The sequence below is a fragment of the Lontra canadensis genome, unplaced genomic scaffold (genome assembly GCF_010015895.1).
Source record: "Lontra canadensis isolate GAN:19392208 unplaced genomic scaffold, GSC_riverotter_1.0 scaffold72, whole genome shotgun sequence".
NCBI lineage: Eukaryota > Metazoa > Chordata > Mammalia > Carnivora > Mustelidae > Lontra > Lontra canadensis.
The window spans coordinates 51,047-627,762 of NW_022631066.1; the positions used below are offsets into that span (position 1 = coordinate 51,047).

A 576,716-nucleotide genomic window follows, 5' to 3' on the forward strand; every position below is an offset into this window, starting at 1 on the left:
CTTGTCCATCCCTATTAAGGGCACAGGTGTAGATCCCTGTCTCTTAAACTGGTCCGTGAGACACTGACATCAAAATTATTAGAAATAATTATTTAAAATGCAGATTTCCAAGATCTGTTTGGATGAAATTTTCCAAGTGTTTGAAAGTACAGTCCAGTACCTACATTGAATAATAATACATATTGAGTGTGTTTTGTTTGACAGATACTTTCTTAAAAAAAAATACACACACACACACACACACACACACACACACACACAGGTTAAGTAACTTGCCCAAGGCTATGTGCTAGCTAATAACTGGTACAGTTAGGATTCAAAACCAGAACTGAAATTCAACAAGCTCCTAGACACTATGATATGCTAGTTCTCTGTATGACTCTTACATAGACATTAGGTTTAGAATCATTGATTTACATGATTTTCTGAACATCCTGAAATTGAATATATATGAAGATCATTCTTGGCTTCTGGGTCCAATTATTTGTGAGATCAACAGAAATTAATTTTTGTTTATAATTAAAATCTGAATATGGATTAGTAAACACTGTGTCCCAGGAAAATAGAAAACCAAATGTGTGTCAAAATATGCACAGTATTTGGTAATTTCCTCAATTAATTTACATGTAATGTCAATAGGTGTGATTAAAATTGCGGTCTTGTTTTTTTCCCCTCTTGTGATCTTTTAACAAAAAGAGAGGCCACACCCACTCCCATGTGTCACTTCCTAGCAAGAGTGATGGAGAACACATGTTTCTAGACCAATGTCCCTGGATCACAGCATCAAAAAAAAAAAAAAAAAAGGAAGCAGCTCCATTGGAGGTGTTCTGGGCAGGTGGGGTCTATTTTTAGTCTTCCCGGCTATACCTGTGAGGTGGGAATCTACAGGACCATAGAATCTCTTAGTGCTGCACAGAGACAGAGTGCCCCGTTAAGCCAGGGGCAGCAGTGAAGGCACAGAGCCATTGTCCTCAGGTTCCCAATGCAGCCAGGCTCCCTGGTTGGGCCTCACCTGAAGGCAACTGGAGACAGGTGTATGAGTGATATCGAGTCACTGATGTTGCTGCTTTGATGTACAAAGTCTAGGTCAGTAGCCCAAAGGTGCTGCAGCATTGCTAAGGGAGTGTGTTAAAAATACATACCTGTTGGACTCCTTTTCAGAGATTCTGGTCAATGGCGTCCAGGATTCAGCATTTCATGGATTCCAGGTGATGCCAGCACAGGGTGGGGTCTGATCACCACCCACTGAGAAACAAAGAGAAAAGAGTTGTTGACCTCCAGGATGGATACAACCGGAGCAAAAGAGAACAGCTTCAATGATGAGAAAGGTCAATCACATAGAGCAGCACAGAGATGGGCCACAAAAAATGGGGGGGGGAGGAAAGAACCAAGACACTTGGGGTAATGATGAGCGTGGGAGGGAGGCAGAAGGATGAGGCTGATTTACAAAGACCCTTCCTCTGCTGCCTCTTTCTTCGGCTGAGAATCACCGAAGAGAATAAGGATAAAAGAGCCATTGGCCATCACCCTGGTCTGGATGATTTTGATGGCCAAAGAAGGTGACCAGGTTGCTTCAATATACTTGGGGGTGCCCTTTTAAGGCCATGTTTTGATCGCCATGCAGGGCCACTCAGAGGCTGCTCTTGGGAATCAGAATGAATAATGGGGGATTGAGGGGGCGATGGTTTGTAGCACTGAGAGGGGGGTGCCCTCTGGTTCCTGCAGGAGGATGTGATTGGGTTGCTTGAATGATATGATGGACTAGCAGGGCTTAGCAGGGACGGTGTCTGGGCTTCTTGATAAGGAAGGTTTTTTGGTTAGTGAGCCTTATCCACAGGAGCAGAGCTCGGAGAAGAACCCACAATTAGGCCATGTGAGGCTCTCCCAGTCTGATGTCAAGGCAATAGGTAATTTATGTGATACTGTGGTTTATAAGAAATATATATTTGGTCTTCATCTTGTTCCTTGCATAGAGTTCTTAAAGTCCCTAGAGTTTCCTAAGTGTTGAGAGCAACAAAAAGGTGTCTTTTGTTACGTTGATAAGGTGACACTCTTGGAAAGTCCCTAAATCTGTGCAGGATGGAGACTAGTTGCCCAGGGAACCCAGCAGGTAATTAGAGGGTCAGAACTTTTAGTCCCATCTCCCTGACTGCTGGGGAGCAAAGAGGGGCTTAAGATTGAGTTTAATTGCCAATGGCCAGTGATTTAATCAATTGTGCCTATGTAATGGTGCCGTCCTAGAACCACTAAAGGACTGGGGTTCAGAGACCTTCCAGGTTGGTAAGTACATAGAGATGCGGGGAGATCGGTGCCCTCAGAAGGCCCATGTGCTTTCCCCATACCTTGCCCTATGCATTTCTTCCATCTGGCCATCCCTGAATTATATCCTTTTATAATAAACTGGTGATCTAGTAAGTAGAATGTTTCCCTGGGTTCTGTGAGCTGCTCTAACAAATTAAGAAAACCTAAGAAGGGTGTGGGTGTTGTGGGAACCTCTGATCTATAGCCACCGGGTCACAAACACTGGTGACATCTTGACCTTTGGTTAGCATCTGAAGGGGAGGGCCAGTCTTGGGAGACTGAGCCCTTAATTTGGGGAATTCGATGCTATCTCCAAGAAGATGTTGTCAGAGTTGAGCTGGATGCAAGCGCAGCTGGTGTTGGGACAATTTCCTTGGTGGTGGTTGGGGCACGCTCACGGGAATTGGTGTCAGTAACACAGTACAAATCCTCGGCTGTCCCATGTGCTGGTTGTCTCTTATGTTCTAAGCACAAGACAGGTGGAGGGATGGGCAGGCTGCCTACCCATTCTGTGGAGAGAAATGATTAGGTGCCTCAGCTTTTACAAAATGTCCTCTTACGGGAAGGGATCACCTTTAAAGGCCATGCTCTCACACACACCTGCACTCCAGGTGTGTGTGAGAGCAGCAGCTCAGCTCTTCATCTAAAGTCTCCAAAGGGGGAGAGGGGATGTGACTCGGTGGTGCAGTTGGTTAAGCACCTGACTCTTGGTTTCGGCCCAGGTCGTGATCTCAGGAGAGTGAGATCAAGCCCCATGTCTGGCTACGTGCTCAACGTGGAGTCAACTTGGAGTCTTTTGCCTTCTCTTTCTGTCCCTCCCCACGGCTCTCTCTCTCTCTCTAGAACAAATACACAAATCTTGAAAAAAAAAAGTCTCCAAAGAGGGAGACAATATGTATTTAAAATTGAAAAATAGGACAGAACTACCGGAATTTCCCCCTAGATAAAGCTGGAATTGAGAATGCAGGCTGAAGGGCTCCTGGGTGGCTCACTTGTTAAGCATTTGCCTTCGGCTCAGGTCATGATCCCAGGGGCTGGGATGCAGCCCCGCATCGCATCGGGCTTCCTGCTCAGTGGGAAGCCTGCTTCTCCCTCTCCCACTCCCCCTGCTGTGTTCCTTCTCTCTCTGCCAAATAAATAAAATCTTAAAAAAAAAAAAAAAGAATGCAGACTGGAACTACAGTGTTTTAACATCCTACAAAATTTATTTTGGCAGTGGGCCTCCTAGCTGACTTTCAGGTACATTAGAAGCAAGAGCCCCCTGCACGATTCTGCTGCATTTACAGAAGGAAGTGACTAAGAATGTCATCTACTTCCTCACTCAGTGTTCTCTATTTTCAGTTTCATGTAAGAAATTTATTTCAAGCTTAAGTGTAAGGGCAAGATTTCCTTTTGCTGATAAGCTGGCATAACTTTTCCAAATGCTCTAAATATCTGGGTATCCGTTCCAATCTTGATCTGACTCTCTGTTATCCAGAGTTCCTCCAACTCGATTGGCTTATATTTTTCTATTGAATTTAATTTTATTTCTATTTAATTTTTAGAAATATTTCTATTGTATTTAAACTATTATTTGTATATTTTATGTTGCTTCAAATTGCTTTAAAAAGAAAAGATTTCATTTATTCACTTGAGAGAGAGAGGGAGAGCACGAGCAGGGGGGAAGTGTGGAGGGATGAGGGAGAAGCAGACTCCCGACTGAGCAGGGAGCCTGACTCAGACTCTGGGCTCAATCCTAGGATCCTGAGATCATGACCTAAGCAGAAGGCAGACGGTTTACCGACTGAACCACCCAGGTGCCCCATTGCTTCAATCTGTTGTGAAATTAGGGAGGTAGGAATGTAGATAGATAGAGAGATGGCAGATAGATAGATAGGAATAGATAGATAGCAGATCATCTTTTTCAATTAAGAAAGATGGGTTTTTACCCCAAAGATACAGATGTAGTGAAAAGAAGGGCCATCTGTACCACAATGTTCATATCAGCAATGTCCACAGTTGCCAAACTGTGGAAAGAACCAAGATGCCCTTCAACAGACAAATGGATAAGGAAGATGTGGTCCATATATATAATGGAGTATTATGCCTCCATCAGAAAAGATGAATACCCAACTTTTTTATCGACGTGGATAGGACCGGAGGAGATTATGCTGAGTGAAATAAGTCAAGGAGAGAGAGTCAATTATATGGTTTCACTTACTTGTGGAGCATAAGGAATAACATGGAAGACATTGGGAGAAGGAGAGGAGAAGTGAGTGTGGGGAAATCGGAGGGCGGGAAACCGGGAGAGACTTTGGACTCTGAGAAACAAACTGAGGGTTTTGGAGGGGAGAGGAGTGGAGGGTTGGGTGAGCCTGGTGGTGAGTATTAAGGAGGGCACGTATTGCATGGAACACTGGGTGGGGTGCATAAACAATGAATTTTGGAACACTGAAAAAAAAAAGTACAACTAAAAATAACACACACACAAAAGGAAGATGGGTTCATCCCCTTATCATTTGTTTCATTCCTGAAACCTTCCCTGTGAAGGAAATTCCAGGCTGTGCACCGTTAGTTACCTGTGGTGGCTACACTGTTCTTATTTGCAGTGTTTCTCTGTCTCCTGCTTCACTTACTTGCATACTGTCTTCACTGCTCGGTGTTTAAATGACTGCTCCGTTAATTTAACCTTTGGTTCAGTGCTGACCATGAGCAAGAGTTTCCATCCTTAGGTTATGGAAGTGAAAACATTTCATGAACAAGAAAGTACTGAGCAAATTTCTTCACCGTGGACATTGGCAGTAGCGCTCAATAGTTGAACCTCAACTCGGATTACAAGTCTTGGTGTTACAATGGGAGAGCCGAGTTGCCCCCTTGTCGATGGAGGATATCCCATGACCATGGCACCGCTCCTCCCAAAACTCCACTTTGAGTTGAAGCTTTTTGGAGCAGGGGCCCCTTGAAAGGGTGCCTTTACTTAGTACAAACTTGGTGTGAAAACTCCGCTTTCTCTTTGGGGATTCATTTATTGGTAATGCTACACATACTGCTTGGGATGTATGAAGGGAGATAGATATTAATTTTGAGATTTTAAAAATCTCACTGACTGACTCCTGCATGATAATTCTCAAGGAGAACCTAGCCACTGAGGCATTCATCCAAACACACCTTTCATTGTCATCCTGTCTCCGGGGCTGGACCAGAAATAGTGATGATTAAATAAACGAATGAGTTGCTTTCGAGCTAGAGGCCCATGTGAGACCTGTCTTTATTTTACTTTTTACCTTTTTGAGATTCTGACTGAATGAACAACTCTAGTTTGTTGCCTGCTTTATGTTGTTTTCTCTGATGCCGCTGCTGTGAGGTTTAACCCAATGTGGGTTTCCACCAGTTGGGTTTACAACAATTTAATGAACAAAATGTTTTACAGGCCCCGAGCACCAAAACCTTGGTAGCTCAGAAACAGGTATTTAAAGATAACAAGCAGATCCTTTGATGGATATGGAGGATGGAAAATATGCCACAGATCACATAATTAATGTCTACAGTCCCTATGAGGATCACACAGGTTAATGGAAGTAAAGCGCACAGCACACTTTCTGGTATGTGTGAGAATAAAATAAATGATGACGGGGCAGGCTGTCTTAGCTGAGCACAAAATGGGAGTTTCCTCTTTGGGAAACAAGTGGATTTCGAGCACAGGTACCACTGTCAGGTCCTACTGCAGATTTGTATGGTGGAATATTTAGTAAATTGCATATTAAAATCAAACCAAGGGCTATACGTTGGAAATCAGCGACCATGACAGGATAGTGGACTGCAAGGATTTCTGAAGAGGACTACAGTGTTTAAAAAAAAAAAAAAGTTAAAAACTAAAGCATGCAAAGGTGGGTTTGGAGAAAACTGTAAAAAATATGAACCCTTCTCCAGGGGGAAAGCAGCCTATTAAAGGAAATAAGTGATGGGCAAGTAAACAACTGGACATACTAAAAAATAAATGTAAGAGGTTCCAGGCTGGAAAGCTGGGGAGGTCATTCGTGCACAAGTTCTGTTAGGGGGAATTCCAAACTCATGGACCCTCCATGGAATTCTTCCTTGGCTTCAAGGGTCCTGACTCGTGAGTGTACGAGAAAGAGAAAGAGAACAGCTCTCTGCTATTTCAAGACCTTGTATATCTTCACATGTGCTAAATGGCACAGTCAAGGGGCAAATTTAAAGAAATGCATTTTTTCTTAGTCAAAACAACAGTTTTCATTGTGGTGTCTTCCAGGCAACTCTTCTGTTTTGAGCTTTCCTTGACCCAAATTCCTAAATTCATTGAATTTTAGAGCTTTATCTAACCTGAAAGATAAGCTAGTCTGATGTCCCCATTTGGTAAAGAGCAATGATTTTTGTGCAAAGCAGATTTGGATTAAAACCTCTGCTCCGGTGCTCAGAAACTTTGGACAATTTACTTAAGTTCTTTTAACCTTGATTGTAAAACGAAATGCACAGTGCTTGGTATAGGAATTTCTCACAAGTGATAGATGTGAGTGGTATTATTTTTAGACCCAGGCCAACTAAGTGACTAGTTTAAGGCCACACAGCTCACTGTGGAAGAATTCAGGTTAGCAAGGAGATTCCCAGGCAGCTGTACTTACAATTATGTAATACGAGTTTGTGTATCCCCTCAAATAATCTTCCATTTCTCAAAAAAAAAAAAATAATCTTTCTTCTGATTGCATTGCTGTCTGAAACGTTCTTTCAGAGTTTAGTTGATGACTGTTATTTAGGGAACGCTGACATGTCCTTCAAGGAATGAGCTGCTTTTCCAGAAAGGAAATGTGGTTTCTTATTTCTTATTGGTTCCATGATATAAGTAGACGACAAACACACTGGGTTGCCATGTAGGGGAACTGAATAAAATGTAAACCAGTGTCTCTTAAATATACATTTGTTATTGTGGAACATTCCACAGAAATGAGAATAGTGAGAGAGGGAACAAGAGAGAATAAAGTTAACACACACACACACACACACACACACGTTACATCCTTCATTTACTGGGCTCAAACTATGTGTTCAGGCACTCTATACGATGTTTATAAATGTTACCTTATTTAATCTTTATCATAAATCTGAAAGCTGGGTATTGTTACACTTATCCACAAACCGAGGCTCAGAGAAGTTAAGTAACTCACCCGAAGTTACAAAGCTTGGAGATGACAAAACCAAGATTTGAACAAGTCTGTCTGTCCCACAGACCTGCGGTACTGATGAATGAATAACATTGCATTTCTCTATTGTCTATCTTAAATGATCACTACATGGAAATTGGACTGCAGAATTCTCACTAGTAGACCCAATAAACATGTGACTTCACATAAAGGAGCAATGATGAAAGTCACCCAAGTCAGATTTACCAATCTTTATCTGGGCAAAAGTTTGTGAAATGGTCCCTCCCATTTTGAGCACCACTTCTCACTCATCTGATTAACAGAGTTGATTGCTATGCCAGAGATGAACATGAGGTTGAGTTCTGAGAAGGGAGAATTAAATGGATACTACTAACTGTCCACCAAAATCCATTTTCCTCTTCTTATGTGTTCAGGCAGTTGTACCATGGCTGTCTGGCTACATTATATGTTCTAGACTCCCTATCGTTAGGTATGGTCATATGACTAAGTTCTCACCACCAAAGCATGAGTTTTAGACTTAAGCACTATGGAAGGTCTCACCTCCATTATATTCTCTCCCCTACACCAGGCTGTTCTGGAACAGAAAGTGGGAGAAATCTAACAGTGCAGGGATGGTGTATAGTGACCTGAAGGATACCTGGGAAGGAGCTGCCCGGCTCACTCTGGTCTATTTACCTTGAAACTGTCATTGCAGAGAGGAATTTCCATCCACTTTAAGGCACTGTATGTGCTATGGTTTCTTTTCTGGTAGTTGTTTGGCTTTATCATAATTTCAACAGGGATGAAACCATTGGGTATGATCCCCTGGAGGAATAGACTTGAGTCTGTCCTCAAAATATTCATTAAAGATTAATCATGTGGAAAGAAAAAAGGCAAAGACAGAGGAAAAAAGACCCTTTTTTATAATTGTCTTTTAGTGACTAGACACTCCCCTGCCCATTATAAAATAGAACAATAAAATCTATCCATGTTGAGAGTCTCAGTTTATGACAGAATAGAATTTATGGAAAGTAAAAACAGATTCTTCATGCAAATTTCCAGTAGAATTAAGTCACCTTAATTTTCATTGAAGTGTCTCGACCTGGCTTCTCTATCCACATTTTGAGGACTTTTTCATAGAAAAGAAAGGGGTTGCTGTGGTTCTATTTGGGATTACATAAAACTGTAGGATAGAACCAAACCTCCATTCTCTGGTGCAACTGAAAAAAGTATGAGCAATTATAGTTTTACTCTACAGGCTCTCTCCTTATGTAACTCTTCACAATTTTACCTTCTAAAGGGAATGTTTCCCACAAGCCATGATGGAGTTACTGGCACCAGACTCATTGTCCTGCCATAAACTAGAAAACTGCTTGGAGACATTAGACAAGGAGCAATGTAGAAGTGAAATCTCTATGAGAAAAGAGACAAAGAACCTGAGTCTTATGGTGAGCCTGGTTTTCTGCCTGGAAGCATTTTCTGGGAAGAAGAAACTTGAACATATCTTGTCTGGTCTAACTGAATGGAGACACAGAGGAGACAGAGATCAGAGTCTGCACAGGTTGAGGGTTTGAGTGGGGAGTACCCAAGAGAAGGGTATGCTGGCAAAGAGATCCAGGTCCATGCAGGGAGGTCACCTTAGTGCTGTAGAATACCAGATTTGCACATGCAAAGAGGAAAATTCTATGAGGCCAAGAATGGCATGGGATTTATGGGCTAGAAATTCCCACAGTCCACAGGGGCTAGGGCATGTTCAGCTTTCTCTCAGCCCCAGAGGAGTAACACCTGGAGTTCCCTGAAAAGTCACAGGGTAGCCATAGGGTGAAACCATCCCTAAAGTAAAGGCAACGCTAGCCTTGCCCAAATATGTATTTAAAACAAGCTTAAAAAAATTAAACCAATCCTCAAGTAGTTGTGGCATATATGAGAACAAAGTTCAGTCCTCTTTAAAGACAATAAAATCTAGTACTCAACATCATACTAATTACAAGGCCCAGCTTCCAATAAAAAAAATGAGTAGGCATATGAAAACAACAATAAAATTTCATTTGTGCTTAGGAGGAAAATATATTAAAGATGGAGAAAAGACAGACATGATCGAATTAACAAAGACTCTAAAATATTTACTAGATGTGCTGTAAAGGGTTCAGGAGAAAATATAATCATGAGGTAAGATGTGGAAAATAAACCTTAAAGGAACCTAATAGAAGTTATAGAGTTGAAAATGCAGCATTTAAATGACATTTTTGCTGAATGCTGCAAACAGGAGATATTAGGAGCTATAAAAGAAAACAGTAATGAACTTGAGTACATCCTATCCAAATGGAGACAACAAAAAGAAAAAAATGACCTGCGAGATGATATCAAACATGTGCCACGTCATTCCTATAAAAATGAAGGTTAGAAAAAATATTTTTAAAAACTATAGCTCAGGGGCACCTCCATGGCTCTGTTGGTTAAGCAATCAACGTGGCTCAGGTCAGGATCTCAGGGTCCTGGGATGAGCCCCGTGGCAGGCTCACTACTCTGTGGGGAGTTAGCTTGAGGGTTGTCTCTCTCCCTATAAATAAATAAGTAAATCTTTAAAACAACAAAACAACAACAAACTGTAGTTCAAAAATATACAGATTTGGATATCTTGACAAAGTCATAGGGTTCAAGGTCAATATAAAAAATCAATTATACTTCTATATACTAAAATAAATAATTGGAAAATAAAATTTTATAAAATCACACCATTTAGTGTCATCTAAAAACACGAGCTACTTAGGAATAGATTTAATAAAATATTAAATATTAATATTTAATACAATATTAAAATATTTTAATAAAAATATTAAAATAAATTTAATAAAACATGTGTAAATAAAACATGTGAAGGTATCAATTCTTGTGTTAATTAATCAATCAATGATTGTGTCTAGAGTTAACAACACTAATCGTACACTTAAAATTTTGTGAAGAGGGTAAATCTCATGTTAAGAATTCATACCACAATAAAATAAAACAAGGCAAGATAAATTAAAATAAAATTATGTGAATCATACCCAAATTGTTCTATAAATGGAAAGCCATGCTAATCAAAATCTCAACAGGATTTTTGGGTAGAAATTGGCAAGTTGATTCTAAAATTTATATGGAATCCAATGCCAATACTGAGATAATAAAAATAATTTTAAGGGAAAAAAAAGAACCAAGTCGCATGACTTGTAACTATCTGATTTCAAGACTTTCTGGGAAGTAACTAATCAAGGTAATGTAATATTTGCGTATGGATAGACATACAGATCTATGGACTGAAATCCAGATATAGACTGCACATGTATCGTCAATTGATTGTTTATAAAGATGCAAGTTAATCCATTAGGATAGTCTTTCCAACAAATGGGCCTTGAGTATCTGAATAGACACTGATTAAATAAAAAGAACCTCAAGACCTGTTTCTCATGCCACACGCAAAAATTTACACAAGATGGAAGACAGATCAGAAGAAGAGGTGAGAACGACCCTGGACTGGCCAATGCCGGTGCGTGTCGCATGCCCCATGTCCCCCGCCCAGTTCCTGTGTCCCACTGCATGGCCACCATGCCCAAGAGAAAGGCCCAAGGGGATGCTAAAGGAGATAAAGCCAAGGTGAAGGATAAACCACAGAGGAGATCTGCAAAGTTATCTGCTAAACCTTCTTCTCTGAAGCAGAGTCCAAGCCTAAAAAGGCCCCTGCCAAGAAGGGAGAGAAGGAACCCAAAGGAAAAAGGGGAAAGCTGATGCTGACAAGGATGGGAGCAACCCGGCAGAAAATGGAGAGGCCCAGGCGGAGAGGCCCGAGTAGAGCAGGCGCAGAAAGCTGAAGCCGCTGGACCGGCCAAGTGAAGTTTGTGTATTTCTGATAACTGTATTCTGGTGACTGTACAGTCTGAAATACGACTTTTTATCCAGTTTTATAAAAATGCAGAATTTTGTTTTACCTTTTTTAGCCCTGTTGTTAGCACACAGAATGCTTCATTGTTGTGCTGGGGGGTGGGCATATATCACTAACAGAATATCTCTGAAGCTAGATTGATATGGAGCGAAAACACCTCTCCCTTCGAGTTTTGAGAATCTTTCTCTTGCTTTTCAGAAGGAGGGATTCCTTAATGCTGACACACATGAGCCACATTGGCACAAATGCCTTGTCATGTGGAAAGATTAAATTTATTTTTTATGTCTTCTTCTCCCTCTGCCTTCAACATAGACTTGACTCCTTTAAACCCAGACACCTGTTGGGACCTGACCCCAAGAAATGGTTCTAGTATGTCAGGCAATCTAGACTCTCCAGTGTCACCATGGAGATGGCGTCCTTCAAAAGAATTCCTTTAAAAGCTTTTGCATCTTCAGATGGATACCTCTGCCATTTTCATTTCATTTCCTGAAAGTCAGGGTCAGGTTGTGAAAACCCGTTGAAAGACCTGCTAAGTGTGAAATGGCAACCTTCATGGTAACCTCTCCCTGTTAAGGGCATTACATGAAGAGTTCATTGGGTTTTATAATGGCTTTCTGATTTCGGTAGTCCATTGAAGAAGGGAGTTTGAAAGTTGTTGTATACTGTTAACGATTGTCTGCCCATGTACTGCCTGAAGTACCATGATTATCTGTGGAAAGTATCTTTAATAAAGCTGGATACAGTTTGGCTTGGGGGGGAAAAAGATGGCGGATAGATCTAAGTGTAAAACCTGAAATTATAAAATGTCTGGCGATAAACTGGAGAAAATCTTGGCAATTATGGAGAAAGCACAAAAACACAAACTATAAAAACTGGAGAAAAACTCAATTTCATCAAAATTTAAAATTCAGTTGCTTGAAAGACACCTTTAAGGAAAGGAAAAGGCAAGTCAGACTGAAGGACAATATTCACAATACAATATATCTGACAGGAGACTTGTGTTAAAAAATTTAAAGAACTCTTCTTACAAACCAATAATAAGAAGACAACCCTATTTTTTTTTTAAATGGGAGAAAGATTTTAAACACTTCACAAGAGAACTTAATGAATGGCCAGTAAATACAGGAAAAGCTATTCAACATTACTTGTCATCAGGAAAGTGTAATTAAAGCCACACTGAGATATAAATTTACACCCATTTCACTGGCTCTGGTTTGGAACAACTGGAAATCTTGGGCATTATTGATGGAAATACAAAGTGGTATAGCTAGCTTGGGAAACAGTTGGCAGTTTCTTTTAAGTTAAAAATACACTTACTATATGGGACAGCAGCTCCATTCCTAAGTGCTTACCCAAGAAAAATGAGAACATATGTCCACAAAAATTTTTGGATGCTAATATTCATGATAACTTTATTCATAAGAGCCTAAAACAGAAAAGAATCCAAATGTCTTAAGGGTAAACACATTGAGTTACAATCATATAATAGAACATTAGGAAGCAATGAAAAGGAATGGACTGCTGATGTCCATGCAACACAGACTGAATTTCAAAAACATTAATTGAGGGGCACCTGGTGGCTCTGTCAGTTAAGCATGTGGCTCTTGGTTCTGGCTCAGATCTTAGGGTTGGGGGATCGAGCCCTGCATGGGGATCCGTGCTCAGTGGGCAGTCTGCTTAAGGACTCTCTCTCTCCCTTTCTGCAACCACGTGCATGTGTACTCTCTCTCTAAAATAAATAAATCAACCCTAAAAAAATTAAGTGGAATTTTTAGGAAGTCATGATATTAACTTCATTTATATGAAATTCTATAAAAGGCAACACTCATCCACAGTGACGGAAGACAAATCGGTGGTTTTCTAAGACCAGGAATTTTGGGGTGAGGTAGGTGCTCCCTATCTTAACGTGGTTGTGGTTATGTGGGAATATACATTTGTCAAGTTCATGAAACTGTGAGATAGACAAAATTGGTATTTCTTAAAGGGGGAAGTGCTTCTACCCTCCGTTTTAATTCCGCCCCCCACCTCGTGCTTGTCAGAACAAGGTACACCTAGCAGAGTTGCCTGGTTGCTTTCAATCAGGAACTCCTTGAAAAGTCTGCTGATGAAGGGAGCATCACAATTAGGCCATTAGAACAGCTTGATTTGACACCTAAATGTAGAAATTCTTAGAGGGGAAAAAAAAAATCGCATTTGCATTGTCGCCATGGAACGAATGGCCCAGAGAGAGGACGTCATGGCGACAGTTTTAAGATGGGGTATCCTTTTCTAGCAAAGTGCAGGGGCACAGGATTGTGAGCTCTTTATTAACAAGGATTCTGAAACTTCATTTTGTTTTTATGAATACATTGTTGTTTGAGCGGAGGAACTGCTACTCTGATGGAAACTGTCTCCTGCACTGAAGAAACAGCACCAATTAACAATATTCATCTGCCAACACAGGCTCACTGGACTTGACAAAAATAGCTCTTTTTTTTCCTGAGGAGGAAAAGTTTTCCTCTGTCTACCTCTCTGGTGATGGGCAGAGATGGCGGAGGAAACCTATTCCAGATCAGTCACCCTCCTGTCTCATGCTCTGGCCTCTGCCACTGAGTCACATGGGGCCGGCATCCGAGGGGACCCATTCCAGGACCTTACCTTCTTTTTTTAAAAAAGATTTTATTTATTTATTTGATATAGAGATCAAAAGTAGGCAGAGAGGCAGGCAGAGAGAGAGAGAGGGGGAAGTGGCTCCCCGCTGAGCAGATAGCCTGATTCGGGGCTCGATCCCAAGACCCTGCAATCATGACCTGAACCCAAGTCAGAGGTTTTAACCCACTGAGCCACCCAGGCGCCCCCCTTCTCTGGCTTCTTAACCACCAAAGTCACTCTGTGTAAGTTCATTAGCCAAAGGCCCCACTGGAATGTTTGCCATTTGTCTTTTTCCTCTTACTCTTCATATCTTATTGCTCTTCTTCCTTTCAATTCTCTCTTTCTTTTGGTCCCCTAGTTCTTTCTTTTCTTTTATGGAGGACTTCACCCGTCCCTGGCATATTTTTACACATATTTTACTCCTTTAATGAAATGATGGTGGACGCTCCCTTCACAGCGTATCAGATTGGGCTGTTTCTTCCTGATGCCACTTCCTCATGCAAAGTGATACCAAATCTTCCCCAGCCCCGTCCTCACCTCCTCTTCATTTTGGGTGTTCTATTCCTGTCCTGAGACGGGACTGGCCATTTCTTCCTGGTATCTTGCCCTACTTAAATACCTAGAAGCTAATTCCCTTCTAGAGCCTAAGTTTTCTGTGTAAGAGGAAATCCTTTCATGATCCCTGTAAAAGTGACAATTGTCGATTACATTTAAAAAGAGCAAAGGATGGGGCGCCTGGGTGGCTCAGTGGGTTAAGCTTCTGCCTTCGGCTCAGGTCATGATCTCAGGGTCCTGGGATCGAGCCCTGCATCGGGCTCTCTGCTTGGCGGGAAGCCTGCTTCCCCCTCTCTATGCCTGCCTGCTTGTGATCTCACTCTCTTTCTCTGTCAAATAAATGCATAAAATCTTTAAAAAAATAAAGTAAAAAGAACAAAGGATAAACATCCATTGCATCACAATGAAATGGATGCCGAAAAGTAAATTTGTTGCCATATAGTGGAAACAGTCAGATACAAAACAATTACAATAAAAGAGTGTGAAAGATACCAGCAAAACTTTCAAGGGTGATTGGCAGGTTCATTAACTTGACTATAGTGACGGTTTCATGGGAGTTTATTATGTCAAAATTCATCAGATAGTACAATTTCAATATGGACAGTTTATTTACATCAATTATACCTCAGCACAGTTGTATAGCAAGCAAACACTCAAAAAACATCTGTGACTTAAAAATAACCAACCAGGCTATCATCACTTGCAGACAAGTGTACATGGAATTATAGCCATGTTATTAACCAGCTGCAACCGTATTATATTAAAGTCTCACTTTACCTTAAAAAATTATGATGTGATGATAAATGTAATGAATGTCGAGTGCTTTTGTGGTGCTCTCATGCAAGCTTATGTCACTGTGAGCCGACGGATCAGCCTAAAACCTGTATCACACATACTGATCACGTTCACTTCTACAAATGAGATTGTTTTAGCTCATTGTTCCCATATGCTGAAGGGCACTCACTGTGGAAATACAGGAAGCAGAGATGTTATATCCACCCTGAACCCAAGTAACTTCATTTCTAGTCCTACACTGTCTTACATACTAGTGGAGCTAAGGTCCTGAGGTCACCTACGAAGGGTTTATTGGTGTGTACACATTGATCAATGCTCTTGATCAAAGCAAGGAAACTTTTCCTTTACCCACTTTGCAATAGAAAAAGCTGTGAGTAATCAAATATGAATGATGGAAAGATAACCTGATTCCACAAAGCCCTTTTATTATTTTATACAATGCATTATGCTTAAAAGTAGAACATTTTGATAGAAATGAACATGGATTATGTGGGTCATCTATATTCTCTGTGTTAGACACATTACCCCATTAACTAAACAATCCTTGATTATATTTTGTTCTGATTATAGATTTCTGTTCAGGAAACCTGTTGTTTGATAATATTAGAAAAAATGGTTAAGTGTGGTTATCTTTATTTGTTTTCAATAGCTTTACTGAGGTATAATCTCTATCCAAAGAATTGAATTCGGCAATTCTTACCGTTTGAGGGGTTTGGACGTAGGCAAACACCTGTGATTCCTTCACCACAGTCAAGATGAGAGACATACCCAACATCTCCTCAAGTTTCCTGTGTCCCCCCCTTTTTGGTGGTAAGAATACAACCTGACATCCACTGTCTTAAGAAGTGTTGAAGTCGCAATACTCTACCGTTCACTATAGGTCCTATGCTGACAGCCAATCTCCAGAACTCATTCCTCTTATGTCACTAAAACCTTATTCCCATGAAACAACAACCATGTGTTTCCCCCTCTCCTGGTCCCTGGTAACCACTATTGTATTTTCTGCTTCTATGAATTTGACTGTATGAGCTACTGTATGGAATCATGCAGTATTTGTCCTGTGACTGGCTTATTTCGCTCAGCAGAATGTCTTCCAAGTTCATCCATGTTGTTGGAAATGGCAGAATTTCCTTCTTTTTTTCGAGCCTGAGTAATATTCTATTATGTGTATATATACCTTATATTCTTTACTCATGCATCCATCAATGGACACTTTTTAGAATTCTCCAAAGTAACCATAAAGAACACATGTTAGAGACAATAGTGATTCCTCCATGCTTGCCGTGGGTGCCGGGGAGCTAGAAATCAAATGCCCAGCTCTGTCTTTTAAGCATGTTTACATGCGTGATGGGTAATATCCTTACCCTAGCAGCAACTTCTTTTCTGACTATTGTTTTCTCTTTATCTTCATTTCCTTCTTTAAATCTGTTTTATACTTCCAAGCTTCCATTGCTCCTTTTTCAAACAAGGTGGAGTGTAAAGGAAGGAATCACAAACTTCTTTAGATGTGAGATGTGTGCATGTTTTTAAGTGTTATTTTCAAGAGCCTCAAGGCAACACCAGGATAACAAGATAACATGAAAACTGTAGAGATAAATTGTGAATCTAGGAGCCCCAGCGTGGCTTTTCCTTGTGAGTCATACTTCTCAGAGGGCTGGACAGATCTAAGCCCGGGATTCGGAGACAGAGCTCTGAGGCCAAAGCTTCTCTGTGCCTAACCATGGTGTGTTTGCAGCAGAACAAAGATGACGCTGGGGAGGGCCGTGGAAGGAGGGGAGTCTGTTTCCAAGGGAGATCACTACAACATCCCTCTCAAGGTACAGCAATAGGTCATTACTATTACCTGGGGAACTTAAGAGAAAAAAATCGTCATAAGGAATCATGTATGATAACCACAAAAGGCTGATTTTTGACTTTTTCCAGGTGGATATTAGTGCATTATTGACACACAATCTTCGTGGGGTTTTGTTTGTTTATTTGTTTGGGCTTCTATTTCCAGGGATTTTCATACCGTCCATAAGGAGAGGCATGGACACAGCAGGCGCCAGCCCTAACAACACTTTGCCTTGGTTGTCCTCACAACGTGTCACTCCATTCAGTGTGACTTCCCTTAGAGGACCCACAAAGCAGGCAGAGACTGACGGCACACACAGCACAGGCTTTCAGGTGTGGCCAAGCGGCAGGGGAAGACAGGAATGTGGTGTCTCTGCTACCCTGCACAAGGAGGCTGCTGGGCTCCTGGGGCCCTAATGCCATGGTGACCTCGTAAGGAAATCCAAAATCGAAGCCAGCAAAAATCTCAGGGCTACAAAATGAAAGCAGCCGAAGGACCACCAAGCACAACCACCAACGGGACCAAGCTGGAGCCGATCGAATCATTTCCTTTCTTGGCTTCTGCCCTTTCTCGAAGTCTGGCTCCCGCAGTCAGTATGCTCCCAGTCACTTCCTGTTGGCAATGCTGGATTCCAACTGATAAATGCTCACGTCAACTCTTTAAAATTGTAATGTGACTCAGTTCATCTTTTAACAACTCTGTTCACCTGATTCCCAAGCGAAACACCAGGTTGGATAGTTGGCCTTACTGGTACGGGCGTTTCCTTTCTATATTACTGATGTCAAGTAATTATAAAGCTTAACTCGTTATTTACTATTAGAAGCACTATTCATACTGTTACATAATCTTTATAACCTATTTAAAAAAAGATTTTATTTGAGAGAGAGACAGAGATAGCAACAGAGATGGTGAGTGAGAAAGCAGGAGCAGGGAGGAGAGGGAGACTCAGGAGAGGGAGAAGCAGGCTACCCACTGAGCAGGGAGGCTGACTTGGCTCGATCCTACAAACCCTGAGCCAAAGGCAGATGCTTAACTGACTGAGCCACTCAGGCTCCCCTAACCCTACTTTTAAAAAAGGTTTCTTATTAGATTAAGTGGTTGGACCATGATTGAGTTAATCATTCCCCTGTTGTTAGATAGGTTTTTTTCTAGTTTTTTTTTTATTGTTAAATGGTTTTCCCCAATTTTTTTTTTTTTTTTTACTATTAATGATCTGAAACACTTTTTTGTGCATATGTTCATTTTTCCATATTTTGGATATTTTATTAGGCTACAGTTTCAAAAATTGAGGCTAAACCTATGTAAAAGGCATAAATCTTTTTATTGCTTTTGAGTCATATTGTTTAATTACTTTCAAAAAGGAGAACAATTGTGAGGGCTATCACCAACTGACACTATCCTTACTCACTCCGAGTGATATAATTTAAAACAGTCTTTATGGGTGTGGTGCATAAACAATGAATCTTGGAACACTGAAAAAATAAAATGAAAAAATAAAATAAAATTCAGCTAAAAGGAAAAACAAAAACAAAAACAGTCTTCACTTAACAAAGAGAAAGGCACCCATGCAATTTCAAAAGGATTCCACATTGGCCACTCTATACTGGTATCTATTTTCTGCTTTGCAATACCTAGAAACAAATACTGATCCCAAGGGGACTGGAAACATTTCCTAAAGACATATTCCCTAGACCACAGTTGTTAAATTCTGACTTGTGAATGCAAGCTGCTCAAAATATTGGGATGGGACCATATACTTTCAAATTCAACTCAGATCCTTAATTTGGATCATTTTGTGTTTGGAGAGGTTAAGAGAATCATCAGTGGAGATAGTGTGGAGGCAATAGAAACACTGTGCAATTAATGTTCTTATCCTTTTTATTTTAGGTAATAGCACTTCTATTTTTCAGAATAACATCTTCAGGGAAAGCATATTGGATTCAATCTGTTGTGTGAATATTTTCAGTTAGAGAAGGTACAGTATGTATGTATAAATGAATGTACAGACTGCTGATGATTTATTTTGGTTCTATAGCGGCCTTGGAAATAGAACCAGGTTTTTTATATAGCATCTTCTAGAATCAGGGTAGCCCTAAGCTCTTTATGGTGCAGTGATTTGGGCTATGTCTAAATATGGCTCATCCTTATAGCCAAAGATAAAAGTTCAGATAATAAACTACTTCATTTTTCTATACAACATCATGAATATGGTTTTATTGGGGACTTCCAAAATTGCATGGCTATTTTTGCCTTGGCACGTGCATCTTTTGCAAGTCCTGATGTCCTATAAAAGGACTGTCAAGGATGCCCTAGGTGACTCCACGGGTAGGGGTGGGAATGCCCCTCTTGGAAAACAGTCATGAAACCAGTCATGGGATCCACATGGATCTGTGAATTCAAGATGTTGCCTAGGTATGCAAGGACAGATCTGTCTTGAAAGGAACAGCTCTAACTTGTCCTTAGTGAGGGAATTAAAGTGGAAATACTTGGAATAGTAGTTATTGTGGATAGTTTTTTGCCCTACCTACCGAAAGGACCCTCAGAGCTCTTCAGTTGCCTGGTGGGTAAATGTATGTATGCGAGTCTTTCCTCCTTATGCTCAGGAATAAATCTAGCAGCCATGTTTACCAAGAGTAGCTTTTTATAGCCTGAACCATGCATTTTGGTCTGTGTTGTCATATTAATAGCAATGCTTTGCATTTTGTACAGACATCCAGACTTCTAAAAACCTGCTTATACTTCATTGGATTATCCATACAATAACATCTCAGTCATCAGCTACAAGTCTTCTCGGTTCTACCACTTAACTGTATTTCAATTTCCACTTCTCCCCGCTACACTTCGTTTTGCAACTGTCATTACTCTTGCTTGCACCACATCAGTGCCAAGCTGGTCTTCCTACTTACTACACTCCTGATGCTGTTGCAATCTCTTCTCCACAGAAGAGCTTGAGTCAGCTTTAAATGTCAAATTCAAAACCTGTCTCTGTCCCGCTTAAAATCATTTATTTGTTCTCCATAGTGCTTATTTAAAAATCCCTACAAGCACAAATTCCCTACAGGATTGGCCCCTCCCAACCCCTCCAACCCATTCAGCTCCCCTGCCTCATAGCCACACCAGCCCCTGTAGGTCTTGAGGACAGCCCCCAAATTGCCTCTCCTGCGGACCCTTGCACCTGAGACGTCTGCCTGAAAACCTCTTCATGTGCCTGAATTCTTCTCATCCTTTGGGATTGAGCTAGAATATCTCATGTCCAAGAATCTTTCCCTCTAAAACGAGGATTAATGGAGAATGTGAGGCACAGATGAGGATCCACAGCGATACAAGCATGGAGCCTGAAGGGGCCCCGTTTTCCCACTCCTTGTCCACGACTCCTCCCATAACTTCTGCCAATCTGTGATTTATATACTTTTCTCTGTCACTATCTAGGGAGATCCTAAATTATATGGACATTTCATCTATTTTTGTTTGTTGGCATTATTCTGACGACAATGTTTAGGAAAATGGGGAGGACGTTGCTGATGTTAAGAATTTCCTAATGGTTGAGACTGATTCTGGCAGGACGGGTTTTGACTATTTGAGAACTGACACAAGCATGCTTACTGGCCTTCATGGAACCATGCACCCCTGGGTTCCTTTCCAAATGGGAGAGAGGTCCCTTTTATGGGCGAGAACTCCTCTGGCTACATATTTGTCTGAAAGCACCCTGGATATTGTCGTTTAAAAAGTGACCATAAAACATCCCATCACGAATTATTTGATTTAAATTGGAAACATATTTTAGGTCCAGTTTCGGCCCTTAAGTAATATTTCCCCTACATTTGGGTATTATAGAGTAAACAAATCATTTTTCCTCTGGGATATTTTTTTCATTCAAACACTGTGTTGCAAATATAAGTTTTATATCTGTTTGGGACTCACTCTCACTCTTTTTACCTAAAAACTCTCCATTTTCGGCTGGTCTCCCCTGAGTTACTCATCCGGGTCTGGAGCATATCGAGTACCTATGGCATGTGTCACCTTGGATGGCAAAACCAAAAGAGGGTAATAAAAAAGAAGCAAACACTACTTTCCCTAACCATTAGTAGGTGGTACACAGTTGCATTTCAGGTATTTTCATGGACCTTTATTTTAGAATAACTGAATCCCAAAATGGAAAGAACTCTTAAAGATATTTAGGTCCATAGCCTCCTGGGTGCACTGCATCCCCTTAGCTGTGTCCCCATCATGCTTCACCCAACCTCTATTTTACCGCCTTGGGTAGTGGGAACTTTCTCTTCCGGGGGCTGTACCATGTTTGCATGGAATTATTAGAAAGTTAAGTAAATTTCTGGTTACTAACTTGATTAACAATTAACATATGCTTTCATCCAAGTCATCAATTAAACTCTGAAGAGTCAAGAATGGAGAACAGTGGTCAACTTCTAGAGGACTCTAGAACTATTGATCAGCATGGGCTGTGTCTTAAAATCTGGTTACAATGTTTGATCAGGAGACCATGGAAGTCTTTGGCAATTAAGGTAAACTATATGTCCTATGAACATTCCTGGTGAGTCTCCCTAGTCTAGGAGACTCTGATGACCTCACGTCGCCCCCTGACATCCTGGTGGTTGGCAGTGTTAATTATTAAGTAAGCTAAGCTCAAGGGAGGGATTTGACAAAGATTTATATAGATTAACACCTCTTCTCTCACTGCAAATTTTTCAAGTCCCCTCAAAGGTCCTCTACCTCTTATCTCCATAATAACCCATGCCATGATGATCCGTGTGAGAGCCTGATTGTTTGATGTCATCACAAACCGAGAGATGTTCAATTCTGCATGTATCTCCTGCTAATGGTATCTTCTTTCCTGGGGCTCTTGGCATTTGGGGATGCGTAGTACATGCCCAATCATACTAGAAGAATCCCCAGGTGATTCTAAAGCTCCCAATGTCTTCCTGCAGTGAGGATGTTATGTTTATGTGTCTTCTCCCCAGTATTTACCATTCACTAAAAAAACCCCCAAATTTCTAATTCTATAATTATATGAAACCTCTGTCTCCAGGTTGGAAAAGGTACAGGATCCCAGCTGCACAAAAACTGTAAAAGAAGGCAGGTAGATTCTCACTGGCTGGCTTGTCTTAGGTGGAGAAATGGAGGATAGCTGAGTCCTGGAAAAGGCATAGGGCAGGGAACCAAGGAGAGGAAAAATATAGACCAAGATAGGTTGGTTATAGTCTTAAGCTGGATAAATACAGCCCACCTCAGTTATGCGGGAGTGTAACTGCATCAAAAAGGAAATGAGGTTAGCCTGGCATGACTTGTTCTAACTGAACCCATGCTGGTTGCTAATGACTGCTTTCTTTTTTAAATGCTCCCAAGCCATCTGTTTGATAATCAATTCTAGAATTTTGCCTGAGAAGAATCTCAATGCTAGTGTAGCAGAAAGATCCCCAGGCAAAGGTCAAGAGACCCCGGATTCTAGCCCAGGCTCTGTCGCTAACTAGTTGAATGCTGCTAGGTCAGAACCTTACTGTCTTGTCCTGTTTTATCTCTACAAGGAGTGGGTCAGAGGAGATGATTTCTGGGGTTCCTTTTGGCTCTGAATTTATGATTCCTCCATGACATTAGTCTGCAGTTCTTGGAACCTGCTCTGTTTCCTGTTGAAAACTAGGACTTCAACCATTTATAGTCACTGAGCATTTCTGCGCTGTGTGTTCTAGATCTGGCTCTTCCACTAACTTGCTAATAGCCCGGGCAAGCTGCTAAAATTCTGTAGGTGCCAGGTACCCCCTCTTTAAAAATGAAGGTGTTCAAGCCAGATGACATCTAAATTTCTGAGTATGAGTCCATAACGCTGAGGCAGTATTGAATATCATCTCTGTGCTCACGTCCTGCACAGTCTTAAAGGAACCGAGTATTGTGTGTGTGACCTTGGAAAAAAGGGAAACAGATTCCAGGTGGGGCAGCAGGCTTAAACATTATCAGACAGTTTACTGAATAATCTTTAAAGTGACCAGTTGCTTTCTTCCTTGCCTTAGATTTAAATAACCCTGAATTTGCAATTCACACACTGAAGTTTTAATTTAATTTTTCTCTTTGCCACTGAACATTCAGGTCTGTTGTTTGGTCCAGCTGCACTGACTGAGGGCAACTTGTTTATCTCGGAGAATGTTACAGAAGCTCTAAGGTTACAGGGAGAGGGACCTCTAAACTGCTTCTGTTTCTTTATTTCATAGGTAATGAACGCTTTGGGTTCTAGAGCTATTTTATTCTGGCCTGATGGTGTTGCATGACTCAGTGTAGATGATTCCCACAGGAAGGTCTGGTTTTTATCCTTTGACTAAAAACTAAAAATAGAGCTTTCGACCCATCCCGGACTCTCAGCTGTCATATGCTGTAGAAACCTGGACACTTGGCACGGCTGCTTGCAGCTTAAAAAAAAAAAAAAAAAAAAAATCACTGCATTCTTTAGGTTAAAAGAAAGAACAAACAAATATAAGTATGTGAATCTGGGATGTTGTTTCATTTCCCATTGTCTTTATTCTGGGTGAATTACACAGCTGAAGGTGACTTTCCTTTCAAATTCATTTAAATGCTTTTTTTTTTCCCAAAGATGACTCTAAGTAGGTAAGGCCAAGAAAAGAGAGATTCTGATTAGCCCTGGAGTCTTGTTAAGGGTGCCTTCTCGAGAATAATAAATGCTGATGGAACTCTGTTGTTTACATGGTCTCACTGTGTGTGTGTGGGGAGGGGGACGTTATCTGTTACCATTGTCCCTTCAGGAATAAGCAAATTGAACTTTAGTAAGTACTTGGCCTCAAGTCACAGAACTAGTGAGGAGATGAGCTAGAACCGGGACCTAGGATTGGTATCTTTAACCGCTTAAATCTTTCCATGTGGTACCCCACGTGCCACTCCACCCAACAAAGTGTCAGGCGAAGCCAGTGCTGTCTTCTTTGTGAGCCCTGCCCGGAGGGAATTCCTTCCACATGGGTCGCCCCCGTCTCTGATATCCCTCATAGCTAATGTTGGTGCCGCACAACTGAGGACCTTTCTTAGTTCCTTTGTCAAAAGAATGAAGGCTTCTCATAACTCTCTATTCTGATTAGACTGTTTCTTCTCCAGAAGCCTCTGTCAGCGCAGAGCATGGAGTTGAGTTCACGGTAGGTTCACTAGTTCAGTTCAGGGAAAATGAGCTTCCAGGCCAGAAGAGAAAACTAACCGAGACCTGGAAGTAATGAATGGGATCTCTCTGGTGCTTAGCCCACCTCAAGGCTCCTTCTGGTCACGTGGGCAGACTGGTCACGTGGGCTGTGTGGAATCTCTCTGTGTGGAACGTCAATCAGTCGCCATTTTTTAGCAGTCAAAAGGGAAAAAGGAGCAATTATACCTAAATTAAGTCCCCGGAGACCCTGAATGATAAAATTCTATTCTTAAAACTTTCCCTAGAAAAGACTTTCCAGTGTCTCTCAACGAATCCTTTACATGGTTAGGAAGTTAAATTGAATCATAGTAGCAACCAGCTTGACTCTTTTGACTGAGTAAGTTGGTGAATTCATTTTATTCACAGTAATTCATAGTAACAATTGAATTTTAAGATATTCAAATTGGGTTTATATGCTTCCGTAGTGAATGTTTACTCCAAATCTCCCTTTGTTCAGTTCTAGCTAACGCTGTGGGAAGTTACTAGCCATGGGCGCGCAGCCCTCACAGAGCATGCTGCAGAGCTCTGTCTCATTAGGTCTTAGGCCAACCTGCAAAGAGAAGGATGCTGGCTGGCCTATTATATTTCTTTCAAGAACTGGGTTGAGAAGGGCAGACTTGCGACCTTGTGATTCCATAGTTAGGAGTAGATTAATTGTGATAGCCATCATGTCTACCATATTTTACTAGTTAGTCCCAATATCCTCTTGTCAGCGATCACGAACTTGACATTGCAAATCACTTTGGTGGACCGAGGACATTCTCTAAACCTGTTACTTACCATATTGCCTATTTGAAACTGTGCCAGATACTAATGTTTCGGTTCCAAATCCACTCTTCTTTGCTCTACTTGATGTTCCTGGAGATAGACCCTGGAGCGCTTCTCGTTTGTCAGCTAGTGCAATATTAGGACTTGACATTGGAGAGCATGGGGGATACACTGTGGGAGGAAGGAGCTTTCCTTTCTCTTTCTGGTGCTCTATTTTTCTTGTTTTCTTGCATGGAAGACCCAGTGATGCAAAACGTCCAGGGATTTCCATCACTAATCCGGCAGGAGATTTCCCAACAAACTCCCCCCAGCGCAGCCCCCACCCCTCACCCCCCTGGGCAGTTTTTCTCCTGTGACATCTCAGCAAACATCCCCATCCAGTGGGCTACTCATGTACAGAGATGTCCTCTCCGAAGGGGTGAATGTCAGCTAGAGTGAGCGTTTTCCAAGTCAGTTACTTCTCCTAGTTGGTTACGTTCTCTCAGTCTTAGAGGTAGTGGCTGCATTCTGTGTCTGCTATTTAGGTATTATTAACAGTTCTCTTTACCTTTCTTAGATGTTGATCCCTTGTTACTAGTTAACGCTTTTTGTGTTAAATTTTCCCGATCAAAATTACTAGTGTGGTTTCTGGTCTTTTTTGACTGGACCCTGAGATAGAGAACCCTTTCAGAAATAGATCATCCTTGGCCTCGGATCCATTTGGATTCAACTGCGAGTTCTTTCCTGTTCTGGCCCTTGTTATGGTTTGGCTTTGATCTTGGCTCCCTGGTACTGACACAGAAAGCTAATTACGAAGGTCAGGTAGCAGGAGTGGGAGCCATGGGCATTTGGGTAAGTTCCTTGAATAACTTCCTCATGCCTCAGGCCTGCTTGAGCCTGATGTCGTATAAACCACTTCCATTTGATGACGGAGTGCTGCTAATCATGCCTCACTCTGGCTTGGCGGGTCAGATAACACCCAGTTCATGATGGGCAACTCAGGTCACAAGGCAACTTGGTGGCCCATGGCTAAGTACTCAGTCTCTACTAAGACCCAATAGCAAGCCAAAAGCTGTTTCTCAAATGGAAAGTAATTATCTGCAGAGGATGGTAGGTTTTCGCTCTAAAATCCTAAGGGTCTGAGATGTGGCTGATCGGCCTGCTGAACCTGCCAGAAGCTCTAAGCCATGTCTTTAGCCCCCACTGACAATCTGAGCACCACTGGATGTGCTGGGCCCACTCTCCCAAGTGGCAGAGCAGCTTGTCCACAGTGTAGACTTGTTGCAGATCCTTCTCTTGCTCTGGGCTCCACTCAAAAATGGCAGCTTTTCTGGTTACTTAGTATATGGGCCAGAGTAGCACATCCAAATAAAGACTATGTTGCCTCCAAACTATAGAGACCCATGAGGCATCGTGCTTCTTTTCTGGTTTTAGCAGGAATTAGACGTAACTATTTTATCTCACACTTAAGAATGATATCCGGAAATGCCCCCATCACCATACGCCCAGAAATTTCACTGAGGTGGAAGGTCTCTGAATGTTTGTCAGACTTCTTTCTCACCCTCTGACCCGTCAATGTCTTATCAATAAGTCTATAGAGTTCTTGCTCAGTGGGTCTAACCAGCATAAGATCATCATTGTAATGGACCATTGTGATCTCTGGTGGAAAAGAGAGGCAGTCAAGCTCCTTGCAGACTGAATTATGACATACGGCTAGAGAATTAATAAACCCCTGAATTCAGGCAGTGAAGGTATACTTCTGGTGTTGCCAGCAAGAAGCAAACTGCTTTCAATGGTCTTTACTAATAAGTATGGAGAAAAAAAGCCTTTTCCAGATCAATGACTACACACCAGGTACCAGGGGATGTGCTAATTTGCTCAAGTGAGGAAACCACATTTGGAATAGCAGCTGCAGTTGGAGTCACCACCTGGTGAAGTTTGTGATGTTCCACTGTTCTTCTCTAGGAACTGTCTGTTTTCTTCACAGGTTCAATAAGCGAGTTGAATGGGGTTGTGGTGGAAATCATCATTTCTGCCTTCTTCAAGCCTGTGGTGCTCAGCTAATCTCTGCAATACTTCCAGAAATGCAATACGGAAATTGGTTTAATATATTCCTATGTAGACCTGATTCCACTTGGCCTTTCTTACCATGCTTTATAGGTCATAGAAACAATGTGGTGATTCAGCCAGTTGCTGAGTATTTATACCCTAATTATGCATTTTGGAAACAACAGCCATATACACAGGATGAGCACAGAGGTTCACCATGAGACAGATTTTGCTGAGACTCCATTGATCACTTGACTTCCGTAGGTCCCCACTCTTTTAGACCACAGTGACATTTCATGTTTCTTGGAATTTGTGTCAGTGCAGACCTAGTGTCCAGTTGTCTCTGAAAAGTGTGATTATTTCCTTTTCCCCATTGCATGTCACCCTTGTGAAAGGCTATAGATCTCTTTGGGGAAAGCTGGGAGAAAGATTAACAGTATAAATTTTTGGCCGTACAGTGGGGTCTTTCTCCAGGGACCTGGTCTCCTCTTCATCCAAGGGGTTCTGGGTATGTGAACTGCCTCAAGTCTAGCACCTGACTCAGGGGCCATGACTCTCTGTTTTGGTGATTCATGTCAGACTTCTATCATTTGACCTAAAACTTTCCCACATATGCAAATCAAGGAAGAATTTAGTAGACTGTTCATCTGTTTCTCTCCTAGGGAAACTATGATCAAGTAGCCAATGGGTCTCTGTGAGTCAGGCTGTTCTGATCTCCATTCTATGGCTTCAGGGGCTAAGGATTTTTTTTTTTTTTTTTTTGGTCAGGGCAAATATAGAAGCTTTCAAGTCATTATGTGATGCTAGAGGTGGGGATTGGAATCCCCGAATTCATCTTTTTCTTTACCCCATACTGTTCAGAGAAGTTAGGCACAAATAGGTAACCATATTATACTTGTCATTTTGGCAAAATGTTCTAGCATAACAAATATATGGTCATCCAGAAACTTGCTTTTGTAGGTACTTGATTAGGAATGTCCAATGGTGAAATTTTAGAGATATATTATGAAAAAGTTGGAAAAGTCTTGAATGTGTCAGGAAGAAAGAATCATCCCCCCAAAGAAATAGTCCAGGGATTCTGTGTCAGGAAGAGAAGAGGAGCTAGAGGACCCAGAGAACATGTCACGGAAGGAGCTTGAAATTAGATGTAGTGGACTGACTGTCCAGAGCATTTTCAAGCTCTCCTGCTCAAGAACCCTTTCCCCTCTGGTATTACCCCAACACTATTGTTAATTTCTTGCTCTGAAACTGAGCTCAAAACTTCCACAGTTCTTTTTAAACTTTCATTTCTACAGTATACTTTCAATAGTTAGGTAACTTTTTCCCCCAAATTAATGTACTTTTCTCTTATGTTATTTCTGTGAAAATTACCATCTCCCTTACAAACCTGATAGAGAATGGGGATCTGGATGAGGATTATACAGCAGGAATCTAAAAAGAAATATTTATTATTACATTTCTGCTATCCTAAATGGGATTTTGTAACAGAGGAAGAGGCTGGCATACCTATTGATACAGGGAGAGAGGATTTTTCTAAACTATTTTAGACCTGGATGACTTGGATCATAGATTTTATTCCTTAAAGGTAGAGAAGATACCTCTTCCACTCATGAGGGAGTGGGAAGAAAATGTGATGAAGGAAGAACTTGAAACCTACCCCTTCTAGTCTGGTGGGACTGCAGGACAGAAAAAGGGGAGAGGGAGAGGGCAAGAAAGTCAGATACCAGGTTCTCATGTGTTCACCAAAGACAGCTTCTGGGTGGAAGCAACTGGGGTGGAGGAGTGGCTTCAGGAAACATGGAGAGGCATGGGAGAGTCCAAGAATATCTAGGTTCATGGTGTACTTCCTCAGTCCCAGGGGCCAAGGGGAAGTTGTGAACTTCAAGAGAAACACTATGCAGGGTGTTCTGATACATGGGGGATGGGGTGGGAATCTGATGGTGTGAAGGTGGTAACAGATGACAGATGGTTGAATATGGCATCTAATCTGAGCCCCATGGACTATACTTGGTATATGAGAAAGCTAGATGATTGTGGGCCCCAGTTATGAGATGTGGAGATGCTAAGAGTCCCTACCAGTGGACTGCAGTGCCCTGGGATAAAAAACTGCCAAAGGCTGAAGAGAGAGGGATTTCCAAACCCGGGTCAAGTGTCTGGGAGTGCAGGCTCTAGGGTGGCAGCAGTACAGATTGCAGAAGATGGGATGGAGGTGGTTCCCCCATCACGTGCCCTGTGAACATGAACCCATCAGAATGATCAGAACCAAGGACCATGTTTCCCTCGCACTTTGAGAGCCCAGAAAGACCCTTCCTACACCCAGACACATGGGAGAGAAAAACGTCAAAATACTCCACTACTTACACAGAAGTTCATCATACCAAAGATGGACATCATGCTACGTGAAATATGCCAGTCCCAGAAAGACAAGTCCTGCACGCTTCCACTGTGTGAGGCAGGAAATAGTGAAAGTCACAAATGCAAAGAATAGAGTGGTGGGTGCCAGGGGCTGGGGGAGGAGGAAATGAGGGGTTGCTAATCAACGGGTATAAAATTTCAGTCATGTAGGATGAATAAATTCCAGAGATTTGCTGTATAACTTTGTGCCTACAGATAGCAATACTGTGTTATACACATTTAATAAACTGTTAAGAGGGTAGATCTCCTGGTAAGTGTTCTTACCACAACAATAAAAAAAAAAAAGAACAGAATGCTTACAAACAAAAAGGAAAATTCCTTATATTAGAAGGAACCGAGATACTAATAATTTGCAAATCAAAGTTGTCCTTATCTCCCAGAAGGGTGAAACTGGGAAGAAGGGCAGAGCATTCTGGGCAGTTGGTGGGGGGGGGGGGGGTGGGGGGGGGGGAGGGGGGAAGGAAACTACATTTTTTCCACATATCTAAGTGTAGGGTAATTCTACTTCAGTCTGAACAGTAGTTCATTCTTTTATTTTTTTTTTAGTAGTTCATTCTTGATTATATGGTGGTCTGAAAGCCTCTTAAGCAAGCCAAATATTCTAAATGAAAATTTAAAAATTAGGTTACTATTAGGGACAGTAACTGGATTTTTCATTTCATGAAGGTAATTTTCAAGAAAACTGCTTTACGGGGCACCTGGGTGGCTCAGTGGGTTAAAGCCTCTGCTTCGGTTCAGGTCATGATCCCAGGATCCTGGGATCGAGCCCCGCATCGGGCTCTCTGCTTAGCAGGGAGCCTGCTTTCCTTCCTCTCTCTGCCTGCCTCTCTGTCTACTTGTATTCTCTGTCAAATAAATTTAAAAAAAAGAAAAAAGAAAACTGCTTTATTTCTTCAGAATGACTTGTCACAGACTTGAGTCACAAAAAAATTAAAATATTTTTTAAAAAGATTTTATTTATTTATTTGATAGACAAGTAGGCAGAGAGGCAGGCAGAGACAGAGAAGAGGAAGCAGGCTCCCAGCTGAGCAGAGGGCCGGATTCGAGGCTCTATCCCAGGACCCTGGGATCATGACCTGAGCCGAAGGCAGAGGCCCCAACCCACTGAGCCACCCAGGCACCCCCAAAATTAAAATATTTTTAATACCACCTTTAAAAAACTATATATTTCTGTTACATTCTTTTCATATTTGCTGGACTATAAACTCCTGAAGGGAAGAGAATACATTTTCTTCCAGTGAGTATGACACATTTTACATAGGTCACAATGTGAGTTTGGTGATTGGAGGCCCCTTTTATTCACTGGGGATACGAGATGTATACGTTTTACATAAAGGTGTGAAGGAGAGCAAAGCAATTGTGTTGAGTATTTGATGATACGTATAATTATTGTGCAATAAATAGCATTATGATTTTCAGAGTTTGTTCAAGTTTCTGTTTTATTTGTTTTTGTCTCTACATTTCAGGACCCCAGATGGCCCTGCTGGTTGAGGGCACTTGGGAAAACAGTCTGTCTGCATTTTGCTGACCCGTCACTACTCACCTCTGCTATTATTCCCTGCTGCCTCCTACTTCTTCTTCCCTCCCCTCCTTTTCTGATACTTGTCAGTTTGATGCTCCTGGCTCTAGGCTTTAACAACCTCATCTATTTACATCAGTCTCTTCTTTCCCACTGGACCTTCTGTACTTTACCTGTTTTCTGTACTTGGAGCATTTCTTGGCTATTTTCCTGCCAGTCTTTGTCAATCACTAGCTCACATCCAAGTTTGGGGCTGCTTCTGAACCCTGAGGCTGTTAGACTCCCCACATGTGGAAAACACAGGTATTATAATGCAAATAAAACAAAAAACAGAAATAAAAAGTCAAGATGAGGGAACCAAAATATCTGTTAGATGAAGTTTAAAAGGAGAATTTTATCTTATTTATTTATTTTTAAAGATTTTATTTATTTATTTGACAGACAGAGATCACAAGTAGGCAGAGAGGCAGGCAGAGAGAGAGGGGAGGAAGCAGGCTCCCTGCGGAGTAGAGAGCCCGATGTGGGGCTTGATCCCAGGACCCTGGGATCATGACCTGAGCCAAAGGGCAGAGGCTTTAACCCACTGAGCCACCCAGGTGCCCCTAAAAGGAGAATTTTAAAAATCAAGAAAGTATGACTGCTAAATGGTGAAGAGATACTGAATAATTTACTTCTATTTAATTTGAGATGCAAATTAAGCAGATTACTAAAATTGTGTTAATTTAATAATGTTTTAAAAGATTTTATCTATTTATTGGAAAGAGAGAAAGCATGAGCAGGGGGAGGGGCCGAGGGAGAGGAAGAAGCAGATTCCCCACTGAGCAGGGGGCCTGACATTGGGCTCCAACCCAGGACCCTGAGACTATGATCTGAGCAGAAGGCAGACGCCTCAGCCAACCAGGTGCCCTGGAATTGTGTTATTTTAAATGAAGGTGGAAACAAGCATATAAATACTTTCTTGACAAACTAAAAAGATGGGAAGAAATATGATTGGGTCATATGTGCCTTTTGGAGGACACACTGATGAATAAAACAACGAGGTGGAAAGAGGTGCTATGTAAATGCCAGGTTATTTTTATATCCTTCTTACTTTAAGATGCTCCAAAAAGGTCAGGCATTAGCCAAAGAGAACAGAATCTTGAAAACACAAATGTTTTCAGCTTTTAATGGACTAGACTTGGAGGAAGCTTACCAGGGGTCTCACAGACAAGGTAGATATAAAAGGTTAAAGATTTTTCACCAAAATATTAATATCTTAACTAGGTTTTAATACTTCTAAATTTGTTTCAAAAGGATTTGAATCCTAATCCATAATCAACTTTCTGTTTTTTGGGTAGACCCGGGGGACTGAACAGATTCAAAAAAGAACATCAAGTATCTTAAAGACAGGGATCATGATCTTCAAAACTTAGTTCTCAATTCATGTAAGGTGCTCAATAAAAATTCACTGATTTGACTTGGTTGGAAAGAAATGTTAGCCCATTGTGGAGACCAAACCAACAACTCAGTGAAACAGACTGTCCTTTCATGATCTTCTTGCCTGAATTTAATGTGGAAAGTGTCTCTCTCAAATAGACTGGAGTTGTCTTGATTCAAATGTTACTTTTATTTTTTTATTTTTTTAAGATTTTATTTATTTGACAGAGAGAGATCACAAGTAGACAGAGAAGCAGGCAGAGAGAGAGAGAGAGAGGGAAGCAGGCTTCCTGCCGAGCAGAGAGCCCGATGTGGGACTCAATAGCAAGACCCTGAGATCATGACCTGAGCTGAAGGCATTGGCTTAACCCACTGAGCCACCCAGGCGCCCCACTTTTAAATGATCATTTCTAAAGATGCCTGAATGACTCAGTTGGTCAAACGTCTGCCTTCATCTGAGGTCATGATCCCAGGGTCCTGGGATCAAGTCTGGAGCCTCACATCAGGCTCCCTGCTCAGTGGGGAGTCTGCATCTCCCTCGCCCTCTGCCCCTCCCCACTGCTTGTGCTTTCTCTATCTCATGCTCTCTCAAGTAAATAAAATTGTAAAAAAAATTATCATTTCTAGGAAAAAGTAGGATTATATCCTCATGATAGTATTATGCTCAGTTTTCTTTGGATTTTAACTTAGACTCTTGATTGCAAAAGTGTAAAAGGAATACTCTTGAGAAATTTTCTGGGTTTTCACAAATTGCTGTTAAAACATAGATATTACCACTTAGAACCACCAACTGTGTTTGCCACTGAGGGAGCAGAAATGATGCTTTATCGTCTTTCTCTAGCTGTTCAGGGTCAAGTGTCTATTCTATAGAATAGTGTCTATGTTTGATGTCTATAAACATCAAACAAGTTAATTATATTAATGTTATATCATAGGAGAGCCTAAAAAAACACAGTGACCCTCTCAGACCAAGGGGATAAAGCACATAGAAACAGAAACCCAGGCTACAAAGTGGCTTATTTGCTGTTAGGTCCCAGAGCATCACCTTCTGCAATGTCAATTTTAAGAAAGGGTGACCATTCAGGTAAATTGGCTAAAAGAAGTCAGAAAATGCAATTCTGTCCCTCAATGTGCACTCCCCAGGTGGGTATTATAGGATCAAACATGTCATTATGAGAGGCAGATCACTTCACTTTGTAATTTCTCTTCTCCTGCAGTGCCATTATACAGTTAAAACTTTCTGTGCACTCAAAGCCCACCATGAAGAGGTTTACACCAAAAGAGGTTCAGTATTACTGACGACTCCATAGTACTTGATAAAGCTGGGACATTCCAAGAGTAGACTCAAAATCTGTACTTAAAATAGACCTTCCCTCACTTGTTACCTCAAGCAGTAGCTAGAATGGAACTATGATATCAATCCTTCATAGGATGGATTCCTTATTAGCAGGATGGTTTCCTACTCTATCAAAGGCCATTCATCTCCTCAATAATTATTCTATTCGTGGCATGGCCTCCTCCTCCTCACGTTACCTCCATGGTGGACAGATCCAAAGCAAGGACTGTAATGATGGAGTTTAGGCTACAATTTGGTCCATCAATTGAATAGACTTTCAGTATCCATCAGCTTTTCCTGGGTTAAGCTGTGGTAACAAACAACTCTGAATTCTCTGTATCTCACAAAAACAAAATTTCATATTTTGCTCATATTATGTGTTGGCTATGGAGATACTGTGATTTTGCTGGGCTCTTTGCAGCTCTGCTCCACATGTCTTTTTTATTCTGAGATCTAGGCCAGAGGAGAAGTTCCAATTTAGGACATGCTGTTCTTGAGGCAGGGAGAAAACAACCAAGCCAGAACCACATGAAAATTCTGAAATTTTTGCTTGACTGTGTTGAGCCTGAAGTCAGTAGGGGAAAGGGAGTACCCTTCTCCCCAGGAAGGCCTAGCAAATTATGTGCCAGCGGGCAAGGATGTATGCAGAATACTCTCACAGGGAAAGCAGTCCATATTCTTGTTCTCTTCCTTCCTGAAGCAAAATACTCACATGCCCCTTTTTCTAAGGAACATACAGTAAATTCTATTTAGTCACTATATGGAGCTCAGTGTCCACTGTCTCATGACAGACCCTCTGTGAAATAAGGCTTTCCTTGATCTAGAGTCCTGGGAACTAAAAAGACAAGTTGCTCCTCCACAACCCCCCATCTCATATACCCAAGGAACAATAGTTTCCATTGATTTATTGAAAGAAATAATGCAGAGACCTATGACTTTCACATGTACTATCAGAACTAAAATGAAAAATCTCCTTAGTCATGTAGAACACATTGAGAGCTAACATAGCTCACATTATATTTGGTAACATTTAAGCCACTGAGATAAACTCAGTACTGGCCTCCTAGACCATAGGACAGGGTGTTAAGCTGGGTCTATTCATATTTTTGTCAACATCAAAGTTTTGCTTAGTGTTAGCCCTGCCCTCCTTTTGTTCTTGCTATTAGCTGTACTACTACTGTCTGTTTTACTATGTTTAGATATTCAGGTCTTTTCTTTTTAAAGGGGGGAGCTGAGTTGGGGCAGAGGGAGAGGAAGATAGAGTATCTTAAGCAGGCTCCACGCTCAGAGTAGAGCCTGACACAGGGCTCGATCTCATGACCCTGAGATCATGACCTTAGCCGAAATCAAGAGTCAGATGCTTAACTGACTGAGCCACTCAGGTGCCCCACAATTATTCATCTCTTTAAAAAAAAAAAAAAAGGTGAACGCCCTGGACATAAATCCTAACCCTTCAAATTGCATACTGGAAGCCTTTAGCAAAACCAACCTTATCTCCGAATCTCAGTACCATTCATGCCAACTTTATGGCTGCTGTTTTGTGTGTTCTGGTCCCAGGCCAAGTGGTCTAGAAACTTGAGTTTCATTAATTTCAACTGGAAACTAGGAAGGGATTTCCAGAAAAAAAATTATTCTAAACTTAACTTTCTTATATCAGCTGCCTGCTACAAATATTTTTTTATCCCTTATAGAGAACCAAACTCCTTGCTTGCACAACACGGGCTTTCAGCTGTCTTTGCTTCATTCCCAGTATTTCAACCACCCCTTGGGATCAAAGATAATAAAAATTTCTTAAGTTAAACACAGCTTTATGAAACAATAGGGGATAATTACCAGAGAAATAAAATGCAAGGGGTGCATGATGCATCTGTGCAATATTTGGACTTGGAGAAGATTTGTTCTTTCAATGTAGGGAGGAGTAATAGGATGTAAAGGCTGCTTGTAAAATATGCCCGATCTCAGGAAAACTAAATCAAGTTTAAATTGATGCTATCCTTTTTATGTTTAAATAAAATGAGAAAATTGTAAACATTAATGTGGAGAAAGCAAGAGTACATAATTTGTGTTACTCATTCTATTTCTTTTCTGAGTAGTAGTAATTACGTACTGTCCAAGCTGACATTCAGTTGAACATCAAGGGAGAATATGGTTTGTTGTACTCTGGGGATCATTTTGGAATGGTAGGCATTTGTCATACAAAATTGACTCTGGATTAATTGTCCACCAGTCTTACTACATAGTTGAGTTTTACACTATATTTGACCCTATTAAATGTCGTTATGATGATAAAATTCATTTAAAACTTGGTCTCACCAAAATATTTTGACAAGTCTTCTAATGCTACATGGGCATTAAAAGCTACTTCTTCTTAAAGAGGCAGACCTATTCATTTCTAGCAAAGAGTAATAGTGAGATATTGAGCAAGGAACAAGATCCAGAAAGCAAACTGCTTTCCAGCTTCTGATTCAGGGCATGGCTCTAGCTTCATTTTACTTTTTGAAATACATATTCTGTGGCTTTTTCCCCCAGAATATGAGAACTCTCTAACTTTATCTTAGTACAAAAGATATCAAAAATCAAGGGGATGGGTATTAGTCATCACACTGCTGTTCCCTTTCATTTGTGTCTTCTTCCTCTAGATGATTTTAAATTTGCCAAATGTTAAGGAGTTTGCTTAGTTGTATACACTCTAGTAAAAGAGTTTAAATACATTCAAACCCAGAGTGTAATTTTACACACACACACACACACACACACACACACACAAACTGGAGAGGTCCTGAGATGCCATCTCCCCCAGATCTCTCATTGTCCAAGTTAAGAAATGTAACCACAGGAAGTTGAAGAGATTTTCCCAAACCAAACATACCTGTGGGAGAACCAGGTTTCAGAAACAGTCTTGAACTCCCAGTTTTTTTCATTCTACTCTTACATATCAGCAACATTTGCCAGTATTTGTATATGTTACAAAATATCTCTAAAATATCTCCCAACATACAAAAAACTTTTTAATGGGTTTTTAAAAAATTTTTGCTTTTATATGTTTTGAAATTATGTTTTGAATATGTTTTTAAACTCAAAGTTATAGAAATACAATTACAGCAAGTAGGTATAAGAGCACGAGGGGAGGTATGTTCTGCTCTAGATTTTACATGGCTCCTGGGTCTTTAACCACTGAGGAGGGTTCACAGCTCTGTGTGGTGGCTCTCTCCACACGGGGAGAGACTGTCAGGATTGAGCAAAGAGAGGGTTCTTCTGTATCTTTGCTGGAGGATATAAAAAGGGACAGTGCCTATGTATGTTTGGATAACAGCCTTCCCAGCTTTCCAGCAAGTGGTTCCAGAAGAGTCAATCTGCCAACTCTAATTTTATTCAAGTGGTTATGAAATGGAATTTGTACCTGAGTATTCTTGAACAACCCTCCCTCCCCCTTACAGTTTTCTCCTGCATCAGAAAGTAATTTGCCTACAAGCCACCATTTACCCTGGTTCAGTACTGATTTATTTGCATTCTTATTTTTTTTTTAAGATTTTTTATTTATTTGATGGAGAGAGAGATCACAAGAAGGCAGAGAGAGAGAGGGAAGCAGGTTCCCCACCGAGCAGAGAGCCTGATGTGGGGCTCGATCCTGAGACCCTGAGACCATGACCTGAGCCGAAAGTGGAGGCTCAACCCACTGAGCCACCCAGGTGTCCCTATTTGCATGATTCTGACACTGAATTTGGCCTGAGAACTACAATAATAAATCCAAGTCTCCCAATTACTTTATGTATAGAGTAATGTAAGAAGAAGGACACATTCTTAAGCTACACCAGTCACCATTTGTGGCCATAGTTACTAGCCTTTAAGACATAAGGGGAGGGGTGCCTGGATGGCTCAGTGAGTTAAAGCCTCTGTCTTCAGCAGGGGTCATGATCTCAGGGTCTTGGGATCGAGCCCCGCATCGGGCTCTCTGCTCAGCAGGGAGCCTGCTTCCTCCTCTCTCTCTGCCTGCCTCTCTGCCTACTTGTGATCTGTCTGTCAATAAATAAATAAAATCTTAAAAAAAAAGACATAAGGGGAGAAGTATCTTTCATGATCTTTAATATCACTATTTATATAGTTATATATAACTTATATAAGTTATATACATAACTTATATATGTTATATACATAACTTACATATATAGATAACTTTTATACTATTCCAAGTTACCAAAAAGTTGCTTATGTGTCTGCACATATTTCTTTCACATAGAGCACCTTTATATTGTCTGCATATTAGTACTATTTCTAGATAACATGAAATGTATGGCTAAGAAATCTTGTAGTCAGTCAAACATCCAAAGACTTTGTTCAAATATGTCATTTCCCAGAAACTTCTGGAAATTAAACAGCAGGATCTATGTTTACGTGAATGTCTTCTATAGATCCTGACCCACTTTATTTTTCAGAAAGAGTTCAAATAACTAATAGCAATTTTCTATAACCAAATACTTACTTTTTATGAAATATGGAAGTATCTTTTATAGCTCTAACAGACCACTCCATGTCCCAAACCTTAGGTTTCTCCCTCATGGTGACAAAGCGACACTTACCTTATGATGCTGGAGAGTTAGAGTTAATGTATCACAGTCTGTCATCATCTGTGATTTTTCCCAGGAACTGTCAGGGTGTAGACGGAAGACCAATTAGTATTCAACATTTGATATATTTTGCATCAAGTTTTCATCCAACTCATGAATTTTTCTTTTTGTCCAAGTGTATTTTAGACATTGGTTAGTCATCAAAATTTCAATTTTGCAAATATTTAGGGAACTCGGAGAAAAACACACTGCTTGATATTAGGGATAGATAAATGAATAAAGAATTCCTTGCTCTCTAGGAGCTCTTAACTTGGCAGACGATTCAGAGAAGTACGTTAACTAGCTAAATTGGGAGTCCATGTAATCAGAGATTTAAGCCAATTCCTAAGCTGAGCACAGAAGAAGGAGGAATTCACTCTGATTTGGGACATTTGGAAAGGTCTCCCATAGAGGGAGTGGGACATTTGTGCTGCTCCTTGGATAGGGTAAACATTGGAACACCCAGGGTTTTCTGGGTCAGTCCCAGTTTACATTGTTATCCAGGCACAATTATATTACTGCCTTTTCATGCTCAAAGGTTTTCTTTGGACAATAAATTATATGATCACACTAGTATTCATTCGTACATATGGTGTTGACAGGGAAAAGAAGGAGGGAACAAACTTCAGATGGATCAAACAACAAGTCAAAAGGCATAGAGGAATAAAATCCCATGGCATATTTAGGGAAAAACTATGCATCTTTCTCTTATGTGCTCAAAATAGGGCATTTCCCCCCTTTTCCTAATGCTGCTTGAATTGAAATGGGAGTATGTTCTAGAAGATCTGTCATGAGCTTTTCTGTTTGCATGTTTAACTTATTATTTTTTTTCTAGGAATGTGACTATTATGCAAAGACCTTTTTCTATATTCATTTTTCATTTTCCATTTTCATTTGGCCAGTTTTATTTCTGACAAAGTACCACTGTCACATTACAGAGGAAGAGAGAGAAGTTAAAAACCAATTCATACATTTCATCATCTACCTTCTGACCAGTTAATATTGCGTTAGAAAATATAATGTGCTTGGATTTTGTGTACATTCCAAGAAACAAGTATTTAAAGAGAAAGTAACCAAAATTAGAAAGATATTATTTCTGTCTTTATAACTCTTCAGGGGGAGAGGAATGGAATATGCTGAAATGATAAAGAAATTCTTAACCAACTTGCATTGTTTTAGAATAACAGATTTACATTATTACTTGTTGTGTGATAAAGGCCATTTCTCATGGAAATATTTCCCTTAGGTATCTTTTACCAGAAAGTTCTACATTTAGAACAAAGAAAGAATGCCTAGCACTATGCGTGTGTATGAAAATAACAGAGCCATCAGCTAAGCAGTCCCACAAACACTGAGAAGACCATCTTATCACACAAGAAAGAACAGTAGACTTGACTTTCCTGACTTGCTAATTACCAGTTGCTTTTGTTTTAGTCCTTTAGGGTCAAAGAACTCAAAACGCTGATTCTATGTCTCAGTACCTAAAGTATGTACAATATAGGACACACACAGTGTGAAGAGATGGGGAAGGGCATTCCCAGTGACTTGGTTACGGGAAAGGTGACTGCAGGGAGAAGCGGCATCCAGCTCCCTCTTCTGCCCCCTTGCCTCACATCTGCTTCCCTGGCTTCAGAGAGCTGCCTTCCTACATGGAAATTTCAGACCTACTGCAGCAAACCCTTTCCTCCTTTCCCAGCCTAGGTAATATCAAGGTTTTTCGTAGCATGAGTTTTGTATTCTTTTCCACAGCTTTTCTCCTGAGCAGGTGATATGAGGTCTACAAATTTTCCAAGAGGGCTTTTAAAATTTTTTAAACTACTCAAAATGTCAATAAAGTTGGAAGGAGCAATTATATTGGATATAGTTATCTATGACTCTGATTTTATGACCTCATAGAATGTAACACCAAACCCATCTGAAGATGCCAATTTGGTAAAATAACCAATAATGTTTTCCTCTCCTTCTTAGGCCCTCACCTTCCTTTCCCTTGACTTTTGTGCTGGTATTCTAGCCAATCTAGCAGCTTGCGGTCTCTTCCCACTTCAGTCCATCCCTGGGCTGCTCCCCAAATGATCCTTCTACTCGACGACTTGCTTATGACCCAGTTTACTGATTTTTGATAGTTTCCGGTACTGCAGGATAAAGGTGTGGTTACTCTGAGGCATGGCATGCAAGGCTGGGCACAACTACCTTTCTGGCCTTAAACCTTTTCCTGTTCATAACTTATGCCTTTGCAGAATTTCAGCCTTGGGAGCTTGCCATCTCTCTTAAGCCTCCCTTGACTCCATGAATTAGTCAGGCTCTCCTCTGTAGTAAGATAGTGACGACTGGATACTGGATATTGGAATTATTGTTCATCTAAAGAAGATCATCAATTCTTAGGAAATGGCCTATGTGTGTTCAGTAAATTAGAAAAGCTGGATTACTTCCCATTTGTGCAGAGCTTTCTTAAATCAAAATCATGAGCCCTAAGAGGTTTTATTGGCTCCAAAGGATGACCTGTAAGTTTGAGGCCACATTTGGCGAATCACATATGTCTGTAGACGGGCATAAGAGGATGTAGGTGCATAAGTGTACCAAAGCCAAGGATACATGGGATTCCCTCTAAAGTTGGCTAGGTGAAATAAATTTGATTTTTGATAAACACGCAAATCACCATAAATCACTTTCGTATAAATATGTTTTATTGCAGAGAAGTTATAACTATTTACATGCTGTAACACATCACAACATAAATTTACCAAATATTTTTCATGGTGGGATGCTGTAGGTTTCAGATAATAGTTTCAGAAGAACCACAGATTAAGTGAAGAGACTTACAGCTTTATTGACTCTACAACTCTCGGTTGCTAAATGCTAGAAGTCAAAAGGCAGTGTTTCTCAGTCCTACCTGTCACCACTTGCATGCAGAAACCTAGGAAGCAAATACAAGAGAACTGTCGAGTTTCAAATCCATATTGCCACCAAAGTTGACAATGGGCTGAGTTACAGTTCATGTTGTAAAGCATTTAATTCTTGCATAAAATATACAGTTCTATTAAGGTTGGTATAAATCTACTTATTTATAAACCCTGGCTTAAAAACAAGGACGGGAGGCAGCCTGCACATGCATTGAGAAGGACAACCTAGCAAATGTTTGTGACCTTAACAGTGTGGATTCACTTTCTTACTGTTACTGATCTAGGAAAATAACCTCAAGAATTGTAGGTTTAAACTTCTCGTGGTGATAAGTAATGGCAATGAAACTCTAGGAAAGACCCGAGGCACTCTCACGATTTATGCTGGTGGAGGAAAATCTATGGACTGTAAATGTCACTAAGGTATAATTTGGCAAGTCTTCTTTAAGCCACATCTCCAGCAGGATCATCCTGAAGTGCAATAAAAAGTCACCGATGCTTGAACTGCTTATTTCTCAAAAAGTGAATAAAGTGCTAACAGACCTTGAACATAAATGAAACAAGTTAGGTGGGCCTAGAAATTCCAAACCAAGTTCATAAATATACCTTAAAGTTGTGTTCCGAGGTTACCAAATAGAGAGGCCTTGACTGGAAAGGAAGAAAAGAAGGAAGTAAATGAAGGAAACACAGAAAAATAGAATTTCTCTATCTCTTCACACCTACCCCACCGACCTGAGTAGCGCACAAAGCAAGCGAATGGGTGAGGAAGATGGACGCACAGCTTTGCAAATGGCGACGTGCTCGCTTCCTCCTGAATAGAAACCAGTGAGAAAATCCTGATGAGGAGTAAGGAGAAGTCCTAGTTTCTAGCTTCCACTGAGAATGATCAGCTCTCACAACAGCCCTCTATCTACCCTCTGATTCCCTTTTCTCTCCTCTTACCCCCCTAGCATGTTCTCCTTGCTGCCCAGGAGATGAAAAACTGTTTGTTAGGCTGGAAATGTCCTGGCCAAGGAAGCCGTCGATCCTTTAGCATCTAGCATGAGAGAAAGGGAAGTCTGCGTTCTATCCTTAAGTGATTCTTCTTTAAATAAAATGAGACCGAGCTTTGGAATGGAATCTCTTGCATGATCACATCAGTAGGGCTAAGTCAGCAGCTTAGGATTCTCATGCCAAGTGATCAGGGTAGAATGCAGTACATTTTACAAATTTTGCTCTGGGGGCTGTTTTGCTTTGCAAATAAACCTTGCTTTTTTTTTTTTTTTTTTTTTTTTTGAGCTGGGTGGCTCGCAATGGCAATTTGCAGGACTTGTAAGTTTTCCAGCGCTTCGCGGGAGGAAGAGCCCACACCACCTTATAGGCTTTGAATAAATCAGGTTATAAACCTCTTTGGGATTGAAGCCCAGCAAGTGTTACCCCTAGCTGAAGCAATGGATAAGAGTTATGAGAATAAGTAGTTTAAGGTAATTTAAAATATATATTCAGTATGCATAATAAAAATATATCCGTACAATGATCTTGATGCTATCATAATTTTTCTCTTTAAAAAAATACTCCCTTGAAAGTGCTATCAGTAGCTCCCTTCCTGTCTGTGTTTTGAAAGGCAAATTCCCTGACCCCGCAGTACTGCTGTAGTTCTCATGTCACTCCTAGAGTCTTCCCTTTTCAGTGGTAATAGTAATGCGCAGTATGTTTTTCTCACTCTTAGCTTCTTCCTGGCGAAATGCTGCTAAGTATGGAATACTGAAAGAATTAAAAGGGACAGTAAATTGGAATGAAGGTGTACCTGTCTCTGACTCTAAACAAACAATAGGTAAGTTGTCCTTTATTGAGACATACGACTCGGTAGGACCCCTGGATCTCTGAGTCCTAACAAGAAGTGCAAAACAAGTAACTCAACTTGGTATAAAAAACCCTGATTAAGACAGTATAACAAACCATGATGTGAAACAATAGAGTCAAATCCAAATTCACAATATATAAACCACAGCCAAAACGGAAAGATTTTATCATAACGGTTACGGCTTCCCAAGCCAGAGAAAGCTTACTGTACTTCGAGAATCAACTAGAGTTGGTATAGCAGGGATTCTGGAACTTGCAATAACAATTGAGTAGCTGCAGATTGCATAAATGTGTTGTGTCACGTAATATCAAAGTTATTTGCAAAAATTATACACTCTGGAATGCTTGAATATGAGACACAACAATGTACTGAAACATACATTTATAAGAAAATGAGAGCAATCATTAATATAAAAGGTATTTTTGGGATGCATTATGTGAGCAGTGCTATCAAGGTTAAACAGGTGAAGGAAGTTCAGTTAGCTACTTAGAACTTCAGTCATATAGGTCTATACCTTCCTTCTTCTTCTTAGCGGAACCTCCTACCTCTTCTGTGTCTTACGGTTGACCTTGCTTAGGATTTTCAAAGTGCCACGGGTAAATACTGATCAGGGGCAGACAGCGAGGGCGACTCCCAATAACCATGCTGAAATGTAAGGCTTCTCCTCGTGTTCCCAGGGGAAGACAGACTTCCCTTGGCCAGTCTCATTCTTCCACTGTGGCGTTGCTCTGCCCTCCCTGTCTTTTTCCACTTGTGACTTTCACGTTTCCCTCCAATGACAAACACTCCTTGGGAATTTTTGATCCTTCTGTCTTCTGTTGAATTCAGGGTTTCTTCCTTCTCCTTTTCTTTCTGGGGATGCTACACTTTAAAAGGATCCCTGACCTCTTATTTCCGAGGCCCTGCCATCTTATTTGCACTTAGAGTGCAAGAGGCAGGTAAAGCTACACTTCTTTCAGCATTTGGTTGATCTGCGGCCTCAAACTCCCAAGGACACACCTCAGCTCGTGATGTTAAAGGCTGCCAAAGGTTATTACTTGAGTTATAGGAGCGGGGCGCATTTTCCTCGGGGGAAGAGGTCTTTTTTTCCTGGTCTCCTGTTGGGTTGAGATTTTCATTCTTGATTTTTGATGCTACAACTTTGGGGGGCGGTTCTTCGTACTGCCCAGCACACACATTGGTGGCATAATGCTGACTGCCGTTCTCATCTTTGGCTCTCCCTGGGGGAACCTGAGTCTTAGAAATCAAAGGCTTCTCATCTTCAAAACTGGGCTGACCTTGGCTCTCCCAAGGGCATACCTCAGCCTTGTCTATGCTCTTCTGACTGGTTTGCTGACATAGTTCAGCTGCCTTGGCCTTCTGATGAGATTTCTCCTTTAAGGAAAAAGTTGGGTTTTTCTCCATCTCAGAAGCTGCAATAGATACGTGTTTTTGAATTTTTGATTCTGAAGGCACGGGACCAGGGGCCAGGTCATAAATCTCCCAAGGGCACACCTCCCCTATGTCAAAGTTGTTCTTCTTCTTGGTGGTGCCTGGGCTCATGTCAGAATTGGCAGTGGGCGGGTTGACCCTTTGTTGCTTCATAATCCCAGATTTCTGAGGTTTTCTTGGCTCCTCCAAATGATTGGAGTTTTGGGGGGCAGAATCTTTAGTCTCTGCGTTATCTGAATTGGAGTACTTTCTGTTTGTTTCTTTCTCTTTTGGCAGAGGTTTCTGGGATTTTGCACGTTCTTCCACGCCTGATGTTTGGGTTTTCCCAGCCAATCCAAGAGTCTTCTCCTTGGCACTTGCTATGACACTGAGAGACTTCTGCAACACGGATGTTCGGGGGTGGCCCGGCTTCTTCTCTGAGCTGAGATTGTGAGCGCTCGCCGACTTACACACCAAAGGCACAGACTCTGTGGACTCGGTCTCACTGTTTTCTTTCAGCTTCTGGGTAAGTTTTTTACTTGACAGAGACTCCAGTGTGGAATTTTCTGTAGCCTCCTCTTCCTGGCTTTCCACGGGTAAACTGTTGGACTCTTCTGTGTGCTCTCTCACGTGATCGTAAGTGCTGTGCGATTTCTTTAGCGAGAAGACTCGGTTTCTCAGGGACTCCTCTTTGGGCTTCCCGGTGTTACCTGAAGACTCTTGTGGGTTCTTCCTGGTCAGGGCAGTGCTTTTGGCCATGCTGTGGTCTGTGACTTCCTTGTCCTCTTTGGAACACTGCCTGCTGACCGTCTCTGGGATCTCGGTGATGCGCCTCATGATCGAACGGCCCAAGCCCTTCTTGGAGCACCGCTTTTTCTGGAGGTGGGGGTTATTCGTAATCATCTTCTTTCTTTTATATATTTCCAGCTGGGCATAGAGTTTCTTCAGCTCATCCTGCCAGAACAAGAGCAAATTCACAGAGATGCGGAACTTAGTGGTTCAGCTAGATACTATTACTAAATGTAACTTGGTCAGTAAGCTTGAGCTCTTTAGGGAAATTGACCTACAGCTTTTCATACCATGTGTGCTCATCAACCTTCTCCTCATTCTTACTTTTCTGATGAACCTGTGCTCTGTTACCCATAGAGTTTGAACTTTAAGACTTGAACACATGCATCCTGCACATGGAATGAGCCCGTTGGACTTACAAGTTGTGTGGGCCGGACTTGACCTTGGCCATAACAAAACACAGCATATCGTGTTTCCTAATCAATACTGGAAGCATCATGTAGCCATTGATAAAATTACCTGTAATGTGGATTAGGTTTAGGGGACAACAGACCATCAATTACTAAAAGCAGCTTCTTACTCCAAATGCTGATATACTGTCACAGATTACTTTCAGTAATCTGGGCTCTCTGCTCGCAGATCTATCCTATCTCTCTAACAGCAAGATGTCAGAACCTGTAGTAGGGAACGTGTATCATCAGTTCATTATCACGACTGCTCCTAAGTCAGTTGTGACTGTCAAGATTGGCCTGTGTAACTTCTACCATGATGTGGGTTTAGAACCGGGTTAGCCCCGCATTCGATGTTTTCAGTTCTTACGCACACACGTCCCCCCTCTCTTTTTCCCCCTGGACCCGTGTGCACACAGGTGAGCATATGGATATGCCAGCCCACGCGTGCTTGCCTGTGTGCACGGGGTGAGCCCGAAACAGGAAGGCTGAAATACAGACATTACCCGAATGTCTTCTGGGTCTAAGCTGTGCTCACTCCATGCGGAGTTGATGCTGCTGTTCAGGTAGGACCCAGACCGGCCCAGGTCCAGCTCATCTTCATACGCTTCTGTAGCAATGTCATCTCGGGGGTTATTGCTTGAATGTGAAAACTGCAATAGAGACGCAGAATGAGTGCAGACATTAACCCACTGGCAGACACAGCAGAATAATTTGTTAAAGGTTCTCATGTTCATATCATTTCTTCAGCTTAGATGAACTCATTTACCAAGCTTCTTAGAAAAGATCTGTTGCTATATTTATGTTTTGCTTTTCACGTTACGCACTAGAGCTCTTAGGCCATCTTAATACGTGGTTCCTTAATACGTGGTTCTCCTACCCTTATTTTCATCTTTGTCTTTTCTCCAGGCTCACAGTGTTCACTTACGTTAATCCTCATATATGTTATTTGCATTCTGAGAATGAAAATAAGTCGAAAAACCCACACAAATGTTCTCCAAGAGTAGGAATTTGGACCCACTGGCAGCTGGAGGGAAATATTTTTTTTGAGCAGTAGGGTCTACCTTGCGTTTCTTGTTCTGCATCACCCAGGGGAGGCTATATGTCACCGAAAGGTACAACTGGCCCTGAACACAGACAGTGACTTTGAGTCTACTACACATGGCTCCAGAAATGTTGCCTCCGAGACCTAGGGGATAGGAGATCTGCATGCTGGCATCAACTGTGTTGATAGTCAGATCGGAAACAAATCACAGACACTCTCTGGAGCACAGGGCTCTTTAAGCCTAAAATGATGATGATATCTGAGCTTAAAATTCAAACGTTCACTGAAATTACAGAATTTTTTCTCAAGCTCAGCATTCTCAAATTCCTCCTTCGTCACATTTTGGGGTATTTTTATTATTTTCACGTGGCCTTTGGGTACGTTTCAGTTTCATGGACTCTTGCTATCTCTACTCTTTATCAAATGGAGATGTGGAGAAGAATGAATTGGGGAAATGATGGAAAGCAGGGAGAATCAAAACAATCTGGCCATCTCACATAACATATAAACCAACTGATTGTCCTATGAAAATGGAGAGAATGGTCTAGGGAACATGGGTTCTCTTCTCCCAGCTGCTCATCAGGTCAAATATTCCTTTAAAAAATTAACACATCACCCTTTCATGATACAGAGCTATTTTAATGTTAATGTTTGTTAAAATATTTAAGTGGCAGGTGAACATCTATATAACATAACATGAAACAGCAATTCTCTACGTAAGGAATCATGAACTGACTGAGAAACCACAGAAACAGGTGACTCTTTCCTTCACTCTTCTACTTACAACTATGGTTCTGACATGTGTCAGGAATTTAAGGCCATAAAGATGAATAAAACAGAGTCCGTCTCCTCCAAAATCGCAAATGCTGCTAGGAAACCACCCAGAAGTGATTGATAAGAGAGTAATTGTTCTTGAGCATAGTCTCAGAGATGATAGTGAGTTTAAGGAACACTTCTCAGATAATATCCATTTTCTGCTTTATTATTTGTCCTTAGTATTTATATCTATCTAAAAGAGTATTTTGAAAGCTTATCTTAACCTATTTCTTCTGTGTCCCCCTTGTGCACAATATAAATACCACAAGAGCACATATTTTATCTGTTCGTTATTCTTATTCCAGGATATAGAACAGAGCTTAGCAAAGCCCCTCAATGATTTTGTTAAATTATCTCAAGTTGCGATATAGTTCACATACCATAAAATTCTCGAATTTCAATTGTACAGTTGAGTGGTTTTGGTATATATTCACAGTGCTGTGCAACCATCACCACTTCCTAATTCCAGAATATTTTCATCACCCCCCAAAAGAACCTTAAACCCATGAAACTGGTCATTTCTGTTTCCTCTCTTCCCTAGCTAGTGACAACCACTAACTTGCTTTCTGTCTCAACAGAGCGGCCTGTTCTGGACATCTCATATACATGGAATCACACAAGATGTGGCCTTTGTGTCTAGCCTCTTTCACGTGGTGTAATGTTTTCCAGGTGCGTACTAGCTATAGTGCGTACTGGTGCTTTTCTCCTTCCTCTTGTTGGGTAGTGCTGCATTGTGTAGATGACACTGCATTGTGCTTCTGCATTTATCAGTTGATGGACATTTGGATTGTTTCCACTTCTTAGCTATTATCAATAAGTCTGCTAGGAACATCCATGTACCAATCTTTGTATAAATATGTGTTTTAATTCTTACCCCTGAATGAGCCATCTGCATATGTAGTACCTCCATTTAATAAAAATGTAACCATATAATGCAAAGTATGAAAAAGGAGAAGATAAATTGCAGTAACAGATTAGTCCATGAAAACTGTGACTATTTGGTATATATAATTCAAGTAAGGAAGAAAATAGGAATTTTGTTCTGTTTACATTTGTTTGCCCTTTTAGTCAGGCTGAATTTTAATGTTTCACTTATGAGAGAAGGTAAAACCTGGAGTGAATGACAAGCAATCATAAATTCCTGTCTCAGCTGTGTTAATATTATATCGTGTGGTACTAATACAGATAAATGATGTTCCAATATTTTGTTTTTCTATGTGTAAATGAGGAAAATAACAATAATGCTCTAACTTGGGGGTACCTGGTTGGCTCAGTGGGTTGGGGCCTCTGTCTTTGGCTCAGGTGGTGATCTCAGTGTCCTGGGATCGAGCCCCCCCCCCCCCCCCCCCAGGCTCTCTGCTCAGCAGGGAGCCTGCTTCCCTCTCTCTCTCTGCCTGCCTCTCTGCCTACTTGTGATCTCTGTCTGTCAAATAAATAAATAAAATCTTAAAAAAAAAATGCTCTAACTTGTGTGTTTTTTTCCCACACTCTGATATCATATTATTTCATTGTAAGCTGTTTTACTGCTATTGTGTCATAGATGAAGAAACTGAACCTCAGAGAGATGAAAAGTTTTGGCTAATGTCATACTGTATAGCCAGTGTGAGTGGAACATATATTCTTAGTCCTGGTATTCTGAGTGCTGGCCCATTTTCCCCCACTTCGGTATGCTGTCTAGATAAGTCTTTGCCAGAATCTATCATTATGAAGCAAGATTTTTCTATACAAAATATTATAATTATTTACATAAAAATTTTCTGAATGTTTACAACACAAAGCTTCCTGAATATAAATCCAAACAGGAGGATTCTTAGAATCTCTTTAAAAATTACTTTGATGTTATAGGTACAATAAAAGTTACCTTGGACCCATAATTAAATCATATCTGAATATAAAAATATTTGAGAAAGGGGCACCTGGGTGGCTCAGTGGGTTGAGTTTCTACCATCAGCTCAGGTCATGATACGGGGCATCCTGGGATCAAGCCCGCTTGGGGCTCTCTGCTCAGCAGGGAGTCTGCTTCCTCCTCTCTCTCTGCCTGCCTCTCTGCCTACTTGTGATCTCTTTCTCTGTCAGATAAATAAATAAATTCTTAAAAAATATATATTTGAGAAGGAGCCAAACCAGATGATGAGTTTTGTACAAACTGAAGCATTTAAAAATTCTATGGGATGTTTAATAAATTCTAAAAGAAAAGAGATATCTAGTTCCCTGAGGAGAGAGCTTTAAAAACATTTTAGTGTCAACTAAATCTCCACACTTCCCTTTCCCTATATTGCCAGATACTTTTTTAAAAAAAAAAAAACAGGAAACAACTCCATGCTTATTTAAAATAACTGCCTTGCAAGAGAAAAGTAATGTTAAAGGAATACCTTTGGAATCAAAAGCAACCCAATGGTGACTGTCACAGTCAAATGAGTATGTGCAAAATACAGCATTAGCATCCAGTCAGACTGAAGTCTTGAGGCAAGAACGAATCTGAAATGAGAATTCACCAAGTTAGTAATCCAACAAGATCTCTATTTAAAATACTAGGATATTTGGAAACTTTTTCCTCAGTGTTTTTTAAAAGCAAGCAAGCAAGCGTGAAGAAAGCTGTACTGTGGTCTCTGTGACACACATTTTCATCACAGAACAAGACCCAAAGTAACTGACTGCATACGTAAGACATGAACTCCTTATTTATTATTTTAACTTATCAGTAGTAGGAAAGACAGCATATAGACATATAATATGCTAATCATTTCCTGGAATAATTATTTTGCATGTAAATGGAATGTCTAAAGTGAAAACAGTGAACACATGTGAATTCAAAAGAAGAGATTTACAAACTAGTGGCTTCAGGCAAATTTGGGTTATAAGACACAGCCACATAATTCTTGATTCTAATCTTTTTCCTTTGAAAACATTAATTAAGAAAAAAGGGGTGGGTAGTTATCTGTCTTTCTGAATGACCTCAGAGGTTTAAATGATAAACAATGCAATGGTTAAATGAATATACTAATGGTTTGTAATATTATCTTTTAAAATAAAGATTTTAGTTGTTGTGAAGTGTCAAGTTGTTTTAAGATAACTGAAAATCCTATCTTGCTGAGGAATTTATAAAACGGTGTTCTAGGACAGTCCTGCAGGCAACATGTATAGGAAAAATTCAGTACTGATACCTACTCTGGTGATTTTGGAATGTTTTCTTGAATCAGTAGGTATGTGTACACACTAAAACTCAGGTTTTAAGGACTTATTCTCTTGCAGAAACCAGGTGATGTTTTATTAAGGTCATTTTACAATCATACTCTTCTTTTAATTTTTTCCCATGCATTGTTTATCCATGAAAGCTAAATATGAGATTTTATTGTGTTTGGAATTAAATAATTGGCATTTTTAAAAAAGATTTACTTATTTATTTGAGAGAGAGAAAGAGAGAGAGAGAGAGGAGAGCCGAGGGAGGGGCAGAGGGAGAGGAAAAGGAGAGATTCCCCACTGATCGCCTGCAGAGCCCCATGTGGGGCACAGCTCCCCACCTGGAGATCATGACCTGAGCTGAAATGGACAGTCAGATGCTCCACTGACTGAGCCATCCAGGTGCCCCTAGAGAATTAGCATCTTGATACACTGATATATGTCATCATATTTGAAAAGCTAACACCTTAAGAAAATGCTTATGATATAATCATAAAACAAATACATGAATCTAAAAATAGAAGAAACTTATTTTATACCTGCATTATGCCATATTCATGACAAATTTACTAAGTAAATTAGCATTATTAATACTTGAAACAAAATTTCCATCAAGGGGATTTCTTCCTCATTTTCACCTCCATCCTATCCCCTGTCTTCTCACCTCCCCTCCCCCGCAAATCGAGCTAAAGTGGAAGCTTGAGAGTTGTTCAACATGGAGATAGTTTCCTCTGTGTTTGGAGACATAAAACAGACTTAAATATATACATAGAAGTACAGAAAGTTCATGATAGTTTACCTATAACCAAATAGCATTTTAAGAATTAACATCTTCTCTAACTCCTTGGCAAAAAAAGTAGCTTTATGCCTGCCTTGAATATGATTAAATGAATATTCACTTTGTTTGGGAATGACATACTTTTGACAGATCCTGTGCTGGGTCAGAAGAGATTTTTTTTAAGCACTGAAATAGGATCATCATACTCAATAACAAGTAACAGTATCTGAGGCATAGGACTGAGGCATAGAAGCAATATAAAACTGTGACCTGGAAAATTATACAATCCAAATCTGTTGGGGCCATTTCCAGCACTGGAGCAGACAGTTATATCAAGTGAGATGGATTTACATTCTAAAAGTGTTCTCATGCACTGCGAATTTCTGTCTCAAATGCCAACACAAGTGAACCTGAAGCCAGCCCGACGATATCTGAAAGGAACATGGTTACATATATTTTAAATTAAAATGGTGAGTCTTCCAAAAAGTTAATTTGAAGTACTCTATACTAACATCAACTGATCAAATTAATCAGTTTTTAAATACTGCTAGGTTTGTTACGTTGCAGTTCTGAGTAGAAATATCTTAAGAAAAATTGGGTTTTGCAGTCTTCTTAAAGATTTTTCTTTAAAAAACTTTTTCAACTTCTAAAAAATAGATCTAACAGTCAGGAACATAGGAATAGTTAAAATCGAGGTTAAGAATAAAAGCAAACTTTTTAAAAGTCTTGCACTTTCCCAAAGCTTTGCTCTATGCTTAGTAAAGGATTATAGAACAGATTAGGCAAAATGCCTTCTGCATTATTAGACTTCTAGACTTAATCCTTTTAGTTTATTTTTGTTCAGTCTGACAATTTGGTGAGAATAAAAGTAAATCTGCATATAAATATGCAGTCATAGCTTTAAGTTTATATATTTATGTATGTAGATACGTATCCACAGTTACATACATATAATTTTATATTTTAAGCAAATAAGAATGAACATATATGCCTATTGATAGAGAATATCTGCTGATGTTGGAGGATTTATTTAATATTATTTCATTCTAGTAAAAATCTACAAAGGTGGGTCTAGTTGATTTATATTATTATGTTATTGTTTCCTATTCTTATACTTTATCAACACTGGAACCACAGCAGGTATGAGTTCAGTCCACATGTAAATAAGAAATTATATATACTTGATTTCTTTAATTATTACTGCCTATTGCTTTCTCCCTGCTCATCTCCCTAAAATCATTGTTCTGTAGATTTACTATGTTAAACTATAATTTAAACTATAATTCCATCTTTGGTCCTTTATGGCCATACAATTAAATTTCCAAGACAGAGTAGCTAGTCTATACTATAATTCTTTGAAGCCAACATGCCACGATCTAATTGGGTTTGGTCTATGGAGAAAGGTAAGTTGAATTTGGAACTTAAAAGTAGGGCTTTTCAGCAATGTCCACAATAGCCAGACTGTGGAAAAAACCTAGAATTCCATCAACAGATGAATGGATAAAGAAGATGTGGTATATATACACAAAGGAATACTATGCAGCCATCAAAAGAAATGAAATCTTGTCATTTGCAATGATGTGGGTGGAACAAGATGGTATTATGCTGAGCAAAGTAAGTTAATAAGAGAAAGACAATTATCATATGATCTCCCTGATACGAGGAATTTGAGAGGCAAAGTGGGGGACTTGGGGGGTAGAGAAGGAGAAAATGAAACAAGATGGGATCGGGATGGAGACAAAACATAACAGACTCTTAATCTCACAAAACAAATTGAGGGTTGCGGGGTTGGGCGGGTGGAGGGAGAGGGTGGTTGGGATATGGACACTGGGGAGAGTATGTGCTATGGTGAGTGCTGTGACGTGTGTAAGCCTGATGATTAACAGACTGTACCCCTGGGACTAATAATACATTATATGTTAATTTAAAAATTTTTTTAAAAGGTAAGGCTTTCCGTTCAGGTTTTTTTAAGCTTATCTAAGAAAATACCAAGGCCAGTCACTCTGCTACTACTAGAAGTTCTCCCTGTTCAAAACTTAAAGGGACTATACAGTTGTCTCAAGGGAGGCTGATCTTTTAAGTAGGTCATGTCTACCAACACAAAGTCTACTAGGTTCAACATGTACAACTCAGTCAGATCTTGTGTCTATGTGAACCCAGCTAGGCTGATGGGTTGTCTGGGACTCTGTAAGAAAGATCTAATCAAAGTAAGAAAGTTATTATTATTATTATTGTTTTTTAAAAGCAAGCTCTATGCATAGTGTGGGGTTTGAACTCATGACCCTGAGATCAAGAGTCGCACGCTCCCTAACTGAGCCAGCCAGGTGCCCCCAGAAAGCTATCCTGAATGAATATTTAGAATACATTTCTCCTCAGACAACTATCATATGATCTCCCTGATATGAGGAAGTGGAGATGCAACATGGGGGGTTAAGGGGGTAGGAGAAGAATAAGTGAAACAAGATGGGATTGGGAGGGAGACAAACCATAAGTGACTCTTAATCTCATAAAACTGAGGGATGCTGGGGGTAGGGGGGTTGGGAGAGGGGGGTGGGGTTATGGACATTGGGGAGGGTATGTGCTATGGTGAGTGCTGTGAAGTGTGTAAACCTGGCGATTCACAGACCTGTACCCCTGGGGATAAAAATATATATTTATTAAAAAAAAAAAAAGAATACATTTCTCCTCACCTCGGCCAAGTATTAAAACAGAATTTTCTGAAGAGTGGCTTCTATTACCAGATGTCAGTTGATGTAGGGGGATATCATGGTGAATGGTTTGGAAAGTGCTGGTTAAAGAAACTTAACGAGCTTTCCTTACAGCTGGACTTCCTGGTATGTCACACTGTGCTGTGACATTCCTAAAAGGGAGCTACCAAATGCAATGTGTTAAAAACATACACAAGCGTGTAAAAACATCCAAAAGTGATATCCTACTATATTAACAGTGCTTATCGTCTTTGGGTGGTTGGATTAGGCAGTTTATTTTTAATCATTTTATGATTTATCTATAATAACCACCTATTGCCTTATTAGGAATTTTTAAAAGTTCATTTAAAAAATAACTATCTTGCCTACTTGGGCAAATTGAGAGTTTAAAGTCCATTAAGGGATGCCTGGGTGGTTCAGCGGGTTAAAGATTTGTCTTCAGTTCAGGTCATGATCCCAGGGTCCTAAGATCCGAGCCCTGTGTTGGGCTCCTTGCAGCAGAGAGCCTGCTTCTCCCTCTCCTTCTGTTTGAAGCTCCCTCTGCTAGTGCTCTCGCTGTCTCTCTCTCAATGTGTTAAATAAATAAATAAATAAAATCTTAAAAAAAAAAAAGTCCATTGAAAAAACATACTTAATGATGAAAACAGAACAGATGTAAATCTTAAGATAGAAAAAGATAAAGATTAGGTAAATGCTTTGAACAGATTTAATTTCTCGGGCAATTAATTTGATTCTAAGAAATACAGCAGCTGATGTTAGGGCAAAAGTAGGAAACCCTTTGCATGACCTGGTCACATTCTGACAACAGAAGACATTTAAACAGAAGACATTAAACTGTAAATTTCTTCTGGCATGCTTATAACTCTTTAATTGGTTTGTTAATACAGCATTTAACTTACAAATGGTTCTAGAGAAGCATGTTTGTCATATCTTGAAACACAGGTGTTTGATATTCTGGAAACAGACAATGAAAATGCAGCTTTTCTTGGGAGATGGTTTGGGAGAAATGTGCAGGCTGTGGGGCTCTGCCCACAACAGTGTTCTTCAGTGCTCACTACAGGGCATCCCCTCTCACATCCTTCAGCTCTAGTCCGAGGAGAAGTGAGAGAGCCTTCTTTTTGCCTATTTGTAACATCGTATTTTGTTTTGCATCTTTCCTTCCTCTTTTCCTTTTCTCTTTTCTCTCTTTCTTGAGAGGGGGCAAGACAAAGCAAGGAGGCAAATTCCTTTGATTCCTGGTGCTTTGATGGAATTTCCAGGGTTGTCAAATCATAAATACTTCTTTTCTTACTTAAATGTTGAAAAAGTGTAGGTATGCCTAAGGTTCAGCTGTTCTCTGGTATCATCTATTCCTACAAATGCAAGATGTAACTTGATAATTATTGACTAAAGTGAGAAATGATAAATATCTTCTAAAACTTCCAAAGATCCACACCTTCCCACTCTGACTCCCACCATTATTTATCACTGTTTTTCCACTGAGGGAAAAGACAAATATTCAAAATTTCTCATTAAATTCTTATGTATGTCCTAACTTTGTCAAGCAAATGAATGACATCTTTTTGTTGCTTTGCAAGTTATAGGATTCCTTTTTTTTGTTCTCACTGAGGTTTTCATTTCATTTTCAGATATAAATAGGTGTATACTCTCCAAAGATAAGTCATACATATTTCATTTTGTTCACTATCATAAGCTACTTGCTTCCTCCTTTGTACTTACTGACTATAGTGATAAATGGGATATTAAGAAATGGAGGACCAGGCCATACTAATAAAAAGTCATTGCTAAAATGTGATAGTGATAAAACCTCATTGCACACAAAAATCCAGTCATTGGGTTGGAGTGGTTTTTTTGGTTTTGAATTTAGCAGAACTAGTACACATAAGTTGACTATCTGAGTATTAAGATTTTAAAAGTGTAAACCAGTGTATTAACATGAATGGAAACATAGATGATTTATCTACATCTACTTTATAATGTAAGCATGTGTTGTTTTATATCTTCAGAACAGAAGACATTATATATCATAACAATATTCAATGATATTCCCATAAGTGGTTTAATTAATACAGTAATATTGGTTAACCTTCAAATAAATAAAGGTGATAAGAAAACATTAGAAGGAACTAAGAACATCAGTTTAGGAAAAAAAAAATATAGGGGCACCTGGGGACACAGTTGGCTAGGTGTCCGACTCTTGGTTTCAGCTCAGGGCATGATCTCATGGGTCCTGAGATGGAGCCCCACGTTGGGCTCTATGCTCAGTGCAGTCTACTTGGGTTTCTCCCTCCCTCTCCCTCTGCCCCACTCCACTGTGTATTCTCCCTCTTTAATAAATAAATTTTAAAAAACAAACAACAAGCTATCTTCATTTGCCATTTCTGCGACAAAGACATTAGTCAACTTAAAAACACCATCCTCCCTAAATCTTTCCATTATGCATGCTATCCAGTTTTGCTATTTAAGTTAAACTGAAACACATCAGAGAAACAAAACGGTTATTTACTAGCTCTACAGGGCACTTGCCTGATTGTGTGGAATACAGCAGAGATAATGAGCTCGTTGTGAACTGCAACAGCCATATAGCGTGGCTCGTGAAACGCTGATGGCACCGTCCGCACTGCATAGCAGAGATAAACACCCCACAAGAGGAATAAAAATTCAGCTGTGAGAAGGACAAAAAAAAAAAAAAAAAAAAAAGAAAAACAATTTTCCATTAGTTTTATAGGTGAATAATAGTGTAAAATTTAAGTTCTTTAGCATGCATTTTGTGTTTGTTATAGAAACATAAGTTCAGTTAGAAACAGATGCATATAAAATGTCATTCACGTATGAATACATATATTTATTTTAAGATTTTATTGAGTGTAACAGAAGATTTTACAAAGGTATAGTTTGGTTTTTCTTTTCTTTCTTTCTTTCTTAAAACAGTGGTTGGTGCTTCAGATTTTTCTTTTGCTAATACCTGGCTTTTTCCTAAAACAAATATAAAATAATTTTCCACATCCCCAACCTAAGTTTAAGATACTCATAGAGCATCTGGGTTGTAATGAAGTCATCAGGGCAACCAAGGCTTGTAATGTGTTTATATCCAGCTTCTAGAAATTTAAACTCTTACTGCATTGAATCTGGTTCCACACTGTAAAGATACCCATTGCCAGAAATGTGAAAAAATAGGTTGTTACAACATTCAGTGGCATATTTTATAAATGAACCATTATTTCTTCACACATGACAGAAATCTTATCTTTTATGGGTGGAGTGCTAAAGGCTTCATAAAATTCACAGTCATCTTATTTGTGGGGCTCAAGTTAGAAGAGACAAGCATAGCACAGCATTTAAACATAAGGGCTTTGGAATCACACTAGACCTGATTGGAAATTCTGGTTCTATCTCTAATTAACTTTGCATAATCTAAGCCAATTTAATATTTCTGGCCACAGTTATCTTATCTGGAAAATGACAATAACAAAAGTATATATTTCATGAGATTATTTGTTAATGAAATCAAATAAAGAATATAAAGCACTTAACATAGTTTCTGTCTGGTAGATATTAAATAAAGGAATAAATAAAAACACACGTTAAATGGTTCTTATTGTTGAACATCTCATTTGACTTTTTTTTCCAACCTGAACATCACTATTTTAACTCATACTGACCAATAATTGTTCAATCCATTTTCTGTCTTAGTGACACGACCTCACTGGAAGATAGTATCTAAAGAAGATCATATCTAATCAATCAGAGTAAAGAAGAAAGCTTTAATTTAGAGAAAGTCTTTAATCAAATGCATCACTTCGAGGTAACCTACTTACTTATCTATTGAAACATTGACTTCCATTTCCATATGCCAAGTTGTTTATCTGCCAAGCTTTCAGCATATTTCTGTCAGTATTTAAACAATAAGTAGTGCCCTAATTACTGAAAATCCCTTAAGTAAACACATCCTTCAAGAGTTGCTCTAAAACCCTGATGTGGTTAGAAGCCAAATACAAAATAAGCCACACTCAAAGATCTCCATGAGATTTATTCAGTCCCAGTTATTCAGTATGTTGGCCACTGGCCATGTGCTATAAATCTTTTTTTTTTGTCCAGCCAAGTTCTACTGGATCAGGAAAAGTGAATCAGGAAATGCTGAGGTCTTCATGTACAACTTTCCTTCCTACCTCTTGTATTTCTGTCCATGGTACTATTATTGCCTCTTTACCCAGGTGTGAAATCTCTGTGCCACCCTTCACTGGTACATTTCTACTTTGAGCTGTTTTTCATACAAATCATTCCTCTCAATGCCCACAATGACTATCCTTTAAGTGCCTATGATGTCATTCCTTATTGGTTATAATTATTTTTCAACTGCCCCGTCTAAACCTGGATTAACCCTGAGTTCATTCGTTCTTCATTTCCTGAAACTTCCTTTTGATCACATCAGGATTTGTCCAAATCCCTGGTACTCCATGTGGAGTAGCTGATTCACATTTCCACTACAGGATTCACTAAGACTCACTTAGGACCCAGGAAATAATTCCTGCCCCCCTAAAGGAAGACTAGAAGGGATTCATGCTTGGGTAGACATGTCCTCACTTTTAAGACTTTCTTGCCACCCAGGCTTCATGTTAGCTGCCCACTTTGCTTATTCTTTTGTACTTGTATACTTTTCTTAGCCCCTGACTTGTTTAGTTGCTGACCCTCAGGCTAGGCTTTCGTGAGGTGTCGTGTGCACCTTCATTCAGAAATCGGTAGTGCCTTACTATTATTTTACAGATGCTTGGTCCTGGCACTCCTTGTCCCCTATGACATCATGGTATATGTCCAGCATGATCTTCCAGTGCTCTCCAGCATGAACTCTAGGCTGATCTAGGCAGACTCATCCTTTGAACCCTTCAAAGATTCTTCTTGCTTCCGAGTCTTTGTTCATCCTATTGCTCACACGTGAAACTCCTCTCACCCGCATTTCCAAATCCAATCCAGTTTTTCCATGTTTAATTCAGGTCCTACCTCCATTGCAAGGCCGCATGAATTGATTTCACTTTGTGTGGAATTTTCCTTCCTCTAATATCTTACAGTTTTTAACCACTGATATTACGAAATGCAGAGAATAATGCCACACAATATATAACTGAGAGAAAATTGTGGAGTCTTGTTAATCACTCCATTCCTTAGCCCCATCTAGTAATGACCTTCACGGCAAGAAGTGAGTCTTTATCTATTTATTTATTTACTTACTTACTTTTTAAATTCAATATAATTAACATTCGGTGTTTATTCATTTCAGGTGTACAATATAATGATTCAACAAGGAACTGAGTGAATTATTTTTTTCTGCCTTTGCCTCCTTAGATAGCTCAACAGTACTGAGCAGACATAGATAAGATTCAATAAATATTTGTTGAATTGAAAGAACCTAGATTTTACCAGTTTCAGGTTATTAGAGATGTAGAACCTCTGTTACCTTGGCCACTCCCTCTAACGCTGCAGGCCTATACATGACCTAAAGGTTATACCGGCATTATTATTAATAGTGGTAACTGCTGTTTACTGATGGGCCACTAAGGGTATGGTGATGTGTTTGGCAGTTAAGAATAGTTAAAGCAAAAATATTTTTAAACAACAGCACAAATATATGGTGAAATTGAAGGATTCACATGTAACTGACACTGTCTCCTTTTAAAGACACTATCCCCTACCACTTATTATAGTGTTTTGATATAATGTTATCCTGAAGACTGAAAAAAGAAAAAGGAAAATAGCTAGGTTAATTAGGGTATGACAATGTAGAATTATATTTAAAAATAAGAGATAAAATAAGATTCTTCCTAATAGCTAATCTTAACATTAAAATCATTTCATTAGCAATATCAAACAATATGCTCTAGCTGAAAAACAATTTATTATTCAAAGTACCAATTAAACTAAATGTGATATATGAAAGTTATGCTTGGGAAAAAAATCAGTTTCATATAATTAACTTCAAACTAACATCGCAATTAGGAAAGAAAATATGCAGATGTTACCAAATTTTGCAGTGTTATTACGTGGGAGTTGAAATATGTGTTGTGCTTCTGCTTTAGAAAATAATTTCTGTGGTTAAAAGATTTTGATGGGAGGCATGAGTATAGTTAGAAAGGGAATTGCATTTATATTTAAAGATCCAAATAGGGCTTTCAGAAAACTGAGGTATTTTACTTTTAATCATAAGGGATAACAGTTTGAAAGTTAACTATCACAGCCTTTTAAAAATTAATAGACCATAATGAAAGTGATTTCACGTTATCATTCCAATGGGCTGGGTCAAGCAAAGAAGAGAGAATTTGTATCAGCTCTTGAAGGTGCCTTAGCTCTGTGATCTTAGAACACCTGCAACGGCTGAGAGAAAAATGACTTCAAAGTACAAAATCTCTCACAAGATGTGGTCTCCTGCCTTGCCATGTTGCAAAGGCATTTTTTCTTTTTCAGATTTTCTTTTTTATTTATTTATTTTTTATTTATTTTTCAGAGAGAGATCACAAGCAGGCAGAGAGGCAGGCAGAGAAAGAGGGGGAAGCAGGCTCCCTGCTGAGCAGAGAGCCTGATGTGGGGCTCAATCCCAGGACCCTGAGATCATGACCTGAGTCAGAGGCAGAGGCTTAACCCGCTGAGCCACCCAGGCACCCTGGCATTTTTTTCTTAATAACATTTTATACTTCTTAGCCCCTTTAAAAAAATGTTTATATGGCACAAATAAATGTACAGATGAAGCACTTAGGTTTCATTTTTTTTAATGTCCAAGGATTTCTTGTAACGTCTTCCTCTATTTTTCTCTTAAGTCCTTCAAATTAGATGTCCACTGTTTTTATGCTAATAACACGGCAGGTGGCACAGAAGTGATCATGAAGTATTAAACAAGCTCAATAATCCTTGAGAGTAGCTCAAGTTCCAGCGTTCTAGGGTTCAACTGGCACACACGAGCCTTTTTATTCTGGAGGCTTAGTTGCCTTTTCTTTGGTTAAAATGAGAACGGTTATCAGAGTTATAAGGCTTAAAACAAAGAGAATGATACTTTTGATAGAATTTTAAAGCTAGAAGAGACTTCATTAGACCATGTAGTCTGGGGTACCTTTTTTGAGTGTCTATATGATTGTCAAGATGGGTGGCTGGTGAATTGCTATTACTCTGTTTGCCTGAAGTCAGTTTATTCAGCGTTGGGATAGTGAGTGACGGAGAAGGTGGATGTTGCAGTGGGTTTCGCAAGCAGGGCAGTGCAGGCAGGAATGTCTGTCTGTTCCCTCCTCAGCTTTCTGGAAGCGGTGAGCCAAGGGATGGACAGTGTTGGGCTACCGAACAAGCCTGAGGAGAGCCTTGTATCCCTGTTGCCCTCACAGGGTTCACAACAGAGCGGAGCCTGGAGCACAAGGCTCTTTAGTTCCTGACCAGTGTTCTCGAAATTACATCCGTGGCCTGAGGGTTTCTTTTGCTCTATTACCAACAGGAAGAGACAAAACCTGGGGAAATATTGTTTTAGTCTTACGGAAGAAAATTTCCAAGCAGTAATTGTTTGTATTTAAACAATTAATATGTTAATCATAAATAGCTAGTACTTCCATTTGGACTAACTTTTTGTCCCCTCAATCAGACTTGGTAGTGAACATCTGTTGAATGTGTCAGGCACCGCGCTAAATGCATTTTGTACATTACCTACATGCGTGAAAGCTTTATTATAGGATGGGGCAAAATTCTGAATGTGCCAATTTCAAGCTTGCATCAGAGATCTTGTGTAGTAATACCAAGGAATACTGTTGTTAATCATCTGAACTGTGTAGGTCACACAGTGACTTGATGATTCTATTCTGGTCTCCACTCACCTTGAGGGAGCTCTCCGAGGCAAGAACTGCAGTGAAAGGTCACACATTTGCATGCTGACTTTTTTTTATTGCTTCCTTTCACACATTTCTAGAACTTGGATCAAGTTTTTCACAATTTCCACTGCATCTTGAAAGGGAAAGTTAGAAAAAGTATATTTTCTTCCCTCTGTCCTTGGCATGGGCAAAAAGAGTTTTAAAATCTGATGTGGAGTGACAGAAATTCAGTGAAATTCAGACACTTCACAGTTTATGGACACACAATCAAGATCATGAATGTAAGAAGGGCTCACAAAGACAAGAGTGGGGACCTCTCAGAGCACAGGGTCAGTGACAGGGCAGCAAGTTTGGTCTTCTAGTAACATTCTTCTGTTTCCCTCTCCTGGTCATTGGCCTTTGTGTTGTTTGAGGAGGGAGCCGGAATTGGGATTATTTGTTACCATTTAAAAAATACATTTAAAATTGTCAATCTTTTTTTAAAGACTGACAGCATTGGCAATTTGCTTTTGCTTGGGCAACCTCTCTCGATTTACGCATACTTTTTGAAGGACTAGCTTGAGTGGTTTTAGGATGATTACAGTGGGGGTTAAATTTTTGTTTATATTCTGCCTTTGGGGAAAATTATTTTACTTCTTTGAGATGTAGTTCTTTATATGACCTTAAGGGGCAAAGAGAGAATAAAATATTTTATACCTTAATTTTATACTTAGAACATCATTTTCTCTTTTGGAAGTTAAAAAAAAACTAACTTCCTTGTTCAATTTCTAGCTTATAGAATCTTTGAGACAATTTTGCTGAGTTAGGCTTGGCTCAGGACCTTGCTTGACAACTGAGTGGCAGATTTACATGCTTATTACAAATCTGCCTTTTTCCTGGCCAAGTGATCTCTGTCTTATCCCAGAGTTTTGACTACTTTGGGGAATGGTTCTCAGTGAGTAGAAACTGAAAACCCACACACTTTTCTCCTCCTAAGTAATCTAATCTCAGAGGAAATAGTAGCGCCCAGCTCTCTATAATCACTAAGGAATTGGAATGCTTGGAGCTGTAAGAACACGCTGAGACCTGCAGTCCATGTGGACTAACAGCTTGTTGTTTGAACTATGACAGTCGTTTTAATACAAGGAAAAGATCTGCCAAATCTTCTTGACAACTGAGCTAATCTATATACTATTACTCTTCAAGCAACAGAAGATGGCTTTTTTCCCCTCCTTTTCTTTTTAATTTTTTTCAGTGTTCCAAAATTCATTGTTTATGCACCATACCCAGTGCTCCATGCTATACCTGCCCTCCATAATACCCACCACCAGGCTCACCCAAACCCCACCCCCTTCCCCTCGAAACCCCTCAGTTTTTTCTCAGAGTCCACAGTCTCTCATGGTTTGTCTCTCCCTCCCGATTTCACCCCCCACACACTTCTCCTCTCCATCTTCAATGTCTTCTGTATTATTTCTTATGCTCCACAAGTAAGTGAAACCATATGATAATTGACTCTCTCTGCTTGACTTATTTCACTCAGCATAATCTCTTCCAGTCCCATCTATGTTGATACAAAAGTTGGGTATTCGCCCTTTTTGATGGAGGCATAATACTCCATTGTATATATGGACAATATCTTCTTTATCCATTTGTCTGTTGAAGGGCATCCTGGCTCTTTCCACAGTTTGTCAATTGTGGCCATTGCTGCTATGAACATTGGGGTACAGATGGCCCTTCTTTTCACTACATCTGTATCTTTGGGTTAAATACCCAGTAGGGCAATTGCAGGGTCATAGGGTAGCTCTATTTTTTTAATTTCTTAAGGAATCTCCACACTGTTTTCCAAAGTGGCTGCACCAACTTGCATTCCCACCAATAGTGTAAGAGGGTTCCCCTTTCTCCACATCCTCTCCAACACTTGTTGTTTACTGTCTTGTTGATTTTGGCCATTATAACTGGTGTAAGGTGGTATCTCAATGTGGTTTTGGTTTGATTCTCCCTGATGGCTAATGATGATGAACCCATGGTACTGGCCAAAAACAAACACACAGACTAGTGGAACAGAGTAGAGAGCCCAGATATGGACCCTCAACTCTATGGTCAAATAATCTTCAAAAAAGCAGGAAAAAATATACAGTAGAAAAAAGATAGTCTCTTCAATAACTGGTGTTGGAAAATTGGACAGCTACATGTAGAAGAATGAAACTCGACCATTCTCTTACACCATACACAAAGATAAACTCGAAATGGATAAAAGACCTCAATGTGAGGCAGGAATCTATCAAAATCCTAGAGGAGAACATAGGCAGTAACCTCTTTGACATTGGCCACAGCAACTTCTTTGAAGATATGTCTCCAAAGGCAAAGGAAGCAAAAGCGAAAATGAACTTTTGCTACTTCATCAAGTTCAAATGATTCCATATAAATGTGTAACACTTGAGGTCTTTCTAGATTCGTTCACCTTGAGGGGTGATCTTTCTACCTCTAGTACATGAACGCTGGTTCCATTCCCAAGATTAGGAAGATTTCCATGGAGAATTCGTTCAACTCTATCTTTTAGTCTTCTTCCTTTCTCTTCCCCCTCAGGGATCCCAATGATTCTGATGTTGGAACGTTTCATGGTGTCCTTTATTTCCCTAATTCTGTTTTCATGGCTTCTAAGCTGTTCCAGGCCTCCTCCTGATCATTTTCCTCTATCATTTTGTCCTCTAGATCACCAATTCTATCTTCTGCCTGGTTACCCTAGCTGTTAGAGAATTTAAATTAGATTGGATCTCATTGATAGCATTTTTAACTTCTTCCCGGTGGCTTTCACTTCTGCCCTAATTGATTCCATGTTGTCATTAATGATTTTCTCCAACCTAGCCATTGCCTGGATAGTTGTTACCCTGAATTCCCTTTCTGACATACTGGTTATGTCCATATCCAATAGCTCTGATGGAGAGGGCAGAGTCTCTGAATTTTTCCTCTGTTGGGTGTTCCTAGTCCTAGTCATTTTGGTGAGAGGTGGTTGAGGGGATGTATAGCTGAAAATATCAACCATGATCGAGGCAAGGTGCACCCTGGAAAGCTTCAGAGCAATCGGAAGTCACCACCAAAAAGAAAAAAAAAGAAAAAAGAGAGAGAGAAAGAGAGAGACAGGAAAAAAAGAGAAGACCCAGCCAGAATGGGTTCCAAAGGCAAGATTTATAAGGTATACAAACAAAACGGACAAAGAAAAAGAACTAGAAAAGCAAATGACAAGGAAAAAAAAAAAAAACCCAGCCAAAACGAACCCCAAGGATGAGATTTATATAATACCAGAACAAAAACAAATACATAGAAACACTGACAGAAGAAAAAGATGGGAGGGTGGTTATAAATCCTTGATGTGGGCGAGGAAGGTTATTTTGATTCTTCCTGGGTGTATCTTGGTATCTTTGTTAAAGGAGTCAACTTTCTAGAGATAAAGGGAGATTAAAACTTGTTTATATATAGGGGTAATACTGATTAGGGAAAGAGGATTACCTTGAAGGTTATATCATGTATATTAAAAAAATAATAAAATAGAAAAGGAAAAGAAAAATATAGGTATATTTATGAAAAAAATTTCAAGTTAAAAGGTTATTATGGAATATGCTGTATTACACTCTAGCTATAATGGGAAGTAGGTTAAAAAATTAAAAAGAACGAGAATAGAATGAATTAAAAATAAAAGTTGTATCTATGAAATATACAGGTTTTAGGGCAATACTGTGAGCTTAATATATTGTTTTCCCCTGATATTGGGTTTCTACAATTTTATGGGGACTCTGTGGTGGTGGTTCTCTCCTTCTTTTGGCTGGCTTTCTGGGGGAGGGGCCTGCCGCAGTTTTTCAGTCAGTCTTGCTTGGGTTGAGTGCTCCAGCTCCCTATCAAGGGGCTGGGCTCTGTGGAAACCGGTTTTTCAGGCTTTTGTTCTCTGGAGGCTTTTTCCTTTGGAGGCTTTTTGCTGCTTTTTAGAGGTTTGGTGGAAAGCAAACTGCACCCAAGCTTCACCCTCAGAGAGAAGCCTCAGTCTGCTCCCCTCTGGGTGGTCCAGAACACACAGACTTTCCCTCTGCAAACTCCGCGAGCTGTGCAACCTCCCACAGGTGGTGCGCACCCCTAGCCACTGTCTCAGGGGTTGCCTGAAGTGCCTGCTTGTCCCTGCACCCCCATGCCAAAACCATGAGTGATACTGGTCCAGGGAGCCTGCTTCTAGTGGCTGTCTTTGGGGGGACTGCTGTCTGGGGTAGTTCTTTCAAGTCCTGGGAGTGTTCAGACTCTCAGCAGGTCCTAGAGACCACTGACTAGCGGCCACACAGAGCACTCTCAGGTGCGGGTGGGGAGTGTGGTTCAGACCCCGGTCGTGAAGTGAGCACAGAGTGCAAAAGGCTGTAGTTCTAAAGAGCACCCACCTGACTACCTGAAGCCAAGCAACCTTGGGGGCTCCAGGACCAGGACCGTACTCTCTCTGGCATGGGTGGTCGCCAGTGGTGGCTGACCTGGGTCCGTGGGCTTAGGTCCGTGCCTGTGACTGCCCAACTCCACCAGCTGCCCTTTAAGATTTTTGCTCTTTTTGAGTACTTTTAACTAGACTCCAAGTCAATGCTAGTCCCCAATCACAGGGCGATTTTGTATTGGAGTATTGCTTACCAAAGGGTTGCTTCTCTGTAACCTAACCAACATCCCCTTTTTTTCCCAACTTAATGTTGCTCCCCCCACCTTTAAAATCCCAGAGTTCCACCAGGGAGCTGAAACTCGTAGAAGAAACTGTGATGGCCACAGATATCTTAGTTACTCTTGCTCCATGTCCTTCAGGAGCTGTCCCAAAATAATGAAAAGCCCTATCACACAATTTAACTTCCAAAAAGAAAAGTGGCATTGTAAGGATAAAATTAAGATACAGAAAAATTTGTCCTTTCAGCCCTGTAGCATCATATAAATAAATACTCCTCAAAGATGCAAAATATTTTTCAAAAGAGGTGGTATATAAATAAATACGAAAATAACTCCCACTTTACTCTTTCTAAAAACACTCAAGCAGGACCTCCCACAAGTATGTGCAAGTTTCTAGCAATGTAGCCCAAGTCAAGGCAAATAAACTGTCTATGTGGTCAGGCTTTTATCCTTTGACTGAAATTAAAAGCACTTTTTTTTTTTTTAAAGATTTTATTTATTCATTTGACAGAGATCACAAGTAGGCAGAGAGAGGCAGGCAGAGAGAGGAGGAAGCAGGCTCCCCGCGGAGCAGAGAGCCCGATGTGGGGCTCGATCCCAGGACACTGGGATCATGACCCGAGCCGAAGGCAGAGGGTTTAACCCACTGAGCCACCCAGGCACCCCAAAAACACTTTTTTGAAGTGGTAACAAGTGATGGAGTATGGATTTAGACATACAGACATACAGTACAACAGGATAAAAGAAGATGTATGTAAATGAAGCTACATCATGAGCATTAATCTAAGTCAGATGAAGAGGAAGTCTAATTTATTTTCCCTCACACTCATTAAACGGTGCTTATATCCCATTTCACCTGTCATAAGACAGCCTAATCTTCTAGGGTAATTAAATATTTAAATTCTTAGAAACAATTGCTATTTTAGAATTTTCCTACATAACTCAGTAGGACAGTTACTGTAGTCTTCTTGCTTCCTTCTAAACAGCAGCATATGACTAATTAAATTACCGAACATATGGTCATGTATGTTTAAAATACTATACCAGGAAGGAAGAGAACAAAGAAGAGCATGTGAATGAGAAGGAAAGCGATGATTATGATTTCTGCAGTGAACTCATTCTATGTGAAATTCATCTAAATGAATTAGAACTTTTAAAGAGTGGATGAATCAATATTGGGATTACCTTAAACAACTAAATATTTAAAAATTCCGAAATGGAATGTGAACTCAAGCTGGTCACACCTGTTTGATTATTGCTAGACTCTTCTCTACGTCTTTCTTTCAAAGTCAGTGAATAAAATATATAACAAGAAATGTCAAGCTCTAAGAAGTTTCCCAAACCACAAGATACTTCATGCACCGGACTTTTCACAACTATGATGACATGGGCAATTTATAAAAGAGTCTTAATTTATAAAAGAGTCCTTGTCAGGGAATAGCTAGGCCATAACAGTGATACAGAAAGATACAGAGAATAAGAGAAGGTAAACAGAAACTTGGATATAACTTTTTGTATATATTCTTGTGCTTGGTTAAGGAAGGAAGCAAAATAGCTTTATTCTCAATTATGTTCCTTTTAAATCATGTTAGATTATCATCACCTAACTTCTAAAAGTAACCAAGGAAACATTTCTGTGCTTGCCTAGATCTGAACTAAAGTCTGAGCAGGGATTTAGCCGTGGAGTGGAAGTTCCCCCATGTCCTTGACATTACCATCTATTAGTCACCCTTTGGCCTTGTTGTTTCTTGTAGGTAAGGTAAGAACCTGCTCACTTATTCTAACTTCTCTTGGTCTCTGGTACTGTTTCACTGTCATCAAGTCTATGTTCTGATTGTGTAGTCAAAAACTGCCTGCTAACCAACAAAAGAATGAACTCCATGGTATCACTCTATTAAATTTATGTATTCCAAACATGGAAGCCCCATATTGGAGGACCCTGCCTGTGAGGGCTAAATTCAGGTGGTCTTCCTTATGCTGGGGTGACATCATGAAGGGAATTCAGGCATGAGAAGTTAATTTTACTCATTTGTCAAGTTTTTACCAACACATTAGGAAACTCCCAGGGCAACAGAGTTTTAACTTTTTAGCCATGAAAAATTTTATTGCTATTGTGCAAAATCCTGAACATGCACAACTAACTACCAACTTATTAAATAGAGTAAGTAGATTCAGAAAAAAAATCTGAGAATCCTGCTACCAGCATTTATATTTATTTGCTTTCTCCATTAATTTAGAAGAGTGTTTCTCAGTCCCAACTCCCTTATTCTTTACATAGCTCTTAAAGGATGGTGAAATAATAAAAATTTTTCTCAATAGCACATCAGTTTCATTCAAATGCATTATGTGATATTTTGAAAATTGTAATTCTGATTTACTATGCCAAACTGATACCAATCTCTTACTTTTGACTGTTGGACAAATCAGAGGTAGAATTTCATAAAAGTGCTAGGGACTGCCAATTTAGTTTCTTTTCTTTTCTTTCTTTTAAAGATTTTATTTATTTATTTGACAGAGAGAGAGAGAGAGCGCATGCACAAGCAGGGGGAGTGGCAGGCACAGGGAGAAGGAGAAGCATGCTCCCCACAGAGCAGGGGGAACCTGATGTGGGACTTGAACTCAGGACCCCGGGATCATGACCTAGGCAGAAAGCAGTGGGCTTAACCAACTGAGCCACCCAGGTGCCTGCCAATTTAATTTCTTTAACTTTCTCAAAAATACTTTCCAAAATCTGAACATATACTTCACCATTAAAATGAATGTGGGGACAATTGTGTAACTCCTGGAATTCTAACTTTAACATGTTTCCTCACACTGGTCTAATTCTGACCATAGAAAGTATTATAAGATAGAGGGAGCTGAGCTCATCCTTTATTCTTTCAGCAAATGTTTATCAAGAGCTGACAGATCCTTTACTAGTTCTCAGGGACATAATGAGAACAATCTAGGTAATGTCACTGAGTGTTAGGGCTACTAGGTTAGGAGAGAAACAAGGGATAAGCAGATATAAGACTAGGAATGGTAGATAGTATACTTAAAAATACTCAGAAAAATTCAAAAGCGTTGAACCACATGATGATGAATAGTATAAGTACTACAGTATTATAATACTATAATATTATAGTTATAGATGATTTTCAAAGATGTATGGCAGCTTAAGTCTTTACAGGAACTCTAGTCTAGAAATATTCTGGAACATTCACATTTTGAAGTTCATTTTCCACCAGATTAAAAAAAATCGGTAAAAAACTCCCAGACTACCGGGCCTGTAAAACACTGCCCCATGTTCACCTGTCTTTTATAGTCTCAATGTTTACATCTTTATCTGTTTTCCATTAAAGCTGACCTCACAAACTTTTATGTAGGACGAACCTGAGAACTGAAAATTATAAATATATATAAGTAACAATAGGATCGTGAATGTCAACTTTTCCCCCTTTCTATGTTTTCACACATTTCCTCGAAGAAGAAACCGAGTCTCATAGAGTTTTGGAGGTTTTTCCAAGCAGTTTCTATACCTATTTTCTGTCTGAAATGGTTGGGGTAGGCAAATCACCTGTCTGAGCAGCTCTGGAGGTGCCCCGTGCATTAAGCAAAACAGAAGAGACCCATCCTTTACATTTCTGACCCATGTTTCTAAACAGGGTTCAACGTTGGTGGGAAGACTGGTAGTGCACTCTTTCGAATGGTTCTTCAATTTGTATTTTTTTAAAAAACAGATCCTTTTTTTTTTTTTAAAGATTTTATTTATTTATTTGACAGAGAGAGATCACAAGTAGGCAGAGAGGAAGGCAGAGAGAGAGAGGAAGGGAAGCAGGCTCCCCGCTGAGCAGAGAGCCTGATGCGGGGCTCGATCCCAGGACCCTGAGACCACGACCTGAGCCGAAGGCAGAGGCTTAACCCACTGAGCCACCCAGGTGCCCAAAACAGATCCTTTTTGACATGTAAATCTAATCCAGAATGCATGTTTATAAATATATGAACGATCACTTTCTCTTTTTTTCTGAATTGACTCCTGACACTAAAGTAAGTATACAGAGCTTCCAAACAAAGATTGTCCACAACCTCAAGATAAAACCTATCCATTGCTTCTCTGTAGCCTGTCCCCTATGTTGAAACATTTCCATTTAGGAAATGGAATAATTTAGCTTTTGGGACAGGTTTCTTCTTGGCTGACTGAAGATACAAGAATTTCTTCTTAAATAACAGTCTGAGTATAAAAAAAAATCTAAGGGCAAACATGCTACTTATAGAAATATGTAAAGAGAACTGAAAAGAAGCATCTGCTGCACATTAGAAAACATTAAATTAAGAGAGGTTAAATACAGAATATCTAGTGTTACATGTACTAGAAATAAAAATGAAAGATTCGTGGAAGATAAATAAATGGAACTGCTGTAGGGTAGTGTGAAAAAAAAAATCACAGCAACCACATGGCTCTGATTTTTTAAGACAGTCCTAATTTCAAATATTTGTTCCTGTTGTTAAATCATGTGTCTCGACTTTTCTTTAGAGAAATGTGTCACTGCAGGAAAAGGGTATTATTGAAATGAAGGTGTTCCGGGAGTTTATAGGATGGAAACAGTGCCTGGAGATGACAAAACCGCCACCACCACCACCATCTAACTTCCTCTCACCTCGGTCTCTGCACGTTATCACTCGTCTTTTATTTCCTGAGACCCGAATGTTCTTGAACATCCCCAGGAGTATTAGTTTAACTAATGCCTGCCTTTCAAGTTTTGCTACTTTTATCTCACTCCTAAAGCCTTGACCTAGATCTTCCCATCATAATAATCCATCTCTCCTCTTTGCTTCTCCCTCTCTTCTTACATTGACTGAGACCGGCTTATTGTCCAAGGAACTGCATTCCCGGTAGTCGTCTCAAGCTACGGATCTCAAGCTAGTCTCTCTTGTACTACCCACCCCAGACTCCTCAGGAAGGTGGGCTTAGTCCTCCTTGCTCTCTGTGTACCCCTTACTCTGGTATGATCCAGAGGTACTTGTATTAAAAAATGCCTACTTTTTTCATAGTTTCATCCTTGCTAGTGGAAAAATTTGCTACCTGGTAAGCTGTGTCTCTGGAGGAAAGCAGAATTTAAGGGCAGTAAAGCACGATAAAAATAGCTGATGAAACTAAATGCTATTGCAGATAGAGTAGTTAAATAATCTAAGAGAGAAAGTTGTGGTCAGAATGGAATTTTTTAATGAGAGCTCTGGGAGGTAGGGGCATTTCAGATGATAGGAAAGTCATATAAAGTGAGAAAGGCCTGGAGATAAGGAGTTTAATGTTGGGTGAGTGTGACACAGGTAAGGAGTATGTAGGTAATGGGGGGGGTGGATAAGAATGGGTAGGAATATGGGAAGATTTATAGATATGTAGACAAGAATTGGAAGACAACTGATGTCTGATGGCTACCTTACTTTTTTAAGTGAAAAGAGGAACATGGATAGTTTGGAGGTGTGAAGAGGGGATACACTACACCACTTGAAGAATCTTCTAGTGACGGATCAGAGAAACAGTATTACGGAGTGCCCAGAGCACAGCTGAGATAGGTGATGTAAGCTCATCTGATTACTTCCTCTGAGTCAGTAGTTCTACACTTTAGAATAGCATCAGAGTTACCTACAGAGCATGTTAAACAGAGACTCCTGGGCCCCACTATCCCGGTGTCTGACTAGGTAAGTCTGAGATGGGCCCCAGAATGTGCATTTCTCACAGGTTCCCAGGTGTTGCTGCTGCATTGGTTCTGAGACCACACGTTTGAGAATCACTGCCCTTTCTCCATTCTAATGATTCTTCTTTCCAAACCCATGAATTTGGGGTGTGTGTGTGTGTGTGTGGGTGTGTGTGTAACACATATATACAGATATACATACACACAAACGTGTATATACATATAATATATATACCACACAGATACTATATGTTTGTGTACATGTATGTACACATATATGTGTATATATATATCTTCTAAAGGCAATCTAGATTGACCTTCCTAGACTGACCTTACATCACATCACATTCCTAGTTCTCCAAATTCCTCTAACAGCTTTTCAAGACTCAATAAACCTAATATCCAGAATTAATCACAGTGTAGTCCAACATAATCTTCTTTTTTTAGTTGGGCATTTCCTTCACATTTCATATAAATTCAATCCACTTCCAGCACTATTCCTATCAAAGAGAACATTTTCTGTACCACTTTACAATAACCTAAGTGTTATCCATGGCTCAAAGAACTTCTCTTTAAAGATTCCTAGGTTCTGGTCCAAACTGTTGTCTTCCTTTATTGAACTGCTATTATACCCAAAGTTTTTACCACATAATTTTGTTTTTTTAATAATTTTTAATAATTCATTATTTATATAAACCAACAGTAAGCTACTTGATGAGAGGAATAAAAATTTTATACATTTTATATCTCCTGCAAAGTGTTCAACACGTACTAGAGAAATGATAGATACTCAGTGGGTCTTGTTTATTGTATGAAACTTTTACTTATATATAAAAAAAGTTTATATAAAATAAATTGAAGGTTACTGCCAGTCATATATTCCTATTTATTTCTAAATAGAGATCACAAATCACAAATGTGATTTCCTCCAAAGTGTAAAAGAAATTTTAAAAGGTCTTAAATACATCTCAATACGAAGGTGTACAAAATTTTTAAAAAATGCTAGATAAATAGGCCATACTTTCTGCTTGTTTATTTCCTACCCAATGATGCATCATTGTATATTTTTGAGTATTGTAAAACAAATGAAATATAGTGGGCTTTTCTTCACAGTAATATGAGAAAATGGTTTTTCCTAGCTTGCTTAATTTGGATTAAACAATGTAAAATAATGTTAGAGGGTTCTACTGAGTAGTAATTTCATATCTATACAATTTAGTTAATTTTCATATCGACACTAAAGTCAGAATCAGACTAGTTCTACGTTTTATCTTCTGATATTGGTATCTACTGATATATATCTACTGATAATTTCTGATATCTTCTTTGATATTGATCAAAATAATGATGGTTGGCTTTTCATAGAATCATTATAATCATTCCTTTTATATACCCACATTGCTTTATCATTATAAATATCAGGCCAATAAAATTCCTAAAATATCTTGTCCAGAAAAATATTATTACATTTAAGTTATAAATTAAATACACCTTTTATTAACTTCTAGCAAAATACTAAATGTGAATATTCAACCAACAATTGCCAAATATGGGGGAGACAGAAAATAGGAATTAGATCCATGTGTTTATTTTTGACATCTGCCAAGCAAAAAATAAGATTCGTTCTGTGGTGTATTGAGGGGAATGACAACCAAATAACAAAAATTTGTTTTCATTATTTTTCATATCTTTAGAGGCCTGGCTTAAAATAGCCGAATGTTAACAACAGAAATATTCCTACTGATTTCTCTTCCTCATTTTCCAAAAACCAAGGTAACAGAAAAACCTGTGCTTCCGGCCTGAGACATCATGTGACTCTCCAAATTCTCCAGCTTCTCGATCACAGAACTCTAACTAACCCCAGCGAGAGTGGCTTCATTTTTGTGTAATACTGGACCTCCAGAGAATTCCTAATAAATTATCTTTAGAAGAACGATAGATCAATTAAGAAGTCTGCAGGGAAAAATCTTTACCCAAAGAGTGCCCTAGATCCCAAGCCTGAAATATCAAAGGACCAAAACTATATAAAAAATACCAGTAGGTTTCCCTTTTGCTCCCACCTAAAGAACTAAATCAGAATAGCTATCGCTAATCAAATCGGAGTACATTGATAAGATGGAAAACAGAAAGTCTCTGTATACGAAGAAGTTGCTCTTATTTGCTGCATTTCTCCTTTCTGATTTACTTGATTACGTTTTCTCAACAAAGCTACAAATCTATATGCCTTTGAAAAAGAATGGAAACTCAGAAAAAGTCTGCATTCCATACGTCATTATTGTCCTTTTTATAATATTGTTTCACCCAAACCACATTAGGTGAAATCCCTTTCGGTTTCGTAAAGGATATGGTAAGGCTTCTAAGGAAGTCTGTTTTAATGTCACTGGAAAAAGGACAAGCCAACCGCACACACCAAGTGACCACATACCGACTGCTGTCATGTAATCCCAGCGCTCGGTGAGGCACATGTTGAAGATGAGGTGATCAGATGTTTGCCCTTGGCCAATAAGTGAAATCTGCCTCTCCAAATTCTGGCAAACAGACGAAGTCCAGCCAACAAGAAACCAGAATACTACCAGGAGCATTACTGCCAGCATCCTCATGACCCGTCCACCGGTCATATATGGAATCCGCTGGGCTGTTCGCGAAAGAAACACCTTCAAAACCCTGGAAAAGCAAAATATCAACATGTGAAGCAAACTTAACCCTCAGAAAAACTCCATAATACTTTATTTCACCTGGGTGAGATTTAAACCCACCAAAAACTACTTAATGCAGAGTTTTAACATGAGAAAAACCCACAAACAGTATTGCTTATATTGTCACTTCATTTCATTCCAGTTTTTATCTTCCAATAACAAAACAAGTATCCTACATTAGATGCCAGGGAGTCAACAGATTTGTATAGGATGGAATTCTTTTGAGTGTGTCTTAATATTTTAAGGAACATGCTCAAGATTTTAAGATGCATAGACAAGATCTATAGACAAGCTGGTTTGAACAGGGTTTCTGAGGAATCAAAAATAGTCCTGAAAATGAGTAGTTGGATTTCACAATATTACACTAGGTCAAAAGCTTCCTTGAACCAGTTACTTTTTTACAGTAGGATGATATGAAAGGTATTTTCTGAAAATTATTCCGAATGACCTCCCTTTGTAATTAATTTAACACATTACCAAAAATCATAATGAAATAAATATGAAAACTATGGAAGAGGTATTTAAACACTGGAGTAACTGAATTAAGATCACCATTCTAAGGAAGAGGTTTGGGATGACCTATAAGAAATCAATTAAAATAAATTTTTTTCTGTGTATGTAATTCAAATGAATAGGCAGGGTTGAGAACTACTGGATTAAGTGATTATCTAAGAACTGTGCCATCTTTCTTACTGTGTGGAGACAAAATCCAACCTTACTACAAAGATCCTTCCTTTTGCCCTTTTCTATAATTTTATCTCCAGAGTATACTTAGCTGATTTAACTCCCCACTCTCATTCTGATTATTTTATGTCACAAAATTGAGTGGTTCCTGATACTATCCATAATCAATTTCCAAAAGGCAAAATTAAATTTATTTTCCCAAACTTTCTATTCCCTCATCCATCTCATTCTTTCAAAAAATTTTTATGAAGTACTCCTATGAATTCCTCATAAAAATGATTACAAACCCAGAAATGAAACCTACACACTTGAAATAGCCTAGATATATTATACGATTTTTTTCTCTTTCTATAGATCTTTGGTAGCTCTTCCCGAATCAACACAACACATCAAGCAAAGAAAGTTTTTGGTGTGTGTGTGTGTGTGTGTGTGTGTGTGTGTGTTTTAGCAGATTTTTATTTATTCTTTCCCCTATACTTTTAACTCCATGGTCCTTTAGCTAACACAGAGGATGAAGATATTTAATTCTAAATAAAATACTTACCCTTAACTTTCCTGTGGAACAATGTCAGAAAGATATTAGTATAAAATAAGAGTATAGTAGATCTCTTTACTCTCCATTTAAGTAGTTCACCAGATTAACGGTTATTCTCCATTCTACATAAAACATATTGAGTTCTGTCCATGTCATGTTAAATGCCGGCACTGGCAGTTAACTTGCTATCTCTGTCTAGTATGCCTCTAACACTTCTGCTCCAACCAGCTGAACTGCTACTTGTTAAGAATCAGTTGTCTTTGTCCCCAAATTATGCCTACTGTTATCACCTTGTATAATTTAACTAAATTATAAATAAAATAATTACATATGACTGTGAAACAAAATGAGACTTATTTGTATAAAATCTATCTTGAATGTTTTGGAAAGACTGCGTATAGGTGAATCATTAAATAAGCCGTTAACTTAGGGGAAAGTGAGGAAACTTTAATATAGTGGGGTGGTCAATAAACAAAAATCTAGAAAGAATCTATACCCAGATTACTTCAAAAATCTTTAGATTTACACTCTTATTTAAAGATTAACATTGTGAACAGTAGATAATGCATTACAGTGATTTATGTTAGAAAGACAACAATGCACTCCAAATACCAGACCCATAATCAAAGAAGGGGCTTCTTCTCAAAAATATTGGTAAATGAGGAGCACCTGGGCAGCTCAGTCGCTTAAGCATTGATTCCTAATTTTGACTCATGTCATGATCTCAGGGTCCTGGGATTGAGCCCCACGTGGGTTTCCCTGATCATCACAAAGTCTGCTTGAGGATTTCTCTCCCTCTCCTTCTGCTCCTACCTCCACTCATGTGCATGTGCTTGCTCTCTCTCTCCCTCTCTCTAAAATAATAAAAAAACCTTTAGAAAATATTACTAAATAATTACTTGTGCATTTTAAATTATAGTCTCTTACACACTTCTTTAATGCTTTTCTGCTTTAAACAAGTGTATCAATTTATTGGCCAATGACTAATCTTAGAAGAAGCCTTCTATTGTAATTAGCAAATCAAAAATTTCAGAGAACCCTTAGAAATAAGAAAAACTTTAAAACAAATTAATGTTTTTGCTTGTGCCAATCTTATTGTCTGTAGGAGAAACTTGCAGCCACTATGTACACATCATTGTTTCTAGTTATACCTGGATGAATTCTAAATTTTGAATGACTAGGAACTCAAAAGAGGAAACGTGGCCCATTTTTATGGCGTTCTATATTTTGGCTGGGCAGAAAAAAGAGAATTCTTCTAATTCTAGATATAATTTGAATAACTTAAATGTAAGCATAACAAATCAATATTTATATAGTGACAACCCTATGCTGGGTATCATGTTAGGCAACATGGGGGAATAAGATATAGTTCCAGAAGCTTACAGTTTAACTAGAAATAAGTATGCAAATAACTGCCATATAAAACAGCATATATTCTATGTTGTATGGTATTTGATCTGGACTTTGATGGATACCAACAGAAATAGGGGAAAGTGAAGAAGATATAAGGAGATATTCTAGCTGAAGGAAATCACATAACAAAGTACAGAGCAGGAAATATTAGTTGCATTTTGCAAAGGAAATCTGTACGATCCCAGGTTGGTAATCTTTCAGTCAATAAATCTCAATTCTAAATTATTAGAAATTTTCATGTTTTCCAGATGACCCTCTGGATATTTATTATATATTCTGAGAATTCAAGATTGTCACAGTTCCCATTATCTCATTTCCAGGCAGGAAAAAAACAAAGCAAAATCCCTCGTGAGTCTCCCGTTATTGATTTTAACTGGTTTTTGAATCCTGGGAAATACACTAACACAAGTCTGCACCTCAATGTAAGCATTTTAGGATATTAGTTTTGGTATTATGGAATAAGATGCATTTTTCTAGCGTTGCCTTAAAATAAAATGAAAATTCTGCCATATCTTTAAAAAAGAAGCTCTTGTTAGTTTATATGGGATCATTCCTGAAAAACCAACTTCGAAAAAGGAAATCTTTAGATGTGCATTTGTATGAAATACAGCTGTAGGAAAAAAATACAATCATTGAATTTCTTAGATTACTTTTTCTACTATTTTTTTTCATAGATAATTCTTCAGGCTACCCATCTGTTCAGAAGGTCTCACTATTTCTGAAGGAAAGCAGTAACATATACAAGAAGACTGCAAGAAATTTCCAGAATTTAATATGAAAAGGCATATTTAAAGACTATACTAAGTTTTCATTATTAGTAGTAGAATAAATTCATAGAAATTGTGTTGCAACAATGAAAAGGACAACCCATGAATTGGCTGTCACTATATTACATACCTCTACTTTTTCACTTCCCATACATTTCTGGCTTAAACGCATGAAACTCCCCTGTCAGGACTTGGACTTAGGTTATCAATTACTGTCTTCAAGTACATAATTGATATTGTTACTCCTTATGTTAATTGATCTCTCTCCACCTTTCAGCATGGCTAAAGCACCTGGCTTCCATTCTGTCATGTCCTCTTGATTTTCTTCCTCTTCCTCTGTCAGCAACTTTGTAGTCTCTAATGCACATTCTTCTTCCCCAGGTGTCCCCTTAAGTGGTAGCATTTCTCACGGATATCCAAAATGTAGCCATCTAGATCTATTTCTTGCTCTACATATTGTACCCAGGGAATTCCATCTACTCCCGTTTCAGTTATCTATGGACTGGAAAGTCCCAGATCTGGGTCTTAGTTTAGATCTCTCTCCTGAGCTCAAAAATCTCTCTACTCAGTGACCTACTAGACATCAATAGGACCCCAAATTAAATTATCCCTCTCCCTACTCCTTGCTCCTCTAGCCTTCTTTTCTCCTATGTTACCTGTCTCAGTGACTATTACCATTTAATTGATCAAAGCAGAAACCTAGGGATATACTTTAATTTTTCTCCCTCACCTACATTCCAGACATGTAATGAGTGTTTAGAAATTTAATTTCTACCTCTTAAATATCTTTCAAATCTTTCTTTTTCTTTATCTTCACTGTCCCTATATAGTTCTTGGTCATCAACCTACTCCTACAGTAGCTTCATAATTAGTCTACTTACTGGTCTTATCCACCTTCAATCCACATCTTACACTGAAGCCACAGTGATCACTTCTGATCATGTTGCTCCCTGATTATAGTCCTTCAGTGGCTCTCCACCCAAATCCTGGCTCCTTCGTATGGTAAAAGGCCTTTAAATATCTTTGAATATTGGTTCTCTCTTGCCTTCGCAGCCTCATCTCTCATCACTCTCCTTTTCCTACAAACCTGCAGGTCCCTGTGAACTATCTGCTGGTGTCCTCTGTCTGAACCTTGACCTCAGCTCTCCTCACTGCTCCTCCCTTCCATAATACCAACACCTAATTTACCTAATTCCTATCTATTCTTTCATGGCTCAGTTTAGATGTTGCTTGCTCTAGGTCAGTGGTTCCTAAACCATTATCATCAACATCATCTGTAAAATTATTAGGAATGCAAATGCAACATCTACCTGCTCTCAGGCTCATTATAATGTAGTAAACATAAATGAATAGGCAATTAAAATATAATGGTTTTGGGTAACGGTATCAGCAAAAGTAGTAGAATAAAGAACCCCATAAGTCTATCCATCCATAAAAGCAATGAATAAAGTGGCAAAAGCTATTAGAACCAACTCTTTTTTGGAACCCTGGAAAAGAATCAAAAGCTTACAGAAACCAGAAGGATGTTTAACAAGAGGAAAACAGCTGAATCTGAGTAAGAGTTTTGTGACATTTTAACATACTGTTCTATCCAATGTCCTATTTCCCATTCCCTAGGTCAGTGGTGAACTCAAAGACAACATCATGCATTTTCAGGACAAGTAAGTAGTACTAGGCAAACACAATGGATCTTATTCTTAAAAAATTGTGGTTGCTCATTTTGACTTTTCTGGAGGCTCCCTGAAAGACTAGTTCAAAGGGCCTGCCTTTATTATTATTATTTTTTAATTCCAGTAGAGTTAACATGGAGTGTTATATTACTTTCAGGTGTAAAATACAGTGATTCAATAAGTCTATACATTAATCATTTCTCATCATGACACATATACTCTTTAATCCCAACATCTATTTTACCCATTCTCCCACCTACCTCCCCTCTGGTAACCATCAGTTTGTTTTCTAGAGTTAAGAGTCTATTTTTTGTGGCTTATCTCTCTCTCTCTTTTTTTCCTTTGCTCATTTATTTTGTTTCTTAAATTTCACATATGCATGAAATCATATGGTATTTGTGTATCTGATTGACTTATTTTGCTTAGCATTATAGTCTCTAGCTCCATCCATGTTATTGTAAATAGTAAGATTTTATTCTTTTTATGGCTGAATAATATTCCATTGTGTGTGTACACACACACACACACATATATATACACATATGTATGTATATATATATATTTTTTAACATCTTCTATATCCATTCATCTATTGATGGACACTTGGGTTGCTTCCATAATTTGGCTATTGTAAAAAATGCTGTAATACAGGGGTGCATGTATCCTTCTGAATTATTGTTTTTGTATTTTTTTGAGTAAGTACCCAATAGTGTGATTATTAGATCATAGGGTAGTTCTATTTTTTAACTTTCTGAGGAACCTCCATACTGTTTTCCACAGTGACTGTACCAGTCTGCATTCCCACCAATAGTGCAAGATGGTTCTTTTTTCTCCACATCCACGCCAACATTTGTTGTTTCTTGTATTTATTGATTTTATCCATTCTGACAGGTGTTGAGGTGCTATGTCATTGTGGTTTTGACTTGTGTTTTGAAGGGTCTGCTTTATTTCACTCAACTGGGAACATTCCTAAGGCTGGGATCCCTACTTGAGGGTCATCTGACTAAAACAGTTAAAGGCAAATGGATTGGTTGATGTCACTTGGAACAAGAGATAATGGTTAGGACAGAAAACAGACTAAACGAAAAAGAAGAAAGGCTGGGGAATGAGATCTGAGCAAAAAGGGTTTTGAAAAACTTCCATATATTCCCAGGTATCTGGAAAGCTGGAAAATACTCAGAAAAGACTTAATAAGGCCTTAAACTTTCATACCTTGCTGACCTGAGACTCTGCATAAGCAGGAAGTAAAGTCTAAGGCAAAGTTGTAAAGTATCTGAGTGTTGATGACACGTCCCAACATACATATATACACACAAAGTCCATGTACAAAAACTAAATTTTAAAAAGTTTTTATTTGTTCAAGGCTTTAAGGAAATCTCTGTTAAACCACTAGCTTATCACTAAGTCAACAGAACAGAAGAGAGACTTCAGTGGCTATATAAAACAAAGATATTACAGAATTAGTTCAGAAAAGCCAGTAAACAAACCAACAGCAGCAACTACAACAAGGAACAACAATAAGTGCTGGGGAGGATGAAGAATCTGATTCCAGATTTATCACATTATAATATTCAAAATTTCCAGTTTCTAAAAAAAAAAAAAAAAAGAAAAGAAAAGAAAAAAAGAAACAGGGCAAGAAAGAAGGGTGTGTGGCCCACATGAAAAAAATTAAATTAACGGAAACTGTCTCTCGGGAAGCTCAGGCATTATACTTACCAGACAAAGACTTTAACTATATTAAATATGGTCAAAAAGCTAACAAAAACCATGTGTAAAGAACTAAAGTAAAGAAAGAATGATGTATAAAAACAACAACAAAAGAATATCAATAAATAGATAGAAATTATATAAAGGAACCAAACAGAAATTCTGAAGTTGAAAAATACAATAACTGAAATGAATTGAAATAACTGAAATGAAAAATTCACTAAAAGGATTTAAGTGCAGATTCAACCATGTAGAAGAGTCAGTAAATTTGAATATAGGTCAGTTGAGATTATATAGTGTGAGGAATAGAAATGAAGATAAAATGAAGAATAATAAACAGAGCCTAAGAGACCTGTGCTACACTATTAAGAATATCAAGATCTGCAAAATGGGAGTTCCAGGAAGGAGAGAAAAAAGTCAATAGGAACATTTGAAGAAATAATGACAGAAACTTCCCAAATTTGACAACAGATTTAAATCTACATATTCAAGAAGCTCAAGTAATCAAAGTAAAATAAACTCAAAGAGACTCACATTAAGACACATTATAATCAAACTCTTGAAAGCTAAGATCAAGAGAAAATCTTGAAAGCAACTGGGAAAAGCATCTGCTATATACAAGGGATTCTTAGTAAGATTAAGATCTATTCCTTCATCAGAAACAGTGGAGATCAGAGGGCACTGAGATAACATATTCAAGATGCTAAAAGAAAAAAAAAAACTGTCAACAAAATTCTGTAACTGGCAAAACTGTCTTTCAAAAATGAAGGAAAAATTAAGTTATTCCCAGATAAATAAAATTGAGAGAGTTCATCACTAATAGATCTGGTCTACAAGAAATATAAAAGGAAGTTCTTCAGGCTGAAATGAAAGATACTAGACTGTAACTGAAATGTACATGAAATAATGAAGAATACAGGTAAAGATAACCACAGAAATATAGAAGTCAGTATTAATATATTTTTGGTTTGTAACTGTTCTTTTTTCTTCTATAATTTAAAAGACAACTATATAAAGTAATAAGTATAAATCTATGTTGATGGGCAAATAATGTTGAGATTATAATTTGTGACATAACATTGTAAAATGGGGGGCAGAGTGATATATGGCAAAGTTTTTGTATTACTGAAACTAAGTTGGTATTAATTTAAATTGTAATCCCCAGGACAACCATTGAGAAAATAACCGTATATAGTAAAAAATGAAAATGGAATAAAAATGAGGGATTAGAAAACATTGATTTATCATAAGAGCAGATAGTAATGGAGCAGTTGAGGAATAAAAATGATAAAAGATATATAAAAACAAGTACCAAAATGGAAGAAGTATATCCTTCCTTATGAGTAATTACATTAAATGTAAATTGGTTAAATTCTCCAACTAAAAGGCAGAGATGGCAGAGTATATTTTTAACCAGATCCAACTGTATATCATCTACAAGAGATTCAGTTTCGACCCAAAGAAACAAATAGGTTAAACTGAAACAATGGAAAAAGATATCCCATGCAAATAGTGACCAAAAGGGAGTTAGGATGGCTATGTTAATATCAGATAAAAAATACTGTAAGACAAAATTTGTTAAAAGAGACAAAGAAAGACATAATTTTAAAACTGCCAATCCATCAAAATATTAATATTTGTAAATACATATGCACCAAATGTCAGAGCCTCAAAATGTATGAAGCAAATATTAATAGTATTGAAGAGAGAAACATAGTTGGTTCTACAATAGGAGTTGGAGATATCAACACTCTGATTTTAATAATAGATAGACTATCTAGACAGAGAATAAGAAAATCAAAGGCTTCAACAACATCATGAATCACATAGATCTAATAGACATATATAGAACACTCCACCCAACAATAGCAGATTACACATTTTTCTCAAGTGCACAGAGAACATTCTCCAGGATAGATAAAATCAAGCCACAAAAGAAGTCATAATAAACTGAAAAGGATTAAAATCATACAAAGTATCTTCTCTGACCACAGTGGACTGGCATTAAAATTAGTAACAGAAGAAATCTAAAAAAAAAATAACAAATATGTGGAAATTAAATGGTACATTCATAAAAAACCAATGAGTTAAAGAAATCACATAAGAAATTAGAAAACAATCTGAGATAAATAAAAATGAAAACACAACATACCAAAGCTTATGAGTTTTAGCAAATGTGATGTTTAGAGGGAAATTTATAACTGCTAATGCCTGTTTTCAAAAGGGAAGAAATGAAATTAATAAACTTCCACTGTAAGAAATTAGAAAATAAAAAGCAAACTAAATCCAAAGAAAGAGGAAGGAAGGAAATAATAAATATTAGAGTAGAATAAGATGAAATGAATAAAGAATAAGCAAACCACAGTTGGTTCTTTAAAAGGATAAAAAAAAATTGACAAACTTTTAGTTACTCTGACAAGGAAAAGAGGGAAAGATTCATGTTACTAGAATCAGGAATGAAGGGAAGACATTACTAGCAACTTTACAGAATAAAAAGGACTGTAAGAGAATACTATGAAAAACTGTATACCAAAAAAAAAAAAAACCCAAAAAACCCAAAAAACTAGATAACATAAATGGAATGGACTGATTCTTAGAAACATACAAATTGCTTACAGTGACTCAAGAAGGAGTAGGATATCTCCAAAGATCTATAATAAGCAAGGGGATTGAATCAGTAATTGAAAACTTTCCAGTAAAAAAAAGATAAGGACCAGATGGCTTCACCAGTGAATTTTACCAAACATTTAAAGAAGAATTAACACCAATTCTTCTCAAACTTTTCTAAAAAATAGAGGAATAAATGCATTCTAAATTATTTTATGAAGCCAGCATTACTTTGACTATAAAGCCAGATAAAGACATCACAAAAGGGGAGCCTGGGTGTTTCATTTGGTTAAGTTTCCATCTCAATTTTGGCCCAGGTCATGATCTCAGGGTTGGGACATAAGATTCTGCACTGAGAGTGGATCCTATTTGGGATTCTCTCTCTCCCTCTCCCTCTGCCCTCCACCCCACACTTTTATTTCTTTATACCAGTGATCCCAAAATGAAATTAAGTAAACAATTCCATTTACTAAAGCATGGAAATGAGTAAAATATCTAGGGGTAAATTTAACCAAGGAGGTAAAACACGTGTATGCTGAAATCTATAGAACATCACTGAAAAAAATTAAAGGAGACCTAAAGAAATGGAAAAACATGCTGTGTTCATGGATCAGAACATACAATATTGGTAAAATGGCAATACTTCTTAAATTGATCTCCTATTCAAGTCAATACAGAGACTGCAATGTATTCGCTATTAAAATTCCAACTGAGGGGCCCCTGTGTGGCTCAGTCAATTAAGCACCTGCTATGTCTCAGGTCATGATCTCAGAGTCCTGGGATTGAGTTCTGCATGAGGCTCCTTGCTCAGCAGGAAGTCTGATTCTCCCTCTCCTGCTGATCCTCCTCTAAGCTTGTGCTCTTTCTCCCTGTTTCAAATAAATAAATAAAATATTTTTAAAAATCTAACTGACTTATTTTCAGAAGTGGACAAACTGATACTAAAATTCATATGAAATTGCAAAGCACTTCCAATAGCCAATCTAGGAAAAAAAACAAAGTGGGAAGACTCACACTTTCTGATTTCAAATGCTGCTATAAATCTATACCAAACAAAACAGTATGACATTAGCAAAAGGAGATATATATATATATATATATATGTGTGTGTGTGTGTGTGTGTGTAGATATACACATACATATATATGTATGTATCTATATCTATATCTCTATCTCTCTCTATATATATCTCAATAGAATAAAACTGATCATCCAGAAATGAACATTTATTTACATCCATGGTCAACTAATTTTTGACAATGTTGTCAAGACTATTCAGTGAGGATAGTCCTGGGTTGCCTGGGTAGCTCAGTTGTTTAAGGGTTTGACTCTTACTTTCAGCTCACATCATGATCTCAGAATCTTGAGATCAGGCTCTGTGCTGAGTGTGGAGCCTGCTTGGGATTCTCTCTCTCTCTCTATCCCTCTGCCCCTCCCCCACCATTCACACACACACTCTCTCTCAAAAAAAAGAAAAAAAAAAGGAACAGTCTTTTAAAGATGATCCTGGGACAAGTGGATATCCACACGCAAAGGAATAAATGCAGACCTCTAATTTATATGATGCATAAGAATTAATTCCAAAGAAATCAAAGACCCAAATATAAGAGGTAATGTTATGAAATGCTTGGAAGAAAACAGGGGTAAAATTTTTGATCTGGGATTAGGCAATAGTTTCTTAAATATGATATGAAAAGCACATGTAACAAAAGAAAAAAATAATTGAACTTCATCAAGGTGAAATTTTTTTTTTGTATATCAAGAAAATGCTTGTGCTCCAAAGATGTTTAATTTTGAAAAGTTTTGGATAAAATCTTGCAAAGAAAGATTTAAATACAGGTACTATTGCTCCTTCTCTATTGTTCTCCCACCCCCAACTTACTACAGAAAGATATTTCAAACAATAAGCAGATGACGAATCATTCTGAAGATGAAGAATAAATCAGATTATCAAAAGTTATCAAAAGTTATCAAAACTATATGCTTGTTCCTTTTTTTACATCTAGAGTAAATATAAATTCTATGGCCATTGTCTTCCAAGTAGAAGTATATAAAAAGGTTCTGTCCTTTGATTTCAATTACTTAGCACTGATTAATGGGCAGAAATATATTTTTTTAAAGATTTATTTATTCATTTTAGAGAGAGAGGGACAGTGAGTGAGAGCACATGAGGGCAGGGTGGCACAGAGGGAGAAGGAGAGAGAGAATCCTCAAGCAGACTCCTGCTGAGTGTAGAGCTTGGTGGGGCTCCATCCCAGGACTCTGCGATCATGACCTGAGCTGAAATCAAGAGTCAGCTGCTTAACCAACTGAGCCACCCAGGCATGCCGGCAGAAATAATTTTAAGTTAAAATTTCATTCCAGGTTTCAGTGTCTTTAAAAGTTGATCTTTTACTATTTAATATGATATTTTGGTATTTAAAAAGATGACTTTAGACAAACTATAAAAACATTTATTACAGATGGTTGCCTAATAGCATCATTACTTAAATGAGCAATTATATTATAACCTCAAAAGGAAAACAACACTAATGGTCTATAGTTAAGACAATTTTTTAATGATACCATTTTAAGGTTACTATTTAAATTTTGATCTGTTCTTACTTCTAACTCAAGATTTAGTTTTGCTGTCTGAAAAAAAAACAAAACAAAACCCCTTCCCTCTGAAATAGGTTAATCACAGATTAAGTATTTCCCAGGTATATCCTAAGGCAAAGTTGTTTGAACCTCTTTTCTCTTCAGTCATGATTGTTCAAATTGGGATATGGTAGAAATAACAGAAAACTTGTTTCTCTTTCTAAGGTTTTAATAATTTTATAAGATTTAATACTCTAGTTTTTCAGTCTCTTTAGCATATATTTAAAGATAAAGAATAGTACCAGACCATAGGGGGACCACCATAAGATAACAAAAAATTTGTGAATATATAGTTACTCTTTTGTATGTGTGATAACTTATAAGAAAACAAAATTCTCAACGAATAGCTGCACATTAACTTATTTAACCTATTTTAGCTGTTACTTTCATATAAAAGAAATGCTAAACAAAAGAAATGCTAAACAATATAAATGAAAGTAAATATAAAAAAGACTCTAAAATTACTGTTGCATTCACCTTCACCTTAACCTACAATAAAACACACAAACTATATTAATTAGCAAGTAGAAGGTGCTGTCACAAAAGAAGTTCAGGAGATCTGCTGTGTGAGTATGTAATAACCGCTCAGCTTATCGACTGGTAATATTTTTAACTTTTTAGATGGCAGTTAGTTATCCTTGAAATAGAAGAACTTTTAATTCTTGTCAATGAAGGTTTTGGAAATTAATTATAAAGTATTATTGTGACTGCTCTTTGGTTCTCATGCTGTTTATTTCCACTTTGTCTCACTGCTAGATTTAAAACTCTTTGACTTAAAACTTTGCAGGTCCCAAAGTCCCTGCTTCATCAACTTGCCTATTATGGATCGTAAAGTCTCATCTATTTTTACATGCAATTTGATTCCTCCATTAAAACTATATGATCAAAGTAAAAAAAAATAGAAAACTATAAACAAGTAAAAAGAAAGAAATGAATACTACCTAAAATAGCATTATCTATACATAAACACTGTTAGCATTTTGATGAATTTTATTCTCTAGTATTTTTTCTAATGTATATAAAATATTTTATAATATTAGGATTATAATATATATTTTATATGATTTTTAAAATATGTGGAATTCTGAGCATTGTCATATAACATTCTATATTTGTAAATAGCACGTTATATGATAGCACATAATTATTTTTAAAAAGGTTTTATTTATTTATTTGAGGGAGAGAATGAGAGAGAGAGACAAAGCATGGTGGGGTAGGGTGAGAAGAAGAGGCAGACTCCCTGCTGAGAGAGTTCAGTTTTTTTTTTTATTACTCAGTAATATGCCTTTGTATGAATTCTTGTAACTTGTTTATCCATTTTTCTGTTGCTGGACATTGGGTTGGTTCAAGTTTGAGGCTATTTATAAAGAAAGCCATTGTGATCATTCTTGCACAAGTGTGTATGGGTATGTTATTATTTACCTTGGATAAATGTCCAGGAATAGAATTGCTTGATCATATAGTAAATGTATATTTAACTGTGTATGAAAATGCCAGTTTCCCAAGTGGCTAAGCCAGTTTTCATTTTCACTAACAATGTACGAATGTCCCATCTGTTCCACATTCTCACTAACACTGATGGTGTTAATCTTTTTAACTGTATCCATTCTAGTAATTATAAAATGGTATCTCACTGGGATTTTAATTTTAATTTCTCTAATGATGAATAATATTTAGCATATTTTACTGTGTTATTGGCCATTTGTGTGTCTTCTTTTATGAAGTGTCTGTTCAATTCTTTCTTTTTTTATTGTATTGTTTGATTTTTCATAATTTGTAGAACTTTATATATTATGGATAAGGTCCTTTGGAAGATATATATATATAACACGAATATTTTTCTCCCAGTCTGTAACTTACCTTTTTTCCCTAATTTTAAAAAATAATTGAGGTAAAATTGACAAATAACATTATATTACTTTCAGGTATACAACATAATGATCCAATATTGGTATATTATGAAATGATCAACACAGTAAGTCTAGTTAACATCTGTTGCCATACATAGTTACAAATTTTTTTTTGTTATAATGAAGACTTTTATGATCTTCTTTCTCAGCAACTTTCAAATATACACTATAGTATTATTAACCATAGTCACCATGCTGTACATTATATTCCCATTACTTAGTTATTTTATATCATTTGACTCCTTTCACCCATTTGCCCACCCACCCTCTGGCAACTACCAGTCTGTTCTCCATATCTTTGAGCTTGGTTTTTTTGTTTTGCTTGTTTTTTTAGATTCTACATATAAGTGAGATCATACAGTTTTGGTATTTCTCTCTCTGACTTACTTCACTTAACATAATACCCTCAGGTCCATTCATGTCTCAATGGCAATATTTCATTTTTTTAATGGCTGAATAGTATTCATATATATATATATATATATATACATATACATATACATACCACATCTTTTTTATCCATTCATCCATCAATAGACATTTAGGTTGTTTCCATATCTTGGCTATTATAAATAATGGTGCAATGAGCATGGGGTACATATATCTTTTCAAGTTTTCATTCTGTTTTCTTCAGATAAATATCCAGAAGAGGAATTGCTGGACCATATGTAGTTCTATTTCTAATGTTTTGAGGAACCTCCACACTGTTTTCCATAATGACTACACCAATTTACATTCCCAACAGTGTAAGAGGGTTCCCTTTTTTCCATATCCTTGTCAAAACTTGTTAGTTTTTGTTCTTTTGCTAATAGCCATTCTAACAGGTGTGAGATATCTCATTGTGATTTTGATTTGAATCTCACTGATGATTAGTGATGCTGAGCATCTTTTCATGTACCTGTTGACTATCTGAATGTCTTCTTTAGAAATATGTCTAGTCTACCTATTTTAAAATCAGATTTTTTTGTTACTGAGTTTTATGAGTTCTTTTTATATTTTGGATATTAACTCCTTACCATATATATGAATTGCAAATATTTTCTCCCATTCCCTATGTTCTTTTTCATTTTGTTGGTGGTTTCTCTGGCTGAGCATAAGCTTTTTGTTTTGATGTACTCCCACTTGTTTATTTTTGCTTTTGTTACCTTTTCTTTCAGAATCAGATTCAGAATCTTGGCCAAGGCTGATATCAAGGAGCTTACTGCCTATGTTTTGTTCTAAGAGTTTCATGGTTTCAGGTCTTACATTCAAGTCTTTAATCCATTTTGAGTTAATTTTTGTGTATAGTGTAAGATACTACTCCAGTTTCACTCCTATGTATGTGGCTGTCTTGTCTTCCCCCAGGACACTTTATTAAAGAAACTATTCTTTCCCCATTGTCTATTCTTGCTTCCTTTGTTGTAAATTAATTCACCATATATGAGTAAGTTTATTTTTTGGACAGTCTTCTCTTCCACTGATCTGGTTTTTTTTTTTTTTTTTTTTTTAAAGTAGGCTCCATGCTCAGCATGGAGCCCAACACATGGCCTGAACTTATACCTGATATCAAGACCTGAGCTGAGACCAAGAGTTGGATGCTCAATATACTGAGCCACCCAGGTGTCCCTCTGTGTCTTCTATGCCAATGCCGTACTATTTTGATGGCTACAACTCGGTAACACCATTTGAAATCAAGGAGCATGATGGCTCCAGCTTTATTCTTTCCATTTGTTTGTGTCTTCTTCAATTTCTTTCATCCATGTGTTATAACTTTCAATTACACGTTTCTTGGTTACATTTATCTCTAGGTATTTTATTCTTTTTGATGCAATTTTAAATAGAATTGTTTTCTTAATTTCTTTTTATGATAGTTTTTTATTAGTGTATAAGAACACAATAAATTTTTGTATTTGGTCTTATATCCTGCAACTCTACTGAATTCATTTATATTAGTTCTAACAGATTTTTGGTAGTGTCTTTAGGATTTTCTGTATGTATTATGTCATCTGCAAGTGGTGACAGTTTTACTTCTTCCTTTCCAGTTTGGATATCTTTTATTTCTTCTTCTTCTTCCTTTTTTTTTTTTTTTTTTCCTACTTGTTATAGCTAGGACTTGAAATACTATGTTGAATAAAAGTGGTAAAAGTGGGCATCCTTGGGGCACCTGGGTCGCTCAGTTGGTTAAGCATCTGCCTTCAGCTCAGGTCATGATCTCAGGGTCCTGGGATTGAGCCTCATGTTGGATTCCCTGCTCAGTGGGGAGCCTGCTTCTCCCTCTCCCTCTGCCTGCTGCTCCCCCTGCTTGTACTCTCTCCCTGTCAAATAAATAAATAAGATCTTAAGGGAAAAAAAAAGTGAGCATCCCTGTCTTGTTCCTGATCTTAGAGAAAAAGCTTTCAGCTTTTCACCATTGAGTATGATGCTAGCTGTGGCCTTTATTATGTTTAGGTACATTCCATCTATAAGTACTTAATGTTTAGAGTTTTTATTATAAATGGGTGGTGAATTTGTCAAGTGCTGCTTCTGCACTAATTGAGATGATACGATTTTTGCCTTCATTCTGTCATTTTATTTTTTATTGAAGCATAGTTGACACACAATGTTACATTACTTTCAGGTGTAAAACATAGTAATTTGAGAATTTCATACATCATGCTGTGATTCCTGCAAGTGAAGCTACCATCTGTCCCTATACAATGCTATTATAATATCATTGGTATATTCCCTATGCTGTATCTTTTATCCCTGTAACTTATTCATTGAATAACTGGAAGTCTGTATCTCCTACTACCCTTCACTCATTTTGCTTATTCTCTTAACCTCATTATTTGCCTTTCTTTTTCTTTAATTCTTTTTTTTTTTAAGATTTTATTTATTTATTTGACAGACAGAGATCATCAGTAGGCAGAGAGGCAGTCAGAGAGAGAGAGAGAGAGAGAGAGAGAGAGGAAGGGAAGCAGGCTCCCTGCTGAGCAGAGAGCTGGATGCGGGGGTTTGATCCCAGGGTTTCAAGATCATGACCTGAGCGGAAGGCAGAGGCTTTAACCCACTGAGTCACCCAGGTACCCCCCTTTCTTGATCATATCTTTTGATGTACAAAAGTTTTTCATTTTGATAAAGTCCAATTTATCTCTTTTTTGTGTGTGTGCTTTGGGTTTTTCTCCAAGATTATGAATATTTGTATTTCCTTCTAAGAGTTTTATAGTTTCAGCTCTTACATTTAGGTCTTTGATCCATTAGGAATTAATTTTTGTGTATGGTGTAGAGTTAGAAGTCCAACCTCATTCTTTTGCCTAGAGAAACCTGGTATTGATCTGTGTGTCTCTTCCAATGCCAATATCACATTGTCTTGATTGCTGCAGTTTTGAAGTAAGTTTTAAAATCAGAAAGTGTGAATCTTCCTACTTTATTCTTCTTTTTTAAGATTGTTTTGGCTATTCTGGTCCCTTTGCATTTCCATATGAATTTTAGAACCAGCTTGTCAATTTCTACAAAAAAAAAAATCAGCTGGGATTATAATAGGAATTAGGCTGATTCAATTTAGGAAATAGAGCAATCTGAAAATACTAAGTTTTCCAAACCACAAACAAGAGATATTTTCCATTTATCTAGGTCTTCTTAAATTTCATTCCATGAGTGTTTTGCAGTCTTTAGGGCATCTTTCTAGTAGTTCTATTGTTAAACTTATTCTTACATATTCTATTTTTATGCTACTGTAAATGAAAATACCCCCTTAATTTGAGCCTCTATTTGTTGCTAGTGTGTAAAATACAATTGATTTTTGCATAATGATCTTGTATACTGCACCACTGCTAAACCTGTTTATTACGTCTGATAGTTTTTTGGTGGGTTCCTTAGAATTTTCTTCACAGAAGACCATCTCATCTGCAAATAGTTTTACTTCTTTCTTCCATCTGGATACCTTTCATTTCTTTTCTGAGCTTAATTGCTGAGGTGAGAATTTCCAGGACAACATAGAATAGAAGTAGCAAGAGTGAACATTCTTATCTAGTTCCTCATCTTAGGGGGAAAGACTTCAGTCCTTCATCATTAAGCAGGATGTCAGCTGCGGATTTTTAACAGATAACTTTTATCAGTATGAGGAAGTTCACTTCCATTCCCAGTATGCTGAGTGTTTTTATCATGAGAGTGTGTTGGATTTTTGTCAAATGCTTTTTTGGCATATGTTGAGATGATCATGTGGTTTTGTCTTTTATTATGTTAATATACTCTATTACATTGATTGATTTTTATATTCATGGGCTAAATCACACCTGGTCATGATGTTTAATTCTTTTTGCTGCTGGATTCTGTCTGGATTGAGATTTCTATGTCTATATTCATAAGAGATATTGGTCCGGAGTTTTGTTTTCTTGTAATATATTTATCTATTTTTGTTATCAGGGTACTATTGACCTCTTACAAGGAATAGGAAATGATCTCTTATCTGTTTTTCAGAATGGTTTGCAAAGAATTGGTTTTGATTCTTCTTTTTTCCCCCCAAAGATTTTATTTATTTGACAGAGGGAGAGAACACAAGTAGACAGAGAGGCAGGCAGAGAGAGAGAAAGGGGGAAAGGCTCCCTGCCGAGCAGAGAACCCGGAAATGGGGCTTGATCCCAGGACCCTGAGATCTTGATCTGAGCTGAAGACAGAGGCTTAACCCTCTGAGCCACCCAGGCACCCCTTAATTCTTCTTTAAATCATGGTATAATTCATCAATGAAACCATCCAGTACAGGGCTGTGTATGTGTGGTGGTAGTGGCGGAGGGGGGGGTGGGGATTTTTAACTACTAATTCAATGTTTTCATTTGTTTCAGATCTATTAGATTTTTTTATTTCTTCTTGACTTGGTTTTGGTACTTTGCATCTATCTAGGAATTTCTAGAATAGTTGTGCTTCCAGTATTAAGTTCCTTATTAGTTCAAGTCCAGCTTTTTGGACTGGACACATGTGAATTCTGTGTGGTATGCATGATGGTAACTAGAGGCCAGGTGAGCCAATGGCATGTTAGAAGGTATTATGCAGGCAATACTATTTAAAATCACAAGCTTAACAACAGTCAGGTTTAAAGGAAAGTAGTCTAAATACACAAATTAAAAGGCAGAGATTGTCAGATTAGACTTAAAGAGGCAAGGCCCAACTATAAACTTCCTACAAAAAATTATAAAATAATAAAAATGCATTTTAAATCTAAAACAAAAGGTTTAAAGTTAGAATAGTGGTGAAAAAGATATCACATGCTAACATTAATCAAAAGAAATCAGAAGTGGTTATATTAATATCAGATAAAGTAAATTTCAGAGCAAAGAATATTATCAGGGACAATGAAGGTCATTTCACAAAGAAGTCAATCCTTTATCATTACGAACAGGACATGAATAAGACATGAGTCCATGTCCTATAAATAGGACCTAACAACTCCAAATGTTTATGTATTAAGAACAGAACTTCAAAATATATGAAGCAAAAACTGAAAGAACTGTGAGGAGAAACAGGCAGATATGAAATTTCTAGCTACTCTCTCAACAGAACAAGTAGGGATAAATTAAAAGGATATAAAAAAAAACTTGAACAAAATTATTGAACAACCACAAAACCACACAAGGCAAGTGCCCATGGAACACTTACCAAGATACATTATATTCTGGGCCATAAAATGAGTCTCAATAAATTTAAGAGAATTCAAGTCATACTGGGTATGTGCTCTAACCACAACAGAATTAAATTAGAAATCAAAACCAAAGATTTATGGAAAATCCCTCCAATATTTGCATACTCAATAACACTTCTAAATAATCTGTGGGCCAAAGAGTAACTCAAATTGGAAATTATTTTGAACTGAATGAAAAAGTAAACAAAACTCAGGTGTTTTGGATTGGATGCATGTAAACGCGAGGTGACGGGAAGCAGAGCAACCGGAGGCCAGCGGGGGGAACCAATGGTGTGACAGAAAGGACACTGGTGTGTCCATCCAATAATGCAAGCCAAGCCCCTGCCTCTGGGCCCTGACAACAGCAGCGGGGGGACAGTGGTAAAGGGCTTTCAGAAGCAGACTGTCTCACCGTGGTGTTTGTTTCTTCCTTTCCTTCCTTCTTTCCAACCTTTCTTCCTTCCTTCCATCCATCCATCCATCCATCCATCCATCCTTTCTTTCTGTTTAATATATTTATTACAGCAGGTCTCTAGTCAAAAATACAGAAAGCTTCACAAATCTGAATGTCATCCTTGCGCAGGGCCACGCTAGCCTTTTCTGTGTTGTTCCCATTCTAGCATATGAGCTGCTGAGGCGAGCACTCACTGTGGCCTTCAAAGCCTGGCGGCCCTTCTTTTTGCTGCGCCAATGAATTAATCTCATTTCCCACTTATTCTCTTATATCTACTTCACATGAGGAAAAGAAACATTTCCACTTGAGGGCATACAGGATCTGTTAGTTTCTAATGAAGAACATTAGGATAAAGTATCAACTATAGTCTGAGAAGTACTAATTCTGAATTTCTGGATGCCTTTTTATTTATAATTTTAAAGTGGATTAACATACACACATACACACACAATTGTATGCACATATATACAAGTCAAAACCATACAATCCAGGCAATAAAAAAAATCCCATGTTTCTGATGCGCCACATAGCCCCTAAAGTATACATACTAATTCAAACCTATTTCCAGAAATCTTGACATAAAATGTTGATGCTTTGACTAGAAACCAGAGCATGTATATATATAACAAAAACAAAAAGAGAAGTTTAATATTGAAAAGTTTTGATGTAGATGTTATAAAATAAAGTGTATTTCAAACTTATGTGTCACAGAACAATCAAATAGGACATCTGATGTGAGACAAAATAAGTAAAACTTTAAGTCACTTCAGTTTTCTGAGTGAAATACATTCCCATGATATTCCTAATATTTAATATATTCTGAAAAGTAGAACAATATAAAATGAATTTTGCTTTTATTTCTAATTGTATAAAAAAGTTACTCATTGATGTTTTAAAAGTCCTGTATGACTATAGACCTCTAGTTAATAAAAAGACATCTTTTATCAATATGCTTATATTTCCCAAATCTTTTACTTCTTATAAGTAGATTATATTGAACATGTTAATTCATAAATGAAGCTGTTCAAGCCAGCAACACTTCATTAGCTTGTGAAAGTGACAGGAACATACCAACGTAATTAGCAACACTTAGGGTCATTCAGCTGGGGTCCCACAGGAAGTCAGATGAGGCAGTGTGATGTCATTAGAAGGGGCAGGGTAGGGAAGAATGAACAGAGGGAACTGCCTTCCTCTCTAGTTAGTCAGAGACTTTATAATCAAAGAGAAAGTCCTTGGAGCTTAGGAGACTCTGTTTCCGTGGTTTCTGGGGAGCCATCCATAAGGACTAGCTGTATGCAAAGTCCCACCGGGCTCAGACTACGGCAGGCCTGGACAGGTGAGGAGTCTGCCAACAAAGGGAAGATGAGTACAGGGAGGAAAAGTGACAGGTCACAATTTGCTTATTTCTCAGGTTTCAGGGGCCTCTCTTCTAGGTCTTTCCAAGCGTATGAGTGATCAGAATGACAGAAATGTCGTGCCTGCAAAACTAATGCGTGTAACTACACACTTTCTGAAAGTTCATTAGAATTAGGATAGCACACAGACAGTTCTGGGCATTAGCATGAGTCATTATGGTGTGTTCCATGATGCTTCCTGAATTAATGAAATTATGAGGTAAATTTCTATTGTTAAGAGTCAAATAAATGACTTTTGATCTTTCCTGTTTCATTAACGATAATTTAAAATTGTAAAAATATCTCCAGGGAAATTTGTTTAAATCTTAAAATCACAAAGCCTAGGTTGGCACTTAATGAACTAAGAAACTGGAAAAGAGAAAGTCAAATTATTTACAACTCTCAATCTTTCTCCAAATCTCTTAAAATGCCAGTATTAGAGATAGTTCCAAAACATGAATTTGAAAACTTTGTTTTCTATATTGTCACTCCAAGCATGTCATTTACCCGTAGGGCATCTAGTTTTTTTCTAGTATATGAAAAGTATAGGCATATAAGGTAAGGCTCTGATATTTTGTAATTTATGTGAACATAAATTACAGATCTAGAAGATAAGTAACTTTCTTTGGCTTTGGAACTTACTTAGCTACCTATTGACAAAGATTGTCTCCTTAATCCAACTTTAGCCAGACTCCTCTGAGCCTTCTCCTTGACTGGGTCCTTGTCTTTGCATTGCCCAGTTGTAGCGAGAATTGTACTAAGTCTGCTTAGTGCGAATCTCTCACCCTATTATCTGAGACCACCTTGGCCTGCCTTTTGCAAGACTCCTGTCAAGTTGGTTTAGCCAGAAATTCTCCTTTGCCTCTGATGCTTTCTCTTGTTAGTTTTTCATCCATTGAACCACACCCTGCTTCTTTTTTTTTTTTTTAAAGATTTTATTTATTTATTTGACAGAGAGAGAGAGATCACAAGTAGGCAGAGCAGCAGGCAGAGAGAGAGGGGGAAGCAGGCTCCCCGTTGAGCAGAGAGCCTGATGTGGGGCTCGATCCCAGGACCCTGAGATCATGACCTGAGCCGAAGACAGAGGCTTAACCCACTGAGCCACCCAGGTGCCCCGAACCACACCCTGCTTCTTAACTGCAAATCTCCACATTTCCTTTATGTATTTTTTTTAAAGATTTATTTCTTTATTTATTTGACAGAGAAAGAGATCACAAACAGGCAGAGAGGCAGGCAGAGAGAGAGGGGGAAGCAGGATCCCTGCTGAGCAGGAACCCCCCCCCCCAACACAGGGCTCAATCCCAGGACACTGGGATCATGACCCGAGCCAAAGGCAGAGGCTTTAACCCACTGAGCCACCCAGGCGCCCCTCCTTTATGTATTCTGAGTTGAACCCAATCTCTCTCCCTGGCTGTAAAAGCCCTCTTGTTGTACCCTTGAATAAAGTCTGTCTTACCATTCTTTGACAAGTGTCAGAATAATTTTTTTTTTCATTAACAATGTCCAAATAGTATCCTGACAGGAAAAGAGAGCTTCCTCAGGAGTTTATGAAGGAGTCTCTCTTCTCTGGAACAATATGGTTCTTAAGAAACGTCACTGTGAGTAATGCTTCACTTGATCATATTCTACACCCAGATCGGCAGCCAGAAAAGATGATCAACCACAGTGAGCTTAGCAGAAAGGAGCCCCTGACATCCCCATCATGACCAGCATCTCCATGGCAAACTCTTCCCATTTCCTTGTCAAAATGTAATGTCCATGGCTACTTGCTCAAAGGACATGTTCTTGGTAAATTATTTTGGCTGAGGTGGGCAACTGGCTAAAACCATTTTGAAACTGTTCCAGGTTCAAACCCCTATGGGTCATGATTTGGGACCTTAAACATCATTCATCTGTGAGTGGGGGTAAATGCAAGATTTTTAGAAGAATCTTGTGCACGCCCATAGGCATTTTGCTCAGCCACCTAAGAACAAAGGTTGTTATTATTTATTTATTTATTTATTTATTTATTTTTGGCTTTCATAAATGAAGGCTAACCAACACCTTGCTAAAGCAGATGGTTCTGGAGCTAGTAGTAGAATTTGCTTGAGTCTCTATCTCAAATTGCCTACCAGTCAGCGGTTATTGTAAGTTAAACTAAAGAAGGCAACACTCATTTTGTTACAAATTCTTAGCTTCTCTAGACAGTCCTAACTTGCTTTTCTTTCATTCTTTCAAAAATTTAAGGTACCTTTCTGTATTTTATGTAACCTTATAAAAATACATAAAGTAAATAAATATCGATAACTTCCAGTCACTTTTTAAAATTTACAAGGAAACAACCAAAAAAATAAAATAAAAAATACACACAAAACTTTCCCACAAAGTGTAAATATTTGGTGCTAATGAGCACAGCAGAGAAAACTGTTACGTATTTTGTTGTATCTAGAGCAAGGAGTACTGAATAATGTATGAAATGGAAATCCCTAGTCCAAAGCCAGAAGAAGGCTTTTTCACAGCTTGCTTAAATATTCATTTTAAATATGGTACAAAAAAGTCTTTTTTTTTTTTTTCTTGATTAGCCTTGGAAAAAGGCAAAAGACAATTTGTTTTCAGAAACCATATTATAGGGAATAGGAAAATGTTCTTTTAGTATTAAGTTTCTTAATCTCTCTCCACCTCTTTTCATTTAAAACATTTCCTCATTTTGCCTCCTGAAAATATATTTGGCTTTTCTGAACCTAGAGATATTGCCTTAACAACTTTCTTAAAACAAACAAACCTAACTTAGCAAGTATTCTATGAACCCACATAAGCACACAAAGAACTAGATGTTCTTTGAGATGTGTCCTGTATCATTCATGTCCCAAGACAAACATGTGTATGGTTACTGAAGGGAACTCCTCTTTATAAATGAACCTCCTTCATTTTTCCTGCTTCAGCTCTATTTTCTCTTTGATCCGTATTAAGATCTATACCATTCTTCCTTCTTTCTCCAAAAAGGAACAAACGGTTTCAGGTTGAATTAAATTGCACTGCACGAATGGCCTGCCAGGGAGGTGGGGCATTGGGACTGGCTTGCGCTAGGACGTAGGTAACAAAGGGACACATTTGCCTGTAGAGAACTTAGGGCAATAATAAAGACAACTGAAAGTTGGTCTGCTTTTTCTCACCATGGCGTAACAATGACTCTAAATGTCAGTGATAAAAGACTTCTCCATGAAGAGGCAAACCACTCTTGCCCTGCCCCCAAATTGTTACCCTATATTTCACTGTGAGAAAACAAAAGACTCTTCGCAATTTTCCTTTGGATGGGCATGGTAGTCTTTGATGTATAATTCTCAAACACAGGGAGAGACCACTACATTAAAAAGTGGAATATTTGGTAAAAGCAAATGAAACCTTGAAGTTCCCTCGCAGGCTAATAGTATCATTTCTGTGACAGCATGAGATCCTGTTCCTTTTTCATATTTGCTCCAAGTTTTCAGGGCTACTAGAATTCTGTAAACACTACCATCAATCATTGAGAAACCAGGAGATGGAGAAAGAAGTGTTCCATAATTTTACTAAGCCTTGAGGAAAGTGACTGAAATAAAACAAACCCTAGGTCTTTCTTGCCTGTCCTATTCTCAAGGGACTTTAACAGTCACTTTATGTATCTGTACTGATAATTTCCTCAGAATTTTCTGCCTAGAGAGGCAGGATTTACTTTTTGAAAAAAAAATCTTGAAATAAAAAATGAAGTTTCTATGAAATTGATATATGGCATTCACCATGCTATTTGATCCCTCAATCTATCTTGGGTCAGGTTCTCTAAAGCCTAGTTCCATACCTTTCTCCATATTTTTTCCAATGAATTTTCTTACTGCTTAATTCAGCCATAGTAGCCCCATCCCTCTTGATATATTTACAAACATTCCAGTAAAGTTTTAGCCTTTACAACTTTACAGATGAGGCAAGAAAACTGATTTTCAGATGTTAAATTAATTTATTCTTGGTTATATAAATAGTTAATGGCAGAACTGAAATTTGAATTTGGATTTGTTAGGATTTACACTTTCGCTCTTTTTTTATTTTTTTAAAGATTTTTTTTTTTAATTTACTTATTTGAGAGAGAGAGAGACAGTAAGCAAGAACATGCAAGCTCAGTGGGAGGGGCAGCAAAGGGAGAGGGGGAAGGAAAGGCACACTGAGCAAGGAGCCCAGCACAGGGCTTGATCCCAGAACCCTGAGATCATGACCTGAACAGAAGGCAGACACTTAACCGACTGAGCCACCCCAGTGCCCTTTTAGGTCTTTCCTCTTTCTCATGTTACTACCAAATCTTAGAAGTCCACATGTTGCTTGAATCTAAGATACCAAGCAAAGACACCCACGGCAGCTGCCTTCACCATAACCATCCACCCACTCATTCACTTAACAAATACCTAAATATATAAATATAGGCACAGTGTACAACTAAGAATGGGAAATATGAAACTGGTTCAGCTAGTCTTCCACTGGGTTATTCACATTCTTCTGGGATGTTAATTGTTCAGTTTTACAGACTTAAACAATGTTGGAATTGGTAAAATTTAAGCAATATGAAAAACCCAGAATATAATATAAAACATATGGTTCAGACAGGTTAAGAATAATCCAGCTCATTAAGTTAGAAACAGTTCTACTTGATTTAAACCTTCAGTGGTAACTCTTCACTACAATGACTTCTAAAGACAAATAGAAAATAGCTTGACCAGTCTTTGAAATAAACAAAAGAATGATGGACTAATCTAGTTTCTCAAATTCTAATCATTTGCATACCACAGTCTTGATTTCTGCCTAAGTCTGCGTACCAGCTACATATTCTCTAAATCAACTTCTACTGAAAATATTTTAAAGGAAACTTTATATTGCTACTTTACATGAAAAACTGATAATGCAGAAATGGAAAGTAAGTACAGAAAAACAGTGAGATGGTCAGTAAATTATATCAAGGGAGCATTGGAATGGAAAGCTCTGAGCCTGAAGCTTGATCTGCTCTTTGTTGAAAAGGGAGATTAGCAAGTATCTGGCGGGTGTTAGAGACCTACCAGTGCCCCACTAATTTTTTTTATTGGAAATAATCAGAAAGATGGAAAGAGCATCTGAATGGAAGTAATTTTCTCATTACATGATTCAGTGCTATTTAATATTGTGTTTGTATCCCACCAAATAGCCTGTTGCAGACCACAGAGTTACATGTTCCAGACACATGGGGACATCCAGTGAGTCAGGGGGCTGTGAATGCATTACATGTGGAGAGAACTGTTGGAAGCAGCTTCTAAGTCCGCATCTGATGTTTTTTTTTTTTTTCGCATCTGACGTTTTTATTTATTCAGTCATCAACTCATAAGTACTAAATATCTCCCATGTATCAGTCATTGTGCTAAGATCTGGGGATTCAATGGTAAGACCCTTACTTCAAAGAGAAAGTACATTAGGTAAAAATGAAGAAGATAATTAAATAAACAAACTGTACTATATAATAGAGGACCCAAGAGATGCTAAGTGCTAGACTCATAGGGAGAAGGATCATTTTTAAATCTCAGGAGGTCGCCCATTCTCTCAGGATTTCTAGGAGGCTTATTGTCTATTACAGGTTGCCAATGATTACTCATTTCCTTTGGTGAGCATCAGTTAAAAATAGCTATCATATAATGAATGGAAACCGGAAGATACTTGAAGACTACAAGGACATAATAGCAAAGTGTTCTGTGATGTGGAAAGAATAAAATGAATGTCAGAAAGAACACCAGAGATTGGTCTAATCTTTTCCTTTTATAGGAAATAGAAGCTTGTGATTTCCTAGAGTTAGAGGCTGAAATGAGATTTAAGCTGGATCTCCTGACATCCAGTCCAATGTTCTTTGTACTATGGGACATACATAAGAAAAGAATCTTGAGAATTAAGGATATTTATGTTTATTCCAACAAGATACTCTGGAGCATTCCCAGTAAGTATCAATGCAACAAAACAAACAAAACCAAACAAAAACCCAAAAAAGAAATTAGGATTCTTGTGTAGTAGATAGTAAAATGATCACATTTAAAGAAAGATTGAAAGGGGGATATTTAAAGACAAATATAATACATATTATGATTCTAAGATAAACTGTTGTCTAAGCCATATTAAAATACTTTGAGAAACACGATCACATTAGGATGGAAATATGAATGGTTTACTATGCCATTATGTGATATTATATGCCATATATTTTCTTACTACAGTTATAAAAACAACTGTAAAGCTAATCAGCATAAAGGGTTTCCTCTATAGATTTGATGTTTTATCTTGAGGGAGAAATTACATTCTCTCTCCAGTGGTCTTCGGCACCACTGCATTGAGAGATCTTGGAAAGAGGAGGCAAGGGAAAGCCCTTTGTGGATAGGTAATGTACTATATGCCTCTTTCTTCTTCATACTCATCATATACATTAAGAAAAGTAGGTGGAAGGTAGAAGAATTACCCCATTGCCTAATTTACAAGCTTGATATCACTAGAGCACACTGGTTAAGGAGGAAATCAAGAACACTATTTTTTTAACTTCACCCATTTAATATCAGCAGGATTACTCTGGAGCATGTAATTTACAAATGAATAACAGTAGTCTCTGTCAAGTCAGCAGACTGTGAATTCTACTATATAAGGATTCTTTGGGAGCCCTCGACCTGGATTTTTAGCTGTATTGTCTTTGTATTCTTTACCGTTCTTAGCTAGTAAATACTCTCTTGTCTTCATTCTAAATTATTTTTTATTCAGAATGAAATTTTCCATACCCAATGGCACAATTTTATTGAAATCTGTTGTTCAAATTCAGTTGTATGAAAGATTTTCCTAGAGAATCCTAATGATAGTGCCTTGAGAATGAAAAAAACATGTATCGTCTTGTTGTCTAAATGAAACCATAATTTAAGTGGTTGACCCAGCTTGCAATTACATGCTAAGCCAAACACTTTGTTCTCCCCATGGGAATGAAAACTAGTGGAATACAATATACCTGTGAAGCTTGAGAGTGACAGTTCCATAAACAGTAGCAAAACCGAGAAGACGGACCCATCTGAGGAGAATACAGCGAAATGTGCTTGGCTCAAAGTACAAAATAACAACCTGTGGGATGAGAACAGAAAGAAAGAGACCTTCAAGATCAACTGATGACCCACAGACTAAAATCAAAATTTCACATATGAATTTTGACATAAGCACACATCCTTTTCAATAAAACTTTAAAATATTATTTTGATTATTCATTGTCCAAATCAAAAGACTACAGTCTCCCTATTGCTTTCAAATCAAAACTAAGTTTTTTAATTCTGGCTTTCAGGAGTTTCTATCAATTGTCTCTCAGCCTTTGGCACAAACTCTCTTTATTTCCCCAGATGGGCCAGCCAGGCTGTCGTCCATTGTCATACTCCACCTCCCTACTTCCAGCATTAGTCTCCCCTGTCGGAACCAGCCCTGAAAGGATTGTCCCGTAACCTACTCCCCAGTTCACCCTCAGTACCTGTCTCAAGCGCCTCACTAACTCTTCTCTTCTCACTCCAGAGTTCTCACTGAGCAAATATTAAATAAATATTTACCATGAGCCAGATACTATACTGGATGCTTTAGATACAAAGGCCTCTAAGAAAGAGAAGCGAGACCTGTAAATGTGCATAAAAGTAGCACAGGTGCTGTGAGGAACACCTGGCAGGTTCAATGGGATGCAAAGCAACAAGTGGTCAGTTCTGGGCGGGGGGTGGGGCCAGTCTAAAGGCATGGGCAAGACACTGTATGCATTACCCTTCAGATGCTACCGGTGGTTTTGAACAAGCCATCATAGAATGGGAATTGGTTTGGCCCTGTTTAAGAAACCTAAAGAATAAATGTTGAAGAATGTAGACTTACGCTCTTATGCTGGAGTGGCAGGCCTGGGCTGATTTTGCTAAAAACAAGGTCAGCATAACAGAAAAACATACACATTCACAAAGATAAAATTTGGGAAACATAAGGCACAACTGGGTGACATGGAATGGGTGCTGACATCTTCTTGATGGTAACTTGCAAATGGAGCCCCAGTCTCCGACAGTGCCAAGAATAACGTCACCGGCAGCTCTCTGATGGTATTTCTCAAATAGGCCTACTGTAGAAAGATATTAAACTAGGTACTTCCAATACCATTAGAATTAAATTCTCAAGGAGTGGGAAAAAGGCTGGTATTAAGAAAAAATCAGAGGAAGGTAAAAATAGGTGTGGCCAGGAGATCATGTTGCTTTGTGTCTAGGTAGTATCTGTCCTTAATTTTTTAATTCAGTAGGTCTATGCTGAAGGTGAAGAACAAGATGGGATTTTAAAATTCAGTCTACCAGGAAAAGTGCTTGGAGTCATCCAAAAAAATGATATAAAAACATTTCCTTTATTTGCTATTTTCACAAAACAAGTTCAAACTCTGTAAATGTGTGTTCTAGGTTTTAGCTCATAAATTTTAGAAATAGTTCTTTACACAAGGGCCTGGCAGTAATTACAAATTCTGCAAAACAAGCTGTATTGTTTAAGTAAGGAATCTGAGCTGAAGGAAGATGGGAAAATTTAGGGAAAAAAAACCAAATAAGGAAAACTTGGTAGATTAAGAGCTAGGGGGTATGTGCTGCATCATATGGCAGAGATAAATGATAAAATAGAAACTAGTGAGAGAGGGACCTAAAGTCTAGAATATGCAAAATTTCAAATATTTCCACTAGAAATGGCTTTAGAGATTATTTAGAGGTTAGTCCAGGACAGTGGATTCCTGGAATCTACAAAACCCTGTGACTTATTATAAAGTTTCCCGCAGCACACCGAACACTGATTAGGGGCATGAATAAGCAAAGGTGAGGAATGTAATACAGAAATCTGCGTGTCTGGAGGGAAGAATTGCTCTTGGATTGTTTAGGAACTACTGTCATAGCTTCAAACTTCTATTTCACAGATGAAGAATCTGAGGGCTCGTTACTGTAAATGAAAGACTGAGTAAGTGAGAAATTTTTTTCAAGATCAGTGGGTGAGGTATAAGCTGAAACATAATAGAAAACGAAATTCCAGGGGCGCCCGGGTGGCTCATTGGGTTAAAGTCTCTGCTTTCGGCTCGGGTCATGATCCCAGGGTCCTGGGATCGAGCCCTACATCGGGCTCTCTGCTCAGCGGGGAGCCTGCTTCCTCCTCCTCTCTCTCTGCCTACTTGTGATCTCTGTCTGTCAAATAAATAAATAAAATCTTTAAAAAAAAAAGAAAATGAAAAAGAAAAAGAAATTCCAGTGAACTTAATAAAATACACTATTAGAAACAGTTCAGCAAATAGTGAAGTAGAACTCCTAATTTTGGACTGTGGTGATGGGAGAATCCAGGCTCTGCATCCAGTCTCCCCGGGTTCCAAACCTGGCTCTGTTCTTTACTAGGGTGACTTTGACAAATTACTTGACATTGCCTTGCTCTGCCTCAGTTCTCCCATTTTTACAATGAACACAGCACTAACACTTCCAGATAGGTCTGTTTTGAAGTTTGAATGTGATAAACATAGCACCTGGTACATTGGGCATTCAACGAATTTTGGCTATTATATTAGGAGAGTTGAGTTATGTGTACTTTGTTCTAAAAGTTACCATTCTCACTGATGTGAATTCTTTTCTGATTGTTCCAGCTACTCCCTTTGAATTCCTATAGTCACTTTCGACCATACACTTTTTTTTTTTACTTTACATTATACTGTAGTTAACTGCATGGGTATTCCCCTGAATCAACGTAAAACCAAAGAGGGCATGTTTCTCCATATATTCTGTGTGCTGGGCACAGAGAAAATTTAAATATATTAAACATTTGGTCAATGATCTAATTTAGCTAATTTAACAAGGAAAATGTTATCTTCAAAATAAACTATGTGAAAATTCCAATTAAGATTCACTAATCATTGTGATTCTTTTTTTTTTTTTTTTTTAATCATTGTGATTCTGACCTGCTCAATTTCCACTCTGTTTCTGACCTGGGCCCCTTCACCCTTCCTCAGGCAACCTGGTGGTCTCCCGCTCCCATGAGGTCACCACGTTGATGGCCGAACTTACTGCGGACACCCGATCAGCATAGTGCACTACAGCCCAGAACTCCTGGGCTCAAGCAATCCTCCCGCCTCAGCCTCCCGAGTAGCTGGGACTACAGCAATCACTGGCAATCACTGCGATTCTAATTCATTCATTCACTTTTTAGTCTGCGATTTAGAAGCCATTGTAATTAATCAGATGTGGATTAGGTCCTCGAGTTACAGCTTAGAAGAGTGGATGCTCTGTGTACATGATAAAAATAATGGCATGATCATACCAAATATTTTTACAGCACTATTAGTAGACACAAAATTAAGCTTTTTTTTTTTTTATGTATTTACTTCTTTAATCCCCACAATACTTATACAGTAGGAATGTTTATTTTACAAAGGAGGACTGATGCACAGAGAATTCAGGAGATGTGCTCAGCATCACACAGCCAGGAAATGTCAGGGTGAGATTTGAATCCAGGCAGCTGAGTTCCAGAGTTCATGTCTTGCTTCTCTAAATAGTTCTACCACATGGGGGAGGTGACGAATGTTATTACACTGTGAATTGAATCATATTGAGGATTCAGAGAAAAGAGGAATTACTCTCAGTGGAAACAAGTGAAGTTATCGTAGGAGGGTTCACATCTGAGTAAGCACCTGGAGGAGGAGAGGGTTTAAGTATGTAAGCAGACAGGAAAGAGGGAGGGAGCCCAAGACAAAGGCCTCATTGTGGGAAAGCTTCAGGAGTGTGGAGTATACAATTTTGGACAGAAAGACATAAAGGGGAGTACTAAAAACCAAGATTTAAAACAGAGATGGGACGAGTTCATTGTAAGTTTTAAATAAAAGGGTGAGGGATTCAGATTTTATTCCGTAACAAGACCTGTCATTAAACTTCTATAAACTGAGATCAGAAGTGTGTCCCACGGAGTTAATCTGGCAGCATCACACAAGATGACTGGATGCGATGGAAGGGGAAGATACTGAAGGGGAGAAGGCCAGCTGGGAGACATCAAAACAAAACAAAACAAAACAAATTCATCACCTTTCTCACCAAACTTTCCCTTTTCTTATATCTTATTTCGGCATCCTCCTTTCCTCTAGTTCCCAAATGCTTCTGCTTCCTTAACTCTCCCGTGTAGAACTTTTCAGTGGCTCCCAGGGTTCTTATGAAAAAGCCTAAATTGGTATTTTTTAAAGAAGATTTTACTTATTCATTTGAGAGAGATGGAGAGAAAGAGCACCCATGTGTGTGCACAGGGGGAGGAACAGGGAGTAGGGAGACAGAATCCCAAGCCGACTCTACACTGAGTGCAGAACCCAACTTGGGGTTTGATCTCATGGCCTGGAGATCACGACCTGAACCAAAATCTAGAGTCGGATGCTTAACCAACTGAGCTACCCAGGCCCCCCAAAGCCTAAATTATTCAGGATGATAAGATGCCAGCTTACTTCTATTACATCAGTACTTTCCACCTACCCAAACCTTCAGACCTTACATATGCTGTCCCTCCTGACTAGCTGTTCCTTACACAACCCAACTGTCTCACCTGTACCTGGCTTACTCCCATTCACCTTTCGGGCTTCAGTCTAAACCTCTCTTCCTCTAGGAAGGGGAAGCCTCCCCTGTGGCTTCGCATGCCGTCCCTACCTGATCGCGGCCCAGGATCCTTAGCCATGCGTTACATTTGCAGGCTTGGCCAACGACCATGCTTATCGTGTTCAATTCTATACTACTGGCCCTAACTAACTGATTCCCCAGGCACACAGCAAGAGCTCCTGAATATGTGCTGAATGACAGAAAAAATACAGCTGTCGGAGAACGGTAAAGAAGGCTGGAACTACTGTAGTGAGAACGGGAATCAGGCTTTCATGAAAACAGAGGAAAGAACATGCTGAGTCAAGAAAATTGGGCAGCTGGTTATTTGTTGAGGCAAAAGTGAAGAAATTGTCAAAAATAATGTGAAGATTTTAAGCCTGGGTGACTGGAAGGAGGATTGTGTTTAGAAAGAAACAGCTAAAAAATAGATGATGCACCAGTCTGGGTCGAACGGCGCCAGCTCTGCTAAGAAACCTCTCCGTCCAGCTTCATCCTTCACGCCTCCGCTCAGAGTTGGCATCCCCCAGACTGAGTCCGGTTTCCGTCTTATCTGCACACGATTTCCTTGTATTGAATTCTGAGCTTTCCTTTTTGACACTTACCGACTCTATTTTGATAGAGCCATCTGTAATTCATTTGTTAAATGTGTCTACTAGCTAGTTTGTAGGTTGCATGATTAATGATCATGCGTGATTTACGATCCCTATCGGGATCGTAACTATCTTGCTGGGGATTGCATACCCATTCCCTAGTACCTGGCAATAGTAGGTAACCAATCAGAGGTAACCAAGGAAAGAGATTAAATAGAGGAAAGGAAGGAAGGAAGGAGAGGGGAAGGAAGGAAGAAAAGATGTAAGTTTACTTTTTTGATATTGTTGGGCTGGCAGAAAGGGCTACTTAAGATGGCGAAAGTTCCCGCCACAAGACCTGAACTCAGACAGGAGAACAAAGGCCCAAGCAGGAATCTGAGACCCCGCTCCGGGCCCTGGTGGACCAATGGGACCCTGACGAGCAGGCGATATATCCGAATAAGGGAAACTTGCCAAAAGACCCCTGAGCTCCCCTCGAGACCCCTTAAAAGCCCCCTCCTCCCTGCCTTAGGGGCGACTTCCCCTACTCTGTTCCCAGAGTTGCGGAACCTCGCCCGAGAGTGCCTTCCTCCCGCCGCAATTTTCCTGGCTCTCTTTCACCTGAGCCCTGAAATTGCGCCGGAGAGGGCCTTTAATAAATCTTGCCTTGCACCCACTTTGCCTGGTGTGTTTATCTCGCCGGAAAAACTTTACAGATATATTGAGTATAAGTTGTCTATACAACATCTAACCTAGATCTAGCTTTTTAGTAGTTAATATAATAATACAATTATAATAAGTATATAATAATTGTATATAATAATACAATATACAATAATATATGCAATATATACAATTGTATATTGTATGTACAATATACAATAATAATGAGAAAAGGGGGGGAAAGATGAGAAGTTTCAGTATTTTTCAAATCTCAATATTTCACCTTTCCTTATTAAATATAATGTGTATAAAGCTATAGCTTAACAAATTATTATAAATATCCCTTCCCAAATTCCAAGTGAATAACAAGTTTTCTAACAAACCTTTATAAAGGAAGAAATGGAGAAAACCTAAGCCACTGGGACAAGGAATTTATGAACAATGATGATAACACAAATAGTGTTATGTAGCATTTTATGTAGCATTTACATCAGCTGCCTGTGTTCCCCCGCCACTGATCACTGTGACAGATATCTTCTGCACATTTTTGTCCAGTATACTTTATTATTCCCACTTTAAAGATAAAGAGACTGAACTTTAATGGAGTTACCTAATTGGCCCCTGGTTATAGAAGATTATGTTTTTCAACCTGAACCCAGAAAAAGTTCCTCTACTAGAATAACTGCCTGAGGTATATTTTCAAGGTACATATTTCAAGAGAAAGCTTTCCCCATTCTCTTTCCAATACTAGATGCTAGTGACAGGCATGAAGGTGTTTAGCATGTGAGAAGCAGGACAGAAAGAAGTGCACACTTCGGTTACTGAGAACCCGAAGGACCCAAGAGCGTGCAGAACTGTTGGATGCGTGAGCACAGCGTATGGTGTAAGTAGGTTTAGGAGGGGAGGGTGAGAGCGAGAGAGACCTTCTGTTTATTTTAAGGACTTGGTTGTTCGACACTGGACGTTTTTTCAGATGCTTACAAAGTTCAGTCAGCTGATCTTAGTGGTGGGATACTCCAAGCATTGTGCTTTTATAAAAAGCACTGCTGTTTTGGAAATGGCCTTCCAAGCATTCCCCTCGTTACAAACAAAACTGCACAGATTTTATACCCATTTCATCAAATACAATTTTTTTTTTTTTTTTTTAGCTAGTTTTGAAGTCAGCTTGATTGCCTATACACTTTGGATACTGAACACATCTAATGGGGAAGAAAAGAGAACCACAAGAGAAAAGAATATTAGGCTTTCCAAATATGCACAAAATAGAAGAACATTTTTAAATAGAATAACTTTCTTTTTGCAAATATAGACATAACACCAGAGATAGAACATGAACCTCTGTGTGTTGGCTCAGTAGATGCTGGGCCCCGTGCTTTCAGAAGACAAATGCTGGGAGGGTAAAATGGTCAGAAGCTAGCGCAGGCCAGTGCTCTTCCCAGAACTCTGAGAGGAAAAATGGTGAAGGAAGGTCTGACTTTGGGCCTGATATTTTAAGGATCTGAGCAACAGTTTCCTAACAGCATGGGACACAGCAGTTCTACTTTGTTAACGGACTCGTCGAGTGTTATTTGCTTCAGTTCAGTGAAACTGGTTGTGAATGAAACCACTTGTACAGGTGAGTAAGGTGCATGATGCCTTAGCGTCTGTGCTAGTGGGCGTGCGGGGACGGTTTTATTTACAAAAAAGATTACTAGGTGATGAGAGCCCAGGGACAGATGCCGGGGACAAGACTTGTGTTGATGAAGTTGTCCTTTGATAAGGATGTGAAGGACTTGTAAAGCTTTAAGGACTCTCTCTGCCATGTCTACAATTTCTTTCTGCTTCGTCCACGGAAGAGTCTCGCTACTTAAATATTCTCCAGGGCCACTTAACCTTCTCCAGCTTGCCGTGCTCCCAGCAGTCCTTACTGAGCAGGGGAGGAACAAAGCTGGGAACTTGTCTGGAGGACAGTCTACAAAAGTAACGCTTGGAAATATCTTATATTAAAACCTACTACTTAATCCAACCAGGTTTGCTATCTTTTGAAGTAGGAGGCTGGAAATGAATCGTGTAGGTGGAACTACGTATATTAAAGGACTTTTATACAGGATTTGCTTGATTAAATAAGGAGATCGGAAGTTCCTTGAGTGTTCTAAAATTATTTTTTTCTATATTTGGGAAGAAATATGACTCTGTACACAAGAAATATTTAGGATGAAGACGTATGTCCTATAAATGTTTAATTTTCTAAAGTTAGATTCAAATGAGAAAAAAAAAATTACTTAATACCACTTTACGCCCATGCAATTATCACAAAAATGAAAGGGGCTAAAATTGTGATTATGTCTTTACACAACACAATGGTCTAGAACTTAATACTTTGTACTTAGCTCCTATTATTCAAAGCAACAAAACAGGGATAAGTTGATGGACTAAAATATAAAATATGTATATAATTTTACTCATTTATAATACATGAGTAATATTTTGGGGTTACCGTGACAGCAGATGAGATTTGCCTGACACAGCTCCTCTAAAATCCCCAATATAATACCCCTCAAAAGATAAAAAAAAATTTTTTTAAGGGTCACTGCTCTAAAAACAAAAGGCAAAGATGACAAGATCCCCAATCATCACTGGTGATTCTACTTACTGCCTGGTAGATGGTATCGTATTAATAAGCACCTTTTAAATAAAACATCACATACCTCATTCTCTGAACCAGAATAAGATCTGAAAGCCCAAAGATAACAGGGAGAGATTTTCATTCCTATTCCTTGTCAGAATTTCGTTCTGAGACCCACAGGCTTTTACTAGATGAAACAAGCACACTGAAAAATCTTGGGTCATGTCCTCATTGTGCAGGAACGATTTCTGCCTCAGCCAGTCCTGGAGCCTTCTTGTCCATGAGCACTTTTCCCGATCAGCTCCCCTCTCTTCCATCCATTCGGGGATTAGAATTCCCAGGATGTGGCATTCAGAAATGTGATACTGCCTAGGGGAAAGCACAGCACGGGGAGGGAAGAGCCAGGATGCTGCTGGAGAGTACAGAGAGCCTCCCTGCTCTGTTTTCCTCTCTCTCCACGAGAAAAGGTGCTTTATACAAATACCGCATCACAACTAACGGAATACACATAGAAACAAATGACTATTTGTTTGTCTAAAACTTTTACAACCTCAGCTTATGTGTTCAGAAGGAATAATTTTTTGGTTAAGAGTAAGTTATGCCACATGACTTAGGATAGAAGATTATACCATCCTAACAGTCATGCTCTCAAGAACATTAATGAACATGGTAAAGTTCTTGGGATTTATATTAGGTGAAAAACCAAGCAGCATGTAAAATATAGAGAGAGCATACAGAGTGGTATTGATTATGCTTAAAATTTATTTGTATATATGAATATATATATGTACACACACATGCACATACATAAATGATAGCATATCTACTCCCTGCTTATTACTCTTAATTTAACACCCTTAATTTGTTCCAGAAAGCAGATCACGAAGGGGCCACTTATAAACACTGAGGGGGGAAATGTACTGTATTGTTTATTCCTATTAAGAGGTCCATCTTGGGAAGCCTGGGTGGCTAAGTGGGTTAAGCCTCTGCCTTCGGCTCAGGTCATAATCCTAGGGTCCTGGGATTGAGTCCCATATAGGGCTCCTTGCTCAGTAGGGAGCCTGCTTCTCTCTGCCTCTGCCTGCCACTCTGCCTGCTTGTGCGTGCTCTCTCTCTCTCTGACTAATAAATAAATAAATAAATAAATAAATAAATAAAATCTAAAAAAAAAGTCCATTTCAAAATTATGTTTTCTATAAATTATCAAAAAGGCAAAACCAAGGAAACTGAAAATCTAAAGCTATGTTTCTGCTTCCTATTTTTTCTCCTGATGCCCTTAGAAGTGAACTACATGTTCCTCTGAGAAAAACACACCAATAATCAGGGTGCTGAGATTATGAACAAAGTATTACAGTTAAGATATTTTTGATTTTGTATTGTTACAATAAAAAATGTATATTCTTTGAAATGGTTGTAAACTCTCTTCAGGGTTCAGTTCAAAATCTTATTGCAAATTTTTATTAAGCGAGTGTTGGTTTTGAGGAAATTATATATACATATATGTGGGTATATATGTCAATATATATATATCTCGTGAACCTAACAGTATTTCCAGTGATTCTCTGGGTTTAGCATTAAGTATGCATACACTTCTTAGTATTTTAAAATTTTTCTATAATTAGGAAAAAACATTAATTTTAGTAAAAAACTATTCTAATATCTCTTCCAGGAGTGTAATAAATGGTAAGACAACATAGGATAACTGAATCTTTTAGTTTAGTCCATGCAGATAATTGTGAACACAAAGTTAAGCCTTCTGGGTCCTCTCCTAAAACTTGACAATAAGAAAGGTATAATTTATCTGTGAGCCACTAAGTTGTTAGAGAGATAAAAATGTATCTCTTGAGAATGAACAGTTTCAGGAACAAATGAGCTCTAAATATAATTTAAATATGATCAGTGATTTATGGATTCAATTTAAAAAAAAATGAACAAAGAACAGTACAAGAGTTGGTAAATGGAGTGGTAATGAAATGCCATTAGACACTGGGGGATTCACTTAATTCTGAATATAAAATATATGTAACATGTATCTTAGAAATTTTTGCTGTGATTGCTGGTACAGGGATAGACCTGGTTTAGAGCGAAATGAAAATAAACACACACATGGAATGAATTAACTAGCTTAAGTAGAATATATATGAAGAAGGAGAAGAGATCTAATAAGATAAAAAAATTAAAAAAAAAAAGATGAAAATTTTCATTTGTAAAATAGTACAAATGTATGAATTGCCTACCAATCAGGTGGAAGAGATTCTGCAGCCTAGTACAATGGATAAAAAAGGAATTTGGAGTTAGTTTCCATAAATGCCAGTCGGGCTCTACCACTAACTAGACATACAACCTACAAATCCCTTACATTCTGTGGAATTCAGTTTCCTTAACAGTTTAAGGAAGACAATGCAAAATCCTATAGTATTTATAGAATCAGTTAATAAACCACAGATAAATAGCAAATGTCAGTTTTGTTATTAACATGAAAATTAATTTGGATATTTGTCCCATTTGAATCAGGAATCTGTTTAGTCCTCTAGTACATGTACCTTCAAATACTGACAGAAAAGAAGCTTCTAAATACTGTGGAGTTGAGAATGGGGTATAGAGGGAAGGTGAAAGAAACACAAGGCAAACTATGTCTTTAAAGCAGTAGGGGAGCTGTTAGTATGAGGGGTAAAGGAGGAAAAGCCAGGTGTATTCATTATCTATTGATACATAACAAATTATACAAATTTAACAGCTTAAAACAACACATATCTATTATCTCACAAAATCTGTGGGTTAGCAATCTAAGCATTGTAGATCTCACGGTCTCTCACAAAACCACAATGATAGTATTTATCAGGGCTGGGGTCTCATCTGAAGGCTCAGCTGGGAAAGGATACACTTCTAAGCTCACGTGGTTGTTGACAGGATTTGGTTCCTTGGGGGCTGACGGAGGTAGAGCCTTGAGCTGGCTGTTAGTGGAGGCCTCTCCCAGTTCCTGGACCTGTGGACCTCTCCAACATAGTAACTTGCTTCCCTGAAGCTAGCAAGAGAGAGTCTGTTTGCAAGACAGAAGTAATAGTCTTTTATAACCTCATCATGGAAGTGACATTCTTTCATTTTATATTGATGTTTTTTATTGATTAGGAACAGGTTAGTCAAGGAGATGAAACTGCATAGGCTGTGAATACCAGGAAGCAGGAATCATTGGGGCCATCTTAGAAGTCATCTACCACAAAAGGCAACCCTACTTTTATATAATCAGAAATGCTGTTATGTTCAAAGTGAACGATGTAAGAAGAGTAGAGAATTAAAAGCCATTCAATGCCTAAGACATGCATTTAGAGAAAGGATAATGTGAAAAATAATTTTAAAAGAGAAGTCTTTAGTTTTTTTCTTTCTTTATTCATTAGAGAGATAGAGAGAGAGAGCATGAGCAGGGGGGAGAGGCAGAAGGAGATGGAGAAGCAGACTCCCTGTTGAGAAGCGAGACTGAAGTGGGGCTTGGTTCTAGGCCTGGAGATCATGACCTGAGCCAGAGGCAGATAATTAACTGTCTGAGCCACCCAGGAGCCCCTAAAGGAGAAATCTTTAAAAGATGAAAATAAATCTACCAAGGCTGGCTGTCCATGGGGTCTAATTCATTGTGAAGTTCATAATTCTGAGGTTGTTGCACATAGCTCATGACTAGGAACTACTGAGAAATGACTTTTTTGGTTTTAATGTTTTTCAACAATGAGATAAATATGATATGTTAGGTTGGGAGAAATAAACTGGATCTTGTCAAGTATTTATGTCTATGTTTAAATTGTGACTAAGAAAGAATGAAGACTTCAAGTTAAACCTGGCCAATTGAACGTGTGTATGTCTGCTACTTCTGGAAACTCTAGTTAATGATGGTAAAACACTCAAGACCAAAGGGAGTATGAATAGAAATGCCAACGGATGATAGATATCAACAAAATTCTGGAAGATGGAAAGCAGAAGGCAATGTATAACCAGATGAAGAAATCAAAGAAAACAAAAACCTGTACCCAAACAGAGAGAAGCCCCTCAGGGATATGTCTCACAATCTTTTGGGGGCAGGGGAGTTGGGTAATAACAATAATTACATCTAATGACTACTTGCTATGTTCCAATTACTCTCAAGTTGTCCTACATGAAACAAATTACATATTGCTTACAAAAATCCTTTAAGGTAGGCTTTATTAATATTCCCCACTCTACATGTGGGGCAACTCAAGGCACATAAAAATTGAGGAATTTGTGCAAGGTCACACAGCTAGTAGGTGGCAGAACTGGGGCTTAAAACTGGCCTGAGTCTAGAGCACAAGCTCATTATCATGGTGCCTCATTGCTGGCCATTATATAGGAAAGATCGAGTAATAAGGTAAAGATAGGGGTTTTTCATGGTGACTAGATATTGTCGAATGCCTGGTCACCGAGAACTTTGACCAGCTTGTCAGTGTAGTAAACATGGAGGGGTTAAACTAATAACGTTTATAGGGTAAAAATAATTTTCAAGTAAAAAGAAATGAAAAATACAACTGAAGATAAGAAGGCAATTAACAACTGGGAAAATGAACACTAAAAAACAAAACTGGAATGATTCATGAAGAAAATTATGAAAGAAAAGAATGACATCCTGGAGACTGAACTACTGAGTCAGAGAGAAGAGGTGGCCATAATCATGGGAAAATTTGGAACCAATGCAATGGTCTTCAACTCTGACTCAACATGAGAATCACCTACGGTATTAGAGCATGTGAAAGCCCTGGTTTCCTTTGTTGAAACTTTGAGTCAGTAGTTCCAGGGCACAGTCTGAACAATCAGCCTTTTAGAAAATGCTCTACAGGTAGCTTTAACTTAACAAGGGTAAAGAGCTGCTTATAATAGTTTACAGCCCAGAAGCAAGCCACACATAGAGCTGTTGTGGCCACAGCTCAGACTAGGAGTAGGGAAGGGTGAAGGAAGTGCTCAAAGACTAATAAAATGCAGTAAGAGTTCTATTGCCAGAAAAATATCCTACATATGCATGCACTCAAAATACGTGAATATTTAAGTCCAGTATGCACAAAAGCATTACTTACAGCAGCAAAAACACTGAAAATATTGTCTATCCAGAGGGGACAGCTTAAATCAACAATTCATGTTACACCCATACAAAAAGGAAGGAAATTTAAAATAATTAAGTGGATCTGATTCTGTTGCTGTAAAAACATCTTTAAGAGAAATTGTTCAAATGAAAACAAAGTTGCAGAACAGTAATAAAAATATGATTGTTTGTATATAAGTAAAAAGGAATGTCTGGCTGCAGACAGTAAACTATCAAGACTATTGACCTCTGGGAGGGTGGACTGGGAGTGGAGGAGGTAGGGAGGGAGAAGGGGATTTTCACATCCTTTGGTGCTACTTGATTTTTTTTTTTTTTAAGATGAAAATATATTACTCTTATAATAAAGGAATGAAAACACATGAAAAGTTTTCTGACTAACTTGCTGTAACCATTATAAATCTTTGTTTTAACATTTAAGAGAAAGAATAACATGTTCAACCTGACAGCTTTGCCAAGCTTGGTCACCCATTAAGTTTTACATGCGTGCATGTACACACACGCACACACACAGAGATACCTGGAAGGACACTGCACAGAGCTTTCACTGAGGGAGTCAGGGCAGAGGGGCCACTCTCCCTGATGAGTTTGTCTTCCACACGGATGCCTTACTCAAAACAGGCTGTGGGAAGGTTGTGGATGAACCTTGCCTCTGGGGTGTGGGAGGCTGTTTCTGAGTATCAGGATGAGCAAGGAAAGAGGAGAAGGTTCCATATGTAATACCTACGACGTGACATTAAATGGAGGCAGCGACATATAGAAAAATGAAGAGAAACTGGAGGCTCTGAAAGTCCCAGACCTCAATAAAGAAACAAGGTACAAGAGTCCACATACACACAAAATGAATTAAAGTACAGCATTTTGAGAAGAAAAGAGAAGAAAAATGATAAAGAGACACAATATATTAATAAGATGCTTAATGACCAAAAGCTTTCTTAAGACCAAGAAAAAAATACACAAAGAACCTGATCTGTGTGCCATCTCCTGGTCCTTAAGTGGCTTCTGTCCCTTGACCATGGCCCACATGTTCACCTTAGCTTCGTGCGTCATCATTCCACTGACTGTCTTGCATAGACCATTCACTGGAAAAACTGTCTTTCTGTTCATAGTCCGAAGATCCTTCCAAATTTGTTGAAGAAATTGGGCAGACTATACAAAACATTAGGTTCTTTGAGCCACAGCTTACATGAAAAGTGTGGAAAAGTAATTATTCAAGCTGCAGTTACAACCCAGGCTGAGAATTGGCCTGTCGGTCCTATGTGTGCCTTTGTGGAGAAGTCACCCTTGCCAGTACCAACTCTCAGTGACCTGGGCAGAAAGAAGCATATATTTCCTGACAGGCAGAGGCATGTCATGGAAAGATCATAGTATCTGAAGACACAGGGGACTGCTCTGCCACTTAGTCACTATATGACCTTGAGCACATCCTTCTGACCATCTCCTTCCTCACCTAGAAAGTTGAGTCAATCATCTCCTTTCTCCCTCTACCACAGGATGGGAAAATTGTAAGGGAAAGCACTATTTCAACTAGAGTAGTGCAATTGTTTCTCCTATACATTTTCCTTAAAGATTGATGCAGAATTACTTTTATTTCTGTTTAAAGTGAGCATTAGGTGATTCTACCTGATCCTTAAAAATTCTCTCTCAATGGCAAAGTAACATAAATAATACGAGATCCCTTGGTGAGGGAATGGCTTAGCCAGCCTGATTTAGTCTGAGTCATTCACTGCCTCACCCCTTTTGGAGAGGACACATTCTTATAACTCAGCTCCAAGTAAAGAAGCTGAAAATAAAAATCTAAGTTTAACTGTAGGAGACCATAAAAGCTCTTCAGAATTTGTCAGTAAGCAATAACAAATGGATTTTCTCAATATATTTTCAGACCTCCTTTGATTCACTTTCCTGTTCTGGAGTACTCGGTTTAACACATAGTCATTACCAATAATAAAAATCAATCTGCACATGGGATTTTTACTGTTTATTATGTACTTATTTCTTTCCCAGAACTGAGATACTTGGAGGTTAAGAGACTTGCCCAAGATGACAGTAATTTAAACATGTCAAAGGTGGAATTACTCTAAATTGTTAACATTTTCAAGGAACATTCCCTCTCCTTTGTAATGAAAAGCTGTTTGATCTTCAAAAGTTGCATTTCCTCGTTGGTAAAAAAGTCAAGTGACAAATCGCCCCACAACCTAAGTATTTCAAAGTCAGTGTTCTACAGATGAGCATTCTGTATTTAGACATAGACCTTCTCCCTTTAAAATCCTTGCAGTAACTTCTCTCCTACACTCCTGTCTCTAAAAGAACTCAACGTGAAAGTACTTCATACACACAGAACTTTCTCTACAACTCCCATCCTCTGTACTCCTGCACACCCAAACTTCACAGTTCCTTTGCATCTGTATTCCATTGGCTTTTGCCTCTAGTCTTTCTCAGACTAGAGAAAGTATATACATGGCCATGTCCTAGATCACTTGGAAAGATGGTATCATTTTGAAAAGTTGTCTTTGGAATCCTATGCAACAGGCTCAAGGCCACGGAAATAAAGGTGTTTCTAAGAATACTACTTGCTTGGTGTTTTTGAGAACGTCTTTTTATCAGTGAATGGCACTTATGCTCCATATTCTGTTAGAGGTTGACTATCCAAAATATAAATCTGCTAATATCTCACCCATGGTAAGAAACAGCTTCTGGCTTCTTGTTTTTTGTTAAAGTAAACACTGCTTGTAGTGGTATACGAATTCCCTTTCTTCTATGTCTCCACAAGTTTTTATAGTCTTCTCTTCCAATACCATCTAACATGTATCCATACGTGAGCCACATGTAACTTGGAACACCCAAAGGAGCACAGACTTTCATAACTCTGTGTCTGTATTTGTGCCACCGGTCCTAGAACATTCTTTTCCCTTTTTCTCCCAGCCACAGAGGTAGTAGCTCTTTTCTCTGTGCTCAGAGAGTCTTTTGCTCATATCCTCATTATGGAACATAACACATTGTTTAAAAAATACCACTTCTCTCTCTCTCTCTCTCTCCTCTACTGGACAGTATGTTCAATTTTGCTTATTGAGTGAATGAATGAGAGTGTTTTTCATTTAGGAAACAACAACTCTAAAGTCAGCTGCCTTCTTAGGTTCAACAAACTAAGTTCACTAAGAGACTTGGAGGCATGACAAAATGCCCCAGTCACAAAGAAAAGTGGAGCTCTTGGAATAACCATCTGGAAGACTGCTGCTATGTTCTCATAAAGATGTGTTATAAATCACATAATTTTAAAGACTTCAGTAAAAAGATAAATTATTCAAAAATATTTTTTTTCTTGCAGGTTTTCACAATGTTTAAAATCCCTACCATTGGAATCACTTTTTATATCTTCAAAAGATCCCTATCAAAATTTATCTGAAAGGATTAGAGTGATGACAACTAACTGAAAGCCACTTTGGACAGAATCAGTTCTTAAAGGAATAGGCACAGGATGGGGAGTTTTGATGGAATGTAGGAGGGAAGAAACTATTCAGGACGTGGTCTACTGCTCAGATTGGAAGAGCCCAGTAAGGCAGACCTTAGGATGCCAGAAGGGGTTGCCATGGAGACTGAAGAGTTTGCACTGATGCAGGAAGGGACATGAAAGAAGAGGCAGAGAGGGACCGAGAAGGAAAGGAGCAGATCCTTGGCCGTTTTCTATTGTTTCACGTGAAGACGTCATATCTCTCCCGGAGTATCGTCATATCAAGATTCCTTCATTTAAGCAAGACCCTAAACAGAATTTTAGTATGTGTTTTTTTCTCTGCATATGTCTTCAGTTATCTGGATAACTGAGGAACACTGTTTATCTTATGTATTTTTAACCTCATATGCTTGTTGCGGATGCTAACAACAGAGCGCGCTTGTAGCAGCAAGCTGTCTGCGGGGGCGGAGGGGCATGTGCGAGGGCAAGGGACCCATAGCTGCAAAAGCTTCAGAGGGCGTCAGACAAGCTTCCTACCTTCCCACAGTGTCTAGTCATGTACTAAGTTCTGTGGATTCTGCATCTGTAATAACATTTCATGACTATAGGTCAGTTTGGGCTTTTTTTTTTTTTTTCTTCTTAACATTTATTTGTTTGGGGGGCTGAGGGAGGGAAGGGGGCAAAGGGAGAGGAAGAGGGACAAAGAATCCTCAAGCCAATTGCCTGCTAAGGGCGCAGCCCCATGAGAGGCCTGATTCCAAGGACCCTGAAATCATGACCTGAACCTAAATCAAGAACGGGCTGCTTAACCAACTGAGCCACCCAAGTGCCCCAGGGCTGTTCTTAAACGTCATAGAAATGGGATCATTAAGTGTGCATTCTTTTGTGAGACTGAACGACTATCACATTTTTGGTGCAGTAACTAGCTTCACTTTGGCATTACAATACTCCCATGTATTGGGAAAACCTTTAGAATTTTAAGAAATTTTTTCCTATGTATTATCTTATTTTAAAAGCTCCAGTTCTCCTCTGGCTCATCGCAGAGGTATGAGGAGAGGATGTGTGCACAGATCTCTGATTCCTCCTAATCTCCTGATTCCCACCACAACATGAAAGGACCAGAGTTGAGGAGGCAGAAGGCATTGACCTGCATTAGTGGGATGAAATTAGAACTTTTTCTGGTGCCATACAAAAGCCATTAGGTAAGAAGGACCAGTAAGATTTCTTTCTTTTTCGTTTTTGTCATTTTTGCTTGTTTGCTTTTGTTTATTTGGTTTAACTTAACCTGATGGGAAAGTAAGACAACAATGTATGAAAACCACTTTTGGTCACTTGCAAATTATCAAGAAGAGAGGATCCAAAAAACCAACCAAACAAACAGGGGGAGAACAGGGCAGATCTGGGAGGTAGAACACAAAACAGAGAGGGAAACCAATGAGAGTAAAAGATCAGGCCTGGCCTTAATGGCCAGGAAGGAAGGAAGTTTTAACCATGGCTCTTCCCCATTAGAACAGTCACTATGCCAACAGATGATAAACTTCCTGTGTTCTGTTTAATCCTATCAAATCCTCCACAACATCGCCAGGACAGTGTCAATGTGTTCCACCACAATTTTTTGGCATTTTTGTCTCAGTCATCCTTCCATTATACTTTACGTTCTACTTGCATGAGCTAGTATAATAACAAGTTCCCAGAGAAGACAATGCCCGAGTAGTCACGGCAACCCCCAGTGCAGCTGTACACCTACCCCTCCCAGCAACTAAAGGCTTATTAAAGATGCCTTCTGGAAGCAGAAGTTTTAAACTTCCATAAGTTCAAAATTTTCCATTCTTTTTATGTTCTGTGATTTGTGTGTCCTCCCAAAGACATCGTTAACCTACCCCAACAATGTCATCATTTCCCCCTATATATTTATCCAGTTCAGCCATATTAATCATGTGTTGAAGAGAGATTATTTTCACATCGAATTCCCTTGAATCCTTTGTAAAGAGATCAATTGGCCTTTTACGGGTGGGTCTATTTCCCCCTGCTGTATTTTGTCTGCTGATCTATTTTCCTACTCTTAGTCCAATTAACACAGTCTTGAGTCCTGTAGCGCTAGAGTAACTCTTGAACTTGACAGTTTTATTCTTTCTACATATTGATTTGACTAGTCTAGACCTGTTGCTTTTCTGTATAAATTTTAGAATCAACTGTTAATTTCTATAAGAAAAGCCTATTGAGAGTTTTGATTTCAATCGCAATGGTGGGAGAAAACTGACACTATCTATTGTATGAACAACATACATTCCTCCACTTATTAGGTGTTCCTTATTTTCTTTTGTTAAAATTTTATCGTTTCCAGGGTAGATGTCCTGCACATTTTGGACACATTCATTTCTAAGTACTGGGTGCTTTTAGAGGCTACAGTAAATGTAATTTAAAATTCTTCATTTTCCAGTTGTTTGCTGCTATGTAGAGAAACAACTGATTTTTGTATATTAACTTTGTATCCTACAGCCTTGCCAAATTCACTTAGCTCTAGTGTTGTAGAAGTCTTCAGATTTCTGATGCAAATAAGTATGTTGCCTATGAATAAAAACCACATTACTTCTTCCTTTCTATTCTGTAGCCTTTTATTTCTTTTTCTTACCTTATTTCAACTAGCCAGGTCTTCCAGTATGATGCTGAGTAGCATTAGTTTGAACAAACATCCATGCCTGGTTCCTGACCTTAAGGAAAAAGTGTATATTTCACTATTAAGTATGGTTTTAGATGATGGCCTTTACCACCAGTGAGGAAGAACTATTCTATTTATATTTTTCCTGAGAGTTTTTATTATAGATAGGTGTTGAATTTTGCCAAATGCTTTATTCTGCATCAACTGAGATGATCATATAAATTTTTTCCTTTATCTTATTAATGTGGTGACTTATAATATTTGATTTTTTAAAAAGCATATTAATCTAACCTTGAATCGCTGAGATAAAAACGAGTTGGCATGAGGTATTATCACCTTTATCTATATATAGATCTAATCAGTTAATATTTTGTTAAAGAATTTTGAATCTGCATTCATGAGGGCTATTGTTTATTTGCTTTTCTTACAATATTTTGGTTAGGTTTTGGTATCAGAGTGTGATAGACTCATAATATGAGTGGAGAAGTAGGGGCACCTGGGTGGCTCAGTGGGTTAAAGCCTCTGCTTTTGGTTCAGGTCATGACCCCAGGGTCCTGGGATCGAGCCCCGCATCTTGAGCCTGCTTCCTCCGGTCTCTCTCTCTGCCTGCCTCTCTGCCTACCTGTGATCTCTGTCTGTTAAATAAATAAATAAAATCTTAAAAAAAAAAAAAAAAGAATGGAGAATAATCTCTCTTCTGTTTTTTGAAACAGTTGCATAAGACTGACAGTCTTTCTTTCTTAAATTTGTGATAGAAATGGTTAATAAAGACAAGCTGGCCTATCCTTTTCTTTTTGAGAAGTTTTTTATTACAAATTTATTTAATATGAACATGGCTATTCAGATTTTCAATTTCATCTTTTGTCAATTTTGGTAAGTAGTATTTTTCAAGGAATTTATCCATTTCATCTAAGTTTTAAAATTTGTTGGCATACAGTTTTATTGTAATATTGTTCTGTTACCCTTTTAATGTCTGTAGAATCTTCAGTGATAAGTTTCTTTTTCATTTCTAATACTGGTAGTTTGTGCCTCAGTCTTGCTAGGGGTTGGTCAACTTTATTCTTTTTAAAATAAAATATCAGCTCTTGGGTTTGTTAGCTTTCTCTTTTGTTTGTTTTCTATTTAATAGATTCTTAACTTTCTTATTCTCTTTCTTCTACTTAGGTTGGGTTTAATTTGTTTTCTCTCTAGATTTGTAACTATTTTTTTCTAATATTAATATATAATCCTTTAATCCTTATAAACACTGCTTTGGCTGTATCTAAGTAACTTTGATATCTTATATTTTCCTTATCATTCAGTTTGAAATATTTTCTCATTTCCATTGTGATTTTCTTATTTTAGAAATTGGTTTTTTAGATATTGTTTAATTTTCAGATATCTGAGGCCTTCTAAGTTACTATATTATTGATTACTAATTTCACTCAATTGAAGTCCTAGAATATACATTGTAAGATCTCCATTTTAAAAAATATGTTGAGATTTGTTATTTGGTACAGGATTTGACTATTTTGATGAATATTTCACATGTACTTTAAAAGGACTTGTATTCTTCCATTGTACAGTGTAGTGTCCTATAAATAGCAATTATGCCAAGTGTTTTAAAATCTTACAATCTTAACTGATTTTTGTGTAGCTGTATCGTCTCTCGTCAAAACAGGAGTATAAAAATTTAACTTAATTGTGAATATATTTATCTATATTTTAGCTTTTTAAATGTGTCTTATAGTTTTGTTACTTATGTGCACACATTTAGGATTACCATGTCTTCCTGATGTATGGACACCTTTATCATTATGATAAAATGTGCCTCTTTATTTCTGTTAATATCCCTTTATTTGAAATCTATTTTGTCTGTTATTTACAAAGCCTATTTGTTATTAACAAATTCCAATTTTCTTATGTATAGTGTATCTTTTCAAATCATTTTACTTTCATCCTGTCTATTTAAAATGCATCCTTTTTAAACAGCATATAGTTGGGCTTTGCTTTTCTGTGTCTGGCAATCTATGCCCTGGTGCTGTCCAGTCTGAGAACTGGCTTCCAAAGCCTTTACTCTCTCCGCATGCTTGCCCATCAGTCTTATTCTGCCTGGGTCCCAGAAGGTAGTTTTTTGCTTTCCTGGCAATTGTGGACCAGCAGCTCCTATGCAAACTGGTACCTTTCTCTGCCATCCACGGGGCTGCGGGCACACCTTCTACAACAAGATCTAAACTCCTGCCCTTGGAAATGGAGCCCCTTTTCAAATTTGTCTTTCCTTAGTACTTTCCCCCAGGCCTAGGATGCCATTTAGAATACCCATTATTTAAATTACTTTATAGTTTCTCTCCAGATGGGACTCAGACTGACACATTTCCTTCTTCCACATTTTCACAATTCATCGCCTTAATTTCTAAGTTCTCCAAAAGAACTGAAATCTAGCCTCCAACACTTTAAGACAATTAGGTTTCAGGTTTTTGCTTAGGTTCTAGCCTACATACACTGCATAAACTGGAGAGTGCCCTCAGGGGAAAGTCAAATGATATAGACTCCACCGAGTGCAGTTCTGTTATCTAAGGGTTAAATTCCTTCCAGTTTCTGTCTGCCTTGGGTAGTTTTCCAATACCTTCAAAAAAATTCAGAGTTTCTAATTATTATGTGTGGTAAGGTTAGTTCAACATAAGCCACACTGCTATTATTCAAACAAGAAATGCTATGAGGGATGGCTGGGTGGCTCAGTTGGTTGAGCATCTATGCTCAGGTCATGATGTCTAGGATCCTAGGGTCCTAGGTTGGAGTCCTGCATTTGACTCCTTGCTTAGTGGGGGGCCTGCTTCTCCCTCTCCCTGCTGCTCCTCCTCCTTGTGCTCTGTCTGACAAACAAATAAATAAATAAAATGTTAAAAAAAAGAATTGCTGTGAGTTGTATAAACAACTTTAGTGCAGTATAATTCACATATTGTAACATACACTCATTTAAATAAGTGTCCAATTCAATGTTTTTACTCCATTCACAGAGTTCTACAACCATTATCACAATCAATTTTTTAAATGTTTATTTATTTTTAGAGAGAGAGAGAGAGAGTGAGAACGAGTGGGAGGGACAGAGGGAGAGGGACAGAAAATCCCAAGCAGACTCCCCACTGAGAGCTGAGCCCAATGTGGGCTCAATCTCACAACCCTGAGATCATGACCTGAGCAGAAACCAAGAGTTGGATGCTTAACCGACTGCACCGGAAAGATGCCCTTATCACAACTGATTTTTGAACATTTTCACCACCCCAAAAAGAAACCCTATACCAATTAGCAATAGCTGTCCATTTGTCCTCTTTTGGGTAACCTACTTCCTATCTTTATAAATTTGCCCATTTTGAAAAATTCATATAATGGAATCATGCAATATGTGGTCCTTTTAAACTGCCTTAGTTGCTTTGGCATAATGTTCTCAGGGTTGATCCATGTTGTAGCCTATATCAGTACTTCAGCCCTTTTTATTCATGAATAATATTCCATTGTATGGATATACTACTCTTTGTTTATCCATTCATCAGATGATGAGCATTTGGGTTGTTTCCACTTTTTGGCTATTGTGAAAAAGGCTGTGAACATTTACAAACAAGTTTTAGTGTGGACATGTTTTCATTTCTCTTGGTTATATACATAGGAGTGAAATTGTTGTCATATGGTAACTCTATGTTTAACATTTTGAGGAAATTCCAAACTGTTTTAGAACATGGTTTGCATTATTTTAGATTCCCACCAGCAATATGTGAGGTTTCCAATTTCTCCACATCCTTGCCAACACTTGTTATTGCCTGGCTTTTTTATTATAGCTATCCTAGTGGGTATGAAGTGGTATCCTACAATTTTTGATTTTCATTTCCTTATGATTATGTTGAGCATCTTTTCATGTTCTTGTTGGTTATTTGTATATATTCTCTGGAAAAAGTCTACTCAGATCTTTTGTTGATTTTTAAATTGGGTCATCTGTCTTATTGAGTTTTAAGAGTTCATTATATATTCTGGATACAAGTCCCTTCTTAGATGTATGAGTTGTAAATATTTTCTCCCGTTCTATTTTTTTTTTCTTTTCACTTTCTTGATGTATCATGGCAGCAAATTTTTTTTTAATTTTGATGAAATCCTACTTATCTATTTTATCTTGTGGTTTTGGTATCATATCTAAGAACCTATTGCCTAACCTTAAGTCATGAGTTTTATATCTGTGTTTCCTTCCAAGAGTTTTATAATTTTAATTATTCCATTGAGGTCTTTGATTCATTTTGAGTTAATTTTTGTATATAGTGTGAGGTAGGGATCCAACTTCATTATTCTGGATGTGGATATCCACCTCTTCTAGCATCATTTGTTATAAAGACTTTCTTTTCCCCATTCAATTGTCTTCACACCCTTATAAAAAATCAATTAGACATAATATAAGGATTTATATTTAGACTTTCAATTTGTTTCACTAATTTATATTCCACTGATCTAACCTTATGCTACTGACTTACCCAGTATCTCTTGATTACTGCAGCTTTCTAGTAAGTGTGGAAATCAGAAAGTATGATTCTTCAGACTTTTTTTTTTAATTTGTTTTGAATATTCTAGTCTTCTATTGCCATATAAATTTCAGGATCAGTATGGGAAAGTCAGCAACAAGATAGCTGGGGTTTTTATAGGGATTGCATTGAATCGGTAGATCAGTTTGGAGAGTACCGACATCTTAATAATAAGCTCTCTAATCCCTGACTTCCATGTATGTAGATCTTTTTAAATTTGCCTCTCCAGAGGCAAGCACTAAATGAATTTGATGTAAAAGCATCTGCAACGCCTGAGTGGCTCAGTTGGTTAAGCAAGCAGCTGCCTTCAGCTCAGGTCATGATCCCAGTGTCCTGGGATGGAGTCCCACATCGGGCTCCTTGCTTGGCAGGGAGCCTGCTTCTCCCTCTGCCTCTGCCTGCCACTCTGTCTGCCTGCGCTCGCATGCTCTCTCTCTCTCTAACAAATAAATAAATAAAATCTAAAAAAAAAAAAAAAAGCATCCAGAACATGTTTTCCTATTTGTGTTCCACTTATATGTATTCATAAATAATATATAATCTTATTTTGTGAGTTTTAAAATTTGTATATAAGTGGTAAACTGTGGATTAGCCTTTTGCAATTCACAGGTCTGCCTTTATAGTGAATTAAATTAAATGGATCCAACTTCCATCAAGGCAAAGTTAAATCCAGGCCTCTATTTTAATCATTCATTTCACCCCTATTCCTGTATCTCATTATTAAAACCAAGGAGAATTTGATTAAAGTTGACATTATAAGGAATAAGGAGGCTAAACCTCTGTTGGAAGATCTCTCTTTAGGAAAAAGCAAGGATAGCATTTCCTTGAAAACAGGACCCAAAAGATTTCCAGAGCCCTTTAAAAGCAGGGGATCTGTTACATTCCCTGACCATGCCAAGATATGGCCTCCTACTTGCAGAGTAACATAATATATTGAGACTAGTTGAAAATACTCATTTGACTACTTTTGGACATTTCCCTAAAACAGGCAAGTAATTATAGAAGTAAAAAGGGCTTCTGAGATCACCAATGCCAATTGTCTTTACTTATAAAATGTGCAAGTCAGACCCAAAAAGATTAGCTGATTCTTGAAAAGTCAGTCTGTTAGCCAAACCAGGACTTTAACTCAGGTCTCCTGATTCCTAGTTCATTACTCTTTACACTAATTACTGGTTACTAAACTGGGTTCTGTGGAAGCATCCCAAGGGTTGTTTGTAAGGGTCAAGGTAGAATATCAAGCAAATTAGTCTCTGGGTCTCTACCTCCTTTCACCCTGGGTGTTTCAACTTTTGGTGACTGTTAGCACCTTCTCACAGTTACTGTAGTCAATGACTCCTTAAATGCATGGTGGCCACAGTCCTCACATGCACTATTATCTGTGTGGGGTTTTCTGCCATTGCTTTCACACTACCAGCAATTTATCATTATTTTTGGTAAATTCATTTGATGGAGTCTCAAAAATTCACCTAATCACTTAGATTTTACTGGGCCAAGTTAGCAAGTTATATTATTATCACCTTTGTATTCATTTGCATATTGTACTAAAGTAAGTAAAATGCAAGGATCTACAATGTGGCTATTTTAGTTTAGATAAAATGTAAGGCTTCTTCTACATAATACCATCTTGAGAATTTATTAACTATATGGGACATATATTTTTTATTCTTCTTAGGACTATTTTATCAAATAATGGTACATCAGTAAACACTGTTGGCTGTCTATCCAAACAGAATTCTCTTCTTCATTACTAACAGAACTCAAATGTCATCCAAGGGTTAGCCATCTCTGTGGCATACTGTTTTTTCCAAAGATGAGTACACTGATCCCTGTCCTAACCTACATGCTCTCCTTATAATGTGATGTTTATATGCCTCCATGAGCCTTAACTGCATTGTCCAGCAGATTATGCTAAATATGATGTGATGTGATGGGACTTTGGAGTTAGGTCATAAGAAGCAATACAGCTTACAACTGGCTCTCTTTTTCTTGGACTGTTTGCCCTTGGAACACAGACACCACTTCGTAAGGAAGCCAGGCATCTGCATGGAAAGGCCAGATGTAAATGCTCCAGCCCCACCCTCACTTGCTTGCTATATCTTCCAACCAATAGTGAGCATCAATGTTAGATGTGTGAGTGAGAAGCCTTCAGAAAATTTCACCCTAAGCCTTTAAGCTTTCCAGTTAAGGCTTTAGACATGTGGAATAAAGGCCATCCTGGCTGTACCCTGTCAGAATTCTAGACCCACATATTCCATAAGCATAGTAACTGGTTGTTTTATGCCACTGAGTTTTGACGTAATCTGTTATGCAGTCACAGTATCCGGAACAACACTGTACAATAAAGTCCATGATATTCAGGGGACACTGACTTTATATCTATCCCTAGGGGTAGACTCTAATGTAATTAAAGAAGAAGTTCTCAATTAGGGGCAATCATCTGCCATGTGACATTCAGAAATGTCTGGAGACATTACTGGCTGTGATGACTGGGGATGCCTCTGGCATCCAGAGAATAGAAGACAGAAATACTGTTCACCATCCCATAATACACAAGACAGCTCCTTCTCATCACCCCCCACCAAAAGAATTACCTACCCCAAACTGTCAATATTGCCTAAGTAGAGAATCTCTGGATTACGCCAACCAATACCCTTGTTTATATTTAGTAATTAGTAGCTATTTGTGAAAGAAATTCTTAACAAACAGGTGGAAGAAAAAAGATGCTAAGAGATCTTATCAAAGGAGATTATATTCCAAGTATCTAATTCTAAACATTAAGAAGTTGGTGGGAAAATGTTTATAAAAATACCAACTATACTTTGTATGGAATGGAATTCAGGTAAAAACCTGTAATTGTAATCCTTTCTGTCTCTTTTTTCTGGCCCCTAAAAAATATATATCCTTATAAAGTTTCTGTAATGAAGAATATTAGTTTTAAGAAACATGCACATCAGAAATTGTGGCCACATTCTATGGATATAAGTTTAGTATTTGAAATTCTTCTTTTCTGAGTAATTAAATCAATGGCTCTGGGTAATAATATTCAGATTGGAATCCCAAATTTCTGAAAGTATAAATATTTGAATATTTTTGTTAGTCAAAGAAGCTTTGGAACTTCCCTCTTCCTCCTTTGGCATAAAGAGAAATCAGTGGATGACTCTGGGAGTTTTTTTTTTTTCTGTTTTGCCTTTTTTTTTTTTAAGATTTTATTTATTTATTTGACAGAGAGAGAGTGTGCGCGTGTGCGCGCGTGTGCGCACACACACACACGAAGGGATAGTGGAAGAGGGAGAAACAGGCTCCCCACAGAGCAAGAAGCCCGACTCAGGACTGATTCCAGAACTCTGGGATCACAACCCGAGCTAAAGGCAGACACTTAACCAACTGAGCCACCAGGTGACCCAATGGGAGTTTGCTTTAAAATAATGCATTCAAGAGGTTATTCTAATGTTGGATAATTGTTGCAGTGTCATTAGAGTTTAAAAGATTTTCCCTGATAGAGTGTATCTTTTCCTCATTTGTGATAAATAATTTACTTTGAAGAATGTTATAAACATATTTTTATAGCCAGATTGAGCTTTCTTTTTTTTTTTTTTCTTGGTTGAGTCTGTAAAGCATGATCTGAATTTCTTTTTTTTTTTTTTTTAAAGATTTTATTTATTTATTTAACAGACAGAGATCACAAGTAGGCAGAGAGGCAGGCAGAGAGAGAGGAGGAAGCAGGCTCCCCGCTGAGCAGAGAGCCCGATGTGGGGCTCGATCCCAGGATCCTGGGATCATGACCTGAGCCGAAGGCAGAGGCTTTAACCCACTGAGCCACCCAGGCGCCCCATGATCTGAATTTCTTGAATTGTGTAAAATACAACATGAAAGTTACTGTTTTGTAGCATAAACACATTAGGATCTCAATTACCCATACTATTTAAAAAATTTTTTTAAAATTTTTTTTCATTTTAATTCTAGCATAATTAACATATAATGTAATGTTAGTTTCTGGTATACAATATAGTGATTCAACAATCCTATACATTACTCATCATGTGAATAATTCTATTACTCATCTATACAGTGCTCATCATGGTAAGTGTTCTCCTAGTCCCCATCACCTATCTCACCATCCACCAACCCACCTCCTCTCTGGTATCTCTAGGTTTGTTTTCTATGTTTAAGAATTTTTTTTGGGGGGTCTCTTTTTTGTTTGTTGCTTTTCTTCTTGAATTCCACTTATGAGTGAAACCATATGGTATTCATTTTGCTCTGACTCATTTATTTCACTTAGCATTATACCTTCTAGATTCATCCATGCTGTTGCAAATGGCAAGACTTCATTCTTTTTTATGGCCAAATAATATTTGATTATATATATATATCACATCTTCTTTACCCATTCATCTATCAGTGGACACTTGGGTTGCTTCCATAATTTGGCTATTGGAAATAATGCTGCAATAAACATAGGGGTGCATATATTTTTCAAATTAGTATTTTCATATTCCTTGGGTAAATATGCAGTAGTGGACTTACACGGTAATTCTATTTTTCATTTTTTGAGAATCCTCCATCCACAGTGACCCATTAGATTGCAATCCCACTGACAGTGCACAAATATTCCTTTTTCTTCACATTCTTGCCAACACTTGGTTTTTGTGTCTCTGATTTTAGCCATTCTGTCAAATTGGAAGTGATAGCTCATTTGGTTTTGTTTTGCCTTTCTCTGATGATGAGTAATGTTGTGCATCTTTTCATGTGTCTGTTTGTCATCCGTATGTTTTCTCTGGAAAAATACCTGTTCATGACTTCTGCCCATTTTTAATTGGATTATTTGTTTTTTGAGTGGTGAGGATATAAGTTCTTTATATATTTTGGATACTAGCCCTTTATCAGATAGGTCATTTTCAAATATTTTCTCCTATTCTGTTGGCTGTCTTTTTGTTTTATCGATTGTTTCCTTTACTGTGAAGAAGTTTTTATTTTGATGTAGTCCCAATAGTTTATTTTTGCTTTTCTTTCCTTTGCCTCAGGAGACATATCCAGAAAAATGTTGCTATGTCTGATGTCAAAGAGGTTACTGCCCATGATCTCTTCAAAGATTTTTATGGTTTCACCTCTCACATTTAGGTCTTTTTAAATCTATTTTCAGTTTATTTTTATGTATGCTGTCAGAAAGTGGTCCAGTTTCATTCTTTGCTTATGATTTTTGGTTTCATAGCTTGATTAGAAATGGACCACAAATTTTTACTTTAATAATGAAAAACAGAGAACAGAAAGTACAGATAGATATCATTATCATCAAAATAAGAGCTGATGTTTATATAATATAATATAATATAATATAATATAATATCTCGTGTATTAAAGCCTGTTCTAAGCCTTACATGTATTATCTCATTTAACCTGCCTAACAACCCTATGAGACAGTACTATGTTTTTAAGATTTATTTTTTTATTTTTTTATTTAGTGCAAGTGAGAGGAGAGGGAGAGAGAGAATCCTAGGCTGATTCTGTGCTGAGTGCAGAACTTGATGCAGTGCTGAATCTCACAACACTGAGATTTTGACCTGAGCGGAAATCAAGAGTCCAATGCTTAACTGACTATGCCACCCAGGGACCCCAAGGCAAGTACTATTATTATTCACATTTTACAGATGAGGAAACTGAGGCATATAAAGATGAAATCATTTTCCCAAGATTGTACAGCTAATCAATGGTAGAGGTGGGATTGGGTCCGAACAGTATTATTTTAGTGTTCATGCTCTCAATTCTACATTTAATTGCATGTAAGGCACATAGGTAATGATTTATCCAGAACTAATATTCATGTTTCTAATCCAGTGCACATTATAACCTGCAACAGAATAAAAATTTCTATTAAGAGATAAAACATTATTACATGAATTTGGAGTTAGAATATTCAACCATGATAAAATGGTTGAATCAGTAGAGAAAAGCTACATTCCTGCAGGTAGGAGTCGATATGTTATGGAAAGAGCTAGGTCCTCAATAATATCAATCAATCATGAGATATTCTATAAAGAGCTAGGTCCTCAAAAGGTCTTCTGGAAAGAAGACCTGTCCCAGAGAAAGCAGAACTCAGTAGAGATAGGAATGCTCTAGACTGACACAGTGTTGAAATCTGCTTTTGTTGATCTTAACTCTGAAGGTGATAAGGGTTTAAAGGTATTTTCAACAGAGTGGACTGTGCAGTGATGTTCACCATGTAGAAGCTGGCCAGGGGTCAGGAAGTAAGGAACCAGACAAGGTTGAGCCTGGGGGTCTGTTCCTGGGCCACAAGACTAAAGCAATACATTTCTCAGAGCTAATGAAAATCAAAGCAAGTTAAGTTGGAGACTGAACACGTCTAAAAAAAGGCAGAAGTACTCAGCTGGCCAGCAGTCACTCTAGTTTCTTTATTCTATCATTCATTCACTCATTATTCAACAAATACTTGAGTTTATAGACAGGCATTGTGCTAGGCAAAGGACAATGTATTAGTAAACAGAAAATGCAGTCCCTGAACTCACAGAGTTGAAACCAAATGAAGAGACCCATAAATAAGTAAACAAAACAGTATTATAAATTGTTATAAATGTTACTGAAGAAACAAACAGCATGCAAAGAGAGAGAACAACAGCGAGGGATCTTACCATAAGTAAAGGAGGCCAGAAGACCTCTCTGGAGAGGTGACATTTAAGACATGACAGGAAGTCAGTCTTCAGTCATGTGATAAGCAGTAGACAATAATTCCAGGCAGAGATCACAGCACGTCTGTTTGTACAGAGTTTGGTGTGCTAGGAGGAAGATATCTGTGGTAAAGTTTTTTTTTTTTTAATTAATGTTAAAATAGGACTGAATTAAATTTTGATATCATATATAACCTTAGATTTTTCCAAAACTGTGAAGTTATGCTCATGATTTCAGATCAAGTATTTTAAAATTACTATCCCTGAAAATTTTTATCAAGGAAGAGAAGCTTTGCCCTTTGGATAACCCTATCTACAGCTAAAAAAGAAGAAAGGTGGCTTGGGAATTTTCTTTAGAAATTTTGGGTAGTTCTATGGTAAATAATGATACTATAATAAATACATAATAATAAACAATTCAAAGATATCAGTGACCTTATTATCTGCATTTATTATTTTTGCCATAGCAGTGTCTATAGGAAGGGATGTTTTAAATATAAGAATGTTACAGGACGGAATGTTAGAAATACCACAGCACCTTCAACACGTGAAGGGACACAAGGAAGCAAAAGTGTCTACAAAAAGATATAAATGTAACTTCAAGTCTTTCCTTGAGTGAGATTTTACTAACAGTCCATTTCCTTGGCAACAGACGTGGCATAGCCTGTAGGCCATGAGCTTGGGTGTGATGTCCTCTTGCCCTCCTAATCTGCACATTGCACTTTTTTCAGCACAGTCCCCCAGTATTGGAATAGGGCATCATTGCCCAGTGGAGGCAGGGAAAAGAAGCTTATTTCCAGTGTTTGGAAGAGTACCAGACCACAAAGTGGTTTCACCTTAACCTCAGTCACTGTGCCGTTCCCAGGGCAATCCTATAAATATGCTTCTAAATTAGAGCATCACTCAGAGCTCTGGTTAGATGCCACACTTAACCTTAGGTCACCTTTATACAATAATCTGTGTCAAGTGCCTGGCACACGGTAGGTGCTCAGTACATGGTAGCGTTCTCCCCTGCCAAGGGTCCTGGGGAGGATGGTTTATTGTGGAAATACCCTAGCTGTATCTACTTTAATCGGCTCTGCAATTAGCTTTGAAAATCATGGCTGTTCCGAGATTATATAAGCCTATCTCTGTCTTAGGGGAAGCTTAAAATAGTCTTAGATTCAGGCATTCCTTCTTTGGGACTAGCCCTGAGCTCAACTGTTTCATTGCAAGAAGCAGTAATCAGAGCTGGTAATCTTCCCAGGCAAGAGGCACCTGATGCGGCAATGCTCAGAAAGGCAGAGTTAGCAGACTGGCTTTGGAGGCTGAAGCTTTACAGAACCGAGGGACAGGTCCCTGGTATCGGTTGGGGGAAAGACACAGTTTGTAGCTGCTGGGAGTGCCAAGTATAGGGAGAACAACGTCAGAAGATGAAATGGAGGGGAACACGTGGCCTGGTCTTAGAGTTCAAATCCCGGCTCTGCTATTTATCAGTATGCAAGCTGGGCAGCTTCTTTTTATACTTGGTCCTGTTTTCCACGCTAAAATGGGAATTGTGATTTTCCCCAGCCGATTTCACAGGATATTAAGAGTATTTACAAGGTGGCGTCAGACACCCTCACCAATCTGATTGGCAGGTTCAAGTCTAATCTCCTTAGGCTTAGTTGAGTGTGGAATGTTCACGTCCCTTAGAGCCCAGAGCTGCATTCTCCAGGCTATTGTACAGGGAATACAACCCAATCCATAGCAGTTTTCAAATCGTTTTCCTCCAGGTTCTCTATGTTCCTTCAACAAATATATCCTACCTGCCTACTATCTGTCAGGGAGAATTAAGTGCTGAATTAATTGCTGGGAACACACTGACAAAGAGAACAGGATGCTTCCCTATTGCAAACTGTGAGTTTGCAATAGGGAAGAGAGAGATGACAAATACATAAACACAGAAATAAATATACAATTTGAAATTCTCACGAAGGGGGAGAAAGCTAGATTTGACAGGAAATAACAGAAAGAGAGGTTCTGGTACGATGGTTAGGAAGGGTCCTTCTGGAGAAGTGGCACTGAGGGTGAGACCCAGGAGATGAGCAAGAAGAAGGGTGCTGAGCCCCTCCAGTGGAGATGTGCAGCATGGCTTCCCTGGGAGGAATCCTTGCACGGGTGCTAATCATCCTTCTCTCCTCCCCGAGTAGTCCCGACTGTCCCTGTGCTGAGCCCGAGCCTGTGGGACTTTTCCTGTCTGGCTTGCGCAAAGCAGGTCTGTGCCACACTCTTTCCTCTTCCTGGCTTCCACCTTGCACTAGGAATTATTCCCATAAAGCCTCCATCTATTTCTGGGCATGACAGACTGAAACCACCGCGTGCTGCGCAACCGCAAGTCTGAGAGGACGTTTTCCATCAGTGTGAATATGGCCTGATGCTCAACACAGCTGGAGACCTCCCAGCAAACTATTTTCAGAGGAATAAAATGTCCAAATGATTCCTGAATTAATTTGATCTCACATGGCAACCTAATTTTTTCTTCCATTCTTCTACCTTGCAGCAGTTTAATTTGTATGCCAATAAGCTGCCATGTGTAATCGAGGCAGTTGTAATCTCTGTTCATCTATCAGTCACTCCACGCTGTGTAGACCTCTCTGAGACTTAAATGCATGCATCTGCCCCAGTATAAACCCAACCAGTTCTCTGTGTCAGTGAAGGAAACCTCTGGAGGAAACTCACCAGCATTTATGCTTTACTTCCAAACAAATAAATAAAAACTTGATTACTTAGTTAAGATTGATCATCTTAAATAAATCGCTGTGTGAAGTTTCCATGTGTCGCATTCTAGAGTAACTTAATAAGGTGTCCTGTCTGACTTTTTGTCAGGATTTAAAAGTGATAGGAATCCAATCTATCCTTTCATTTCTTCCTTTTTTCTACCAAAAGGCATGGAGTGATCCCCAGCTGTTTTAAAAAAGTCAAGGTAGTCTATCAAATTAAAAGCAAATATCATTCTAAAATCCAATGAAGGTGTCACACCAGTGCTTCCTTGTATATTTATCTGTATTACATAGAAACGTAATTATATAAAATATAGGTTTTTAAAGAAATCTGCAGCTCTCGGCAAACCCAATTCAATTAATGATTACCACAGACCACAAGTTCCATCATTAATAGGGTAAAGGGCAAGGACCTAAACATACAACTCTCTCACATCTTCCTTTGAGACTATGGTACTAACCCTCCTGAGGTTAATATGAAGCTGAAAGAAAACTCACAAACGTCTAATCTTCTGAGAAAAATGGATTCACTCTGCTTTTTAAAAACCTGGTTAATTGTATGCTAAAATAAAATAAAGCAAAGGTAATCAACCTGTTGGATTCAAAAGGCTTCCCACTGATCTCAGAATAAAACCCAACTCCCTCCACTACCAAGGCCCTCTATCTGAGCTTCTCCTCTGGCTCACTGTGCTGCAGGCCCTCTGGGCTTCCTTCTGATCCTCAAACCTGTCAAAGCCTATGCCTGCCTCAAGGATTCTCTACTTGCTGTTCTTGCCTGGAACGCTGTTGCTCCTGGGGTTCGCTAAAATGCTCCTTCTCTTCTGCATCTCATCTCACAAGCCACCTCCTCAAAAGGGCTCTTCTAACGCTGCTTCTGTTTTGTATTCTCCATAGCATGCGTCATGATCTGGAACCCTTATAAGCTAGCTTTATCTTCTGACTCCTCTACTAGACTACAAACTCCCTGAGAGCAGGGGTCTTATCTCCTGTGAACTGCTATATCCTTAAAAAGGAAACATAACTAACTCAGACCATAGGAAGTACAAAAGGGCAAGAAACAGACACATGCTCTTCAGAGAACACGAAGGAACCTCTCTGGCTCTTGAATGGTTGAGACCCAACATATTACCACAGCAGCACCAAGACATCCCTTCTGAATGGTGGGGAGAAGCATTCTTTAAAAGACTTTGCAAAATGAGCTGGAGCCTCTGAGTATGGAACTGCAGATCCCATTGTATTTCAGGGAAGGTAAATTGTCCTTCCGCTGAATCCTAATGAACCTCTTCCAGCCTCTTGAAATTTCAATTTATCATTAGCAAAATAAAATCCTTTCAAAATTTTACTATCATCAGAAAACTTCTGAGAAAAGATAAAAAATAAATGAAATATATCTACTTTTATCTGCTTGCTACTAGGTCAATCTTCAAGCTCAATGAAAATCATTTCATAGAATTCAGATGCTTCTACACTTCCCACTTTTCTAGATTCCCGAGAACTCAACTCTGTTTCCTTCCAAGTCTGAAATACCTTAGTTACCCTGAAGGCTTCCTTAGGCCTAAGAAGAAAACCATACCCAGTCCCCAGGGCTATCCACAGCCCCTGCAGGCTTAACGCGTTCCTAAAACTCTCAAAGAAATGATTCACTGCTTTTCAGTCTCAATGCCCAGCAGGTAATGCCTTTTGACACAAATCTGACAGTTCTGCAACCCAGTAGGTGATAACATTACAGTGTCTTATAAGCAGAGGCTGCTCTAAAACAAGGCAACTGTATTTACCTCCCACAGAGACTGAATTTAAAAAAAAAAAGGGTTTGCTGCCCAGGTGACTGATCGTGGGAGGTTATTAGTCACATAGAATATCTACTTTTTCTGCCAAATTACAACCTCAAATCTAGATAGAGAAAGCCCAGGTTTACAAATATTAGTCAGACAGTTGGGCATAAAGCTAGCTCCAATATTATGTAAATAACTATGGATTGCCTTTCAACACATTGAGGTAGGGAGTCTCAACCTTAGGCGCACAGAGGAATCATCTGGAGAGCTTTTAGAAGACTGTTGCCCCAGCCTCACATCACAGCAACTACCTTAAGTACCCTTTTAGGTAAGATTTAGAGGTGGGCAACTTTTAAAAGCCCCTCGGTGCTTCCAGGGTGTGACCAATTTTGAGAACCACTGAATTACAGAAAGATCTGTATTTAGAACCAAATATGCCTTGTTTTCCTTTAAAACTCTATATAATTGCTGACAGCATTTATACACAACACCCGCATGTGCGTGCGCATGCGCGCGCACACACACACACACACACACACACACACACACAGAGGCAAATACAGTCTTAGCTGAAAGAAGCAGAAATAGTGGTTACTGTGATGAGCAGGGAAGCTCATAACTGGAAAGCAAATGAGGGGTGTTTAGGGGGCTGATAACATTCTGCTTTGTTTTGGTTTCATGGGTGTGCTCAGTTTGTGAAACTTTATCAGGTTGTACGTAAGACGAGCAATGTTACATTATTTTAACAAGGTTTAGCGACATATTTAAGAGTAAACGAAATGGTCTCTTTCAGCATTATTGTTCAACAAAAAAGCAGAAGGGTATATTCTTTCTTTTCTTTGCTTTTAACAGTATCTGTAAAAAATTAAATCTACATTTGTCTTCTTTCAGATTCTAAACCCCATGACGGTAAAGACCGTTTTTTCTCTCTTCACCATTTTATTCACACTGCTTAGCACACAATACATAGTATTTGCTTAATGAGTATTTGTAGAGGGTAGAAAGAATGAAAAATCAAATCAGTGAAAAGCCAGAATAGAAGCTTTCTCTGTTGTAAGCGTCCGCCTATCTTTTGAATATTTCATGCATATTTTTTCTAATCCATCTACAAGCTGATACTGACTCAAATATCTCTTGATAATACCACCTCCTGCTTCTAAAACATGGCTAAAGCCTCCCTATTATCAAACTGCAAATTCTAAGTTGTTCCAGTGTTGATAGGTATTTTATGTTATTCCTCATAACTCTCCCCTATATGCACCTTGTGATCAAATGCATTTGTAAGTGCTGGCTTAAACGAAGCTAATCGAAGCCTTTAAGTACCAATGTGCATTTTAAGTCACCAGGCCAGCATACACACTTAGCATGCAACAATTTCTGAGTTTATTTAACCATAGAACACTTTATCCAAAAGGCATCTGTTGGGATTACTGTTTCACAGAACCAGTGTGGGAAACATTAGCTTCCATTATTTAATCAAAATTCCTTAGCTTCATAGCCAAGCCCTCAAGGATCTGGCTTCAGCTTCTCCTTCTGGTTTTCTTCTCTCTCTCTTTTTTTATTCCCCCAGTTTTACACACCAAATATGCTTTGAGCTCTCTTACCTCAGCCTCTTAACACATGCCACCCTCCTCCACAGAGATTCTCCTTTTCACCTCCTCTGCCTGTTTCCTTTCCAAGCTCAGAAACAAACTTTTCCAATCCCACGTTTCTGACCTCTCCAGAATTCTGTCGTCTAAACTCCTGCTCTTACTGTCTGCAGGACCCATTTGGCAACTGATGAAACACTGCCAATCGATGAAGTAACTGTTTCTCACCGAGAGTAAAGTTATCCAACTGTAAAAATGTTTATGGACAATTTTCCCCAATACCCGTAAGCTCCATTAGGACAACTCTTCTCTTATGGTTTCTCCCCCAGATTGCTTCTTTAGGACAGTAACTGTTGAACATAGGTTAATAATTGTTCTAAGGTATACTCACCAGCCTCCCATTTGGAAGATAATCTTTATCCAACCCAAAATGACTATAAGGATAGCTATTTCCACTGTTAAAACTCTCTCCTTCTTCTCAAATGCCTCTATTTTTTCCAAGCATTCTTTCCCAACTAATTGGGAAAGCACTAATGATTTCCACTAACTTGAAAAGTCCCCAGAGTCCTTTACTTTTAACCTTGTTAAACACCTGGTTATATGTAGAAGTAAAATTAAGTCTGCTTAATTTGTTTTGAATAAAATCTAGCAGACAGTCATGTGCAGTTAAACACCAGCTGTAAAGTGGTAAGACCTCTGGTCAGCTCTATAGTGTCTCTCCATTTCTCATGGTCCAAGACAGCGGCATTCCAAAGGATGCCTTTATTTAGTTGATGCTCAGAAGTAACTGGGGCATATACGCACATACACAGCCAAGGCCTCTCAAAGTTTTACCTCATTAATTACCTCATTACAGCAGAACACAAAGACCAGAACCTAATAAGCAGAGGAATAATAAGTGATTGACAGGGAGATATGTGTAATTAAGGAATATTAGTAATACAATAAAATGCTACATTATTTTTAAGTCAGGGCTCTCAACTAGGAGTGGATTTGCCTCCCAGAGGACATTGGGGAATGTCTGGAGACATTTTTGCTTGTTGCAGCTCAAGCTGGGATGTTGCTAGCACCTAGGATGTTGAGGCCAGGATGCCACTAACCATCCCACAATGCACAGGATTGCCCCCCTGCCCCGACAACACGGCAGTGGTGTGGATGTTGAGAAGCCCTTCTGTAAGGCAACCAATGGAAGGCAATGAAGCATGGAAAATTCTTCAGCTAAGGACAGAAGAACAGAGGCTTCTGTTTAACTTAAATGCAAATTAGTAATTTATAATGTAGGCTCATTTCAGGGAAAATAATAATTTTAGGAATTTCCACTGTTTCCTATCCTAAATGAAGATCAAAGCTGCAGAAACACTTACTAGGAAACAGACTTAACATACACCTCATCATCATGCGGTGGTTTCTTCTTACCGTTAAGTGACAGAGCAGTGTACAATATATTTTTGAAAATTAATAAAGATCATAAAAGAGTGACAGCTTAAAATAATCTTGAGAATAGCAAAAGTGGCAGAGTTACTTATGAAATCTTGCCTGTTAAGTCAATAAATAAACCTCACCCAACTGAATTTTTCTTCATGTACCTATGAATCCAAAAGAAGTGTGCTATACCAATCTCGGAATGGTAAGAATTATTCCCCTCTCTGCTTGTCTGTACTTTATAAATTTTCTACAGTCAGTCAATTCCCACCACTCACCTCTAACTCCAGGCAACCACTACTTTCCATTACTATTAAGCAGAATTGTCTTTCCTAGGGTTTCATATCAATGAAATCATACAGTAAACACTTTTTTGAGTGGCAATATGCTCTTGTTGGTGAACATTTTGGTTGTTCCCAGTTTGGGGCTCTTATGATAAATAATCAGTTTATTCTTAAAATAAATACATAAAACCTATTTAAGAACACTACATTAGTTTTAAAATATTTACATTTTTAAATAAATGAATATTTTAAATAAATGAGTTCATAGTCTTTAGCCCACTCAGAGTGATGTCCTTTACAGAAACAATTAGAGATATATATTAGTCACATACAAAGCACTTCACTGTAGAATGGTTTAAGATAGCCTCGAACACTAGAAAAAGAAAAAAGAAAAAGAGGAGAAAAGAAAAGAAAGAAAAAGAAACTAAAGGTTCAGGAAGAACTAAATAAATTTTGGTACTATAGTACATCCACATAAGTGAACGACTATGCAACTATTGTACAGGATAACACTGGTGAATACTTAGTGATACAGGTAAACTAAATGAAAAAAAAAAAAAAAACCAAACACTATCTAAAGGAAAATTTCATTTTTTCCACTTAGGTAAAAGTAATACTGACCAAAATGCATAAATATACTATAATAGTTATCTCTGAATAATAAGATATGGGTGATCTTTACTTTTTTTCATGCAGCTTAACATGTAATAAGTTTCTAAATGAAGCACAATAACTTATGATTAGAAAAAAACACAAAAAGTTAAAATCTGTTGAGATATTAATGAGCAAGTATTTGAATTAAAATTAATTTGGGGTGCCTGGGTGGCTCAGTTGGTTAAGCGTCTGCCTTCAGCTCAGGTCATGATCCCAGGGACCTGGGATCGAGTCCTGTTAGGGGGGCTCCCTGCACATTGGGGAGCCTGCTTCTCCCTCTCCTCCTCACCTTTCCCTGCTTATGAGACTGCTTTCTCTCACTCACTCTTGCTCTCTCAGTTAGATAAATAAAACCTTTTAAAAAAATTAATTCATAATAGAGATAAGTGAGTTATCTCTCTATATTGATTTATGCTATCCAAAACAGATATTATTAAGCAATATCACTAAATATACCAAAGATTCCTATCCTACAATATCCTGGTAGATTTTATTCTTGGCTTCCCTCCCCTCTCCCTCAAATTAGCATCTAGGCATTTGGGGATCCCAAATGCAAAGTCAACCTTCCTCTCTAGTGTATAGCGTAATTTTATAAACTAAAAGTTTTACATTTTAAAAGCTAAAATGTAAAAATTTTACACTAAAAATTTTATACACTAAAAGTTGTCTATAATAAAGTCACTGTTGTGACTTTTGTGGCTTTTTAAAGTTACTTTTGTCACTTTTGTGAATTTATTATGAATAAATTTGTTTTAACTCTAAAACATTCTAGACGTTAAGTGACATTTATTTTTGTGTAATATTTTAAAAATGATTTACATCTTAGAGGCAGTCGTTTAGAATGATTTAAACTATAATAGACACCCATTTATGACTTCCAAGAAAAACCTTTAGCACAATACACAAATAAGTACAAAATCATTTCATACACATTTTTGCAAATAAAGAAGCCCTCAAAAATCATCTGTATTATCAATTCTGACTCAACAGACTAAATGTGACCAAATGGTCACAAAATATACATCTTCACAGCTTTGATATTCCTATGATAAGTTATATTATAGCTATTTAATTCACTAGTCTAAATGGGCAACATTGAATGATTCTCCAGTACAGATACTGAAATCTGTGACAGGTTAGGTCACTGAGACACCAGGTTGCCTGCACCAGACATTGCAGGAGCATTCTATTCTTATATATTCTTATACTCTGTTTATCCACCTAACAGGTCCACAGAGTTTTCTGAGTCAATAATGGGCTGTCTGCTCTGTCTCCAGACACTCTCTGGGAAGGTAAAAGAAAAAAAAAGCCCCCAACCCAAACTATCCTTCAGAGTGAATTCAGTCAGTGAACCCTTCAAAAAACAACTCTTTCAGAAAACACCCTAAGACTACCCTCTTCTAAGAGTGGCATTTACAAAGAGCAGCATGGGGCTTATCTGAGTGGTGCAGAGATAAACTTGGCTAGAATAGAATGGTCCTGGGTTATATAAAAGGGAGAGGAATTGAGTGAGTAATGCTGAAGTCAGACCAGGGAAGACAAAAGCAGGGCAGAGAGCTTTCACTGCATTTCTGTTTAAGTAGGCCCCATACTAGGCGACCTCTCAAGCCTAGCTCTTCAGTGTTCCTTGAACAAAAGCATCTGATTCAACAATAAACACATCCCAAAGGTCTCTTTTTTGTGAAAGAGCTAAATATCAATAATTTTTTAAAAATCTACTAGGAAATGTGTTCTTTTAAGTTGCAATTCTATACATAAAGATTTTTGTAATTATTGTGATTTCACTCTTTGTAAATGCTAATTTTTAGTCAAATCCAACAAATGATTATCAAATATTTAAAAAGTAAAAAAGGTAATTTAAGAAAACAAGTCTTTTAAACCTAAGTTTACTATATTGGATAATAAATATCATTAGTATCAAATTAGAAAAAGTTCATTTTTCATTGATTAGATAAGTGGACTGCCTATCATTTGTTATAAGATCAGTAAAAGAAGCTCATTATAATGACTATTTTCATTTTCACCCTATCATGTGAAATGTCTTGGCTTTTGCTCTAATATCTTCCTGTGTGTGGACAGTCTTCCCACCACATGTTCAAAGACACCTGGCCACAGAAGATAAAGCAATAGTCAAAAAGTCTGTAATATTTTGGGTTAGAGCATAGGAAAAGAGCTTAGAGTTCATAGATGAAAATACTTTTTCCCCTTTTTTAAAAAAGTATTTTATTTATTTGAGAGAGAGAGAGACAGAGAGAGAGAGAGAGTAAGCAAGGGGGAGAGAGGGAGAGGGAGAAGGAGGCTCCCTGCTGAGCTGGAAGCATGATGTGGAGTTCAATCCCTGCACCATGAGATCAGGACCTGAGCCAAAGGTAGATGCTTGACTGACTGAGCCAACCAGGTGTCCCTGGAAATATTTTCTTTTCAAGGTAGTGTTTTATCTAAGACTGAAGGATGAAAAGAAGTAGACTAGGAAGATTAACTCACTACAACACACTCAAAAGTACAATGAGTAAGGCACTTCGATACTTTTAACTCCTAAACAACATGTAACAGAATTAAAAAAAAAAAATAGGGCCACTGAAGAAGCTAGAGATGTTGGAGGAAGGTCTGTAAGCAATGACAGTGTTTTTATAGAGGAAATTCATCATCCTCTTTTCTGTCTTTTGTTCAAGAATGTTCTTCATAGCACTAGTTGTAATGACAAATATAGGAAACAACACTGACCATATAAATGTCCAATAACTGAGGGTATCAACAAGTTATCTTTGTTTTGTTTTAAGATTTTATTTTTAAGTGATCACACAACCAATGTGAGGCTTGAACTCACAACCCCAAGATCAAGAGTTACATGCTCTTCCTACTGAGGGAGACTGGTGCCCCACAACAAGTTATCTTTTTGGTAGAATTATGGGTAATTTTGATTAGCTTCTGACTTTTCTAAAAATAAACATTTTTATAATAAAACATTAAAATTACATTAAAAGTTTTAAGAATAAATTTGAGTTCTTTTAGGGACATAGGGAGAAACCAGGTGTGTTACAGTGAGTCATACATGATAATTTATCTCAACAATTTTGAGAAACATATTTTTTGGAGACAGTTATTAGTCAATTTTCAATGAGGCTAGCTTCAGGAACAAAACAACTCGGAAATCCCAGTGACTTAAACAAAGACTGTGTCTCACTCTTACAAAATCCAATGTGTCTTAGGCAATCCTCCTCCATTTTGCAGCTACCCCATGTAGAAAACATGTCTTCCAAAATTGCCACAGCAAAGGGGAGCTCCAAGATGTTGGCACAGGAAGAATCCTAAGCTTACTTTCTCTCATGGATACACAAAAACCACAACTACATATGGAATAATTCCTGATGAAAAAGAATTGAAAACTAGCTGAACAGCATTCCCCACAAGGGATAGACAGGATGGGTAGAGGAGGCAGAGATAGGGTCTTACCAAAAACCCTACTACCTGCATGGCAACACACCACAGGGAGGGATCTCATGAGCCAGACTCGCTCCCTGAGAAGTGAGGAGTTTGTGTCCTACACTGGATACCACAACTCTGGGGACCTGCACAAGACAGAAGAGACATTTCCAAAAATAACTGGCTTTGGGGGCTTACATCCAGGGTATCCAGTGAGTTGTGGGGAACAGAGATGTTACTTTTGAGGGACTCACATGCAGACTCATTTGTCCCAGGAACCAGTGCAAAGACAGCAGTTTGATAAAATGAGTAGATTATATGTGATAGTCATTCAACTGCTAATCTTAAAGCATCTCTGGGAGGGCAAGGATTAGCTGGGATTTTCCTTAGGGATAGAGGCAACTTGAAAGTGTCATTTTTTGCCCTCCATCTCTACCTTGCTAGCCCAGGTGGGCATGCTCAGACATCATCTTGCTAGGGTATGTCCTACCCCAAAGCTCACCTCAGGGCTTACTAAGGCTACAGGTGTGCCGTGTCCCCAGTACTCTTCCACGGCCTTGCTAAAGAACAATCCATACAGGAAATGCCTCTTGATTGCCTGGTTCTGGTGACCAGAGGGGCTTGTGCTCCTCGCCCCACAGGACCATAAAAATAAGAAAGACAGTTCTGGGCAGAGTATTATAGCCAGGGTACTACACAGAAAGCAGACCAAAATACACCCCTAGTCTGCACATAAAAGAAGCCCATTTAATTGCCCTGGAGCTTCAGCTTAAGGACAGGCTTCAGGTTGAGTACACATCCAAAGGTTACAGAGGTGTTCACAGGGAGCATAGGCAGGGAGACATCATGTGCACACCCTCCCTTGGCCTTGCCACAGCGTGCTGTTACTGGCAAGAAAGGAGTTTCTGCATTTGTCTGAAGCCTCAGTTCTTGCAACTGCTGTCCAGGACACCTCCAGAACTCCTGGTCTGGAGGTCAACAGGGTGTATGATTGTGGTTCCATGGGACTATGTATATATATTTGTATACTTTAGAAGCTGTTGCCTATGATCTGGCTTCCACTCAGCCTGAATCTAGTTGCTGACCCAGATCACTCTCTTTGGAACATGAACAGATCCTGCCATATCTTTAACAACTGGGACTTAACAAGACTAAATCAGGTTACTTAGCTAATCCCAAAGACTTAGGGGTAGAACAATAAGGTTTGTGTTCTCCATAAGAATACACCTCTAAGAAAGGGGGAGGTAGCTATGTCACCTAATACATAGAAACAAACAACAGAGAATCAAGCAAAATGAAGGAAACAAAACAAAACCAAACCAATCCAGAGGGACATGTTACAAATGAAACAACAAGGCAAAAACCTCAGAAAAAAAGAAATTAATGAAATGGAGTAATCTGCCCGATAAAGAATTTAAAGTAATGGCCCTAAAGATTCTCACCAGAATTCAGGACAAACACAGTAAGAACTTCAACAATGAGATGGAAAATATAGGAAAGAAACAAAGAGAAGTCACAGAGCTGAAGAATGCAATTGCTGCACTGAAAAATACACTAAATATATACAAAATACCAAAAAAGGGTTCAACAGCAGACTGGCTGAATAGTAGAATGAATCACTAGCCTATAATATACAGCATGGAACTCACCCAAAGACAGTAACAAAAAGAAAGAAGAATGAAAAAAGTAAAGATAGCTTAAGGGACCTAATGTACAACATCAAGCAGAATAACATTTGTATTACAGGAATTTGAGAATGAGAAGAGAGAGAAAAGGGGGTAGATAACTAACTTGAATGACTGAAAACTTCCTTAACCTAGAAAGGAAACAGACATGTAGATCTGGGAAACAAAGATTCCCAAATAAGATGAACCCAAAGAGAACCACACCAAGACAAATTACAATTAAAATGTCACATGTTAAAGAGAGAATCTTGAAAACAGCAAGAGAAAAAGTACATCTAGTATACAAGGGAACCCCCATAAGGCCACATACAGATTTCTCATTAGAAATTCTAAAGAAGGGAATAGCATGATATATTCAAGGTGCTGAAAGGAAAGACCTGCCAACCAAGAATATTCTACATGGCAAGGTTATGATTCAGAAATGGAGGAGAGATCAAAAGTTTTCTAGGCAACTAGGAGATAAAGAAGTTAATCACTACTACACCAGCCTTAATATAGTTGAGTATGTAGTTACTACACAAGCTGAAATGTTAAAGGGTCTTATTTAAGTTGAAAAGAAAAGGCAATAATAACAAATAAACATGTGAAAGGAAAAATCTCACAGGTAAAGGTGAATATATGTATACAAGCAGTGGATTAACCACTTTTAAAATTAGTGTGAAGGTTAAAAGACAAAACTGGTAAAATTAACTGTAACCACAAAAATTAGTTAAGGGATATACAAAGTTTTTAAAAAAGTAAAATATGATATGGGAGACTAAAAATGTAGAGATTTTATAATGTCTTCAAACTTAAGTTGCTACAAACTTAAAATAGACTGAGATACACACACACACACGCACACAGAGTTATATGTAAACCTCATGGTAACCACAAAGCAAAAAACCTATAGTAGATACACAAAAGATACTGAGAAATGAAGCTAAACATAATATTAAGGAAATTTATCAAACCACAAAAGAACAAGAGAAGAAGAAAGAAAAAAAGAAACTATAAAAAACAGCCAAAGACAACAGAATGGCAAAAAGTACATACATAACAATTATTACTTTAAATGGACTAAATTCAATCAAAAGACATAGAATGGTTGAATGAATTTTAAAAAAAATACTCATCTATATGTTGCTTATAAGAGACTTATTTCAAATATAAGCACACACATAGACTAAAAGTAGAGAACTGGGAAAAAATTTTCTAACCAAAGGGAAATCAAAAGAAAATCAGTATAGCTATATTTATATCAGACAAAACAGACTTTTAAAGAAAAGACACTGTAATAAAAGACAAAGAAGAGCACTGAATAGTGACGGGGGTGGTCAATCTAAAAAGAAGATAAAACATTTGTAAATATATATGCACACAACATAGGATCACCTAAATATATAAATCAAATATTAACAGACCTAAAGGGAGAAACTGACAGTAATACAATAATAGCAGGAGATTTTAACATCCCACTTACATTGGCAGATAGATCATCCAGACAGAAAATCAATAAGGAAACATCAGCCTTAAATAGCACATTAGACCATATGGACTTAATAGATATATAGAACATTCCATCCACAGAGTATTAGAAAAGACATTTTTCTCAAGTGCACATGAAATGTACTCCACAAGAGATCATATGTTAAGCCACAAAACAAGTTATAATAAATTTAATAAGGTTGAAATAATATCAAGCATTTTTTCTTACCACATGTTATCAAACTAGAAATCAATTACAAGAAGAAAACTGGAAAAATCACAAGATTAAATAACATGTTACAGACTAACCAAGAGGTCAATGAAGAAATGAAAAGGTAATAAAAAAATACCTTGAGACAAATAAAAATGGAAACACAACAACCCAAAATCTATGAGATGCTACAAAAGCAGTTCTAGGAAGGAATATATATAGCAATACGGGTCTATATCAAGAAGCACACACACAAAAATCAAATAAATAATTTAACTTTACACCTAAAGGAACTAGAAAGAGAAGAGCAAACACAGTTTGAATTTAGTATAAAGATGGACATAATAAAGATCAAAGTGGAAATGAATGAAATAGAAACTTTAAAAAAAAAAAGAAAGAAAGAAAAAGAAAAAAAGATCAATGAAACTAAGAGCTTTTTCTTTGAAAGGATAAATAAAATTGACAAATGTTTATCTAGCCTCACCATGCAAAGAGAAGACTCAAATAAAATTAGTCATGAAAGGAATTAAAACTGATATCACAAAAATCAAAAGATCATAAGAGACCACCATAACAATTATACACCAAAAAGCTGGAAAACCTACAAGAAATAAATAAATTCCAAGAAAAATAAAACTTTCCAAGACTGAATCATGAAGAAATAGAAAATCTGAATTGACTCATTAGTAGAAAGTAGTTTGAATCAGTAATCAAAAACCTTCCAGTAAACAAAAGTTCAGGCCTAGATGGCATCACTGGTAAACTCTATTAAACATTAAAAGATTATTACCTAACCCCAAACTTTCCACAAAATTGAAGGGGAGGTAATGCTCTTAAACTCATTTTATGAGGCCAGCATTACCCTAATACCAAAACTAGACAAGGACACCACAAAAAAAGAAAATACAAGCCAATAATCTTAATGAACACAGAGGCAAAAATCCTCAACAAAATATTAGTAAATGGAAGTTAAAAGTACATTAAAAGGGTCACACACCACGATCAATGGGGATTTATTCCACATATGCAAGGATGGTTCAACATTAGCATTTTAATCAATGTGACAGACTACATTAACAAAATGAAGAACAAAAATCACAAGATCATCTCAATAGATGTATAAAAAATATCTGACAAAATTCAACATCCAGTCGTGATAAAAACTCAACAAACTGAGGACAGAGGAAACATACCTCAACATAATAAAGGCCATATATGACAAACCCATAACTAATATCAGACTCAATGGTGAAAAGCTGAAATGTTTTCCTCTTAGATTAGAAGGAAGAAAAGGATGCCCACTCTCACCACTTTTATTCAACACAATATTGGAAATTTTGGACAGAACAATTAGGTAAAAAAAAGAATTAAAGTCATCCAAATAAGAAAGGAAAAGTAAAACTGTCATAATTTGCAGATGGCATGATTTACATATAGAAAACCCCAAGGACCACAAAAAAATCATTAGAACAAATAAATGAGTTAAGTAAAATTGCAGGATACAAAATCAATATACAGAAATTGTTTGTATTTCCATATACTAATAATGAACTGTCATAAAGAAAAACTAAGAAAACAAGATCATTCACAAAGGCATCAAAAAGAATAAAATACTTAAAAATAAATCTAACCAAGGTGGTGAAAGACTTGTACATAGAAAACCATGGCACTGATGAAATGACGACACAAATAAATTCTGTGCTCATGGATGAGAAGATTTACTGATGTTAAAATGTCCATAGTATCCAAAGAATCTACAGATTCAGTGCAATCTCTATAAAAATTCCAATGGCATTTTTCATACAACTAGAACAAATAATTCTAAAATTTGTTGGAATTGCAAAAGACCCTAAATAGCAATCTTGACAAAGAAGAACAAAGCTAGAGGTATCACAGTCCCTAAATTCAAACTATACAACATGCCTACAGGAATCAAAATAGTAAAATACTGGAATAAAAATAGACACAGAGATCAATGGAAAAGAATAGAGCCCAGAAGTAAATCTATGCATATATGGCAAATTAATTATGACAAAGGAGACAAGAATATACAACGGGAAAAGGACAGGTTATTCGATAAATCATGTTGGGAAAACTGGACAGCCATAGGCAAAACAGTGAAACTGAATCTCTATCTTATATCATATATGAAAATTAAGTCAACATGGATTAAAAAGTTGAACATAAGACCATAAAATTCTTAGAAAAAAACAAAGTAAAGCTCCTTGACATCACTTTTGGCTGTTATTTTTTTTAATCTGATCCCAAAGGCAATTTTAACAAAACCAAAACTGAATGACTAAAAGCAAACTAAAAGCTTTTCACAGTGAAGGAAACCATGAACAAAATAAAAAGGCAATCTTCTTAATGGGAAAAGATATTTTCTAAGATAGGGGCTAATTACCAAAATATATAAAGAACACTTACAACTCAATAAGAAAAAAAGAAACAATCTGATTAAAAAATGGGCTGAGGATCTGAATACACATTTTTTCCAAAGAAGATGGGCAGTGTGCACATGAAAAGATGCTTAACATCACCAGTCATCAGAGTAATGCAAATCAAACCATAATGAGACATCAAATCACACCTGTTCAAATGGCTATTATCGAAAGGACAAGAAATAACACGTACTGGAGAGATTGTGGAGACAATGGAACATATGCTGTTGGTGGAAGTGTAAATGTAAAATTGGTGCAGCCACTATGGAAAACAGTATTGAGGTTCCTCAAAAAGTTAAAAGAAGAATTACCATATGATTTAGTGATTCCACTTGGGTATTCATCAAAAAGACGAAAGCACAGATTCAAAAAGATACATGAAGTGCCCCTCATATTTACTGCGAAATTACTTACAATAGCCAAGATATGGAAACTATCTGTCTGTTCATGGATGGATGAATGGATAAGATGCAGTATATGTACATGATGTAATATTCCTCCAGCTATAAAAAAAAAAAAATATGAACTCTTGCCATTTGAGACAAACATAGATAGACTAGAGGGTACTATACTAAGTAAAGTAAGTCCAGCAGAGAAAGACAAATATCTTATGATTTCACTTGCACGTGGAATCTCAAACACAAATGAATAAAGAAACAAACCAAAAAACAGACTCAGATACAGAGGACAAACTGATGTTGCCAGAGGAAAGGTGGGTTGGGAGTTGGGTACAATAGATACAGGGAATTAGGAGGTACAAACTTCTGTTTGTATGGAGATGAAAAGTAGAGCATAGGGAATATAGTCAATAATACTGTAATAACATTACAAGGTGACTAATGGCAACTACGCTTGTCATATGAGCACAGAGTAATGTATAGAATTGTTGGATCAATATTTTGTACACTTGAAACTAACATAACAGCACTGTATGCTAATTATACTTAAAATTATACTTAAAAAGAGAAGAATAAAAAGATCATTAAAAAAACTCTGTACCTTATTCAGTACCCTGTAATATCTAGGAGTTCAATTTGTAAATGGCTTCTCAGAATATGTCTTCCTAGTCCTTAAAAATTCCTATCATCGCTCCATATGGTATGAGACCTTATCACTGCCATCTACCTAGTGATTTAGAAAAATTTAGAAGTATAGAATATAAACAGAAGTAGAAGCAAAGGCTAAATATATATGATGAAAACCAAGAGTTGACAAAAATCGGTCCTAGCCGTAGTCTAGATAAAATTTCTAGCCTTTTAAATATGAAGCTTCCTTAAACAAAGTTCTTCAGCATCTATTCCCATTTGAGACATCATTAACTTCAAAGAAATGTGGAGCAATTTGTTAAACATCAAAATTAGTAATCTGTAACAGTAGCAAAGGGAATGAAGCTTTGAGTAAAAACCATAGCTCCCACCCCCCTTCAGTTTGAGCATACCATACTTACTGTGCCTACACTATAGCTTAAAATAACTTCCAAAGGTCTTTAAGCCATTGAAATTAGTACACCCTAAAAGGAGTTGGGCTGTCATCAGAAAATCCCATACGAGAAAATCTATCTTAGGTGAGTCCCTCTTTTAGTAGTTATCTAATAGCCCCATGGATTAAATAAGGACTTTCTTTCCTGTCTGAATCACATTTGTTACATAATTATTTTTTTCCAAGCAAGCGAAAGAAACAAGAGGAGCTATATAAAGATTACAATTAATAATGATCGGCAATTTTCCACAAAATGAGGTCTGCATTGTGAGCTGCATAATCAGTATCTCAGTAACCTTAGTGCTCTCTTCAAAAGTCATGGCTACGCAGAGTAAGGGACAGGACTCTATTTAAATTTTTTTTCTTTTTATAAAGATAATATATTACTCAGCCATCAGAAAGGATGAATACCTACCATTTGCATCAGTGTGGATGTGGATGGCGGGGACTGGAGGGGACTATACTAAGTGAAATAAGTCAATCAGAGAAAGACAATTACCATGTGATTTCACTCTTATGTGGAACATAAGGAGTAGTACAGAGGACCACAGGGGAAGGGAGGGAAAACTGAACGGGAAGAAATCAGGGAGGGAGACAAAGCATGAGAGCCTCTGGACTCTGGGAACCAAATTGAGGGTTACGGAAGGGAGGGAGGTTGGGGGGTGGGGTAACCAGGTGATGGGTATTAAGGAGGGCACGTGTTGGGATGAGCATTGGGTGTTATAAGCAACTAATAAATCATTGAACGCTACATCAAAAAGAAATGATGTAGATAATACTGTCTAATCGAACAAAATAAAAAAATGAAAAAAACCTCCCTAAAAAATAAAGATAATATATATGTATTGAAGAAATACAGAAGATGTAAATCAGCAACTAGAAAAATTACAAGCATGGCAGAGATGAGATCACAATATGCAGAATTCCCATCTCCCAGTTTTTTTCAGATGGGCACGAGGCCCCCTAGATAACAAAACAAAACTACTTCCCAGCCTCTTTTGATACTAAGAGTGACTAGGTAATGAACTTCTGACAACTGAGGCTAAATGGAAGAGAAGTATAGTATTCCCTCCCCCTTCATACTTTCTTCCCACCTGCTTCCTTGTATGAAGATGAAATTGTTAGAAGGGCTAGAGGGAATGGGTCACCCAGGATCCTTGTAACTGTGAAATACAATTAGCCTTCAACTATTCACTTCCATTCTTCTTTTTTATGGGAGAAATGAGTTCAGCATTTTAAAGCTTCTGTTCTTATGCAGCTAATCCTGATCTGATCCTAATACCACCATATTTTTTGTTACCTACCTTCTGAATTTTTATATAGCCACAATTATGCACTACTTCTTTGAATTCTTATTTTTAGTTAGTTTACTTGTTTATTTTACATGGGAACTCATGGAGCATATGGGAAACTTCTTTAATTTAAATACAGTGTTATTCTTTTGAATTGGAGTTTTAAGTAGGCATCAAAAGAAGGATGCTTTTCCTTTTCCTGTCAGAATTTTCAGTTTTAGGGGCAGCAATATCAAACACTATACTGAAAGCCAGGCGGTAACTTACTCTGTATGAACAAAGTAGGTCAGGTGGGACCATGAAAAACAAAAATACAAAGGCACATTCCTAACTGGAGTTGCTACTATGCAAGTCCAGCAGATGGCTGACACTGAGGGACTGAGGACCCAGTATTTATAATCATGGAGAAAAATTACCTTTTTTGAACCTTTAAGTTCACTTTAATAAAGTGAACCTTTACGTTTGCATTAATAAAGTAATTATATTTTCTATAAATTATGTAAGAGAGTAAAATTATTTGAAGGACAAATTCATGATATAGGCACTGTAGAATGAATATATATATATATATATATTATTTATTTTTTTTTTTTAGTTTGTAGGTTTTTTTTTTTTTTTTTATTCTTTTTATATTTATTTATTTATTTATTTAAAGATTTTATTTATTTATTTGACAGACAGAGATTACAAGTAGGCAGAGAGGCAGGCAGAGAGAGAGAGAGAGGAGGGGAAGCAGGCTCCCCATTGAGCAGAGAGCCCCATGTGGGGCTCAGTCCCAGGACCCTGGGATCATGACCTGAGCCAAAGGCAGAGGCTTTAACCCACTGAGCCACCCAGGTGCCTCTAGGCTGATTACATTTAAAATCAGGCTTTGGATATTAAAGTGACTCAGTGATTTTTAGTAGCTCCAGTTGGATCCGGGTTGCCTGACTGGTATGCTACATGAGAATTTTTGATGATTGGTGTAATAGGCAGAATAATAACATCCAAATGATGAGGGAGCAGGAGGCTGGCTGAGGACAAAGCAAAAGCTGGCACCTTGCACCCCCTCTCCACCCGCTGCCCTCGGTAATATGTGTGACATTCCTCAGGCACCCCTGACTGCCCTAAAAGAAAAACAAATAGTTAACTTGCAGAGATCACAATCCTGCGAGACAGGAATCTCCCAAGTATCTTGATGTTAATGGCTTGCCAAAAGACAACATTGATCTAGCAGCAAGGCCTCCGGTATCGCGGCACCTTGTAGGCCCTCTTTAGCATATGAAAGCCCCGTTGAAACCCCCTTTCCCTCACCTTCCCCCAACCGCAGGGTGCATAACCTGCCATCCCTCACAACCCGGGGCAGCCGCTCTTTCTGCCCACAGGTCCTGTCCCTGTGCTTTAATAAACCACCATTTTGCACCAAAGATGTCTCAAGAATTCTTTCTTGGTCATCGGCTCCGGACCTCACCCCACTGAACCTCACCTAGGTTCTAGAACTTCATCACAAAGATAATCATATCTTAAGCCCAGGAACCTATATATATGTTATGTTTTAGTCTCCATTTAAAAGAAGGTAAAAAAGGGGCGCCTGGGTGGCTCAGTGGGTTAAGCTTCTGCCTTCAGCTCAGATCATGATTCCAGGGTCCTGGGATGGAGCCCTGCATCCTGGCTCTCTGCTCAGCAGGGAGCCTGCTTCCCCCTCTCTGCCTGCCTCTCTGCCTACTTGTGATCTCTCTCTGTCAAATAAATAAATAAAATCTTAAAAAAAAAAAAGGTTAAAAAAAGAAAGGAAAAAAAAGGATTGCTAAAATTCCAGAAGGAACTAGACTAACATGAAACTTCAGTGCACACATTCACTTTATTTGCTATGTGAATTGTCTGCATTTTTGAAGATGTAAATTCCCATTTATCTGCTAACAAAATCAACTTCCAATCCAAAATAACTAGTTTTTAAAATTTTACTTAATTAATATTTATTGTATTTTACCAAAGACTTTGTCTATGACAGATTGACATAAAACAAAACAAAAAGTCTGAAAAGCAAGGCTGTAGGCCAATGGTTTCAAAGTGTGGTTCCAGGACCATGGACCACCGACAGCAGCATTCCTTTGGATTTGAAATGCAAATTCTCTGACCCTACCCTAGATTTACTGAATCAGAAATGTAGAGGTAGCGTTCACAAACTGGGGCTTAACAAGTCCTAGATGATTCTGATGCTTGCAAAGTCAGAGAACTACTACTTTAAGATATGCTACTTTATTAACTAATACACACCTTGTAATATATTCCAGGCCCTACTCTAAGCATTTGCATGCATAAAATCATCCAACAGTACATTTATAATCCTGATTTTACAGGTAAGGCCATGGACATCCAGAGAGGTTAAATGACTAACCTAAGGTCACACAGCTACTAAGTGTCAGTTACAGTGGCCCCACAGTACATGCTCTTAACCACTACAATGTAAAGCTGATCATATAAGTAAATGAGAGATAAGGTGTATATCAGCTAGTTTATTAAGTTTTTCAAGAAACAATTGCTTTAACATAACTTAATCATGTGTCTCTAGAAAGTTAAGGAACATTTCTAATTTTGTTAGTATGTCAACCGTGAAGGCAGGGCTCTGTAACAGGGTTTTTCAGAGCCTTTTACGGCGTATTATCAAGTAGCGACCTTTTTAAAATGTGAAAGTTCTACACTGGTGTTGGCACATCAAATTCCTTGTTTACAGGTAACTGGAGAAATAGTCGTTGGATTTTTACTATATGTGAGGCATTATGCTACACATTGGCAAATACAAGGATGTAGAAGACATAAGATAACCCATAGAAAGCACTTCAGATATGTGATATGGAAAAGCACAGAATAGATGTCAGCTCTTATTATTAAGGAGATCCTTTTGCTGCTGTTTCTAGTGAAGAGAGAAACACAGGAACTCAACTATAAAACCAAGCATAGTACAGTAATACTGCAGTAGAGAAATGACAGTTGTAATGCTTAATTGTTCTGTAATACTGTTACTTTTCCCCTAAATTCATTAACAATGTTAATACGAGAGATAATCTCCTTTCCTCCCTTCCTCTTCTTGCTGCCCCTCCCTGAAGTCCAGGACTCTGAAGACAGGAATTTATTTCTCATCGTTTTTAGAACATTACCGTAAGAACTTTTCCCCCAGAATCATGGACTCATTTCTTTCCAATACAAAGGGACAGAAACAGAATATATTGTTCTAAGGAAGAACTAAGAGGACACTGAAGGACAAATGTGAGACTTCCTTAAAAACCAAGATTTCCAAGGTGAAAATAGTTTTGCTTAAACCTTAACTAAAAATTGTTAACATTCTGCATTTGACTTTTACTTTCAACATTCTACTGAAACAGAGTGGGACAAGAAGGTGAAATAAAATGGCAAAAAGTTGACCGGATAAAGATTGTGAACAACTGCCAAAAAGCCTGGGTTATTAAGTGTTTAATTCATTTTTGTAGCTTAAGTTTTTTTAAAAAGATGTATTTATTAGAGAGAGAGAGAGAAAGAGAGAGGTTGAGAATGGGTAGCAGAGGGAGTGGGAGAAAGAGACTCCCTGCTGAGCAGGGAGCCTGAGGGAGAGCTCGATCCCAGGACCCCAGGATCATGACCTGAGCTAAAGGCAGATGCTTAACCCACGGAGCTACAGAGGCACCCTGCAGTTTAAGTTTTTAATTGAAATGCTATCTGAGCTTCTATCACGGATCAGTTCAATGTTAGCCCTGAAGATCTGTACTGTCCGTGCAGAGTAGGTAACTACTGAATTTTTCATTTGCTTTATGATGGCAGGAACAGCCTAAGTGACCGATGACCAGTACAGTGACAGCCTTTGAAGAGTGCATGGATACAGACATTCCTGAACCTGGACTGAACAGAACCATCACCTTGGTCATTATGTCATCAGAGACAGTCATTTTGCCATCGAACGTACAGTTGTCTGGAGGAGGAGATGCATGAAGCCAGATCACGGCAGACTGTGGAGCAGTGATCCCCAAGTCTGAAAAGTCACCTTCAGTTATGAGGAGGTAGCAGTTTATTCGTAAGACTCCCAGCCAGCTGCACTGAGATACTGCCTGAATCTAGCGTGAAGCCCTGAACAGTTGGAAAATGAGAGAAACAGCCCAAACTTACACCTCAGAGATGACTCCTGTTCTAATTTGTACGCTGACCCCAGGTTTTCATCTGCTATTTCTGGAAAAGAAGGTCCAGTACCTCCTTTTTCACTAATCAATGAGTGAACTGGATGTGTTCTGATCTAAGTTCAGCCCCTCCACATATTGGATCCTATCTAAGGGCTTCCCTTAATGACAATATTCATGTCTCTCCCACACATCATTTTCCATCTTTAGGGGTCATTCCATAGCCATGCAAACATTTAATTTATCTCATTAAAAAAATGTCGCTTGACCTGTAACTTCCTCCAGTACCCCAAATCCCTACTTCTCTTTACTGTGAAACGTATAGATAAAAGGGGTTTACTTGCTGTCTCTGTTTCATCTCCATCTATCACCCCTACTGCTCCAAAACGGGTCTTGTCAAGACCACCTCAACATTCCCAAGTCCAGCAGGCAATTGTTGTTCCTCATCTTAGAAGACAAATCAGCAGCATCTGAAGGAGTTACCCCCTCTCTTCTCTCTCCTTCTTGAAACACAATGTGTATGAATGAATTCAACTGATCCTACTCCTACTTCCCTGCTAGATCATTCCCAGTCTCCTTTGCTGGATCCTCTTCATCTTCTGAACCTCCACCCTTTACAACACGTCTATCTATCTGTCATGATGATTTTTATATAAAGATACAATAAATATCCATAACCATTTATCTACCACTCTGTTTAAGAAAGAGAATATTACTATTCATACAAGCTTTCTTTATGCCCTTCTTTCTCCTTGATCCCATGCTCTTCCCCTCTGTCTCAGGCAACCATCATCCTGAATTTTGTGTTTGCCATTTTCCTGCTTTCTTAAGGTTCACCTCATATGCTTGCATTATATACACAGACACATAGACACACAATTTGAAACTCTGTATAAATGGAATCAAACAGCATGATGAGATTTTTGGTATGTATTCTTTAAGGCAACTATTATAGATTTATTAATTTTACAATGATAAGTTATATAATAGGTATTATGTGGAAAAGGATATAATGAAATCAAGTAAGATAGAGAAATGGCTCAGTTTTAAATGCATTCCTTTATTGCAGACCTCAAAGCCTTTAACCAGAAGTGTTCACTGTGACTCCCTAAGTAGGAGCATTTGTCAAATACACTTGACCTCTTCTTTTTTTAGAGCCTCTTTTATTTCAGAGCATCTGATGAAATGCTGTGCTTTACATCAGAAGGCAAAATGTGCAACTGTTTTGAGAGAAACCCATATGATCAGCAAAGGCTCTGATATCCTCTTCACAATGAACAACAGGACGGCATGACTGATGTGTGAGGAGGACAAGACCACAGAGCAGGGCAAGCATTTTATTCCATATTTCTGTAAGCATGATGAAAAGGAGACACTCTTGTATAGAAATGAAAGTGTGAAGAATGAAGGAAATCAAAGTTAAATTGAAAGTAAGTTTGGATCAGAAAGTCATCTGAACATGTCTCTATTTCAATTAATCATATTTATATTGTTGCTGAAGCCTGGAGATGGCATTCAAAATAAACCTCACTTTGAATACTCAAGAACAGACAAGTCATGGAGATTTTTATGCAACTAATCATAAATTACATTTCCTTTAAATAATTTATATTAAGTATTCCTAAAGGCCTATCAATAATGATTATATTTTCACAATATACAACTAATCTATTTTCTTCATATTACAGAAATTGTAATGTGAAGAGATATTTGTATATAATAATCACAGCTTTTAGGTAAATGTATAACTGAAATATAAAAATTAACACACTTTTCCAATATATTCTAGGAAAGCAATCTGTCCTTTAGCCCAGAAGTTCACATTGACCTTTCTAATTTAAGCTATAGGTCCAAAAGCTTTCTTCAATCACACTTATACCAGGTTCAGGATACTCTGATGTTGGGTTTTTGTTAATATGATTCTATGTAGGGATTACATCTTTTTTGCTATTTTTTTTTAAGTAATAAATCCATTTCACTGTATTGCGACTCCCTAGTGACATTGTGTCGTCCCTGACATTCAAGGTATGATTTGCCTTGTCAAAACGTCATTTTCTTGTCACTTTTAAAAGAATACTTGCTGCCCTTTCATACAAGTCTTCATGATTTTTTCCTCTAATAGCTTTGAAGAGGAAACTATTTTTAAAGGTACATTGCCAATTCCAATTCTTTCATAACTTCTTTTCTGTTTGTGACTATTTTATGAATTATCTCTTAAACATCTTTAACGGTATCTTTTACCTTCTTCTGACAAATTTTTCATTTATAAGACCACAGAGATAAACCTGGACATCATGATATTTGTAGTTTGTTAATATAAATGTCTAACAATTCTGAGGATATTTTTAGAGACCATTAAAGTTCTCTAAAATCACATGTTCACAAATAATACCTTAAACCTAAAATATAAATTTGTTGGTCTTTTTATTAATTGAAAATAAACAACCAAACTTCAGAAATAGTTAACTACTAGTGTCCTGGTCTGTGCAGGAAAATTTAAGATGCATTTTTGTAAACAGAGGAGAAATAGTAACTTGGAAAAGAGGCAGAATGAGTTCCTGATGTGTTTTTTCTCATGGGCAAAGACATTACCCCATAAACTCTAGCAAGGGAGTTAGAAACGAACTGAGACTTTATCCTTTTGTATTCTTTCTTTCTTTTTCTTTCTTTAGTTCTCTTTCTCTCTTTCTTTCTTTTTTTACTAGAGAGCTATAATATGCTAGCTAGGGCACTGCTGTTTTCTTATCTTTTGACTCAAACCATCTGACTGTCAAATTCTCTCTCATTGCCAGAGCCAGGATCTCCGTATTTGTTGTTATAAAGGCATTCTCAGGGTAATTTATGTTCTTAGTCTACTGCCAAACTGTGACATTTCTGCCTCCACATCTCTACTGTTAGAAATTCTCTATGGTTGTGGTGGTTTATTCTCACTTTAATGTCCTAATTTTTGAATTAACCTCTCCCTGTTTATTACAAAATAATGAGTTCCTTAACTTCCTTTCACAGAAGAGTTGATATCTGAGTGGGGAGCTGGCCATGGAGATATGTGGGTTAAGACTACTCTAGGAAACAGCCAAGGTCAAGGCTGTGGGATAGATTGCCAGCCTGCTCAAGGAAGAGCGTCAAGACCAGTACTGATATCGCAGAGTGAGAGAGGCAGAGAGCAGGGGAGCACAAGGTTAAAGAGGTAAAAGTGGGGCCAGGTCATGTAAGACTGTGTAGGCTAGAATTAAAGTCTGGGTGGCTCAGAGGGTTAAGCATCTGCCTTTGGCTCAGGTCATGATCCTGGTATCTTGGGATTGAGTCCTGCCTCAGGTTTTCTGCTCCTTGCTTCTCCCTCAGCCCCTGCTTCTCTATCTCTCTATCTCTCATGAATAAATAAATAAAACTTTTTTTTTTAAGTCTCTTTTTGATCTAGATTCTTTTCTACCTCTCCATAAGGAACTCAGAGATAAAGAAGAGATTTACAGCTGTACAATTATATAGGTGTATGTGCATGTGTATAATTGCTTTAGCTAGAATTATATTGAACCTCGATACATTTTTAATGTGTTATAATGGAAGCAGATGCAGCAGACATGGTCCCACTCTTGAAAAGCTTGTAATTAAAAAGTATGATTCTAACAGATCTATTCATCGGAGAGTGAATATTTGTCGTAGGAGGGCTGAAAGGAAACGGGAATTTTCCTAAAGAAACACAGTGTCATCCCAGATTGGAGAGAGATCTGGAGACACATCATCTTTGTTGATAGACCTAAGTGGTACACTAACCGAGGAAGGCCACCAGACCTTAAGTGAGTAAAAGAGGAAGGCAAAGCCTCAGCTTATAATATGACCTAAATTTGTGTGGCTTCATGTGACTTCAAAATAAAGAAGCAGCCTGTGTCAATCTATGCTTCCTGCTGCTATCCACTTAGTTCTTCATAAAATAGCTACCTATAAAAACTGTTTTCTTAAAAAATGAAAAGTAGTGAATCAAAACCACAACGAGATACCACTTCACACTCACTAGGTTGGCTATTAAATTTTTTTGTTTTTAATACACACAATAACAGGTGTTGGTAAGGATGCGGAAAAACTGGAATCCTTGTGCATTGCTGGTGGGAATTTAATTGCGGCAGCTACGTTGGAAGACTGTTTGGCAGTTTCTTAAGAGTTAAATTACCATAGATCCAGCAATTTCACTCCTAGATATATATACCTGAAAAACTGGAAAATGGGACTCAGATACCAGTGTTCATAGCGACATTATTTACAATAGTTAAAAGGAGACAACAACCTAAATGTCTATCACAGATAAATGGTAAACAGAATGTGGTATTATACATACAATGGAATATTATTTAGTTGTAAAAAGGAATGAAATTCAGACATATGCTACCACATGGATGAACCCTGAAAACATGATGTTAAGTGAAATAAGCAAGATACAAAAGGACAAATACCATACAACCCCACTTAATATGAGTACCTGACAACAGGCAAATTCAAGACAGAAAGTAGAATGGAGGTTACCAACAACTAGGGGTAAAGGAGGAATGAGAAATTATTATTCAATGGGAGAGTTTTAATTGGGGATGATGGAAAAGTTCTGGAAACAGTGGTGATGATGGCACAACACTATGAATGTATTATACATTAAAAATAATTAAAATGGTTAATTTATATTTGTGCATATTTTACTACAATAAAAAAGAATTAGAACAAAAAAGAAATCAGAAAGGAACCAACACAGACTCTTTGTTTAAATACTGGAGGAAAAGGGCACATGAAGAATGGACAACAAAAGTGATATTACCCAAGAAAATTGGCACAAGTTCAAATAAATAATTCTCATGGCCTCAAAGAAATTATAAACAAACATGTTCCCTCTCATAAAGAAGCTCAAAGAAAAATATATTAGAATCAAAGAAGAGATAAGAAAAACAGAGAAAGAGAAAAAATTGCTCCGAGAAAGCTGGAGAAGAAGGGATAAAGTGAAAATGGAAATAAAATAAAAACAGTAGAGAGGTTAAAGGAATATTAGAATCGACTCAAGCAGAATAAACACACCTGAGAATAGTGTAAAGGTCACAGAATAAAGGCTCGATGGAAACACACAAACCAAAATAGAAAAGAGCAAAGATATAGAAATGACTAGAAACATTATAGGTAAAGAAGGAAAAGAAATCCAATGCATACATAATTCCTGCTCCTGAAGAAGAAACAAAAAATTAAATAAATATATTTTTTAAATTCCAGGAACGGAAGAGGACTTACATCTTTATATTGAAAAGAAACACCATGATCTAAGAAAAACAATAATACAGAATGATAAATTTCAAGATAATATTTAGTTTCAAGACTGAAGAATGCAATCAGGCTATTTCAAGAGCTGAAAATATCCAGATAATGGATATAAAGTTCTAAGCAATAGAAAGTGTGTCCTGAAATTTTTATACTCAACTAAATTATTCTTCATGAAAAAAGTTATTCTTCATGTATAAGGACAATGGGTAGAGATTCTCAAGCATATAAGAACTCAAGAACTATACAACTCTTCTTCCTTCATGAAAAATCTGTTAACGAAAACTAAGGGACAAATCAAAATAAAGAACTGAGGAATGAAGAAGGCAGGTTACAAAGACTAGTGGAAAATATTAAACCTATTTAATACAGACTAAAGGTTAAACAACTATGTGTATAATAGTTTCATAATTGCATATTATACATACATTATGAATGCTAACAATTCAAAAATTATTATTTTTTAAAAGATTTTATTTATTTATCTGACAGAGAGAGAGAGATCACAAGTAGGCAGAGAGGCAGGCAGAGAGGGGGATGCAGGCTCCCTGCTGAGCACAGAGCCCGATGTGGGGCTTGATCCCAGGACCCTGAGTCCATGACCTAAGCCAAAGGCAGAGGCTTAACCCGCTGAGCCACCCAGATGCCCCAGCAATTCAAAAATTATTAACAAAAATCAAAAAGTAAAGGGAAGGGCCAATAGGAAATGTATTTATGTTTGATTTCTTAGCTGTTCCAGCTGAAGTCAAGTGATACTGTCTAAACTTGAAACACATAGCTAAGTGAAGAAGAATTAACCCAACTTTTAAAACATTTTATAGTCTTTTTTTAAAAAAGATTTTATTTATTTATTAGACAGAGATCACAAGAAGGCAGAGAGGCAGACAGAGAGAGAGGAGGAAGCAGGCTCCCTGCTGAGCAGAGAGCCTGATGTGGGGCTCGATCCCAGGACCCTGGGATCATGACCTGAGTCGAAGGCAGAGGCTTTAACTCACTGAGCCACCCAGGTGCCCCTTTATAGTCTTTTTTAACTTTAGATAACGATCTATTAGAACTAACAATGCTTGTTGTGAAGATTCATTTATCTAAAAATTAGTAACATTTTTAGTTTTGCTTCAATTTTTTGGTTAAAACAATAAGGATTATAATTAATTTTCTATAAAATGTCTTAGATTTGTATCTTGATTTCTACTATTCATCCATTTTCTATTTCAACTTATAAATGTGCACACACAGATGTCTCCAATGATCAAATGTGTACAGTGATTATTTCTGGATGATACTGACTTTGGTTGTTTGGTTATGATTTTTTTCTTTGTGCCTAGTTTGGAAGTAATAGTAATTATTATATTTCAAACAATCAACATAGTATTTTTAAAAGGAATACAGTCTAATTGGTATTTTAGCAAAAATGTAAAATAAACACTGTTGCTTTTTCACTGACAAACTAAAGCCAGGGGTCAAATTCCCAATAATTTAAGGATTTCTCAGTTTATTAAACCTCCTTCATGTAAAGGTAGATAATTACTTAATTCCTGACATAGAACACACTGATCTAAGATTCCTCTTTTTTTTTTAAAAGATTTTATTTATTTGTCAGAGAGAGAGAGTACACACAAGCAGGCAGAGAGGCAGGCAGAGAGAGAGGAGGAAGCAGGCTTCCTGCCGAGCAAGGAGCCCGATGTGGGACTTGATCCCAGGATCATGACCTGAGCTGAAGGCAGCGGCTTAACCAACTGAGCCACCCAGGTGTCCCATGATTTGAGATTCTTAACCAGATACCCTGGAATATGCATACTGGCTAGTCTCCATGCTTTTATGAGTAAAAGACCAAAACCACCAACAATCAGTCTTCTCTCTGGTAGGCTGAGGGAAGAATATAGGAACAAGTGGATAAATGGAACTGCACAGAATTCCAGGATATTTATAACCATTTCTTCTATTCCTCTAACCTATCCTATAAAAGGAAACAATGTCTTAGTGGCACAATCGTTAAGCTCCCTTGAAGGAGGTGGACTGGTTTTGTCTTTTAATCTCAATATTTTAACCAATATTCCCAAAATTAGTGAGCAGTTTGGGGATTAAGAGTCTTCTATTCCTGGGCACCTGGGTGGCTCGGCCAGTTGAACATCCAACTCTTGGTTTCAGCTCAGTCATGATCTCAGGGTCTTGGAATCGAGACCCATGCTAGGTTCTATGCTTAGCACAGAGTCTGCAGGCAAATCCTTTTCCTCTCCCTCTGCTCCTCTCCCTACTTGGAAGCACATAAGCATACGTGCACATACACTCTCTCCCTCTCTCTCAAATGAAGTCTTACAAAAAAAAAAAAAAAAGAGTCTTCTATTCCCATACTCTTTGAGCTACCTTGGCATGAAACGACTATTCCCACACTACTGTTTTCTTGACAGTACTGCTAAGCTCATGAGTATTTAACTATCCTTCCAATTTATTTTTCCCCTTTTGCTCTGGATTCATCCAAATGGATCTAAATGACACCAAGTAAGATGCAGTCTAGATCAGCTTAAAAAACTGTGTTTTAAGGATGGAATCTTTGAGTTGAGGAGAAATCTCCTTACAAAAACCCCTAGATAACTGAGGTTTGAGAAACACTGGCCTAGTTGTAAAATTGGGAACTTTGTGCCCTATGTTTGTCACAGTGAAAGTAAATTGGTCTTATGATGAACTGCTACCATTTCTCTCCAAAAAAGAACCAGGGCTCCTCGGAGAAAAGGCTGATTCCAGGGCTGGGCTAGGGAAAGTACTCTCTATTGAACTAGAATGCATGGAAGTGCTTGGGGTAATGAGGTAATATGAAAAGAATGCAGGAGCTAGCTTAAAGGGTCTTCACTGGGCAAATTTAGGTTAACTTGAGCTTTAAAATAAATAATTATATTAATAATGGATTAAAAGCTCAGCTGCTTTAGCTATATTCTCATGGTCACATTCTTACTCTCCCTCCCTGCTTTCAATTCTCTGTCCTTTATTTCCCTCCCCATAAGCTCTGTGCTCAGAACAATATGCTCCTGTTTTTCCTCTGCTTCTGAATTGTGTGTGCTCTACACTGGAGATTAAAAAAAAAAAAAAATCTGAGTTTTAGTTTCAGGCTTTGGGGTGATAATAAAAAAAGTAGTCTTAGGTCCTGAGCCACTGAAACCAACTTGATATGGTCTGTAGGGTTATTTGTTAGGTTCAAATATAAAATAGCCATTTTTTAAAGTAAAATGGTTCAGTATCAGAAACATCATATGGTTCAACAGCATGCTCACAGCAGTTTTACACTGGGTCTTACAATCAAACCATAAGCTATTTTAAATTGGTTCCCTCTTTTATCCTCTTGCCTTTTATTTCCTTGGAGACCTAATGAGGAAAGGTGTCTGAAAAGGGGGTAGAACATGGGCATTCCTAATTATCCTGTCCAATGTTATCTCAATCATACATTCATCCCTCTATCCCAAGTACTGTCATAGAATGAAAGGAGTGGTAGACCAGGAGTCAAGAGACTAGATTCTAATCTTGGCTTTCTCACTACTTAGTTGAGAGAAGTTGGATAAGTTACAGTTTCTCTCAGACTCTCATTTGCAAAATAGAGGTTGAACAAAGACTAAGTTGTGTCTGATGTTCCTTCCTGTTCTAATATTTTGCAGTTCTTTATTTTTGGGTGTGGGGTGGAGTAGGGAAACGACATGAAAATTAGCATTTATTTATTTATACACATTTGGGTATAGAAAGGCTCATCAACCAACCAAAGAGTTAATCAAGGTTATAGGAAAAAAATTCACCTAAATAGCTGAAACTGGTGGTTTTGTCAAGTCAAAAACGAACTTCCAGACTCCATATCACGTAAAATGATTTACTAATCCATAAAAATGTGATTTTATGTACTTTAACAGGTAAAATATAGTTTAGTTGATATTTTAAAGTTCTTTTTTTCTATCTTCTATAAATTATATTGAAGTTTTTAGATGATTATGAAGACTAATCATTTGTTCACAAATGTATGGACTTTAAATCATGAGTCTCTTTTGAGAATCTGTAAGAAAATGTTTTAAATGCTTTTGGTGTCTGCTATCCAATTATAACAATGCTAAATTTAGTCAGATTTTGGTTTGTCCTCATCTGCACAATGATGATAATCTCTAATTTGGACTTTCCAATATAAGCATTGTTATGAAATCGTCTGTAGTCTAAGATTGCTTAGAAAAGGCAAAAATAACCTTAATTCTTGCAAATCTGAACAACAATATGCAGCATAAAAAGAAGAAAAGGCTCATTGCATAACAACTCAGCAGAACAGTGAATACCCAAAGCCTCCTTCCATGGAGTTACCCAGCCCTGAAAACAATTCTCCTTTATTCAAACACACTTTAAACAACAACAACAAAAAACTATAAGCCCCATAAAACTTTCACAAGCAATTTTGGTAAGGACCACACAAGGAACAGAGAAAGTTGGTAAGATATTTAATAAATAAGGAAAGTGTAGATCACATTTATATCATCACATGATTAGACTTTTTGGCTATATTAGGTTTATGGAATCGTCTTTATCACTTAATACAGAGATCTTCCTTGCAGCAGACAGTCTAGCCAAAAGTTACAAAGTTCATTTGAATCTGCAAAACCCAGGGAAGTCAATGAGCCTTGGTCCAATAACCAAATTACTTACTCCTCTTGTCAAGAATGTTTTATGCACATGTACCCATGCACATATACACACTCTATGTAGCAAAAAGTTTCCTATCAATTTCTGATACATCATCTCTCATTCTCTCATCTAAAATAAAATTACTTTCCTTACCAGACTCAATCAATAGTATATTTTAATCTCCTTTCTTCCCCTATATCTTATGCTCCATCCAAATCTTCATTAATTAACCTGACCCCTTCTGTCTTCAGGACATAAACACTAACTTATTTGAAACCAAAGTACACAGTATAAACTTGGGAACTATATATTTATATCTCAAGCAGTTACAGAAAAATATATATTATAAAAGACAAAATAGATAGCTCATTAAGCATGAAGTCAATATAATGAGGTTTCTGTTAGACAGAATTTTTTGGGTAAGTCTTCCTTTCTGTTTTTTTTCCCCCCTCTCATGTATATCAGAATTATGAAGCAGAAGTGCTATCTTTACATTCCTCTTAAATTTCCATTTCTTTCCCCTTTTTTTCTTTGTGTCTGACATCATCATTAGATATCTTTCAAAATTGTATACCAGTCAATGAAAGGGTCTTCAAAAACTGTCTTCAACATTTAGCAGCATAAAACTTACTCTTCTTTCATATATTCTTGTTTTTTAGAGTACTTCATCCATTTAAGAGGCTTTAAGAATATTTCCTAGATTTTATTTTATTTTATTTATTTTTTTAAAAGATTTTATTCATTTATTTGACAGACAGAGATAACAAGCAGGCAGAGAGGCAGGCAGAGAGAGAGAGGAAGGGAAGCAGGCTCCCTGCTGAGCAGAGAACCTGATGCGGGGCTTGATCCCAGGACCATGTGACCATGACCTGAGCCGAAGGCAGAGGCTTAACCCACTGAGCCACCCAGGTGCCTCAAGAATATTTCCTAGATTTTAGACCCATGCTCATTAATATAACCATTTGATTTGAATAAATATGAATCTTATAAATAAAAATAAAATGAAATTTTGCTAACATCTCAAAATAACATTAAGAAGTGTTTTACTGGGGCACCTGGGTGGCTCAGTGGGTTAAAACCTATGCCTTCGGCTCAGGTCATGATCCCAGGGTCTGGGATGGAGCCCCACGCCGCGTTCTCTGCTCAGCAGGGAGCCTGCTTCCTCCTCTCTCTCTCTGCCTGCCTCTCTGCCTACTTGTGATCTCTGTCTGTCAAATAAATAAATAATCTTAAAAAAAAAAGAAGTGTTTTACTGCCTGTTATCACTAAATAAAGTAATATTAATAAGGATCATTAATCTTAGTCTTCCACAATCAAGCAGAGTCTTTGGAAGCTACTTCAATAGGACAGTAGCCACTAGTTTGCAGTACAGGTCTAAATTCATTCAAGTATAACCTCATTAATTCACTCACTGCATATTGACTGTGCTTCAACTACGGTGACAGGTACTCGACTGTGAGTAAAAAAACCTGTATTATCTCCTTATTCTCAAAGAACTAGAGTTTGTGCAGGAGAATAACATTAATCAAATAATGGTACTTGTGAATGTACACTTACAAACTGAGATGGGGGTTGTCAAGAAAGAGAGTGGGATTCCATGAGAAACTACTAAAAGGAATTTGACTCTGATTGGGATTCAAGGAAAGAAAGCTCTCTTAAGAAAGTGATATTTAAGTAGAAATCTGAAGGATGACCAGACAAGTTGTTAGTTAGGCAGAAGAAGGGGTAAGATGGTGGGGAGAAAGAAGATAAGAGGACTGTTTCTGAAGGAAAAGCATGTGAAAATGTCCTATATCAAGAGGTATATTCATTTCTTATTGCTGCTGTAACATATTATGACAAACTCAGTGGCTTAAAACAATATAGACTTATTATCTCACAGTTCCAGAATTTAGAAGTTCAAAATAGATCTTACAGAGTTAAAATCAAGGTGTTCTTTCTGGAGGTTCTTGGGAAGAATCTGTTTCTTTGCCTTTTCCAGCTTCTAGAGACTGTCTGAATCCCTTGGTTTGTGGCCTCTTTCATCCATCTTCAAAGCCAGCAAGAGCCAGTCCAATCTTTTTCATGATACTTTCTCTTTGGTTTTCTCTCTCCTGTTCTCATTTTCACTTAGGACCCTTGAACCCATCTACATAATCCAGGATAATCTCTATCTCAAAGCCCTTTATTTTATCACATCTGCAAAGTCCCATTTTCCATGTAAGGTAACATATTTATAGGTTCCAGGGATTAGGACAGTGGACATTTTTGGGGAGCCATTATAATATACCATGAGAGAGATTATGTATCATTTGTGAACTGAAAGAAGGTCAGAGTAGGTGGGGGCAGAAAGTGAGAAGAAAAGTGGTATTGGATGAGGCTGGGGAGGTGGGCAAGTACCTCACTATATATAACATCATACACCATATCAAGGGTTTTGATCTTTATTCTAAGAACAGTGGGAAGCTAGCTATAGAAGTAGTAACAGATTAGATTTTGTATTTTAAAATACCCTCTGGCTACTGGATAGAAAATGTTTTTTAAATAGCAGAGGTTCAGGAAAAAGATGATGGTGACTACAACAAGAGATATTCAGATGATTATTACTCAGATTAGTGAAGTCATTTGGGTCTTTTACTTCCTAATTGGGTGATCCTATAACTTGGGTTAAACATCTTTCTGATAGTTCTATGGGGAAAATGAAAAGTTATGATACACAACTTGCCATTTATACGGCAACAGTCCCATGCATGATAAGGACGCTTTGTATTATATTGCTTCTGTTATTAATTACCATGCATAACTCCATACTAGTAAATTAGACTTCAGTAACATGGATGATTTTATAGAAAAAGTTTAAATGATTATATCCAAATAAATTTCTATCTTAAGAATAAATATAGTTCTAGAAGTAGAAGACTTGAATAAATCAAGAACCTTATAAACACTGAGTGGGGAAGAAGATTAGAAAATGGGGTAATGGAGGGGGCAGGATCCGAATCATGTTAGGTCTTGGAGCTCATTCTAAGAATTCTACTATAAGTAGAACTGTGAACCTTTCGAACGTTTTGAGGTGTGGCATAGTCTAACTTGGGCATTACAACAAGCTGATACTTTGAAAATAGACAGATCATTGGTGGTGGTGGGGGGGGGTTTAGTGTGGAGGGACAGAGGCCAGGGAGAGACTATTAAAATAATCCAGAAGAGGCTGATTATGGTTTAGACCAGGATGGTAGCACTGAATGAGGTAGAGGAGTGGCTGGGTTTTTGGTATGTTTTGGAAGGTTTCTGATGGATGTGAGAAAAAGAAAGTTGTTAAGAAGGATGCCCAAGTTTTAGCCTGAGTAACTAGTGGAACAGGGATGTCATCAGTGGAGATAGGGAGACTGACTTTGGGGGTGTAGGAGACCAAGTATCTCAGTGAAGAACATGGTAGGGAATTCTGGTGGACCCTCAGATAGAGTTGTAGAGTAAGTAATTGAATATGAGTTTGGAGCTCAGGGGAAAGGTCTAAGCTGGAGATACGAATTTGGGAGTATTTGCATTTAAATAGTATTTAAGCTTTGAGGCTAGATGAGATTATCAAGGGAGAATGTAGAATCAGAAAAGCTCCACTAGGACTGCTGCCTGAGGCACTTAAGTAGTAAGAGGTGGGAAAGAAGATTAAGAATCAGCAAAGAAGGCTGAAATGGAGCAGCTAGTGAGGTAAGAGGTAACCCAAAAAGAACATGGTGCCATGGAAGCCCTACCTTTTTCTTCTCTAACATCTACTCATCTTTCAGAGCTCAGTTGAGTGATATTTCATTCCCTAGGCTTAGTTGTCTCTCCTAGGAGTCTCCACAGCACCCAGTCTCCACAGCCTTTTGGCTTTTTTCAATTATATAGTAATTGCCTGTACTGACTCATCTCATTCTGTAAACTATAAGCTGCCTGAGAGGAGAAATCCAGTTTCTCTCACTCACAAAAAATTCCCAGTTTAGCATAAGTACTTAACACACAGTAACTGCTGAATATAAATTGGCTGAATTAAATTAGGAAAATTAGTACTTACCTTGTGGTTATAGACAGGTTGCTAGTGTGATAGGAAGAGTCTACTAGGATTATCTATGCCATAATACCACACACCTATTTACTTTATTTTTGTACGTGACCATCTGGAATTTTTCATCACAAACTTGTTGGCGTGTCTCATGGTTTTGATTCAAGTAGAGAGGGAAGAAGGAAACCCTTATTTATATGTATACACATATGTATATGCAAGCATACATATCAAGCACACCTTTTTTATGTTAGCTCACTTAAGCAGTTAACCCTCCTGGCAAATTTGGGAAGAAAAGTATGATTACCTCCACTTTACTTTTTTACTTTATATGTCTATTATATAAAGATATGGGCATATAAACTTGTATGTAGACATATAAAAAAGTAATGTATATATATGAATAGTTATATATACTATAATATACATACATATACATTTATATAAACATATACACATACACACAGATATATATAAATACACATACACATACATAAAATTTACTACCTGAGCAAAATAAAACAAATGGCTATTTTTAAAATTCAATTATGTTACTTACTGGAAAGTATAGCAGCAGAGACCCAAAAAGAATGGTTTCCAAGAGGATAAGGCCCGATGCCCTGATGCTCTAATAAAAAAATAAATAAATAAATAAAATTTTAAAAAAAGAAAGAAAAAAAGAAAAAAGAAAAAGTTATTGTTAGTTAACATTCCTAGAATGGAAGAACTTATGCTATTGTGACAACACCTCAACTAGTAAATGAAAACTGGCTAGTATTTCAGAAGTGAACTTAACTGAACCATGCAAAAAGACTGACTATAAAGGTTGTAGTGGACTTAGTGATATTGCCAGTGGTATTACGGAATTTTGTTCTCTAAATGTGCATCCATGAACAATCTGAGCATCTGAGAACACTTTTTGGAAGATCGTTTCAATCCAAGAAGCTCACAGACACAAAATTTCTTGCTTGTATTTCTGAAACATCAACCACAAGTACATATGGAATGCTAACCCTCAGCCATTTCACAGATACTTGCAGGATGGTTTCAGTGAATAAAACAGACATACACACAAGGTCTTGGCATCTCAGTAATCTATATCTCACCATGTCAAAATATCGTCACCCACACTCACCTAACAGAGCTCCACTGTGTGAGTAATAGAAATCACACTAAATACCAGAGGTATTTTACCTTGTGAAGATGCTTAAGTCATTCTTGACTGAAAATTCAATAGACTAAGTTGATATTTTAATAATTTCCTAATTATTTAAAGTTTACTATACATAAATATGCTTAATAACCTTAAGATATGTTGTTAGACTCAAATAGCATTCTCTTTCCAAAGCAAAATGACTGAAATTGTTGCAAGAAATAAAAGACTAAATAATTTTATTTTCTAATAAAAGATTTTGCTTCAATGAGTTTAAGTGTCAAGACAGAGTAAATATATTAATTAAGAATACAAACATAAAAGGAGGTTATTCTAGAGTACCTGTATTTTCGCTAAATGCAACATGAAATATAAACAAAAATTACACCTGGTGCAAATATTGTATCCTCACAGGAAAATAATCTGAAGTAGCAGCAACTGATTTTACAACAATAAAAAGAAGCTAAAAACCCAAGCTACAAGAGTCCATTACATTAAAACAATGTCAGATAAAAATAAAAATAAAACCAAAATTAAAAAAAAAAAAAGAGTCATACAATGTCAAATAAATGAAGCCAGAGAAAGAAAAGTATAATATCTCTTCAAAACACAGCTAGGACATTGTTCAGACACAGAGAAATACTCTATGTAATCCCTCAAAAGAACTCGAAGCTTTCATAAATCTAAGAATTTGCAATGGAGAAACAAGTTTTGTCAGTGAACAGACTTGATTAAGTGGCTTCTCACTATTGGTCTTTATTTAGCTAGCAGATGCATTTTAGCAAAAAGAAAATTCCTATCGGCAAGCCTTTAGATGGGTTTTGGCTGCTGGAATTTTTAAGGCGGCAAATTACATTCATACCTAATTATGAATACTCCATTTTTTAAACTTTATAAAAAGAAGACACCAAGAGTGAGAGTCCAAAATATTATATAAGACTGGTTGTAAAACAATCTATGCAATATTGTTTAAAGATTTATTTATTTATTTGAAAGAGAGGGAGAGAATGTGCTCCTGAGTGCAGGGGAGGGAGAGAGAGAATATCAAGCAGTCTTTTCCCTGATGAGGGCAGAGCCCCACACCAGGCCTGATCCCATAACCCCGAGATCATGACCTGAGCAGAAATTAAGAGTGGACACTTAACTGACTGAGCCACTCAATGACCCCTCCATTCAATACTTAAAAAAAAAAAAAAAAGGATATGAAAAGAAGCTGCAAGGCTTAATGGAAAAGACTTTGAAGTTCTCTTCATCTCAGTTTGAATTATGAAATAATCACTAAGAAGGCCACCTTAAATTTCAATGTCTTCACCCATAAAATGGGCACCCTAATAAGGTAAACACCTTATTAAATCTGAGGGTTCTAATAAAATATAAAGCATACAAAATGGTTACTATTATGCCTGATTCTTAGCAAGACGGTACGCACTCTTCAAAGTAAAAAAAAACAGCCCCAGGATGGTGAATTTGAATTCCACAGAAATAGCTGTCAAATTTTTTTTTTAATGCTTGGGATCCAAATGACCTCAGAAGAGCCCAAAGTGGGGGTAGAGAACCCAAGAGTTCTTTTTTTTTTTTTTTTTTTTTTAGGGCCAGTAGTTTCTTAACTGCATTACAACCATTTTTATCATATAACAGCCGTAGTGATGCAGATATTCTCAGAGTAAATAACCTGTTTCCTTTTCATTTGGTAATACTGAGCAATCTTCTTAACTCTTCACTGCCTTGCTTCTGGCTGAACAGAGGAGACCATAATTTCAAATTATTAATTGGAATTCCAACAAGTGGTTCTATAATCAAACGGAAGGCCTACTCAAAATATGTACTCTTCCTTTCAAAATCTTCTTGGGCTGAGTTGGCTTCATGGCCTCACAGAATGAGTAGGTACCTAATAGGTAGGACTTAAGGGACAAAAAAAGAAACCTCATGTTCCCTAAAACATTTCCCCACTGCCTTAGTGGTATTGGAAGTTCTTTGAACTAGAAAGAAGCTTTTTATTTTATACTTGGTGCCAAGGATTAATATATAAATGTTATAAGTAACATGCTGATTTAAGTTCAAAGTGAAGAACAGAAATCTCTTCCTCGAAGTCTAAGTGATAGGATAAGGAAAGAAAGAGGAGGGACTGAAAAACGAAGGTGATGCAGCCACTCTGGAAAACAGTATTGGAGGTTCCTCAAAAAGTTAAAAATAGAACTACCCTATTACCCAGGAATTGCACTACAAGGTATTTACGAAAAGAATACAAAAACACTAATTCAAAGGGATACATGCACTCTGATGTTTACAGCAGCATTATCTACACTAGCCAAATTATTGAAACAGCCTTATTGTCTGTCAATTGATGAATGGATAAAGAAGATGTGGTACATCTACATAATGGACTAGTATTCAGCATAAAAAGAATGAAATCTTGCCGTTTGTAATGATGTGGATGGAGCTAGAGAGTATTAATGCTAAGTGAAACGAGTCAGTCAAAGAAACACAAATACCATATGATTTTACTTGTGTGGAATTTAAGAAGCGAAGCAAACAAGCAAAGGGGAGAAAAAAAAAAAAGAAAGAGGCAAAACAAGAAAGGCTCTGATGGTTACAAGGGGAGGTGGTGGGGGGGATGGGTGAAATAGGTGATGGGAAATAAGGAGTACACTTGTCCTGATGAGCACAGGATGATATATGAAGTGTTAAATCACTATATTGTACACCTGAAACTAATATTACACTGTATGTTAACTAACTGGAATTAATATAAAGACTTTAAAAAAAAAGAAAACTGAAGATGGGAAAGGGATATAATGAGCAAAATAATAGAGCCCAAGAAAGAATTTCATCTCCTTCACAGCTGTGCCTGAGATAGAAATGGTGGTATGGAACCCTTTTAACCAGAATTGCTAACCGAGAAACTCTGAGAAAACGTTATTGAGAGGATCAACAATATACTATTTATTCATTTATACAATATACTATTCATCAAAACACATACATACAATCAATACCATATATTTTCTAGATACATATAAATATACCAAATACATATCTGGAAGATATATACCAAGCTGATAACATTTTTTTTCTATTGGAGAAGTGGACAGATTTGGGGACAAATCAACTTATTCAAAAATATTTTCATTTCTTTGGTGATGAAGTCATGCGTTGCTATGTAATATGCATTCTAGTAATTAAATTAAGTAATATTAAAGAAAAGTAATCTAAAATGTGACAGTTCAACTACTGGAAAATTCCACCACTGCATCATAAAATGCCAAGAAGTCTAAATGAAGGCCTTTCCAACTAATATCTACTTAATAAGTTTTTATTCAGTACCAACCTGAGGCATAAAATTAACAAACAGTATTTTTGTAATTTACAAATTTTTGAATTTACAAACACGTAAATATAGAGCTCGGGGAGTTAGCATTGAGCCGAAAACTCTCTCCTTTAGAATCTATAAAGCCAACAAATATAATTCCAGAATTTACAATAGAGGTGTTTGGATCCCATCTCATTCCATCCCACCTGCCCCATTTCTTAAACTTTCTGGACTGACTTATGAAGGTTTGTAACAGTCAAGTATCAAACCTGTATACTGGAATAAAGAGCTAATCTCATTATACCAATTTTATTAAATTATGTAAAAGTCAATTTCTAAATTCCATAATTCTTGGTTGCAAAGTAGAGAGGCATAAGAAGCAGGACAGCTGCAGCTGTCACAAGATTTGCTCGTGATGTAGGCATCCAAAGGGAGCTAACTCACTACAAGTAGTAAGGCGGTGAGAGTGCTGAAGTCTGATCTTTTTCAAAAACAATTAAAAATGGTTTGTCATTATTTTCCTTGATTCTACAAGGACTAACTACTTCATTTATAGTTTTAAAACATTTTTAGCCCCTGGGGAAATTAATGTATATCTTGCTAAAACAGTGCAGCTCTTCTGAATTACAGCTGATTTCTTTAGTCTTGTGGCAATTGAAGTTTCTTTCTATTACAAAAGGAACCTCTGAGCATGAAGGTATTTTTACACAGCTGCACCTCAGAATGCATGATGAAAATATAATAAAGCAATAGAATTAGATTCTGAAAAGAATGAACTGGCATAGGTTTGGATCATAAAGCAAGACTATAAATCTGTATCATTTACAAAAAGAATTAGCCATGCTAGCAGAACAGACTTTTTCTAGTTCTTTAGAGAAATCCGTGGACAGGGAGATTACAAATAAACAAATGCCTGATGAAACAGTCATATAATAATAAGTTGGAAGCAAGATGTAAAAGCAGCCTTAAAGAGAATCCTAACATTGAGAGATATGAGGATGCTATTTTTTAATAATTTTATTTATAGATATATAAATAAATCAGAACACACTACATCTGGTTTGACAGACTAACATGCAATTATTTTGTCTTAGAAGATCTGTGATGAAATATTGGAAAACCATTCAGATTTAGAAAAATTTGTCAGAGGACAATTGCCCAAAATGTGTTAGTTAAAATCAGTATTGGTTTTTCCAAAAAATTATCAGCAATGAAAAAGGGACCAAAAAAGCAAAGAATATGTTCACGACAGAGATTGCTAAAGTGAAATAAAAGCAATTCAGAGAGTTTTATTTTATTTATTTTACTTACTTTAAATTTTCCTTCAAGTATAATTAACAGAATTATATTAGTTTCAGGTGTATGATCTAATGATTCAACAACTTCTATACATTATTAAGTGCTCATCATGATAAATACACTCTTAGTCCCCTTCACCTATTTCACCCATCCCCTTCCCCCATGTGCCTTTTGGCAACTACCAGTTTGTTCTCTATGATCAAGAGTCTCTTTTCTTTTTTTATTTTGTTTCTTAAATTTCACATATGAATGAAATCATTTGGTATGTATGGGTCTTTCTCTGTTTTTAGTTAGCATTCTACCCTCTAGATCCATCCATGTTGCTGGAAATGGCAAGATTTCATTCTTTTTTATGCCTGATTAGTATTTCATTTTGTATATATGCACCACTTTTTCTTGAACCATTCATCTGTTGATGGACCTCTGGGTTGCTTCAGTATCTTGGCTATTTTAAATAATGCTGCAAGAAACACAGGGGTGCATATACCTTTTCAAATTCATGTTTTCATTTTCTTTGGGTAAATACCCAGTCATGGAATTACTGGATCATATAATAATCTTATTTTTAATTTTTTTAGGAACTTCCATATTGTTTTCCACAGTGACTGCACCAATTTACATTCCACCAACAGTACACGAGTGTTCTTTTTTCTCCACATCTTCACCACACCTGTCATTTCTTGTGCTTTTGATTTTAGCCATTCTGACAGGTGTAAGGTAACTTCTCACTGGGGTTTTCATTTGCATTTCCCTGATGATGAGTGATGTTGAGCATCTTTTCATATATTTGCTGTCCACCTGTATGTCTTCTTTGGGAAAATGTCTATTCAGTTCCCTGCCCATTTTTAATTGGATTTTTTTTTTTTTTTTTGGTGTTGAGTTGTATAAGTTCTTATATATTTAGGATATTAACCCATTATCAGATATATCATTTACAAATATCTTCTCCTATTCAGTTTTTTTGTTTTGTTGATGGTTTCCTTCACTCTATGAAAGCTTTTTTATTTTGGCATAGTCTCAATAGTTTAATTTTGCTTTTGTTACCCTTGTCAAAGGACACATATCTAAGAAAAGTGTTTTTATGGCTCAAATTAAAGAGATTACTGCCTATGCTTTCTTCTAAGAATTTTATGCTTTCAGATCTCAGATTTAGGTCTATAATCCATTTTAAGTTTATTTTTGTTTATAGTGTAAGAAAGTGGTTCAGCTTCATTCTCAGTTTCCCAACATTAGCTGAAGAGACTATAATTTTTCCCATTCTATCTACTTGTCCACTTTGTCATAGCATCAAAAAGAAAATGTAGGTTTATTTCTGGGCCCTCAATTCTGTTCCACTGATCTGTGTGTCTATTTTTGTACCAGTACCATACTGTTTTGATTACTAGAGCTCTGTAGTATATCTTGAAATCTGGGATTGAAATACCTCCAGTTTTGATATTTTTCAAGAGCGTTGACTATTTGTTATCTTCTGTGGTTCCACACAAATTTTAGGATTTCTTCCAGTTCTGTGCAAAATGCTGTTGATATTTTGATAGGGATTGCATTGAATCTTTAGATTGCTTTGGATAGTATGGACATGATAACAATACTGATTCTCCCAATCATGGAATATCTTTCCATTTGTATATGTTATCTTCAATTTCTTTTATCAGAGTTTTATAGTGTTTAGAGTACAAGTCTTGGGGTGCCTGGGTAGCTCAGTCAATTAAGTGGCTGCTTTCAGCTCAGGTTATGATCCCAGAGTCCTGGGATCTAGCCCTGGAGTGGGGCTCCCTATTCAGCAGAGAGCCTACTTCTCCCTTTTCCTCTTCCTGCTGCTCTGCCTACTTGTGCTTTTTCTCTCTCTGTCAAAAACAAACAAACAAACAAACAAACAAAGAAAACCTTTAGAGTACAGGTCTTTCACCTCCTTGGTTAAGTTTATTCCTAATTATTTTATTATTTTTGGTGTAATTGTGAATGGGATTGCTTTTTCAATTTCTCTTTCTGCTACTTCTTATTAGTGTATAGAAATGCAACAGATTTCTGTATATTCATTATATATCTTGTGCCTTTACTGAATTCATTTATGAGTTCTAGTATTTTTGGTGGAGTTTTAAAAAGTTTTCTCTATATAGTATCATGTCATCTGCAAATAGTGAAAGTTTTACTTCTTCCTTACTCATTTGGGTATCTTTTATTTCTTTTTTTTTTTTTTTTTGTCTGATTGCTGTGGCTAGAACTTCTAGTACTATGTTGAATAAAAGTGGTGAGAGTAGACATCCTTGTCTTGTCTTTCTCCGTATCACTACTTTTTGCTATTATTATTATTATGTGTCTTGGTGTGGACCTCCTTGGGTTGGTATTGTTGAGGGCTTTCTGTGCCTCCTGAATCTGGAGATCTATTTACTTTCCCAGTTTAGAGAGGTTTCAGGTATTATTTCTTCAAATAAAATTTTGCCCCCATCTCTCTTTTCTCCTTCTGGGATCCCTATAATGTGAATATTTTTATGCTGGATTTGTCACTGAGTTATCTTACTTTTTCTAATCTTTTATTACTCTTTTTTCTTTTGCTGTTTAGCTTGGTTGCTTTCCACTACTCTATCTTCCAGCTTGCTGATCCATTTTCTTGCTTCCTCTAGTCTACTGCTTATTCCTTCTAGTGCATCTTAATTTCTGTTATTGAGTTCTTCATCTCTGATTGGTTCTTTTCTATATTTTCTCTCTTTGTTGAATGTCACACTGAGATCCTCCACTCTTTTCTCAAGTCCAGTAAGTACCTTTCTTTATTACTGTTACTTTGAATTTTCTATTAAGCATATTGCTTATCTCCATTTCATTTAGTTCTTTTGCTGTGATTTTGTCCTGTTCTTTCATTTGGGACATATTCCTCTGAGTCCTCATTTTGTCTAACTTTCCATGTTTGTTTCTTTGTATTAGGAAAGTCAGCTACATCTCCTGATCTTGAAAGTAGTGTTGCCTTATGAAGAAGAGATTCTGTGGTGCCCTGTGGCACAGTATCCCCCATTCACCAGAACCTGGCATTTCAGGGATATCTCCTAAGTATGTTGCATGCACCCTGCCATTGTGGTTGAGCCATATTTACCTTCAGTCATGTCATTTGCAATGGCATTCTCTGCCTGTTGTGGGCAGAGTTTGGTCCCTGTACTGTTAAGTGGCCAGTTTCAGCCACCCAGGGCTTATAGTTGGGTCAGACCAGATGTCTGCCCTCAGACTAGTACTGGGGCCACAGAGAACTGTAGAATACTCCTGGTGTTGTCTCCTGAGAAGTTTTTATTGGTAGGCAGAGCCAGCAATCAGCTCTGTTGTCTGCCCCCAGCCATTGCTGGGGTTGCAGTTGAACTGATGTATGCGGTTATCTCCCACAGGGCAAAAGTACCTTTGAAGTGATGCTGGTCACTGTCAGCGTTGCTTGCAGAATGAGACATGTCAAGTGCTGCTTGAAGGGATATCTACACAGTGGTGTGGGTTGGATGGGGGGAGTCCACAGGAAAATGTAGGGGTAGCACATGTGTGTTAGTTAGCAAGCTAGGTAGTGGGTATTTGAGCTGGTTCCTGAAGGTGTCCTGGTATCTAGGCTGTGCAGGTGGAGGAGAAATGACACCTCCCAGCCTTTTTGTTCGTGAAGAAGTCTCCTAAGGACCCTACCCCTCCACTGCATGTTTTGAGACTAGTAAATAAGTCTTCCTGTACACCGTAGGTACTTTCAAACTATTCCTTCTATGCTGCATCTTGGAGGTACTGTTTGTTATCCTGGCTCTTTAACCAGGGGGACTCGCAGTTTCCTATTGCCCTTTAGCAAGCCTAACTGATTTTTTAAAGTTCCTGGTGTTAAACTCAACTGATTATAAAAACTTGTGAAGTTAAGCTCATCTGGTTTTCAAAGCCAAATGTTCTGGGGACTTGTTTTCCCAGTGTAGACCCCCATGTCAGGGTATCTAGTGTGGGGTACGTTCTTCTCCCTTCTCCATTCTCATGATATCCCCCATTGTGGTCAGTCTCTAAGGCCAGTTTAGTTTTTGATTGGAACTGTGTCCTTCCTACCATTTTTTTTTCAGTGTTCCAAGCTTCCTACCATTTTTAATATGGCCTCCTCCCTACAATTAACTGTGGACAGTCTATTTTGCCAGTCTTCAGCTCATTTTTTGGGTAAGTTCAACTGATATGTCTGTTATCTAGGTTGGACCAAGGGATGAGGTGAGCTTAGGATCCTTTTACACTTCCATCTTCTCAAATAGTACCACAGAGAATTTTGTAGTCATGGAATAAAATACATGAGCTGTATATCCAGATGGCTTGGGATCTCATCACTGGCCACTTATTAGGTGTGTCATCTTGAGCCAACTGCTGAACCTTCTGAGTTTCTTTATATATAAAATGGGTGCAAAATGATGCCCTTCCTTGCAGTTCTTTGTAAAAACTGGCAATAACACTGCCCAGCATGGAGCAGGCACTCAGTCAAAGGTAGTTCATCATCAGTCTCTCATGGACATATAGAGTGAGGTCAACAGTCTATCTAAGCTCACTCAGCTGAGGAGTGACCAAACAAGGCCCCATCATTTACCCTGCTGATTCCCAAGTCAGTGTGATTTCTTCTGTACATCCAATCTGACCCTCAGCCATTTTCTTGCCCAAAGGAACAGAATTACATGTAATATAATAACAAAAACATGTAGCACTACTAGAGCATTTTAAAATAAATTACAAGTAAGGAGCTTGGTTCAAATGTTATTTAAAAAGTTACTATTCAATTTAAAATCCAAGACGGTTTTATGCAAAATATTAGAATTGTCACATTGCATTAATTAGGAATTATGTCTAATTTCTAAAAGCAGAGCAACTCATATTTCACATAATGGAGATAAATTTTCTAAGTGTCAAAAAAGCATACACAAGTGAAGCACATAAAGAATCTCACCTTGAGAAGGGTTACTGTACATTCTCAAGTAAAGTGGCATGAAATTGTTGAAACAAAATATGCCATTTGCTTAGATTTATATCTTTTTAAAGATTTTATTTATTTATCTGATAGACAGAGATCACAAGTAGGCAGAGAGGCAGGCAGAGAGAGAGAGAGAGGGAAGCAGGCTCCCCACCGAGCAGAGAGCCCGATGCGGGGCTCGATCCCAAGACCCTGAGATCACGACCTGAGCTGAAGGCAGAGGCTTTAACCCAATGAGCCACCCAGGCGCCCCCTTAGATTTCTATTATTAATTGAAAGCTACTAAGATTGATATATTTTCAAATAAAAAGTTGTTACTTGAAAGAACAATAAATTCCTCCTCATTAAGAATCCTAATGGAAAAAAAAAAGAATCCTAATGGAATGATAATAAAATACAAAATATTAAGTAGTTTAAAAATATTAATAAGGTAAAAATACTGCTTCAAATAATTAGCCTTTGTTATAGAGATGAACTCAAATATCAGGTTGACATCAAACTTTTTTAACATAAATGTATTTTATACTTGTAGAAATTCAAAAGAAACTTCACAATCATTGCTCAGTTTCACCTGGCAACAGCTCTCAGCAATCTTTCTTCATCACTTGAAAACTGTCTGATCTCAGAATTTTTTTTTTCTTTTTCAGTTTGGTATGTTGAAAACTGTGGTCTGCAAGGTAACTACTCTAAAATACTACTGTCCACCCATGGCGCACTTGGATGGCTCAGATGGTTCAGTGTCCGAGTCTTGATTTTGGCTCAGGTCATGATCTCAGGGCCCTGGGAGGGAGCCCTGAAGTAGGCACCGTGCTCAGCAGGGAGTCTGCTTGAGGATTCTCTCCCTCTTTCTCTGTCCCTCCCCTCCCTCTCATGTTCTCTTTTTCTGTAAAATAAATGGATAAGTCTTTAAACAAACAAACAAAAAACAAATAAAGTACTACTACTCAGGCAAAAGAACCCATCAAATATTAGCCAGACATCAGCACCTCTTCATCTCCTTGTTTAAGAAAAAACAATGTGAGAACAGGAACAGACCTGCTCAGAACCGTTAAGCCTGTCTTTGATACATTGTCTGTATTCTAAAGCATGTTTGGAAGTATATGGAATGACGAGACAAAGTGCAAAACAAGGAGACATTTCATATTTTGATATTTGGTAACAGTCTAAACATGCTAAAACTTGTTTATATTCCTTATACTCCACGTTAACACAAAAGTTTCACTTCTGAAAAGATACTTAGAAATGTACAAAGAAATACGATGAGCATTTCAGTGAATAAACCAATAGATGATTTAGTGAGGTGTATGAGATGCTTCATATTTGCTAGATTTGGCAGTTCAGAAATTTAAAATAGCAGTATTCTCTCTGACAGGCAAAAGCAAAGGCGGATTACAAAGTGTTGTGGGAAAACAACTGCTTAAACTTAGATGCAAGGATGACAGAGACAGAATTCAGAACTCAGCCTCTACAGTATCAAAAACACCTTTAGATTACATGGAGTAAATTGCATTTTTATTTCCCCCAAATTTGTGAGCAGTAAGAAGAATCATTAAATGGGCATTATGGAATTCAGTCCACATGGACTGCATCATTCCTAAACTTGTCTGCCTGAAGACAAAATTTAAAAAGAAAAAATTAACTAATCATGTTTACATTTTGATTGTCAATTCTAACCATTTGTTTCATTAAATTCTGCTGTTTTAGTTAGTTTTAATGTTTATTAGCAAATCATAACATGTTTGCAACCATTACGTAATTATCTTGGTATTGTGGAGTTTTGCATCTTACATTAGAGACATGGTTCTGGAGAGATTTAAAAAAAATAAATTCATAAGTTTTAATTAGATAATAAATGTTAACCCTTCCATGCAGAATTCAAGAGGTTCATAATAACTGAGGGATGTTTTAATTAGTGTTTCGTTTCTGTTTGGATCCTGCTTATTTACTCTTTGCTCTAAAACACATTATAAAAATGTATTAGGATTAGGCTATCAACTCAAAAAGACACACAAGAGAAATAATTAAGTACATTTAGAAATCTGACAATAGAGACTTAAGGAAGTTAAAATAATGTTACAAAAAAGGAGGAAAAAGTTTTACAATGTAATAGATTTAAAAAAATTGTCTAACCTTGTCAAAAATCGAACTATTACTAAAGCAGTTTTCTAGAAATAATCAAATTTTGAAGTTTTTTAAACTAATGATTCCAAGTCTTCCTCTTCAGCCTACACCTCTTTCTGGAGCTCTAGACTCATATTTCACTTTCTTATAAGACAGTTCTACCTGAATGACCTATAAACACCTAAAACTCAAGATTTCAAAAACTAAAACTTCAATGGTTAATAGTACTCAATTACTATTTTGTAATCAAACTATCTCTGAAATATATATCTATAGGCTAGAAATAAATGAAGTGGGTTTTATGACATATTCATGGATTTACTTTTCATATTTTCCAGAACTTTCAAAATTTCATTGACTGTCTCAATAAATGAATAAGTAACCAAATAAATGAGTAAAGTGAGAAGCAACATGCACACTGACCCATATTCAAGTGGAGAGAAAATTCTTGATTTTTAATTTATGGGTGTTCTCTACGATTCAGAGAATAAACAATCGAAATCTTAGTAAGAGGAGGAAAAGGAAAAGGAAGAGAAGGAAGAGAGGAGGGAAGTGGAAGAAACCATCTGTTTATGTTTGATTTAGCATACTGGGGTTCTTGGTTTCACAGGAATTAAATGCAGGAGGCAGATGGGTGGGTGGAAGAGAACCGGACTCAAGTCTCAACGATGTCACTGTTCTCTGAGCTTTCTCGCAGATGCCTCCTGCTATCTTTATTGTACCCTCCTGCCCTGGGCTCTCCCACCCCAGATGCCCAGTGCCTTCAGGGCATCCTTTGTGTCATTTCATTCAGCCCTGCCCTCTTCGAGTAAGGTGCATATTTCAAAGTAATTCCCTTATTCCTCTTAATCTCCAACTTCTAATTTCTTCCATGCTTAATCTTATATTTATAAACAAAAGAAATATGATAAATGCCAATTAGGGCGTTAGTGAGTAATAATTTAATGTTTGCTCCTCCAGGTAGGGCTTGGAAGATAAAATAGATAGCCAATACTTAAAATTTAAAAGCAGAGATCTTGAACTTTAGAAGTTAAGAGAGCAAAGTTAATAACACAGTAGGCTTTCTGGTGCCCCCAAAGAGCCTAGGACTCTTTCCACGAAGATTTCCTCTCTTCCTCTAAGATCATTCCTTTATATAAGCAAACCATTCAGAAGATGTAGAGATTCTTTTTAAGAATGAAAAGGATCCCATCATCCTCACCTTTTGTTGAAGATATTTTTCTAAGAAGCAATTCATATTTCAAAAAACCCTTTTATTTCCAGTTGTGCATTAAATGCATAAAGAATAAGTCTGTCTCACTACAATTACCACACATCTGTGACTGAGTTAACCCCTGTCAAGGGCACGCTAAATGAATAGGTTTGCTTCCCTTTATTCATTTCTTTCCTTGAAGCAGAATTTTGTATAATATGGAAGGTGACTTTAAAACACAGCTTTCATTATCTGATAGGTTTCAGGACACGCTGTGTAAGTATGACTCCAAGGTCCAGAACAACAGCTCTCTTCCATCCCCATGAATACATTCCATTTACTATAGTTTTTTTTTTGTTTGTTTCTTTTTTGACTACATTTTTAAGCCTATGAAAGAGATGTAAATGCATAAATTCTGAGAAAAGAATAGTCGACATGGGGGGAAAGGGGAATCAATCCAGAACAACTGTGTTTGGTAAAACAGGGACCTAGGAGTACATCTAGCATTGCTAGTTTGCTTATTCAGTGCCATTTTTCCCAACGGAAGACACATTTTGAGTTTTGTTAAAAGCAAATGTTGATAATAAAAGTGGTAGTAATGACAACAATAACAATAATAACAGCAGAATTTTTGTACCAGCACTAGGCACTTTATGTGAATTAACCCATACAAAAACATTCAACCCTCACCACATATAGTAGGTCCTGTTATGACTCCCATTTTGTAAATTAGGTGACTGAGATTTAGAGAGGTTAAAAAACTTGCCCCAAAGAAATTGACAGAAACACTCAACTTTGCCCCATCACTTTCAAAATCCAAATCTGTAAAGCTGTCATTTAAAATAGCATCTAGATGGTGGCTCTTGAAACAAAGTAAGACAGCATGGTATTGGCACAAAAACAGACACATAGATCAGTGGAACAGAATAGAGACCTCAGAAATGGACCCTCAACCCAATGGTCAACTAATCTTCAACAAATCAGGAAAGACTATCCAATAGAAAAAAGACAGTCTCTTCAGTAAATGAAAAAACTTTTCCTAAAAACCTCTTGCTAAAATATAAAGACACATGTGGAATAGCAAATCACAACCCTGCTGTGAACAGGGAATTCAAAGTAGAAATACAAGTAGAAATAAAAATGTAAAAAAGTACTCATCCTCATCAATAATATGGAGATGTAAATAAAAATTATATTATTTCATTTTGAATGTATTCATTTTTGGGGCGCTCTTAACAGTCAGAAACCTGAACACACTGACGGCCCTGTACCACACAACTCATGTGCCCTCCTCAGCCCCACCTGCACTCTGCTCCCCTTTGCTCATTGTGCCTCAGCCCACCTGGCTACTTTTCAGTTCTACAAATGCAGCTGCTCCCCACCTTTGGGCTGTCAGAACCCATCCTGTTCCTTTACCCTGGCCCATTGCTACCTCCCTCTTCAACCTGCATCTGATTCACTTCAACTCATTCCTCAGGTCTTAATTTCCTGACTTTCACACAATAAAGGTTTTTCTGAGTGCTTTCTCTGTGTCAGACAAGGTGGCAGACACAGGAGTTTCAGAGACTTCTGTGAACTACCCAAGCTGGTAAGGTTTCCCGTGTCTTATGCTCATGACACACAGTATTTCCACAAGGGGCACTGTCATCACAACTGAAATTAACATTGAAAGTAACATTCATAAGGATCACTTCCTAACAGAGAGAACATCTACCATAAATAAACTGCCAAGTCTTAGTGGTGAGGCAGGCCTTCTTCCTAAAACCAGGCAGAAGATGAGGACACCTGATATTAGTTAGCATTGGGATTTTACATAATTGTGGAATTTCTATTAAAGACAATGAGATAAGAAAAAGAAATAAGAGCTATAAAGACCAAAAATGATACAACATTATTATCTGGTAGGAAGTTGTCCTAAAGGAATAATCTGAATCATATACAAGTTGTAGTTATAAGAATGTTTCAAGCACAGCATTCATACTGAGAGAAAATAAGGAACAATCCATATCCCAAGAGACAGACAAATAGTAAAATAGATTATGATATATTCTATGATATAGTAAAATGATGTCATAAAATTCAATGTTTTGGGGTACATTTAATAACAAAAGAGTATATGATTATAATTTATATATATAAATATTTTATATTAAACATTTAAAAATATTAAATTGTTGACTTATAGGTGATTTTTATATTATTACTTAAAATTTTCAGCATTTTTCAACTGTAAAATATACATGTATTACTTCTACAAGATGGAACGGTTTAGGATTTTAATTTCGCAAAAGGACTGAAAAGATTAAAGTCATAAAGACATACCTTCTAGAAGTGTTAAAATTAAAGAGACGGACAATGGCAAATGTAGAGAAGATTTAGAGCAAGTGGAATTTGGGTATGTCGATAATGGGAATATAAAATGGGAATTTAAAACTGTACAACCACTTTGGAAAGTGCTTTGGCAGCCTCTTATAAAGCTAAAAATACACCTGCTCTGTGACCAAGCAGTTCTGCTCATAGACATTTATCTAGAAGAAAAAAAAAATATTTGATCACAAAAAGACTTGAACAAGAATGTTCACAACGACTTTATAATAATCAAAAAGCAGAACCCAAGTATCCATCCAACAGGAAAGCGGATAAACAAATTATATAAAACTCATACCATGAAATCTGACTCAGAAATGAAGGGGTAAAGGGCCGATCCACATAATGAAGATAAATCTCAAAAACTACAGATACTAAAAAAGCCAGACCTGATAAAGTACATATTGCCTGATTCTATTTACAAAAAGTTCTAAAACAGGTATATCTGATTTACAGTGATAGAAATCTGAACAGTGGTCCTTCTGGTTGGTGGGGGGAGAGAGGCACGGGGACTGACTGGGAAAGGACATGAGAGAACTTCCTGGAGCAAAAGGAAATTTCTACATCTTTACAGAGGTGTGAATTACCTGGATGTATATGCATTCGTTAAACTAACTGCACTGTACAATTGAAATCAATCCATTTCACTCTACATGAATTATACTTTCACAAAAAATAAATAACAACAAAGGATCTGAAACTCAACACTAAGGTGGTTAAAGATAAAAATCAATAGAGCTTTTATTATCCCTCAAATCTCATGAAGCTGGTGCCACCAATCTGCAAGACTTCCTATAGAAGGGGTAAAGTAGCAAAGAAACTAGACTATAATTTTCTGGTATTTCTACCATTTATGCCTTCAATTTGTATGTTCTATTAGCTTATATTGAAGCTAATAACATTTCCAAATTTCTTACTCATTTACAACTATCTGATTATCTTGCAAAGATGGAAGAAAGCCCTACAAAAAAAGGGTGCAAGAAATCAACAGAAAGAAGCTCATAGTTCTCTACCCACACTCTATCAAAAACTAGGAACACTCACACAGAGTGGTAATTAAATATAAAATCTCTGTAGTTTTTATGACCTCAATTTTGCATGAGGTTCTGCCACTTCCTGGCCCTGTGTCTTTGAGTAAACTTTATTACATTATATTAGAATTAATTTTAGTTTATTTTAAAAACCGTCAAAATTCAAATTAAATGATTTTTTGAGAATAAACTACTTATAGCAAAATGTATCTAACTATATAAAACAAATAAGCCTGCTCGTTTCTCAGTGTAAGTAAAACCTGTTTTGAAAATAGTCTCTAGAAATCTATTGTTAAATTCTGATTTTGTACTCCTTAGATATAAATAATTTTGCCTTTCAATGAGTTCTTAAATTTAATTCTGATATCAGTGAATTTTTGCTAGTATATTATAATTGTGTTTAAATTTGCAGTAACATTTTACGACCTTTCAGCTGGTTAGTCACTTTTACCTGGTCTCAGATAATGCCTTTTTCCAAAAGGGCATCATAAAAATAAAGCAACAAAACCCCCATTTGCTGTTATTAAAACTGACAGAAGATTTTCTTGGATTATCTTTCCTCTCTTATGAATTTAAAATATCGCTACAAATATAAAAAATTTGCCGAAATGTCTTATGGCTAACATAGGAAATACACTGTATCCATTCGCTGTTGAACATTCAGATCAATTCCTATCAAAATCTGTTCATAGTACTCAGTTGTTATGACTAGTTTTGGCAGACACAGTTTTCTGGTAACCTAATGTAACAAGACACTCGGCAAGAATACAGACAACAATATTGTATTACAATCATCAAACATGCTGAAGAACTAGAACTTTATTAGTCTAACCACTAAAAAGAAATGATAATAAAACGTGATAGAGGTTCTAAATACCTCTACAATGGCAATCATTTTACAATCTATAAATGCATCAAATTAGTATGTTGTACATCTTAAATTTACATAATGTTATATGTAAAATATATTTCAATAAAAAATAGGCTAAAATTGATTTGGGCATGCCAATTATAAAATAATTAAATAGAATGTTTTGGTTTACATAACTAAAATGGCCATATTCACATGTCCAGTCATTAACATGAAGGACCACATGCCAGATAAAATACAAAAAGTTCTGAAATTTACATATGGAAATCCATGGACAAAGTATGCTCTCAAGTGAATAAAGTTAAGGTAGTCATTAAAACAGAATGGGTTCATTAGTGCTAAATCAGTTAAAAAACTGTCTAAACCATATTCAAACTCTCCTGCTTTTTTAACCACTGCTTTTGGAAGGCAAGAACTCTCTCACCATATGCCTGTGGTCTGCAAGCACATATCTGGAAGGCTGTTCTTGAAGACTTGCAAAATCTACAAAGATTTTGTGACTTCCTGACTCAGAGAGCCGTAAATAGAACTTATTTTAAGGCATTTTAACACTAGTTCTCCTGATACCAGCAGAATAAATAAATCGGTGTAAATGGACATAGAAGTAATTGGATTAGTTTCTCTTCCTGAATCTTAAAATGCAAATCCTCAGGTGATGCAAGTTTTGGATACAGATTGGAGCAAGGGTTTTCTTTTCTAAGCCCCACCCGGGTGATACACAATAAGGGTCTGCCTCTCTTCATAGGCCTTCTCTGGCGACCTCTTTCATTCCCATAGCGTCAGTAAACACCCCATCATGGTAACTCAAATCTGTCTCTAGCTGTGATCTCTCTTCTGAGCACCCGTCCTGGCCTCTCTCACTAGATGTCCAGGGATGACTTAATTTCAGCATAGCCAAAACCAAACTCTCCTTTGTCCATTCAAACCTGTTCCTTCGAAATCCCCTTTCTTTTGTTAACGGCTTCACAGCGCATGCTGAAAATTAAATTAGAAACCCGAGAATCATCCTTGACTTCTCTCTTTCTCTCATCATCACTGCCAATAATACCATGTCATTTCTACTTTCTAATTACCTTTGAAAATCACTCCCTTTTCTCACCCCTAGTGTCACTGCCTTGAATCATGTGTGTCTTCATCTCTCTGGAAACTATTATAATAGATCCCTAATTGGTCACTAGACTTCCAGTCCTCACATTCTAGATTAACTGCTACTTTCAGTCAGGGAGACTTCCGTAAAATATAAATGCACTATGTCATTTCTTTCTTAAATCCTTGTGACGGCTTGCTATATATAAATCCAAATTCCTTATTTCAGCATTTAAAGTCCTTCATGTTCTAGCCCCTTCCAGCATTTCCAGCTTCATCTCAAACACTCCACAGACCACAGGCTGTGTTCCACTGTGTTCTTTTTAATCCCAACAAATTTGAGGATTTTGTTCTTTTACCTAGAAAATTCCTACTCATCTTACAAAGTAGTTCAAATATCGCCTTTTATGGAAAGATGTTCCTGATGTTTCTATTTAGCGTCAACTGTTAATCCCTCAGTATATACACTCTCATCTACCTTTTCACTTATTACTAATATGCTTATGTCTACCTTTTTCTCCAGCTACTTAGAGCTTCTAGAAAACACCTCACAGAAGACACAGAATGCATTCCTCTATATATAAGAAAGGCTTTGTACTCCATCTCCATTTCAAGTTTAAACATTAGCTATATTGCAGGAATAGTTTACCCCCAAATAGCTAATAATACCAAATTGCCACGTAACTACATGAGGGAAGTGTGATTTTTAGGATGCTTATTTAGATGGAGGAGTTGAGCCTCCTCCTCAAGGAACATCATCTGGAACCTCAGGGAGCATAGTCTGGAGATTTGACGTAGTAGACCAGAAGCATACATACCATGACTAATGTTCTCTAGTGACGCTACCTCAAGATTATCACAGATACAATTCTCAAATATTCTTCTGGACAAGAAAGAAAGAATAAACTTTGGAGTTGAGAGTTAGTGACATTATTTCTCACTGGTGTTTTGGGTTTTTTTTCCCATTCCTCCAATCAAAACATACATAGTTCTTGTTCTCATGGAGTATTCAGATTTGTAAGAAAGACATATGTCACAGACTCTAAAGCTATGGTTCTCGGTGGGGCAGTAGATATTTGACCATGTCTGGAGACATTTTTAAGTGTCATGACTTACATCTAGTGGGTAGAGGTCTGGGATGTTACCTACAATGTACGGCCCCACAGCAAAGAACTATCTAATCCACTATGTGAACAGTGCTGATGTTAAAGAGCTCTGTTCTACAGGAAAACTACTCAGAGCTACGATAGGACACAGAAAAGAAATCTCAACAGGAATGAGAGCTTAGGAGAGGCTTTGCTGAGAGTGATGGATGAGTTAATGTCGGAAGGACTGGAAGGAGAAAAGAAAGAGCTCAATAGAGCAGGGATAGTGTTACAAACAGAGGAACCACACGTATTATTCAGTCCCTGGCGTGCATGGTTTATCAAGTGAGTAGGGTATGGCTGAAGTACCAAAAAGAAGGGGAGAAAAGTCAGAGTTGAAGTTGTAAAGAGGGCCAGTGCCAGTCATGCTCGGAATTAGAAGATTGGGTAGGATTTTAGTGTCCATCCTGGAAACTGGAAAGCCATCAAAGGGTTTCTGAGGAAACGTATGGGTTTTGAAGTGACAAAATTGAATTTAGAAAAGATCTCTCTGGCTGCAGGGTAGAGAACACACAGAAGGAGAGCTCAGATGAATGCAGGAAAACACTGTAATAGGGGCGGCGGCAGTGAAGATGGAGAAAAGTGAATCTATTTGAGGGTAGGGCCAACCCATTTGAGGGTGGTGCCAACTGGACAGGGATTTGTGACAGACTGGCTATGGAGGATGAGGGAAAGAAAAGTGCCAAAGATGGTGGTGGCATTCCCGGAGTCAGGAAAGAATGGAAGATAAGTTCTGGCAAAGGAAGATCCAGGAGTTGTTTCTAAACATACCGGTGTATTGAGACACAAGCAGAAGTATCAATTAGACAGTTGGGACCTTGGGTTTGGAGAGCAGAGGAAATATCTGTGATTGCTTAGGCAGCGATAAGAAGAGGACAGAGGGTCTAGGGTTCAGTTGAAATCCAGCTGCCTCTGTTATTTATATGAGATTCTCATCTGCTGGCCGAGTTTGTTACATCTGTCTCATGGGGTCATGTCTTCTTTCTTATTTCCTATATTTATCGCCTGGGGAGCCAATGGTGTTTGCCTTCTGCATTGCTGGTTCATTTGTTGTTGTGCCTAACTGCTCATTTACTTTCACACAAGGATTTCTGTTTGCTTATTTGTGTCAAAGACAAAGACAAAAACAAAAAACAAACCTAAACTTCCCCTCTAGTTCGTGTAGCCTTTACTGTCAGTCATTTCATGCAGCTAACACCGGGGTAAGACTAAATAAGGGCCTTCCTCCATATTTGATTTCGTCTAGAATCAGCTTTCGTGTTTGTGCCCTCTCTACTTTACAGTCATTTTATTTATTTTTCTTACATTCATTTTAAAATAAATTTTCCTTTTAGCTATTTGATGGTCTGGGGTAAAGAGCTAGTGAATTTCATTTCACCTAGTGAATCCTGATCAGGTGGAATAGCCCCTTTTCTCTCCTGCATGCTCCATTGTTTCTGAAATTCACTGCCTTTAAGGGATACACCTTTGGTTTTATTTCTCCCTGGCCAAGGAAAGCCAAAAAGATAGATTAACCATAGTATCTAAGAGGTTTAGTGTTCATGTGATTGTGAAAAGCAGAAATTAATAAAGAAAAGTCTCATTTCTGCTTTCCCAGATGAGAAGATCTCTCTTCAAATTTTACCTTCAGCCATGTAAGAGGATACAAAGAATGATTTTCAAGGTTATAAGCCAATAGTTCTCAACCTTGGAGGTATATTAGAAACACCTATGACAATTTAAAAAATTATATGTGCTTGGAGACCCCTTTCCAAGAAACTGATTCATACTATCTGAGACGAGGTCTGCTCATACAAATTTTAAAGGCCACACAGAAGAACCTGTAATTGACAGCCTAACAGATTTAAGGGACAGTGACCCCACCTGAGCATTCAAGACCCCACCCACGCATACGACCAGCAGTGAGTGCCTAATAATAGGGTCTATATAGGCCAGCCAGGGTCCAACAGTCGGAAGGGTCAGAATCATGAAATAAACTCCAGAGTAAAAAGGGTAAATAACAAATCACAAAAAAAGAGAGAAGTAGGTAAACTGGTTGTCTTGGCATTGCCAGCAAATGCTATTCTACTTGCTAAATGAATCAGGTGTAGAGACACCAGCACAGACCCATGGCATTAGCGAAGGATTTGTATACGCTGGGTTTAAGGAGGAAGATTTGGTTAGAAAGAAGAAATTCTAGAGATAAAAGTGCTGAAGCTCAGAGACAGGTTGAGCAAACAGTAAATATGGAAGATAGTAGCTCCCATAATAATTATGTACTAAATTTGTACTGCCATAAGCCAAAAAGTGTTATGGCCTTTTTTATTTGTTTTAAGCTTCTCTGCTATTATTCACCTTGCTTCCCTAACTTTTCTATTTTTCATAGTGAAAATGAGGCCACATGTTTTAGAAATAAGAAAATGAGTCCTACCTCTAATCTGTTTTATATTTGGGTCCTAGAGCTAAAAATTGACTGTATTACTGAAATGTCAAAAATGATCCTATCTGAATAATATATTCTGAAACAGAAAATAACAGACACTCTTCAGAGCCCTCAGCAGTTTATAGAACAGTATTATCCTTAAATTTAGTAATATTTTATGAAGAAATGCTAAAATAACCTGGAAATTCATAAGAATGAGTAAATAAGCTTTAAAGACTTTAATTTCTCAAAAATTTTGCACATTTCTAGGATATTTGATAAGTAAGAAACCATCACTTTGCATATAATTAGCATTATAGAGACTCTTTAAATCTCACAAACTTTGCAAAGTAAAAGGAAAAGGAAAAAAGGTCAATGAGAATTCTACATCTCTTGAATTTAGATGTTTTTCTCAACTGGGCTTTCTTCCAAATGAAATACATGTCTCTCTATCAGATGTATTTCGTAGGTCCTATTGGAAGGGTGCTACTATAAATAATTAAAAAGGAAACTAGAAATCTATGGTTCTACAAACTTCAATTAGCGGGCAGTCAAAGGAGGCTTTTCAAGAGGTCTTTTTTCTTCTACTGGCTACTGTACAGGAATCCAGCTGCAGGCATAGCCAGTAGTGTCTTTTCTTCTAAAGAGCCTGACCCCCACCGCCCAGGGTTAAGCACAAGTCTGAAGAGGGTGGGGAAGGCTCATGTCCTTCCCTAGTATTCAGTCCATTTCTCTCCTTTGATGTGTGCTACAGAGAGAAAGATGGATAATCTGCAGGAAGATCCAATCCTGAAGTGGAACCCTGGAGAAATTTATCACTTTGAAATATTGCAGAGGAGAAAACATACCAAGAACAGGTTCACCTTTTGCCCTCAGGAAGCCAGATTATATATTTATAGGTATGTGGAGGAGAGCATGATTTTTATAGATGTGGAAGACAGAGATAAGACAGAACCTTGATTTTATGACAGCTCATCTCTCAAAATCTCCAATGGAAAGAAAAAAATGTCTAACTCCTTGTCACGGTTACCCTTCCTGTGGCTTCAGAAGCCTATGATTCTAACTAGGTGAGCAGAGAATGCCGAAGAACAGAAAGTACTATAGATGCAGATACAGAGAAGGAAGGGGGGATAAATGAGCTCTGAAATCTCCTCAGGGGATAGCTCCTGGTCTCTAGTTTGAGAAACACTGATGCAGAAAAATCATGAGTCTCAAAATGTACAACAGACACACACTGCTCTCCAGCCAAGCAACATCAACCTTCCAAGCACTGACAAGGCTAAATTGATTATGAATGAAATTGACTATGAATGAGCAGTGGTCCAAGAGCTGAGAGCCCAAATGAAATTTTGTTTACTGAAGTAAAAATGTTCATAAAATTTTAAAATTATGAGGAAGGCAGCTAAGCTATGCTACTCGAGGCCAGCAGAACTTAGAAGCAGACAGTGGACTTGGCTCCTAGTAGCTATGTTTGAAATACAGTTTGAGGCCTAGCTCTCCTGCTTCTCTGCTCAACTATTCTGCCTATGAAAATTGTTTTGAAATTTTAAGTTCAGGATCTGCAGGACCTGATACGTCAGCAGGTTCAGAAACTAGCAAATGCTCCAAATTAGAAACACCTTTGTAGCTGACAGAAGTAAGGGCACGGTGGAATTATAGGATACCAAGATGACATTTAACCAAAATGTATCCAGGCATCCTGACTTGAACCTGACATTCCATCACTGAGCCTTTATTCGTTTGGGTGTAGGATTTTTAGAGTTCCTTATAAAAAGACAGATAGCTCTGGAATGTGTAGCACCAATAAGGAAGGAACTGAGCTATGGGGAGATAGGGATGGACACTGGACTAGGCAGGTGCTGTATTTTAAGTGACAGCCAACTTTTTCAGTAAAGGACCAAATAGTAAATATTTTAGGCTTTCCAGACCATACTACTCCATCTCACTTCTGCCACGGTAGTGTGAAATCAGCCAGCGACAATATGTTGATATGTGAGTGTGGCTGTATTCCATAAAATGATACTGAAGTTTGAATTCTACATAATTTCCACATGTCATGAAATATTCTTCTTCTTTTGATTTTTCTTCAAAAATCAAAGCTCCTTACTCAGTCAAGAGTCTGCTTCTCCCTCTCCTTCTGCCCCTCCCCACTGCTCCTGTGCACTCTTCTTCTCTCTCTCTCTCTCTCAAATAAATAAATAAAATCTTTTAAAAAATAAATCTTCCTGATTTCAGTTTTAACTTAAACAATAGTGACAGGCCTAACTATATACTGAGCTCCTATCACAGGCTGAAGATGACATGTAATGATAATATTCCCACTAAGTGCTCTTTTCACTGAATTTGGAGGATGTTGTTCATTTAATTATAAGTAAACAGTGGTTTGCATCATGACCTCAGGAGTATCTTTGGGCATCATTTTCTCCATTTGTAACTGAAGATGCTAATTACTGTTATTTCTCTCCCCCTGGGGATTTCTCTAAAATTAATTAATGGTCACACATGTTAGTGCTGTAAGAGAACTCAGAAACTTGGAGAGTGAACATTTTTGTAAGTCTACTTTAAGAGAAAGCAAATGGACACAAAGTAAAACGCTCCTCAGAAAAAATCTGTACTGCTTTGAATGATAACCATTCAGTTAACACAACTCTGTATGCTGATACTTTCTATCTTTTCAACTCTCTGTCTTTTCTTCCTTTCCACAGAGCTTCAGAGAAACACCTGCGTTTTCCAATTTGATCTGAGCTCTCAGCAATCCTTTTATGTGCACCTGGACCCCCTCCTTCCCTTTCCCTTGGCTACACCAGGTATTCTTCCCAAGTCTCCAGCTCACTCCACTCGATAACACTCCATAAATGACCGTGCGCCAAATCTCAGACAGAAAGTTCAAGAATTTCTTTAACTTTGTGGCCTCAACCCCAAATTATTGATATTTCCTTCATCAGCATCACTATTTCACTATCTCAGGTACAATTCCGATCTTCTCTTGTCCAAAGTGAGTATCTCCACCTCTACTTAGGATCCAACTTCCTTCTGTTGTTCATGGGACCCTGTCCCAACAATTATTCCAAGTTTCCCTGTATTTTCAACCTGTTGTTCTCTTCCTTCTCTAATGGTTTATAAATACGTTCCAATATTTCAAGATGAAATTCCCTCAACTCAGTCTCCTCTTTGGTCATTTGGTCATACTGTGTTTCTGTTTACTTTAGAGCCAAGCTCCTTGAAAGAACACTATTTCTATCTCCAATCCACCTTTGATTCCACTACAATCGGACTTTGCACCTAGCACTGCTCACAAACTGCTCAGGCAAAATTTTCAGTACCTTCATAATCACTAAGTCCATAGAGTCGTTTTCATCTGGGATTTATTGCAAATGGTGTTAGGGAGTGATCTAACACTATATTTTTCTATATAATTAGACAACTGTTCTAGTAAATGCAATCCTAATCAAAATCCAATAGGATTTTGCATTGGGTTTGACAAACTTTTCCTGAATATTAAATATGGAAGAGTAAAGATTAACAATATCCAAAATGTTTTAGAGATTAAGACGACCAGTTACCAAACACTTATATCCCAGTAAAACTAATTAAAACAGTGTGACATGGGGCAACAGTAAACTGGTTTCGGACTCATTTTTCTTCATTGCTTTGTATTATTTGTGCTGTTAATAACTCTCTCTTTTTGAGTCACTCTCTCTTTTTTTCTGTAAAATTCTCTTGTTGGCTCATACTCCCATTCTTCTATCCCCTTTCCTCCTTCCTTTTCTTCTTTCTATCCTTAAGATTCTGTTTCAAATTTCTTTTCTTACTTTGAAGACTCCCTTACGAAAGCTCAGAATTTTTCATAGTTTTAACTGTCACCATCTAGTCAACTCTATTTCTCTGCTCTCTTCCCCCACCCCCCCCCGCCAAGAAAAAATTCTTAGAAGTTTTGGGTAAACATGCTTTCTCTCATTTCTCAATCATTACATGAAAATTCCCTGCTAAGGTTGTCGGTGACCTCTGTATGGCCAAATCCACTGCATGCTTTCTCCCTTCCTCTTATTTTCTCACCCTGTAGCATTCCCCATAGTTGTCCACTCTCTGAATCACCCATTCATTTATTTTCACCTTCTTTTAAATGCTACCCTCTTTTGGATTCTGTAACAGGACACTGATCTGGCTTCCCTTTCTTCTCTTTGGCCACTCCTCGATTATTCAAAAAGGGTTCTTGCATTTTACTTTACTTAAAATTGTTGAAGAACTCAGTCCTGAGCATTTTCTTCTTTTGCTTCTTTGTACATTTCCTATGTGGGTAATCTCATTCATTTGCAAGCTTTAAGTTCCTACAACTTAAAGTTCATGACTCCTAATTAATAGCTGTAGTCTGAATTCCTACACTCAGCTTCCAGCTCATATATCTAACTGCCCCCCCCGACAACTCCACTTTGATTCTCACAGGTGGGTTAACCATTAGGGTTGCCAGATAATATAAAGTGCAGATAAAATAATGCATTTTTAAACAACATATGTTTTAGTATGAGAATGCAACATTTGTCACAGACTTATACTAAAACATTATCCATTGCTTAAATAAAGTACAAAGTTAATTGAGTATCCTGGTTTTTTTATATGCTCAATTTGGCAACCTTAGTTAAACTTGGTGTTCAAACTCTTGATTTTTTTCTTCTCCCACCCTTCAAACCCTTCTTTTCCCACTGTTTCACATTTTCTTAATTTTAGAAGATTGTCCACTCTTAACCCACTTCCTCAAGCCTTACAACTGAGAGACTCAAACTTGATTTATCTTTTTTCTTTGCTTCTCACATCAAATTCATTAGCAAGCCCTGTCAGTTCTATATTTAAATGTATCTCAAATTTAGCCATTCTTCCCCATTCTCACTGCCACCATTATCTCTCACCTCGACTAATTCAATAGACTTCTTATCATGTCCCCCCACTTTTAAACTTGTCCCTTACTAACCTATTCTCCACAGAGCAGCTGGAGAAATTAGTTTAATACCTAAATGGAATCATTTATTCCCTTGCTTCAAATCCTTCAGTGGCCTCTGACTGCACTCCAAATAAAATAAAACTCTGTACTCTGGCCTATAGAACTCTGAATGGCTGGCCTCTGACTAGCTCTCTGACCTCATCTTTCTCTCCTGCCCTGTTACCATTCTTCATCCTTGCTGGCTTCTTTCAGTTCCTAAAACAATGCAAGCTTCTTCACACTTGGGCACCTTCATAGATGTGGCTTTCTCTTCCTAGGATCTGCTTATCCTTAGGACCCCAGATTTAATGACACTGCCTCAGAGGAGTCCTTCTAAACAACCCATCTAAACAGATTTTCCCCAGCCCCATTCTTCCCTCCAAATTCGGAGCTTTCCTAAGGGAGCGTTCAAAGTAAGAAAAGAAGAAATTTGAAACACTCTCTCACTTTACTCTGTCACTTTCCTCCATAGCATATTTCAGTGCTGGTATTTATTAATTTGTTTATTCACTTACCTTTACCCCTACAAGATTAGGAACTCCATGATCACAGACCATGTCTGTTTTGTTGACTATCCAAAAAGAATGCCCAGGAACTTAGTGCACCCTCAAAAATCACTGAATGAATGACTGAATGACTCACCAACATGTTTCTGTGGTGCCATGCCCGTATGTCTAACATCTTTAGCCAAATCAACAATTCATCTCAATAGCCTATAAGTAAAATCCAAAATGCTTGGCCAGATTTTTCAGAATCCATACTGAAATATTTGAATTTCCCTGAATGTGTCATGTGCTCTCCAATATCTTCACATATATGTCTCTCTGCCTAGCCTGTCCCTCTTACCTCCTATTAGTCTGACTAGGGAAATTCATTTTTCAAGATTCTTTTCAAGTGTCACTTCTTCTTTGAACTCTTCCCAGACCACCCCTTAATGACTCTTGTTTTTATTTACACTATCATATGCTATACATACCTTATTAATAGCTAATATTTACTGAGCACTTTCCACAGGTCATTAATTTAGTAAGAAGTTTATAAGTATAACACACATTTTAATCTTCACCACAACCACCCGTATTACTGAGGAGGAAACTGAGATAAAGAGCGGTTGGTAACTCACCTAAGGTTTAAGAGCTCTTATGTGAGAGACCAGGAGAAAGATGTAGACAAACGGATTTTAGATCCTGTGACCTTAATCACTATTCCTTTTTGCCTCACCAAGTGCTCAACACGCTATAGTACATGTTGTCATATATCCCATATTCCCTTATATTCATTCCCTCACTACACTGGAACTTCTCATGGGCAAGCAGTATCAAAATCACCTTTGTAAATCTAGCTAAATATTCATGAATAGTTCAGGAAAGCATTAATTTATAATTTTGTAAAATCATTTGCTTACCTAATATTTGAATGGCTTTAAAAATGAAAATCCAAGGAATTCAGGAAAAACAGATGGTTTCTCACAATATTTTTCAAATAGCAAGCAATTCAGTTTATGAGTACATCAATTTTTAATAAGTTATTTTTAGTATGTTTAATATGTAACTGACTTTACCATTCAATTATGCATAAGTAAATATAAGTGCCTCAGAAGAGAAATGGAGCTTTGTTAATCATTAAGCATTTTGTGTCTCTTAAGGTATATACAAATATGTTATAATCACTCTGGTTGTTCTTCATAACTCATAATTAGTATTGCTGCCACCAGATGGAGTAGGAGGTTATTTAAATGGTATTTCTTAAAAAGCACGGAAAGAAAAGAGATTCCCTTCAGTTAAACTATTTTTCTCTACTTTCTTGCTTCTCCCCGTATTTATTCTTACCACCAGCCTACCTCCACTGGCCCCACACTCCAACATCAGCCCCTTAAGGGCAGATCTTATTTGTCCTGTTCCTTGCTATATTCCCAGGACGCTTAACAGGTCCAAGCATTCGGTAGATGCTCAGCAGGTGGATGATGAATGGGAAAAAGGAATGAAGGGAGGGAGGCATAGAGGGACTGCATAAGAAGAAAAGAAAGAAAAATGGAAAATGCTGAAACAAAATCTCACTAAATGGCGGAAATGTGGTGGTGGAGGTTATGAATAAACAACTATATTAAAACCATTGTCTCCCATCATTCAGTGTTCTAAAAGATCACTTTTATGGGCCATATGTTTAAATGCATGGATGTCCTAGTCCAATTTTGAACACTTAATTGTTCCCCATTTGTGTATAAGTGGTGTTATGATAAACATACATATACATATTAATATATTTGTAAATTCTTGCATGCACACATATGATTTCTTTAGTAAAGACTCCTGGAAGTAAAACTACTATGGATTTTTAAGTTTATTATACATACTCCTAAATTTTATCTCAAAGTCTCTACCAATTTATACAATCCTCAGCAACAGATGGGAGCACCTGGGTCCTTACATCTTTGCCACTACGGAGAATTATTACTGTTATAAAAGTACATGTCATTATTTTAATTTGCATTTTGTAATTACTCATGAATATATGAAATGCATTTTTATATTGTTGATATTGTTGTTTTTACAAATTGCTGATGTGTGTTCTGTGCCTATTTTTCTATTGGATATTCTTCTATTTCTTACTGATTCCTAAGAGTGTTTTGTTTGTTTTTATATTAAGAATGTTAATCCTTCAGTATCATAGCATATCAAAAACACTTTTTTCCCCAATTTGCCTTTTAATTTTTTAATTGTTTAAATATTACACTTAGTTCTAAAGCTCACTCTTTACAAGTTGAAAAGCAGAAAGAACAGATATTTCTGATCACTAATCAAAGTAGCTTTAAGGAAAAGTAACCTACAAGTGAGCTAAATAATCCACAGTAACAAGAGGAAGAAAATAAGTGAAACTCTAAATTTGAGCTGGGGGGCTATGCTCTACTCAGAGCTCATAAAATATTTTTTGTGTTGACAAAATACACTGGGGGATACACATTGTGTACTGGGATGGAGACTGTAATTTTTTAAGATCAAATTTCTTCTGGCACTTTTATTAAAATATACCACACATGTTTGTCAGAAGAAAGGTAAAAATGAGTAAAAATGGAAAGCATTTCATTTTACTTGAAATACACTTACCTTTAAATATTTAGGGAAAAGCATCTGTCAAAATACATTTCAGACTGCATCAAGTTCAAAACACCTGGCTAGTAAGTTATGGAATGGGATAACTGATGGCAGATCTATTATACCTTGGATAGAGGTAGCAAGTTCGTCCTCTGTAGAAATCCTGAATTTTGATAGAATTCTTCAAGAAGTGGGCTATCCCTACACAACACCATTTCAGGGCCATTGTTATCAAAAGGCCCTCTTACCGCCTACATGATTTCCTCTAAGCCTGACACTCCCAGAGAAGGAGTGGCAAATCTGTGGTCACATGTTACTAGTTTTCCTGCTAACACCTGTGGCTGTTAACATCAGCCAGTTAACAATAGCCTTGAAGAAGAGATCCATTCACTGCCTCTGAATCCTTCGTAACACAGTCTCCAGTAAACAGAAAGGAGGTGGCAATCACATTTTATCTCAAGTTCCATTCCTTATTAGCATTACAGCTAATCCGATTTAGACAGTACCTACTTAAACAGGAAGCCCTTAAAGACTGGAAAGCTTTCAAGGCTAAGATACCGGAAGCCCTAACACTGTGGGGACCATGGCACCATTATTTGGAAGAGAGATGCTTAGCCCACACTTCCTTGATCACACTGGGCCCTGCGCCTCACTGTAATGTTGGGGCTGGCCTCACTCAGACTTCTTGTAACTTAAGACCATTTGAAGGTTAATTGAGAAAACATGTTTTTTTCCTCTAGTTTTCAAGCCTAGCATTTCAGATCTTTCTTTCTTTTTTTTGTTTTTTTAAAGATTTTATTTATTTATTTGACAGAGAGAGACACAGCGAGAAAGGGAACACAAGCAGGTGGAGTGGAAGAAGGAGAAGCAGGCTTCCCGCTGAACAGGGAGCTCGATGCAGGGTTCAATCCTGGGACCCTAGGATCATGACCTAAGCCGGAGGCAGAAGCTTAACCACTGAGACACCCAGGCGCCCCTCAGGTCCTATATGTTTATATATATGTTTCATATATGTGTTTAAATATATTTCATGGAAGGATAAAGTTCCACAAATGATACCACACATCATGTTACAAAATAAAATATTTTGTTTTAAATGAAATAACTTCTGCTTGGTTCTTGTCTTTTCACTCCCATAAGGACAAAAATGTAGAATTTAAAGTTGTGATACTTTCTCCTGTGGTAACTCTTGGAATGTTCTAGAAATTCCTTCAATGAATGAGTCTGTATATACACATAAGTCATTAAAAAAAAAATTCATCTCGCATTAGCTGGTATGAAATGATTCCTATTTGTATACTCAATACTCCCCTGAACTGCTTACTCTATTAGGTTTGATTTTAGAGTTTATATACTGTTATTGTTGTTGTTACTGTTTTCTAAACTCTTGAACCCACTACAAGAGTTCTCTGGATTCAGTGACAATGACACTTGTGTCCACAATCTGTTAGCTAGAGAAATGATGGCCTCAGCAAGGCTAACCTTTCTACACAATTAGTATATCAAATTAAGATCTCCTGATTCAAAGAATCATAGAATCCTAGTTGCTTGGAAGTTACCTCATCAAATCCACCATTTTGAAAAGAAAGGATAAATAATAAATAATATTTATATTTATAATACTAATATATAATACTGTCAATGAATATTACTAAATAAAATCAATATTAATAATATAATCACATAATATTTTATAAAATTATATAATTATAACATGATATATTATTAATAAATGATTTTAATATAATGGGATAATATTACATATTATAATATGATTAATAAGTAATAAATAAATGATAAATAGCAGCAGAATGTCTCTAACTCCTAGATCATAAAAAGTAGATATTAAATAAATTGATTTTGAATATAACAGAGTGCTCTTCAATCGGAAATTAAGTAAATATTTTATAGAAATTTTTGTACTTTCTCTTTACAATTACCTTAACATTGTTTTGCTGTGTTGCCTATAAATTTATTTCTTCTTCAAACACATCCTATCAGTGAAATAAGTGTATAAAATAATCCAACATAATTTATTAATGGAACTAATTAATAAATCTTCTAAATTTTGTTATGTTAACTGATATATGTTTCAATCCATTTGTCTTTTAGTAAGAGTTATGCTGATAAAACAATAATCTTCATTTTCTTATGTTATATGCCAAAAGCGAGATGAACGAATTACCATAGGGACATAATGAGACATGTTTAAATTTGTAACAACTATGAACCCAAGCTTACCCTATCAGTCTTGCACTGGCAGCTATGTGAAAATGGAAACACATATGCTGAAATAAGTATTACTTTAAGAAAAATACTAATATTAAATATGTGGTGAAGTTGAGCAAATAGGTAAATTGAATATGAAATTTGCCAAGCTCACAGAAAAGAATTTATACCAATTCTAAGAGTTTACAACTGATATAAAATACCACAGAATATAGGTATTCCTAGTAAGACAGCAGGGCAAGCAAGGCATATAACGCAACTATCTCTCTTACCCTTTCCAAAATTCATATGATTTTAAAATTATACAAATGAAAGGTGCCTGGGCTTCAGCCAGTTAAGCATCTACCTTCTGTTCTGATTGTGTTCTCAGGGTCCTGGGATCCAGCCCGGCATCGGGCTCTGTGCTCAGGGGAGGGTCTTGTTCTCCCTCTCACTCTTCCTCTATGTTCTCTCTCTCCACAAAACAAACAAATAAATAAATAAAAATCTTTTAAAAAATTATACGAATGAGAAAATCTATCTTAGCCATGAGAACCAGCAATGAATGATGTTCATGGATGAGTAAACAGTAAATAGGTAAATACAAACCTGAACAAAAAACCATGATGGTCTGACCAGTGACCAATTCTGTAAAAAAGAAATTCTTGGCCATTGGCTCAGCAGTGAGTGGGTTCAGGGTTAGCTGTAGTATAAATGAGCGCACACTGAACAAAACACACTTGAACACAGTGTGCGGAGAGGTGACAGGTGAAAAGGGTGGCAGGAGATACATGAGCTTCCCTCCAAGGTCATCGTTCCTTATTAGCAGCCCAAAGAGTAAGTGCTCCAAATGTCACTACTGGGATGTTTCAGCCCCTTTCTGGCCCCTTTACCCCATTGCTGCATCTCTAACTAATAACTGTCTATTTCCCTTTAACTTAAATCTGGGCTTTGAATTACTCTGCTCTTCCTCCTTTTGACTACAGGCTAATACTGCAGAAGATAAGAATAAACAGTCCAAATTCGTGCAATTGAAAAGAGTAAATTCATCGTTTTGAGGAAATGACTCTGAGATAGATTGACAGCAAAAAAAGAAACAGATGAAATAGAGGAACATCTTACTTGAATTTTTGGTGGTGTTCAGGAGAACTTTGCCCCGACTGAAATCACAGCAAGCGAGACGGGTAGGAACAGCAGCAGCAGCAGAGATACTGGGCACGCATCAGGCACTACACTAAGTGATTCATTCGTATTATCTCATTAATTTTTCATAAAAACCCTTAGATATACATTATAACTGTCCCCATTTTACATATGATAAAAGTAACTTAGAAAGCTAATTAAGGACGTAATTAGGTAAGCTTAGGGTCACACATCTAGAAAACGGAAGAAGTAGGATTTTAACTTTTAACTCAGGGCTGTTTGGCCCTGAAACTTTTGCAAGGAAAAAGAGAAAACGTAAGGAACAATAGTACAGAGATTAAAAACGGTTACTGAATTTTAAAATAACCTGCAGATAGAGGACCACAGCTTCGAAGCTGATGAAAATGAAAAGAATGACATAGAAGACAAATAGCTTCTCACGAGAGAGGAAACTCTTCAAACATAATACAGTGAGAATATTAAAAAAAGAAAGCCTTGCTACCCAACCTATACTTAATAGGAGGTCTTAAAAGAGAAGCCTAGGCTAACTAGAGAAGAGAGAATATAAAAGCTCACACATACGAGACTTCTCAGTATCAAAAAAAGCTCTGAAGTCTGACAGTATAGATCATATTTTTTGCAACCTCAGTGAAACAAGATCCATATTGTGATGGTAAAAGTAAATAAAGAAGTAAGTATTCAGATGAGAAATACTGCTCCATAAAGGACAAAAACTGGGCAACCCTGGAAACTGTCCACAATGCTCATTTCTGAAACATAAATGAAACAGGAATAATAGAACCTTAAAAGAAAATGAAAGTAACCCCCCATTTCTGCCCTAACCAGGGTGTTGCCATGTAAAGTCATAGCTGGGGAGATGGGAGGTCAGGTGTGACATAGGTATAAAATTACCCTTTTCAAAGCAAACTATTTGAAGATACATTTTGAAAACACATTGGCCAAAATTCAGAACTCAAGGGCAAGAAATCAGAAATGTTTTAAAGAATTGTTTCCCCTTTGAAATTCACAATGGCTCTTATTGAAAACCGATGGAAACCATCCATAAGTTACATGTTAATAAAATGGGAAGGAGGGAAAATAAAAGTGCCAAATTTCTCACATATATTCAATAACAAAATATTATTGTTGTGATATTGTGTGATATTTTATTAGCTCAATAGAATTAAAATACCTAATAAGATTTAAGACCAATACGGTCATCCTTAGGGAAATAAATTAAGAGAAATATCATATATCACAAATGTACAGAAATAAATAACATTATCCTATGTCGAGTGTAGTAATTGGCTAGTACTTGAAAGAGGTTTAAGAAAAAAATTTTGAGGACACCTGGGTGGTGCATTCATTGAACGTCTGACTCTTGGTTTTGGCTCAGGTCATGATCTCAGGGTCATGATCTCAGAGTCGTGAGATAAAGCCCTGAGTCCTGCTCCCTGCTTAGCTTAGAGTCTGCTTAAAATTCCCCTCCCTTTCCCTCTGCAATCCCCTCTCTAAAATAAATAAGTAAATCTTTAGAAAGAAAAACATTTTGTAAATCAGTATACAAATTCTCTAGTACCTCTACAGCTGCATTGAAGGTACTAGTTTCTGGCTTCTAGCCATTCTACCCTTTTTCATGTATTATGCTGTACCTCTCTTCCATAAATGGAAAAGAAAATGAAGAGCATGAGAGAGGAATATCAATTACTAATTATAAAAGGAAAATTATAGACGTGGTTGATTGGCAGTATGGAAGATAATATGTGAAAGCATCCATTTAATTGAAGAAGAATACAAATCACAAAATCAATTTGTGAAAAGTGATATGTCACAATACTTAGGAATAAATTTAGCCAAGTAGACAAAAGGCCTGTATAATGAAAATTACAAAACAATGTTGAAAAAAATGAAAAAAAAAAAAAAAGACATCAATAAGTAGAAAGGTATCCTGTGTTCATGGACCAGAAGACTTAATATTATAAAGATGGCAATAATAGCCAAGGGATCTACAGTTCCAAAGCAGTCCCTATTCGGATTCTGATGGTTTTCTGGGAAAAACAGAAATTCTTATGAAATATCAAGTGGCTCCAAATAGCTGAAACAATCTTGAGAAGAAGAAAAAGTTGGAGGCCTCACACCTCATAATTTTAAAGGTTACTTCAAAGCTACTACAAAGCCATGGTAATCAAAACAGTGCTGTACTGGCATAAAGGCACAGGAACAGAATAGAGAGCCCAGAATAGAGACCCTCATGCATGTAGTCAAATGATCTTTGATAAAGTTGCTAAAACCATGCAATGGGGAAATGACAGTCTCTTCAACAGATGGTGCTGGGAAAATAGATATTCTCATGCCAAAGAGTGAAGTTGGTCCTTACTTCACCGTATACACAAAAATTAACTTGAAATGGACTGAAGATCTAAATGTAAGGCCTAAAAGTATAGAACTCCTAGAAGAAAACATAGAATAAAAGCTTTATGACTTTGGCTTTGGGAATGATTTCTCAGATATGAGACCAAAAGCACAGGCAACAAAAGAAAGTGCAGGTAAATTGAGTTTTATCAAAATGAAAAACTTCTGGGTGCCAAAGAATACATGGAAGAGAATGAAAAGACAACCCAGAGAACGGGATAAAAAAATCTGTAAATCATACATCTGATAAATGATTAATATTTAGAACATACAAAGAACTCTTATGCTGTAATGATGAAAAACCAAACAACCTGATTCAAGTGAGTGAAAGACTTGAATGAACATTTCTGCAATGAAGACATACAAATAGTCAATAAGCACATGAAAAGACGCTCAACTGTCACTAATCTTGCAAATCAAAACCACAAAAAGATACCACTTTCATTCTTTAGATGGCCACTATTAAAAACAAACAAATAGAAAATAACAAATGATGGTAAAGATGTGAAGGAACTGGGATCCTCATGAATTATTGGTAAAAATATCAAATGTTCTGTCTGGCCTCCAAGGAAAATTGTTTGGTGACTCCTCTAAAAGGTATATACAGAATGATCATAGGATTCAGTAATTCCATTCCCAGGTTATAGCCAAAGAACTGAAATCACAGACTCAAACAGACACTTGTACAGCCATGTTCATGGTAGTATTATTTACAATAGCCAAAAGGTGAAAAAATCCAAATATTCATCAACAGCTAAACTGATGAAACAAAATATCTTAAATGCATACAATGGAATATTATTTGCAATTAAAGGGAATCAAGTCTGATAAATGCTACAACATGGATGAGACTTTAAAACATTATGCTAAGTGACATAAGCCAGATAGGAAAGGACAAATAGTGTTTGATTTCATTTATACGAGACACTTTCCAAAGACAAATTTGCAGAACAGAAAGTAGAAGAGAGGTTACCAAGAGGTACAGAGTTCAGTTTGGAATGATGAAAAGTTCTGGAATGGATAGTGATGATGGCTGCCCAATACTGTGAATGTATTTCATGGCACTGAATTAAAAATGGTAAATTATGTGTTATGTATATTCAACACAATAAAAAAGTTATGTCTCTCCCTTTATTTCACCAAAATAGGTGTTAGTACATCATAATGAGCCTAGTAGAATTTTATTAACAAATCATAGTCTATATTAAAAGCATCTAATTTTCCAAACCAAAAATGTACAGCTATAAAATCCCTTGTCAACTAGTTTCTAATTAAAAAAAGAACTACTGGGGTGCCTGGGTGGCTCAGTGGGTTAAAGCCTCTGCCTTTGGCTCCGGTCATGGTCCCAGGGTCCTGGGATCGAGCCCCGCATCGGGCTCTCTGCTCAGCGGGGAGCCTGCTTCCTCCTCTCTCTCTCTCTGCCTGCCTCTCTGCCTACTTGTGATCTCTATCTGTCAAATAAATAAATAAAAATCTTAAAAAAAAAAAGAATTACTATAGGAATGTAAGGGAAAACACAAAACATAGTAAGCTCACTTTTAAAAAACGAGTATCACTTGTTTTTCCCCCAAACTACTAAGCTCAAACAAAACATGCTAAAATCTACTAAGACTAAATCAAGCAAATGATTATTTTCAGAAGTGGAATATGCTGCTGTTCCTTCCAGTGTATCTTTTCTCTTTCAAATTTTTCATTTGGAAATAAATTATACTAACACTTGACATTAAGCTGTAACAAACAATTCTCTTTGGAACAGCTAATAGAAAAATATTTTACTAGTCAAAAAAAAAAAAAGAAAAATATTTTACTTGTCATATTATTTGTTTAAAAACATAAAAATAATTTCAAAATATTTAATATTCAGCATCTTTAAAACACTGTTTTAAAATTGCTATTTTAGAAGATCTCACTGGGGTCACAATCATTCATCTTGTTGACAGATTTAATCGTTAACCAAGGGCATAAAGACAAATGTATATCATTAGTTTTCTTAATTATTTAAGAGTAAAATTTAATTTGCTCTTTGTGGTATCATATTACAAACCTCACCTAAAAATATAATGAAATCTACTTTGTGTTGTTTAAAATGATAAAATGTTCAACTAACCTTTGACCAATGATTGTTGGTACTTAACTGCAGAGCTGATATTTTTGGCATGGGTAAACCTCATTTAACTAAATGTACTTATAATTAGACTTCCCTGGAGAAAGAGTGCAACTAAAAGACAAATTTCTGTATCACCCTTATGTCTCTTAGTATTTCACTTTACAATGGAGAACTTTTCTCTGTTATCATTACAGCATATTTGCATGTTGTCTACACGTACAGATCAGCTGCTGGGTTTGACACTGCCACCACTTTTCCTATTTTTGATCTGTGAATGTGCTTATTTCTGTGAATTCACAGAAAAAGTCTGATAAATAAAAGAGGGTGATGTTTTCAAGGGATCCATTTCTAACAGGTGCTAAATGAAATAGAGTCTATATACTAAAAGCATTTAAGATGTTACCTATCATAAATTCTGCTGTAATTGGATAAAAAATATGGCTCACATGCTGGACAAAGGGAAGTGGGCATAAGTCTCAGATGCTACCTGCTTTTTAGGAGCATGCCTGACTAGATGCCTCAGCCTTCCTTAGCACATATCAGTTCTGTCACCAGCTTGACTCACCACTGTAGCACACAGCTTCACACTCAGTAGAAACAGGAGAAGCTGCCATTCAATTTGACAGGGAGCAGAACCTCAAATTTGGTGTCACTCAGTGAATACCTTTTGAAAACTCAGGAAAGAACAACAATATTTAAGAGAGTTTATGTGATGAATTTGCAGTCCTCCCATTTTTCTAGATCCAGGATGGTAACCAGATTTTGTGCATAGAACCTGGGGGAGTCCTGCTTAATGAGAGGGGCTTTGATGCTGATTCTGGATCAATGGGAAAGAGGAACATATGTGTCCATCACCGTCTTGTAGTGGTGGCATGTGTGATGCACGCTGGCCAGCTCTAACCTAGATATTCTAGAAGTATCCTTGCCTTCATATTAAATAGCAAAGAACAATGTATCAGGACATTTGTGATAACTCTATAGAACTAATTTGCCTATGCTATATTTAAACATTAAATCTTTAGCACACTTTCAAGAAAATTCACAGAAATAAGGTTATAAAAATTATTCTGTTAAGGATGTTTATCATTCAGTACATTTAACAATATTCTAAGAATCCACAGGAGAAATTTCTATCATGACTTAATAATAAGACGGGGTGCCTGGGTGGCTCAGTTGGTTAAGTGTCTGCTGTCAGCTCATGTCATGATTCTGGGGTCCTGTGATGGAGCCCTTGTGTTGGGCTCCATGCTCAGCAAGTAGTATGCTTCTCCGTTCTTCTTGAGCCCAGCACCCACTGCTCATGCTCTCTCTCTTGCTGTCTCAAATAAATAAAATCTTTAAAAAAAAAAAGGCTTAATGATAGTTGTATTCAAGTTTCACTTAGGTGACTGGTCAGTTTTTATCTTATGAACACTGACTCACTTTTTTCTCCTCTTTGCAGTGCTACTAGAAAACCCCAGAAAGTTCTTTCTGGCAAGGGACTAAAAAAGGATACCTAGGCTCTCATGGAGTTCATTCCATATTTTAACCTCACCCTTGATTTCAACTAATCTTTTCTACTCTTTTTTCAATGAGCCTCAATCTAGTCACTTAATACTTTTAATCTTCTAGATGTTTTATTCTCTGTGCTTGAGTAAGACAAAACATAAATATGCAACTATCCCAACCTAGATGGGTAACTTCATGCAACTGACAGTCTCTCAGAAGCTGGGTTTTCTTTTCTTTGAAAAGAGGGGTTGCTTCATTCTCTAGTTCTCATAGTTTGTCATCTTTTTTCTTTTAAAGATTTTATTTATTTATTTGTCAGAGAGAGAGATCGAGAGAGAGAGAGAGCACGCAAGCACTGAGCAGGGGGAAAAGCAGAGGGAAAAGGAGAAGACTCCCCCCTGAGCAAGGAGCCTGATGCAGGACTTGATCCCATGACCCTGGAATCAAGACATTTGTCAAAGTCAGACGCTTAACTGACTGAGCCACCCAGGTATCCCTGTCATCTTTCTAAATAAAAACCAGGAAACTGGTAACAGATTTATTTAAATTATCAACTTTTCTACTGTTACCACTGTAATAACACAAGAAGCAAGTGTTCCATGACTTCATATTTGATAATCTCCGAAGATTTCTGTAACTTTCCCATTTTGAAGGTAAAGGAAAGAACCTTCCTAGAAAGGTCAGTGATATAGATAAATATGAATAGTGAATAACTATAATTTAGTTGTACACTAAATCACCCATAAAAAGAACAAAAAGCTACATAAAAGTAAATGCACAGTAAATGCTTTTTAAAGATGATCATCACTATAGAAATATTTGTGCAATTGCAGATGCGTATGTGATCGAGCACTTGTGGAGTTTGGGTATTTAAAAGATTGTTTTTGAGGGGGTAGGCAAGATGGAGGAAGAGTAGGGGACCTCATTTCATCTGGTCCCTTGAATTTAGCTAGATATCTATCAACTCATTCTGAACACCTGTGAATTCAACCTGTGATGTAAGAAAAGAACTGCTGGAATTCCACACATAGAAAAGTGACCACATTTTGCAAGGTAAGAGGTGTGGAGAAGTGAATCTGAGGTTTGGATATATCAGAAGAGAAACGGTGGTTGGGAAGGAACTTCTGAAAGACAGTGGAAAGCGATAGGCCTGGAGTGTAAATCAGAACCTTTAGAAGACTGCTCCAGTGAGAAACGTCCCTGCTGAAAGGTACTCATGTGGCAAGGGGAGAAAAATCCTAGGTGGGACAGTGTGGCCTCAGGATCCCTGGGGTCACAGAAAGAATGGGGGTGCCTGAGCCAGCAGACTTCCCAAGCATTTGAGCAGGGAAACCGGCTATGGTCAGCAAGCCCAGGAGCGGGCTCTCAGCTCAGTTTGCCATAAACTAGAACTGTGGCAGGAAGAGGCAACCATTGTCAGTGTGGAGGCCCAGCAAAGGACAGAAACTCAGCAACGCTCTTCCTTCCTCCTGGAGGGGCAGCATGGGTGAGCACACGATCCAGCGACCAGTCTCTGGGTGGGGGGGGCGCTGCAGGCAGCAGACCCATGCAACCCTCCTCCCTCCCGAAGGGGGATTGGCATGGGTGCACGCGCAGCAGTCTGCAGAGTTTGGCACAGGCAAAAGTGAAGACTGCTTATCCCTGAGGGTTTATGATACAGAGGGGGCCACAATCTTTCACCTCTGGGGCTGCAAAAGGAAATAGTCAACAAAACTAAAAAATCAACCTGCAGACTGGGAGAAGATATTTGCAAATGATATATCAAATAAATGGCTAGCAACTAAGATCTACAGAGAACTTATCAAACTTAATATCCAAAAAAACAAATAATCCAGTCAAAAAATGGGAAGAAGACATGAACAGACATTTCTTCAAGGAAGACATACAAATGGCCAAAAGACACATGAAAAAATGTTCAGCATCATTAGCCATCACGGAAATTCAAATCAAAACCACAATGAGATACCACCTCACTCCAGACAGAATGGGAAACACTAACAAGTCAGGAAACAACATATGTTGGCAAGGATGTAGAGAAAGGCAAAATCTATACACTGTTGGTGGGAATGCAAGCTAGTACAACCACTCTGAAAAATAGTACGGAGGTTCCTCAAGAAGTTAAGAATAGAGCTACCCTACGACCCAGCAATTGTACTACTAGGTATTTACCCCAAAGATACAAATGCAGTGATATGAAGGGGCACATGCACCCCAAAGTTTATAGAAGCAATGTCCATAACAGACAAACGATGGAAAGAGCCAAGATGTCCACTGACAGGTGAATGGATAAAGAAGATCACACACACACACACACACTGGAATATTACTCAGCTATCAGAAAGGATGAATACTTACCATTTACATCAACATGGATGAAACTGGAAGGTATTATGCTGACTGAAATAAGTCAACCAGAGAAAGACAATTATCACATGGTTTCAATCATATGTGGAATATAAGAAACAGTGAAGAGGATAAAAAAGGACGGGAGGGGGGCGCCTGGGTGGCTCAGTGGGTTAAAGCCTCTGCCTTCGGCTCGGGTCGTGATCCCAGGGTCCTGGGATCGAGCCCCACGTCGGGCTCTCTGCTCAGTGGGGAGCCTGATTCCTCCCCTCTCTCTCTCTCTCTCTGCCTGCCTCTCTGCCTACTTGTGATCTCTCTCTCTGTGTCAAATAAAATCTTTAAAAAAAAAAAAGGATGGGAGGGAAAACTGAAAGGGAAGAAATCAGAGAGGGAGACAAACCACGAGAGACTCTTTACTATGGGAAAAAAATTGAGGGTTGCTGAAGGAGAGGTGGGGTGGGGGGATGGGGTAACTGGGTGGTGGGTATTAAGGATGGCATGTGATGTGATGAGCACTGGGTGTTATATGCAACTGACGAATTACTGATCTCTACATTTGAAACTAATAATGTGTTGACTGAGTTTAAATGAAAAAACAAAATAAATTTATTAAATAAAAAAGGAATGCTCTCATTTATTCTTCAAATTATATTGGGTATCACAATGCCTAGCAATAGCAGATTCTCAATAAATAATTGTTGAATTAAAAAACTAAAAATAAAAGATCCTTTTTTCACTTGAGACAACCAAGTGAAACACCCTGCTTACAGTTTAGCATTCCTTCCATTCTTTCATGATGAAAATGTAGCCAAAATAAAAAAATCTGTACCATCGCTGTTTTGTTCATTTCAGCTATCTGGACAACCTATTAAGATTAGTACAAGATGACTATTTGCAATTATAAAGAAAATTTAAATGAATTTATTGCCTAGAATTCCATTGCCTAGAATCCCACTGCCTAGAGTCCCACTGACTATATTTTTCAATACCTTATCTTTTAAGCTATTTTGAATATCATACTCAGGGCTCCTGGGTGGCTCTGATGCTTGAGCATCTGCCTTCACCTCAGGTCATGATCTCAGGGTCCTGGGATGGAGGGAGACCCACATCAGGGTCCCTGGTAGGCTCAGCTGCGGGTCTGCTTCTCCCTCTCCCTCTGCCTCCCCCGACTTGTGTGTTCTCTCTGTCTCTCTCTCAATGAATAAATTAAAGAATCTTTAAAAAAATGTCATACTTAACCCCTAAAAAGAGGCAAACAGCTTATTAATTTCACAAAGTGGCCTAAAATAATATAATAATAAAAGACAAATGTCTAGTAAGTTACTTTATATGAATTATCGCATTATATCTTCAAAAGAATCCTGTCAGGTAAGTAATAAACTCCTTTAAAAAATTTTGTAATAGCTTTATTGAGATATAATTAATATACCTTTATCCTTGTAAAGTGTACAAGCCAGTGGTTTTTAGTATACTGACAGACTTGTGAAATGTATTACCATAACCTAAGTTTAGAAAATTTTCATCCCCTGCAAAAGAAACCTAGAACCTATTAGCAGTCACACCCCATTCTTCCCGCCTTGTATCTTTTGACAACCACTAATCTACTTGGCTCTATTGATTTGCCTATTCTGGACATTTCATATAAAGGTAAGCTTTATATATATGATCTTTCATGAATATTTTCTTTCATTTAACATGTTTTTAAGATTCAACCATGTTGTAGCATGTGTCGGTACTTATTCCTTTTTATTGACAAAAAGATATTCCATTTAATGGATATACCACATTTTATTTATCCATTCAGCAACTGATGAACAGCTGAGTTGTTTCCATTTTTTGGCTATTATAAATAATCTGCTATGAACATCTGTGTGAACACTTTTGTGTAGGCAAATGTTTTCTTCTTTTTTATTAGTTTCAGGTGTACAATATAATGATTTGACAGTTCTATACATTTCTCAGTGCACATGAAGGTAAGTATACTCTTAATCCACTTTATTCTACCTCCCTCCCTCCCTCCCTCCCTCCCTCCCAGCAATCATGAATTTGTTCTCTGCATTTAAGAGTCAGTTTTATGTTTGTCTCTTTTTCTTTTTTTTCTCATTTGTTTTGTTTCTTAAATTCAACATAGGAGTGAAATATATTTGTCTTTCTCTGACTTAGCATTATACCCTCTAGATCCATCCTCGTTATTGCAAATGGCAATATCTCATCTTTTTTCTATGGGTAATATTCTGTTACACACATTACATCTTTATCCATTCATCTATCGATGGACACTTGGGTTGTTTCCATATCTTGATTGTTGTAAGTAATATTGCAATAAACATGGGATGCATATATTTTCTCGAATTAGTGTTTTCATTTTGGGGGTTTAAATACCTAGTAATGAAATTACTAGGTCAGCTGGTAATTCTGTTTTTAACTTTTTGAGGAACCTCCATACTGTTTTCCACAGTGGCTACACCAGTTTGCATTCCCACCAACAGTACACAAGGGTTCTTTTTTCTCCACATCCCTGCCACCACTTATTATTTCCTATGTTTTTTATTTTAGCCATTGTGGACATATGTTTTCAATTCTCCTGGGCATATACCTAGAAGTGGAATTACTGGGTCACATTATAAGTGTATGTTTAATTTTTTGAGGCACTGCTAAACTATCTTCCAAAGTGGCTGCCATTAGAGTTTCAATTTCTCCACATCCTCAACAACACTAGTTACTGTCTTTTTATTTTTAGCTACGCTAGTATGTGCTGGGGGCTTGATCTGAATTTTCCTAATAACTAATGTTCTTGAGCATTTTTTTCATATGCATATTGGCCATTTGTATATCTTCTTTGGAGAAATATCTATTCAGATCCCTTGCCCATTTTTAATCTTTTTATTCTTTATATGTTCTAGGTTCTAGTATGATTTACAAATATTTCCTGCTAGCCTATGGGTTGTCTTTTTAACCTTTTTGATGATGTCCTTTGATCTACAAAAGTTTTTAATTTTAATGAAGTCCAATTTGTTTATTTTTTCCTTTTGTCACTTATGCTTTTCATGCTGTAACTAAGAAACATTGCCTAACCCAAGATCATGAAGATGTATGCCTATGTTTTCTTCTAAAAATATGTTTCTTAGTTTTGAGCCTTATATTTAGGTGTATAACCCGTTTTTAAATTAATTTTTGCATATGGTGTGTTAAGCCCCATTTTACAGAGGAAAAAGCTAGTCAAAGTAAAGCTAAGCAATTTTCTCCAAAGTGTAATAGCATTCATGGGGCTAAGACAGGATTCGAGTCTAAACAGTCTGACTCTAGGGTCTGCACACTTACCCACAATATTATGCTACTTCTATGTTGGAACTAAGGTTTTCCTCTTTTGTCAAAATAGATGTAAACTGGTAGATTAAGGTTTTTGTTCTTTTAATTATTGGTGGGTAGGCAATGCAATGTGAAACTCATAAGACATCAGTAGTACTTTAAAAGGGATCACCAGTTTTCTGCTTTATGCAAAGAAATGCTGCAAAGACATAAAAACTTTAAAAAGCAAAGCCAATGTCTACCTGCCATAAACATGCAATTTCCACATAGGAAATGGTTTACTGCTTTGATAATTAATCATTCTTTTTGGTAGTTGAAATCAGAAGAGAAAAGTTCACCAAATGTTTCCTTTCATCAATACACTAGATCCATGTTCACTGACTTTATTACCCTATATTGTTTCCTAAAAATAATCCCCTCTATGTTATGTCACATTCTGTGAAAACTGATTCTTCAAAAGGCGACCATCTTAAAACTCAATAAAGTCTAATTAATTATTAATTATTATTAATAATAATATTAATATAATATTAATATTATTTATTATTATTATTTATTATTCCAGCTAGTTTGTAGCCACAGAAATTTTACCAAATGATATGTAAAGATACCAATTCTCATGAAAACCCTATAATGTAGCATTTCATATGAAGGTCCAGAGAAATTTGAAAAGTTAATAATTTTGGAAATGTTAAGTAACATCAACAAAGATTAAGACTTTGGTCTAGCAAGAACTATCTCAGTTTTCTTAATATCCAATGTAATATTCTACCCATCATGTATCACTAACTTCATTTAGCACAGCAATCATTAATGATTATAATAAAGTAAAATTCTGTTATCCCCTGTGTGAATGAATGGCATTATATAGAGTGATTTCATAGCAGTTTATTAAATAGAACTTTCAATTCTATCTGCTCTGCCAGTGACAGGTTTTTAAAAAAAAACAACAACTAATTAATTTTATCTAGGTAATGGTGGTTAGATATTTCTCTACTCTACTTGCCTGCTACTTTATTATATATACAATTTAACACATATTTTGTTTCAAAAGAAAGACAAGTATTGGTTAAATCAAGAGCAATTTGCCTGTCTGCACTTTCTTGCTGACTTAAAGCTTGATTTTGTGTTGTATGCTTCTGTTAATGAAACTGTCTATTTAAAATTACTATTAAAGTCTGTAACATTAACATAATGGATACATTCTCTTACAATCTCAAGAGAGGGGATTTTTTAAAATGTTGACTGGAGGCCTTGTAATAGATGCCATTCAGAGAGTTGTTTTATTTTTTAAATTTCTAAAGGGAACACTTCATGCTTCTGATGAGCTCTGTTATCTAAACCAATCTGTACAACTTTGTTAACACGAAGGGGTCATTTGAATTCAGAAAAGGTGGAAACTTTAGGCTTTGTATTTTTTTCCCCAATGGCACAAATAAGTTTCTGAAAGCAAGAGAACCACAAATTCTGACAACACCACTGGCAACATATAATTAACTGGGTGACCAAGTGAAGACAACTCCCCAGAAAGCTTTGCCCTGAACATTTTACCATTTCATCCACCCATGACTGAGAAGCATATAAATTTCTATACTACTATTTGATTTCTCAGAACAGGACCGAAGGACACGCTCTCTCAAAAGCCATATGAGCTCTTTGTAGGATCACTGTTATCCCGGGACACTAATATAAGCCCAAATATAAGCTCATGAATAAATTTATTCTTCAAACTATCATTATACTTTGAATACGTTTGCTCAAAAAAGTCAAGTCCATTTGCCACTTCAAATATAGCTAAGAGAAATAAAAATTAAATATAATAAGTATCAAAAAGCTTTCAAAATATGAAAAAATTAACAATACTTTGGGTACTGGCAGAATAAGTTCTTCTAGAAGGCAAAGAGATAAAAAAGAGAGTTCTTTAAGGCAATAAAATACTCAAACTTCAGGCTAAACAGGGGGAAACATTCTGTAGAAGAAAATGTTATAATAAGATTCTATATTTTTAATCCCTATTTCTCCTGGGAAGAGAGAGCTAAAGAATATAATGTTCATACTCTAGTCTGATTATATTATAGGAAGACTTTTGCTAAATAGAGAAGCAAGTGGAACATGGAAAAACTCTAGTTGCTTGAGAAAAGAAGTCACTTCATAATAAAAGGAAGCTCATAACCAGGGTACCTGGGTTTACCTTTGCTTTGCGAAAGTGGTAGACCACCAGCATGCTAACGAAGTCGAGCAGCATACACAGGGCTTGGAAGGAGATGATAGCAAGTCGCAAATACTTATCCTCCTGGACAAAGCAGGGGCTGTCATCAGCACAGTAGGGGCAGCCCTCCCTGCAGGGTAGGCAGACATGGGCTTCTTCTGACACATCTTTTGCACTTCCTGAAAGTTCCAAATAAAACCACAGTGTCATTGCACCTCTAAGATAGGTGAGTACACAAAACACATCCTCACCTCTTTGTTCCTTATCCCTCTTACTAAAGACCTTTTATCAACCTTCTTGCTAGGGGAGAGTTACTTTGTTTTTAGACTTAAATAAAATTCTTTTTATCCTTTCGATTAAAAAAAAAGGGACTCAAGGTAATTGAAAAACATTAGCAAAAATGGAAACAAAACTCCTTAAAGGCAAAGATCAGTTTTCCAATTCTGTCATATCATTATCTACCAATCCCCAAATGATATTTCCTATGGCAAAAATCATATTCATAAATATTTGCTAAAGAATTAACCAGAAGGAAGAATAGGAAAGTCGTCTCTTTTCTGTACCAAGTAATACACAACATTTTTGGAACGTCTTGACCTAGATGGCACAGAATCTAAAATGAGGCTTTGATTGCTCCTTAATTCAGCGGGGAGCTCATCTACTAAGTTCATTAGGTCTAAATTGGATAAAATGGTACTTAACTGGCAGTTGTTCAGTGTGCAATTGCCTAATGATGGTGCATCCTTTGCCCAGAGTATAAGCCATACTTACAGGCTATCATGTAATTTCCCACTTTGCCTACTCATAAGACATTTCCTCACTACTAACTAACTGCTGCTACTAATCAGCCCTTTACTTTTAGATTCTTCTCTCTCAGTTGTCAAACTTAACTTAGCTCTGAAGCTCAATAGGAGAAGATTTTCTTTGAGTTTAACACTGGGAAATATCCAATTAAAAACATATACTAAAAAAAAACCAAACCAACAACAAAAAAAACTATTTCCAACTCTGAACTCAATATGAAAGACATTAGTGAATATATACTTGAATTAGTATGTAACACAACCACCCTGTTCAATATATAATACAACCTTGACTGACTGAGGAATCTGGCAAAGAGGTTGCTCTGGTTAACAGCATTTTAATAACACAAAGTTTAACAGAAAATCTTTATCACTTTCAATTCTTGTTGACGGTTCATAATCTTTCTAACTGTATTTGTCTGCTCTTCTTCCTTAATAAATATAAGAACAAAAGCATAATTGAGTATTTCTTTGATGATTCAGGATATCATGCTGTTCAAAAGTCACTATTCGTTACATAGTGAAAAGTGCACAAGTTTTCGTATCCAGCAGATATGGTTCCCATTCCTAGATAGCTCTGAGATATTAAGCAACTCAGTTGACTACTTTGGGTCTTAGTTTATGTATGTTTGAAATATGAATTATTGTTGTATTGAGTTAACACGTATAAATCAGAGTGCCTGGTTTTCTCTTCTCCAAATACTGAAGATGCAAAAAGGGAATTGAAATCCACCAGTGCTTTAAAAAGAAAAGTATTACTGTTCAAAAACAAGACAGAAGAAAGAGCTGAGGTAAGGAGGAAGTGAGTGGGAATGATAAACTCCATTTTAGAGAAGATAACTTCGAGGTCCAACTCATTGTCCAGCAGTAATATACAATGAGAAATGAGCAATAATACAAGACTGGGGTTTGGGAGATGGGTCAGTCAGAGAAAGAACCTACAGAGAGCTCAGGGAACGGATAAGGCAATGATTGGGGAATACAAAGAGTAAGAAGCTAAACAGGTAGGAATTTTTACAATGTCATAATAGAAAACAGATTTACTGGAACATGCTGACATGTGATCAAAGATGATGACTGAGGAAAGGCTATGAGGTATGATGATTGTTTTATCTGTCACTGACTATTAAGACAGTGGTTTCCAAGAAGTGACAGATATTATAACTAGTTTGTCAGAGCTTAGGGAATAAATATGAGAAAAAATAGAGTATTATTTCAATAAATCTTGCATTGAATGAAACTAATGACAGAGTATATGTTAATTAGTTGAATTTAAATAAAATTAATTTTTAAAATGATTTTTTTTTTAAATTTTATTTATTTATTTGACAGAGATCACAAGAAGACAGAGAAGCAGGGAGAGAGAGAGGGGGGAAGCAGGCTCCCCGCTGAGCAGGGAGCCCAATGCGGGGCTCGATCCCAGGACCCTGAGATCATGACCTGAGCTGAAGGCAGAGGCTTAACCCACTGAGCCACCCAGATGCCCCAAAAAGATTTTTAAAATAAATTTTTATAAAGGGGAAAAATCAGTTGAAAACTGTTTTGAAATATAGACAAAAGACAATGTGGCAGCCAATCTTGTAAAGTCTTACACTTTTCAACAACTCAGCTTGAGAATGAGGAAGGCCAGTTTTGAGGATGAAGACATGAAAGATTAAAGTGGCAACAGTACCCAAGATGACTCGTTGGGATCACTCGGCAGAAAAAGAACCCATTTAGTGTAAGATGGTATGATTTACTGGAACACCTATCCAAAATGGCTTTTTTCCCTTATTTTCTACAATTATCAGTATAGAAGCAAATGAGGAGGATAGAGCAGTCGAGGATAGAGAGTAAAGGACTGTGACGGTGGCATTACATCACAGGGAGGGAGGAAAAGCCAGTTCAAGGCTGTAATGGGGCTGCAGCCCTCACTCCTTCAGGGTAGCCAGGGCTCAATCCTCCAGAGCCCTCCTGAGTCTGAGCTAGTCTGAGGGACTAAAGAGGAAAACATTTCTTCACCATCGACCTTATTCATTGATCAAAGGTAGCCTCCAGGGTCATTCACTCCCATACACTTTTTGGTTAGGCACTCATGCATTTGGAGCTGATTCCTGCATCTTGCGCCATGACTGTAGCGGTGCCCCACAGGAGAAAAGAAATTGAAAAGTGTGGTATGAGGTTCCAGTCTGAGGCAAAGCATAATATACCTGTTTTTATGCAAAGCTTTCAGGCAATAGAACAATGACTGGATAAGACATCAAGCCAAGTGGCATTAGAAGGGATTAAAAACAAGTATCTAATATGGACAAAAACTGGCATATACATCAAGAGCTACAAAATATGAAAGTCTAGGATACATAGAAAGCAGTAACTGAATTAACCGAGTACTAAATGGATATTCATGTAAGTGAAGTGAGAAGGGGTCACTGCCCTGAATAAGATAAAGTTGCCAAGAATTCAGATGCACTAATGTTGGTGACGAAAATGTCAAGAAGTCTATGAACAAATTTGGAAGACAGAGGTCAGGATTTCCCTTTCTGGCCAAAATGGAAGAATATGGGTTAGAATTTACCTTCCTATCAGAAACAATGAAAAGAATAAACAAAACATTAAAATTATGGTTTTACAGACTGGACATCTGGTAAGAAAGGACAGTAATTCCTAACAAGTGCAAACAATCCTCAATATACCAAGCTACTATAAACAGAATCACAACAAAAGTTAAGTTAGTAAAGAAAAAGTATCTATGGAAAGTCTTTGTTTTGTGAAATAATCCTTCTTAAGCCAATCTTTGCTTTCTTGGTTCGGCTAAATAGGCAGATATATTCTCATTGGTTTAAGAAGCTCCTAGGTGCCTATAAGCCAAGCAGTACATAGTATTTACTTTCAATACAAATTAAACTTGAAACTTCACTCATACCTAATGGTATAATTCTCTTAGACAGTATGAGCTATTTAGTATTTTGAATCACTCACGCCTGAGAAGTACAATTGAACATGGGTTTGAAACACATGGTCCACTTATACATGGATTTTTTTTTTCAATAAATATACTGAGAAATTTTTGGAGAATTTTGACAACTGGGAAAAACTAGCAGATAAACTGTGTAGCCTAGAAATATTGAAAAATTAAAAGAAAAAGTTGGATATGTCATGAATGCCTAAAACATATGTAGCTACCAGTCTATTTTAACTTTTATTATCATAAAACATATACAAATCTATTATAAAAACAACATTTATAAAAATGTAAACATACTTACAGACCACACATGGCACCATTCTACAGTTGAGAGAAACGTAAACAACTGTATAGATGTAGTATTAAATCATGACTGCTTCAAATTAAATGTAGTAATACTGTACTACTCCAGTAACTATGTAGCCATCTCCTGTTGGCTACATTGCCAGTATCTGCCTGAAGCCCACCTGATGCTAATCATCTCTGCAGGAGCATTTTGTCATTCCAGTAAATTTCACACTCATAAAAAGTGATCCTTCAGGATTCTCATGTATTCATGTGTATGTGTTTAGGACAATTCTGTAAACCTTGAATAACACCATGGGACCCATGCAGAGTACCACTAGTGATGCTGGAAGGGCTTCCGGGAAGCAGAGAAAAGTCATGACATCGCAAGAAAGAGGTGAATTGCTTGATATGTACTAGAAATTGAGGTCTGCAGCTGCAGTTGCCTGCCATTTCAACATAAAAGAATCCAGTGTAAGGACCACTGTAAGAAAAGAAAAAAAAGAAAAGAAAAGAAAATATTTTTATCTCATATTGAAAATGCAGCTTTTATGTGAGTGCAGGATTACTATAAGGAAAACATACCTATGGACTCTAATATGATTTGGAAAAAAAGTGAATTCATTATATGAAAACTTAAAGATAAAGGAAGGTGAAGGATCTAAATGCTGGAGAATTTAATGCCAGCAAAGGATGGTTTGATAATTTTAGAGAGACATTTGGCTTAAAAAATGTCAAGATAACAGGAGAAGCAGTGTTTGCCAACCAAGAGGCAGCAGATGAGTTCTTGGATGCCTTTAAGAAAACCATTTTCTGGGTTGGTTCCATCAATGCTGTGTTCTTGAAGTCAGGAAGTACTTCTCCAGTAAGGTACTGCCTATTAAAGTTCTTTTGATAACAGACAATGCCCCTGGCCAGCCAGGACCCCATGAATTCAACACTGAAGGCATGAAAAAAGTTCAGCTTGCCCCTAAACAAGATGTCTCTAATTCAGCCTCTAGATCAGGATGTCATAAGGACCTTTGAGGCTCATTACATGGCGTTCTATGAAAATGACTGTCATGGCTGTGAAAGAAAACCACAATGGAATATTACTCAGCCATGAGAAAGGATGAATACTTACCATTTACATCGACATGGATGAAACTGGAGGGTATTATGCTGAGTGAAATAGGTCAGAGAAAGACAATTATCCTATGGTTTCACTCATAATGTAGAATACAAGTAATAGTACAGAGGATCATAAGAGAAGGGAGGGAAAACCGAATAGGAAGAAATCAGAGAGGGAGACAAATCATGAGAGACTCTTAACCATAAGAAACAAACTTAAAGTTGGTGGAGGGGAGGGGGGGATGGGGTAATTGGGTGATGGGCATTAAGAAGGGCATGTGATGTGAGGAGCACTGGGTGTTATATCCAACTGATGAATTATGAACTCTACATCTGAAACTAATGATGTACTACTGTATGTTGGCTAATTTAATTTAAATTTTAAGAAGAGAGAGAACCACAATAGAGAGAGCATCATAAAAGTCTAGAAGGATCATACCACCGAGGATGACATCATTATTACAGAAAAGGCCATAAAGGCCAAGGCCAAAACTAAATTCCTACTGGAAAAACCTGTGACAAATGTTGTGCATAACTTCACAGGATTTACAACAGAGCCATGCAAAAAAGGCAGGGGGTGAGGGTAAAGGGTGATATGGATGTTGGAGAAATGTAAGAGTTAATAGATACCACAGCAGAGGCATTGACAGAAGACCATTTGATGGAGATGAATGCTTCCAAACCAGTGCCAGATGATGAAGAAGAAGAGGTAGAAGAAGTAGTATCAGAAAACAAACTGACATTAGACAATCTGGCAGAAAGGTTCTGGTTATTCAAGACTGCTTTAACTTCTTTTACAGCATGGACCATTCTATGATACAGGCACTAAAACTAAAGCAAACAATGGTGGAAGGATTGGTACCATATAGAAACATTTTTAGAAAAATGAAAAAATAAATGTATTTCCATGAAGTTACAGCAAATGTGCCTCATTCTCCAGCCTCCTTTTCCACCTATACCACCCCTGAGACAGTCAAACCATCCCCTCTTCCTCCTCCTCGACAGCCTACTCAACAAGAAAACAATGAGGTGAAGACTTTCATGATGATCTACTTCCATTTAATGAATAGTAAATAATAATCATGTCATACAGTTAATAAACTTACTTGTTGTGCATGTACACTTCTTCATGCGAAAATCTAATAGCTGTTAAGCAAGAATTGTAGGAGACATTTCTGCATCATCATCACCAACCCTGCTTAAGCATTCATTGTGTAGAACATCATGTGCAAGACACATATGGAAGTGGATAAGCTATCCTTCAAAAGATATGCAGTAAGTGATATTTAATATAAAATTAATAATGTGTTAGTTTGCTTACAGTTTTATAACTTGGCTTTTGAAGAATTACATTACCATATCCTAGCCCTCTCTGTCTCATAATTGGAGAAACTGTGCTTGGCCTGTCAGCACAGGTAAGTGTTTTTCTCTAAAAATGTAACAATATTTCCAATACTATATTAAAAAGATGATTATAATACTGCACATCTTGAAATTTTTTTCTTAAAGATTTATTTATTTTAGAAAGAGAGAGAGCACAAGCAGGAGCGGCAAAGGGAGAGAGAATGTCCATTAGACTCTGCACTGAACACGGAGACGACACTGGGCTCGATCCCACAATCCTGAGATCATGACCCAAGCTGAAACCAAGAGTAGGATGCCTAACTGTACCACCCAGGCGCCTCTGTATGCCATAAAAATGTTATAATGATTCATTCCTTAGCATATAGGGTAGGCCTTCATGAAGCAACTGTATTGATTACACTAGGTTACTATAAAGCAATCATATTGCTGCTTCTTTATCAATGCATGAATTGTAATACCTATAACATAAATTTCTTTTTCACATTATCTTTTCATTTTTTATGTCTACTGTTAGTAATACATATAGCATCTACAGTGTCTTGTAACATAAAAGATAATACTGATGTAGGTAATGATACGTGATTCATCTTGAAAAAAGATAACATAAACTTATGATACTGATAAGTGCAATACAATAAATGTATTTTCTCTACCTTATGATTTTCTTAATAATGTTTTTTCTCTAGCTTTCTTTATTGTAATAATAACTCATAGTACATAATATATATACAAAATATGTGTTAATCAACTCTATAGTATTGGTAGGACTTACAGGCAACAGTAGGCTATTAGTAGTGAAGTTTAGGGGGAGTGAGGAATTATACATGGATTTTTCACTTTGCAGGGGATTGGCACTCCAAACCCCCATGTTGTTCCAAGAGTCAAATGCATTGCAGAATGTTAAGTGCTTTGTATATCTGAACTTGTTAGTTTTTGTAACATGACCATGGCAAGCAGTTACAGTCACATTCTCACTACATTTCCAAGTCCTCCAGCTTTGTTAACTTTTCCATTGTTTTTAACCAATTTTAATTTGAGAGTTTCTTTTGGCTTAGGACCAAACTGATGGTCCACTTTTAGTAAATGCTCAACATCTAAGCTTATCCCTGATTTTTTTCATGACCAATATTTTACTTTCGCCCAATTTCCTCATTAATTGTTAATTGTTATTCTGCTGCATAGTATATATTTCTGTATGGTACTCCCAATCAGTTTTGGAATGAGGTTGAAGACAAAAAGCATAGATAAAATAATACTTCAAGTTTTACAGAATTTGATAGAAACAAATTATTCTTCAATTCAGCAACTATTTTCTGAGTGTTAAATTATGTGTTGGGAACTATTTTACTGGAATTAATTAGTGAACAAAACAAAGATCTCTGTACCTGTGGAATATGTGTTCTACTGAGGAAAACAGACACAACCAATCAATGTAATAAGTAAATAACATGTTATGAAAACTGAGAAGTGCCAAGAGGAAAAATTAGTAGAGCAAGGTCAGGGGGATCAGATCTACTGGAGGTAGGAGCTGCAATTTTAAGTAAGTGGTTAATGTAGATCTCATTCTAAAGGTGATATCGGAGCAAAGATTTGAAGGAGATAAGAGTTATCCATACTGTTGTGATTGAGGAGAATTCCAGGCAGAGGAAATAGCCATTACAAAGATCCAGAAGTGAGAGCATATCAGGTGTATGTGAGGAAGAGCAAAGAGGCTATTGTGGCTAGAGCAGATTGAGTGTGGGGCAGTATAGTGGAAGTTGAAGGCAGAGATGTAATAGGGCCAAAAGGGCACTTGTGGGCCACTTACAGGGACTTGGATTCTACCCTCAGTAAGATAGAGTGCCATGTAGGATTTTGAGTTGGGGAGTGACATGATATACCTTGTGTTGTTATAGGATTATTTTGGTATGCAGAATATACTGGAGTGGGTAGGGGTAAAAGTAGGGAAATTAGTGAGCAGTTTCCAGTAATCCACTTGAAACCTGTGGCGGCGGGAACCACAGTACAACAGTAAAAACTTTAAATTCAGATAGAATTTCAAGATGGAGTCAAGAAGATTTTTCTGATGATTTGGTTATGGAATGAGGGAGAAAGAGTCAAGGATAATTCCTAACTGGCATTGACAAGTGGATGGATGAAGTTACTAACAACCAAAATGGAGAAAAATGCATGTGGAAGTTTTTGGAGTAGGCCATAAATTCAAACTTGACATTTCAGTTTGAAGATGTCTACTGGAGACTGAAGTGATGATGTCAAGTCTGGAGTTTGGAAGAAACGTCTGCATTGATGATAAAGACACAAAGTTCATGGGCACATAGACAGCATTTATAACCCTGCTACTGGGGCAGATCACCAAAAGAATGAATGTAGACAGAGATGACTCCTAGGGTCCTCTAATGTCCAACAAAATTCTTAGTCACACAAAAGTTTCCCTGGCTCTGACTCAAATTTTAAAGGTTATTGCATTAATTTTTTTTCCATAACCATAAATTCAAAAGTTTTAAAACAACCAACTGCAGATAAATACTTTCTTTGGGTTTAAATATGACTTACTATTATCAAATAATTAAAGCTGCTGTTTTGGTTTGGGATTCCCAAGGTCAAAGCCTGAGAAAAGGACCTGAGTATACATAGGTGATTTGTAGGTGATCCCCCAAAAAACAGGAGTGAAAAATGAGCTACAAACAAGAAAGAAAGGAAAGGCAATAAAAAGTATTGAGCTGGATATCACCATGGAGAATGTGAACTAAATTCTCCAGGGAGGACCTAACAGCTGCACACAACACCCCTCAGATTTGTCTTTCCAGAGAGTGGAGGAACCTGGCACACTTATGCAGCAACCACCAATCCTGCTGGTTGATAACTGTTCCCAGGAGCCTTCAATTCCTCTGCACTCCTGCATAAGGCTGAGCAAGCTTATGGGACTTCAGAGAAAGCCCTGAGGCAAAAAAGGGGAATAAATTCTGTGGGCATTTAAAGTAAGAAACAGGCAGCATGTCCCATAACTATCATAATAGCTACAATATGAAGTGGGTCAAGAGTATGGGATACAGGGCACCAAAAAAAGCCAAAACCAAAACCAAAAACTATGATAGCTTCTAGGTTCCAAAATCAGCTGTTTCTGGTGCTGTTCAGATACAATACAATTTGAATGGTGCCACCTAGATCTGAACAACATGCTTAGCCATAAACTACACACAAAGAGATGAAGAAGCTTGGGACATTGCGGGACCCACAGGTAATTCTAATAATGCTATTAAATACTTCTCTATACATTCACAAAGTAATTTGCTTTGCAGAAATAGTTTATTGTTGCCTCTGGTCTTTTTCTTTCCTCTGTAATACTATGTCTCCACCAATTTGTTAAAGACTGTAGAGAATACAATTAATTACTCCTATTTTATTTAAAGAGCAGGGCCCTCTCCAGTTCACTTTTTGTTATATAGATTGTAACTGAATTGCAGTAAGGTGAGATGATCTAACAAACTACCCAAATCAGATTTTCAAGTGTTGGTCAAACTACCCAAATCAGATTTTCAAGACCTGGAGGCCCAAGAAGCTTAAATCATCACCAAAGGAACAACCTTACTTTCACATTAGCAAAAAAAAAAAAAAAAAAGGAAAAATAGTTTCTCCTTTCAGATTTTGCCATATTCAACAACTCAGATTGGTATTGTCATGGGCTCACATAAGACATTTTGCAACATTCTAAACATTTGGGTTTGAGATCAGTTATTTCTTCTATTTAAGACATAACTGAGGATTTTTTTAAAAAAGGAAAAAGAACAAATTCTCTTCTGCAATTAAAACAGAGTACATTTGTTCTCGGAGCTTGGGAAGATGGCAGAGTAGGAGGACCCCAAATTCTCCCCATCCCACATTTACAACTAGGTATCATCCACATCTAAGTCAATAAACTGGAGAGTGATCCAAAGACTGGCAGATCAAACTCCACAAATAAATATAGGGAAGAAGCAGCATCTGAAAGGTTAAGACGGTCAGAAAGGCAGAGGGAGGCTGCCAACAGGAGGGAGGGAGCTGTACACATGAAGAGGGCAGAGAAATGGGCCCCTGCACCAAGGAGATCATGGAGACGATTAATCCCCATAACCTGTAACATCTGGGTTTGAAAACCAGGGAAGCTAAATTGTTGGAATTTCTAAAACCAAGAGGACTTGCAGCCTAGTGCTTTAAGTCAGTGGACTCAGCAGTGGGCAAACCAGGATAGTGAGTGATAGATGGGTCTCTGCCCTGAAAGAGAAAGCAGCTTGAGCAAAGAGACACCACAGAAATAGTTTACACAACAGGGCTAGGGAAGAAGGGCGTTGGTATTGGTGTTGGGAAATGGGAGACAGAGCTGTTCATACTGATTTCAGAGCATGTTGGGGAATTTCCCCAAATCTGAGGGAACTGGCAGTTGCCATTTTACTTCCCTGCCTCCCAGCATACACACAGAGCCACCTGCAGGAGGTGCTCCAGACACTTGCTATTAACCTGCTAGCAGTGCACCTGAGGACTTGCATACTCCATTCCTGCTAGCCTCAGCCCTGGGCTCAGGGCAAATTTTGGGAACATATAGGCTCCACCCAGCTGCCGGATGCACAGCTGCCACCACATGCCAAGCCTAGCCAAGCCTAGCCAATGTGATGCATCCCTGGCCACCCTGGCCCCCAGGTGGTGCATCATTTCAGGGAATCTGAGGTATGACTAGTGTCCCAATGCAAATTTGGTAACAACCCTGCCCTGCTCCCAAGTTCCTTGGCAGAAGGAACTGTTCCAAGTTCCCCGTCAAAGCTGGCCTGCTGGGTCCCACTAACACCACAGAGAACAAACACAGACCAGAACAAACCCAGACCACAACATGCAGAGAGTCAGTGCAGCTGACTGCACTGAAAGAAAAAGTGACTCAGACACAATAGGAGGGCATAAGCAGCACACAAAGGATACTCTCCTGAAGTTCCAGGTTTGGGGGAAAAGTAGACACTGCTGTGCAGGGCACTCCAGGGACTTTTCTTCATAAAGTCACTACTTTCAAGAACAGAAGACATAGCTGACCTTCTTAACATACAGAAACACACACACAGAGGCAGACAAAATGAGGAGACAGAAAAACTTATTCCCAGTGAAAGAACAAGACAAGGTCATGGCCAGAGATCTAAGTGAAACAGATATAAGTAACACGCCTGATAGAGAATTTAAAGCAATGATCATTAGGATACTCACTGGTCTTGAGAAATGTGTGGAAGACATTAGTGAGAGCCTTAACAGAGGTAAGGAATAATAGAGCAGAGATAAAAGAAAATAAATGAAATGAGAAACACACTTGATGGAATGAACATCACAATGGAAGAAGCAGGGGAATGAATTAGTGACCTAGAAGACAGAATAATGGAAAGTAATCAAGCTGAAATACAAAAAAAAAGAATTCTGTAAAATGAGAATAGACTTAGGGAACTCAGAGATTTCATCAAACATAATCGCATTTATATTATAGGAGTCAAAGAAAAAGAAGAGAGAGAAAAGGAAGCAGAAAATTTATTTGAAGAAATAATTGCTGAAAACTTCCCTAATCTGGGGAAAGAAATCCAGATCCAGGAGGCACAGAGAACTCCCATCAAAATCAACAAAAGCAGATCCACACCAAGACATATTATAATTAAATTTGCAACACTTAATAATAAAGGAAAAGAATTTAAAGCAGCAAGACAAAAGAAGTAATTTACAAGAGAAAAATCCATAGGGCTAGCTGAAGATTGCTCAACAGAACCTTGGCAAGCCAGAAAGGAGGAGTCTGAGATATTTAAAGTGCTGACTGAGAAAAATCTGCACCCAAGAATACTCTATCCAGCAAGGCTATCATTCAGACTGAAGGAGAGATAAGGAGTTTCCCAGACAAACAAACTAAAGGAGCTCATGACCACTAAACCAAACCTGCAAGAAATACTAAAGGGAACTCTGAGCAGAAAGGAAAAGACCAAAAGTGACAGTATGAAGGTAGGAAACACAAAGCACTAAAAATATTTCTGTAAAATAATCAGTCAAGGTACTGACAAAAAAAGGGATATAAAATATAATAACACATACATAAAACGTGGGGAGGAGAGGAGAAAAGAACAGGCTCAAACTTAACCACCAACTCAATATCAGCTGCTATATGCAGAAGAGGTGATACACAAAACAATGGTAACCACATATCAAAAACCACTAATAAATACGCAAAGAATAATGAGAAAGAAATCCATATATATCATTAATGAAAATCAGCAAACCATGAAATAAAGAAAAACAAGAAAGGGTCAAAGAAAATCTCCAGAAAAAGAAAACAAAACAGGTCATAAAATGTCAAGAAATACATACTTACCAACCAAAAGACATAGGGTGACAGAATGGGTAAGAAAAATAAGACCTATCCATATGCTGCCTATAAAAGACTCATTTAGACATAAAAGCAACTGCAGATTGAAAATGGGGAGATGGAGAAACATCATTTATGTAAATGGATATCAAAAGAAAGCTGGAATAGCAATATTTATATCAGACAAAATAGACTTTAAAACAAAGACTAATAAGAGACAAAGGAGGACACTATAAAAATAAAGGGGACAATCCAACAAGAAGATATAATAATTATAAATATTTATGCATCCAACATAGGAGCACCCAAATATATAAAACAGTTAATAACAAACCTAAAAGAACTAATCAATAATATTACAATGATAGTAGGGGACTTTAACACCATGTTTACATCAATGGACAGATCTTCTAAAGAGAAAATCAACATGGAAGCAATCAATGGCTTTGAATGACACACTGGACCAGATGGACTTAACCGATATATTCAGAGCATTCTATCCTAAAACAACAGCATACATATTCTTTTCAATGGAAATGAAATTCTTTTCTATGAAATGAACATGGAACAGTCTCCAGAACAGATCACATATTAGCCCACAAAATAAATCTCGAAAAATTCAAGAAGACTGAAATCATACCATGCATTTTTTCTGACCACAATGTTATGAAACCAGAAGTCAACCATAAGAAAAAAATTTGGAAAGACTACAAATACCTGAAATTTAAATAACATGTTACTAAACAATGAATGGATCAGCCAGGAAATAAAAGGAGAAATTTAAAAGTGCATGGGCAAAAATGAAAATGAAACACAAATATCCAAAACCTTTGGGATACAGCAAAAGCAGTTCTAAGGGGGAAGTTAATAGCAATACAAGCCTACCTCAAGAAGCAAGAAAAATCTCAAATAAACAACTTAAACTTGTACCTAAAGAGACTAAAAGAGAATAACAAACAAAACCTAAAATTTTGCATAAAGGAAAAGAATAAAGACCAGAGGAGAAATAAAAACCGAAAAATCATAATAGAACCAATCAATGAAACCAGGAGCTGGTTCTTTGAAAACATCAATAAAATTGATAAACCTTTAGCTAGACTTATCAGGAAAAAAAGAGAAAGGACTCAAATAAATAAATAAATCACAAATAACAGAGGAGAAATAACCAATGCAATAAAAATACAATTATGAGTTAATATGAAAAACTATTTGTCAACAAATAGGACAATCTAGAAGAAATGGATAAAGTCCTAAAACATAAACTACCAAACTTTAAACAGGAAGAAATAGAAAAGTTGAACAGGCCAATAAACAGCAAAGAAATTGAATCAATAATCCAAAAAACTCCCAAAAAACAAAAGTCCAGGACCAGATGACATCACAGGTGAATTCTATCAAACATTTAAAAAAGAGTTAATACCTAATCTTCTCAAAATATTCCAAAAACAGAAAAGGAAGAAAACTTCCAAATTCTATGAGACCAGCATTATCCTGATACCAAAACCAGATAAAGACACCACTAAAGAAGAGAACTACAGGCTGATATCCCTGATGAGTACAGATGCAAAAATCCTTAATAAAATACTACCAAACTGAATTCAACCAAGCATTAAAAAAGAATCATTTACCATGATCATGTAAGATTTATTCCTGGCTTACAAGGGTGGCTCAATGTTACAAATCAATCAATGTGATATTTCATGTTAATAAGAAAAAGGATAAGAACCATATGATTGTTTCAGTAGATGCAGAAAAAGGCATTTGACAAAGTACAGCATCTGTTCATAAAAATCCTCAACAAAGTAAATTTCGGGGGAACATACCTCAAATTAATAAAGGCCACATATGAAAAACCTACAGCTAACATTATCCTTAATGCAGAAAAACTGAGAGCTTTTCCCCTAAGGTAAGGAACAAGACAGAGATGTCCATTCTCACCAGTTTTATTCAACATAGTATTAGAAGTACTAGCCATAGCAATCAGACAACAAAAAAGAAATAAAAGACATCCAAATCAGCAAGGAAGAAATAAAATTTTCACTATCTGTAGATGACATCATATTCTATATAGGAAACCTGAAAGACTCCACAAAAGAATGGCTAGAACTAATGCACAAATTCAGTAGAGTCACAGTACAGAAATCTGTTGCATTCTATAAACCAATAATGAAGCAGGAGAAAGAAATTAAGAAAACAATCCCATTTACAATGGCACTAAAAATAGTAAGATACTTAGGAATAAACCTAACTAAAAGGCGAAAGTACTTGTACTGTGAACACTATAAAACTCTGATGAAAGAAACTGAAAATGACACAAAGAAATGGGAAGACATCCTGTTCTTATGGACTGGAAGAACAAATATTTTTAAAATGTCCATGCTAAACAAAGCAATCTACACATTTAATGTAATCCCATCAAAATCCAACAGCATTTTTCACAGAGCTAGAATATACAATCCTAAAATTTGTATGGAACCACAAAAGACCCCAAATAGCCAAAGCAATCTTGAACAAGAAAACCAAAGCTGGAGGCATCACAATTCTAAACTTCAAGTTATATTACAAATCAAAACTATATGGTATTGGCACAAAAATAGACACAGAGATCAATGAAAGAGAATGAAAACCCATAAATAAATCATCAACTACATGGTGAGTCTTTGACAAAGCAAGAAAAGAATATCCAATGGGAAAAGACAGTTTCTTCTACAATGTTGTTGGGAAACCTTGACAGCCACATGCAAAAGAATGAAACTGGACCACTTTCTTATAATATACACAAAAATAAATTCAAAATGGATGAAATACCTTAATGTGGGATAGGAAACCAAAAAAATACTAGAAGAGAACACAGGCAGTAACCTCTTTGACATCGACCATAGCAACTTCTTTCTAGATGTCTCCTGAAGCAAGGGAAACAAAAGCAAAAAAGCTTTTGCACAGTGGAAAAAAAAAACCACCAATCAATAAAACAAAAAAGACAACCTATAAAATGAGAAAAGATATTTGCAAATGACATATCCACTAAAGGGTTAAGATCCAAACTATATAAAGAACTTATAAAACTCAATGCCCAAAAACCATATAATCCCAATCTAAAAATGGCAAAAAAGATAAACAGACATTTCTCCAAGGAAGATATACAGATGGCCAACAGACACATGAAAAGATGCTCAACATCATGAATCATCAGGGAACAGCAAATCAAAATCATGAGGTATCACCTCACACCTGTGAAAATGGTTAACATCAACCACACAAGAACACAAGAAACCAGAGGTGTTGTTGAGGATGTGGGGAAGAAGGAACACTCCTTCAGTGTTGATAGGAATACAAACTGGCACAGCCACTCTGGAAAAACAGTATGGAGCTTCCTAAAAAAGCTAAAAATAGGGGTGCGTGGGTGGCCCAGCTAGTTAGCATCCAACTCTTGATTTGGGCTTAGGTAATAATCTCAGGATTGTGAGATCCAGCCCTGCACTGGGCTCCACACTGGGCTTGGTGCCTACTTAAGATTCTCCCTCTCCTTCTCCTTATCCCCTCTCCCCTTCTAAAAAAAAATAAGTTAAAAATAGAACTACCCTATTGTAATGCAACAATTGCACTACTAGGTATTTACCCAAAGAATACAAAAACATAATTCAAAGGGATACATGCACCCTGGTGTTTATACCAGCATTATTTACAATAGCCAAATTATGGAAACAGCCCAATTGTCCATGGAAGATTTGAGAATATATTTATATATATAATGAAATATTACTCAGCCAAGAAAAAGAATAAACTCGTGCCATTTGCAATGATATGGATGGAACTAGAGAGTATAATGTTAAGTGAAATAAGTCAGTCAGCAAATAACAAATACCATTTGATTTCACTTGTATGTGGGATTTAAGAAACAAAACAAATGAACAAAGGGAAACAGAGAGACAGAAAGATAAACCAAGAGACGGACTCTTAATTATAGAGAACAAACTGATGGCTACTAGAAGGGAGGTGCATACATGATGGGTTAAATAGGTGATGGGGATTAAGGAGGGCACTTGTGATGGGCACAGGGTGATGTATGGAAGGTTTAATTACTATATTGTACACCTGAAACTAACACTGTATGTTAACCAACTGATAGAACTTAAAAAAACATTTTTTTCTGAAATTTATTGTGTGTATTAAACTTATATAATTAACAAAAATTAGCCTCTCTTTCATTCTTCTTTCTCTTACCAGAAAAGTTCATTCCTAAATGAGACTTAGACACCATTTCTGTATTATGATAGAGATACATTTCTTTCACTAGTCCAATTTCATTGCTCGTCTGTATTTCCTAATTATGGTCCTCTCCACATTGGTATATTTTGTTATTCACATAAATGAAGGTTCTTTCATAGTGATTGTAATGTCCCCCAATTCTGATTTACTGGGGAGACTGAGTGACTACTGAAACCTACTGAATACAACGTCGCGCTGAGGAACACAATCATCTCAGACAGTCCTGTTGAACAGCCCATTACTGCTGTCCAAAGCCGGACTTAAACTTATCTACTCTCCCCCATTATTCTCTTCACCAACCTATTATCCAAATCTACACCAACACAGAGGACTTTTCATGCCTATTGCACTCTGTCTCTGTTCACTTCTCTTCCTGATGTTCCAAGTCCTTGTGGCTATCTTTATCTGCCTGTGTTCTTCTACTCTGCCTGTGGCTAAAGTTCTTCAGATGTATATGCTGTACCCAAAGAAGCTGTGAGCACAATAGGAATAGGAAAATGGTTTTCTATTTTCCAACCTAGATTAATATTACAAAATATCCAATATACTGGGCCATAAAATACAATCATGAGTGCACGACATACAACAGAAGTTCATACACTGCATTATCTTCCCCAGATAAGGCTGAAATAACAGTTACAGGTATTATGTCTACTAACATAGTAACAGCTAGATATAATGTTGGAAACTGACAAGTCCAAACCATTCTATATTTCTTCATATAGGTAATACTAAATTATGTGGGTTAGATGAATGCTTCAATATTTGTGGATAAAGGCAATTTGTTAGAAAATAAATTATGATCACATTTTATTCTTTGTTCTCAGAAGTATCAGAAGATCAACCCACAAATGTTGTTGAGTGCTCTCATGAGAAATTTCCTCTTTAATAAGTGCCTTAGCTTTATTTGAATAATCATGAGGTTCTGTAAGGGACACAAAGTGGTATAACGGAAAGAAAGAAAAACCACAAGTCAGAGACCTGGTTTCTAAAGCTCAAAAAAACTAAAATTACAGATAGAGCCTTCTAAATGCAGTATTTCCTACAGGATTCAAAGCATGATTAAATAATCTTCTGGTTCCAGAAACATTTCATCAATTTATGCTGAAGTTCTCTATCCAGGACAAGGGAATATATGCAGCTGGTAGAAATCATAATTAAATAATAACAATGGGCTTTTTGTTAATATACTGAATGGTACCTTAATTTACGATGGCTTGAAAACTTAAGTTCCTAGAGGACCGGGGCCATGATTTATATATCTTTTTATGCACTCAGTGCATAAACACGGTATTTTATATGCATTGAATACTCAAATAATTGCTAATGATGAAAGAGCTCTTCCAAGAAAATAACTGTAATACAAATGTATAGTTGAAAATATTCAACCCAACAAATCTTCAGGCTCTCAAATCATTTACACTTAAGAATTCATTCAAAATGGTATTTTTCAAGATGCTAGACACAAATTAGAAAAATATGTTAGGAATAGGAGTTATTACAGATGTCTTTGGAACCTATGGGAAAGTGTGTTTAGAAATCATCTTGGAGGATAATTTGATTTGGGAATCTCAGTTCTGAGCAACTTAAAAACATCCTCCATGCACAGAATCCCAGTATGCTTTGCTAAAGTTTAAAAATGAAGATAATACTTAGAACTTTCAGATAAAACAAATGCTTCCTGAAGACAAATGACAATTATGAAGAGCTCTGAGCTTTGGCAATCGATAGCAGCTTTTCAGCTCATTATATGGATGATCAAGTATGCTGCCTTGAGCAAAAATATAAAAAAGGACATTGGGAGAAGGTTATAGTAGCACCACAGAATATCTGAAGCATCAAATATTCACCTGTAAATATGAGCCTGTCGAGATAAATTGTGAAATTTGTGAACAAGATATTAACCTTTTTTCTAACTTTAACTTTACTACACTGACCTCAAAACCTTGGGTTTTTTTTTTATTTAAGTATAGTTTTATATTTATATAAGCTAGTAAAAAATAGAAACTTTAGGATGGGTAAATAAACCACAGTACATTACTCAATGGAATTCTATGGAGCTATTAAAATTATGTTCAAGAAGACTATGTATTATGTATTAAAGACTATGTATTATGTATTAAGACTATGTATTATGTATATGACTATGTATTAAAATGAATGTAATACCAAGTTTTCAGAAAGATCATATATACATATATTTTATAAAAACCATAAATTAAAGGAATTAAAATTATCAACAGATTTCAAAAGACTTTCAAAATACACTCCAAAATTTCTTTAATGAACATATAATATTTTTACAATAAAAACATAAATATTTTAAAACTATGATCCTTTAGATAACAGTGAATAACAAAGTGACTTTTTGCTCCAAATCCCAAAGACTTAATTAACCCACCAATGCTACAAGTGTTGAAAAGTTTTAGACCTCTGAATGAAAACATAATGTTCTAAAAATTAGATTTTTTAGCTTTTAATTTTGATATAATTTGACATGTACAGGAAAGATGCAAGAATGATACAAATAAATTCTGTATATATACACTAAAAATGTGGTATATATACACAATAGAATGTTACTCAGACACAAGAAAGGAGAATATCCTGACATTTCTGACACCATAGATGGATTATTCTATAAGAGATAAATCAGAGAAAGAGAAGCCCTATATGAAATCACTTGTATGTAGAATCCAAAAAAATTCAAAACCTTAAAAAACAGAGATCAAATTGGCAGTTACCAGGAGATAACAGTGAGGAGGATAAGACTGTTGGTGTTTAAGGTTACAAACTTGTAATGAGTAGTATATAAGCTGTAGAGATCCAATACACAGTACAATGAATACAGACAATAATATTGTACTGTAATGATGTAATGTAACAACATTGCCTCCATGGAAATCATATTAAAATAAAGAAATACATTAGAGTAATATGCTACAGATACCTTAAATTTCAAACATAACAAAAATGGAAAAAAAATTCCATATAGTCTTTACTCAGACCCACTATTTACATTTGACAGCATTTACCTTACCATTCATAGTCCCTGGGCAGATTGATAGATGTTTATAGATTTATATGTATACTACTTTTTCTGAGCCATTTAAGAGTAAGTTAGAGATACTGCGTCCCTTTTCTCATAAATACTTCAGTTTGTACATCCTAAGAAAAGAGCATTCTCATGCAAAACCACAGTATAATAATCAAAATTGGGAGATTTAATACTGATATAATATTTTTTACAAATAGTCTATATTAAAATTCCATTAATTCTCAGTTATGTCTTTGTAGCTATTTTCATCCAACTAGGATGAATCTAGATGATGTATTGCATTTAGGTGCCATGTCTCTAGTCTCTGATTTGGAACATTATTAATGAAGAACACTACATCAAAAACTAGTGAGGTAATACATGTTGGCTAAGTGAACATAATAAAAAAAAAAAAAGAAAGAAATACTGATAAGAAAATCTCATTCCAGAAAATTAAGTCTGAACTTCCAGAAATGAAAAAAAAAGTTTTCTAGTCATCCAAAAAACTCTGATCAGTTGCAAGTTTTGATGTTTCATAACATTTTTGTTTTATTAAGTATGAATCAGTAAAATTTTAAGATTGTTATCACAAAGCGAATATATAGCTATGAAAAATAATATATAGTAGATATATATAATATTAAATCCTGTACCTGTATGTTATTGTTGACTACATTATTTTACATTGAATAATAAAGGGTAATACTTTCTATCATTAAACTAGAAAGTAGAGATAATTCCATAATGAGTACTTCATTTTTATGCTGTTCTTTTAAACTTTGTACTGCCCTTTGATATTCTAATATTAGAACAGTTAGCAGTATTAACAATGATTTTCTAAAAATTTTGCTCTATTTGCAGATTTTTACAAAAAAATCTATTGAAATAAGCTAGACAATTCAAAATAACAAAAAAAACAGAGACAGAGTTTTCAGTAATTTTCTAGTTATCACTTTATTAAATATCAATTTCAGATAATCGTGCTGTTATTCCTACAGCAATACCAATTTCCACGAGGAAGTTCAGGAAAGATTAAACTGCATTATTAAAAATAAAAGTTGTCCTTACAAATAATGTTACAAATAATGTAGTAACTTAAACATTCTCCTTCAACAAGGCAATATTGTCATGAGACTTGCGAATTAAATTAGTAGATAACATTAGAAAACTTACGTGGCAAAGTTCTACTTGAATGCCTTCTTCCAAAACAAAAATTACATCGGGTATCCATTGACAAATTTTGTCATCTACCATAAAAACCCAAGTGGTAAATTTGGTTATTGCTGATGAAATACTAAAACTTTTCAAAAAATTTTCTTAAAGTATCAGTTTTTTGGTTTGGTTTTCTGAAGATTCAACTAATGAACAAATTAAAAGGACAGTTTTCTTCTGCTCCTCTTTTTTTAAAAATAAAAAATATATAACTTTCTTAATCTCTTAGATTGATATTTCCTTGGAATAGAAGTATCAACCTGATAGACCAAAATGTACTCGCATTTTTATGACTTGTGATACCTGCTGTCAAAATGTACCACAGAAAGTTTTCTTTCTATGTTTTATGGAAGAAAAGTACTGAGTTTCTGATTCAGAATAGAATGAGTTGAAGTGGATTGAAGTAGAAGTTATGTATTTCAGGTCTTCATAGTACAAACATCAGATGGAAATATTAAATGTTTTGCTGAGTAAGATTCTTAAGTGCCAGAAGTATAAAACTGTTTTCACAAGAGCAAAAAGGTAATATTTGAATATTTGAATATGGAGAGGAAGCATGACTACATTTTAAGGCTCGTTAAATCTTAAAAGCTCTTACATTTGATCTGATTTACTAATACTGAACAGTGAGTTTATTTTACTCAAGACTGCCTTCATTTGTTGTTTGTGGGTATTTACAATAATGTTCTGGGAAGAGGTGGGTCTGTCCTGGAAGCTTAGACACTTTTTTTCTGTACTGCTTAAAAGAATGTCTGGGACAGTCAGTGCTCAATCATATTTTTGGCGCATGGATTTTTCGAACATAAGTCAATCGGCAGACCAATCAGAGGTCCCTTCTTGGAGGTACTGTAGCTCTCAGTGATAGGAACTGACTCTGGCAGAGAAAGATAGAGTCTGGACCTTTGCAAGACTAGCCCACGTGCCCATATGCCATGAATCCCTCCTCCTTCCATTCTACAGACATGTGAGAAAAAGATGAATCACAATGAACGTAATTCAGCTCAAAGTAACAAAATCATGTCAGACAATGAGAGTTCAACATTAGCTCTATGGACAAATAATGGTACCAATAACCTAATGAAATCCACATGAGGTTAAACATCTCCTTTCTTTCCATATACGTATTTGCTTTCTCATTAGAACCAAGGGCGGGGGAAGAACTAGAGGGAACATACTCATCCATCAAGGTTTGGACTTAAGATGCTACAATTAGTTAAACACGGGAAGATATATTTGTTATTTGTTATTTGATGGTTTAGGATGATAAAGTAATCTGCCTCTAGTCTTCAGGTTGTTAAAATCACATCCAAAAATTAAGTGGAAAAAGCTACAGGTACATGAGTAACCAACATTCAGGAGATTTCTGTGTATATTTGGTTCAATATGCATAATATCCACATGGAGAGAAGAGTTAGCTGAATATGCGTATACTTAAGACTGCTATCCAAAATGATTCCTCTTGTTAGGACATGAATGTATATTTGCATATCCTAAAATCAGTATTAGCTAATATCATATACTTGCATCACAAATGGATAGTTGTGAAAATAAGTTCCAAATGAGGCCCAGTACAAGCATTTTATTTTATTTTATTTTATTTTTAAGAATTTATTTATTTATTTGACAGAGAGAGATCACAAATAGGCAGAGAGGCAGGCAGAGAGAGAGAGAGAGAGAGAGAGAGAAGAGGAAGCAGGCTCCCCACTGAGCAGAGAGCCCATTGTGGGACTTGATCCCAGGACCCTGAGATCATAACCTGAACCGAAGGCAGAGGCTTAACCCACTGAGCCAGCTAGACGTCCTGCCCAGTACAAGCATTTTAAAATTTGTATTTCCTCACCATGAATATAGTCAGATTTCAAGTTTTTCCCTACCTTTCTATATGCTTACTTATATATTTTATATTCATTTTTCTATTGTCTCTGACATTTTTGTATTCTTCTTTGGACAAAAATACCATTTTAGATCTTAAAAAGATTCTGATATGACTTATAAAATTATTAGGCCCAAATGGATTTTTTTGTCGGTAGGCACTTTATTCATTCAATCCCTACAACATCCAATTCACAAATACTATAAACAAAAGGATTAAATTCTCCATATTCACATTAATATAACAATCACCATCATTTTAGCGATATAGTATGTTGTCTCATTTACTCCTTCCTCACAACAGGTAAGGAATAGATCCCACTATTCCTGCTTTATGAATATGGAAAAAGAATCTCAGAATGTATGAGAAAATTTCCCAAGTCTCCTGCTACTAAAAGGACACAAGATTAAAACCAAAGTACATTTGACGCAAAGGTCCAGATCTGTTGTGAGTCAATTATTTGGAATTGTTAACAATTTCCTCTAGAGAAAGCACTGTGGCCTACTGTGAACATTGGAAAGAATGTTGGGTAGGAAGCAAGCTGAGTGTACTAGTTTTCTATTGTTGCTATAAGAAATTACCACAAACCCAGTGTCTTAAAAATAAGAAAACAATTCCCACAAATTTATATTGCTCCTTAAATGAAACATAATATAGTTATATTCATTCTTACACTTCTATAGGTCAGAAGTCTGATGTGGGTCTCACTTGGCTCAAATCAAGATGTCAGCAGGGCTATATTTTTTTTTCTAGAAAATCTAGAGAAGGTTTCATTTCCTCGCCTTTTCCAGCTTCCTAAGACCACCTACATTCCTTCGCTGGGTTTTTACCTCCATCTTCAAAGCCCACATGTAGCATTTCTCTGACCATTCCTGTGCCCTCACAGGAATGGTCTCTCTTGACACCTGTAGTCTCTTGACTATAGACAGGAAAGTTTCCTGCTATTATTGGGACTTAGAATGGTTCCAATAATCAAGGAGAACCTTCTCATCTCAAGGTCTGTAACTTAATCACATCAGCAAAGTCCCTTTTTGCCATGTGAGGTAATACAGTCACAGATTGTGAAAAATGGGAACACGCCAATCTTTGGGGGGTGGGAACAGACATCATTCTGCCTATTACAATGAGCTCATATGCGAATGACTGACAGTCAAATTTCCCTGCCAGAGGTTTTTTAAAAAATATTTTGGTGAAGATGATTACTTACAACAGTGAAGCTCAAGTTAGCAGTCCAATAAAGTAAAATAATATAACTAAATAAAAGTAGTAGTAAAAACATTTTTTAATCTAATGAAGTAAATTTTTTGGGTAGTAGGAAGAAGAAAGATTTTTGGATGATTGAAAATTATATATGAGAGAGGTGCCCATTTTAAAGATTAAAAGAAAAAAATCTGGGACATGGGAATATGATCCTCTGCTGGGAAGTGGAGCACAGACTAGATGAAAGGAAGAAAAATGGGGAAATACTTGGGGAAAGAGGGAAATGGAATAGATATAAACTTCCAAATATAATCATCAGAACAACAACATTTTTGAGCATTTGATATGTGTCAATTGCCATGATTAGAACTTTGAATTTATTATTTAATCCCTATAACAATTTTATAAAGCAGGTAATATTATCCTGATTTTACATATGTCATAAATGTAGGTTAGGGAAATTAAAGAATATAGCACAGTGCAAGAAAGTAGTAGAGCCAGGATTCAAACCCAACTTAAACTTGTTCCAAAGAATATGTTCTTTTTTTTTTTTTTAAGATTTTATCTATTTATTTGACAGACAGAGATCACAAGTAGGCAGAGAGGCAGGCAAAGAAAGAGGAGAAGCAGGCTCCCTGCTGAGCAGAGAGCCCGATTTGGGGCTCGATTCCAGGACTCTGGGATCATGACCTGAGCCAAAGGCAAAGGCTTTAACCCACTGAGCCACCCAGGCGCCTATGTTCTTAATTACTGTGCTTAACTGTGATAGAAATTCAACTCTGGTAGAAATTAAACAACCAGGGAAGTCCAACATGGTATGGAGTATGTGCCAACATTTGGAAAGAACATAACCAATGACTGACAGATTAAATGAGATAGTTGAGAGTCCAAGAATGTGGACAGCTCTGGAAACCCTCCCACCGGCAACTCACCCCATCTTCCAGACACATTGAGTGACAACTTCATTCACTATGAGCAGGACTAACGAAGGAAGACATGAAAACTGAAAACTAGGCAAATGAAGGAGGCAAAAACAAAAGCACAGCTAGATGAGTAATTGCGCTACTACAACTGGAAAAAAACTGATCAGGACTAATTGTAATACAGCAAAGTGAATCAGATCCCAAGGCTGAAGTCGGACCAACAGCAAAAGTGGTAATGCTGATAATCAGACTGTGATGTTCGCGCTCTCTTAACATGTTCTAAATTTGGGGTTGGTACCTAGTCTGCAGAAAGCCAAGTATCTCCAGCCCACCGGCCATGAAAAAGGGGGATAAACTTATTCCAGAAAGGTTAGCCTTGCTTAACAATTTGCTTAGAGTTCAGCATCCCTATATTGTACCTGCTTTCAAAGAGCTTCTTTTTCTTTTTCCCCAAGATAATACCTTTTTAAAATCTCTACATTCTTGTCTTCTGCCTTCTCCCATCATTAGCACCAGAGTTGCCAAAACAAGGACTGTTTTGGTCCCTGTTTGGGTCATTTGTAATTAGGTTTTTTTGGAAAGGTACACGAGCCAAAGTCAATCCAAAAGACAAGAGGAGTAAGACTGAAAGGCTGGGAATGTATCTACCGAAAAGAGAAAAGAGGTTTCACTCAAGACAGAATTCATATTAAGATAGATGGATTTGAGAGACATGAGCATGTCATAAGCTTCTTTTTCATCAACCTGGAAGTGAACAGCCTGGATTTGAGGAGACAGTTAGACATCAGTACTTGGTTATTCTGAAATCCCGCTACCATCCAGATGTCAGATGCTATTAGTTCACATATGACCACCAGTTTCATGAGAGATGCCTAGAACACAGTCTCTGGGCTGTCAGCACAATTTAAAATCATGTCACTTAAACATAGCCTTGTTGGTCTTTACAAGCTCTTTGTTTACTGTGGGTCTTAGTCTGAATAAAGATTTTAAATCGCTTCATAGTTTAACAGGATTTTTAAGTCACATTTACATTTTCTCTAAGATGTCAGCACTGTATCTCAGCTCTTCTCTCCAAATGCAATAACATGACAATAACAGACATGGGGATTTCAGATTTTGTTTTAGATGTACAACTGTAAAGTAAGTGAGATACATTCTTTGCTGTTTTCTGTATCCTACTCTCTGGATCAGGCCATGAATTTCCTCCTGTTGCCTCTAGCTCCCAGGGATTTTTCCCCCTGCCCTTTGCAATGCAGCACTGGTTGTTATGCTTCTGCTGTCCCCATCCATGTCAAATTTACTCTCGAAAGTTCTAGTCTTAAAAAATCGGTCAATATGATAAAATGTGAGGTAAAGTGCTAATGACAAATGATGTTTAAGGATTGTCTCTACACACGTCACTGACGTTTATCACTCACTACACCTGCGAACACATGACATGCCATGGACTATGCTTGCAGGTTCACATATGTTATCTCATTATCTCCTATTGCATATCACACAAGAAGACCCCCAAAATGGCCGTCTTCAATGCCTTCTCTACCCTTCGTTCCAGACCTACACACAGTCATTCCTTAAGTCAAGGGTAGCGCCTTAAGAACATGAGAAAACAACTGTCAATACGAGCTGCCTGGATACTACGATTAAAAGACTGAATATATTAAAACACGGAGATAAGTAGTACCTGTTTTAATAATAACCAGGAATACAAAAAAAAAAAAATGTTTGGATAGTCCTCAGTTGATTACCCTGGTAAGTTAGAACCTGCATTCTTGGTCAGATCACTGTATTCTTTCTTTAGGGCAAGGAGTGAATAATAATAGATTTTCCTGCAACCGGACAAGGCCACCAGGAAAGACAGTTTTGGTCAAAGCACACTTTACTGACTTCAAATTATAACATGTAGCTAGCTTTCTGCTCTGTCATTGAGGAAGGTCAGGTCTGGTTAAGTATGTGCTGAGGTCAAAGCTGAATCACAGCTAATGTCTAAATATAGATCATCTTTTAAAAACTGTGGCCTCTTTTCCATGGCTTCAGTGTGTACAACACAGGAGTTAGGTTTTCACAGAGAAGCTGCCTTTTCTTAGGGAAAGTAGGTCCAGTGAAAAACGCTGGCTTTTAAAATAAGGAAGAAAGTAGGAGTGTGCAAATTAAATAAAGATAAGTTGTTAAAGGTTAACTAGTTTCTCCTGGTGGTGTTATAAGCAAATGGCATAGTCATTCTCTGGTTCTAAAATATTTAGATGTTTTATTTCAGTCACATAGTGGGAGCTGAGAACAAATGTGGGTAAACCAGATACAAAATACCTTCACAGAACATAAGCTAAAACCTATTCCCTTAATTCTTCAGTGTTGAATCATCTGTTATGTCTGGACCGTAAATGTGAAGAATGCCAAAGCAGCTCTGGTATTGCCATGGTTTGGTACACACAGATACCAGGAAAAGCGGATCTACCCTGAAAACAGGTTATTGTCCCTGTTGTTGTATTAGTTTCTATGGCTATATAACAAATTACTGGAAATCTGGGGACTTAAAGTACCTATTCATTATTCCCCAGCTTCTGTTGATCAGAAGTGTGGGCACCACATAACTGGGCTCTGTGCTCGGGGTCTCCCTGGACTGAAATCAAGGTTTTGGTCTGGCTGTATTCTCATCTGGAGCTGAGGATCCTCCTCCATGTCTAGTCAGGCTTTTAGAAAAATTGAACTGCTTGAAGTTGTAGAACTGAGGTCCACATTTTCTTGGTTGCTGCCCATGAGTTTCACTCTCAGCTCTTAGGGGCTGCACTCGGGATTTAGACACGTGGCCCTCTCACAACAAGGTAGTTTACTTCTTCAAGGCAGGCACTAGAATCTCTCTTCCGTTGGCTATGCTGGGAGGGAATCTTATTTAATGCAACGTAATCACATAGCTGACTACCAACACCTTTACAATATAATATAACTCCCCCCCAAATAATAATAATAATAATAACAACAACAACAATAATAATATAGCCTAAGCATGGAGTGACTACCTCTCTGTATTTCCAGATCCCACCCACACTTAAGAGAAAGTATTGGACAGAGCCTGTGGGAACAGAAGCTTGGAGGCCATCTTAGAATTATACCTGTAACTATTAATCAGAACAGGGGCTGAGTACTGAACTATACAATGGAGAAGAGAGCAAAATGTTACTCATCTCCAGAGCCTATATATTAAATGTAAACTGATTCAGTACCAAGAATAATGTTTTCCAGGAGAAAACAAAACAAAATGAAATCTACAAATGTCTACCAAAATTCCCAGAGGAAGAAATCAGTCTCAATCTCAAGGTACCCTTTGAATTATGCCCAATAGAAATGCAAATTCCTATTCAGACCAATAATAAGGCTTGCAAAGATCTGTGCTCTCTAAAAGATACCTGTACCTCAGTTTTAGTAACCCCAAACCCTAACTTCCTATGTAAATACCCTTTTTTATCACTACACTCCTTCTTTATGTCTAATAGCCAGCTACTAGCCAGTGTGGTAACACTGCATTCTCTAGAGATAAAGTAAAAAGTCAAAATTCAAATTATAACACCGACATTTTCTGGAGTAGGAACAAAATAGCAGATGACCAAGTTTTGATTTTGGAGTACACACCCTGTATAATCCCCTCCTCTAGAATGTCAGTGGACATGTAAATATGATGAGATAGTCTTTCTTTTCATTAGATTATCTTACCTAGCAAAATGATGGGTCACTCACTCATGATTATTTTATGTTATAAATGATTCAGTCTGAGCACAGTGAGAAAACTGTTTTGCAAGCCTTGAAGAGGGTGAGCTGCAATGTGGTAAGAAGAAGGTCACATGGACAGGCCTTAAGGAACTCTTAGGAGCTGAGAGTAAACCTAGGCTGACGAAAATCTAGCAAAAAAAAAAAAAAAAAAGTGGGGGGCCCTGCAAGATAGTGATCTGAATGGGCTTGGAAGAAGACCCTGGGCCTCGGATCAGATTACAACTCAGATGACACCTCAATTTTAGCCTGGTGATTCAGGTGGCTAAGCTAACCTCTGACTGGAAAGATAACCAATGAAAACTGTGTGGTAATAAATTTGTGTTCTTTAAACTGTTAACTCTGTGCCAGTTTATGCAGTATAGAAAACTAGTACATAAACAAATTAATAAATAAAGTAAACAAACTATCAAAATTGGGTTTAAGAACTTTCTATAGCAACAGCTCTCAACAACAGAATCCCAACTGATCTTACTGCATAATTATCATCATTTTCAGGAAATGTACTGAAAACTAAAACATACTTAAAATAAACACATTATTTTGTGGTACTCCAGGGCACAGTAGATGACAAACCCAAAACAAAAACTCATTAAGAGATGGAAGAATGTCAAACCAGTGGGGACTGAAACAAATAGCTCCAACAAGGGTAAAAGAAAATCTGAATAATTAATAATGGTGTGTATTATGTGCGGAGTACTCATATTTATGTGGAGAAACAAAGGACACTTACTCTGAAAGTTGTTCACTGAGAAGTCTTGAGGATGATAGAATCCTGCTTTGCAAATGCACTGATAGGCTCCAAGCACGAATCCTAAGCCTTTAATTGGCATACACTATGAAAAAGAAAAGACAGCGTAGAGTTGATCACAGTTTATTTCACAGTATAAAGACCCACAAATATACATCACTGCAAATGGTAACAGAACTATCACATTTTCCAGAAATAAAGTATCTCTTCTTTGAACTCTTATTTTAGATTTGTTTGTCAACAGACATTTTTTTAGAAACCACAAACTGAGTTTCCTTTCTAAATACACACCATTATGGCTGTAGGCACCCACAACTTTAACTCATTCGGTTGCCATAGGGAGTAAATTTTTAGGCATGGCTTTTGGATTTAATGCTCAGATATACTACTGCTTTAAGAGGTATTTCCAAAGCCTGTAAGAATGCTTAAGAAGGATTCCATGTAAAACATTTCTATCACAGCAAAGGGAGGTAGATAGGTGGGTAGGTAGATGGATAGAATTCAGGATGTGAAAATTGTTTCTATGAATTAAATATTTACCAAATTTTCATCCTTGGAATAAAAATAACATAAATTGGTAAAACAACAAAACAATTAAACTTTAAAGTGAAAATTTGCAAGAGAAAAATTAAGATAAAATAATGATCCCAAGGGCTCTTTACCTAAAATCTGTTTCATAGATAAGTGTTCTATATGTATATAAATTTTTAAAAAATGACCAGCTTTCTAAATATGTCACATCAATAGATATAATAGATATCTCCCAAAAGCTTAATCTTGGCTTCTTTCAAAGATATCACTTAAATCTCATCAAATTTGGCTTAACATACTTCACTTCTGCTACTTTTCATTATATAGCATGGAATAACTTCTACTAAAATACAAATAATACATCAATAAAATAGAAGTGTCTCAAGAATACAGTTAACACTGAAATTTCATTTCTGCTGTCTCTCTACCATGATGATAATCCTTTGACTTTTTGCCATTCTAATCAGTTAGAAAATCTTACAATCTAATGGATTTCAGTTACAAAATGTCTCCTTAATACAGAAGCCCTGAAGAGAAAACTTCAAATAATTCAAATAACTCAACAATCTAAGCTTAATGATTGGTATCAAGATCAATATTACATACTATGAAAACTCCAAGAAATAGAAAAGTATTTATATATAAGGTACCAAGAGCTAATACATGTTCTAAATTCATATGGATATAACAAAAAAGTGTTTAACAAAGTGGTTTCTAAGAGACCTCCTTGAATATTTTATTTCATTAATTTGGCAACCACCCCAGCCTTTTTTTTTTTTTTTACCCAACACACAATTTATATCAAACTATACCTTGCAATTAAAAACACAGTTCCTGACCCAGAGCAACATACAAGAAGAGATAAGTACCGATCAATTCAACTGAGTTGGCAAGTATTTATGAAATGCCTGCTGTGGGTTCAGAAAATTCCTATAGAACCTAAATGAATTAACATATTATTTATAAAAATCCAGTTATATAATAGGTCAGATGATATTTCTGAACTATGTAAATTAAAAACAATTGTAACACTTACTTTGCAAAAACACTAGTATTATGAATAGAGCATATTGTTTGTGGTCAGTCAGAAAATGGGACTTGAATTATGACTTTATCACTAACTAGTATGTGAACTTGGGATGTTCTCTTAACTTCTCTGAGCCTTAGTTTTTTAATTTATAAGACCAATAATACAGTCAAATTCATATACAGTTTTGAACAAGGCAGAAACACAGAGATGTTGTAATAGGTTAAACATGGGGTATAAGAGGAAGAGAAGAATATAGGGTGATTTTATTCTGTTTTTTTTTTGTCTGAGCAACCTTAAGACTGGAGATGCCACCATTGACATAGGGAAGTCTCCTGATGGAGAAGATTTGGAAGAAAGAGCAGAAGTTCAGTTTTGTAATTATTAAGTGTGAACTACCTATGTGAAATTTAACTGTAGATATCAAACAGGCAGGCTGATAAAGTTTTAGGGAGTTTAGGAGAGATATCTGGGCTGTATAATTTAGGACTGATTTGCACAAAGATGATAGGTAAAGCCATGAAATCAGGTAAGACTACATCACTAAGGGAGTGCCTACAGGCTGTAAAAGACAGAGGTCCAAAGTGATGAGACTCAAGACACTCTAGGGCTAAAAGATTAGGCAGAAAGGAAGCAACAAAGGATACTTAGAAGAGTAATTCAGTGTGGTATCATTATCTCATTAACTAGATTGTGATACTATGGACATAAAATGTGAAATTTCTTGTGAGTTACATTTAGTAAACATTCATAAAGCATAGATTTATCCAGGTAGACTAAGTCTTAGATGCTGTTAATACAATAGTATACTCTAAATATTCTGCCTCACTGGAATTTGGAGGTTAATGCTATTTCTTAAAACAGCATTAAATTCCCTGATAATATGACAGTATACAAAAGTAATGCAGTTGAAAATTTTAAATGTTTAAGGCAGATTGAAAGTTTATGGGAATAAGAATATCTCTTTACAAGCTAACTCTAAACTTGAGATAAAAATGAAGGTTAAAAAAAAGAAAACCTAGTTGATCAGATAAATATGACCAAATATAAAGTCCCTTGAGCATAAAGAAAAATCTTCCCAATTTTATTATGGATAACACAGAAATATGAATTATTAGTTACCTCAAATCCCTTGTTCTATTCTTAAATTAACTTATATTTTCAAAGAAAAGAAAAAAAATAGTTAACATCAATAAAAATATCATCCTGCTGCACTTCAAAATTGTGGGACCTGCATGTAACTCAATATACTATTGCTTATATAGGTTTGCCTAAGTATAAAAGTAATCTTGCTTATTTTTCTATTAATGATTATAAATTTGCAATCAAATTTCCATGCTTTCTTGCTCTATCTGCCATTACCATTCTGTAGCTACTCTAATTCTGCCACACCTCCCAAACTTATACATTTTCAAGATTAGGCAACTAGTTTAGTATTCAAACTAGTTTTTCAAAATCTACATTAAGTATGATGACTACTCAACTAATGTTCATCATATCTGGACTGAGGAGCTGTTTTCTATAATTTTTAAGATTTAGAATTTTTAAAAGATTCCCACGTAATACAGGGAAAAGTCTTCAGAAGTTAACTCTAATTTAAAGTTCATTTAAAATATTCACTTGAAATATTAATTTTAGATATTTAAGACATTCATTCATTTTAGATATTCAAGCCTAAGCCTTTCTGCTTTATCTTCATAGAAATCCAAGAAGCTAGAAATGGACAAAACAGTACTTCTTCCTCCATGGAGGTAGCTGTTCCATGATACCATTCTATAAACAGTAAGCTTCTTATATTAAGACTTATGGCATCCCTGTGAATGAAGTAGCTACTCACAAGACTGGATGCCCTCATCGATGAACCTATAATGCCAATACTTACTAAGCCAGCAGCAGAGATATAGCCAAGGAGAGCCTTGACAACCTACAGTCAGTTACATTCCTGGGAGTAATCCAGATCCAAATGGAAGGAGATAGAGGTCAAGAATTTAGAGAAAAATAGATTCCTAGAAATATACAGCCTATCAAGTATGAGTCATGAGGAAACAAAAATTCTGGACAGATTTATAACTAGTAAGAAGATTGAATAAAAAACATCCCAATGGAGAAAAAAGCCCAGAACCAGAAAGCATCAATGGACAATTCTACCAAACAGTCAAAGAAAAATTAACACTAAATTTTCCTCAAACTGTTCTAAAAATGTGAAATGAAAATACTTTCTAACTCATTTTGTGAAGCCAGCATTTTCCTGGTAGCAAAATCAGACAAAGATACTACAGGAAAAGAAAACCACAGACCAATGTTCCTGATTAATATTGATGTGAACATCTTCAACAAAATAATTGCAAACCAATTTCAACATATTCAAAGGACTATACACCATAACTAAGTGGGACTTATTCCTGGAATGCAACAATGATTCAATGTACAAATCATTCAATGCAATAATACACCATACTGACAAAATGAAGGACAAAAACTACATGATTACTTCAAGTAATTTAGAAAAAGCATTTGACAAAATTCAATACATTTTCACAGTAAAAACACTCAACAAACTATGTAAAAACACTCAACAAACTATGAATAGAGGGAAACTATCTCAACATAAGAAAGGCCATATTTGAAAAGCCTATACCTAACATTATGCCTAATGGTGAAATGCTGAAAGACATTCCTGTAAGATCAGAAATAAGACAAGGCCAGTGTCACTTCCATTCAGCATTATTGGAAGTCTTAGGCAAAGTAATTATGAAAAAAATAAATGGCATTCAAAAAAGAAAGAAAGAAGTACAATTATGTGTTTGCAGAATACATAATGTTACATGTAAAAAGCCGTAAAGATTTTGCCAATAAAAGAAAAAAAAAAACCTGTTAGAATTAATAATCATATTAAGCTAAGTTCTAGTACATAAAATCAACATACAAAAATTGGTAAGTTTCTATACACAAATAATCACAATCCAGAAAGGATATCTAAAAAAACAATCCCACTTATAATAGCTTCAAAAAGAATAAAATACTTAGGAATAAACTTAACCAAACTGAAAATTATAAAATGTTGCTGAAAAAATTAAAGATACAAACATGTAAACTGACAGTTATGTTTGTGGATTGGAAAACTTAACATTGCCAGAATTCCAATGCTACCCAATGCAATTGTTATTAAAATCCCAACAGCATTTTTGGCAGAAACAGAAAAACCATCCTAAAAATCGTATGTAATCTCTAGAACCCCAAATAGTCAAAGGAATCTTGGAAATGAAGAATTTGGAGGTCTCACACTTTCTAAGTTCAAAAATATTTACAAAGCTACAGTAATCAAAATAGTGTGGTACTGGCATGATGGCAGATGTATAGACCAATGGCAAAGAATAGAGGCCCCAGAAATAAACCTCATATATAATGATCAAATGACATTTGCAAGGATGCCAGTACCATGCAATGGGGAAAAAAGGGCAAACTCTTTAACAAATCGTGCTGGGAACACTGAATATCCATATGCAAAAGAATTTAAATTACCTTAATTAATTACCTTAAAACATATACAAGAATTAACTCAAAATGGATTAAAAATCTAAACATAGGGCCTAAAACCATAAAACTTCTAGAAGGAAACAGGGGAAAAATCTTCATGACATTGGATTTGGGAATGATTTCTTGGGTATGACATCAAAAACAAAGGCAAGAAAAACAAAAAATAGGCAAATGGGACTACATCAAATTTAAAATCATCTGTGCATCAAAGGAAAGAATCAACAATATGAAGGTCAACCTATAGAATGAGAGAAAAGATTTGTAAACAATATATCTGATGGGAGTTAACATCCAGAATATTTAAAACTGCAATTCAACAACAATAACAACAACAACAAATCACCTGACTTAAAAATGAGGAAAAAATCTGGAGTCTCATTTCTCCAAATGAGATAAACAAATGGCTAAGACACATACGAAAAGATGCTTGATCTGTGATGACAAATCATTAGAGAAATGCAAACCAAAACTACAATGAGCTATCAGCTTATACCCATTAGGATGGACACTATCAATAAAACAAAATAACAAATATTGGCAAGGTGTGGAGAAATTAGAATCCTTATGCACTCTTTGTGGGAATATAAAATAGGGCAGCCATTATGGAAACAATATGGAGTTTTCTCAAGAAATTAAAAACAGAACTGCTATATAATCCAGATGTCCTGGTTATATATAGGTTTATATCCAAAAGTCTTAAAGCAGGTCTTAAAGAGACATTTGATACTCAGTTCACTGCAGCATTATTCACAATAGCCAAGAAGTAGAAGCAACTCAAAAGTTCATCAATAGATAAAAAAATGTGCTATGTGCATACAATGGAATTACTATTCAGTATTTTTTAAAAAAGGAAATCTTGTCACATGCTAAAACATGAATGGACCTTGAGAACATTATGCCAAGTAAAATAAGCCAGTCACAAAGACAAATACCATATAATGTCACTTGTATGTGGGAACTACAGTAATTAAATTTATAGAAAAAGAAAGTAGAATGATGGATGCTAGAGACTGAAGAAAGGGGAAATGAGGACTTGTTTAGTGGACACATAGCATTTCCCCGTTGCAAGATGATCTCAATCTGTTACATGACAGTATGAATACAGCAAACTACTGAACCGTACACTTAAAAATGGTTAAGATTATAAATTTCATGTTATGTTTTTTTAACCACAATCAAAAATTTTAGAAAAATAATTTAGAGCAAAATGGTCTTCCTTTCTCGACAATGTATACATAAACTCTATAGATGGTATTGCAACACATAATTGGTAAGACATATAATTCATTTCAACTCCTGGTGAATATAATTGCAAAAAAAACCTGGCCAGCTTGACAGTCATGAAGATTCTGTATGAAGGTACTACTGAGCAATGCAATGGCAAAAAAACAGGCTAAACTTGGGTATGTTTGGCATTTAATGGAAATAATGCTTTGTGCCTATGGATGACATTTACATATAATTCTAAAGAAAAACTAATTTGGACCTGAAGGAGGAACCAAAATAAAATGCAAATACAATAAAATTGATATAATTCAAAATTCTCTAGAAATGGGTCTTCAAATACTTTTTTTAAAACTTTGTTTTAGAATCTTCCTAAAATGCAAAACACTTTCTGGCTTCTCTAAACTGAACACCAGGAACAGAATTTAACATTTTCTTCCTGGTCAGAATCGTTACTTTGAACACTTGGTAGAAAACAATGCCCTCTGGAGCTATTGAAGTTTTATTGCTATTTTCTCATATAATAAATGCCAAGACTGCTGAACTTTTTGAGTTCTTATGCTTAGGTTTTGTTTTGTTTTGTTTTTTTTTCCTTTTTCCTTCTTTATTTTGAACTAACAGTTGTCATCTTTTAAACGTAAAACATGGATGTACTGCTAGAACTGTCTTTTTCCTTCTAATTTATAGTTATAATTGCCTGTATACATGGAAATTAGATCACCAAGCAGGACAAGCAAGAGTATACGTAATAATAAATAACAATGTAAGAGTAAATAAAATAGAGAGGGCTTAGCAAGGTGGCAGAGGAGTAGCAGACCTAAATTTCATCTGGTCCCAGGAATTCAGCTAGTTAATTATCAAACCATTCTGAACACCTATGAACTCAAGAGGAGACTGAAGAAAAGGATAGTAGCAACTCTAGGAACAGAAAAGCGACCACCTTCTGGAAGGTAGGAGGTGCGGAGATGTGAATCCAAAGCAATATATGGTAAGACAGGCGGTGAGGGGAGGGAGCCTCTGTCAGCTAGCTACCAGCAAGTGATAAAGCAGCAGAAAACAAAATTGGAACTTTTAGAAGTCTGCTCCATGGAGGGACACTGCTCTGGTGGCTAAGTGGGGGCTGGAACTCTCACTGGGCCAGTATGGTCTTAGGACCCTCAGGGTCACAGAAAAACCGGGGGTGCCTGACAGTGGCAGAGCTCCCAAGGATCAGAGCAGGGAACCCGGCTGCAAAGATGGAGCTGAGGAGTAGGCTCTCAGCTAGGGGTTGCCATAAACCATGATCTGTGGCACAGTTGGGCCACTACTCTTTGAGCAAGTACCCAACAAGTGGAAGATCTGGGGAGACTCCCCTCCCTCTCTTGAAGGAAGCAGCACAGGAGCACACTGTAGGAATCTGCTGGGTTGGAAACTACAAACAGGTCGTGCACCAGAGAAAGAAATACTTAGTCACAGGCTGGGTGAGCACAGAGTGCGGCCAGAGACCAGGGACATGGGAGTCATTGACTGCCTTTCTCTGAGGGCTCACTGAAGAGAGGGGCCCTGAGCTCTCAGCTCTTCTAGGGCAGAGATTGGGAGGCCACTATTTTCATTCTCATCCCCTAAGCTGTGAGGAGAATATTCAGGGAGCAAAAGCTACCAAGAACAAATCTGAGCAGATTACTTAGCCTGGCCCCTGTCAAGGCTGGTACAATTCCACCTGGGGCAAAGACATTTGAGAATCACTGCAACAGGCCCCTCCCCCAGAAGATCTGCAAGAACATCCAGCAAAAATCAAGTTTACTGAGCAATGAGAACTGCAAGCTCTAACACTAGAAGAATATAGCATATAGAATTCATGGCTTTTTTTTCTGTGATTCCCTAGTCTTCAAAGTTAATCTTTAAAAGTTTCCTTATTGTTTTCTTTTTCTATTTTCTTAAAAATTTTTCTTCTTTCTTTTTTTAACCAACTTCTTATCAATTCCTTTCTTAAAATTATTTTTATTAACATATAATGTATCATCTGCCCCAGGGGTACAAGTCTATGAATTGTCAGGCTTACACACTTCCCAGCACTCACCATATCACATACCTTCCCCAATGTCCATAATGCAACCACCCTCCCCATAAAATCTTTTTAAATTTTCATTTTTACAGTCATATTCTATCCCTTCATTGTATTTATATATATACATATATATTTCTTTCTTTAAGATTCTGGGATGAGTTTCTTCTAACAAAGCAAAATAGACCCTAAATCTAGCATATGACTTTGTTCTATTTACCCACCTGATCACAGTCAAAATCAAAAAGTCTATTAATGAGGTGCAATAAAAAATGGAGGCTCTAACTGCTAGGATAAATGAGGCAGAAGAGAGAATTAGGGATATAGAAGACCAAATGATGGAGAATAAAGAAACTGAGAAAAATAGAGATAAACAACTACTGGTCATGAGGGAAGAAATCAAGAGATAAGTGATACCATAATGTGAAACAATATTAGAATAATCGGGATCCCAGAAGAAGAAAAGACAGAGGCAGAAGGTATACTGGAGTAAATTATAATAGAGAACTTCCCTAATGTAGGGAAGGAAACAAGCATTGAAATCCAGAAAGCACAAAGAACCCCCCTCACAATCAATAAAAATAGGTCACTACCCCAACATCTAATATTAAAACTTACAAATCTCAGAGACAAAGAAAAAATCCTGAAAGCAGCTCAGGACAAGAGCTCTGTAACCTACAAAGGTAGAAACATTAGATTGGCAGCAGACCTATCCACAGAGACCTGGAAGGCCAGAAAGGACTGGCATGATATATTCAGGGCACTAAATGAGAAAAATATGAAGCCAAGAATACTATATCCAGTGAGGTTGTCACTGAAAATAGAAGGAGAGATAAAAAGCTTCCAGGACAAACAGAAACTAAAAGAATTTGCGATCACCAAACCAGCGCTACAAGAAATATCGAAAGGGACCTTCTCAGTAAAGAGAAAGCCTAAAAGTAACATAGACCAGACGGGAAGAGAGAAAATATATAGTAACGGTCACCTTATAGGCAATATAATAGCACTAACTTCATATCTTTCAATAGTTACCCTGAATGAAAATGGGCTAAATGCCCCAATCAAAAGACACAGGATATTAGTTTGGATAAAAAAGCAAGATCCATTGATATGCTGTCTGCAACAGACCTATTTTAGACCCAAAGACACCTCCAGATTTAATGTGAAGGGATGGAAAATCATTTACCATGCTAATGAACATCAAAAGAAGGCTGGGGTGGCAATCCTTATAACAGAAAAATTAGATTTTAAACCAAAGCCTATAATAAAGAGATGAGGAAGGATACTATATTATACTTAAAGGGTCTACAGAACAAGAAGATCTAACAATTGTAAATATTTATGCCCTTAAAATGGGAGCAGCCAATTATATAAGCCAATTAATAACAAAACCAAAGAAACATATCAACAATAATACAATAATAGTAGGGGACTTTTGCACCCCCCTCACTGAAATGGATAGATCATCTAAGCAAAAGATCAACAAGGAAATAAGGACTTTAAGTGCCACACTAGAGCAGATGGACTTCATAGAAATATTCAGAACATTCCATCCCAAAGCAACAGAATACACATTTTTCTCTGGTGCACACTGAACATTCTCCAGAAGATATCACATCCTGGGTCACAAATCAGGTCTCAACTTGTATCAAAAGACTGGAATCATTCCCTGCATGTTTTGGAACCACAATGCCTTGAAACTAGAACTTAATCGCAAGAGGAAAGTTGGAAAGAACTCAATGCATGGAGGTTAAGTAGCATTCTAATAAAGAATCAATGGGTCAAACAGTAAATTAAAGAAGAGTCAAAAAAATTCATGGAAACAAATGAAAAGGAAATCACAACTCTTCATAATCTTTGGGATGCAGCAAAGGAGATCCTAAGAGGAAAGTATATAGCGATACAAGCTTTTCTCAAGAAATAAGAAAGGTCTCAAATACACAAACTAACCCTACACCTAAAGCAGTTGGAGAAAGCACAGCAAATAAAACCTAAACCCAGCAGCAGAAGAGAAATAATAAAGATCAGAACAGAAATAAATGAAATAGAAACCAAAAGAACAATAGAACAGATCAACGAAACTAGGAATTGGTTCTTTGAAAGAATTAATGAGATTGATAAGCCCCTGGCCAGACTTATCAAAAAGAAAAGAGAAGGGACCCAAATTAATAAAATCATGAATGAAAGAGGAGAAATCACAACAAACACCGAAGAAATACAAATAATTACAAGAGCATAGTATGAGCAACTATATGCCAGCAAATGAGAAAATCCAGAAGAAAGGGAGTGCATTCCTAGAGGCATATAAACTATCAAAACTGAACCAGGAAGAAATAGAAAAATAAAAATAAAAAAAATAGAACAGACCCATAACCAGTAAGGAGATTGAAGCAGTCATCAAAAATCTCCCAACAAACAAGAGCCCAGGGCCAGATGGCTTCCCAGGGGAATTCTACCAAACATTTAAAGAAGAATTAGTACCTATTCTCTGGAAACTGTTCCAAAAAAGAGAAATAGAAGGAAAACTTCTAAACTCATTTTATGAGACCATCATTACCTTGATCCCAAAACCAGACAAAGACCCTATCACAAAGGAGAATTACAGACCAATAACCCTGATGAACACGGATGCAAAAAAATTCTCACCAAAATACTAGCCAATAGGATCCAACAAGTACATTAAAAGGATTAGTCACCATGATCAAGTGGGATTTATTCCTGGGCTGCAAGGTTGGTTCAACCTCCACAAATGAATCAATGTGATACACTACATTAATAAAAGAATAAGGACCATATGATACTCTCAATAGATGTGGAAAAAGCATTTACAAAGTACAGCATCTTTTCCGTTTAAAACTCTTTACAGTGCAGGGGTAGAGGGTATATACCTCAATATCATGAAAGCCATCTAAGAAAAACTCACAGTGAATATCATTCACAACGGGGAAAAACTGAGAGCTTTTCCACTAAGGTCAGGAACATGGCAGGGATGTCCACTTATCACCACTGCTATTCAACATAGTACTAGAAGTCCTAGCCTCAGCAATCAGACAACAAAAAGAAATAAAAGACATCCAAATCAGCAAAGAAAAAGTCAAATTCTCACTCTTTGCAGATAATATCATACTTTATGTGGAAAACCCAAAAGACTCTACCCCAAAACTGTTAGAACTCATACAGGAATTCGGTAAAGTGGTGGGATATAAAATCAATGCACAGAAATCAGTTGCATTTCTTTTTTTTTTTTATCAACATTTTTTTTAATAAATTTTTTTTTTTTAAACATATATTTTTATCCCCAGGGGTACAGGTCTGTGAATCGCCAGGTTTACACATTTCACAGCATTTACCATAGCACATACCCTCCTCCAATGTCCATAACCCCACCCCCCCATCAACCCTCAGTTTGTTTTGTGAGATTAAGAGTCACTTATGGTTTGTCTCCCTCCCAATCCCAACTTGTTTCATTTATTCTTCTCCTACCCCATTAACCCCCCCATGTTGCATCTCCTCGGCCTCAATGAGGGAGATCATATGATAATTATCTTTCTCCGATTGACTTACTTCGCTAAGCATGATACCCTCTAGTTCCATCCACATCGTCGCAAATGGCAAGATTTCATTTCTTTTGATGGCTGCATAGTATTCCATTGTGTATATATGCCACATCTTCTTTATCCATTCGTCTGTTGTTGGACATCTAGGTTCTTTCCATAGTTTGCCTATTGTAGACATTGTTGCTATAAACATTCGGGTGCACGTGCCCCTTCGGATCATTACATTTGTATCTTTAGGGTAAATACCCAGTAGTGCAATTGCTGGGTCTCAGGGTAGTTCTATTTTCAACATTTTGAGGAACCTCCATGCTGTTTTCCAGAGTGGTTGCACCAGCTTGCATTCCCACCAACAGTGTAGGAGGGTTCCCCTTTCTCCGAATCCTCGCCAGCATCTGTCATTTCCTGACTTGTTAATTTTAGCCATTCTGACTGGTGTGAGGTGATATCTCATTGTGGTTTTGATTTGTATTTCCCTGATGCCGAGTGATATGGAGCACTTTTTCATGTGTCTGTTGGCCATCTGGATGTCTTCTTTGTAGAAATGTCTATTCATGTCCTCTGCCCATTTCTTGATTGGATTATTTGTTCTTTGGGTGTTGAGTCTGCTAAGTTCTTTATAGATTTTGGACACTAGCCCTTTATCTGATACGTCGTTTGCAAATATCTTCTCCCATTCTGTCAGTTGTCTTTTGGTTTTGTTTACTGTTTCCTTTGCTGTGCAAAAGCTTTTGATCTTGATAAAATCCCAATAGTTCATTTTTGCCCTTGCTTCCCTTGCCTTTGGTGATGTTCCTAGGAAGATGTTGCTGCGGTTGAGGTAGAAGAGGTTGCTGCCTGTGTTCTCCTCAAGGATTTTGATGGATTCCTTTCTCACATTGAGGTCCTTCATCCATTTTGAGTCTATTTTCGTGTGTGGTGTAAGGAAATGATCCAATTTCATTTTTCTGCATGTGGCTGTCCAATTTTCCCAACACCATTTATTGAAGAGGCTGTCTTTTTTCAATTGTACATTCTTTCCTGCTTTGTCAAAGATTAGTTGACCATAGAGTTGAGGGTCTATTTCTGGGCACTCTATTCTTTTCCATTGATCTATGTGTCTGTTTTTGTGCCAGTACCATGCTGTCTTGATGATGACAGCTTTGTAATAGACCTTTGTAACAGCTACTGGACCAAGAGGGGAGAATTCGAGAGATAAGTGACACCATAAGACGAAACAACATTAGAATAATTGGGATTCCAGAAGAAGAAGAAAGAGAGAGGGGAGCAGAAGGTATATTGGAGAGAATTATTGGAGAGAATTTCCCCAATATGGCAAAGGGAACAAGCATCAAAATCTAGGAGGTTCAGAGAACCCCCTCAAAATCAATAAGAATAGGTCCACACCCCGCCACCTAATAGTAAAATTTACAAGTCTTAGGGACAAAGAGAAAATCCTGAAAGCAGCCCAAGAAAAGAAGTCTGTAACATACAATGGTAAAAACATTTGATTGGCAGCAGACTTATCCACAGAGACCTGGCAGGCCAGAAAGAGCTGGCATGATATATTCAGAGCACTAAACGAGAAAAACATGCAGCCAAGAATACTATATCCATCTAGGCTATCACTGAAAATAGAAGGAGAGATAAAAAGCTTCTAGGACAAACAAAAACTGAAAGAATTTGCAAGCACCAAACCAGCTCTACAGGAAATATTGAAAGGGGTCATCTAAGCAAAGAGAGACCCTAAAAGTAGTAGATCAGAAAGGAACAGAGACAATATACAATAGCAGTCACCTTACAGGCAATACAATGGCACTAAATTCATATCTCTCAATAGTTACCCTGAATGTTAACGGGCTAAATGCCCCAATCAAAAGACACAGGGTATCAGAATGGATAAAAAAACAAAACCCATCTATATGTTGCCTACAAGAAACCCATTTTAAACCCAAAGACACCTCCAGATTCAAAGTGAGGGGGTGGAAAAGAATTTACCATGCTAATGGACATCAGAAGAAAGCAGAGTGGCAATCCTTATATCAGATCAACTAGATTTTAAGCCAAAGACTATAATAAGAGATGAGGAAGGACACTATATCATACTCAAAGGATCTGTCCAACAAGAAGATCTAACAATTTTAAATATCTATGCCCCTAACGTGGGAGCAGCCAACTATATAAACCAATTAATAACAAAATCAAAGAAACACATCGACAATAATACAGTAATAGTAGGGGACTTCAACACTCCCCTCACTGAAATGGACAGATCACCCAAGCAAAAGATCAACAAGGAAATAAAGGCCTTAAATGACACATTGGACCAGATGGACATCACAGATATATTCAGAACATTTCATCCCAAAGCAACAGAATACACATTCTTCTCTAGTGCACATGGAACATTCTCCAGAATAGATCACATCCTCGGTCCTAAATCAGGTCTCAACCTGTATCAAAAGATCGGGATCATTCCCTGCATATTTTCAGACCACAATACTCTGAAGCTAGAACTCAATCACAAGAGGAAATTTGGAAAGAACCCAAATACATGGAGACTAAATAGCATCCTTCTAAAGAATGAATGGGTCAACCAGGAAATTAAAAAAGAATTGAAAAAATTCATGGGAAACAGATGATAATGAAAACACAACGGTTCAAAATCTGTGGGACAAAACAAAGGCAGTCCTGAGAGGAAAATATATAGCGGTACAAGCCTTCCTCAAGAAACAAGAAAGGTCTCAGGTACACAACCTAACCCTACACCTAAAGGAGCTGGAGAAAGAACAAGAAAGAAACCCTAAACCCAGCAGGAGAAGAGAAATCATAAAGATCAGAGCAGAAATCAGTGAACTAGAAACCAAAAAAACAATAGAACAAATCAACGAAACTAGGAGCTGGTTCTTTGAAAGAATTAATAAGATTGATAAACCCCTGGCCAGACTTATCAAAAAGAAAAGAGAAAGGACCCAAATAAGTAAAATCATGAATGAAAGAGGAGAGATCACAATGAACACCAAAGAAATACAGACAATTATAAGAACATACTGTGAGCAACTCTACGCCAACAAATTTGACAATCTGGAAGAAATGGATGAATTCCTAGAGACATATAAACTACCACAACTGAACCAGGAAGAAATAGAAAGCCTGAACAGACCCATAACCAGTAAGGAGATTGAAACAGTCATCAAAAATCTCCAAACAAACAAAAGCCCAGGGCCAGACGGCTTCCTGGGGGAATTCTACAAAACATTTAAAGAAGAACTAACTCCTATTCTCCTGAAACTGTTCCAAAAAATAGAAATGGAAGGAAAACTTCCAAACTCATTTTATGAGGCTAGCATCACCTTGATCCCCAAACCGGACAAGGATCCCATCAAAAAAGAGAACTACAGACCAATAACCTTGATGAACACAGATGCTAAAATTCTCACCAAAATACTAGCCAATAGGATTCAACAGTACGTTAAAAGGATTATTCACCACGACCAAGTGGGATTTATTCCAGGGCTGCAAGGTTGGTTCAACATCCGCAAATCAATCAATGTGATACAACACATTAATAAAAGAAAGAACAGGAACCATATGATACTCTCAATAGATGCTGAAAAAGCATCTGACAAAGTACAGCATCCCTTCCTGATCAAAACTCTTCAAAGTGTAGGGATAGAGGGCACATACCTCAATATTATCAAAGCCATCTATGAAAAACCCACCGCAAATATCATTCTCAATGGAGAAAAACTGAAAGATTTTCCGCTAAGGTCAGGAACACGGCAGGGATGTCCGTTATCACCACTGCTATTCAACATAGTACTAGAAGTCCTAGCCTCAGCAATCAGACAACAAAAGGAAATTAAAGGCATCCAAATCGGCAAAGAAGAAGTCAAACTATCACTCTTTGCAAATGATATGATACTATATGTGGAAAACCCAAAAGACTCCACTCCAAAACTGCTTGAACTTGTACAGGAATTCAGTAAAGTGTCAGGATATAAAATCAATGCACAGAAATCAGTTGCATTTCTCTACACCAACAACAAGACAGAAGAAAGAGAAATTAAGGAGTCAATCCCATTTACAATTTCACCCAAAACTATAAGATACCTAAGAATAAACCTAACCAAAGAGGCTAAGAATCTATACTCAGAAAACTATAAAGTACTCATGAAAGAAATTGAGGAAGACACAAAGAAATGGAAAAATGTTCCATGCTCCTGGATTGGAAGAATAAATATTGTGAAAATGTCTATGCTACCTAAAGCAATCTACACATTTAATGCAATTCCTATCAAAGTACCATCCCTTTTTTTCAAAGAAATGGAACAAATAATCCTAAAATTTATATGGAACCAGAAAAGACTTCGAATAGCCAAAGGAATATTGAAAAAGAAAGCCAAAGTTGGTGACATCACAATCCCGGACTTCAAGCTCTATTACAAAGCTGTCAGTTGCATTTCTATACACCAACAATAAGACAGAAGAAAGAGAAATTAAGGAGTCGATCCTATTTACAATTGCACCAAAAACCATAAGATACCTAGAAATAAATCTAACCAAAGAGGCAAAGAATCTCTAACTCAGAAAACTATATAATACTCACAAAAGAAATTGAGGAAGACAAAGAAATGGAAAAACATTCCATGTTCATGGATTAGAAGAAAAAATATTGTGAAAATGTCTGTGATACCTACAGCAATCTACACATTTAATGCAATCCCTATCAAAATACCATCAACTTTTTTTCAAAGAAATGAAACAAAAAATCCTAAAATTTGTATGGAACCAGAAAAGACCCCAAATAGCCAGAGAAATGTTGAAAAAGAAAAGCAAAGCAAAGCTGGTGGCACCATAATTCTGGACTTCAAGCTCTACTACAAAGCCATAATCATCAAGATAGTAAGGTACTGACACAAAAACAGGCACATAGATCAGTGGAACAGAATAGAGAGCCCAGAAATGGACCCTCAACTCTATGGTCAACTAATCTTTGACAAAGCAGGAAAGAATGTCCAATGGAAAAAAGAGAGTCTCTTCAACAAATGGTGCTGGGAAAATTGGACAGCCACATGCAGAAGAATGAAACTGGACCACTTCCTTACACCATACACAAAAATAGACCCAAAATGTATGAGAGACCTAAATGTGAGACAGGAATCCATCAAAATTCTTGAGAACACAGGCAGCAACCTCTTCGACCTCAGCTGCAGCAAATTTTTCCTAGATACATCGCCAAAGGCAAGGGAAGTGAGGGCAAAAATGAACTATTGGGACTTCATCAAGATCAAAAGCTTTTGCACAGCAAAGGAAACAGTCAACGAAACCAAAAGACAACTGACAGAATGGGAAAAGATATTTGCAAATGACATATCAGATAAAGGGCTAGTATCCAAAATCTATAAAGAACTTATCAAACTCAATACCCAAAGAACAAATAATCCAATCAAGAAATGGGCAGAAGACATGAACAGACATTTCTGTAAAGGAGACATCCAGATGGCCAACAGACACATGAAAAAGTGCTCAACATCTCTCAGCATCAGGGAAATACAAATCAAAACCACAGTGAGATACCACCTCACACCAGTCAGAATGGCTAAAATTAACAAGTCAGGAAATGACAGATGCTGGCGAGGTTGCGAAGAAAGGGGAACCCTCCTACACTGTTGGTGGGAATGCAAGCTGGTGCAACCACTCTGGAAAACAGCATGGAGGTTCCTCAAAATTTGAAAATAGAGGTACCCTATGACCCAGCAATCGCACTATGGGGTATTTACCCTAAGGATACAAATGTAGTGATCCGAAGGGGCACATGCATCCAAATGTTTATAGCAGCAATGTCCACAATAGTCAAACTATGGAAAAAGCCTAGATGCCTAGATGTTCATCAACAGATGAATGGCTAAAAAAGAAGTGGTATGTATATATGTATGTGTGTATATATATATGTGTGTATGTGTGTGTGTGTTAGTGTATGTGTGTGTGTATACATATATGAATATTATATAGCCAACAAAAAATGAAATCTTGCCATTTGCAATGATGTGGATGGAACTGGAGCGAAATAAGTCAATCAGAGAAAGACAAATTATCATATGGTCTCCCTGATATGAGAAACAAGGTAGAGGGGAAGAGAGGAAAAAATGAAACAAGATGAAGCCAGAGAGGGAGACGAACCATAAGAGACTCTTAATCTCAAGAAACCAAGTGAGGGTTGCTGGAGGATGGGGCTGGGGGATGGACACTGGGGAGGGTATGGGCTATGGTGAAGACTGTGAATTATGTAAGACTGATGAATCACAGAACTGTACACCTGAAACAAATAATACAATATATGCTAACAACAAAAAAATCTAAGAAAATCAAATCAAATAAATAAATATTTTTAAAAGAGTAAATAAGATAATAGTTAATATTTTCTGAGTATTTACCATATGCCAGACACTGTTCTAATACCTGCACAAGTGTTAACACATTTAATCCTATATCAATTCTATTATTATCTCTATCTTACAGGTGAAAAAAATTGAGGCACAGACCACTAAAGTAGCACACCCAAAGCCACACAGCTAGTAACTGACACCCCAGGGGTGTGGCTTCAGACTAATGACTACTCTCAAAAAAATATGGGTACATAGTAATGCATTCTATAAACAAGAATAGATGTCACCACCTGGTCACTTTGGAATCTATGTTGATTGTTCTAAGACATTTATTTTTCATTTTCTTGGTTTGGGGTGTTACTCAAATAGATCAGTTTGCTGGATCATTTAGCTTCAGGTAAGTGAAAATTATTAATTTTAAAAATATTTACATAAAATATATTTTAAGACACGCAGTTAATTCTTATATCTGTTATAAGTTTTAAAAGCAAGCCTCTGCTTCCCAATGCAGAGTTCTTTAGCTCAGATCTTAGAAAATGAATCTTCATTTCAGGGCATATAAATGAAGTATCTCTTCTCTACCTGAATTCCTGAAACGGAAGCCCCTCTAGGTCTCAGGAGAATCATGAGGCCAGTTCACAGATGCTTAATCCCAAACTAAACTCAGCAAGACCAGCAACTGAAACCAAGGACATTCATGGTGGTCCAGACGGTCACCTCTTTCTCTTCATTGGCAAAAACTATGACTTTTCTCTGCTTGGACAGAAGACTTACTTAACTCCAGAAAGGATTTCCTGTTGTATTGAATATGCTGAAACTTATTCAAAAAGCAGATGGCAACAACACAGAGGCACAAAGAAAAAGGCTTGATGCTGGCAAGATGTAGTAGTAACTGGGTCTTCCAGATAATTTTTAAAAGACAGCAGCTTTTCCCCCCTTTTACTCCTTCTATGTAACTTGTGAAGAAATACTATAAAATGTTGAATTCATTAACTTGGGGGCGAGTTTGGGGATATACAGTACTAAAACAGGTTAATTACGCTATCATCCCATGGCTCTTCTCCACATCTATTTGCAAGTTTATTAAAAACAAAAGGAAAATACTCTAGCTGAAGAAATCTAAAAGGCCTCCAAGCAATGATAGAGTACACATCACCCACATATTTCATCAAACAATCTCCCAAGAAAACAAGAACTCATGAATAACAAATAATGCAGTATTTCACCAGGGTGAAAAGAACTATGTTTTGTCTCTATTACTCATTACCTGGCAGAATCTAGTTTAGAAAGCATGATAAACTGGGGCAGAGGAGGGGGTGAGGCATGAGGGGATGTTTTACTTTATGATACAGTTAAAATTTAAAAAGAAACTGTTTTCTATTATTAATTTTTGACAAGCTTGTTGTGTTCTGTAGAGCCAGCTCCGGCAAAACAGAACTAAAGGAGGACATGCAGCATCTGGTGTAGACATATTACAAGTCTACAAACTTCACACTGACACACAGCGAGATGATTTGTTGGGGTTGAAACTGACTCAGGGAAATATCAGGATTATATCTCATTGAGTGAACAAGCCCAGTTTTCCAGACCCTCCTAACAGAAAGAGCCCCAAACTGGGCTTGACCAAATAGTTCTTAATATGATCAACACTTAAAAAAAATTAAACACTGCCCTCTCCTAAGCCCCAAACTCACTATGAAGCACCTATGTTCTACCTTTAACATCCTGTGTTTCCTGTAGCCACAGCTCATAACCCTGGGGATTTTCTTTTCATTCTTGACTTAATTTAGCACTTGTTTACTGAGCTTCACTGTATGCTATTTGCTTCAGTAACAAAGAGGAATAAAGTCATTTGTAGTTCTCCGAGTAGTGCTCCCACAAGCACAAGAGCAAAATTAGAGTTGCTATATGGTGTTGTGCCCTATTCACAGCTAAAGAACCTCATATATTTTTTTTGTTTCTTTTTGAGTAGTCATTCCGTCTTTAGATATTTTTCTAGAATCATAATTAAAATATAAATTTCTGTACTAAGAATAAAAATTAATAAAAGAATATATGTAATATGATTTTGATTTTATAACATTCAGAAACTTGTAAAACTTTTATAAAGTACTGTTTAAGGATATATTCATAGGTGAAACTAAAGAACAGAGTGATAACATAAAATTCAGGATAATAGTTACCTTTTGTTGGGATGGGATGAGGGAGGAATATACAGGGCATTTCTGAAGTACTGGGGACAATCTATTTTTTAACCTGAATAGTGGGTACAATCTTTACTGTAATATCCCCAGCTCCTAACATAGTGCTTGACATTAAGTAGGTACCAGTAAATATTACTAAAACGAAGGGAGGAGGGAACTGACTTTAATTTCTAACTAGGATATATTATCTTGTAACAGGCTAAAGTTCCCACCAAAAACAACTAAAACATCTGGATAAAATGAAAGAAAGAAAAAGAAGGGAGGGAGGGAGAGAAGAGAGAAAGAAACCAACTAACCTACCTACCTATGTGCAGGCATCAGAAAACTGCCAATGGAACCAAAATTGAGGGGTCAAGGTCACAGAAAGAAGGGGAATACACAGCTGTTCTATATTCTACATTTCTGAATCAAACTTAATGTTTGATAAGATGAGGCACTGGGGGAAGACTAAGAATCTGACAGATGGAAGCTGGTAAGAGGTAGAAAGATAGGAAAATTAGGTAATCTCACAGGCCTGAGGAGGAAAATGTAATCAGTTTGCGGGCTGCCAAAAGACACAAGCCTAAAAACAAAATCCCAGAAAGAACGAAAGTGTAAGGAAAGAAGACTGAGCTTCAAAAACTTTTGTTGAATTTTTAAGTTGCCTAAGGTGAAAGTCAAAGAAGCAAAGTAGAAACTGAGGAGACACAGCTGAATCTGTGGGAGCATTATAATTTTAAACTCTTAAACTGGAGTTTAGGACCTTCCAAGGACAAATGTCTCTAACCAATCAAAGGTTCTCAGTGAGCCCTCTGGAGTGTTATACCTAGAAGTAGGAGTGAATAAATAATCTGAGCTCTTCACAGACATCACAGTTCATTTTGGTACTGATCAGGCACTGTTTTGGATTAAGGTGATCTGTCTGTATCTAGTAAAGTATCATAGACAGGATAGAGCCTTTCTGGAAGAAGGCAAGGCATACAGAACTACTTTAACAACACAGTGTCTGGCATTAACTCTTAAATTACCAAACACACCAAGAAAAAAAGACAATATAAACAGATCCATAAATGAAGAGGTACTCAAGTTATTGATAAAGATTTTTAAATAACTGTAATCAATATGTCCAAGAGAGTAGAAGACAATAATATACAATTTTCCCAGAGGATAAACAGTATCCTTATCTTGAAGAGCACTCAGTAATATATGGAATTGTCAAATCACTATATTGTACACCTGAAACGAATATCACATTTTATGTTAACTACACTGAAGTTAAAATAAAACAAAATATAAAATAAAAATTCTCCAGAGAATTGGAATTTATTTTTTTTTTAAGACAAAGAGTAATGATTCTAGAACTAATAAAACCAAGATTGGGCACCAAAAAAGAAAGGATAAGCCAGGTCAAAGATAGAGTAGCAGAAAATACCCAGTCTGAAGTGTGAAAGGGTTAAATAATGGAAAAGAACACAAAGACTACATGGTTTATAGTAAACAGATTTGACATACTTGTTTTTGGAGTTATATAAATAGAGAAGAGAACAAAAGTGGAATTTTTGCTAGTAATCTATTTTTTATCTAAGTGCTTGTTAAACAAGTATAGTCATTTTGTGCACTATCTGTATATTTTGTACATCAATAAAAGTTTTAAAAATAACCAAGTACCACTATGAGGAACCCCTTCACACACACAAGGATGGTTAACATAAAAAAAAGGGCAAATAATAACAAGTGTTGGCGAAGATGTTCCCATCACAGTGGACCTAAAGAGCAGAGCATCAAACCATTGTTCTTGAACCTGAAGATCTAATGAAATCTGCCTTGCTAAGTGTGAACTTGTCTGAAATTTATCACACCTTTTCTCCTTCTGATTTCTCCCTCTTAAAAAGGAATGAATGTCTATCCTATCCCTCTTCATTGTAGAAATTTTTGAGAAAGGAAGATTGAAGAATATTTTGATTAACCCAAAAGAAGCCACATAAATAAGAAAAAAAGAAATGTGAAAACAGCAGCTTTAAATCTTTTAAATTCAGTAACTATTATATATATACTTGAAAAACAGACTTCCACTTTTTAAAAGTTTTTATTTAAATTCCAGCTAATTAATATATAATGTAATATTAGTGTCAGGTGTATGATATAGGGATTCAACACTTCCATTCAACACCCAGTGCTCATCGTAAGTGCACTCCTTAATCTCCATCACCTATTTCACCCATCCTCCCACCCACCTCCCCTCTGGTAACTATCAGTCTGTTCTCTATAGTTAAGAGTCTCTTTCTTGGTCTCCCTATCTCTCTCTCTCCCTCTCTCTCTCTCCTTTTATTATATTATTATTATTGTTATTATTATTATTATTATTTGATGTGGAGAAAGTAGAACCATCTTGCATTGCTGGTGGGAATGCAAACTGGAGTAGCCACTCTGGAAAACAGTATGGAGGTTCCTCAAAAAGTTAAAGATAGAATTACCCTATCATCCAGCAACTGCCTACTAGGTTATTTATCCAAAGGATATAAAAATACTAATTCAAAGGGATACATGCACCCTGATGTTTTATAGGAGCATTATTTACAATAGCTAAACTATGGAAACAGGCCACATGTCCATCAACTGATTAATGGATAAAGAAGATGTGCCATACACACATACACATGCACACACACACACATACATGCACTGGAATATTTTTCAGCCATAAAAAGCAATGAAACCTTGCCATTTGCAACAACACAGATGAAGTTAGAGAGTATTATGCTAAGTGAAATAAGCCAGAGAAACACAAATACCATATGACTTCACTCATACGTGAAATTTAGGAAACAAATGAACAAAGGAAAAAAAAATAAGTACCTACTTCAAATAAAACACTAAGATTGTCAAATTGAGTTAAGGAAACTCAAAAGCTGCTAATAAGGGATATGTTTTAAATAAAGTCAGAAATAAAAGGATGGAAAAGATATTATTTGAACATCCACAAATCCTGAAACAAAAATTGAATAAAATACTCTATTTCATAGGTAATTCCATGAAACTAAAGAAAAGGAGTAATGGAGACAGGAAAAGGAAGACAGAATCAAATAAATGATGTTTCATCCAGAGAACTGCTATTCTGATAATGGAATTAATTTCTCTAGAAAATTCTGGAAACCACCTTAGAATAAGAGCTAAACTACCTAAACTGCACTAAAAGCTACCCCACCTGCATGTTGTCTAAGGCTGTCGAGGACATTAATTCTTTGGCACTTGAACTTTCTATAATCCAGCCATCAGAGACAGTCCCAAGGCAATTGGAAATCCAGCCTGTGCACTATAATCAGTGGTAAGACCTAAAAGAATACAAGTGTAACACTGGCACATACGCAAAGAATATACCATGCAAACACATACCAAATAAAGCTGTGTAGGTCCACTGGTATCAGACAAAACTGATTTTTAAGTTAAGAATTATTACCAGAGGGGCGCCTGGATGGCTCAGGAGTTAAAGCCTCTGCCTTCGGCTCAGGTAACAATCCCAGGGTTCTGGGATTGAGCCCTTCATCAAGCTCTCTGCTCAGGGAGCCTGCTTCCTCCTCTCTGCCTGCCTCTCTGTCTACTTGTGATCTCTGTCTGTCAAATAAATAAATAAAATCTTAAAAAAAAAAAAGAAGTATTACCAGAGATAAACAGGGTATCAAACTCTCAGGAATGTATCACAATCCAAATTTATCTGCATCTAAAAATGTTGCTTTAAAATATATAAAGTAATAAATGAAAGATGTCTGAGTAGTCTCTTCATACATAAAAGGCCTATCTTATTTTAAGAAATTAAAGACAATATAAATAATGAAAGGATATACCCATGTTCATAGATTAAAAGACTAATTACTGTCAAGATGTCCAATCTCCACATTTAATCTATGGATATAATGTACTTCCAATAATCTGATTCTAAATTTCATATGGAAACTTAAAAGGAAATGTGCAGGGCCAGGAATACCAATGAGAACTTAAAAACAAAAAGCCCTCAAAGGATGGCTCCATAGGTTATCAAGACTTTTTGTAAAGCAACAGTAATACTTTGTGCAATAATTGGTGCAAGTCAAGAAAAATTATACAAAGCTCCAAAACAGAAAGTCCAGAGGCACCTGGGAGGCTCAGTAGGTTGTGTCTGACTCTTGGTCTCAGTTCAGACCTTGATATCATGGTTTTGAGCTTGAGCCCTGCGTTGGGCTCTGCATTGGACCTGGAACCTACTTTAAAAACAAACAAACAAACAAACAACAACAAAAAAGAAAGTCTAGAAGCAAATCTAACACATGATTTATGACGAAGGTGGCTCTGTAGAGCAGTTGGGTAAAGAACAGTCTTTTCAATAAATGGTTTTGGGTCCCCTGCCTATTCATATAGAGAAACATGAAATGTCTTCCTACTCCCCAACATATACAAAAATAAGATCTAAATATGGAATATAAAACAAGCTTCTAGAATATAGCATAGAAGAACATCTTCATGATTTAGAGGTAGTAATAAATATAAAGTAATGCATTAACATTTAAAAACACTTTTGACTCAGGTCATGATCTCAGGGTCCTGGGATAGAGCCCCTTGTCAGTCTCCCTGCTCAGCGGGAACTACTTCTCCTTCTCCCTCTCCTCCTCCCCACTGTTCTCTCACTCACTCCAATAATAAATAAATAAAACCTTTTAAAAATTTTAAAAAATAAAATCACTTTGACAATAGACAATATTTATAAAGCAAAAAGTCAAAGTGCAAAGAGAAAGTATTTCAACACATATAATAAAAAAGGTCGTATCTAGAATATGAAAAAACTTATACATAAATACATTCCAAAGTAAAATTGAGCAAAAGTTTAAACAGCATGTCACAATGGTTAGTAAACATATAAAAGTTTCCAATCCCATTAATCTCTAGAGAAAAGCAAATTCAAAATAACCAGTATGTACCAACAATGTTAAAACTTTTAAAAACTGACAATCTGAGTACTAGTGAGGAAATGGAGTAAGTAGAACCTCATATAGTTCTGGCAGACATATAAATTGATACATTTTTCTTAGAAATTGAATTTGGCATTATCTACTAAATTTGAAAATAACATATCCTATTATCCAACTATTTCAATCCTAGATATATACCGAACTGAAAGGTATGCAAACACTCTCCAACAGACATGCAAAAAAAGCTGCACTGTTTCCAAAAGTCTACAACTGATAAAAAGCCAAATGTTCATCCAAAGTAGAAAGGAGGAATAAATTGTGCTCCATTTACATAACAGAATACTATTCAACAATGAAAATAAACCAATGCTATATGTAACAGCATGGATGAATTTCTCAATCTCTCAAACAATGTTGAATAAAATAAGTCATATATGCTACTTTATTCTATTTATATAATGTTTAAAAACAGGGAAATGCAATGTGTGGTGTAAAAAGCAGGACATTTGAAAATGTGGTGAAGAGAGAGGAGGAGGTGATGGGTAGGGACATAGGAAGGCCTTCTGGATACTGGTAATGCTTTTTCTCTTCAAATGAGTGATACTTATAAAAGTGTGTTCCCTTTGTGACAATTCATTGTGCTATACACCTATGATTCTATACTTTTATGTAATGCTTTTCCTTTTTTTTTTTTTTTTTTAAGATTTTATTGATTTGAGAGAGAGAGAATTCATGAACAGGGGCAAAGGGAGAGGAAGAAGCAGACTCCCAAGAAGGGAGCCTGATCTAGGGACTGATGTGGGGCTCAATCCCAGGACCCTGGGATCATGATCTGAGCCAAGGGCAGACACTTAACCAACTAAGCCACTCAGGTGCCCCACAGTGCTTTTTATTTCAAAAAATATATATAAAATTAATATTATGTTACATTTCTGCCTACCCCTACAAATCTATTAGTTCCCTTCTCTTCCACTTATTATAAAAATTCTATTTTGTATTATTTTGATTTATTTGAAAGAATCAGACCTTCTGTTCATTCCATTTCCACTAAGAGAGAAGGGATCTATATACTGATATTGAAGAAGGAAGTCTCTGGACATTAAAAATAATTATATAAAAATTATGTAAAATTCAGAATGTGTTTGCATGCGCTCAGTTCTTGGCTGCCTCTCAAGTATTTAGAATCTGAATATATATTTGCATTTCCCCAGTGAAATTTTAGAGGCTTTTTCAATAGTAATTAGCAAATCAGCTAAAGAATAAAGGGCATAGGGCTATACCAAAAGCCAGGAACTGCACTGCCTTTTAAATGCTAAATCAAAACTAAATGCTATATTCTCAAGTGGCAGTGAGCTTTTCTTTTATGAGGAGGAAAAAATAAAATATTATCTATCATTCACAAAGAAAATCATTTTAATTGGTATAATTGCTATCATTCTCAGCTGAAAAACATGCAAGAGTCTTTAAACAATTTATCTTATTCTAGAAAGAATTTCAAGATGCATGAATGTCCTTAGTTTATCACTGAATCACACACACACACAAAAAAGGGTTTTTTTCCCCTAAATAGGACAATTTTTAAGCAAATATTTAACACTGAGAAATGTTTTCAAGTACTTTAGGAATATACATTTTTACATAGACAAGCAAAATATTAATTATAAGCCTCTTTACTTTATAATTAAATTAAGCCCCTCTAAGTAATCTCTATGATATAACAAAGTTCTGTATATACTCTTTAAAATCATAGAAGTTTAGTATCCTTTTGCCTTATCTGCTGCTCTGAATGTAATTTTAACCAAAAAACAACAACAAAAAAAATTGGATGGAAATATAAAGTAGCTACATCATCTTATCATTCCTAGCACCTGTGAGTAGAAATGTCAACTATAATTGACATGTACCCTAGGCTTTAAGAAGATAGACTTTCTAAAATAGAAGGCCTTGAAAAAGAAGAGCAAAGCTGAAGGCATCACATTCTGGATTTCAAGTTATATTACAAAGCTGTTGTGATCAAAACAGAATAGTACTGGCACAAAAATAGACTCTTAGATCAACAGAGCAGAACAGAAAACCCAGAATGAAACCACACTATATGGTCAATTAATTTTCCACAAAGCAGGAAAGAATATCCAACGGGAAAGTCTCTTCAACAAATGGTGTTAGAAAAACTGGACAGCAACATGCAAAAGAGTGAAAGTGGGCCACTTTCTTGCACCATACACAAAAATAAATTCAAAATGGATGAAAGACCTAAATGTGAGATATGAAACCATAAAAATTTTAGAGGAGATTTTATGAAGCCATAAAAATCCAGGGAGTAATTTCTCTGACATAAGCTCTAGCAACATCTTTCTAGATATGTTTCCTGAGGCAAGGAAAACAAAAACAAAACTAAACTATTGGGATAACATCAAGATAAAATGCTGCACAGTGAAGGAAACTATCAACAAAACTAAAAGGCAACCCATAGAATGGGAGAAGGTAATCTACAAATGACATATCTGATAAAGAGTTAGTATCTAAAATATAAAAAAAAAAACTTCTAAAACTCAACACCCAAAATATGAATAATCCAACTAAAAATGTGCAGAAGACATGAATGGACATTTTCCCATAGATGACAGATAGATGGCCAACAAACACATGAAAAGATGCTCAACATCACTCATCATCAGAGAAACACAAATCAAAACTACAATGAGATACCACCTCATACCTATTAGAAAGGTTAAACTGAACAACACAAGAAACAAGAGGTGCTGGTGAGGATACAGATAAAGAAGAACACTCTTGCAACTGCTGATGGGAATGAAAACTCATGCAGACACTTCAGAAAACAGTATGGGGGTTCCTCAAAAAGTTAAAAATAGAACTACCCTACTATCCAGCAATTGCACTACTAGATATTTGCTCAAAGGATATAAAAGACTAATTCAAAGAGATACATCCATCCTGATGTTTATAAGAGCATTATTTACAATAGCCAAACCATGGAAACAGCCCAAGTGCCCATTAACTGATGAATGGATAAAGAATATGTGGTATGTATATACAATGGAATATTACTCAGCTATAAAAAGAATGAAATCTTGTGTTTTGCAATGACCTGCATGGAGCTAGAGTGTATTACACTACGTGAAATAAGTTGGTCATAAAAATACAAATACCATATAATTTCACTCACATGTGGAATTAAGAAATGAAACAAATGCACATGGGGGCAAAAAGAGAGGAAAACCAAGAAACAGACTCTTAACTATAGAGAACAAATTGATGATTATCAGAGAGGAGGTGGGGGATGGGTGAAATAGGTGATGAGGATGAAAGAGGACACTTGTGATGAGCACCAGATGTTGTATGCAAGTGTTGAATCACTATACTGTATACCGGAAACCAATATTATATTGTATGTCAACTAACTGGAATGTAATAAAAATTTAAAAAATGAAAAAAAAGCAAGGCAGAAGGAAAAATCATTCAATAAAACATACATAAAATTGAGAAAATAAAGATATTCAAGAACACTGAGAAGTTCATTTTTTTTTTAAAGATTTTATTTATTTATTTGACAGAGAGAGAGATCACAAGTAGGCAGAGAGGCAGGCAGAGAGAGAGGAAGAAGCAGGCCCCCCACTGAGCAGAGAGCCCGATGCGGTGCTCTATCCCAGGACCCTGAGATCATGACCTGAGCCGAAGGCAGCGGCCCAATCCACTGAGCCACCCAGGAGCCCCAAGTTCATTTTTTTTTTTAAGATTTTGTTTATTTATTTGTCAGAGAAAAAGAGAGAGTGTACAAGCAGAAAGGAGGGGTAGGCAGAGAGAGAAGCAGGCTCCCTGCTGAGCAAGGAACCTAAAACCCTAGGATTATAATCTGAGCCAAAGGCAGCTGCTTAATTGACAGAGCCACCCAAGCATCCTGAGAAGTTCTAAAAAAGTACCAATTTGATTACAGAGTCAGGAAAAAAAAAATCCCTTTAAGGAACACAAGGGTTAATAAGCATTAACATTAAGAGTTTAAAACTTTACAGTACCCTCGTTTCCTTCTTGAGAATGTCTGCAATGGCCAATCAGGGCAATACACAGAAGGCATACATATCAATTTCACCAAAGAATTTTCCATTATTTTTATTAGATTTTTTTAATTCATGGAGAAATGTAAAAAGGTCTGAAGATATTATTTAATAATCATAAAAGGGGCTGTGATTAATGAAAGGAAATTTATGGCAATGCATTCTAAGGCCTCTGCTCTCGGCAGTATTTTCTTTAATGTGTTTAATAATTGTTTGGATAAAGCATTGAGGATAATGGGGAATTAGTGGCCAAGAACATGGACATTGGAGTGAAGTACTTCAGTCACTAATTAATAGCAATGGAACTTTAGGGATATTACTTAACCTCTTTAAATCCTATTTTCTTTACCCATAAAATAGGAATGATAATGTCTTCTCTATTTCATAGAATGCATTATTTTTTTTCTTTTTTTTCTTTTAAGATTTATTTATTTATTTATTTGACAGAGAGAGAGAGATCACAACTAGACAGAGAGGCAGGCAGAGAGAGAGAGAGAGGGAAGCAGCCTCCCCGCCGAGCAGAGAGCCCGATGCGGGACTCGATCCCAGGAACCTGAGATCATGACCTGAGCCGAAGGCAGCGGCTTAACCCACTGAGCCACCCAGGCGCCCCAGAATGCATTATTTCACTTTACAAATACTTATATGGTGTTTATTATGTTAGGCATTACTTCTAAATGCTTTATAAATATTATTTTATTTAATCCTCAAAGCAACCCAGTGAGCTAGATATGATTAATTACCGTTATCCTCATTTTACAGATGAGGAGACTGGGGTAGAGAGGTTAAGTACCTTGCTTCAGATCACTTAACACATAGCAGAGTGGAGTTTAGATTAGATATACAGTATATCTATTCATACTCATTAAATATTAGAACTCATCTCAGTCATCATCATTGGAGTGACTGAATTTAGTAGATTAATTTACTAGTAAGATTAAATTTACTAAAAGCAGAGACTGAAAGGAAAATAGGTTAAGTAAAACGAAACAAAATTTAACAAAGAAATATTGAGTCCTTTGATTAGATTTACAAAACCCAGCCACATAAGTTGCCAAATTGTGATATGGTTGCCAAGAAATACTAAAACAAACCTGGGCTGCATTAATAGTAATAAAGTAACATAGAATCAATAATCATTCACATATGGATTATTGTTATCAAAATTTAAGACCTCAGTTTAAAGAGAAGTTGTATAGTCAAACTGAAGAGATACAAAAAAGAATGGTTTCTTTCCCCACAAAAAAACCCCAACTTCAACTATGTTGTACATAACAGGCACAAAGAAGTACCCCTATGTTTACTGAAGCATTATTTATAATAACCAAGATATGGAAGCAACCTAAGTGCCCATCAGTAGATGAATGGATAAGGAATATGTGGTTTATAGATCCAGCAGAATATTATGCAGCCATAAAAAAGGATGAGACCGTGCTATTTGAGACAATATGGATGGACCTAGAGGATATTATGCTAAGTTAAATAAGTCAGACTGATAAAAACAAGTATATGATTCTACTCATAAACAGAATTTTAAAAATGAATAAACAAAAAACAGAATCAGGCCTGTAAATACAGAGAACGAACTGAAAGTTGCCAGAGGGGAGGGTGATGGGAGGTTGGGCAAAATTGATTTAAGGGAGGGAGGATTTCAGGCTTCCAGTTATGGAATGAATAAGTAATGGAACTAAAAGGTACAGCATTAGGAGTACAATGAATGGTATTGTAATAGTGGTATAACTGGACAGATGGTGGCTACACTTGTGAACACAGTATAATGTATAATCTTGTCAAATCACTAAGTTATACACCTGAAACTAATGTAACATTGTGAGTCAACTATACTCACATAATTTTTAAAAAGAGGCACACTTCGGATTCAAACATAAATAGGTTGAAAACAAAAGGACAGAAAAAATATACCATTAAAATAGTAAGCAAAGGAGAACTGGTGTTGCTGAACTTATATCAGATACTACATAATTTAAAATAAAAGCTGGTACTGGAGACAAAGAAGGGTAGTTTATAAGGATAAAAAATCAATACATTAAGAAAATGTAACAGTTATTAACAGGTATGCACCTCAAAATACAGCCCCAAAATATATGAAACAAAAACTAACAAAACTGAAAAAAGAAACAGAGAATTCAATAATAGTAGGAGACTTCAATGCTCCACTTTCAATAACAAATAGAAGAACTATATAGAAGACCAATAGGAAAATAAATGACTTGAACATTATAAACCAACCAGAGCTAACAAACATCTGGAAAACAGTCCATCCAACAGACTTAGAATACACACTCTTCTCAAGTGCACAAGACAATCTCCATGATAAACCATATGTTAGGCCATAGAACAAATTTCAATAGGCATAAAAGGATTTAAAGCATACATAATTAAATGAAATAAAAAATAACACAAGAAAATTTGGAATTCACAAGTAGAAGTTAAAAAAAACTCTTAATCAGTGAAGAAAAATATCATAAAGTAGATACACTGAGATAAATAAAAATGAAAACACAGCATATCAAAACATAGAGGATATACCTAGGATGGGGTATAAAGGAAAATTTATAGCTGTAAATGCGTATATTAAAAATAAAAATTTCATGGGATGCTTAGGTGGCTCAACCAGTTAAGCATTTGCCTTCGGCTCAGGTCATGATCCCAGGGTCCTGGAATTGAGTCCCATCTTGAGCTCCTTGCTCAGTGGGGAGCCTGCTTCTCCCTCTGCCTGCAAGCTTCCCTGCTTGTGCTCTCTCTCTCTCACTCTCTGACAAATAAATAAATAAAATCTTAAAAATAAATAAAGATTTCAAATTAATAACATAAACATCTAATTTAAGGACCTAGAAGAGATGAGGAGATTAAAACACAAAATAGGGAGAAGAAAGAAAAGAATAGATATTAGAGTGGAAATTAATGAAATAGAATTTTTTTTTAAAAATAGAAAAAACAAATGAAACTAAATGTTTTCTTTGAAAAGATCAACAAAATCAGCAAATCATTAGCTAGATTGACCAAAAAAAGAAAAAAAGAGAAAGGACTGAACCTAGTAAAATCAAGAAAAGAGAAAACATTACTACCAACCTTACAGAAGTAAAAAGGATTATAAGTGTATATTATAAACAAGGGTATACCAGCAAATTAGAAAGCCTAGATGAAATAGATTAATTCTTACAAAAACAAGAACTACCAAAATTGACTTTAAAAAAATAGAAAATCTCATTACACCCATAACAAGAGATTGAATTAATAATCCAAAATACTACCCACAATAAAAAGCACAGGCCAATAAGTCTTTACTGGTAAATTTTATCAAACCTTTAGGGAATAATTAACACTATTCCTTCCCAAACTCCTAACCACAGAAGAGGACAAAACACACCCAAATTCATTTTAGGAGTCCAGTATTATCTTGATACTCAAATCACAGATAACATAAGAAAAACACAGATCAATATCTCTTAATACACAGACATAAAAATCTTCAAGAAAATACTACTGCATTAAATCCAGCAAATGCCAAAAAGAAATATATACCATGATTATATGCAATTTATTGCAAAATGCAAGGTTGGTTCAACTTCTGAAATCAATTTAATGCATCATATTAATAAAGACAAAAGCCACAAAAACAAAGATCTGATCACTAAACAGAGAAAAATCATTTGGCAAAATGAAATGTAATCATAAAAACAAAAAACAAACTAGAACTATAAGGAAATTCCCTCAACTTAATAAAAGATACCTATGAAAAACTCAGTAATGGTTAATAGTGAAAGATAGAAAGCTTTCCGCTTAGCAAAACACTACTTCCACTCAACATTATATTGGAAGTTTTAGCCAGGGTGACTGACCAAAAAAAAAAAAAAAAAAAAGAAAGAAAGAAAGAGGAGGAGGAGGAAGAAGAAGAGGGGAAGAGAAAGAGAAGGAGGAGGAGGAAGAAAAGAAGAAATAAAGAAAGCATCCAAAAGATAAAGCATCCAAATTGAAATGGAAGAAGTCAAACTATCTATTTGCAGCAGATACCATCTTATATATAGAAAATCCTAAGGAAACAACAACAACAAATTAGAACAAATAAATTAATAAATTCAGGAATGATACAAAATTATAAGAAAAAATGGATCTGTAATAGTATCAAAAAGAAAACAATACTTAGGAATATATTTAACAAAATAAGTATAAAACTTGTATTCTGGAAACCAGAAACCATTATTGAAAAAATTTAAGGAAGACTTAATAGAAAGACATCCTATATTCATCTTTGGAATACCTACTATTGTTAAGATAACAATACTACAAATCTACAGAGTCAACACAATCCCTACCAAAATCCCAGGTCCCAGGTACCTTTTTTTAAAAACAGACAAACTGATCTTAAAATTCTTAGGGAAATTTAAGGAACTCAGGATAGCCAAAACAATCTTGAAAAAAGAAAAAGTTGGAAGATCCCCCACTTCCCCATTCCAAACTTACTACAGAGCTACAGTAATCAAAAGAGAGTGGTACTGGCATATAAACAGACATATACATCAAAAGAATAGGATTAAAGAGTTAAGAAATAAAGACTTGTATTTATGATCAATTGATATTTTTGATAAGGGTACCAATATAATTCAAAGAATAAAAGGGAAGAATGGACTTTTCAACAAATTGTGCTATGATAACTGGATATTCCCATGCAAAAGAATAAAGTTGCATCCCTATTTCACACCATATACAAAAATTAACTCAAAATGAATCAAAAACCCAAAATTATAAAAATATTAAAAGGAAATATGGGGTAAATATTTATTACCTTGGATTTGGAAATACTATCCTTAAATACGATCCCAGAAAGGTGAAAAACAAAAGGAAAAAATAAATTGGACCTCAAGAAATTAAAAAATTTGTACATCAAAAATGTCATCAATAAAGTGAATAGACAACTCACAGATGGGACAAAATATTTGTGAATCATATAACTGATAAGAAAATTGTATCTAGGATATGTAAGATCTCTAACAACTCAACAACAACAACAAAATCCCATGAAAAACATGGCAAAGAATTTGAACATACATTTCTCCAAAAAAGGATATACCAAAAGCCAATAAGCACATGAAAAGATACCCAGCATTGTCAGTTATTGGGGAAATGCAACTCAAAACCATAATGAGATACCACTTCATATGCACCAGGGTAATTATAATCAAAGACTGACAATAACAAACACTCACAAGGATATAAAGAAACTGGAACTCTCATACCTTGCTGGTAGAAAGGTAAAATGGTGTAGTAATTGTGGGGAACAGTTTGGGTTCCTCAAAAAGTTAAAAATAGAGTAACAGTATGATCTGGCAGTTCCATTCCTAGGTATATACCCAAGAGAACTGAAAACGTATTTTCACCCAAAAACTTGTACTGAAATGTTCATAGCAGAATTGTTCCTAATAGCCTAAAAGTAAAAATAATCCAAATATCCATTATCTTGTGAATTGATAACTAAAATAGAATATATCCATACAATGGGATATTCAGCCATAAAAATGAATAAAATACTTATACATACTACAACATGGATGATTTCTAAGTAAATGAAACCAGGCATAAAAGGCCAGATGTTGTATGATTCCATTTATATGAAATAGCCAAAATAGGCAAATTCATAGACACAGAGAGTAGATTAGTAGTTCCAAAGGCTAAAGAGAGAGGGTAATGAAGTATGGCCACTAATGGGTATGGCTTTCTTTTTGGAGTGACAAAAATATTCTGGAATTAGTAGTGATGGTTACAACTCTCTGGATATCTAAAAAACCACAGACTGTACATTTTAAGAAGATTAAAAAACAAACTGTAAACAAAGGAAATAAAAGAAAGCCGAGCATGGTATCATACGAGTTAGATACGGAGAAATCAGAAATATTTAAGTCAGAGAAAAGGAAAGACTCATGAAAGACATGGACACTGCCTTGAGAACTTTAAAATCATGCAGAACTACATATATGTGTATTATACCGATATATTAACACATTTCTTTAATCACCTCTAAGGGTGTTATATAAATGAGCTAAAGATGGCTCCTTTCATATTGGGCCTATGTTATACTTCTTTACAGCAGACTCACAATTAGTTCAAATGCACCAAAGCCAAACTCAGATTTGTATTTATCAATCACTTTAAATATTGTCCAAATAAGCATATTTTTAGCCATTTAGGGTCTGCCTGCTTTCATACCTGCTAAACTGCATCCTAACCCTTGCTAGTCACAACTTAGACAAACGCTGATGTGTTTTATAAAAAGATGCCAAGCCTCTGAGGCCCTTTGGAACTCTCTCCTCCAGACACTTCCCATCTTAAAACTGAGCAACATCACCTACACACACTACATCCCCTTTCTCCTAGGGGTTCTCTTGACTTCTCCTTTTGAGTGGTGACCCTGCCCTGCTGACTCTGGAAAGTCCTCTGTGAGGGATTTCTCTCGTGTGACTGTCCAAGAGACACCCAAATAAAGCACATTCTGTGTTCTTGTCACCTCATGGCTATGTTTTTTTCTTTGATCCGTCCCCAGATCCTTCAGCTCACCACAAAGGGGTTACTTCTACTGAATGAAACTACATTTTGGCTCAATATAAAAGAACATCTATTAGTAAAACATGGTCAGATACAAGTATGTGGTGAGTTCTCTGTCCTTAAAAGTATTCACGCTTTAGTAGTTAAGCACTTACCAAAGATGTTCTGAAAGCAAACAAACAAACAAACAAACAAAACCCCCAAAACTAGATTGCATGGTTTGGACTAGAAGAATGTTGGTATGGCTCCCAACCTGATTTTAAAATTCTAGAAAATCATCCATTTTACCAGCTTGGTAGAAACTGGTATTTCACCAGTTATTTCCTTAGTACATCTAAGATTTTCAATTTAACTATAGTCAGCAACTTGCTTTCCCACTGGAAAATGAAGATAGATATCTGGAAAATGACAATGACTTCTTAATTTTTATCACAGAAATGAAGTATGATTCACCAGTTATTGAAGTTGTTGTAAATAATGTTAAGCTTCATGTAGAAAATATAATGACTTCTTACAATTTGATAATACAAAACTGGATTCAAAGTTCCAGTGATGGGGCACCTGGGTGGCTCAGTGGGTTAAGCCTCTGCCTTCAGCTCAGGTCATGATCTCGGGGTCCTGGGATCGAGCCCCACATCCAGCTCTCTGCTCATCAGGGAGCTTGCTTCCCCCCCCCACCCCCGCCTGCTTCTCTGCCTACTTTTGATCTCTCTGTCAAATAAATAAATAAAATCTTTTAAAGTTCCAATGATAATAGGTAAGAACTACATTTGGTAAGTGTAAAAAATAATGTGACCATATTAAATAAACCAATAATCAGTCATAAATGTTAATTATATCTTTTTTTTCTGATGTAAGAAAATCTGTATTTGGAGTTAAGAAAAGGAAGCAAATATGATCACGATGATCACTTTTTAACATAATGGTTGTTAAACACTCACAATATATTTTAACATGAGAATAACCACATGAAGAAAATACTCACTTATATACATAAAAACATATACTTAGTTTCCTATATAGAGCCTAAGTCATTGTAGCAACTGAAGCAAGATATTCAGGGCTTTTCACAAATGAGAACCCTTCACTGTTGAATTAAAATTTGTTTCTTTGTATACTTGAAAAGATTAACTGGACATTAGTAGATCACCACTTTAACATTTTTGAGCCTTCCGTCAGAGGAAAATTCCATTATTTACTAATGAAGGGAAGATCCTCTTCCAATCCCACAATAAGATACAGGCAAGCATAAAAGTAAGGAGGTAACTGTTCAAATTCTAAATCTTATATTTCATTTTAAGACTACGATGCCCATTTTTATTATAAAAAATCAGTAATGGAAACTTTTAGTGGTTTGAAACAGAAAATGTGGCCTCCGTTTTGTGATCTATTCAACACTTCTAATTAGGCTAAACCTATCTTACAAAGTAAGGTTTAGGAAATAATTAATCATTGTACTAAGTACTTTTGAAATACCAAGTGTACATAAATGTTAACTAATAAGCTTAAGTACTACAAAAATTAGCTATTTAATAAAATATTGGATTTTCTTGGAGAACAAAGTACTCAACAGCGGAAATCTATTTGCCCTGAGTTGTACATAGTTGTAATCATTACTCTTGCAGGATTTTAACAAGGTTGTTTAACTGAAGAAGTATTATCATAGCAACTCTGTAATACTAAGGACGTGAAGAAATACATGCAAAGCTACAGAAAATTAGTTGGCAAAAAACCACTTCAGATTACCTCTTATCTTCTTTCTAGCACTGTACATGTAATATGCTTTATATTTTTATCTCTTTCTTTGAGCATATATCCTCTTAGAAACAAAAGAGATCTCCAGAACCTGTGCTTTTAATCTGGAACAAAGCATCTCTATTGGCAGGGTAGGTTTTCAAGAATGGCTAATTTGAGTCTTCAATATTGCATTAGGCTCAGATAGTTAAAAAGCCAAAAGCCACCAAACAGCAAATCCATATTTGTCTTTTATGCTTCATACTATACACTTATTAAAACTATATTAATATAAACATATGAAAAGCTTATACTCTACAAAAAAATTTCTAGAAATTGAGATTCCATTTTAAAGCAAGGGTGAATATCAAGAAATATACAAGAAGTTTGCATAATTGTCTTTATTTCCAGTTGCTACCTCAAAGATTCCCTTTTCTCCTCTGACACAATTCAAGGGCTGCCCTCCTGAGTTGCAGGATGTTGCTGAGCTTGCTGTGAAGCCGGCAATGCTAGTTTTGCACTAACTGAACTGAAGGTCTTAACTAAGTTTCACTGGATTGATATTAAAAATATTTAGTGCCCTGTAGGGCATTGATACCAAATCATCAGAACAAAGGCTGCCACAGTACTAGAGCATGAGCCTGGAGGGCCCCTGCCGATCCAGAGGTCTTTTTGTTGAGGAGGTCCAGAGGTTTCTGACCAAGGGGCCAGGACAGGGAGGTGTGGTGACTTAGGTATCTAAGTGGTTCTGAGCAGTGGCTACTTTCCCATATTAAAAAAGAAAGAAATTTCTTGGTGGCTTTAATGCATCAGGCCGGAGTATACCCTTCACAGAAGCAAGTCCCCACTTGATTCAAATAAAAAATGGGAATTCAAGGGGGTACCTAGGAGGCTCAGTCCTTTGAGCCCTGGACTGTTTGATTTTTTTTTTAATATCACATATACCGTTATTATAAAGCAATGGATGCTCTCTATTTTATTTTATTTTATTTTTTTAATTTTATTTTTTATAAACATATAATATATTTTTTTCCCCAGGGGTACAGGTCTGTGAATCTCCAGGTTTACACACTTCACAGCCCTCAACATAGCACATACCCTCCCCAATGTCCATAACCCCCCCCCCCCCTTTCCCAACCCCCCCCCCCCCTACAACCCTCAGTTTGTTTTGTGAGATTAAGAGTCACTTATGGTTTATCTCCCTCCCAATCCCATCTTGCTTCATTTACTCTTCTCCTACCCACTTAACCCCCCATGTTGCATCTCCTCTCCCTCATATCAGGGAGATCATATGATAGTTGTCTTTCTCCGATTGACTTATTTCGCTAAGCATGATACCCTCTAGTTCCATCCACGTTGTCGCAAATGGCAACTGACAGAATGGGAGAAGATATTTGCAAACGACATATCAGATAAAGGGCTAGTGTTCTTTATAGATTCTTCTATAAAGAACTTAGCAAACTCAACACCCAAAGAACAAATAATCCAATCAAGAAATGGGCAGAAGACATGAACAGACATTTCTGCAAAGAAGACATCCAGATGGCCAACAGACACATGAAAAAGTGCTCCATATCACTCGGCATCAGGGAAATACAAATCAAAACCACAATGAGATACCACCTCACACCAGTCAGAATGGCTAAAATTAACAATTCAGGAAATGACAGATGCTGGCGAGGATGCGGAGAAAGGGGAACTCTCCTACACTGTTGGTGGGAATGCAAGCTGGTGCAGCCACTCTGGAAAACAGCATGGAGGTTCCTCAAAATGTTGAAAATAGAACTACCCTATGACCCAGCAATTGCACTATTGGGTATTTACCCTAAGGATACAAACGTAGTGATCCGAAGGGGCACGTGCACCCGAATGTTTATAGCAGCAATGTCTACAATAGCCAAACTATGGAAAGAACCTAGATGTCCATCAACAGACGAATGGATAAAGAAGATGTGGTATATATACACAATGGAATACTATGCAGCCATCAAAAGAAATGAAATCTTGGACTGTTTGATTTTTGGCTCAGGTTATGATCTCAGTGTCCCGGGGATCAAGCCATGCATCTGGTTCCATGCTCAGTGCTGGGTGGGGAGTCAGCTTCTCTGCTTCTCTCTCTCTCCCTCTTCTCCTCCCCCTGCTCTCTCTCTCTCTAAAATAAATAAATCTTTTTTTTAAAAATTAAAAATAAATTTTTAATGGGAATTAAAATGCAAGGTGACAGGAGCTACCTTTATTCCTTTGTCCCTTCGGTTTTTTTTTTTTTTTTTTTAATAATGACACCACTTGGTCCAATTCAGGAAGCCTGAAATCCCCTCGGAATTTCATTACATCCTGTATGGTCTGATTTGGGTGTTTTACTATTTGTCCCAGGGGCAGGCACTGCCACCCTCCAACCCAGCTCCCCAGGACAATTTAGCATGAAAATAAAGTTGCTTACTTGCTACTACTGCCACCCACTGCCTTCTACTGAAGCTATCACACAGGCTGACTTATCCCTCCCTCCTCCAGTCTGTCTTAGTTGGAGACTTCTTAAAGAGGTCACATTTTTATTTCAAATATTAAACACCCATTTGCAACAAAGAAAACAACGATTTGAGAATGCCTTCTCTTCACAGGCGCACCTTGTGCCTCGAGGAGATTTACAGTGAGCACAGGGTTAGAATGTCAGCCTTTCTCTGTAAGCAAGTTCAGTCTCCAGACTGTGCACAGATGTTACCTCTTCCATGAAAGATTCCCCATCTCGCCTGGAGAGAGCTATTTTCTCTTTGCCTTTTGGTCACATTTCTATTATATATATTGCAATACTCATAAGTCCCTGGCAACTAAATATTTGTTGAGTGAATTAGTGAATGAATAAATTAATGAATGAAAGACACTGAAGTCCAAGAAATAAAAAAAAAGATGAGCACATGTATATAAAAACATATAGTCTTATACAGGAAGACACTGAAAGAAAGAAAGGAGGTTGAATCCTAGCAAAGGTAGAGGAAAGGTCATCAACAGACACCAAGATTCAGATCTTAATCCTGAAACTACTGTCCTGTCTCCAAGGCAACCTATTCTTAGAAAACCTTTAGGAAATAAGAAAGTTTGACTTCCTAGTCAATACAACCCTCCCTGAAGTATAAACATGAAAAAGCTTCCCTTCCCGCACCTACTCTATCATCCCCACTTCTGATCCTGGCCCTAATCCTTTTAAAATTAGTATACGAAACTGGCCAATGGGCTAAGTCAAGAAAATGGTGTTGCAGCTCTACACATAACACCTTCAACACTATGCTCACATGTAAAAGGGCAGGTTAAAGAGAAGTGAAAAAAAGAGAGCAATTCAGAGGAATTTTGAGGGGTTCAGATAAGGAAATTGTCAATGTACTGTCAGCTAAAGAAAAGGGATCCAAGGGTGCTGTTAATCCATTCCTCCAAGTGTCTTCTACTGACTGTCCCTCTGCCAACAAAATTTTATGGCCACTACTCCATCTTATTAAAAAATATTGAATTTTACTAAAAAGCATTAATTCCTGGATATTCACAATACATAGCTATTGATTTTTCCAAGTTAGGGTCAACCCAGTTAAGATAAAGCCTGTTCTAATGCATCTTTTTGTCAGGCAGGCCTGGACATAGTTCATTAGCTAAACATGAAAATTCAGCCTCTATCACCTTATAGTTCAAAATTATTCAACTTTTATTGTCACCAGGATCATCTTTGCAACAAGTCAAACTACTTCCATAAATCAGGCAAGACAGATTTCCATGGTAATATTCCACTAGCAAAATTTCCTGATGAAGTTGGCAAGCACAGCTCTCCTTTAGTCTTGCCAGAAAATGTCACCAGTTTGATTTCACTGGGGTGATTTGACCCTGGGGTGGCTGTAACTTCTATGGGCTCATAACGTTCCTTTCTAAGGTTGTCCATATCCTAACCACCAAAGCCTGTGTCTATGTTACTTTATCTGGCAAAAAGATTTTGCAGATGTGATTAAGGATATTGAGATGAGGTTTATCCTAGATTATCCAAGTGGGCCCCAATATAATCACATGTTCCTTACAAGGGAGAGGCAGGAGGGTTAGCGTCAGAGACAGATATGTGACCAGAGAAGTGGGAGTTGGTATAATGCTAGACAGGGTCAACAAGAAAGGAACATAGGAAGCCTGAAGAAGCTGGAAAATGCAAGTGAAAAGATTTCTTTCCTAACATCTCCAGGAGGAACTAGTCCTGTTAATGTCTTGGCTTTTGACCAGTGAGACTGATTTCAGAATTCTGACCTCTGGAATGGTAAAATGATAAATTTGTGTTAAGTTACTTAGCAAGAGGAAATTAACGCAGCTGTTCACAGACATTTAGAATTGGAATGTCAACAATGGAATAATGAGAAACATCAGGATTCCTGTTGATTGGTTTTCTTTAGGCTCCAAGAAAGAATTTAACATTTTATAAATTAAATAACTCCCTGACTATAGTGAATCTTCGAAGAAAGTTTCAAGTGGCCTGTAATTGAAGCTTCTTCTTCTTCTTCTTCTTTTTTTTTTTTTTTTTTACATAACACACCCTGGTCCCCTAGATCTATACCCTGAAATGTGGGCTCTCCTGTCAATGAGAGGAGAGGAGATCATGTATATTGAATTAAGGAAGAGAGAACTTTTTTTGTGCACTCCAATAAAAATCTACTTTTAGCTCTACCAGAAAAGATAGGGATTCCGTTTCTATTTCCTTGGCAATATGGAATGCTAGGGAGGGCCAACAGCATTTTCCCCATTAACTTTATCCCCCAGTGTACTATATTTTTAGTCACTAATATTATAACATGTTTATGCAAAATTTTGACACTTATTAATGAGATTATAAACTTGTTTCTTTTTCTTAGTATATGGGCAGTATATAACACTGTCTTCCTTCCATCCTTCTGAAAATATCACTTCTCTTTTTTTCCTAAAATATAGGCCTTCTACCTAAGAGTTTCAGGAGTCAGCCAACACCTCTTTTTACTCACTTGAAACATGAAAAGGATATAATAGACTCATACATCACAATTTTGAAGAATAAAGAAGTCAGATAATAAAAAAAATTCAGGAAAATAATTTTTTAACATAGAATAATCTAGAGAATAGAATAATTCGGAGAGCTGCATTAACTCTTTCTCAGCTTTCAGGTACCACAGGCCCAAAGCTCTAAATGGTAGCCAAGAAGTGTGCAAAGAGAAGACATGCACATAGCACAAAAGGCACAACAGTCCTTCACCAGACATTTGGACTGAAGGGTTGGCCCAACAGGGCCCACAAAAATGCTGAGTGTTGATAATGATGGCAGTGGGGACAACATGACAGAGTGAATAAAGATCACACTTCTCACACTGGCACTGCCTCTAACAGTCTGCGTGACTACCGTCAGGTGATTCAGCTTTTCCATCTGTAAAATTATAATTGGACCATATAATCACCAACTATTTTCAATTTCAAAATGCTGTAATTCTGCTGAAAAGTTCAAAATGCTTTATAGAAAGATATAGAAATACTGGGAAAATATAACACATGAATGTATTATTGAAATATGTAGCCTATACCATTATCTGTACTCTATAAAGCATGTCTTCCAATTTTCTAAACAGTCCCTTATTTAGAAAAAAAAAAAGAAAAGTATTTTTGAACTCATAACAAATGCCAAATGCAAAATGATGGAGACAGAAATGTTGGCTTTCACAATGATGATGATAAGATTAATTATTACCAATAATGCAATAGACTCTGCCCTCCACCCCAAACACATACACATTTTAATTCCTGGAACCTACGAATGTTACCTTACATGGTAAAAGGAACTCAGCACATGCCTAAATTAAGGGCCCTGACATGGGTAGATTATCCTGGATTATCAGAATGGGTCTAATATAATCATATAGATTCCCAAAAGTGGAGAACATTTTCTGGCTGGGGTCAGTGGGAGGTGTAACTATGAGCAAAGAGAGAGAGAGCTGCTACCCTGCTAGCTTGGAAGATGAAGGGAGAGGACCATGAACCCAGAAATGTGGAAGGCCTCGAGGAGCTAGAAGAGGCAGAGGTGCTAGAAGAGGTTCCTAGAGACTCCAAAAAAGAATGCACCTAGCCCAGTGAGACCTGTATTAGACTTCTAACTACAGAATCACAAGATTATAATTTGTGTTGTTTTAAACCACTGAATTTGTGGTTATTTGTTATAACACCAAGAGAAAACTAATGAACCACTAGATATGTTAAATACTTCACAAGCATTTCAGTTAATCCTCAACACAACCCTGGGAGGTTGGAATTATAATTAAAAAGAAGACAACTGGGTCTTATGCAGATGGTGTAATTTTTCTAAGATTACACAATTTATGAAAATCAAGCCAGGATTTGAACTTATGTATATCTGAGTCATCTGTTCTTAATCTGATGCTCCATGCTTTTCCCTTCCTGTGTCAGGTCCCTTGGAGGATACCAGAAAACAGAATCTAGGTCTTTGTTATCTGTTGAAATGAGCGGGTTCAAGTTCTGTAACTCAAAACTCTGATATATTTTCTTCATTTTTATCAGGAATTTTCCCCAACATGAAGTCTCTATAGGCAACAGAACAAAAAAGGATGAATTCAGCCTTGTCTTCAGAGATGCAATACCCTGTATATTTGTCAAACTGCATTTTGATTTCTTTTCTTACCTAGATGCCCCCTAGGAAGAATGGAATGCCTTACAGAAAGACCCAAGAAATCTATCGGGAACCCAAGCATCTGAAAAAAGTTGGACAAGTTAAAAGTACATCTGAGAACACTTACAAAACAAAACGCTATCTTGTGTGCTTGATTCCATCTTTTTAATAAAAGTTATTTTTAAAATTACTAATTCTTTCAGACTTACAAAAGAAGAAAGTCTACTTATAATGAACACTTATAATTTTCAGGTGCTAGGAATAATTTTTAAATCTATGTTAAGGTAGTTTTGCCTTTGGAGAGAATGTGGGTTGGAGACTTTCACTCTGTCAGGTGATTTTATGAGCATTAAAGCTAAAATTGAATAAAGTCATATCCAATTATTTTGTCTTCCCAGAACAATATTTCTCTGTTCAAAATAAAGTAATTATGAGAGCACCCAGAAACATGAGAGTTTTGTAAGAACTTAAAATATGGCTATTGAAACTCTTAGGGATAATTTGGTGAAAAGTAACTCTCATCACACATTGCATATATAAACACAGCCTTGCTAAATCCACTTAGGAGTGCTTTGGGTCAGCAGCTCAGCCCCAGGATTGAGACTTTAGGTTGGCTACATTAAAACTCCACTTTCCTCATTATCTCATTACACCTTCTGCTCAGTATGCTCTAGAAGAAGCACAGGCTGCTCATAGAGTCTTAATCCAGCACTTTTCTAGACACTGTATCACTGCCCCCCCACCTTCTACACAACTTCACCCTACAAATGTGTTGCTGCCCAATGCTAAAATGGATTGTGATATCCTCTGGGGGTCTTCCAGAATAGAATCAGTTATTTGGGCTATCTCTGCTTTGGTTTCCCTATCTCTAAAACAAAGAAAGTCCTTATTAAGACATCTGATATAGGTAAAGTACAAACTATAGTGAAAACCAACAGAAGTCAGCAAATTTTGATTTTCCCAATATAAATATAGCTAATACTAATGACTTCCAAAAAAAGAAAGAAAAGAAAAACAAGCAGACTTATAACATCATTAGTATATTTGGATTATTAATGGTCATAAATTACAACAATTATGAGACGGGAGCTAATATTTCTTCATGTTTAAATACAAATCTTTTACTTCTTTCCTTTGCAATAGTTTAATCTGGCTTATGTTCAAATTTGTGATTCATAAAAATACAAATGACCACATTACAGGATTATGAGAAATACGGATCTTTTCCAGACTTGGGCTTTGGATTCACAAAGGATATTCTTGTTGCCTGATTTCACAAGAGATCAAAGTACTACAAAGAAGTCTTTAACTTTTCTTCTATGACAGAAGTCAGAAATCTTGTCAAAAGACTTGCCACACAGTAAGACGGGCAAAGAAAAGGCTTCCGTCAGAGAGAGGCTTAGTAGAGTTCCCACTGGTCAGCCAGCAGGAGGGTCCTTTTTGTCTCTGTTTGCATAAACCTGCCTGACAGCACCACTGAGGGATAGGTTAGAAGGTTTGCTGTGGCAATAAAGGACAGATGGAGTTTGTCCTTATTTACCTGGCAAATACAGACACTGGCTTCCATCAGGGTTAAGTATAGCTAATTGCATTCATTTCAAAGAATGTAGGTGCATTACTTGAATGTAGTAACTATGAATAGAACTAGCATTTCTAGTCAGTGATGGTGTAACGGCTTCATGTTTAGATATTTGCTTTTTAATATAAAGCTTTTGTAATGTTTTATCTTGAATGGATCAAATCATAAAAGTCAGGTGGAGAATGAGATTCTGCAACCTCTTTTTAAAAAATCAAGATAAAAAATAAAATAAATAAAATTTAAAAAATCAAGATAATTAGTTCTTAATTTCATCTCCAGCCCCAACAAAATAACACCCAAAAACAAAAACAAAAACAAAAAAACCCTACTGCCAGTGAATTCTCCATGTCTTCACATTTTGAGATCTACTTTAAATTTAATATTACACAATATGAAGAGTATTTTCAGCTGCTTGAACCTTTAAAGCAATGAGTTCTGGTGAATGTCTCTTTTGAAAAGAATGTCAAGCACAGAGCAATAATGGAAATTCAAATACTAAGGAAGGCCAATGTGACCTAGTAGCCTCAGATTAGTGTAGGAGGTCTGAGTTATAGTCCAGCTCCTTTAACTAGATATGCATAATGATCTTAAGTAAAACACCTAATTTAATAGCAACTCCCTCTTCTGTGAAATGATAATATATATTTTTCTATTTCTCAGGACAATGATGACAATTTTCAATGATCCTAAGTCTATAGAGCTTATGTACCTTCTAGCAAGACAAATAATTATCTGCTAAGAGTAATATAAGTTAAACAACGTTTTTTTTTTTTTTTTTAAATAGTCCATAAAACACCTGCCTAAGAATTGTCATGGGTGCTTGTCAAGATTTCTGGGACACATTTAGATCTATTCAATTCAAAATATCTTGGGAATTAAGACCAGGGATTTGAACTATTCAAAATCAACCTTAGATGATTTTTATGCATTCTAAATTTTAGAAATGACTCAACAAGGTTTTGATAAATCAGGGATGTCTAGTAAGATCACCAACTCAAGGATTCTATGACCAAATTCAAACCATATGCCAAGTAAGTCATATGTGTAAAATTTGTAATATCTCTCTATAGGCAAAATAATTGAATTATGCTAACAGATTTAGGCAATTTAGTATCTTCATAAGAACATATAGATAGAGGTGCCTGGGTGGCTCAGATGGTTAATTAAGCATCTGCCTTCAGCTCAGGTCATGATCCCAGGGTCCTGGCATCAAGTCCCACATCTGGGCTCCCTGTTTTGCAGAAAGCATGCTTCACCCTCTCCCTCTGCCTACTGCTTCCTCCCCAACTTTCTGTCAAATAAATAAATAAAATATTTAAAAAAAGGAAAAAAAGAATAACAGATAGCAATAGATGTAGCCAAAACAGGTATTTTATATTCAATTTAAGGGAGTTGAACAAAATTAAATGAATCAGGAATCTTATCAGGTTTTAGTCTTCTGTTTACTCTCTTCTCCTCCAATTAGGCCAAAATTTATAAGCCAGAGTCATAATTTTCTTTACTTCTCAAAATGCCTAAAGATCAAAAGCAGGCATTTAAGGGAAAGGGGGTGGGGATCAGAAAGTAGATCATTCATATGCTTAGATTTTCATTTTTTGTGTTTTTTGTTGTTGTTGTTTTTTCAGAAAACATATTAAGGATGGAATGAACTTTGGATAAATGCCAGTTAAGCATCTGCCTTCAGCTCAGGTCATGATCCAGGGTCCTGGGATGGAGTCCCACATTGGGCTCCCTGCTCAATGGGGAGACTGCTTCTTTCTTTGCCCTGAACCTTCTTGTCAGCTTGTGCTCTCTCTCTCTCTCAAATAAATATATAAATAAATCTTTTCTTAAAAATGCTGCTTTATGAAGGGGTGGCGGATTATTGGTTTCTTTATGTCAAAAAGAACAAAGGAATTTCCACTACTGGTAATATAGTGGCCCAGATATTCTGGTGGGCACTACCACCTCAAGTGACTCCTCAATAAAATGCATCTGTTTCCTTTCTTTTTTCCTTGATTCCCTTCATTTGGATTCATTTTTTATTATTTCAGTGTTCCTCTTTGTTACCTTCATGGGTATTCATCCTTTTACTATTACTTCAAATGTTTCCCTAGAGATGACAATATCAATTCTTGATTTATCAAAATCTAATATAAATTTTCTTCCTAGACAATGCATGAACATTAAAATAGACAAGTAAGTTCCCTTACAATTTATATTCTAGCATATTTTATAGCCCATTATTGCTGTTGGTTAGTACAGTCAATATTCATTTATATCTCCACATATGCAATCTTCCTCGGCTTCAATATTTCTTGTCATCTCCAGACTCCCATTTGGAATTGTTTTCCTTCTGCCCGAAGAATACTTGTTAGTATTTTCTTTAGCGTTGTTCTGATGATGAATTTTGTCATTGCTGGTCTGAGAATGTGTTTATTTCACTTCATTTATGAAAGATGTAACGTTCTAAGCCAGCACTTACTTTCTTTTGGCATTTTGAAGATGTCATTACATTGTCTTTTGGCTTCCACCTTGTGTGATAAAAAGTCTACTGTCAGTCTTGCTGTAGGCTCCTTTGATAATGTTTATTTCCCTGGCTGCTTTTAGGATTTTGTCTTTGCATTTGGATTTTCCCATTATACTATTGTATGTGTAGTTGCTGTTTTTTGTTTATCCTACTTAAGGTTGATGGTACTTCCCAAAAATCTGTGATTTGATGTTTCTTATCAGTATTCTCAGTCACTATTCCTTCAAATGTTTTTGGTCCTTTCTGTCTCTCCTCTTCCTACAGGGCTTCAACTGCACCTAAGTCGTACATTCTTGTTCTTGTTGTATTCTCTGTTTCTTAAGCTCTTTTCTACATAGCTCATCTTCTGTCTCTCCACATCATAGATGTATCTATATAAATCCACCTGATTTGCAAAACACAGGGATCAACTGAATATAAATCTGGAGACAAAGTACTTTATCCCAACGTACACCTACATAAATATCAATTCCAGGTGGATGAAACAAATAATAAATCTTTTAAAGATAACAGAGAAGAAGGTCTTCATGACCTTAAATCTTAAGCAAAGATTTCTTAGTCACAACAAAAAACAGTGACTATAAAGAAAAAGTGATACACTGGACTTTATTAAAACTAAAACCTTATTTTCTCCACAAAGATATTACTAACAGAGTGAAAAGACAAACTGTTCAAGCAAAGAAAATATCTTAATACCAGAATTTGACAAAGGCTATGTATCCTGAATATAAAACAAATTTCTACAAATCAAAATAAAAAGAAAACACATTTTGGAAAAATTATTAAAAGACTTAAATATGAACTTCAAAAAAGAGGATATCCAAATGTCCAGTGAACATAAAAAAAAGGCCTCAACTTCATTAGTTTTCAGGGAACTGATAAATTAAATGAAAATAAAGGGACCCCTGGGTGGCTCAGTCAGTGAAACATCCAACTCTTTGATTTTGGCTCAGGTCATGACCTTAGGGTTGTGAGATCAAGCCCTGTGTCAGGCTCTGCACTGGGGCTGGAGCCTGCTTTAAATTCTCTCTCCCTCTCTCTCCCCACCCCTAAAAAATGGTTAATCAACAAAAATGAAAAAATAAAGAATTTTAAAAATGAAGATTAAAACTACAACGAGACAGCACTATGTAATATCAGGTAGGCTGAAATTAAAATTGACATCATGTGTTAGCAAGCATGTACAGAAAATTTTATATTCACACATGGCTGGTAGAAGTATATATTGATCAAATCACTTTAGAAAACTCTTTGTCAATATCTACTGCAGAGGGACAATCCTTACCTTAGGATCCAGCAATTCCACATCTCATCATATGAATACATATACACCAAAAGATGTATATGAGAAAGTTCATAGCTACATGATTCATAGTAGCCAAAAATCCAATGTCCGTATTAGAATGGATAGATTATGGTATATTCATATAATAGAATACTAAATAAAAATTAAAATAAACTGCTATTGCTATGCATAACACGGATGCATCTCATATTACAAACTTTTACACAAAAGAAGTCAGACACAAAAGGCTGCAATTTATAACATTCAAAAAAGGAAAATTTATCTATGGTGTTATAAAAGTGGTTACCCCTGGGATGAGGGGATGGTGTTGACTGGGGAACACAGGGAAGACTTTTGGGAAGCTAATAATATTCTGTGTCTTGATCTAGGTGGTGATTTACATGAGTATGTTCATTTTGTAAAAACCGCTAAAAAACTTTTTGGGTGTCAAATGTAATTGGTGTAGTTTACTGTATATATGGTATGTTTATAGTAAAAGAATTTTGAAAGCTAAACAATAAATTTTAAAAGTCAAAAATTTTAACACATTTTCAAAGTTAACAAATATTGTCAAGTATTGCTAAGATATCATTTTGGGAAGTGGTCCTACTTCCATTTGAAAAAGATGCCAAATGCTATATTTTCAGAAAACATTCTTTATAAGAATTTATGTATCTACAGAACCCTTATAGTTATAAGTTACTTACATTTTCCATGTACATAATTTTTAACATGCTATTATAAGAAAAAAATATACAATGAATAACATTATTTAGGATGCTTTTAGCTAATATTTAGAATGCTTTTATTATTCAGGATGTTTTTAGTTATATCAGAAAATTCTGACTCAACTAAATGACACCACTAAGGAATTTATTATTGTACAAAAGAAGCCAAGAGGTTGACAATTCCAATGTTAATTAATTCAATGCCTTAACATCTCTTCAAGGACCCACGTTTGCTGCATCTTACTGTTTTGCCATCTTCATGTGTCAATTTTGTCTTGAAACTTAGGACTTTATGATCACAATATGGCTACAATAGTTCCAAGCATCACAATGTTCAGAAACAAAAAGACCTTTTCTATTTTAGAACAAAAAGAACATTTCTCAGAATCCCTTCAGCAGACTTTCCCTCTTGTCTCATTAGTTACTGCTTTAGAACATCCCCTTACTTAAACAAATTACTGGCAAGGGGAATAAATGAGTGCACCAAATTTAGTAAGATTTATCAGGACCTAACCCTTGGTCTCCTACTGGGTAAGCAGATACCTGAAAGAAGTATAAATCTGTTAAGGAGAAAGAGGAAGAGGGGTACGGAAATGGTTGTTGCTGAGGAAACCAGAAGTATCTAATAACAGCTGACTGAATCACAATAAAGGAAGCATAACATAAATGGTTTTAGGTATCATTCAAAATATCTGTAATGCTACTAGTTTTTAAATATTCTCTCTGGTTCTATTATCTATATATTTTTTATCTTGCAAGAATCATAAAGAATTCAAACGTAAAAGTTCAAGTAAATAGATGAGTGTACCTATATTTTTTTGTCTTACTTGTACAGGATAGTAAACAAACTAAATACAAGAATTCATTTTTTTAAAAATATTTGCCTGTTTAACTATTTGAGTAAATATACATATAGCTACATCACCCATATCTTGTGCAGTAACAGTACTATGACAATTATCCATGTTCACATTTAATAATAGTCCTGACACAACTAGTAAATGGTGGAATCATTTAGCCATATTGACAACTGACAACTTCAAAAGACTACTAAGAGGGCACCCATATAAAAAACAAATTCCTGATACATGTCAAGATTTTTTTTTCTAGCAACATAATGACTTGGTCTCAGAGAAGCAAACTGGACACAACCAAGGTACTGGGTTATCAATAAACTGTAAACAAAATGATAACAACTGTTCTAGAAGCTTCAAGAAAATAACAGTAGACCTTATTAGAATAGCCTTCCTTCAGACTCTGCAACTCCCTGGACAGTGAGAGGAAGTAATTATCTAGAGAGAAGATCTTAGTTACTGGACAAAATACCAACAAGGTTAAACTCCTGTGTTTAGAAAAATTCCATAGAATCATACAGCTGTAACAGTGGAAAATTTTATTCTAACAGATTATCTAGGAAATATTCCAGTTACCACACTGAGATATTTTAGGTCAGATTCATGAATAACATTAAAAAGTCAACAAGTTATCTATAAAAACAATATTCCTTCATCTATAACATCAACAAAAGGAACTGTTATTACATTACCTTGTAACCCCAGAAATTTCTATTCCTATGCAAAAAGCTATTAGTGAGTAATGAAATATTAATAGCAAGAATGTAGTTGTATTTTTGGCATCGAACCAAGTTTTAACCATTAGTAAATCATGTATTTATGCCAAAAAAAAAATCCAAGTATAGTACTCATTTGCTCTCTTTCTTTAGTACTAGCTCAAAAGTTTGTGTTGGGTTAGTCTATAAACATAACACTGCAAAAATCTGTAGACTGCACTTACAATAAGTGAATTATTTGTAACACTTGAGGGCCTCCAGTATCCTGGAGCTTTGTATAATATTCTCTTTAAAAATAACGTGGAGAAGGGGCGCCTGGGTGGCTCAGTAGGTTAAAGCCTCTGCCTTCGGCTCAGGTCATGGTCTCAGGGTCCTGGGATCGAGCCCCACATCGGGCTCTCTGCTCAGTGGGGAGCCTGCTTCCTCCTCTCTCTGCCTGCCTCTCTGCCTACTTGTGATCTGTCTGTCAAATAAATAAATTAATAAAAAAAAAATAACGTGGAGAAAAATTATGTAAAAATGGAAGATTTCATGGAGCTTTTTTATCTAGCCAGCTGTTGATAATCGGAGAGATCCTTTTGTTCTGACGTTTCTTAAATCTCACATTGATTCCTGCCCATTCCCTGACCTGCACATCCATAATAAGGGTACACTTGATTTTGACTTTTTACAAATTCGAAAGTTTAGTATGGAAAAATCAAATATATAAAAGCAGGGAGTTAAAAATCTCCTTTTGTATATAATTGTCCTGTGTTGTGCTTTTCGCATCTAATATCCATTTTATTCTTACAAGAACTTCATGTAGTAGTAAAGGAGGTAAACTTAAGCCACTTGATAAGGAGAACTGGGTCACACAGAAGGTGAACGTCTGAGATGATCCAGCTATTCAGAAACAGACATACCTGAAATCCAATTCTGACCTAAGGTTCAAGTTCAAACCTTGCTTCCTTCAGATACCATATTTTTTGCATAATATGAGAAACGGAACTCCTTATTTAAAACCGAAACTGACCTGGCACAACAGCTCTGTACTTCTCAGAAGTCCTGATGTCAATTCTGTTGTCAGATGTATCAAAGCTTTATGATGACAGGACACTGAGCAAAGTAGGGAAGGATATGTTTCCAGTAAGAAAAAATTGATAATTATAGATTTTGAGTAAATGGCAACAATAGAATCAGCTGACAATGAGCTCCATTTTGGAATCTTATTTTAATATTTCTTCCAAATTCTTCTCATAATACACTCCCTATTTAAATTCATAAAAATAGCTTGCTAGGCACAAAATGATTAGTTTAATACCTAAACTTTGGGGGTGTTGTTATTATGATGATTAGCTAAAACTTGAAATAAATCTATTTTTAGTTGTCATTTTATACAAGTAACCTCTTTCCCCTTTCAATAATTCCATTTTAGCTTTTTATAGATAAAATACTCCCTTTTGAATTCTAGTAGGAAACCACTCTCCTTAAAATGTTTTTATAAATGGAGCTAATCCATTTCCTCCACAGGAACCATATTGTATTTGAACCACAATGTATAGGTTTAAAAAAAAAAAAAAAGCAGCACTTGAGATACAGGGAGCAGGCTGTCTCTGGGCTGTCTATAGTTGGCCTGGGACACTTGAAACTAAACCCAAATGACATAAAATAAGAAGCATTCCCACTGATTTTCTTTCTGTCAAAGCTCCAGGAAATCACCCCATAATTAGAGAGTTGGTGCTATCTTCTCTTAGCAAAACCGAACAGCCATCATGTGCTTTCAGAGTAAAATGTTTTGATATATAACTTCTGCTTATATGCTTAGTTAACATGTCTTCAGCCAATTCTCATTTTGGAGGGAATTTAGAAACTAATAAATAATTGTTCTTTTCTTCTTCAGTGGAAATCAATTTTCAGTCATTTATTCTCCCTTCTTTATTGTCTCATGCCCAGTGACTTAGTTACAGTGGGATAAGTATCTCACTACAGAACTCGCATCCTACATGGGGATGAGCTCCAGAGTGACCTGCAGTCAAATGTTATATAATTACAACTAAGACAATCTGCCCTAAAATACAGTATGTAGATATGCATATACACCTATGTAAGGTAATTCTTTCACATATTAAACTTGAGAACCACTGGGATACCTAAAAAAGAACCAAGAGAAGGGCTATCCACTGACATGTGACCATTCAAATCATTCTGCATTTGAGACAACTACTAACTCCCTAGCTGATAGGCAATGGGTAGAAATTTCTGATGTGTTCCTCATTGACCACAGTATTCACGCCATTCTCTTTGGATATTAGGCCTCCAAAACCTCAAGGAATATCAAGTGTGACTTTTGTTGTTATGGGAATCAGAGAAAATGGAAGTCACGTGGGAAAGAGTTACGTTCTATTGCGAAATTTAAGTTAAAAAATACAATCAACTGAACATCAACATTCCTTGAGTGCCTTTCATCCAGAAGGCCCTGTGACCCTACAGACTCTAAGAAAGTGAAGTTCCCTTTGCCAGGTTCCTCTAAACTTGCTCTCAAATGCCCAGTTCATCCTCAAGAGCCCAGTTACTGTCAGGCAAGGATTAATAACTCAGGCATCTCATCTTTCCACTGCTTCTCTTAGCCATCTTTAGAAGTTTATGCTGGGGGAAACCTAAAATGTACTAAAACCGTTCTTAACATGGAGAGTATCTACCCTTCCTTTGTGGTAAATAGATGTTATTTCTAGGATTAGCACTGATTTTTTTTAAGTTATAAAGAGAAATACTAAACATTGAAAATTAATTTTACTTATTTATTTAAGGTTTTATCTATTTATTGTTTGAGAGAGAGAGAGTACACATGTAGGGAGGAGGAGAGGGAGTGGGAGGGAGAGAGAGAGAGAGAGAGAGAGAACCAAAGCAGACTCTGAACTGAACACAGAGCCTGACACCAGGCTCAATCCCCTGACCCTCAGATCACAACCTGAGCTGAAATCAAGAGTCAGATGTTTAACTGACTTGAGCCACGTGGTGCCCTGAAAATTAATTTTAAATTTAAATGTTCTCTTTGAAGTTAAATAGACTTATATAGTTAGAAGAAAGATGAGAAGAGAGGCAGCATGATATGATAGAATAATGAATGAAAGTAAGAAAATACAGCTAAATTTCTCCAGGTCAGAAATAACTTTTAGTAGTTTCTGGGTTCCAAGTGCCTAGTCACCCAAATACAATGCCTGGTGCCTTGCAGGTTTTCAATAAATATTTGCTATACTTGGCTGTTGAGTTGTAGGTCTATATAACAGACACTGGACAAGCTATGTTTAAGTAAAATTCCAGCTCTAATATTCTTGCCCAATCTCATTTCCAGGAAACCGACACTACAGGGTATAAACTATGGAAAGAAGCATCATAGTTCTACTTTAAGAAACACCATCAATTTCATCAACTTGGTGAATTTCACCAATTTTCTCATTTTCTATCTTTTATCTTTACTGAAGTCTGTTTTTGCCAAAATGGGTTTCATGACATAATCCAGCCAGTTAACATTGGCAATGGTTCCCAAACCTGTTAGCACATGAGAATCACTGAAATCGGTTTCCCTCTCCAGATTTACTAAATTTGAATCTCCAGTGGTAGGTAGGACCCCAGAAATACATTTGCCTAAGTCCACCTATGTGATTTTGATAAATACAGTCTACAAATCTCTTAAGTTTAAAACATCAGAACTATATGTATATATATTTTCTTCTTGGATATCATATGTTAACAAAGGACTTTTTCCTTTATTTTTTGACTCCATTTTTTGTTTTTATATTTTTTATATATTTTTTTATATTTTTATATTGTTTTAACCTTTTACTATAGACTATTTCAAACATACACAAAATAGGGCAAACACTAAACCACCGCGTACTTTTCAATAATGATAGATTCATTGCTAGTCTTAATCTATACTGCCACTCTCACATATTATTTTGAACCAAATCCCACAGAGAGCAAAGGATCTTTTTTGAACCATGATAAGATGGGTTCTTCTCAAAATAATTTCATATCTTAACTGTAGAACCTGCATGACCAAAGTTTCTACCTTGGAGTGCAGAGCCTGGGATGAAACAGGCCAGATATACTGATGAAAGTCATAGGTAGTGGTGGTAATTCCTCTTTTAAGTCATTGCTTTCAGCCTTTCTTATAGTCCATTTTACTCCCTACACATTTTAATGTGCTACCACATCTCATAGAGTAACATTCATCCAGTCTGTTTTTCTACTCCGGGTTCATAAACAGAATTCTCTTGTTCATCTTTACCCTTAATAATGATAAAGCTTAGATAGATGCGAATGAGTAGATCATACCAAAACAATACTAATTGGTAGAAAAGTGTGACATTTGTCTAGATAACTTGAGTGCTACAATTATGTCAGCAAAGAAAAAAATTACTGGGGTATGACTAAATGTATCAATACCATATTCTCAGAAAAGGTGGTCTTCTTTTTCTTTTTTACTTTTTTCTGTCACAGATCTGAAAACACTATTAAGGCAGCAGAGAGAAGGTACTATTTTAAAAATGGACATTCATTGTTATATTACTATTTATTATAATTTGGTCATTCAGTATAGAGCCAAATGTGGTATGCCATAGCATGGTTTCCTTCCAATGTAGAGTAGACTGCTGCATTCCATTCAACTCCACTTGATTCCCTTTGGTAGTTTAAAAAAAAAAGAGGGGGGGCACCTGGGTGGCTCAGTGGGTTAAAGCCTCTGCCTTCGGCTCAGGTCATGATCCCAGAGTCCTGGGATCGAGCCCCACATCGGGCTCTTTGCTCAGTGGGGAGCCTGCTTCCTCCTCTCTCTCTGCCTGCCTGTCTACTTGTGATCTCTGTCTGCCAAATAAATAAATAAAATCTTAAAAAAAAAGGTGTTTTTACAAAAGCTAATAAGGTAAGGCCTTAACCCTTCATACATCAATTAGTCAAACTTCAACAACTTATTGAGTCAACCTGGTTTCATCTATGAAGGAAAGGTTTTTTTGTTTGTTTGTTTTAAGGTTTTATATTCATCTGAGACAGAGAGATACAGAGAGAGAGGGAGAGAGCATGAGCAGGGAGAGAGTCAGAGAGAGAGAGAGACAGAAGATTCCCTGCTAAACTGGGAGCCTGATGATGACATGGGGCTCGATCCCAGGACTCAGAGATCATTACATGAGCCGAAGGCAGAAGCTTAACCATCTGAGCCACCCAGGTGTCCCAGGAAAGGTTTTCTTAACGAAGAATGTCGGAAAGTAAAATTCAACCCCAACAAAGACCATAAATAGTTTCCTAAATATTCCCAAGTTCTAATTTCTAAATATCATTCATATCAAAGATATAATAGGATCAATCTCACAAGACGAAAAATCCTATATGGTATTCCTAGGATAGTCTGGTATTCTTTGATTTTGGTCTGTCTCTATAGTACAGCCACTTTAATTAAACTATCCAAGGATCAGAAAAGAGCACTGAAATACTCCCCAAATTTGAGTTCCCTTATACTAAATTTCAGTATATGTGACTCTGTTTCTGTGCTTTTTCAGCAATTAGAAAAATTCTGTTTCAATAAATGTAAGCCATTCCTGAAGGGGGCAATTATAAAAAGTAGGGGAAGCATGTGGAATAGAAAAGAGAAGTAAAAGGATAGTTTAGATAGAAAAGAAAGATTTTAAGCAAAACAGGTTTATAAACTTTTCAACCAAACCATCAGGCAGAATGATCCCAGAACACTTCCAGTGAGCTAGAAATGATAAAGAGAAAGTAATCATACATGAAATTATTATTGAATTAAGATGTAGAAAATGTTATTCACATTTTTTCTTTAATATGTTATACTAATTAATTCATTTCTGTGGACAAAAAGAAAAATTTATAATAGCTTTTATTGATTTACTGACATATTGGCTTCTAAATCTGCATTATGTTATCAAGATGTTCTTCAAGATTCCCAGAGACTAAAGAAATGTTCCAACAAAACAAACACATAAGTTACCAAATATTTACACAGTGGAATATATCTTTAATAAGGTACTATTATTGATATTTACAAATAATTTCCTAGTAGCATAAATAAGTTTATCGATAGGTCTCAGTCTTTCTATCTGAGATTTCCTTTTCAATCATAGTTCCAAATATGAGTTCTAGGATCAAAAGTTGTGAGGATTCCTTGTACTGCCTGCATATATTTCTCTTCCTCCATTCTGGAACATTTCAGGTGAATTAACTCTCAGACCAATGGACTAACCAAATTGGAGGGACAAATTGTACATATTTTCATATTATCCATAGGACGCACTGTTGACATTGCCATTTTTTAGATCTTTGTCTTCAGTTTCAGAAAATGGCTTACCTAGCAACCAAACTATTAATTATAGTAGGGTAGTACATTCAATGTGAATGTGCACGAATAGAGTTATTATAATAATATATATGAACTTCTAAAAAATACAAATTTTAAAAAGGTTCTGATCATCCTACCAAATACAGTAATGATAGAAAGACTTGGTATTTCCTGCCAAACCATTCCGAATTCCAATCTCTTTCCTCATTCTTTTCTTCTGTTCTCCTCTACCATTTTTGTAATTTTGTTAACTTTTCAGTTTCCAGTTAAGCGCAATAGTTAAAAATGAAGTACACAGGCAATTAACTCCTCCATCAATCGTAACTGCTCAAAAGCCACTGTGGCAATTTACATTCTGTTAGCTTCATCGCTCCTGCCTTCCATCTTTGAGAATCATAAATCCCAAAACCCCTTCAGAAGGCAAGTCTAGCACAGATGGAAGGAGTTTTATTTCACTTGGGAACTGAGAAGGTGAAGTCATTCCAAAGTGGAAGAGAACATAACCAGTTCAGTGTGTGCCATTTAATTCAACGATTCCCTTGGGAGGTACTTCATTTGCTGGTGCACTGCTGACAGCAGAAATGCTGCTTAGCACAGCAATATATTGGCCATTTGTGAGGCATTAGGTTAGCAAATACGTAAGACCATGGAAAAACTGAAGAAGTCAATGGAATCAGGTTGTCTGAGTGACTCTGAATCAAGGCTTCAGAATACTCTTTGTGAAAATGGACCCAGATGTGTGAGGTAGAAGGGCACAGCCAGTACTGGGGGAGGTTCTGCTTCCCTCCACTCTTCTGAATGAATAAAACAAAAGGTAATGCCAATCACAGGTTTTACACCTTAATTCTTTCCCTTTCTCCCCATCTCTTCTTTTTTTTGCCTTTTTCTCTGCTGTGTAGACTTATCTCCAGAAATTGCAGAGAAGCATGAAGACAAGTATATAAAAATTAACCTCACCCCCACCCCGATACTTTTTATCTGCCTCTCCTGCTTTACTTTCTTTGTTGGGGTCATGATCATCTGACATATTTATATTATTACCCACACATAGTAGGCATTTAATATAAAACAGATCTGTAGATAAACAAACATTTGTTTGCTTAAAGTGACACTGTAGTGTAGGAGGAAAATTAATATTTTAAGTGCGTAAAATTAATAAAGAGTGGGAAGCTATGGTCAAAATTAGCTACCGGGAAAACTGAAAACTATCTGAAATTTATCCACAGTGCTCTTCCAGTGTCCTTTTTATAGCCCGCCACACCCTCTTCAGCTCCCCTTCTTCCCTGCTTACACACCCCTGGCATCCAGGACCCTCACGATGAAGATAATAATGGTGATGATTAGTATCTACTAAGTGCTCAGTCTGTCCCAGGCACTGCAACAGACATTTCACATATTTTATCTAATCATCTCAACAATCCTGTATGGTCAGATTTTTATATAGAAATAAGAAAATCTCAAGGGATATTTTTTATGAGGATCAAATCAGCTAATGTTTATCAGGTGATCAGGACAGTACCTAGCTGTAAGTGCTACATAAGTATTTAAGTGCTACATAAGCTACCACAACTACTGTTATCATTATTGATTTATCTCCATTTTGGTGATGAAGAAATTTACTGCATGTCTTTGGAAGGATAGCCTATCCACTTCCATATGCATACAAAACCTTTATAAATATCCCTCATTACAAGTAAAATCAAAATATGAAATATTAAAAACTACAAAATACAGGGGCACCTGGGTTAAGTGTTTGGCTTCAGCTCAGGTCATGATCTCAGGGTCCTGAGGTCAACCCCGAGTCCTGGGATCAAGCTCCGTGTCAGGCTCCCTGTTCACCAGGGAGTTGGTTTCTCCTTCTCCCTCTCCTTCTGTGCTCACTCACTCTCTCTCTCAAATAAATAAATAAATATTTTTAAAAAGAACTACAAAATATGTAAGATAAAGAACAAATTCAGTATATATAAGCCAAATTCTCATCACTGTAAAGTTTCAAGGGTCTACAAAGCAGTCTTATTTTTGGGACACTGATCAACAACTAGTTCTAGGCAGCACCAATGGGGAAAAATGACAGGCAAAAGGTATATATAGATTCCCTATTGAAAGGATTCTTTGTAGAAAAAAAAAAAAGTCCAAGGGAGTATCAATCATCCCCATGTCCTCTCCAAATTACCCAAAATAATACAAAAGAATGTAAATAAAAACAGTGTACTTCCTATGAAAACAACTGCAAGACACATCCCTAACACCATTCCAAAAGGCATCCTTTCCTTAACTCATTCTATGTAGATAGACTGGATCTAAAACTATTCCAGGTCTTTGTGTTCATTAAAAAAGACATTATTTTTTAATTGAAATACTCAAGTACAAATCTTTATTAGGTATTACAATTCCCTGGAAATACAAATCCCAATACAGCTGGAGATGCTTTCCTATTATAATGCTCAGTTTCCTAACAAAGACGTTGAATGCAGTACACTCCAGTTTCACATAAATAGAAATACATGTTTAGCTTTAAATTGTGTATCTGATTCACAGAGCAGGAGAATATTGTCTATAAATTGTCTGCTGTAACTTTATCATTTTACAGGTGAGGAAATCTCTCTGATACCTAAAGAGATTAAGTGTTCTGACCAGGTTTAAAAAATTAATCAATGGCAAGCAAGAATTAAAAATAAGTCTGCATATGCTGTCCAAAAGCCGATCTATTACTCTATGCTATGTAAATTTCTAAGCATCTTAACTATGTATAAGTCACAGATACATGCCAGTGTGTAAATTATTCATGTATATTCAGAATTTTTTTTTTTTTTTACAAATTAGATATACTAAGGGAGGACTGGACAAAATTTTCTTACTTCCACCAGTGATCTAGAAAATAGTATTTATTTACATTTCTTACATATCATGTTAGTTGATCAGAATGAAAAATCTTGCTGGTGTGACTTTTTTTTTTTTTTTTCAGAACTGTCATTTTAGTTCAGTCCCAAAATGCCTATGAATCCTAGGAATGATACCTAAATGACTTTCCAATATTAAAAATCTGTGTGTACATGCAAGTAGCAAGGATCTTGTAATTTACATTTTTGGAATAATTAAGGCCATATTCGCACACTAAGTATCCCATAGCAGGCTGCCAATTTATAAACAAAGGGCTATTTCTATACTGGACACAGCAACTGTCAAAACTATTATTACCACTAGAAAGGTCATCTCAATGTGGTTTCAGATGCTATTTCTAACAAATGAACAGCTCAGCTGGCTAGAGCAGCATGGGAGTGTGAGGACCAGACTCAGAGATGGTCCAAGTAGCTCCCCTCTCTTCCATGTTCACAGTCTGTTAAATCCCTGGACTCTGTAATGAATAAGATATAACACTTAAGTAAGGGTGCTAAATGTTTTACATAAAAGACGGTATCACCACTGTGATAAACCTAGCTAGAAAAAAATAACCGCAATCAGCAACTATTTATCATCATTATGATGTTCTGTTTTGTTCTAAATAAAATTGGTCCATTTGGCAGCAAACAAGATTCATCATTAACAAAAAAATATAATATAGCTTTTTACTTATTCTCAAAATTTATCTACTCACATTAGGTTTCATTCTAAAGACCACAGTGTACCAAGTCCAAGGGATTCTCTTTGAATTTCTGAGCTTTTATTTTTAGTATTCTGTTTGACAAATCCTTATTGAAAATCAATTATGTCCCAGGTGTTGTACTTGATTCTAGGAGTAAGAAAAGTGAATAAAGCAAGGCTCCTGCTCCCAAAATATTCAGTTGAGTCGGTCAGGGGGTTGTGTATACAGTAATTTCAGTGTGTGGTGACAAGTGTGATAATGGAGGTGTTGGCAGGATTGCAGGTTACCTACTCTAGACTAGACTAGACTACAAGTCAGTCAGAAAAGAATGCTGATGGATGTCTTGAAAGATGAGTCAACATTAACCAAGAAAACAAGGAAGACAAAGCCCATTCAAGCAAAGAAATGCAGGCATTCCTCATTTCATTGCCAGTGACTTTTTTGGCATTTCACAAATATTGCTCTTTTTACAAATTGAAGGTTTGTGGCAACCTTGTGGCAACAAGTCCATCACCACCATTTTTCTAATAGCATTTGCTCACTTCATGACTCTCTGTCACATTTTGGTAATTCCCATAATATTTCAAACCTCTTCATTATTATTATATTTGTTATGATGATCTGTGATCAGTAATTATGACTTGCTGAAAACTTAGATGATGCTTATTTTTTCACCACAAAATATTTTTAATTAAGTTGTGTACACTGTTTTTTTAGACATGATGCTATTTCGCACTTAATAAGCTATGGTTTAGTGTAAACATAGTTTTTATATGTATTAGGAAACCAAAAAATTCATCTGACTCACTTTATTGCAATATCTGTTAATAATTGTGGTGGTCTAGAACCAAAGGCAGTATCTCTGAGGTATGCCAGTAGACTGACAGACCCTAGTATATGTAGAAAACTATCTACAGTTCAATTCCCTTGGAGCTATAAGTCTGGAGGAATCAATTAAAAGAAAATCTTCCAAATCATATTAAAGAACTTAGACTTTAACCTTTAGTGCAGGGATTGTAAATTGTGCAGAAAACTTGAAACCTGAAGGTCCAGAGTTGTTTTATTTCATCAACATGACACTGCTTAGAATTTTTACATTTGAGTACTTCAAGTCATAAAATACAATTTCCAGTGTTCCAAAGGAACAACATTATCTTTTGAGTCATTTGTACAGGTTATAGTAACTGACTGGAGCTTAAAGGCAATTAATGCATTTGAAGTACTAAATGAAACATGTTAGATTTTCATTTTTTAATAAAATATAGTGAATATAGCTAAAAATAATAGTGATAATGTGAATAAAAATATTGCAAAATATCTTCTAAAAATGACAAAGATCAACAATAAGCATAAAATAAACAAATGAAACCAATAATAATAAATAAACATATACTTACATTATAACTAGAATACAAGGAATGCCACAGAAATCAAATTAGTTCTATGTAGAAAAATCAAACACCATTTTCCAGTGGAGTTATATCTTAAAATTTTATCCCAAAACTTTAAGACAGTAAGTCAAGGGCCAGGGAACATTGTATAGAAGAGAGAAAAATGAAATGGAAAGTCTATGATTAAACTCAATTACCTTTGAAAAGGGAAAGTCTACCCTAGATGTGAAAATACTGGGAAGAGAAGTCCAAATAAATCCAAGTATTAATTATAGGTAAGGGACGTCAAAGTGCATGGGATTACAATAGAAGTCTTGAAAAGGCAATGCTGATGGAGAAAGAAATATAAAGGGAGAGAGAGGCACCCACTAGAAATTGCACCATAAAAGGAGAGAAAAGCCAGAAGGGTAAATTCAGGACACTATAAGACACGTAGAAGAGAAAAAAACTGAATGGGATGCGGCACCCCCCCCAACCCCTCACTACTTTCCAAATAAGCCATCTATAAATAAATTATGTCTAACTGTTAGTAGCAGAAGTGAGTGGTTCTTGAACTAAAAATCTCACAATTCACATCAAAATAGCCATCCCTATTCAAGAAAGTGGAAGTACAAACAAAGCTACTAGAAGAAGAAAATACAAGCTGAGAATCAAAATAATTCAGCTGATGAAAACCTAAATACAAAGCAAAAGAAGACTATAGCACAATATTCTCAATGGTATTGAATATCCTCAAATAAGTATTTGGGGGATATGAAAAAAATATTGAGCCAGAAGTTTAAAAACTAGAAGCAAAATGACCAAAAGAAGAAATAAATGATGGAACACAGATGTTTTTTTTTAATTCAGAGAAAAAATAGAAGACAGATATCAAATCAGAAATATAGATGAAATTGCAAGTGCTCCCCAAATTAACTGAATAAAAACAAGTATTGAAAAAAAATGCAAAAATGAAAGTGAGTTTTAAAAGACATGAAAACATCTACTAGATCAAAGAAGAAATTAAAGGGGAAATAAAATTTCTTGAGACAAACAAAAATGCAAACCCAACAGACCAGAACTTGCAGGATGAAGCAAAAGCAGTTCTAAGAGGAAAGTTCCTAGCAGTAAACACATATTAAGAAGCAAGAGGGTGCCTAGGTGGCTCAGTGGGTTAAGCCACTGCCTTCGGCTTGGATCATGATCTCAGGGTCCTGGGATCAAGTCCCGCATCGGGCTCTCTGCTCAGCGGGGAGCCTGTTTCCCTCTCTCTGCCTGCCTCTCTTCCTACTTGTGATCTCTCACTCTGTCAAATAAATAAATAAAATCTTTAAAAAAAAAAAAGAAGCAAGAAAGATCCCAAACACAACCTAACTCTATACCTAAGGACTGGAAAAAAGAACAAAGTAAGCCCAAAGTTAGCAGAAAAAAAGAAATAATAAAGCAGAAATAAATGAAATAAAGAACAGAAAAACAATACAAAAAAATAACCAAAGAGTTGATTGTTAGACAAGATAATGAGAAATTAAGAACCCTTAGCTAAACTAACCAGGAAAAATAAAGAAAGAATCCAAATCAACAAAATTACAAATCAAAAAAGAGCCATTACAATGAATACCACAGAAAATGAAAGAATTATAAGAAACTACTAATGAACCACACACCAAAAAACTAGACAAACTAGAAGGAATGGAAAAATTCTCAGAAACATACAACTTACGAAGACTGAATCAGAAAGAAATAAAAAATCTGAATAGACTTATTACTAACAAGAAGATTGAATCAGTAATAATAATAATTTTAAAAATCCAACTAAGGGATGCCTGGGTGGCTTAGTCAGTTAAACATCCAACGCTTGGTTTCAGCTCAGGTTATGATCTCAGGGTTGTGAGATGGAACCCCATGTCAGGCTCCATGCTTGGCACAGACTCTGCTTAAGACTCCCTCTCCCTCTGCCCTTTCTCTCATTCTCACTCAAATAAATTAATCTTAAAAAAATTTTCCAACTAAAAAAAGCCCAGAACTAAATAAACAACTTCACTGGTGAATTTTGTCAAACACTTAAGGAAGAATGAAAGCAACCCTTAAAAAACATTTCCCAAAACTTGAAGAGCCCACCTCCAAACTCTCTTCACAAGGCAAGAATTATACTGACACCCAGACCAGAAAAGGATGTTACTAAAAAAGGAAACTACAGGCTAAATATAGGCAAATATCGCTAAAGAATATAGATATAAAAATTCTCAATAAAATACTAGCAAACCAAATTCAGCAGTTACATTAAAAGGATCATTCACTATGATCAAGTGGGATTTATCCTTGAGATGCGAGGATGGCTCAGCATATGCAAACCAATCAATGTGACACATCACATTAATAGAATAAAAGAAAAGAATCATATTATTATCTCAACAGATGCAGAAAAATCATCTAACAAAATTCAACATCAACTTATGGTAAAAAACAAAAAAACAAAACAAACAAAAAACCTCTTAGCAAATTAGGCATAGAAGAAACATATCAACATAATAAAGGCCATATGTGACAAGCCCAGAACTAACCTCATACTCAATGGTGAAAAGCTGAAACTTTTTCACTGATACCAGGAACATGACAGGGTGCCCACTCTCACCACTCCTATTCAACATAACACAAGAGTCCTAATTGGAGTAATCAGGTAAAAAAAAGCCCCCCCCCCAAAAAAAAAAAACAGAAAGGAAAAGGAAAAGGGAAAGGAAAGGAAAAGGAAAAGAAAGGAGTCAAATTGGAAAGGAAGAAGTAAAATTATTCCCTCATACAGATGACATGATTTTATATGTAGAAAATCCTAAAGACTCAGCCAAAAAATAAATGAATTCAGTAAAGGTACAGGATACAAAATTAACATACAAAATTCAGTAGCATTTCTATACATTAAAAACAAATTTTCTGAAAAAGAAATAAAAACGTCATTTTCATTTACAATAGCATCATAAATAATAAATATTCAGGAATAAATTTAAGGAGGTTAAATATCTCTACTCTGAACACTGAAGACACTGATGATACTAATTGAAGATGGCACAAATAAATGAAAAGGTATCTTACGTTCATGGAACTGAAGCAATTAATAATGTTAAAATTTCAATACTATCAAAAGTCATCAATAAATTCAAAGCAACCGCTATCAAGAGTCCAAAAGTATTTTCTACAGAAGTAGAAAAAACACTCCCAAAATTTATATGGAACCACAAAGACCCCAAATAGCCAAAGCAATCCCGAGAAAGAAAAACAATCAAAATAAGAAAGCACTGTAAAATAAGAAGCACTGTACTGCCTAATTTCAAACTATACTATAAAGCTATAGTCATCAAAGCAGTTTGGTACTGGCATAAAAAGAGACAGACTAGTGGAACAGAATTAAGAATCCAAAAATAAACCCACACAGATACAGTCAATTAATATTTGACAAGGGAGTCAAGAATACTCAATGGAGTACAGACACTATTTTCAATAAATAGTACTGGGATAATTGGATATTCACATGTAAAACAATGAACCTGGACCCATATTTTATACCATCCACAAAAACTTTTGATTAATCCATCAAAATGGATTAAAGACTTAAATTTAAGTCCTGAAATCATTAAACTCCCAGAAGAAAACAGGAATAAAACACCTTAATATGAGTCTTGGTCATGATTTTTTGGATATGATACTTAAAGCACAAGCAACAAAATGAAAAAACAAGTGTGCCCACATCAAACCACAAATTTGTCGAGCAAAAGAAACCATCAATAAAGTGAAAAGAAAACCTTCTTAACAGAAAAAAAAAATTGCAAACCATCTATCTGATGTGGGATTAATATCCAAAATATATAAAGAACTCATACAAATCAATAGTAAAAGAACAAATAACCCAATCTAAAAATGGGCAGAGGGGTACCTGGATGGCTCAGTCAAGAAAAGGCCAAGGTATATGAAAAAGATGATCAATATAACTAATCATTAGGGAAATATAAATTAAATCCACAATGAGATATCACCTCATGCCTATTTAAATGGCCATAATCAAAAAATAAGAGATAATAAATACTGATGTGGGTGGAGAAAAAAGGGAACCCTAGTATACTCTTGGTGGGATTATAAATTGATATAGCCATTCTGGAAAATAGCATGAAGAATATTTTAAATTAAAAACAGAACTACTATATGACCCAGAATTCTACTTCTAGGAATATACCCAAAGGAAATGAAAACTTACTTGAAAAAAGAATTAATTTTATCCCCATGCTGTACTTCAAATCTGCAGCATTATTTACAATAGCAAAATCATTGGCGGGGGGAACCCCTAAAAGTCTATCAATGGATGAATGATAAATAAAATATTATTCAGCCATAAAATAACAACAAAACAAATCCTACCATTGGCAGCAACATGGCTGGACCTTGAAGGCATTATGCTATGTGAAATAAGTCAGACAAAGAAAAACAAATACTGTATGATCTCACATGTGGAATCTTTGAAACAAAACAAAACAAAACACAACAACAAAAAAACACCTCACAGAAAAAGAGATCAGATGGGTGATTATCAGAGATGGAAAGTAAACAGAGGGGAAACTAAAGGCAAGTGGTCAGGAGGTATAAATTTCTAGTTATAAGATAAATAAGTACTAAGTGTATAATGTTCAACATGATGACAATTGTTAACACTGTTGTAAGATATATAAGTAAGTTGTTAAGAAATTAAACCTAAAAGTTCTTACCACCACAAGAAAAATTTTTTTTTGTTGTATCTATATGAAAAGATGGATGTTAAATAAACCTACTGTAATATTTCAAAATATATGTAAGTCAAACCATTATGCTCTATGCCTTAAATTTATACAGTGAGGTATGTTAATTATTTCTTTATAAAATTAGGGGGAAAGACGTGAAAAAAGTCAAAAAGAAAGTAGTTAAGACAGTCAAAGAATGTATAACAAATATAAAGTTGGAGTCACTGAAATAGAAAAATAATACAATGGAAAAGAACTAATATTTTAAATTACACACTAAAAGAACTTTCTCAAAGTAAAAGAAGACTTTTAACCAATGTTTCACAAGTGGTGTGCTGAGGCATGCCAGTATGCTGAGTGAACTCACAGGCGTGCCATTCAATATTTTTAATGTGTGATGGAAATACAGTAATATTTGGTACCTCTTGAAATTCACACTAGTTCAAATGAGAACTCTTTTGACTCTATAAACTTACCAGATATCCTGGAAAACTGATCCTTGATGATCAACTCTGAGACATAACCTATTAAAACTATTAGATTATAAAAATTTAAAAAATCAAGGTCTAAGGGGAAAAAAAATCAAATAACTTATAAGAGCAAGAAAATCAGATGGACATTAGACTTTTTAAAAGCAAATTATAGAACAAAGAAACAAAAGAACAATTTTTTTTTAATTTTATTTTTTACAAACATATAATATATTTTTATCCCCAGGGGTACAGGTCTGTGAATCGCCAGGTTTACACACTTCACAGCACTCACCATAGTACATACCCTCCCCAATGTCCATAACCCCACTCCCCTCTCCCAACCCCCCTCCCCCCATCAACCCTCAGTTTGTTTTGTGAGATTAAGAGTCACTTATGGTTTGTCACCCTCCCAATTCCATCTTGTTTCATTTACTCTTCTCCTACCCCCTTAACCTCCCATGTTGCATCTCCTCTCCCTCATATCAGGGAGATCATATGATAGAAGAACAATATTTTTAAGAACTAAAGCAAACACAAAACATGATTTTCATATGCAGCCAAGCTGTCCTTTAAGTATCAAGACTACAGAAAAACAGTTTTAAACATGAAATAAAATAAAATAAAATGAAAAAAAAAAAAACCCATGGAATAACTCATGGACTACAATAAACATGAGCTCTTCTTATGCATTCTATAAGCAAATGTATATCATCTAACCATTTCTGGAGAAATGTCAATTGTGGACAAAAGACCAAAAAAATAGATGAAGATTATATATCTATATCTATACCTATGAAAATGTATAAATAGTCCAAGTAAAACATTACACAGAAGAGAAGAGAGAAAAATAAAGTAGAATAAGCTCATTGTTTTATAAGCAATAAGTCAAAAGGTACAATTAAAAACTGACAAATTAAAAAAAACTGACAAATTAGATAACAAAGGTGAAATAAAAAACACAGACTCTAAAAGCATTATAAATATATTTTAAGGGCAAAAGAAGCCACTAGAAAAAGAAAAATATAAACCTTCCTAAATACCAAAGAAAATTTTAGAAATTAAAGAACAAACAAATGAGGGGGAAAATCCCAGCAATAAAACAGTGCAATATTACTTAGTTGAAATACAACTGTCATATCAATAAATGTGGATTGGCTTAACAAAACAATTACAAGACCAAACTTCAATCTGCTTCACAAATAAGACCCAACTATATGCTACATAATTAAAGACGCACCTAAAACAAAGTGATTCAGAAAAGATGAGGATTCTGAAACAAATTGAACCAATAATGAAGCAGGAGTTGTGAATTTGGTAACAAATAAAGTACAATTTAACCAAAAAGAATTAAATATAACAAAAACTATTTTTAAAACCCAATGCTGCAATTTATAATAAAGATACCACATTCACAAATATTCATGGACCACTTAGTTCAGAAACCACCTTTACAAAGCAGAAAAGACATGAAGAAGAGATAGAAACATAATTCAAAAAAACTTTAACATACCACCCTCAGTACAAGACAGATTAAATGGACAAAAGCCAAGTACAGATGTAGCAGGACAAAACTGTATGATCAGTAAGCTGCACCTTATAGGTATATACCAAACTTCTATCCTCATGAGTTAGAGAGTATACTTTCATTTTAAGTGTGAATGAAATGTTAATGAAAGTTTACCATATATTAGTCATTCAGAAAGCATGTTTCATAAAAATAGAAGTATTAAAGACATGGTTTCTGACAAAAACTCAGTAAGCCTAGAAATTAATATAAAATAAAAGACAAAAAAGTTCCTTCCTAAGTGAATATTAAGGGGAGAAGCCCCTTCTCCACTAAACAACTCTTGGGTGAAAGGGCAAAAACAAACAGCAATTTGAGAATATCTAAAGACAATGATAATAAAAACACTTCAAACTATTATGGCATACATTTAAAATAAGAGAAAAATTTCTAGCCTTGAACACTTTGTTAGTAAAAACAAAGGATGAAAATAAATGTGCTAGAGAAGCTAGCTATGGCCTAGAGAAAAAACAACAAAGTAAGCCAGAAAAAATAACGTGAGGGGAATAATAAAGATAAGCACAAAAATCTATTAAGTAGAGAAAAGAAAAACATCGACCTAATTAATAAATCAAAATCTTGGGTTTCTCAAAAAAGTGACAAAAATACTTTAAAAAAGGGGAGAAGAAAGCAAAAATGCAGCACAAGAAATAATGAGAAACCAACCATTGAAAATTTAAAAGTAAAAATGTTGCAAATCTTTATGTTAATAATTTGAAAATCTAGATAGAATTAATCATTTCCAAAGAAAACACAGTTTACAAAATTTACTCAATTAGAGGTAGAATGCTTAAAAAGACAGATTTGTTACTCAGATGTAGAGAAAATTTAGAAAAAAATTTCTCAACTAAAAGGCTCCAGGCTCTTACAGTTTCACTGGAGAATTCTACCAAATTTTTAATGATCAGATTATTCTAATGCTACATACATTCCTCCAGAACACAGGAGGAAAAAAAAAAGTAAGTCTTTCAAATTCTTTATATAAAGCAAGTGTAGCATTAAAATCTAAGTCTGTAAAGACAATAGAAAATAAATTTACAGATCAATATCACTTATCAATATCATTCCAAAAATAAAAATATTAACAAACTATATCTAAAAACTCAATTCTACATTAAGATATATATACATCACAACCAAGTGAGATTTATTCCAGGAACTATATTAATGGATCAGGGAGTCCATTAATAAAGTACAACATAAGAACATCTAAGAAGAAAAATGATATGATTATGACTATCAATTTAAAAAAGTAAAAATAAAAAATCAAAACTTTCACCCTTTGATAAAATTCAACATCTATTTCTGATTAAAAAGCAGTCAGGAAAACATGAATTAATGCATACTTATCTTTAAGGATTTATTTGAGAAAGAGCGAAAGCCAGAGCAGGGGGAGGGGCAGAGGAAGAAGCATAGTTACTGCTCAGCAGGGAGTCCAATGCAGGGCTCAGTCCCAGAACCCTGGGATCATGACCTGAGCCAAAGGCAGACACTTAACTGACTGAGCCACCCAGGCACCCCTATACTTTTTAAACATAATAAAATATAGACAACTTAGTCTTAAAACCAGTATCTTAATACAGAATCCCAAGAGATTAAATATTCTTAAGGTTAGGAATAAGATAAAGATATCCATTTTTTCCACTACTATATAACACTGTATTGGTGGAAATAGTAAATGCAATTAGAAAAGAAAAATCTATTAGATTAGTGGTTCTTAAAATGTGGTCTGTAAACCCCAGGTAATTACAAGACTCTTCTAAGTGGTTCACAATGTCAAAAGTTTTCCCCAAATAACCCTAAGATATTCCTTGCTTTTTCTGCTGTATTGATATTTGTACCAATGGTGCAAGAGCATGCAGATTAAAACTGTTGGCATCATAGTATGAATCACGGTAATGACATCAAACTTTATTAGTAACTATTATATTCTTTACTAACAGGAACTAAAAAAAAAATCAAATACCACTTAAAATGTCCTTAATCTAATACTAAAAATAATTAATATTGTTAAATCTCAAGCCCTGAGTACATTTCTTTTTAATATTCAGTGTGATAAAAGGAAAAGTATACATAAAGTATTTATGTTGCATACAAAATTATACTGTTTGTCTCAAGGAAAATCACTTGTACAATTCTCTCAGTTGTGAGCTGAATTAGCACTTATTTCATGGAACACTACTTTCCATGACAAAAATTGACAGATAAATTATAGTTGTTCAGATTGGATATCTGGCAGACATTTTCTAGAAAATGCACAAAGTGAAGTTCAAGAAAAACAACTGATGAGATTTGCTGCCAATGACAAAATTCAAGTTTTAGAAATCTTATATCTACCACCATAAGCCTGACAGCTTCCCAATATTTAAAGCTTTTTTCTGATGTGATCAGTAGCAATTTTAACAAAGGAGGATTTTTTTTCTATTTTCTAATGAAATGTGCTAACATTTGGAATATGTGCATAACTCAGTGAAACAATTATCTCCCATATACGTCATGCATCAGCAAAAGACCCATTCATACTGCAAGATACATTAATGGGTTTTAATGTAACATCATACAAAAATATATTAAAATTGTTTCAGGCTTCCAGATATGGAATGAGTAAGTCACTTGGATGATAGAGGCAGCATAAGGAATACAAGCAATGGTACTGTAATAGCACTGCATGATGACAGCTACACTTGGGAATATGTATAGACTTGTTGGATCACTATGTTGTACACCTGAAACTAATACAATATTGTGTGTCAATTATACTTCAATTAAAAAAAATAACTTCAGGTTCCATATTGTAAATAACATTTAAGAAGTTACCACAAATCAAATTTTGGAGCATAAAACAGAAAATGTTACTAAAATATCCCTTTGTTTTTCAGCTACAAACTTTACGAGGCCAGATAATCTTCATATAGTTCAACCAGAAAAAATAATGCAAAAGATTGAATGCATTAACATATATAAATATTCACCTATCTTCCTCTAAGCCAGATGTCAAAGGGATTTTTAAAAGTGCACAATAATATCAATCTTGTCACTAACTTAACAAAATAACTCATTAAAAAATATCTGCTAGCCTCAATGGATTTACCATTGTTATTTTTTAATGAATCAACAAATATTTATAATTTTCGGAGTCTTAATTCTAATGAGGTAAATATTAATAGATAACTCACAAACCAAAATGTCTTGGGGGTACCACAAAAATATTTAAGAGAGTAAAAAGCTCTGAGACTAAAAAGTTTGAGAACTGCTGAGTTACAGCATTAGAATGGAAAAGCAAAACTACCTGTATTTGCACAGATTTTGAAAAACCACACAGCGTCAATGATAAAACTAAGCAACACAAGAATTCAATAAATTATCAGAACACAGAATTAACATAGAAAAATCAGTACCCTTTGAGGGGCTTGGGTAGTTCAGTCAGTTGAGTGCTCTGAATCTTGACTTTGGCTCGGGATATAATCTTGGTTGGGGACATAAGAGCAAGCCCCATGTCCAGCTCCATGCTTAGCACACAGTCTACTTGAGATTTTCTCTCTCCCTCTGCCCCTCCCTCCAGTCTCTCTCTCTAAAATAAATAAATAAATGAATAAATAAATGAAATCTTTAAAAAAAAATCAATACCCTTTAAATATACAAGCAATAATCCAACAGAATGGATATATGGTTAAATAAAAGCATTTATCATGGCAAAACAGAAGTAAAATACCTGGAATAAACCTTACCAAAAAAAGCAAAGCCTATGTTAGAAAAACCTTAAAACACTTCTAAAAAAGATAAAAATAGTCTTTAACAAATAAGAAGATGTTCCTTTGTCTTGGATAGGATGGTTCAACCTCATAAAGATACCATGTCTCTTCAAGTTAATTTATGTATTTAAACATTTATTCCCATAAAGATACTTAGAAGTTTTTCTTTTATGAAGCTACTACAATTTATGTGGAAAATAAGCATGCAAGCAGAATTGTGAAAAACTGTAAAAGAAATAATACCAGTGAGAAGTTAGCTTAACAAAATATTAAAACTTCAAATTCTCTATAATTCAAAAGTGATACATGAATAGACAAACTGGGGACTAGAATAGACGTAAACCCAATAAAGAATTTTAGTAAATAAAGGTGTCATTTCAGATTACTAGAACTAAAAGAAGATATGTATTATTAAATGGTGCCAGGACAACTGGATAGATGTTCGGGGAAAAGACCAAATAAAATCCATACCTCATAACATACACAATCTTTGTATATCAGAAATCCCAAACAAATGAAACCATAACAAGCTAATTTAGAATTTAGTATTAAGAATTTAGAATTTTAAAAAAAGAATTTAGAATTAATAAATTCTAACATAAACTGGTTATAGCAGAGGATTTCTAACTATACCTTAAAATCCAGAAGAATAAAAAGAAGATAAATTTCACTACAAAAAATAAACCTTTTGCATGGCAAAAAAAAAAAAAATACAATAAGCAAAGTAAAACACTGAGAGAAAAGATTTTTAACATCTTTTACAGATGAGGTAATAATATCTCTGATAAAGGAAGAACTCTTAAAAACTTAAGGAAGGAAAAATGAAAACTATAAAATATTGCTTAAAATATTTAAAAAGGCATAAAGTAATGGAAATACATTCCATGTCCATAGATTGGAAACCTTAATATCATTAAAATGTCAATACCAAAAGTGATCTACAAATTCAATGTAATCCCTATCAAATCCCAATAATGCTTTCTGCAAAAAGAGAAAAACCCATCCTAAAATTCCTATGGAATTCAAGGGATCTCAGATAGACCAAAAAAAAAAAAAAAAAAAAAAAATCTTGAAAAAGAACAAAACTAGAGGGCTCACACTTCCTGACTTTGAAACCCACTGCAAAGTGTGGCACAGGCGTAAAACAGACATATAGTCAATGGAACAGAATAGGCAGCCTAGAAATAAACTCTTGCATATACTCTCAAATGATTTTAACAAGGGTGTCAAGACCATTCAATAAGAAAAGAATAGCTTTTTCAACAAACAGTGCTGGAAAAACTGGATATACATGCAAATGAATAAAGGTGGACCTTTACCTAACATCATACACAAAATTAACTCAAAATGGGTCAAAAACCTAAACATAAGAATTAAAACTATAAATGTCTTAGAAGAAAACATAAAGCAAAAGCTTCACATTAGATTTGGTAGTGATTTCTATGATATGACACCAAAGGCACAGGCAACAAAAGAAAAAATAAGTTAGACTTTGTAAAAATTCAAAATTTGAGGTTCAAAGGAAACAATCAACCATATGAAAGGCAATCGATGGAATGAGAAAAAAGATATGCAAAGCACTTATTTGTTATGGGATTCATATTCACAAAAACTCATACTCATAATGAATGAACGAACTTAATACCAATGAACTGCATATTTAAAAATGGTTAAGACAGATCTGCAAAAAAAAGAATGGTTAAGACAGTAAATTTTATGTGTACTTTACAATAAAAAAATTTGAAAGAAATTAAAAGGACGAATAACCAAAAACAACAACAAAAACAAAACAACAACAACCAAAAAAACCCCAAAAACCTGAAAAACATGAACAGGTAATTCAAACACAGCCCATAACCACATGAAAAGATATTCACCTTCACTAAAAATAAAAGAAATATACACAAATACAAGGCTGAGATATTCCTCACCTATCATACTGGCCAAAATTAAGAAGCCTGACAACATGTACTGTTAGTAAAGTTGTAGAAAAACAGGTAAATAAACCTTGCTAGTCTGAACGCACAATGGCACAACCCATGTGGAAGGGAATTTAACAATATATGACACAATGATATATGTGTTTACTTTCTGATGCAGTGATTCCATTTTGGGGAATGTTTCCTAAAGATACATCTCCAAAGATACGGATATAGATATACACACACACATACATATATACAGTTGACCCCTGAACAATGCAGGCAGGGTCAAGGGATATCAAAGCCCTGCAGTCTAAAATCCACAACAATTTTTAATTCCCCAAAAGCTTAACTACTCGTAGCCTACTGTTGACTGGAAGCCTTACCAATAAAATATATAGCTGGTTAACATGCATTTTTGTATACTATATTATATATTGCATTTTTACAATAAAGTAAGCTAGAGAAAAGAAAATGTTATTAAGAAAATCATAGGATCTTTAAAAAAGGGGGGTGGTGCGCCTGGGTGGCTCAGTGGGTTAAGCCTCTGCCTTAGGCTCAGGTCATGATCTCAGGGTCTTAGGATCGAGCCCCGCATGGGGTTCTCTGCTCAGCAGGGAGCCTGCTTCCCCCTCTCTTTCTGCCTGCCTCTCTGCCTACTTGTGATCTCTGTCTGTCAAATAAATAAATAAAATCTTAAAAAAAAAAGAAAAGAAAATCATAAAAGAAAATACCTTTACAGTACTATTTTTACTGAAAAAGATTCATGGTATAGTAGACATGCGCAGTTGAAACCTGTGTTGTTCAAGAGTCAGTATATATGTACAAGATTATTTATGAGAGCACTGCAAGAAATTGCAAAATACTGGAAATAATTAAAAGCTAAAACATAGAAGTCTAATTAAATAAACAATGGAACATTCACGCAACGGAACACTCTATAGCCGTGGGAAAGTATGAAGAATTCTGAGAACTAATATGGAATTATTTTCAGAATATACTGCTAAGTGAAAAACCAAAATACAGAAGAACATTCAGAGTATGGTATCTTTTGGGTAAGAAAAAAGGAGGACTAAGAGTGTGTGTGTGTGTGTGTGTGTGTGTGTGTGTGTGTGTGTATTAACTCATTTGTGGAAAAAAAATACATGACAAATCAATGAAATAAACTAATGAAATTACCTACAGGTATGAGTGGAAACAGGGTGGGAAAGGTTTGTAAGAGATGCAGTAGAAATTACATTTTCCTCAGAATTTCTTTTTGAAATTTTTTCTTTTGAACAGTATCAATATTCTAACATTTAGAAACAAAAATATCAACAAGAATGGGAATTTAAAACCACAAAAATGGAACACAAACAAGCAAATTTTCAAATGAACAACATAACCCCCCAATATTTGGACTATTTATCTCCAGATTAAAGACAAAAGAACTACAGGCAAATACTGAACTTCAATTAGTAGGTTTATCACAGTGGATGACTTAATGATTATGAAACTACTTTTGGTATACTCTATGACTGAGGATGAGGAGAGTTAGATGTCTCATTGTCAGAGAAGAGAGTCACAAACTGTGGACAGTGAGAATATTGTGGTGTTGATTTGGAAGTAGAGGTAAAAATATGAACTCATAATACGCACAAAAACGCAGAGACAGAGAAAGGGTGTGAGAAGAGTTGCATAGACAGATTCCTAAGAGATCCCAGTATTTATACTATCCTCATAACAATGAGCACAATGGCATCCAAATTGTGTTTTCTAATACCATTCTCCACTAAAAGGAATTACGAATTCATGAATGAATGCCTGATTCCAGGGCCACAGTGAAGAAAGTACAAGACGAGCATGGAACACCTTGTGCCAGAAAGTAAGAAAATGCTCATGAAATAATGGGGACAGGTCAAAAGGACAGAGGAGCAGCCTAAAGGAACTCCTACTGGCCAAACCTGGGACAATGACTGAGACAGCCATGTACCCCTTACATATTTTATACTTATTATGACCTACTACAAACACATAGATTCTGTGATATTCTTGATAAAAATGTATTACTTAATCTAAACATGAGGAATCATCAGATAAACCCAAATTGAGGATCATTCTACAAATCAACTCGCCTATATGCTTTAAAAATGTCAAAATTATGAAAGACATAACAGACTGAGAAACCGTTTCCCAGGAGGAAACTAAAGATATATGATACTTAAATATACGTTGTGATCTTGGTTTGGCTCCTGGCCCAGAAATTTTTTTAAGCTATGAAAGATGTTACTGGGGCAATTGGTAAATTATAAAGTGTTGAGATTAGGTAATAGTATTATATCAGTTTTAATTTTCTGATTTTGATGACTGTAATATTACAGGTGGTCCTTGTTCTTAGGAAATACACACAGAAGTATTTAGAGTTAAAGGTGCAAGATAGCTACAATTTACTCTTCAGAAAAATAAATATATTTATTCCTTCCCATTCATCAAGTCCATATATGTAATTTACCAGCTCATTAAAATTGGGTTGTAACCCACAAATCAAGTGCAGCAATTTTACAGTTATTGTGGGCATGCATAAAGTAGCAAAAACATTGAATCACTCACCCCACACATTCCAAGCTGAGGTCAATCAAGGTGACACTCTACCTTCTTGTTTCAACTGTCATATTATAAACTGTCTGTTTTGTGGTCTATTTAGTGCCACATTTTTTTTTTAAGATTTTATTTATTTATTTGACAGACAGAGATCACAGGTAGACAGAGAGGCAGGCGGAGAGAGAGGAAGGGAAGCAAGCTCCCCGCTGAGCAGAGAGCCCGATGCGGGGCTCCATCCCAGGATCCTGAGATTATGGTCTGAGCCAAAGGCAGAGGCTTTAACCCACTGAGCCACCCAGGCACCACATAGTGCCACATTTTTCACATTTGAGCTTTTTTTTTTTTTTTTTTTTTGTAATTTTGCTGTTTAAAATGGTCTCTAAGTATAGTACTGAAGTGTTGCTTAGAGTTCCTAAGCACAAGATGGTTGTGATGTGCCTAGGAGAGAAAATATATGTGTCACATAAGCATCATTCAGCAACATTATACTGCTGTTGGCCATGAGTTCAATATTACTGAACCAATTATATATACAGAATAATAAAATAAGGTGTCTTTAAACATAAAAACACACAGAACTGGGTTGTATATTGATTGGTTGATAAAATGCTCTGACCAGAGGCTTGTAAGAAGCTAACCCTGTATTTTCTCTTGGAACAATGGTCCCATAGTCACTAAATTCAGTGTTTTCAGTGACTTTTTAGATAATTACTACAGATAACGAGAATAAAGTGTGTGTGTGTGTGTGTGTGTACCACTATTTCTTGAAAAACCATGAGATGAAGTAGCTTAGTTACATTTTAGGATCTTGTAATTTAAAAAACATATCTTTAAATACGAAAATTCCTCATACTGCCTAGATGTTAACGTTGTAAGACTATGTGAAAGAATGAGATCAACACCTTCCATCTTAAATTAACTTCAGGGCAGACATTATTGAATAAATGCTAGGTAAAATCATCAATAATATTTAAATTATTCTCCTTCCCTCTCTCCCTTTCTCTCTCTCCTTTCTCTCAAAAACAATGTGTTTGGGTTTGTAAATTTAACACATGGTATTATGTAGAAGTGTTTCACATATGTGAAAAAACATACTGTTTTATGAAATAATTTAGAATTAACTGTGAAGTGAGAAGAGCGGAAGCAGAAAGATATATTAGAAGGCATTAGACCAGGTGGAAGAGGGTGACGATCTAAGAATAAAGAGGAGAAGGATTTTACATTTGATTAGATGTGAAGGACAAAGGAGAAAAAGTCAGAAATAACTCTCAGTATTCTGGCATGAGTGACACATCACCAGTTGATAAAGGGAGTTCAGGAGAAGCTCCAGCTTTAACACTTCAGATGGAAGATGAGTTAAACTTTCACCACAAGGAATTTTAGATGGTGAGCACATAGTTGAATAAATGTGGCTATGTTTAGGGAGAAAAATAAAGCTTAAGTCAAATATTTTAGAAGTCGCTACACAAAGGGGGTGTTTAAAAATCATGAGGGGATGAGATTACCCCTCACAGACATGAAAGAGAGAAAGGAAAAGTGGGCTGAAGCCAGGTCCCTGGAAAATAACAACCTTTAAGACACAAGGCTATAGAAGAGGAGACCACAGAGCAGACAGAGGGAGAAGAACCAGGAATCTTGTTATGAAGGAAGCTTAAGTATTAGAGTTTCAAGAAGAAGCAAGGACAGATCCTTACATGAAAGTCCTGAACCACATCCACTAGAATTGGCAATGATTTTTCAGTTTTGGGGTGATTTTTGAGTACATAAGAAAGGGCAATAGGGGAAAAGACTGAAAACACTTTCACAAGTCACCTGAATGGGGAAAAAAAAGAGACAGGAAAACAGAAAAGAACTTGTGGGGAGGGAATAATGTTTGGCTGGTTTCAGGATTAGGCACTAGTTTCTTAATGAAGCAGAAGGAGCAGCAGAAAAGAACAAATTAAAAGAGAGATGGCATGTGATGAAGCAATGGCCAGTTGGAGATGAGAGGATTTATCCCTTAGCAGGTAAAATATCTGAACCTTTGCAATCCCCAAAGAAAGATAACAAGCATTTATACCTATGAAAATGGCCTCAGTATGAGAGGACATAAGAGAAGATAAAATAAACCATGACAGTGAAGAAAGCTAGGTTGAGTTAATGGTCTGAGAAGAAAGAAAAAAGTTGGAAATGAATGTTAAGAGAAACCAAGTAAGTTAATGCATGGTAGTGAAAATACTACTGAGATTAGAATTCATCAATTTACATTCCCATTATTAGATTATTTTCTCTAGCATCATGAACCAACCCTCCCCCCCAAATGTGTAGGCTGAGAAGTTCACTTACATGATTGATATGTGAGAGCACAGAGGGTCAGTTCAAAAGTCAGCAGAGCAAGAAAGCTGAGGCTATGATGGAAATATAGTTCATTTAATCAGTTCTGTACATCAGTCTGGGTAGGGGAGAAAGAAGCTTCATGAAGGGGCTAATAATAGTGGGGGGGAGAAAAGGATCCAGAAAACAGATCCAGGAACTAGAGCTCAGAGGCTGACAGATGGCCAAGACAGGAAGTGGTGAAGTGGGAAAGTGTAGAGAGGGAAGGGTCAGGGAGGGAACAAGGAGAAACAGAAGTGGAGGAAGTAGAGATGGAGAAAGAGAGAAAGGGAGCGGGAAGGAAAGAAGTGGTTTACCTGAGAGTTTGTTTTACTGTATATTCAGACAGAGGGTTAAATGCTAGCGGTTGCTGGTTTCCTTCAAAAGAACAATGGTTAGCCTCCATCTCAAATGGATTTAGGTATCAGCCGAAGGGTCACCCTTAAGAAACCACTATTCTAACTCTCCACAGTGACCTCTCTGACTGACATCAACCACCCTGGCTTGTATATAATTTCATATTTTTTTCAGATATTGTCATCTTCAAGTCACAAAAGGCTTTCCTGTGATTTCAAAGTGAAATTGTCAAAAAGAATAGAAATCATTTTTGTTTAACTTCAATTGGTATCATTCCAAAATACATATTTGAAACTTCTCCCAAGTAAGCAGTGATAAAAATTTTCTATCATGTGCCTACATGTTTTATTTTCATAAATAAAAGATGAGACAAAATACTTCTGACTTGCCCAACATTATCACAACGGGTCATATTAGTTGAGCATTGCTATTTGTGATTCAATTTACATTTAAATTTCAGCCTTTTGGAAAGTACATCTAAATCCCTATTGAACAGTTTTTCAAAATCTTGTTTTACATACAGACCGATGCAGTATTGAGGCTCAATTGGAGTTTAACTAAGGATGCACAAATAAATATAATTCCAAAACACCTGCAGCATATTTACAGATGTAGAAAAGAAATAATTCTAAGTAACAGATATAGTACTGAGATATAACAGATATAGTAAAGATATAAATATATAAAAACAAAAGAATGTGTGTGCATGTGCAAACACTGTGAAAAAGTAGAAAAAGACTAATTCATATTCTTGTACTTTTTCTTAATTATTCTATTAATACAGTCTTCATTCTATGCCTCATCACAACAGAAGCCATGTCTCTTTTGCTCTCAGTTGAATACACAATGCCTCAAGAAGTATTTATGGAATAATAAATATAAAGGCCAGTTTGACTACAGCAGAAATTCAATGAGAGATATGTAGTACTAAGTGAAAACTAAGGTTGGAGGAGCCCGGTATAGCCAAATTATGGAAGGTCTTAACAGCCAGCTAAAGACACCGAATGAAAGTGACGTAGGAAGCAGACAATGGGGATACATTGTATGTGAGGGAAACCATTTCATGAAATGCTATTTAGGGAAGAGATCAAGATAGATTAACAAGAGGGGAGAAAAACAGGGAATAAGAAAATACGTTGGGAGGCAACAGTCAAAGTGTCAAGTGATGAATCTAAGTGTCATAGTGATGGGAATAGAGAGGAAGGAGCAACCAAAAATGTATTAATAAAAAAGGAAATAACATTCAACATTAATGCCACTTTTAAAAATCGCTTTTTTTTTTGGAGACTTCTCTCCCATTGATTAATTTGCTTCAACTTCTGCCTCTGAGGCACTTACATGTCAAGAGACCGGAGCCACCCAGAATCATATTTGATTTAATTCCATGATGTCACAAGGCACCTTATAAATTGCTGCTGGTCTGTCTGCTCCTTAATTGCTCTGTACAAAATCAACCAGCCAAAGTAAAAGAGCACGGCCAAGAAAAGGCTCCAGACATGCCTACACTTCCCCACTGTCCAGAGTACCCTTCTCATCTTCTGTATTACTTCCAACTTATTTTGAGCACAACACAGGCATCTCCTTCACTAGGACACCTTTTCTGATCCAACCAAGGAGATAAAACCCTGTTTCTATTACCATAGATTGTGGACTCATTTATATCGGTGCAATGCTAGATATCTGGGAAGTCATTCTTTAGAGAAAGAGATTACATGCCTCACCAAACTGGGACAGACTTGCCATCACACTACTTCTGAAGTAGAACAGACTGATTTCTATTAACCAGTTCTTTCCATCTTAAGACCTAATCCAATTCTATACAGAGATAGGATTGAGAAGGCAACAAAGAATTAGGAAATTATTCTCAAATTGTGCTTCATGAAATGTTTTTAGAAGCCACCACCAAGGATGGAAGCTCACCTAAACATTAGAACCTTAGACGTTCTTAGGATAACTTTCTAAGAGTCAGGGACTACATAAAGGTAGCATGTGTCATTCCAAAAGGGTGAGTTCTTCAGACGCAGACTAACCGCTTGTTAAATTGCTACAAAGCATATGCAGAAATCAGAGGCTATCTGGCTTATATTACCAGTGGTGTGTCTTATGTGCTTGAGGTTTACCAGACTATTTATAGTCCTTTGATTTTCTCGTATTCCGAGAGGCAATGTCAAAGGACAGTAATTTGAAAATCTACTTTATAAACTGCCACCTATTAGCCAGTGTAACTCTGGGCAAACTCCTTAAATTCTTTGATCCTCATTTGCAGAGTTGTTTTGAAGATCTATAAAAATATTTGGAAAAAACCACCAAGCTGCAGATGCACACACACGCATACATTCAATAAATTCTAGCAAGTGTTACCAAGCTATTATTTATTCTTTCTCTCATTTGTATGCACCCTTAGCTTCTCCACAAAAGCAAAAGTATTGAATCTTTAGACAAAAGTAAACTGACGGGGAGAAACGATAAATATTACAGCTTCCTTATATACCATGCATGATTATTCTGAAACAGAAAATAATGTGATACAGTAAAAATCACACTGGAAACTTCTAACTTCCCCCTCAACCTATAGTCATTCGGGAAATTTCAAATGGTTCTTCGGTTTCAATCAGTTTTGTCTTATTTCCAGCCTCGGGTAAATGAAGTTTTTCTGACACCAGGAGTATGGTCTCACCCTTGTATCATTTAATTATTACGCATTTATTCTAGATAGCACCACAAATTTTCCAATGAAAGACTAGATGCATGTTTTTCACTAAATAACTAAGATAATAGCAATATGGTTCATATAGAAGCAAATTATTTTAAGTCAATAAATTTTGTTAAAAAATCTATTTCTAACTTAGAGGAAAGGTTATGTATTTTTGGTTGAAAGAAACTGGAATACCAATAATTGAAGGACACAAGGATGAACGAAGAGCAAGGGTCTGCCTCAGCTGCACTGAAATGGCCACAGCTCTAAAAGCCTCCAAGCACTAGCCCTGCTCCAAGCCCCACAAAGTGTCATGGGCCAGCTGTCTTGGGTTAGCCCTCGAAACAACTCTGGAGACAAGCTTTACTCTCATCCCTCTCTCACAAATGTGAAGACCTAGGGCACAGAGAGGGTAAGTAGCAGGCTTAAAGTCATACAGACGGTAAGAGTGGGAGATGACCCAGACCCTGTTCTGGAACCAGCAGCTGGAAACGCTGTGAAGATGAAGGGTGAAATGCCTCACGCCTCTTCAACCTTGCCAGCTGGTTCCCTCAGTTGTGTATTGGAAGAGATATTTACGTCTTAGAGAACCCCTTCAGCAACCTTGCAGGCACGTTTCCATGAGGGTACCATGTAAGCCGGCAGCTAATATAAATACCTAACATTATCCTAGTTGGAAAAACTGACACTTACAGAGTCAGGACACTTGCCAAGGTAGATAACTTCAGTAAACTGTGAATTTGAGATTTTTAAGCGAGATCTTTCCAAATCCTTCTGTCTGCTAAACCCGTTTTTTAACAAAAACTCCTGAGAAAGTCCACCATAAGGAATAAACATGAAACTGCTTAGAAGAACACAGAATTCACAACTGAATTAAAGGACATTCACTTCTTTATGTAAAGCATTACACGTATGTGGGTATAGCCTAACTCACAGCAACTTCTTACCAGAGGAGGGCAGAGGAAGGGTTTGTATGTCTGACTATTGAGCCTGTAACTGGGTAAAATCCCTAAGCCCTTTACACAGTCCTGCTTCTAGGCCAGATATCCCTCATCCCTGTATTTGTGCAAACAATATGGGGACCCAAAAGGCAGGATTTCCCTTTTATCTTTATTAAAACCTATCTTGTTTTATCTAATCCAACCCTCTAGGTTAATAAACAAAATAAAACGTATTTACTTAATCTAGGATTTCTCAGAGCCTTTAATATGCTGAGATTCATTTTGACTCACAAAGGATTAGTTACCAAATTTTTTCAGCCAAGAAAGAGATTTTTCATATGACGTGGATTAACTAATTAGTAGATTGGGGTACTATTATTTCAAAGATGCTGTTAAAACCTTTTAGGAAGCTGTTTCATTTAACCATACTATTTCTTTTCCCTCCCATACTTGTCTATAAATTTATAAACTGGATTATCACATCCTCTTTATTTGTGAAATCTTTATCTAAATTACGGTAAAAATGTGGATCAACATGATTAAAGAAGAGTTCTTTTTCATGGCCCTGGAATCCTCTACCTGGCAGTCTGTCCAATGAAACTCTATGATAGGAGAAATGTTCAAGTCTCTCTTATTCAAGACAGCAGCCACAAGCTACAGGCAGTTACGGACCATTTAAAATGGGGCTAGTGCAGCTAAGGAGCATAATTTTAAAATTTAATTTTAATTAATCTACATATATATCTATACGGCTACATGTGACTAGTGCTCACTAATTGGACAGCACAGCAACTAATACCACACCATGAACTGGCACTCACAAAACAAAAGCTTTGATCTAATTGCTACAACCAAGTACCAATTAAGAATTCTTAACTGTCCGTGCATCTAATTGCTTCATTTCACCATGAGGTTATTCTAAGTGGCTTTGTCAAACGTCATGTGTTGTGATAGCTACATTTTATTCACCTACCAAACTAGGAACTGAGTCAAACAAAGAAATGACAGTAGCCTATATATAGTTTTCAGAAGTTACTTGGTATCTGTTTGGGGCTTCCTCGTCAAGTTTTTAAAATCTGTTCTAAATTTCTGTGTTCAACATGTGCCTAGTGGCTACCCTAATGCACAGCTCAACTCTAACTCTCATCACAGAAAGCTGTATTGATCAGCACTGACCTGGAGCGGGAATGGCAAATTACAATCTGCAGGCCATGTCCCACCTGCGGCCTGTTTCCGCATGGCTAATGGACTAGGAGTCGCTTTTACATATTGAAAGGGTTGTTTTAAAAATATCTGGCACAGATTGTATGCGGCTAACAAATTCCAAAATATTTACTACCTGGACATTTCAGGAGAAAGCTTCATGACCCTGTGTTAAGAGTAAGATGTATGCTAACCCCATCTAGCAAAGCCTAAAAATAAAAGAACAAGCCCCCAAGATCCACAGGAAAGAGTTTTGTGGTTAAGTCCTGCCAAATTAGAGTAGTTAAGGAAGTATTTTTGACTTTCCAATGGAATACTATTCAGGAATAAATAGTAATGAGTTACTGACAGATATAATAAACAGATCAATCTTGAAGATGTTACACTTAACAAAAAGCCTGGACACAAAAGAACACATATCCTATGATTCCATTTACATGAAATCCTATAGTAATAAAGTGAGATGAGCAGTTGCCTGGTACAGGAGAAGGGGAGAGACTGATTGCAAAGAAACACTAGAAAAACTGTCTTTAGAGAAGAAAATCCTGTACGTTTTGACTTAGGTAGTGGTTACACAGGGATATAGCTTTGTCAAAAGTAGATAATCTTGTTGTATGTCAATTACAGGTCAATAAAAAAAAGCAGATGACCTTAAAATGTATTTTAATATATATAAATTATACCTCAATAAAGTTGATTTTTTAAAAATCCATTTTAGATTCTCAATTTGCAATACACAATACTGGATTACTCTCCCTTTCTAAAAATCAGGAATTTGTCCCCTCCAGTCTTTCAACATCTTCCAATTCTTCAAAAAAAAAAAAAACAACAAAAATCTTTTAATGTAAGATATGATGTATCTAGTAAAGGAAATAATTCAAAGCAAGTTAAGTGTTAACTTATAAACTCTTCACTCATTTTGGATAAATTTTGCTTACAAATATTCACCTTTAGCCTGAAGATCTTTATTTTGGGAAAGAATACTGAATCAAAAGTTGATGAATTCAACAAAATAAATCAATATTTCTTTTAAAAAATATTTTATTTATTTGAGAGAGAGCAAATACATGCACACGAGTGAGGGAGGGTGGGTAGAGAGGCGGGCAGAGGGAGAGGGAGAAGCAGACCCCCCTGAGCAGGGAGCCCAATCCAGACCTTGATCCCAGGACCCTGAGAACACAACCTGAGCTGAAGGCAGATGCTAAACTGGCTGAGCCACTCAGGCGCCCTTAAATCAATATTTCTAAACGTTGGGCCCAGATATCAACATTTTCCATTTCATTTCTAATGAACAGAGAGGGTTGAGAAGTGACTTAGAGACCTTTCAAAACTAGAATCTAGCAGGTGATGAACTCCAGGTCGTGCGATGAGCCCCGCCTCAAGCTCTGCAACCCAGCAGGGAGTCTGCTTCTCTCCCACTTCCACTCTATCTGCCCTCCCCAACCTTGTACCCTCTCTCTTTCTCTCTCTCTAAAATAAATAAATAAATCTAAACAAAACTAGAAGCTAGTATCCTAAAAGGCCATCTAGTAAGAACATCATATTTGAATTTTTTAAATTTCTTATTCAAGTACAATTAACATGTAGTGTTATATGAGTTTCACGTTACAATATAAACGATTCAACAATTCTATGCATTATTCAGTGCTCATCACAGTAAGTATACTCTTAATCCATCCCCTTCATCTATTTCACCCATCCTCCCATCCGCATATTAAATTTCACATGAGTGAAATTGTATGGTATGTGTCTCTCTGTTTCCACTTAGCATTGTAACTTCTAGATCTATCCATATTGTAAATAATAAGGTTTCATGTTTTTTTAGGGCTAAGTAATATTCCAGTGTGTGTATGTACAGCAGCCACATGGATAAAGAAGGTGTGAATATAATTTTTAATTTAGTTTTAATCTACATGTGTATTTATATAGCTACATGTGGCTAGTGCTCACTACACACACACACACACACACACAAACACACACACACACACCACACCTTCTTTATCCATTCATCTGTCAATGGACACTTGGGTAGCTTTCATATCTTGGCTCTAATAAATAATGCTGCAAGAAACACAAGGGTACGTATATTTTCAAATTCATGTTTTTGTTCTCTACCGGTTCATATGGTAATACTATTTTAAATTTTTTGAGGAACTTCCATACTATTTTCTACAATGGCTGCACCAGCTCACACTGCCACCTATAGTGCACAAGGGTCCTTTTTTTCTCCACATCTTCACCAACACTTTTTATTTCTGATGATTTTCATTATAACCATTCTGACAGATATGAGAAGATATCTCGTTGAGCTTCTGATTTGCATTTCCCTGATGATGAGTGATGTGGAGCATCTTTTCATGTGCCTATTGGCCATCTGAACAAGGTCTTTTTAAATTTTTTTTAATTTAAATTTTATTTATTTATTTTTTATAAACATATAATGTATTTTTATCCCCAGGGGTACGGGTCTGTGAATCGCCATGTTTACACACTTCACAGCACTCACCATAGCACATACCTTCCCCAATGTCCATAGCCCCACCCCCCCTCTTCTGACTCCCCTCCCCCCAGCAACCCTCAGTTTGTTTTGTGAGATTAAAAGTCACTTATGGTTTGTCTCCCTCCCGATCCCGTCTTGTTTCATTTATTCTTCTCCTACCCCCCTAAACCCTCCATGTTGCATCTCCACTTCCTCATATCAGGGAGATCATGTGATAGTTGTCTTTGTCCAATTGACTTATTTCGCTAAGCACGATACCCTCTAGTTCCATCCACGTCGTCGCAAATGGCAAGATTTCATTTCTTTTGATGGCTGCATAGTATTCCATTGTGTATATATACCACATCTTCTTTATCCATTCGTCTGTTGATGGACATCTAGGTTCTTTCCATAGTTTGGCTATTGTAGACATTGCTACTATAAACATTTGGGTGCACATGCCCCTTCGGATCACTACATTTGTATCTTTAGGGTAAATACCCAGTAGTGCAATTGCTGGGTCATAGGGTAGTTTTATTTTCAACTTTTTGAGGAACCTCCATGCTGTTTTCCAGAGTGGCTGCACCAGCTTGCATTCCCACCAACAGTGTAGGAGGGTTCCCCTTTCTCCACATCCTCACCAGCATCTGTCATTTCCTGACTTGTTAATTTTAGCCATTCTGACTGGTGTGAGGTGATATCTCATTGTGGTTTTGATTTGTATTTCCATGATGCCGACTGATGTGGAGCATTTTTTCATGTGTCTGTTGGCCATCTGGATGTCTTCTTCGCAGATATGTCTTGAACAAGGCCTTCTTTGGAAAAATGTCTATTCAGGTCTTCTGCCCATTTTTAATCGGATTATTTGTGAGTGTTGAGTTGTATACGTAATTTATATATTTAAATATTAACCCTTTATCAAGCATATAATTTACAAATATCTTCTCCCAATCAGTAGGTTTTTTGTTTTATTGACGGTTTCCTTTGCTGCATAAAAGCTTTATATTTTGGTGTAGTCCCAAAAGTTTAATTTTGCTTTTAATTATCCCTGCCAAAGGAGACTATCTAGAAAAACGGTGCTATGACTGATATCAAAGAGATTGCTGCCTATGTTTTCTTCTGGGAGTTTTATGGTTTCAAGTCTCACATTTATGTCTGTATTCCATTTTGAGTTCATTTTTGTGTATGCTATAATAAAGTGGTTCAGTTTCATTCTTCTGCATGTAGTTGTACAGTTCTCTCAACACCATTTGTTGAAGAGATGGTCTTTTTTTCTGTGCCAGTACCATACTGTTTTGATTAGCATAGCTTTGTAGTATAGCTTGAAATCTGGGATTCTGATGCTTCCAGCTTGTTCTTCTTTTTAGAGAGTTCTTTGGCTATTTGGGGTCTTTTGTGATTCCATACAAACTTTAGAATTATTTTTTCTAGTTCTGTGAGAAAATGCTGTCGGCATTTTGACACAGATTGTATTAAATCTGTATATTGCTTTGGGTAGAATGGATATTTTAGCAATATTTGTTCTCCCAACCCATGAGCATGGAATGTCTTTCCATTTGCTTGGGTCATCTTCAATTTCTTTCAACAATGTTTTATCATTTTTAGTGTACAATTCTTTTACTTCCTTGGTTAATACCTAAGTATTTTATTATTTTGATGCAGTTGTAAATGGGATTGTTTTCTTAAATTTCCTTTCTGCTACTTCATTATAAATGCATAAAAACAAAACAGGTTTCTGTATATTGATTTTGTGTCCTGTGACTCTACTGAATCCATTTATCAGTTCTAGTAGCTTTTCAGTGGAGTCTTTAGGGTTTTCTCTACATTGTACCATGTCATCTGCAAATAGTGACAGTTTTACTTCTTCGTTACCAGTTTGGATGCCTTTTATTTCTTTTTGTTGTCTGATTGCTGTGGCTAGGACTTCCAGTACTATGTTGAATAAAAGTGGTGAGAGTGGACATCCCTGTCTTGTTCCTGATCTTAGAAGAATAGCTCTCAGTTTTTCCCCACTGAGTATGATATTAGCTGTGTGTTTTTCACATATGGCCTTTATTATGTTCCCTCTAAACCTACTTTGTTCAGAGTTCTTATCATGAATTGTTGTTGTACTTTGTCATATGCTTTTTCTGCATCTGTTGAGGTGATCATATGGTTTTTAAGGCCTTCCCTTGTTAATGTGATGTATTATGTTGAATGATTTACAAATATAAAACCATCCTTTAATTCTCTATCAGGCATATCACTTGTCTCCATTTCATTTAGCTCTTTTGCTGTGATTTTGTCCTGTTCTTTAATTTGGAATATATCTGTCTCCTGATTCTGTCTAATTCTCTGTGTCCAATTCTATGTATTAGGAATTAATATCAGCTATGTCTCGTGATCTTGAAAATAGCCTTTTAAATAATGGGTCCTGTAGTGCCCTGCAGTGCAATGCTCCCTGTTCACCAAAACCAGGCACTCAGGGGTATCTCCTATGTGTGTTGCACGTACCCTGCTGTTGTGGTTGAATCATGTTTGCCTTCAGTCCAGTTGGCTGCACTGACTCTCTTTGTTGTTGGCAAGGTTTGGTCTCTGAGCTATTAAGGGGCTAGTATGAGGCTGCCTTGGGTTTGTAGTTGGGTCAAGCCAGGTGCTTCCACTCCACACGTTTTCTGGCACTCTGGTCACACCGAACCGCAGGACAGTCTCCCTCCTGTGTTGTCCCCTGAGAAGCTTCTGCTGGCAGGCAGGGCCTGCAGTCAGACTGGATGTCTGCCCCCAGCCTGTCTGATGGGGTTCAGTCACCCTAAGCCTCAGAGCTCTCTTCTTGTGCTGCCCCCTGGAAGGTTTCTGTTGGTCAGTAGAGCCTGCAGTCAGATTAGATGTCAACAACCGAGCCCGTTGCTTGGGCTACAGTTCAACTGGTGTGTATAGTTATCTTCCCCTCTCCCTGGGTCAAGAGTCACCTTGAGTGCTGGTCACTGCTGGGGCTGCTTGCAAAATGAGGTAAGTCAGTTGCCACTTTGGAAAGATACCTGCCAAGTGGGGCGGGTTGGATAGGGTGAATCCCCAGGAGAACATGGGATGGGGCATGCAGTGTTAGCAAGCTATGCTGACAGTGTTCATTCTAGTTTCTGCAGGGGTCCGGGTATTTACAATGGGGAGGAGAGAAATGGCACCCAGCAGCTCTTTTGTTCTTGACATCTCCTAAAGGTCCTGCCCCTACAACTCACATTTTGAGATTAGTGAATAAATCTCCTGCCTGTATCCCCCAGGTTCTTTTCAAACTGCTGCTTCTATGCTATTTCTTGGTAAGGTTGTTTGTTATGCTGTCGGCCATCTTATTTTTAAAATGGAGAAACTAAGGTATGTGACAGTTTTTATCAGTTGAAAAATTTTCTTCAGGAATACTATTCTCAGACCAATTCTCCTCTTGCCAACTCTGCCATTCATAGACACACATACCTTTTCCTAAATTCTCACATTATATTTTGAGGGGATTAACAATTGCAAGTATAACCGTAAGTAGGTATCATAGAAAGCACATGTTGGTAGCACACAAATGGCTGAAATTGGAAAATAGCTGAAAAAGTTAAGCTCAGCGGCCACTAACTCAGCACATTAGTCTTCATCTGCATCTGAAAAATGCCAATCAATGAAGTACTGATGTATTCACTCTTACCAAATAGTGCTTCATTTAGACAAAATCAAATGAATTCAGTTGGTTTTATTTCTCTTATTTGATCAGTCTTTGTCTAATACTATCTGTCTCTCTCCTTCTCTCTCTCTCTTTCTCTCTCCATCTCTGTCTCTCTCCTTTGAGGTTTATTTCCATGTTTCTCTTTCTTTGGATCAGAAGAGGCTACCTGGGAATTAAAACAATTTAAGAAAACAAACTCGTTTCTTTTATCCTCAATCATGCCAAAGGGTACATTGGCATATAAACATTTGTTAGACTAATAAAATCATTACTATCTATGAAGTCAAGCAAGTTACATAAAAACTTTTATAAGGAAAAATTTCCTTAAGGTTATTTATATTCAAACAGAACAAAGAAAAATTTATTTTCAGATGTGTGGTATGCAGAATAATCCCCACCCCCCAAACACCAGAATCTTAATTCATAGAACTTGTGAATGCTACTTTACATTGCAAAGGAAAAGTAGGTTGCAGATGGAATTAAGGTTGCTATTCAGCTAAGGTTGTTTACCTTAAAATAGATCAGCTTGGATTATCCAGATGCTTTCCTGATAAGCTGACATTTAAGATCTTGACTTTGTATGAATAACAGGTCCAGTATCTTGCCCTGTCAACTTATGTTTTAAGAAAGCAAAGAGAATGTCATTGCCTATAGAAAATTTTGCTTCCTTGTTCTTAAGAGACAAAGAAGGGAGTTCTTGATGATATTAGAACATCTGCTAGGGGGGCGCCTGGGTGGCTCAGTAGGTTAAGCCTCTGCCTTCAGCTCAGGTCATGATCTCAGGGTCCTGGGATCAAGCCCCGCATCGGGCCTTCTGCTCAGCAGGGAGCCTGCTTCCTCCCTCTCTCTGTCTGCCTCTCTGCATACTTGTGATCTCTCTCTCTGTCAAATAAATAAAATTAAATTTAAAAAAAAAGAACATCTGCTAGAGTAGTATCTCTTTTACTATTCAGATCACTGGAACTTTACCTGATATATGAGATTACACCCAAATCACAGACAATGGATTTTCGTTCCATATTCCTCTGGTTATCTATCCTGTCACTTGAAGTAGTACACTTTCTCAACTCATGGCCAAAGATAAAGTGGTGGTAGTCAGGTAGCCTTATTCCCAGGAAATATGAAATGACTCACCATCATCAAAGCCAGCTCAGTGAGTCACAAGCATGACTCAGAGAATTCAGCAAGAAGATACCTTTATGAACTGAAATTATCTTGCTGAGCAAACTAAGTTGATTTAAAAGAAAAATTTCCATACCCTTTTTTAATTATAAGAAACTATTAAGACATGATTTTAATATTGGTTAAAAATTTTGTTAAATGATGATGACTCACAAAGTTTCTTCCACCATCCTCCCACTAAAGATGCTGTGTTTGCTCACTCTTCATCGGCAGTCCTTCCCTTGTTTCAAATAACTGGAATCTCATTCATCTTTTATTAGTTGATTGATTATACTACAGCAATATAATGTGCTTGGTGCAATGACAACACAAAAAAATTTATTTGTAAGTAAACCTACATTGTTTAAAATGAGAAGTTATCAATTTAAAGAACTTTATTTAAAATCCCCAAGTCAGGGTTAGGGAGACAAGATGATCCAAAGAAGCAAAAATATGCTGTTGGCCTTAGCTCCATCTTCTTGGAAACCTCCGCACCATGAGAGCCAAGTAGAAGAAGCAGCAAATGTGCAGGCTGACGTGTAAAAGAAGAAGGATGAGGCAGAGGTCCAAGTAAACTGCTAGCTTATGCACACATGGCATCACAGGAGCATAAATAAGGAAAGCCCTCTAGAAGCCAGGGATGATGGTACCAGTTGTAGGACTGCCTGCCTACTTTCTAGAGCTTGATTCAAGTGATCTAGAACATCCATCATCATCTAATTCCAACCATCACCTTTGAGAGACCCACCTTGCTTGTATCAAAATAATCTCTTTTGGTCCTCTCCCTGGACCTGTAACTTTCAGGGCTAATTCTGTTTTCATTTGTGGCTCAACAGAGCATGTGTACAGTAAATCATGTCTTCTGCTGTCTTAGCAGAAAAGAAAGAAAAAGAAAGAAAGAAAGAAAGAAAGAAAGAAAGAAAGAAAGAAAGAAAGACCTTGCTATGGAGAAATATGTCTAAATTCTCTCTCTCAAATCCCAAACACTTGTCTAGAAAAGTATGGTCTCTATGAGAAACTTGCAAGAAATCTGGTTGCTATTCTTGCCAGTTTGCTTCAGAAAAATACCACCACCAGCAATAATAATATCGCTACCATTTTTTGAGAGGCTAATATTTACTTGTCACTGCATTAGATACATAATGTATCATTTTACCTTCTAAACAAGGATTGACCTCATTGTGAAGCTTATCCCCATTTATTTAAAACCTACAGAACCCAGACAGACTGAACCTACTACACAAATAAGAGAGTCTGGAGCTAGAGTCAGTTTCATGGTCAGATAGCTCTCCTGACTCCACACAGCAGTCATGTTACAATGCAGGTTTTTCTTCATAAAACAAAAAAGATAAAAGTAGAAAGTAAATGACTTGGTGCAAATTCCTCTGTTCTCTCCTAGAAAAGAAATATTCATGAGGCAACAGTGTATGAAGGATGCATCTTTTACAGTTAATCCACAAAGGAAAAACTACAAAATTTCAAGGGGTCATTTAGAAATCAATGAGCTTAAATCCCTGGTAAAGAACAGCAGAAGAGAGATAATCTTTTACAAATGGCAAAAGATACCTTTTGCATGCAGTCTTTGTAGCTGGATCAAATCTCTCATCCATTTCCTGATGGGAAAAATCACATCCAACTCACTGTAACTGATTTCTCCTGCTGTCATCTTGTATCCCTTGTATTTTTATCATCATCTATCATTGTTTACTTTCTTCATGAACCACATAATTCTGGACAAACAAGTGTCTTTTGCAACAAATAACATAATTCTTGGAGAAAATAAATCAGGTTAGCTAAGAAAATACTGCGTTTTGTCCAGCAAACAAGTTTCTTCCTCTTTCCATACATACATGGACTGTGTGTGTGTGTTTATGCATGTTTCGAGGGATATAAAAGCAATTCTGTGTATGAAATCTGGATCACATTTGTAGAATTTAGGTTAATGCCATTAAAATTCATTCATTCGTTTATTGGCCTCCAATTTTGTGCTCTTTCCCCAAGTCATTATACCAAACTTAGTTCAGTTTCTGGTTATCAAATCCTTTACTCCCTCATTCAATGATTCTGTTATATAGAGCTAATAAACTAACAATGAAAAGGAATATTCTGGAAGGTTGCCTTGAAAAGTGGAACTAGATCTAAGGTCAATAAAATGCTTTAAACTGTCTACTCATCCTGGGAAAATTTATCCAAAACTAAAGGCAAAAGAGTGTCCAGTCAAAGTAACCTTGAAAAAAAATTTAAGACAAAGGAACAATCAGCTATCCAAAATAGAATTTCTAAATGTTAAAGTAAACAGAATTACAAATGTTTCCTTAAAATGCATTATGGTATGTTAACTTTGGTTCAATAATATTTACCAACACCAAATACATAAAAATGTATGTTCTAAAAAGCAGCTCCATGAAACTCAGGAGCATATTTGATACCAAAGTGATGTTGAAACCAACCGTATCTTCTTTGTGATAACAAACAAAAGAAATTTCTCTATCATCTCAGGATTAAGAATACTTGTTGCTTCTCCTACCAAACACCTGGTCTTTTAATCTACTATACACTGTAAATCAGGAACTGATTCCATTTCCCCCTTTGTGTGGCTGCTCAAAGATAAATCTGTGGCCTACATTTAGAATCTAAAGGATATGTTATCATTTCACACATTTCTTTTCCCACCCTTCACTCTCTTTCTCTTGAACTCTTTCTTTTCTTATTGGTTTTTATTTAATGTAACTTTGCTCTGTTGTGCAGATTTTGGAAAGCTAAGTTAAATCTTTTTTTTTTTTTTAAACAAGATTTTAACAAGATTTTTTTTAACAAGATTTAACACAAAATACAAGACTTAACATTTAAAAAATGCATTCTATGGCTGTAATGTTAAAAGTATGACTGCATGCAGAAGATGGTGTGTAAATATTAAGATAATTACATGAGTGTTAATACTACAAACCTTTAACTTTTTTGAATTATGCCATATTTTTCATTAATTTTTTAAATATTTTGGTTAAGTATTTTATTATGGCAGAATTTTATTTTTAATGTGCAGTATTTTGGTGCCCCCATACAACCAAAGAAATACAGTATATTTGGTTCAGTTAAGATTAGGTTTTAATTAAACATTTCAAAGGTCAATTTTACTTACATAACATATAGTTATCTAGAATAACTGAAATAAAAATTATCCTATGTTCCAAGTGAGAGAATAATAGTAAGACAAATAAAAATAAATACTGCATGAAATGCCTTGCTTTATACATATGAACACTTTCCTACTACAAAGTCATTTACGACCTGATTATCTAATATATTTCCACTGCTAATGACAAAAAAAGCTATTTTATTATTTTTTTTTCTGAGTTTTGATCAGTGTCTTCCTTGGATGATTTCTATTGTCTTTCCCTTTCCTTTGAAAATCACAATTTCTTTTTCTTGCACTGATAAGTAATTTTAAGATTTTACCATCACATGAATTATATTCTTTTGCTTTTAGGCTTTATCAAAGGATTGTGTAGACTGTTAGTACATCTTTAAACACTGGATTACATATGTTATCAACTATCTTGCCTTATACTTTTCTTCTTAAATTCTAACTTCTGAAAACAAAATTTGCTCAGAGTACTGCAAATGACATTATACAAGAGGACAGTAGTAATAGGAATTGTCATGTTTGAAAATTGGGATGAAAATATATGGAATTCTTTTCTAAAACTCAGTGTTATGAAATGTCTTTGACATACTGGATAAAAAGAACTATACTGAATCTGAGTAAGTTTTCCTATGTTGGTCTTTCTGTGTTGTATGTTTTTTTTTTTTTTTAAAGATTTTATTTATTTATTTGACAGACAGAGATCACAAGCAGGCTGGCAGAGAGAGAGGGGGAAGCAGGCTCTCCACTGAGCAGAGAGCCCGATGTGGGGCTCGATCCCAAGACCCTGGGATCATGACCTGAGCCGAAGGCAGAGGCTTTAACCCACTGAGCCACCTAGGCGTCCCATATGGGTTATGACTATAATGACAACCAATCCTACATTCAATTATTTTTTTTTTTAAGGATTTTATTTATTTGTCAGAGAGAGAGAGAGAGCAAGCACAGGCAGGCAGAGTGGCAGGCAGAGGCAGAGGGAGAAGCAGGCTCCCCACTGAGCAAGGAGCCCAACATGGGACTCGATCCCAGGACGCTGGGATCATGACCCAAGCCAAAGGCAGTGGCTCAACCAACTGAGCCACCCAAGCGTCCCTACATTCAATTATTTAACTCTGACATTCTAAGCAATGTTACTTTGTATTTATTATGTTTTTGTGACCTCACAGGGTCACTAATTGTGTGATTATCTTACTGCTAAGGTAATTAATGATAATGTTAATTAACATGGCTCATGATAATGAAGACTTACAGAATCTAACTTCTTATGATTAATTAGCCTTGATTTGCCATCTTATCGCCATATCTTATATGTAAATTTAAAACTAGCATTCCTCTAAGATTGTTATTGACAACCATAACAAGACAGTTTTCAAAATTTAAATTACATTTTTCATAATTCTTTAAAATACGGATTCTTAAAAATGACAACAATCCCTCACTTTTGTGAGCCTATACCTGTTCTTGATTCACACTTAGAAAATATTTTAAGTGGACTTTCCTTTGTCTAAAATGCTTTCTCCTTACCTGCTTTGTGGACCTTTATTCATATTTTAAATCCACCTCCTGTGACTTCTGACACTCACAAATCTGCCTCTCCTGCATTAAACTCATATGTATATTTGCATGTCATAATTACTTACTCATTAATCCCTATTTTAGAAATGAATTCATTGGGAAGCAGCAACTATGTCCTGTCTATGTCTTGTCCCCAATGTTCATCATTGTATCCTATGTATAACAGAAGTACAATAAATGCTTGTGGCTGAATAAATTATCTAATTTGATCCTCATATATTGTGAGGTGGAGGTCAGAAAACAGAAGCTCAAAAATGTTTAGACATTTGCCAGAGGCCAAATTGCTAGAGGTCAAATTGCCAAATTGTGTTGCACAGAACACAATGAGTAAGTTTCTGACTCCTGTCCCATTTATACTCTCTTGTATATACAGAACCATCACAGAAAGTTAAAGAAGAGAGAGAAAGAAGAATATAAGATGGAAACTCTGCCTTTGAATGATATACAAAATGAAATGTATATAGAAGTTAGCACTGCGCTAAGTAGAAGGGATGAATTAAAATAGGGCTACACTAATGAATGAACTATAGATTCAACATTCATTCATTCAGATGAATTACAAAAGTTAGTCAGTTATTACAGAAAAAGCCCAAGTGGAACAAATAGCTTCTATAATCAAATATAATAGTTAACAAACACCTATAGGGAAATAACCTTTTGATAGAAATTTTAATCCATGGGTATTTTTTCCCTGTCTGAACAAAGATAGATATTTTAACTTTGGATGTGTTCTGTTCTCAGATATATATGTAAGTGCTTGTGATATAATAAAATGGCAACTGAAAATTTCCCTCACCTCCACCATTTGAGTTGAACCTATAAATAAATTCTAGTCCAAATGAAGAACAGTTAAAAAAGATGAATCTCTAGGTCTCAAAAACCTAGAAAAGTTAAGTTTCCATATTTGAGTATGTTTCCTCCCAGTAACACAAATTAAAGGAAAATCAAGTGATCACATTTCTTCGCAAAAAAATAAACTGAAAAGAAAAATCAAACAGATGCATTTAAATGAGTGCCAGGAGCACTGGAACTGTACTCATATTTGTAATCAAATGTTATTATAAAATAAAAATAGGATGAGAAATTGAAGATCTTGATTCTATATTGAATCGGCCACAAACTATGTGTCTAGCCCTAGAAAAGTCCTTTAATTCATCTGTTAAGATTTCTTGTTTGTAAAATGAAAAATTAGGACTAAATGTTCTTTAAAATTCTAAATTACCTGGATCTGTCATCCTTTTATATAGCTTTTTTCCCTTAAAAAGCAGTAGGCTTAGTGATCGAAAAACACAGCTTCAAACCCCAAATCTACTACTCAGAAGCATGTTATCTTGAGCAAGTGATTTAACCTCACTATACCTCAATTTCTTTATCTGTAAAATATAAGTTTTTGTGAGGATTCAATGAGTTAATATGTGGAATATGCTTAAAGCAGTGTTTGGCACACAGTATGCACTATGAATATATTAGCTATTATTATCTTAACACCCCAATTTTCACCAATGGTGAAAAGGTGGATATAGGAAGATAAAAAATATGTTATAATGGGATTTCTGCTTGAGCTAATTGAAACCAAAGGTTTTAGTAATTTATAAAATATATTCCATGAGTATAAATTCCACATTTTCATGTTTTTCCATTAAAACATAATGGATGGGTAATGTCTGCTTCTATGGAAGACATAAAAGGTTGGAAAGAACATTGGTCCCATTCTTAACATAATAAATAATAACCAAGAAAATTCTGGGCAATCTGAAAACTCGCAACTTTTCTTGAACTCACTAGAAATCTGAGGTTGTAGAGCAACAAACTCTAACCTAAAATCTAAAAAACACCTTCAAAAACAAAAAGAAAGGAAGGAAGGAAGGAAGGAAGGGAGGGAGAAGAGAGGAGAGGAGAGGAAAAAGGAAGGGAGGAAATGAGAAAGGGAAAGGGAAAGGGAAAGGGAAGGAAAGGGAAGGGAAGGAAAGGAAAGGAAAGGAAAGGAAAAGAAGGGAAAGGAAGGGGAACAAAAACAGAATGTGAGACTTGCTTACCTGGCACAGACACTACCAGACACCATATAAGAAAGAATTCAGCTAAAATTTTTAATAAATTGGCAAAAGTTAAATGTGGACTAGCAAGAGACTAAAAATCTTGGGGAGCCACATGCATAAGAATTCACAGTATTTAAAGGCTCTTCAAAGATCTGACCTGCTGCTCTTAAACAAACAAACAAACAAACAAACAAAAATCTAGTGAGTCTTGAAAATGCGTTCTTCATGGTATAGGCACAGAGGAAGTTATCAGCAGACACTCCAAAAAAGACATGAAAGCCTACCCAGATCTACGTTCTCTTTTTTCCCTATAGAAAAAAAAACACTACTAGCAGAAACCCAAAAAAGATATCTACCCTTAGGGCACAAGTGAAAACCCACTGAAGCTAGGAGAAGAAAAAGGGTGGGGGGAAACTGCACATTTAGAAAAGAGGCAGGGATAGCTAGTCCCAGACTTACAGTGGGAGATGAAACAGAAGCATTGGTAAAGTCATACTTTATCATGAAAATAGTGCCTGCCTAAAACAGAAGCTTACCAAAACTGTAATAAATTCCCCCCCAACCCTCACCAAAAGATAAGCATCAAGTAACAATATATGCTGCATGGAAATTGGGCAAGAAAGAGCAAAGAAACTCTCTCTAATGCACAGCACAAAGGGAAGAGCTGAAGCTGAGGGTAGAAGATTGAAAAAGAAAAATCCATGGCAAACTACATCATTGTAAAAACAAGGTAAAAACTAGTGGAATCTGAAGTATATGGTACAATGAGGGTAACTGTAGGAAAAGAAATCCCAAACCTAGATCAATTTCTGTCCACATTGACTAAAAAGAGCATACTCAAGGTTTAACAGAAGGAAAAACGTACATTTCTAGGCAAAAAAAATCTATGCACTTCAGTTGCTATGGTCTTATACCCAGTGTCCACATTTCAACAAAAAATCATGAGCCATCACACACACACACACACACACACACACACAAAACAAAAAATACCATGATGTTAACAGACAAAATTACCTAAAGAACCAAATTCAATACAAAACACATGGTGAAACTATTAAGGAATCTAAAATACTATTATTAACAGATTAAAGACTCTAAAAGAAAAGTCAGACAAAATATAAGAACAAGTATGTAATTTCGACAGAGATGAAAACCGTAAGAAAGAATCAAATGGAAATATTATAATGAGAAACACAGTCACAAAATTAAAGAATACCTTTGACAGGGCAATCACTGGACTTGAAAGACTGCCAAAGAAAGAATCAGTAAACTTGAAGATATGTCAATAGGAAGTACCAAACTAATACAAGAGTAAAAAGAGTGAAAACAACAGCAACAACAACAACAACAAGACATACCAACCAACCAACCAACCAACCAACCAACAAATAAACAAAAACAGAACAGAGCATCCAAGATTTGTGGGAGAACGTCAAATTTAATGAAAGACTCTGAACCACAGATCCAAAGGGCTCAGACAATCCAAAGTAAGATATAAGCATAAAAAATATAACACCAATCAGAAACTTGGATCTAAACACAAAAGAATGAAGAGAGCTAGAAATGGAATAAGTTAAAGAAAATCTGAAATTATTTTCTTATTTTTAAGTGCTCTAAAAGATCACAGAGAGTCTGAAGCAAAAAGAATAGTATTTGATGTTACACATTTATAGTATGTAGAAAAGTAAAATAGCACCACAATAGCACAAAAGATGAGAAAAAGGAATTGGAAAAATGTTGTTCTTGCACTCTATGTGAAACAGTATAATATTTGAAGATAATTAAGATGTATATTGTTAACCATTAAGCAACTGCTAAAATATTTTAAATAAAATGGCATAAATAAATAAGCCAATGTTGGAGATAAAATTAAGTAATAAATAATATCCAGTTTTCTAAAAAGGAAATCAGAATAAGAAGAAAAAACAAGGAATGTAATAAAACTAGAAAATGATATGCTTTTAATCCAAGAATATGAATAGCTAGATTAACTATAAATGTTCTAAAAATAAACTAAAAGAGATTGTCTGATTGAATGAAACAGCAAGACCTAATACATGCTATGTTTAAGAAAACCCATCTTAAATATAATAACAAAGACAGGTTAAAAAATAAGGACATAGAAAAATAAATATTATTCAAACATATATCAGAAGAAAGCTATTCTAAATAATGGTGTTGGAGAAACTGGATCAACACATGCAGAACCATGAAATTAGACCCTTATCTTACAGCACTCACAAAAATTAGCTCAAAAATAAAGACTTAAAACATTCAGACTCAATTCCATAAAACTCCTAGAAGAAATTGTAAGGCAGAAGTTCCTCAACATTGATCTTAGCAATGATCTCCTAGATATGACACCAAAAGTACACACAGCAAAAGCAAAAATCAAGCAGGACTACACCAAACTTAAAAGCTTCTGCACAACAAAAGAAACCTTTAACAAAATAAAAAGGCAGTCTGCAGAATGGGAGAAAATGTTTGTGAGCTATAAGTTGTATAAAGGGAATATATAAAGAACACATACAACTAAGTAACAACACAACACAATGTGATTTAAAAATAGGCAAAGAAAGTAGACATATTCCAAAGAACCCATCCAAACGTTCAGTTAGTACATGAAAAGATACTCAATATCACTAATCACCAAGGAAAGGCAAATCAAAACCATAATGACATATCACCTCACATCTGTTAGAACAGCTATCCTCATGAGCACAATAGATAAGTCTTGGTGAGAATGTGGAAAAAAGAGAATCTTTGTACTCTATTGGTAGGAATTTAAATTGTTCAAACACTGTGAAAAACAATATAGAGGTTTCTCCAAAAATTAAAAGCCAATCTACCATATGATCCAACAACTCTACTTTTGGGCATATACTCAAAGGAAATGAAAACAGGATACTGAAAAGATAAATGCGCTCCCATGTTTTCAGCATTATTCACAATAGTCAAGCTATGGAAACACCCTAAGTGTTCACCAGTGGAGGAATGAATAAATCAGATGTGACATATACACATACAAACACAAAATGTGATATACACATACACAATGTAATATGTGCGTGCACACACACACACAAATGTTATTCAGCTATGAGAAAGTAGGCTATCCTGCCATTTGCAATAACATGGATGGATCTTGAGCATATTACACTAAGTGAGATAGGCCAGACAAGACAATTACTATATGATAGCACTTACATGTAGAATCTAAAAAAGCTAAAATTCATTAAAACAGAAAGTAAAATGGAGGTTGCTAGGGGATGGGAATTTTGGGGATAGGACAGATGTTGTTTAAGTGGACATACTCACAGCAAGCAGTATATAAACCCTAGAGATCTAAAGTACACTATAGTGAATACAGACAACAACGCTATACTATAATCATCAAACTTGCTAAGAGACTAGAAGTTAATGATTCTAATCACTTAAAAGGAAAGGATAAGTATGCAATGTGGATAAAGGCACTAATTATCACTACAATGGCAATCATATTGTAATATATAAATGTATCAAATTAACACATTACATACCTTAAATACACACATTATATGTCAAATATATTTTAATAAAAAATTTTTCTTAAGAACAAATATGAAAAAAAAGGAAAAGAAAACTCCAACTTCAGATAATTTTATGGGTCAATTCTATGGACTATTTAAGGATGATATAATACCAGCTCTAAACAAACTCTTCCAGAAAATAGAAGAGAATGAAACACTTCCCAGATCATTGTTACAACAGTATTCCTTTGATGCAAAAACCAGACAAATACATTACAAGGAAACTAGAGACTGAGACTCTCATTAACACAAAAATTCTCAATAAAATATTAGAAAATAAATCTGAGTGTTATAGAATAAGGATAATCCATCAAAAACAAGAATATCTAGTATGTATAAAGGACTCTGAAAATTTAAAATAAGAAAATTAAACAAAATTGTACAGAACCTTCACCAAGAAGATGTATAAGTAAACAAACATATGTTCAACATCATTAGTCATATATGGGAAATAGAAATAAAAACCAAAGTACACACCACTACACACCTATCAGACTTGCAAAATTTTTTTTAAAACTATGAACTGCAACTGCTAGTGAAGATGCAAAACAAATGGAATTCCCAGCAACTGTTAACAGGAATGCAAAATGGTAGAGCTACACTGGAAAACAGGTACCAATTTCACTTTAAAGGGTGAAATTCATATACCATATGCCAATGCTACTCCTAGTACTTAGCAAGAGAAATAAAAATTATGTTCACACAAAAACTTGTATGTGAATATTTACAGCAGCTTTATATATGTTAAAAACTAGAAACATTTTAACAATGTTTATTCTTCCAATCCATGAGCATGGAATGGTCTTCCATCTTTTTGTGTCTTCTTCAATTTATTTCTTGAGTGTTCTGTAGTTCCTCAAGTACAGATCCTTTACCTCTTTGGTTAGGTTTATTCCCAGATATCTCATGGGTCTTGGTGCTATAGTAAATGGAATTGATTCTCTCATTTCCCTTTCTATTTTTTCGTTGTTACTGTATAAGAAAGCAACTGATTTCTGTACATTGATTTTTGTACCCTGCCACGTTACTGAATTGCTGTATGAGTTCTAGTAGTTTGAGGGTGCAGTCTTTGGGGTTTTCCATATAAAGTGTCATGTCATCTGTGAAGAGAGAGAGTTTGACTTCTTTGCCTATCTGAATACCTTTTACTTCCTTTTGTTGTCTGATTGCTGTTGCTAGGACTTCTAGTACTATGTGGAACAAGAGTGGCGAGAGTGGGCATCCTTGTTGTGTTCCTGATCTCAAAAGGAAGGCTGTTAGCTTTTTTCCATTGAGGATGATGTTTGCTGTGGGTTTTTCATAGATAGATTTTATGAAGTTGAGCAATGTCCCTCTAACCCTATACTTTGAATTGTTTTAATCAGGAACAGATGCTGTATCTTGTCAAATACTTTTTCTGCATCAATTGAGAGGACCATGTGGTTCTTCTCTCTTCTCTTATTGATTTGTTCTATCACATTGTTTGATATGCAAACATTGAACCACCCTTGCATCCCATGGATAAATCCCACCTGGTCATGGTGGATAATCTTTTTAATGTACTGTTGGATCCTATTAGCTAGGATCTTGTTGAGAATCTTAGCATCCATATTCATCAGGGATATTGGTCTGAAATTCTCCTTTTTTGGTGGGGTCTGACTTGGGGATCAGGGTAATGCTGGCTTGGGGATTAGGGTAATGCTGGCTTCATAAAAAGAGTCTGGAAGTTTTCCCTCTGTTTCTATTTTCTGAAACAGCTTTAGGAGAATAGGTATTATTTCTTCTTTGAATGTTTGGTAGAATTCTCCAGGGAATCTTTTAGGTCCTGGGCTCTTATTTTTGGGGAGGTTTTTGATTACTGCTTCAATCTCGTTACTAGATATTGGTCTATTCAGTTTGTCAATTTCTTCCTGATTCAGTTTTGGAAGTTTATAGGTTTCCAGGAATGCATCCATTTCGTCTAGGTTGCTTAACTTGTTGGCATATAACTGTTGATAATAATTTCTGATGATTGTTTCTATTTCCTTGGTGTTAGTCATGATCTCTCCCTTTTCATTCATAATTTTATTAATTTGGATCCTCTCTCTTTTCTTTTGGATTAGTTTGGCCAATGGTTTATTGATCTTATTGATTCTTTAAAAAAACTGCTTCTAGTTTCATTGATGTGTTCTACTGTATTTCTAGTTTCTATCTCATTGATCTCTGCTCTAATATTGATTATTTCCCTTCTTGTGTGTGGGGTTGGCTTAATTTGTTGTTGATTCTTCAGTTCTTTAAGGTGTAAAGAGAGCTGGTTTATTCTGGATTTTTCAGTTTTTTTTGAGGGAGGCTTGGATGGCTATATTTTTCCCATAAGGACCACCTTTCTTGTATCCCATACGTTTTGGACTGAAGTGTCTTCATTCTTGTTGGTTTCCATGAATTGTTTAAGTTCTTCTTTGATTTCCTGGTTGATCCAAACATTATTAAGCAAGGTGGTCTTTAGCTTCCAAGTGTTTGAGTTCGTTCCAAACTTTTTCTTGTGGTTGAGTTCCAGTTTCAAAGCATTGTGGTGTGAGAATATGCAGGGAATAATCTCAATCTTTTGGTATCAGTTGAGCCCTGATTTGTGACCCAGTATGTGGTCTATTATGGAGAAAGTTCCATATGCGCTTGAGAAGAAGGAGTATTCCGTTGCTTTAGGGTGGAATGTTCTATGAGGTCCATCTGGTCCAATGTGTCATTGAATGACCTTGTTTCTTTATTGATTTACTGCTTGGATGATCCGTCCATTACGGAGAGAGGCATGTTAAGATCCCATACTATTAATGTATTCATATCAATATGACTCTTTATCTTGATTAACAGTTGTCTTATGTAGTTGGCTGCTTCTGTATAGGGGCATAAATATTTACAATTGTTAGATCTTCTTGGTGGATAGATCCTTTAAGAATGATATAGTGTCCTTCTTTATCTCTGACTACAGTCTTTAGTTTAAATCGCTACCCCAGCTTTCTTTTGAGGCCCGATGGCATGAATGATGCTTCCCCATCCCTTCACTTTCAGTCTGGATGTATACTTAGGTTCAAAATGGGTCTCTTGTGGACAACATATGGGTGGGTCCTGACATTTTATCCAATCAGCAACCCTTTGCTGTTTTATGGGAGCGTTTAGGCCATTCACGTTGAGAGTGATTACTGAAAGATATGTTTTTATTGACATCATGTTGCCTGTTAAGTCTTTGTTTCTATAGATTGTCTCTGAAATTTCTGTTCTATGACATTCTTTCTTCTTTTATTGAACCCCCCCCCTTAATATTTCTTGTAGTGCCAGCTTGGTGGTCACATACTCTTTTTAACCTTGCCAGTCTTGGAAGCTCTTTATCTCTCCATCCATTTTGAATGTCAGCCTTGCTGGGTAAAGTATTCTTGGCTGCATGTTCTTCTTATTTAGTGCCCTGAATATGTCTTGCCAGCACTTTCTGGCTTACCAGGTTTCTGTGGACAGGTCTGATGTTATTCTGATGGGCCTTCCTCTGTATGTAAGGAATCTCTTCCCCCTAGCTGCTCTCAAGAGCTCCTGTCTAAAATTATGATTCATCAATTTCACAATGAGGTGTCTCAAGATCTTTCTAGATTCTGTGATCTTGGGGGGAGATCTTTCTGCCTCTAGGACACGAACACTGGTTCCATTCCCCAGACTGAGAAAATTTTCCTGGAGAATTTGTTCAATTATATCTTCTAGACTTCTTTCTTTGTCTTCCCCTTTAGGGATCCCAATAATTCTGACGTCAGAACATTTCATGGTGTCATTTATTTCCCTAATTCTGTTTTCATGGCTTCTAGGCTGTTTGTTCCAGGCCTCCTCCTGATAATTTTTCTCTTATCATTTTATTCTCTAGATCACTAATTCTATCTCCTGCCTCAGTTACCCTTGCTGTTAGAGAATTTAGATTAGATTGGATCTCATTGATAGCATTTTTAACTTCTTAGTGGGTGGCTTTCACTTCTGCCCTAATTGATTGCATGTCGTCATTAATGGTTTTCTCCAACCTACCCATTGCCAGGATAATTGTTACCCTGAATTCACTTTCTGATATACTTTACTACAAAGCTATGATCACCAAGATAGCATGGTACTGGCACAAAAACAGACACATAGACCAGTGGAACAGAGTAGAGAGCCCAGATATGGACCCTCAACTCTATGGTCAAATAATCTTCAAAAAAGCAGGAAAAAATATAGAGTGGAAAAAGACAGTCTCTTCAATAAATGGTGTTGGGAAAATTGGACAGGAACATGTAGAAGAATGAAACAGGACCATTATCTTACACCCTCCACAAAGATAAACTTGAAATGGATAAAAGACCTCAATGTGAGGCAGGAATTAAAATCCTAGAGGAGAACATAGGCAGTAATCTCTTCAACATCGGCCACAACAACTTCTTTCAAGACATGTCTCTAAAGGCAAAGGAGACAAAAGCAAAAATGAACTTTTGGGACTTCATCAAGATCAAAACCTTCTGCACAGCAAAGGAAACAGTTAACAAAACAAAGAGGCAACCCATGGAATGGGAGAAGATATTCGCAAATGACACTACAGACAAAGGGCTGATATCCAAGATTTATAAAGAATTCCTCAAACTCAACACACACAAAACAGATAATCACGTCAAAAAATGGGCAGAAGACATGAACATACACTTCTCCAAAGATGATATACAAATGGCTAACAGACACATCAAAAAATGTTCATCTTCATTAGCCATCAGGGAGATTCAAATCAAAACCATTGAGATACCACCTTACACCAGTTAGAATGGCCAAAATTAACAAGACAGTAAACAATATGTGTTGGAGAGGATGTGGAGAAAGGGGAACCCTCTTACACTGTTGGTGGGAATGCAAGTTGGTGCAGCCACTTTGGAAAACAGTATGGAGATTCCCTAAGAAATTAAAAAGAGAGCTTCCCTATGACTCTGCAATTGCACTACTGGGTATTTACCCCAAAGATACAGATGTAGTGAAAAGAAGGGCCATCTGTACCCCAATGTTCATAGCAGCAATGGTCACAGTCACCAAACTGTGGAAAGAACCAAGATGCCCTTCAACAGATGAATGGTTAAAGAAGAGATGGTCCATATATACAATGGAGTATTATGCCTCCATCAGAAAGGATGAATACCCAACTTTTGTATCAACATGGACAGGACTAGAAGAGATTATGCTGAGTGAAATAAGTCAAGCAGAGAGAATCAATTATCATATGGTTTCACTTACTTGTGGAGCATAAGGAATAATACAGAGGACATTGGGAGATGGAGAAGTGAAGTGAGTTGGGGGTAATTGGAGGGGGAGACCAACTATGAAAGAGTTTGTACTCTGAGAAACAAACTGAGGGTTTGGGAGGGTTGGGGAGTGGAGGGTTGGGTGAGCCTGGTGGTGGGTATTATGGAGGGCATGTACCACATGGGTATGCGTGCATAAACAATGAATGCTGGAACACTGAAAAGAAATAAAGTAAAATTAAATTAAATTAAATTTTAAAAAATGAACATTCAGTGGCAAAAAAAAAAACAACAAAAAACAAACTAGAAACATCCCAAATATCCTTCAACTAGTGAATGGATACACAAACTGGTATAATCATTCAGTGGAATGCTATTTAGCAATAAAAAGAAACAAACTATTAACATGTACAATATGAATGAATGTCAAATGCATTCTGTTACATAAAAGAGGCCAGACACAAAAGGCTAAAGACTTTATGGTTTCATTTACTTGACTTTCTGGAGAAGGAAAAATTTTAGGGAGATAGCAGAATCACTGGTTGCCAGTAGTTTTGGGGTGGGGGGAGTAGTTGATTAAAAGGGGCTTACAAAATGGAATTTGGGGGAGCGATTGACTGGCCTGTTCTACAACCTGATTATGATGGCGGATACTCCATTAATTCATCAAAACTCAGAGATATGTATACAAAAACAGCTAATTTTAGTATACATAAGTTTAAAAATTTTAAGTGTGTAGAAGAAAAAAAATCAAGTAAAATCATTCTTATTTGGGTTGTATTTCTATATCTACACTGGTATTCTGTGATGAATATCCTCACATTTTATACTAAGATAAGAAATGTCACTGGGTATTTGTTGATTTTATTAACCTAACTATAGGTTTCATTTATTTTCCATATTGTGTTCTATTTGATTAATTTTTGCTCAACTACTTTCTTTCTTCCACTTTCCTTGAGTTTATTCTACTCTTTTCCTAACTTATATTGGACATTCACCTCACTAATTCTTAGCCACCCCCCCCGCTTTTTTTTTTCTATTATAAACATTTAAGGCTATGGACTGATTTCCATGTACCATTTTTACTATATCTTAAAATGATATATATATTATTTTCACTATTATTAATTCTAAGTATTTTTAACTTCCCTTTTGACTTATTCTTTTACTTATGAGTTATTTTTTATTAACATATAATGTATTATCTGCCCCAGTATGTATTATTTGTGAATCATCAGGCTTACACATTACCCATGAGTTATTTAGAAGTGATTTAACCTACTAAAAGAGAGGGGATTAGTTTTGTTTCATTCTGTTTAGCGGACGACTAACTTAACTGCATGGGCAGTGTATGTGGTATGGTCAGTGTAATATGAACTCTTTAAAATTGGTTGAAATGTGATTTATGGATTCATGGTCAATTTTCAAATGTTTTGTCTGTGACTATGAAAAATACATAGGTACCAGTTTGGAGGTACAGCATTTTGTGTATGTATGTACATTGAGTCAAAGTTCTAGGCTATGTGGTTAATCTTCTATTTCATTTAATTGTCTGCCTGACCCATCAATTTCTGGTATCTTCCACCCTTGCAGTGGTTTGTCCATTTCTCCAAGCAGTTCTATCAAGTTTTGCTTTATATAGTTTAAAACTATTTTATCAGGTACATACAAGTTTAAATTGTTATCTCTTCTTTGGTGTATGAACATTTCTTTGCTTTTTATATAGTGACTATCTTTGTAACCAATAGTTTTTTGGGTTTTTTTGTTTTTGTTTTTGTAAATGTTTTTTTGCCTTCAAATCTATTTTATCCTACATTAAGATGGTTATCTCAGCTTTCTTTTAGTTAGTATTTGTCTGGAATATCTTTTTTTCATCCTTATTCTGTCAAACTATGTCTTGGTGTTTTGACTGTGTTTTACCTAAAAAAGAATATAGCCAGATTTTCTATTTTTAATTCAATCTGCCAATCTCTACTAACAAGCAACTCTGATTTACATTTATTTATGACTGAAATCTTTTGATTTGTTTACACCATCCTACAGTCTTACTTGCTTTTTCTCCCCCTAGTTTTTCTATGCTTCTGTGGAATTCCTAACAATTTTTCTCCCTTATTCCATTTTTCTCCCGTACTGTACTGGTAGTTGCACATCACTTTTCTTTTAATGATTTTCCATTTTACCATGCATAAGTGACTGAAATTAATCAGGAATACAGCAGTTTAATGGTTAAAATCATGGACCCAGGCTAGATCACCTAGATTCACATCCTGTCTTACTTCTATGGCTTCAGGTTGTCAATTTTATCATCTATAAAATGGAGATACTATCACTAACCTCACAGAGTTATTAAGGCTAATGCACATTAATATACATACAGCAATCAGAACATGCCTGGTATATGACAAGCACTAAATTCATGTGAGCTCATAATAGTAGTGGTAGTAGTAGTCATACTGTTACTGTTATCATATACTCTCCTCCAAAACCATACAACAAGCTCAGACCTGATCCATTCTTTTCTAGCGTACAGATTTTCATCCAATATTTTAATTTTATCTTTTAATTTTTCTAACATCATGAATTATGTATTATTGTTTTACACATAAAGTTTAATAAGTAATTTCCTATATATATACTATTTAATTTGCTTACCATTCTTCTTTCTTATTTCAAATAATCTTTGTTTAATAAATAATTTCCTATATATATACTATTTAATTTGCTTACCCTTCTTTTTTCTTATTTCAAGTAATCTTTTTTTTCTCTTGTTATCTTTTTTTCCTTAAGTACATCCATTAGACCTTACTGAAGGTCTACTAATAGTAAATGCTCTCAGCTTTTTATTTAGTTAGCTCTCATTCCTGAAATACAGATTTGCTGGGCACTCAATTACAGTTTTTTCTTTCAGCATTTTGAACATATTAATTTTCCAGTTATTATTCCTTAGTACTCATCATGTTTCACTCAAGGCTACTTTTAATATTTTCTCTTTTCCATTATTTTACAGTTTAACCATGATGTGTCTCGGAGTTTCTTTTAAGTGAGATACTCTGTGTTTTCCTTGATCAAAGAATTTATCTCTCATCAGTTCTGGAAATTCCTAAGGCATTATTTCTTCAAATATTACTTCTTATTCCTATTTTTTTTTCAGTCTACTAATCTGGATAGCCATATGTTAATACTTCTTATTTAATTCTCCATATGTCTTGAACTCTAATATTTTCCATCTATTTCTCTGCTTTGCATTCTGGATAACTTCAAATCAATCTTCCAGTTCACCAATTCTCTCTTCACCTAAGTCTAATACATTTATGATTTTTAATTTATTAATTATAACTTCATTTCTAGAAGTCTGTATTTAAATCTATGTGCCTCTCATGTACTACTTCCTGTCTTTATATTTTATATGTTAAATGTATTATATTATTTTGTTGGTAATGCCAATACCTGAACTATTTAGAAATCTAAATCATTAAATCCAAATCTAAATTCATTAACTTGCTTATGGTTTCCTAATGTGGTTGTCATTTTTTACTATGTATTATTTGGCTAAACACCACCTCAGGGAATTCTGAGGTCTTGGGTGGCAGGTGGCTCCTCAGGAAAGATGTTATACTTGGTTCTGCTAGGCACCACACGGGGGCTCCCAAACAAAAATTGTTTAAATACAATGTTTTGACTTAGATTTTTCCTACTATTGGCTTGGATTTTTATTACTAAGCTGATAACTTAAATTCAAGCTCCAGATCCAAATGAGGGAGAGCCAAAGACCTGAAGTTGCAGATTCTCAGGAAAGCTTACCTCCCGAGCCAACCCAAAGTTACCAAGGTGTCAGACAGGTTATTTACGCAATGTTCCAGCCAAGTGGAGTTTTTCCTAGTCTGCTCTTTCTGAAGAGAGGTATCCCTCTGAAGGTCCAAGTTTAGCCTTTTTGATGGCTTTAGGTCTATTTTCCACAGAATTCTCCAACACAAAGCTATTAATCTCCAAGACAAATTTCTTCATTCCAGCATTTATTCCCACAGTGACTCAAGTTCCCAAACTTGCTTATCTCACTGGTTTCAACTCCATAATTTATTGAGCTGTGGGCTTTGATTTGGTTTTATTTTTTATTTTTGACATTTGGGGATTTCCCTCATTTTTTTAAATAAAGTCAGCTATTCAATTAAAATTGTTTCCTTCATTTTATCTCACTTTTCAGAATATCATATGTATCACTCTTCCAAAGGTCAAAGTTTCTATTGCCTTATTTCAATAAGTCAATAGGAGCTAATAGTACTATTACAACTTTGTTTAAAGAAATCCCTGTTAATTTTTGTGTTTTTTTAGAAAAGCTCCAATTAAAATTAAATTAATAGGTAGATGGTATTAATACTCTGGTTTGGGGAAAAAATTCTCAAGAATATGTGATTTACTGTTCTTAGTGATTTTGTGACAAATCTGTTCAGAAATCACTCTACTTACCTTCACTTTTCTTGATTCAAAATCTGGAATTTATTCAGATGAGTTTATTATTTAGGTTTGTACTAGAGAAAGCATCTCTCTTGATTCAAAATGGTCTCTGTGCTCAGCAGATTCTGTTCTTTGGGACTATCATTTTTCATGCACAGAATGTGACACTTGTCTCACTCAAGTTACAGTATTCCACTTGCCTTATCTCCTTACAGACAAGGTCCAATTACAAGGATTTCTAATGACCTGTTTAGACTAGTGCTCTGCATTTCATAGTCTCTGCCTAGGTTTTTAGAATAGTATGATTTTATCACCTTTGTATATTATACAAATTATCATACATCCAAATTTAAATAACTACTCATTTGAATTGTCACATAGTCAGGAAAGGCAAAAGACTTCATTATTGTACCCATTCCACTAGATACTTTGAATATATCGAACAACTATCAAACAAACATTCTAAAACCTGTTTTACCTTTTTTGTTTTGTTTTTATGTGTTTTTGCTAAACCAAAACTGAGGAAGACAGAGAAGAATGCAGTGAATATTAACATCATGTTAGCAGATTCTGCTCAAAGTACAGTAAGACTACTATCCACATTTTAATCAACAGAATTCACACTGATCAGTGTTATTATAGCTAATTAAATGTATCATGCCTTGACACCTAAAATAAAGTGTTACCAAATTCAACCTCAAGCAACAGAGATCCAATGCCTCTGAAAGCTACAATTTGCATGAAAGCTTACTCAATACCAAATGCATTTCTTTAGCTGTTTTCCCAAAAACAAAGTAAATTGAAATAGACCTGGAAAACAGAGCAACTATTTAGAACAACAAATGTCCTAGCTACAAAACAATTTGTTTTTCAAATAAATCATTGCACTATACATTTTCATAATAACATGTCCTAAAAAGATCAATAATCTGGAAGTCAGGATATCTGGGTCCCTATTCTAGGTCTGCCAATCACATAGCTTGAGCAAATCACAGAGCTTCTCTAGGCATCCTTTCCTTCACCCATAAAATGACAGAGTTGAGTAAAATGATCTAGTTTTCCTTCTAGGCACAAGTTATATGAATTTAAAAAAAAAATGTTTACATGCATTTATATGGTTATATGACCATTAGCCCTCTAATCATGGCCATTCTTTGAGGCCATGTGTGAGCTGGGGCAATGAAATATGGATTGAAAAGCCTGACAGCACTTAAGTTCACGCATCTACTTCTCATTTCTCCCTCTGAAAACCCCTCCAAACTCTCTTTTCCTGGCAGTGTGTGAAAGAAGGGTGTTGAAAAAACTGTTACTGGTATGAACATCGCTTATTTCTTCTGCTATTATAGCAGTTGTTAATGAGAGGCTAAAGTGGAAGACAGATGTTTCAAGAGTTCAGTGGCAGAAGGTGTATAAAAGAAAAAGGATCACTATTTAATAAAGTAGTGGCTCTCGATTTTTACTGTGTATTAGAATGACCTGGGATTCTTATTAAGTCAAGAATTCAGTAGGTTTGGAAGGGACCTCAAAATCTGTTTTTGACAGGCAGCCAAATAACTCTGATGAAGGCAGTCCTGAACTTTATTTCAGAAACACAAAGTTGAAAATGATGAAAGCTCAACAAAGTTCAAATAATGAAATTTGTTGTGAAGCTGTGAACAGGGCCTATAAAATTAGATGTTATGAAAAATTTTTAAGATGACTTCAACAGCATGCATCCTTTCATACCAAGAAGCTATAAGCAAGATCCTAGAACTGAAAATGTTATTAAATTAGCTAATTTAGTATAATTTTTCCTAAACAAATGGCCCTAAGCACTTTCTCAAGCAAGGATAACTTTCTATAATTATTGTAGTATTATATTCCAGATGACAAAGTTTCTTTTTCTTCATCACCATAACTCAGATTTTATAAAGCTTTACTTCTCAGCATATGCAAAAGTCAGGGTTTAAGATACAGAGGGTGAAGAATCTATATTTGCAACTGGTGACTTACTAAATTGGTTATAATACATCAAAGAACACAATAAAGGTAGTTTAGTTCCTTTCTGTAGTACCTGGTAGGATTGAAAGACTTCATATCTCTTCAGTGCCTATCTAAATAGTTAAATGGTTTTTCTGGTTTGTTAACATCAAAGAAAATTAGATTTTTTTTTTTTTAAGAATTCTTTCATTTATTTGACAGAGAGAGATCACAAGTAGGCAGGGGGGGGAAGGGGGGAAGCATGCTCCCTGCCGAACAGAGAGCCCGCTTTGGGGCTCCATCCCAGGACCTTGAGAATATGACCTGAGCAGAAAGCGGAGGCTTAACCCATTGACCCACCCAGGCGCCCCAAATTAATTTTTAAAAATTAATTAATTAATTTTTAAAAATATGTGCATTAATGGGTTTTTAGATGTATCAAAATGGTGGGTCAGATTCTGACCTCAGAAACAAATATTCACCTACCATGGAATTTATCATTTGCTTTCAGCTGTCACCAATTTCCTCATGATAGTCTTTACATAGTGAACACTGAGAAGCAAGTTGTTTTATAAGTCAGACACAGTCACCTATGTTGCTAACTAATGCATACTGACTGAAGGATGCACAGAAGTTAATCTTTACATAAAGTTATCTTTTCAATAAAGTTTTTTTATACCCCCTCTATATGATTACTATTTGGAAACAAATAGTGAATACTTTATTTTAGAAGCAAGCTTATTTTATTTTCCACATGTTACGAAGGACTTGGTTCATCATGGTAGTATGTGTATATGTTTTCCAGATATACGTGGGAAATGAGCATCTCCTAAAGAAAAAAGGTTTAGAAAGAGTTGAACAATGAAATCAAAACAATCTTAGGTGTTGTGTAAATAACTTTAATACAAATGTTAACTTCAATAGCAGAATAAATGGGCTAGGTGGAGAGAAAAATGTCTCAAATTCAAGTGAACAATCACAAAGAAAGTCTTGCATTACCAACTTGGCGCTCTTTCTAAACTACCTAAAACACAGAAAAATCACATTGAGCCAAAAACATTTTCTTCAATGCACGAAGAAGGTATAGAAGAGGTAGAGTGAACTGGAAAGCAAATAAATGCTTTCTCCCTAATAAGTTAAAGCCCATAGCAGACTTGCCTACACAGACTTCTTGAAGTACTTTAGTTGTAGTTAGGTATGAATTATCTCATTTTTTTAAATCCCCAAACTATGTTTTAAGTAAGGGAAACGTTATTTTCTACACATAATGGAAAAATAAAACCTAAATATCTTTACTTACTGCTAGATGTGCAAAAAATGTTAAGATATCAATTCCCTTAAGAAAGTCCTTGAATGTTCTTAGGACAGAATTTCACATATAGTCCATTTGTCAAGTAAACTACTTCTTCCTGGGTAAGAGTGAGGACACTAGAATTAGACTGAGTATTCTACTTTCATTCTCCTTTAAGTTAAGAAACATTGCCCCTGACAGCGAGGTTGCCAGTGTTGGAGGCGTGACTAAAATAGTCTGACGATCACATCCCATGTGCAAACTAGAAAGCAAAGGGAGGGACATAAGAGGTGCATCTCCAAGGAACCAGAAAATAATTACAGTGCTTATAAGCAGTGACATTTAAAAAAAAAAATGACTTGGGAATCAGGATATCTGAAATCTATTCCCTGTTATGACATGTTGTGTGACCCTTGGTAATATATAACCTCTCTAGTCTTAAGGAGTCCTCCACCTCTTATGTTTTCAAATCCCATGAAATTATGATGTTGACATATGCATTGATCTTATCTATAATTCTAGGAGCTCAGCCTTGATTCAAAGCAGTTATGGATAAAATTTTAAAAGTCTAGTACATCCGTGGATAACCCTCCTCCCATGTTGCAATTGAAAGAACATTTGCTGTTCTATTTCTTTGCCTCACAAAGCAGCCAACATTTTCCTCCAAATTAGGCTTCCCCTCCCCATCCAATCTCTGATTGCTGTGTTTATCCTACTATATTTTGACTGTTTCTATTTCCATTCCATTTTGTACAGGAGGACCAACTTCTGTCTTGATGAATGAATCTCCTGAGAGAAGTAATCCATTTTTATAAACATTCTGGGAAGGTAATTTCCCCTCAAAATAGAAAGCTGACATTTGTATATCTTTCTGTCTATATTTATCGATTGACTTAACCATAAAAGCATATAAATAGGAGATGGGGTCTTGAGACAGGATGAAGAAAAAAGGCTCGAGAGAAATGGACAAAGAAGGAGAGAAAAACAAAGGAGAGGAAATGAAAAATACAGGAAATACAAAATAAATCATCTGCCAAAGGGAGACAGTATGCCATCTCTATTATCCAAATATTCACTAAATCAAAAATTTCCCTAGTGAAGAAAATGTGACAGGAGAATCAAAACAACAAATAAGCGAACAATATATTACTAAAAATAACACTTCAGAAGTTTAACAAGAATTTAGAAAACTCAAATTTAAATGATTTTAACTGTTTGGCAACATTACTAAATTACATTAATACCACTGAACTAAGTAGCTATATTAAAATGATTCTTTTTCCTCTGATCATTAGGTGCACTAACAGAAAGCTACCATATAAGCTTTCTGATGACAACAGGCATGCAAGCTGGTTTGCTTAAGGTGACCAGAAGGCATTTGTTATCACCAAAGAACAAACTGAGGGCACTACTGGGTACTTTTGCCCAAAAGAAACATATCATGATAATGTGATATCCTGACTCTAACTTAAATATTCTGGAATAGAACCTTGTATAGGCAGGATTCAAAAGGCCTTGGTTTCTACAGCCACATAATAAACCCTTAACTTCGTCTGCCATATGACAAATGTGTGATGAGGATGAATGGAACAGAGTATGTTCACCGCCAATCCAAGGAACAGCACCTAAAACAGACAACTCTCTGAAAATTGGACAGTATGCAAATAAGATTTCTTCTTATGATATTTCTTTCATTCAATATTTGAGTGACTATTATGCTAAGCATTGTGCTAAGAACTGAAGATAAAATTAGGGGCAGAACAGACACATATGGCTGGGAGTTTAATGGAAAAAACAGACACAAGTAAAATCATCATATAAAATGCAATTTAAAATGATCACAACACTACGAAGAAGCATTTACCATGAGAGCAAATAACAGGAAAATCAAAGCTAGTCTGAAGTCAGAAGCTTCTGGAAGGAAATGCTGGCTTGAACAGATAACTGAAGGAGAAAGTGAGCTAACTAGATAACAACAGCAAATAGACATCCAAGAAGAGTTAACTGGGCATCTAAGCGTCCTGGGGTACGAAAGAGTGTGGAACACTGGAGGAACTAAGAGAAGCCCAGTCATTGTCAGATGATTTATTTTGTATAAAAGCAGTGAAATTAACATAAAGCAGTGGGCAAGGCCAAAGCATGCAGGAACTTTATAAGTCATGATGAGGATTCTGAACTTCATCCTAAAAGCAGTGATGGCATCAAAAACTAAGCAGAGGGGGGTGCCTGGGTGGCTCAGTGGGTTAAAACCTCTGCCTTCGGCTCAGGTCATGATCCCAGGAAGCCTGTTTCCCTTCTCTCCCTCTGCCTGCCTTTCTGCCTACTTGTGATCTCTGTCTGTCAAATAAATTTAAAAAATTAAAAAAAACAAAACTAAGCAGAGGAAGGGCACATCAGCCTCCTAACTCTCTTAACTGCAGGGAAAAGGACAGAGCAGATGGGACAGCAAGAAAATTTAAGTTTGGGATAATTTCAACAGAGGTGCTGCTGAGTAGGTAGTAAGAAAAGTAAACAAAAATATTTCTGAGATAAAATCAACAGGACTTGGATAAAGGGATGAAGAAGAGGGAGAGAAAAAGGAAAATCTGTAGCTTTCTGGCTTATAAAAGTTGAGAGATTGTGGAATCATTCACTTGCACAGAAACCATGGAAAAGGACTAGACTGGAACAGGGTGGCATTTCTGAGATCAGTTCAGGATGTTATGGGTGTGAAATGCCTGTGGTACACCCAAAAGGAAATGGTTTGTCCACACATACTTCTGGCCTTGCTGCCTAGCCCTTCTCGTCTCTCCTCCCCACGTACTTTAAGCATGCCTTCCAGGAATTCCAAATGCTTCTCTATTTTACAGAAAAATTCAACTGTACCAATTCTACTTCCAAACATAGCTCTAAGCCTTGTCCTGCAAATAGGAAAAACAAAAAAATCAAATTTTTAGGGAAAACAGAAGACCATTTACTCTTCAGAAACACAAAAAACTGACAGAGTTCTTCTGGGAGAACCACCTTCTATGGAAGGCTCATACGGTTTTGAGGGTTTTTTTCCTAGCTTTATTAAGATATCACTAAGATACATCCCAATTTAAAGTATACAGCATAATGATCTGACTTACATATATCATGAAATGATGATTACAATAAGTTTATTCAACATCTACTATCTCATATAGACATAAAAAAAAAGAAAAAGAAAAAACAATTTCTCCTTGTGATGAGAAATCTCCTTGCAATCTCTTTGTCATCTATTCTCTTAACAGCTTCCCTATATTACACCGCCATGTTATTTATAGTCATTATGTTGCATATTACATGCCTAGAACTTATTTATCTCATAAGAGGAAATTTGTATCTTTTGACTATCTTCCTCCAATTCTCCCTCCCCCTCCTCCCCAACACAAATCTGATCTCTTTTACTATGAGTTTGGGCATTTTAAATTATACATACAAACAAAAATCACATGGTATTTATTGTTAACTTATTTCACTTAAGCACAATGTCCTGTAGGTCCAACAATGTTGCAAAGAATTTCCTCATTTTTTAATGACTGAATAATATTCCATTGTGTATCTATACTGTATTTTCTTTGTCCATTCATCTGTTGATGGAGAGTTAGGTTGTTTCCATTTCTTGGCTATTATCGATTATCTTGCTCTGAACTTGGGGGTACAGATACCCCTGTTTCATTTCCCTCAGATATAGTCCCAGAAGTAGAATTTTTTTTATTTTTATTTTTATTTTAATTTTTAATTTTTAATTTTCTGAGGATCCTCCATACTATTTTTTCCAGTGGCTGCACCAATTTACAATCCTACTAACAACAGGGCATAATGGTTCCCTTTTTCTTCACACCCTTGCTAACACTTTTTATCTCTTGTCTTTTGATGATGGTCACCCTAATATGTATGAAGTGATATCTCATTGTGGTTTCAACTGCATTTCCCTGATGATTTGTAACATCAAGCATCTTAATGAGTTCTTTATATATTTTGGATATTAACTCCTTATCAGAAACATGGCTTGCAAATATTTTTTCCCATTCCATAGGCTCTCTTTTCACATTGTTCATATGGTTTTAAATAGCAATTTTGCGAGGTGCCTGGGTGCCTCAGTCATTAAACATCTGCCCTCAGCTCAGGTCATGATCCCAGGATCATGGGATCGAGGCCCGCATCGGGCTCCCTGCTCAACCAGAAGCCTGCTTCTCCCTCTTTCACTCCCCCTACTTGTGTTCCCTCACTTGCTGTCTCTCTCTCTGTCAAATAAATAAATAAATAAAATATTAAATAAATAAATAAGGAGCAATTTTGTCTTTTTACAGTATGCAAATTAATCTTTCTGAAGTTACAACAGAGTATACTTAAAGTATTTTATTTTAACACCTTGATGAACATATGTTTAAGATCTAAAATGTCCAGAATCCACCTCAAGTCCTCCTATTTTCCTACATGAACCATCTGTTCTATTTAAAAGAAAGTGAATCTTTCAATTATTAACTAATGTTAAATATTATAAGACATTCACTGATTTGTTAAAAAATAAATAAATAAAATCAACCATGTGCCAGGTCCTATGTCAGAGTAATGAGATGTTAAGGTATACAGAGAAAGTTACATAACCTCCATTTTATATGTGAAGAAAATGAGAAAAGAAAAAATTTTAATTTGCTTAAAGTCACAAGTAATTTTTTAAGCAAGTTATTGGCAAAAACGTAAAGCCCAGGTTTAGTAGCTCCCACCTTACAGATCATCAAAAACTCAGTAACAAATGGACATATGCATCACCTTAAATTACTCAGGCATTTCCTACCACAGGTCAAAGACTTTTCTAATGTTTCAGTTTACCTGAAAACAATTTACTGAATACCAATGACATTTTATTGACCTTATTTGATCCTTATTGATAAGGCAAAGATTGGCAACATGGTTACCTTGTGACTTACCTGTTCTATATCCCACCCTAGTTCCTGCCTCCATTTCCATGTGAACTATAGAAGTCTGAACACAAAAACAGAAACTATGTTGGTGGCCTTTTAGAAGAACTGAAAGAAAAGGTTCCACTTAGAATATACTGCCAGGTGACATTCTGTCCACTACTAGTATATTTTAATGTCTTTTGTTCAGAATACAGATTCATAGCTTTTGGGGGGAGGGTCAGCTTACCTGAGGTACAATTTACATCCAGAAAATCACCAACTTTAAGTATGTATCTTAATGAGTCTTAACAAATACAACTGTGTAAGCTCTTAGGATCACACATCTCATTTATGAATCTGATTTAATCCACGAAGAATCTCCCTTAAAAAAGATACACATATCCAATATGTTATATAAAACTGCAAAGATTTCCCAGATATTCTAAAGTTTATCCATGCACCCTTACAGATAGATCCTGGGTTAAGAACCTTTGGTCCCAGGTTAAGTTTTCCCTTATGAAAATTACATTCAAGTGAATATTCTTTTCAGGTTGAACAGTGTGCTCTTTTATCGTTATCTCACTTCATTAAGTATTCACTTGATCTTATATATATTCAGAAAGTTCTGCTGTGCAATGCTAAAATGTATATTCAGGTTACATATAAAAGACACTTTTTGCATATGGTCCATTGAAAATACTGCTTACAAAAATATACTTGTTCTTTGGTAGCATATGGACTGGTCAGTACTCCTCACAACTCCAGTTTGTACCGATTTTAAATTATTCTAGTAAATATTTTCTATTTGTAGTGGAAGAAATGTGATAATAAATAAAACTGAGAATAAGTTAAGAAAGTCTAATTTTTTAAAAAGATTTTTTATTTATTTATTTGACAGAGAGACATAGTGAGAGAAGCAACAGAAGCAGAGGGAGTGGGGAGGGAGAAGCAGGCTTCCCGCTGAGCAGGGAGCCTGATACGGGGTTCAATCCCAGGACCCTGAGATCATGACCTGAGCCAAAGGCAGATGCTTAACGACTGAGCCACCCAGGCTCCCCAAGAAAGTCTAATTTTTTTAAAAACTTCCACCTCTTTGGGTAATTCTGCAATTCAGTTAACTCAAATAACATTTACTTAGCACTTCCAATGTGCAAAGTATGTTAGATTCAGGGGAGGACACACAAAAGGAATAATTCCCTACTCATCTATTTTTAAAAATTGTTTCCACAAATTTGGGCTCTATCATTATGTAAAAATAACATTGCTCTTATTTAGAACAACACTGGGTTCAACCACAAATCCAAAACAAAGGATAGGTTTCGTCAAGAAAAGCCTGTCAAATTGAAAGACAACATTTTAGCAGTGAAATTATGGTGAGGTTATGAAATTCCTTCTTACATACTGTTCCAAAATAATTCCATGACAATGATAACATACAAACTACATAAATGTTGTAGATATTTTTTATATACGATGCTTTTTAAACCCTGATTGATAATTCATTTTAATCATTTTTGCTTTCATGCTATAATGCATATAATCAGCTACAGGAAAGAGGTTTAAGTAACATTTGATTGAAGTTTAAAGAGGACAAGAAGGTAAAAAGATGAAACAGAAGAGAATTAACACCATTTCTCTTAAGTGTATTTCCTTAAATGGCCAAATGAAAGGTACTACCAATTACAGTTTAATCCAAATAAATTAATTAATTTAGTGTCACAATTAAGACTATCACTGAATGTAAATTAAACACTTTGAAGCAGATGTCAAGTTAAAATCTTTACTCCCATTTTCAGGACAAGAAAGAATTCTCTATAAGACTTTTTTCCAGGATCATTCTCACACTCAGCATCAAAAAATATTTAGAGGTTATAAACTGCTCACATCATTTTATAAAATATTATCATTCAGTCATTCAACACATATTTATTGAAAGCAGCTATTATTGATGGAGTTTATTTGCCAGCCTATGTGCTAAGCTTGTCTTTTGTCTCTATAACAAGAAAAAGAAATAAGTTGTTTCAGAAAGCTTAAAACATAAATAGGCAACTGAAACCACATTGTATTTGTGTGTAATAGTGGATCCTAATTTGTTTAACTGCATTAAAACCCAGTGATCCAAGGGGTGCCTGGGTGGCTCAGTTGGTTAAGCGTCTACCTTTGGCTCGGGTCACGATTCCTGGGATGGAGCCCCACATTGGGCTCCCTGCTCAACGGGGAGTCTGATTGTCTTCTCCTCTCCCCGAATTCATGCTCTTTCTCAAATAAACAAAATCTTTAAAGACAAAGAAAAACACAATGATCCAATTATGGAATGGCCAACAATACACTACAAGTCAATTCTCTCCTGCTCTTCAGATCCATTTGGACTTTTTTGGCCCTTCATAGCAAAGGCCTACAAAGGCATTCATTCCACTTTCCATATATCGGCAACTTCCTGAACACTGGGCATTAAATGCTGGGGAAACACAAACAAGGTCCCATCATCACGGGACCATAATTATCATGCAATTAGTTTTATTCAAATAATTACACTTAAAAATGTAAATTACAAACTGAGGTGATTTTCCTGAAAGAAACGGTTTATAAATGTCTGTAACAAAAGTCTTCAATGGTCAGAGAAAGCTTCCTGAGTATGAAGACGGAGCTGAGATCTGAAGGCTGAGTAGGATTAACTAGGAAAAGACTGGGAGGTTGAAAAGACTGGGAGTGAAGAAAAGATTTCAGATAAAGAAAGAACGTGCCCTTAAATCCAGTATGACTGCAAAAGAGAAAGTGAAGAGTGTGATAAATCATACCAATCCAAGAATGCTGATCTTTATTCAAATAATAATGTAAAGCCAGTGAAATGTTTAAAGCAGACTGTCACTTTGAAAATATCACTCTGGCATCAAAGTAGAGACTGAATTTGTTGGGGTAGTGGTGGGGAGATCTGGAACAGTTCTGAACAAAACCAAAAAAGGAAAATTTTGTTTTCAGAGTCCCCACTATCCTAATTCTTCTGCCAAAATATTCTACCTAGGATCAGCCTGTCTGTAGAATCCCAGTTTTCCTACTTGTTTTCTTCTCCTTTATAATAAGTTGAGAGGTCTTTCATTCTTTCACTGCCTTGCTATGAGCTTTTTACAATTAACTAATCAAAGCTAAGTGCGCTGATCCATGAAGCATGCCATCTCCTATTTCTTGCTGTAAGTCAGTATTTTAAGGGAGAAGAATACCTTAACTGATCGTATTAAGGTAGGTTAGCTTATACCAACCCATTAAAAAAAGCAATTTACATTTAAAAAATTAATCCTGAAATCCAAATAGATTTACACAATAAAAGTTTATTTTTCGTTCATATTACACGCCCAACTCAAGTCTGTTGAAGACTGCTCTACGTGGCCACTTAGGAATTCAAGGTATTAGACATTTCTCCACCTTGAAATTACACTACCTGGAGCACATACTCTTGCTGACTGTAGCAGGTGAAGAGAGTGTGTGATATATTTTATGCCAGCAATAAATGGTTGGGCTTAGAAATAACAAACATCATTTCTGTTCACTGCCCATTTTCCACTGATACATAGCTCAACCTGAATGTGAAGGGGTTGGAAGGTATAGTTTTCTGTGGGCTTAGAAGAGATAATGGGAAACATTAGCAAAGAATAATATATAGTATCTTCTATAGTAAGAAAACCCTTCTTATTCTCCTCAAAAGAATCCCGTATTTTAAGACATTCCAACTACAAGAACAAATAACAACAAAAATACTGCATTTAAGTATAATTCATGTCAGTGAGATACACTGAAGGACTGAAGCAATGTAGTGTCTTAACACATGTATGCTGTCTTATCTTGAGTAAATGTACCATTTTGGTTAGGCTTCTTGAAATATTAAAATAGGTCACAGGGTCAATTCTAGTTTCAAGCAAGCATGACTCCATAGATATTACTGGAGACTAGAAAAGGTACTCTTAAATATCACTGCGACAAGTTTCAAGAACATTATCTTGACTTATGTAGAATCTGCCTGATACTACTGGCAAAGACAATCAAAATGAAAAAACAAACAAACACTGTGATACCAGCGTAGTAACCCATGCCAAACCTTCACTGTCCCTTGTTCCGGTTCCCCCTGCTGTATAAAACCACCCCAAAGCTTAGGGGTTTCAAACAAGAATATTTGGTTCCCACATATAGCTCTGTGTGTGGATTAGGGTCCCCCTGGGCATCTCTTGTTTGGGTTCTTTTATGCAGCTGCAATCAGATAACATTTGGGCCTGGAGTCATGTGTAGGCTTGACTGGTCTGGATACCCAAGACGCTTCCCTACTCACACGGCTGGTCCTTCAGCTGGGAACTGACCAAACATATATGTATGTGTATGTATACATATGTGTCTTCCCAAGTAACTCCTTCAAATGCCTCACCTGAGTGGCCTTGAAGAATGCAAGTGTCAAGATTAGCTGGGCTTTTAACATGGCAGCTGGTTTCCCCAGAGCAAGCAACCCAAGAAATCAGGGCAGAAGCTGCAGGGTTTCTTACAACCTGGTTTAAAATATGCCCATTATCAACCCAGTTACAAAGAGCCAGCCCAGATTCAATGTGTGAAAGACTAGACAAGGGCATAAATACTGGAGGGTATGATTCACTGGGGGACGAGGAAGGGAAGGGATCTTTGGAAACTAGTGACCACACAAATGGTTTGGGAAATGAGAGCCATAGTCAAAAACATCTGATGTGGCTTTCTTGAACATCAACCAGAAATATGTTCAATAAGGTGAAAATTCAGGTCTCCAAGTACCAAAAGGTAACATTAACCAACAGATAACATTTAAAGATTTCATTTGCTAATTTTGAGAGAGAGAAAGCGAGCACGTGCGCACACGCCCGTGCATGCACGTGGAAGCCAGGGCAGAGTTTGGGAGAGGGAGAGAATCCCAAGCACACTTAGAGCACAGAGCCAGACGTGGGGCTCAATGTCAAAACCCTGAGATCATGACCTGAGCCAAAACCAGGAGTCAGAGGCTTAACCAACTGAGCCACCCAGTGCCCCTTTCTTTTTTTAAAAGATTTTATTTATTTATTTTATTTTAGAGAGCCAACAGATAACATTTATATAAAATTTACACACCATGTATTGGAACTTACAGCCCTTTCTAGGCACAAAGGATCATCACACAACAGCAGAACTTTTGAAAAATAGTAAAAAGCATCTTTAAACATGAAATAAAATTATAGCAGCATCTTTGAAAAGGAACTAACTCTATTAACATGTCAGAAAAATCATTTCAAAAGATGTGGAAATAAGAGTTTTCTCGTAGGTGTCTTTTATCCATACTCTTTTTCTCCTGGAACTCAAATGTAAAATACTGAAAAGTGACTCAGAATGTCTTCCAAAGTGCACTGCAATCATTAATTAGTTATTCCACACAATGTTCCCCTGAGGAGAATAATGATAATTGTCCATTATTATGGAAAGAAATAGCAGGCTTCTAAAGACCAACTTGTCAAAAAATGTGATTTTTCTCTAAAGCTTTCCAGACCACAACCCTCACCATTAAATCATGAGATATCTGCCATTCCTAGTTAAGCCATCTGTTCACTTGGGGAGATATCTTCTATCTTATAGACACTAAAATTAATGTGCTAAGCTAATCATTTGCTAATATTGTAGCTAGATCTCTGTTTACTCTACTTGGTTCCAAGCCCTAAGAAAGCTCCAAAAAGTGAAACAACTTGTTTTACTTGAAGAAAATGTCATGATTACTTTCCCTGAAGAAATAATTATAAATTTATAATTATGTCACAATTTCACATGCTCTAAGCATCACATTAAAGTCATAAAACACAGCATTTTAATAACATGTTATGGTTAATTAACATATTATGACCTAGAACAAAATCTGGTGACAACCCTACTTCTCTGTTTTGCTACATCTGGCCAAGTGACTCTTGTTATTTATTTTCTCCTTTTTTATTATCTCTAAAGCGAAAAAGGTGATGGTAGTCATAGTGGTTAAAAGCATGGATCACTTTACAAATAAAACAGAGTGCTCTTCTGAACAAATCCAAATTATTCAAAAAGCTAACTGACTCTGCCATGTTAATTGACTCTAATTTATTCCCTTGAAATTACATCATTTTCTGTGCTAAACTATTCATAATCTAAGCATATCACACACTGATTTGCTGAGACTCTGAGTCTAGTCTATCAGAATTAATTAGCAAATTAAGAGACTTCGCACTAAAAATTTCTCAGCAGAGGAAAACAAAATTGCATCAGCATACTGTGAAAGATAGAAAAAAAAATAGAACCTTGTAAAGAAGAATAAAACCAGCTGAACATTTTCTGATTCGGTCAACCAGAGGTAGAATAGATTTAGTCGAATAAAAAGCGTATCGGTTTGAAGAAGATCAAGAACACTAGAAAATTGTTTTCCGTAAACATGGTCACCTGACCTCAGAAGCAAACTGTCTGGCAGAGGAAAGCGCAAAGGCAGGTGAACAGGAAGAGACATGAATGAGGACGGGCAGCCAGATTTTAAGGAGTTGTTCTTAACCCAGCTTTACAACGGAATCCTGAGGGAGCTTTAAAAATTACTGACATCTCAGACATTCAATCTAATTTATCTGGAGTATGGCCTGAGCATCAGGATTTTTAAAAGCTGGTTTCAATGTGGGGCAAAGTCCAAGAGCTACTGATTGAGAGGTTAGCCATGGTCAGGCAGGATGTAGCTCAGGACAGGAGGCTGTCGCCATATCAATCAATGGGGAAATACTGGTTGTGGTAATATAGCAGAACTGATGTTCACAGAATCTCTTCCTGGTCTAGCACAACTAAAAATGCTAAATAAAAGATTTTTTTAAAATTTTCTCTGGTCACCTGTGTGGCTCAGTCATTAAGCAACTGCCTTCAGCTCAGGTCATGATCCCAGTGTCCTGGGATTGAGCCCCATTATCTGGCTCCCTGCTCAGTAGGCAGCCTGCTTCTCCCTCTCTAGCTCCTGCGTGCTTATATTTCCTCTCTCACTATCTCTCTCTGTCATAAATAAATAAAATCTTAAAAAAAATTTTTTTTCTCTAATGCATTGCCCATCTGACAAGAAATTAAGAGAACTCCTCAAAGGCCAGAATAAAAAGAAAGCACAAATCCTCAGAAATAAGCACCAGGGGAACTGGCAGTTGCTTTGAAGTATATGGCAATTCTTGCTAACCTAGACCCCGAGTTTTAATCAGCTACATATAAAGAACAGAAGACAAAGCCAAAGGCCCTTTTAGAGTCGAAGGTCCAACTAGAGAAGCTCCCTTAAATCTGAAGCATTCAAAGGATGACATCCTTAGAACATGAGTTTGGGGGAAGAGAACAGAAACCCAAAAACTATCCCACCAAAAAAACAATTCTAGTCATTCTTAGCCTTAACTCTGGATTCTTTGGCAGGGAGTGGCGGGGGGAGTCTACCCTGCACAGGAATTCATATTAACCGAGTGGCCTAAAAAGTCTCGGGCCAAAAATTAGTTTGAAGGGGTCTTGAGATGACAGTAACCACGCTAGCAAAATCAAAACACAATTCTCTTGAAAGAACACACTTTGATCCAGGCTTAAAAGATAACGACAGATGATATTCTGAGAGAGATGGCCCCATAATACAAGAAAAAATAAGTTTCTGCGAGAGAGAGTCAGAAGGAAGAAAGATAAAGAATCAAACCTAACATTCTATCAGATAAAGCAAATTCCTTGGCCTAATAAAGTATACCTTCCAAACAAACAAATTACCACAAATATCATAAACAGTAGTGAAAAAGTTGACTCGTTCTTTAAAAAAGAAAAATACAAGGATTCATTACTTCTATTCACTATTGTACTAAAGGCTGTAGTCAGTGAAATAAAATAAGATAAATAAAAAATATGAAAAGTGGAAAGAAACAAAACTGTCATTGTACAAAGACAATAAGCCCCAAAGAAAACCATTAGAATTATTAAGAGAGTTAAGCTGGTAATCAGCATGTAAATTCTGAGTGAAATTTTACATATCAATGTTGGTTAGAAAATGCAATTTTTAGAAAGATCCCATATACCACAGTAACACCAAAGTTGGGTAACTAAGAATAAATCTAGAAAGTGATGTGCAAGACCTAAGAGAATATTATAAACTTTAGTGTAAGATATTAAAGATGACCCAAATAAAAGGAGACATATATAGGAATAGGAATATAATATTCTAATCTTAGTTCTCCCCAAATGGATGTAATATAATTCAATCAAATTCTAAACGGAGTTTTTAGAGCACTCAAGTTGATTTTTAATATTCATGTAGAAGAGGGATATCCAAAAAAAGCCAAGGCACATCTAAAGAAGAGTCAGGAGGGAGCTTTTGCCCTGCCAGATATCAAACCTTATAATAAAGCTATAATAATTAGGAAGTGGGATAAGAGAACAGGAATGAACAACTAAAAGAATAAAAAAGTACAGAGCCTAGAAACAGTCACACACACATATGGTACTATTATACAACAGATTAGATGCTGGACATCAATGGGAAAAGAAACAAAAAATGTATCTGATGCTGGCAAACTAGAGTCCATAGGCCAAATCCAGGAAGACTCATGCTTTTGTAAAAAAAAAAAAATTCCATTAAAACACAGTTATGCTCATTCATTCAAATTTTGTCCTTGGTTGTTTTGGGGCTATAATGGCAGAGTTAAATATTACAACATGGACTGTATGACCTGAAAAAGTCTGAAATATTTACTATTTTGTCCTTTACAGAAAGTTTGCTGACCTCTGATTGATACTGAAAAAAAAAAAAAAATTAGAATGAATTTCTACCTTCTGCCATAATAAAAATCACGTCCAAGTAGACAAAGAACTTAAACAGGAAATGCAAAATTTTAAAACTCATAGAAAAAATTACAGAAAAATATTTCTATGATTTTGGGGTAGGAAAGGATTTGTTTTAAAAGGTACAAAAAGCACAAATCATAAAAATTTAAAGTTTTAAAATAGTTAATAAAATTAACTTTGGTTCCTCAAAGACACTATCAAGAAAATTTTTAAAAATACAAACCACAGGGGCGCCTGGGTGGCTCAGTGGGTTAAGCCTCTGCCTTTGGCTCAGGTCATGATCTCAGGGTCCTGGGATGGAGCCCCACATCAGATCCTCTGCTCAGCGGGGAGCCTGCTTCCCCCCCCCTGCCTGCCTCTCTACCTCTTGTGATCTCTCTCTCTCGTTTAAATAAATAAATAAAATCTTTAAAAAAAAAATACAACCCACAGACATAAGATAATCACATTAACCCACCAAAGGATTTTTATACATAATATATACTTAAATCCTACAAATCAATGAGAAATATGAAAGGCAAATAGAAAAAAGAAAACAAAATACTCATTTTACCATGTAGTAGAAACATAAATAATCAATTAACATAAGAATAAAAAGTTTATCTCATTAGTAGGCAGGGAAATGAAAATTGAAACCACAATGAGATGCCCTTTCACATCCTCCATATAAATCAAAATTAAAAAATTAGACCATACCAAAGACTGTGGATGTGGCAGAGCACAAGAACTCCCACAGCGCTGGTGAGAATACAAATTGGCAGAGCCACTTCAGGAAACACTTTTGCACTACAGATAGAGGAGAATCCGTCTAGTGTATGACCCAGCAGTTCCATTACTTAGAGGAATTCTTGCACACTTGCACCAGGATATAGGTCTAAGAATGCTTCCTGAAGAATTGTTCTTTATAGGAAGAAAAAAAAAAAAAAAGGTAGGGAAGGGCCTGAAAACAATACAAATGTTCACTGACCACAAACTTGATAAAATATGGTATATTTATATAGTAGAATAGTATGCAATATCAAAATTGAATGAATGAACATAGCTACACACAATCATAAGGAGAAATATGAAAACATTATATTAAACAAAACAAGTGTAAACTGCAATAAATATAAGTATAAATTCCAAAAATCAAAACTAAAAATGTTATTGTTTCGAGACATACATATATAATAAACTATGAAGAACACCAAAGAAACATTTGAAAGTTTTCTTAAAAATCTCTAAAAAAAGAGAGTAGGCAGTAGCAAGCAGAAGTGTTTTGGGAAAAATCCATAGGAGGATTCAAACATTTATTTTAGAAGCTGAATGGTATTTACATGGATCTTCATATTATCATTGTTGTTGCTATTATTACTAACACTGTTAAGATATATTACATCCAAGCATTTAATAGAAAAAGAAGAAAGAGAGGAAGGGGGAGAAGGGAGGGAGAAAGTGAGGAAGTCACCTAGCATCTGTGTTTAAAGGCTAAAAGAGGCCTCTGGTTCAACAGACATTTTGTACTGAAGCATTTTTGTTTTCTAAGTTAGAAAATTAAGGTATAGGAATTATTATAGTGCTTATAATGCAGCTAAGTTTTCTATTTAGTATATTTTGAATGCAGAAACAAATAAATAAATGAATGAGCAAATGCATGCCTGCATGCTGTATGTAAGGATGGTCTAGGACCCCGATAGAGCAGTTTCTTACCGTAGTTTAAGAATCTGCCTTGTTTTTTGTCTTGAATGTTTTAGACCTCTCCATTTGACTCTGGGGACCAAGAGAAATTCCCTGGTAGCTATAAATATCTCATGGAATTAGCTTGCTAGCGGCCAGATTATTTTTATTTCTTAAGTATATAACCTTGGAATCAACTGGTAAAACCACATTTTACCCCCATTTTGTAGAAGAAAGGCATTTATTTATACAACCCCAAAACTCAGGAGGCAAGTAAGAGAGCAAGGATAAGCAACAGAGGGGAGAATTTTTCATATTCTTCATTCTCCCTAATCCTCTTGGACAGAAGACAAGGTTTGGTTGCAGGACAAGAAACTTGCAAAACAAGACTAATCGTATAAGTAGATATTCCCATATGAAAATGGACCTACATCACTTGAAAACTGCATCTATATAAACTGCATTCTATATAGAAAATAGCCATCTATTCACCAATTTGTACCTGAGACAAAGTTTCTTATTTAGGAAAAACAGCAATGTAGAGCTCTGTATGTATACCTATCAAACTTTATCTTGTTAACTTCAGCCAACTGCTTTTATTCTGTTAGAAGATATTCTGGAACTCAATTCTGTAACTGTAATGCAGTTACTAATGCTATTAGCTTTGTTTCACCTGTAGATGTGCTGAGCATATGTTTATATTTCACTAGGACAACCAAGCATCGTAACTAAAGCACTCCACTTTGAAAGATCATTCTCCATACAGAATACATGAAAATATACTCTAAATTCAGATTCTTAGACATTATCTCTAAATAAATATACATCATTTTCTAAATATCTTCATATTATTTTCAGGTCATAATAGCAATTCTCTTTTAAATATTTATTGACTTATTTTAGAGAGAGAAAGCAGGGGGATGGGGCAAAAGGAGAGGGAGAAGGAAATAAGAAAACTCCGCGCTAAGCACGGAATGGGATTCGGGACTCAAGCCCACAACCCTACCATCATGACCGGAGCCAAAACCAAGAGTCAGACACTTAACCGACTGCGCGCGCCACCCAGGTGCCTCCATAATAGTAGTTAAAGAAGTTATTTAATATTTATTTTTCTGGTAAAAATACATTTTTTTTAAAAAAGCCTAAAGCACTCACTAATTGTATAGTAAGGGCTATGGATAATAAATGCAGATGGCAGCCACAGGCTCATTGCAGTTATAGACCCATAAGGCCTCTAGTCACAGCACTCACTGACACACCTTTAACTCAGCACTTTGATCTTGAGACAAAGCTGCAAATAGAAACTCATTCTGAAAAGACAGGGCACAGATAGTAAGCAGAATACCAAAATGGCCGACAAGATTCCCAACCCCTTTTACAAACATTCTTTTCATAATCCTGTCTTCCTTGAGTATGGACAGGTCTGTGAATATGTCGAATTTTACTCCCAAGATTAAGTTATGTTATGTGATAAAGGAGTTCTTCAGATCTAATTTTGAGTAAGTCAAAAGGGAGATTATTCTGAATGTGTCTGACTTAATTAGGCAAGAGTTATTCAAAATAGACTGGAATTCAAAGTAAGAGAGATTCTCCTGGTAGCTTTGAAGAACTAATCCTTCATGTTGTGAAAGAACTATATGGCTAGAAACTGGACAGCTCCCCTAAGAGGTGAGAGTGACCTCTGGCTGACATCAAGAAAGCAGGGTCTTCAATCCTACAACCATAAGAGAGTAAATTCGGCTAATGACTTGAATGAGCTTTGAAAAAGACCCCAAACTCCTGATAAGACCCCAACCCCCAGTGATACCCTTGAGACCTGATAAGACCCTGGGCGGAGGACTCACCTACAATAACTGAGATCATGAATTTTTATTGTAATAAACTATTAACTTGGTGGTAATTTATTATGTAGCAATACAAAATTAATACAGCCTATAAGAAATAAGAGCCACCAAACAATGTACCTGCTCATTTAATACACAGAGCTAAACTGAGATACACTGAAAGCTATAAGGGAACGAGGGAGAAAAACAAAATTCAGCCATCACTGTTAAAATTATCTACTGGAGCAGTACTGCATTAATGTTGCTCTCAATAAAAGAGCTATTTGCAGAGAGAGAGACAGAGACACAGAGACTGAGGGGGAGAAAGAATGAATATGAATCATTCACACAACTGGAGAGGTTGATGAAAATAGCATCCATGAATAGCGAGAGTCCAGACCACAGAACACTCGATGTCATTACAAAACCTGCAGCAAGAATTTCTAAGAAGAAACAGACTAAGCAGGACTGCCCCTAAGACTTTCTATGTTGATTTTAAGGACTGAGCATTAAAGTAGTTGTGCCTCCAAATTAGCTAACTCTCTCAAAAAAGTAGGTTTATAATTTATCTAGTAGTTAGATGTTTTTAAAAGAGGAAAAAGTCAGTTTGCTAAATAACACCTTTACAAATAATCAGTAATCACACTATACCAATACACTTTCAAAAGCATTTTTAGTCTCTAGACAATCACATACTCAACAGCTTTCCGACAAAAATAGCAAGGTATTCTGAATCCAGATCTTTAAAATGTTGCATCTTTCCCACTGCCCATCTTGAAATTCCTTGTCTTATTATATATAATGTAATGTAATAATATCAATGCAGTAATAGTATTAGAAATATCATTTATGGGGCGCCTGGGTGGCTCAGTGGGTTAAAGCCTCTGCCTTCGGCTCAGGTCATGATCCCAGGGTCCTGGGATTGAGCCTGCATCAGGCTCTCTGCTCAGCGGGAGCCTGCTTCCTCCTCTCTCTCCCTGCCCGCCTCTCTGCCTACTTGTGATCTCTGTCAAAAAACAAAACAAAACAAGACAAAAACTACCCTTAAAAAAATAAGAAGTAGCATTTATTTTTTCACTTCTAAATTATTCATTATTTTATAATTTACTGAACTCCTACAAACTTATTCTTTTATGAGGCTTTCAGAACTTTGGTTCAGTGACTGCCAAAATATCTAAAGAAACTTTTACCAACCATTAAAAAAAAATAAGCAAGCCAAAATTCTTTAGTAACAATACTATTTTAAACTGAAGCAGTTATTTTTTGTCAAGAGATAAGCAGCTTTGCTCTTCAGGATCTGCTATGTAAAATAGTATTTTTAAAAACCCATTTTTAGAGTCAGTATCGGCTCATATGGTTTTGTAAATCAATTTGTTGTGTTTTACCATAAAGAAAAAACACTTTTGTCAAGGCATCTTTGTGGATGTCTCAACAGAATAAAATAACTAACTTGCATAGGCAGCCTTGGTTTTCTTAGACAGTATTTTATAAATACAACAAAGAGCCAAAGCCCAAAGTGCAAGCGGCAGCATAAATCTTTAAAAAATACCATGTTCCTTAGTCCTTCATCACAGAAGGTCTCTTTCATTATTTACTTACTTACTTACTCACTTACTTACTTATTTTTCAGGGTTCCAAGATTCATTGTTTACGCACCACACCTGACGCTCCATGCACTACATGCCCCCCTTAATACTCACTACCAGGCTCACCCATCCCCCAACCCTTCTCCCCTCCAAAACCCTCAGTTTGTTTCTCAGAGTCCACAGTCTCTCATGGTTCATCTCTCCCTCCGATTTCCCCCAACTCCCTTCTCCTCTCCTTCTCCCAGTGTCCTCTGTGTTATCCCTTATGCTCCACAAGTAAGCAAAACCATATGATTTCACGTGATATGAAAGAAGTTCTCTCTCATAATCCATAAGTGAAAGCCATATAATAGTCAAAGCTCTTGGATCCAAACACACATTATCCTTCCACTGGAAAAAGCAAGCTTAATCCTAGTTAGACTTGAGACAATCGTTTGGAAATATCAAGAACAGAACTTTATGGTTTCTACAGGTTTACCACTCTGATGGATTGGGGTTTTGCAGTTGTTTTGAGATCTGGAAGCATTTCATTGGCCTGAGAGGATATTCACGGAGCAGCTCTACTGCAGATACTCTACCGACCCTCCCTGGTCCTTTCACGCAGGTGCGTGAAGGGAAGGACCCTCTCACAGCAAAGAGATTATGGCTTCCCTGGGTGTGGCCTGAGGCCCAAGTCCTGGGTTCGGGCTTTAGTGTTGCTTTGTCCTTCCCTGTGATCTCTTTGGGTAACCGGGCAGACCTGGCACCAGACCCGGGTCCACCTCAGTATGCACTCCTACGGGCAGTTCTTTTCAGGGGTCAAAGTGGGCCTGGTGAGAAAGCTGTTTTTTCTTCCTGCTCCTTTTCCTAGAGGGTTTCTTCCTTCTTCCCCAGTGAGTTTTATACGTAATCACTAAACTGGGAGAAAGCAGCAAGCAATATTCTGTGTGCTTATTTTGTCCCAAGGCAAATTTTACAATTTTCGATCAGAAGGAAAACTCCTCTTCATCAGAGAGTTTCCCATCAACAAATCAGAGCCACTTCATACATCATTAATTGCAGCACAGTCCAGAAACTATATGCACATAGTTTCATCATGGCTTCATCATGGTGCATATGCTTACAGACCTTCATTCACTGGAAAACTTAACCACATTTTACCAATATTTTCTCCATTGTGAAAACTGTGAAAATTAACATGCTTTCTATAATTATATCTGCCTGTATCAAAGAAGATTATTGAATAAATCATTTTGCATAAGACTAAGTTCAGAGTTCAAAGGAATTTAAGGTAACAGTTTGGTAATGCAGTTGATGCGACATCAAAAGAAGTCAGTAGTGGGGCGCCTGGGTGGCTCAGTGGGTTAAACCTCTGCCTTCAGCTCAGGTCATGACCTCCGGGTCCTGGGATCGAGCCCCGCATCGGGCTCTCTGCTCAGCAGGGAGCCTGCCTTCTCTCTGCCTGCCTCTCTGCCTACTTGTGATCTCTCTCTGTCAGATAAATAAATAAATAAAATCTTAAAAAAAAAAAAAGAAGTCAGTAGTAATTAAATGCCTGGTCTCTTGGTATTCGAAAGTTTCTTTATTGATCATTAATTGCTTATACATTGCTTGTTCCATATATGCTCCCTATCCCCACTCAGAGAAACCTCAAGTTCCTTAAAGGCAGGTGCCATGTCTTTATCTTTCTGGCCCCCATAATGCTTAATTCACAGTCTTTCACTGTTAAACAATGAATATTAAAGGTTTTAATATTAAATATTTTAAAAGGTTTAATTTTTATTGGTAATGCTACAATCAGAATTTCAGAAAAAAAATTTCTGAAATTAAACTAGAGTCCAATTTTTAGAAAAAGTCCTTGTAATCATTAAAAAAAATTACTTTACACAACATTTTTCCAAGGAGAGTAGGCCAAAGGCTTTACATGAGGTTAAGGGGGCTCATTCCACTATCTCTATTAAAGAATTGGCCCTCAAAAAATAGATCACGTTAGAGTAGATTTTCATCAGGAGAGATATGACTGTGTACCAAGGGTAGCCCTGCCTGCTTTTAATGGGCAAGACTGAAGCAACAATAAATAAATAAACCCCAAAAACCATAAAATCTTATATTTGAAAAAAATTCAAATTGATTTCAGTGTCTCTTTCAATAGTAATGACTAATTTAATATCAAAATGTCTACTATAAACATTTCATAAGTTTCACCCATATCTGATATAGTTCTTCCATGTTTTCAAGATTTAGAATTCATCTTACAATCAGTATCATCTCCCACTCTTCTCAGTATTCCTTAAAATTATAAAACTTACACCTGCTATTCACATTTTATTTTTTTTTTTTAAGATTTTATTTATTTATGAGAGAGAGAGCGCGAGAGCAAGCACAGGCAGAGGCAGAGGGAGAAGCAGGCTCCCTGCAGAGCAAGGAGCCCGATGTGGGACTCGATCCCAGGACGCTGGGATCATGACCTGAGCCGAAGGCAGCTGCTTAACCAACTGAGCCACCCAGGCGTCCCTGCTATTCACATTTTAAATATGATTTCCAAAATCTCAGGAGAGAGGACATTCGCAGTTCAAACTAATTAAACTGCACTTTTGTTTATTCTTTACAAAGTTCCACGACAGGAGTTTTGTGTGCAATTTTTTAAATGTATAAGTCTTTTTTAAAGAACTTTGCCACAACCTTGGAAATTATTAATGTTGTCACAAACCAAGACTGAGAACCACAGTCTTACACACAACCCACACAAACATTCATACACACAATGGAACTGGAATTCAATTTCTGTTGAAGAATGGGTTATATTCCAGAAACAGATCAACAGTTTCTAGGTTACTATTTATGGTTTCCTTTTTTTCTTTTTTTAATCCTTTTCTGCCTCTTCTCTAAACACTCCAACCATAGGTACCATGTTCCTATGACTCCCTCAGAGGACTCCCTGACAGGAGCCGGAGGCCACCCCGGAAGACCCGACCTAAGATGGGCCTCTTCAGTGTGCCCCTGTCTTAGGGGGCACAAATGCACCTCTCAGGCTCCTCTTTCATACCCTCTCAGGCTCCTCTTTCAGTTCCCCTTCCATTGAATTAGCATTCCTTTTGGATATCTTGATGAACAAAGATGCTTTTGAACACATTTCCATGTCCTTCTCCAAGAACAATTGCAGAACTAGTAGTTCAGAGGCAGTCTAGTTTAGAACCAAAAATTCTAAAGCAATGAATAAGAGGTAGTGCCCAAGGACCAGTAAATGTGAAATGCTATTTCAAAGTTTGCTGAGAACTATAGCGTTAATAAATCAAAGTGACCACAGCAGGCCCAGAATCATTTGCAGTGCCAAAATAAACATGCATGTCTGTATAAGTAAACCAAAAACCCAAGAGAATGAAGGTTAAATACAGAAGTACTGACTTCAAGAACCAGAAACATCCAGGGTACAAAGAGGTAAGGATCCCAAGAAGATGACTATCTCCATTGTCAAGAGCATCAAACCTTCTTCATAACTGTTGTCCATGACTCTCCAACATTTATCCAGAATGGTGTTGGGGTCAAGGGCAGCTCTATTCTTCAAGCTTCTTACGTATCCTGGCTGAGGACTGAGCTATCTATCATGCTTGCAGCTGGGCTTGAAATCTGGAATGACAACTCAGATCGGCTTTTGGATCTGCACCTTGCCCACAGTGCAGAGCAGCTGACAGAATACAAGGAAACAAGCAACAGCAGGAATTTCCCGATTCCCTTAGATTTCTACATACCTTCCCTGATCTTGCTGAATGTCACCTTCTGCATTCTAAGATGTGAATTATATCCACATAGGTATCACTTACAGAGTTTTAACTTTTTGCATATATGCTATACTCCAATCTTAAAACCTGGTGGGCAGAAAAAGATCGTACAAAGAAAAAGCATCAGCTCCTGTTCTAGTTTATCTCTGGTTTTGTTGAGAAAGAGGGCACAGAGTCCTAGGAAATGACTGAAGGATATATAAAGAGATACTGTGACTACCAAATACATGGAGGCTGAAAGAATAGTGATAATAGCAGAACAGAGTAATCCACCACTGGAGCCTTTTGATTATGAGCTAAGCAAGAGTAGTTTTTTATTTTCTTAAACCCAGGTAATTAAAAACGAAATGTCTATAAACATATGGAAAGAAAGGAGCACTCCTGTTCTAAATACATGTGGCAAGGTTAAAACTGTTGAGACTCAGGCCTCGAAAATTGGGCCTCCCAAAGCCTGGAACCATCTAATATCCATCAATTCTCTCCTAATGGTATTTAGCATTTCCTGTTTCTTTTCTCCTACTTCACTTGTTATAGTCATGTAGAAACAAAGGGAATAAATAATTATTGTGTCTTCTATATATAAACACTTATGTCAAACAAAAAGGACCCATAAAGGAAACCCTCAAGTCATTCCATCTTACCAGAGATGGAGGATTCATAATTTCAAAGATCCATTAAATAAACAATTTATTGATTACCCACTTTGTGTCAAACAATATATCCCTGACTGGCACTGGGGACACATTAATGAACAAGTAACGCCATTCGGTTAGAAGAGCACGATGTAAGAGGGACTACAGACACAATTAAATAAAAGTTCGTATGCTGTGAAAAATACTCAGTGCTATGAGAACTTATATTAAGAAGATCTCCCTTTGGGATCAGAAAACTCTCTTCCCAGAGCAGGGGATATTTCACCTATTTTTAAAAAATGAGTAGACATCAGGCAGAGGAGACTCAGGATCCGATGCACTCGATTACTTTTAACTAACTCATTTTGCTAAAGAACATCACACAAGGGGTATGCGATTTGGGAAAAGCTTTACAAAACAGATCCATTTAAGATGAGCTCTGAAACACACGTAGTAATTTACAAGCAGAATACATGATTAAAGACCAAATTGAGTGGCATAATACAGAAAACTCCTTCCATTTTAGAGCAAATTATAGCTTGCTTCTATTGATGATCAATGAAGAAACAGGGCTTGAACTGGGCTTTGAAGAATTAGCAAATTTAATAAGGTAAAATAACATTCAGGGCACACTGAACACAGACTACAGTGTAAACACTGCAGGTACAGAGCTAGAAAAGGAATTTTTTTTAATTTTATTTTTTATAAACATATATTTTTTCCCCCCAGGGGAGGAATTTTTATGATACATTAAAGACTGTATGGCTTGAAAAGTTCCTGGAAGGGAGGTTATTTGGATAAATTGAATAAAATCATTGTAGATGGCTTTGAGGGCCACAATGACCTGATTACACTTAATCTAACAGCAGTAAGAACTCATTGTCTGTTTCTGTCTTCTGTCTCAACTTCAGTGTTGTGAACTATGTCTAAGACCTGTCACATTACGAAAGTTATGAATTCCAGATCTGGTATGGGAATGGATGTGGCCAGGAACTGGGCATCTACGGAGCACCAAGATAAGTATCAAGCCTAAATTCTGGGAGTTACAATGGGGAATAATGTGCAGACTCACTGCATTAATTTCTATTTGGCTGAGTCTTTTTTTTTTTTTTAAGATTTTATTTATTTATTTGGGAGAGAGAGAGCACAAGCAGAGAGAGCAGGAGAGGCAGAACAGGAGAGGCAGAAGGAGAAGTAGACTCCCTGCTGAGCAGGGAGCCTACCATGGGCTCAGTCCCAAGACCCTGGGATCATTACCTGAGCTGATAGCAGATACTTAAAAACAGAGACACCCAGGTGCCCCATGAGTATTTTTTTTTTTTTTAAGATTTATTTATTTCAGAGAGAGAGAGAGAGAGAATGTGAGCAGGGGGAGGGGGCAGAGAAAGAGGGAGAGAGAATCTCAGGCAGGTTCCATGCTCAGCACAGAACCAGATGTGGGGCTCAATCCGTGACCCTGAGATCATGACCTGAGACAAAATCAAGAGTTGGATGCTTAACTGACTGAACCAACCAGGGCCCTATTTGGATGAGTCTTAAAACTCCTTTCATGATACACAGTTTCTGATTCCCTGTATATGACAGTAAGTCTCTGCCAATTCAGGTTCCAGTGATTAAAATACAGTAAGGAGAGAGAACATACAAAAGTTATTGAGTTAAAATAAATGAAATTAGTTTTCTTCTGCAAATTGGCATAGTATTAATCTTAATTAAAATAAAATCCAACCTATATCTAAAACATTTCAAATCAAATAAAGGAAAGGATTATCTAAAGAGACAGTGTGGGTGATAACTAAACCAAAAGTCAACCTCAAAGTTTCTGTTAACATTTAATTTTAATAAGTTATGCTTTTTTCCTACTATTAACTCTTCCCATATACCTCATTCATTTACCTATAAGTAAAACCAAAGAAGATTAAGAATTATATGGAGAAATCTTAATCTCAATTTAGCATTCCCCCAAGAAATTTAATCACTCAGAAAATATTGAGGTTATCTGTTTGTATAACTTGATTTATACTTTTAGATTTTGAAAAAGTATATGATTTTAATTCATGATTTCATACTGCCATGAAATTAATGGCCACCTTTCTACTGTCCAGATTTTGAAATTTTACTTTATTTCAACATCCGGTGCCTTCTGAAGGTTCTGAGACAGCTTAATGAAATAAAGATTCACCAGGTCTATTGCCAATATTTGTCTACATGTGTGGATTAATTACACTAAGTGTGGCGTAGGTTGCATTATGCTGTCAACAGCTGCTGCTTCTTGTTTTGGGTTTCCCTGCAAATTCCACAAATCCATATGACAACTGAAAGGTCCTTTGAATTGGTCATTTTCTTGGGAAATTGACATGTTTAGTTTGTATAAACATTTCATTCATTCAAGACATTAACTTAGTCATTCAGCCCATATTTGGTAAATACATCCCAGAGACTGGTTCTCAACAATTTACTAAAACACTTAATGCTTCCACTGAGATGTCTTATCTAATGTGCCTAGGTATAGAAAAATCTGTTTGAACTGCCTAACAACTACACAAGTGACCTAAGAATTCAATTGTACCAAATTCAAAAATTCATTGAACATTCTAAGTTTACTGAAGTGCAGCCAACCATATAACAAAATAAGTAGAGAAGAGTTATTATCTTATTCTTGTGAAAGTGAAAATTTGGCACTGGATAATAATGGAATTGAAAGTTATACAGGGAAAACAAAAGTCCAGAAATTTCCTTAGGACAAAAAGTAGCTAAAATCCAAATATTATTTTCAGAATTTGGGGTTTTTTTTAGATTCCACATACAAGTGATACCATACAGTATTTGTCTCTCTATATATAATTTCACTTAGCATAATGCCATCCAGATTCATTCATGTTGTCCCAAATGGCAGTATTTCTTTCTTTATTATGGCTAAATAAAAGTCCGTTGTATATACCACATTTTTTTTTTATCCAACCATCCACTGAAGAACATTTAGGTTGTTTCCATATCTTTGCTACTGTGAATAATGTTGGTAATGATGGTAAGAGCACAGATATATCACTTCAAGATACTGACTTCATTTCCTGTGGTTATTTACCCTAGAGTGGGATTGCTGGGTTATACAGTAGTTGTATTTTTAATTTTTTGAAGAACCACTATATTGTTTTCCATTAAATGGTTGTACAATTTACATTCCCACCAATAGTACATAACAATTCCCTTTTCTCCACACATCCTTGCCACTACTTGTAATCTCGTGTTGCTGTTGTTTTTTATAATAGCCATCCTTATACATGTGAAGAGATACCACAAAGTGGTTTTGATTTTCACTTCTCTGATGATTTGAGATACTGAGCACCCTTTCATGAATCTATGGGCCATTTGGTATGTCTTCTTCAGAAAAATATCTATTAATATCCTTTGTTCATTTTTAAATTGGATGATCTAATTTTGCTATTGAGTTGCGTGAGTTCTTTACATAGTTTGGATATTCACCCATTATCAGATACACGATTTGCAAATATTTTCTTCCATTCTGTAGGTTGCCTTTTAAATTTATCATTTCCTTTGCTGCACAAATGCTCTTTAATTCAGTCCCACTTATTTACTTTAACTTTTGTTGTGTACACTTTTGGGTGTCTTACCCAAAAAATCATTACCAAGACCAATGTAAAGGATATTTCCCTGTTTTCTTCTAGGAGTTTTAGGATCTCAGGTCTTACAACTAAGTCATCAATCCACTTTAATTTTTATAAATGGTATAAGATAGGGGTTCATTTTCATTCTTTCACATGTGGACATCAAGTTTTCCCAATATCATTTACTGAAGAGAATATCTTTCCCCATGTGTGTTCTTGACACCCTTGTCAAAATTAGTTGACTATATATGAGTGGATTTATTTCTGGGCTCTCTACCCTGTTCCACTGGCCTACATGCATTTTTTTTTTAATGCCAGTATCATATGTTTTGATTAACATAACTATGTAATACATTCTAAATCAGGGAAGTATGAAGCCTCTGGCTTTGTTTCCTTTCTCAAAATTGCTTTGTCTATTCAGAGTTAAGGGGGTGGGTGGAGGAATAAGGTCAGAAAAACTGTATCTATGGAACCGAGCCAGACCCACAGCAGTGGACGGCTAAAAGGGCAGAGCTTACCAGGGACAACTATTTTAACAATGAAATTAAGACTCTGACCAGTCACAAGTAAATCAGAAAGCTCCTAACTGTTGTGCTGATCAGAGACCCTCAGAAGGGCCTTCCATGTCCCAGGTCAATCGTATTCCTGAAGAACAGAAAAAAAGCAGAAACAAAATCCCCCTAAATTTTCTTCACTTTAGGTCCAGAGAACTTCCACTGAGTAAAATCAAGCAATGAGTTCACAAACAAAAATACCAAACTCAAGAAACCCAGTTTTTATGATTGAGAGCCAGAAGAAACAACTGACAATATTTTTACTCCCAAGTATTATTTGTATAGAAACTACAGGGAAAAAATAATAGAACTGCTGTGCATAAACTGTTTTAATAACAAACAAATAGAGCACAATTACGAAGTTGGCCAATCAATACAATACTGTTAGAAATAAACAAATTTGGAGGAGAAAGACAGAACCCCTACCTATGAAATTTATAATTATTAAAAGGTTACCAATAAAAGGGAAGAAAATAACCAACTGATTAAAAAGGAGATTAGAAGCAATTAGTTGTACTAGGAAATATGTCCAAAAATTACCTTCAATATAGCAGAGAGAAACAAGGAATTGAAATGTGAGAGGAATGTTAAAAGACATAAAGAATAGAAGGAAAAGATCCAAAATACATCTCACTGGAATGTCAAAAAGGAAAAGCGAATGGAGAAAAAGTGGTATCCAAAGAGATAATGGATACAAAATTTCCAGATCTGATAAAAAATGTGAGCCCATCAATCCAGGCAGTACATATTCCAGGTGGAATAAATGAGACGAAATAAAACAAAAAAGTCTAAGCTCTAAAATATTATTTTTAAAAACTCTAAAAATTTAGAAGATAAAATTAAAAGCACCTTCAGAGACAAGCCAGAATACTCACAAAATTATGGCAATTAGAAAAACAGCAGACTTCTCGACAACAATAGAAGTCAGAAGGCAGCAGAACAGGATCTTTAAAAGGTCAAGAAAAAAACAAAATTTTGTGCCCCACGAAAGTATCTTTTGCTAGATGATAATGATGATAAAAAGAATGACGATAAAATAAAATATTTTAAATATAAGAACAGAGTTCCCTACCAAGAGACCTCAGTAAATGAACCTCCAAAGACTGTATTTCAGGAAGAATAAATAAAGGATCCTGGAAGGACAATCTAATGTGCAGCAAAGACAAAGATAAACCTGCATTTTTTTAATGCAAGCAAACACTTTTCAAAAATATTAATTATCATAATACTTTTTAATTTGTAGAATTAAAAAAAAGCAGAGGTGGACTTCCCCTCCAAACATAATGGAGGAACAAGGACCAGACTTACCTTGCTGCCTTAACCAAATAAAAAACTGGAAAAAATAAATAAAACATCATTTCACAACAGACAAAGCAGAATATTCCCTGGGAGGAAGAGAAAAATGAGGTAATTCCTATGACTGCCCTACTTTACTGCCTACAGAGACTTTTTCAGCATAGAAAGAGATAAACTAAGCAGTGTCCCTGAACTGAAGAGACAGGGATGGTAGTCCAGGAAGGCCAAAGTGGCTAGAATTCCAAGGAATTATACAGTTGATTGGATGTGTAGAAAATGTAATTAAACAGCTATTACAAATAAAACTTCCTATGTTCAAGAAACTAGAAAATGCTGCAAAGGGTACAAGGATGCCTCCTGAAAGGGGCATGTGGGTGGGTGCTGAGATGGTGTTAATGCAGCTCTCTGGAACACTGGAAGATGAGTGCTACCAGCTGTCCCAGCTGACTACAAGTGCCATCAAAACTCAGGAGAGGATGTGCGGGGCACTGGGGATCCTGCATGACACCAGCTGCAGTTCACTCTTAGAGCAGGAATAAAAAAGCATTTTGGAACCAGGAAGAAAAGCCTCTTCTTCATTCAGTGCCTCTCCAATGCCATCTACTGAAAAGCTTAACATTGTCCTACCTGGCAAAAGAGAAACACTCACAGGGCTCAGCTCCAGTATCACAAAGCAGGGCAAAAAAGGATGGATATGGAGAAAAGAGATAAATTGACAAGCGGTACAAAGAGTATATAAAACATTTAAATCTCTAGATTTCCACCTCTGTCATGGAAGATTCAACCTGAAGTTTCACTATTAAAAAATAGAACTCTCTTGGGGTGCCTGGGTGGCTCAGTCATTAAATTTTTAAAAAGATCGTAGGATCCTGGGATGGAGCCCCGCCTTGGGCTCCCTGCTCCATGGGAAGCCTGCCTCTCGCTCTCCAAATCCCCCTGCTTGTGTTGCGTCTCTCGCTGTCTCTCTCTCTGTATCAAATAAATTTAAAAAATCTTAAAAAAAAAATAGAACTCTCTTTTAGCTTTTGATAAAAGGACAATGAAAATATAACTAATGAATAGAAGCTCAACTCACCTGAGGTTTTATTAGTAAAATGTCACATCTCTCTGTTTTTAGACTTAATTTGTGGGCTTATAATTGAGATATCTTAGTAAAATATATGTTATCTAATCGAAACTACCAGATATATTACATATATAAAATAATATACATCTCTCATTATATTCATAAAATGGCTTATTTAAGTATGTATATGCACACACATACACAGGCACACACATACTTCACCATATTAGTTATCAAAGAAATATAAACTGAAGCAAAAATTAAGCACAAATTTTTTACCCATCAACTGACAAAAAATAACTAACGTCCAATACTAGAGAGAGTATGGGAAAAGGGAAGGCTAAAAACTGATGAAGATAAGCGTCTCCAATTACACATTTATATATACTGCAAAACCTGCTGTCAAGAATATAATCTAATTTTTAATTTGGTGGTTTGGTTGTGGAGGAGAATTTAGCTAAACAGTATTTGAAAAGTTCTCCATTTTTATGTCCAAAGAAAGAGTAATGCAGTTTTTAAAAGCAACATGTATTTGTTCATTCTTTCAAATCTAGATCAGTGACAAAAACACTTGACAATGGCAAAATGAGAATAATCACTAGTCAATCTGTAGAGCCACCTACTCCAAATTCTTTACACCCATTTTACAAAATGCATCTATCACAAATGGAAAACAATAGAAACTAAAGCACATAACTAAGTCATTATGGCATGTGCAGAGTTTTTATTTGATTCTAAAAATAATAGTTGATTATAGTATTTGTGATAATAGAAGTTCTCTAATAAAAATTAAAACCATCAATTTTAATTGAACCTCTATTCATTTTTAATTAGAGCTGCCTACAATGAGTAAATTAAATCAATGAAGTAAATTTTAAATGTAGTGAAATATAAAACAAATTAAGGTTAGACCTATAATCTATATACCCAGGAAGGTTTTCAGATACAAGGGAGAGTATCAGGAGTAAGTACTCTCTGCCTGTAATTTTCCATTCCTGAAGTAAGATGAAGCACCTGGCAAACTATGGTAGAATTCATCTAAATCTTTCTTACGGGTGTGATATGGTGACACCACCAGTGACCATAAGAGATGCTCTATTACAAGATTATGGTATTATGCATGAACTTAAACCGCAAGAACAGCCTTAACAATAAGGTGTATGAATACGTCATCAGCTATTGATTGGTGTGAATTCTTAATGAAGATGTAATCTACATTAATTTTTAAGAATATCTGAAGGGAGCCTGCTTCCTTCTCTCTCTCTCTCTGCCTGCTTCTCTGCCTATTTGTGATCTCTCTCTCTCTGTCAAATAAAGAAAGAAAGAAAGAATATCTGAACCTCAGCTTCCTCATCTATAAAACTGAAATGATAGTATCTTTTTGGACTGTTTTGAGGATTAGCTATACCTTTATATATATATAGATATTTATATACATACAATGTATATATATACATAACACATATGACACAGTGAATGGGCATCCAATAAACATAGTTATTCCAATTGACAATAATGAAGTAATTTTAATACAGCATAACAGGTGGCACATAGGAGAGGACCTGCTATGCCATGTGGCTTCTTGCCTTCATGGTACTCACAGTCTACCAGAGAAGACAGATATAAATACGTAATTATAAATAACTAATAATTTCAAGCAGACAAAATGCTATGGAAAATAGAGAATAATTATAGAGGATGTACTGTGCAATGCTTTTTACATATGTCATAGTATCGTTCCCATTTAAAGAAATGGGAGCATAGGTTGGGAAACAGGCAGTCTGAATCCAAAGATAGCACTTTAAACTACTATCCAACACTATATTTTAAAAAAAAAAGTAGTATGCAATACTCCACATACATTTTTTATGATGTTATAATCATAATATCATTTTTTAAATCACACTGGCAGCAGTGCAGATGATGAATTGGAGAGGAATAAAACTGAACACAGGAGAGTATTGGAAGCATCCAAGTGAGAAATGATTAGTACTAGAACAAAGTCAGTCGTAGTAAGAACGAGAGAAGAAAACAAACTGACGAGCTGTTGAGGTAGAATTGTGACTAGACATGAGAGTGAGGGAAAGGGAAAGCTCAGCACACGGCCACCAGAGAGACCTGGCTACCAAGCACTTTTATAACTGAAGATTTAACCAACCCTGACCCAGGAGAAAAGGCACAGGATTTCATTTCCACCCCTCCCCACTCATTCCCACCCTTAGCTATAACATATGCATCACTGCTGCAGAGATAACAAAATAGCATTGCATACCAATCAAATATTTAACCTATATTTAAAGAAAATCTCTGAAATCTTTCACTTAAAAAAAAATAAAAAATGATCTGGAATCTCTCTTTCAACAAAGAAATAGAATACTAAACGGACTTTTCATTTTACACATATACATGGTACTCATTTGGTCCTAAAAATATCTTGATTGAACACACAAAAAAAATGATGGCTACTGAATTCACAATCTGCTAACTAAAAACGAAAGTTAAGTAGCTTACCCAATGATAGAAGTAAAATTTCAGACCAATCCTCAGAAGAAAATTTTCAGGCATTACTTGATTATGCCATTTTTTTAATTAAGAGCATTAGCTAGACAGACAATGGGTCTTTTCTTGGACTTTAGGGCTGCAGAATTCTATACAATTATGCATGTTTTAGCATGTAAAATGATTTAATTTACATTTAAAATTCCAATATGAGGGGCATCTGGGTGGCTCAGTGGGTTAAAGCCTCTGCTTTTGGCTCAGGTCATGATCCCAGGGTCCTAGGATCGAGCCCCTCAAGGGGCTCTCTGCTCAGCAGGGAGCCTGCTTCCTCCCTTTCTCTCTGCCTGCCTCTCTGCCTACTTGTGATCTTGTGATAAAATCTTTAAAAAAAAAATTCCAATATGAGGGGCACCTGGGTGGCTCAGTCAGTTAAGTGTCTGACTTTTGAATACAGCTGAGGTCACAATCTCAGGGTCATGAGATTGAGCCCTGAGTCCAGCTCTGTGCTCAGCCTGGAATATGCTTGAGATTCTCTCCCTCTCCCTCTCTCTCTCAAATAAATAAATCTTTTTTTAAAAAAATTCCAAAATGAAAGTTGGAAAGGTAAAATACAATATATTCTATTCTTTGACATTTTGGTCAAATTTGTTAAAAAATTAAATCAAAATGAAAAATCTAAAAGTTTCTTTTTTTACTCAAATTATCTGAGAAGTGAAACAATTTGTGATGGTTTTACCTGGAATGCAGTCACTATAGTTAGAAATACACATGAGATTCAATATGCGGTATTTTATTTTAGATAAATTATTATAATTTTTTAAAGTTTTATTTATTTATTTGTCAGAGAGAGAGCACACACAAGCAGGCAGAGTGGCAGGCAGAGGCAGAGAGAAGCAAGCTCCCTGCAGAGCAAGGAGCCCAATGCGGGAATCTATCCCAGGACCCTGGGATCATGGCCTAAGCCAAAGGCAGTGGCTTAACTGACTGAGCCACCCAGGCATCCCTAGACAAATTATTATTTTGACTAATATTATTGTCTTTCTATCCTCTCCCAATTCTGAGGACAGTGGACTGAGTTCAGTGGAGCCTGAGGCTAAAATTAACAAGAGGGAAGATGGAGGGCAGAGATGGGGTATAGAAATCTGTCTGCAGAACCATCGAAGTAAGAAAGAGAAAGAAAGAAAAATCAAGAAGTAGAGTCAATGTCGGAATTATAAATACACTAGATCAGAGCTCTCAAACTTTTTGATCTCGGACTCTCTCTACACTCTTCAAAATTACCAAGAATCCCAAAGAACTTTTATTTATGTTGGTTATATCCATTGATATTTACCGTCTGGGATATTAAAACTAGGAAGTTTTGAAAATATTTAATAATTCATTTAAAAATAATGATAAGCCCATATCATGCAAGCATAAACAATGTATTTGTGAAAAATAAATATATTTTCCCAAACAAAAAAAAAAATCATTGTTTTACATTTCTGCAAATCTCTTTAAAGTCTGGCTTATTAGAAATCAACTAGCTTCTCATATTTCTTTCTGCATTCAATCTGTCTTTATATCATATCTTATGAAGCCTCTGTACACCCATAAGAGAATGGATAATTCAAAAGGCAAATAACGTTTTTGAATTTGTTATGGAAATAGTTTTAACATCACAAACTCCTTTGATAGGGTCTTGAAGTTCCCAGAGGTCTTAGGTCCTAGGACCATACTTTGAAAATGACTGCCTTACACAAACATATTTTAGAAGTGGCAAATAAAAGTGATTTGCAGACCAGCGTAAAAACAAAGCCCATAAGCATAGTGGCTCTTCTTACGCCTCTGTCCCCTATGAATTTGGGGCTTCAATAGAACTAAAATTTCAATGGAACCAAGCCTGTAGAGACCATTATCCATTATCTTATCTCCAACTGTAAATATAGAATCAACTCTATAGAATTTCCTCCAGATAATCATGGCACTGAAAGCACCAGCGGGAAAAACTGCTTTTGCCTGCATAAAACAGAGAGCGTCCTGACAAGCTAATAGTAAACACCTACTGAAATAATTACATAATCAAGATTAGGTCATGGCTTTACTTCAATACAACAGCTATGGTAAGATAATGGAAAGCACTGCTTATGGACAGTTCTCTTTCCTGAAGAGCTATAACATAGATAACCACACATTTAAAACAGTATGAAGATACTACTTTCTGGAGACAGAACATGAAACAAAAGCCTCTTAAAGTCTCCCCCAACTTATGAGTTCTTGAGTATTTTTATCCCATTGAAATGGGCTCTGATACATCTGACATTTCCCCCTTCACACACTTTTCTAATTGATGTACAAAAATTGCTGTAAATATCCATTTATATAGTTTTCCTCGTTTTTCCTTCTAATCCTTCTGTTTTCAGTGTTTGCATGCCACTTCCAGCCCTACTCTGGTTCCGCTTTCATCAGATTATATTTAGTGTTCCCCACATCTCTCCACACATCTATATGTGAGTTTACATTCTGAAATACAAAAATATAATTAAATGTCACACATTCTTGTGCATCATAAAGACAATAGCAACCCAAACTATGAATAAGCTGAAAGAGAGGGAAAACATAATGACTTCCAAAGACAAACAATTGTGAAATAGACACTTGCATATTACCTCAAGGGGAAAAGCACTTAAGTTATTTCAATACTTTAGGTTCTGCTTGTATCATCAACCACCCACTTGTTCTCTCTCAATCTATAAACCTTGGGGAGGGAGAAATAATGATAAATTGAAACTTTCCCTGGATAAATACATCTGAATGACTTCGCAAAGACACACACACACACACAAAAAAAAAAAAAATTAAGAAGGTGGTAAATAAGGCTTTTTCATTTAAAAGGGAAAAAAAAGATATCAAAGAATAGAGTTTAACTCTTGTATAATACAGTCAGTTACAGCATTCTAAATCAGCCAAGGGCTGTAGCTAGGCAACATGATTCTTCCCTGTGCTCAAAAAGGGGGCCGCCAAGCATCAGTAGCCTCATTGCTCACTGAAAGCTTTGACAAGTTTCCACCATATTTTATATAATTGTAGCAGAGGGAGTGCCAGATTAGATCTGATTTGCTGTCATAATGGGATTTTTCCCACATAAGCTAATGATGCAAAGCTATATTTAACTCCCCAAAAGTCACCCTCAAGCACTTACTGTATATTCTGATTGCTTCTCATATCGAGAATTGGACAAGTAGCAATTTTTCTGCTACTGAATATGACAAAAGCAAACGTTTAATAGGTAGATTTTTTTTCTCCTGATGAGCTCCATTATAAATTTAGCTACATATTCCAAATATGTTCACTGACGTCTCTCACCAAATTGAGAAGATCAAGAAAGTCTGTTACTTTGAGTTCATACCCATTGGTATATGCAAGTCGCTTCTCTTGCCCCAGCCTACTCTAGTTGGCTGAATATGCTGTTAATTTCCCACCTTTAGGCTGGGCGCCACTCTAACCCTAGGTCACAGAGAAGTTTGGGAGCATTTAAGGCATTTGTCTTCACCGACCTCTGTCTAAGGAGATGGATTATATCTCTTGAATCCTATTTCAAACTGGATATTTCTACCATCCCAAGTCATGCCATAACTTGAAACAAGATACCATCACTGGCAAGAAACTTCTGATGTGGCCACTCACACACCTACACGATGGAACCTTCTATATATTGGCTCCAATCCAAATCTGTGTGTGAGCTTGCCACGTCTTTTGGAAATTTGTGTTGGCACCCGGAGAATTAGATCAGTTCTACACACAAGATTCTAGCGTGCCTCCTAGCTGAGCTCCCATGCTTAAAACTACAACGCTAACAGTATCAGCCTATGGGCCACTACCATTTAGTAATTCTCCTCCCAAACAACCAATCATCACCTATACAGTAGTCCCTCCTTAGCACAGGGCATACATCCCAAGACCCCAGCAGATGCTTGAAACTGTAGATAGTACCAAACCCTATATATATGCCATGTTTGTTTGTTTTTTTTTTTACTGTACATAGATACTTATGGTAAAGTTTAATTTACAAGTTAGACACAGTATGATATTAACATTAATAACTAATAAAACAAAACAATTATAATAATATACTTTAATGAAAGTTATGTGAATAGGTCTCTCTCTTTCTCAAATATGTTATTGTATTCCATTCACCCTTCTTCTTATGATGATGTGAGATGGTAAAATGTCGATGTGAGGGGATGAAGTGAGGTGAGTGACCTAAACATTGGGGCATACTGTCAGGCTGCCACTCACCTTGTCTCAACAGGTCAGAAGGAAGACCATCTGCTTCTAGACCACAGCTGAATACAGGAAACTGAAAGTGAAAATGCAGATAAGGGGGGACAGCTGTACTACCTCTCTATAGTTTCAATCCCTGACCTACTATTTTCTGGTTTTACGACCTTAGTTAAGTTAACTTAAAGCTATTTTAAGTCTTAGTTTCCTCACCTAGAAAATAAGAACAAGCATACCTAGTTCACAGCATAATTATTAAGTAAATGTCTTATTATCATTAAATAATTATTTTCTTATACAGAAACAAAAAAACAAACTTGTATCAACAGGACATTTCCTTTTTGGGGATCTCACAGACTTTTCAACCTTGGGCTAAAGAAAACTTAGTTAACCAGCAAGTATGAACAAAAGTGACTGTACCTACAGCACTCGTGAGTAAGATCTTGTAAGAGTTTCATCTTTTTTTTTAGAAAAACATTTTATGTAGTGCATAAAGTTCATAAAACAGAAACCTATAAATCAAGACTTAATGGTTTATCTCAGATAAATAGGTAAATGATGTAGATAGAGGGACAGGTATAGATAGATCTATCTGAGAGTCCATTCACCTTGAATAGATGGTAGCACTGCCCTTTGCACATTATAATTCATAGACTTCAGAGGTCCCAATGTTAGGTCAACAGGTTCAAGGTTGATGATACAATCCAATAACATGGCATTATACAAAAGAGTGTTATTCAGGAGCAGATAACCAAAGATCTCGACCCTGTCACAGCTGAAAAAAAAAAAACAGGTTTATCTCCTACTCTAAGGTATCTGATTCCTTCATAAGTAAAGGAAGCAAATTAGCTTAAAGAAAGATTAATGACACTCCCCTGTACTGCCTCCTTTCTGCTCAGATTGTCCTGGATCAACAATCCAATGTTAGCTAAATATCTTTTGGCTTTTCCTTCTCACTTCCATCAAAATTACTAGTCCCGCATCACCATGCCCAAAGTGCTTAATGAGTAATTGGAAATCGAATCCTATAAGCCAGCTCAGGTGAAGGTGGCAATGATGAATAGTAGTTTGCTCTACCTTTCTCACAGAGAAAAATCAGAAAATCTCGGGTTTGGGAAATCTCAGCCACAACCACAGGCAGTGTGAGCGTTCAGGGCATTATCAATGCAAGGAAAATCAGAGTTTTTAGATAGAAGCACCTTTTAGTGTCTTCCTTTACAATATACTAGGAGTATAAAACCTTAGGGCTACAGACAAGCTTAAGAGGCATCAAGTCCAACTATACAGTCATGCTGCATGAAATTTTCATGAGCCCTGCAAAATTTTGTCAAGTGGTACCTTTCACTGTTGAAAATACTAAAGCCTATAGCATTCTCATCAAGGGGTCATTTTGGCCCTGTGTGATTAAACTCCAACATTCATATTTATAATTTCATATTTTAAATATATGTATTTCAATATTTTTAAAATTTCTGTGATTTTCTTTTTTTCTCTTTTTCAAGATTTTATTTATTTGACAGAGAGAGAGAGACAGCAAGAGAGGGAATACAAGCAGGGGGAGTGGGAGAGGGAGAAGCAGGCTCCCCGCCAAACAGGGAACCGTCAATCCCAGGGGACCACTATCTGAGCCTAAGGCAGATGCCTAACAACAAAGCCACCCAGGCACCCCTATATATTCTCAATTTTTGAATGACTCTGATTGTTAAAACATTCCATTTACACTGAGCTAAACAGAGCCTTCTGTTGTTCCTACTGGCTTACTGGTAAGTCACAGCCTAGCCCCTGGCTCCTTTCAGAAAAAAAAACATAGTCACATAATAGCTACTTTCATGTTTGAAAACAGTTGTCAGATCATTCTCCTCCCTGGAAAAACATCTTTAATTTCTTTGAGTCTTCAAAAAACAATATTTCAAAGCCCTTACTAATACTATCACTCAATTTCTATATTCCTCATCACACTGTTCGAGGTATTTTCTGTTAAGTTTAGAATCCAGTAAAATGTGAACCTCTCGACATCTCGAGAAAGACGTACAACTAAGACTGGCTTTTGCTCTTGCTGTTGCACAGCCAAAGCATACTACGGACCCATACTGAACTTTCAACTGTTCTCTCAAATACTATTGTTTGCATGTGCTACAAATAAACCATTTTATTCTTCCTGTGTTTGAAAAGATAGATTTTTGTGCTCGTATTCAGGATCTTACCTTTGTTCCTATTAACTTTCATTGATAGAGATGTCCATTTCTCCAACTCAGCAAAATCCTTCTAGTCTCTGATTTTTAACTTCTGATGTATTTGTTATTCTTAATTATTCGCCACCTATATTATTTTGCAAAGAACTGATGAACTTTCTGACCAGCACAAGGCTCTACAACAAACTGCTACAAGCTTCACTGTTAACATCGGTCCATTTAATCACTTCCTATGTATAGCTTTAGACTTAAACACAAATCCAAAGCCTAAGCTTAATTCCTCCTTTCAGTGTGAGAGATGCGACATTTTTACAGTTGTTACTTAATGCAATACCTCTATACCATGTCTAAAGTGACACCAACACAGGACAATATCCCATCATCTCAGCTACCCAATTCCCAAAGTTAAATGTGCTTTGGAATCTAAAACTCCCCATACATGCTCACTCCTAATCCAAAGTAGATTTATCCCATTATATGTTTCCTAGAAAATAACGAGAAATATAAGATAGTCATATAAAAAAAAAATGTGCTCTGGGATGCCTGGGTGGCTAAGTGGTTAGGCATCCAATTCTTGATTTCCACTCAGGTCATGATCTCAGGGCTGTGGCGCTGAACCCACTTTGGTCTCCATGCTCAGCAAGGAGTCAGCTTGAGGTTCTCTCTCCCTCTCTCCCTCTGCCCCTCCCCCTGCTAACTCATATGCATGCTCTCTCTCTCTCTCTAAAATAAATAAGTTTCAAAAAAATATGTTCTGGAATCAAACAAATCTGACCTCTAATTCCAATTCTGCCCATTACTAACTGTGTGATTACAGGCAAGTTATTTAACCTCTCTAGGCCTACCAGTCTCTTCGGTCAAATGGGGATTATAAAATTAATGCACATAAAACATGTGGAACAAAGCATGTAGAGCAATTCTTGACCCGAAGCAAGTGCTACTAAGTAGCTGTACCCATTATTGGTATTAATATTAAAAAGAAGCTTTATTTTTAAGATTTTGATAAAAATCTTGAGTTGAAACAACAGAAAAGTGAAACCCATCCATTAGTCTTTACTGTGGATTCATCCACTTCCAACTGTAACCTTTGATTTGGGGAGGTTGTTTGCATTGACAATCCTCCCTGTGAGCCAAAAATGAAAAAGTAGCCTCTGAATATAACAACGAATCTGCCACCTTCTAATAGATACTCTCGGGATTCTTCAAATTGACTGTCTCCATCCTCCTCTCCCCAGCTCCATAAACTTCTACACAGAGGTACCAGGAACAATGAAAATATAGATTTTTTTTTTTCCCTTGAGACTGCATGTGCCCTCTCCCTTTCAGTCTACCCAACTACTACAAATAATGAGCTCCCTTATGCAAATCACTCTGCACATAATTCCCATAGTTACAAATTTCACTTCTTAAAATTAAAAGGAATTATTTGGGGGGTAGGAAAGGAATAAATGAAACAAGGTGGGATCAGGAGGGAGACAAACCATAAGAGACTCTTAATCTCACAAAAGAAACTGAGGGTTGCCAGGGGGAAGAGGGGTTGAAAGAGGGGGGTGGGGTTATGGACATTGGGGAAGGTATGTGCTATGGTGAGTGCTGTGAAGTGTAAACCTGGCGATTCACAGACCTGTACCCCTGGGGCTAATAATACATGATATGTTAATAAAAAAATTTTAAATTTTTTTTTTAATTAAAAGGAATTGTTTTCAGGGGGAAAGAAGTTTGGCTGCTTCATACTAGTTTTCTATTCATCTACTAATACATTCCAAAAAGACTTTCTTGCATAATGTCACTTCTCTCTATCCCAAAAGTCTTATTATTCCTGAAACCATGCTGGAAGACTTCATTATTTTCCTTACTATAGATCATAGATACCATAGATATCATTCCACATCAACAAATGAAGAATGATGTTTTAAATAGTATTGTGCTTTTTGCCTACATCATAACTTATTTAACCAATTCGTATTATTATACATTTAAGGTATTTCTAAATTTTTATTATAACAAATAATACTGTAATAAGTAATCCAGTACATATACACTTAGGCCAGTTTTTTAATATTTCCTTATAAAGCTTATTCAAAGTAGAAGTGAAAGAAAAAGAACAGATGGGACAAAGAAGAATGCAATTCTTTTTTTTTTCTTTTTTTTTTTTAAGATTTCATTTATTTATTTGACAGAGAGAGAGAAAGTGAGAGAGGAAACACAAGCAGGGGCAGAGGGAGAGGGAGAAGCAGGTTTCCTGCTGAGCAGGAAGCCCGATGTGGGGCTGGATCCCAGGACCCTGGGATCATGACCTGAGGCAAAGGCTGGCACTTAACAACTGAGCCACCTAGGCGCCCCAAGAATGTAATTCTTAATGGTGATACATTTTTACCATATTTCCAGAAAGTCTGAGAAAAATCTGCATCCCTATCAATAATTCATGAGAATGTCTATTTTGCAAAAACCTCACCAACACTGAGCATTATAATTTTTTTTTTTTTTTTTACTGTTTGCCAATTCAATAGGTAAATTCTTGCACTTCTGGAAGATGTGCAAAGACTTGTCTTTTAGGATAGGGATTATTCATTCCTGTGTCTCAAAAATTAATGTATGGTATTTTAGTCACTTAGCAAAGTTAGTATTTAGAAAAGTTAAAGTCAATTGACATATTTTTAATCTCCCTGGTTCCCTCTAGAATGGAATGATTTCTTTTCAATTATGGATTTCCTCTCTCTTGGTCACCACAGTATATCTCAAGACACTAAAACAGTGCTTGGCATATAGCAGTTGCTAATAACTTTACATTGAATGAATGAAAACAATGAATTTGAATTAATCTATTGGAAAATGTGTCCCATGTAAAAGAAAACATCTGCCTTGTTAATTATAATAATAAGTATCCATAAGAATAATTGTTCAGCAAACTTTTAAAGTGGGCCTCAAACAAAGAAACCCAGGATACCTATTTAGAGGTGAACAGACTAATGTCAGAAGTGGGCAGCATAAGGCAATGCTCGAAATAGCAGTCCAAGACTTGACCAGAACCTAACATACAAACCAGCTTTCAACTAGGCATAAGGAAAAACGTACAGTATTCCAATAGTGATTTTAGATTTTCCTATCAGTAAGTGATTCCCTTATCCCCTTGTCCTTCTTCATCTCTGTCTCTGTCCCTGTCCCTTCCCTGCATCTCTCTTTCCCCCAACCACAAGATGGCGGTGGCCACTGCTGAACTCTTGGCCAAGGTGCTAAAAACATCTTTCTGTAACTGAGAAAGTCAGATTTCCCTTAAGGGACTTTTAGGTACCTTGGTACTCTTATTTGGGAATAGTAACCCTACTATGGGAACAATTCCAGAATATCTAGTCCAAATAACTCTCAGGAGCATACTGAAAAGCTCTGGAAAATATAATCAGTTTCTAATAATTTAAGAAAAAAGGACTGTGTAACAAAATCAAACAAGTTAGGGCTTTACGAACTTCAGAAACAAATGGGAATCCATATAGTAGTGGTATGGCCTTTTTTTGTTAAGCCTAGTAAAGCAAGGATGCTTGACTAGATCAGGGACTATTTAGCCCAGGAGAAAGAAGAATTCGAAGCAGACTGACAGCAATCTTCAAATATCTGAATGAATGACTACTAGCAAGAAAAAAAATCTTAACTCTATTTTTGGGCAATTCCAAAGGGAGAAATCAAAAGCAATGGCTGTATGTTAGAGGGAGGCCATCTAGCAAGAGTGGGCTGCCTCCATTAATTCAACAAATGTGTCAGGTACTGCAAAGCACCAATGAACACCTGATCATTGCCCTATATTCTAGCAGGAGAGTATGAGTTCACATTAACCACATTTTATATTAGTCATGAAGGGAGAAAGAAGTTTTCCTACAAATACAGAATAAATTTAAATATCTAAAAGATTTCCAGTATTTACTTTTCTCCATTTACTGAAAGATTTTTACAGTTTTCAGGGTAAAATAATGGCATTAAAAATCTGCAAGTTTCTTAATATTTATTTTCTTTTTTTAAAAGATTTTATTTATTCGTTTGAGAAAAAGACAGAGAGAGAGAATGAGCAGGCGGAGAGGCAAAGGGAGAGGGAAAAGGAGGCTCCCCACTGAGCCAGGAGCCAGACATGGGGCTCGATCCCAGGACCCCTGGATCATGACCTGAGCCAAAGGCAGACGTTTAACCATCTGAGCCACCCAGGCGTCCCTCTCAATATTTATTTTCAATTGAGATAATACAGTAGATTGTAAGAATGCCTGCATAAGCCAAAATTCATTTCAAGTTTGTCCTTAAACATCCCTTAGTAGGTCTGAAAGCAGTGTTACTATAAGAGGAAATTCAGATTTGAAAGATTTCAATAATCTATGTGTTTCTACTACACTGTAAGTCAGACCATAGTCTAAAACACAGATGCCCCCTACACTGTTCAATATAGTAGCCTTGGTTACATGTGGCTACTATTCATTTGAAACCAGGCTAGGAAGGACCTGAATTCTTCATTTTGTTTAATTTGAACTGCTTAACATTTCAAGAGCCATCATGTGGCTAGTGACCATCGTAGCAGCAGACTTCTAGAGACAGGTGAACAATAATATTTGTAAAGCAGAACCTTTCTAGAGAAAAGATTAAAGAGAAAAGAAATGATTGGTGAGATTGCAGCCATAAAATGAGAACTAACATACAGCTGTTTCTATGCAATTTCACTCAGTCAAATTGAATTCGGTAAGAGATTTCTGGAAAAGCACTTTAAACCCTTTTGCAATGAAATTAGTAAGCTACACTCTGTATATAGGACAGCTTCCAAAAGAGAATGATTAACTCCTTCTGCTTTCCTTAGATTTTTACTTTAAATTTCTTTTCTTGCATACTAAATGATACCTTTTCCTACATTTTTAACTTTCTAAAAATATATCTTTAGAGATTAATTAACTTAGATCCAATGGGGTAGTAAAGAGTTACAAGTGGGTTCCCACCTAGTAGTAGAAAACAGAGATATCCGAAAACTATCTTAGAACTATATAAAATCCCTGGCTGAGCTGACAACACAATCACTCAGGTGACTCTAGGAAGAACAGTAAAATGATAAACTCAAGCAGTAGTCTCCAAAGCAGAGGACCAAAGAGGTTAATTGGCATACAAAAAGAAAATAGAACTATTTATATTTAACATCTTTTATTTTAAAAATGAGAAATCAAGCTTTACTAATTTAAGACTTGGAGAGACATCAATGCTCTTACTCAGTCCACATGTCATAAGACCATAACACTGGTAAGTCCCTTGAGGTATCCTGAAGGAGAACTAGGAGTTCCCAGGTACCAATATCAACAGTGGTTAACTGGTTCCTTCATTTACTCTCAAATTTCAATGTGTTACCATTTACGTCTGACCATCTAAGTGGATTTACAGAGTATATTATTTCACACAGTAAAATATTTACAATTCTTCAAAACGACATGGTGTGTGACCTGGAAAACCTTTTCCCACACAAAGATTTTCCGATTATCTCAAAGGGAACTCCTTGTTTCTAAACTCAAAGACTAGTTATGCATGACTCTTTTAAAGAAAAGAAAATGCCCCAAATTTGCTGACCTGCTCTGTGATGACAAGTGGTTGTCAGTAGTGCCTGTGCAGCAGGTATTTTCAAAAGTACATCCAGGCTGTTCCTTCAAAGTAAAAGTGACAGTCTAACTATCCATTAGAAAGCCACCTGAAGTGAGCATTTTGAAAATGCATATTTGGAAATGTTTTCAGCGTTATGCGGTTTTCGTTGCCAGAAACTATAAGTACTCATTAACCATATAGTTTAAAGTTGGAAATAAAATTTCTTAATCTGTTTAAAATATTCCTCACAAAAGCGTGAGTGGACTTTTTAACCTATTCCCTTTAAAATATTAAAATTCCCAGCTTTCCCAATAGTTTGTAAGGACCAACTGACATCAGGTTAGATGAAAGACTGCCAGCTGAATTTTGTAAAAACCTGTACAAAACTGAAGAATGAACCCTGCCTTTAGCAAACGTAGTCAACAAATTATTTCTTCAATTCAGAATGACATATCCTTGTGAGGCATATTTTTAACTATGACAGACATTAAAACAAAGTATAAAAATAAACTGAACTGAGAGACCTATAATCATTGCATTACTAAGTATTCAACTAAGATTTTAAAAAATGATGAAGCATAATTGTCAATCAGTTAATTTATTGTTATCATTAAAGATATAATATTTATAATACATAATATACATTAAAATATTATTTATCTTTATCTCAACCTAAGTTTTCAATGAATGTATAGAATATATAAATATAAGAAAAAACTCATATTTTATAGATTAAAAATACACATATACTATGGATGGATACTTAGAGCATTTTTACTAGTAGAATATAATCAAAAAATTTCAAGGTCACTGTCCTACTTTAAATAGTGATTTTTAAAAAATCCTTATAATGGAAACAAAGCAAAAGAAAACCTTTAAAACAAAAATGAATATCAATTTATTTTAGCATTTTTTAATAAACTATTCTGTAAGAAAGGATTTGGTGTACTCAGCACAAACAATGATATGAAAATAGGCCAAGGATTATTTAAATGAATACTGACAACATGATCAAGTCCCTGTTGCAATGATCTGGATCACTTACAAAAACAGCCAGAACAATCCTACAATCCAGTTCAGGATGCTGGTTCAGATCCTGTTTTACTTTGCCCTTCAAAAAATACTAAGTGGCTTCCTAGTTCCTGTAAGGACCCAAACTCACTGAGAAATTATTTTCTTCACAAATAATTCCATGCCCTTCTAAAATATTCCTGAGGCTTTTGTCATTGGTCACATGCCACGTACCTATTTCCAACATCAGACTCATTGTTCTGGTTTACAATACCCTGAAGGCTAAAAACTTAACACACCAGAAACATTTTAAAAGTGAAAAGTTTGCCTCAATAAACTAAAATGTGTGACTTCCACTAGCGTTTGTAAGAGAAGAGTATTAAACATTGGCAAGATAAAACCCACAATAAATATGATGAGTATCTCTGTTTCTAACGATATGGATATTCATCAAGATAGGCTCTTACACCCTACAAATGTCATGTTAACGACTTCCCAACATAAGCCAGTTTACACAGGGATCCTTGGGGTCCATAACAGAAAATATGTGACTGGAGGGCCAGTGAGATAAGAAATACCCAGGTGATTTTTCTGTTTTCCCAAGCACCAAAAAAGTCAAGAGAAGCCAATTCCTCATCTCCAACTCACATCGGTACAGGGAAGGTCTGAAAGACCACTACTAGTCCCTCGACTGAGGATGTGGTATGGAATTATTGCAGATGCCTAGAATGACCAGCACCAACTACAGGAGCTTAAGGAAGCCCAGCAAAACAGTGTGAAGAGCTCCATGGCAGTCCTGTATGAGTCGGACTACCCACCAAGGGCCTCTGGGGCCCAAGCCAGGACACCTATGTCTCCCACTCCCAATTCTAGCACCTGGCAAGGGAAGGGAGTGGAGAGATGCAGAGTCTAAGTCAAAATCTGCATTTTGTACATTCACTGTTTATTGATGTTATTTTTGATCACTGATCCCCTTTTGACAACATTTTTAAATGAGATTGATTGAACTGTTAGTCTTGTAGAATACGTTTTCGCAGTTTTTCCTATAGGAATCTAATAAATATAATGCTCATATACACAATGCAAAATGTTACACATTTCAATGTAATCCTTCTTAGCCAGAACAGAGGATAACATTTTATCTTGAAATAATTTAGTGTATTTCAAAGCTTTAAAAAGACACAACACCCAGAAAATTAATCCTGGTACAATGAAAATAAATCACTCAGAAAGATAAAGAGATTCTTGCAATATAACTGTCTAGTCAAATAGATGTGTTGTAAGGAAAACAAATAAACAAACAAACAAATACACCAAGATTATTAGAGGCAAGCAGCAACTGTAACAAACTGAAAAGTGAATCCCGCCATGCTTGTAGAAAGCCTGCTTATTCCAACCACCCAGGAGCCCCAGTGAAACAAGGCTATACAGAAATAGTCACACTACAACACCCCTGAAGAAAAAATTCCACCCTGGCTAAAAGACAAACTTAAATGGTTATATGCTATTGGCATAGAGATAATAATCAGGCTAAAGATGTTCACTAGACCAGTGATTGAAATTCGTATCTTTACGAATTTGGGTGACAGAATCACCCAAAGGGAAGTGGAAACTCAGGAAAGTTCAAAATCAAAAGAACAAAGAGTGAAAGGAAGCAAAAAGAGGACCTTGAACTTCTATGAATTGACAAAACCGAAACATTTCACTTACATAATCTGAGTCCCAATTTGGGGGTGGGGGTAGTGAAGGAAATGAGGGCTGTGTTGAGGGTTGGTTTGTGGAGATGTACAGAAATGTGGGAGGGGATATGGGGATGTGTGGGACTGTATAGGGAGCACTAAGATAGTGAGTGTTACAGGGATATTTGTAGGGGTGTGTGATGGATTTAGAGAGATGTAGGGAGTCATGAGGTTTTCTAAAGGTTTTAGGGGTTAGGAAGGTTGAAGAGTATTGTGGTAGAGCACCATGTATTGAATCATTATATTGTACACCTGAAACTAATGTAACACTGTCTATTAACTCTGCTGGAAGAAAAATAAAATAACAACAAATAACAAATAAAGAGCATCATATTAGAAAAAATATACTATATAAAACCACCTTTTGCAAGAACAAAAAATTAAAATTGAAGATTTAAATTACTATATTTATGGCAATCTCCCCTGTATTTTAAATAAATTAAGCTGACTTTCCTCACAAATCCATGGACTCAAAGTTGGGACAGTTCAAGTATTTATTTAGGATCAGAAGATTTATTGTACAGTTGTTTCACAGCGTTTTGGGACCTGAGAGATAGATTATTGAAAATGAAATCAGGATGTCATCACATTTCTTCTTTCAAACTACAAAAGACAAGTAACAGTCTTATTTCCAGAAGTATGATCTCTTTGACTATTTTTTTAAACCAATCAGAGTCCCATGAAATCAAGCACAGACAAGAGATTAAAATTGGAAAAACATACACAAATACACATATTTCTTATCCTGGTCCCTGAATAGTTTTCTTTTTGTTCTCAAATTTGCCCTGCCATACTTTATCACTTTTCTAGCAGATGGCAGCATGTCTGATTGTACAGCATCAGTGTTTCAACAAGCATTATACCGCATAAAAATATGCATAATCTGGTTGACCCCTCCTGGGTTTCTCACTTCATGGTTATTTTAATTTCTAGCCCATTTTGAAGAATAGGGTCAGCCTTTGACTTGCAAACGTTGGACATATTTTAAGTTTCAGCTTTCTCTTAGTCCCCAAATGAACAGTTATTGTGCACAAAATTTTCTACCCCTTTCAGTTCATTTAGCAACAATTCAGAACTGCATATGAGACTTTTCTTTCCCAGTAAGCTGCATCTTGTTTACTTACCCATGTAAATACAATATAATTCTCAAGTTATACATTTCTGAGCTTCTGATTTCAGAGGATTTTATCTTCAGGTTCTTACCTCTGAATTGTTAAGGTGACATTTGTGAGTTCCTGAAAACCAGCCATCACTTGAACATTGGTCAATGTCCACTTTCTGAAGATTTATGTCAACTTTCATAACACCCCTTAAAAACAGAGAAAGATAGGAGCAAATTAATCTGAGCCCTTATAATTTCTAATTCTGTATCCCATCCCAGAAATTAGACAAATCAACATCAAGAGTGCACTAAAAATGTTCACATTGCCCACTTATATTCAACTAAAGTGTACCAAGTGAAGATAGGGACACGATACAACAGAATCAGCAAGTATTAGTTTTACTTAAGTCCCTGTATTGTTCACTGTCTTCAGCTCCCTGCGTAATGTGTGGCACATAGAGGTGCTCAATAAATATTTGTGGATTGAGTAAACTCCAGTTAGTATTGCTCTGGACATGGTAGAAAAGTCGACTCTAAAATAACACCTGCTCCCCGTACCACTTCTCAAAGCAAAGCCCTCACCTCCTTTCTTTCTTTTCCTATTTCCCAGTGTGGGATAAGGGATGGGGGAGGGCGAGGGGCTGGATAGCATCTTTCCTCTGATCTTCTATCACAATGACTTTAAACAGGGCTTTGCAAGGGAATCAAAAGCAAAAATGAACTTTTGGGACTTCATAAGATAGCTTCTGTACAGCAGAGGAACCAGTCCATAAAACTAAGAGGCAACCCACAGAATGGAAGAAGATATTTGCAAATGACATTACAGATAAAAGGCTAGTATCCAAGATGTATAAAGAACTTCTCAAATGCAACACCTGAAAAACAAATAATGAAGTCAAAAAATGGGCAGAAGACATGAACAGACATTTCTCCAAAGAAGACACACAAATAGCTAACAGGCACATGAAGAAAATGTTCAACATCATTAGCCAGCCATCAGGGAAATACAAATCAAAACCACAATGAGATACCACCTTATACCAGTTAGAACGGCCAAAATTAACAAGGCAGGAAACAACATGTGTTGGAGAGGATGTGGAGAAAGGGGAACCCTCTAACACTGTTGGTGGGAATGCAAGCTGGTGCAGCCACTCTGGAAAATAATACGGAGGCTCTTCAAAAAGTTAAAACTAGAGCTATTCTATGACCCAGCAATTGCACTACTGGGTATTTACCCCAAAGATACAGATGTAGTGAAAAGAAGGGGCACATGCACCCCAATGTTCATAACAGCAATGTCCAATAGCCAAACTATGGAAAGAGCCGAGATGCCCTTCAACAGATGAATGGATAAAGAAGATGTGGTTCACATATATGATGGAATATTATTAATTCAGCCATCAAAAAGGATGAATACCCACCATTTGCACTGACATGGATGGGACTGGAGGGGATTATGCTAAGTGAAATAAGTCAAGCAGAGAGTGTCAATTATCATATGGTCTCACTCATATGTGGAACATAAGGAATAGCATAGAGGACATTAGGAGAAAGAAGGGAAAACTGAAGGGAGGTAAGTCAGAGGGGGAGATGAACCATAAGAGACTATGGACTCCAGGAAACAATCTGAGAATTTCATAGGGGAGGGGCGTGGGGGGATGGAGTTGCCCAGTTATAGGTATTAAGGAGGGAATGTGTTGTAATGAGCACTGGGTGTTATACACAAATAATGAATAATGGAACACTACATTAAAAACATGATGAGCTGTATGGTGACTAACATAACATAATTCAAACAAACAAACAAAAAATCAGCACTTTAGGTCTCCCAGTATTCCACACCAGAGATTTGCACCATCTACAGAAGTGCTGATTAGCATTTTTCTTCTCTTAAATCTGGAAACAAAAACACTGCATTTCACTTAGCCATTTGAGAAAAATCACTAAGAAAGAGAACTCACAAATTCAGAGCCAAAAGCAAAACTGCAAAGAAAGCTCCAGTTTTATCTCAGATTTCTCCATTTTCTCTAACCGATCTTCCAACAATATCCTAAGATCTGTCTCTTCTGTATTTCAGCACCATGAGCACTACCAGCAGCAGAAACATCTTTCCTACAGTGAACTTTCATAGCTGTACATCATTAAAGTAAATATTCTGTGTCCTGGGGCCTAAAGCTCAAAGCTTCGTAATGTCATTTTTCACAAACTTGAGTAAAGTATAAAACCTCATTAAAATCCACTAAAATAAAAACACATTTTTAAGGTCTCCTGTTCCTAATTTAAACTACTTTCATTATGTATTATTAAATATGTACAAATATAAAGTTAGGTTCAAATTCTTCATATTACACTTCTTGTAGCTACAAAAAAACACCCACAAAATCACAAAGTAATTACAAACAAAACTATCAAGTCAACAAAATTTAAATTTAATATATTAATTTAAAACACCAACGATTATGCTTTACCAAGCTGAACACCTCTCAGAACAGGAATATGGTACAGACTGTAGCCAGCCTATTTTACTACATGCTATGACTCATTTCTCTCTTTTCTTCTTTTAAACTACTGTGAAATCTTCTGACAGAGTAGCTTACTGTCATTTGGGCTTCACTTAAGCTGAATAAGTCTTTTACATTTTTAAAGGATGCCTCTGAGTTTTTCTTATTAACCTGCCACAAAATACTACACTAAGTAGTGGTAACATGCTCAAAAGGGACACAAAGCAGAGACACCAAAATCTCCTGTTAGTATTTGGTTATCCAGATAGCCCAGAATATGTGTAAGGTAAATTATCAGAGGACCACTGGAACGAAATCCTAAAAATGATCATAGAAAACTCACAAATCCTTCAGCGAAATAGACCTCTATTTGCAAACTACTATTATTCTTGGCCATAATTCTATAAAACAAGTGCCTGTTCATGTGATAAATAAATGAATTCCCAGGTAATCTAATGCCTTAATGAATTTCACTTCCTTGCTCCTTCAACAAATACTTCTTACCAAGTATGAGCATACCATTATAAGAGATACAACGAAGGTGAACAGCATAGGCCCAAATATAAAAATGTCGGAACATTTAATGAGAAAATATGGTAAATTCTGGGAAATTTGGGAAGCTATCATTTAGGGTATAGCCGATATTCCATAAACATTTGTCATTTTTTGGCTGTCTTTACTAGCAGGCCTTTGAACTATGTCTCACATAGGTCACACCAATCATGCAAGCCTACTCTAGGCTACTTCATGCTCTTTGAAAAATAACATACTCATTTGTTTTTCATTCATTCAATAAGTGTATGTTGAGTTAAGCACTCACTTTTGGGCCAAAACTGTTCTTGGCCTTTGAAACACAACAGTAAGCAGAAAAAAAAAGTTCCTGCCTCCATGGGGCTTAACTCTGGTGTGGGACAAATAATAAATGACAGCTATAACAAGTAAGTGAATTATGCTATGTATTACAAAGTAACAAGTGCATTGGCAGGAAAAAAAAAAAACAAACTTCAGGCAGGTGAGGGGAATGGGATTTGTTTGTTTGTTTTTTAAAGAGTGGACAGATTTCTAACCCAACCAATGACTCAGGCTCATATCACACTCTAAGTTACCAGCCATCTTCAATAACAATATTCCCCACTGGACTGTTACTGTCCACCACATTTCGGTGTTCTGCCATGAATGGCTTATTGAGAATGTTTCTGTAAGTAATAAACTAATAAAACTATGTATTTGTATTTGTTCCACATCTGTTAGTAAGAGCAAGGTCAAATTTCCCTCACCTATCCTGCTACACTGAACGAATTCAGTGACAAGAGAGTGCAAATGTTCCGCCTTGCTCCGGGACATGAGCCTCGTTGGGGTTCCTGGAGGCTACAATTAACTCTGGTCCCTTTCCTGGGGGAACTGGCTTAAGAAAGATATCTTAATCACTGAGAATTTTCCCTCTTGATTCTTGGTTCCTACATAAGAACCAAAAGTCACATCAGACCTTAAGCTCAGCTCACGAAGCTTTCTGGTCTTTGTGCAAAACCACCAAAGGTAATGAGTCGTGAGTTTACCAGCTGGGAAATCAGCGCTGACTCATCTTCATTAGCATCGCTGCCTCGGTGCCAGGAGACCTAAAAACCCTTGGGGAGGTGCGGATGATTTCCGGGGGGGGGGGGAATAGGGGTTTGGGGGTTTAAGTGGGAAGAGAACGCTCTCTCTGCGGAGGAAGGTATCCTGCTGAAAACCACACAGAGGCGAAACCACTCACGAGACACCCCTCCGCGGCCAGAGGTTGGGCAGGGCAGCGGCCAGAGGTTGGGCAGGGCAGCGCCTGCGCAGAGCGTCCCCTGAGCGCGTGCCTCTGGGGGCGGAAGTGCTGCTCGCACATCCGGTGAGCCGGCGCAGCGCCGCTGGGAAGCTCTGGGGGTGTGTAAGTGGCTGCGGTTTCCTGGGCAGAGGACTGGAGAGCGAGGGCCAAAAAAGCCTGGTAAGTGGCCTCCAGAGAAGAAAATATTAGCAAGTTATATCCCCCAACACCTGGATGCTTAGCTGAGCTGCAGACGTGCATTTTTGTGTCCTTGTCTAACACCTGAAACGCAACAAGCCCACAATGGGATTCATCCTCCACCCAAATTTTCAGTTCCCCTAATGTTCTTTGTCCGTGATTGCGCCTCGGTCCTTCCAGTTATCCAAGGCGATAACCTGTTGTGAAACCAACCCCCAACTCAAAACAAGTGCCACCTTCCCTCGATCGTACTCCCTGGATGCTCCTTGTATTGTAACCTTTCCCCTCCATTTTTACTATTACTGCCGTGGTTCAGGTCTTCATCTCTCGCAAGGCTAAAAAAATTTTTACAATCATTTACTGATTGAGTCGTGTCTCATATTGCTCCAGGAAGATCCTGTTCCTGAAATGTATATGATTTAAGGTCCTTCTCTAAGAAACAGACACAAAATCATGAATATACATATTACAATATGACCTTTGGCCTTATATCTTTGCTTTTTAACTGCAGTGTGGATAGTAAGATCATTACCAGAAGCTATTTCTATGCCAGTAGTACAAACTACTTTAATATATATTACTAGGGGTGCCTGGGTGGTGCAGTACCTTAAGCATTCCACTCTTTGTTTCCAGACAGGTCACGATCTCAAGGTCCTGGGTTGTAGCCCCTGCTTGCCTCAGCTCAGCAGGGAGTCTGCTTGAGAATTTCTCTCCCTTTCCCTTTGCCCCTCCTGCTCCTGTTATCTGTCTGTCTCCCTCCCTCTCAAATAAATAGATAAGTCATATATATATATACACACATATATATATACATATATATGTGTGTATATATATATACACACATATATATGTATATATATATGTATATATATAACTAAATAATGCTGAACTTTCCCTTAGGTGGTTTCCAAAATACCACAGCCTAGGAAAAATGTATTAGAAGCAAGTTAAGTAGAAAGAGACCATTGCAGTTAAAATATCCTCCCTTTTCAAATTTTACAGAAAAACATATGACCACAAAACTCATTCCTAGTGTTCATTCTAGGACTTTAGAAGGTTTCCATGAAAGCCAAGGGCATTGGAGCTTAAGCATCACACTCTGCTGTCTATGTAATCTTTGAAATATGTCCATCTGATCCTAATGATTTCCAGCTTAAAGTCAGTATTTCCCACTGTCCTAAAGAATAAAATCCAAGCTCTTTGGTATAACGTTGTATCATACCCCTCCTACTACTGACATCACCAACCACTCTTCTGCACACATTCTTTGTTCCAAACAATTCACAATTACATGTGGTGTTCTTAAAAACTTATGCTATCTCAGAAAACCATTCTTTTATACATTTCTTTATACCTGAAGTCCCTTTCCCTAAACTGTGCTTTAACAATCATAGCTCCTCCCCGACTTTCTGAAGCCTTTCATAAACTCTGATTTAGAAGCTACTTCCCTATTCTTACCATAATATGCTATACTTACCTTCTTTATACTTTAATGATCTGTTTTCCCCACCAGACTAAAATTTCCATAGCTCACGTCTTTGTAATACTTCTCCTAGCTCCTGTGTGCGTGTGTGTACACACCATATCTTCTTTATCCACTCATTAGTCAGTGGACATTTGGGCTCTTTCCATAATTTGGCTATTGTTGATAATGCTGCTATAACATCGGAGTGCATAATCAGGGAGAGTGGCAGGGAGAGGGAGAAGCAGTTTCCCTGCTGAGCAAGGAGCCTGATGTGGGACTTGATCCCAGAACCCTAGGATCATGACCTGAGCCGAAAGTGGATAGATGCCTGACCAACTGAACCACCCAGGTGTCCCAAGATCTGTAGTTTAACAGTGTTGCGCTAACATTACTTTCTTAGTTTTGATAGTTTTACCATGGTTACATAAGATTTTAATGTTGCTGGAAGTTGAGTAAATGGTATGTGGGAACTTTCTCTACTATTTTTGCTAATCTTCTTAAAATCTAAATTTATTTCAAAATAGTTAGAACTTCTCAGTTATAAAAGCAGCTAAAGTTCTTTGAAAAGATGAATAAGAGACTCAAGTATTAAAAAATACACAAATAAAAGAAAATAGGCAAATAAATATAGTGAAAAAATACAAAGGAATGCTCTAAAAAACAGTATTATGATTAATGATTCTCTAATAAACTTTTAAAAACTAGAGTTAATGAAAAAAGTATAAATTGTTAGAAAATATAAAATGGCAAACTTGCCCAAGAAGGAATATAAAATTTGAACAGGAAAATAAGTATTAAAAAAATTAAATCATTCACTTGCCAGAAAAGCTTCAGGCTTACATGTTTTATCTACAAATTCTACCAAACTTTTAAGAAATAGTTCTTATGTTTTTACAAATTTTTAAAATAAAAATATAACAAAAACAATGCAGTTTATGTGATTTTGATTCCAAACCACATGAGAACAATACCTAAAAAAAATTGTAGCCCCCTTTTAACTACATGTAGATCCAAGAATCCTAAGGGAAATATTGGCTAAATAAAATGTTAAAATATCTTAAAATAATTATAAATCATGATCCACTAGAGCATATCTTAAGAATGAAAGGAGGTTTTAATGTGAGAAAATCTGTCAACGAGGGAAAATGGTTGCTGAGTAGGAGGACCACAAGCTTGTCTCATCCCGTGAATATAACTAACCATTCTAAATCATCCTAATATCCCAGAGATTGACCTGAAGACTAGCAGAGCAAACTCTACAACTAAAGGTTGAAAAGAGGTCACATTGAAGAAGATAGAAAGTGTGGATACAGGTTTTGGGAGAGAAGCAGATTATGGCTGCTGTAGTACGGATGGAGTGGTATTAGAGAAGAGTGAGAAACACGTTAGCACATAGGGAGTGATGGGAAAGTAAAATCCCATAGCAGTTGGTTGGAAGGTGAGAGGGCCCAAATTTCATGACTTCTGGCCACCAGTAAGGCATAAAGCCTGGAGTTATAAAAGTCATTGGGCTTGGCTATGATAGACCCCCAAGGGCACTGAACTGTTCTTGGAGAGAAGGCAGGCAAACAACCTATGGGCACACATAGAAACAATAATCTGAAGAGCTCCTGGGGCATATAATGGGGAGGTTTTTGGCCCATATCAGAGCACATACTAGAGAGTGTTCGTGGACAGAACCCCTTCAAGAACAAAGGAAGTGGCTAGTGCCATTTTTCTCTGCTGTTCCTCTGCATAAGCACAGGGCCAACTGTGGGAACTAGTATAGCTCTGACACCCACTACCTAAACTGCTTACACCAAACCCCACCACACCATGCTCCAGTGAAACTACCCTTCCCAGCCATGTCTCAGTCCCATTATAGTGGATCCCCCCACCCCCAACCTCACCCCCACAGAAGACCAGCCCAAGCCCCTGCAAACACTGCATTTCCCGATGTAAGCACTTAAGTTTCTGCAGTGGTGGCGACAGGTCTCATTTCGCAAACATATCAGAGCACACCTAGTTAAAGCATGCCACATTCAGGCCAGGGATCAAACATTGTCCACAACAGCAAAGAGAGCCTCTGTAGACAACTGGAATGAAATATAAAGGTAGGAAACACAAAAAAAGCAAAGATGAATATTTCTATAAAAAAATGAGTCAAGAAACTCAGAAGATAAAGGGATATAAAATATAGAAATAAATACCTACATCATGGGGAGGGGATGGGAAAAGAATGGGTTCAAAATTAAATGAACATCAACTTAATATAGATTGCTGTATGCAGAAGAGGTTATATACAAACCTATTGGTAGCAATATATCAAAAACCACTAATAAATATGCAAAGAATAAAGAGAAAAAAATCCAAATATATCATTAATGAAAAGCAGCAAACCATGAAACAGAGAAAGAAAGGATCAGAGAAAATCTTCAGAAATAACCACAAAACAAATAATAAAGTTATAATAAATATGTATCTATAAGTAATATAAATGGACTAAACACTCCAGAAGTTACAGAGAGAATGGCTAAAATAACAAGACCGACCTACATACTGCCTATAAGAGACTCATTTTAGACCTAAACCTACCTGCAGGTTGAAAGTGAGTGAATGGAGAAACATCTATCATGCAAATGGATGTCAAAAGAAAGCTGGAGTAGCAATACTTATATTGGAGCAAATGGACTTTAAAACAAAGACTATAAAAAGAGACAAAGGAGGACACTATATAATATTAAAACAGACAATCCAACAAGAAGATATAACAATTATAAATATTTATGCACCCATGTAGATGCACCCAAATACATAAAACAGTTAATAACAAGCATAAAGGAATTAATTGATAATATTACAATGATAGTAGGGAACTTTAACACCCAGTTACATCAATGAACAGATCATCTTAACAGAAAATCAACAAGGAAATAATGGCTTTGAATGACACAATGAAACAACTAGATTTAACAGATATATATCCAGAACATTCCATCCTAAGCAGAATACACATCCTTTTCAAATGCACATGGAACATTCTCCAGAATAGATCACATATTAGCCCACAGAACAAGCCTCAACAAATTCAAGAAGATCAAAGTCATACTATGCATCTTTCCTAACTACAATGTTATGAAACTAGAAGCCAACCATAAGAAAACATTTGAGAAGACAACAAATACATGGATGTTAAATAATATACTGCTAAACAAGGAATTGGCCAACCAGGAAATAAAAGAAGAAATTAAAAAGTAACATGGAAAAAAATGAAAATGAGAACAAAATGGTCCAAAATCTTTGGGATATAGCAAAAGCAATTCTGAGAGGGAAAATCATAGCAATACAGACCTACCTCAAGAAACAAGAAAAATCTCAAATAAAAACCTACCCTTACATCTGAAGGAGCTAGAAAAAGAAGAATAAGCAAAACATAAAACCATCAGAAGGAAGGAAATTATAAAGATTAGAGCAGAAAAAAATGATATAGAAACTTAAACAAAAAAACAGAACAGATCAATGAAACCGGGAGCTGGTTCTTTGAAAAAAAAAATCAATAAAATCGATTCATCTAGCCAGACGTATCAAGAAAAAAAGAGAAAGGACTCAGACACAATTACAAAGAGAGAGGAGAAATAACAACCAACATCACAGAATACAAACAAGAGAATATTATGAAAAACTATATGCCAACAAGTTGAACAATTCCTATAAACATATAAACTACCAAAACTGAAACAGGAAGAAATAGAAAATTTGAAGAGACCAATAACCAACAAAGAAATTGAGTTGGTAGTCAAAAAGCTCTCAACAAAGAAAAGTCCAGGACCAGATAGCTTCACAGGTAGATTCTATCAAATATTTTAAAAAGAGTTAATACTTATTCTTCTCAGAGTATTCCAAAAAACAGAAAAGGAAGGAAAATTTCCAGTTTCATTCTATGAGGCCAGCATAACCTTGATACCAAAACTAGATAATGATATTAATAAAAAAGAGAACTATAGGCCAATATCCCTAATGAACATAGAAGCAAAATCCTCAACAAAATACTAGCAAACTGAATTCAACAATGCATTTAAAACAATCATTCACCACGATCAAGTGGGATTACTCCTGGGTAGCAAAGGTGGTTCAATATTCACAAAGAAATCAATATCACATCAATAAGAGAAAGGATAAGAACCATATGATTATTTTAATAGACACAGGAAAAGCATTTGACAAAGTATAATATCCATTCATGATAAAAAACACTCAAAGTAGAGATAGAGGGGAAAAAAATCAATATAATGAAGGCCATATGTGAAAAACCCACAGCTATTATCATCCTCAATGCAGAAAACAGAGCTCTTCCCCTAAGGTCAGGAACAAGACAAAGATGTCCACTCTCATCACTTTATTCAACATAGTACTGGAAGTCCTAGCCTCAGCAATCTGAAAACAAAAATAAAAGGCATCCCAAATGGTAAAGAAGAAGTAAAACTTTGAGTATTTGCAGATGACGTGATACTAATATATAGAAAACATAAAAGACTCTACTAAAAACTTGCTAGAACTGATAATTCCATAAAGTCTCAGGATACAAAATCAATGTACAGAAATCTGTTGCCCTTTTTTACACCAATTATGACATAGCAGAAAGAGTAAATTAAGAAAACAATCCCATTTATAATTGCACCAAAAATAATGATACCTAGGAATAAATCTAGCCAAAGAGATAAGGAAAACTATAAACTCTAAAAACTCAAACTCTAAAAACTATAAAACGCTGGTGAAAGAAATTGAAGAGAACACAAAGAAATGGAAAGATTCCATGCCTATGGATTAGAAGAACGAATATCATTAAAATGTCTATACTACCCAAACCAACCTACACATTTAATGCAATTCCTATCAAAATAATGACAGCATTTTCACGAGCTAGAAATAACTCTAAAATTTATATGGAACCACAAAGACCCTGAAGAGCCAAAGCAATCTTGAAAAAGAAAAAGCTGGAGGCATCACAATTCAGACTTTCAAGTTATATTATAAAGCTGTAGTGTAGTATGGTACTGGCACAAAAATAGACATATAGATCAATAGAACAAAATAGAAAACCCAGAAATAAACCAACAATCATATGGTCAATTAACCTTTGACAAAGCAGAAAAGAATGCCCAACAGGGAAAGTCACTTCAAGTAGTGTTGGGAAAACTGTGTAGCAACACACATAGGACTGAAACTGGGCCATTTTTTATACCACACACAAAAATAAATTCAAAATGAAATAAGGACCTAAATTTGAGACCTGAAACTATAAAAATTCTAGAAGAGGAACGAGGCAATAACCTCTTTAACATCAGCCATAGCAACTTTTTTCTAGAGGCAAGGGATACAAAAGCAAAAATATAGTACAGGGACAATGAAGGGGAAAAAAATCAACAAAACTGAAAGGTAACCTACTGAATAGAAGAAGTTATTTGCAAATGACATACCTGATGGATGTTTAGTATCCAAAATACATAATAACTTATATACCTCAACACCCAAAAACCCCTCAATAATCCAATTAAAAATTGGCAGAAGACATGAACATACATTTCTCCAAAGAACACATACAGATGACCAACAGACACATGAAAAGATGTTCATCATCACTTAGTATCAGGGAAATGCAAATCAAATCTACAACGAGATGTCACTTCCCACCTGTTAGAATGGCTAAAATCAACAACACAAGAAACAACTGGTGTTTGTAAGGTTCACTGTTGGTGGGAATGCAAACTGGCTCAGCCACTGTACAAAAACAGTGTGGCGCTTCCTCCAAAAGTTAATCACACTACTGGGTATTTATCCAAAGAATCCATGAACCCCTCTGTTTATAGCTGCATTATTTACAATAGACAAGTTACGGAAGAAGCTCAAGTGCCCATTGATTGTTGAATGGATAAAGAAAAAGAGGTGTTATATATAAATATATAATCACACAATGGAATATTAGTCATAAAAAAGAATAAAATCTTGTCATTTGCAACAACATGGGTGAAACAAGAGATATAATAATAATAAGCCTGTCAGAGAAAGACAGAGACCATATGATTTCACACATATGTGAAAATTAAGAAACAAAATAAATAAGCAGAGGGGGAAAAAAAGTGAAATAGAGACAAATCAAGAAATAAACTCTTAACTGTAGAGAACAAACTGATGGTTAGCAGAGGGGAGAAGGTGTGGGCAATGGGTTAAATAGATAATGGGGATTAGGTAATATGCTTATTGTGATGAATGATGGGGACATATGGGATTGTTGAATCACTATATTGTATACCTGAAATTAATAGAACACTGTATGTTAACTGGAATTAAAAACTTAAAAAGCTGGGACGCCTGGGTGGCTCAGTTGGTTGGGCAACTGCCTTCATCTCAGGTCATGATCCTGGAGTCCCAGGATCAAGTCCTACATCGGGCTCCCTACTCAGCAGGGAGTTTGCTTCTCCTTCTGCCTGCCCTTCCCCACTCTTGTGCACGTTCACGTGTGCGCGTGCTCTCTATCTCTCTCTCTCTTAAATAAATAAAATCTTTTAAAATTAAAAAAAAATTTTAAAAGCTAAAAAAAATAAAATGTAACAGTGAAATTCACAACTTTAATATAAGAAGTGAGAAAAATTATCTGATTGTTTTAATCAAGATAAAAGAGCATATTACAAAATTCTACCACCTAATTTACATTAACAATGAACTAGAAATAAAGAGCACTTTCTTAACTTGATAAAGATTGCTTCTATCAACAGTATATTTAAAGGAGAAACTTTTTAAGATGTTACCTTTAAGTCAAGAGTGCTTACAATCTCTGATGCTGTTTAATATAGTACTGAAAGTCACAACTAATTCTATAAAGAAAAAATTTATTTGTAAAGTTCAGAAGAGATTAAACCATCATTATTTGTAGATGATCATTTATCTGGCAATAAATCAACACAAATATGAGAATAATAAGAAAGTTCAGCAAGGTTCATGGACAGCAGATCAATGTAGTACAAAAATCAATAGCATTTATCTATATCGACAATCTCCAACAAAAAATTATAACTAAAATTTAAAATACCAAAAGAATCCATAAATTCTATAGTAGGTAAGTTAATCACAAATACGCAAAACCTCTATGGAGAAATTTTGAAACTGTAAGGAAGGACAAAATAGAGGAGCTGAATAATATGGGGAAATATCCCATGCTCTAAGAAGGAATAATTTACTAAGTTAAAAGTGTGAATTATCATTAAATGCAGCTACAAATTTAATGCAAAACCAACTAAAATTCCATATGGATTTTTGAGAAACTTGATAGCTTGCTATAAGTAGAATAATAAAAATAAGCTGTGAAAAGAAAAGAGGTAGGCCTTGCCCAGGCTATTAGTAGGATGTACTGCCCAACCATGGCAATGAAACAATATTGACAGAAAAACAGACATGGGATGCAGTGGAACAAAATAAAGAATTCAGAAACGTATATGCATATAGCATATTGGGTACCATACACATATGATAAAGATGATAGTGTTGGGAATCTGGCTCACTAAGTGAACAAAAATAATACTTCAGTCCCTACCTAATACCACATACAAGGGTACCTCTAGATGTTAAAAACCTGACTGTGAAAGGTAAAACTTTAAAGTTGGTAGTTGATAACATAAGAGAATATTTTTTGATAAGGTATTGAAAGATTTCTTAAACCCTAAAGCATAAACTGTAAGGCAAATGTTTTTTGTAAGGCAAATTTTTTTTTTAATTTGACAGAGATTACAAGTAAGCAGAGAGGCAGGCAGAGAGAGAGAGAGGAGGAAGCAGACTCCCTGCCGAGCAGAGAGCCCGATGTGGGACTCGATCCCAGGAACCTGGGATCATGACCTGAGCTGAAGGCAGAGGCTTTAACCCACTGAGCCACCCAGGCGCCCTGTAAGGCAAATTTTTAATAACATCAGAAATTTTTGAAAATTCTGTTCAAGGGAAAAAGATTATGAACAAAGTTAACTGAAAGGTAACAGATTGGGTGATATTACAATGTCCAAAATTGACACGGAAGTAGTATCTAGAACACACCAGGATTTCTTGCAATTCAATAAATACAGAAACCCTAACAGGAAAAAGACGAAGGATATAAACAAGCATTTTACAGAAAAGTAAACCAACATGCTTACAAGCACATGAAGAGATGCTTAAGCAATTTAAAACAATAGTGAGATACCATTTTGCATTCATTAAACTGGCAAAAAATTAGAAAGCCATATAATGCCAAGTGTTGGCAGTAATGTAAATCTCTAGGATCCTTTATTCCCTGCTGGTAAGTATGTAGACTGGTACAGCCTATCGAGAAAACAATCCTGTAATATTTTATAAAACATATTTACCCCTCTCTATGACCCAGAAATCCTGCTCTTGGGTTTACCTTTCAAAGAAATTCTCATTCAAGTCTATAAAGGGGCATCTAAATTTATCACAGTATTGTTGTAATGGCAAAGAATTGAAAGCATTCTGGGTGCCCATCCCTGGAAATGGACAGTTTCTACACACTATGCAGTGGTAGAGTACGATATTGCAGTAGAGAAATGGACTGGTTGTGTATGTAACAACATGAAGAGATTTTTAAAAGAGAGTTGTGTGAATTAAAAGTAAGCAGAATAATCAGCTTTATAGCAAGTATTTAAAATTATTTGCACACAGATAGCATATGAACAGAAGAGCACACTTCACAGTTTAGTTGCAAGTGGGATAGGATCAAGGAAAAGTGAAAAGACTTTTTAAAGGGGAAGAAGTGTTATTTCCTTTCTGTTCCCATCTAACTATAAAAGAGTCTAGATAGATTCATGTTTCAGTGACTTAAGTAATCTTTGTATAATTTCCTCACTTGAGGCATCTCATGTGCAGAAAACACCATCGTGAAATCACCCAGACTCTGTATCATTTAGCTCAAGCATATAACTATAAGAAATGCAAAAGAACGAACAACATAGTCTGATGCCCTCTAGAACATCTAGAATCTGACAACAGCCTGTCTTAAAGCAAGTAAATGTTCTCCTCCCGTACACTGCTTTGCAGCAGTCATGTCCAGAGAAAGCTTGCCAAACTTTACATAGTGACAAACGTCTTCCATCTGTCTGGCTTCTTGTTCTTGGAAGGTTTCTTGGCAATCAGGTCACACCTTCCTCGGGAAGATCTGTACATTGTGTGTGGAAAAAAATAAATAACTCAAGTTTGATTTTTAAAGAAGAGAAAGAACCTATAAATATAAAATGAAGTAAGTCAGTCATCAGGGAAGTAAGGTCAATCAGGAGGAACATCTATATACAATCTTTGTATTTTGGGGGCTCCTCAAGGTGATACTACTTTCAAAATTAAGTGCAGCACATCTCTTAAAATTTCTAGGGTTTAGAATTTGATAATGGATGACTGTCCCTCTGAAAAATATATTTTGAGTCTGCTACTTTTATAGAGGTAGCTGACTAATGTCTCATTTTGTGGTTTTCCTCCACTGGGATGGTTTTGAGCTTCATTTTATTTCAATTTTGAATAACAAAATTTATTTTATTTTATCAAACACATCCACAGTGTTCCTTGTATCACCTCTATCCTTTCTGAATGGGGTAGGATAATTCCTTGTCAGGGAACCCAGTACAAAGAGATCACCTATATTGATTCTTTTTTTTTTTTTCAAGTAAAAATCCTATAAAAGAGGAAGTACTTTCTTATTTTATAGATGAGGAAAAAAGGTTCAGAAAAGTTATATAATATGTCCAAATTCATATTTGTATGTCTAGGGAGGAAAAAATGACAAAGTGTATATGTCAAGGAAAATAAATGTTTAATGTGAATGCTGTAATCTGTCTTAAAATATAAAATAATGATCTCATACCTTCCGTTTCCTGTTGATTTAATTAAAATGCCATTTATATTAGTGTTTGGCTATAGTAGCTCAATGAAAATACTTTTTTTATTAATCATTTCTTAAATTACTAAACTTGTCTCTTTTTTTCTGTTGGCTCCTATTTATGTAGATTTTTCAAGTTAAATTACCCACCTGAATAATATGCCCAGTTTTTTTTCACTCTAAATGACTTTTTTCTAGACTCTAATATTCTATACAATAAAAAGTCAGCTAAGTAAGGCCATAAAGTAAATAAAAAAAAAATGTTCCCGTTGAATTTAAAATAAGTAGCCTTGGTTAGGTACCCAATATGTGAACTAAATATAGGTTTTACTTGTATGCTTTGAACCCTATGTTTTAAGTTATCATTTATTGGGTGCTCATTATGTGTCAGACATTACGCTAGACACCCTTAAAACATCCTCACTGAAACAGTGTGGCTGATATTATTTCCCCAGTTTATAACTATTGCAATATCATTTTCCCTAAATAATAGGAAATTTGGGACCAAAAAGAGATGAAATGGGTTGCCTAAGGACACACACCTAACAAGGAAAAGAGCTGAATATGATGCACATATCCTTGGTAAGGGTAACAAGACTATCAGAAGACCTCAGAGTGAATTCTTGTTCAAGTTGGTGAGTTGAGCTACATTTCTTTACCTCCACATCCAACTGTAATGACAGTAAATAAATATGAAAGGGAATGAGGCAAAATAACTGACCAGAGATTTGACGTGATTCTCTGGGATCATACTGATGATAAGCCGGAGTGGTGACAGCTGAATCCAGGACATGAGCAGGAAAAGCCTGGAAGGGAGGTAAAAATTGCTCTTCCAGCAGACTTTTCAGAAAGATTTAAAGCTCAAAGTCAACTGATTATCAAGAACAGAAGTAGAAAATGAGGCAGACATCAAGGTGATGAATTGTAGGACATCCTTCAGTTACGCAAGTTGGCACACCTCTCCTTGTGTGCGGTAAGGGTAGTTTTTCCCAAACTGAAAACCAAGAATGATTCTGTATAGAGGAAAAGAAATACCTGGGAAGAGCTAAAACTTCTAAAATTGGCTATTAGTTCTCCCAGAGGTTTAGGGTGGGCCAGAGACCACCAGCTTCCTTTTCAGACAACCTAAAGTGATTGAAGCCTGACAATCGAGGTCTACTGAGGAACTAGGCCTACACAGCGGACACAAGGCTTCATGTCCCCTAGCTATGTAGATTAACCTAGCCCTTCAGTCAGAAAATGGATGACTAAGGATCATATTTGAGATGAACAGGTAGCATAAGGAAGAACTGGTATGAAAAAGCAAAACAACCAAACCAGGAACAAACAGCAATAATTCAGGCAACAGAAGAAAATTTAATAAGTATTTTAATTTTCTCAAGGAGATTTAGGAAAATAAACATACAATTATGAAAAACAACCAGAGCAAGAAAGAGTTCATAGAAATTAAAAGAGACTTCCAAATGAAAACTAATTTACTAAAAAGGAAAAAAATAAGAAAATTTCCTACAAGGAAAGTAAAGAGCAAAAGATGAAAAAAATGAGAGGAAAGTTAAAAAAAAAGGAGATCAATCCAGAAAGTCAAATATCTAACTCTTAGAAGTTCCAGAAAGAGAAAAGGATAGAAGAAAGTCATTTTAAGCAATCACAAAAGAAATTTCTGAGTGGAAAAATCTAAAAAGGCCAACTAAGTGGTAAGGTTGATGAATAAAAAGAATCACATCTAAGCACATCATCATGAATATTCAGAACCCCAAGGGAAAAGAAAAAAATCTTAAAAGTTTCTATGAAGAGAAAAGAAACAAGTACCTACAAAAGTGTAATAAATCAGGTTAATATCAATTTTTTTTAGCAGCATCAATGAATGCTGAAAACAATGTCTTTGAAATTCTGAGGGCAAAATGACTTTGAACCTATAACTCTGTATTCTGACAAACAATCAATCATGCACAAAGACATGTTTTCAGACATGGGAAGACTTAGAAATTTTACTTAGAAAGTACCTGAAAAGCTTAGAAAGTATTTGAAATTATACTCCACAGGCTGAAAAAATAAGAATTGTAGAAATAAGAGGACCTGAATTCAACACAGAGTTGGATTCAAAATTCCAATAATTTGGTAAGATTTCCATGATGGTTATTCTGATGAGGACCTAAAGCAACTTTTACAAATTATTGTACAGGTTGGGACTTGTATTGTACTTATTGGGACTCCAACAAGAATGCCTTCAACAAAAATATGAAATTTTCTTTTAACAAATAGTATGATTGATTAAAAAGTTAGATGGTCTTAGAAATAAGTAAAATATATGGATCTTTTTTATTTCTTTAACGTGAAAAGGGAAAGCAGGTGGCAATTCCAAAGCAGGGGAGCAATATGTGAAAAATCTCCACGCAACACATGTAAACTAAAGGTAGCATGGTTTTGAGCAGTTCGTCTAGAAAGAGATAATCCATTGGTCCTTGAAATTTGGAACATTCTGAATATGCACAGGTTCAGTTATTCAAGGTTCATTTCTTAGGATCAACGAATAGACAAAGAACCGACTTTTTTTGTTGTTTTTTTACTTCAGTGACAGGTTATGAATGCTGTCATCTTCAATTATCTAAAAATACAGGAATAGAAAGAGAAGTAGGAGGATAAAGAAAGAAAAGTAAAAAATAGAAGATACTATTTAAAATTTATGGGTGTAAAAACCGGTAATCAGTAGAAAAATTAAAAATATAATTAATGAAACAAGGAAGAGAATAAGGAAAGGAAAAAATGAAATATAAAGCAGCTAAATACCACATTTGTCACATTTTAGAAGCTAATGATTATTTTATTTCCTGAAACCCATAATCCCTATTTTCCAATGGCAATGTTCCTCATTAGAGATACATTCTTACCTATACTTCCTGTCATGCAAAGTCTACCTCCAAATTCAAGTCCAAATAAATGTTTATGGTCTCTCTCCTTGCTCTTCCAATCACAAGTCCATGCCTAATGCCTCTCACTGGCAGTTTTTCAGGCAGTCCCTGGCCTCTACATCTTAGACCTCAGCATAAAGGACAACAAAGAGTGTCAGGAAATGGCAAATGACAAGACCTGCCAGCTACCAGCTTGAGAGAAGTCAGGGACCTGCAGGATGTCATTCCAGGCATGCTGGTGAGGGAAAAAAAAAAAAAAAATGCTTTGCCAGTGAGTTAACCTGCTGTGCCTCTGCCCTTATTCTCCTGCTGTCTGTGTCTAGAAAATGCTTCTCTTACAGGTTTGAGCCAGGGAGCAAGAAAAGCACCCAATTTATTTTTGCAATAAATTTTGGATTTTTGATTTCTACCTCCCTTGCCTCTCATATTCCAATTTATTCATTCACATTTGAGAATGGAGCAACTAGAACTAGCTTATTTTCTGACTGAAATCTCATCAGAGAGACTGGAAAACTCAAGCTTTTAGAGCTAAAGAAGGCTGTGGCAAGAAGGCCAAGACTGAAAGGAAGAAACAGAAAAAGGCACCAAAATAAAATAATACTATGATAAAACCACCCAAGGGAAAACAGTGAAAATGTATCCACAATTTACAGATCACTATGGGGTAGAATTTTTAAAAAATTTTATTTATTTATTTGAAAGAGGGACAGAGAGTATGAGCAGGGGGTAGGGGCAGAGGGTGAGGGAGAAGCAGACTCCCCACTGAGCAGGGAACCTGAGGTAGGGCTGGATCCCAGGATCCTGAGATCATGACCTGAGCCGAAGGCAGATGCTTAACCAACTGAGCCACCCAGGTGCCCGTGGGGTAGAAATTTTTAAAATACTTAGTATGTTTCTATATTACCACAATATTTTAACAACTTATTAAACATCTGCATATCTTACTCTTCTTCTATCTCATTACCCACCTCTTAGTACATTCCAGTAATTCTTTCTATTCTTGAAGCTTTTCTACTCTATTCTATTTCTATTCTTGAAGGTCATCCCTGCCTCAAGCCTTTGTTGCTACTGTTTCATATTTGGAATATGATTACCCCAGCTTGTTCCACGGCTGTTCTTTCTTATCCTTCATTTCTTAACTCAAAGGTCTTTCCTGACCACCTTACTTAATGAAACTCACCTTACCTCTCAGCTATTTATCTCATTATCTACTCCTATCCTTATAGCACTTGTTTCTATCAAGAATTATTTATTATATTTGTTTTGTTCGCTAATCATCTATCTACCCCTACCCCCACAAGAAATATCCATGAGGACAGGAATTTTTATCTGTCATTTTCACTATTATATCCCCAGCATCTATAGTCCTAGCCGGGCACATGTTATATGCTCTATAATGTTTCCTAAAAAAAATAGTACATTCCATACATTATCCTAAACTCTTTAGATATGTGATTGTTTACTCTCTACAACAATGAGAGATACTCTACACCCTTTCAAGATGCAGACACGGAAAGAGTTAAGGGATTTGCCCAGTATCACACAGTAAGCAAAAGTGGAAGTTTGTGGATCCAGATGTAGGTTTGTAATCCCAAAATCCTTCCTCCTAGCCATACTGCGTCCCTGGAATATGCAAGGAAATTTCAACAGCCACTGAATGTGGGAAGTCATAAAATGTGATCCTTGCATTTGAAGACCATGGAGAACTAGTTGGGCAAAATAGGACTTTTACATAAAGGGACAAACAAATAATAATAACAAGAAGCAGCTGCTTTCATGATAGCCCCTATCTTAAAGATGTGAAAACAAAGAACCTGAAATAAAGAGAGGGAGATACAGCGTAATAGTCAGTGGCCCACCATTCCAAGGCTCAGTACCTGCGATCTCTCAGCCTTCATAAAAAAACGTGCTATCCATTCTATCGCTACCAATAGGATCATTCACAATACTGGATTGCCCAATTCTGGGGGTCTTGAAAGCTGAAGGTGTTAAACGTCTACAGTTTTTAATTTTTATTCTTAAAATCTTGGGAATGGATTACATATGTTACAACATTATTAAACACTACTTGCTTCTTCCCAAGTTTGTGCTTAAAGACCAATTACTTCTGAATTATAAAGACTTTGTATTTAATATAGACTTCTGAACCTATCCTCAGATTATCTCATTCACATGGTCGGGGGGGTTGCCTAGGAACCTATTATCAGGCTTTCCAGGTAATCCTAATAATCAGGCATGTTTGAGATCAGTGAACAATGAATATAAATTAACCTTTACTTGATGACTCGAGGTGTCTTTATTTGTGCCTATGATTTGTGCAAGTGACAGTCACTTCCCTGGGTCTCAATTTCCTCACCTGTAAAAGTTACAATAAATTGGATTGTATGATCTCTAAAATCCTGTTGACTTCTAAAATTCTAATTCTGCAAAAAGGAGCTTTCCCAGGACATTGACTAAAACTTTCTTCTTTAAAGAATGCCCCACCACCCCCACACACATATTTTCTTTTCAAAATGCATCTCTTATTGAGAAACTTCAAATATAAGACATCTAACCATAGAAATAGTAAAACCATGTTAATAACAAATTCTGCAAATAGTCTGCCAAGTTTTTCTTTCTGAACCCTGATGACATATAAGTGTAAATTCATATTACATTGATCCATCAAAAATTTCCAGTTCTCATTTGTATCAGGTTCTATATATGAAACGATCTGACATTCCAAACAAGCAAATGAATAAACAGAAATGTGATCTGACAGACTCATATGCACATATACATACATATACATATACATACAGAACCCTTGAAGTACATAGCCCCAGAATAACATATTTATATGACTCTCTCTACACCAGCAGCTTTCAACCAAAGGTATTTTTTGCCCTCAAGGTGATATTTGGCTATGTTTGTAGACATTTTTGATTATCACAGTGGGCAAGGAGGCTGCTACAGGCATCCAGTAGGAGGCCAGAGGTACTGCTAAACATCTTAAACAAAACAGCCCCCACAACAAAGGATTATCTGGCTGAAATGTCAATAAAGTCCAGGTTGAGAAACCCTGCTCTATGCAATGGTCTTAGGCATCAAATAAGGGAAAGTCAAACCCTTCACTCAGGCAGCTAACTAGAAAAAAGAAAAAACACTTGCCTCCACAGTTCCATTTAAGTCTCTTTAACCAAAACTGGTTACTGACTACACCATGAAGTGTTTATTTCCACCCTGAAACTTCTAAGCCCTGTAGAAAAGAAAGAGCTATGTCTTCTTATTTTGGGTCTATAAGTGGTCTTTTATTCTCACTGTCCTAGGCATTTTCCTGCCCAGTGAGTGAAATCCTTCACCAGATGGTGGGGAAAGATTTTGATAATCCTTACCCCACCTAATCTGAAAATAAAAGTTTCTGCAACTTCTGGCCTAGTATTTTGTATATTTCACATACATTGAAAAGAAAATGGGAGAGGGTAGCTGGCTGGCTCAGCTGGTGGAGCAGGCGACTCTTGATCTCAGGGTTGTGAGTTCAAGCCCCACATTAGGTGTAGAGATTACTTAGAAATAAAATCTTAAGGAAAAAAAAGAAATGTTCCATGTTTTAGGATAGCTTGTCTTTTTAAACAAAATTATTATGAAGACAAATAGCAATCTAATTTGCATGTAGTAGTGATGGTCTAGATTTTGTCTAGATATGCATATTTTGCTGCATCTTGATACCTTGCAGATAATAATAGAACTTTATAGTTGGAGAGATCAAGATCTTGGAATTTACTATCTCATTTCCTAATACCATAAAAGTAATCAAATATAAGATCCCATTAATGAAAATATACGATATTAAATTGTATACCTTTAAAAGGAAATGTATGTCAATTGAAAATGACACGCTCTCAATCATAAGACAGATCTCAAGTTAAGAGATATCAAAATGGGGGAAAAGCGCAGCTTAGAATTGGTAAAATACATTATTCTATACCATATTACCTTTTACTCTTTCTCAGACAAAAGACATGTGTCATATTATTTTATGAAGTTTCTTCCATACTCTGGTTTCTCTTCAAATCACATAAATATCTTGCCTTTTTCTATGAAAGTGCTTCCATAATAATGTAAAGAGGCATACCCATGGGACAAAACACATAAACGGTGAGAAAACTAAAGAAATTTAACTAAAGAAATGAACCAAAATCTTATGTAATTCTAAGTTTCCTTTTAAATTATAGGTGCACTGCATACTTTGCTAATTAGACAGAAGTTTTTAAAAATTTTATGTTGTCTTACTGTAGTTACAGTTTTTAACTGGGAGAAGTTATAACAGGTATTATAATGAACAAAAATAACCTGGATTTCAATTAATTAGAAGTAATAATTAACCATGTAAAAGAGAGAGAGAGATTGCCTTCTTTGACAGAAAGGTGGATAATTTTTGCTTGGAAAATGATCTTGGGGTCAGACCATTTAAACCAATTCTGTGTTTTCTATAAATTCTACCTATAATGAAGGTGATAAAACTAGATATATCCTGTAATTGCTTTGAGGCACTATAATATCTTTTGATACCAAAAAAAGAAAGTTCGTCATGGCTCCTATACTAAGCTTGGCATTGTAGAAAACGGTGGGGAGGAACCTGAGAAAGACTTCTAACAGAAGTCTTTCACAGAACAACCTATCCACCTAAATATTTGTATAGGTTTTTTTTTTTCCCTGAAGGAAAAAAGACTTGTTGGATGAGTAAGTGCCCAGAAAAAGTAGAAAATTATACTTAGGAATGGTTTTTTAATTAAAAGCTGAAAAACAAATAAGGCTAAAAGAGCAGGAGAACAAATTCCCCCGGCCCACATACACACCCTAGTGCATATGCCAAAGCTGTGGACAAGTGCTTAATAATACTGTTGGCTGCAAACCCTCCGGGCATAGCCTCAGTACCAGTGTGCTGCCTGCTTGTGCATAGTGGCCATCAAGCTGCCAAAGGTATCAAAATCCCAGGGTGCTGTCTCAGTAATTCTGCTAAAATAACCCTGTAAATACCAATCCAGAACTGAAGAGAGAAAACAAACAGGGCCCTAAAGCTTCAGTACCAACCAAGTGCAAACTAAGGTCAACAACCTACTCCTTGGCGTTGCAATATGTTACAATATAGTCATAAAGCACAATGTTTGTTGGAAAAGGGTAGCCATAAAACCCTGAACAGTGGACAAAAAACTACTGCCTTTCTGAAATTGAAAGTAAACTCTGACTTATCTAACAGTTGAGGCTATGGAATCAGTCTAATGAGGGCATCAGTTCCCCCTCCAGAGGGCAGCCATATACTCTCGTTATTTATTTAGCAGTCTCAGAAATCCCAGTTCTGCTTCCAATTGCACCTTCTGCAAAATGGCAAGTAATGCGGTGCTACTGCTGCACCACAATAAATAGCCCTTTTTGAAATGTTAAAATTAGCCAACTACACAAGTGAATTGAAAGTGGGTTTTTGTTAAGAGTAGGCAAGGAGCTTCAAAATGCCTGAACATTGGTTATCTTGAGGGAAGTTACACAGGTATACTGACGCCGCCTGTTAGAAACCTGCAAAATAGCTTCATGTTGCCTTTAAGTAAAATCGGGATCTTTCAAGATCTGGAATATCAGATCATGTTTATTCTTATTTTGAAATGGCATTCCCTGCCCTCCAAAAAAAAGAGAGATAAATAAATAAATAAATAAATAAATAAATGTCTCATTTCCACTAGCATATATACTTAACTTAGTATACATCCAAAGGGCTTTCTCTAAATATTCTATGAATAAATGACTATGATAAAAACATACATTGAACATATATGAACATGATCTGCATTTAAATAAAAATATATTAACTATTTTCAGTATTATAATCAAATAAAAGTTCAAAAGTTAAAGTAATATGTTCATTTAGGTACATAATTATAGACTTTTAGGGTTATAAGGAGCCCTACAGGTCACCTAAGACCAACTCCCTCAATTTACAGATAAAGAAACTGAGGATTAGAAAGGCAGCCACTGCCCATGAGTCAAAGAAAAAATCCAGCGGGTACCAACATCTCTCTCCAAGACCCATGTTTCCACCCTGATCCACTGTCATTATAAATCTTCACAATAATTAGGGATGAAACAAAACCATCATATAAATTATAAATGACTATTAGTCACATGACTTTAATTCAGCTAAGCTGAGAAAGTTTATGTCTGAGGTAAGTATTTGGAAGCCAGAAGCTACAATACAAAATACTTACTGAACTTTCTGTGTGATCCCAATTCTTCATTTGGTCATTACAGAATCCCAAAGGAGATATACTTTACTAGTCACAGTTTACAGATGAAGTAATGGAGACTCAAAAACCTCAACCGCAGAAGTTCATCTAAAAACTCTTTGATCTATAACCCAGGTAAGCTTCTCTGTGCTGCTTCTGTGGGTAACCTCCGAACCACTATCTTACTCGCAAGAGAGACAGAGGATATGTTTAGCTTGGAGCAGGATGGTTATTTCCCTTATACTGTGAGGTGGCCTCTTCTGTTGAAAGCAGAGATCTGTTCCAGAATCGTTGGGGAGTTGTATGTGAAGGAGAGGGAGTAAAATGACCCCTCAGAAGTCAGCAAATCAGTGACATCAATGTTTGTTGCATTAGTTTCTAAAAAGGGATTTCCACACTATTGTGATCTTTCCTTCATTGCCCTATCGCCTTTTTTTTTTTTTTTACCAACATCAAGTCTGACATTCACATGGATTCCTCTTCCTGTGCACGTTACTCCCCCAGCAGTCTCCTTTCCACAGTGTACTGCACTTATGTGTATCTGCTCTGTTTCCAAACCCTACTTGTTGACATTTTAAGAATGTGTAGAACAAAGGGTTATTATAAAGGTATTTGGATAGCATCAGGTGCATTCCCATTAATTATGGAGAAGCTGATTTCCAGACAGATAATACAGCCAGTCAGAGACAAAACTGAGACTTGAGGCAAAGTTCTGTCAAGTCTAATATTCTTCCTACTACAGAACATACTTGATTGTATGATTGGTCTAAAAATAATAAACACATATGACTTATTTGGGCCAAATGTATTATTTCAAGTCATTACCATGTTATATTTTTTAATAACAAGGTGAAAACAAGGATGGCAATCAAGAGATTGCAGCATAGGGTAGTAGAAAGACAATATAAGCTTCACAGCAGGATATATCTAAATTTGATTTGGGATCCCTAATTTACTAGCTGTGTTACGTTGGACAGGTTGCTGAACTTTTCTGAAGCTGTCGCTACCTGAGAGTACAAAGAATTAGATGCAGTGGTATATATAAAGCATGTGACATATAATAGGTGCTAAGTTTATATGGGTTTCCATTAATTCTAACCTACCACAAAAGAGCTGTGCCACTCTAGCAAGTTCCTTTAGCCCTCTGGGTCTCGTTCCCTTCATTGCAAATTGAGAAGATGAAAGAAACCAAATGAACTCCTATGTCCCTTTTAGCTCTTCAAAAAATAATGAGTTCCCAAAGGTTCCTTTACCTTAATTTAAATTCAGCAGTTAAGTACCTTATATCCATCCTAAGCACTGAACCGTACCAACTATCAACAGGAAGATATCTATGATTTCAGCAAAATGGGATCCAACTCCATATCACTTTAAGTTCCACAAAGAAAAATAACTATGCAAAACCAAAGGATTTCACAAACCTAATGTAAGGACATCACAAACCTAATGTAAAAAATATAAACAATTGAGTGTATACATTAAATTACTACTCTCTCTTTTGCAGAGTTGAAAGATAAGAATTAAAATGTTTATACTATATAACAAAACATCTAAGAGACACTTGGTTAGAGCAAGTAATGCCATTAAAAAAAATGAGTAATACATTTCTCTTCTTATGTGAGTCTTTTTAAAAATTATTTATTTATTTCTTTATTATTTTGCGGGGGAGGAGCAGTGGGATAGTCAGGCAGACTCCCTGCTGAACGCAGAGCCCAACACAAGGTTCAATCCCAGAACCCTGAGATTATGACCTGAGTGAAAGCAACAGTGGGGGAGGCCCAATGGACTGAGCCACCCAGGCGTCCCCCAATTTGAGTCTTAAACAAGTCTTTGAATTTAAAATACTTGTGTCATTTGGGAACTAAGGGGAATAAAATTTACCCTGAGAAGTATTTTACAGAGATAAACATTCATATAAGAAGACGGTTAACCACGTTCTCACCTGACTTCTGAATCTCATGTTTGGGATTTATGTTCTGTATAATAAAATATAATTTTTTTAAAGATTTTATTTATTTGACAGAGAGAGATCACAAGTAGAGAGAGAGAGAGGAGGAGGAAGCAGGCTCACTGCCTTGCAGACAGCCCGATGTGGGACTCGATCCCAGGACCCTGAGATCATAACCTGAGCTGAAGGCAGAGGCCCAACCCACTGAGCCACCCAGGCAGCCCCAAATAAAATATAATTTAAATGCTTGAATCTTATAAGTGAGACCTGAGAAAATACTAACTGATCTTAAGTGAAAATTTTAACTACAAAGTTTTTCCTTTTCTCCTCCATAAGAAAATTATTATCAATGGGTTTTTCATTACAGATAAGGCTTTTTGCAAATAACATTGTGGAGTTTCAAAATACATTTAAAATCACATGTAGAGGGGCGCCTGGGTGGGTCAGTGGGTTAAAGTCTCTGCCTTCGGCTCAGGTCGTGATCCCAGAGTCCTGGGATCAAGCCCCACGCTGGGCTCTCTGCTCAGCGGGGGGCCTGCTTCCTCCTCTCTCTCTGCCTGCCTCTCTGCCTACTTGTGATCTCTGTCTGTCAAATAAATAAAATTCTTCAAAAAAAAAAAACCTTTGTAGAACTCTTAATCATGGTTTTCCAAAAATTCATTTGAGGTTTGCCCTGTACTATGCTTGTACAGTATTATTGACTTATATTATAGAATTTTAGAGTGTACATCTTAGATCATAAAACACCACCACCAAAAAAAAAAAAAAAAACTTTGCCTTATAGGAGTATGAAGAGACAGGAAAGACTCATTTAGATATTATCTCCAGTGTATGAAATAAACTATATAGTTTTGTTTTGTATAAAGATTTTGTTTATTTATTTGACAGAGAGAGATCACAAGTAGGCAGAGAGGCAGGCAGAGAGAGAGGAGGAAGCAGGTTCCCTGCTGAGCAGAGAGCCCGATGTGGGGCTCCATCCCAGGACCCTGGGATCATGACCTGAGCTGAAGGCAGAGGCTTTAACCCACTGAGCCACCCAGGCGCCCCTATATAGTTTTTTTTTTTTAATTCAACAGCTGTGTTCTATGAGCTGATATTTTTGTCCTGAATAGAGATGAAGAGTAAACTCTTTGCATTGTATGCAAGGTTCTGAGAGCCACAGAAATATGATTTAGGTCTATATGTATCAAGCATAGTGTGAACCAGAGATAGAAGGCCTGGATCCTGTTTTTGTCATTACTACAAAATTGATTTGTGATTTGGACAAGTCACTTCACTTTTTTGGTTTTGTCTGTTTACCTATGAAACAACAGGAGAACCATCTGATCTCTTTAAGATTTCTTGTAGTTCCTATAATTTACATCTGTGCAAATCCTCAGTGCAGCATTTGGGGGGCATGAGACATGGGGCAAAGGCATTCACAGGAGTGCACTTATTCTGCTCTCTATACATACCGCCGGGACGAACCAGCTTTGCAGAGAGCCAAATACTAAATAGCCTGGCGTCGTACCGTGGCTAAAGAACACCATTGATGACTATGAAAGCACTTAAAGAAATTCAGCCAGAGGAAACAGACTACTTTCTGAATGTAGTCCAAAAAATAGGTAGGGGGCGTGTAAGCCCTCGCAACCTCAGACCCTTTATGTCCTTGGCCTTTCATCTTGGCCGGCAGAAGACACTGAGTTTTCTTAGGTGACTCATGCTTTCTTAGCCTTAAGAGAAATTATTCTGAAAATGAGTGGTTCTCCTCCCTGGTCCCACATCTGACCCTTAAAAATACGTGTATTTTTATGCATCAGCTGTACGATATGCAGCATTCTTAGAACACCATAAAACAGAGTTCAGCAGAGTGGTTAAAAGTATGAAATGGGCCCAAATCCTGGCTCTACTACTTACCTGCTATGAAATCTCAGGAAAAAGGCTTAGCCTCTCCCCGCTTCAGGTTCCTTTTCTGTAAAATAGGGAAACTAATAAAACCTAACTCATGGAGCTGTGAAAATTAAGCAAGATAATGCATACAAAGCAGTTACCATAGAATCTGACAAGGTAACTCTAACAGATACATAGATAGATGATAGATAGATAGATGGATAGATAGATAGATACACAGACAGATAACAGATAGATTAATCCTGGGAACTGGGTCTCCCTAAAAGGACTTATCCGAAGGCCACAAACAATTTGTTGGCAGTGTATGGCATCTGCTGATCTTTCCTCTTCTGAGCAAACAATATGGCAAAGACTCAAAGCCTGGCTCAGCTCTTACTGATAGGATCCTGCAGAAATCAGGAGGAAATGAGATTATCCTGAAAGTAGGAAAGAGTTACTCTCATTTAAGACAAGGTCTTTAAAAGCAATAGAAACATATGCAGACATGCGCGCGCGCGCACACACACACACACACACTTAACATAGTCATATAGAATCAGAGAAAGGGGTTGTTTTCTGTATTTGCCTTTTCAAGTGTTGCTGGCATTAAAAGCTACCGAATTTTACTGCTAGATGGCTCCCTGGAGACCATCTAGTTCAACTCCCTCACTTGGTAGATAAGTAGCTGAGGCCCAGAGAAGTTAAGCAACTTACTGGGGGTCATCCATCTGTAAACGACAGTGCCAAGACAAGCTTTCTGATCTCCCCTTTTGCCCACCCAGTACTCAGCCTGGTATCTTTCACGAGCTCGGCACCCTGTCCTTGTTGTGCCAAATAGAGCAGGAAGGCACGTGCGCATGCCTACACACACACACACACACACACACACACACACACACACACGGTTCTCACTTTTGCTTAAGTCCCCCGAAAGTACAGCAGCAACCTCAACCACCAAGGTCTTGCCAGAGCCTCCCATCAGGAAAATTGAGGAGGATCTCACTTAATCCATGGCCCTCTCTCAGGCTGTCCTTGGAGTTTCTACTCTCCCCTTTCTGTTCCTTCCTCACATCCATTCTTCAGTGCTATTTCTTAGACGTTCCTCACCAAAAAGATCAGGCATTTCCCAGGACAGAAGCGACCCGCGCTAACTTGTAAACTCTTCATCTCCCCACGAATGCTAGACCTTTAGACAGGAAACACAGAGGAACTGTGATTAAATTCCGAACAAGCTCCCCAAGCGAATTCAGTCAGAACGAATCCTCCCCTCCCTGCGATAACTCAGCCAGGTTCATTGATAAAATGTGTGAACAGGCGAAGGGCTGGAGAGCCCTCAGGTGTGCCCGACACAGAGAGCAGGAGGAAGAGGGCAAGGAAAGGAGACGGGAGGGAGATGGTAGGAGGAGCCCACTAACCGCACTGTAAAGGGTGGGTCCTGGAAACAGCTATGCTGCGGAGACTGACTCACTGCTGAGGGGACAGGACTACAGAGGGGACGCGCTGTTTTAATCACACCCCCTCTGGTAACTGACTAACAGCAGGCTGGTGTGCCGAACTACACACATAGGAAGCAGGAAGAGACTACCCCTAAGTGGCAGAAGCGAGGAACTCTGTCTTCTTGCTCTCTTTTCTCTCTTTTCTCTCATCCCATGTTGGCCACTCTGCCTGGCGGCACACCCGGAGCTCTCCAGCTTCCCTCCAATCACCCCCAGGCGGGGGACTCCCCTCCCTGATCTCCTGAGGGTTGAAAAGAAGCCGAGGGCATCAGAGATTTCTCTCCACTCTGCCAAATGCTCCCCAATTCCCTGCCCCTTGCAGGGAAACTGATCCGAGAGAAGCTTTCCCTGAGCTGACAGAGGTTAGGGCGCTTCTCGTCCCTAAGCACAGGCGCCTGTGAAAGGTGTCCCCCAGCCTGGGTCTCTGCTGTGAGTGTGGGCGGCGGTAAGTGTCACAGCCAAGTGTTCCTTCCCCAAGGAGAAACCGGAAGGAGGGTTTTTTTTGTTTGTTTGTTTGTTTGTTTGTTTTTTTTTTGCCTTTTTTCCACTCCCTACCTGAATTCCGGGACCAGGTTAGGCTGCAACCCGTAGAAAGCAGCGGAGAGAGTGACCAGCCACCCGGGCTTGTAACTCCCGTTCTCGCACTCCAGATAAGGCGGAGACCACTTGACGTGGCTCTTGTCCCCGCCAAGTCCGTCCCTGCGCCGCCAGCTATGGCCCAGGCTCCGGGGGCCCTGATTAGAGCCTCGGCGGTGTAAGTGGGTCCTCCACTTGCGCCGCAGGCCGTGGAACCACTCCGTCTCCAGCGTGGCGTTGGCCAAGTGGTGTGCCGAGGAGGACAGATCTTGGAGCAGGATGCGACTCTCTTCGCGGGTGGCCTGGAGGAAAACCTGCGGGGCCGGCGAGGACAGCGACTCGGTGCTGAAGGTGATGGCTGCCCGGGAAATGCTGGGTTCGCCCTCCAGGAGACTCCGCACCAGTGCCTGGTACCACTCCAGGTCGTCCTGCAAGTTCTGCTCCCGCGACTTATTGCTCTGCAGCATCATGTTGAGGAAGTTAGTGGCGTGTGTCAGCGTGTCCAGCGCCCCGTGCAAGGAGGGATGGGAGCTGGCTAGGGCTGACGACTTCCCCGGCAGGCCCGCCAACTCGTAGCGGCCGGAGCAGTTGGCTCGCTTCAGCTGGTGGGAGTCCCCGGTGTAGAGGTAAGAGGCCACGTCCATGGGCACCTCCTCGGCGAGTTTTTGCGCCAAGATGGTGCCGTCGGTGGAGCGGCTCCAGGGAGCCGAGGGGTCCGAGGCAGAGGCTCGAGCCGGCTGCTGGGCGTGCTGCTTCAGCCTCAGAGTTCTCTCTCGAGGGGAATCCAGCCGTCCCGGAGGGTCGCGGCCGGTGCTAACAGTTCCCAATCCCAGATGAGCAAGCAGGAGGCAGAAGAGTAAGGGATAAGCCATGACTCCCATCTGCTTCGCAGAGACGAAAGGAGGTAACGGGAGACACTTTTTAAAATTTGGTCGTCAATCTATCAACAGTAAGACTTTAACTAGGAGTCGGCCGCCTTCTTCAAATGGCACCCAGTCGAAAGGGACTTCAAAATAATGTTTCGGAATTGGCCCGGCTGGCTGAGCTACCGTCACAGGAAATCAAATCACCTGTGGCAACGCTGGCTGCACCCGCTCCATAATGGGTCGGCTCGGGATTACGCACCTCACAGCCTTGAGCCGAACAGGTTACATCCCCTCTCGCTCCCGGCGGCTATAGTTAGCCTGCTTACGTCTTTCTGCTCAGCAGCTTCCACCGCCGCGCTCATTGAGGTGTGTTCGAGAGCTGCTGCTGCTGCTGCTGCCGCGGCGGCCGCCAAAGACGCTGCTCCATCATCTCACCCGTGGCAGGTCGTTCCCGCCTCCCCGCTCTGGCTCCTCCTCGTTCGCTTCGCCCGGAGGCGCGGAGTGCGCGCACACAGATCCGCACCGCGAGCGCAGGACTGAGTCCCAAAGAGCGGAGATTCCTTTTAAGACGTGGTCTCTCTGGAGTTTATAGGACCAGGCAACTGGTTCATGGGAGCTCTCAGGTTTGGCCACGAACCGCACTCCTGTCTCCCCCTGCTCTGGAGGAAAGCCTGTTTAAAGAGGCAGCTTGGCCGCAACCAAACCCTTGAGGGGCGGCTTCAAGCCGTCTTCTTCCCTGTTTGGTCGGCTCCTCTGTCAATCAGCCGACTGCCATTTGTTGGGCTGGGGCGGGAGCTGTCCAGTGCTGAACCCGAGGCGACACGGAGGAGGCGCAGGAGGAGGCGGTGGCTCGGGATGCAGCAGCACGGAGTCCTTTCACCCACTCGCGTTCCCTGATGACTCGGAAACCTGAGGGGGTGGGGGTGGGGTGGGCGGGAGTGAAGGGAGAAGCAGAGCGTTTGTGGCTCAGAGCGAAGGAAACTTGGACGTACTGAGGAGGAGGGTGTTGGCGTCTTGCATGCTTAGCTAAATCAGCCTTTTCTTTTGCCTGGAAAAGAGGGAGAAAGGAGTTTTCATTCCTGACTTAAATCGAAGGGGGGGGGGCTACGTAGGATGGAGACGTGTCCTCCCGAGCATCTGCTCATTTTAGGCAAATTATCAAATCCTCCTCCTTATTGTCGGTTAAAGAAATGATTAAAAGCTACTTGCAAGGTCTTAGCTATGAGGGAGTAATGGAGACATCTACCGGCTGAGCTTCGAGAAAAAAAAAAAATGCTATATTTAAGGAACCTTTGCCTGAAAGGGGGCCAGGACAGAGGGGATGTGAAAGTGTATGCAAGTGAATATGTGAAAGGAGAGACATGTGCCAGAGGTGGGACTCAGATGTGAGAGAATGAGAATGGTTGAGTCTGTGTTGACTGAAGACGGAAGTCATTCTGACTGGGAGTTTTTAGAGTTAATAGATATGAGAACCAAAACATCGAGTTAACTACAGGTTGGGATACCCCAGCAAAAGAAATAAGAGATGCAGAATAATATTATGTATAATAATAATAAGCTGAATAATATGTGGAACCCCCCCCATTACCGGGAAATCCCTCAACAGAGTCTAATTATTTTATTTGAAATTTTAAGGATGTCTTCTGATATTCAGAAAATACTAATTACTACTGGATATGTAGTGTTTTATGGATCTCGACTTCCCATAGGCATCTCTGTTTTCAAATTCCCCAAGAAAGACAAATGATCCCAAATTTACTTCAGTTCCTAACCAATAAAAATGGCAATAATGGCATTCTGGGATCGCACTGCTTAGATTTACTTTATCATTTCATTTCATCCTCCCTATTGAGAAAATACCTGAGCACTGAAATGTAAGTTCCAAAGAAAAAAAGAGGTTGTCTATATTGGTCACTGTAAGGGCGCCTGGGGTGGCTCAGTCACTAAGCATCTGCCTTCGACACAGGTCATGATCCCAGGGTCCTGGGATCAAGCCCCCGCATCAGGCTCCCTGCTCAGCGGGAAGCCTGCTTCTCCCTCTCCCACTCCCCAGCTTGTGTTCTCTCTCTCGCTGTCTCTTTGTCAAATAAATAAATATCATCTATATTGGTCACGGTAGTATCCTGAGCACTTAGAACTCACAGAACTGCCTAGTACATAGTAGTTTCTCACTAAATATTTGATAAATTAATGAATGAACCAGAAGATCGTAATGATGAAGCTAATTATTTCTAAATCCATGTGCTTACCTAAGAAGAAAAGTTTGCCTAATAGGTCAATGACGAGGACTTTTAGAATGAGACCGAGTAACAAGTTTTCCAAACTATAGCACATGATCGCTAAGTGAAATTGTATACTTATGCAAAGAATGCTTACTAGATTTATACTTATTTACAAGTAGATTTCATGTTCATATCCGACTTCTGTTTAAAATTTGCTTTGCAGTGTATACTCCTTTGCTAAATAAATGCCACCCTGGTTTAATGCTCTACTGTAGCACACGTGGCAGTATTAACAGGAGTTTCTATTTGCTTAATTTATCAGAGTATATAATAAGATCTTCAATCTATATAACAAGCTAAGGATTGAAATGTAATTTCCTAATTAATTGATATTCTTAGAAAACATAAAATTTATTAACAGTTCTTTAAAATTGTCCAGTATGGGATTTTTTTTTAAAAAAGGGATATAATCTTATTAGTATGCCCCTCTATAAGTAATTCAATGACTGAACATAATAAAAGATTTGGGTTCTGGTACCAGCATTCTCCTAAACAAGATTTATGATCACTGGCAGACATTTAAAGTTTCCAAGTCTTAGGACACAAATTGGTCTTCATGACGTAACACTGAAGGAATACTGAATGGTACCTAAGCCACTCTCCAGAGGTACCAGCCCTCCCCTAGCTAATATCTATCAAGGGAAGAGCACACTACGAGAGGCTTTTGGAATTTTAGCATTCCCTTCAGTGGCTCACCCTCAGTCTATACTGTCAAATAACTGAGGTAGACTAGTTGGGTCTAGAACAATGCCAAAAATAGAAATATAATGTGAGCTACAAATGTGATTCATACATATAATCTTAAATGTTCCAATAGCACATTTAAAAAGTAAAAAAAAAGTAAAATTAATTTTAATAATGTATTTTATTTGACCCAATATATCCAAAATAATATTTCAATAAGTAAATAATTTAACAATTATTAGTGAGATATTTTACATTTTTATACAAAATATTCAAAATCCAATGTATATTTTACACCTACAACACGGCATTTCCCACTAGCGACATCTCCAGTGTGACCAGAGGCTACCATAGAATACAGGCTCAATCAAGAAGATAGCACATTGTGGTCTTGAATGTTCTAGAAACCTAAGTACACACAAGATTGAGATAAGGAGTCCTGGTCCATTTAATAGGTCTGGAGTCAAGGTAGCTGAGTAGTAGACGACACTTTGTCAATGTCAGCATCCATCAATGAAGGAAAATCCAAAAGAGGTTTTCATAAGAGACCAAGATTTAACACATCCTCATACACCTCTAAACAAATTACAAGATTCCACACCAACTCACAAAGACATATTCATTCAACAGATGCTGATTGAGGTTCTACTCCATATAGGGCATTAGGGTTGCTATCGGGGCAAACTAAACACATCTTCGGCGCAATAGACACATGGAGCTTACAATCAACTGTGTAGAGACAGACATAATAAAAAGAGAAAACAAACTTTAAAAATTACATATAGTGGTAAGTGCTGTGAAGAAATAAACACTGTAATGGTGAGTGCTGTGAAGTGTGTAAACCTGGCGATTCACAGACCTGTACCCCTGGGGAAAAAAATATATTATATGTTTATAAAAAATAAAATTAAAAAAAAATTTTTCACAAGTGGAAAGTAAATGGATATATTTATCCATTTAATAAATTTAAATTTAATTTAGTTTAATAAAATAATATAGTTTAATAAATAAATTTAAATTTAATTTAGTTTAATAAAATAAAATAATAATAAAAATAAAGTTTAATTAATGTGGAAAAAAAAAAGAAATAAACACTGTAGAGATCTGAAGGGGCACATGCACCCGAATGTTTATAGCAGCAATGTCCACAATAGCCAAACTATGGAAAGAACCTAGAAGTCCATCAACAGATGAATGGATAAAGAAGACGTGGTATATACATACAATGGAATACTATGCAGCCATCAAAAGAAATGAAATCTTTCCATTTGCAACAATGTGGATGGAACTAGAGGGTATTATGGTGAGCAAAATAAGTCAATCAGAGAAAGACAATTATCATATGATCTCCCTGATATGAAGAATTTGAGAGGCAATGTGGAGGGTTTGGGGGGTAGGGAAGGAAAAAATAAAACAAGATGGTATCGGGAGGGAGACAAACCATAAGAGACTCTTAATCTCACAAAACAAACTGAGGGTTGCCGGGGGGAGGGGCGTAGGGCGAGGGTGGTTGGGTTATGGACATTGGGGAGGGTATGTGCTATGGTGAGTGCTGTGAAGTGTGTAAACCTGGCGATTCACAGACCTGTACCCCTGGGGCTAATAATACATTATATGTTAATAAAAATAAAATTTTTTAAAAAAATAAACACTGTAGAGTGATAAAAACTGCAGTGTATGGAGACAGGAACTTTCTTATATAAAGAGATAAAGAAAAGAAAGACTTGGGGCGCCTGGGTGGCTCAGTGGGTTAAAGCCTCTGCTTTCGGCTCAGGTCGTGATCCCAGCGTCCTGGGATCGAGCCCCGCATCGGGCTCTCTGCTCAGCGGGGAGCCTGCTTCCCGCCCCCCCTGTCTACCTATGATCTCTCTCTGTCAAATAAATAAATAAAATCTTAAAAAAAAAAAAGAAAAGAAAGACTTCTATGAAAAGGTAACAATTGAGCTGAGACTTCAAGAATGAGGAACCAGGTGGTAGATAGTAATGAACTAGCTAAAGACAAGATGGAAAGAAACTTAGTTAGAGGGAGTAATATATGAGTCCACTAAGACTACAAATATTCCATTCTTAACAGGAAAGAGGGCTGGAAGAAAATAACTTCAATAACCTGAAGTTCATATAGAATATGACAAGTACAAACAATTGAGACAAAAAGAAAATCATTTTATACAGTAATCAGTGATTCTGGCATGAATAGCACCCACCCCCACCCACACCACCAATTAAGTGAAAATAATTTGTACATATAGATAAATACCCCTGTGTGGCCTCAAAATTAAGAATGAAATTGTCTAAACAGATGTGGATACCACATAGGAGTTTGACCGTAATAGAACAATGCATACAAGACCTGTCGGCCCTCCGCAAAAAGGCCCAAAGCTTTTTATCACGGCCTGAGAAGTCAGTCTAATTGCCTGAGAATGGTTTAGTGTACACTGATGAAAAAGCAATATGCAGTGGAGTCATAAGTTACTGGTTGTCATATGACTAATTTATCAATATTATAAAAAAGATGTGATGTCTGCATATCGTGTGTGTGTGTGTGTGTGTGTGTGATGTTTGCATATCTTCAAGAAAAAGAAATTAAGGGAGGTCAAAAACTGCTGAGACCCGATTTTATGTGAGCAGTGTATGTAGTTATTTTAAAAAAATTTAAGTGCAGCTTTAAATCATTTAAATCAGCAAGGATTAGGACAGTGGGATATGATGAAAGGACACTAAATTGGCAGTTGGGAGACCAACATCTTTTGGCTCTGCCATCATCCAGTCACATGACTTTTAACAATTTCCTCAACCTCTCCAAGCCCTTCTGCTTCATCCGTACCATAAGAGTGATGTGTTAGATACACCCACAACCAGAACGATTGCAGCCGAGCAACAGATCATGGCCCAGGTGTATTTTCCAAGAACTCGTCATTCTTAATAGTTCTAGATTTACAAGGTAAAAGTTATTTTCAGATTAAATAATGATGGACCTCAATAAACAAAGTGGCAAACCCCAGTCAGATTCCTGATAAAGCAAATAACACTACGAAGGGACGGCACAGTCTGTAGATGTGACACACATTCAGAAATCCAATTCTTATTCCTGGTCTTACCGAGATTCTGCTTTTCCCTAAACATATGCCACCCTGTGCCCCATGTGCCCATTTGCAAAATGGTCATAGTCTTTGTTCTCCAAGAGCAGTAGTTTTGAAATTTCTGGGTATAGTAGTATCACTAGAAAATTCTGAATACCACTGTGGATCTGGGGAGGACTTGAGAATCTGCATTTTAATAAGCACAACAGCTGATCTTGTTGCAAATGGTCCACGGAGCACATGCTGAGAAATACTGCCTTGAGCCATGGAAAATAACTCTAAGACATTGGGGAAGAAGAACTCCTGTGAAACACAAAGCCTTGTTATTAATTGTGAAATAAAGTCTATGAATAACAATGAAATTGACACCAATAAAGAATATTTTTTATTTTTTTATTATTATTTTTTTTTTTAGATTTTATTTATTTATTTGACAGAGAGAAATCACAAGTAGACAGAGAGGCAGGCAGAGAGAGAGAGAGAGAGAGGGAAGCAGGCTCCAGGCTGAGCAGAGAGCCCGATGCGGGACTGGATCCCAGGACCCTGAGATCATGACCCAAACCAAAGGCAGCGGCCCAACCCACTGAGCCACCCAGGTGCCCCAAGAATATTTTTTATTAACATCATCATCATCATCCGAACATTTATAGAACGCAGTAGCCAGGCATTGTACTATGGATCTGACAGGGGTGAGCTCTTTTAGTCTTCCTTAGGGAACTGAGATTGATAGTGTTTGCATTTTACAGATGGGGAAACAAAACAAACAAAGAATTGCCCTAAGAAATGCAGCCGTCTGGTTCCAGAGATCATACTTTTAATCCCTCTACCAGTGGTTCTCAAACACTGATGTGTATTAGATTCACCTGGAGAGCTTTTGTCAAAGCACAAATCAGTGGCCATACCCCCCCACAGAATTACCAATTCAGTAGGTCTGGAGTATGGCCTGAGAATCTGCATTCCTAACAAGTTCCCAGGTGATGCTGCTACTGGTCCGGGAGCCACTCTTTGAGAACCATAGCTCTGCACTGTACTTGTTCTCAGTGTGATCTATCACCTCCACATGCTTCCCCTCTCCCGTGTATTTCACGTGGAAAAAGAAGAAAGTCAACATGAATGGATGAAAATCTGCCTGAAATCTGCTCAGGGAAAAAAAACCAAAAAACAACTCTCTGGTTTTCTATTTCCGGCTTAGAAAGTTTACCCAAGATGTTTATGTTTTTTACTTCACAGTTTATTCTCATCTGCCTCCAGTTTACCCTTAAAACTCTTACTCCCTGTCAGCATCACTTCTAAAAACGCTCCTGTTCTTTAGGGAGTCATCTCCTCTGCTTTCCACTATAAAGTCATGACTTGGGCTGTTCTATCTTTCCCAATAAAGTACATCTTTTTTAAGTACTGCTAAACAGTATCCGAGTCACTGAGGCTTTGGCCCAAACTGCTAGTTTCCCCTAATCTTCCATGCCTCCATGCACACAAAATGGTTCTGTAAACCTAAAGACACCTGAAGAACTCTCTGACCACAAGGGAAGAGAACACCAGGAAATGGCATTTATGTAGGAAAATCCTGAGTGTGCGAAGGCAAAGCATTTCCTTTAATGGCTTTCCAGGTCTCTGAACAAACACCCAACAATGATGGAAAGAACTAGCACAGCATTTACAAAAAACAAACAAACAAAAAAACCCACTAAATTACCAAAAGCCCAATTCTATTTAATAGAAGGATTGGCTCCCTTTCTCATTAAGAAGTAAGAACAACTCAAGAATTTGAAACAAAATTTACTGGAAAAAGAGCTTTGTGGATAGAAAGAGATGGGGAAATGGACTATTTTCTCTTTGCTGAATTTTGTCTGCTTCCCTTCTTGGAGGGAAGCTCCCATGCCACAGGTATGTGTGTGTTATTATAGTCTGTGATGATGTTTTCATCAGCACATTACCTTGAGCATAACGAAGGTTTACTCCATGACCAGTTTGGGACTTGGCTCTCCATCTTCACGCAGCAGCCTTTGAAAGTTGGGAACTTTGAGTGCCCGGGACCATATCCACAATGCATGTTGTAGACACATAAGAGATACAGACTGATGGCAATTCCCCACTGAAGAAGAGCAGACACTTGTAAACCCAAACAACCGTATAAAGAACAAGTTTATCAAAAAGCAGGCTCATACCCGTAAACACAGAGGACAAACTGATGGTTGCCACCGGGACGGGGTTGGGCATGTGGGCAAAATGAATGAAGAGGAGTGGGAGATAGAGGGTCCCAGTTATGGAATGAATAAGTCACAGGAATAAAAGGCACAGCATGAGGAACATAATGAATGATATTATAATAGCATGGTATGGTGACAATGGTAGCTTCCCTTGTGGTAAGCATAGAGCATGATGTATAAAGAAGTCAAATCATTATGTTGCACACCTGAAACTAATGTAACATTGTGCATCAACTACATTCAAATAAAAAAACTTAATGAAAAAAAAAGTTTAAAAAAACAAGTTTACAATAATATTAAGTCACTTGTTAAAGTTTTCCTATTTTAAAAAAGTTGGGGGAAGTTAATCCTATAATGTTGATATTGTTGGAATTTCAGATACCTGGATTGTATGGAAAAAATAAAATAAGGAGACATAACACAGAAAGATATTCCAACAAAATGTAGTGGAAGAAGAAGAAGAAGATCGCTACACTTACTCTGAGGGAAATAACTTCAGGCTAAGACAATGACAAACCTAAGCGTGAGTCCAGGCACAAAACAGTCTTGCAAATGTCCCAGGTGCTGTGATACAGAAGTCTGAATCCTGTGCCATATATACATTGTTTCTAGTTGTCATTTTGAGGTATTCTTTGGAATAAATAGCCTCAAGGAAAATTTGCCTGGTCTTTACCAACAGCTCACTATTCAGATGCGGAAGAATTTCAGAGAAATTTTGGCACAAGAAGCTTCCAGCTTCTTTTGTTGCCTGTGTCAATAAATGTTCTTCGGTAATGGGGCTGACTTCAAGTATATGTGGCCATCACGTATCACAGCGTCTGGGGAGAAATGGGTTCTTCATGAGCACTCCGCAGAAATGAGCTCTTATATATTACATAGAAAAAAGCAGACTAGAGAACAGAAGGCTAAAAAGAGAAACAATTTTCAAGAATCTGCTGTATCATGAGTACCAAATGTGACGGAAAGAAGCTGTTTCAACTGTTTGTTTTTGTATCTCAAGTCAGATATTCTAGAGAAAAAAAGTTAAAATTTAATTAAATTCATGAAAGAAATAAGACTGTAACAAGAAAGCTTTCCTGAATGTCGAGGTTATCTTTAATTGAGATGGATTAACCAAGAACTGAAGAGAATCTCTTTCCTTGAAGAATAATTTGTGATCTTTGGTAGAAACTATATGCATGTAGCAAAAATGAGTTATACTTATATTCCTCCTGGATGGACAGACAAACCAAATGGTCATTGGGACCTATTTCTTTCCTACGGTTCTTTGATAGACTGAGATTACTGACAGACTCACGTAAGTGAGACTGTTAGGTCACAAACAGGAAAATTAGTACATACATATTTAACACAAATACTTCTCTTAGGCATCAAAATCCTGTCCCTTTTTGCTACCATCCCTCTTGTACTGCATTACTCAACCTGGCATTCAAGACCATTTACAAATTTTAATTTCCCAACACACCAGCCCTCCACTACCTTTTGGAGTCCCTGCATTTGGCCACAGCTATGCTGTTTACATTCTTCCTTTTTAAGTACTTTGCACACTCCAGTCCTATGCCTGCCTTTATAAAAGGCTAACCCTATTTATTGAGAAAACTTCTATAAATATGTCTCCTTTAAAGTCCTAAATACTACCAATTTCTGAATGGAAATTTCTCCTAGAAGGTATACGAATGCCTAATGAGTGCATGAAAAGAGGCTCAACACCATTAGTCTTTAGAGAGTGAAAATTTAAACCATGAGGTACCATTACATACCCACTGGAAGGACTATAATAAATAAGGCACACAATTAACAACTGTTGGTGAGGCTGGGAAAGAACAGGAGGCTTCCTACATCACTGGTGGGAATGAAAAGTGGCATGGTCACGTTGGAAAACAGATTAGCACTGTCTCAAAAAAGCGAAAAATAAACTACCATATGACCCAACAATTGTACTCGTAGGTATTTACCCAAAAGACATGAAAGCACATTCCACGCAAAGACATGCACGTGAATGTCCATTCATCATAGCCAAAATCTAGAAATGACCTACCGGTACATCAGCCGGTGAATGGATAGACACGATGTGGTACATCCATATAATAGAATGGTACATTCTATTATACGTACATATACTATAGTACATATAATAGAGTGGTACATCCACTGCCTGGGTGGTTCAGTGGGTTAAGCCTCTGCCTTTGGCTCAGGTCATGATCTCACGGTTCTGGGATCGAGCCCTGCGTTGGCCTCTCTGCTCAGCAGGCGGCCTGCTTCCTCCTCTCACTCTGCCTGCCTCTGTGCCTACTTGTGATCTCTATCTGCCAAATAAATAAATAAAATCTTAAAAAAAAAATAGAATACTCTTCAGCCATAAAAATGAGCAAACCTCTGACACAGGCTTTGTCATGCATAAAGCTCAAAACATCACACTAAGCGAAAGCAACTAGACACAAGAGACCAGATATTGTGTTTATATGAAATGCCCAGAAAAGACAGATTTATAGAGACAAAAGGTAGATTGTTGGTTGCCTGGGCCTGGAAATGGGAGCAAGAACCAGCAGTAAACTGGCATGAGGGAGGGATGAAAATGCCCTAAAACTGGTGGTAATAGCTGTACCACTAGTACATTACTTGAATTCATTGAACTGAGCACTTAAGTGGGTGATATGTAAAATGTACTTCAGTAACATTTGTTTAAAGAAAAAAAAAAAGAACTACCAATTCTAGGTATTCTCCATATTCTCCATAATTAACTTGATTTTCTAGAATCATCCTTTGAGTCTACCTAGTATCATCTTAGTTCGTATGAACCCATTTCGTATTAAATGATTTACATTTGCTGATTTAATGTTACTTCTAAACATTAATCTGGGCAATTGAAGAAGTTTGGGGTAGCTTTCTCATCTGAATTATTTATGATTTTATTTTATTTAACATCAAAAAAATATATATTGGGTATGGGGAATGGGGGGCCACTATGTGCTAGACACCATTCTAGAAAAAAGTGATACTGCAGTAAACAAATCAAGTCTTTGTCATCACAGGGCCTACATTCCAGAAAGGAGACCAACAAAAAACAAATGAAAAATAACATAATGTAATTTTATAATAAGTATAATTTTATAGTAAGTATTATAAGGAAAAGTAAAGTAGGATAAGGAGCTATAGAGAGATTGTTGGTCAGGGAAAGCACCTGATTAAGTGGCGCTGAGTAGACATATGAATGATGGGAAAGTGTGATACATGGAAAGACTGAGGAGAACAAATTTCCCAACTGAATATAATGATCATGAAAGCCCTCCAAGAGGATCAAATCTGGTCTGCCCAGAAAGAGCAAAAATGACTGCACACAGAGACTTAAGAAAGAGGTGGGATGTGGGGCAGAGAGAAGGCAATGATCAAATCACATAGTGCTTTTGGGGACTATGACAATGAGTTTTGATTTTATTGTAAGGACAATGGGAAGTCATGAGGATTTGACAGGAGTGACAAAATCATGGGGACTGCTATGCCATTAAAGGAGGAGGGTATGAGCAGAAGCACAGAGACAAGATAGGAAGCTACTGCAATAGTCAGAATATGAGAGTATGGTGGTTTGGACTGGAAGTAGACAGGGAAAGCAGAATGATAATGGTCAAAATGGTTAAAAATTGTTGAATTCAGGACTGTAATTTTCTGAAGGTCAGAATGTTGCCCATTAATAGCCTGTGTTAGATGCAAATAAGACTTTCTTTTTTTTTTTTTTAGTAAGATTTTCTTAATGGAGGAATGTTAACATATAAAACCATTTGTGCCAACTCCATTTGAGAGTAGAATCCTAAATTTAGATTTAAAAGTATTTATTTTTTGAAAAATCACTCTTCCTACTTATTCTTAGAAAGTACTTTTATCCCAATTGAAAAATGAGCAGAAGACATGATCAGAAATTTCAAAGCCAAAGAAACATATATAGCCAACTAACATAGGAGTCCCATTAGTGAGTATGGAAATGCAAATCAAAACACAATGAGGTACAAATTAAATCTGCAAAAATTAAAAAGTCCAAAAGGGCAAGTTATTGGATGTGGAGAGGATGGAAGTGATGTGAATTCCCAAGATCTCTTATGCGGTGATGCTGGAAATGTAAATTCGTAGGACTGTTTTTGGAAAACAATTTAGCATCACCTTGTAATGTCAAACATTCACCTACTCTATGATCTAGCATTTCCACTCTTGATATAAACACAAAAGAAATTCTGGCACATGTATGCCTTGTGATATGCACAAGAATGTTAATAACATTACTGTTTAAATAGTAAAAACCTTGAAAAGCCTAAATGCTCATCAACAGAACAGGTGAATTAACTGTGGTCTGCTCACACAGAGGAAAGCAAGGACCTTATGAACACAGGATTCAGAGAGATGGCCGAGCACTTTGGGTGGGGTGAGGTATGAGAAGGGCACTGGGTGCTAGGCTCAAGAACACCCGGACTTATCTAAAATAATTAAACTAGGGGCACCTGGGTGGCTCAGTGGGTTAAGCCTCTGCCTTTGGCTCAGGTCATGATCCCAGGTCCTGGGATAGAGTCCCGCATCGGGCTCTCTGCTCGGCAGGGAGTCCGCTTCCCTCTCTCTCTCTGTCTGCCTCTCTGCCTACTTGTGATCTCTGTCTGTCAAATAAATAAATAAATAAATCTTAAAAAATTAAAATAAAATAATTAAACTAGATAGTCAGATCACGTATTGGCCAATGATGAAAGGGTATTGAACAAAGGATTATGCCAAACCCAAGGTCCTGAAGTCAATCAAAGGAACAAAAGAAAGGAAAGGGAAGGCAAGGGAACAGAAAGGACAGAAATCACCATGAACTGTCCTTACCACTATAGCCCAGTCCCCAAATGAATGACCCTCACGAGCCATAAGAAACTCCTCATCCTTTGCAATTCGTTGAGGTGACAAAGCCAGCAAAGCAGCGGTATGAATGAATGTTTCAGTTGGTGCCAACGTTTCACTCTTCCAGACTAACACAGTGCACTTTTGTTCCCAATGCCAAAAATCCACTGGTGGCAAGTCTCGGTGCTCAGACAGGGCTCCTGATTTGAAATCGGGCAGGGTTTTCAGTGCCTGCCTTCAAGTAGACCTTCGTATTAATTAAAGTTGTTATTCACACTCCGCTGAGCCGTCCTCTTTGATGGCAGTCCACTTCAGGCTGAAGTTTGATTTTACTTTCTGAGGATCAAGTCCTCTTTCTTCCCTTCCCTATCTGTCTCTAAACGTGGAGCATCTGTATCCAGAGCACTATTCTAGGCCTCCGATGTGTCTCCTCAAAGACTGGCTGACCCACTTTCCAGATGGAGCCAACCTCTATCTGATCCATAAATCACGAACAGAAGGCTGAGGAAATGAGAAGCTGTGTACCCACTGGGAGGGGAGCGAAGCTTCCAGCATGAGGTCTACAGCAAAATCACAGCCCCACAACCTAATTCTCCAGAAAGCCGGTTTTGATCAATGATAGAACAACCTGGTTCCAGATGAAATTATCCCAGATTTTTAAATATAAATGAACAGTCATATTGAAAGTCGTTAAGATTTACCACAGATTTAATCTGCCATATTTAACGCTATGTAGTACAGTAATTATGGCCCCTGAAGATAGGTAGCAATAGTAAGGCATTCACATATTTGACAATAATAGCTATTTCCGGGATTCCCTTGGACAAAAGATGGGAAAGAGAAAAGATAAGTTAGGAGCTCCTCTCCTGCCAGAAAGACACTGGGCAGTGTTCCAGTCCTCCTTCCCTGGAAAGGATTTAAGGTGTGAGCTCAGGGAATAAGTACCTGGAACCAGGGAGTAAGTACCTCCCCTAGTACTGGGCTCTGAGTACCTCCCTTTAGTCCTCTTGGAAGAAGAAAATAGCCAGATACCCCCACAGAGGCTGATTTCAGTGTTCGTTTACAAGTCAAAGTATCAGGTCAGATCTGTCTCTGATAATGGAGAGCAGCCCTGTCTGGGGGGCTTTTTTTAGGCATTGGGAAACTGTGGGAAGCAAGCTGCTTTCTAGGGAGAGATGGTGAAGACAGCTAGATCCATAAGCAAAACAGCCGTATTTTCAGTAGAATGAAATAACATTGAGTCCTGATAATTTCTTACAACTACACATTTTACTACTTAACTCATTCCAAAGTAAGTTAGGAATAAAAGTGAAAAAGAACACCTAAATACGGGCAGAGGATTCTAGACTTCATACAACTATTTCTTCATCATCAACACATTCGTCTTTAAAATTGACCTGGCAGACATGCAAAGGGTTAGTTCTCAGAAAAAGGTGGCCGGGAACTGCATTATTTACCCCCAAAGATACAGATGTAGTGAAAAGAAGGGCCATATGAACCCCAATGTTCACAGGAGCAATGGCCACAGTCGCCAAACTGTGGAAAGAGCGAAGATGCCCTTCAACCGATGAATGGATAAAGAAGATATGGTCCATATATACAATGTTGTATTATGCCTCCATCAGAAAGGATGAATACCCAACTTTTTGTATCAACATGGATGGGACTGGAGGAGATTATGCTGAGTGAAATAAGTCAAGCAGAGAGAATCAATTATCATATTGTTTCACTTCCTTGTGGAGCATAAGGAGTAACATGGAGGATATTGGGAGAAGGAAAGGAAAAGTGAGTTGGGGGAAATCAGAGAGGGAGACGAACCATGAGAGACTGTGGACTCTGAGAAACAAACTGAGGGTTTTGGAGGGGAGGGGGTGGGGGAATGGGTGAGCCTGGTGGTGGGTATTAAGGAGGGCACGTATTGCATGGAGCACTGGGTGGGGTGCATAAACAATGAATCTTGGAACACTGACAAAATAAATTTAAAAAACAAAACAAAAGATGGCCAAGGAAAGGGCTCTACATTGCCAAATGACTTCTGAATTGGGGAATTCTTAAAAACCAGGACAGAGACAGAGTTTCGTACAAATTATGATGTTGTTTTTGCCTCCAGTTTACTGGTTTTGTTATTATGGCATCTATTCCGGAAGCTGGGTTTCCCCCATCCTCACACCCACTCCCTCTCAGGATGAGGGCAGACTTGGAACAAGAACCAGGAGAGAACTGAGCTGCTGTGCGAAGGGGTAGATTTTTTTTAAGCATGAAGAGTGAAGAGGATTAAAAAAAAAAAATTCTTGTCTCTACATAATGTACCCACCTAAATTTCTTTTTTAGATTCTTCTTCCTTATTTAAACTTGTCATTTGAGCAGCTGAAGAAAAAATATGGGCCCAGAATCTCCCTCTCAGTGAGAGAAGTGCCTCCTCCTCTCCCACAACGTCCTCGCCAAAACAAATCAATTAAAATAGTCTACAACCAAAAGTCAGGAAGAAATCAGAGGGGCGATGGAAGGCAAGTAACGTTGACTAGGTGGATAAGCCTGGCCACTCTAGATCTTTCTAAGATCTCTAAGTTATCTTTCATTAGCTCTCCGTTCCTGGTTGTGTTTGACTCCTGTGGGGTTTTTTCCCCCCTTACTACAGGAATGGTAAGGCATTGCCATTAAAGTTTACGGTGAGAGCCAAGAGGGAAATGGCCATGCAACAGCCTGGAAGCCTTCAGGCTCTGTTCCAAGTCATGAGAATGGAAGAAGTCTTTGCATGAGATCAGAAGAGCCACATGTGCATGAGGGTCAAAGTTCTGTAGTAACAATGAGTATGTATGACTTGGGGGTTTTTCCTTCCTACACTCGTGGTCCCCTGAGGAACCTCCTTCAGTTCGGTTGAATTTACAGATTCTGGCCATGACCACATTCTCTGTGACCAAAACTGACTAATATCTCCCATTGCCTTCAGACAGCTCTGAGGTGGCAGACAAGAGTGCCATCTGTGACTAAGCCAGGCTTGTGTCCTGTGGGTCTGAGCTGGGCAGATCTCCCTCGGCAACTCAGAAACGCCTCAGGGGAAACAGCAACCATATAAGGTCGCAGGAGTAGGCAGCTATCCCCATGCCTCCATCCTGAACCCTTAGTTCTGCTCCTGTCCTACACCAAGAGAGCCCTTTCTTGAGATGTGACCGTTGGGAAACAAGAGTCAAGCCGCTAATCACCTAGGTTTTGAAACTCCAAAGCTTTTTTGGTTTTGGTTTTTGTATCATCCCAAGAAAGAATCTTTATAAACTCAGATGTAAATGGAATGTGGCTTTCCAATATTTTGGGAAACTAATTTTTACTCCAATATTTCATCTCAATCCTAAATTCAGCCTCACACATTCTAGAAAGATCTACCAGTCTCCCACAGCAGACTGGACCTAGGTTCCAACGCTTCACACAGTGACACACTGTGGGGCCTTTGTCTTCAGTCATCTGTTCACTCCACCTACCACCAAGGTACCCACTGTCCCAGATCCAATGGCTCTCTGACACGTGCCAGAACATACGTGGGTCGCGAGAATCTCTGCACCTTGCAGAGCTGAGCTCTGAGATGCCTGTGATCTAGGATGCCAGGATGAGCAAAACAAAACAAAATAAAAAATAGGCCGACAAAAAAATAGGACATCCAGTTAAATTTGAATTTCAGATAAACAATACGTAATTTTTTTCATGTACGTATGCTCTATGCTATTTTAGGACATACTTACACTAAAAAAATTATTCACTATGTGAATTTCAAATATAACTGGATGTCCTATATTTTATCTGGCAACCCTGTTATGATCCCCTCTGCCAATATTCCTCTCTGAGATCTCACTGCCTCCGTGGGGTATCTCCAGTAAAAAGACCTGGGTCACTGTTGCTCTGGGATTATGAACTTTTTCTAATACTAGACCAGGGGGATTTTTTCTTCTGGGGAATTGTTGTTCTCATTGGGATTAAATTTTCTGAAACAAAGACTAGAACATTCTGCTGACGGTTCTGCTTTCTGTCACATACCTCCCTGAGGCAACAAATTATAGGCTACTCTCTTGACATGAAAATAGGGAAGAGGATTAGGTTCTCAAATTGTTTATCTGCACATCTTTTTTTTTTCTTCTTGTTTTCTCTCTCTATCCTTCCCTCTTCCTTTTATCTCTGCTTTCTTTTGCCAATATCAAAAGAAGCTGTTCGAAAAATACATTTTTATTTATGCCAAGAGATTGGGCAATTCTGACAATGTAAGAGATTTATTAAAGCAGAATAAGACTGTTAGAATCCCAGAAAGTTCAAGTACCTTAAAGCGCACATACAAAGGAATAGGTAGCCGCACATCTCCCAAAAATCATTTTTCTAAATTTACATTTCAAGACTGTAGAATTTTTTCAGTAGATGTATGATCCTATTCTAACTCAAAAGATAGGTTACTAAGAAAACACATTGCTGCCCAACAGCTACATATACTTGTTTTTAAATATTTTTAATTTGCTTTATATGCACTTCATTGTTGACTGGATTATTTCAAGAAATTCTGGAATTCATACTAAGGAATGAATGAATGAGATGACTGCATAAAAAGTTTGTAAAAAGATGCTCATTGCAGCATTACTTATGAAAAGAAAAGATCAATTTAAGTGTTCTTCAATCAAATATTGATTAAATAAAATGTGCTATAGTTACCTACTATGGCTATTAAACCTGATATTTCATCCATCATTATATCAGAGTTCCTAAAGTAAGGAAAATAAGTTAAAAGAGGTTAAGAGTGGAGAAGAAGATATAAAATTGTAGGCATGCATGACAAAATTCAAAATAATCTACAGTTTAATTATTTGAGTTAATAAACTAAGTTTCACAAGGTTGGCAGATACAAAGGCAATATGCAAAAATCAATCAGTTGTATTTTATACCAATATAAGTATTTGAAAGTAATTTTTTTTTTAAATTTCCAGCAGCATCAGAAAAAGGAAAAAGATTTTTAAGGACTCTACGCAGAAAAGAGTAAAATACAATTTATTAAATTAGCCAAGATAATCTTGAAAAACAGCATGTCCCTAATATCAACACTCAGGATAAAGCTGCAGGAATTAAGATACTGTGGTATTGGCTCACGGATTAACAAAGAGACCACTGGAACACAACAGACTTCAAAAGGAGACCCACACATACGGTCGCTTGGTCTATGACAAAGGTGGCACTGCAGTGACCTTTGTGGGAAGAGGACAATCTTTCCAACAAATGGTGCTGACTCAACTGGTCTACTCAGATTCACCTTCAGGACCGAGGCACTCATTCCTGGGTTGCTGGGGAAGTTGGCTGCTGATGGCTCTCAGTGGCATCTGTCTCTCTGGGATTTCCCCCTTAGTCAAAGAAAGCTGCTTTATCCAAGATTATACTGTCTCCCAGAGGGTATCCCACATCCAATGACTGGTGGATGCAAAGGTCCAAGTCCTGGCTCTTTCCTAGATTAGTCTCTGAAGGATCATTCCAATTCAAGAGCTCCCCTTGGGGCTAGCTTAGGTCTCTAAGGCCAATGTATCACCCACAGGCTAACATCTTTTGCCAATATCAAAAGAAGCTGTTCGAAAAATACATTTTTATTTATGCCAAGAGATTGGGCAATTCTGACAATGTAAGAGATTTATTAAAGCAGAATAAGACTGTTAGAATCCCAGAAAGTTCAAGTACCTTAAAGCGCACATACAAAGGAATAGGTAGCCTCCACCCAACCCTGCTTCCTCCGCTCCCTCTCAGGTTGTATCTGAGGGTTTTATCCCAGTAGAACTCCTGCACACAAATCTCAAATGCCCCAGATTCAATATCCAGGCAATCAGACCTGGAACACACTGGAAAAAAATTAATCTTGGCCCACCTCATACTTTACATGCAATCAGTTCCAGGTGAGAGTATAACTGAATGAGAGTAGTAAAACATAAAATTTTTCCTTTTTTCTTTTTTTTAAAGATTTTATTTATTTATTTGACAGAGAGCGATTACAAGTAGGCGAGAGGCAGGCGGGGCGGGGGGGCGGGGGGTTGGAGGAAGCAGGGTCCCCGCCGAGGAGGGAGCCCAATGCAGGGCTCAAGCCCAGGACCCTGGGATCATGACCTGAGCTGAAGGCAGAGGCTTAACCCGCTGAGCCACCCAGGCTCCCCAAAACGTAAAATTTCTAAGAGAATTTCTAATATAACGAGCCTCTGCAAAAGCACTAACTATAAAGAAAGAGACTGATAAATTGGACTACCTTAAAATTAAGATCTTCTGTTTATCAGAGGATACCATTTAGAACAAAAAAGCAAGCCAGAGAGTAGAGGATATACACAATACCTATAGTTTACAAAGAGTTTGTATACGAAAAAAATCAACATGCAGACAGCCCAATAGAAGACAGGGAAAGAGGTGCGCCTGGGTGGCTCAGTGGGCTAAGCCTGTGCCTTTGGCTTCGGTCATGATCTTAGGGTCCTGGGATCGAGCCCCGCATCGGGCTCTCTGCTCATCGGGGAGCCTGCTTCCCTCTCTGTCTCTGCCTGCCTCTCTTCCTGCTTGTGATCTCTTTCTCAGTCTGTCAAATAAATAAACAAAATCTTCTACAAAAAATTAAAAAAAAAAAAAGGGAAAGGGACTTGAACAGGTACTTTCTCCAAAAAAGATATCCAAATGCCCAGCAAACATATGACAGGGAATTCAAACTTATTAGTACTCAGGAAAATGCAAATTAAAATCCCAATAAAATTCCCACCTGAAACCCACTGAAACGGCAAGACTGAGAGTAGTAGCGAGTGTTGGTGAAGCTGTAAAGCACCTGGGATTTTCAGATAGACCTGGAGGACATTTGTATAACATAATCTAATAAAACGGAGCATGTGCTTTTATATCGCTTGTAGTAATATCCCCAACAGAAATGAGTGTTCACATATACCAAAACACTTGCACGCAAACGTCCATAGCCATATTATTCATAATAACAAAAAAATTAAAGTAGTCCAAATGCCTGTTAATTTTTATAGACAAAGAAGAAAAAAAGAAAGCAGTGAAAATATAGTCGAAATAGCTGAGGCATAATATGGAAATGACTGAAAAGCAATGAGCTTCTGCTGATGCAGAGCACTGAGAAATTGGGACAGTGTTGAGTAAGAGAATTGTAGGAGGAAATAAATTTAAAATTTTAGGAACTGTCTCAGACAGCTAAGGAATAATCGGTACTTGATTTATTTGTAGAAATTCATACAATTCCTTTCCTCTAACTCAAGTGTTACACACACACACACACACACACACACACAGCTTGTAAATAGAAACGAGCAGAACGCAGATAAGGTAGTAGATCCCTTATGTGAGGAGCTCCTTGTCAGATCTCTGCTCCTCTCAGTTGTCCAACGTAGTAGCAGCCATACTGTGTACACTGCGGGCACTACTACCACCAGTGGCACCGAGCAGCTTTCCTGGGTGCAGGCCTACGACAGTAAATTGTACATGTCCATCTGGTGGGGCTACAGTGTCCAGATATTTGGGCAAACATTGTGGGGGATATTTGTGTGAGGGCGTTGTTTGCTTGAGAGGGATATTTAAATTAATCCACTCCGAGTAGAGCAGACTGCCCTTCATGAGATGGGCAGGCGACATCCCAGCACTTGAAGGTCTTAATAGAACAAAAAACTAACCTCTCTGGAGAAAGAAGGAATTCTGTCAGTAGACTGCCTCGGGAGTTCATCTACAACTCCTCCTTGAGTCTCTGGCCTGCTGGCTTATTCCGTCAGATTTTGGACTCATCAAATTTCTATGGTTATGTGAGCCAATGCCTTAAAACAAATTCCTTAAATTCCTTGGGGCATCTGGGTGGTTCCATCAGCTAATGGTCTGCCTTCATCGTGGGTCATGATCCCAGCATCCTGGCATCAAGGCCCACATCGGTCTCCTGGCTCAGAGGAGAGTCTGCTTCTCCCCCTGGCCTTCCCGCTGCTCATGTTCTCTCTCTCCCTCTCTCTCACTCTCTTTCTCAAAAAAAAAAAAAAAAAAAAAAAAAAAAAAAATCCTTAAAAAATAATAAAAATTTTTAAAAATGTAACAAATCTCTCTTCTCATAAAACTTTGTATATATTTATGTATAAAAATATATACTTACATATGGAACATATGTATATATGTGATGTATACACACACACAGGTTCTTGGTTCTATTCTTCCTATAAAGCCTAACACAAGGTCTAATACTGGGAAAAATCAATTCCCTCACCTGGGTGAGCCTGGCATGAGTATTACTGGCTTCACTGCATCTCTAGCCCTAAAGGCTGCCTGCCTGCTGTGTCAAGTTCATCTGTTCTTTCTGGAAATTCAGTCTGGAATATACCCTCTCCTTCCAGTCTCTCAAACTCCCACCATTTCTTCTGTGTCTTCACAGGGACCAAATTGAAGACTATCTGCATTTTTTGCAAGACTTTTGTATCTGTGCCAAGTTCCGGTGCCCTGCCGTGCTTTTATGTCTGCTCTGACAGCCGGCCGGCTGTCCTCTGAGCAGGCTCGTCTCATCTCCAGTGTCCCCCGACACTCCAGTTTCTTCAGGCTTCTTGTCATTCCCTGGGTCTTTATCCAACAGTTTGAAACTCTCTAAAAACAAACCCCTTCTATTTAATATTTAAAGCATCTCAGATTTCAATTTTGTTGTTGTTGTTGTTTTGTTTTGTTTTGTTGTTTAATAGAACCGCATTCCCCAAGGTCAGTCTCACTCAGCTCTGCTGGTGAACAAGGCTGATATCCAGAGGTTACAGTTCCTTCCCTCTGGCTAGGTCCAAGAAATCTTTTCTGGTCATAAGGTTGATTCACTACCTGATGATTCTCTGGCCCAGAATCCCCCAAGGCCTTATAAAAACATAGTCTGTGGTTCCTACTCCCGGGGTTTTTGATTCATTAGGTCTGGGGTGGGGCCTGGGAATTTGAATTCCTAACAGGTCCTCAGCAGAGGCTGAGGCTGTGGAACCTGGACCCACACTTTGAGAACCACTGATCTAGCTCAGTGTTTCCTTAATTCTGCCTCCTATGCCTGTTGATTCCCTTTAGTTCCTAAATCTTTTATAAATATCATCTCTGCTGGTCTAAGGTAAAACTCAGAGTAGGGAAGGGGAATGGGAACTCTATAACCTTCCTCTATAGGGACAAGGCCAAGAATCGAGGGAATTCAATTCCAACATCACAACTTTTTTTTTTTTTTTTTTTTGCAGGACTGATACGTTCTAAAGCAGTGGTGGGAAGGGGTTAGAAAGATCAGTTTCTGTTCTTAAGAAACTGAACATCTAAAAACGGGAAAGCCCAGAACATTGCCAGTACCCCAGGCATATTCCCCTGGCTCACCCTAGAGGTCAAGGTCAAGACTCACCCTCAGGGTCGTACAAGGGCAGGATCAGCAAGTTCACAATCCTGAGTGAGTGCCTCCTCAAATTTTGTCCTCTGGAGACTTCACTCGCCTCCCCTGTTCTCAGCCCTGCCAAAGGTCACGACAGAGAGTTCCAGTAGCCCTCATGGATTCTAGCCTTTTCCTGCCCAAGTATATTCTCCACCAGAGAAGTCCGCTTGGCCTGCAAGCCTGGTGGGCCAGAACTGCACATGCAATGCTCAACCACACATAAAGCTGGAAAAGGAGCCAAAAGCTCATGAAATCACCATGCGAAATTTATAGAGTAGGAAGAGCAAAAGGACTAAGCCTGATATTTGAGGTGTGCAAGCATTTAAGAGATGGGATTTGGAAAGAGAGATTTGCAAGTTGTCAAGAAATGGGTAAGTGGAAAGAACCAGTATAGTCTAAGATCTGCTTTGATGTCTGAATGAAGTGTGCAAGACACAGGACTTGCCTTCAGGAAGCTTCCAGGTTAACAGGGGAAATAAGATCCTCACTTGAAAAAATAAATATTCTGGCTCGAAGCACCCAATTGGTGTTGAGGATAGAATGTAACAGAGAGGAATAAGCTAAAACTTGCCCTAACTTGAGCAATACAATCCTTAGTCTTTCCATGTAGAAAATGGTGAGAATGATATTGATTGCATAGGGTCTTTATGAAAATCTAGTAAGATAATTAAAGTCCTAAGTAAAGGGGCAGACCTATAGTAACCACTAAGTACCTTAGTATTTTTTATTGTAATTTCTGTGATGATGCTGTTATATGCTGGTTATGGACGAAGTTTAGGAGACAGGAAGGAGATGTGAGGTGCACTCGTTGATAGACAATGAGGAGCTGGGATGGTCAGGATTTAGAGTTAAATTCCCCTACATCTTGAGGCAAGATACCTGAGCAAGGAGAAAGTCAGTAGTTGCCAAAATTTGGGGGCAAGTCAAAAGATTGATTTGTGTAGAGGATGTGCGGCTTAAGGAGGAAAGAGACATGATTGTGGCCAAACTGAAATCTTGGAACAAGAAACTTGGGCTTTTCCCAAGAGTTCATCTAGAACTTCTGAGGATTTATAACCCAAAAATGACATAAATAGAACAGTCTTTTGGTGAGATTTATTTATAAATCTAAAATGGTAATAGGAAAAATGATGTCAGGTTGTTTGGTATCTTTTTTTTTTTAAGATTTATTTATTTTAGAAAGAGAGAGAGAGCAGAGGGAGGACAGAGCTAAATACGAGTCAATATATTTTTTAAAAATTCAAATAAATAATTGTCTCATGACCATGTGTAGCCCTAGGAGGAAGAAGCAGCGTTTTGTTTTGTCTTGTCTTGTTTTGTTTCTTTTAATTTGACTCCTCCAGGAAAGCAGGGGGAGGAGGAATGCAAAATTCCTTATTAAACCTTACAGGGCGATTCCTCCCCAGTACCTCCTGTAGCTAGAGGGAACATGGGTCCTCGTTTGCCAAGACAATCCTTGTTTATAGCTGTTGATCCTACATAATTTTTAAAAATTCCTCCATTTCATTCTCAAAAGTGCCCATGTTAGGGCAATAAACTATGTGATCACCTCAAACTCACCTTGCCAAAATGAGTCAGTCTGAAGAGAAGAAGGGTAGGAACAGAATGACCCGCCCCCGTTCTTCCTGCCCATCCTATTGGGTGGCTGGCTTTGGAGTCACTGTTCCCTTCTGTCAGCATCTCCTACTTCCTTTTAGAAGCCCCTTCAGGGCTGGTTAGTTTTTGTGGAAGCATCATTTCCAAGGCATTGCTTCAGACTTCCTCAAATGCTTTATTAAAAATCACCTCATGGCCCTGTTCTCCGAACCTAGCTGATGAGAAAAACTAATAGCTAAAAAGTGGCTAGATGTGCTACCTTCCCAGAGAGAATTTATGAATTTTAAAAGGACCTTAAGAGCCCTGACCAAAGGAATGACTAATGGAGGAATCCGAGGAGAACTGTGTAGGTGTCAACAGTGTCATTAAAGTGATGCATCAGAGGCCAGAGATGGCATGAGGGACCAACGATGACGTGGGCTATTGCTCACACCCCTGATCAACAGAATGAGGGAGAGAGAGTTGGGGGTGGAGGTGGACAAAAGTAATGAATGATCCTGGAAACCAAGAGAAATGGGAAAATTAAGGAAAGGAACAACTCAGGGCAATTACAGCCAGGAACTTTCTGGGCATGTATTTGGAAACTGAACATAAGCAAGAAACTGTCAGAAGTAGAAAATACACAAAGATCTGGCAGTATTCCAGCCCAACCCACTAAAAGATGCCTTCTTCCATGTAAGCCTTCCCTGACACCTGGCCCTGGTCAGGTTCCTGTGTTATGTGCTCTCTGGGACTAGTTTCTTCTTCTTTCAGAGCAACACCTAAATTTGTAATAATTCACATGTTCATTTGGTATAACTATTTGTCAATGTCCATCATTCACACCTGAGGGTAAGCTCTACCAGCCCTCAGACCATATTTCTTTTTGTGCTCCAGCATTCTTTCATAATTAGCAAGGGTCTGATGCATATTTTATATTTAATAAATGGTTGTTGAATGAATGAATATTTGTACTGAAATATAAATAAATGAGCATCAAGATTCATCCTAACTTGACATTTTAGAAATCTTCCAGATTAAATAATGCTCAAAATTGGTAAAAACCAATATGGATCTTCCAAGTCTGTTATGGTCTGGAGTCAAATAACCTTCACCACCCAAGAGCATACAAACCTTATATTCAACACGCATTTATTCATCACCTATTACATAATTTAGAGGTTGAGATCACAGTCCTTAGGGTGAGTGGCCTGCTCAAATACTTGCTCATGTGACCACTGGGAAGTTAATTAATAATTCTGTGCCTTTATTTATAAGATAACAGGAATTTTAATTGTACATATGTCAAGAGATTGCTGGGAAAATTAAGTTACTATAAACAAACCAGAGAGCCTGGCACATAGGCACAGCATATAGGATCAATAAATGTTAATTGTTATCGTTATTACTGTCAATTTTTGTATCTGAAAGCCCTGCTACCATAGGCTTTGGAGGATGCAGTGATAAATCAGGCAAGGTATTGTCTTGCAAGAGCTTGTAGTTAGAGAGAGAAGATAAAGAATGTAACAGAGGAATGAACCCAGATGAAACAAGAGTGCTAAGAGAATTCAGAGGAGGGAGTAAGGTACATCCAGGCATCAGATCAAAGACAGATGCTATTTAAACAGAAAGCTCTATCTTGTTTACATTTAATGATCTCAAATGGATGTTGTGAACCAAATCAGACAAACTCTCCACCAGCCTGGTTAGTCACTTTAGCTCTTTTGAGATGATGTCACAGCAAAGGACGACCACAGCTTTGTGCACATTTCGAAGGGATTCAAACAAAGACATCTCCATGCCAGTTCTCCCCAAGACCGGCTGGCCAACGAGCATAAACATGAGAGTTGGCGCACATCTCCAGGCAACCCGGGGTCACTCTTCGGCGTTCAATACTCTTCTTGTTTTTGCAAAGTCTTGAACAAGGAGCCTTTCCTGAACCCTTGTCATTCTGCTGTTCAGCCTGATAGAAAGGAGTGACCACTCCCCCTCCTGCTTAGTAATGGCAGTTCTCTGCCAAGATAAGGTCACACAAGAGGAGATAATCATTACCTAATAAATAGCTTGTCCAACTCAATACTAATCATGAATGAGTTATGCAAACTGCTTAGAGAACTATCCCCTTCTACAGCCAGTAGAAATCCTTGTATACATCTTCTCTTTCACTATAACAATTATCAACGATCTACAAAAGGTCGTTTCCATGAAATATTGCTTGAAAATAGCCCCACTAAACCTCTCTCTGAATACTCCCCACTACCACCATCTCCCTCACCCGACCCCTCACACTAGAAGGGACTATTTCTCATTCTAGATAGCCCTGTGTATCAGCTTCTCCGTAAGTTTGCTGTGTCTCAGTCTTCAAAATAAAATGGCAGAGCTGGTGGACAGAAAGCAAAGTTAGTCAAATCCAAACACAGCTCAGAGGATTTTAAACAGACCTAATCCATAGTACCTCAAATAAAGGAAAATAAGCAATCTTTGAGATCAACATTACTAACTAGTAGACTAATTAACCACGTTAAAAGATGGAATATTTTCCATAGTTATAAGGCTGCGCAGAAAGCATATTTTATTATTTATTTTGTTAAAGATTTTATTTATTTGAGAGAAATCACAAGTGGGGGGGGTGGAAGCAGGCTCCCTGCTGAGCAGGGAACCCAATGTGGGGCTCAATCCCAGGACCCTGAGATCATGACCTGAGCTGAAGGCAGAGGCTTTAACCCACTGAGCCACCCAGGTGCCCCAGAAGGCATATTTTAAAAAATTAGGAATTCTTAGCTAAGGGCTAGTTAATTCCCATTCATTCAATGAAATGAAATAGACAAGAATCAAATAAACAAATAAACAGAGCATTTACATTTTTCTAAGTGCTCTAAAGGAAATAAATGGGATGGAATAAAAAGAATGGTCTGTAAAGGACAGGAAGACAAATGGGAAGGAGAAGTAGAAAAGACAGAGTCGACAAAGCCTCCGAAGGAACACAACATTTGAGCTGAAACCTGAAAGGTGAGGATGAACCCTCCATGCAGAGAGTCAGCTAGACAGAGGGAACGCGTGTAAACTCTCAGAGATGGACCAGAGTTTAGTGCGTTAAGGATATGTAAAGGGATGGAGGTGTTAGTTAATGCTATGGGGGGTAATTATTTAGCAATATATAAATGTATAAAGTCAACATGTTGTACCTTAAATTTACACATTATATATCAATTATGTTTCAATAAAACTGGGGACAAAATTGAGACAGGAAACCATAATGGTAGAGTAGAGTGGAATGGGGAGGTTGGAGTGCTGAGATAAAGTTGGAAAGGTATGCTAGATCCAGTTTGGATTTTATTTTAAAAGCTAATGGAGGGGCGCCTGGGTCGTTCAGATGGTTAATCGTCTGCCTTCAGCTCAGGTCAGGATCCCAAGGTCCTGGGATGGAGTCCTGCATTAGGTTCCCTGCACAGCAGGGAGTCTGCTTCTCCCTCTCTCCTTGCCTCTCCCCCTGCTTGTACTGTCTGTCTGTCTCTCTCTCAAATGAATAAATAAAATCTTAAAGAAAAAAAAAGCTAATGGGACACCAGATACAAAAATTAATTCAAAATGGATCAAATACTTATGCACAGGAACCAAAACTATAAAATTCTTAGGAAAAAACAATTGGAAAAAAGCTCCATGACATCCGATCTGGCAATGATTTCTTGGATATGACACCAAAAGCACAAGCAACAACAACAACAAAAATAGATAAATTAGACTTCAGCAAAATTGAGAAATTTTGTGCATCAAATGACACTATTAAAAAAGTAAAAAAGTACTCTATAGACCGGGAAAAAATATTTGCAGATCATATACTTGATAAGAGATTAATACCTAGAATACATAAAGAATTTCTATAATTCAGTGACAAAGACCAGACAACCCAATTCAAAAATGGCCAGGGCACCTGAATAGACATTTCTCCAAAGAAGATATATAAATGACCAATGAGTACATGAAAAGAGGCTCAAAATCATCAATCATTATGAAAATTAAAATGAAACTACAATGAGATACCACTTTACATTTATGAGGACGGCTATTATTTTACAAAGAAAAAGAAAGGAAAGAACAAGTCTTGGCAAGAATGTGAAGAAATTGGAACCCATGAATATTGCTGTTGCGGATGTAAAATGGTGCAGCCACAGTGGAAAACTGCATGGTGGTTCCTCAAAAAATTAGACACGGAATTACAATATGATCCAGCATCCCACTTCTAGGTATATATACCCAAAAGAACTGTAAGCAAGGACTTGAATAGGTATTTGTACACCAGTATTCTGACAGTATCATTCATAATAGCCAAACAGTAGGAACAGTCCAAATGTCCAACAGAAAAATGGATGAACAAAATGTGTTATAAACATTCAAGGAATATTATTCAGCTTTAAAAAAAAAAAGAAATTCTGATAATACGCTACAACATGGAAGAACCTGGAAATCTTACTGTAACAAACCAGACATAAGTATTATATGATTTTATTTTTTGAGGTACCTAGAATAATCAAATTCATAGGCCCAGAAAGTAGAACAGTAGTTATCAGGGGCTGGGTGGAAGGGAGAATTTAGATTTATTATTTAGTATGTACAGAGTTTCAGTTTGGGATTAAGAAAAAGTTCTGGAGATGGATATGATGATGGTTATACAATAATGTGAATGCACTTAATGCCACTGAATTACACACTTAAAAAATGTTTAAAATGGTAAGTTTTGTGATACATATACTTTATTAAAAATTTAAAAACCTATTGGAAGATATTGAAGAGTATTAAGCAGTAATTTTCATGATCTGATTATATTTTTAGAAACCATCTGTCTTACAAATGTCAGACTTTTGAAGTGGAGTAACAAGATAGAAATAGATATAGGAGGGTGCCTGGGTGGCTCAGTTGGTTAAGCAACTGCCTTCAGCTCAGGTCATGATCCCAGAGTCTCGGGATCAAGTCCTGCATTGGGCTCCCAGCTCCATAGGGAGTCTGCTTCTCCCTCTCACCTCTCCTCGCTCATGCTGTCTCTCACTGTCTCTCTCTCTCAAATACATAAATAAAATCCTTAAAAAAAAAAAAAAGAAATAGATGTAGGAGATGAAGGGTTAGTGACAGTGACTATGTAGTAGTAAAATGGGCAGATCTGAGGTTCTGAAGATAGAACCATGAAGTTAGATGACGAGCTAGATAATGGGGTATAAAAAAAGGACAAATCAAGAATGACACCTAAGTTCTTGGCTTGAACAACTGAGCAGTACCAATAATAATATACTGGAAACTTTAGAAAGTACATGTTTAGAATGAGGTGAAGTCAACCAGTGGTGTTTCACATGTTAATTTCAAGACACTTACTTTGTCATCAAAATGGAGCTGTTGAGTAGCAAGTAAAATATATGAGTCTGAGACTAAGAGAAGTCAACACCGTCCCATCTCAGTGACCATGTTGATGATATTTAAAGCCATCCTGCTGGATAAAACCAGAGAGAGAGACTAAGAGAGACACAGAGAAAGAGAAGGGGGAGCAGAAGAGAAGACAGATGAGAGAAAGAGAAACTAGAGAAAGAACAGATCAAGGAATGAGTTCTGGTCCACTTGGACATTAAAAGCTTCAGTGAAGGAGGAGCACCTGGATGTCTCAGTCAGTTAAGCCTCCGACTCTTGACTTCAGCTCAAGTCAGCGTCTCAGGGCCATGGGATCGAGCCCCACATCAGACTCCATAAGCGAGTCTCCTCGAGATTCTCGCTCTCCTTCTGCCCCTTCCCCAATTCATGCACTCTCTCTCTCCATCTCAAATAAACAAATAAATCTTTAAAAACAAACAAAAACTTCAGTGAGAGAGACTAAGAAGACTAAGACTGAGAGGTCAGGAGGCTTGCAAGAGGGGAAGTGGACAGCAGTTGGTTGGACCCTAAAGAAGAAAATGCTTCAAGTGGGAGGGACCATTTGCCTGTGAAGGAAAAGCAGAAATGTCCTTAGCCCTGTACGACTTGCTCTTCTCCAGTCCATGGACCTTATCTTCTACCACTCCTCTCATGCTAGGCTTCAGTCTCCTTCCTCTACCCAAGCCAAACCACTTTGTTCTGTCTTAGAATCTTCATATTTGCTATTCCATTTTCCATGTTGTTCTTATAAATCTTAATATGACTTTCCCTTATCATTCACATCTCTGCTTAAATATTACTTCTTCAAAGACACTTTTCTTGACTCACTAGGATGATTCCATCTCACCCCATTTTTCCCAAGTCCCTATCTGGCTCTTCACTCCAATGTGTTTTCCTCACAGAACATAATCACTGTCTGAAACTATACTGGGGTTCATACGTTTGTCCTACTGATGATGTATATCCACTCTCTCCCCTCTAATATACAAGGAAGAGGCTTGATCTATCTTTTTGTCTTTGTATCTGTAGAATCCAGCTGTAGGGAATATTCAACAAGTATCTGTTTCATGAACGAACCAATGTGTGAAGTAGAGGGAAATGTAAGGATTTACTGATAAAAATGCAAAGGAGGTTCACTGTCTTCTTGGTCACTTTTGACCCAAGGTTACGGACTGAGAATTAGTTTGTAAGAGAGGTATGTTTTGGGAAAGGAAGGTTAGGAAAAATGGAAAAGTAGAATTGTTCAAAATTGTTAAGTGAGCAATGGAGTTTTGTGCTTACAAGTTCAAAGTGAATTTACTCAATAAATGACTGCCTAGTCTGGACCAGACCCTCTGGCCAAGATAGTTGACTTTATATCCCAGACTTGACAGTGTTGTAGGGAGTGTCCTTTCCCCCCAACTTCTAGACGATGTGCTAATGGTAGTGACAGGAGTTGAATTTACTCGAGTCCAACTCTCATTTTCTGAGCACCTACATGACGCAAAAACATTTTACTCAGCACTGTAGGATTATGTTCACTGCTCCTGCCCTCAGAGATACTACAAACTACTTAGGGAAGCTCAACATTTACATAGGTCAATACACATGGCCTACAGCTGGAGACCTTGAGCACCAGGTTGAGACAAAACTATTGGATAAAATCCTTTTAATGGATGCTCTTTGAACTAGTCTTTTGACTTCCTCTTGGCAAGAGTTTTATTTCCTTTTTAAAATTGTTCTTCCCTAGGAAGGACTAGATTAGGACTGTCCAAGAAAGGCTCCTGTGTAGAGAAAGCAGCCTTTACAGGAAGTAACCAATCAGCACCTGTTTGGTTGCAAGAAACAGAAAACCCAACGCAAACTGCACAGGAAGTAAATATATTGCCTGCCTCCATGCATGTCCAAAGATAGATTCAGGTGCTGTTTGATCAGGATTCCAGCATAGTCTTGTTGTTCTCTCTGCTCTACCTTCATCCTCAGGCTAAACTCCTCTAAGACAAGATGGACAGGTGGATGCATCCGTCCCAGGCCTCCAATCTCCACATCACCCCATCTTAGAGGAGACGGAACTTTCAATTCTCCAACCACCAAAAGCCTTCCATTCTAATTAACCCAACTTCGTTCTCTCACCCCTCACAACCAATCACTGAGACTAGGGCAATGTCAAGGGCTGACTGGGATAGGTTTAGAAATAGGAAGGTAATCTCTAAGCCAGTCACCATGGCAACAGGAACATGACTTTGCTGATTGGTTTAGGTCAGTCAGGACCTCCTCCACCTTTGGCTGAGGGTTGGGGTGATCAGGAGTCAACCCCACGGATGAACATTGTGTTAGGAAGCCGCAGAGGGAGGGGGGAGAGGTTGACAGAAAGGAAAGCAATAATGTACATGACAGCTAGACCCTCCAGAACCTGAAAGATTCAGACTCATTCACTAAAAGAAGGCAATAATACGGTAAGCGATATCTGGGGAAATGAATCGGTGCCTGTGAATCATTTTGTAAGAATAATCCACTAAACAATAAGAGCGTCATCATCCGAATGCTTTGTACACACACGAACTCTGCAGATTGCCTGGGCTTGGGATCATCTTACTGCTGTTACTCCGGCAGCAGCCCTCCTTGCCAAGATTGTTACTGTGGGACCAGCTGAGCCAGAGAAGCCTGGAGGGTTCTTTAGCTCGTCATTCATCTCTGTGACATTTATTACCTATTTCATAACAAAGCCCCCTCAACATCCAAAGACAAAAACCAGAGGAAGGTCATCAACAGTGGAACCAGCGCACCTCCTCACAGCCCCTTTTCAACACAAACCTAAACAGGAATGGGGTGGGCCCTTCACTGGTTCAGTATCTCTCTCTCATCATTCTTTTCTTTGAAGGGAGCAAGTCATTACCACCGGCTGTCGGCTGCTGCCTCCCATCATGGCGATGTCAGGGCAGCCACACAGTGTGGATAAGAACCCTGCGTTAGGAGTCATGACAACTGAGTTTCAGCCCTGGCCCTCATTTGGTATCTTGTGTGTGACCTTGCCGCTTTAGTCTCTCCGAGTGTCAATTCTTCCCCTGTAAAGCTAGCTAATACCATCTTATTGAGTTTTAAGATGCTCGGTTTTTATGATCCAAGGTAAACTTCCCTGGTAGAAAAGTCTCAATCTCCATTCAAAATTTAAAAGATGCTCTCTCTTATTTCGAGTGTCCTCAGGAGACAGACTCTGAGACGGAGCTGTGTGAGGAAGTGTTTAGGGAGTGCTCTTGGGGTCAACGCCCCTGGGAGAGAAGGAAGTAGGACAGGGAGAGGGACAGCTTGAATGGCAGTGCAGTCTTCATAGCAGTAGAGCTGATGACCCTTCAGAGCCCAAATTGAGGCAAGAGGGCTGCTGGGTTTTTATTAACAGGACATTGGATGCAGCTCCCCCAGAGAGAGTGCCTGACCTTGGGCAAAGCATTTCTGTTAAACTGTTGACAATTGCCTGGAAAGAACTCCGTAGTGAACTTTCAACAGCCAACACTTCTGGGAACTAGAGGACTGAATGCTTCAGTCCTGACAGGGAATTTGAGGACCTTGATGAAGAACCACAGCACCCAGGACATGTCCTCTGAATATGGGGACCATAGGCAACCAGGGGCCATGTCTCTTCTCTTCCCAGTTTCTCTCCCTATATGAGTACCCAAGGTACCTAATTTTTCCTCTAGTCATTTCCTGAAGGAAAACTAATCCTGGAGTGTATTGACTGTTACCTTTGAGAACAGCTCTACCCTTATATATCCTTGTGACAGTGGATAACATCTTGTGTGATATTAACATTTCTTTAATTTATATCTGGGGGAACTGGAGGCCAATAGTCTTTGTGGAGAGGCCCTATGTCTGAGAAACTCTCTCCTTCCCATGGCTAAGAGTGAGAAAAAGACTTTCTTTACAAACTGAGATAATTTAGCTAATATTAACATTTATTGTTTCTTTACCTGCTATTTTTTTTTCTAATTTAACTATTTTAGATTACGCTTTCCTTATATCTCTGTCCTTTGGTTTTGAGCAAAAGGCACATCTTAAAAATATCGAATCAATAAGGAAGATGCAATTCCATTATGCATCACTTCCCATAAGAGAACCTATTTTAAACTTGGACTTCCTGGAATGAAGATATCCAGTGGTTTATCAGAAATAATTAGACAGTTCGGAATAGGCATATGGCAAGTCCACAACTGCTTCTTTGGATACAAATTCATACAAAACCATCACAAGAAATCTCTTAAAACTACATGACTTGAAGTGACATCTTCATTTAAATCATCCTAGTGTGGCTGTTTAGGAAGGATACAGAGACAGAACCCCCAAAATAGTTGTTTTTAGAATCAATCAGGAGTTTAGGAGAACTCAACTTTCCAAACATAACTCAGTGTGTTAGAAACCATTATCTGGCTGAATGAATTCTCACCACTATAAATCAATTGTAAATTTTTTACTGGGAGTCTACTTTATGCCCAGCACTACTCATCAGAGTAGCATGTATCAAGAAGAGTTAAAAAAAAAAAAAAATTCCTATCTTGAGAAATTTACAATCTCACTGGCAAGAAAAGACTAGCACATGAAATAATTAGAACACGATTAAATCCAAAATGCTCTAAGCTTAGTAGTAGTTCAAGGGTGGGGGGTGGGGAGGCTCAGTCACTGCAGGCTGATGTAGGTATGAAAGCTTGTACAAAGGGGTTAGAAGCGAAGCCTTTGAAAGCCCCACTCGAACTGCAAAATTATTTTCTGGGAGGGGCAGTGTTTTAAGTGTTCATTACTTTTTAATGTCTTATCTATAAATTATTGATTAGACTGCTGAACACTGAGTTGTACTTGAAAGGAATAGCCAACTGTGGGTCAGGTAAGCTTGGAGGAAGGGAGGACCCAGAGAAGGTCTGAAAGCTGATGGCACCACTCAAGGGAAGGCAGGCCTGGGTGAGAGTCCCAAGGGTGTCAGCAAAAGGGTATTGATCCTTGGTCCATGTGAACAGAAAGATTCAAAGAAGGGAAGGAGAGGTAACCATGGGGAAGTTCCCCCCAAAGCAATCTGAGCCTCCTTCAAGTTTCGGGGCCAAATTTGCTGGCCTTACGCTGAGTGTAAAGGGAGCTGAAAAGTATTATGGCCCCCTCTGCGATTTCAAATAACCCCCCCCCATCCTGGTCACAGTCCCTCCCTGGCCCCACCCTTCTTTGCTAATTCTCAGCCTTTAAAAGTGTTAAAGAGAATAATGAGGAAGACCTGAGTCACAGCAGCATGACTCAAGACTTTCAAGTAGAAATCTAAAAGAGTTTGCAGTAGATAATCAATAACAACAATTACCATTAATTGAGCAGGTACTCTGCCTGGCACTGGTATATACGTTTATAAGTCAGTACCTCATTAATCTTCAAAATCATACTTTGAGATTGTGGTTAGCCCACTGTGCAGTGCAGGAAAGTGACCCTTCTGGAGGTTATGCAACCTGCCGGAAAGGAAGTATTAGAATGAGCTCCCTCATTCATTCAAATGAATAATTGAATGACCCAATCAATTAAGGATGCTCCATGAGAATGAAAATGGCCGAAATTATCAAGATTTGTAAAGTGTCTGAATATTGGCAAAGGACTTTCATGTATATTTCATCTCTTGATTCTTACCACACCATGTGAGAAACCTTTTACTTTTGCTTTCTACAGGTAAGAAAACAGACACCGAGAAAAGGTACGTGACTTGCCTGTGATTTCTCAGCTAGTAGGAATAGGTTGAACAAGCTTTAACCCCAGATGTTTGAATACCAAAGCCACCACTGTTCCCATCAAAGGCTCCAAGTCCGGGAATAAGAAGATCTTCTGGGGCTAAAGGGAAAGGATGCCCCCACATGGACGAACATGGTCACAATTTACAGGATTGGTTTGACTTTCTTCCAACAATTATTTTTGTTATTCTCCTCTACCTCCATTATCTCGCATACAAAACCTACCTGTTTTCAAGGGCATTTGGGTATGTGTGGAATTATGAACATCAGAGAAGGTGAACGTAGACAAAGACAGCAGCCTACCCTAAAACGAGTCTTGAGCAAGGGAAAGGCATAATCACAGTGATCTCAAGAATTAGGAGGGATGTAGCCAGCAGAATCCCTGGTGTTTGTGAAAAAGAAGAAAAGGAGCAGAGAGGAACAAGAACAGACATGAAAGGTGGCACCAGGGCTTAGGTGGTTGGAAACCTGCCCTGTGTCTGCCACTGGGGATGTTACCATGGCGGTCAGGTCCCTGGGAACAGGCCTCTTTAGCCAAACTCTTTGCCCATCCCCCAGCAGCCACCCTACAAAGCCAATGCCTGTCTTGGAAAAATCTTGTGGAAACTATTAAGATAATGCAGTGCCTTACTGACTTTGCCATTGGGAGCACCAGGAAGATCCCTTGAGCCAGACTCTCTTCGAGTGGAAGACTAGAGGAGTTGCTACCATGGCAACGCCGTTCCCCTGCCCATTTATACTATCTGGGAGCTGGGGGAGATCCCTAGAGGAAGTGGTTCCCCACCTACTTCACCAAGGCAGGGAAATTGCCAAGGACACACAGATGGAGAGGAGCCTTAGGGAATGTTCTATCTAGCCTGAAATGGTGCTGGAAGTTGCTATGGCAACCAGATTTCTGGACCACCAAACCATGAAGGAAGGAGATCAGCCTGAGCTGAGGGGCTCTAGAGGAGCCTCCCCATGCCACTGGCAGCTCCAGGATCCCACTGGGGTCCTGTGGGGAAGGGGCCCCTCTTAGGTTAGAGGCATCCCTGGGAGCCCAGATTTCTCCTGTGGTTATCTGGAAGGGCTGACTGATTATGAGCTCTTTTCCATGAAAGGACATTAGTGATGAAGTACAAGGTCAAAAAGGAAAGGCTAAAGAAAACAAATGGATGGTTGCTGCCCATCTCAACAGTGACTGTCATTGAGAAGCACTGGAGTAGCATGTGCCATTCATAAAGTCCCTTATTTTTGTCACTGTTGTTGAGCTCCCTTGGGCAAACCCTTTAACTAATAAGTATCTAATATTCAAATAGGTGGGTTTTGCCTCCTGGAGGGAGAAAAAGGAGTGGAAATCAGCACTGGAAGTGGTTGTAGGAGAAAACAGTTTCTAACAGGTGAAAATTTTAATATTCAGGTTATACATGTGTGTGATTTGTATGATTAATAGTTAGTCTGAACCATGAAATACATGGGAAAAAAAGGAATAAACACAGAACTGTTTTAGGAGCCCAAAGAGCTCAGAATCCCAGCGTTTTGATTATAAGAAGTATGTGACTCGATCAAAGCCCAGCCTTTGGACTCAGAGACCTCTGGATCCGTATCCCTGTTCATTATACCTATTAGTAAAATCTACAGCCTAATATGAATGAAGGATGAATAAAACACACTCACATATAATTGGTCCTTTTTTAGGCAGCCTTAGTGAGGTATAATTAACATACAATATATGGAACATATTTAAAGTGTATCATTTGATAACTTTTGATAGAGGTGTACCCCCTTGAAACCATCAGTAGATCAAGCGACAATATCTATCACCTTCAAGTGTCTTCATGCCCCTTTGTAATTTCTTCCTCCCATCCCTCCCTGACTCCCGCACTTTGGCAAACACTGGTCTGCTTTCTGTTAGTACAGATTTAGGCATGTTTTTGAAAGTTTTATATAAATGAAACCAAACGGTATGTATGGTTTGTATGCGTGTGGCTTCCTTCACTTGGTATAATAATCTTGACGTTCACCCACGTTGCTCTGTGTACCAGTACGACATTCCTTTTTATCTCTGAATGTATTCCATTATACGAGCGTGCTAGGCTTTGTTTATCCACTTAACTGTTGGTGAACGTTTGGGTTGTGTCTAGTTTGGGGCTATGACCACTAAAGCCACTATGAACATTTGCGAACAAGTCTTTGCATGAACATGTATTTGGGTTTTTTTCCTGGGTACAAATCTAGAAGCGGAATGGCTGGATTGTACAGTTGTTGTATGTTGAACTTTTCAAGAAAGTGCTAAATTGTTTTCCTGAGTGATTGCACCGTTTTACATTCCCATCAGGAGCAGACGTGATGATTCCACTTTCCTCATATCCCCGCCAATACTTGATATAGTCTGTCTTTTAAGATTTTAGCCATTTTGATAAGCGTGAGGTGGTATCTGTGTAAACGGCGCCCCTTGCAACATAGAGGGGGTAGATGGTGAGTTTAACCAGCTAACAGGCCACGTGGCTAAATCTGCTTTAACGAGAAGAAGGAAGTAGATTTATTTCACCATCATTTTCCTGCCCAACAATGACACAGAGACACAGCATGGTGACTTTAGTACAAGATACCGGTAGCAGATGATACGTCCCTAGATGACCACAGTTACAGCTACCTTGTACCAGGTTCTAATCATGTATCAGACACAGTGCTGGGGATTATATAATTCTTCCCTTTCATCCTCACAACATGGCAAAGTAGGTATTGTTATCCCCACACTGCAGATGATGGAATGGATGATAAGAGAGGTTAGGTAAGCTTTGTGCAAGGTCACTTGGGGACCCAAAGCCAGTTCTGGGTGCAAAGACAGTGCTCCTAATTACTGTGTTCCAAGCTTCCCTGGTGGCTGTGTATACAGAGCCTGCCTACCTCATGGATGGCATCTAGATTCATTGGCATAGAATTATAAAAATGAAGTCAGGGGAAATATTACTCATTTCCTTCTCACATTTGTCATTTACCAACAATATCATTATCTCATCACCGGCTTCAGGCCGTCCCTCTCATGCCTCTCCTCCTGCTGCTATGCCTTTCCCTGTATGATCTGATTCATTCTTAATCCCAACAAAGATTCTGTGATTTACATTCCATCCCACATACGTAGAAGGTACCCAGCCCTGAAAGCTGGTTTTATATCAGCCTCTATGATAGGAAGGCACATAAAGATTAAATATGTATATACAAATCTTGCTTTAACATTCGTACGATCCCCTGGGAAAATGATTATTCAGGCCAATCATCGATCATTTGATCTACCCAAATATCTATGTAAAAGTACTCAACCTCACTAGTTGTAAAACATGCAAGTTAAAATAGACATCCTATATGTGTATATTTACATATATATAACCAGAAGCACTCCTACTACTCAGGGCGGTAACTATTCTTCTAAAAATCTGCCCTAAGGAATGAAACTGAGACTGTAAATTCACCTAAAGGGAATTCATCACTGCTTTATCGTAGTGAAAACTATAAAAACACCTGAAATATTGGCCAGTAGGAGACCCGTTAAATAAATCTTGGTATAATCATATATGCTAAACTATCATGCAACTATTAAAAATTACGTTGAAAAATAATGACTAAAGCTAACACCACCATACAATATATAGGAAGCTTGTTAAAAGAGTTAACCCTAAAAGTCTCATCACAAAGAAAATATGTTTTCCCTTTTATCCTGTTTTCTTTTTACTGCATCTATATGAGAAGATGGACGTTAGCTAAACCTCTTGTGGTAGTCGTTACCATACATGGAAATCAAATCATCATACCACAGGTCTTAAACATACACAGTGATGTATGCCAATCATTTCTCAATGAAACTGGAGAAAAAAATTTAATGATGATTTTGAGACATATTTAAAAATATCAGGAAATACTACCTTCTAATGCTAAGTGAAAACAAGCAGGACACAAAATTCTATGAGGACTATGATTCCAGTCATGTAACAGGAATCATATACATCGAAACTTCGCCAGGTGTTTATATTTTTGCTTTCAGAAAATAAGATACGAAAGGAAAGATCCCCAAATTTGTAACTATAGTATTTTGTGGAATTGTAATTTTGTTATGTTTGGGTTGTTTTTTTTTTTAGAAACACAAAGCAAAATAGTAAATGAGCTGGTGACTACAGTTAGTTGCCCAGCTTCTGAGCTCACCTCATGCACAAAGATAGAACTAATGGAGGCTTGGAAGAGCTACCCAGATCAGGAGTGCCTCTTCTCTCCAGGCTCCGTGGCATAGACTCTTGGCCTCCAGGATCTGTGAAAGACCACTGGAGTCTTGTATGGAAACACGAAGATCCAATATAAGCCATCTTGAAGAAGGCCATTACCCCTTCCAAGGAAGAGGAAGGAGGTGGCCTGTCCTGAAGGACTTATTTCTGGCACTTTCCTTTGCGCAAGTACAGTGTGACTGGATCCTCGGCAAAGGGATCTTAGGAAAAGTTCCCACGAATAAGGAGTCAGGGTCATGGGAGAGGGTCAGAGGAAGGAAGATCAAGGACCCTGTTGGTGGGGGGCAGACATTACGAACGTAGGGCACAACGGACAGAAAATAGGCATCCATCAGTCAACTTCATTCCCACTTGCACACGGAGTAACTCACATCCTGGGACATTGCTTTCAGTCCTTGATTATCTCAAATACATGAAAATATTTTCAATCGGCCTTTCTGAAAAATACCAACTAATGAGCCACATTTCCTTTCCCTTCACTGGTCTATGTTAGCAGGGCCAGTATAAACCTTCCTGAAATAGAAACTAGCAAATTTCTTAAAACATTTTTTGATGAGTGGTCCTCCCCGCTTTCCCTTTCGTATTGTTTTCCATACCTCTGACCAGAAAAATAAAAGAATTCATCAAAATTCTTCCCTGATTGAGTATGTTTTGGTGTGTGTGTGTGTGTGTGTGTGCACGTGCGCGCACGTGCGCAGTTGAGGTTATTTCCACAACAAACCAAAAATAACTACACTGGGGCACCTGGATGGCTCAGCCAGTTAAGCGTCTGCCTTCGACTCAGGTCATGATCCTGGGATCCTGGGATCGAGTCCTGCATCGGGCTCCTTGCTTGGTGGGGAGCCCGCTTCTCCCTCTGCCTGCTGTTCCCCCTGCTTGAACTCTCTCTCTGTCAAATAAATTTTTTAAATCTTAAAGAAAAATAACTATATTGCCTATATTAATAAAAACTTGGGGGAAAAAAAAGATGTTCGATCCATGTTGGTCATCTGTTCACAGGGTATAAAAAACATTCAAAGAAGTGAATCATTGCCATGAGGGGATCAGAAAAACTAGCCATTTCAAATGCAGGATTTATTAAATGTTTCTGTTTGTTTAATCATCTCTCCCGGATTCATGCTGGCCAGATTCTATTTAGCCTGTGGAAGCATTTGTGGAGCATCACAAGCAAAGCCTCTAAGAAACACACCCGGGTCGGGGGGGGGGGGGGGGGGGGGGGAGGGTGGTCAGTGAAAGCCCCAGCCTCAGACAATAGGCCAGCGCAGGTCTGGAATGGAAAGCTTGGAAAAGGAAATAGGACAAAATTCCTAGTCCTCAAATCCCAGCGCAGGTAAAGGGGGGTTTGCATAAGGTGCAGTGTAGGTGCCCATAGGAAAGATTACATAAGGATGACACAGAACAAATTTCAGGACCCATGACCCCAAAACTAGGCCTGGAGAACATGCCTTTGCTGAGTAGCAGAACTGGTGTCTTCTTTGGTAGGGGAAAGTATTTCTGGATGCTGATGGAGCCTTTTAAGATGTGGATAAATTCCTGGGGTCCCTTTTGGGGAGACCCTCACCCTGGGCAGCCCGCTGACTCAGACAGCTGACCTGAGCAGAACTGTATGCAGCAGGAGGACACCAGCAAGTCTAGGCCTGTATCTTGGGAAAGAAAAACATCACCCAGAGAGTCTGGGGAGCTTTTACTAAGCAACAGATTCCCAGGTATCAGGATGATATGAAAGCCAAGCTTCACTAAAAACCTCAACTGCAGGAAACCTTGCCTAGGACTTGTCCCTCCTGAGCAACAGCATCTCTGAGAGGTCCTCACAAAGCCATTTATTTCAGAAAAGATTCCAAAAATCTTCCAGTTCTTTGGAAGAAGTCTGGAAAAGTCCTTGATTAAATGTTGGGTTTTAGATGAAGATGGGATACAGCGTAAAGAAAGCCTCAGAGATCCCCGGGGTGGATCAGACGTGGCCATATGGAGAAAGTGATTTTAGGAATCTTATTTTGAGTGCGTTGCAAACTTACTGGCAGGGAGAGATGAAGACAGTGTCCATAGCAGGCCTGGGCTGGAATGCTCAAACAGCAGGCAAGTTCACTTCGCTCACAAATCTGGAAGGAAGCCGTTCTGTTTAGAGTCAGCCTTTGTCTTAGAACCTTCAACGCTCCGGGTCCGATTAGGGGTCCCAGATGGTTCTGCGTAGAACCAAATTTTCTTCCCGCAGCAGTCTGCCCTATTTCAGAAATCTAAGGTCTTGCAGAGATACAATTGTTCAGGAAAGACAATTGCCTCCTAGAGATTCCTGGGATTAGAACATTTGGTTAATGAGCCTCAATCTTTCCATTCATATTTGGATGAGAATTAGGTTTGTCAAAAAGCTAGAATCTGAGGCTAAAGAACAAAAAGAATGATCTGCAACATTCATAGAAGGATACAGGCGGGGGGGGGGAAGCATGTGGCAGAGACAAGCATCTGGAATGATACACAAAATACGGGTAGAATAATAGGATTTCGTGTACTCCTACAATTGAAGGCAAGCAGTTAGAAACAAAAGGTAGATTTTTCTAGTCCTTTCGACACACATATAGTCAAAAGATGTAATAAAAAAATGTCTATGTTCTCTGTCACAGATGTCAGAGAGAACCAACACCCACATGTTAAATCTGAATAAAGAAGAAATGCTGCCCCAGTGAGTAGATGGGGAAGGGCAAAGAGGAAAAGAAGGCAACGGTGGGCAGAATGGGTTACTTGCCCAGAAGGGCAGCTTTGTCATGCCCCATAATCCAAGTGATGGGTACAGAGTAAAGGAGCTTAATTCCAAGGGGCTAACATTTAGGGAGCACCTTCTCAGTGCAGGATCTGGAGATGGTGAAAACACAGAAATAAACAGGATGTGACTCTTCACCTTCTGGGGTTTACCACCATCTAATGGGAACCAGATCAGAATGGGAATAAGACATGAGTAAACCCAATCTTTAAGAAATAGATGTTAAGGGTGGGAAACCACTTATTCAGGAGAAGGATAGCACTCTGTCCAAATGCACACCAAAGGCCGTAGCTCTCGGCCCTGGCCAGTCCACCATGCTTGTGATTTAAGAGGTCCCCAGTTAAAAATCTCAAATCACAACCCCTTTGTGCCCCCAGAAACCTGCAGTGCAGTGCCTTGCACCTCTGAAGCTTTTTGGTATCTCGAGCCAAGTATAATGCCTAAGACTACAGGCTCAGAGGCAAAGACTTCCTTGACTCAAGTTATGGTTCCACCTCTAGTGACTGTGTGGCCTTGGGCAAGCTTCTTAACCTCTCTGTGCCTAGGTTGTTACCTTACTTGTAGAGTAGGTACCTTCACCACGATGTTGCTGAGAGAATTTAAGTAAGCAATAGCTATCGAACCTTTAGAAGAATGTCTGGCACCGGGTAAACACAGAAAAAAATGTTTGCTACTTTTATTCTAGAAGCCCTGATTAGGAAGTCCTTATTAATCATTATCAGCCAATACCCTAATGGGACTGAATAAGAAAAGATGGACGTTTAGGAGGAAGTGGAAGGAAGTCCAGTGAGAGGGTTAGGGTTAGGGTTAGGGTCAGGGAACCTCCACAAGGGCTCCCCAGGGAAGACTAGGTGCTTGAGGCAAGACCATTACAGGGGCCAAAAAAGTCAAAGGAGGCGCTTGCTTTCAAGCGGTGTGTTCACAAGTCTCCCCACATGCCTCTCCTTTCCCATCCTAGTTCTGGATCTGCTTACTGTTCCTACAGTAAGGGAAACCTTGGGTTTCCCTGTCATCGTCTTTGATGGGACAAGAAAGGACATGGACCCATATGGGACAGAAATGAAGAAGAGTCAGCCAACCAGATACCAAACTCAAGGTCACCTCCCACAAGAGATCCCAAGAGGGATGCTCATCCCCATCACGGCTGCTCCCCACCAGGGAGCCAGTGTGCAAGCAGAGGCTGAGCCAGATGCCCAGCCCCACCGGCCCGCCCCCGGCTACAAGCGCTGCCCACTGAGTGGGGTCGGGGGGCAGGGGTTGGAAGGGACCGCTAGGCTGGCAGCAGCAGGAGGAAAACCTGGCTTGGCTACCCGGGCTGCCGACTCTCTTGGAATGGTTCACGCTGACCTTATTTGATCCCGAAGAAGCATTTTCCCCATGGTTATGCTTAGGAAAGCTGGAACAATAACTTGAAGCTTGAAGAACCCATTCAATCAGAGAACACGGCTTCTGTCCTGAAAAGGCCGCTGGCCTGGAAGCTATCGGAAATGCCGAGGCGCCCCCTAGTGGTAAAGGCTTGTGCCCTGGCTGCAGAGAGCGCTCGCCACCTGCCAGGCCAGATCCTGAGAGATAATGGGAAGAACGTGAGGAAACGTACCTTCTCTCCTCCCCAGTGAGAATGGGCAAGCTGAACGCCTCCTGTAACAAGGGGTGCGTTGCCTCATCTCTGCCAGACAATATGGGGGAAGGACGAGATGCTTGCCAGGCAAAGAGACCACATTGAATGTTCTGCTTGCTTTCTCCCTGTCAATCCTCCTTAAGCAGTTTCTGGGTCCGGGTACAGGGCAGAACCTCAAGGGGGGTGCTGGGATTTTGATTCCTTGCCTGTTTGGCAGTGGACTGGAACATCTCTGAAAATGAGATGAGGTTTCTTCCCTCACCTTCTCTTGGTCCACATGTTAGTCAAGGGACTGGAAGGAAAGCCTTAGGGCTGGCTCAGACCTTTAAGGACCTTTGGTCCTTGGCTTCCACGCTGAGAATGAGTCATAGATTTTATTCATATTTATACATAAGAGTAATTAACATATATTGGTCACTTGAGGAAGTTTGCATGAGAGTTAAACACTTGGACTCTGGAGCCAGAATGCGCAGAATCAAATCCTTTCTTTATCAGTCACCAGCTTTGTGACCTTAGGAAAATTACTTAACCTCTTTGTGCTTCCATTGTCTAATCTGTAAATGGGGATAATAACAGGAACTACCTAATGGGGTTACCCAGAGAATTAAATGAGTTAATGTACATAAAGCCCTTAGTATAGAACATGACACCTTATAAGTGCTAAGTGCTAATTATTATTACTGTTTTTATTGTGCTATAATGCTGGGCACATAAATTATTAGTAGTAGTAGTATGCATTATTACATATATCACCTTCTTTCATCTCCTCAACAATCCTATTATTATCTCCATTTCACAGAAGAAATAACTGAGGCAGAAAAATGCTACATTGTAAGTGGCTGTGGCAAATTAGGTGCCAGCACTGGGGCTCTTTCTTGTATATGTAATCACAGAAGTTCAGAGATTCATAATGAATTACCTAAACAAAAATGTGTAAGAAAGTGATATCAGGGGCTTCCGGGAGGCTCCGTCCATTAAACATCCGACTCTTGGTCAGCTCAGGTCATGATCTCATGGGTCGTGAGATCGAACCCCGCTTCAGGCTGCTTGCTAGGTGGGGAGTCTGCTTGAAGAGTGTCTCCCTTGGCCCTCTTCCCACTCGCACATGCAGGCTTTCTCTCTCTCTGTCTCTCTAAAATAATGAAGTGAATCTTTAAAAAAAAGAAAAGAAGAAGAAGAAGAAAGGAAGAGAAAAAAAGAAAAAAAGATCAATACACAGGCAGATATCTAAATAAGGAATCGTGTAGTGAATTAAAAAAAAGGAGGTCAATCAGGGAAAGAGATGTCAGGAAATAACTCCTTGAGGAGGAAAGGCTAGAGCCAGGCCACAAAAGATGGACAGAAAGAGGAAGAGAAGTGCAAACAGAAGAGACGCATGAGGCAGCAAGGCATATTCTGGAAGCATGGCTAGTGGTTGGGATGAGGAGTAGGCTGACGGGGTTTGGAGAAGAAAGGAGGAGGCAGATGGTGGAGGGCTTTCTGTGCCCGGCTGTGCTCTCAGACCGACTGCCCACAGGACAGTGGGGAACCGTTAGAGGATCTTAAGCAGGGAAGTGACTGAGAGAACCAGAAAACCCATTTGTCTGCTCTCTTTTACAATAATTTACAAAAATCCTGATGAATAGTTTGGATTCCTTTTTGTACTAAACTGGTCCTGAGATTTAGAAGTATAGAGTGTTCAGCATCTCTGAGCTACAACCCATTTTTCTAGTTAGTTCTGACCAATTCTAGGCTAAAAATGGAAACAACATCGAGAGGAACAATAAAATTACTGGCCTCTTTTATTCCCCCCCGCCCACCTCCCTGAAAGAAAGCAACAAGATGCACAATTTCCCCTTAAAAGTTCTAAGTCAATAATGGCTCCTGGCTTCTGTCATGTTTTCTGTTCAACACCATCGCTACCTAACCCACTCGCTGGCATACTTGGAGAGGACAAATCTAGGGTCAACGAATCTGTCCTCCTCAGTCAAGGTCAAAATTAGAAGAAATAGAAAAGACGGAGACATCTATTGCTTCACTGAAACTCAACACATCATTACCCGTACAAAGAAAGCTTTCCCCTTAGTTACCTTCCGGAGATCTGAGCACCAGTGAGACTTCCTCAGCTGAGCCCAGAGGTCACCTGGCAAATAACGGAGTTACAGGTGATGGAGACACATAGAGTTCCAGACTGAACCCCACGTACCACATCCTCTTCCGAAGCTAAGAACGGCCAGGGAAGGTGACGGAATCAGGCATCTTTATAAAATGAAGGTCACAGTAAGATACGTACAAATGCAAAAGGAACCACGGTGGCCGTGTGAAGCATCAGAAAAAAGCTGACCCATTTCTTGACCTGTTTCACATGCATTTTATGAGTATGACTGATAGCAGTAGTAGGAATGGTGATGCCGAACATCACGGCCTGGGAATCCACGATCAAGTACAATTCCACAGCAGTCATTGGCAATGAGTTTTCTCCTGTCTTTAATACCCTTCAGGACCCTAGCTGAACTTTAGAATTATCTGGAGAGCTTTAACAAACCTTCCCTGTATACCATTCTAGACCAATTCAACCAAAATATCTGCAGGAGGGCTCTTAAGTATTTTTAGGAGAAGTCCTCGTTACAAAAGATCTCTCTATAAATTGACATCACATATGTGATAAGATTTCTAGGCCATCCTGATCGTGAGTGACAGTATCATTCCCGCTAGAACAGAAGTGAAATGTGATGGGGAAAAATAACTGGGAAAGCCATGGACTTCCAAGTTGACAAAAAGCAGAATACACCACCCCAAAATATGTCACTTTGGCATGTGGATTATTTGAGCTGAAGGCAGTCAAGACTCAGCAGACTCAAGAAGAATGTCTACCTCTCCCTTGGGTACCTATAAGAATTTAGATGGAGGGCTTGCTCGGGTTAGAGAGCTATTGCTGGAGATAACTTGTATCTGAATGACCTATCTTGTAAGGCAGGGCAAAGAGTGAACTATCCTCTCTTCTTATCTTCCCGGGAATCACCCTCCCCGCCCTTAAAGCCCCAGCTTCCTATCCTATCGCTTAGCTCAGGATGGCATATAAGCTTCAATTGCTTGACTTGCTCTTGGGTCTCGTATTTTTATGGGTCTTCCATACTTAGGAAATTAGTTTTTCTCCTGTTGATGTCTGTGTCAAATGAATTATGAGACCAGCCAAAGAACGTAGGGGGATAGAAGGAAAATGTTACCTCCCAGACATGAGCAATCTCTCTAAACTAAGGTCCCTAATCTTTCATTCACCAATTTCCCAGACAAGTTATTCAACCTCATTGAGTTGTAGCTCCTTCATTTGCAAAATTAGGATAATATGGCCCATTTTGAGGAGTGTGATGGGGACTAAATGCCCCTGTGGCACTTGACACATAGAAAGTACTCAAACAAAATTAGCTGTAATGGTAACCACCACTAGAAAACAAAGATAAAGAATGAAGACATACATAGTATCCCAAATACTGATGCTAACTAGATAGATTTGTAGCCTGGCCAGGCAAATTGCTTAAATCCTCTGGGTCTAAGTCCTTGTAAAATTTCCACCAGTTGAAAAGTTTGAGCTGGTTGTTTTCAGAGGTAACTTAAATCTCCAACGTTGGGTCTTACACAAACACCAGCACCAGGCTGGAAGGGATAAAATTCTCATCAGGAGCTTAGTGAATATGACTGTCCTGTTCCTGACAAAAAGAAGGAGCTAGAAGAAAGGGTAGCAGACAGTTCCACAAGGCGCAGTGCCCCAGCAGAGCCTGGCCCTTCCCTGGCCACATCTGAAATAGACATCTACTCCCCTTCTCCAGCTTCAGCCAGCAACTCTATAGCAACTCTATACCATCTCTACATCCCACATTCCACAAATCTAACAGGCACTTAATCAGGCATCACTAAGTAATGACAAAGGGAGGGGAATGTAAAAAAAGTACATTAACTAGAAATCAGAGAAGCCAATTCTCCCTGTTGCTCCAAAGCCAAGTGGGCGGAGGTCTCAATGTCTCTGTACCCCAAACGCCCCTCTCTGCGAAGGGAATGCCAATACTTCAACTTACTTCCCGGCATCTTGAGAAGGTAAATGATTTTGACCTACTAAGATGAACTCTGGGAACTCGGGAATATCGGAGGAAAAGAAAACCCGAGATGCTCTGAATCCACTGCAGGAAGATTTTTAAAGACCAGAAATGGACGCTATTCCATTTAAATGAGATCTTCAATTAAAAAAAAAATGCTATTGCAAACTAGGGGTGGCCTCAGAAAGCTGACAGTGGAAATGCCCATGAATAGAACTGAACGCACAGCATGGATAAGAGACAATAAAATGCAAATCTTGTGTAAGCCTCCTGTTGGGTGCCTCAAAGAGCGGCAGATTCTACCCCTCCCCCCACTTCTCTGGCTTCCCCTGTAGAAACAATCCGCACGACTGCCCACGGCACTTTCAGAAATGTATTACTGGCACATTTGCATACATTAGCATTATCTAGAATACGAAATGGTGCTATTATTATGTGAGCAGGCTCAGTTTAAACGGGCTGTCAGTTAACTGCCTCCAGGCTTGGCAACATCTAGTTTGTTGGCAGATAGAACCTTCCAACCTGCTTTTTCCTGTCATGTTTTTGACAAACATTATCATAAACCAGGTGCATTTTGAGCTGTCACCTCATGGAGTATCTGCCTTATCCATCAAGGAGAGCACCCATTAAAAATCGGGGACATTATTTCAGCAGCTAATTAACCAAGCTAAATGAACATGTAAATTCATTTTCAATTCAACTTTCCATTCCTTTTTCCAGCTGCTAATAGAGGGAGTCAAGTCAGTGATGTGTTATGAATGGATGATGTGTGAGCTTATGTCTTAATAAAAAACACATGTCCGTGCAGATTTTTACAGACAACAACTATGAAAACTCTGACAATTTTAAAACACCCACAACACATCCAAAAGGCGCTATATTGCATTTAATAATTCTGAGACATTGATTATTAATATGAAAAGTTCTTTCCTATACATAGGAAGAATGCATTTGGCACCTGGGCTAAAAATACTGGAGAGTCCCAGGATGTCTCCCCTAGCAGCCGCCTGCGAACCTCAGCACCTGACCATGACCTCATCTGTCTTGAATGCCCCAAACAAGGATATTCTCAGAAGGACGAACTCAGTATCCTCTGTAAACACTTCTCAACATGCTTTATTTCAAAATGAACGGGAATGAGAGCAATGTCTTTGAGTTTAGACTTACTTGATTTTTAAAACCAAGGAACTTTGGGTTTGCCATCTGTCCAGTTGCCCCCTTCCCTTCAGTATGATCCAAACTTCAATCCTGGGAACTACAGGATCACGCTTGAGACAATGAATTTTCACTCAGAGCAAAAAGTACTCTGTGAGGGGCACCTGGGTGCCTCGGTAGGTTGAAGCCTCTGCCTTCAGCTTGGGTCATGGTCTTAGGGTCCTGGGATCGAGCCCCGCATCGGGCTCTCTGCTCAGCAGGGAGCCTGCTTCCCCTTCTCTCTTTGCCTGCCTCTCTGCCTGCTTGTGATCTCTGTCAAATAAATAAATAAAATCTTTAAAAAAAAAAAAAAAGTGCTCTGTGAAACTGGGGAGAGCATGTGTCCAGAGAAGATGAGAGAAAGGGATCAAGGTGTTCAGGCTAGCCTGAGGTCAAGCGTCAGTGTCTAGCACGGGGATGAATCAGCTTTCTGTAAGGGGGGACACCAATGAATGTGGGGAAGAGGTTTGTAAAAAAAATGGGGTGCCTGGGTGGCTCAGTGGGTTAAAGGCTCTGCCCTTTGGCTCAGGTCATGATCCCAGCGTCCTGGGATCAAGCCCCACATCGGGCTCTCTGCTCAGCAGGGAGCCTGCTTCTTCCTCTCTCTCTCTGCCTGCCTCTCTGCCTACTCGTGATCTCTGTCTGTCAAATAAGTAAATAAAATCTAAAAAAAAAAAAAAAAAGAGTGGTTAGCACCCCTCCCCTCCTAGTGCCAGGCCTGAGTGCAACCAGACCCTGCTTCAAAAGACAACCGGTCCCCCCTAGGACAAGTTAGTTCCGGAGTACAATCTGGTCCTGCACTTTGGAAAAGGCCGAGAGTAAACTCTGGGACGTGAAAAGAAAAGCAAAGGTGGAGACATTCCTGTCGACAACGCAGAAGCCAAGCGTCATTCCTCTGGCAGCCGGGCCGGGCACCGGCACTCACGCGCCAAGTAGGTACAAGATGGACCGTCTGGTAGCTGTTCAAAGTGCTCTGATTCCGCAGGGCCCTGCCAACTGATGTGCGAAGGAAGAATTGTGTTAATTAATAGGGAATGTGTGTGAAGGAAATGATGATCACACAGCAAATGCCGCTCTGCTCAAAGCGAGTGGATTTGGGTCTTCTGCAGGGCTGGATGGGAGACGAAAGCATTTAGGAATAAAATCCTATCCCACCCATCAGTCTCGGTACTGACTTCCCTGCCCTCTTTACTGGTCAAATAAGCCTAAAGAAACCACTCATTCGCCACCTCTAGCCATAAGAGTCTATCAAATATCTAAAAGGTTCCATGTTTCCTCTTACAAGCCTGGTCCTTTGCCCTGGGGATGCAGAAATGACCCCAGGACCCCATTGTTGGCCTCCGGAATTCATCGATCCAAGTCAGCAGGTGAGGAGATTACTCTATCTGTGAGTAATTTAAAAGATGAGACATGTTCTGATAGCAGCGGGAATGTCTTAGAAGCATCTTCGAGAAAAGCCTCCATCCACACTCCCTTCTTTGAAAACTAGCCATGCCCACAAAGGGACAGGTGAAGGGACAGGGCACTGTCGGGCCACAGCGATGAGATGCAGACAAGAGAGGGGACCTCAGATGAACTAAGAGATTTTTTTTTTTCTTGAGAATTAGAATTGTAATCCAGAAAGGATTTTCCCAGGCCTTAGAGCTGAGTGGCTCAAGAAAGCTGGGGCTGGGGCAGTCATTTCTCCCGCCTGCACACTGAGAAGCAGGCAGAGACTGGCTGTGGAAAAGGAGCAGAAGGAAGCAGATACCCAAAGGGAAGCAGAGATAAGGGATTACCTCAGTGTCCCCTCAAAGATGGGGGAGCAACTTCAGATTCTGACTGGCCAGCCCCTGATTCAGCCCCCGAGGGACCTACCTGGACTTCCTACCACAGGCGCCTTGACTTGGGCTGGACTCAGGGAGCCAAGGAGCCTGACAGCCCTGCAGGGAGTGTGGAGAGGAGGCTGGTTCTGCAAGCAGGTGTGTGGGGCTGAGAGGACTGGCATGGGTAGGGTACCAGGTGCAATTTCATTCCCTTCATCGAAACAGACAGTCCTGGGAGGTCTGCCCCATGGGTTACCTGTCATTCTGTCACCTCCGCCTTGGGGACTGAAGCCGACAGAGGGCATAGGGTGTGATCGAGGAACACTTGTCTTAATCCTTTTTCTAAGACATGGTTCCTGTGACCTCGGCCTCATTCATTCCAGCTTCCAACTACCGTCCCTTGTACTTTCCCCCAAAGGGCTCTGGAAACATTACCTGATGGCTGCTTCCTGAGCAACGAGTCAGCACACCGCAGTCCGTCCCTCGGTGAAGTCTAAGAAGTCTAAGAACGTCTTTTTGGACATCCAGCTGGCACGCCTTCGTGTGACGCCTCCTGACAGAAGCCTCGTAACCTTGACTGCTTTTCAGTCTGTCATATATGTATGTCTTGTTTTCACAGTTACACACTGCTTGAGAGCAAGGACTATGCACTGTTCCTCTCTTCAAAGCCCTAATGTGTGGTCACCTTAATGTGAGAATAAGATCTTCATAAACAAATGACAACCAAGTCCCCTCAGTGCTCATCAGCTCGTCAGGACACGTGCAGACGGTGACATCTCTGAACTCCAGTCAGCCTGCTCTCTTGCCACGACCCCCTCTGCCCTCCACCCCAGGGCAGGCCTGAACTCTAAGGCAGCTTCTCAGCACAGGAAGGGAGACCTTAGGGACCAAGAAGAGCAATCCCTGTTCCAGAAAAGGAAACCGAGGCCCAGAAAATGTCACCCTCCCCACATCTTCTGCTAGCTAGTGGCCCATGCGGCCTTTATCAAATAGATGTCTGCCTTTTGCTTAGTGAGGAGGAGGAAGTGGAAGAGAGCCTGGACAGCTACCCTGCCTCTGCTTCTTTCTCCAGCCTCTAGAAGCTGTGGGGAGCCAGGCTTCTGAGGTTTCCTGCCTACTCTCAGATGCTGAGGAGCCTCTGTTCCTGGCCAAACTCCTGGTTACCGAGCCCAGCCCAGCACCAATCTGAAACACCTGGGCAGAGGACTTCTCAGGACTTTTCAGGTTTAAACTACTCTCCTCGGTATCTCCATCTGCCCACCCCCACCCCCCAGGCCGGGAAAAACAGCTCCAGGATTCAGAAACCCAGGGAAGCTCACTTCACTCTAGCTCCCAACCTTACCTTACACGAATCTGTTCTGGCTCTCTGACCACAGCAGTGGGCTCCCTTTATCTGTAAGGGGATTCCGTTTAAGACCCCCCAGTGGACGTGTCAAACCACGGATAGTACTGAGCCCTATGTACACCTTGTTTCTTCCTGCACATATATACTTCTGAAAACTTAATCTATAAATTAAGCCCAGTAAGAGGTTAACATCAATAACTAATAATAAAATACAATTATAATGATATACTGTAATAAAAGTTATGTGAATATGGTGTGTGTCTCTCTCTCAAAATATCTTCCTGTACTGTACTCACCCTCCTTGTGATGATGTGAGATGACAGAGTGCCTAGGTGATAAGAGGAAGTAAGGTGAGTGACGTCATCACAGTGACTTGGGTCAGGCCAGTCTTCTGCGGATTCGTCAGAAGGAGGGTCATCAGCCTCCAGCCCCTGTGTTCATTGACCAAGGTGACCAAAACTCCAGAAGGCAAAACTGTAGATGAAAAAAGATTTCTGTGCATAGATACCACAGCTTAAGAAATCAGCTCCTGGGGCGCCTGGGTGGCTCACTGGGTTAAAGCCTCTGCCTTTGGCTTGGGTCATGATCTCAGGGTCCTGGGATCAAGCCCCACATCGGGCTCTCTGCTAAGCAGGAAGCCTGCTTCCCCCTCTTTCTCTGCCTGCCTCTCTGCCTGCTTGTGATCTCTCTCTCTGTCAAATAAATAAAATCTTTAAAAAAGAAAGAAAGAAAGAAAGAAAGAAAGAAAGAAAGAAAGAAAGAAAGAAAGAAAATCAGTTCCTGATTGGGGGGAGGGTGCCCAAATCAGTTGCTCTGCCCACGTCCAACTCCAGACCAAGCACCTTATGCAAAGCAGGCACAAGATGGACAGTTTGGCAGGAGTTCAGCTATCTCGGTTCTCGGGAACTCTCTGGCAAACGCCTAGGCGGAGGAAGGAGTGTGCTAATTAATGGGAAATTCATGTAAAGGAGATTCGTGCCACCTTTCACATCAAAGACCCTCTCCGGAAAGGGGGGCTCTGAAGAGAGACGCGGTATGAGGCAGGTCTGAGGTGTTTGTGAAGGAAGACGCGGTCCTGCTTTCCCTGTGGAGAGCCATACAGTCCCTCGGCCCCTCCTCCCCACACTAATGAGACACTTGCCTCTTCATCGTCTCCCACAGTAGTGGAAATGAATCTTTTCAGAGCATTTGGTGCTCAGAACCCTCCTCTGCAGAGACGCCCAGCCAGCAGGCCCTGGGCCCTTGGGTGCTGAGTCCAAGGATACACATCAGCAGCCCTGCTTCCCCTTGGGGGTGTTTCTGTTTTCCTAGTACGCCCCCCATCCTCATCGGTTCACAGGGCTGTGCCTTCTCTGTGAACAGGCGAAGAAACAGGCCAGAAAACCAGCCCCACTGCGCTGAATGTCAGTTGCTGCTTATGCGTCTGTCTCTCCCATAAGACTGAGCCTTCCCCGAGGACATAACCTGTCATATTCCTGGGACCATATTGTAGGATGATGAAACACGTGGAATCAGTGAACAGAAGAATGCATGACTAAGCTCCAGGGATAGGCTCTGAGAAACTCAGATTAAAGTGAAAATCACCATCAGGGCAAAGAGATACTGTACCCGAATATTTGCATTTGTTAGGCCTATCACTCGTGCAGTGAAAGGAGGTAGATTTTAAGTAACAGGTCCTTGGGAGGAGAGGAGTTTAGGGGAAGGCATATCAGGGGCAGAAGAACAACAGGGAGCCCTCAAGCGCTGCGTACAGCTGAGAAGGCAGCACGTGGTCTCTAGAGAATTTGCCAGAAATTTTAAACAACGTCATTGATAGTATCCCACTCATGCCCCCCCAAAATCTTTAGCTGATCTAAGTCTTAAACAGTTGTTTATTGAGTATGAATAATATATGTAGGTGTCAAATGACACATTTTTATAATCTGTCAAATGATATATTTTTATAACTTACCCTTTAACGTACATTGTATTGTATACAGAGTTTAATTAGATGGGGGTATAGCTCAGTGGTAGAGCATTTGACTGCAGAATTTAATTAGGAGAAATCCCATTCTGTCATTGGCTCCCAGCACACGCCTACTCAGTTACACCCGTTCCTTTGGAGAATAAGTTTTTCCCAGTCCAGAATCTTCACGCCTGCTCTGGGTGGAGTTCACGTCTGCGGTCCCTGTGGTACTGCTTGTCCTTCACCTAAACAGTGGGTTGGTTCTAAGGAGACAATGACAGCAGAGTGATTGGAAAGACAGATTTGAATTCTAATCCTGTCATTCCATGGGACCCCTTGGAGGGATTTTTTGAAATTTAATATTTAAATTTTAAAATAGTGAAACAGGATGTGCCTCGGTGGCTCATTGGGTTGGGCTTCTGCCTTTGGCTCCGGTCATGGTCTCAGGGTCCTGGAATCAAGCCCCATATCAGGCTCTCTGCTTGGCAGAGAGCCTGCTTCACCCTCTCTCTCTGCCTGCCTGCCTCTCTGCCTACAGTGCTCTCTCTCACAATCAAATAAATAAATAAAAATCTTAAAAAAAAAACACAGTGAAATATTGAGAACTATGAGGTGTAATTGTGTATGGGGGGGTGCAAACTTTAATTCCTATTTTACTGATTTTTTTTTTTTTCGACAGAGAGATTGAGAGAGATATCACAAGTACACAGAGAGTCAGGCAGAGGGAGAGGGAGAAGCAGGCTTCCTGCTAAGCAGGTAGCTCAATGTGGGGTTCAATCCCAGGACCCTGGGATCATGACCTGAGCCAAAGGCAGACACTTAACCGACTAAGCCACCCAGGTGCCCCATTTTACTGAATTTTAATCTTTGAACATAAAATGCATTCATTTTCATTGATAATTGTTTTCGAACTAAGACGTGAACTCAGAAAACAATTTCACATTGGTGACATGACTTCTTAGTTGCCTCAATTACACTTTTTCCATTTTACGAATTTTCATTTACTCATTCCCGAAAAGTCATTTACCTAAGATGTTATTCTATCAGTTTGTAACCAAAGGATTGAACTTTCAACTGCGAGGTAGACGTAAAATCTATCAATTAGTTGCACTTCTCTTTCTTTTTTATACTGTAATACTTATTTTAGGCTTTAAAAAAACTTTCTTATTGACCAGAATATACAACAAAGTTCAAGAAAAAAGAAATTGTGCCATGTTTCTTTTTGGACATTCTTCCCTTAATTTTACAATTGTTGCTGAAAATAGTGCTGCTGTCTAGAGGAGGTGGTTGTTAAAATATGATCCACCTCAGATGTCAAATATGTTTCCCCCGGGGAGATCTAGGGCAATGAAATCGTACTATGTAAGCCATCCCCCCACTCTGCCCCTACCCATCACTTACTAGTCCTTCTTATTTTACTTTATTCATAGCATTTCTCATTATCTGAAATCCTTCCCTCAACCTCTTGCTCCTGCTCCTTTTCCTTCTCCCTCTCTCTGTCCTCCTGCTGGAATATGAGCTCTCAGGGGAACAGAAACTGTGTCCTTGTTTGTATTGTACATAGAAGGTGCTTCAAGAACATTTATTGGATTAGTTAATTAAACACACCACACCTAAGGCAAATTTCTATTACAGTCTGGAAATGCTGACCGCCTTAATGATACTCAGACCCAGAGTGAGTGGACCTTCCCCTGCAGGCTGCCAGGGCTCCCCAGTGCCATATCCTTTAATTATGTCGCTATTTTTGCTCCATGGTGCTATGATAGTTGAAGTTGAGTTGCTAAGGGCAACGTAATTTTGCTTTTCCATCTTTATTGACTCCCCTCAGAAAAAGTACCCCAGAAAAAGATATTTTAGAAGGTGCAGGTGTGAAAAGTCTCCAGAGGAAGAAAAATGCCCCCAAACTATACTCTTATGTAATGCAATCATAATTATAAAAATCTCAGTTCAACAATTTGAATGATTTCTTTCCAGCTGCCATATTAAAGGATTTTAAAGGTTTTTGTTTCTTAGTGATTTTTACATTGGATTATGGAGTTCTTGGGGGGGGGGGCAGGAAGAATCTTCAAGATATGAAAACATAAAAAGATCAATTTCCAGGCACCGTGAGTTGCAATCCATTCCATTCGGGACAGTAGCATTCTGAAGGTGAGGCTGATGGGGGTACCTCGCTCAATGTGACCCATGCTCACATTCAGTCAATCTCTAAATCTTACAAGCTATAACTTCAAACTACTTCTCACATCTAACCCTTCCTGTCCATTTATAAACCAACAGCCTTGGTTTCCCTGACTTCCAATATTGACTCAATTCCGCCAATCTATTCTTCCCAAAGCCAACAGTCAGACCATACCCTCACTGTATAAAATGCTCCAATGGCTTTTCTTTGCTTGCAAAGGAAGGTTCAAGTTCTTTAATGAGCTGTCTTTTCCAGGATAGCACCACCTCTCTCTGGTCCCTCATCTTGTACTTAACAATCTTATCAACCTACCTCTTAATAGTTCTTGAAACACCCCATGAGGCTTCTCACGTGAACTCTGTGTCTGTGTCTAGGTTGACCTTATGCCCATTATCTCCTTACCCAGCCCTCTACACGGTGGCTGATTCCCACTCACTTTGTAAGACTCAGTTAAGTGTGACCTCCTCCAGGAAGCCTTCTTGAAAATACTCTTCTACCCGGTCAGACTTAGGTCCAGCCCCTCTGTATTCCCAAAGACCCTTCTGTCATTCTCTGTATACTGTCAAGTTGTAATTATGTGCAGATAGATCCATTAACCTTATTAGACTGTGGAATTTCTAAGGTCAGAGACAATACCTCATTCATCTTTATCTTGGTATGTAGGACAGTATCTGCACAAAATTGTCATTTAGTGAATTAATTAAGTAAATGAATGTAGAAATGACAAAATGGGCTTTCAATTAAAATATATATTCTTAGGAAGGGCTAAGAGTAAAACTAAAAGAACTGCTTTTATGTAAAAATAAAGTCCTATGAACATGAGATCACCCTGGTCATTCTGGGAAAAGTTTGCCCAACAGCCAGTTCAGCCCCCTCCTTGCCAGGCTTTCTCAAGTCCCATGGAAGGACTCCTTGCCCTAATTTGTGCACGGAGGATATTATCCTCTGGGGTTGCTTACTTAACACTTCTCACGGGTGCTGAAATAACTGTCACCAGGTCCAGTTGTACCTTGGGTCAGAACAGAAATAGATGTGTAAGGAGCTGAGACATGCTCGTTTTAGAATGTACTGAAATCCCAGTTGTGATGTGTAAGCCTCGAGGGGCATCTCGTTCGTTCCCTGAAGTTAGATCTGGGTTTCTGGAGAAAGCTTTCTCCACCTGCATGCCTCCCAGGTCTCCCTTCAGTCCCATGAGCTGATCGTCCCCCAACCCTAAATTTACTTGACTCTGACAGACTCTTAGGGGTAAGAACATATATTTTGATAAAGCTTCCCAGTTACTTCTCAGTTATGTACTCAACCTCACATTGCCAAACACAACCCCCTTGGACAGCTATCAGACTATGCCCCCCTCACCAAATGCTAGGGTCAGAGCAGTAGCAACAAGGCTCTTCTGGGACTGGACACCTCAATCTTCCTCTCATCACACTCAGGGCAGCCCCAGTGTTTGCAGTGTTTCCCTAGGAGAACCATAAGAAGTAGGAAGAAGTAACATCATCGATCATTGGAAAGAACATGATCACATGCTAGAGGGGGAAAAAAAGTAAAGTCAAGACAGAATTCCGAGGAAATGAATACAGACTGGCCTTCTGAGTTTGCACAACCCAAAATACGGTTCTTCCCGGCCAAGAATGAATGCACGAAGAACAAGACTTTGTCATCACCAAGCTTTCAACCGTGGGGTAAGGACACAGTTTCCATCTTCAGTGAAGCTTCCCAAAGGCAGAGGAAAGAAAATAACAGAACAATGATAGCAACTCTTACCACCTGCATTGCTTTCATGAAACTGGAATTGGAAGGAGATTTTGCAAACGTTGTAATAGAGCAAACAGACTGGAGGCAGGCATTGCCCTCCTAACACGCCAAGAGCCTCTAAATGCCCACGAAGCTGGCTAGCAAGATGGTGCAGGAATGTCTCAGGCCTCTGATCAAAACAAAACAAAACAAAACAAAAACCAAACAGAAACCACGAAAGAAAAGCGTTTCTATTTGTAGCCATTCATTTATTCGACAAATATTTATTGAGTTCCCTCTGGATGCCACGTCCCTGGCTAGATCACAAACTACAAGACTATGTCCCTTTTGTTGGCTATCATGTTCCCAACACTTGGTATAGTACCTAGCATGTGGTAGGTGCCCAACAGAATGGCCAAATAAATTCACAGGAAGAGAGATGGCTAGCAGGACAGCATTAGGTGCTCCGCAGACATTTCCCAGGGAAATGGGTAAAAAATTGTTATTTTATTTTATTTATAAGATTTTTTTAAAAACATTTTTAAAAGACACAGGGCTTCCTCTCTCCCAGCTCCCAGCGGGAGGGCTTTCTTCCTTGGAGGAGCTGGACATCAGCATTCTGCCTCAACTCCCCAGTGCTGAGGCCAAATTGTGAGCAAGTGTGGTAGGGAGGTGGGGGTTCCCTTGATCCCCACTGGTGGAAGGTAGGTTTTGCCTTGGGTGTAGGAGTGCTAAGAATACTGGGTCCTCCACTCCTGTTCAGGCTTGTAAGGCAGTGAGTGGTTCCACGCTAGGAGAGGTAAGAAGATCTCAGACTATGGCTCTCCCCTCTCCATCATGTGCTCGACTCCTAAAGTAGGGGTGTCATTCAGAGAGAAGGCTGTCATGGTCCCCACTCCCAGCTCCAGAGCCCTGGCTCAGAAATTCTGATGGGGGGAGAAACAGACCATACAACAGATAGCTTCTAATCTTCCCAGAGGAAACGGCTTCATTTGCAGCTGAGGGGTAGAGAGATTCAAGCCTAGGGAGCCCTCAGTAACAGGGGACATGGTAATGGGGGAGAATTGGGAGGAGGTTTGTGGGATTTGGTGAAGACAGAGGTTAAGCTGTAGGCTGGTTAATTTTCAGAAGAGAGAGCGTTGAAGAAGGACATGGCGGGGTCAGAACATATAACAAACAGTGACCTCAGGAACTTGTCCTTCAAGAGGACCTGTGATTGGATGTATCTATAGAGCAATTTTGTCTCTAAGGTATTGCACTAAACAATCAAGTGATTAATCAGCCAGCCAGAGTAGATCCTAAGAGCTGGGAGTGGTCATCTGCCATCTGCCGGAGGGGATAGTGGGCACCCCCTAAACTGTGCTTCCCTGAGGAGTGACAGCAGAGTCGTAATACTGTGGGGGGCAGGGGGTGGGAGCAGTGAAACTTCAGGGAAAGGAGCCAAGCCTGTCACTACACAAGCTCAAGAAGCACAGAACGCCAACCACACCTGCAGCGGGAGAGGAGGGAAGCACAAGTGTTGCTCCAATATGTTCAGTTCCCAGTAAAAAATTACCAGACATGCAAAGAAACAGGAAAGTATGACCCATATACCGGGCAAGCAACAGAAACAGCCCATGAAGGCAAACAGATGGTAGATTTCTCGGAAAAAGAGACTTCCAAGTAGCTGTTATAAATCTGTTCAAAGAACGAAAGGAAACTGCGATTAGAGCCGCAAAGGAAGGTATGAGAATGATGTCCCATCCCCTAGGGAATCTCAATAAAGAGATAGACCTGAATTAGGATGGGAGTCAAGGAATGAACTGGTCAATAAAAGATCATAGCCTTTGAGCAGCAGGATGACCCCTAACATGTGCAGAGACCAGGATAAGAGTAAAAATGGAGGCTTGTCTACCATATGTCTAAATATTTAAAAGTTATCACATCAACTAACAGACTGTTAAGTAAATTGTGTTTTAGCCTCATACTCGGAAAAATGTACTTTCACGGTGACTTCGATACTTGACATAGGATTGTGAGTGACGCAGACCACCACGTGCAAGCCCTGGTCCCCCCAGCTTCGTCTGAGAGCTGCTTTTGGCCACTGCAGGTATGCCCACCCTTGGATCCAGAGGCCTGTGCAAAACCCGAAGGTGGCCCCAGAGCCTTTAAGCTGGGAACCTCTGAGTCTCAGGCCCCCCAGAGCATAGCCCAGATCTGAAGAGCAGTTGTCAGCTATGAGCAGGCCTCAGAATCGCCAAGAGGGCTTTTAAAGCACTGACCACTGGTCCCATCCGTGAGCGTGTCTGACTCAGTAGTTTTGATGGGGGTCCAAGAATCCACATGTCTAACGAATTCCTGGGTGATGTGACGCTTCTGCTTTGGAAACTGCATTCCGAGAACCACTGGGGTAGAGAAGCTCTGGGTAGGCATTGTTTTATTCTTCTGGGAGTATTAGGACTCTGATGTAGCTCCTCAGGGAAGCACAGTTTGGGGGGTGCCCACTATCCCCTCCGGCAGATGGCAGATGACCACTCCTAGCTATTAGGATCCACGCTAGCTGGCCGATTAATTGCTTGGGGAGAGCCCTTCGGCAGAGAGCCAGGGCAATGCTTTAAGCACAGGGCCTAGGACAGGGACCCTGGTTCCGAGCTGTAAGCAGCGGCAGAACGGGTACCAGGGGGCCTAGGAGATTGCGGAGGAGGAGGCATAAGGGGGTGTCTGGCCCTGTGAATGCAGCCGTTCTTCAACCCTGGAGTCCGATCATTTGATCAGAGACTCATACTCCCTCGCCATCGACCAGCCACTTGCCTCCCACGAGTCCGAGTGCCGGAGGCTCAAGGATGCTCCCAGGCCTCCTATCACCAGTCATGGGACGACACAGCAGCAGGGTCAACTGAGGTTCCAGTGAGAACAGGAATTTCTTTGTTCACTCTGAGAAATGCTAACTAAATCATTTGAGCACAAAACCTCTTTCTGGAGTATCGACTATGAACACCACGTGCGAGTATTTCGGGAACTGCGGCTCCGCCCCCTTCTATCAGGAGGTTCAACCTCCTCCCTCATCAAACTCTTAAGAAGGTAACCAAGCGATGGAATAAAAGATTTTTTTTTTTTTTTTTTTTTTTTTTTTACTTTCTTTAACCCCAAATTAAGAGTTGTCAAATGACTAAGCTGTGAACAGCAGAAGAGCAAAAGCCAAATCACAGGATATGGTTCCCACACAGTTGCCCGTTGCCTGAACCTGGAGAGGCAGAGGAAGGCTTCCGCGGCGGTTCCCAATAGCCCACCCTGGCGAACCGCGCTTTTGTCCAACAAATTGATTCTGTGAGAAAATCTACACTTTTCTGGGGCACACCAGAGAGGTAGGAGGCTACTTTATTTAAAAAAATGGAAGGAAGGAAGGAAGGAAGGAAGGAAGGAAGGAAGGAAGGAAGAAAGAAAGAAAGAAAGGAAGAAAATGTACATGCATTCCTTCCAGAAAATGGCACGGCTAAAGGCCTGAAAACACCGGGTCAGAAAGGGTCCCTAAAAGTAACAGGGGCAGCCTCAACGCACCCTACCTCCTCCCGATGAACTTCTTTTCTTTTCCTGTGCCTTAGGACATCACCATCAGCCTTGATTTCCAGAGCAAGAGCAGCACAGGGAGGACGTGACTTTCCCAAGGCCACGCCCTGTGTTCTCAACCCACGCTGGACCAAGCCTCTCTCCCAGGCTTCTGGGGGCGCAGCTGGAGGTGACCTGTGCTGGAAGATAAAGGGTTAAGGAGCGGTGTCGCCTCTTGAAATAAACACCCCTGAATTTGCTCAAGGACATCCTTGAAATTCCTTCCCTCGGGCACTTTGTTTGTGAGCCCATAAATAGCTCCTCTTCAAACACAAACTGAAAGCCCAATCTAATAAAAGAGGGAAAACTGTTTCTGGGCTGAAATGCTTATTGTATTTGCACAGGTCAGAGCTATCGTGTTCACTCTGATCTCAGTTTAAATAAAACGCAAAGAATTTGAGGGCAGCATTCTCATGCTTGAGATTCCCGTGAAATGGGGACATTTTCCGTGCCTATTGCAAATTCACCTGAGGGACGGGAAGGCTTCGGGACCTTTGACCAGTACAGATTGGGCGGTGCACGTGCTCTGGACCTAACAGCAAGGGAATATGCAGGGGACTGAGCCAGGAACGGGGAAAAAAGAAGGGCTTCCTGCTTTGTTGCTAGAACTTGCCTTAGATCATTAGTAAACAGTGATGGCAGCAGACCGCAGAGAGGAACGGAATCTTCCCGTAGGTTGCTCTCTACAGAGAGGCTAAGTACTCTTTTTCCCCCCACGCAAACTTATAACTGGAAGAGCTATTTATAGCTCCTCAAATTCAGTCCTCTAATTTTACAAAAAAATTCTAAACCCAGAGCTTTCAAGCAATTTGCCTTAGGCAGGTAGGCAGATAAGTGGGTAAGTGGGTAGGAGGTAAGTGGGTAGGAAGTAGGAGGGTAGGTACAAGTAGGTAGATTGATAGGAAGTGGGTAGGGAGGTAGGTAAGTAGATAGCTTAAGTAGAAGGTGGCCAGGTAGGTGGAAATTGTCAGGAACAAGGTCTCCTCGTCTGGCTGTAGCAGGACTTTATCACCATAAGAAGAGATCAATAAAGGATTTAGACAGTTCACATATGGAAACTTTTCAGTTCATTCTTGAAATAGCGGCTCTCCAAGGTGATTGGCACAGCTGTGACAAAGAATGCCATATAGGGACTCTGGACAGAGCTCTAAATGTCTCTTGCCGGTCACTCTTGTAATATTCTCTTCTGTTTTTCTCAACGTTCCTAAAAGTTTACATTTACAGAAAGCAAAACAAAAGCGGTTGAATGACTTTTTGCAATACTTTGAGGATTCTCAGGTTCTCAGCTGCTTTATCCTAGGCTCTGTTTATATTAGCAACGCCTTTTAGCCATGACACAGCAGAACGTGAATCACAAGTCACTACCACTGGTGACAGAGACACACAACTCAGTAGATTACTGAATTAATGAAAAGATAAAAAGATAAAAAGCCCAGCTGGCTCAGTCGGTTAAGCATCTGCTTTCAGTTCAGGTCATGATCCCAGCCTGGGATGGAGCCCCACATTGGGCTCCCGGCTCATCAGGGAGCTTGCTTCTCCCTCTTCCTCTGCTCCTGCTTTTTCTCGATAGCTCTGTTGCTCTCTCTCTCTCTCTCTCTCTCTCAGATAAATAAATAAAATCTTTGAAAAGAAAAAAAAAGAAGCTGGGCTATTGGCCTGAAGGGAAGAACATCCCCTGATGTCTTGTCTTGTGGCAGCAGTAGCCACAGATGGCCCGTTAAAGACAAAACCTTCTATGGAGTCAGAAGAGTCTCCTTGAGAGACACAGCTGCCATTGTTTCAGGAGGGCATTTAAGGACACCAGTTCTTGGCTTCTGGACCTCGCAGGGCCAGACTAGCCTGTATGCCTGGCATGTCCTCCACTAGAGGGAGTGAGGGTCCTTCTCTGGACATCAGTGGGGGAGAACCGGCCAAAACGGCTGTGCCCTGAAGTTCGAACAGGACAAGGTAGGCTGGGAGAGGAGAGAGGGTCACTTCTGCTTTAGACATGTCTCTCTTTGACTTCAGTTTTCTACTCTGAGACTGTCTGGTGTGTGTGTCTAAAGTAGGCAGTGGGCACACCGGGATCAACAGACAAAGAAGGACCAGCCTCCATTCTGGAATGACGCATGGCGAGGACAAGCTAGGAAACCTGGGATCTCGGTTTTACTAGTTAGCAACTGCTCAGCTGTCACGTCACCTCTGTCTGGGGCCTAAATGATAACCCACGCACGCATCACAAGTTGATGGCATTTGTTTTGTCTGCCTCTGACTTTGGCCACACCCAAAGATGGTTAACCTTCTTATGATTTTGTTTATTTATTGGACAGATTGAGAGAGATCACAAGTAGGAAGAGGGGCAGGCAGAGGGAGAGGGGGAAGCTGACTCCGTGCTGAGCAGAGAGCCCGATGCGGGGCTTGATCCCAGGACCCTGAGATCATGACCTGAGCCGAAGGCAGAGGCTTAACCCACTGAGCCACCCAGGCGTTCCAAGGTTAACCTTTTTAGTAAGCAAACAAAGCAAGAACCCCTTCTCTCTTCAAAATTCTAACTCCATTCTGTAACTGATGATGGCAGTGTGATGTTACGGAGTCGTTTCTGGGGTCTTCAAGAACACCCTGCTAAAAGACGAGAGATATGCAGGGGGAAGCGTTTGTCATATTATTTACCAGAGCAAAGTCAGAAAGAGACCACACGCGCATCGCACAGGAACAGTAGAATAAATTATGAAGAAGTCACACCATATAATCTGATAAATCCTTCAAAATCAGCTTCACTGGGTGGCTAAGTAATTAAGCATTTGCCTTCCTCTCAGGTCCTGATCCCAGAATCCTGGGATCGAGTCCTCCATCAGGCTCCACGGGAGCCTGCTTCTCCCTCTCTCACTCCTCCTACTTGCGTTCCCTCTCTTGCTGTTTCTCGCTCTCTGTCAAATAAATAAATTTTTAAAAATCATGCTTTATTAATAATTTTAATGACGTGAGAAATGATTACAAAATAGTGTTAAGTAAAAAAAAAAAAAGCACATTGGCTAATGGATACATAAAATGATCTCAACTAGTGTAATTAAAAGAAAAAAAAGCAAAGACACCAAAATGCCAGTATCTCTGAAAAAGTTACAAATGGGCTTATATTTTCCTCTTTTTTTTTTTTTTTAAACTGAGCACTTACTTTTTGTAATTGTCCAAAAAAAGGAGATTTAAACCACCTGGCAAGAACAAGGGCTGGTTCTTGGGAAGACACCGCAGGGCGGGCATGGGATGGGGGTGGGGGGAAGGGACATTAGAACAAGACCAGAAAGACTGAGGAAGCAGTAGTGATAGGATCCCAAGGACTCATTTCACTTCTCTTCCTGATCAGAGGACAGCATTGTGTCTAGTCCATCACTGTGTTCCACCATCAAAAATTAGAAAGAAAAAAAAAAAAAAGAGTGACAGCATTATTGAAGACACTGCCTATTGAAAACCGGCTGTTTCAGTCAGAGACAAATTAACGTATGGGCTCTAAGATCTTCTCTTTGATGGCTTCCCCGGGCAGAGAAAACAGAAAAATTAGTTACCATTTGAAGTTTTATTTTTATTCTGCATCGCTCAGTTCACACTGATTATGAATAGCTTGAATACCATTTAATGTGTTTTAAATGGTTTTCTGTACTTCATTGGATCCATTTGTTCATTGGCAGTTATCCACAGATGGGTGTGTTTTCTATCCTGATGGACATTTGCATTGTATACCAAGGAGTGAATATATTTGGCTTGGAGGAAAAGCAACATCAAATTACCATGGGGCGGGGCACCTGGGTGGCTCTGCCATTGGGTGGCTGCCTTCAGCTCAGGTCATGATCCCAGGGTCCTGGGATCGAGTCCCACATCGGGCTCTCTGCCCTGAGGGAACCCTGCTTCTCCCTCTCCCACTCCTCCTGCTTGTGTTCCCTCTCTCGCTGTGTCTCTCTGTTAAATAAACAAATAAAATCTTAAAAAAAAAAATTACTACTGGGATGAGGGGGCATTTCAGGCACTTATTTTGAAAGAAAGCTTTGAGGTATCTTTTCCAGGCGCAGGAAGTCCTTCCATGAGCTAATTGTTTCCTAAGACCTTTGCTGGGTCATCCAGAGACGCAGAGTCTGGAAGAAAAACGGTCTGGGAAGAAAGCGGCAAGAAACAATATTTGGAAACATGCTGGTGAGTTCCTAGGATGGTGGTCTTGAACTGTGGGAGTCGAAATAACAACGGTACCAGTTACTTTAACCAACTCTGTGTTGTATCTCACCTGGAAGGATGCTCTATGGAACGAGGAGAGGGTTGGTAGGCTCTGAAATAAGGTGAACAGGGGAAGGAAGATTATGAAAATTTGGGGAATGAATAAAGGATTTTTTAAACTAAAGAGATTAAGTAATCAAAGATATTAGTAAGGAGAAAAAAGTCAAGGAGAAACGAGTCGAAGACAAAGGGGTCTATCGTAGGTATCGGAAGGCCCGGTGGCTTAGCAAGGGCACAGTGCCATCCAAGAGGAATCCTGAAATCACTCTGTTGTCCTCACATCGCCTTCAAGACTCAGCCCTCACTCTGGGGGAAACCCAAACCTTGAAATTGATCACATTGGCTACATCAACTAATCTTTTGACTTTGAACTTGTAAACGTTCCTATGAGGCTCTCCAGCTTTCTTATCTCTTTGTGGTGGGACTTGTTTATCTGCCTAGACTAAAAATTGTAAATGATTAATGGGTAGAAACTAAAGGTCTCATTCTTTGGTCCGTTTCCCCAAACATACTTTCCCTCCATCGCCAATTTTCTGTGATTTTCGGAAACTTTCTTTTCAAATTGTTAAGATCAGTCCCTTTGGAAAGTGCCTTTTTATTCTTTTTATTTCTCTGGCTCAAAGAAGTGCTGTGTTGTTGCTTCAGGGGGACACATAACAGCCTAGTCCTGGTGTCTCAGTGTGATGATCACTATCTCTCGAGCCTGACTGAGGAAGCAGCTGGCAGCCCAGGCAAAGAGAAAGTCACGAGAAGGTGCTTTCCCTGGGGGAAGAATAAAGATGCCATTTCAGGCTCTGTGAGAGGGAAAAAGACAATTACCCTTCAAATGCCTGGCAACCCCAAGTCATCAGAGTTTTAGTGACTAGTAGGAACCGTATGGTACCTTCTCTAAGGTCTCACCATTTCTATAAGTGTATGACAAGAATCAGGGACCAAATCTGCCATTGCCGGTGTCAGTGTTTAGTCAATAGTTAATAATTAAGAACAACTTCTTCCCAGAAACTCTTAGATTACAAGTGTTCAGGACACCATACCTAAATCTAAAATGATCCGTACCCCCTCCTCCCTCCAAAGGAAGAAACCAGGATTATTTCCTAACAAAGGGAAAAAATTAACATAAATAGCTCCGGGAGAAAGTGTACTGAAATGAAGGCTTTAAAGGCACAGAATTCCTGTAGGGAGGCTATCCCAAGTGGTGTGGGGCAGGGGGAGTGGGGAATTTTCCAGAATGGGAGCAGCTGTGAGCTGTTGGCAGCTACAGGATGGGTGCACTGGCTGGGAAAGTGGGTACTGGTGGGGCACCCATGTCATCAACTACCCTAAACACGTGTGACAAGAACAGCATCAGGCCATGACCCGGCGCACAGATCAAGAACTTGGCCCTGCAGAACAGGGGCAGCACGTGATCCAAAGCTACGATGGACGTTCATTAAAATCCATTCCCAGCTCAGAATGAAAATCCTTCCTTTTGGGGAATGCAGAAGATCAAGTTGAAGCCACAGTAGGATTCTCAGGTAATGAATCAGACAAATCAGGTAGCATCCTCCCGATGCCTACCAGCTCTTCCAAGCTTCATAACACAGAGCAAGTTACCCACTTTCTCTACACCTCAGTTTCTTGTTTACTAATTAGTAATAAATATACATAGACCTATTATTAGAAATAATAATACTACCTTGGTTATGAGGTGAGGATTAAATAAGGTATTTTCACGAGCTGTGCGCATAGTAAAGTCTCTATAATTGGGACTTAATAATTATGAATTTGGAAGGCAATTTTCCAGTTTGATCAGAATTGTAAAAATGCTGCCACGCCAGTGGGAAATCCAATAATTGTACCAAAACCTAACATAGCATGTCTCTGGTACTTTGTAGGTTACCCAGTGCTTTCATATGCTTAGTTTCATTGACCTAGTTTTATAGGAGAAGAAACAAAGTCTCAACATCAGGAAAAGCCTCTGGGACCACTGCCCCAAGCTGGAGGAGGTCTCCTGAGGATCTGGCTTTCCGGGTTCTCACAAAGTCTCACCAGTTCCTTGGAGGGCAGATTGGTCAGCTTTTCCAAGGGACTGGGTGATGTCCAAATCTCATGTCGGGAAGCAGAACTACTTAGTATTTCAACCACTGTGGGATGAAAGAATCATTTAATCAACAAGGAAACATCACATATGTAATGGCTTCCCGAAGGTTTCAGTGGATTTATCTGTGTTGCTGGCAGAGCGAGGCTCATTACTGGTCCTTACACAGGCGGAGCCCACGGACTGGAGAGAACTGTACCTTCTAGTCTGGGAAGCAGGATCTTTAAGCCAAAAGCAGCAAGAGACGGCAGGAGACTCAACTCAAATGACCTCTACTTCGTCTTCCAACTCAGAAATTAGCCAACAGAAGTGAAAAAGCCTAAAATGTGAATACAGATTGCTTTGCAAAGTGCCATTGATGTCACAGCACAGACATTTGGAAAAAGTGAGCTAGGTCCGAATTTTCTCTTCAAATAGCTCAAAAGCAAAAAAAAAAAAAAAAAAAAAAAAGGTGGGGGAGGGGAAGGAGTTCATTATTTTAAAACCGCATGCCAGTAAACAACAATTTAGCTAACTTTTCCCCCTACTGAATATTTTTGAGCCTCATATAGTCATTCTTGTAGTAAAAATACAACTTAGTCCCCAGAGGTGAGTAATTTTTTTTTTAAGTCACAACTTTTCTTGATAATCTGTTCCTAACTAAGCTTTATAATTTATAAATTATAATTTATAAGTCACAACTTTCCTTGGCAATCTATTCCTAAGATTTATAATCTATTCCTAAGCTTTAAAATAATTAATTATAATATAACTATAATTTATAATTCCTAAGCTTTACGATTCCTCTTCCAGGAATTCATTCTTAATATTGAACCTGGATCATTCCACTCAAATGTGTCTCTTATTTTGTTTTCAGAAAAAAAAAAAAAAAAGAACATTGTATTACTAAATGCAACTGAATAGTCCAAATTTGCCTATGTGAAATATTGGTCTACTCGCCCAAATTGTCTCTGACATAATTCAAATAATCATACATTCTTAATTTCATCTCCTCCTCAGGCATTATTGTTAATACATGGGTGATAGCTACTGTTTTCCAAAGTCCTAAATAATTATGAGATGGTGTGATTCAGGGCTGGTGCTGTCTTTTCAAGTTCTGAGTCGAAGATCCTCTGCAGGGAGTCTGATTCAGGGCTGCCTGGGCCGCAGCCATTCATAATATCTGGAAGGCTCCAGTCTCCTGTGAATATAGTGGTTAAGACTGTGGGAATGGAAGTAGACAGCCCTGGGTCCAAGTTCGAGCTACGCTGTTTACTGATTATTCATACTTGGGTAACAGTGAACACCTCTGTGCTTAAGAAATGAGGCTAATGATTGTACCCCTTTTCCTAAAACTTTTATGAAGATGGAATGAGACAAAACTATGAGATAACAGACGCCCCAAGAAGATCAGTGATTGTTAGAGCAAACTTCAGTTCTTCTTACCATGATGGAGTCATCTGCCGCGTGCCTGCCTTCTTGTGGTAAACGAAAGAATAAAAGATTTTGAGTTTTACACATATTTCTTTCTCACCTTCAGTGTTCCCTTTTGAATGTGTCAATGTCATGAATGTTACTGACATCCCCGGGGCCAAAAATATATCTTGTGTCCCTTGAGTTATGGGGAGAAACTTCTGGCCATGTCACATCCGGTCTGAAGTACGTCAGTCGTCTGAGTCCTTTAGGACATGCAGGAGACAAAGTAAGTCTTCTGAGAAACCTCAGTTCGATCGAGTTCAGTCAGGCAGCTTGACTTGGTAGAAAGTTTTTCCCTGTTTGAGCTAAACTATTCTCCATTATGATGATGCTTACTCATTGGTTCTCAGTTTTCCCTTAAGAACCCAGTCGAGGTCCCCTGCCATTGGACAGAACTTTCCTGTGGAAAACATCCATCTGGTCCTTCCGGGGCCCTTGTTACTATCCTCAGAACTTGATCTTTTTTTTTTTTTTTTTTAAGATTTTATTTATTTATTTGAGAGAGTGCGCACGCAAAAGATCACAGAGGGAGAGGGAGAAGCAGATTTGCAGCCCAGCAAAGAGCCTGATATGCGGCTCCATTCCTGGACCCAGAAATCATGAGCTGAGCCAAAGGCAGACATCTAGCCAACAGAGCTACCCAGATGCTGCTAGAACTTGATCTTTTTAAAAGCAGATATCTCAGGACGCCTGGGTGACTCAGTCAGTTAAGCAGCTGCCTTCAGCTCAGGTCATGATCCCAGAATCCTGGGATCAAGCCCCACAACAGGCTCCTTGCTCAGCAGGAAGCCTGCTTCTCTCTCTGCCTCTGCCTTCCACTCTGCCTGCTTGTGCTCTCTCTCTCTCTCTCTCTCCCTGACAAATAAATAAAAACCTAAAAAAAGAAAATTAAAAGTAAATATCTTCAATTTTTTTATGAAAATGATAAAAAATTACTTTGCTCTTAACCACTGTGAATACCACTGTAAGAAAGGATTGTTTAAAAGCTGATTACACACACACACACACACACACACACACACACACATTTAAACCTCACCTTCTTCTACCATTTTGTGGCCTTGAACCTGTCATAGTGTTTCTCCACATTCCTTTTGCTTTTTTACCCAATGGGACTAAAAGAGAATTTAGCTGTTTGGGGCCAAGAAATATCATAGAATGCACTGAATATTGCCATTCTGCAAGTAGCTTCATATGTGCTGTGTTTCATATGGAATAGCAGCTTGCCTAGGCATGCCCAGGTCCCCAACTCAATGGAGGTAAAAGACCGCCCATTCCAGCTTCCTCTTTCCCAACCCGACTTAAAGCATATAACCACACAAGTAACATAGGAGACCACTGTGGGTTTCTACAATTACAGAGAGACATTTTGGCTTGAACTTTCCTTAGTGTGACAAATGTTTCCAGTTTTAGGGGGATCATTCTACCATGGGAAGAAATTGCTTAGGTTTGTCTTTCTGTTTGATGACACTGCATCAATACAGATAAGCATATTTAAGAAAAAATTTAAAATAGAGTACTCCTACCACCGTAGTGGATGTTGGTAGTTGGACACTATGAGCTACCACAGAGTGAAGTGTTTCTCAGCCTCTGGGCCAGGTTCCTTCCTTAGTATTCAAGTTAAGATATTTTGGAGAAACAGTAAATAAGTTGGGAGAGCCTAGATGGTGTGTATGATCACCATTCTTGTGTCCTGAATGGGCAGAATATTAAATTCGTGCCTTATAGAATGGTGCCCAAAACAGAGCTCATTATTGAGATGTCTCTGCTCAAAGATACACCGAGGTATTGTTGCCAAAATGTTGTTTTATATAGAATATCTTCTCAAAGCTCAAGGCAATTTTGATTTCAGTATTTAGGAGAAATGACAAGTAATTTAGATACAGGACTTCCTCGCAAGCTGAAAATATTTTAGAATTCTCAGAGTGGCTTAATCTCAGAAAATTCTAGTTTCTTGAGCATCACCTCCAGAAAAGGCATCACAAATTCAAAGGCATAATATTGTTTCTTATATAGCACTGTAGGAATTTAAGGGAAACCTTAAACCACACTTTGACTACTGGGATTCCCCTCCTCCTCCCTCTTTATAAATAAGGGCTCTTCTAAACATGAAATAAAATTTTACATCTATACAATGCCTAAAAGGCAAGCATTAGTACACTACAGTTGTGTTATTGTTTTTTTTTTTAAGTCCATGTTCTTCTGTGAGTTTAATAATCTTCTAAGATTAATTGCACTATCTAGCTGTTGAGATGTTGGATGTCATTTATTTACTCTGTTCTTGACATGGCATACTAGAAAAGGAAAAAAAAAGAAAGGAATTGGAGTATAATGAGATTGAGAATGTTACCTTATCAATTTTATACAACAGGAAATCTTTTAAGAAATTTAGCAGTTTATTGTGGGTCTGTCCTCAACACCATATGGTGCATATTTCCAAATAATGAGATTACCAGCAGAAATGCCATAATGGCTTATTTTTGTCAGTGACTAGGAGGCCTCTTATTTATTCATAGGCTTTTGCCAGGAATTTTCATTTTCCTAGTGTAATCTGCACAGGGTGGGACCAGTTGTCACATTCATCATGAAAAACAATAGCAAGCCTATGTTTTGTTAAAGCCAAGGAAGATTCTCAGAGATGAGTATCAGTAAACCCTATGTCCGTGGCCACCGGTGGAGTCAAGATGTAACTTATATTATGTTTATTTGACCAAGACAGGGAGCCAAACTGGAGAATTTTCAAATCTAATCTGATTTTACTGAAAGCATCACACTTTAGCTGCTTATCTTGGTCTTCTTTCTGCTTGGTGTTGAAAAGAGATGCTTTAATCTTAAGGCATAGCTTTCAAACTCTCCTACATGCTTGCCCCATTGATGTGGAGAAAAATTCAAAAAGTAATTAAAAAAAAGAAAAAATGCTTGCAAGATACAAACCCTTGCAGTGATCTGATTCTTTCCTAAGGTTCCTTCCTGGTCTCTCTGCTTTTCCAAAGAAGCTTCAGAAAAAAATTGCTAAATGTTTAATCCAGGGCTACTGACTAACAAAAATAACAAGATCATTCTTGATGAGTAGATTAGATCAATTTTTAAAAATGTATTCACATAATGTCTGCCTAATGGAAAGCCCCCTATTGTGTTCCTCCGTGATTAAAGGGACTTACCCCAGAACTAACATGGGAACTTCCTAGTTACATAAAGTTTGCACACAAGTTAAAACTTGAAATATTTCCCACCTAAGGGTTAATTGGCCGCCATACATTGGGCTTATTCTGGGTTTGACTTTTCTCTGGAGGTTTTCAAAAATTTTCAGCATCCACTCATACTGTGAAATGAGAGGTTTGGGTCAACTCAAGATTTACCTGATTTTTTATTTTTAAAACTATTGTTGGTTTAAAATCATTCTGGTTTTAAAGCCAAAATGGCCTCCTCAGCCATTGTTGTGCTTTCGGTAAGTGGACCTAAAACCCAAAAATCTGGTACAAATGGTTTACAACTCTACCATCATTTTGCAACAGCCAAAGCAACAATCTCACAGAATGTATTTCAATAAAATCATCTTTGTTATTAGTCACATATGGGATAAGAACATATGCAAGTAATAAAATTGATCAAAAGACATACAGATCATTTGAAAACTAAAAAGTATACTTAGAAGAGTTAAGGACATTAAGATAGAGAACCAATATATAATAAAGCTCAAGTATTTATTTCAGAATGTTTCACAAAACTGTTTCTCGTATGGAATGGTTGAGAATGTCAAAAAATGTGAGACAACGTCTTACAGACCACTCTCCTACGCCATGGGTACATCCATCTACTGTTTCTGGCCCCTGCTGAAATAACCCTGGGCAAGGAAATACCACTGAGGGAGCTCATTCCAGTTTTGAACAGTCACAGAAGCATTTCCATATATTCTGCTGATCTCTATCCGAAATTTCCAAATCAACTTCCTTTAGTCCTTTTCCAGGTGACTACTGTTCCACCATTGTATGGTAATTCTCAAGGCCTCCTCCCGAGGGTCTCTTTAGGGAGCCATGCATCCCTAAGTAGTTCATGCATTTGTTCATTAACTTATTAAGTAGTTATTGAGTATCTGTTATATACTAGGCACTGGGGACTTTGTTATTAAAAAAAAAAAAAAAAGGCATAACTCCCTTCCTGAAGGAGCTAATGGTTTTTAGGTGGGGATAACACACAAAAGGAAAACTGACCATAGAGTGTGATACACACTTCAATAGTGGTTGGCTAGACTTTGTGAGAGCCTGGAGCAGGGACTATTTGGGTGTGAGAAGGTGACCAGAGAAACCCTCTAGAAAAGAAGACACTTGAGATGAGTTTTGGTGATCAAACAGGAGCTACCTAGGTGCTAATACTGAAAACAACAGCATTTTCCCTATGCTAGGCACCCAGCTAAACCCCTTACAGACATAATCGCATGAAATTCTTCGTAATATTGTAGGGAGTGATTTTTTTTTTTTTTTCTCATTTCATAGATGAGAAAATGAAGGTTTAAAAATGGTTAGTGTCTTCAGGGAGTAGTAGAGCTCTGTCTAGGAGAGTTTCTGGCCAAGGCAATGGCACATGAGCAGGTCTTAAAAAGAGACACAGTCTAATCTGCTTAAGCCAAGAAGGTGGGACTGTGTAGCTAAACCAAACCAGCCTGTGCGGAAGCGAGGGTTGCTGACTGCCACAAGGAGGCTCCAGCCCAGCGAAGCAGAACTGATAAAGTAAATATTTTGGATTTAACTCCGCAGCTATGATAAACTCTTGAGATAGCCTACAGAGGACAAGAAAAACTGGAACATATTTATCTATAAAGGCTTTAGTTTCTTTTTTATTTCATTTGAGACCTGGTGTTACCAATTTGCATGACTTGAACACCACCCATTCCCCCAGGGAAACAGCACTTCCAACATCCCTGATGCTCTTGGACACAGAGCATGTCTGTGGTGGAGATTTCAGTCATCATATTTGAAACGCTAAGGAACCTACCCTCTCTGAAGCGGGGATCCCTCATTAGGGGTTTTCAAATGCTAACTAACCACGTTTGGAAAAACGGAGCCTCTTCACAGCACACAGAGATTATATAAAAATATTTTCAAGCAAATTAGACCATGTAACCTCCAGACAGGGCTTACCACTAAAAACAAGGGACAAGAGTGTCCCTTTGTGTGTGTGTGTGTGTGTGTGTGTGTGTGTGTGTGTGTGTTTAGCGACAAGGTTCTCCTTTCCTTTTCCTGAATGGGTGTGCAGGTGATGAGTTAGGAATGTGGGGCCCTTTGTCTGCAGAACCTTGTGACACATTCCAGCTCCATAAACACAACCATTATCCCTCATGCCTCTTCAGTAGCTGGGCGGGCGCTGACCAAGAGAAGCCCAGGCCCAGACAGGCAGCTGCATCTGAGAAATGAGAGCAGGACCGACAAAAATGGCATCTTGTTTCCACGTGGCTGGCCTTCGGACACACTGTACGTTGCTGGGCCCTGCTTGGGAAAGGGGGACTTTTTCTAAGCTAAAGACAAAACCCCAGCACCTCTGAGACAAGCTGACACGTGGGGATGTCAGTGTGCCTATCGCTGAGCAAGATCTGAAGGAGATCCCAGATCCGGTCTACACTCCTTTGGAGTGTGACTCCCTCAACTCAACGTGGGTCTCGAGGGCTGGCGCGGAGCCCTGTGGGACTCCTGGGTTTACAGAATCTCACAGAAGCTCTGGCCCCAAGCTCCCCTCCCAAACCACGGAGCACATATGCTCACACTCACGTGGTTTTGTGTCTAATTTCAGGAGGTTCCTGGCCCTTCGCTTTTCCTAAGAAACTGGAGTCTTTCCGCGTAGCCTAAAATAAATGATCTCTGAGGGCAAGACCATCACAAGAAAGTAAGTAATTTTTCTATCATTTCACCTCGTTTCAAATCAGATTTTAGCTGAAAATCAATATAGAATTGTCTGGCCTTTGGGGCATCCAACAATGACATCAACAGCCCCGATTTCTTTATTCTAGGGATGACCGATTGAGGTTGGGGGCTACCAGGCGGGAATGCTGGGGAGGGGTTCCTATCCCGGACGGGAGATTGGACACGATGCCACACACACAGGCCTTTCAACTCTTGAGTCCCTGTGCTTCCATTTGGGACTCCAGTGAAGGAAAGTGCTGGAGAATCTCCAGGAATCAAAGAGAGTTCATCTCCTCACAGGTGGGTCAAAGGTTATCTGTAGAGACTTCAGGTCTCAACACGGAATCAACTCTAACACCTTGAGTTCAGTAGCTCCTGCCCCTCCAGCCTGCTCACTCCCTTAAGGCCCCAAATTAGGAACTGGAAGAGCAGGAAGCAGGCCTGGGGTCCAAATGTCAGCAGGACTAAGATTCAGAGCTGAGAAGTTGGGTATTTGAGGTCTGGACGTCTTCTTCTAGAATAGAACTACGGTTTTCCTGTGCGGTTGTTTCCTCATCCCCTCCCAGCCCCAGGCAAAGAGGGAGTCAGCATTCAAAGATGATTCTTTGGGGTGCCCCAGTGGCTCAGTTGGTTAAGCGACTGCCTTCGGCTCAGGTCATGATCCTAGAGTCCTAGGATCGAGTCCTGCATCAGGCTCCCTGCTTGGCAGGGAGTCTGTTTCTCCCTCTGACCCTCCTTCTTCTCATACTCTTTCTCTCTCTCATTCTCTCTCTCAAACAAATAAAATCTTTAATTAAAAAAAAGAACAAAGATGATTCTTTGAAGATAACAGAATAATAGAATGTGTTTATAAAAAAATAAAATACACATGTATAAACATTAAGACAACACTGAAAGAGGACCATAAAATGTTCATAATTACTTTTGGATTGTGAATTGATTGGTAATTTGGGGGTCTTGTATTTACACATATCTTTATAGGGTTAGCGTCTGTTTTCTGCAACAAACGTTATGACTATTTTTCCATAAGAGCACTAACAATGTTTGTAGATATAAATTCTGATTGAGAAATGCAAGCCATCATTGTTGGAAGGTCAGACCTGGTAGGACAACTCAAGACCAGATCAAATAATTCTGGGGAACAAGGGGTTCTGGGGTTCTCTGGGTTCCTTGAGATAATCACCAATGCCACAAAACGCATTGTCACACACTCACACAACTTCACAATCAACACACTGAATGTTACCAGGTGTGTGTGTGGGGGGGGGTTAAAACACAATCTGAGCACATTAGACTTTCAAATACAATGGCAGCCTCTCCGAGATAGAAAATCCCTTCTTGATTTGGGGTTCCATACCTTCGGACACTCTCTCTTTCTCCTAGCACAATTTCAAACCTCTCCTCCTTCAAGAGCTTCTTTATTGCCTCAGGCAAGGTTGGGAACAGCGATGCTGGCCACCCCTTCTAGTTTCATTCTCCTGGTCGCAGTCTAACCCAGTCTCTCTTACCTCCTACTCCAACTACTCCAAGCATCTGCAACCAGCCCCTGCCTCTGTTTCATCTTTCCCACAAGATCCTTCCCACACCTGCCAAAACCAGGTGTCCATCATGGGATGCCACTCTGCCCCATGAATCACCAGCTCCATATGAAATTGAAGGGCAGGTGCCCTGCCCTGCAAGCACCGATTTCCAGGCAAGCTGTTTCCAACATGAGTAACTTTATATAGAAAGATCCAGGAAAATTAGAAGCAGGAACTTCTTCTTCTTCTTCTGCTTCTTCTTTTTTAAGATTTTATTTATTTATTTGACAGAGATCACAAGTAGGCAGAGAGGCAGAGAGAGAGGAGGAAGCAGGCTTCCTGCTGAGCAGAGAGCCCGATGCGGGGCTTGATCCCAGGACCCTGAGATCATGACCTGAGCTGAAGGCAGAGGCTTTAACCCACTGAGCCATCCAGGTGCCCCAAGAACCAGGAACTTCTTTACTTAAAAACGTGCAGTGATTCTCCCAAGCAACCGCAGATGGGTCGATCTTGGTTTATATGGTCTCATGACAGCCCCACTGCCTCTCAGACTGGGCTCTCTGGTCCCTGGGAGCACAGATTGCATCTTCTACCTCCCCCGAATCCCCCACTTCAGTCATCGTCAAACCGAGCACCAAGTACATAGTTTACAAATTCTTCTTGACACAGCATAGCCATGGTCTATGGTCCCTATAAGGGTATCAGGGGAAAGTTGCAAAGGACAGAAAATGTTTGACTTGGGCTTTGAAGCCCAGGGAGAGATCAAACGAATACAGACTTGAAGGAAGAGCCTTGGAGGCAGAAGCACAGAGAAGGGAGAAGCAGGTTAGGGATGGAGAAGCACATCCCCCATGTGGCTAGAGGACTTGATGAGGTGGGGAGCTGGCTTCAGGCAGGGGTGGGGAGGCGAGTGGAGATGGGGTAAGCTCGGAGGGATGCGGGGAAGTGAGGGCTTCCTTCTTGGTTCCTCCTTTCTTTCAGGTCATTTTCCTGTAGCCCCGGTGACTACGGGTTCTGCTGCCGTGATGTGAGTCACTGCCTGTCCTCTCTTCCCTGGGCCTGAGACCAGCCTGATGGAGGTGAGTGCTGTTCCTAACATGTCCCTTCGCACGCAAGTTTCAGTCATTAGCAACAGCTGAGATCCGGCCTGCTGTGTCACCGGCTGCCACAAAGCTGCCCCCAGAGGTGCCATTGACACTCCGACCTTGCCCAAAGACAGGTTCCTGCCTCAGGAAACAGGACAACACACTCAGGAGAGACACACGAAGAGGAAAAACAGGAGGAAAAAAATTGCAAGAGGTTGACCTGACACTTCCCAGACAGGGAGTGGCTGTGTCAAGCCCAAGATTTTCCTCAAACATTCCAGAACAGTCAGAAAGAAATAAAGAAAGAGGAAAGGAGAGGAGAGGAAAGAGGCTTAGTTTCTTTTTCTTTCCCTTCCTAAGAATCTCAGTGGGTATGTGAAAAGCAAAGAGGCCTATGCGCTTGAGGGAATGATTAGGGATGCAGGGTTAGGCTTGTGCAAGCCAGGAAGTTTCCCCAATGGTATCATTTGTAAGATTTCTTCCATACAATAAAACGTCAACTAGACCACAGAGCTGTTGGAAATGCACAGACCCTGTCCTTTGAGTGTGTAAACGTGGCTTGTAAGCTGCGAGTAGTGGTGGCAGTTAGTGTTACCTTATTCCTCTGGGCAAATACCCCGGGGGGTGGATGGATCCTTGAGATTTCACACTTTTTTAGTCTTGTAGTCAGCAGATACTTGTTGAGTGGCTACCGTGTGCCCAACGCTGCTGTTGATCCTGGGAACATGGCGTTGAAGGGCTCGGTTATCATCCAGGGGTGTGAATTCCTTTAACCACGTCTTATCCTGACCGTCTCCTGTGCAGAGCCAGGAAGGAAGGAAGCGAGAGAAGAGTGTGCGGGCAGACATCATGGTGGTTAGAGGTCCCTGGGACCTGGCCGTGGGTTGAAGGGAAGCCTGCAGATGGAAGAGAGAAGAGGAAAGGGGTTGTTGGAGAATCTGAGAAGCGTGTTGATTTTACCATTTTGTGTGACACTCATCTTAGCTATAGCCAGGACATGGGCAAGAGTCAGCCACTCTGGTCCTATGATCCCAAGGGAAGTTGTCCCAAAGCTCACATGTTAAGCTTTTTTCCTCTTCTCCCCTTCCCTCTGTGAAACGGGAAATCAGGAAGCAAGCCTCGGCCGGACAGGGAGGGACAGAAGGAGGAACAGGGATCGGATTCCTGCTAGGAAGGTTCTACCTTGCTGTCGATGGTCCTGTTCCTTCTCATTGCAGAGTCCAGGTATGGAGGAAGCAAGCGGGCCTGCAAAAGGCCAGGTAAGAGGGGCAGGGGCCGTGCTGGAGGAGGAGCCCAGAAGTTGCTCTCCATGCTGGCTCCGGGATAAGGTTGATTGCCCTCACCTGGATCCATCTGGCAGCTGGGGCTGCAAACAAGGCCTGGTTTCAGAGCTCCTTCCGGGCACCTGGCAGCTTCCATGGCACCTGATTGCTGCGGAGCCTGGAAACCAGAAACGGAGCAGGTGGCTGGATGGAGGTGGCTCAAGGTCAGACCGATGCTCTTGAGCGCCAAGATGTGACCTCCACGCAGAGAACCCACCAGGGGTCCTGGGAGACTTTCTTGTCTCATCGAAGGAAACAGGAGGGTTTGACATCATCATTACATTATGCCCTAGGCACTGCTGGGATGCGGTTGACTCTGCCAACAGAATTCAGTTCCAGGCCAACTGCCATTCAAGCTTTATGATGTAAGACCACAAAAACTGGAAAAATTGCTTTTGGGCAAAGGCCACATTTTGTGGCGAGTATGCACATGTGAGGAAAACATTGGGGGGGGTAATGTTTCTTCATTCAGTGCTCTGTTTTTGTTTTGATTTTTAAAAAGATTTGATTTATTTATTTGTCAAAGAGAAAGAGAGAGTGTGCATGCACAAGCAGGGTTGGGGAAGCAGGCTCCTCCTGAGCAGGGAACCTGGTGACACGGGCCTCGATCCCAGGACCCTGGGATCATGACCTGAACCGAAGGCAGATGCTTAACCGACCGAGCCACCCAGGCGCCCCCTCTTCATTCAGTACTTTGAAGTGTCAGTTTCCCTCACTAGACCTGACTTGTTTAGGATGAGCGGTGAGTTCCAGCTGACGATCTATTTCAGAAATCAGAGAAGCCTTGACCGATTTCTGGTTGAGGTGTACTTTGGCTCCTTGTTGAAGCATGTGTTGAGGTTGGAGCCCAGCATTCCTCATCCAGAGCCTTCCCCAGCGCAGCCAGATTACCCAGGAGCTTGGCACCAGGTCTGTTTGCACAATGCATTTTTAGACTCTGAATCATCCCAGGTTCTCCCCTTGGTATCATTTCAGATTAAACTCAACGGCATCCTAGTGCCTTGGCTTCTCCTTGTACAGACAGGTTGGTCTCCCAGGCTTCCCGGGCACCCTGCCTTGAGGAAAAAGAGAGGCCCCACAGATAAAAGGATTGCCTACATTAGACGCCCACTCACCTGGGACGACCAGGTACTGGTAAGAGGCTTTTTATCACTCCCAGCCCTTCGAAACTTACACAAGGCTGCCCTAGGCAAAGTGGTGAAACAGACCCGATTCATCCGAATTTGTTCTCTCTTTCCTTATGTCAACACTAGCTAGCATTCCCTTCTATTTACACTGAAATGTAGCTTCATGCAGCAAGCGTTCATTGACATTTATTTTGCCAAGCAACGTGTGCCAAGCACTGGTCTGGGCCTCGGGGATGAGGCAGTGAACAAAATGGGTGAGGCCCCTTACCTCATGGAGGGGTTGAAAGCTGCCATGATATTTGCTATGTAAATTTTTCTTTATATTGTGTACGGAAAACCTGTACATAGTAGCGAACTATATCAGACATTAAATACTAAGCGGTTAATATCCATGTGCTAAGCGGTTAATATCCATGTGCTGCAGAGATACACGCCCGCCTGGTAGGGAAGGCATAAAGAAATGCAGAAGAATGACACATACACCACATGAGGAGCTCACCCCTGGGAGAGGAAACGGGACAGGGTCAAGAAGAATGCAAAGGGGCTCCAGCTCTACCACTAAGGATTTCTCAAGCTTAGCGGTGGGTACACGAGTTCTTTGAAACAATGATTTGTGCTCTTTTGCATATCTTAAATCATTCATTACACTTAAAATCTCAGTACTGGATACAAAAGTGTGTGTGTGTGAGGATGCTCGTTGCCAAGCTATCTGCAGCAGTCAAAATATTTTTAAACCGAGTGTCCAACAAGAGAAAATTGGTTAAGTGAATTATGGTGCAGTTAAAAAAAAAAGTGGGGGGCCGCCTGGGTGGCTCAGTGGGTTAGGCCTCTGCCTTCGGCTCAGGTCATGATCCCAGGGTCCTGGGATCGAGCCCCGCATCGGGCTCTCTGCTCAGCAGGGAGCCTGCTTCCTCCTCCTCTCTCTCTCTGCCTCTCTGCCTACTTGTGATCTCTGTCTGTCAAATAAATAAATAAAATCTTTAAAAAAAAAAAAAAGGCAAGATGATCCTGTGAATATTACTCTGGTTGTCCTAGGAAACTTAAGTTACCTAGTTTAACGGAGCTAGCTGCTGCATCTACCAGCATAGGGTGGAAGATGACAGAAACTTGGAGCCTCGTTGGAAATTGGGAGTCCTCGCATTTTGTTTTTCCCAGTACTTTATTAAGCCTGTGGTCAGTAGAAATGTGTTCACGAGTTAAGTATTCCTGAGGATTTAGAAATGTTCAGTGAGCACCGTACATCATCTTCCCATCACAGATTATATTTAATTCTTGAGCAAGAAGATACGAAGAAGGAAGAATTTGAGAAGCTGAAAGGAGGCTCCTTACAAGAATCTACAAAACTCGTCTCTAGTGCACTTGCCTCTTGACTCTCCAGGTGAGGAGGCTTGACTGGCAGAATTGTTTCCTTTCTCTTATCAGATTGTTCAAATAAGGGGATAGTTTCTCACTTGTTTCATTAGACTCTACAATGTATATTAAATAGGGGTGCCTGGGTGGCTTCGTCCGTTAAGCATCTGCCTTTGGCTCAGCTTTGATCCCCTGCCCCAGGGATGGAATCCCGCATTGGGCTTCCTGCTCAGCTGGGAGTCTGCTTCTCTCCCTCTCTCTGTCTGCCTCCCACTCATTGCTCCTTCTCTCTCTCTCGCTCAAATAAATAACATCTTTTTAAAAAAATGTATATTATATAGTAATGGACCTTGCCAAGGATTTGGTTATTTCTGTCCATCCCCTTTTGCACATCCCACCCAAGAATTCTAAGGAATGTAGCTTTCAAATCAGTGTTAAAAGACAACTGGCTTTCTACTCTGTTGTGGGGTGATTAAACTGTGATTTGGCAGTGGAGGGTAAAGTTTTTCCATTTAAAACAATTAAAAGGAGCATTGTTTTCTAAAGGCATATGATGCAGATATGGCCACCAGCCACTAGGTGTCACTACAGAGAATTACAGAATCTTTTAGAGCATCACAAGATCGGTTGTAGCAGAAGGCTTCGCGGGATTTGTGTTCAGCTCCTGAAGACCTCTGCTTCTGCCCCGTTTCACAGTTTGGTGATTTCTCCTGAATTTCCAAAAAAGCTTCCCAAAAGAGCTTCATGGGAATATGAACATATATAACTCTTCTACTCTGGTTTATTTGCATTTCGAACTTTATCTCAAATTGTTGAAATGCTTGTGCTCAGTTAATAAACCAGAAGCAAGAGGAGATGTATTTCAGGGGAGGGAAGAACTATGAGAATTTTCAATCATCCCATACTCCAGGCAAGATTTGCAAGTACATTCAGTTTTATACTTTTGTTTATGTAGCCTTTGTAGAATGCTGTACGGTAGAAGCTTAAAAACAAGCTTGTAAATTCAGTTTATAAGTAAAATGTCTAGTTTTCACTGGCTCAGTCAGTTAAGCGGCTGCCTTCGGCTCAGGTCATGATCCCAGTGTCCTGGGATCGAGTCCCACATCTGGCTCCTTGCTCAGTGGGAAGCCTGCTTCTCCCTCTGCCTGCCACTCCCCTTGCTTGTGCTCTCTCTCTCTGACAAATAAATAAATAAAATCTTTTTTTAAAAAATGACCAGTTTCCAAAGTCTGTACCTAAAAGGCACATACAGGAAACTAAAACATCAGTAAAAAGTAAGTATGAAATTTGAGTTGAATTAGAAACGATTTAATTATACCATAATTTGCCATTTACCTTGATTTTAATAAAGCAGCCCCATTTTATCATAAAATGCCCTTCAACCTTTTTGAAACTTAAGATACATTTATATAGTTTGATCATTTGACTCAACTTCACTTAAGACCTTTATTCTGCAGTAAATGTCTGTGTTGTCTTACCTGCTGAAAAAAGAAATAAAGGTAGGAAAGCTCCAAACCCGTACAGCACCTTAGTCCTGAGCACCCTGGACACAAAGGAGGCCCCTTCCTCTACGGATAGCCCCTCCCTCTAGTTTGCACGACAGGGCAGCCAAAAACTCATAGAACCGCCAACAGAACTAATTTCAAAACCAGATGATTATCACCTCTTTCTTACAAAGTTATGAATCTAATGTTTTTAATCTCACATGATTTTTAAAATCCAAACTGTAAATTTCATGTTGATTCTTCTATAGTTACAGATGTGGGTGACAGTATGATGTAGAGGATACCGATTAAGTGTACGTATAATTTCTTCAAAAAAGGAAAGATGATTCATAAGCGGGGAAAAAAATGAGTCTGAGAAAAAATGGAGTTTACCGATTTAGTGATACAGTCCAGTTGGGTCAACCAGCCCTTTCACGGGACCGCACGGATGCCAAGTCTAAGGCCGGGTCATGATACAGTGCTCCTCACTAATTATGACCCAGAACTGTAAAAACACTGCTCAGGTGTTTGCTATTTAGGATCCAACTTTGAGACTTCTACTACTTTTTCTTTATAAAGAAAAAAAGAATTGGTGATTGGAATAACCCACACTGATGACTTTGACAGTTTCTGTATTACTCAAGGATATTGATTATATCGGTGTAAATATTACTCAAGGAAAATGTTAAGTAATTAAGAAATTGATGAGTAATTCAACATACTTTAGTAAAGATGAGAAAGGAAAGAGGAGGATAATAATGGTAATATATCTCTTCAACTTAGCATCATCATGGAATGAGGCATTCTATGCAAGTGGGTAAAGATTATTTACTAGGAATTTTAGGGCACATTTTATATTTAATGGAGAAAGTATAGATGCTTTCCTTGAAGATCACAAAAGCACCTGCTATCATTGATCCTGCTTAACTTAGTACCGGAGGTCCCTGCCAACATTATAAGAAAAGAAAAAGAGAGACAAAAGATAAAAATGTCATCGTTTACAACTGATATGGTCTCCAACCTGAAAAAATCAACAAAGAAAGTTTAACAAGGTTGCTGGGTGCAAAATCAAATGACAATGAACCATACTATTTCTCTATGTCAGTGCTATCCACCAATGTAACTAGTTATAGCCAAGGTACCGTTCACAATGACAACAAAAACTATAAATATCTAGAGATTGATTTATTTAATAATATATAAGATCTCTAAGGAGAAATTTGTTAAACTCCAAGACATAAAAGATGATCTGAATAAACCATAACACATTCCATGTTCTCAGGAAGGGCAAGCTATTATTATTATTATTGTATTTATTCATTTAAACAGAATGAGAGAAAGCGAAGGCGTGAGCAGGGGGGAGGGGCAGAGGGAGAGAGAGAGGGAGAAGCAGACTCCCCACTGAACCGGGAGCCTGACATGGGGCTCGATCCCAGGACCTGGAGATCATGACCTGAGCCGAAGGCAGACGCTTAACCATCTGAGTCACCCAGGTGCCCCAGGAAGGACAACTTATTATTATAAAGATATTAATTCTCCCCCAGGTAATCTATTTAATGGAATCCAAATTCTGACAGGACTTTTTTAAGGAACTCAACAGACTCTGAAATTTCTATGGAGGAACTCAGGCCCATGAATAGCTAAATCTACACAAAGTCCCAGGGAAAATTGGGGGTATTTACCCTTGTGGCCCTAAACTTTACCCCAGGGGTTTGTTTTTTCCCATCTTTGTTTCCTCACCCCATGAATCCAACAAAAGCTTTGCTCAGCTTTCCAGCCTCTCAGCTCCATCTTCCACAATCGGCAAAGCCAGGAAGGGGGACTATGGCACCCATGGTTTTGGTTCTGTGGGGGCTCCTTCTCTCTTGGATCTTGGCTCAGCAAATTCTCACTTGTCATGATAGCTCTCCAACCAGATTTGTAATACTGAGAACTGTAATAGCCAGTTCTCAGAGAGAGGGTTGGTTTCAGAGATGAAATTCCTTTAGTTCTTTTTGACACCTTTACCTCATTTCAAGAAATTTTCCATGTACGTGTTTCCATAGTGTAGAAGTTATCTCGTTCGCCTCACAAGAAATGTTCCGCAAACCCCAAGTATGTAACCCTGGGTTTTCCCGTGCATTCTGCACCTTCTGATCACCCCCTGCTGTCATTACTGTCACAGGGTTCTCATGATGACACAGATTCTCTGACCACTCTCTCCCAGATACCCACGCTCTTTTCTATTTCTGCAGCTTAACTGGTCCAAAAACAAGCTCTCGACATCTCACGTCACCCAAATCAACTTTTTTCACCTTCCGCAATGTTTTATGTGCAGACCTGTACCTAGATTTCCAAATTCTGCTCACTTATTACTTCCTAAGATCACGAGGATTGTGTGTGTTTTGTTTACCACACCGTTCCCGGCACCTGGCAAGGCGCCTAGACGATCAGTTGTAGATGATCAGTAACTCTCTGCTGAGAACATGCCTAAGAACAAAACAACAGCTAAATATATTGAGACCTGCCTGTCAAGGTACTCTTGTAAGCAATTTGTAGTTAATCCTTCTTACAACCTTACGAGGAAGGAGACTCTAGGGTCCTCACCATGGTGGAGGGGTTGGTGCATAGACATTCAAAGGTTGCCCTGGTTATTCAGGTAGTAAATGGCAGAGATAGGATTTCCACAGAGGTATTGTGACTCCAAAGCTGGCCGCCTTTTTTTTTTTCCAGATTTACTGAGATATAATTGACACTTAACATTGTATACCTTTTAAGTGTACAACATAACGATGTGATTTAGTACACAAACACTGCAAAATGATCACCACAAGAAGTTCAGCTAACACATCCATCCATCACCTCGGGAAGCCAGCCTTCTTTACTTCCTTTGTCAGCCTTTTAGAAAGCACTGGATGCCTTCTCTTGCTGTACCCTGGCTCCCCCCAACACCCATTTCCACTTCCTTCCTTTCTCATACAACACTGAATATTTCCAAGTCAATACGTATCTGCCTTTAAGATAAAACCTTGATGTGGGGGGGAGGTGGGAAGCCGGCATTGAGACCACAAGCAGTCCAGCACCTGATCTTGGCTTTGTGAGAATCCCTTGCCTCTCTTAGGTCCCCAGCGTGTTCTACAACCCTGGCCTGCTCCCCGCCTCGATGAATCAAATATGCAGGGCAAAGAACAGCAAACAGGCATCTTGGATCTTTGCCCCTGGATTTCACTGGGTTTTGCTGCTGATCTGGGCCATTGCCTGTGTAGGGCTCTGCTTCTTATCAGCATCTCCTGGTTGCTGTGAATCCCCTGACTGGGGTCTGGGCTTGGTTTTCCTTCTGCTTGGTTGTTCCTCCTCATGTAGCCTTCCTGGTGACCTGTTGCTTGTCTCCTCATGCCTTGGAAGGCTCAGATACAGAACTCGGCCTTGGTTTTTATCACAAGACCGAGTGGCCTGCTTATGCTTGTGAACACTCTGGCCTTGAACTCATGTGTCACCTCCAGGCTACGTCCAAAAAAAGACTCCCAGTGGTGGTCTTTTCATAGCCCTCTCGGGCTTCCCCAAAACCTCGAGGCAAGGGCGTCTGGGTGGCTCAGTTGGTTAAGCGACTGCCTTCGGCTCAGGTCATGATCCTGGAGTCCCAGGATCGAGTCCCACATCGGGCTCCCTGCTTGGCAGGGAGTCTGCTTCTCCCTCTGACCTCTCCCCTCCCATGCTGTCTCTCTCTCTCTCTCTCTCAAATAAATAAATAAATAAATAAATAAATAAATAAAATCTTAAAAACAACAACAACAACAACAAAACTTTGAGGCTAACATGTGTACCCTAGGTTTTTCTCATTCTCCCATTTATCAATGAAAGGACTTCAGTATATTCCCTCAACTCTTTCTTTTCTTCCTCTCTTGCTAATATTCCTCAGCTTACCTCCACCCCGTGGCCTCTGGTTTCATGAGAGAACCAGGCGCAGATGTGGGAAACCTTCCTAATTTTTAGCAAAGAACTTTGGCAGGGGAGTTGTGGTGAAGCCATTTATGCTAACAGTATGATGCACTATTCCCTGTGGTGTGGAGACGGGGATCAGGGAGGTACAGGGTCTGACCTTGAAGAAGACTCCAGAATCTGTACGTAAGGGACCACAGAGATAAAAGGCAGAAACAAACAAACAAATGTGACTAGAAATTATTCTGTGGGAAATAACATAAATTAAAATAAGATCGAATCGACTCCATTATGTATGCTTCCCTTTTGTACCTTGTGTGTGTGTCAGGAAAACTGCTGGGACCATCTGTTAAATGTTTATTTCCATTGTTACTTCTGAAGTGCCAGAAAAGCCTGTAATGGGAAGAAAGAGGAAAATCGTTTTTTAAGCTCATTGGAAAATGATCAAGAAAAGGAAAAGCCAGGAGCCAAATTCAGCCTCGAGTTCTTTCTTTTTATAACCAGAACGTTCTAGAATAGGCAAGTCTACATTTACGGAGAATTATTACCTAGATCTCCGCTTGTTGCCTTGTTGTTGATACCACTCCTTTATGGTAGAGGAAACGGGGTATAGGAGAGAGACAATTTGTCATTTGTCAATATGTCTCTGAAAGGACGGAGGAAATAGAGCAAAGACAGGAAACAAACCATTTTATTTGTTAGCTCTTCTGGAAAATAGTTGGAGAATAAGGGTGCAGTCTTCGGCCAAAATAAGGTACAAGAGTTTGTCTGTACAATTTAATTATTCATGCTTTCCCTTCCTACCATTAGTCTGGATAATCAAATACTGAGTGACCCAGAAAGAAGGAAAGACAATGAAGCATTTTCCAGTGGCCTCACATGCTCCTGAGGTTTAATCCTGCTTGCGGACATCCAAGAATAGCTTCATCATGGAAAAATTGAAGAAAAAAGTAATTAGCATCCCTGAACAAACCTTGAAAGTTTATGTTTACATTGGATTAAATTCATAAGAGGGAAAATTGGGTATTCTGTTCTCTGAACTATAAAAATTTGGTTAGACAATACTTAAAGCACCAGCAGCTTCAGAGTCAATTACCTTGAATCTTGTTGCCAAAAATTAATTTCATTTGGTGAAAAGCAAAGTGAGAGTCTACTAATTTGGCCCAAACCTCAAATTAGCTTGCAAATGACAAATTCTCATTTTTTCCATCTAAATAAAATAGCGCTACTTCAGCATTGTATATTTCTAAGAGACCAAAACTAACATATAGGACTTACTTTTAAGTAACAGTAACCACTTAACAAACACCTGGAGGCACTTCAGTAAATAAACCTCTTGGGTAGAATATAGCAGAGCAGAGTTTGGTAAAAAGTCAAATCTCTTTAAGGAAAGTTGTGGTGAGATTTCAGTATTTTATGGAACAAATCACTTTAGGCTCATCTGATGGAAGACTGATGAAAGTAAAGGACTGTATTGCTTTATATGAACTGTCTCATTTCATCTTCACAGTCCAGTAAGGCAGGTATTCTTTAAAATTTTCAAAGATTTTATTTATTTATTTGACAGAGAGAGAAATCACAAGTAGGCAGAGAGGCAGTCAGAGAGAGAGGTGGGGAAGCAGGCTCCCTGCTGAGCAGAGAGCCCTATGTGGGGCTCGATTCCAGGACCCCGGGATCATGACCCAAGCCGAAGGCAGAGGCTTTAACCCACTGAGCCACCCAGGTGCCCCTAAAAAATTTTAGAAGGTATATTTAATAACTGTCTCAGCATCCTAACGCTGGTATTGGAGCCAGAACCTGCCTACAGGTGACCTAGCCCCTGAACTGTCTCTATAAAGCAAACAGGAAGTTTTTCCCCTCTAATATATTACAGAGATTGCAAGATACAAGAAAACATTTAAATTATGGGGCACCTGGATGGCTCATTTGGTTAAGCGTCTGACTCTTGGTTTTGCCCCAAGTTATGATCTCAGGGTTGTGAGATTGAGTCCCACTTCAGACTCCACAATCAGTGTGGAGTTGGCTTGAAATTCTCTCTCCTCCCTCTGCACCTCCTGCTTGTGCTCTCTTTCTCCCAAATAAATAAATAAACCTTTTTATAAAATTACGGAACTGACCACCCACACAGGAAAATGAAGGTAATAGATCCTAGTCTCATCCTGCTCATTCCACCAGCTTCTGATATGGCCAAGTGGCTTATACCAGACCAACTCACCTAAGAATATGAATTATCCAGACAACATACAAATAAAACAGCCATTTAAAGATAATGGAGAGTGAATAAATGCAGGCAGAAACTCAAAGGGATTTAATTCTAAAATAAGGGAACTATACCAGATATAACCCTTATTTATTCAGCTTTTCCCTGAGAGCATCCTGCAGACTGTGAGGCATGAATAGAACCAGCTCAATCAAGGAGTAGTCACTTTATTAGCCTAAGAAGTCAGAGACGAAATTGGGAGCTACTAGAGTGGTTAGAAACTGAGAAGGAAAATTCTATGAAAAAGGGGAAACTATGGTAGAGATAAGCACTCAAATCTCAGCATAAACCACCTTCAAGTACTTGGTTGACTGGGAATGGAGCATGTACAAGACATGACTCAGGGATGCCTGAATAAAAAAAGCAGCTGCACACTGCAAAGAGTAGAGATTTTAGCAGTTGCCTACTGCAGAGAAGATGAAGTGAACTAAAGACCAGAAAATTAAGAGGAATTTGATAAACACTTAGAACATTTCACTGAAAACCAAGAAGGGCCACTCTTTAAAATGAAGTTCAAATCCCAGGTCTAAAGAATTTGCCTTGGAACTCAGAGAAAAATGAAAATGGGCCTATATTAATAAAACCTAAAACTGAACTTCTACAAGTTCAAAATGACTGGTGAGCAATTTACATGCTTGCTACAACAAAAACTGATATTCTTTAAAGGTGGATCATAGAATTCAGGATTTTTTTTTAAGATTTTATTTGTTTATTTGACAGACAGAGATCACAAATAGGCAGAGAGGCAGGCAGAGAGAGAGAGGAGGAAGCAGGCTCCCTGCTGAGCAGAGAGTCCGATGCGGGGCTCGATCCCAGGACCCTGGGATCATGACCTGAACCGAAGGCAGAGGCTTTAACCCACTGAGCCATCCAGGCGCCCCATAAGAATTCAGGATCTTTACAGTGATTTCTCCACCATATCTGGTATATAATAAAAACTAGACATAAGAAATAGGAAAATGTTAGCCATAATTAAGAGAAATATCAGTCCATACAAACAGTTCCATAGATGACTCAGATGTTGAAATTAACAAAGACTTAAAAATAGCTCTGATAAAAACATCTTAAAATTTATGGAAGATATAGCTATAATGCATAAGAAGATGGGGACTTTTTGGAAAAATATGGGAAGCATAAAAAAGGAACAAATGGAAATTCTAGAACCAAAAATAATAACATCTAAACCTAAAAATGTGGGTTGTCTGGGTGGCTCAGTTAGTTAAGCGTCAGCCTTCAGCTCAGGCCATGATCTCAGGGTTCTGGGATGGAGCCCTGAGTTGGGCTCCTTGCTCAGTGGGGAGCCTGCTTCTCCCTCCCCTGCCCCTGCCCCCAACTTGTGCTCTTTCTTTCTCTCTCTCATGAATAAATAAAATCAGAAAGAAAGAAGGAAAGAAAGAAAGAAAGAAAGAAAGAAAGAAAGAAAGAAAGAAAGAAAGAAGAAAGAAAGAGAGAGGAAGGTAGGTGGGATTATGAGTGATTATTTTTCTCTTCTCAAATTTCCAAATTTTATATTGATAGCCTATTACTCCTTAATATTTCAGTATGTATTTCTGAAAAACAATGACACTCTCATACATAACAACAGCACAACCCTCAAAACCAGGAACTTAATATGGATATGCCACTGCCATGTAATCCAAACATTCCTCTCAAGCATTGCTGAGTGTCCTAATAATGTCATTTATAGACCTATAATTAAGTCCAGATCATGTGTTGCATTTTTATTTCTTTTGTACTCTTCAATCTTGAATAGTTTTTAGATCGTTCCTTAATTTTCATGGCTTTTAAGTTTCGTATACTTTTTATTCTGAACTAATTTTAGACTAACAAGATTTTTCAGAGTACATGAACTTCTATATGCCTTTCATTCAGATTCTCCAAATCTTAACCATTTTAACACATTCTTCTTTTTTTCCCCCCAATGCATTTTAGAGAAAAATGCAGCCATGATGCCTCCTTACTTCTAAAACTTCAGTGTGAATTTTCTATTAACAAGGACTTTTGCTTGTATTATCACAGCACAATTATCAAACTCAGAAAGTTAACATTAATATAATACTCTTATCTAACCTACAGACATTTTTTCCACTAATGTTCTTTTTATCAAAAGAAAAAAATAATGTCTGTTCCAGGATCCAATCCAGGATCAAGGTTGCATTTTGTTGTCACATCTGTTTAGTGACCTTTAATCTGGGACAGTTCTACACTCTTTATGTCTTTCATGATCTTCATGATCTCGGAATTTTTGAACAATACAGGACAATTATCTTGTAGACTTTCCTAAAAAAAGAAAAAAAAAAAAAAAGGAACTATCAGCCAAGAAATGAAAACAGTAAAAAGAACAAATTGGAAGACTTAGAACACTATAACTGATATAAGAAAATCATTGGATGAGCTCATAAAAATAATAGAGGTACAGATGGAAATGTCAAACTTGAAGATAGATCAATCAAAATGGGTCAAATGTGAAGAACAGAGAGGAAAATACTGCAGAAAAGAACAGAAAAAATAGTAATAGAGCTTCAGGAACCTGCCTGACATCATGAAAATGGCTAGAGTCCTAGACAGAGAAAAGGGAGATCAGGACAGAAAAAAACTTGAAGAACTAATGGCCAAATGCTTCCCTTATTTGGTGAAAGACATAAGTTTACAGATTCAAGAAGCTTGACAAACTCTAAACAGGATAAATCCAAGGAAAGTGGTGGCTAGACATGCCATACTCTTCTAGAAATAAAAAATACAGAGAAAGGGTGTGAAAATAGCTAGAGGGAAAAAAATAGATTACATTGAGAGAAACAATGATCTAAATTACTGCAGTTTCTCATCAAAACCATGGAAGTCCTAAGACAATGGAATAACTTCTTTTCTGAAGAACAGTATCAAGTTTTTAAATGTTTATACCCCTTAACTAAAAATTACACTTCTAGGAATTTGGTATGAATAAATGATCACAAAGCACCTAAAATGCTCATTGAAGTTTTTCTTTAAACAGGAAAAACTATAAATATTTATCAACTGAAAAGAGATTAAGTATATTTTTGTACATCTGTATAAATTTCTTTCTTTTTTTTTAAGGTTTATTAGAGAGAGAGAGAGACAGAGACAGAGCATGTCAGCAGGTGGAGGGGCAGAGGAAGAGGGAAAGAGAGAATCTCAGGCAGACTCCCCGCTGAGCATGGAGCCTGATGCAGGCCTTGATCTCAGGAGCCTGACACATGACCTGAGCAGAAATCAAGAATTAGATGCTTAACCGACTGAGCCACCCAGGTGCTGCTGTATAAATTTCTATTCAGTCATTTAAAGCCTATTCATATACTTATTGACATGAGAAGATACCCACAATCTTATCAAATTTGGAAAGCAAGCTATTTAAAAAGTATGCATGGCATATTTTCTGAACTTATGCACACAAATTCTCACCAAAGCAAGAAAGACAGTATCATGAATACTTTAAGCTGAAAAGAAATTTAAAAAAAAAATAGACAATATCATAGCTTTGTCTAAGGAAGAAAGACCAAATGTTTAAAATACTATTAGTTTCAAATATTATTTTCAACATTGTTTTATCTTAGTGTTAAAATTCCCAAATTATGACCAAGAAGCTATGTCTTCTTCATTGAAGTGAGCTCCTCTTAACAAAAGGAACTTCAGGGACGCCTGGGTGACTCAGTGGGTTAAAGCCTCTCCCTTTGGCTCAGGTCATAATCCCAGGGTCCTGGGATGGAACCCCGCTTCAGGCTCTCTGCTCAGAGGGGAGCCTACTTCCCTTCCTCTTTCTCTGCCTACTTGTGATCTCTGTCAAATAAATAAATAAAAATCTTTTTTAAAAAAAGGAACTTCAATTTAATTTTAAGAGGAACATTTAATATTACCATGGGGAAATCATTTGTATCTGTATCCTTTGCCATTTCACTTTGTTACTCTTCCTCTGGAGAGGAGGGGGGTGTATATTTCTCCTGGATCTAACTGGCCTTGTGACTTGCTTTGACCAGCAGAACGTAGTGGAAGTGGTATTCTGGGATTATTGAGCCCAAATCTTAAGTAGCCTGCTAGCTTCTGCTTCTGCTTTTGGAATGCAACAACTATGTAAAGGTGATCCTACTGGGAAGAGAAGTCACATGAGGAGCGAGTCCCAGAAGGATGGGAGACCATGGGAAAAGAGAGGAGAATGGAGGCATCACAGCTGACAGCCAGCACCAAGGCCCAGACTTGGGAGTGAAGTTTTTTGGGCTCCTTGAAGTCTAGTGATGTTGTCCCAGCTAATACCACATGAAATAAGGATGAGCCATTTTCACTGAGTGCTGCCTGAGGTCCTAACCCACAAGGTCAGCAGTAAGTGGTGGTGGTTGTAAGCCACTGAGTATTTTCAGTAGTTTGTCACCCATAGGTAACTGGAACATTACCATTCCGTTAAAAATCTCGACACCAACTTAAATACAGCTTATAGCTAGAGAGTAAGAAAATGTCCGGAACATAACGGGGTGACCATTTTGAGCGAGCATGCAAGAGCAGTCCCTATTAAAAAGACCCAATTTGGGTATTCAAGCAAAACTCGATGAATGTGCTTTCCAAGAAGGCATCACCATTTTTTAAGCTTTTTGATTTTGGCATTTAGAGTTGTTATATAACATTAAATTCATTTCACCAAGGTATATTTGAAAATTCACAGTAAAAGAGTAAATAATTTAAAGCAATGTTCTACTAAAATGACTATCAAAATTCATGGCAGTGAAAATTTTGAATTCATTGTAGAGACATCTGCTATGCAAACAAATTGCCAAAGTGATCTCAGTGATTCTCAGTATACACATCCTTATTTAAGTAAAGTCATACTACCTTTGACGACTATTGAATCTTTCTCCTTCCAAGAGCAAACAATGTAGGTCCAGGTCATTCTACATGGTTGACATTTGAGAAATATATACTATTCAAAAGCTATTTAAAAAACACAATTTACAAAACAAAAAGTGTGCATTTGAAATCATATTTGTCTGCTCTATTCCAGTATTAATAATTGGCATTCATTTTGGAAATCAACCTGCAGTAGTATCATAGGATTCTTCTTGAATACGTTAAAATCATTCCAAAAAGGACGCTGCACCTAAAGAAATCGCTTTTTTAAAGATTTTTATTTATTTGACAGACAGAGATCACAAGTAGGCAGACAGGCAGGCAGAGAGAGAGGAGGAAGCAGGATCCCTACTGAGCAGAGAGCCCGATGTGGGGCTGGATCCCAGGACCCTGGGATCATGACCTGAGCTGAAGGCAGAGGCTTTAACCCACTGAGCCACCCAGGTGCCCCAAGAAATCACTTTTTAAGATAAGTTCTTTCAAAATTTAAGACAGTAAGTAGTAACAGCACCCATATGAATAATGTCATATATTCTTTCAAAAAATCTCCTCACAGGCATTATTTTATTAGGTACCCAAAACAGGTATTATCAATTTTGTAGGTTAAGAAACAGGGCCCTGTATGGATGAGAAAGGTGCTTCCTGTCCCTGTTGTAAGAATATCTTTTAAATTGTAAACCTAAGTTCCCTAACAGTTAAATGTCTAATGCCTAATTCATGTGTTATTGTCAGTGGAGATCATGACATTTGGTGCAGTCAGCACTGAAAGGCAGATAGGGAAATGGGGACACAACCCTGCTCCATGTCTATTTAAAGCATAAATTTCATGGGAATCTTTCAGCCAGCTATGAAAACTTCTGTCATGTTTCCTGATAACCAAAAAAAGTAGAACAGCTCCTTTTAAAGGGAAACTCTCACTTCTTATGATACCTTACTATATACATAGATACATATATTAATATATATGTATACATATGTGTGTGTGTGTAGATATTGAACAAAATGGCACTAAGAGAATCTGAAATATCCTATTAATATTCTGTACCTTGGAAAATGGCTGCAAGTTAAAATGTTCCATTACATAAAAAGGCTACCTAACAAGCTTAAATGCAATAATTCAGTGTGGGGTATGTTTTATTGCCAGTTATCAGAAATATACCAAGAAGCCAGTAAACGAAGAATTTATCCTTTAGACAATAATATACTATTACCCTCAGCAGGTACCAATGGATTTAGATGTCTAAAGAGAGTTATAGGGAAACCTGGGTGGCTCAGTTTGTTGAGTGTCTGCCTGGGTCCTGGGATAGAGTCCCACATAGGGCTCCCTGCCCAGTGGAGGGAGCCACTGCCGCTCCTCTGCTTGTGCTCACTCTCTCTCTCTGACAAGTGAATAAATAAAATCTTTAAGAAAAAAAGTTAGTTGCTTAAAAAAATAGTTATAATTAAATTGTGAAATGATATTTATCAGAAAAAGTCTAGGATTTTAACATGTTAACTGGAAATTATTATAAACAGCATATAAATACTAACACTAAAAAGGGCAAGTATGGTGGTCGCTCACGGAACAATGAAACAAAGTAAATCCTGAATTACGGCATGAAAATGTTGACAAATAGATGGGTAAGATTTACGAAGTCATTTTTAGTAAACAAGATGAGGAAAGCAGCACAAGAAAGGCTTGGAAGTTAGGGGAAAAGCAGAAATGCATTTGCTTGGAAGTAAAACTTAGGAATCCCCAGTTGCTCTCATGAGTGACTGAGGTATTCTTCTCTCCTCTTCTTTGAAGAGGATTTGGAGACTCTTTATTATAACTTGTGGTGGAAAACAGATGTGCAAGTGAAGTGTTCAGTAAGTTGGGTGTGTGAAATAATCATCTCCTCCCCACTCTTTCGTCACCAAATCTGCACACCTTCTATATTCTTGATCTTTGTAAATGATAAAAGCATCCATCTAGTTTATGAACCAGGATCTCTCTCTATGCTCTTCTCATTGAATCTGTCACCAAATCCTATAAAGTGACTTCCTGGTTCTTAAAGCTACTCACTCTTCTCCCTCCTCAGTCCATGCTCTGGCCTTCGAACTGGTCTCAGGCCCATGAGGCCCTTTTCTCCCCGACCCTCAACTTCTATCCCCCCACACTCCCAGTGCTGCCAGCATGATCTTTCTAAAACAAAATGCTGATTATGGTATTCTACTTAAAACCCCTCAGTGACACCTCATAGCTTTCAAAAATTATACACACACAGATCCTGCCTGATTTTCTAGCTTCATCTTTATAACCCCACCTTGACACATTTTGTTTCAGGCAAACTGTACTCTACATACTGTACTTCATGCCATGTCTTTTCCTTCTGCCCACAATTTATCCATGTAACTGTCACTCGACTTTTAAGGTTTGACTCATATGTGATCATTTCCTCCAGAACCTTCTTTAATCCCTCACTCTGGTGTCTGTTTCTCTTCCTGGCTCTCTTCCAATGGCCTAAGGTCTAGAACATGATTGTGGCCTGAAGCGGATTAGGGAAGGGAATTGTCCAGGGCACCAAACTTCAGGAAGACTTAACCTTCATTAGGAACATTGCAGAGAGGAAATTGTGTTTATCAATTCTCTATGTGATTAAAATGACTACTTTGATATCCTTCTAGGAATCGGAAGTCTGAGAAGACCCAAGGATATGCTTGAATAACAATAATGTTTCCTAAACTGCCTTCCAAAGAGGGTGCTTTTGGTTAGTTCCCATGTTTTTGTTTTGCTGGTTAGGGATTGCTGGTTTGGAGTCAGAGCTGAGCTGTTTGGAACAATATAGGAGAGGGTATCCTCTGTCAACAGAGGTCCCTTTCCAGCCTTCCTTGCCCTGTGCTTGCAGTGTGGGGGTCTGTGCAAAACTGTGGTCTCTCTTCAAAAGAAAAGGGGTTCAGATACTTAAAGAACATGAGTCTGAAGGGGAAAAGAGAGCTAAATAGCTTTCTCAGGAGAAGCCATGTTTCTATCTGGTACTGATCATAATATTTATGACATGATCTTATAATAAGTCAAATGACTTGTCGAAGTTCTCCATAAGTTTCCCAAGTGCTGAGACCATGACTTTTTTGTTTTGTAACAAGTCCAAAAAAGGAACATGTTCACCCAAATGTGTGATGGGGACATATAATGAACTGACGTCCAAAGATCAAAATTTAGCAGTATGCCCAGATGGCAGTATTGTCCACAAAAGTCAATGACCTTGAGTCAAACAGATAAGAATACTATGCTCACTAAAAAGACGTTCTTTACCATGGGATAAGCACAGAAAATTGTGAGTGAAATATCCTTTAAAACTGTCTTTTCTTTGATTTGGCCTCATGTTTACCAAGTATACTATTGACTGCTCATTTCTTACTTGCATATAAGGGATAGAGCGCCTGGATGGAGAAGACCAAATCTATGGTCCCTAGAAAAATAGATCTACCATTATAAATCAATAAATTTGCATTCTAGTTTACACATTATTCTCCTAAAAGTGGAGTAGAAGATATCTCTAAATCTGATCAACTCTGTGTAACATGGAAATATCGTAATTTCTGGACCTCTCATTCTGGTGATCACATCAACCTATCCAAGGTTTTGGGAAAATCAAATCAGATAATATATGGGTAACCATTTTCTTTTCTTTTTTTTTTTCAAAGACTTTATTTATTTATTTGACACACAGAAATCACAAGTAGGCAGAGAGGCAGGCAGAGAGAGAGGAGGAAGCAGGTTCCCTGCTGAGCAGAGAGCCCGATGCAGGGCTCGATCCCAGGACCCTGGGATCATGACCTGAGCCGAAGGCAGAGGTTTTAACCCACTGAGCCACCCAGGCGCCCCTGGGTAACCATTTTCAAAATTATAGAGTTCCTGCATGTATTTTTTCCTCTTTGACAAGAATGACCTGCATATTTCAAAGGATATTTTAGCTTTGATTATTTTGGTCCTAAAATTTTATTTCATTTTGGTATTTCTTTTGACCAGTAGAAATTTTATGCTCTTGACCTGATTTAAACTAATATTTTCCTTCTTTCTGCTGCCAGTAAAATATTGTTCAATTCAACTTTTCTCAAGAGAAAGATGATCTGTATTTCTTCATAGTAGGCTACAACATTGAAAAGAAAAAAGGGGTACCTCTTGACCGGATGACTCTTTTTCTGGAAAATATACAGAATTCTGTGAAAAAATAAGCTATTAGGATCTTTTAGGATTAAGTTACATTGCTTTACTAGAGAAGAAATTACACAGATGTGGGATTTACGAGAAATGATGTATTTTCTGGTAATGACCTGTATTGATTTGGCAGTTATTTAAATATTATGTCAACCAATTATATTTAAAATCTCAAGCAGATTGGAGAGATAATATGCTTGGAGTTTGGAAAGAAAAGCACAATCAAGAACAAGGAAAATTATTTTTTGAAAACTGCTACTTGACCTGAGCCTTGTGAAATTCAAAACAAATATGAGTAATCCTCAATGTTGTCAAACCAGGATATTAAATCACTTAATTATACAACTTGACCCAGTAGAAATGCTATTTTCTTGCACATATTTTATGTTCTATTAGAAAACTGTGTTGTGCTAAAATGAACAGCTTCATAATCCCGTATCCAAAACCCACAGGGCAAATGTATTTTGGAATTAAAACTTCTTCAGATTTTAGAAAACTAATGTGTTTGCCAGATATGCAGTGTGATAGCAGTAAAAGTCTCTCTGAAAAAGTTTGTGTATACGTTTATTATGACTTCCACTGATTAAACAATGTACAGCAAAATTACTACTAATAATAAAACATACAATACTCCCAACTGATTTTCATAGAATTCTTTTTTTTGCGGGGCTCCATTCCAGGACCCTGAGATCATGACCTGAGCCGAAGGCAGAGGCTTTAACCCACTGAGCCACCCAGGTGACCCACAGAATTCTTTAGTTAATTTTTGTCTAACTCTTACATTCACAGCCAACCTATGGTCATGATTAATGAAGGCATGTAATTCAATCACAAGTGTTGATTGATATTGTCCTTAATTCTTAAATCTTTGGGGGGTTTATTAGGTTTCTTTTCTAGCTTTTATACACATACACACAAATACACACATATGTACACATATATGGGCACACATACCAAAAGCACTGCAGGCCGTACATGTCTAAATTCCATTGTACCTGCACCCTAAAAATTTTATGTTGTTGTCTCATTTTTGTCTAGTTTTTATTTCATTCTCAAATAGGTTGGATTAAACTGCTTCCTTACTTTAAAAAAAAATTGTGTAGAGGCAACATTTTATGACCATGAAACCTCTCCAAAGTCCTCTCTGCCTATATTCACCTATTCCAGCATTTTTTTGTAGTGTGTCCTGCAAAATATTTACAAGTTTTCTTTCAATGGACAAATAAATTCGGGAAGAAAGGGTTAAAGAAAGTTAAAACAAGTTTCCTTAAAGCAGGATTAATATGCTATTATGGGAAAAACATAGCATGTCTGGCTGCATGTTGCTTCTATTTCCCTAGCTGCTGTGACCTATACCTTCAAAACTTCTGCTTAGTCCTGCACGTAGGCATGTTATAACTAAAATTTCCAGAAACTGCTTCTTTACCCAAAATCTACCTCACCTGTGGAGATAAAGAGGTATGTACAGAAATGACTGTGCTGTTTAAGATTAACAGGAATGACATACATGACATTCCTGTATGCAAAGAGCAACTGACTAAGGACAGGTAAGTTACTCAACCTTTTTCAAAGTCTGCTGACTTCGCGTTTTGCCTCCGACTCCCTCCCACGTCCTCCCTTTCCTAACATAAAAGCAGCTTAAATCTCAGGCTCGAGATGGTTCTTCAGGACCAAAGTCCGCCATCTCCTCCTATTTTCAGAACTGACTTTTAAAACTAAGTATATGTGTAACTTTGTTTTTTAAAAACACAATTTAAAAATCATACAAGCTCCCACTGGTTGGGAGAAAATGGGCAGCAGCTATGAAAAACAGTATGACAGTTCTTCAAAAAATCACATAAGTAGAATTATGTGATCTAGTAACTCTACTTCTGGAAATAAAATAGAAAGAATTGAAAGCGGTGTTTTGAAAGATATTTTTACATCCATGTTTATAGCAGCCGTATTTACAATAGCCAAGATGTGGAGGCAATGCAAGTGACCATCAGTGGATGAATGGATAAACAAAAGGTGGCACAACACAGGGCGCCTGGGTGCCTCAGTCGTTAAGTGTCTGCCTTTGGCTCAGGTCGTGATCCCAGGGTCCTGGGATTGAGTCCCACATCAGGCTCCCCGCTCTACGGGAAGCTTGCTTCTTCCTCCCCCACTCCCCCTGCTTGTGTTCCCACTGTGTCTCTGTCAAATAAATAAATAAAATCTTAAAAAAAAAAAAAAAGGTAGTCCAACACAGATGGAAACTTTAGGACATTGTGCTAAGTGAAATACACCAGTCACAAAACACAAATCCTGTATGATTCCACTTACATGAGACAACTGGAGTAGTCAAACCCCCAGGAAGAGAAAGGAGAATGGTGGTTGCCAGGGCCTGGCAGGCAGGGAGGGGAAATGGGGAGTTTTTTAATGTGTATAGAGTTTCAGCTTTGCAGGCTGCAAAGAGTTCTGGAGACAGGTTGCACAATTGAATATACATTGTGAGTAACAGTACTGAACTGTGCACTTAAAAATGGCTAACATGATAAGTTTATGTTATGTGCATTTTGCCATAATTATAAATAATTAAAAACAATACCTGAGTTTCTGGGTCCCACTCCTGACTTAATGAGCCAGAACCCAAGGCTGAGCCTGGGGAACCAATAATTTTAACAAGGACCCACAATTCATTCTGATGTGCATTATAGTTTTAAATCTGCTGCCCTAGTGATACACCACCTACATTCTGAATTTAGTAGACCACCATTTTCATTCATTTCATTCTAGCATTCCTGATCAAGGGCATATACTCTCAGCTGAGGAATTAGTTCCCAATTCACTACAGAATAGTCCAACTTACATAGAAGTTATTTATATAGCAATTTGATTACAAAGAGGACTTAGTTATTGACTAATCCCAATGATCATTGCTCTCCAAAGAGTGAGGCAAATTATAAGTATTATGCATCTACAACATATAGAAAAACCGAGGCAAAAGGAGATCAAGTGTCCAGAAAAGACCAAATTTGAGGAATATATAGTATCTTTTGGTAAACATTTCCTAATCACTGCATTGTGTTTACTACAAAAGAAATTCGAAGATGAATTCCCCTCTCCCAGAGTTCATAGATCTGTACTGACACCCCCATAACCTATGGAGATCAGAAACTTCCTCTTGCCAGCTAATATCACACCCCACACTCCATCACTTACAAGTCCAAGGCCAGCTTATTTAGCCCTCTCTTTCCTCAGTCCCTAATTCTATGAACACTATTTTAAAATATTATGCAGCTTACCAATGTTTATAATCAATATTTTAAGAGAGACTGGCAGTAATTAAAATTAGGTAAAAGAAATGTGAATCCAATTTTGAGACAGGTGAAGGAAAAACAGATGTACTAGACATAATATTTTTTGGAACTCAAATCAAAATCAAACCTTATATTAATTTCAGTTCCTACCAGATGAGTCTCCTTTTTATTTGACGAAAGAGCAGACAGATATCTTGGGTAACAGGTCAGAATATTCACATCTCAAAGAACTAAAATAAAAAAAAAAAATTTCCATAATACTATTTATTCAGTAAGAACATGAGATGAGTGCTGTGCACAAAACAAAATATTTTGAAACATAGAAGTCTTCAAATTTTAAGGAAAATGACATACAAGCACACGAATTGCCAATCTGGGGCATATGCTATCAAGTACACCCAAAACAGTATTTTTTACATGGCTTCAAAGAAAACCTATTGTTGCACAAAATTAGATTAGATTTTAATGTTACCACGAATACAAAAAGCCTGGTTTCTCTGAAATAAAATTAGCTAAAAATTAACATGTGTTAATATTTGTGCCATAAAGAGTGCCAAGAATATACCTTTTAGTCAAAAAAATTAACTTCTAACTGTTCAAAATGGCTCCTGGAGGCTCTTCTCTTTTTTTCAACATTACTCATGAACTCTAGAATATTGATTTTAAAGTTTCCATTTTGAGAAATAGTAACAAAGCATTTGTTTAAAAAGCCTTGCAAGGATACCATCAAACCTTCTATGAGAGAATATTAAATTGATTAATTTTAGGACTCATTCACCAAATATGAGAATTTACTTAAAACAATTCATCGAGGATTTAAGTAATTTACGTTATAAACTCTTCTAATATTCATGAATGAAATTCAACCTGCCATTAGCAAGTCTGTGTTTCATAGACCACTAAACTCTCAATAAAGTCTATAGCAATAAACTTCATGTCACATCTGTACAAGTAACTTCAATGCAGTGACTCCAGACAATTACCATCGCCACTTAGATGAAGAAAGTCGGTAAGAACTCAGAAAGAGGTAACAGTGTGAAAACAAAAATAGCTAAATTGACTAATGCACCCTTCTGTAGGAAGCAAACTCAACTTTTTGCTGGAGAGTGGTCGTGAAAATATTGCCAATTGATGAGAATATTGCTAGACATTATGTTGACTTGGTTTCTTGTCTCTGACGGGTCCCTTTTGCTTCACACTGGCGACTTTCTTGGTTGGCTCTCCTGTCTTGAATCAGAGGAGCTTATGCTAACTTTGATTTAAAAAGAGCCTATTTGTTTTTAAAGTCTGAAGAGATAAAACGTATGCTTTTAATAGTTAGGAGTGCACACATAGGCCCACACAAATACCTATTTCATATGCAGATTTTATTTCAAGTCCCTGGATTGGGACAAAAACTGTACTATTTATGTTTTTATGGGTTTGTGGTTCACAGGAAAATAGCCTTTTTAAGAAAACTGACATTAAGTAGTTTGAATTATGAAAGGTTTATAAATTATTTAATGGATTGAAACAGTATTTGCCATAAGTGATTGGTATTCAAAGTGAATTGTTATTACAATCCAACAAAAACCTCATACAAAACAATTTATTGCTTTCCACCATCTACTTTGATGGAAGCCTATTTTAGGATTTCCATTAATATATAATTTTAAAATCTAATTTTTCCTCAAAAGTCTTAAATCTGCTATATTTATGACATTATCAAGTAATTTCTAAAAGATAGCTAAAGCTAGATAATGATAGCCTGAAGTTTAATAACTAACATTTTTTCATTTCATAAATAAAGCACAGGGTTTTTTTAATAATACCAAGATATGAAATCTATTTTTACACATCAGAAAGAAGCACAAATGTTCCAAAGTCCATATTCACTAGTCTTCAACACAAATTTTACAAAACAGTACACCTACTGCATAGAAGAACAGATAAAAATGAGACAACCTAGATGTCCACTAACTTATAACTGTAGCATCCATACACTGTAATATTATATATATAATAATAATAAATTAATGAACTGTGGCTCCACTCATCTGCATGGATGGATTTTAACGTTTTTGAGCAAAATATCAAGTCATGGAAAAATATACAGTGTGACTCCACTTACATAAGATTCAAAAAGAGGCAAAACTATGCAATAAAAAAATTATAAAAACAAAGGAGAATGATGAAAATTTAGGACAGTGGTTACCTCGGGGGGAGAGAAGTGCACATGATCAAGAGGAGAGAGCGTGGCTATCAGAGATGTGAGTAACGTTCTACTCTTAGAGCAAGGTGGTGAGTACACGGGTATTTGTTTTATTACTCCTCCTTTCACTGTACACATACTTTCCACACTGGAGAAAATGAGGCATGAAAATGGTGACTGTATAGACAACTCTTTGAAAAGCACTGATCTTGAGTATAAAGGAATAAAAGAGTAGTAGATGAGAAGAAATGGGAATGTTTCCAGAGATTTTGTTTTGCTCTTGTTTAAGACATGCAGAGAGAGCATCTGAATGACAGAAAGGTTCCAGCAGAGGGAAGAGGCTGAAGCGAGAGCACATGTGAAGGTTTGTTTGCCTGTGAAAGGAGGAGCAGCACAACTCATTCAGGCAGAGGGCAACAGGGAAAGCTACGAATAATGGGCACAGATTTACACAGTTGATGACGGAAACGAAGTTCATCAGATACGGTGGCTCGCTCCTCCTCAATGAGGCTGAGAGGGGAAAGGCAGAGCTGGCTTTGAGAGGAAATGAGGGTATCAAGTGACAGTTTGGGGCAGTGAGACATAACAACTGACCACAGATAAATGCAGGTGCTCCCTTGGGCTTTTCACCTTCTATGTTTCCCTGGCCTCTGTCTAGAATATGTTTTCCCTTTCTTTTCACCTAGAAAATCTCCCCATCCTTCAAGGCTTCACCTCAGGTTCTACGTCCTTTGTGAAACCTGTTCTATTCCACGGCAATATTTTACTTCCCTTTTTAATCCTTACAGCACTTAACTATCACTCGTTTTTTACTTACTCATAAACTATCTTAGAGTAACTCTTTCGTGTTGTACATGGCTTCATTTTTTTCTGTGTGGTCTCCCTAGCTACAGTTCTTGAGACAGAAATAACTTTTTTTTTTTTTAGCACTGTGCTCCCCCTCTCAGAAAAATAGTGCAGTCTCATACAGTAAACATTTAGCTGTTCATTGTTCCATTTTTAAAATACGTCATCTACTTAAACAGATACTTGCAAAAGCAAAAGCAAAAAAAAAAAAAAAAGAAGAAGAAGACATGAATAACTGAACTTTGAATCCTCCATGATTTTTTTGTCCCTGCTTCTGGTTTTCAATTTTTGGTTTTAGAACTTACTTTGTAGAAGCCAAGCCACATCCAATGTTAACACAAAATCAGTTTGATTTTTAGTATTTTTTAAACCAATTGTTTCTACTCATTAAACCATTAAAATTTTTTCTTTACAACTTTTAATATGTTTCTTCATGGAGGTAGTTCCTCCATGAACTAGAAAATGAAGCAGAGTATTATCAGCAAAGACAAATTATGTTAGGAATGCCATCTTGTGGTTGAGAGTAGTCCATTACATTACAAATCCTCTGAATAACAATCTTTAATTCAGAAATAAAATATCCGGTAAATTCACAAAAGTAAATCATGGTTAAAATTATTATTACTACAAGGAAAGAAAAGCTAGCTAGATATGTGTGTTTTCAATTTTGTGTGACTTCAGTTGCCAAAAAAGATAATGTTCATCGAAGAGAGAGACCACAGACAGATTACATTGAAATGGACTCCAAATAATATAGAAAAACTGCTACCTCTACTATAAATATACTTCTATTAAGACTATTGATGTACTCTGAATTTTGGAAAACTTTTCTCATGAAATAGATAATTTTACTTCTATATCCACCACTAAGGTATGTTGATGATTATATCCTAGATTTAAATTATGTATCTTGATTTTCAAAATACATCACCCAAAGTACAACCCAAAAGGGATGGAGGAAAGGACAGAGCACTTATCTAATTTGGATGGTGCAGGACGCATATAATTAGTTGTAGTCCACAACGGGACTTGGAAGAGAGGTAAAAACACTGGCCGTGTCTTAACAGATGAACTTACTTCTTCTTCCATACAAGATAGCCATTTGAATGATAAATCATCTTTCTAGTCAATAGAAAACCAGTAATGGTTACAGATGTATTACTTAACAACTACGCTCAAATATCCTAATTGCCAAGTTGCATATCAGACATTCTGATCCACTTCAAAGTAGGGATGAGGACGTGAAAACTGATAAATCCCTCACGAGGGCAAAACACAGCCCAACACAAAGATCCATGCACTGTGCTACCGTTTTGACTTCCAGATTATAAGGTTCCAAGGAGCATGTGCAGGTACAATGTTCAGTTACAGAGATCAGGTTACTTGAAATTCCAAAAGATAATGGATCTACATGTAGATGTATTTACCAAAAAGTGAAAATGCTATTGTACTGCAGATCAATGTCTGGGATTTATTTTTACATGCCTATCACCAGGAAAAAAAAAACAACATTTTACTCAAAACATTGTTATACGAATTGATTTTGTATCAGTTTTTCCACCTGATTCTTCAGGACATTCACATCCGCTGCACAGACCTGGTACTCCATCTTCTCTTGCTGTTTCATTCTCTCTAATAAGGCTTCATGCGGCGGAGGCAACGCATTGTAGGAACTCAGTAAATAAAGCTGACTTGATGAAGCCTGGTTGATTTCTTTAATCTTTAAAGCCTGCATGATAGCAGGTGCAAACTTCGAGTAATGAGCCGTCGATGAGACAATCACTGGGCAAGTTTTGTCTTGCATTCTGTCTGCAACCACTTTTGCAACAGCAGTGTGTGGGTCCAGAATATACCCTGAAGTGTTGTAAGTGGAACGGATGGCTGCCAGACACTCTCCCTCGGAGCACCAGTCAGCGACAAAATCCTGCTGCAGTCTCTCCACCAGCATCTTCTCTATCTGGAAGTGATGCTGCTCTTCGAGCTGATTAAATAATTTTGTCATTAACTCACCGTCTTTATCAGCCATCAAGTGCAAATGTCGTTCCAGGTTTGAAGCTTTAAGAATATCGATTGCTGGTGAAAAGGTTTGTGTTAATTTTCTTTCCCTTAGATCGTAGTGTCCTGTTTTTATAAAATCGGTCAAAACGTGGTTCTGATTAGAGGCACAAATAAATTTGCGAATAGGGATTCCCATCATTTTGGCATACACTGCTGCTAAAATGTTACCGAAGTTTCCTGTGGGAATACAGACATCGACCGGGCTTCCAAAGGAAATAAATCCTTGGCTAACAAGATCAAGATATGCAGAAGCATGATAAACTACTTGGGGAAGCAGTCGGCCCCAGTTTATGGAATTAGCTGAACTTAAGACTGTTCCATATTCCATAATAAGAAAGCCAGTAAAATCAGAATCTCTAAAAATTCCTTTGACGGCTGTCTGGCAAAAATCGAAATTGGACTTGACACCCACTGCCCATCCATTTTCTTTCTGACTGCCAATTATTTGTGCTTTCTGAAAGTCACTTACACCGTTCTCAGGAAAAAATGTGGCCACAGCTATTCTTCGCTTATCATTCATACTAATACGGCTAAAACCGTTTAAGACTGCGCTCCCGGTGTCTCCGGAAGTAGCTACAAGGATCATATAGTTGCAACTTGGTGGAATACAGTGTGCAAAAAGATGAGGCATGAGCTGCAAAGACAAATCTTTAAATGACCCTGTGGGTCCGTGAAACAACTCCAGGATGAACTGGTTGCCTGAGAGGTGCCTGACGGGGGCAATTTTTGAGCAGGCAAAGTTTTCCCCATAAGCAGCCTCGATCATTTCTCCCAGTCTGGCAGCAGGTACGTCAGCGGGGTGGATACACTTTTCCAGCAGGATCTGGGCCCTTTCTATGTAGGTGGCTCCTACGAGGCTTTTCCACTCCCCACAGTTTAATTTCGGAAACTCTTTCTCAGGGACGAAGAGTCCACCATCAGAGGCTAACCCCTCGATCACTGCTTCGCTGAAGAATTTTGTGGAAACCTTCCGTTCATTGTCTTTGGGCCAAATGTGTCTCGTGGAAATGAACGTTTCTGAGTCCACATCTTGGTATCGTTTGACTGCACTGAGCACTTTATCGGCGACCTCCTCTGGGGAAGCCCCACTTTCACAGAAAACCCGGGTATCGTACCACTTCTTATAATACTGTCTTCTAAACTTCAGTAAGTCTTTCATAGGTGTTCCAGCATCCTGACCTACAATCCTGTCGATTTTCATTAATTTTAAGCGGCTGACTATATCTATCAGAGGTACATCCAGGTATACAATTATCCCATTTTTCTTCAGATGCCACATGCTAGCATCATGCATTGGATTGGACCCCGTAAGGGAAATCACACTTCCAGATGTAGAAAAGTTTAACACGGCTTTTCCTTCCTCTTCTAAAAATTGCTCGTTACCAACATCCTGTAATTTTTCAGACACACTCATATTCCAGGTTTTTTCAAGGATATCATCATCCACATCTATGACACAACAACCTAGTTTCTGACCTATTATTCTGCCTACTGTTGTTTTCCCAGCACCAGGCGGTCCCATCAGGATAATATTTTTGTCTCCAACAAGAGAGTGGGTTGAGTGCCATGACTTCCTGAATTCTGCAAGTGCAAAGGTTCTTGAAAGAAACAGCTGCACATGTTTATCCGTTCTAACATGTATACTAGAAAAACATTTCTGGGCTATTTGTTTCAGATGCGGACATCGGTTAAAGTGCAGCATTCTCTTCACTTTTCTGCCCAAGTTCACCTAAAAACTGGCTTTAGCCCTTTTCAAAACATAAAAACAAAAAAGACATTTGGTTACTAATTTCAACAAACTTAAAATCCCAAATAGGACTAAAAATAACCACGTCCATGGTACATAAACTGTTCAGAAATCTTTCATATGTATGGGATATTTTTTAAAGTATTCAAACCCAAATTCTCATGTTACATATTATCCTTTTAATAATCTTTTCAATCTCAAGCCCGAATAATCAAAACATTAAAAAATTGCAACTATAAGGCATGCTTTATTCAGAAAATGCCATATCATAGATGCTTTAAAAAAAAAAAAAAACATACAAATCAGATTAGTATTTCTTTTCCCATAATGAAAATTGTTTCTTGGTTTATAACCCATATAAACAAGGATTATTTGGAATGCTATTTACTTACAATTCATAAAAGCTGAACAATATTCTTTAATTTCTAACTTTAGTTTTACTAACATGCTGACAGACTATCATGCTACTCAGAAATTTCTCATAAAATTCACAACAGGAAAGTAGAATATTTGCTTACAAGATGCTTAAATAACTTTCCAAACTATAGGGCAAAGGCATGGCATTTTCTTTCTCATGTGCCTTTTATAAGCATACTGTAAGGGATCATCCTTTTCATATTGAAGGCCTTTTTAAAAAAATCTAAAATGAAAGGTATAATATTATGCAAATAGTTAAGAAAATTGATAACAGCAAAGTCAAAGGCTACATGTCTCTAACCTTATCTGCATGAAACTGTCACTTTTGTTTCTGTCCTCTAAACATTATCAGTGGAGACATGTAATGCAAATGCCAAACTCTACAGTGACAGCAATTAAAAAAAAAAAAAAAACCAACTCAGGAAGGTTTCTAAGGATGAGAGGAAATAATTATCCTGACCTCCAAAGAACCTCTGCAATTCCCCCATATTGCTCAAATACCTGTCTCTGGAAATGTACTCACCATTAAAACACAAACCTATGCTAGGCAAGTCAAAGTCTTCATCATACATAAAATGCAATTTAGTAACTGTTGCAATGTTCATTCAAATTGACGAAAGGAACTCCACAGACATGTAGTGGAGCTTTTCACATGTTCTGCAACTAAGCCATGTTAAATATCAGATGATATGCTCAAACACATTCTGAAAACTTTCACTGACTATCTGTGCTACTGTGTTCTATAATTAAACATTTAAACCATTTTAAAACTAACACTGAATTTAACTTACAGGTTAGATTAGAACTGTCAAGAGAAGGAGTACATTTCCTTATCTGGCTTTTCAGCTTGAATGTGCTGTGCTTAATTCCCACTGACTTGTAAACCATATGATACACAGGAACCAATCTCTGATGAAGAGTTTGTTGATGCTGAGGCAAAGTCAATCTTTGCAAAAAATGGAGTCTATAATAGAAAAATTTTCAAATTAATCATTACCGCATACAATGTTACAAAATTCCACACAGACTGTTCTATTATTAAAATATCCACCTGAAAAATTTAAAGTCTAGAGAAAGAATGAATTGACCCTTTTCATGTTTCCCCAAATCTATTATTAAAAGATTAAGATATACTGTTTTTTTAACATCTGTGTCTTATAATAGAAAAGAAATTTCATTAAACAGTACTGAAGGAGTTTCTTCCACCAAGCAATATGAAAGACAGTAATATAACCAAATAAGAGCAAATATAAAATCTCTCACAATGACACCTGAAATTTTAATTACTTAACTGGATGTTTAGTGATGAGAGAAAAATTTAAATCAGTGGACTAAAGCTATGAAATGGGTGAATTACTCTTGTAGGTTTTTTTGGTTTTTGTTTTTAAAGATTTTATTTATTTACTTGACAGAGAGAGATCACAAGTAGGCCGAGCAGCAGACAGGGAGAGGGGGAAGCAGGTTCCCTGATGAGCAGAGAGCCTGATGCGGGGCTTGATCCCAGGACCCTGAGATCATGACCTGAGCCGAAGACAGAGGCTTAACCCACTGGGCTGCCCAGGTGCCCCTCTTGTAGGTTGTTTTATCTATCTGAGTCACTACATGATTTGTATGTAATAATATTTACCATAAAAAAGCACAAAGAAAGTGTCTGCTACACACAAGTATCCCTTGTCTATTTAATTGAGTTTATAATAAATTCAAAACACATAACAAAGTGGTTGGCACATAAGAGTATTCTCATATATAGTCATATTATTGTCACTCAATGACAATGGACCAAAAACATATAAATTGAATCAGAATATCTAGACTCAAGGCTAGGTGTATTTTTTCATGATTTGGTTAGTTTATAAGCCTTCAGAAAAATATGGGTACTTACCATGATCAAGAACTGTTTTGCTATATACAGTCTAATTCCTTCCCTGTCATAAACCAAGGATCAGAGAAGTATACACTTGAACCATATCAGTAATGTCTTTTATTAAACTGTATTCTAGTATAGTACTTTAATACCAGCTAGTTGTTTTTTTTTTAAGTTTTTTTTTTATTTATTTGACAGACAGATCACAAGTAGGCAGAGAGAGAGAGGAGGAGGAGGCAGGCTCTCTGCTGAGCAGACAGCCCGATGCGGGACTCGATCCCAGGACCCTGAGATCATGACCTGAGCCGAAGGCAGAGGCTTTAACCACTGAGCCACCCAGGCGCCCCTACCAGCTAGTTTTCTTGGCGGAAGGGGAACACTTTATAAAAACCACCTGACTCACGTGCTATTCAGGAGTGTGTGCTCTTTTTCAGTTCCCAGTGCATACCTTTCTACTGTCTGTAGTAGCAATAATTGTAGTATTACCTGAATAGCTGGTTGGTTTTTCTGGACATTGAATTTTTTAACTGATCTTTTTCACTTTGTGTTGGTTGCTACAATGTTTACCATCAATTCCATTAAAAGCGGAAGACTGTAACACAAACATTACGCATTGATTGCATATCTTTTATAATCTTAGTTTTCCTTTATTTTATATGAATTAAAAATAGAAAATTATGACAGTTTAATTTAATTTAGTTTATCATTTTACAAAATCTTCCTGAAAATAGAATTCAGTTGTTAAAGGGCTATAATATGTAACAAATATTGCCATTTTTTGAGAAAAATAAAGAAGATGAATTCTACTTTAAGTAACATACTAAATTTTGTTTCATAACATTTTAGCCACGAATTAATTTTAAGGCTTCAACATCCACTGTAAGCAAACCAAAAGACAAGATGGAATAATATCTGCAGTATGTAACTTTCATCTAGAAACTAAGTCTTTACTTAGGAGGTTATACACTCAATTCCCATTATTCATGGTATTATGTTCTTTTTTTTTTTAATTTTTTTTTTTAAGGTTTTACTTATTTATTTGTCAGAGAGACAGAGAGAGTACAGGCAGGCAGAGTGGCCGGCAGAGGGAGATGCAGGCTCCCTGTGGAGCAAGGAGCCCGATGTGGGACTTGATGTGGTCCCCGATGTGGGACCCTGGGATCTTGACCTGAGCAGAAGGCAGCCGCTTAACCGACTGAGCCACCCAGGCGTCCCTTACGGTGTTATGTTCTATAAAGTCATCATGAATACTGAATTAGTGAACAGTGAATATTCCCATTACTCCTAGGGGAAATACAGGGTTAGGTTTCTGTGAGCCTCAGGTCACATTTTTTGCCAACTGATCAATACATAGGCCTGTTTTATGTGTTTCTCTTTAAAGTCATTTTATATTTTTTGTATTATATTATATTAGTAATTAACTCACCACTGAACAGCCAAGAACACTCTAACTTATGCCTGAATGAAGCTTATCTAACACAGATTCTATCTGTAAGGCATATTATAGCCTTATTACCTTAGGAACACTAGGCAGCACCTCGTCAGCAACCTAGGGGCCATTTTAAACAACAAAGCCACCAACCAGAGGCACAAAAATGTGAGAAGGGTGGCACTAACTCGAATGGGAGAAGGACACTTGTTTACAGTATCTGAGCTGAAACAGCAAGGCAGAGCACCATCCTGCTTGACCACATTTTAGAGCACACACATCAGGAGACTCATATTTTTTACCACCGTGCGTGTGTCCATGAATGAATGCACAAGTTCTGCAAGTATTAATTTGGGTTTATAAATAAAGTTTAGTGAGTAGAATTCACAAATATGGACCCTCTGAAAAGTGAGCATCAACTGCATACCATTTTCCTTTACGATTCAAAGCCCTGTTATTAAGCTTTTTCATTTACTTATATTTTAGTATGTATTTTAGTCTACTGGTCACGAATAAGCAATTTTTCCTCAGCCAAAGGACAAAGCTTTTTCAAATTAAATGGAAGTCAACCACAGGAGTCAGAAAACAAAAACAGTACTTAAAGACCAAATGTCTTGGCCATAAAGTACTCAGGTTTTACTGTATCGATGTTCTCAATTATTTTTTGCAGAGTCAAGTTCTTCATGAAAACATTTTAGTCATACGCTCTAACTCCTCAGAGGTTGGAAGATCTGCACAACTCCATTATACACTAATGCTTTTTAAATAGGTTTTCCTACTGATCACTTATAGTGGGGTTTTTTGATTCACTAACTCCAATGGATACTTTTCGACATAATAGACACTTGTCTTTCTAACAGATAAATGAAGAGGCTGTCAGTTTCACAGCAAAAATTTTAAAAAACAAAACCAGAATGTCCACATGTACAAAAGAATTCAAGTACTCTTTGGTCTCATGGTACAAAATTTAACAATTTTACTTTGGGAAGCTGATCAAAACTGAATAATGCATTCAAGAAAAAAAAAGTACAGAAATCACTTTTTAAGTCACTTTTAAATTATTTCCTATGACTGCTAATAAACTTACATTTTTAAACCAGAAATTCCTATTAATTTTCAGCAACTTATTTACAGTGATGTTTTAAGGACACCACTAGATGATTGCTAATCAAGTAAAGTCATACCTGTTATCAATGTTTACTTCCAAAATGGTCCAGAAGAATTCCATTATAAAATTACCTAGTTTCCGATTCCTCTGGGAAATTATCCAAATCCTATTTAGTCAGGATGATTTAGCATGTCACCCATTTAAAATATTTGCAACATACTATTTAAAAATTATTTCATGATGAGAACTGGCTGTGGTTCACTGAACTTCTGAAAATATTTATGCCATGATTATGCTTGTCATCCTATATTAATGCAATCTAAATTTCTCAGAAGAATGACTAAATCTAGTCCATTATCTTATGAAGATTTGCTGATATATTTTTAAAAATTCTTAAAAATGACTGTATTTTGACAGTGATATATTGTTTTCCAATACATAATAAAAAATGCAAATTTCCTAGGACATAAACTAACCAGGGGGAGGTAAAGTTCTGCTGCTCTGGACTATTAAGCAAAAATCTTCTCAACACTCCTTTTGGTCAGTCAGCTATGTGGAGAGGAACCACACACTCCAGTGTTCTGTTGTAATCAGAGGGATCTTACAATCAAAGGTAGAATTTACAAGTTTATCACTCATCTTTGCCCCTATCTTAGTATCAAAGCTGATAAAGTCTTTCTTGTTGCTGGCCTTTTGCTATTAGAGATCCTCCTAATGGTCTTGAGTATTTAATTCAAAAAACTTTTTAAGTACCCTTTTTAATTCTCTAACTTAAAAATACATTATAAAGAATATCTCTTATCAGGGTTAGTTTTCCTCCTAGTTGTCTTTTTACTATTCCTACCTAATCTCATTTTATTCATCTAAGTAAATTAGAATTAATCTGAAGCAAAAAACTCTAACTTGTACGTACAACCATTGATAGCAGGGGTCTGTGCAAACCCACAGGTCAAATCTGTGCAAAATTATAACCACCCTTTTTGTAAATTAAGTTTCATGAGAACAAAACTTTGCTTATTTGTTCATCTGTTTTGTATTGTCTTTGGCTGCTCTTGAGCCACAACAGTAGAGTTGAGCAGTTTTGACCAAAACCATTTGACCTGCAAAGGCCTAAAATATTTATTACTAAGCCCTTTACAGAAAAAGTTCATGATCTCTGTCAGTATACCAATACTAATTCCCTGTGGGCATACTGGACATAGACATTTCCTTGAACAGTACTGCCATTTTTAGGGAATTATAAAAATTAGAAATATATTTTTGTAAACATGCTTTCAAAAGGCAAGCAGAATTATACATCAAGTATCTAAGGAAAAAATTTCGTTTCTAAATGATTTAACAACTTCATCATGACTGGAAACTAAATATACCAAAGGGAGGAGATCATAAATTGGTATTTTTAAAACCACAATAAATATACTGACAACAGTGAAATTACTGTATTCAGTAACACCAGAAAGTCAAGACTAGCTGAGGTTGGTTGGGACTTACTAATTGGAGAAATCATGCTTTGCCCTTACTGGCTCTTTTAGGAACTGATTAATATGAAACGCCCCAAAATGTTTATTCTTCATGAGAAAATGTATAAGCTTTGGCCAATGACCACCCACTAGGTAAATGGTATTATCATTATGAGTCCTTAGTTCAAATCTTAGCATGTATAAAGAGAATTTTTCTCTATACATGTTAAGCAAAAACAAAATACCTCCCCCAAACATAAACTCGTCAAAAGGGAAAGGAAAATGACAAAGTGGTATATACATAAAAAAATGTTTTGAAAAGTAAGATCTGATGTGAAGACCAGAACATCATCTCCAACGTGCCACTCATCTGAAATAAAATGCTCAAAGTCTGGGATAAAAATAAATATCTTATCAACTGGGTAAGAAAAAAACTAAATTTATTCTTATTTAATGACATTGGCTAAGAGCCCCACATGGTAAGGACCCTCACATTCTGCACAGCCTTCTAAGTAGAAGCTAAAAGGTTAATGAAGCCATCCTACTGTTTTTCTCTCTCCACGGAGCACCCCGGCAGTGAGACGACCAAAGCTGTGTTGGTTTTTATCTTAAACCACCTCTATTCCCTTCGGGCAGTGGCCTCTGTAAGGCTCGTTTAGGCCAATTCCTCTTTCCCAAATATTGCCAAAATGTCTTTTAGAGACTCGGGATGGGGCAAAGGCTTCCGTATGAATTTCTTTCGGCGGCCATACGTGCATAAACAGGTACAAGGGAAGAGCAGACGGTTCAAAACGAACAAAACCGCTTCCGAGAAGGCAATTTTCAGAAAGGGACACCATAAAAATGGACCAAAATTCAGGGGTCCATTTAAGAGGTTTCTCCTAGTTTCGGCTGCTTATTTAAAAAGCCTCAAGGCCACACGTCTGTGGATAAAGAGCTAAGAGGAGGGGCCCGACCACGAGGAATACAGGGCTGGGAGCGGAGAACCGGAGAACGCGGGAGGGTGACGCGAGGAGGGCGAGGGGAGGAGGGCGACGGGAGGACCGCAGCGCGACAGGTGGACGGGGCGAACCGGGCTGACGGCGGGGGCGTGCGTGGGCGCGCACTCCCACAGGTGGCGAGCGGGGCCGCGCAGCGAGCTCCGGACAGCTTGGGGCGGAAGCAGCGGGGAAATGAGCGCAGACACGGTTGAGATGACAACGGAGCAGCGGGCGGGCAGGAACGAGGTGGGGGAAAGGCATGCGATGGGAACGGACCGTTTTCTACAGTTTACCCGTTCTCTCTCCTCAAATCACTCACCAAGAAAATCACACTGGGAAGACGGGGTAAAGGAAAGAAAATGGGGAGGAGCGTCCAGGAGCCGCCAGTGCCGCCTCAGGACGGAGGACCACACCTCAGGGGCTCACCCACGCTCACCCACAGCCCAGGACCAAAGCATTCCCTAGGCCTGACCCGCCCCCAACCCCGCTCCCCGGCCACTGCGCCTGCGTCAGTGAAGGCCTGCGCGCCAGCCGCCACACCCACGCGCCGAGCAACCCCACACCGGGCACGTGACTCTCGGTCCCCGCTCCACCTACCAGAATCCTTCGTGCTCCTCAGGCTCCTCCTCACCCGGTCCAACTCTCCAGAGTCCTCGGGTCAGGGAGGCCTCAGCGGCTCGCTCCGCCTCCCTCGGGATTGGCGCTTGCGCACAAGAGCCTTATTGTGTGACGCGTGCGTCCCAGCCGCACTTCACTTCCGTACTGTCTCTCGTGGGGCATATGTTTCTCTCCAAATATGCAGAGATAGAAACGTGCGATGTTTTTAGGAGGATGCCATTCAACTCATTATTCCCAAGGGCACAAATAAACAGTGGTTTCCATATTGAACTCCAGCAGAAAAACTGCAGGGGGAAGAGAGGAAACGTAGTTCACTGTGCGGCCTTCCAATTCCCCATAGCCTAGCAACTGTTTCCAAGGCAACCACGCCGTCAACAACGCTAAGCAACCCTGCGAGAATTAGAAGGGCTCTTTTCTTTTCTTCTCGAGAGAAAGCTGCTAAGAAGAGGTCAAAGGGGAATTAGGTGAAAGAGAGAAACCTTAGTTCTGTGAGAAGACAAAAGTAGGAAAGGAAAGGGGTAACAGTGAAGAAAGAGCGAGATATTGGTATAGTGAGAAAAAAATATTTTTAAGCGGTCATTTTGGTGGCCATGGATACAACTTGCTTTTCTGAAAGCATTTATAACCTCATACCCATTGACTGGAAGGAGCCTCCCCAGCCTCCTAGGTATGTGGGTAAGCAACGAGTATCACTTGCAACAAGAATAGGGAATAATTAGGCCATTTCAGGATTAACTGAGCATCATATGACGTTGAAAAATAACATAAATGTCTGTCTCAGTGAAGTAGTCTAGATATCAGCTTCATAAGGAAGTGGCTGCAAAATCTAGGTGTTTCACATCTCACAATTCACAGAGAGAGCCATTTTAGTTTGCTGGACACCTATTAATACAATATGTAATTGTTTTGTAATTTTCTAATTGTTCGTACATGATGTACTTTATAAAATGACGTAAAATTTCTTGTTGTTGAAAAGAAAAAATCATTTATATTATCTTCTGCTAGGATACTTGTTACTTGGTTTCAGGAGTTCGTTGTTTTATTTCTCTCTACACTACCACTTCCTCTCTAAAGGGATAGTAGTTACTTGTTTCTGAGATTATTGTCAAATATAAATTCTTATTTGTTTCTGAAGCTCAGTTTTTTGATTGGTAAAACAAAACAGAAAAGCTTTTAAGGTCTTTTCCAGATCTGATAGCTGGATAGATGGAAGAGTAGATGGGTGGAGGCCCCAAATATGTAATTGAGTTAAAATTTTTACCTAGGTATTAGGATCCCCCAATTTCCCCATTATTTCAAAAACTTAACCCCAAAGTAAATATCTCAGTTACTCTCCTGTGTAGAGGTTTAGAACTGATGTAAATCTATGGGGAGGAAAGAAGGTAACTAGTGCAAAAAATCTTATTCCTCCTAGTACTTGAAATATTTGCTGTTTTTTAACCTTCTTTTGCTGATGCAAGTCAAAACCACATTGAAAGAGCACTCGGCTAAAAAGCATGCTCTGAAATCCATTGGTTTGGGAATAATGAATAAATTTTCATTTGTTTTCTTTTCTTTTTAAAAAAATATTTTATTTATTTATTTAACAGAACGAAAGAGAGGCACAAGTAGGCAGAGAGGAGATCACAAGCAGGCAGAGAGGCAGGCAGAGAGAGGGGGAAGCAGGCTCCCCACTAAGCAGAGAGCCCGATGCAGGACTCGATCCCAGGACCCTGGAATCATGACCCAAGCTGAAGGCAGAGGTTTAACCCACTGAGCCACCCAGGAGCTCCTTGTTTTCTGATATGTAAAACGAACTAAATGATCCACATAATCTCTAAGTTTCCTTTGAGTAATTACTTGGGGTACATAACATCATCAAGTGGGCAAATCCTTCCATTTCAAGCCCGAGTATCTAGTTTTAACAAGAGTAGTACTTGTATTATTTTCCATTAGCTTCTCAAAATCGAACTGAGCATGGAAAGAGGAATGTAAAGTAAAATGTGATGGAGTTGCAGAGTTTATGAGGAGGATCCCAATTAACTATTGCTGAATGAATTTTTGGTCAAAAATTCCTGTATGTTGTACTAGATAAATCTCCTCCTTTCTATAACCACGGATAGGTTGTATTTTCTATAGAGTACTGAATTTGAATGTTAAGATATTTTATTAGATATGTGTTTTGTTCACTGGTAAATTAAAAAGGTGTGCCTTTACTATATCTAAGTAATTTTTTCAAGAAATTTCATAGGAAAAATCTTTATTCATTCGGCAAGCAATAACTGAGGCCCTGTTATGTGTATAACATTGCCCTTGGAGAATGTCTTGGGAAATGTTGGAAGTGACAGCACAAACTCCATGGTTGACTCTGAAGGAATAAGTAGGAAAAAGGAACTCAGGTGAAGGGAATAGAAGGCATCCAAATGTGGTGCCAAAGAACCCTGTCTGTTAGAGTGAGACTATCCAGGACAACCTACGCTACAACGACCCTGAAAAGGTTTTAATTTGATAATTAGGCCACCAATAAATAAAACCACCAATATATAAACTACCAATATATAAAAACAGAACATAACACATTTAACACCTTCCTCTCACCACACTATTTGCCCTGACCCAATCCCCTTACTAATAGTAAGAATTTATCATTAAAAAGAAATGTATTAACCTACAAGACTTATTTGCTTTACTGAGTTACAAATTCAGCTTCCAAAAAAGCTCACTGCAGCTCTTTGCAAGATTAGCAAGATGACTGTCCAGTTTTCACAAAGAGGTGCATCCCTCAAAAACTGACTGCATTGTGATCTCCCACACCTCAGACGTTACAGCCTCCTTGGGACACTACAGTATAAACATTAACATTTAGACTAACAATAAAATCATATATTATTGGAAACCCTAATGAGAGATGCAGATAACTAAATGAGAACTTAGGAAATGGATATATGTAATGAAAATGGGGTGAAGGGCAGCCTCTTTTAGTTGAGCTTACTGAGCTGGGACTCAGGCTATAACAGTGTTAAAGTCAATGGGAAGCCATGAATCCATTTTAAAAATTTCAGTTGCTCACGATGCATGAGATGGTTTCCAAGATACTCACCAAATTTGTCACCCTTCTATTGATGGCTCCAGTTACTTGATGTCTCCAATCATTCTGTCTTTCCCTTTTATTTAAGATAATATTCCATGTATGTACTGGACAGCCCATGGTACCATTCTCTCTTTCCTTGCAGCACAATACTTTTATTAATACACTCATTAACATTTTGACATTCATTTCCCTACCATTGCCTCACATTGAAATTTCCACATGAATTATGACTAAGGTCGGTCTCTACCGTACTATAATTAATGTAACTGATTGTTTTTAATCTAAACTCATTGTTATCTATGGACACAGTTTTGAACTTTGAGTCTTTCATATATTCTCTCAACCATCCTTCCCAGCTCTGTGACATTTGCAAATCTAGTAAGTATGTCTTTTATATCTCCATCTGCCATTGAACAGGACAAGTACTTGGCACTTTAGTAGACTACAAGACCCCTCTTTTTAGGCTGATAGCAATACTGGTTTTGAGGGTATAATCAGTCATCCATATGCATCCATCAATCAATTCCTATGTCTCTACCTTATCAGTAAGGATAAGAGGCTTTGCTAACATAAAGATGTATATTATGTCTAAGGTACTTGACTGAATTATGAGTCACATAATCTTTTTTAAAAATGATGTTCATTTCAGTGACCTGAAACTCCATATTGCTCATTTAGTCATTGCTTCTCTACAGATTTTTAGATGCCTTCCAAAATTGACTTCAGACTCACCATTGATGCATGGTTTTTAAAAAATAGGAATATTTAATGTGTAAGCACCCACTAGTTGGCTGTTTTTTTAAGGCTTTCTGGTTTTCATTGATGTTAACTGTGACCCGTAGTTAGAATTTCATTTTCAGAGCTCCTCATTCTCTTTGGACCATCCTTCATTTTATTCAATTTCCATACTGTTAAATCTACATCTTCTGAGGCTTTGCAACATCTCTTTGTTTAAAGTCTAGTTATGTATCTAACTTTGCTAAGCAATCTTGACTATTATGAAATCTTAGATGACAGAGTCATTTTCTCCTGAGATTCTTATCTACTTTGCTGACAATTTGTAGCCAATAATTCAATTGGGGAAAGCAGTAGTCCTTTAAAATGAACTTATATTCAAAGAATGTCAAAAATAATCCAAAGTCTTTGCTTTTATTTTTTAAAAAGATTTTATTTATTTATTTGACAGAGAGAGAGATCACAAGTAGGCAGAGAGGCAGGCAGAGAGAGAGAGAGAGAGGGAAGCAGGCTCCTGCTGGGCAGAGATGTCTGACGCGGGGCTCAATCTCAGGAACCTGAGACCATGACCTGAGCCAAAGACAGAGGCTCAACCCACTGAGCTACCCAGGCACCTCTAAAATCTTTGCTTTTAGTATAATGAAGTTTATGTTAAAATATCCACTGTTCCAATATATGGTCTCAGAGTTTCATAACTAGTGTTAGAAATTGTTATTCAGATTTTTAATTTGGCTGCCCAGTCTTTGCATACTTCCATAATCATAACACTTCTTTTCATCTCTTGTAAAAAAAAGAAACTTTACATGTCCTAATATAGAAAGAGATCACATTAAGTTTTAAAAATCAAGTTATATTTCATACACAAATAGAAATATAGAAAACTCAATTTATTTGGAAAATGGATTGAGGAGATAGAGGAAAAGTATATTATATTAGTTTCCATCTTTTTTTCTATTTTTGTAATTTGGAAAAGTAAAAAATTACTCAAATAGCATAAAGTGTATTGTTTTGTGTAACAAACAGGCAAGATTTCAGCTCACAAAATAATGTATTGAATCACAAGATTGAAAATTAAAAAGAGCTGAGAGTATACACACTCTTTTCTTACCACAAGGAAAGTAATTTTACTAATTAAGAGGTAATATCTGCCAGTTCCAACTTGCATATGAAATTTAAGGCACAAGTTTGGATTGAACATTATTTTCTGAAGGTATCTAATAAACTCATTCAGTTTAGACCATAATTAATCCCTAGCCATTGAACTCAAGATTGAGGAAAGGCCTTTAAAAGCAAGAAACAATTCAATGTTTCTTCAAACAAATTTATCAACATTAAGTAAGAAGAGAATAAATTGTTAAAAGTGGTATAGCTGAACTTCTGCTTCCAATCAAATGTGGAATTTACCCTCTCACCTTAAACAACTAAAACACTAGTGGGGGAAAAGTGTAAAACAATAGTTTTCAGACAATGGACAATAGGCAGCACAGAGCAGTCATCCCTAAGAGAAGAGAAACAAGCCTCACAATTGCCCAACAATCTTCTTAGAGAGTTTCCAGGCCGAAGTCCAGAGAAGAAGAATTTAAACAAAATCCAGCAGTTCCTTGAGTTAAAGGAGACAGAGTTCAGAGTCTGGGGAGGTCAAGGCATGTAGAATTCACAGCACTGAGAACAAGGTACCAGAGAGGAGAGAACTGAAGAGAGAGAAAGAGAGAGTGTGTGCTATAGAAATATGCAAGAAGATTTTTCTGAAGTCTTTGGTTGGCAGTACATGTATGCAATGAAACTATGGAGGCCAGAGAAATAACCAACAGAAGGTTGGTGAGAAATAACCAACGGAGTCAGATAAAGTTCGAGTTCCCACCAGCCAAAGTGGAAACACCTCCTAAGGCACAGGGCATTGAGTAGTGCACTCAAAAGTATATTGCCTCAGTAGTAGAGCCAAATTAGAACTAGACTCAAAGCTCTTCTGGACCCAGAAATATAATGCATAACCAAAAGAAAATTAGTCAATACAAACAAAGAAATGGCATTAATAAGAGAATTAGTAGACAAGACCATTAAAGCTATTTTAAATATTCTCCATGTATTCAAAAAGATAGAGGAAAACATGAGCAAGATACAGAGAGAAATGGAAGGATAAAAAAAAGATTTAAAAAAAATACCAAAATTGAATTTCTAGACATAAAGGATACCACTTCTAAAATGAAAATTGTCCACTGGATGGGATTAACAATAGCTAAAACACTGAAGAAAATATTGTTGAATTTGAAGACAGTAATAGAACAATACAAAATAAAAGAAAAAACTGAAAAGGAAAACAGTGAATCAGTGAGTTGCAGACAACATCCAACAGCCAAACTTAAGTATAATTAGACTTGCAGAAGGAGAGGAGAGAGCTGAGTAAACAGAAAACATATTTGAATAATGGCTAAAATTTGACGAAGTTAATGAAATTTCCAAATCCACAAATCCAAGAATCACAATGAGCCCTAAGCAGAAAGAAGAAAAAAGGAGAAGGAGGAGGTGGAGGAGAAGACCATACCAAGGGATATTACAATCAAATTTCTTAGAACCAGTAATAAAGAGAAAAACCTTAAAAGCAGCCAAAGGAAAAAGAAATATCACATATAGAAAAAGAAAGATAGCAAATATCTCATCAGAAACAATGGAAGACAGAACTTACAAGGTGCTTAATGCACATATAAGTATAAATTGGAAATTTGGATTTACACAATGAAATAAAGAACACTGGAAATGGCAAATACATGGTAAACATTAGAAATTATTTTTTCTCTTTAAATTTATTTAAAATGTAATTAGTTTTTTACAGGGAAAATAATCACAATGAATTATGAGTTTATAACACATTGAAGTAAAATATAACAGTGGGAGAAAGAATACAAATATTCTTTTGTATGGTTCTTATACTGCATGTGACATGGTATAATGTTACATGAGGGTAGGCTATGGTAAGTTAAAAATGTATATTGTAAACCTTAGAATGTCCACAAAATAAAATCAAACAAAAGTAAAAAATAAGGCAAAATAAAAAAGAAGAAGAATGAACAAAGGGGTATGTAGAAAACAAATAGCAAGATGGAAAATTTAAACAGAAATGTGTTTTTAAAATTACATCAGATATGAATGGTCTAAACAAATAAAAGAGATTTTTTAGAAAGAATTAAATTTCTGTGTTCTCCATGAAAAAAAAAAAACCTTTAAAAATAAAGTCACAAAATAAGTAAAAAGTCAAAGAATGGAAAAACACTGTGTTGCCACAGAGCAAAGGAGTGCTGAAGTGGTTTTATTAATATGAGATAGAGTAGATTTTAGAGTAGAGTTTTAAAGGAGTAAATAACATGACTTTATAATGATGAAGTGGTCAGTTCAAGAAGATGTAATAATTTTAAATGTTATGAACCTACAAACAGAGCTTCAAAATATATGAAGGAACAATTGATAAAACTAAAAGAAGAACAAATCCACAATTGTAGTCAGAGATTTCAACATCTCTCCATAATTAAAAGAACACTTGAAAACACTACCAGGTTGACCTGATTGATATTTACAGACGATTCCAGCCAGCAACAACCAATACACTTTCTTTTTGAGTGTATATAGAACATTTACCAAGATAGACCATACTTTGTGCCATAATACAAGGGTCAGAAAGTTTAAGAGGACTGAAATTGTGCAAAATACATTCTCTAACCATAACAACTTAATTAGAAATCAGAAAGACACCTGGAAAATCCCCAAATATTTGGAAACCAAACAAAACACATCTAAAGAAACTATTAAGTCAAAGAAGATATCAGAAGAGAATTAAAAAAGTATTTTGAGCTGAATGAAAAGGACAGAATAAGCATATCAAGATTTGTGGGATGCAGCTGTCAAGCAGTGCTTGGAGGGAATTCTACAGTTTTAAATACTTCTATTAGAAAACTAGTAAGTTTAAAGTCAAATACCTAAACATGCCCCTTAAGAAACTAAAACAAAAAGGGCAAATTAAATCAGAATAAGGAGAAATAACAAAGATAAGTGTGGAAATCATTGAAATGGAAAACATGTGAACGTTAGAGAAACACAATGACAAGGTCAATGAAATAAATGCCTAGCTAAACTGATCAGCAGAGAGAATGAGGACACAGTTCACCAATATCAGGAGTGGGAGAGGTGATATCACATGTTCACATGTTAACAGCGAAATACTAGAATCTTGACCCTGGCACCTCTCGAAGCTTCCATCAATGGTGTTTGATAGACAGGGCTCAGATAATTACACTTTACATCTGTCTCTGAATGAATATAGACTTATATATATTTAAAAATGTACAACTTAAACTTGAAATCACTTTTACTGGAAATACAAATGTTACAACTTTTCTCTCTCTTTTTTTAACTTTAGGTACATATCCATTTTTAAGACATCTGTAAAAGAGGACATGCAAAAACATAAAACTGCAATGAAGACTATGGGACCACCAAAAGTTGAAGTACCTTCTCCGAAGGATTTCCTGAAGAAACATTCAAAGGAAAAAATTCTACCACCTCGTAGGTTTTATCATTCTTTTTAATGTTAAAAGTGCTAACAAATCATTTAACTAGAATTATCTTACTGCCAATGAATATTAAGTGCTCATAGGTGAGAAGTTTACCTCATATTTAACAGAATCTGGCATTCTAGAAGAAAGTAGAAGTAGAGAATGTAGTGGAAAAAGAAGGTGGAGAATACTAAGTCGTCCCCCAAATAGACTTTCCCTGTGATGTGCAAGCATCTGACCTACAGCTTGGACTATCCAATAAAGCCCCACCTCCAGCCCCACAGGCCTCACCATCTTAGTCCCTAGCCAGACAATTTCAGTAACAAATAACGATTATAAGAAGAGTTTGAAACTCTAGTGAGAAGATAGCCTGGCATCTAAACCCGTCTGGTCTTTTCTGCAAGAGAAGAGAATTGCAACTGTTAGACCAGTTGAAGCAACTATCAGGCATGGGCTTTAACTCTCCCAGATCTCTAAGACCATTTGGGCAGTAAATGAGTCCGGTGTAATGGAGGTGCCGTCACGAACGACTGGGAGACAAAGCCAGCTTCTTGGGCATGTGTGCAGTCACACAGGGCCATGTGCTTAGAAGCTTGGTTTAACGCTCTGCTTTTGCCCTCTTGAAATTCTTAATTTTTGATCAAGGAGCTCCATGTTGTCATCTTGAACTAGGCCTTGCAAATTATGTAATTAATCATGGTCATAGAGTATATAGATAGTAGGGAGAGGGCTATCTGGAAAATGGATAGGTATGTATGCATGGAAGCAGCTTCTTCCCATCCTAGTTGTGTCTTTCCTGATGTTTTAGGACAATAGAGAGGAGAGGGAAATTAGTCTCTCTCTTTCACAAAGTTAGCATCAAGGAAATAATGCAACATCTCAAGCCCAGCTAGGATGTACCTTTTGACAAAAGTGAACTACTTCTCCCTATGGCAATATTTTATATCCCACAATCCTCCCTCATAACCCATAATGCCTTGACAAAGGATGAGGATATTATCAGGAAAGACGGAAAATGCAAATCTAAAAGTACAACATTCTTGCATAAATTCACGTCTTTCAGAAGTCTCTATTATCTCTCTTGAGGGGAGGCTTGGTATTATGTGACCCACACCACTTGAGAACACTGGAAAATCTTAAAATGGAATAAACTAATTCCATGATAGAATTTCGATGATATAACTTGGGTTCTCATGCATCCTCTCTAGAGTTAAACACATTATATAACACAAATACCAAACTATATAAAACCTAAATATCAAATAAGGGATAGGGGAAGAAGTCTATCTCTCCCCTCATAACAGGACAAAAAAAACCCCACAAAATAATATTGTCCTTATGAATAATCAAGAAGGTTGGTTGCTGCAAGAGTTGAATCCAATGAGTTAAAGGTAATATAGACCAAGGCTACTTCGAGTCTCTTTTTGGATATTCTGTCATTTTGAACGCAATAGTTTTGAAGACGGGAATTTGCTAGACACACTGAACAATACTTAACAGATACAGGAACATTTCTATAAATTCAGTTGCTAGAACGTCTGCATGACAACAAGGCTGTGTTGACATTGCCACTTTGATATAACCGTAAGGAAACAAACCATTTGGTTTTCAGATTTATTATCATAACTCCCAAGTACCTTGTGAAAAGACATCCTCATCCCATTTTCCAAGGCTTACCCCATTGCCAGCCCCTATGCCTGGGGTGAGAGAAAAGATGATGTTTAAATAGACATAAGGGAAAGATAGGCACCATCCAGTGGACAACCACAACCAATCAAGGGTTGTAATTTACTCTACTTACTCACCTAAGAACGAATTATCAGTCTTTGTAAACTGCTTCCTCATTTCCTTAGAATTCAGCTTTACCTCTTATATACATTTCTAAAGCTACAGATTTCCTTATATTTACATTTGCATGCACTGTCAATTCATAATTAGGTCGCTAAATATTTTCAATGTAAGTATCAAGAGGATAAGTAACTGGGTTTTTAGGCAAACAGATTTTGCAAGCTTCATTGGGTTGAGTGTATCTGGTTGAAGGAAGCTCTTTGAGTTGTAACAACGAGCCCTTATTCTCTGCTCCAGGCTTTATAGGAACTCCACATTCAATTTCTAACATTGCTCATAACATCTCATTAATAGATAAATCGGAAGATACAATTTTGGTAGATCAGAGGTAGTAAACAATTTCACATATAATTCAAGCAAATATATACATTGTAGTCTACATATTAAAATGCATTTTTTCCTTTCCCCCCTATAATGTAAACTCCAGGAGAACAGGGACTTGTCTCTTGTTCATTGCTATATCTGCAGTTCCTGAAGCATTAACTGGGGACATAGTAATTCTCAACAAAAACATATTGCATTAATTAATGAATACATATTAATGATACTTATGATAAACTCCTTTATGATATTTCTGGATGTGTAAATTAATATCAGAAGTGTTGGCTTGCTAAGGCTGCCATAACAAAGTATCACAGACTGAATGGCTTAAACAGAAATGTGTTTGGTACTGGTGTTAGGGCTTCAACAGATGAATGCTGGGAGGCATGCAATTCAGCTCATAACAAGAGGTTAATCCAGTCCTTAGACATTTAATAATATCTTTTTTCCTGCTAATAAGAGTGACATAAACTCATAAAAATTCAAACCGCAGAAATGAAAAAAGGCAAAGTACCTAGTAATTGTGAGGGGTGAAGATGTGGGTAAAGTTTTGTCAAGATGGGTGTTGCCTTCAGTTCTTGGAAATAAATTGTAATTCTCTTACATTTTAGCATTCTTCCAAACCATTTTGAGGTGGTTCTATTAAAATAGATGAGTCAGAATGGTCACGTTAAAGAGGCTGTGTAGAAATGGCCAGTCTCATCTGCTGCTAATGAAGACAATGTGGTAGAGAGAAATAAATAAGATGAATTCTGGATAGTAGTAATTTTAGGAAGTGAGGAACAGTCAGGGAGGAGCGAACTGGAAACTTCAGCTGAGCTGCTAATTTTTATTAATTAAGCTACATGCTGGGGACAAAGCTCTTACATGATCTTCATACCTGATAATAAGAGTTCTAGTGAAAAAATCCATAATTCTTGGACTTTCATCAAGTTTGACTTATTCGTGACTTGACAGTAACTTTCCTCTGAAGAAAAAGTTACTAGTAATATTGGTAGTATTTAGAAAAGACTTCTAAAGTTTTTTGAAATTTTTTCAGTGAAAAAGCTAAACATTTATTACTGATAGCTTTGTAAGAAAATATTTTCACACTAGCTAGTAAAAATACACTAGTTAGCTAGCAGATGATTGGGAGGGCTTATCTTCTTCCCTTAGACTTGGATACTGTTCTTCAATATATTAAATGATTATGTTGTGCTTAATTTGGGGTGTTTATGATTACTGATGTTCCCCTAAATACTTGAATATATTATAAATAAAACTCTTAGGGGGCCCCTGGGTGGCTCAGTCATTTAGCGTCTGCCTTCAGTTCAGGTCACAATCCCAGGGTCCTGGGATGGAGCCCCGCTTCAGGATCCTTGTTCACTGGGGAGCCTGCCTCTCCCTCTCCCACTCGCCCTGCTTGTATTCCCTCTCTTGCTGTCTCTCTCTGTCAAATAAATAAATAAAATCTTTAAAAAAAAACCCTCTAATATACTAGTGGTAAAATATCAAGATATTATAAATAATATTGAATAGCAATGTTTATAATTTAATATTAACAAGAAAATGTTGTGTTTAACAGAAAAAAAGTTTGATCGGAATGAGCCCAAAAAGCCTCCCGTGCCACTGAGGACTGAGCATCCGGTCATGGGAATACAGAGTGAAAAAAATTTTATAAATACAAATGCAGCCGATGTCATCATGGGAGTGGCTAAAAAGCCTAAGCCAATTTATGTTGACAAAAGAACTGGAGACAAGCATGATCTTGAAACCTCTGGACTAGTTCCAAAATACATCAATAAAAAGGTAGCCTTGTGATGTAGTAATGAGACCTTAAATGCAAATAATTTAAGTATGGTGTTCAAAATGATTATCCATATTATTAGTAAAAGCGCTCTCACTGCGCAAATTATTCCTCTACAATCTGTGTTTGGTCCAAATCTAATGTGATGAAGTTATGGAGAACTTGAAATTAATAGCATTACATAGTCCAGTAGAGGAAAACTCTCATTGTTTCCCTTAATTTCAGCTTTTAATATATTTAACAGTTACAGCAAACATCCTCTAAAAGATGTTAATTTTTAGTGTGGTGGAAATTTCATGAAAA

General features: G+C 37.6%; 3 protein-coding genes and 1 non-coding gene across 7 annotated transcripts in view; 1 reads left to right on the top strand and 3 right to left on the bottom strand.

Moving 5' to 3' along the window:
* Positions 1-43,705: 43,705 nt before the first annotated feature.
* GPR158 (G protein-coupled receptor 158) lies at positions 43,706-447,688 on the bottom strand. Its single transcript, XM_032880798.1, has 11 exons — positions 446,765-447,688; positions 415,993-416,098; positions 251,157-251,259; positions 221,268-221,464; positions 173,641-173,709; positions 103,630-103,739; positions 74,952-75,190; positions 56,884-57,022; positions 50,064-50,169; positions 46,337-46,483; positions 43,706-45,546 (listed from the first exon to the last, which is right to left on the bottom strand). The coding sequence occupies exons 1-11, from the start codon at positions 447,664-447,666 to the stop codon at positions 44,071-44,073; spliced, it is 3,594 nt and encodes a 1,197-aa protein (XP_032736689.1). The 5' UTR covers positions 447,667-447,688; the 3' UTR covers positions 43,706-44,070.
* Positions 95,323-95,428, bottom strand: LOC116881264. Its single transcript, XR_004385379.1, has one exon. It is a non-coding gene; the product is annotated as a U6 spliceosomal RNA (small nuclear RNA).
* Positions 447,689-553,377: 105,689 nt separating the features above from the next.
* On the bottom strand, positions 553,378-564,128 carry THNSL1 (threonine synthase like 1). 3 transcript variants are annotated; one of them, XM_032880801.1, is made up of 4 exons: positions 563,811-563,999; positions 557,702-557,759; positions 557,442-557,614; positions 553,378-556,234 (listed from the first exon to the last, which is right to left on the bottom strand). In XM_032880801.1, exon 4 carries the CDS (start codon positions 556,186-556,188, stop codon positions 553,957-553,959), a length of 2,232 nt encoding a protein of 743 aa, XP_032736692.1. In that variant the 5' UTR covers positions 556,189-556,234; positions 557,442-557,614; positions 557,702-557,759; positions 563,811-563,999; the 3' UTR covers positions 553,378-553,956. The 3 variants fall into 3 exon arrangements, with proteins under 3 accessions (XP_032736692.1, XP_032736691.1, XP_032736690.1); XM_032880800.1 differs by lacking the exons at positions 557,702-557,759; positions 563,811-563,999 and adding an exon at positions 564,089-564,128; XM_032880799.1 differs by lacking the exon at positions 557,702-557,759.
* Positions 563,596-576,716, top strand: part of ENKUR (enkurin, TRPC channel interacting protein) — a 26,840-nt gene continuing 13,719 nt past the window's right edge. Inside the window, exons 1-3 of one of the 2 annotated variants that reach the window (XM_032880804.1) lie at positions 563,596-563,730; positions 572,323-572,468; positions 576,192-576,415. In XM_032880804.1, the coding sequence (XP_032736695.1) occupies positions 563,684-563,730; positions 572,323-572,468; positions 576,192-576,415 (417 nt within the window). In that variant the 5' untranslated portion in view covers positions 563,596-563,683. Of the gene's footprint in view, positions 563,731-564,531; positions 564,777-572,322; positions 572,469-576,191; positions 576,416-576,716 lie in introns of those variants that run through there. The other variant, XM_032880802.1, reaches the window with a different exon arrangement.

What these genes read in the sequence shown, in the direction of transcription:
- THNSL1 (XM_032880800.1), bottom strand. Translation starts at nt 556,188, where the DNA reads ATGCTGCACTTTAACCGATGTCCGCATCTGAAACAAATAGCCCAGAAA.
- GPR158 (XM_032880798.1), bottom strand. Translation starts at nt 447,666, where the DNA reads ATGGGAGTCATGGCTTATCCCTTACTCTTCTGCCTCCTGCTTGCTCAT. An exon ending in GTCACTCTCAAGCTTCACAG is followed by an intron (nt 75,191 to 103,629) that starts GTATATTGTATT and finishes TTGCTTTTCCAG; the next exon opens with GGTTTTGAAGGTGTTTCTTT. An exon ending in GGTTGCTTTTGATTCCAAAG is followed by an intron (nt 46,484 to 50,063) that starts GTATTCCTTTAA and finishes TCTCTATTGCAG; the next exon opens with TTTTCACATTCAAGCAATAA.